We start from the raw sequence: 539,620 nt of genomic DNA on the forward strand, positions 1-539,620 counted from the left end.
CCCGCCCGCCGCGGGCCCCGGCGCGTCGGCGCGGGCCTCGCCGAGCTCGCCGTGGCCCGCGGCGGGCTCGGCGGGCTCGCCCCCGCCCGCCGCGGGCACCGGCGCGTCGGCGCGGGCCTCGCCGAGCTCGCCGTGGCCCGCGCCGGGCTCCCCGGGCTCGCCCCCGCCCGCCGCGGGCCCCGGCGCGTCGGCGCGGTCCTCGCCGAGCTGGCCGTGGCCCGCGCCGGGCTCGGCGGGCTCGCCCCCGCCCGCCGCGGGCCCTGGCGCGTCGGCGCGGGCCTCGCCGAGCTCGCCGTGGCCCGCGCCGGGCTGGGCGGGCTCGCCCCCGCCCGCCGCGGGCCCTGGCGCGTCGGCGCGGGCCTCGCCGAGCTCGCCGTGGCCCGCGGCGGGCTCGGCGGGCTCGCCCCCGCCCGCCCCGGGCCCTGGCGCGTCGGCGCGGGCCTCGCCGAGCTCGCCGTGGCCCGCGCCGGGCTCGGCGGGCTCGCCCCCGCCCGCCCCGGGCCCTGGCGCGTCGGCGCGGGCCTCGCCGAGCTCGCCGTGGCCCGCGCCGGGCTCGGCGGGCTCGCCCCCGCCCGCCCCGGGCCCTGGCGCGTCGGCGCGGGCCTCGCCGAGCTCGCCGTGGCCCGCGGCGGGCTCGGCGGGCTCGCCCCCGCCCGCCCCGGGCCCTGGCGCGTCGGCGCGGGCCTCGCCGAGCTCGCCGTGGCCCGCGGCGGGCTCGGCGGGCTCGCCCCCGCCCGCCCCGGGCCCTGGCGCGTCGGCGCGGGCCTCGCCGAGCTCGCCGTGGCCCGCGGCGGGCTCGGCGGGCTCGCCCCCGCCCGCCGCGGGCCCTGGCGCGTCGGCGCGGGCCTCGCCGAGCTCGCCGTGGCCCGCGGCGGGCTCGGCGGGCTCGCCCCCGCCCGCCGCGGGCCCTGGCGCGTCGGCGCGGGCCTCGCCGAGCTCGCCGTGGCCCGCGGCGGGCTCGGCGGGCTCGCCCCCGCCCGCCCCGGGTCCTGGCGCGTCGGCGCGGGCCTCGCCGAGCTCGCCGTGGCCCGCGGCGGGCTCGGCGGGCTCGCCCCCGCCCGCCCCGGGCCCTGGCGCGTCGGCGCGGGCCTCGCCGAGCTCGCCGTGGCCCGCGGCGGGCTCGGCGGGCTCGCCCCCGCCCGCCGCGGGCCCTGGCGCGTCGGCGCGGGCCTCGCCGAGCTCGCCGTGGCCCGCGGCGGGCTCGGCGGGCTCGCCCCCGCCCGCCCCGGGCCCTGACGCGTCGGCGCGGGCCTCGCCGAGCTCGCCGTGGCCCGCGGCGGGCTCCCCGGGCTCGCCCCCGCCCGCCGCGGGCCCTGGCGCGTCGGCGCGGGCCTCGCCGAGCTCGCCGTGGCCCGCGCCGGGCTCGGCGGGCTCGCCCCCGCCCGCCGCGGGCCCTGGCGCGTCGGCGCGGGCCTCGCCGAGCTCGCCGTGGCCCGCGGCGGGCTCGGCGGGCTCGCCCCCGCCCGCCGCGGGCCCTGGCGCGTCAGTGCGGGCCTCGCCGAGCTCGCCGCGGCCTGCGCCGGGCTCGGTGGGCTCGCCCCCGCCCGCCCCGGGACACGGCGCGTCGGCGCGGGCCTCGCCGAGCTCGCCGTGGCCCGCGGCGGGCTCGGCGGGCTCGCCCCCGCCCGCCCCGAGCCCTGGCGCGTCGGCGCGGGCCTCGCCGAGCTCGCCGTGGCCCGCGGCGGGCTCGGCGGGCTCGCCCCCGCCCGCCCCGGGCCCTGGCGCGTCGGCGCGGGCCTCGCCGAGCTCGCCGTGGCCCGCGGCGGGCTCGGCGGGCTCGCCCCCGCCCGCCGCGGGCCCTGGCGCGTCGGCGCGGGCCTCGCCGAGCTCGCCGTGGCCCGCGGCAGGCTCGGCGGGCTCGCCCCCGCCCGCCCCGGGCCCTGGCGCGTCGGCGCGGGCCTCGCCGAGCTCGCCGTGGCCCGCGGCGGGCTCGGCGGGCTCGCCCCCGCCCGCCCCGGGCCCTGGCGCGTCGGCGGGGGCCTCACCGAGCTCGCCGTGGCCCGCGGCGGGCTCGGCGGGCTCGCCCCCGCCCGCCCCGGGCCCTGGCGCGTCGGCGCGGGCCGCGCCGAGCTCGCCGTGGCCCGCGGCGCGCTCGGCGGGCTCGCCCCCGCCCGCCGCGGGCCCTGGCGCGTCGGCGCGGGCCGCGCCGAGCTCGCCGTGGCCCGCGGCGGGCTCGGCGGGCTCGCCCCCGCCCGCCCCGGGCCCTGGCGCGTCGGCGCGGGCCTCGCCGAGCTCGCCGTGGCCCGCGGCGGGCTCGGCGGGCTCGCCCCCGCCCGCCGCGGGCCCTGGCGCGTCGGCGCGGGCCTCGCCGAGCTCGCCGTGGCCCGCGGCGGGCTCGGCAGGCTCGCCCCCGCCCACCCCGGGCCCTGGCGCGTCGGCGCGGGCCTCGCCGAGCTGGCCGTGGCCCGCGGCGGGCTCGGCGGGCTCGCCCCCGCCCGCCGCGGGCCCTGGCGCGTCGGCGCAGGCCTCGCCGAGCTCGCCGTGGCCCGCGCCGGGCTCGGCGGGCTCGCCCCCGCCCGCCCCGGGCCCTGGCGCGTCGGCGCGGGCCTCGCCGAGCTCGCCGTGGCCCGCGGCGGGCTCCCCGGGCTCGCCCCCGCCCGCCGCGGGCCCTGGCGCGTCGGCGCGGGCCTCGCCGAGCTCGCCGTGGCCCGCGGCGGGCTCGGCGGGCTCGCCCCCGCCCGCCGCGGGCCCTGGCGCGTCGGCGCGGGCCTCGCCGAGCTCGCCGTGGCCCGCGGCGGGCTCGGCGGGCTCGCCCCCGCCCGCCGCGTGCCCTGGCGCGTCGGCGCGGGCCTCGCCGAGCTCGCCGTGGCCCGCGGCGGGCTCGGCGGGCTCGCCCCCGCCCGCCCCGGGCCCTGGCGCGTCGGCGCGGGCCTCGCCGAGCTCGCCGTGGCCCGCGGCGGGCGCGGCGGGCTCGCCCCCGCCCGCCCCGGGCCCTGGCGCGTCGGCGCGGGCCTCGCCGAGCTCGCCGTGGCCCGCGGCGGGCTCGGCGGGCTCGCCCCCGCCCGCCCCGGGCCCTGGCGCGTCGGCGCGGGCCTCGCCGAGCTCGCCGTGGCCCGCGGCGGGCTCGGCGGGCTCGCCCCCGCCCGCCGCGGGCCCTGGCGCGTCGGCGCGGGCCTCGCCGAGCTCGCCGTGGCCCGCGGCGGGCTCGGCGGGCTCGCCCCCGCCCGCCCCGGGCCCTGGCGCGTCGGCGCGGGCCTCGCCGAGCTCGCCGTGGCCCGCGGCGGGCTCGGCGGGCTCGCCCCCGCCCGCCCCGGGCCCTGGCGCGTCGGCGCGGGCCTCGCCGAGCTCGCCGTGGCCCGCGCCGGGCTCGGCGGGCTGGCCCCCGCCCGCCCCGGGCCCTGGCGCGTCGGCGCGGGCCTCGCCGAGCTGGCCGTGGCCCGCACCGGGCTCGGCGGGCTCGCCCCCGCCCGCCGCGGGCCCTGGCGCGTCGGCGCGGGCCTCGCCGAGCTCGCCGTGGCCCGCGGCGGGCTCCCCGGGCTCGCCCCCGCCCGCCCCGGGCCCTGGCGCGTCGGCGCGGGCCTCGCCGAGCTCGCCGTGGCCCGCGCCGGGCTTGGCGGGCTCGCCCCCGCCCGCCCCGGGCCCTGGCGCGTCGGCGCGTTCCTCGCCGAGCTGGCCGTGGCCCGCGGCGGGCTCGGCGGGCTCGCCCCCACCTGCCCCGGGCCCCGGCGCGTCGGCGCGGGCCTCGCCGAGCTCGCCGTGGCCCGCGGCGGGCTCGGCGGGCTCGCCCCCGCCCGCCGCGGGCCCCGGCGCGTCGGCGCGGGCCTCGCCGAGCTCGCCGTGGCCCGCGGCGGGCTCGGCGGGCTCGCCCCCGCCCGCCGCGGGCCCTGGCGCGTCGGCGCGGGCCTCGCCGAGCTCGCCGTGGCCCGCGGCGGGCTCGGCGGGCGCGCCCCCGCCCGCCGCGGGCCCTGGCGCGACGGCGCGGGCCTCGCCGAGCTCGCCGTGGCCCGCACCGGGCTCGGCGGGCTCGCCCCCGCCCGCCGCGGGCCCTGGCGCGTCGGAGCGGGCCTCGCCGAGCTCGCCGTGGCCCGCGCCGGGCTCGGCGGGCTCGCCCCCGCCCGCCGCGGGCCCTGGCGCGTCGGCGCGGGCCTCGCCGAGCTCGCCGTGGCCCGCGCCGGGCTCGGCGGGCTCGCCCCCGCCCGCCCCGGGCCCTGGCGCGTCGGCGCGGGCCTCGCCGAGCCCGCCGTGGCCCGCACCGGGCTCGGCGGGCTCGCCCCCGCCCGCCCCGGGCTCTGGCGCGTCGGCGCGGGCCTCGCCGAGCTCGCCGTGGCCCGCGCCGGGCTCGGCGGGCTCGCCCCCGCCCGCCCCGGGCCCTGGCGCGTTGGCGCGGGCCTCGCCGAGCTCGCCGTGGCCCGCGGCGGGCTCCCCGGGCTCGCCCCCGCCCGCCCCGGGCCCTGGCGCGTCGGCGCGGGCCTCGCCGAGCTCGCCGTGGCCCGCGCCGGGCTCGCCCCCGCCCGCCGCGGGCCCTGGCGCGTCGGCGCGGGCCTCGCCGAGCTCGCCGTGGCCCGCGGCGGGCTCGGCGGGCTCGCCCCCGCCCGCCGCGGGCCCTGGCGCGTCGGTGCGCCTGAGGGCCAAAAGGGGGGGCTCCAGGACAAAACCAAGGCCTCCACAGTGCTTCTGAAGGGACTGGAGGGGGGCTAAATGGGCTGGAGGTCCAAAAGACAGGTCGGGGCCCAAAGGAAGCAGAAAGAGTAGGCCAGAGCACACTTGAGGGGGCCCTCAAGGGGTTTGGAGGGCCAGCAGAGGTCTGTGGTGGGAAGAAGGCAGGCAAAAGAGGGCTCCAGAGCAGAACAGAGGGCTGCCCAGGGGGCTGGAGGGCCAACTCAGGGCTCCGGAGGGCTTGTGAGTGGACTCCAGGGGGCCTAAGGGGTCTCGAGGGCTGGAAGATGGAGCCTTGGGGAAGAAGGAAGGCCAGAAGAGTAGCTCAGAACGCACTAGAGGGATGCTGAGGAGACCTGATGGCCAACAAATTAAAACCTGGGGAACAAGGACCACCTCAGGAGGGGTTTAGAGGCACCTACACAGTTCCTGAGGGGTCCGGAGAGCCAGAAGACAGCTCTGGGGAGCAAGAAAGACAAAAAGAGCGGTCCAGAGTGCCCTAGAGAGGTGCTAAGGGGTCTGAGGAGCCAAGATATAGCTTCAGGGCAAACAGAGGGCTACTACAGTAGTCTAGAGCGCACTAGAGGGGTGCTAGGGGGTCCACATCACCAAAAATGACTCCGGGGAACAAGAAAGACCTAAGGAGGGGTTCTGAGCAGACAAGCAGGCTCCTCTAGGTGCTGAGGGGCCAGAAGACAGCTCTGGAGCGCAACAAGCATCCGAGGACTGGTTCTGAGCAACAAACGCCTCTGGAAGGTTTCTGAAGGGACCAGAGGGCCAACAGAGGTCTGTGGGTCAAAATTCAAGGCCAATGTGTGGACTAGGGCAGCCTAGAGGGGTGCTAAGGGCCCTGGAGGGCGAACAGAGAACTCTGAGGTACAACGAAATCCTACAGGGGGTTTCTGAGGGGACTACAGGGGTCCTAAGGGGTTAAAAGGGCCAAAGACTGTAATGGGGCAGAAAGAAGTTTGAAAGAATCATCCAGAGTGCACTAGGGGGATTTTCAGGGGTCTAACATTGCCAAAAAAAAGACTCTGGGGAACACGGAAGACCTCAGAATCAGTCCATAGGTAATCTCAGGGGTGCTCAGGGGTCAGGAGGGCCAAAAGACAGCTCTGTGGCACAACAAAGGCCTCTAGAGGGGTGTAGGGGTGACTAGAGATGTTCTTGCAGGTCTAGAGGGCCCCCAGAGCTCTCTGGGGCACAGGGAAGGCCAAAAGATGGGTACCGACTTCACTAGAAGGGTCATAAGGGGGTTATATGACCAAAGAAAGGCTCTGGGGAACAAAGGTCCCAAAGGGTCCTGAGGGGAAAGAAAGAGGTCCTAAGGGCTAAAATAAGGCTCCGGGCCCAATTTTGACCAAAAGAGACACTTAGAGTGGACTAGGGAAGTTGTAAGGGGGCTAGAAAGAAAAAAAAAAAAAAAAAAAGGCCAAGGGGCACAATGAAAGCAAAAGGAGGGGTCCTGATGGGACTGGAGTGGTCCTTGGAGAGCTAGAAGGCTAACAGAGGGGTCCTGCACTGTGAAGGCCAACAGAGGGGGTACTGAGGGAATTGGGTCTTAAGAGAGCTACTGGATCCCAAGAGGGCTCTGGGGCACTACAAGGGCCTCAGGAGGGGTTCTGAGGGTACTAGAGGGCTCCTAAGGACTCTACACACCCAAGGGAGCCTCTGGTGCACAATGAAGGCCAATGGAGGGCTTCTGAGAGGACTGGAGCAGGCCTAGGGGGACTAGACATCAAATAGAAGCCTCTAGGGCACAGTGAAGGCTTTGGGAGCAGTTTTGAGTTACCTAGATTAGAAAATGGAAGGGTCTTGAGAAGATTAGAGGGCATACATTGGGTTCTAGGATGGCATGTCAGAAGGATGTCTGCAGTTCAAATCAAGGGCTCAGGGAGGGGTTGTTAGGGAGCCCAAGGGCCAAAGGAGGCGTTCTGTGGGGATCAGATGCAGGGGTCCCGAGGGGAAGAGACAGCACACAGTGGGCACTGGGGCACCCCAAAATGGAAAAGGACTGGTTCTGATGGGACTAGGTTGCAAACGGCCCTGGAGCGCGACAGGAGAACGCAGGGTTCTGGGGTGCTTTGAAGAACAAACATGGGGGTTCTGAAGGGAGTAGAGGGTAACTGAGAGGGTGTGAGGCAGGCTGAAAGGGAATGGAGGACTATGGTATGCACTAAGAGGCAAAGAAGGAGGACAGAAAGGGACCTGAGAGAAACAGAACTCCCAAGGAGGAGCGCAGGTGGAATTTTGGGGCATTTAGGCAGTGCTGGAACACAGTGAAGGCCAGCAGTTTCGAGACTACCTGCCACATGGATTGATTTTGATCAGACTAGAGAACACATAGAGAGCTCTGAGGTAAAAGAAAGGAAAACGGAGGAGTCTTGAGGGGACTGGAAGGAAAGGGGACCTGATGGGATAGAGGGCACACAGAACGGTCATAGGGATAGGGCACAGAGAGGACTCTGTGGTGCAATCAATAGAAAAGGAGGGCTTCAGGGCACACTGAAAGGATGCCATGAGCGCCCAGGGTTCTGGAGTGCCCTCAAGGCAAACACAGGTGTCCTGAGGGGAGCGTGTGGCAATCAGAGGGCTTCTGATGGGACTAAGAGGCAGTGAGGTGGACCCTAAGGGGCTCAGAGGGCAAACAGAGGCATCCTGAGAGGACTAGAGGGAAAAACAAAGGCTCGGGGATGCACTAATGGCAAACGGAGGGGTTTTGAGGGAACTAGAGGGAAGAGAAAGGGGACTTAATAGGACAAGAGAACAAACATAGGAGTCTTGATGCTATCAGAGGGCCCACAGACACTAAATGGCAGAATAATTGTGCAGGAACTAGAAAGAAGCAAAGACTTCCGAGGGGACAGGAGAACAAATGGAGTGTCTTGGAACATACCTGAAGGCGAATGGATAGGTCCTGAAGGAACTAGGGAGCAAACGGGTGAGTCCTGGGGGGACGAGGCAGAAAACTGAAGGTCCTGGGACATTAACCCACCTGCCATAATCCTTCCACTTGGACCCTGCCTCTTACCTCTGAGAAGCAGGCCTTTGCTTTCATTCCGCAGGCAGCTGTCAGCTGTTGCGTAGTCTTGGCAGACAACTTGAGGATCGCTGCCCAGGTAGTCGTGACCTGCAACATCACACGCTCAGAACGTTCTCAGGAAGTCATGTAGATCCGTAACCTGAAGGGCCAAAATCTCTCTTCAGGACAGTTCTTATTTCACCATAGGAGCATTGTTTCCCTCTCTTCTCCGCTGCACTGCCTCTAACAACACACCTTTCTCATCACTGTTTTCCCCTACTACTTCTATTCCTGTCAGTTGCCCCTGCATCTTAGTCCTCTAAAGCACCTGTTTCTCATCCATATGTACTTTTATGTCCTGTTGCCCATTCCCCCTCCTGTTTGTCCTATACCAGGCAGCTGAGACACCCTGGCCTAGTTCTTAGCTGCATACCCCTTTGATGTGGCCAGCAGCTCCAGCAGAGCAGAGGGCAGCAAAGAGGGTGGTTGTGAACATAGCACACCTAGGCACTGAGCAAGACAGAAGCAGCAGCAAGGCATCAAGAGATCCCATGTTTGTAAAGAAAATATGTAGAGGCAATTGGGGATCCTCTGCACCTGTGCCCAGGGCTCCTGCAGGTTCTTTCCACCCAGTTAAAGGTACCCGAACACAGTGACCTTGGGAGGCAGTAACACAGTGTCTCTGGGGCTGCTGTGGGGTGCTTGTGGCTGTTCTAGGGTGTCTTGGGCTCTTTTAGGGTCCTTGGACAGAAACAGTGCTGGTCGCATTTCCTTTAGTACTTGCCCTTCTGCTGCAAAACAGGACAACTCTGCACCGTCCCCTTCTAGCACTGCCGCTCCTCATAGCTGCTGCCTAACTGGCCCCAATCCTGAGCAGAGTTATGACTCCTGGGAGCCAGCACAGCCCTTCACACTCTCCCTGCCCTCCCTAGGACCAACAAGGACACCTCCAGACCCTGAGGACAAACCTACCTGGTCGTATCAGAGATGGAAAACACTTTCTGCCCTGTACCAAGGAAAGACAGGGCAATTCTACTGTCCTCGATGACCTATGGAGACTCTCTCGTGAGTGGCATGCATCCAGTAAGGAACAAACAGGCACCTGGGGCTACAGCTCCTGGTATGCCACCGAGCACAACATGGCCAGCTGGTGGGAAACCAGCTGACAGAGAATAGCACTTCTAGCCTCCTCTAAAGGTACAAGACAGTCTCCGAGAAGACCAGTATGGGAAGGCAACACCTCCCAGCATGCCCTACAGGTTAAAATGGCCGCCCAGAAGCTCAATGCCAGAACACTACAACTCCCAGGATGCTGTGCCCGGAAGTCCCGTGGCAGAAGACTACTCCCGGCATGCCGCGCGAAACAACATGGCCGCCCGGAAGCCCCGTACCGGAAGACTTCCGCTCCCGGCATGCCACGCGAAACAACATGGCCGCCCGGAAGCCCCGTGCCGGAAGACTCCCGCTCCCGGCATGCCACGCGAAACAACATGGCCGCCCGGAAGCCCCGTGCCGGAAGACTCCCGCTCCCGGCATGCCACGCGAAACAACATGGCCGCCCGGAAGCCCCGTGCCGGAAGACTCCCGCTCCCGGCATGCCACGCGAAACAACATGGCCGCCCGGAAGCCCCGTGCCGGAAGACTCCCGCTCCCGGCATGCCGCGGGCCGCTGCGCTCGGTGAGGTTTGACCCTGTGGTGATTCCGTTCCGTCCCAACCAATGCCCCCCCCCCACCCAGGCGCGACCCGGAAGCCGCCGCGGAGCCCAGCGCAGCGATCCCCAGCACCGGCCTGAGGCTCCCCCGACACCGCCGCGACCGGCCCCGGATCAGCTCCCCCGCTGCCTCCGCCCCCACCAGGTCTTCCCCTGGGATCCCTCCCCACCCCGGAAACGGTCCCGCTCTGACTCAGGACCCCCCCCCACCGCGCTATTCCGACCGCGCAGTAAACCACCAGCCCCAAGCCCCGCCTTTATCGCCCCCCCCCCCCCAAGCCCTGGCGCACTCTTTTCCTTTCTTCCCCGCTCCAGCCCCACCACAGCCCCGACGCACCCCTCTGCCTCAGCACCTCCCCCACCACCTCCCCTACCGCCGGTGCTCCGCTCTTCCCCACCACGTGCTCAGCCTCCACCGCCCCGGGTGCACCGCCATCCCCACCCCCCAGTGCGCTTTGCACCGGCCCGGGGCGCCCCGGTTGTGTCGCGTTGCCCGGGACGCTGCCATCTGCCGGGATCCGCAGCCCCGAGCGGGGACCCCGCCCCGCCCCGGAGCCCCGCTCACCTTCCCCGCGGTGCAGCCGCAGCGCCGGTCCCAGCGGGTGGTGCTCAGCCGTGGTTCCCATGTCCCAGACCGCCCCTTGCCCGAGCTTCCCCCAACTACGGTCCCGATGCCGGCGCATGCCTGCCGTGGCCATCAGTGCCCCCAGCCCCACCTGGGGCTTGTCCCCTACCCCCTCCACCACACCTGCAGTTTGTCCCAGCCCCCGGGCCCACAGCTGCAGGGAATTGCCATCAGCCCCATCAGGGACAGCTGAGGCTACCAGGGCAGCAGAGGCACCTCAGCTCCCCCCAGGTGCTTGCTGAAAGCTGAAGGGAGAGCCCTGGGGGGTACAGAGAGGAAAAAGGAGTATTCAGGGCACAAGAGAATAAATGGAGAGCTCTGGGTCAACAAAAGTTAAAAAAAGAAAGTTACCACGCGAAGATAGGGCAGAGTGATTGTGAGGGCACCAAAACACAAAGGCAGGGCTCTGGGGCACACCAAACAGCATCCAGAAAACTCCTGGCCAGGGGAGAAAGCTAAACAGAGAACTTTGTGGCATGCTGCAAAACAAACACAGGGCCCCAGGGCACACAGAGAGCTTGGGGGCACTTGAAAAAGTGAATTGAGGGGTCGTGAGGGCATCAGAGGGCAAATGTAGGGCTCTGGGACAAACCAAAATTCAAGTGAAGGGTCTTAGTGCACACCAAAGAGGCCAAAAGGCATGTCACGGGGCTCAGTGCAGCTGATGGGAAGGTGCCTGCAGACTCTTCCTGGCCCCATGGAAACTCCGTCTCCCAGCACCAGGCACACAGGCCCCAGCCCCAGACGCACGAGGGGCATTGCAGAGTGCTGAAAGCAAATCTGGGAGCAGTTTGGGGACCTCACACAGCCCTGGGGGGCCCTGGCTGCCCCCAGGATAATGGGAAGCTCCACTAAGAGCCCCGAGGGTCAAGGCAAGGCAGGGGAAGTCCCCACACCCCTGTGAACAGCACTGGGTTCCCTGGGAACCGCAGGAACCCCAAAGTAATGGCAAAGCGATGGCAGGAACCACAGACAACGAGTGCAAAGAGCAAAGCAACTGTTTATTGTTTTACTGCATAGAAACAACACCTGGGAGCAAGGCTGCCATGGAGCTCAGTGCCAGCATGCTTCCCCTTACCCTGTGACACCTGAAGAGTCATCTCCAGACCAGCGTGCACTGGTCCATTGGGGAAGGGTCAGCTCCTGCTGCTGCCCTTGACGTGGCAGCTGTCTGAGTAGCTGACAGCCTACCCCTCTGCTTTTTCCTCCAGGGATAGGATTCAGCTCTGACAGGTGAGAGGAACATGTCTGATCTTGCCTCTCTCTCACTTCCACTGTACCCCAGACTAGAGCCCTGCAAGACACTTTCAGAGCTCTCGGCTCACCCGTCACATCACCGCTCTGTGTGATGGGCCTGTGCCGTATCAAATCCAGACCTCGGGTCAGTGCACAAAGCTGAAGGCTGGGTTATAAAGGAAGGTTATAAACCCCAAAGAAGGGTTTGCAGCCTGCTGCTTAGGCTTCAGGGTTTACCGTTTATTATCTAAGGATGTAGCCCTGGTCATTTACCAGTAAGGTGTAAGCCCTGAACCCTAAGTGACAAACTGAAACCCTGGAACTGAAATGGTTGCAGAGACTTCAAAATTTACGGATGAGGTTGGATTTTAAATCCCGCGCCCTGATCGCTAAGTCAGGGAACTGTAAACCCTGACCGATAAAAGACTGAACCCCACAAAATAAAGTAATAAACCATAACCTGAGTGAGAGACCCTCAACAACAAACTAAACAATAAACCTTAAGTGAAAAACTCCAAACCCTCAGCTTTAAACAAGAAAACCCAAAGCCCAAGTGAACATGAGAACAGTAAAAAGAAGCCAAGGAGTTTTGCCTACCGCTTAAGAAGTTTCCCCTTCATTTAGAAGGGCAGCAGAACAGGAAGACACGCACCAGAATCATGTTGCAGTTGCTGTTTATAAGCTTAGTTTAAGCCACCGTTCAAACGTGAGCATGTGCAAGAATCGCTCCACAGGGCTGCGCTAAGCTGCACTTCCACTGAACCCGCCTGAAACACCGCAAGCACTAATTCATCTCCATTACAGACAATTAATATTTTTGGTCCCCTCAGCTCCATGGGCAAACATCCTCAGCCAGTGTCACCAGTAACCACCTAGGGGACAACCGCCTTCCACCTCCCAGCCCTGCTCACACGCAATGCAGCCCCAGGACTTAGCTGCGTCCACGCTGCAAGTCAGAGCTCGTCCTCCGTGGCCAGCCGCAGATCTCTGCGGAGCTCCCAGCTGAGACGCCGGTCCTTCGACTGCCAGACCACCCTTCAGCACCTGCCAAGAGGCCGGAACAGTTACTGAGAGGCCAGGCAACTGCACAGCTCTCCTGGAACTACTCCCTAGCCCAAGGCCCGTAATTGTTCCCGCAATGATGACTGACCCTCTATGCTGCCTCAGTCACTCTCTCTGGCTCCATTTCATTGCAAGGATGTCACAGCAGCCCTCCTGTACAATCAGGCTCGCTCAGGTACCCGGCCACCTCCAGTCTTCGGCAGATGGTCCTCCTCAGGGAAACTGCCGCTGACAGACACTCTCAGATAGCACTGTCCAGCCAAGGCAGGATAAACACTAAGGCCTCCAAAAACTCCATACTCTGGAGAGACTGAGCTGATGGGAAACTGACTCCGGCCTGGACAACAACAGAAAAAGGATTTTGCTTCATTCGCTCAGGTTGCCTAGCATGCGGCCTACCACGCGTACCAGACCGTGCTGGAAAGCCCTGTGACGCGACAGCGTGCCATAAAGCAGAGTCGAGCGCAGGCTCCTGGAAGAGGAGCAGAGTAAGGCTGATGTAGGGAAGACACCAGTTTGCATAAAGTCAGAAAACTGGTTTGCGTCGATGCCAGCAACACAATCGCAACTCGAGCTGCACCCCGCGGCAGCCCTGTCTACGCACAGGCAGACAAGACGCAGTAACTGCAGACTGCGCTGATGAGTAGGACAGACAACAGCAGCAGCTCCAGACTGCCGTACCATGAGCACCTGTCCTAACAGCTGAGTACGCGGAGCCTCTGCTGATCTCTGCCTCCGTGACACCTTCCCCAGGAGTCTCTTCACTGTCTATCACATCTCCCACAGCATCTTTGGCCCACTAGTGCTCCCCCACTGCACATCCACAGCCCCGTGCCTCCACACGCAGAGTCACTGCAGAGGTGTCTGACGTGACCCGAACCAGGCAGATTGATCGCTGCTGACGTGGTCGCTGCTGATCATCTCTGCTGAGTGCCAACCACCTCTTGACACCTCCCACGCTAGGTAAAACACAGACGAATGAATGATGGACCTTGAGCTGGACAGAGGAACAGAGAGCAGAAGAGAAGAAAAGAGAGAGCGCGAGCTTGGCAGATGGATGGAGAAAGAAAGAGAAGGACAGAGACCCGGCTCCAAGGTCAGGGCCCTGGGCAAAAGAATAGAAAGAGAGGGACAGAGAGCCAGACAGATGGATGGAGGGCTGGACAGAAGACTGGGGAGCAGAAGAGAGAAAAAGAGAGATGTAGAGGTGGACAGAAGAATAGAGGAAAGGAGGGAAGAGAAGGCAGAGAGAGGGGCAGGGAGCAAGAGAGAAGGGTGGAGAACCAGACAGAAGAATGGGGACTGGAAGAGAGGGAAAGGGAGCCGGTCAGAGCAATGGGAAGAGAGTGAGAAGGATGAAGAGCCAGCCAGAAAAGTGGAGAGAGAAAAAGAGGGAGGGGAAGTCTCGGACAGGGAGATGAGATGGAAGAGGGAAAAAGAGAGACAGGGAGGCAAATAGATGGAGGGGGAGCTGAACAGAGGGAGAGAACTAGAAAGAGAAGGCTGGAGAGGTGGACAGGGCTGGAAAGGTAGAGAGACAGATGAGCGGCACAGGGATGGGAAGCCGGATAGAGGGACAGTGGCAGAGAGCGGGATCGGGAGAGGAAGAGGGTGATGGAGAGCTCCATAGAGTCATAGGGAGGGAGCCAGTCAGAGGAAAGTAGATATTGACAGAGAGATGGAAAGAGTACAAGAGGGATGGGGAGCTGGGCAGAGGAATGAGTAGCTAAACGAAGGAATGAGAAGCTAAACGAGAGCTAAGGGGGAAAAAAGAGAAAGATGGAGAGCTGGACAGAGGGACGGGGAGCGGAACCGGATGGATCCAGAGAGCCTGGAACAGCCCCTGACGTGCTCCAGCCCCGCTCATCTGCCAAGCATGCAGAGCTCTGCACACCGCTGTGCCCAAAGTCCGCTTGCGGGCCTGCTTGCCTGCATCCCTACACCTCCAGAGTGTCTGCATCTGCCAGAGCGAGGGTGCACGCACAGGCCCAGACTGGGGAGGAGCCTTGGGTTCAGTCACAGTCTTTTAAACCTTCATATGCACATGCTTAACCCCAGATGCTCTCAGCCCTTAGCAACTTCAGGACTTAGGGCACCTAGTTTTTCCACACTCAAATCTTCCTTGCTCTTTCCCATCTTGTTTGAAAACCCACCCAGACCCCTTCTGTACTTACACGCTTCCTTACAACAGCATCACCAAAATCAACAAAACAGGTTGAGCTGCTCCTCTTCATGTTGCCGGCCCTCGGAACGTTATCCTGCAAATGAATCAAACCACCAAGGTCAACGGAGATTCTCATTTCAGAGCTTTTTTTTCTCTAAAGCTTTAATAATGGTTCTCTTACCTGGGCAAACGCAAATCCTCCCTTAAACATTGTAACAGTTTTTATTCTGGGGTCCCAAGTTACTGTTGTTACATTAAGCAGCAAAGCAAGGCAAAGACAGGTGGGGTCACAGGTAACCCGTCTAGCCACAGAAATTCTTATTTTAGGCCTCAGTGCTTATTCCAGGTAAACAGACCAAAATTAAATTCCAAACAGGCAGGTGAGGCTTCACACAGACCTCGGAGCCCTGCTAGCAACAGCAATGCCATAGCGACTGGGCTACCAGTCGCTATTCCCCCTCTCCTTGGCCGGTCCGTGAATTGTGGCTTATTGCTCGGCAGTCCGGTAAGGACGCTGCCAACCTTCCTACGGCCGAAGCCTCCTCATCAGGACCAGGCAGAGAACCTTTCCGCTGGCATTTGGATTCTCCTGGCCGCTCTTGACACGCCGTAACTTACAAAGGTCTGAGGGCAGTAGCCTGTAGTTCTTCATGGCAGCATATAGTCATTCCCCGATGTTCTGAATGCCAAGGATTAACACAATTTATAAACACTGTAGGGTGTAAAGGAAACCTCTCCGTGTCTGACAGAACTAGCCGTATGCATCAGCGCCTACAGCTCAAGGCTAGCAACCCCTCGCAGGCGACGTTCTTCTGGCAGGCTGCATGTCTGTACTCCTCCGTCTTGAGTCTCCATTGGGACGTTGTAACTTTGTCAGCCAATGCTTTTTGATGGAGGCATGGTAAAATCCATCACCCTCTGAAAGTATAAAGCAAAGCAAAAAAAAAAAAAAATCAAAACTCTGTAGAAAATCAGAAGAAACCAAACTTGTTTCTAAGCACAAAAGCAGATCTAATACACACACAAGCAGATTTAATACACACGCAAACAAGGTAAATGAGAATATGCAAGCCACGAATATCGCTTCTGCCAACCCCCCCTTTTGGAAGCTATGATGACATTTGTGTGGCTGTGAAAGGAAAGCTAGACTAAGTAGCCACTAGAGATTAATCTTTCAGAAACTTTCTATGTCCACATTTTTGGCACAACTGCACTCTGCCGCTATTCAATTCAGACACACAGAAGATCCATTTCTTGTAACACTTGCACAGTAATCCTCGCCTTGCTAAGACTAGTGCCCACTGGATAGACTGGATAGATGATACTCTGCTGCCTATTCATTTCCCTGACTTTAGCTACTTTAGAGGGAATTGAGCAGATTGCACTGCATCTGTGCTATCAAAGGTAAAAGTCTCAAAGACAGTTACAGCCCAAATCGCCGCTAAACAGTCTTTCTCACAGCCAGAGAGTTTCTAGTCTAGTCGCAAAGGGGATGTAAGGATGATGCTACTGGCAACCACTTTCCCTTACCTGTTTTCTAATGGTGCTGCTCCCACGGAACCAGCAGATGTGGAAAGCATTACTGAAAAAGGCTTGCCTTGTCCTGAGAATTTGAGGGCAGGACATTTTACAGGCACTTCCTTCAGTTTAGTGAAAGCAGCGTCATGTTCCTTCTTCCAGCTCCGTTCCCGACTGCTTTCCAGTCATTTCCACCACGGTCTGCTGATAACAGCAAAGCTATGTTAACACTACTGGAGGAAATTAAATCCTCCTAAAATTGCTCTAAGTTGGAACTGATGAGAAGGACCCTTAATTCCACAAGACTTCAACCTTTCTTCTATCTGTTGCCTTCCTGTTTCCCCAAATACCATTGCCTTGTCATTAACCTGGAGTTACACTATTTGAGCTTTCCTGAAATTGATCTCTTAATTTTACAATTCAGACACTTTTCTCTCTCTCTCCCTCTTCCTCTTCAGTAACTCTGGTCACTTGACTATCGTTCCCCTAAGATAATAATTTGCTGTCTTGTAGCTCTTAAAATGTGAGTCTTCAGATACATAAAGTCACATGCACAGAAATATAGGAATATTTACATATAGTCCATAATATTTACAGTCCATACAGTCCATAATATTTACAGTCCATTACAGTCCATACTATATTTACATATAGTCCATAATCTGCTATGCATCATCTCTAGCCCCTTCTGCTTTTACAGGACTTTTGGTAATTACAGGTGGTAATTAACAGCACCAATTGCCTATAGGCTGGAGTAAGACACTTCTCCTTCTCTGAGGATGTGCCTAAAAGCCATGCTGTTTTCTGTAGCATCACTGGGGCTTCCCATAGCCCCTCAGCGTTCTACTAGCTTTTTCCTGAGCCTTTTAGTTGTTCAGGTTATCCCTTAGCCTGCAATTCTATGTTAATATTCTCCTTAAGCATTGTGCACAGCACTATTATCCCAGACCAGCCACACCTGGAGAGTCATCTTGGTGGCGAGGAACAGAGAGAAAAATCTGTTTGTCATCTGTGCATCCACCTGTCAACATTCTTCAGCAAGAAGTGCTGTAAATTCCCTTTTCTCTAAAGTGAGATGGACTCAAGGAGCAGACACAGATCACACCCGATATGTATTAGGACACCTTCTATAAATCGATCTGTTATTATTAATTAAACCAAGCTACTATTAGGGGCAGCTCTAGAGGAGGGAGGACTCAGGAAGGCGCAGTGGGGGTTTCCATCAGTTGGTGCCCAGGTTGGCTAGGGCACAGTCTGTGCCTGGGGGAGGCCTCAGGGTGCCCGGGAGTATTTTTTTTCCTATCCATCTTCTTGTTTCCCTAGTTACAATGCTCAAGGGCATAATCTTGGGGCTGCACTAATTGTACCCGACTCAAATTGACCCTCAATCTGTTCGGTCCAGCGGCTTTAAACTTCCTTGAGACTTACCAGCACCCTCGGGCAGGCCTGCACAGCAGGAGCCGTCCTCCCGCGAACGCCGTGCCCCAACATGCCGCTCCGGGCCCGCCAGCCTCCCCGTTCCCCAGGGCCGCCTCCGCAGGGGCGAGCACCGCCCCGGCCGCGCCGGGGAGGAACCGGGGCCCTGAGGCGACACACGGCAAAGGGACGGTCAAACCCACGCTCCCGGCAGACCCTGCCGGCGCGGCGCCGGGCCCGAGCCCCTCCACACCTCGCCCCGCACTTCCGCCTCCACGCAGCGACGGCCCCAGCGGCAGGAGATCGCCCGACGCCCGCGGCCGCCCGAAGCGACGCGCTCGCCTCACAGGGGCCCCCGGATCCTCACCCGCCGCCCAGGGAGAACTCCGTCCCTGCGCGCCGCCACGCTGCTCCCTGGCGCCGCGCATGCGCCGCCCGCCACCGGAGCGCGGCAGCGCCAGGGGCCCGGCTCTCGAGCACCGCGCATGCGCCGGCTCCGCCCCGAAAGGGACAGGAGGGGGGAGGAGGGGGGAGCAGGAGGGAGGCGGGGCGGGGCGGGGCGGGGCGGGTTGGGTTGGGTTGGGTTAGCCCCAGCGGCGGGCGCCTCGGGGCTGCTCGGTCCGTGCCCGACAGCCCGGCGGGGATCAGCGAGCGGGCTCCGGTGCTGCACCGGTGTGAGGGCACCACGGAGCAGCGCGGAGGCGGCACTGCCCGTCCCCGCGACAACAGGAAGGAAGCACCAGTACGGAAAAGCACTCTGCGCTACGGGTCTATGAGCACGGGGAAGGGGCGAGGAACACGGTCCATTCAGTTACCCGTTACCGAAACACCGCAGGGTAGCGGCGAACACGCCGAGCGGCAGTGTGCAGGTGTGCGACGGCTGGCTGCAGTATTCTTTGTATTTGTATTTGTAGAATTGCAGGCGAGGGCAGTAGCGGCTGCAGTACTGGCTTGTGGACACCGGAGGGCAGCAGAGAGCACGGGAAATCCAGTGCACATGCGGGCGCCTCAGCGGTGCAGTACTGATCTGTTAACACCGGAGGGCAGCAGGAAGCACAGGGACCCCAGTGCGCATGCGGGCGCCCCCCCCCCGCCCCAGGGCGCAGTACTGCTTTATCGTCACCCCAGGGCAGCAGGAGCACGGTTAAACCTAGTGCGCATGCGCACAACGCTGAGTTACTACAGTTCCGACACTCGAAGGCAGCGGTGAGCGCTGCAGAATCACTGCGCATGCGCTCCCACTTGGTGCAGTGCTGCCTTTCGGCACCCGAGGGCGGCAGTGAGAACTGCGGGGAAAGTGCGCAGGCCCGACCCTCTAGCTGCAGTACTGCGTTATTGACATGCGAGGGCAGCCATGAGCGCTGTGGAACAACTGCGCATATGCTTCCCCCCATCGTCACTACTGGTTTTTCGACAGCCGCGGGCAGCAGTGAGCACGACGGAAACCAGTGCGCATGCGCTGCCCTGCTGGGTGCAATACTGCATTCGTGACACCCGGTGGCAGTGTATCCACCGCATGGATGCTGCGCATGCGCTCCGCCTCTGGGCGCAGTACTGCTTTTACCACACGCGAGGGCAGCAAAGAGCCCTGCGGAACAAAGGCTCATGCGTCCCCCTCCCCCCCCCCCCTTCCTGGGAGCACTATTATATTTTAAACAATGAAGGCCAGCAGTAAACATGGTGACCCGAGTGCGCATGCGCGCCCATCCGCTCGGTGCACTACTGCCTTATCGACATCGCAGTAAGCACGGCGGAAAGCAGTGCGCAGCTTAAAATGGCCGCCGGGAAAGCCGGAAAACTGCCGGAAAACTATACCTCCCGGCATACCCTGCAGACAAAAATGGCCGCCCGGAAGCCCAGTGCCGGAGCACTACACCTCCCGGGATGCTGTGCAGACTAAAATGGCCGCCCGGAAACCCAGTGACGGAAGACTCCTGCTCCCGGCATGCCGCGTAAAAAATCATGGCCGCCCGGAAGCTCAATGCCGGAAGACTACTCCTCCCGGCATGCCGCGGGCCGCGCGGTAGGTGAGGTTTGACCCTGTGGTGTTGCCGTTCCCTCCCTCCCCCAAAAACCCGGAAGCTACCGCGAAGCCCGGGGCGCGGCCCCGCGATTCCCCAACACGGGCGCTATTCCGACCGCGCAATAAACCACTCCTCCCCCGTCACCCTCATCCTCTCCCCACAAAGCCCCAGCGCACTCTCTTCCTCCCTAGCCACTCCCTAGCCCCCCCCCCACTCACTCCTCCTCCTCCCCCCCAGCCCCGGCGCACCCTCCCCTTCCTCACCACCTCCCACGGCCCCGGTACAGCGCTCTTCCCCAGCACGTCCTCGGCCCCCACCACCCCGCTGCACGGCCATCCCCGGCCGCGGTGCAGGGAGGACGGCTCTGAGCCCGGCCGGGCGCAGCGCGCACGCCCGAGCCTGCGGGCACAGTGCGCGGGTGCTCGCTCACGCCTGCACGAAGCGGTTGTGATCGGGGAGGGCACCAGCGTGCTCCTGCGTTTGCTCTGCGCATGTGCGCACGGGCACGCTGCGTTACTGCAGCGATACCCGGAGAGGGCAGCACTGAGGCCCTTAGGGACACTGCGCATGCTTGAGGCGGTTGCGTGCAATACTGGGCCACGATTAGCAGAGGCGAGCAGTGAGCGCTGCGGGTGCACTGCGCATGCGCGAAACTACTGGCTGCACTACTACATATGCGTCAATCGGCGGCAGGAGGGAGCACGGCCGCCTGCACGGCGCATGCAATACCGGGTTTGAAGCATGAGGGCAGACGTGAGGCCCCTGTGCAGCAGTGCGCATGCGCGGTCTGCCTCTTGCAATATTGCTGTTGAACACCGGAGGGCAGCAGTGAGCACCGTAGAGGGCAGTGCGCAGGCGCGAGCTGGGCCCCTGCAGCGCTCCGCTGCGTCCAGCAGAGGGCAGTGGCCGTCTTGGCCGCAGAGCGCATGCGCCGGCCCGCGGCCGGCAGCGGCGGGCAGGGGCGCGCGGCGCATGAGAGGGGGGCGTCCCACGCACCCCCCGCCCGCCCGCCCGCCTAAATTCTCGGTTTTCGGAGGCTGGCGGTGCAATCCCGGTGCTGCTCCGGCCCCACGCGGCAAATCCCCTCTCCGAGGGCACGAAGGAGCAAATACGTCCTACGCTTCCACATACGAACCCCGGGAAAGGTCGGCGAGGCTCTGCCGCTGCTGCAACGGTTATCGTGACCTCTCCCCTGACCGCCTGAGCCCACCCCGCAGGTTGCCTGTGCCTGCTGCGTGCACTGCTTTGCTATCGTCTCCCGTGGGTCCTGGCAGCAAGGCTGCCTGCGGTTGTAGCCATGAAGCCGGCCCTAGGCTCAGCCACGCGCTGGGAGCTGCAGTAGCGCTCGCTGCTTGCGGCCGGGACTCCTCCGTCCCTCACACGCAGGGCCAGCAGCACCTGTCCCACCACCGTGACGCACAGGGAATGCCCCCGTGGCGTTCACTATGCCAACCACCGTGCTGCTCTGCCCAGCCCTCTGCAGCGGACCTCGGGCGGGGTGGTGGCTGCTGAAGTGCAAGGTGGGTGACACGTCTTCTTATGTTGCAGAAGAGCACCGTTCCTCCAAAATAAAAATGCTGCTGGGCGTTTATCATGCAATGCTGGGCTGGCCAGGGTAGCGGGTGTTGATGGCGAAGAAACAAGGAGGAGACTCCAGCGTGAGCCCTTCTCCTGAGCGGGGCCTGGTTTCTCTAGGTTGCTACGAACAGCTGAGATGACATTCAGAGCAGAAGCACTCAACACGATCGGCTAGTGCTGGAAGCACCCTTGCTCAGAAAGGCAGGAAGGGGAGCCAGTGAGAAAGATGGCAGGTGATGAAGTCCAGCACCTTGATTTTGTCCTCTTCAGGCAACTGCGGTGGCCCCCAGTTAGGGGAGGCCTTAAAAAGGACAAGCCAAAGAACTCACTGATCCTCGGTCTTCAGAGCAGTTCACACAAAAGTAGATTTCTAATTACCTGCTCCCGCCGTTCTTCGCTCAAGGTGGCAATAGGACTTGCTTCTTACCCCCGTAAGCAGAGACATGATGGGAGAGGACAAACCTTTCACCCTTTGCAGTACTGCTTATGACATTGTTTCTTTGTAATTCCCCCAGTTTTCCGCCACCATCTTTCAGAAAAGTGCCGATTGCAGAAGATGGATCGTTGGGCACTAGCTTCCTGCTGTGTTCTGCACTTTCACACCAGTACTACTGAGACGTGAGGAGTTGAGAGTCCTTTTCCAGTAACCTCAGCCTCTTAAAACAACCTGGAGAAATACACCAAAACCCAGTTCCATTTCTGAGAGAAAAGTACTTAATAACAAATCCAATTCTACCCTGCTACCATATGCGGGCAAAGATAATGCTTGCACAACTCACGCTGATTGACTCTCTTCCCCTAAACGTAAGCTGGAAACCTGAAAACAGGACAGAGCAGCAGTTACTAACGAGCTGCCCCTGTCTGTAGTCCAAAGCATTAACCAAAGGTCTAGGCAAGGCCGCTGCGATATGTTTGTTAGGCACACACATATACTAAAGTGTCAAAATACAGCATTTGCAGCTCCAGTCTGTGAACCCCACATGAAACTGCTAAGCAACGGAGCATTTCCATTACCTAACAGACATATAGGAACCGAATAAAAGGGTATGACAGAAATGGCTACTGGACAGAGAACGGCAGGATATTACCAGAAGTGGATTTAATCTACAGGTAGGTTGAGCCACACATGATACTCATTGCAATCAGGCTGCAGTAATTAAGAAATCCATACTCACATTCCATCATTCCATCTTGTGACTGGCCAAAATGAACGAATGTGCTGTCGGGGGGGGGGGGGAGGGAGGAAGGGGGGAACGTTACAAGAACATTTAAGAGCAGTGACTACGTGGCTGCCCCTTAAGAATACCAGCAATGAGTCAATCAATACCCCTGGAAGACAGATACAAGCCATTCACACAGTGCAGACACCCTCACCATTATATGTATAAAGAGAGGCATCAGTTTGCACAATTGCACATACAGCTTTTTTTCCCCCCAAGAACACTAACATGAGTGTAGTTGCATACCGTTATCTCACTTTTACAAATATATCTCTAAAGAGACCCCCAAATTACCTTTTCTTCCATTTGTTTGGGAATCAAAACAGAATATAGAAAACACTCTCCTACTTTGGCAATTAATAAGACTAACTATATTAAAAAGTGTAATTTCTACAGTTATATTTATTACTTAATTTCATGATCAAATAAAATATATTACTTAAATGTTGTATAGTTAAACACCTTTCAGCTGTCCACCGTATAACTTTTCTTGGCCCACGCTTTCATATCCGACCAAGAAAAAAATATTTGTAGTCAGTTAAAGGGACAATGTTAGGAGAAATACCTTTGTCTTTTTGCTGACTTTTAAATTGTGACACAATCACTTTGAAGATACAAGCCAGTCACTCAGCTGGCTGACAGAAACAAGCGTTTCCTGTCCTTTGTTTTCTCATTCCATTTCTTGCATTTTCAATAAATAAAGGTATTCATGCTTTTTCCTGTTTTGCTTTCACGGCTGAGTACCAAAACAACGCAAAGGATCCCCATCAAAGGAGGCGGCAGCAGGGGCATTTTGTTTAGTCAAGGTCACGACTCCTCTTAGGTTTTGTAAAAGCGTAATTCACCACCTCAGCTTTGGGCCCCTCTCAATGTGACAGTATCCCTTTAAACAAAAGGAACGTTTACTTATTCCATATGAATCATTAAAATGACTTGCATGGAAACATTTACATAATTCATCTTTCGGCCAGTTACATTACACTTCATGCAGTATCACAGAAATAAGAGACTGGTATAAAAGCCATCTGAAGATGCAGTGTCACAGTGAGATAGTGCAGCGTGTCTCAGGACACAGCAGCTCCAACCTGCAGGTCCTCGCTCAACTCATTTACATAAAAAGAAAAAAAGAGAAAGAAACCTCAAGCAGTATGCTTTTAGAACAGGAGACTATGGCATAGGTTTCAGCATGGCAAATATGGCCACAGTTTGTGAAGTTTTTACTACCTAGGAAGAACAAAAGAAGGAGCTTCTTACTGCCCAAGCAGAGGTAACTCTGACTTCCGAGAGGTTTCTCAAAAGCACAGTCCCAACAGATACCAGCTTTTACGAAACAATACGAGTGGATAGTTCTGTGCCAGTGTATGATTCTGAGAGACTATGCTAAAGTACTTTCAATTTTCTTTTTCTTTTTTTTTTTTTTTTTTTTTTTTTAAAGAGTAGCAATTTTTTTTCCCCCCATAGGGAACCTCTATGTATTTTATTTCTGTTGTGAGCTGCATGTATACAATGCATCTATGGCAATAAAAAACTCCATACTGACAACCTAATAACTTTCAATAACAAATCATTCCTTAAGAGATGAGTAGTTTAGGCTGCTAAATAATTCTGCCATGAGAAAGCAAGTCTGAGGATCCTGAGAGTACATCTTTGCTGCTAGTTGGTAACCAAATGAAGAAATAGTGCATTTCACTGAAGACAAACCTGGTCAGAATTTAGCTGTGCTGCTGCCTCGATACCAGAGGTGAATGCTATAAAAGAACCAGTAAAAAAATCTTGTAAATCACACACTTATATTTAATATATTGAAACAAAATAGTTAAGAATGCAAGAACTGTTTACAGATTAAAAAAATATTTTTTAAACCATCTGATCTTAAAAATAGACAATAGTAGTGAGGCTTAAAATACAACCACTCGCATTAAAATGTTTCAAGCAATACCGCCTTAGCATGTGTCCTGTTCCGTCAAATGGCCATTAAGATAACGCATCAGTTGTTAAAAAGGTTGCGTTGGTCGGAGTCACTTTTTCACAATCCAAATCTACAACAGTTTTTCCTTTAATGGAAGATCCCGAGCAATCCTGGTGCAAACTTTCCCTCCTCTCTGCGAGTTTAGAAGTGGAGCGCGCCATCGAGCCACTTTGGCTTCCATTGGTTTGAGAGCAGACGTTATTAACTTTCGTAGTTTTATTTTTGTGGTGGTTGTTGTAGACTTTATATTTCATGAGGAGAATGAAGATGAAAACAAGAACTGAAGCCACAATGATTCCACCAATAATGATGATCATGGTTCCTCCAAGAAACTGTGCATGAAGGGATCGGCACTGCTTGTATTCTTCCTGGGTTGTGAACTGCACACATCCGATCACTCTGGTTGCGGTCAAAGATGTCAATCCATCATCGTAAACAGCAAGAACACAAAGGTCGTACTCACGTCCTGCAACCAGATCAGTCAAGAAGAAGGATTTACTAGCAGCTGGGATCATCCTGGAAGAGAAAATGAGTACAGTAAACATTCACATTTATTGAGCCTAAGGAAAACTCTTTAACTATCAATGACCTCTGTAAGGAAACTAACAGACCGGTACGCTAGCGTGGCAAACAGAAGCGGCAGCAAAAACCTAGCATCCCCAAGGTTACGTAGATGAGTAGAAGGTGCAGATTTTAGCAGTGAAAATCTCTTTACCTTGGCCACTTCACACAAATATGGGCCAGAGGGCACAAGTTTACAACGGCCAAAGAGAAGTCAGAGTAGATCTAGAGCCACTGTTTTGATCGTTATCTTAAACTTCTACGGTTCTGGCATAAAAGGGGCATAACACACCCCATGCAGGCTAGAAGACAGTCAACCTCTGAAAAGCCATAAAGGAACTGAAGCAATATATTTAAGGACTTAAAAGGCAGAAAAGGATGAAATGCAATGCTACATTAATTAAAATGTATTTTAGTAATTTTACATCCACAGAAAGCATGTTTTGAAGATAAAGGAGAAAAAGCAAGAATCAAACCTTTGGTCCACAGATTAACCTTATTTCCATCTTCTGACAGCTCCGTGATGCTCAATGTCTCGTAATCAGGCGACCGGTAAGAACAATCAGAGCAAAGCAACTGCACTTGCACCTAAGCAATAGCTTTTGTAGCCAAATAACAGCACATACTGACTTGGTGCAACCCTAACTTTAGGATTGCCCTATGTAAATTCCAAATATAAATTTCCTTTCCCACAATGTAGCATCCGTTCTAAATAAACGGATGAAAAGGATCCCAAGAGAAGAGCTATATGCTATGTCACAGAACTCCCACAGACCGTAGTAATGCCCATACAAATAAAAATATCTCATTGCAGATCAGCTCCTTATAAGCTATGATTCTAAATTCAGGTCAGATTCCTCCCTGAGGTAAAGTAGCGCTGTTGCAGAGTAATCAATGAAACTGTGTCCATTTATAGTGTCTGAGAATCTGGCCTTCTGCCGGCTGCAAAGTCTTTTAAAAGAAACAAAGAAATCTAAGTTTGCTGCTATTTAAAAGGAAAAAAAGAAAGACTAACCACTTATGGATTTTTTTCCAAATAGCCATCCAGGACAGTACGGACTATACATGCTTAGCCTGAAAAGAAAAGAAGAGCCTACTTTCAAAAATACATTTCTCTAAACACATGGCTGCTATCGCTGCAGCTACAGCAACACAATTACCGCTCTCCCATCCACGTACATAGAGCATCAGAGATTCATAGAAACGCTAAAGACAAAGACCCACAGAGGTCTCGGGCCCAACTTTCCACTCAGAGCAGTACTATCGCAAGCCGTAGATGAGGTCAGCCACACTTCCTCCTAGTCAATACTTGAAAGTCATCCGTCAGCCCCCCATGCACCATTCCAGCGCTAAGCTACCCTCCTGGTAAAGATATTTTTCTTCATATCCAATGCTAAACTGCAACTCGTGGCCGCGATCTTAATTAATAACAGTAACTTAAAAATCTGTACAGAATGTGGCCACATGCCAGGTTTTAAGGCTAATGAGATTTTTACTACAGAAAAGACAGGGTTTGAGAGGAGGCTACACAAAGAAACAGGCATTATATTAAAATGCCAAAACTACATTAACAATTCCAAATGCATACAGCAGATTCAGCCCTTCTCTGCCCTGCACGCATTACTTTATGGGACCAGCCTTTGTCCTGGATGTTGTTCTCTGGTTATACATTTCCTTGACTGGCTGAACACAGAGCGCAGTGAATCCTCAAAGTACATCCCACTCTTTGCTCTTCCCTTTCCTCCACCAATTTAGTTCAGCGATGTCATTACATCACGTTATACAATGCCAACAAGAACACCAATGTACTGTTGTCTCACTGGACCAGGACTCTAGAAAGCAAATGACTCATCGTTCCTTTACTTTTCCAGGTACAACTTTCAGTAACATATAGCAGCCGTTGATTCTCCCACACTCACCACATGAACGTGGCCCTCGGCGCTCATCTGGCGGGTGTGGCAGGTGCTCCGCAGAGCGCCGCTCAGTTTGCTCTGCGGCCTGTCATGCACCTTCCTAAAACACATACCATTATCAATTAGCAGACAAATATCTAATTAACTTTTCAGTCATCTGTTCAGCCACAGCTCAGTGACCAAACATGACAGGAGACGGATTGGAGAACACCATGGCTCAGGCTAGCCAGCATTCCTCCCTCATCTATGTACCTCGAAGGCTCGTTTGGATTTGGGTTTTCACCCCCAACATTTAAACGTGTCAGATGGCTACCGTATTTCCAGACTTCCATGGGTATATCCTCTTTTTACAAGAAGGACTGTTGTCTAGATGAAGAAATGCAAACGACTGCCCAAGATTTCCTCAAGTCCTAACAAATGATCACCCCTTGCACGTGGACTTGATGGATAACTGGCAATCCTGACGTACTCTAAAGTCACCGGACTGACTGCACATACCTCGCAACTCCACCAGCTGTGGCACACGTTGCACTGTCTGCGCCTGTGAGTCCATCCATACGCTCGCTGCACGTGCAAGGTCCAGCACGTCAAGGGCACGCTGTGTGTGTGCATGGCATTTGCGTGCAGCTTTCCAGAGAGGACCCGAAAAGGAAACACAGGACCCTTAGTCTTCTGTAACGTGCTTGACCAACGCAGAGCTATAAAACTGACGACAGTTTGCTATTTGAAATCTATCATTATTCCAAAGCCTTCCATTGCACTGCACTAAACTAATTTAGGAATTTCTGAGCATACGTAGCGTGGCTGATACCAACTGCTTTTCACGCAACAGATGTAATCGTTGCTATATCGATCTGGCAATATATCACCTTTTCCCCGAGAGTGACAGCTCTGCCCTTTAAGCAACAGTACTTCGTACTTAATAATAAAAGAGGTCTGCCTCCCAGAGAGTATCAGCAGTTTTACGCAATATATAGTTTCTCAGTTATCTGTATGGAACCATCACTGTTAAATATTGACCTTCTCATCTATAGCATGCAGTTGCAGCTAATTAAAGATATGATGATCACTAGCTATGAAAGAATAAATGCAACGCTTAGGAGAATATTGCCTTCAATGTTATGAGATCCAGCTTCTGATCGACTAGGACATCATTCAGATCGTTATGAAGCATTAGTAATCTACTGCTTATATATCAATTGTGGAACAAACTGAAGTTCATCCAACCTAGCTCAGAAATACAGAATCACATTTTTGAAGTTGCTGATCATTTGATGAAGCACTGGCAGACAAGATAGGAGCACCTGCACTACCCTTCAGGGGTTTTTGAGCACCAGTTGCTGCCCCACTTCTCTGCTGCACTTTGAGGAAGAGGGCCCAGGGTCCTGTCCCGCCTCAGAGCCGCACTGGATACAGCCTCTCTTCCTGAGCCGAATGCAGCAGGGTAAGGGGAGAAGATAGCAGCCACCAGTTTTCCAGTTAGACACGCAAACAATTCCTTAGATTGACATCCCCGATTTAAGAGTCAATTCAAGATATTAGGAGTTGCTGAATCCAGTAGCCTGACTGAGGCACGGCTGCTGCAGCTCCCTGTTCCCAAGTCCAGCCAGTAACGAGGCAGACCACGCGTTCCCGATAACGACACGTGCACACACACACACACACACACGTATTTTTAAAATATTCACACACACACACAGCGCTGGCCGCACAGATCAACGCAGACAGAAAACAGCACTCACACAAACGGCACCAGTGGCCTCCTCACGTTCCCCTCTCCAGCTGATCAGGACGAAGGTCTATTAGTGGGAAGTATATACATATGTAGTGCGGATCCCTGACAGCCGGCCTTAAGACGCTCGTTCAGTCGCTGGTACAGACTGCCCTCACTTACACAGGCACGCTACGGATCCCCCGGTAACTGGCCTTAGACACTCAGGCTACCCAGTAGCTGGCCCTTGGATCCTCTCTTCTCCAGTTGCCTTGAGCACAGAGGCACACACTTGCAAATAGGTCTCTCGGTTGACCACCAGACCTTACGGTCTCTCCAGTGGCTGACTCGAACCTCCTGGTCCCTCCTGTAGCAAAACGGCAGGCCCTCTGGTCTCTCCAGACTTACGGCTGCGTCGATACCTAGCTCCCAAGCTCCTTACCCTATACACTGGCTAGGCCAGCTTGACGTTCGCTAGCAATCGCACGCTGGCATAAGCGCTTGCACGATTTGCGCTCTCTCCAGTCTCTCTAGTCGCTGGCAGCAGAGATATAGAGGCCCTCTGGCCCGTGGTCCTCACTCACTCCAGTTGCTGGCACCACACGCTCACCTGGGCCCCTATGACTCGTGGTCCGACGCCAGTCGCTGGCGGTCAGATCTCCACATACACGCACGCATACAGAGTCCCGTCACCCAGAGAAATAGTTAGAAATAGAGTTTAATGAGAAGACAGGACAGACTGTGGTGATCAGGTGCAAGGCAGGGCCAGGCAAGCGTACCGAACGATAACCTGCTTACATGCAACTGGCCCCTTTTATCCCCTTATCCCTCTATTTTCCTGTGCTTTTTCATCCCCAAATCACCCGCCTCCCTTTCTCTGCCTTTGGTTCCTCCCTCTAAACTTCCCATAGTAAGCCTTGTACGATCCCAAGATGCTCTTCTCCTGCATCCCACGAGCCCCAAACCCCTACAGGAAGTAACCCCCTCAGTCTGTAAAGTGATCAGGAGAGCCTCTCACAGGGAGTGATCTTGGTGGGTTCCGCCCCCGTGCAACAGGGCTGGCCGCTCTCCTGCGAGAGCCCTCGGAGAAGCCAGATCAGGGTGCTCAGGTCTTCCGATTAGGGTATTGGCAGTCTCCGCCTGTCACTGTTCCTCTGTGCTCCTTCACGTGTGGAGATGAACCTTTTATCACATGACCTAACGCCAGGAGTCATTTTCGTACACATATACACATGTGCAAACTGTATCACTATGCAAAAGAAATGCATCTTCATCTGTACGCACGCACACGCGCATCATGTCAAAGCGGCAAAGACGACGATAGCATGGCTTCTCTCTCAAATTTCCCATTGCTTCCTAAGGCTTGTATAATATTCAACACAACTACTATTTTAGTATCGAAAGGCCAGTTGTGCTAACATCGCTTTCCCCAAGGCTAGCATCAAAAATCTGGGCAGGACTCAAGAGATGGCCAGTTAAATTAAAATTATAGCATTGTGAAATCCAAGTTGCACAGGAACTGCAATCAACATTCAGACTGTAAGCTCTTTAAAAAAATACAGATCCATTTACATCTCAGAAAAGGAAGAGGAAGAACTGCACAAAGTGGCTATTACGGTTCTTGACTTGCTCTATAGATGGCTGTACAACTTAGCGCCCGACCTTTCTTCTGAAAGCAAACAAGGCTTTTACTTTCAACACTGATGCTTTCCACAAATTACTATCTGCACCTTAATTTACCGTTCCGGATTGTTGCTATCCATCTCGTCAAGACACTTCACTATGACACAATTTTCTTCCTCTGTAACTAATACCTGCCTTCGGTTTTGATAACTAATTTTCACCACTGTCCCAAGGAGATAGGTCAGTACGATAGTCTCTATTTCAGAAAGGGAGACAGAAATCAAGCGACTCACTTGAAGCAACACAGTAAGCAGCAGAGCGAGAGGCAGAACTCTTGCTTTCCTTTCCATATTCACCACTGGGAAAAATGCTGCGAGGCTACGTGTTTCAAATGTCCCAAACTGGGAACAACAAGGGAAACTATGGTGCAATTACGTAATAATAACCACAGGCAGGGTGCACACATTCTTCTCACATACGTGACTGGGGAAATTGGTTGCAGTCTAACAGGAAAGTTTGGGAGAATATCATCTTCCTCCCTTTCCCTTTCACAGGATCCCAACCCAGAGACAGATGAAAGCGCACTCATCCACAAATTTTTACCCAGAGGAAGAAGGAAACAGAAAGGTGAGGAAAAATAAAAGAGTCAGGAGCAGGCGGAAGGAAGCAGAACTATTTAAACTCTCAAGATAAAGCAAAGTTGCTATAGCAACTGCTCTTCCCATGGTTGAAAGCATACACTGTGTTTTAATGCCGCTCACCTTGACAAAAGGGACACATTCCTGATGCCTCCTGCACTACTATTTTTCCCAAGCAGGGAGCTATTATCATCTGCCAGAAATAAATTATACAGCATAAATGCTATCACCTGTGCTCTAGGTAGAAGGAAGCTTTCCGTCTTCTGTAAAACTCCTTTGTTGAGATCGGAGCTCTGCCACTGCTGGGTATGCTGCTACACACCTCTCTACATCTTCGTGCATCAACAAACACTCCGTGAAATAGAGGTTTACGTTACTTACTGGAAACACTGCCTGCAAGAGGGTTTACAAAGGGTCAGCACAGAGTCTGGGGATTCCTAGCTCTCCAGTTCCACACTGTCCATTCATGCACTCAAAACGCTCATGCATTTATAGCGTAACTTAAAGTAGCAGCTGCTCAGAAAACTGCAAACGCAGAATTACAGCCCAATTAGCGTTCCTGTCATTTCAGTACAAAACTTCCCTTAAGACTCTATATTTGATGATTACTCACTGTGGGAACCGAACAAGAACACGTGAATTTTTCATCTTTGAGAGGCCTATTATACTGTAGTCTATTACCCCGTATTATTTGAAATCACTGCTCTGTGATTTAAAGCGTAAAGCGTTTCATGGTTTCGTTACTAAACTGAGCCTCTTGGTTAACAGGAATCAGGGTTGAGAAACGGACACGTCTACCTGGTATTTTCCCCCCATTTCCTCCATATAGCTCTTCTCTAGGTACGAGGCCGTTCAGAAGCAGTATTCAATTTAGCGCTTTACAGACAGATCTATTAACGAGCTACCGCATGAGTCACTCACGTATTTTTAGAGACTTTAGAAAGTTTAAAACTCATCGAGAACAAGTCGTTGCAATTGTAGGACGGCTGTCAAGCCATCTGACCAGCTGTTATGGCAGAGGATGAATAATCCCATTAAACAACTCTCTTATCCCACTGGCAACACCTCCGATGCAGCCGTTGGGTACCGCTGCTGAACGATCACGCTAGCTCTAGCTGCTTCTCAACTGTCTTTGCTTCAATTCACTTTCTAACACAAGAGCTGCATAAAATCCCTTTAGAGATCCCAGTCACAGCTACCGAGACATCTGTTTCATATGTCCCATAATTTCACAACTTTGCAGTTCTTTTAAACAGAAGCATCACAAATGTCCTCACAGCTGACAATTAAACAAGGCTCCATCTTCCAGTCAGCTCCTCATCATCCCCATCAGATGCCAACAAAGCATCCTGCTATCCTCCCCTAAAAGGTCCGCGCTGATCTTCGCTGCGTATCCCTGCTTCCTTATAAACAAAAAGCCGTATCACTGGAAAGTCAATCACCGTTGCAGAAAGGAGCAGCTATAAACTATCCGCACGATGCCCAACCAAATTGAATATCAAGTAGTTAATCCCAAGCAAATTAACTCCAGTGGACAAACCTGTGCCTTTAAAGGCAAAGTCCACACAAAATTATATCACCTAAAACTTTCTGTCAAACATCCAATTCATACTGGCAGTTTTATCACCGTGACCGCACGCAAGTGGAGTAAAGGAAGTATGCCATGACCAGCAGGAGCTAGAAGTCCAGCGTTAACATGCACAAGACATGAACAAGGCCACATCCGTACAAACGGAACGCAACTAAACCTAAAAACTTTGCACATCTTGAATTTTCTCTCTTCCCCCATATTTTTAGGCAAAATAATCACATTTGACTAGCATAAAAAGTAACCGAAATCGCCATCTCCATTTCCATAAATATAGCAACTGAAGTAATACTCATCAGCTTCACTCGGTCCACTGAGCTGGACTGCAAAGCTTAATTATGTCTGTAAAACGTTTAGAGATCCTCAAGAGGCAACACAAGGCAGACGTACCGTTAGTTTTAATAGTATAACTCCTCAGTAACAGGAGCTTAACGAGCGAAGTGTAAGGTGGCCATTGTCCCCTCATCCCCTCATTCACACGGTTACTGCTTGCAAGATAGGTGTCATTATACCACACGTTTTTAAACTACGTTATCATTTTTTGTTACTTCTGCTTCCTAGTTCACAGAAGTACCAGAACGGTTGCGTGAGCTGGGTTACCTGTACACTAATATGTCATCAGCAGAACTGTTATACTGAATCTGGTACATTCGAATCCCCGGGAGGTGATGCTGAGAAGGCCACTGTATAAGAGCAGAGGATGACGTCAGCTCAGCGACCGTGACCGCCTTCTCTTGCTGAGCCTTTGTTTCATTTGGAAAACTTGACTTGGCAGATATAAGAATATCTGAAGGGCCAGGCTCAGCATCTTTATCACAGTTGGTGCTGTTAGCAAGGTTAGGGTATGGGGTAACGAGGAGTTCAACTGGAGCTGTTGACTCTCCTGCAGCATTCGATGCTATGCAGGTAAACATGCCCTTCTCAGTCAGAGAAGTAGCCAAAATATCCAGAGTACCGTTCTCATAAGAAATAGTCCTAGACGTGTTAGAGACCAGCTTCCCATCCGGTGAAATCCAGCGAACGTACGGATCTGGATCGCCAACAGCTTTACATTTCAAAGAGACGCTTTGGCCTTCTGTTACTGTCAGTTTTGGGGTTCGGTGTGTTATCATCGGAGGTTCGCAGACAAATTCCTCCTCTTTAATAGACCAAAAGTATTTGCCCATCAGTTCCGGCGGGGAGGCACACGTTTCCAGATCGTCTTCCCTGGTGAGACGCCTCAGCCACACTAGTTCGCAGTTGCAATGTAAAGGATTCCCTCCAAAACTAAGCACCAGAGATGACAGTGGAGATCCTTTAGATTTAGCGTATACTGGTATTCTGGAAAATAAAGGATCAGGAGGGATCTTTTTCAGCTTGTTGGACGTCATGTCTAGCCGGGCAAGTTTGTGAAGATTTGAGAAGATTCCCTCTGGCACAAACTCGATGAGATTATGATCCAAACTAACCGTATTGACATTAGAAAGCTTGGCAATTGTTTCCCAAGGAACATTAACGAGGTTGTTGTAGGATAGATCCAGGTCTTCAATTGTTTCAATAAAGTCATCCAGTGACCCGGGAGAGATGTAGTTTAATTGATTGTTACTGAGTATTAAGTGCCGAAGATTAATTAAACCTTTGAAGTGATCTTCATTGATGTAAGTCAGTCTATTACTATCCAAGTGTAAGGCGTGAAGGCCTTTAAGATCAAAAAATGCATAAGGCATAATTTGACTTATTGTATTTCTCGATAGCGTCAAATGAATTAGATTAGTCATGTTTGCAAAATCCTTTCTCCTAAGTGTAGTGATAAAGTTATCCATTAACCTAAGTTCTGCTGTTCTCCTGTCAATACTGGGGGGCACAAAGAGAAGTCCAGTCTTCGTACAGAGAATTGTGAAGGATGGAGACAGGTTTTGACACATACATCTTTTGGGACACATCATGGCCTTCACAGCTGTGCTAATGACCAATAGATAGACAACCAGCCTTTCCATCGTAAGAAAAATAGCAAACCTAGAGGGAAAAAAAGAAGAAATCAATTAAAATATATTTATCTGGGACATTAGAAATAGGTTTACACTGAAGCTTTCATTACAAGTACACCTGTGTAAACTGGAAACACCTTCTGAGACATGAATTTAATTAACTGCTAGTATTAAATCAGATGTTTTCAGAGCTAAGCACTTCCAATTCTTCCCTACTTTGGCTCTGCTTACTTGTTGATAGAAACTCTTTAAGATTGACTGTGAGGCAACAGTCCACCACTACAAGGTAACGTCTACTCTGGGATATGCTAACCAGGTTATCTACCTTCTAGCAGCTCCTCACAGACAACCAGTCACACTGACAGCTGTACTTTAATAGGCAGAAGAAAAGCAGGATGCATATGAAGTGAGAGAAACACAAGTTAAAACCAAAGGAAAAAACGAATTAAATACGTAAGATTTCTTAGGCAAATGTACCACATACATAGCTTTCTCTTTGCAGATACGTCCTGACTCAGGCCTGAATCTCATTTCAGCCTTCATATCTCCCGTTCCAATTCTCTCAGTGATTATACTCCCTTCACTTTTTACCATTACAAATTTCTAACAGCTTGTTTGGTTTACCCCTCATGCTCATCTGTGTCCCCCCCTCAGTCTTGCTCAACCTGAGTAGTGAGCTCTTTGGAGAAATGCATATTTTAAAAATAGGGTCCCCCCCCACCCCCAGAAGGGGGCAGAGAACTAAGATTTCTACAGTAAATAATGAAGAGGAGAAATACCTTCAAAGGCATTTCTGAAAAGTAAGGTTATATTCCATGAGAGAAGCAGGTATATATTTTTTCCTGTGCAACATAGGTAGTAGCTTTGGAAAATAAATTTTTATAATTACATGTTTTTGGTCAATGAAATTCTCTCTATGAAATCTTATATATGCCAAGTTATTTCCCATTGTATCTAAAGCACTTGCCTGCTATACCAAGGGTAGATTTTCATTTCTACTTTACCCCCAGCTGGCTAAAAAATTACTAAGCATTAACTGCAGTGATTCAAGCCACCGTAAGGTTAAAGCTCCCGATCTGCAATGTAAAGGACTCAAACTATGTGTTTCGTGAGAGCATCCAGGTACAACCCTACTCCAAACTCTAGCCAGCTGGCAAGTCCTACTGTCTAAGAGAGGAAAAGAAGCTGTCTTTCTGAAAAGGAGCACATTTAGTTTTACTTCACATATAAGCCCTGGCATACCAGAAATCATAGCTGACTGTAGTTAACTGCACACACAAATCCCTTGCCGTAGCAGGTAAATGCAGAATACCATAAAAATAACAAACCGTTGCCTTTGAGAACGAGCGACGCAACACGATGCAGAGTCCTCAGTTCAGCACCAAGTCAGGGACAACAGCATCCCCTGCTGAGTCAGCTCCCTGTAAAGGAGGCTACCAAAGGCTTTGATTACAAGGGCGCAAGTTGTGGCGAGTCAGCAGATTCCCACGGAATGATTTTATTTTATTTTTTTCCCCAAGACACTTTAGTGATTTCCCTGAGCCAGAGCTCTTTCACAGGGAAATGGATCTTTAAGCACAGAAATACAATATCATAGTACTGTTGCATAGGCTGGAAAACAGAGTTTGGTTAGATCAAACTTAAAGCTCCCCAGAGAAAATAAAATTTTTGTAGAGTTAACCTATGATTTATACAGTGTTTTACTTCAATTAGGAGAGTGAAAGGCAAAGTTTAAACCACACATTTGTATTTTAACTAGTGTTACACATTCAGCTGTTAAGAGGTTAATCTTTAGCTGCATGCAATTCTAACCAGGTCTCTGCAAAATATTTTGTAAAACAAACAAACAAAAAAGACAAACCAACCAACCAAACCACCCTCGTGGATCCTCTGAACAGCTGAAGGGCGTGCACTAGGAGGAGAGGCTGGGGGGAACAGGGCTGGTTTAGCCTGGAGAAGAGAAGGCTTCAGGGAGACCCCGTGGCAGGGACCTTCTTGCATTCCAAGGAGATGACGGGGGAGCCAGGCTCTGCACAGCGGGAGGTAGAGACACAAGGGGCAGAAACTGATACAATTAAGGTTTGAGCTGGATACAAGAAAAACCTTTTTCATCAGGATGACTGCGTGGAGCAGGTTGCCTAGAAAGACTGTGGGGCCTCCATCCTTGGATGACCCGACTGGACAAAGCCCTGAACACACTGGCCTGATCTCAGAGCTGACCCTGCTTTGAGCAGCAGGCTGGACTAGAGGCCCCTGAAGCTTCTTCCCACCTGTATTATCCTATGATCTAATGCTGTTAATATCCCCGCATTTTTCACACTGCAGCTGTAACTCTAGAAACTGTAACTTCTGTATATCTGATTTTTAGTGCTGGTTTCAAATTCCGACTCAGAAGGCTGTTTTTTTTTTTTTTTTTTTTTTTTTTAAATCTGACAGTGTGTCAGTTCAACTTGGAAAACAGTAAGTGAAGTTCTTCATGAAGTAGGACTAAATTATTGGAAAACGTATCTTACAATACAGGTTGCACAAAACTAATGTCTACTTTATACTTACGCTGTCCTTTTTCTAATAACTTTCCCTTTAGTAATACCTTTCTTCCTAATCATTTTTCTCATTCACTTTTATAATATTTAACATAGTGCACTACTAGCTTTATCTTTCAAATATTTGCTTTTTCAAGAAACTCACTTCTATTGTAACTCCATCCTGTGCTCTGAGCCCTTCTTGTCCCTAAGGGCTCCATCTTTTGACTCCCACTAGGTACAAATGTTTAACGGACATGCAGTTATCCAAAAACAGGCTGCTGTGCAACATCGTAATTCTCTTGTTTTGTAATTAGCAAATATTAATGCATTTTAATGGATTAACTAACTTTGGGGCTGTAGGAAAGCAGCACATAACCACCTCACTTAAACCATTACGCTGCTTAAAAAAAAAAAAGTTGCTAACGTGAAACCACGGTACTAAATTTAATGATTTTTAGAGCCAACAATAAGCGTAGTGCAATTACTCTTACAAAATATATGACATTTACAAGGAAATTTTGACTGCTAAAGAAAAGCTGCATCCAACTGAATTATTGCTGTTGTCCGGGATCACTGTTAAGAAGAGGTCTGGGAACATCACCTAAGTACTGCATCAGGAAGACACCTGATTGCATGATAATACATATGTCCCGCTCCTCAAAACACAGAAAGCCTTTGCTTTCTCCCCCTGCACCCTCACACTGTACATCGCATCCACAAGCAAATTCATGCCAAACAGCACACCCGACCTACCACGCTATGAGCTGGCTTTTGTCTGAGCACGACCGCTTGCAATTAGCTCAGCCTTTGTCCGCGCCGCCGCGCTGCTACCTTTGGAGGACACCGATTCAAGAAACTGACTCGGTAGGTGATGCAGCCGGGGAAGGGCCTCCAACATGAACTCCTATAGTAGCTTTAAAGACCGTTTAATCCACAGCTTCTCAACAGACAGCTGCAGCAGGAGTGATTTTCATGCTAATATGACTATCCACTGAGCTAGGACATCAGCAAAAATACTTCTCTGAACCGTCGCTTATTAGCCGATTTCATCGGCTACCATCTGCACTGTCACAGCTTAAACTTCCCGCTAAAAATTGATTGAGGTGGTCATGGAATTCCAAAATTTTTTTTGGAATTTGCTAGCAGATGAGTATGATTTACAGCACATCCACATCTCGGATCTTTTAGGGGTCCCATTCGATATACATGATGGGAGATAAGTAGCTGACAGACAAGCACGCTCCTACAGCGATACATTATTAAGTTATCATTTGAAGTCTAAGCGATATTTAGAGAAAGTGATGCTTAACTCCAATAATTTTCAGCTATTGGCCTGTTACTTTGCTCCATCTGAGAAGAGTTTGGATTGCCTTTGCTGTAAGTTTACATTATATAACGAGACATATTTAACAGCTCTGAATTGCTACTATGGCATAAAGAGAGTTCTTATGCTCTTTGAAAAGCACGCAGGCCTCAGTATGAATAATAAAGCATAAATATACTATTTTACCAACTGCAACAAGAAGAAATTCCACCAGAAAAACAAAAACCCCTCACTCTGGTCCTTAGCCGAGTGCCTTTGCTAGAGAATGGCACCTTTCTCCGATCCAATACAACTTGATTTCAGCATAATCTGCTTCCTTCTCTTGCACCTCACTATTAATCTTACTGGAACTGTTAGCAAAATATATTCAAGCACTTTCTTTCCATTCCATACTTGCTTAGGTTTCTTAAGAGACTGGTCTTAGTTTTTGCACAGTGGGTTAGTTTTACTTATTCCGTAATAGTCTCGTTTCTCTGTTTTAGAGCTGAAGCCATGCTATTCAACGGTCAACCGAAACCAGGCAACACATACAAAACTCAGACCTACATTCACAGCTCAGAAAGAACATCAGTGTGGAGAGTTGCTCATTTGCTCACTTGCTTTTCTAAAATCCTTAGAGCTGACCTTAAAGTCAGATGAGGTATGCCTACCCTTGACATAAGACCCCCTTGGAAAGTCCAGAAACATGCTTCATTTTAAAACACAAAATCTGAGCCTGACACACAAATGCTGCATCTATTCAGCATTTTTCTACACCTAAAAAATCTCATTCAGCTCAGGTTTAAGAGACGTAACTACATTTGTTTGCATGAGTCATCCTCCACTGAGGTGGATTATCGACTCCTGCGTAGAAGGACACGATCTCCAACCACTCTAGATCCAAAATGTCATGGCTAACATACAGTGCAGCTTACTGTTAAGCACAATCAACATTTCAAGAATAGAAACTCTAAATCACCTAGTGAGTTTGTTCCAGTAAAATCCTAAGCAGTTATATTTCTAATAATACTGTCCAGTTGTCCCCTGCCAAAAAAATACATAGACGTGCAGAAATATGAAGCATTAATATCAGAATATTGAGTATTCGAGAAATGTCCACAGCCTGCATGTGACACGGTGCTTGTGATCTCATGACCAGGATTTAAAAACGCACACTGCTCACCACATGGAAACATCTGCCCTGTATCAGAAAGAGGCAAAGGAAGCTGAGCGATGCTTCTTGTTACTTTGCAGAGCAACGCCTCCATCTTTGCCTCTTCGATCTCTGTTGGAAGGAAACGTCCTTCTGCCATTTTTGAACACACACTGATGAATTGCTAAATCTGCTATTTTGTTATCTGCATGATTTCATTGCACGGCCCTGGCCTGTATCTTAAATACAAAAGCTGTCAAAGCATCAACCTCGGACTCTAGTTAAACCTCTCTGAAGGAGGTGCTGGCTCCTTACAGCGTGGAAATACTAATACTCCGAGGGTGGCAAATGGCTGTTTCTAATATCTATTTCTTAACCCTATTTGTTGTACCCTAATCACAGACCCAGAAACATGGCCCAAGATACTTCATCCACCAAAGCACTGCTTTTTAAATAAAAAAATGAAATGCACCAAGAAAGATGCTCCTGCAGAGGCTATCCACCACTGAGCCTAGCTGAGAACAGATCGTGCTCCTACATGTTCCATATGCAGCTTTTTTGATCGTCATAGTGCCATGACAACCTGTTTATTGCACAGGACAGGTGTTTACCATCTGCATCAGTAGAAGAGGGAAAAAAAAGCGCTTTCTTCAGAGAGACGTTCTTCTTACTCTTTTCTGGCACAGAATTAAACAGCACATTGGAAAAGTTTCTTTAATTTACCAATAAACTACATGTGCTTAGTTTACTGTCGCCAGCCCCACCCATCAGTAAATTAGAAACACTTGCAATAATTTTTTAAAACGTATCTTACTATCTTACTAATGGTCCCTTCCCCCCCAAACACCAACACACTGGGATTACATCTCTAGCTACACCTGGGCACGGAGCACCTTAGTTGTGAATGTGGTAGCCAGCATTTCTTTGGGAATATTACATTTGACCTCAAATTACTGTAATTAATATTTTTACCCAAATCACAGCAAAATAGGAAAGCCCAATTATTTCAAGCTTAACAACTAACATTAAACAAAGTGTGGAATATTTACTCTTTTCCCTCGCGTTATTTTTGAGAGACACCAACCACGTTAATGAACGCCTGTTTTGCATTTTCCTTTAGCACCAGTAGGTGGCATGAATAATATCCACATGTGCAGAGTTATGGCCTGCCACTCTGCAAGCAGATGGCACTATGGAAGTGTACTTATAATACAAGGATAAACAAATGAAAGAAAGAAAAAGTAAACAGCATTCCTAAATTTATAATGTTCACTACGTTTAGCAGAAAGGAAAATTCCATTTTACATGTGTACAAGTAGCAGTTAGTGGCAGTTAATAGGCAATTCCTCCTTTTGACTTTCAAAACACCCTATGAAAAATGGGAAAACCACGCCTCTTGCAATGCCAGATGGGAAACAGGAGATGACAAACACTACAGGATTACAGAATCGGGGAAAAAAAAAAAAAAAGGCAGAAAGCCATTTTAATTTTTTTGTTTCAAAGACAACAAAAGGTTTAACTCCCCAAACTACTGATGACAGGTCACATCCCTTACCTTACGCTGCTGGAAGTACAAAAAACAATGAATCAGAAGCAAGAGAGACAATATGCTGTCACTTCCCACCAAAAGTATATTTAACAGGGATAACTGAGAAGGATAACGATGTGGAATAGCATTAGCAAGAACAATTCTGCCTCTTGAAGAGAAGAAATAAATTTATCACTCCTAAAATTTCCTATTCCCTTGTGAGGCTTGCCTATTCAACTAGAAATTCCCTCAGAAAGGGAGAGGAAATTGTTTTGTTAAATACCTCAGTCAAAAAGGCAAGCCATTTCAAAATTCTTATGAATATGTACAAAGCTGCATTCTTTTCTTGTCTGGGAACCTCACCCCGGGAAGCTGTCTGCAGAAAGGTATGAAGACACCCCCGCCACTAAAGCGCACCTACTTCCTTTACGAGGAAAATGCCCCTTTACTGACATGTCCAGTGCACGTACTTGACACCAACACAATCACATTTCCTTCTTACGCTTAGGAGAAGCACTGGTCTTCCTGGGACTGTTTCATTGCATATTAATATAATATTAAAAAAACTTTTGCCTCATTTTTTGAACAACTATAATCACGAGATCCGAAGAGTATTTTTCCCCTGTATGCCATTCATTCCCATGAAATTAGCAATGACAAGGTTGCATTCATTTTACAAAGCAGGTATAAGAAGCTCCTTTGCAGTACCAGATGCACCAAAACCACAGTTACCAGCATGAGGCAGTTTCCTGCAGCGTAGCAGAAAGCCAGACTCTTAAGCAACTGCAAAGCTGAGCCTTTGAAAGCCTTCATTATACCATTAACACGTGGCATACAAATTCAAACATGCTTACATGGTAAGCAAACCTGATGGCCAGAAGCCCGAACAGGAAGAAAGTCAGTGTCCACAACCACCAGTAAAAAGAAAAGCAGTGGTCACATTGCAAACAAAAGGCCTGGGGAGAGGATCTCTGACAGCTGGCATCAGAAGCGTTTCATTTATTACACTGGACAAAATAAGGCAACTATGGTTCTTCAGAAATACAGGAACAAGAGAAGTATGCATAAAAGAGCCACGAGCTGCCACAAACTCTCTACTCTGCAGAAATAGGAAGAAAGCAGAGAAAAGGAAAAGGCTGATGTTTAAGTAGACAGGTCTTAACTGTTCTTGTATAAATGCAGAGATATCCCTAGGTGCAATTGCTCTAAGTAAAAGGGACAGTTGCGAAAAGCTTTCAGCAAAGCGACAGTAGGTATCAACCAGCTGCACGGATGAACGAAGGAACGACCCACAGAACATCACCTGGAGGGAGCGAGCATCTTCCCGCGCTGGCAGGAGCAGCAGGGAGCAAATCACAAAGGTTTACTGGAATTTACATGCAATTACACTAATGAGCGTCAGGGCAGGGGAAGTGTTCCGGAATCCTAACGCTGAGGGCTACAACAGGCACAACCCAGGACAGAAAGCCCAACACGGGCTCCGCTCCGCTCCGGTCACCTCAGTGGAAGCCCCACGGCATTTCTGGAAACCGTACCTTCCTCGTGTCGACAGACCGACCTGCATGTTAAATTAGGCATCCTGGAGGCCAGCTTCCGCAGCGGCTCAGCTGCAGGCAGCAGTCTGCACCGGGACTTGCTCCAAAACGCAGGAGGCTAAAGGAGAGGTGTTATGCAGGGCTGCAGTTTCAACTGCTAAGATGCACTTTCCTTATGGCTTGCTCTTACAGGAGGAGCTAGCTATACAGGGAGAAGAGCATCCTTCCAGAAGGCCTCAGAGAGGACGCTCAGCTGCCACTGACCACAGAGCAAGGGGCACTAACAAGATCAACGACCGCAATTTTTTTATCTGCCTTGAAACGATGTAATGTTAAATGTAATGCAGCATTTCAAAATGCCAGTTTCAAATTTGGGGGAATAACACAGGCACGTGTAGCAAAATATAGCCAAGAGAGCATTGCCCAACAAGCTACAAAGAGGTAACGCTGAGCCGGAGCTAAAGTCTGCTCTAGGGTGGCAAGAGAAGATTTCAAGGGAAAAAAACAACCCAGGGAAAAAAAGGTTTACCTAGAAACACTTTTCTTCACAGGAAAGACGTAATGACCACAGTATAAAAACACTGTATAGTTTAGATAGCACCTTCTTACTTGGGAAAGGCAAACTTATTTCCCTGATGGAATAGGTCCTCAGTCCCATTGCATCTGGTGGATTAATGCCAGCAAAATTCCCCATGGTTTGTAGCTCTGTACTAGAAAACAGCTCCCCGTCATAACTTCCTACCAGGAAACACCTTAGAGCTTGATGGAAAAGGTCAGGCTTTTTATCAAAGATATTCCTCCCTAAGCATCTGGAAATTTAGGAAGAGAGGCATGATGGAAGCAGAGGAAAGAAAACTGATGCTCAAGCTTTAACACACTTAATGCTTTCTCCTTCCTCAAAGAGATTGTTGGAGTTTTTGTTTCAGGACAGTCTTCAAGCAATTTGGTGAAATATTTTACAAGACTAAAAAAACACAATTAAATGGTTCTTTACTACACTGAAAGGTGGAACTTCTTGCCGTTTAAACTGCAGTCATCTCATAAGAAGGGCCTGGGGAGACACTGTATGGGTAGTTTTTCTGAGTACCATAACCTATCAAATATAAAATGCCATTAAAAAGACCTCTCCAGGTAAAGAGGACCGGAAGGTGAGCCAAGGGTCTTAACTCTCCATCACGTGCGACTTCATTCTAATACGGACAGTTAATATTTGCAGTAAACTTAATGTCCCTTCAGCTGTTAAACATCAAATAACTAAACTTGAATACACAAAGCATGAAACATCACTACATCCTCTCAAGTCTCGCTTAATCTGGTCGGTCATGCACAGTCCTCGTAATTTGCAGGGTTATTTTAGTTTCCTGCATGAAGGCCGAGCTGAAGACTAGATTAGCTGGAGATAGTGTGCATGAAACGCACTACAATCAATTATATGAAATAAAATTAATGTAGAAAAGGCTATATCATCACAGCAAACTAACGTCTTCTAGAACACATTTCCAAAAACATGAATTACAGCCCTGCAACTTGCAGTTTGCCCCTCTGCAACTTGCTTAAGCCTTTCATGGCTTGGCCTCGTATACAGAAGAAATCAAATTATGATCTTGCCTCGGTCTAAATCTTATATGCAACTCCAACATCCTGTAATATGGGGGAAATAAGGAAATGACAAATCGATTTGCTCTCCCAGCCTGCAAGTCCAAACCGGGTCAATACAGACGCAGTACGATTTGGTCTGGCACGCATGCAGAGTGACAAGGTCTGTCAGAAGAACACTCAGTCTCAGCACTGTTGACAACTATGTAACAAGAGATAAGTAAAAAAAATCTAAAATTTAGGACAGGCAAAGAATTTCAAGGCTACAGGTACCCTAAAAGACAAGTTAATACACATGCTGGGAAACTCAGCCATGTGATAGAAACACTCAGGCGCATTTGTTTTCCCATTAGTAGCCAAGTCATGCTCTTAACAAAGCAAAGGTGAAAGAAATAACGGAGACAAGTCGGTAAATACAGAGGAGCTGTCAGAGCAGAAAGAGACTCCTGCGTCAGGAATGAAAGAAACGAAAGCTGTTCTGATATCTAAAATGCTTGCAAGTAAATGTCCACTACCATCATTTGTTTCACATTTAGTTCCCAAGACAAATGGAAGAAAGTCAGAGAAAGCGTCCCGGAATTTGTGTTTCTTTACATATGATCACTAAATAAAGAAAGTGGTCACTTGACTAGTTTGAGTACGTTCCCATCTTAATCAGAGGCTCATCTTTAAAACGCTTCCCTCAATTTGCATGAAACACAAACCAAAAGCCTGCTAGAGCCTGCTCGCCTGCTCCCACTCCCAGAGCGGGAAAAAGACTATGTAGGCGCAGAGGCCATTCCAGACACTGCAAAGACCAGGACCAACAAGGAGAATACTGTTTGGTTTAATTAAAGCTTATTATATTTATGGCATTTTGATTGTAAAGGCTATTATTTTAAGAACCCACATCATTAAAGAGTTAAAAGTTTAAGAGCTCTTCGAACCCCGCAGATCAAATTAAAACTGGTTAGATTTCCACTAACATCACTACAAAGAAGAAAATAAAAGGCAGACAGATATTCAGCAGCAGAACCTATGCCAGGAGAGGGAGGCAGCGCTGTCTGAATTCAGAATTCCTCTCTACAGACCCAACACTGCGGATATTGTCACAACCTGCACTGCAATACAGGCTCATGTTTAGCTACTGGTCTGCCCGATCTCTGTGAGCTTCTTGCCACATCCTGGCTCAGGCCTGCTGTCAGCCCTTAAATTCCACTGCCTTGATGCCTTGCTACATCTCGGTCTCCGAATAGAAAAAGCCTGGGAGAATAAGGATCAGGCTCAGGGCCACATATTCCACGAGAAAACTTCTGGGATCACAAAATTAGGAAACATCTCGGCCTTACAACGTCAAGCTTTTTCATCCATGTCTGTCTGTCTACATTTGCAATGATTTACACCGCTAATTAAGGATGGAAGTCTGTGAACTGTGCACCCTGGATGCAGCTGGGTTGCCTAAAACTGTGAGTTTCACAAAGAATCCGCTTTACCGAAAGCACACAGAAGATGCGCACTATACGAACAGAGTTCATACAAAGTAGGTATTGCATTCCCTGCTGCTCGCCTGCTTACTATAGGACAACTTGCTACAGCCAGCCACTAACAATTGCTTTTCTGTTGAAAAAGGAAATGATCTATGTAGACTTGCACGCCTATGTAAAACAACTAAAATTGAGCTTTGTTAATCCAAGGGACTTGCTGCTAACACTCATAAGTGAGCAGGAGAAGGGACAGCCCAAAGCTCCATGAGACTCTGCGTAGAAGCCAGCGATCTACGACACGAGTGCTAAAAATAGCAAAGGGGCCAATTATGAATAGCAAGCAGCAGAACTGCCGCAATGCTGGGAGCTGCAGCATCTTGATCAATGTACCTCTGAGAGCGCACACGTCCCCATAGGTTTAGAGCCAGGTACTGCTGCTTTTCATAGAGACAGCGACAGGATTTTCTGACCTCCACTGAGTTTTCACCCGGTTATACCTCTAATCCAGAGGAATAAATATACTGCTTATCAGCGCAGCTCTCAAAGTTCACCAACGCCTACCTCAGGGAACGTACAGGGTTTAGGGACTCGACTGCAAACCCCACCTCCGGAAGGGAGCCGACAGCAGAGTTTCTACTTTAGGACGTTGTTCTCAGTAGCATCATCACTTGATGCTCAGGCAATTCTACTGCAGCAGCTGAATTAAATATGACCACCTAAACTTTTAGATATGTTTCAGCCCTTTGACAAAAAAAAAAAAAAAAAAGAGACAAAACTAGCACTGCATTTGCAATTCCTAGCTATGCTCGAGTAACATAGAAATTCCATTTGACTTTCAACAAAGAAACAAAGCAGCTTTCAAAAGGGGTTTGCAACCACTGCAAGGTTATAAATGCCTCACGACCATGATATCCTCAGCCAAACCTACTCTAAAAGAAATAACCCAGGGAATACTTGCACGACCTGCCCTCTGTGGTTTACAAACTGGACACGCAACGCAAATTGCACTGCACTAAATCTGAAACCAAAGTGATGATTACAGACCTCAGAAGTCTGATATTAGTGCATTGGCCATTGGAAGTTCTCACTCACATATCATCAAGGACAATTTACGGCACACTTAATATATTATCATCTGTTGTAGTCTACTCAAAAATACACTATTGACAAACGTAATTATGATTTTCCCTTTTCCAGATTATCCAGTCCATTTCAAAAGATAGTTATAAAATGCAAGGAAGTTCTGGCATTTCTGTAATCTCTGTTGATTAGTTCAATGCAACTAGCTGCGTGTCTCTCGTACCTCCCAGGTTGCATTAATGGAAACAAAACTATTCTTCTCCGGTACCATCTCCACCATGCCACGCGGCACATAGAAGGCTTCATCTTGCAGGAGAGACATACGAAGCTCTTTATTAATTTTAATAAGAAATGGCAACGCTTGGCACCTTTTGGCACTCACTGAGCTATGAGTGCTTTGCTCCAGCTACCTCAGCATTTAGTTCTTTTTCTGAGAAGGACGCAGATAAACACTTGTTAATGTCGTAACGGCTGCACCATCTGTGCTCACTATTAGCAAACAGAACTGGGTACTGGGCACTGTGCCATTGTCATATTCCTTATAAATTTCTGCTTATTATTCTTCCAATAATGAACATAGGTCAGCTTCCTGGAATTCATAATGGCCTGCAGGCAATGCTCCTTTCAAACAGCAATTGCCTATAGCCGAATTAATTGTTGTTCATCTCTGCAGAAGTATGGATTCAGTTGCAGCAAGTTAATGTTTAAAAAAATAATAATAATAAAATAAAACACACACACACACACACCACCAACCCACACATTTTGTGATGCTGACTGCTTAGGGTCACTGTAAAAGTTACATACCCATCTATGTGCCCAGATACTTGTAAAGACTCCTACTGCTAGGTCATTATGTACAATTACCTGGTGGTTGCATTCACATTCCTTTGGGATGGAGGAAGATTTAGATTATCTCATATACCTGTTGGTTTATAGATATTAATACACTGCGCTTTTCTGGTTGAAAGGTAATAGCAGGCCCTTTCAAAGAAGCAACGAATTCATTTTAGCACTTCATTTCAGCAGTATCTTTGCATTAATAGGAAAATTTACGTGTGGGGTGCAAGTCCAGCAAAGCCTACGTAGGTGCATTAGTAGGCTGCAGAAAACAACTAGAACCCTTTAAAAAAAAAAAAAAAAAAAAAGAGTTTAAACTCCACAGGACTTTTCCCCTTCATCGATGTTTCCACTGGGTTTTGATAATCAGCTTAGAGATATATATTGTACAGGGTCACAGTTTAAGAGACTTCTTATCATGCCTCAGGGGCTGCTTTGAATATCAATCATTAGCAAGAGCTCTCTCCCTTCATTTCAGTTTGCAGTTTTTAAGTAGCAAAATCTACAGGTGAGGCTTTGCTGCAGTTACCTCTCTTTCTGTAAGGTTAGAGACTTAGGGTTATGCTAATGTTTATCGCTTCTGACAGTGTCTTGAGACCCTTTAAATTGAGAAACAAAGAAGCAGTTGCAGCCTACACATCTGGAGAGAGCCACGTACTCCTTGGAGGACATAGCCATAGAGGAAGCAATAAGCACTAGATTCTTTAACGCACCGTCTTCCCCGGCTCACATCTTTTCTTTCTCCTGAATTTTCCTGCCTAAGTTAGCATGGACTTAAATATGCAGAATATTGTCTTTTGCACTTGTGATAGAGCTTTATTTGTAATAAATATTAGTATTATGGCTTTCAGAACCTCAACATGCAGAAGAGGATTGTACCACCATCTCAAAATTCCATACGAGAAAGAATCATTACCACCACTAGATTTCTTCCAACTTACCTGTCTTTAAGACAGCTGCCTACCTATAATTAGTTTGGGATACGGGTTGGAGGGTGAGCTATTTATAGACCCCCTTAGTCTAGCACTGGAGGCTGACAACAATGAGACAACCTTCTCCTTTCTCATTTTGCCAACGTAACGACACTGCAAAGAAAAGCCCGTTCTTTCTCTTGGGTAGCGTCCTTTTCAAAGCGCAACACGCCCTGTGTTCACGTGAAGCGCTAGGCTATGATGACACTAGATGGAAAAAAGGAGATACAAAACCATCCACAGAGGGAGGTCCAACTCAAAACAGGGAGGAAGCTTTTTGAAAAAACACGGAAGGAACCTCACAGGACCAACCGGCTAACGTTGAGAAGACCTATGGGGAAGCTCCTACCAAAGGTTCAAAATTGAGTACTCTATAGCTCACTGCTATAGAGCTTAACCGAGTCCAAACCTGTTTGGCAGAAGAAACTGTGCCAGCATTTGAGTTTAATGGATCTGTTGGTCATCTCACCAGATCAGTCAAGACTGCCTAAGTAGCATTTCCCTTTAGGCTTGCCACACATTGATAATCACAGTATCACCATGAAAAAGCTATAAGCTTTTCTGAAATATTCTGTGCCAAGAAATAAGTTGAGGCAGTTCTATTCCACCTCTATTGAAACGAATACACAGTTCCTCTTAAAGCAGAAAATGAAAGACTAGAAGCAAGCAGTGGCAGAGGTCAAGAGAACGGCACTTATGAGGAAGGAAAACAAACAATAGATTTATTACCCAGTCCCTGAATATGAGGTGGTTCTTTACAACACAAAAACCGACCCATTTTCTTCGTAAAGGATATTGAAAAATACGGAGTCTCGTTCACTCAGGACCGTTCACTGAACCACACTCGGATGACTGAATTATTAATAGGGCTCAGGCCTTGTTGCAGGCTCTTCAGAAGGACCGATTTCATCACACCAAATTATCTGTCAACTATTAATGCCTTCCAGTGATGACTTATGAACGTTCTTTCCTCTTCCGTGTTTGATGCTTTATATGCAAACCTTAAAGAGTAGCGAGGAGTTCACTGCTGACAATGCAGTCCTTCTCCAACACCTCAAGGAGCGGAAGCCCAGCCCGTTTTAGCTGGGTATCCACCTGGAGTGGCAACCCTTCAGCCGCATGGCTGCTGCGTGAACTTTCTCAATAGCACTGTGAAAAACCTTCCAACTTTAAAACTGAAAGACAAATGTTTGAAAGTACTCAGAAAAAGAGAACTGTATCGAGAGTTCTGCACTATTATCTACTAATGTTATGAACTAACAGAACTTCCTACACAGCAAAGACTTATGGTACAAGACTAAAATGAAATCTCAAACTCTCTTGCGCAGCTACGGCTGTACGACAACACGCGCTTCGTTCCCCATAGGAAACCGCTCCAGAATAAAACGGAAGATATACCTACAGTTAGCTTTACTTCAACACACTGCACGCTTACTTACTGCTCAGATAAACGTTCATATTGTGGATAATGCCACATCGTTTAATTGCAATTTTAACAAAAACATCAAAACCAAAAACCACAACAGGAACTAAGCAATTGCTCCCCATATAATTTCACTTTCTGGAACTATGCTTGCAGGTTTTCCCCTTCTTGCAATCATTACAAGCCATCAACCTTCACTAATGAGACCACAGCTATTGTGATTTGATATTATTTGGAAATATATTCAGCTTCAACTTTAAGTGAACTGCACAGAAAGAGCTATACCTGACTGACATCCTAAGCCATACTATTACTGACAGAACAGGGAACACAGAAACGTTGAGCTTACGACGTCCTTCATTGGCATTCAAAACCCTGGGAAGTCACATTTGGCATCACAGACACTATAAACTGTTATCAACGGTGTAAAGAGAAAAACATCTACTTCTCAGTTTCATCCATTGCCTCTGCTTAAAAAGCATCTATCAGCAATTTTCAGCGTCCTCTTAAAATGTCAACAGGTAACATGCGCCAGATGGATTATGACCTCAAACCTAACGGCACTGTCCATAGTCCAAACCTGCATGGGAACCCACCGAGATGAACATAAGGAACTGCTGTAGGAAATGCCGTGGATGACTCAGTTTAGAGTGTTCCTCACTTTGAGTCACTGTTGAATCAATGTCTGATTGTGAAACCAGGTGTTACCGTGCTAACAAAGGTGCTGTCTTCCTAAAAGGAAATCGTTATGCACCAGCCATTCTCTCTAACATTACCGCAAGAGAGGAAAAAGCTGAATTTTTATGAAGCGAAATACAAAGTAATGAAGTGTCCACCTACTACTGTTAGGCATTTTCTACGGTAAGATTTTCAACACTGATGTTACCAACTCTACTGTTTCCAGTTTTAAACCACCTCAAAGTGTTTTACAATTGATGACAGCTAATGACACTTATAACAAGGCTGGTAGATAATAATTTCATTACAAATCCTATGCCATCACAGTTCCCACCATTCAAAGTCTAACAAGCATAAAATTGCACGCTCAGTATGTATGCAGGCAGGTATGTCATTACTCTGACAATGAAATGATAGTGTTTGTAGACAGTACATTAACAAAAGAATAACATTCAGATAGAAATCATCTTTGGTTCAAAATGAAAGCGGGTTGCAAGGAAAAATGCATTTCTTTTTCTACAGAAACATTTTATTCTTTCCAAACTTCCCCTTTCTTCTTCCTAGTATTTTTTAAGTTCTGTGCTTAGCACATTGAAGATTAGTCTCTGAACAATGGATTTCAGTGAAGCAGTTCTAAAGCTCTCACCTCCCCAGTACAGAGGCAGGAAGGAGGAGATCAAACACATTGGCCAAATTTTTTTTCATTATGCACTTCGCATCTCTACGCGGCACGAAACGAAGCAACTTACCCCTCTGCTAAAACATTGTGGACACGCAACATGTAATCATAAGCATACGGAGGCTGCTTTAAACCAAAATAGCAAGCCTTCAGATACATTTCTTCGCTTATAAGAAAGAAGGTAATCTTTACTTAAGTTGTAGTCCTGCTCATCTGCGTTTGAGGAATTAATGGTAACGTTCAGGCCCCTTCAGTACTGATGCATTTGAACACCTCATTCTTTGCTTGCACTGACTGAGGTATACTTGACAAAAAACAATCTACTGGGATGCAAAGGCTCTTCTACAACCCAATAAGGCACGCTTTATCAGCTGATCTCTGTAACACAGCACTGAACACCATTTCATTAGCCACTCTGAAGTCTCTCTTGCTGAAAACTGGCAATGGTATTTTTTTTTTTTACTCTCCCTCTTGATTGCCGTTTCATCTCTTAAAAACACGTAACTGCCTCTAACTGACAGCTCTTAGCATTTCTAAGGCAGCAGCACCGAAAGAGAACAATTCTTCAAGGTTGCAACGCGGTCAGGTAAAACCTAAGCATGTTCCTGTGAACATCACACCCATACCTCACTTTGGTGAGGCACGACTGGCACAGAGACCAGCAAAGATTTTAACTATATATTTACTTTACAGTGCTTTCTTCATCTGTAAATACAAATCCTCTTCATCAAGAGGAATTTCCTGACAGTTTGTAACCCAGCCCCCCCTCCAGAATCTACACGCTACCCCAAGCTGCTGACTTTCCCTTCCTTAGCAAAGGAGGAAGCTACTTAACCATATACCACTAGCAGCTGTCTTATCTCCCCTCCAACTCCACTCCTGAGGGAAAACTGCAGAAGACAGCTAGCAGTACAGCCACCCTCTGGTATTCCTCCAAAGTACTCCTTTAAGGGGCTTCAGTGAAGAAATTGCCATTACCCCAAGATCACTTAGACTGTACCACCTAATACCTTCTTCTGTTTAAGGCTTCTGTTTAAGGATATTCACCTAATAAACATTTCTTTATCACAGCAGCATCCCCAACACATTTTGGAAGCCTCACAAGCTCTACTGCACTGCTTTACGCTGCCACAAGGCACAGTCCACTCTGCAGATACTGAGACAAACAAGGCGAGACACAGAACCACCAACATAACACAAGCAACACATTACAGCAGTCTCCTTTTGCAACGTAAGCAGAACATTCAGGTTTTATTCAGTGTTTCCTCATCACCACCACCACCTGCCTTCTGCCACTACCCAAAGCCCATCCCCACAGGAGAGCTGGGAGAAATGAAATAAAGCCATGTGCTGTACAAAGTAACGAAACTTTATCAGGAGGCTGAGTATCCTTGCCCATGGCCTATCCAAGTCGTGCTGGCTTGCTGTTTTCTCCTTAAATGTTAAATGGTTTGGCTCTACCGCCTGAAAACGCAGAGGGTCAGTGAACAGCTTCCAGCAGTTAGGGTTCGCTCAACTATAACTTCTTCTTTGGTTCCCTTAACAACCCAGTAGTCACTTTTATCTTTGCCTCAGAAACACCTCAGATAAATTGCATGTTGATGTCGGGTTTAAGATGACTGCATTTAAGCGCGTCTGGCCAGATAACTGCACCTAGTAAGGAAGTGATTCGGTATTTGCCTTTATTAATGTAAAGCTAACATACATAATCCAGTATACTTCATATTAATCAGCCCACACTACATGGAACTTATTCAACACGCTCTACTGTCATGCCTAATTTGCCTCAATAACTAGGCAGGTGCCCACAGAGCGAATTTGGGCTACCGATATACAATTTTTATAGCAAAACTTCTACAGAAGGCAAAGATGTGCGGGGAACTTGTTCAAAATGAGCTTGCTGAATATATATTCTAAGATGACATATTAGCCTGAAGATTCATTGAGACATACATTTGAAACAGCCACACAATCCAAAATTTTACAAGAGGGTAATCAACATACCAGAAGGTTGGTGGTACATGTGAGTGCTTTACTCTAACTACTCCTTCATTTGTCACTGGACAGAGCGTGTTGAAAGTCTAGTATGCAGCCTTCACATAGAAAAAGGATACTGAAATTGAATCTAGACAGATGTTTTTATTCAAAGACCAAAACCAAAAATCTAGCGGACTGAGGGAACAAACCAAACGAGCATGTTAAGTGTCATTTTGATCTTTGCAGAGAAAGGACTCATAAGCGTTTGGGGTAAAATCAAGCTCCTCAAAAGTCACAGCAAACCACATATCAAAAATTACCATTCTCTTCAGAAATAAATGTTACATATTTAATTAGACAATCATCTGCCAAACAATGCTTAAAAAGGTACTTTTTTTCCTTTTTGAACTATAAATCCCGTATAACTTAAACCTCTACCACAAAGGACGCGATTCCTTGTCCCATACGATACCGATTTAAAGCAAGTTTACATGTCATTCTGTATCACAGTTAATTCCTGACCACTAAGCGTCCCTTGGACAAAACGCTGACTGGGGCTTTGCAGCTGAGGAACAGATGTGAGGAGAACACTCTTATTTCTGGAGCAGAGATGAGAAAACAGGAGACCATGGGAAGACTCAAGTGCTCTGACAAGACAGACGGGCAGACATCGGCCAAAATTTGCAGCCTTCGACAGAAAAGGAACAAGTCTCCACGAACGTACGGAGGAGGAAGCACTGCTATACAAGAGACAAATCAGATGCTGGCTGGAAAAGCAGCCCTCTGTTGGCTCCCAGCAAGGACCTCATTTGTGAGCACATGATTTTCCAAAAAGGGCTTAAATGGAAAATAACATACAGAGAGATGAGGTTGAAAGCACAGAAAACAAGTTTCCTGTCTGGCATATATCCTGCAAATGGAACAAGAAGAATGAGTTCTGCAACAACAACAACACATCAGAGAGGAATCACTGAAATAAGAGAATTTATTCCACAGACACAAGGAGCCACAAAGGACTGATAAAAGTATTTTTCCTTAAACCCGTGTCCATCTTGTGGGACTCCCTAAGGAGACAATCCAACCCCCAAAGTGTCTCCAGACCTTTAGAACTTCATTTACCATTTAAATCAAAAATGATGGGTAGGGGAGGGGAAACAAAACTTAATATTTTACTTTTTGTGGATGTTATTTTGTGTGTGTGTGTGGGGGGGGTGTTAATATTTCAAATTGGATTATAAAACTACATACTATCTTCTTGGTGCTGGCATGTGTAACATACACCACAGGAGCACTCCGAGAACAGAGATTATTTATGAAGGCCAATTACTCTGGTTCTGTAGCTTATCTTGATTTCTGCAGCGGAGAATAGCAGCCTTTTAATAATGAAGTAGCTGTCTCAAGGCTCAAGAGCAAAAACAAACAAACAATAAAACAAAAAAGGTTCGATTGCAGAACAGAGCTTAAGAAATACTAACTGAAACATGCTTGCTCTAACACAGAGATCTCGACCCTTAGCAGGAACACAGAGCCGATTCTAGCAGTTAATTAATCATCTGCGGTCTACAGCAGCTGTTTCTGTAGAGCTCTCCTATAGCTGAAGGAATTTTTTCACCACGGAAATTCCTTAAACGACAGTGCTTGAAGACAAAGCATTTTTAGAAATGAAAGTGCACTGCTGAACACTTCCACAGCGCTCAGGGAGCCTGGCTGAACACGTTTTGCAAACGAGCGTATCTGAATGTGGATTTTTATTTATTTCAAACACACCATATCCCTCCTCTTTACCTAAGGATGAGATCGTGGCTAGAAAAAGGGGTGCAGAGTGCCTATTATGCGATAGGATACACTACTGTTCATAGCTAGGTAGCTAATTAAACCATTAATTGAAACATCTGCATCTACTACATAATTACCTTTGGGCAAAAGTAAGCCCAGCTTTTCGTGGCTGTAAAAGGATGGTAGGGAAAACACCGTGTTAAGGCCTCTTGTCCCCTTACAAAGGTTTGGCATGGCTGCAATCCCCCCGTTGCCCTCAGAATGGTCCTTGAAGAAGAACGTGCTCAGCACCTGATACAGATCTGGCAGTGACTTCACTCCTAGCTCCTCAGAGGGATTCACGATGCCTGAAGAAGAAAACGAGACTCTCAGAAAGGTTCAACCCCTTAAAATCAACTCTATCCATAAGGCCAAATTTGACTATAGTTTTTCATACTTGACGACGTCATCCTACAGCTAATTTAATATGTTCCACTGCATGCATTTGCACTAGAATAAGAATCAGAAGAAGGCTAAGTAATAACAAGTCTTCCATAATCCTTCCATCCCATGCCCACAGCTGCTTTGCACAGTCCATTTCAGTGGCACCTTCCGCCATCCGCACAAGAAGCGCCATCAGGCGATCAACATCACCTTATCTCAGTGATCCAAAGAAAGCAAATCCCCCAGGGCAAGCTCCTGGAGCATCTCCATTCGATTTGCCGAGTCTCACGCAAAGCTAGACTAGACTGCGTCCCCTTACATCATCATAGATTTGGTATGATGCAATCAAAATTACATATCTTGAATTTAGCCTGAACTGTAAGTTGCTGTGCATAGCACTGACAAGACAGAAATTATTTAGAAAGCCTCAGCAATGCATGAAGCCAAACTTGTGGATGAGCTCTGCTGGAAGATGCAGGAACACTAGCTTCAACTTCTTGTTCTGCTAAAAACCTCTCTGATTTTTTTCCCCAGATCATTTGTCCCCCATGTTTGACTCAACTTCTCACCTTTCTCAGGGGGTTGTCTCTTCAGACTGTAACTTCTTCAGTCTGGCCTATCTCACTACACACACAGCAGAAGCGAGACTTCTTATTTAGGGGCTTTAGAGGTGCTGTAACACGAAATGCAATTTGTAGCAGTTGCAGTTTTACTAACTGGAAAACAGGGATAGGAGAAAGGGGAAACCACGTGAATGGTTTGTTCATCTATTAATTTTTCAGTCTTGGACAATGTTTCTCTTCTAGAAAGAAAAAAAAAAATCTCCTTTGTTAGGGGGTTTTCAAGCTGCAAAATCAGCTAAGAACATACCTAGACTAGACAGTCTACCCTTGGACTATCTTCACTGCCACCATCCTTTTCTCTTTCTGAACATTTGTCCCAGACAATCTCCTGCTACATCTTAACATATTTACACACTACACAATCTGAGATAGAATCTCTTCAATGTTTTGCTGCCAGCTCTTGCATTTTCTCCTCTTTCCCTGTTTTATTCTGTCAAGTCTTGTACAGGTTCCTTCTGAATCAATACAGGAATAGCTTTAGACTTCACTCATGTCGTATCAGTTCCCATATCCTACCAGTTTTCAAGTCATATGTATCGTACTGGACAGCTCCTTGTTCTAGCAATTACAGCACTGCTTGGTAAGTATGTGTGTTAGCTTCATCACCTACTCAAGAGTGAAAGAGAAATCATCCTTTAAAAGCAGTTGTATATGGACAGATCTAAAGATATTCAATAGGACTGTGTTAGCCTAGTGGCACAACACGAGTCATACACAGATGACTCGTATACATAGCATTTGGAAAGCATCAGCACGGCACAGCCAGGAAGCTCAGGGAGAATGTTTTCATCCCTGGATGACACAGTGACCCGTCAGGCTTACGACTGTTCCCCGTTCACGCTGGCTGAATTCAGCCACAGAGTGAGGAATTCCACGAGAGCTGCACGCAAACAGCCACAGGCTTAACATCCCTAGTTATATTATGCATGATCCGCATCTTCTAGAAATTAGCTGTGGGCACACCTCCAAGCTGTTCCCATGTTATGCATAAATAAGCACATCTAAATAAGTCATCTCCTTTAAGCATCGTATTCCAATTAACTTGGAATAGATAGCCAGCAACACAGAAAAATAACACGTTAAAATATCAAAATCCCTTGTTTAGACATAAATTTAGACATAAAAAATATGTTCATTTCTCAGTGAGCTGCCATTCCAAGCATCACACAAACCACTTTCCATTAGAAAGGTTCTAGATAGGATTTTAGCATTGTACAAGGTTGGCAGCTGCTGCTTCGCAAGAGCAGGAAGGCTAAAACATTCTGCAAAGTTTCAGAGATGTTAGGGGCAAATCGTTTAAAAAAAAAAAAAAAAGCCACCATCATATTATTGTTAGAGAGTACGTAACCTACGTGTGTTTCCACTTCATATGTAGTGAAATATTAAACTCTTGAAATAAAAATGATATGAGAAAAACATCTAATAAGAGAATCACTGAAAGTTTATATATAGCAAGCGGTATACTTGCTTTTTATAACTGTGCTTTCCTTTTCTATTTATTAACTAATGGCTGGATTCCGGTCCCATTTTTTCCCCCCGAGGAGGAACACCTTACTTGCAGATAGCTTTGTTAATAACAGTTTGACTGTTCAGATAGTAAGGGGTTCTGTTGTTTGGGCATAAGATCAGTGGAAACACGCCCACAATTATTTCTTAAGCTGTTTTTGTTAACATGTTCTTCTACATAAATGAGACTAACGCGTGTTTACCAAACACCGGACCACAATACTCGGGGGGAGAAAAACAAAATAAGGATTTGCGGTATAGTCATGCATCAAAGCACCTTCCTTCTGCACTCGGGAAATACGGAGTGAAGCAAGCATTGCATAGGAGGGGAGAGAGGCTCAGTTTTACAGTACTTGTCGTCCTGCTTTCCTGGGTACCGTGGTGTGACAGGCAAGCAGATGTTTTATTTTAGAAGCTTGCTAAGGAGGAAAAAAAAAAAATAGTGCAAACCACTCTGACAGATTTCAGAGGAAAGGGCTTTACTGCAATAGCCGCTTGATAGCAGATGCTACACTACTGCAGATTATAGCGTACTTTCCTTAGAATGCACCGCAGCATCTTAGGCTTGTGATAAAGTGTTATCAGAGTGCTGCAATTTCTCATCTGATTTTTTCCAGGAGCCTGTTATCTCCACGGAAACAAAACGATCAGTTGTTCCCTCCCTAGCTGCCATCCACTCTCATAACGGCGCCATCCTAGTCAAACACACAAATCTAGTTCGTTGTACCAAACCTCGCTGATACCCGCTGCGCCAAACGAGAACTCCTCTAGCGTACCTGCCAGGACACAGTTAGGTACCTGGAATACGGTTCACTCCGTATTTCTTCCCTCCCCACTCCCAACATTTACATGATACGCACCACTAAGTATCGAATAAGGATCTAAACTTTATCCTTCTCCCACAAGACTCTCTAGAGTATGTGAATATTAAAAATGGAAGAATATTTGTCACTGTACAGCGCACACATACAACATCAGTGGCAGAAAGTGCTGCTTTCTTCTCCAACATTTGGCAAGCAAAAGGGAGCTCAGCTCCACAGGGGTTATTATTTAGCGTAATTCGCAAATGCACGTGCACAACTGCCATTCATTGGGTAGTTCAACCACAATTTTTAGGGAGATTTTAGTGTTGTTTCAGTTTGTTCAGATGACCGAATACAACAACACAGCTCTAATGCCCCTAAAATATACCAGGGCCCCTAACCCGGTAGAAAAAGCGGGCTTAACAGTGGACTGTTCTTACTTCAAAGTGACCTTCACGCTGGCTGTCAAACCTGTTCCACTCCGTGCTTCTTTTCAGGAGTCTGCTGCGCTTTCATTAGCGGTTCATTTCGGTACGGAGCCCCTGAGGCAATAGATTCTCCATTCAGATTCACAGCACAGCATCACGTATATCCCAAGGTGGCCCATCCATCCTGAAATTAAGAGGTTACATTTTCGTCTAGAATTGCACTTTATCAGAATCATTAAGAGTGACAGTATCGTAGCAGAGGCGGTAGCCACAAAGATTGAACGCCAAACGGTAAGGCGAACTAAAAAGGGTAACCAATCTCAACATAATCTTCACAGCAGCTCCTCTTCTAAAACAGACAGGATTGCTACGAGACAAGTTTTCTCCAGAAATCAGAAGTCGTAGACAGAACAAAACGAGTCCAAACATCTACCTCATGAAACAAGATAGCCCAAGCGCTCAAGAAGAAAGCCAATGAAATAAAATTAACATAGTCTTACTACCACACCATGCACCCTAGCGCTCAAACTGGCTTTAAATGCTGGGCTATTAAGAGATCCCAGTCATGAGCAGCAATTATACTGTTTATCCTACCTTTACAAAAGCACATCGACCATACAGAGACTAAACGAATAGTTGGACATCTCCCCCAAGAAACCAGCCCATTGAACACCAGAGAAACGTTCGCGTCTCCCTCATCAGATATTCACCAGCCCTCCAGGCACTGAGCAGCAGCAGTACGTTCCGTCCATTGCTAAATCTGGACCCTCATATGCCCAAAATCCAAGAGTACTGGCCTACTTGAAATGATGCACCTGTGAAAGTAACAGCAATTAAATGATACCCGAGATTTCTGTGAAGTCTTTGCTTCTAAACAAACGAAGCTCTGCAAAAGCAGCAGCATGAGATGGGAACTTCCTCATTTAGCTGCAGTTTGGGGGCAAACGAACCGAGTCGTCCTGTTCTCCTTGCTGCCAGCCCCCTCACCCATCTACACTTCTCCACGCGCTCAGCGCGAGAAGCGCTCCAAGCAGGGCCTGTCGAGGGGGTGAAAAGCTGATCCGTGTAGCCAGGTGGGGATCTGAGCTCACACCTGCACTAGATTTTCCACCGTGAAACCTCTCAGTTACAGAATGAGCTGGATTCCTCCCCAATGGTGAGGATGGTGACTAGGACTGGGGGGATTGTTCATGACATGCAACCCCTTCCTTATTTCTTTCCCATCTTTCCTGTTCTCCTTTCTTCCCTCTCCCCATGAAGCTATTCTAGGGGCAATTACAGTGAGTGTAGTAGCAAGCACAATATAAAAACGTAAACAAAAGCTAGAGCTCACCCCTGCTGCTTTCACATCCTGCGTCTTGGTAGGGATACATAAAAATGTCTTAGGAGTTATAAATTGGGCAATTACTAATTGGATCAATAATTTGATACTTACCGAGTGCTCCTCTTTAAAATCAGCACCGTACTAGGAGAGATCCCTAGCAGTGGGATTTTAGCGCTTGCTGCAGGCAATAAAATCTTCACCTTGCCATTGGCAGAGCTGTTCATCATATTATTAGAGTAACACAGCAAGACAGATTCACTTTTATTTACTGACTTCAAGTTGTCTTGCTGCTGCCTTTTCTCATTTCACATATAACTCTGGCAATTTAGTATGCAAAGTAAGTGATTTCGTTAGTTTTATGCTACCAGGGAAACGAGTAGCGCTCGAGGGGAAGACGGATGTGCAAGAATCACTAAGGAAAAACTCTGGTACTTTATCATCACGGGGTGCGGATGGTGGAAATCTTTGTTCACGTTTGCTTCCTCTTCCCCTTCTCCCCAGTACTGCAGCAGTTCATCCACCTGCGTGGGGCTTCTGCGAGAGGGTGGAGAGAAAAGTCATCAACAGACTCACCGTTCCCAGTGCCACAACACAACGTCCTTTGGACAAGGCACAGAAAATGCAGTAACGGACAAAACATTCAGCACCTTTCCTTACACAAAGGCAACAGGCTTCCCTGCTTTACTCCAGCCGGCTGCCTCAACATACCTGAATTAGAGAGCATGCAGCATTATCTGAGTTTTAAGTCAGCTTAAAAATGAGGGCTGCCTCCCTATTTTTGATTAGGGAATTTGAGACCTGAATCTGCAGCTTCTGTTTCCTGGGAGACTCCCACTAAACCCTAAACACTCCTGGGACGCAAACAAAAGGCCCAGGTCTACAGAAAGCCGACAGCTAACACAGGAAATCACAGGCATAAGCACTGCAGAGGAAAGCCAAACACCCTTCATCAGACATCATTGTATCAGCACTCAGACACAGCTGAAAAATTTAAAATAACATCCACCTTCCTAAGGAGTATCAAATAGGGAAGCACATTTCCCAGGAACATATTTCTGCACACGCTTAGTGGCCAAAAATAGGCCAGCGTGTTTTATACTGGCAATTCAAAGAGGCATTTTTGTCAATGGAAATGGGACAATTTAAGTTATCTCCATGACTTAAGAAGGTCTGAATTTTCATTTTGCTCCGCAAATATGTTTTAACAATCTATATACCTACAATCTATCAGGAAATCAAAACCTGTAAGACGAGATTGTCCAAAAGCAGGCAGAAATCTCTGAATATCATCTCCACTCCTAAGGTTTGCAGAACAAACGTTCTGTGGGTCTTTCAGGGCTCGGTAAAACGCATGACTGTCGTGGCCCTTTCCATTTTCTTGGGCAGGGTTGCCCATACCGCCAAAACAGTCCGAGATGAAAAGATGAAGTTCCTACCCTACAAGTGTTACCTGTAGCTATTTGGAAATCAAATGCTAGTACAGAAGCCGTTGTGTATCTAGACTCTTCCATGAGTCCGTCTGTGGATTTGTTAAAAAGCTCTTTTCCAAGGCACACTTATTGTTCTCAGCCCTGACGTAAACTAGCACACTAAAATCTTTCGAGGGAACTACAAACGCATGTTCCCTGGCAGACTATATTTGGCAAAATCTCTAGACAAGGTAATTTGGACTGTGCAAAATAAACCCCCACCAATCCATGTCCTCATTATTTTGAGCCTTGATCAAAGCATAAGCCAACAGGTAACAATCCTGAAGAGAACATAAAGCTTCAAGGACAACACAAGTAATATTTCCTATTCATCGCTACTTAATTAAACAACCTCTTTGTGTCGGCGCTCTGTGAGGATGCATTTGACAGAATCTTCACCTCCCTTCCCTACGGCCCTCGAGCAAACGCACAGAAATTGCCAGTAATAGGGGTTACTGTGAGAAAAAGCGTCGCGTCAAGTCTGCGTGAAAACACAGCTCTTCAGAGCCACGGGGCCACACGGAGCTGGAGCAGAGCCACAGAGCCAGCTCAGCTGTCGCTCAACTATGGCCACAAACACGCGTTTCGTCTTGGGCTCTGGCCTTACCACCACCGACGCCAGGCTGACGCCACCCAACGCTTCCGCTCCCCGAGGAGCGGCGTGGACCACAGCGCGAGCACGGGCTTCCCTTGGGGCCCACCAACACAGCTCGGACTAGCACGGGGGGCTGCTTCTCACATGGTACGAGAGGCCAGCCTTGTCTCTCTTTCCTGAGATGAGAGATCCTTTCTTCCCCCTAGGAACTGGGTTATTTCAATCCCTTAGTCCAAGCTCAGCGCTCAAGCACCAATTATTCTGTTGCTGTTATCTCAAGCAAAGCTTAAAATAAGAAGCATGAGCTCACATGAGCCAGGCAGCCTCCTGCAATGGCTCAGTATCAGCAATTCTGTGCCCTTCATCTCCTGCTTTGTCATGCCTAGGTTTATAGTTTTATCAGTAACGAGTTCATTGCAAGGTTAATTAGTGTTGAAATGCCACTGCTGGGGATCATTACCACAGACACACTAAGATTGAAAATTTGGAACTTACTTTTGGCAATAGAAACAACACATTGCAGCCCCTCGACACTCAACAGTTATATTGCAATTAAAAATATATACAGATGTATAACTCTTAACATTTTTTTCATTAAATGGAAATGAAAATGGTTATCATGAGCCAATGGCAAGATGTCAATGTCGTAAACCACACGCACAGGAAAGTGAAGAAATGCTTTCTGGGGAACTTCAAACCCATTTAAAATACTATCAGTCTGAAAATCCCTGAAAAATCTGAACGCTGAAATTTCAGTTTGGGTTCCTGGGCTAAGGCCATTTTGAGTCTGAGCCAGTTCACTGGCTTTCTTAGCAAGGCAATTGAACTGTAATGGGCAGACTGAGAAACAGCAAGTTGGGAACAACTGAGCAGCAGCAGAATTTTAAGCCTAGAATTCAGAAGAAGAAATAAGACCAAGACAATGAGGAAGAGGAGGGGCGGGGGGACACGTCCTGAACACAGAAATACAGTGCGGTAGCCCTTTGGAAACCGTCAGCCAAGCAGAAGCGGTTGACGTCCTCCAGAAGCTGCTAGGGCTGAACCACAGCAGCTGGCACAGCCAGCACCCGCAGACTGCAGACTGTGCTGCCCTTCAGTCCCCGCACGGCAACCCATTCCCCTGTATGAAATCTTTAGCACTCTCTCATCGTTTAGTTTAGCTACTAGAAACACAGGGAGGCAGCAAGGTAGAAAGGAAAGAGTCAGGATGCCTCAAGCAGAACAACTCTTCCATGTCTACTTTGGGCTACAACTGGCTGTTGATAGTGTTACAGGAATAAAAATGATGAAAATAATTGTCATTAAATACTTAACTTTAAAAAAAGCCTCCCACACTGGGCCCACAAAACTCTCACGATCGCATTTAAGAAAAAAAGAAATATTTTGTTCTTCCTCTTTAGAGAAAAAAATGCACTAGTTGGAGATGGATGACCACTTGAACAGCTTAAAAACAACACTCCCTATTCTTATCTGGAATAAAATAAGTCAAGACTGTTACCTCTTGACAAGCTTATATTTCTCACCTTAGTCACTGTGAAAATGAAGCATGACACTGTTCAGGCAATTTCTCAGAAAGGCTCATGTTCAATAAGCAGATTTACCATGCATATAATTGCTATATCAAGCACAGGGATATAGATGGGCTTTTCATGTATCTATTTTCCTTGCATCAGGGCCACTTCCTTTTCCCAAGTTCAAGGGACGATAAAGGACAAATCAGCGATTATAAAAGAACGTAATTGTGCAGGAACGTTTTTTTTCAACTGCAGAAGTTCACATGTACTCAGATATTTGGTTGCTAGCACCTCACACCCTAGCAAACACCTCCTGCGAATAAATCACCGCTCCAGCACAGTTAGGTCAGTTTTCATCTGCTCACAGAACTACACACAAATCAAGCTACAGAAATTTAGATAGCGATACAGGTCTGTATCGGACAAAAATCAACACAGGTCACTGCCGCCACTCTGCAGCGAAACAGAAATGGGATCTATAAACCGCGAACCACAAGCAGAAACAGAAACCAGAGCGATACAGCTCCCGATGTCACGCTACGGCCCTCGGCCTCTGCATCAGGCTCCCTCCTAGCACACAGCACCGCGTGCTAGAGATCAGAGCGACTCAGGTGCTGGACACCCAGATCGGGCACCGCGCTGCAGATGCCCTGCTGCCCACGCTAAATCTCTTCTCCTTTTTCACCTATCAGTCTGGGTTCGGCCTTTTTGAAAACTGTGGAGCAGGGGCTGCTATCTGTCTTTTTAGAGCTTCCCGGAGCAATCCAAGTATCACCATTATGAGCAGCGTAATAATCCAACCAGAAAGTTAAAAAAATTCACTTACATTTTTATTGTTTATTTTATATATATATATATATATATATATATATATATATATATATATATAGTTTATATAATGGAGATCCTAGGAAGTTGCAACCGTCCTGCTATCAAGCCAAAAGAATTAGTTGTTCACCTTGTGAATTAGAGATCACTTTAATTACATGTGGTATATTCTGGTATATTCTCACTATCCCTCCTACTACACTAAAACAACATTGTACTAGCCTATCTACACTTTAAGCAGATGCGAGCACATCAGGATACTACTGTGTTTTATTCAGTCCCCCAGAAAAGTTTATTCTTTTTTCCCCCCTCCATTAATTATGATAATGAGAAAACAGTAAATACATCCAGGGCAGAGAAATTGGGGTTTAAGATCGTTAATGAGCTTTTACAGAGATTACTAATGTACTTTGAGAGGTAAATTGTAGTCTGCAGCCTATAAAGCAATTTTCTTTTCATTCAGCAGTGTACACTCACAGCTGCACAGCCATGCCTGTTAAACAACTACGTACTTGCATTTTCTAAACATCAGCAAAGAAAGCGCACAGGCCAGCCCCTTCTGATTATCCATAGTATCAACAAATATAAAGTTGGGGGGGGGGCAGATTATTACAAGAACGTATTCTGATTTTTATAAGATGACTCATCTTCACTTTTGACAAAAGTGCAGATCCATAGGAGCTAACTTGGTTATTACTAAATGAAGCAAGAAGCGACCAGCATTGGCCAGACCAGACCGACTCAAAGCACCGCGCGAGGGAGGAGACACTGACAGTTGCTAGCTAATTCACCGATTCCTGCTGCAGCCAAGGTAAATCAAACTACTGTGTCCTAGCCACTATGTACAAAGAGCGGCAGTTTACACATCCCCCAGCTGGAAGTCTAAAGAACTATCATTTAATGTTTCTGGAAGTGCTTTGAAGATTTGAAGTGCCAACTAAGTGCCAACTGTTTCCCAGCGTTGACCCCCCCCCCACCTCCTCTCCCCTGGAGTTCTGCCCCAGCTCATCTTGTTTTGAGTATGAACAGCATTGCAGGGAGCATCTTCCTTCTCCAGAAAAAGAGGCTATGTTTCTGGTTTGTTTGTTTGTTTTCCCTGGGAGTTGGTTTTCTGTTGGTAGTATTTTGCACTGTTTTAATTGCATCTTTAAAGAGATAAGAAAAGCAGATACTATCTGCTCCTGCAAGTGCTCAGCTCAGATAATAGACATGAAGGAAGCGCTGGTCCTTTGCACAGTTTCTGAAATTTCAGAGTGCTTCCTGCACCGAGAACCAATTTCTTGAAAAAATAATCTATGTATTATTACACAGATAATGTAATAATGTTTGAGGGGCTATCAGTTTCTTGGCAGCCAGCCCTACGGAACAAAGTGCCTTACAGAGAAGCGCAAGTAGATTTTACACAAGTCCTAAAGGTGCACGGCCCTCTTGGAATCACAGCATGATACCACATTGCAGAGCGCACACTGTTGACCTCAATAGACCTCACGTACTTCTCAGGCAATTCTAGCTCCTTTTCCCTTTTCTAAGGAACAGGAAGAAAGCCTAACATTTGCTAAATAACCAGAGATCCAGATCCTCACAAATACACACACATGCCATTCTTTGCGAAATGCAGAGCTTTTAACACCTTTCAGATATTATCACAGAAAATCTTTGGGTTGCATTCTGGTTCCAAAACCTAAATGAAGTTTATCCAAAATCTGAGAGTGAGATCTTTAGCAACTTCTAAAGGAACTGATCACTATTCACTTACTCCAGAGTAACAAATATATTCTGCTTGCTTGAAATAGCACATCTGCATGCAGCATGATAAAGTCAGAAAGTCAGCAACCTCACAAATGCTGCCTTAGACCGATAACCTTCGGAATAGGAACTCTCTCCCTTCTCTGAAGGGCTGCTTTGCTAAATCAACAAAGAACCAGTGAGAATCACAGTCCAAAAAATGCAAAGTTATTAATTTGCGTTCTTCACACCTTTGCCTATTTCAGGCCTCTGCTAATCAGGTCCTGTGTAGAGAGACCTGCTGAGCATCCAGAACTCTAGATGCAGATGGTGAGAGCTGCTATGGACTCGAAACCTCCGCAAATCAGGAGTGCAGTTCGATCCTTACATTTAACCTAACATCATTATTGCCTTCTAGGCTTGACTGCTGAGAGTCTATGCCTTCTGAGAAGCAGGGCTTCACTCAAGCCTGTAACAGACTTTCAGCTTAATCTCTTTTCCTTTTGGGGCTTTAACTCAACTAGTTGACATCCTGTTGCCAAAGAAAGCAAGACAACTAAGAAACGACTGGCATCCGCAGCAAGTCAGCACACAGTATGCCACTGCTCCCAGCCACCTACTACAGCTGTCTCAGCCAAAAACGCCTGCAGTCTTCCCTGCAAACTACTCTTTTTGTCTCATAGCTATTACACTGAGAAGCAATACCTTTGTGACAGTATCTATGGAATGAGTAGACACTTTCGGAAGTGTGAAATTGTTGTCATCCATTTCACATACTCTTTTCTGTTGATAAAAGTTACTGATTTGGTAAAACAAAATCCTTTCCTGAAACCCTTTAAGGAGGTCCAACAAAAGCAGACAGTGAAGAAGCTTCCCACACACTCCCATATCCAGACAGTGCAATCCAACATCATGGCTGTGCTGAAACACTTCAAGGTGGTTTTTTTTTTTTTTTTTTTTTTTTTTTTAAAGACAGCTAAAACTGCTGTCCAAAAGTCTGTGCTCCTACTTAGTGATGACTTACGCATAGCATTAATATGCTTTAACATAGCAACAAAAATCTTCTAACACGTAAGGTAAAGACCTGAGATCTGAAGTTTGCATCTGCATCTTTCAGAGAGAGCACAGTAGTGTACTACCAACAGTGACATGAAATAACTTTCACCCCGTCTCAGCTGCAAGAACACTTCTAGGACAGGTCGTGCATGTTTAACTTCAGCAATCACATCACAAACCCAGCAATACACAGCAGGGGAAAGAGGAGCTTAAATTGATTTATCTTTTAAGGGCTACTTGTAGTTTTGAAAGAGCCAACTCTGAAACACCTCCCCCCCCCCCCCCCGCTTTTTTCCAGGCAGGATTGCATCCAGTTAGGTTTTGAATATCTCCAAGGACGGGGACTCCACAAACTCTCTAGGCAACCTGTTCGATCATCCTCACAGTAAAAAAGTTTTCTCTATGTTTACACAGAATTTCTTGTATTCCAATTTGTGCCCGCTTGTCCTGTCACTGGAAACCACTGACAAGACTCTGGCTTCCTTTTCTTTACAGCCTCCCATCAGGTATACACACTGATGAGCGCTCCCCTGAGCCTTCTCTTCTCCAGGCTAAACAGTCCCAGCTCTCGTAGCCTCTCCTCACGTGAGAGATGCTCCAGTCCCTTAATCGTCTTCCCTTTGCCGAACTTGCTCCAGGAGGTCCGTGTCCTTCTTGTACTGGGGAGCCCAGAACTCCAGGTGTGGCCTCACCAGGCCTGAGGGGAGGGGAAGGATCATCTCCCTCGACCTGCTGGCAACGCTCTTCCTCACACACCCCATCTCTTATCCTACTGCTTGTTCAATTTCTGAACATTTTGCTTCTAACACAGATCAGGCTTGAAGTCTGAATTCTCCGTCCTTTCCTTCCATCACGCGCACAGCCTGCTGGGCTGCCCTAAAGATCACACAAATTATTGCCAAATAACAGTCTGCTTGGAAGAATGCTCAAAATATGCACAGTTCACAGCACAATAACTTTCTGGGTTGCAATGAAAAAAATTGGCCAAGATACACTGGGAGTCTGCAGAGACTGTAAAAAAAAGAATCAGCTGCCTGATTATTCGTCTGCATTGTCACGAGCAAATAGGAGTGAAGCATCTAGCGGTTTTCTTCACGATAACCCTAAATGACAGCTGAATCTAGCCGAAAGAACGTTCCCTACTCCTTTCAGGAAGGTGGCTGCATGTGGTGCAGGTATTATTTATTCCACTTTCTTGCGCAGACTGATAAAGGCCCAGGATAGTCTGCTATACTACAATAACCTTCTTTTATCTTCAATGCCTGTCTCTTCCATGTCTTTTGAACAAGGGGGCAAACTCTACTGGAGGTGAGCTTTGAACTCCCAACTCCTTGCAGAAGACGACTGGGTTCTCCCATCCCTGCCACGCGCAGGTTACAGCAGTGGACACTGCCAGACAACGGCTCCGTTCCTCCTATGCTTGACCTAAAGCAGCTTTTCTATCTGCTGACTCCTGCAAGAGACAAATCCCACTTCTCGCCCCCCTCCAAGTTCAGGCATCCTGACGGTTTATGCCGCCTCCAAGCCTCTTGGATCTCTGAATCCTCCACACAATCCCGGCAGCAATGACAGGGTGGCCCAGTACCCCACTCACACCGTGGGCAGTTGTGATTTACACATATGCTCCCGCAGCTCCTGCTGCTTTTCCTGAACAGAAATCAAGCAGAGGCCTCTTATATTGCAATGTTCCCATGACCCCAACGTACTCTCAGGCTGTCCGGTGCCCTCACAAAACTCTAGGATGAGGTCAAAGCAGAGGAAAGTCATTTGCGATGGAAATGAAGCAATTCTTGCACAGAGATACTACAGAACAAAATTACACGTACGCAAGCAGCATCTAGCGGTGCTGTTAAAACATATGTTTCAATAACATAACCTGTCTAGGGAACAAGATATATTAAATTATTTTGAAGGCTCAGGTCTCAGTGAAGAGAAGTAAAGTAACCATGACTTTAAGTGCTAAATGCTGAAAATGGCTAGAAACAGCAAACCATTCCCAGACCTGTTCCTCGAATCTTAAGGATCCCAAATTTAGCTCCTGAAAAGCCACGTGTCATGGACTATTTCACTAAGTTCTCCGTTTTTAAAGGTAAAAATCGGATTGAACTTTTAATGGATGGAACTGTTTATCACCTGAACTGTTTCTGGTACAGGAGCTGTTTCTGGTATTACACTGAAGGAACACAGAGCAATAGGCAAACACAACATCCTGACAGGAATTTAAGGACCTGCATGCATGCCTAGGCTTAATAAGTGGCTGCACTGCTCCAGTCAGTCTAGGTTACTGCTGTAGTTCTAATTGTATTGAATAGCTCCTAAACATAATTTGTCCTCTCACTCATAGCATCCTTTGCAAACAAACAAACAAAAAAACTGGATACGGACACAAAATAACAATGAAAAACATCCCTGTGGTTGAGAGTCAGAAGAGATGACAGCTCAGGCTTAAACTCAGCTCATCTCTGGAAACTATAGGTGCTTGAAAAACCTAGAGAGGAACATTCATCTGAAACACAAAAGCAACCAGAACCATCATCTAACAAGTTACTGGCTTAGCTGAAACAAGACAGACTCTCAAGATCCCCAATGGCTTCCAGTTTAAGGTAAGACATTTGACCTAGTGAAAAACTCCAGCAACAAGCGTTTGCAATGTAGCTACGTGAGAGGTCCGGTGATTCTTACTTCAGTAAGCGCTTGTGAAGCGGTGCCGGGTAAAAGTAAAGACAAGGTGGCCACTGTCATGATGTAAAGCAACCGGTGCCTTTCAGAAATACAAAAGGGCCTGATTCTTTGTACACCACGTGGCCATTGGATTATCATGGCGTTCTAGCAATGAGGAACGTGCATTCATTTAAGAGCTAGTTTGCACAAAGCTCCTCTCCTGCTCTTGCTACTGTAACTTCACATGGCTTACACGCGCAAAACTGATCAGTAGTAACCCTCCAAGGCCCAACGCTGAACCACATGATCTCTGGGACAGAGAAACCAGTGTAGCCTTGCTCCTTCTGGGTAGGGCTTTACTCAGAAATGGGAATCAGAGCTAGCTCTTAAACCCACTAACCTGCACAGCGTCATGCAAGCCACATTTTTTATAAAGGCAACACAGAAATCAATTGCCTGGTTACTAGTCTCTGTTCAGCAATACTTATACGCCCTCATCTTTGTGAGAGCCAAATATTACATAACATACCGTCAAGAGCAAGGACAGAGATGAAGTATCTATGTACTATAATGTATTCACGACCTTGAATATGAACGGGGAAACTGAGGCGTGGCACTATAAGGCAGGATGCTGAGCAGGCACAGTAAACCAACAACCAGTATGCTCAGAGGTAACCGGATGAGCAGCTGAGCCCACATCAAGCTCACGCCAGAGGTAACTGCTCTGTGTGACATGCTAGAAAGCACTGGGGTCTGCTCTGCTATTTTCCTGTAGTACAAAATGACCTCTCAGCTCACAGCCAGGGGCTAATTTGGGATTTCAAGTGCTACTTTAACACATGAAAAGCACTATCCAGCCTGTAATCCTATGGAATAACAGTGGAGATGGCTCATTAAGAGCCCTTTAGCAAGTTCTCCAGCTCTCATGTAAATGATTATATCACCTTGAAAAGTGTTAATGAAACCCTTGAAGTGAAATTCTTCTGTTCTCCCAGACAGAGAAAACAGTTCATCGCAACCAGAGATGGCTAAAATCCCTTCTCTTTATCATTTAAGGAGATGACAATTTACCAAACATCTGTAACAAGGATGAACGAGAGCCACGTAACTTCTTAACCATCACACTGGCATGTATCGCACGGTATCCGATGAAGCATGCCCTGCGGCATATGGAAAGACCGAGGTCTCTTCAAGATGCGGCACCACGCGATAGCGTACGCGCAGCTGTGGCAAACTGCAGAACAACGCGGGCAACTGCTTGTGTGATGCGTGAAAGTGGTTTTCCGAGGCTTTGGCTCTATCTCAGCTAAGGTAACTTTGCCAAGGTTTTCAGCATACGAGAACGAGCAGCGTCCTGCTCTCCCTGAACAGGAAGAGAATTCCCTAGATGGCCAGAAGAGAGACAGTATTTCAGCCAGAATCACCAGGTACTTGTGATAAGAGCTATCCAGAGAGGTTGAAAGAACAGTCTCAAAATAGAGGCACTGCACAGAGTTCTGATAAAGATAATAAATCTGGCAAGCTAACAAGCTTCTCTGAATAAACACGGTGACAAACTGATCTGTCATCTGGCTATCTCTCAACACATCACTCCAGGGCTTTTAAGGCTTATCTTTGGTCTGCAGTCCCCAAAATCTCTGAAGCAGTTTTAAACCAGCAAATCTTATCGTCTCTGAAAGCAGAAGACGAATCACCCTGGGGTTCAGAAGACAATTCAGAGGAGGCTGTCAACTGTCGTAAGGACTCTTGGCAAACGAGTCAACATCAGCAATCACAACATGCCTCCACAGGAGATAGAGGAGGAGAGTTCTGGGGCAAGGGACGATCTTATCTCAAATGCGATAAGGGGAGGAAAAAACAAAAAGATACCTACAGAAGTGAACACTTCAATGCGATATTGATTCTGGAGCCTGCTAGGAGATATCATTTTAGCCAGAAGGACAACACAGAAGGTCCTATATTAATCTGAATTCCCAGAGAACCCACTGAAGAAAACTTCAACAGTTACATCCATCCTCAGTCCTGTGATGCTTGCAATTTACATCTCACTTGAGCAGCTGTGCGGGTGACTAATGCTCCCTTACTGAATAATAATACAATTTCTAATGTGTAGAACAAATCAATACTTTTTCCATTTTTTTAAATTTTACCAAGGCTGGATTTTAAATTATCTAATATGTTAAATACTTTCGTCCTAAACTTCACAATTTTATGATGAAGGGAACTGTGGAACATGAATTAAACCCATGCTACAAAGGATAACCTAAAGAAAAGTAAAAACACAAAAGAAAAAAAACTCCTGGGGAATGACTGCTCAATTGGTGACTTACAGCAATGGTTTGCTCTTCATTATGAAGAGGGAATGGGAAGAACATGCTAGATGCCGGTATCATAACCCGCACGCTGCTTTTACAAGGACGTAAAACATTTAATCTGAATTACAGTTCAAATAGATCATTTAAATTGCATTTAATCCTTGTGTGACCACTTCTCATCAGAATTTAAATGGCTGCAAATCAGGATTAGCTTACTTCACTCATCTACTACAACAGAGTACGTTTTAATTCTAACAAAAGCATCCACATAGAGATTTATTTTGCTGTAACTCCCTCAGAGTTCATGCCAATTAGTTTGGGCGTCGCACAAAGCCATCGGTTAATTAACAATAAATTAATATTAATTAATAATTAATAAAATATTATAAATTATAATTAAGTAATAATTAATAAAAAAGGAAAATAGGCACCTATGCTCTATGGAAATCTGTAGGATTTGTCTAAGTAGGAAAGTTCACATGCTGTAAAACGGGACAAGTCTGTATCAGAGCAGCAGCCATGCCTTCTCTCACCATGCAGAATGGGACACCTACGCTTGGCATACACTAATTGTGTTCATACGGTGAGCAGAGTAAAGTTATCGATATAACCCAAATTCCCTGCACCTTTACCTTTGCACACAGTAGAGACCTTTCTTCTCACCTACCTCATTAAAATCCCAGGCCAAGTGTTTCCGTTTCTCATATCCCTGCAGCTGAATTCACTCTTAAATCATTACCTGAGGACTCTCTGAAGGATTTTACCATGTTTCGATAAACAACTGTGCCTACCTGTGAAAAAATGCCCTAGGGAAGGAGCTATCTAAAGCTTGCTAAGCTCACTACCACCGTTCGTCGTCCAGCCAGGAAGCGGGAGGTGCCGGCAGACGCAGCGCGTGCACGCCGCTAAGACTGCGCAAACCTCAACTCTGCTGTCTGAGCGCCTGGCTGGGGAGCAGCTCTTTCTGCCAAGCCGCACACGGTGCCGGTGCATCACACCAGCGTGAGGGTGGCCAGGAAGCAGGAGCTCAGCACTCCTCAGACCTCTGCAGAGATGAGAGCGGCCCTCTCGCAGCTCCTTCCCGACCTCTCTCCCACTCCTGAGCAAGCTCAGGCAAACCCAGCAGTTCAGAAATCCCCAGTTCCAGCTTCACCTTCCCCATGAAGTTTCAAAGTCATGACAGGCCTTATTTATCCTTCATTTTAAATCTCTAGTGAGGCAAGTTTTCGCATCATCCAGATGCGAAACATTCTTCTCTGAGCCACCTCTCCTGCAGCTTCCTCTTCTGAGAGGCGAGAAATACTGCACACATCAAGCTGACAGGATACCAGGTAACTGTTGCTGTTAACTATTTTAACCATTTCCTTTTGCATTTACAGGGAGTCTAAGACATGCTTTTATTCTACACTTATAGCAGTTTCTGAACTACTTGCAGGAGAGCACACTTAGCTGCCGTCACTGAAATCTGTCACCTTTTGTTCTTTCCTCTTCTGTGAATAAAATCCAGCTCATGTCAAGTCTCCAGGTTTGATTAGTCTCTGCAACTAATGACAGTCTCTTTGGGTCCCAGCTAACTCGAGCTTTGCGTCATCTGCAGTTTTTTTCTACCTTAAATTCATCCTCTTGCAAAGGTTAAGAAACACCTTGGCACAAAACCCAGAAAAATTCTCTCACTGGATTTTTGTTCATCAGCAATAATTATGCAAACTTCATTAGAAAACATACTGCAAGAAAACAAAAAGGAAAAAACACCAAACATAGTAAACATTTTTTAAAATCCCTCAGATACAGGCAGATGCAAAGTAGAACTATCCAGTACAAACATATATTCTGCAAGCTTTTAATAAGCCACAATATACATGTAAAACACCTTGCTTTGACAGTCCCTTTTCCGGAATATTTTGATATAGTAGTGTTTTATAGCCACAACTTCAAAGGTTCATTTTATCATTTCCTAAAAGGCAGCAACTATTGCCTTATATGGCAGTCACAGGTAAATCAGCTTTTGTAAAAACCTTTGCAAGCAGCTGAAAAGAAAGACAATGAGATAGAGAAATAATGATTACTATGAGCAAGAAAGCAACTTTAAAAGATGCAGCATAAATCAGGAAAGCATTGCTATCCCCTAGTTAAATTCAAATATGCTTCGAAATACAGAAAAGTCTCTTTCCAAAAGCTCTGAGACAGACAAAGGCAAATAGTTCCCGATAGAGCATAGGCCACAGAGAAAACGTCAATGTAAAAGCAGACCTCAAAGTCTAAGCATGATCCCACGTATCGGAGCATTTTAGGGGAGGATTATTTTCTAGTGAGGAAAAGGTGATGAGAACTGAGACACAGAGATTTACTGTACTAGAGCAGAAGCTCTTTGATACCCCAGGGCTACAATCCAATCGCATTAGCTGCGGTTCAAACATCCAGAATCCTCTGGAACTGACCTTACGCTCAGAGAGACGACCTTCCCCAGACTAGAGATGGTAAGCCTTGTACCGAGCCAAAGAACGACAGCAAAACTGCACTGCGTTTCCAGCAGGTTCCCTAAAACTGACTGTTGTGCAGAAAGCTTCCTCTGTGGCACTTACAGGGCTGTTCCATAACGCAGTATCGCCCATTCAAATTTAGTTTCTTTAATTCTCACACTGCCTTGCTGCTTTAGTCTTCCCATACAATCAATGTGTAATCACTAATTCTAATTTTCCGACTTATAGCCCTTACTTGGTCCCAAACGCTTCCTTAGCCGAGCAACTCAGCATCTCCTGCGTCTGGGGAAATAAGACCTCCTAAAGGCTGGAAGAACTATTAATGTATCAAAGAGCTGAAGCGGCTTCCCCGCCGTCACTAGAAATCTGAAGAAGCAATGAACTGAGCAGAGGCTTTCCCAAGCCTTGAACCCACCAGATCAGGCTGCCAGAAGCATTTCCAAACAGCTCCATCGCGAGCCCTCAAGAGTGGCTAGTTCACTTTGCAGAGCTGTGAACGAACTCGCTTCTCTCCCTCCTTCTACATGAGCTTTCCTCAATCTAAAGACTCTCTTGGACAGCATTCAAACTGGAACAGGCTCTCTTGGAAACCCCGCTGCAGCCAGGGACGTGCAAATACAGAAAAGCAGAATCGGGGGGGGGGGAGGGGGGGGAGCAAGGGAACAATGTTCTGTTGCTATTTTGCAGTTACTTCTCTCCCAAGAGTGAGCCAGCAGGTTGACCATTCCCTAGTTGCCTTGCTTAAACTAGAAATGAATTTATTCTGGGGATTAGCTACAGCCCTACAGGTTAGCAGGTGTTAATGACAGTCGCTTTGCATCCATAGACCTCAGCTAGAGCAGTGGAGTTTTTAGGGTTAAAAGGAGGTCTGACTCCCGCCTACAGCGAGTCTTTCTTAATGATGCTTCATTTCAAATGTATGTATCTACATTGGCACTTAACCTAAATAGCAATTTTCCTACTCCGCATCACTTATTACAAACATCAGCATCACACTATTTACCACGACAAGCTCTCTGTAGGTGGCCTTTCCCTACAACCCAATACGCTGCAGTCAAAGTCCCTGGAATTAACGCCTCACAGAATTGCAGAAAGTCTTCCTGGCTCTCCAGGAATCAAGGAGGATACCAACGAATGCCTTGTCTCCAGAAACGACTGAATAAAAGAGAACTATGATCACGTCAAGGAACACATTACCTAACTCTTCTTTCCACTTTCTTAATTCAAGGCCAACGTGACCTACCCCTTGGACAAGCATTCCCTACGGATCAGCTAACCCCTCCTTCAGCCAGTAGAGGCCAGCGCTGTAACGTTGTTACCATGCACGGACCCTACCAAAGGACAGTTTCTCAACTGACAAGACATGTGCCAGTTTGAAAAAAATACAGCAGCCACCCCAACAAAACTCAAAGCTTATACTCAAAAGTGGAGTCAAAGGCTCAAAGCTCAAGCTGCTTGAAATGCCGTGCAGAAGCTAAGAGAACCTAACCCTTGCAGAACACACATCTACATGCAGAACAGCAAGACAGCCTCTCTGTAGCAACGGGGACTGCTCTAAGCTTTAAATGAGTGCACAGTAGGGTCCGCACACAAGACTTGAACTTTCCTCCTAAAGCCGAACAGCAGAGTCTCAGGAGCTCTCACTTTCAGACATTTTTCCAGGCACAGTTTAGATTGGCCTCCATTGCTTTAGAGCTCCCTGGAGCACCCATCCCAACCTCTACTCACCCTACCAGCTCAGCTGAGCGCACAGAGACAATCTATGCGTGTACCGAAGATCCTTTTGTCTTCTTGGACCCGGCTCCTCTAAGAGAGATGAGTCTTGATAAACACAAAGCTGGGTGGTTGTTAATAAAAACAGATGATGCCAAGAAGAACCAGCAATGTCCCTACTGTAAGCATCTTGCTATGCCCTCCTTTAATTACCTGGGAAGCTGCAGGGCTCCCACACCCTTTGCTGCTGAACACAAAGCTTCTGCCTGTCATCACAACTGGCTTGATCCCTTGCCTGCTTAGAAAAAGAAATTATATCCCTGTATAGAACTCAAAGACAGTCAACCAGAAAGAGCAAATCTGATTTCTGTGTAATTAACAGACTCAGAAACCTACCACTTGCAGTGCCTATGGACCGTTTAAACTCCATAGATGCAGAATTACCTGCAGGAATCTTTCCAAAACACACAGCGTGAAAGGCTGGAGGCTGAAAACATTAAAGGACCTTTTGATGAACACACTGACCGCTTCCCTAGGTGCCGAAGCCTCAGGGCTTAATAAGGTTATTACCTTAATAGTATTTAGGTTTATTTCTCAGAGTCACAAGAAGGGGAAAAAGGTACATCAGCAGCTCACAAGCTGCCAGTCCTGATAAACCTTTCCCGTTGCTTCTCCACGCCGCCGCTACCAAGCGCAGATACGCTTGGAAGCATTGCTGAAAAACAGCATACGGGGGTCCTGCTCTCAGTTCTGCAATACAGGACTCCCACCCCAGGCGGCACCCGGTGCGCGCCAGCGGAGCCACGTATTCTTGCCGAGTACTCCGCTGCCAAGTGCATTCTCTCTGGATACGTGCTTGCAGACCCAGTGGCTAAAGGAAGTTTCCCGTCAAGCTTCAAGGAGCAACGTGAAAGCCAAGGCCTTCTCTCCAGCACGCAGAATACAGTCTGTCCAGCAAGGACGAGGCAGCAACGAGACCCGTTACAGCCCTGTACTGTTGTACAGTACAACATACGTTCACACAACCTGAATTCTCCTCCCAACTCTGTACTGAGTAACCAGCCACTTTAACTATCTTCTTCTCCATCTGCCTTTCTACACACCACCTTGACAAGCTAGCTGCATATGTGCCGATTTATTGAGCGGTTACACAGCACGCTTGCCTCACACGGATGCTCCACGTGCTACCAACACAAATTTCCCTCTGGTCTCCAAGTCCACACTTTCTTGTGCACAACACTGCACACCAGACAAAGACACACCCACACCCCCCCACCCACCACAAAAAGCCACAAGAAAGTCAACTGCATGAGAAATATTTATATTGGGCTTACTCTCAGCGTGCTAAATATTCAGTATATCTAGCTGTAAACTGACCATGCCTGCTGAAGCCTGTTATTTCTTCCTGTGGTGTGTTGTTAGGCCATACAATCTGTTACCTTCAGATCGTGCACATTTAATTGGGTCTCTGACTGCGTGGTCCAAGTGCCACTTACCTTTCAATGTATCATTTTGCCGAGAAAATAAAATGTTATGATGTTTCATTTGCTATAGTCATTTTCACAAGCCGGAGAATAAATTGGTAAAGTAATTTAAAGACCACGCTCTGCTTTCATGGAATGGTATGAAAGCAGCCACAAGAGGCTTCCCAGCCCTGCCAATTTAGTTTTGCCGCCTTCGTTTAACCTTGCAGCAGCAACGGAGGTTATTCCCATGGGGCACACGTCTTCAATCACCACTAGCCCAGCGCCACCAGTGGTTTGGCCTCTGTGTTACACGGGTACATCAGAAGATCACGCGAGGCACCGACCCTGAAGCAGAGACGTTACCAGGTCTAGAGAAGCAACGATGCTTTGAGGATCCAGTTTGACTCTCTTTACGTGACGCTACATTTCTCAAGCGTCAGAGGTACGAGACAAGTCAAACGTAGACCCTGCCCAGGTCCCAGAGAAGTCTGCAAGATCTTGTACATCTCTCCTCAGCAATCTCACATAGACACTGCTCAGAAACCTTCATGCCAATGACTGAAATAATCTTCCCTCTCCTCCTACCATCCACTCGGGAACAACAGGCCAAATACTTGCTTCCCTTTCTGCCAGCACTTGCCGAAGCGCAGAGACCGTCCAAACAGTATGGGAACATCCGAGTGGCAGCATTAGTTCCTTGCAAATTGGGGCAGGGAGGTCCATCAGGAACAGGATCTCATATTATCAGAGGTAGATAATGTTTCATCAGTTCAGCTCTAGCAAGGGTCAGCATCCACAGGAGCACGCGGAGGAGCACAGGATTAGAGAAGTTGAAATCGGCTCTCAGTGAGATGGAACATAAATGCTTCAGGCACTGAGCTACTCCCAGATTCCGGGGTAATGCACAGAAAACGTGCACCTGCATTAGCACAGCTCTGCACCCAAGGTTAATTACTTCTGACTCCATCAGGGCTAATTTACCTTCACACAGTGTCATGTTGACACAGCAGAATCCAGTTTCAGGAATAATTTTGGCACTTTTGCAACACATTGCACTGCACCGGGCAAACATATCTGGAGCGGCTTTGCAAGTTTTGGGTAAATTTGTAAACTACTAAAGGCAATCTTAGCCCTTTCCTCCTTAAAAGCAAGAATAAGTGCCCAGATGCATGCAGCTTCCAGACCCCCCCGCCATGGGAAGACGCGGCCCAGTGTCTGGCTGGCAGATAGAACTTGAAAAAAATATATAAACAGAAGCATGACAAGGACCATAGTTTACACTCTGCACTGACAAAAAGGGAAGGTTCCTAGGAGCAGAACTGAGACCAGGCTCATCTACACATTAAAACTTTAAACAGACTGATCCTTCTAGGTATTCCCAAATAGGCACTTTTCCTGCACTCCCTAAATCCAGCTCCTGCTATTCCCATCCTCACCCGAATAGAACTGCTTCTGAATATCAAGTTTTCCAACCTGGAGACCACTAATTGCTCTCTAGCCCATTTGTAGTGATTTTTATCTTGCTACAAAATAAGAGTCAAGCGTCACAGGTCCTATTGGAGGAATCCCTCTGTGGGAAAACCTCCCATTTTAAGCCCCCAGAGCGGCTGAACAGAAGAAACAGCACAGCAGTGATGAAATAAGTATTCTGAGTGCACATTCATTTTCAGATTTGTACTTGGGGACTTCCAGAAACAGAGCACAGCCTTTATCGACAGATAGCAGAGTAGTGCTTAGCTGGCAAAACCTATTAAAAGTGGACTAAATCAGAGATATGTAACACGCTGGCAAAGAAAGGTGTGCCTACGTACCACTTAAGCAACATCTATACCATCTTCTGCAAACGAGCAGATTTCACTTCCAATGAATCAGCTGCAACGAACAGAAAGGAGGAACAGGATCCCCCCCAGAAGTGACTTGTGAACACTGTGCAATACCTCGGCGTTCTCCGTGACCTCCCTTTTCCTCCTAAAAGGTGCTGCGCTAAAACTTAAAGGGCAGAAATTGAAGCCTGGAAGCTGGAGTATTATTATAAAATATTCTTAGGACAAGAGGCAGATAATTTCAGAGAAAAGCAAGCAAACAAAGTTTTATTCTTCTGTTACATTAACACAGGAAGAGAGCCCAGTCTCATTCCCAGCCTGGCTCCTCTAATAGAGCTACTGTTTTCCTCTACTTGGATATGATTTGTCAGGGCGCTGGGGGAAACAGGTAGAAAAGCACAGCAAAAATGCTGATCTACGCAGGAGCTCTAATTCAATTCCCCTTCCTTCCCACCCATAAACATCACAGCGATTCTTGCCTTCTCCTGCGGATGGTTAGGACAGACCTTTCAAAGAAGTTCTAAAAATCCTGAACTGACCTGTACCAGAAAGAAGAGTCAATTTTCTCTGATAACGGTCCCCTTACGGAACACACTACGGAATTCAGATCTCAGGTACAGTAAATCATGGCAGAACGTCCCGATACAGAACGTACAGAACTGGAGGAAAAAGAAACAAATCCAAGGCCTCAAAGTGAGAATGAACTGGACTCTCCACAAACAAAACCTTAACACACATCACAAGCAGCAGGTTGAACACACCTTCGGGTACCTCAAAATACTAGTAGCAAAGTCCTGAGGAATGAGAGTATTAGCGCACCTTTTTTTCCCCCCCTTTTCTTTGTCCTCTGTAAGACATGTAACTTCTGGGCAACACATATAGCCCAGCAACCTTCTGACCTGGACAGATGGCCAGAAAAAGGGCAAGGTTCAACAGACCACATGCCACTCCTGTTGAACGTCAGTCATCCCAAAAGGTAACCAAAGAAAAGCGTTTGAAGGGTAAAAAGACTCCTGGCCTGAAGATAAACACGCAGACCCATGCTGCAGTAGCCTGATGCAATAATGGACTGTATTTGATGAAGCATTAGGACAAAAATGCATATCCTGGAATGGCTGGCCAGTTCAAAGTATTTATATGTGGTAGAATAGCTAAATAACAACCCAAAAGTTAGGAGCCACAGTGCTGTGCTCTGCACAGACACAAATGAGCAAGACAGCTAGCAGTTCTGATACTGAAATGTTTCATTCAAGAAGATGAAACAAGTAAAAGGTAAAAGATAAAAGTCGTCGCAGGAAAAGGAAACAACTTTCCCAAAGTTGCACAGCAGGGAATTACAGACATAGGACCTTTACCCCTACACGTCCCAACCAACGAAGCTCACATACAGGTCAACAGAACGATCAAATGAATTGCTTCAACTTAAGGCAGAAGCAGTCTCGGCTCCTCTTTCTTTGCACTAATTCTACAAATAAGGTCAATATATATTTGTACAGAAATCCCTATTCAAAATGCTGTGCTGTTATTCACTCTCATTTTCATGCAAATATCCTGTAGCAGTAAACAAATGAGAAAGAAAGGTTCTGCACACCCATCCCTGGGGCATCCTGCTATACTAGGGCATTCACAGGATTAAGCAGTCATGTTTTAGAAAGCAGCACTGGCTCTACAAACAAATCTCGGGATTTGGGCAGTCATTGGTCCTTCTGGAGTTCAACCTGATAGGAAAATTTGCACAGATGCAAACTATAGATTCATCCACCTTATATGTTACTGTGGGATAAACTGCAAATATCAGGCTAACATAATTAGCCCCCCTGGATCCCCTCTTTGGTAGGAAAAGAACTGTACGAAACAAAGAATGCATACTTCGGGTTTAATATCATACTGAAAGCCAGCACTGAGCGGGCACAGATACGGATGACTTAGTACTCCTGACCTGATTTAACGCTGCTCACGCGTATTACGTTTCATGACATGAAAATAAGAACAGACGAAAAACACGCAATCACAGCAAAGTCATTAGCTCAGTAATAACCTCAAAGCACAGCGCGCCATGCAATAACACCATATATGAGACATTCTAGGATTTCTCTCAGTTTCCCCAGTGTACATAATGCCGGGGAATTCAGAGAAAAGTATTCTTTTCTCAGGCGAACTTAAAGAGTCTGTACTTTCAGATTCAGAAATAGCTTATAATTACAGTGGGTGAGGGAAGAGCTGTGAAATAGAAAAGGCTAAATATTCTGCTGCTTCCGTAGGTGCTAAGAAGTTTCCTTCACATCTGAGAGCTGCCACTTTGCCAGGCCTGTGAGAAGGGACATGTTCAACCTGGGTGTCCTCCTTACTCTCCATACATTTAAAACTCGTCACGTGGGAAAAGGAGTGAACTGCACTTTTCTATTTCGAGTAGTGATTTTACACAGTAGACACTGAAGACTGAAAACATTTTGGACTCGTTTTACATCACATGAAATCGTGAATCTTGATATTTCTCATTCACATCAACCTCTGAGCAAGCTCCTATTACCACAATAGCTAAATGCACAAAAAATACAGCTTTCTCTACAATCTCAGATCTAGTTTAGTGAATCATCATAAACTATGAAAAGAGTAAACATCTGGTAGAAGGAATAGCTCTTCTCCAGACAGCACTACTCCTAAACCCTTTGATCAGTATTGTGGAGCTCAATGTTATATCTCACTCATTCAACATACCGATTTCATTCTTCTGTTTAAGAAAGAAAAGGCAAAATAAAATGGAATACACATTACTTCGTGAACCTTTGTTTAATATAACAAAAAGCCACACTGACAAACCATCAGAGGAACAAGAATCACTTAAAGTACCCTTGCCATTTTGAGCGTGTTCAGCTAGAAGGTAACCCGTGTTTCCTTCACGTGGAAAAGAGGGCTTTGTATGTGATATTTTTTAGCCTCAGCAGCAGCTGAACAGGACAGACGGCAGCTCTGAGCAAGGCTATTTCAGAATTCAGGAGAACGTCACCCAGAGAAGCCATGCCAGGAACTCTAGCTTCGTTCCAGTTGGAAACGGGTAAAGATCCTGTACTTCAAGTCTCCCGTGACGTCAAAGTGAAGGGAGTAGAAATAGGTTTAATTCTAGCAACAAACCTAAATAGATCAATGTTTTAGAACCACAAAAAACAAACAAAATATGGGAAATGTGTAGTTGTTCCACCCTGCTGCTGTTCACAGAAAAGAAGCGACTGTGAGCCCTGAACTGAGAGAGTCTGCTGCCCTTTTGTTACTGAACTTTGCAGTTCCTGAAGGATGCTCAGCTGCTTTGCAACCAAACACACTTCACATCACCTCCCCTGCCAAATGGCCGTGGCCTTTCCTTGCAGGGTCTCCTCAGAAAAGCAGCCTTTGTTACCTCCAGGCATGATATGGCAGCAGAACCAAGGCTAGCAGGATATTATCAACCAGTGCAAAATGCAACTTGCTGAGCACTTTTTCCCCTCACCAAACCACTTTTTCCCAGCCAAGTTTGACCAACATACAGGAGAGGACTTACGCTCACAACAAGTATAATTTTAAGCACCTCCATGCACAGCATCCTGCAGACAGATGAGGGCTTATTTATTCTCCCAGTCTTACGACTCTAACCAACATGAACCAGCTTCCCAGTGGAAACCAGCCAGTTGCATTTGATGAAGTCCTAGCCCTAGCCAGCACCGTGCTTGGGGATACAGCACACTACACCAGGTCAACATTATGGTTATGTAGCTACATGACTTCCTCTCCAGACTTGGCTTGCATCCAGCATGGACATGCAAACACACACTGCAAAAGCAGTCAACATTTCCAGTCATTTTTTATTACGCAGAAATATAAAAGCCTAGCAGATGCCCCAACACTGGACACACCCAGAAAATGCTACTATTTCTACAGCTGTTCACATAGCATAAAATCATAGAGTAAATTAGGTTGGAAAGGACCTCCAGAGGTCATCTAGTCCAACACTCAAATCCTGCCTTCCCTCTGGCTTCAGTTATGAGCTGAAGTGATAGGCTAAGTCCAAACCATTTCCAAAGACAACAAATTGAGAAAGAAGCCCTTTCTGAACATTAAGGTCATCTGACAAAAAAATAAAAATAGATCAACAATATTAATAGAAAGAGAGACTCCTAAGTCATCATGAACATGAAATGTCTCCTTTCAATGTGAAAGGCAGGCTGCATGTTCCAGCTCTATCTTGCATGTATTTGTAAAATTACATATATTTGAATTTAATCTTATGCTTCTACCTAATTCTAACAATCCCCTCAGCAAAACTGGACCCCAAATAAAACACACCAAGAAACAGAAAGGGTTCCCAGAACATATCCCCCTTTTCTCTTGGCTTAGAGGAAAGGGACAAACCCATTAGTGTGGCACAGCCACGTCGAGGCTCTCACGTTTAAGGGCAGATACCAGTAAAAACATTAGTGAAAGTCCTACCCATAACATTGGATTATTTCTAAAGCTACTGAACTCACCAGCACTGTTCCCTGACACCCCCCCCCCCTCCAACTAGTAACTCATGTGTTCACAAGACTGAGGCCCTTCATTATGAAATTTAATAGCCGTTCTCAAAACGATGTGGTCGGAAACTGGACTACGCTTCAAAAATAGTTTAAATGAAACGTTTACAATCAAATCTTCAAGGCTCAATCCTCCTATGGCTATATCACATTGGTTTTTTGCACACGCTTATCTTCGCACATATAAACAGCTCCTTTATTAAGCACAAATCCTATTAGTGCAGATCTCAAACTCATCTTACTATGCTTGCAGTGATCGCTGCTACCCCGATAACTGCATCCTGCAGCTGCAGTCCAGGTTGTAGCTCAAAATCTTTAGCCAAGCCCTAGTTTAAGTGTCTGTACAAACAAAAACAGTACAAGCAGGCAAATTTTAGCAAGAATTAATGCAATTCCACATAAACTCTGGCAGGTCACATGCTGACAGTGCTGCACACAAGCCCTGCCACCAATCATATGAATGGCCACGGCAGACCTGCCTGACTCAGTCATTCCTGGGAACAGAGGGACCTGCACTGTGCACAATGCATAAAGTATTTTGTTTGAGACATTTTTAGAAGAGATTTATTGCCCTGGCACTTGCGCATCAAAGACCCAAAGATGAAAAGCCATAAATTCAAATATCAGCTCAGGCAAAGCCACCAAGCCAATTCAAGCTACTTTGTTTTCCAGTTTCAACAGATACCTCCCTCCTTAAATAGGAAGGCTATCTCCTATAACTACATAATTCAGCAGCAGACTGGGTTGAGATTTCCACAGCTCAGCATGCCCGCTGATACTAAAAGTCAAAGCAGAAGTTATATAACCAGTTTGCTAGGATACCCAGAGGATCCGTTTTCCAGAGACTGTGAAAAACACCGACTCCCTCTGAAACATCCCTGTTTTGTCCATTTTGAGATGTGCATCTTTGCACCAACACGCATTTCATTTACCATTTTTCTACTATGATGAGCAAATTTGCCTGCGCTTGAAAACGAGTTGCTGACTTTGCTAAACTGGACTCCAGAAGACACTTATGAATCAATACTCATTATTCTCATCACAGCCAGGGCTCCCAGCATTCACCCCAGAAGGCAGAAATGCAAGTAACTCTCCAAAATACAAAGTATGTCCACCTGAGAGTTGACTGCACCTCATTTTAGATGGGGGCGGGGGGGGGGGAAACAATGACACAGGCACAAGCTATTAGTTCTTTTACTACAGCAATTTAAGAGCTTGCTTATACTCTCCCTATCTGCCTCCTTCCCACCTCCGATTGCTCCCACTCTCCCCACAGCTACTGAACTTACCACTCGCCCCAGCCAACTTCTCAGGCCAGTGCCCACCTTCCGCTGAGGCTGCGGCATCGGTCAAGATGGTGAGGAGAAGCAGAGAAACCAAACCCTTCATTTTTGCCTCCTTGCCTAGCTCAGCAATTTCCCCCTTCACCTTCCTGGCTCTGTCACACACCGATTTTTCTCCATGTCACTGTTTATAGAACCCATGCTAGAGCAGGCTTTGAGCTGGTACTGTCAAGCCTGAACTTTAGTGAGGAACTAGTCACCCGAAAAGCAGCGTTATAGCAGTAAGAGGACTGAGGTAGTGTTCTAATCACATCCAGAGTAATAAAAGTTAGGTGCAATTTGATTTTTTTTTTTTTTTGAGAAAGGAATAAAACCCAAAAACACATGAGCAAAGATGGAGATGGAAAGCTCATCTACCTACAGTCTGGTAACTACTATTATGTTATCTGCACTGTTTAAGCAGCAGCATAGCAGGAAACATAAAGCTCGTGACAGGCACACGTACAGTAACCATGAATGTCTTTGTCCGTTAACGTCTGCCACCATCAGAGATCCCTGGGAAGATGGAAGCCAAGACGATGAAAAGTAACCTTCAAAAGTGTACCAGGACATAGAAACGAACTCAGATTCCACCCAAGGCTGCACACTGAAACATCCTTCATTTAAAAATATCTGCTTACTTGGAAAAGTACTAGCTTGTCAAAAGAAAGGATAATCAGAAATACACAAGTGAAGAGGGTAACAACCCATTCAAGATACATTTATTCTCCAAAAAAGGGTATGCTTGTGAGCACCTTAGACAACAAGCTGCTAAAATTGGATAAGACTATTGTTTAATAAAAACACGTCCCACTTATCCTACAAAGCCGTCTGAAATTGTTCGGGGTGCCACAAAGCATCCATAAGAATATTAATAATTTAGCTTTGAATACAAAAAGTGAAAGCACAAACTGCAGTGAAAGGAGGAGTTACTTGGTCTTAGCAGCATTGTATTGAGTGCATATGACAGGGCTCAGCAGAGGTTCAGTGATCCTAGACGTTTGTCTGGAAGTGTGATTGTTACTGATTAAAAAGAACATGCACATGTTTCAAAGGCTCTCTGTTTCACAGTGAACTCCTGTCACTTCTGGGCTAAATGTTGCCAATTTTCCCAGACTAATTGCTCTTCTAGAAAAGGAAATAAAGCTGAGCATTGGATCAGAGAAGTGTAGCGTCTCTCGGTTACAAAATAATTATTGCAGTTCCTCTTTTGAAATTATGAAGTCTTCCTTTGTCCAGTATTACCCACTGCAACCGAATTTCATTCTTCAGTCCACAGAAATATTTATCCTAGTATAGTAGTGAAAAATCCTTATGGAACACTCACGCAGATGACAATGACTTTTCCTTTCCACTTTCCAAAAAGACTTCAATGAGAAATGCCTGCTGTACATTCATACTCTCTACCCTAGATAACCTATGAGCGGGCTTGAGACCGACACATGGGAAAATTCCAGTTTTGGATTGGTGAGTGGCCCACCTGGAAACCACAAACCCCAAGGAGACAGGTTCATCTTGCAATGATCTGAGAGAAGTCTGCTTTTTATCCCTTTTAACGAATGAGCAACACAGGAACCCTATCCAGGACAGAGGGTTAAAAAGACAAGAGGTAAGCTGCAGCAGATGGAGCAACAGGTTCAGCAGAACAAGCGAGAATCTAGCTGGAACCAAGGGGACCTTGAGCAGTGAATAAAATACTATTTAGCCCACACTGCTAAATACACTTTGATTTCCATTGTAACCATCATTACCTAAAACTCTTCTGCAGTGGGCACTAGGGACCAGTTCCAAGGCTCTCCCCCCTTGCACGCAACCTGCATATGTGCAGGTGCAATAGGAAGCATTTAGCTTTTGTGCATCCATTTCCTACGTCATCCAAGGACACTGACAAGCAAGCAATCCCATCTGCTGCTCCAGGCCCTGGAACGCTGCCTGCATCATCCTAATCTAGGTGTCACAGTGTCCCAAGCTGTACACCTCTATAACAAGCATTAAAAAAAGCATACACCCAATCATTTAATCCCTAATTAATTCACACAAAATTTATCCACTTTCTTTGGTCTTTATAGAGGAGGGAGTGACCTAATCAGTCTGAGCATACTGATGTGCCAAGGAGCTGTCACTCTGCCATTTCATTAACAATCTGTAGTAAAACCCACTCCAACACCCACCGCCAGAACTGGTGAGCGTGGCTGGTTGAAAAATATGGGAAAAGGTTAAAGTTCACTGTCTTTCTTGAAGCTTCTAATGAAAAAACAGCTTTTACAAGAAAGATAAAAACTCCAGGGAGGAGGAAGAGCTAGGTCAATGTGATTTTCAGTCAATTCATTTTTGAAAAAAAAAAAAAAATTATATACATATAAAAGAAACTGTCCTTTTTCTGAAAGAGTTGTGGAGAGGGGCTATGGACCTCGGAACAAATTTCTCTCTGCACAAACTCTCCCCTCCAAAGGGGAGGCATTCAGGGGAACAATCATTTCACTTTCTAAGCTGAATTTTAGACACACAAAAAGAACATCTACCTGCCTGGCAGAGAAACTGATACCTTTCACCACCAAAAGAAGCCAAGACAAGGGATGAGACGTTTTACAGGAGAATTCTTTTGTTTAATATTGACTTGGGAGTGTGTTTCTCGGAAGTAACCCGCCCTGTTCGTGTCGCTACACAATTTGGAAGACCCGTCCTACCCAAGCAGCAATTTTTGCTGTTGAGGCCAACTAGAGCTAAATATATCACCTCTGCCCTGCCTGCCAGGGCCCACACAACTAAGCCTCGGGCTGCAAACTTGCTGATTTAGACTTCAAACAAGCCGCCAGCCTAATCTTTGCTGCCAAGTTCCCAGCACCTACAGTGCAGCATCCCTGGAGACCACCATCTTCCAGCCATCCAGGCCCTTCATTAGATCCACAGCAGTATCCGGCACCAAAGGACACTCTGGAATCTCTCCTCGACACACTCCGCAAATCGGGATCGTGGATCTCTTTCTGAATAGTAGTGCTCTGTCTCAGTCGGCAGCAATGGGCTTGATGCAAGAATTGTTTGGTGAAGTCTTCTGGCCTAGGTATGGCAGTAGGTGCGATTAGGTTATCAGAACGGTCCTCTTTCTAATCTAAAAAAATTCACCCTGCTGAATTCATGTTAAACGCTTCCTTTGGAGAGACAGCAAAAACCCTGAGTCACACAACTATGAGCTCTCATCTGCAGACTGAAAACACAAGCATTAGAAGATAACCTGATGGCAGGAAGGGTTCCTGATGATGGTCACAATTCATTGGTAAGCTAGCATATGCAAATTCCAAGCAGAGCATCATCTCCTCCTGTGGCAACAACAGACATCCTAAATACACCACTTATTTCTAACATCAAAATTTGTGTGTAATTGCCAACACCCATTATAGGGGCTTGGAACTTTTTATAAGTTTTCCAGAGGTTCCTTGCTCTACTGTAAGCGTTAAGGTATAACCATATGCAGTCCAAGAAAAAAAAAATCATTTCAAAAACGTTCTGACAACTCTGAAAATAGTAAAGATCTATTGACCAGAGGAGCTCTGGGCCATCAGTGCAAAGTGTAGGCCGAGGTGAGAGTTTCCCCCTATAAAAGGGTGGACCCCATGGGCCGCAGCTCTGTTCCCAGAGGACACGTGCACACCACAAAAATCACGCTCAGAACGCGCCCCCTTGCGGTAAATGCAGCACGCAGGCAGGGCGCTGAGAGGGCCGGGAGAAACAGCCTCTACCCTTGGCGTGAAACAACCAGGTACGCAGCACAGAGAAAATACTGCACTGCCTGGGGTAATGCTAGCAATCTCAAAATCTCCTGGGTTACCGACCCGGCAAATCACACAGAAGATTAGGAACATATAATTTCCTCCTAAATTAAGAAGAGGTGGAAGAAAAACGGCCATTTGTCTGTGAATTATGACCATCCAGGCACATTAAAAAAATTGAGCAGTAAGTGCAATCTAATTGCCTTACAGATCCATAGGCTGCCACGTTTATGCGCCTACAGCAGCTCCTCATTATCCAAAACTATTCAGCTGGCCTTCAAGATTAAAAAGACTACTAAAAAATATCATGACTGTTAGGAGTGTGAATTACATTTTCTCAGAAACAAAACTGAGGCTCTCTCAAAAAAAAAAATCTGCTTCTGTCTTACCTAGTTCAGTTAAAATTCCTAGTACGTTTGGGCAAATCTACCTTATAGACAGGTCTCTAAGCAGCCTAGCTGCTCTCACCTGAAAGCTGCTGTGTGCTTACAGGCAATATCTCGCACACCAAGCTGTCCTAAAATGGACCCGTTACCTTTACTCGTTTCAGAAGGGGAGGTGAGCGGATCAATCTCCACGTCTGCTACATTTTTTAAAAAGCTAGAAAATATTTTTAAGGTCTAGGGATAAAGAACCCTACGTGCTTCACAGCAAGAGTTTTCACTCCTCCAGCTACAGCACAGAGAAAGAAATCAACCGGATACCCGCCGCAGGGGAGGGAGCACAGGGCTCTTTCAAAGCAACCTTCCCTCGGCAAAACACAGCACGGCGTTTTCCAGCCCCTTTTCCGCGCACCGAGGGCCAGCGCCCCTTCCTGCCCAGCCGCGCCGGAGCAGCGGGGCACCCGCGCCGCGGGGGGAGCCGCCTCCCGCCGCCGTGGAGCAGCGCGGGGGCCGCGCCCGCGGGGGGAGCCGCCGCCGCCGCCGCCAGCCGCGGCGCACCGCGCACCTGACAGTGACACTGCAATTTACCCAGAAGCAGGGGAAAGCCATCCAAGCGCGGAGGGGAGCGGAGCGGGCGCGCCCTGCGCTGCTCCCACGCTGCCCGAGGCCGCGGAGCGCCGCCAGCACGGACACGAGCCCGCGGCGACGGGGCAGCGCCCGCGGCCGCCGCCCCGACCCCCGGTTCGACCCCGCGCGTTTGAGCGCCGGGGAACGAGGGCAGCCAGAGCCGCTGCAGCCCGCGCGCCCGCCGCGGCCCCCCGGAGCCCCCCGGCGCCGCGCTCACCTGTCCCGCAGCGGGCGCGGCCGGCCGCCGGCGAGCCTAGAGGGGCGGCGCGCCCGGCGCTGCTGCCCCGCCGTCCATGGCCGGGCTGCCCGGCGGCGCTCCGCCGCGGAGCCGCGCGCCCGCTCCAGCTCCGCCGCTCCCGCGACGGCGGGCGGGGCGGGGCGGGGGCAGCGGCGGCCGCGCCGCCGGGCTCGAGCCCCGCGCAGCCGCGGGGGCGGCTCGCCCGCCCGCGGCCCCGCCTAGGGCCGCCGCAGCCCCGCCGCGGCCCCCGGGGAAGGCCGGCGAGGTCCCCGCCCGCCCGGCTCCCGGCGGCGCCGCTGCAGCCGGCGCTCCCCGCGCATAGCGCAGCGCGGCGCGGGGCGGGGCGGCCCACGGCGGCGGAGCGGAGCGGAGCGGCGCCCTCCCGCCTGGCGCTGCCGAGCAGGCGCGCTGCGGCGGGGCGGGGCGGCCCCGGTGTGGGGCCGCTCGTGAGGGAAACGGCGAGGCGTGACCTCGCGCTTCGGGTGAAAAAGCAGAAAAATAGAGAAAGGGGGAGGGAAAGGCCGCGGGGCGTCGAGCGTCGTTACCGCTCACGTGCAGCGTCGGCCGGTGCCGTCGCTCGTCCCGCGGGGGCGGCCCCGGCCCCGGCGCTGCGGCCGCCGCCCGCCCCAGGGGCGCGAAACGGCGGCGCCGGGCAGCGCCTCGCGGGCCTCGGCTGCGCGCGGAGCCGGAGCGGCGCCCGGTGAGCTCGTGTCTCCGCGGCGCCCTGCGCGTTTTTTTGGCGCCTTTCCCCCCTTTTCCGCGCGGTTTCCGCGGGGCTCCGCGCTGCCCGCTGAGGCCTCCTGGTCGCCTGGCTCCAGGCTGAGCCCGCGAGTCCCTCTCTAGGCCTTCCTGCGCTTCGTCTCTGCGGTACCCGTGTCTCTCCTTCCATCCGTGGTGTTCGCTCTGCACTTGAGGTATTATCTTACCAGCTCGTTGCTTTTGTGCCAAAGTCGTTTAATTTTATAACTTGTTTTCATGTAGGCACGAGGTGGCGCGGGGGCGTCCCGGCCCAGAGAACGGTTGTCCCTAAGCAGAGGCCCTCTGCGATGGTAGCTGCACCGTTGCCTGCCTGCAGCCGTCTTCTGCAGTGAAAAACGGCCTCCCATCCTCCCGGACGTAGAACTTGCGACTAGGTTGTGAAGTCTGTGGAAGTAAGGAAAAACAACCCCCAAAACCGCCCACCTTGGGGTGGGAGGAGTCGTTAGCCAAAACAACAAAAAAAAAACCTCTCCAAGTCCTTCTCTGACCCGGTGTGTGTTTTTGAGCGTAATGCATGGAAATGTTGTGTTCTGCATTTTTGTTTTTGTTTTAAGATGATATCTTGTCAATTGATACAGATGGTGGCTTACAGCAAAGCAGACTGGTGTGCTAAATAACTTCGTTGCAGGCATCTGAACAGCAGTGGAACGACTTTCGACCTGGACCGTGAAAGGTTAGGGAAATGGGAGTTGTTACAATATCGTTACTACCCTGTAACTCATGGCTGGATAATACCAGCTACAAAAAACATCTGAGGGGGTTTGTATTCTCTGACGGGGTTTGTATGGGCAAGTATCACTGGACTCCAGAGCTGGCTCGTGGGAAAAGCTTCCACTTTGTTCAAGAAAACAATTACCTGGAAGTGGGAAGTGTTGTCCTAGATACCTTTCAGTGCTGTAGGTGACTTCTAGATGTGGGTGGCTTTCCAGTGGGAGAACGTTTTACTGTGGGACGGTGCTCTGCATAGGGGAGTTAGCCAGCTCAGCTAACGTGTGCTCTTGCATGCGCTGCTTACACCAGAGTAAGAGGACTTATATTTTAGAACACCCAGCTCACACAACTGAGGCTTAGGGTTTACTTATCTCTTGAATTTCTCTTATGTTTCACTCTAAGAGCTTCTCCTGGTTCATCTCCTGTTGTCTCAGGAATTTCCAGTCCTCCTAGGCATTAATATTTTTGCCTCTGCAGACTAGAATCAATGACAGAGAAGTTAATTTGCCGTGAAACTGACCCTCTAGTGAGGAAAAAAGCTTCTGTTTTCTCATGGTGCTCCAGTTATGGTCTCACAAGTGCTAGTAGAGGGGAATAATCACTTCCCTTGATCTGCTTGCTACGCTCTTGGGCCACCTTTTGCACAGGGCATGCTGCTGACTTGCAGTCAAATTATTGTTGACCAGGACGCCCAGGTCCTTTTCTCCAGAGGTGCTCCTCAGCCAGTTCTTTCTGCCTTGTCTTGTTTACAAAATGGGAATTCTATGAATAGTTCTTGGAACAGGCACTGTGAGGGATCCAAAATCCTGAGAATGAGGTAGCCTGCCTGATGCTGAAGCGGCTTTCGTGGCTCTGCTGTTGATCCTTCCACAGGACTTCACGTCAGGAATGCTTGGGGTTAGTCACGTACGAGCGTCAGGTGTGAGGCAGTTTCTCCCCGAGCTTTCCTGAGGAGAAAAAGGACACAAGGCTTTGCATGGTACTCTAGCAAATCTGGGACTGGGGTTTTTTGTTTGTTTTTAAAATACAACTTTAAACACAGGTATTGGGCAACAACAGCTTGGCTGTGACCAGCGCTCCTGCTTGTCCTTCGTTCTTAAGTACTTTGCTGTAGTTTTGGAATGTTTCATTAAGTTAATGGTGTATCTGCCGTGTCAGGGGCATATCATCATTAGGAATAACTGCTGTGGAGGATAGAGTGTGTAATTAATGCCAGAGCAATTTCCATTGGCTCAATCACTCTCCACAGGACCTGACAAACTGAATGATATTAACTGGGGTAACAAATACAAATGCCACAGAAAATTAATATGCTACCTGCTGAGAAGCAGCAAAAATAATTCATCTGACTGGGGGAAAAGGAAAAATCAGAAAGAAGGGAATGGGACTAGCTTCCAGTCCTGACTCTTTGGTCCTGCTGATGGAGTCTATGATAGGTGCAACACAAAGGCACAAGGCAGGCGGAGCTGGTAAGCAAGGGATAAAGCAGAGTGGAAGCCCAGCTGCAGTAACCATTGTTCAAATGCAACGTGCAGCTCTGCCCTCAGGAAGCTCCAAATTCAGATTATAGAGGCAAGCGTGGAAGCGAAGGCATAACGTGCAAGTGGAACGGGGGTGGCGGTCAAAATTATTTTGGTGCTGTGCATGTCCCTGCCACGTTCTGGAAGCTGAGGGTCTGCAGTGTGCCCAGGGCCCATCTGTTGATCACTGTTGATGCACCGTGGGTTTTGTTAGGTGAGGAGCAGTGCAGGTGGTGACAGCATCGCCTGTGGACGAGCTGTCGTGTGGAAGTGGTTGTGGCAGGCACCGTTCTGAGAGACCTAGTCTGTGACACCAGCTTGGTGTAGGCTTCTAAATGACCTGACTTGGCTGCTGTCTTGTGTTCCTGAGCTTCAGATGTCACATGTGATCAGATAGTCCCCGTCGTCAAACTGCCGACTGCTTCACTGCTGTCTGGGAGTACTAAAGCATTTCATAGTTGCAGGGGTGCTAGAGCTGGGATGAGAACTGAGATCCTGCAGGTGAAGCGTTGGGCTTGGGTCGAGAGCCTCGGGAAGCAGGGGATCTGCCAGCTCATGCGTGCCTGTGATTCAACGCCGGAAATGAAGGAAGTGTATGTTGAAAAACAAACTCAACCTTTGTAGCTAGTACTTTTATTTCAAAAGGAGATAAAAAATGCTCAGCTATTCTAAACTGTTCCAAACCTAATGTGGAACCGTAGGTACTCTGCACAGAGAATGATCTGCAGCACTTTGTTCTGAATGTGTTTCTAGCTTCCCAGAATTGCAATACCTGTGATTAGCTCTGATTCTGTTCTCTGCCCTGCAGAAGCAGCTCCTGAATCTTATAGCTCTTATTCAACACCTGAAAGAAAAAATTTTTCTTGAGAAATAGACCCCTCTTTTGTTTGGGGGGGGGGGGGGGAGGAGAGACCTTTTTGACCTGTAGAGTGAGTGTGCAGGGGCGCATTGTTAAATGCTCTGTGGAGAAGAAATCATACTGAAGAACACTGTTACTTCCAAGTAGGCAGTTAAGAATTCTGTAGTATGCTGTGTACCTTTAGCAGTCTGATGTGACAAGTTTTGTTTAATTCTAGTTGATAGTTAAACTGTTAGTATAACTGAAGAGAATGATCTTGGCTCCATTGGATGTGCTGCTTTTCTTTATTTCAGGTTGGCTTCAAAGAGAAGTGTTGTGCTGTGTTTGCAGTTGAGTGTCTGCATGTTTTCTGAATACTAAGCCTTTATGTAGCATTTGATCTTCTAATAAAAAGACTGAATTGCATCCACGTGTGGAACATGATAGGCAATATGAGTTGATATGATGCTAATCGGTATTTAAAGGGGGTATGTGGCAGCAGAGACTTCATTTTGCTGGCACCAAAGCTGACAAGGGGATGATAGAAGGGAAGTGTATTTTCCACCCCAAAAATTACAAGAAGATTTTGTTATCTGAGGGAACTCAGTTGGAGGCACTAATGAATGACAGTGCTGACACTAGTTCAGTGTCACATTCTTTGACTTCTATTCAAGGGTTTTATTACACAAATAATAAAAATCAACAGCAGAGAGCTCACTGCAAAGAGAATTTCTAGTGACCAAATTTAAAAAACAAACAGGAAAATCCCTTCTCTTTTAAAGCGTATGCCTTTTATCCTGAGAGTGAGGAACATAGACCTTTTGTGGACACTGGTCTTGGGAAACAGCTGATGGCTTTTCCTAAGGCAAAAGAAACTGAAGAGGTAAGTGATGCAGAGAAAATCCACAGGGGTTGCAAGGAGAGGGGAAAGAAATGGCATACTCTCATGTAATTAGAGGCATGTGGTAATATGCAGCAGACGTGGCTGTTGTGGAAACACAAAGCGCTCATCAGAAGAGAACTGGGGTGTGTGCCCTGGAGGAGAAAAAGTCCACACTGATGGTAGAGTTCTGATCAGGACTGAGATGCACGTAAACTGCTGTGCCTGAGACTAGGAGAAAGGCAAGGAAGAGCGCTTAAAGGAAGATGGACTGTTATGGGGGGACCGCAGTGGGCCGCTTGCAAATATTAAGATGCCTGGATATAATAGCAAGAACTTTATTTTGCTGTTTGACACAATGGGTAGCTCATCAGTTCGCATAAATAGGTACTCAGACACCAATTGTACTAAGAGTCCACCAATTGGACCTTAAGAGTAGCAACCTCTTCGGGAAAGCATAAGCTAAAGAGCTTTTCTGGGCCTGTTGTACCCTTTGCACAGGTCTGAATGTTGAGGTCTTCGTGCGTGACCATTTGTCTTTTTATTTCTTGTCTTGAAAAAAAGTGAATATTCATGAGATGCCTAATGCTGTGAGTACCAGCTCTACCTTCTTGACTTGTTTCCTGTTTTGTAGGCTTCTGTCAAGCAAAGCCCAGTAGATCTGTGCTTATGTCAGATGTTGCATCAAGATGCTAAAACTAGGTGTAGAACTTGTGGCCTGTGGGGAGAGCCTTTATGTGTATTTGGCACTGCCAGGCCAGTGAGCTCAGTGGGTCTGATATGAGCGTGTTGCAGCATTTGGAGATTTGTTTGGTCAAGAGCTGGACACGCCCCAGGTAGGCGTTTGGCTGTGTGAACAGACCTCGCTTTCATCCCAAGGCCTCTGCCAGGTTTTTCTGAGATCCCATAAATCTGACACCTGTTACCCATTCATGAATCTTCTAGAATTGGAATATTTGGGCAAGGTACAGAAATTATTTCTGTGAAGACAGGTGCCCTTGGGCTGAGAATGACCTCTATGCCGAGGGGAGAAAGTCAGGCAGTGACCAGAGAGGCCGAGGGAAGCACGTGCCTCAGCTGTTCTCCTTGGCCCTGGAACTCAGGGGTGCCGTGGTGCTCGTGGTAGTCTCAGCTGGCTTGTTCTCCTGGTGGTATGACACCAAGACCCCAAGGTGGTTTAGAGCCTGCATCCTTTACAAATACTGTGTGTTATGAGAAGGTCTTAGCTCAAGGAATTGGATGGCTGCGTGCCTCTGTGCGTGCACACCTAGCATGGGTTTTCTTGATACATACCTGATGCTTGCTGGTTATCCTAAGGGAAAATAATGATCTCCTTATCCATTTCAGTATCTTTGGCAGTCCCTCTTCTGTGCAAATGGGCTGGAAGTCCATGAACGGTCTCCTTTGTGCCGGGTAGTCACTGGACTAAAAATATACAGAAACCACATGGGCAGGAAAGTCTCCTGGGGTACCAGAACATGGGCTTGCACAGTGCGTGCGGAGAGCTGGCTTTTAGCCCCCAGCAGATGGCACTGCACTGTAGAAGCTGACCAGAACATCTGCTTGTTAATATTTGAGTTATTGGCTGTGTGCAGATATGTTTCTGAAAAATCTGAAGAAATATATCCCTTACTGTGATGTGGAGGGCACGCCACCTCCTCTCGGGGCAGATCTGAAAGGAGCCCTAGCGTGTGACCAGTCTCTACACAGAAGACAGCATGCTGCTGTGTGCAGCTCATCGTGGTACGAGGTTGGTTGACCGGCAGTGGGGCTATGCTTGAATTGGAGCTTCTGGATATGTACCCCAGCTGTGAAAGAAAGCTGGACCAGAAAAACTGTTGAGGCATGTTACTAAACTGCCCTGGGGCCGACCTGGAGCACGCGATCAGCGTGGTCAGGGTCAGCCAGGTGTATGCGTGTGTTAGTACAGTCCAAGGGCTTGTTGCAGTATTGGCTTATAGCTCATATCAGAAACTCCCTGGGCAGCAACAGTTTACCAAAATGGGTGTGTGACCCTGATGTACCTTCAGATTCAGCTCTAGGCTAATGCCTATCAGAGTGGTTTCTATCCAACAGCGATTCATGTTAAATGGGAGCCCTAGAGTATTAGTAATGAATCATCTATAATGTAGTTGTATAGAAAGGCTGCATAACTAGCCGTTTCTATGTGTTTATGAATGTCGTAGCGTGGTTTGTCAGATCAACTTGTGTTTCGGCTTCTTGTAGCGCGTGCAGCAAGCTTCTGCCCTGCTGTTACTTTGGCCTCACTCTCTTAGTTCAAAGAGCTAATTTCTGAATGAAGCTATTTCTAGAGCTACATAGATGGAAGTGCACAGCGAGAAAGGGTATCCTCTAATCCGAATTCTGAAGTATATTGGAAGGTGTTGCTCTATTGATGCTATGGGCCCTTGTGTCTGCCTTTACCAGTCTGTCAGTTGCTCAAAAGGAACTTTAGCAGAATGCCTGAGCAGCTGATTTCTGTTTGGCCACAACATAACTGCCTGAATTCTGAGATTAAAGTGAGTGCATGGCAGATTCAGGACTTTGGCAGCACAAACATCTATGTGATAAGCGTCCAGGTAGGAAAAATGCCAGCAGGAGGAAACTGAAGCAACTTCTGGACACAACAAGAGTGCAAATGTAAAAATATAACTTATGAACTGGACAGACAAACGGCTGTCCAAGTACAGCTTATAGCTCCTGGTAACTTTTTTAGGAATATGTTTGAGCCCTACAGCCTGAGAAGCAATCCTTTCGGACTTTAGCTGATGATCTTTTTGTAAGATATACAGCCAACCTTTCCATTGAATCTGAAGCAGCTTTTGGTGGTGTCTTGACTTTTAAGATAATGGTAACGTATCAGAGTTAAATAGCAGCTCTGAGGTGCTCCAGTTGTTTTTGCAGTCAGGCTTTGTCCCTTACATCACTTAGCTGCCATGAACTTAACAGTGGTTGTTTCAGCCCGACTATCCAGCTGTTTTGGAACTGTTGTGGTCAAAGTTTTGTTTTACGGATGCTGTCAGAACAGAGTGCAGCCAGCTATTTCATTCCTTCAGTTGTGTGTTGTCATACAATAAGATCAAGAAAATATGCCTCTGCTAAATGCTTCCAGACTGCAGGCATTGAGGTTGGAAAAACCTGCGTTTCTCAACACCAGGGTAAGAAAGCTGTAATCTGCATTTATTTGCATCAGCGATGACTTCAAAATTAGGAGCAGTTATTTGAGCCAGTTTTTCTGAAGGAGAGCAAAGACAGCAAAATTGTGATTATGATTATATGTAATAGATTTGGGGCTTTTAGTCCTCACAGAAGGTGCTTTACTACACAGAAGGAAGATAGTGCAGAATTCTTAAATGCCTTGTGTATCCTTGTTCAGTCCAAGATATTTCATTGGCATCAATGTGGGAAAGGTATCCAAGTTAAATCTGAAGCGTTTGCCAGCTTGGATCATGGAAAAGGGGCAAATGTGGGAAGGAGCAGATCAGATTCTTCATTCTAAAAAAACAATCCTTCTGATTAGGGAACAATTATGCAAAGTATTCTTGCTGTAACACTTGGAGCAAAATAGAGCTCCTGCTGTAGAGGCTTGGGGAGGGAAAAGCACATCAGCCTTCTCACTATGGAAAGGAAAATTCCACAGTCCAGAATACCTATAATAAAAACAAAACTTTTTTCCTCAAGGCTTTTGAGTGGGTGTAAGTGGCTTCCACTTTTCAGATGTCTTATTTCAATAGCTGGTTGCATCTGACCTTCGGAGGCACAATTCTGAAGCACAGCAATAGAAGTATGTTCATGCATTTAATCCTCAAGACTGAACATTCAAAATGAGCTGGTTTAAACTCTGTTCAGTGTCCATAAAATAAAGCAAGAGGGAATTATGTGGCCACTTGCAGGGATAGAAGACTCCCCTACAACATGAGGAGATATGTGCCTTCATAGCTGAGTTGACAAGAAGGACCATTGGCACCTCACAACTTATTTTCATGTCATCTGTCTAGACCGAACAGCTGTGTCTGAGTAATAGGTTTAACTTATCCCTTCAGCTTCTGCTTTCCATCACAGTGAACTGTCACTGTGATAACCAATTGTCTGGTAGCTTTCTGAGGCTCAGAAAGAAGAGTTTGCAAGTCTTTTCAGTGCATTACTATATTTTACCACTTGTTGCCATGCCTTCAGGACGGTCTCCTTGAGCTAACAAAAGACTAGCTTTCTGGAAATGCATTGTGACACCTCTCTAGAGATGGCTAGATATCATATCTGTGTTCTTGCACTGTATGAATCACGCTAGATCAGAGCACTGTTCTCAGGCAGCCTTTAAATGCTGCAGGCTTGCATGCTGGAATGAGAGTCTAAGGGTTTTTCTAAAACGCCTGCCCACATAGTAATCTTGTCTTCTGTCCTTTAACTTAATCCCTTTTGTTTCTGGTTAATCCTTCCCTAACTCGATTCCTGGGATTTTATGCTATATTACAGAGACAGAGTGATGTTTGAAGAATCTGTTTCCAAGTATTCTTTTCTCCTCTTTTTGCTTTGGTGGCTGTGTATAAAAACTAAGAGGTTGAGAAATACCTCTTGTTGGTCCTCTGCTTTCCAGTCACATCCTTGTCTCCTGGCCACGGGATGTCATCTCGGTTAAAGTGAAACCTCTCTACTTTCAGATGGGAGGACTCCTCTGCTGACCCTGATGTTTTCCTTCGTCCTAGAGGGAGATAGGTGTTGGTATGTTGCTAGTTAAGCATGTCGCTTCTGCACAAAGCTTTTCTGTTCGGTGAGGGTGTGTCTTTGCTCTTACAAATGTTGACCGTTTTCAGGTCAGTCTAATAATTCCTCTGGTCTGTTGGTTCAGGTGAGTCTCTTCTCTAGTAAACGTGGTCTTTTTCATTGTTGTCTTCCTAGACCAATAATTCCCCGCTCTAGTGAGGTGCTACATCTTTTGCTGGGTTTAATGGACCGTATGTGTTGCTGGGGCCTTTGGGTGGCACGCTACACATCCATCTACCAGGAACAGGATTGTATTGTTGGGAGAGGTTCCCTGTATACTGGAAGAAATAACCAGACAATCATCCAAGCCATAGTAAAAGATGCTACTGTGGTACCTTCTGTGGAGGGTCTGGGATTATTTTACAGTTAACGAGTGAAGCCTTGCTGCTTGTGCTGAGGTTGGTATTATCCATACTGAGAAGTAAATGTGGGTCACAGAAGAAGACTTAACATGGACAGACATGAAATGCAGGGACGCTTCCTCCTGGCAACCCTGTGATCAAACTGATGTCCATATTGTGCACATGGACAGAGCAGGTCTGGAATAGACTCACTGCAGTCTTCGGTGTTCTTCTCTCCATAGTGGAACGTGGGGAACCCGTATTGTGGCAGCAAAATGTACCTGTCTCGGGTTTAAAACTGCCCTTGTTGATACAGCATTAGCAGAAAACATGTTCCCTTGTTCACAATCTCCTGAACCTGTTCTCTTCCCTTTGGTGAGTCATTTCCCTGGGAACTGACTTTTACTGGGGAATGGCTTCTAGACCCAGCCAGATGCCTGCTATCAAGTTTCAGCTCAACTCTCAGAGGGTCCCCAAGAGCTGCTGAAGCAAGGCCTTCCAGAAATCAGGCTAGCTTTTCAGGTTGCACTGGGGTATTTTCTTTCAAAATGCTCCTCTACTTGTCAGCATTACTTTCAGAGGCCTTCTCAGCAGCTGAAGCTAAATTAACTGATCTGTGAAACTAACTGAAGTTAAACAGTCTCCCCTGGCTCCTTAGCAAGGAGCAACACAATATTAGCTAACATCCAGTCTTTGAAGATTTCCCATAAATGAAATGAGCCAAAGATTAAACCAGGCTGCACTCACTGAGGCATTTTCTGGCTTTCTCTTTCCTGGGCAGCACTCTCTGTATGTGTTTCTGAAGAGGTGTTAGGACTACGTGGAGCTTTGCGGGACAGGCGTGTGAAATTACGGTAAAGGAGTCTAGAAATGTTCACTGGACGCTGAGAATATGGCTGTGCTGGAGATGGCCTTACCACAGAGTTCACTTAGTTCTAAGTGCTCGTTTTTTGCCGACCTGTTCAGAGGATCAAGACAAACGCTTCTGGAACACTCGCCTTCCCTGCTGTTTTCTTTCTTAGAAAAAGCACTTGCACAGCCTTAATGTCAGGTGCTGGCTAGGTAAACATGAACATCTCTTGGGGGACAGCTCTTGCTGCTGAGAACTGGCCCTTGCTCTGCTGAATGACAGTACACAGTGATTTTGCAAGGTCACCAAGGCAATCTGACCGCTTCATCCTTAAACCTGTTCTTGTGATTTTAAACTTTTCCATCGTCCTTGCTTTACTAGTCCTCTCTTCAACCTGCTCCTCGCTGTTAGTATGCTCATTTATTTTTGGTCTTTATTCTTCTTGATTGTTGCAGACCTAGTTTCTCTCACATTGAGTTTTTTTTAATACACTTTCCATTTTTTTAAATATTGCATTTTCTGTTCCTGTTTGACATTTTTGCAGTATAAGGTTGTTGTGAGAAAAATACCAAAACTCATCTTAGACTTCTGAAAAAATAAATCAAGTTTCAAGATATTGCAAGTTAATGTTATCCTGGTGTATGCAGCCTCTGCTTGGAGCACTGGGGCTGCATTGCGGACTTCAGTATATATTTGCCTCAGAAGGGGCTGTCTTTTTGTGAAGTGCCATACACGTACCACATTGCAGTTGGTTACCATGTCAACCTCTGAATTGATTTTCTTTCTTTTTTTTTTTTTTTTTTTGAAAGGAGAGAAGGTAGGTGCATGGAGTCCATTGATCTCACTTGCCACCACTCGTTTCATTGCACTGAGCCTGTCTCTTCCTGTGAATGCTCTAATGTTAATAGAGGATTACTTCTGTATCTAACCTTTGAGTTTTATTTCTTCTCTTATGTTCTCTACTGGGTTTCTTTATATGGAACTGCAGTAGTCATCAAGAGGGAAAGGAATGTCAGACAAAGACCAAATTGGAAAAGTCTCTTTACATGTGTGTTCCTCTTTTTCTGTGATTCATATATGGTAATGGATGCCTCTTTTAGGGAAGCTGTTGGCAGTAGAGATTCAGGTAAATAGGTTCTAGCGTGGATCCAAGGCTTTGAAAAAGTGTGCTGTGGGTTAGATGAGGAGACTTGGAGGCCCAGAGGCTTGTTTGCTAGGGACTTATCTAGAACTGTTAGTGGTGGAGATGGGAACCAGCTGAGGTCTCCTTTCTTCCTTTTGGAGGAATACAAATTCAAGCCCAGCACTTTCACCCTTGGGTTGCCTTGTTAGTCCTTTGGGTGATGCTCCAATTTTTTTTTTTTCCTTTTTCTGCCAGAAACATTTGAATTGTGTGTGTCACTAATGCTGCAAATTCTTGACGAGATCTTGGGTGTTTCCTCTACAGTGTAGCTGTCTGTGTATTCCTGGGAGAAAAAAATGCTGCTGGGGAAAGATCAGGCTTTGGTTACTTTCTTTCTTCCAGAAATCTGATTAGGTCTGTTAGACTTGTCTGACTGATCCGAGTACCGCTTACAGTAATAAGTTGAAGCATCAAGTCTGTGACAGCTTTGTATCAAAACTCCTTTGTAGGGTCTGGTTTGTTTGCCAGTGCCTGTAAAATTAGATTTCTTGTGCTGCCTGTGCCCAGGCAGAGGTCCTGGAGCTGGTTAGGTTGCTTCAGTCAGTGGTGAAACACGGCATAAAATTGTACTGAAACTAAAAACCAAATCAAACAAATCCTGATGAACAAGTACTCAAAATCTTGTGTAAGTGCTTTGGACGTCGATGTTCCGAGTGGTACGTTTTGTCACAGCTAAATGAGCTGTAACGTTTGCAGTAGATTGCATAAGTTTTTACTTAAAACGAAGCACTTGATCACAAAGGCTTTTTCCCTGTAACTAGCACCAAGTCAATGACCAAGATGCCACAAAGATTGGTTTTTCTATGTTTTATTTTTGCAGACCAGTGTGGGAACGGTGATTGGCAGTGCCCCTGGTGCTTGTGCATTTTTGTCCCTAAGTGATGTTAACATTTGAACCTGGGCTGTTTCATTTGCATTGGTGACATTTGTGCCCATTAAGACTCTGCCTGAGAAGCGAGCTCTGCACCAGGAAACTCTGGTGTCCAATATGTTACGCTAGCAAGCTGTCATGGAAACTCTCCCAGCGTCAGAAATATTCTGCTGTATAGCTTTGTGCTATCGTAGTAATATAGATGTTGAAGCACTTCTACCGGCAGGCAGTTGAAAGTCTGATTAAACTGGTGGCAATGGCGCGAAGAACTTGCGGAGTTTACAACCAGCCTTGCACAGGGAAGGAAAGCTAGGGTTGGTTTGTGGTGGCTGAAGCTTTTATGAGTGGTAACTACATATCAAAGACGATGTCTTCCACTGTGCCTCATTCTGTGTTTTGTCCTGTTTGCATGGTCTAGATCCAAGCAAGCGACCTTTATAATGCTGCTGGAGAGGTAGAAAGTGTCCAACTTGCTTTGTTAGCGCTACGCTTTCAAATTCAATTCAATTCATCTCCTTCAGTTAAAATAATTTGTCAAGCAGTATGTGTAAGCACAACTCAAACGTGCTGTGTTTGGCTGTTATTACAGCTGTGTGAGCCCAGATGTTTATTATCATAGAAGCAAACAGAAACGGAAGAAGGAATGCAGACATCAGAGATGAGGAAGATCTTCTGGGTAAGTTTCTTAATGAAATTCTCTTCTTCGATTGTGTTCCAGCCTTGTTCTAGCTACCTGTATTAGGATGCATTTCCTTCCAAGGAGACCCTGTTCATGAGAACTAAAAATAAGCGCTCTATATCCTTCTGCATACTGAATCTTGTCGTGTTTCATGGTTTCAGCATGCTTGATGAAGCCCCAGCTCCTTGAAGTTAAAGAGTTCAAGTGCACCTCTGCAGCAGAGGCAGCTAGTGAAAAGTATCATGAAGGCCTGTCTAGTGTAGCCTGTTCCAAAGACTTGAAATTCACAAAGCTAAGACGAAAACCTGACAATTTAAAACAGTCATTTAGTTTAGCCTACTCATTCAATTCATGAGTTCATTTTCCTCATGCATCTTCTCAGATATGAGCTGAAATTCCTACCTGTGCCTCTTTGGGGTTGTCCTTGCTGTGTGCTAGGCCCTGGTTCACAAAGTGCAGAACAGTAATCTGGGAGTTCTTGTAGCATTTGGGAGATGCTAGTATGTTTCCCTTTCTGTTATTTTTAAAAAAAGGAGGCAGGGGGAGGAGGCTATGGGGCAGGAGTAAGTGTATATGCATGAGTTTCAGAGGTACCACAGGAAAATACTCGTTTCAAGGTGCATCTTTGTTTCTTGCTCTTGATAATTACAGAAAGTCTGAGTAGTATGTTAATTTGTTCAGAGGTAGTTAATAATTGCCCATATTATAAATTTTGACAGAGGGTTTGGATAGCGGATAGCTGGAAAAAGGGAGAACGAAGGAATCTGTGGAAACATCGCTCCTCCTTCTGCAGATGAAGGCAATGTATGCTCACACAACAGCAATATTTCCTCAAGAGAAGGGTGGAAGGGGAGGAACCGCCCACAGTCAGCACGTTGGACCCGCTCTAGGGTGCGATGTCCTTTGATAGAGCCCTTGGTGCACCTCCTTCCTGAGATTGGCTGAGTATCCCTCAGGTTTTCCCCTCTTTTCTTACAGAAAGCATTAAAATGTGCTGCCGCCAAGGTATATAGTCCAGGAAAGGAGCCTGTAGTTGAATTCCACTTAGCAAGTGCTTTCCATTCTAGGCAGAATGTAGGAAGAACAAGTCTCTTTGTTTCAGCAGTTAACTTGTCTAGGAACTGCTGCTGTTTCTCTGTAGTGGATCCCTGCAGTTTCTTTTTGGGGGGAAAAAAAAGTGCCAGTTTAGGCTTACATCAAAGCTGGCTTGAAAGCCTGGGTTAATTATGGACTTGCAGCGCTCTAGTGTCCTTTAGGCAGATGTAGGTTTGCTGCAGACCAACAGCTGCCTTACTAGAGGATGGCTCGCGGTGGGGTGGTGTCCACGCCAAGGCCCGCTACTGGAGCACGGTGTGCTGACTCGAGCGTAGCATGCGGGACTGCGTGCTACGGTTTGAGCTGGCATGGGTCCAGCCAGCAAAGCGAGTACTGTCTGTCTGCAGAAGTGTACATAGAGTTCTCTGGATTGCTGTTGACTGTATCAGCTGTTGCGATACAGTGATAAAAACCTTTTGTAGAAGGTGTGAGTTGCAAGCATGTGAAGCCTGTCCTGACTGGACTGGCTTTCCTCCCCATTCCTGAGTTGTAGCTCTGAAAGAGACTTTTTTCATCAAGTGCAATCTTTAATACCTTTTAAAGGTAGCTAGTTCATTTGCTGCCTCTACTGCTGCCTGCAGATTGTTCCAGTTGACTTGTCTAACTGCGTGCTCAAATTTTACAAGATTCGTCCTTCTTAATAAAATAACATCTGATGACTTATTTAAGCTTCTCTTTAGTAGAAACTGAATCAGTACAGGATTGTGTTATTTGTGGCTTTTGCTAATAGCTGTTCCTTAATGTTCTTCCAGACTGTTGTTGACTATGACTAGATGTGAGTGAACTCCAGAATACTTGCGCTATACCACTATTAATAGGATTTTTCTTTTTCCTAGGCTAAAATTAAGAAAGGCAGTAGTATGTTAACTAGCAGCATTTATATCCCTAACTTCAATATTAAAGTTTTTTATCCCCGTTAAGCCCTTCTCCAAACCTGAAATGGTACTGGAGGTGACTTTGGCAAGCGTTGAACATGGTAAGCTGTGAACGTATCTGACATCTTTCCATGGTGTGGTAGCCTCAGAGGACATAGTAAAAGTTATCGTATCATGGCTGGCAGCAAGATTTTTATTTCCAAAGGAACGGAGGAAGCAGTGAACATCATGTTTGGGAGTTCTGTTCTGCTGCAGTGAAATATCTGAGAAATGGAAACTCGTCTAACCGTTGTCCTCAGAGAATGTAATGGGACTAGTTAAAGGCCAAGTCCTGAAACGTCAGGCTCTGCCGTATGTTTGCTAACAGAGACGGATGTTGATAATACGCTAGGGCTGCTTGCCTGTGTCATCCCATAGTGTGTCCTATTGCAAAAATAGCATATCGGTCAACATGGTCGCATCCTATTCAACAACCGAGCCGAGTCACTTGCTTTGAAGCTGGAAGGGACTATTATGATGAAAGAGCATGAGCTTCTGCTTGAGCGGTGCCTTTTTACTGACTTCAATATTTTTATTTGCCCTATCTGAAACTTGTCTTGATTGTCAGTTGTGAGGCCTGGAATATGTTTTTGCATAGGAATTTCCTCTAATCCTGTCTTGAAGGTGTCAGAAAGGATTTACAGGCTCACGTATCATCCTTAGAGCCAACAAAATTGTCTTTAAATGGCAGTCTCAAGTGATAATCTTCCCTCTAAGTGGAAGTTCTTTCAACTTTCCCTTCAGAAGGCATGATTTGGGGCTTGGCAGTGGCATATTGGTGCTTCAATATTTGAGTAAGACTGGATGAAAGTAAGTGCAAACACTGTGCCAGTGAGTGCAGTTGAGTAACTGTTTATGGTGTTACTGCTACATGTGTTTTGCTGTGCTCACACTGTTAAGAGGAGCAATGTGTCAGAGTAATGGGCAAAACTGTTAATTCTGTCCTGGTTAGTGCTTTTGAACTGGGCAGTTCTGAGAACGAGCTTTAGAAATGGGTTATAGCAGCGTGACTAGACATATTCCAGCAAGTGGCTGAGTATCTCTGAATGTCATCTCCCGTAATCGTGAGATGAGGAAGTTGGAAGTTCTTGCAGTGAAAGATATTAAGTGATAATGAAAAGCCCTGGGGGTGGCATGCTAACAATTTCTGTCTTCTCTGACATTTAAGTTGTGTGTCCTGAACCTGCGACGTACTGAAGCGTGCTCTGGACTTGTGTAAACAGTTCAGTTGTTGCTCAGAAAAAAAACTACTTAAGCACGTGTCTGGCTTTGAGCCAGAAAATAATCTTCCTGAAGTGCCTGTAATGTTGAAGTTGATGGAATTTTTTAGTGTGGATGACCAAGGTTTCCCATCTAAAGGCTTGGGATATGTTTCCTGCTTTCCAAGGCCGGTTACCGGTTGAATTTGCTAGCAGACATGAGGCATTTTAGCCGCCTCAGCGGTTGGGACTGGAAGAGAACCTAGATGTAAAGATAACAGGCTCGCACTCAGGGAAGGTGATGGACTACAGTGGAGGATTGTTTGTTGTTAGTATTTCATAGATCAGTTTATTTTCCTCATTGGGAAGGTCTATCAAGTGAAACTGTAGGGCTATTTCTTAAGCTTGTTTCACTTTTCCGTTCTAGTAAGTCTGTAGTTCCACTAACTTCTATTTTTCGATGCTCCCCTCTTATTTTTGTCATTTGGTTAGATATTGTCTCTTACCCACTTTTTCATGCTGCCAGCCTCAATATTGAGTTGTCAACTTCAAATATTAAAATGGAACAAAGTGCTATAAGAATGACTTTGCTTTTTTTTTTTGTTAATTATTGAAACAGTTCAAAAGCTTGATGCAAAAAGCTTCTCATGTGCTGTTTCATTTGTTTCAAAAAAAATCTGCAAATAAAACATTTGATTTTTTTTTTATAATGCTCTGGACGTTTTATATTCATAATGTGATATGGTGTCTTTAGGTGCCTGCTTATGATGTTGGTAAGCAGAGGTGATCTGTTCTGGGATTTCTGTGCATCTGGCAAGAAGGATGGAGCTGGGGGGAAACTGCTCTTGAGCTTTGCATGCCCTGCAGCCGGAGCATGAGCTGTGCTTTGGGGTAAAGGAGAGCACGGCTGAGGCTTCCTCACCTCTGCTTCAGCAAATACAGGCCTGCGTATGTACGCAGTGAAGCTGATATGCAGCAGAGCTGATTGAAAATATTTGTATTGCAGAGAGTTCTGGCTCATACTAGACTGTCAATGTATGTCAACAGTGAAACCTAGAGAAGTAATGGAATCCTACTTTCAGAAAATGACTTGGAGTCCAAAGGCACGCTGAGAAAACTTCCACCAAGGTGGTGAAAGGAACTAGCACTGGGTGGGGAGGGGAATCGTTAGCTTTCATATTATGTAGGTACCAAAGTAATGCTATGACTGGTTGAGAGGAGGTCAGTGTTGCAGAGCTTAATTAAAACAGTTTTATCTTATGCCACCACAGAGAATTGCATCTGACCTCTCTTGGTTGGGGCTGGAGGAGAAGGGCTGCAGCGACAGTGATATATTTGCGTGCAGGACCTCCAATGCAGCTCCTGCGAGAGCTGCGCTGAGAGCAGTTCCGTAGAGCTCGGAGAGGAGAAAGCCCAGTACACGCAGTTCTGCTAACTTGGCCCTGTTCTTCTGTGTCTGGGAAAATGGCTTTCTTGCAGCTGAGAAGAAACTGTGATGACTGGTAGAAAGCAAAGAAGCATGTGTACAGCTATTGATAAGAGGAAAACACTATGGTGCAATTGCACTTTGCAACAATTTTCCATGTTATGATCTTGTTATCTATCTGTTTAGAAATGGATATAATAGATTAGTTGTGATTTTCTTAAATAAAAACAATGGATTGAGTGGGAGTGAAAGTTTGCAGAACAGAAGGTAGCCCTGGAGCAGACCCAGCCTTCTGAAGTCTTGTGAGTTTGGCAAGAGCAAAGGGAGAAAAGACCCCCCCCCCCTTACCTTATACTGGTACTCAAAACACTGACACTTGTCTTCTGCCCCAACGTGTGCAGAAAGGAGGGGAAGACCTTTCCCCTGTACACTCGCACAGCTCGTGTGCGTGCCCGTGGGTGAAAGGAAAGCAGAGTCGGGAGAAGTCTGGAGGAAGCTGAGGGTGATCTGAAGCACCAGCCCTCAAGTGTTGATACTCTTGACACTAGTCCAGCTGTCTTTGGCAGTGCTTGGAGTTACCTATAAATGAAGATTTCCAAACAATTTCCTACCTGCTTCCTTTCACTTTTGAATAAGATTCCCTGTTCTTGCATAGGCGCCTTACTCGCTCTCTTCTTGTGCTCAAGGTTGAGGGGGTGTAAACTCTGGCACTTGGCCTGCTGGGGGGGGACTATTTGGGGTCTGGGATTAGAGCTCACACAATGTGAGACCCGAGCTCCTTGCAGAGCAGCTGTGCGTGCCTTTAGGCTCTTGTTTCCTGCTGACTCCCGTGGAGGTGGCAGCGAACTAAACAGAGCTGTTTTCTCGGTGCACAAGAGTCTGTGTCTCAGTGCTGAGTCAGAAAAAGTTTCCTGGCACCGTCTTGGGACCACTGGATTCAGGATGGTTGTTGCATGTCACTAGGCTGCAGCAGCAACTTGAACTTGGCTATGAATTCATTCATGAAGAGAAGTATTCGCGTTAACACAATGTAAAACACTCGGAGGTGAACTTTAAGGGCATCTCTTGCACTGTATAGAGAAATATTGACAGTTCAGTGCCTTATTCCTGTTCAGTTTAGGCATTCATCTCGGGTCTGGAAGCGGGAAGAACCATTTCATACTCCTAATAAAATGAGATTTCTCAGACAGGTTACTCAATCAGCAAGGCTGGGATCTCTCTGATTTAGCAATTGTTGAAAGGAAAACCCAGGTTGTTTCAGGAGGCACTTATTGGCTTTTACATGCAGCAGTTAGCTCTATTTTGAGTCTCAGTGCATGAAGTGGTTGTGCAGCTTTTGGACACCATCCTCCAGTGATGGGGTGTGCTGCTGGAGGGCAAATGGCTTCCATGGCGGTAGTGCAGTTAGCATGCCGGCTAATCGTGTAGCAAACAGCGCTCTGAATGCAAGAGCATGAAAGCCCCCCGGGAATGCCGAAGGCTGGCGGAGAGCCTGCCACTGAGGCCCTTGTACAGTACAAAATCCTTTTAGCTCAGAGGTGGGTTTTCTCCCTCACTCTCTTCTCCTAGAACTATATTGGATTCTCCTTGAATGCAGAAAGGGTTCAGAGTTTTGTGGTTAAAATCCCTGTGCAAGTCTCTGAAACTGCTCTGAAGTGCACCTGCATTTGCACAGATTGCTTTCACAGAAAACAAGAGGCTCGGGATTGTGTTACTAAGCAACCCTGACTTGTAAACAACTTGATGCAAAGGCATTTGTAGTAGTCGGAGGAGAGAAATCGCAAACTTGGCCTCTCGCAATGCCCAGCAATGTAGGAACGTTCACTAGTGGAGCACAACAGTCTGAGCTGCATCCACCTCTACCAGACTGTGCAAAAATCCATACAGAAAGGGAAATATCAATATATCAGTTTTAAAGCTGCTGCCACTTCATGACCAGTGCAAGGAGACTGACCAAAGATTGCTGTAGTTCTGTATCTGAGATGTTCTTAAACTCATCCCCAAATACTGTGTTCTTAAAGTAGCAGGATACTGTGGTGTTCTTTTAAAGGGTAATGCACTTACTTGGCTAACACATCTGATTCAAAGCTGGTACAGTCATTCTTGGTGACTTCTCTTGACACGGCTTTCGAGCAAGCTCAGAAAACTGCTGTATTGGAACGTTCTTCCTCCCTGTGAAACTCTGACAGCGGTAAACTCCTCTCCCACTATATGAAGTATGCCTGTCTGTAACTGGGAAAGTTTATTCCATAAGTGTTTTCCCTAGATTTCATAATCCTAACTGAAATTATGTAATGCCAACACCCAAAAACCTAACACTTGTGCTGCTTATGGTGATCACTGGAGCGTAGGCATGTGTGACGTGTGCAATGGACATGAGAAACTGTAACTCAGGTTCTGGGGAGGGAAGACGAAAGGAGTAAGAAACAGAAGGGGGTGGTGGTGGTGTTTAGTTGTTGTTGTCTTTAGTTGCATGTATGACTGGTTACTCTGGAGCAAAAGCCTCTTCTGTTCTGGTGCTTGTCTGCACGCCCCCTCTTGCACCTGTGATAAATGCACTTTGCCCTTTGCAAGACCAAATTCTTTCCTTCTGATTTCCAGGACTACTCTTCCTACTATGCCTGGAAATATGAGTAACTTCCTTGTCTGACTGTTTCTTTCTCCAGCACAAGATGATTGGCTTTCATAGGATAATGGTTGCTGCAAATGGGAAGTCAAAGGGAAGGCTTGAGGAATGGGGAGAGGAGTGCTCAAACTGGAGGAAATTGTGCGTTTTTCTTCAGTTCCTAGCCTAGTGAGTGTGGGGAATACTGGATTTTCTGGATGCTAAGATGGCTTTATACTGTTCTTGCCTTTAAAATGGGTAATGTGCAATGGTTAAGTCACTTTTTACGCTGCCAGAATGATGTAAAAGGACATAATTATGCCAATTTATGAGAAGTGCAATTTATGAGAATTGGACTCCTTCTCTTACATCTAGATTCTTTTTTCCCCCTGTCTTGCACTGGTACTAATCAGCATGGTCCTTCACTGAATGAAGACTGGGTTTATGTAAACTGGGCTTGTGTAAACATATGCACAACCTGACCTTGAAGAGTTTTTATGCACCCTTTCAGTTGATAAGGGATGATTGACTAGCGCGTTGGTATAGTTAACTCAGGGACTGGTAATAGGCCACATGTTTCCTAGAGGAGGCTGGCTATTGTGGTTCAAGACTTTGAAAGCAACTTGATTAGGGAAACAGTTTAATAGTGTGTGTGTGTGTGTGTGTGTGTGTGTGAGAGAGAGAGAGAGAGAGAGAGAACGAACTACAGACTTTTTCCCCCTTTCTGCTTAATTATGAGCATTAGTTGGAGGAGTGATGGAAAAGAGTTGTAAGGCTTTCCTTTCATGTGACTGTCTGATGCCTTACACAGATTTTTTTCTCCTTTGCTCTTTTATCTTTATAGCTAGGATCATCTTGTATTTTGGTCTAATAGCTGCAGCTTAAGGAATTTGTATAATAGTTGGTAATAGCAACTTATGCAAAGCAGGAAGCATATACCTAGTGAAGTGGGAATGTATTGGCCGTTCTGGCAAAGACAAAATTAAACAGAAGTCTCTAAAACAACCTGAGTGGAAGAAAAAGAGATGATCTGTAGCATGACTAAATATCTGCAATCTGCTTTGTATTCGTTATACATAAAATAAAATATGGTGAGAAGGGAAGGACATGCTTCATGGTGAAAGAGGTGTATAACTGCATTTTGGAAAGGTCAATGGCTACACAGCGGGAAGCTTTGAGCCTTCCTTATTAAGATTATTAGCCAAAATCTGGTTGTCAGCCTAAATGGGTAGGGTTGATGTCAGTCGCTCTTTGCTCTGCCTTGCTCGTACGAAAGGATGCAGACTTCTGCGTGTCTTGAAGCTGATTTTACAGCTGTCCTTGAGAATCTGGATTTCTCTAGAAGTATATGCTGTGATTCCATCCTCAAATGTGTCCCTATGCTGGCAACCTGTCACATTATCTCCCTACATCTGCTAAAGCCCCAGAAGAGGATTGGTTAGAGCTTAGTGCCCGGTGACACACCAGTCAGCGTTGGAAGGATGAGGCCTCCTCTTTGGGTCTTGGAGGGTGAATACTTCCTAAAGTAGATAACAAACGTGATTTCCTGAAAAATATGCGTTTTAGTGCATGTCAGTGCACTAAAACCTGTTTAAAATATTTGTGCTGTGACAACGGGAGGAGCAGTGGAAGTCCTTTAAATGCGCTCTTCTGTGCTGCCACTTTAACGTTGCAGTCCTGTGTTTGCAGGCCTGTGGCACAGGTGGATTTGATACATCCCTGCCTGCTGGCCAATTTGATAAAAAAAGAAGCAAGTTTCATTAGTACCATTTGTCCTGTTTTGAATGAGGTACTTTGGCAGAACTAATCACAGCAGCTGTCAGTCATGCCCTGTGCCTGCTGTGGATCGAGGGCCGCGGGGCTAGTTCAAAAGGTGAATGTGAAAACAGCTGTAAGAGGCTAATTCTGCAGCTGTGTGCCTGAGGAATGGCTTGTACCCTGGTTGCTGAACTCTCAAGCTTGGCAAGTACTTGGCTTCTTCCCATGGTTTCTTTTGCACGCTCTCTCTGATTGCGTTAAACATGCAAAGACTGAATGCCCTGTTGCCCAGTCTGATCCAAAGGCACAGCTGGAAGGAGAGGGCTGACTGGTGGAGAGGGGGGCTCGAGCCAGCTAAATGCGAGGGAGCAGGGGAAGGGACCACATAGGTGACAATTTGGCGGTTCAGACTTTTCATTCTGTAGCTTGCAGTGAGAAGGTTTTCATACAGGTAAACTCACAGAAATTGGGCACCTTGCCTGTGGGAGACAGAAGACCTGATTAGTTTCCAGGTTTGGCCTGGGCTTTCAAAAGTATGTCCTGCTCAGAAATAAAAGAGCCTACTCTTGAAAATGAAGACCCAACAAACTGAGGTACTTCTATGCCAGGACCTGCGGGCTGAAAAAATGTCCCACTTCCAATGATGACAAACTTGGTTGCCTGTTATCTTAAATTTTAGGGCGAGGTTTGCACAAATTACTGTGTTTGTACATGTTGGGTTGATTATCTTCCAGTGCGGAGCACCACTGGAGAGACTTTTGCTTGGTCCTCTGCTTTCATCCTTGTCCTTCAAAAAACAAAGCAAGAGGTGCAAAAGTTAAATTGATGATTTTGTGTGATGTTTTTCACTTCTACCTCTCAGAAGTGATTTGGACTGTTGCTGAATCTGCAAGTGCAAGGGCCTCTGAACTATTTATCTCTATGCTCCCCTTCTGTACTGGCTTCTGAAAAATAAAATTTTAATTCTATTTCTGAACTTGTATTGTCAGCATTTAAAAGCTTGGGGGGCTCTTCCCCGCTTAGTCAGTAATGCTGACTTTTTTTTTTTCTTCTCTGCAAAAACATGAACACGAAAAGGGATTGACAGGGGTTAATGAAGGAGGTGGGGGGAGCAGAAATGTGCACGTGGCAGACACCTCTTCTCACCCTGCAGGTGCACGAGTCGAAGCAGCAACAGCTACATCGGGAAGATCAGCTGTTTTTGCCTGGATTCCTGTGTAGCCTTATCACTTGCACCTCCAAGCACCTTTTTCAGGGCAATGTGCGGGTGTTTCCACACACGCATATAATACACGCATACATTATATATTAGTTATATATAAAATGTATGCTTGTATGTATGTTAAATATATATATTTCTGGGATTTTGTTTATTTGTTTGTTTTTCCTCGCTTGCTACAATAGATACTTTGCCAGGGACTCTCTGTGGTCATTGCATTTCTCACAGCTGAATGGCATGGGCTGGTTGTCTGTTCTGCGGTTTCCCTCTTTATGGCAGTGTTAATACAGCTTAGGGAAGGACGGTGGAACAGAAGCCAGGTAGGCTTCACGTGTCAGGCTGTGAACTAGCCATGTCTGCAATCTTGAATCCTGTTTCTGTGAGCCACGTTTGTGAATAAGTTGCCCAAACGCAGAAAGCCCCTTGAGGGGTGGCAGAGGCACTGGGGTGGCAGCGGAGGGGAAAGTAGGCTACGCCGCTGCCGGTCCTAAGGCTGTCACGGGAACTGCTGAAGTGAAGTGGGGCCATCATGTTCGCAGTTCAGCTTGCTGTGTTATGTCTGTTACTGCTCACTTAAATTTCTTGCGTTTACATGCTGGGCATAATTGCTTAATTTTACTTCCGCTCTTTGGAGGCAGTAATATACATGCTCTAAAACATCTCAGAAAAGCTCTGATGTACTTCAGTCATTTGTAACTGATTCAAAATACAAGTCTGTTATGAGGATAGATTGAACAATGCACAGTAGCTCTGAATAATTATGACATTTCCCCACCTGACAGGAGTTTAAAGGATATTTTTCTTATCAGAGCACTTTTTAAGAAGTGAAAACATCAAATAAACCAGTAGAAAATTTAATTAACTTTTCATCATGTATGGAGTCTGTGGAATAATGACCAGAGCTGAGACTCCCCAGAAGCCAAAATCAGCATTTTAGGATTATTCGTGCCAAATGGAACTAGGAAGAATTTACAGGCAGATATCTGTTGGCCCCCTTTGAAAGGCGATTATAGGTGCTGCAGGGGGTTACCCAGCAGCGCTGCTCCATGGCATCCATAGCGCCTGTATTTATGGAAGACTTTGCAACTGGTCATATCTTTAATGGAAACTATTGCAGAAACTGGGGGCAGTTTGAAGTGACCTGGGATTTTCTTTGGGTACGATACTAGAAGAAGGTTTTTTTGAGCAGTGAGGCTCTGAAACAGCCTGTCTTGTGGAAGGCACGAGGTGAGGTCTGCCAGGGGGAATGCCCGGGGGACGGCTGTGCGAGGGCTGTGGACTTTGACTCCAGAACCTCCAGCTTTCCTGGGACTGAAATAAAGCCAGAACTAGCTCCAAAATTTGAATGCTTACGTGAAGAGTATTCGCTGCCTGTTATAGCTGATGTTTTGATGCTTTTAGTGTTCTTGCAGAATGCCGTCAGTATCCATAAGTGATGGTAGAACTGTACTAGGAAACGAGAACAAAAGAGTAAACAAAGGCATATATCTCAGTTTTAGCTGAAAGGCAAGACTGTTCGCAGCTTGTTCGAAGAACAAGTATGGTTTAAAAGGCAGGTTTCGTCAGCATTCCCTCCCTTACTTTACGCTCACTAAAAAGGCTTTACAGTTGGGTCTCTGGGGTCTTATCTATCACAGAATTGTTTTCCCCAAATAAAGGATGGCTTGAATGATGAGTGAAAACTCAGTGGATTGTTACTATTTCGTCATCTTTTTGCCCTTACGTGGTTTTTCATTAAAATATTTCAATTTTGAGCTTTCCTGTGTTTAAGGTGTGGTATTGTAGGATTGGGATGCAGTTCAGGTTACTGGACAAACGATGACCAGAATGAGCTCCTGAACAATTTTAATCTGTTTACATTATAAAAGCCCGCCTCGATTTATCTGCTATGTGTGAAATAAGCAATTTTATGGACTATGAGAAGAAAAATTACTTTATGTATTAAAGAGCTGCTTTGCCTCAGTTTTACTTCCAGAAAGAAAAATTACATGATTGAGTTAAGGCAAGAACGTTTTTGACTGCGTAGGGAGTGGCTGGGTGATGGGCAGCGTCTCCCTTGGGGTGAGGGCAACCCCACTGGCCCTCCCCACATCAGGGAATTTACAACTGCTTTCTGGCTGTTGTGCTGTTAAGAGCAATAAATTTCCAGATCAAGTTGAGAACAGGAAAAAATATTTTCATTCAAACATATTTTCATTCAAAAAGGTTGTTTGAGGTTATGGTGGCTTATTGTTTAAATGTCCTAATGCAGAGGCTGTTAAAGGCAGCAAGCACCTTGGTGTTGTAAAGGCAAGTGTCTTGGCGATGCAGTTCAGGCCTGGACTGTTAGAAGAGTTTGTGCACGGCTTGTACTGTGTATTATATAAGTCAGGGAATGTATTTTGGGGTGAGGGGGCTGGGGTTTTCTGTTTGCTGAAGCTCTTTGGAAATCCTTGTATGTTGACAAAGCCACGTGAGCTGCAAACTATGCTCTGATTGTACAGCACATGCACAGCTTCTACTTGAAGGCCACGTTAGTGTTGGTGCAGTGTAAAATACTCATGGTGTAAATGGGAATTGGCTGCTGGGTCTGGAGTTTGAGAGGAAATGTGAATTCCTATCAGTTTGCAAGTGTGTTTTAAAACGTATCCAGTAATGATTCTGTTTGTTGATAACTTCAATGGGATTTAATTGAGTATACTTACAGGACAAGGAAAGACCATATGGTCCCACTTTATTATGAGCTGATTTAACTTTCCGCAAGGATAATTAAAACCAACTGATGTATCTGTCTTCTATATTAACAGCTGCAACAATTGGAGTTCTTACTCCTTCCTTACCACAAATCTCATGAACAGAATTCTCCTGTGGGATTTAGTAGTAGGTAATATTCTATTACTACCTTTGAGTGATCGTCCAGATTGACCTGCATGATGCTTCAGTAGGAACTCAGTTTTTTGAATGTAAAAAAACCTGTAATTATTTATTTTACTGAATGCGGCATCGGCTCTCATCCCCAGCTTGTTTACCCATAACAGTGGGCAATGATTGCTCTTCCATCTTGGTGTTGCGTTTGATTTTTTGTTGGTACAAAAAGCTTGAAAATGTCTGGCGAGGTCTCTGCTGCTTGTTTTTACATGTTATTTCTTTCCATTTGAACGGTACCTTGTAAAACATTAACAATCAAGTTCGGTAAATGGAGACTTTTTTTTTTTTTTTTTTTTTATTAAATGGTTCACTGTAGCATGCTTGCTTTTTAAAAGCAGGAATTTACATTATGTCTAAGCCCACTTAAGTTTTGCCTGAAGCTGGTACTGACCCTCGGCGTGACAAGGAGATACTGCCAGATCACAATTCCTGTTTACTAGATTGTTGAATGGCAATTAGATGTCTATGCAAAAATAAGTTGGGGTATAGCATGTCTTCCAGAAAGTATCCAGTCTTGATATCGGACATAGTGGCAAATCCACTACCTCCTGTGATGGTTTGCTTCAAAGCTCAATCATTCTCTCACATTGAGAGCACAACTTTGGTTCTAATTTGAATTTCTGACTGCAACTTCTAGCCATTGATTTGTAGTACAGCTCCTTCCTGTAGATTTAAAGTTCCTTTAATAGCTGCATTTACTAATCTTAAAATATGATGCACTGTAATCAAGTCATCTCTCAGCTGTCTATGTGATAAATGGTGCAGGTGCCACTCCTTATGCCTGAGTGCAAAAGCCTTTCTCTTTACCCGATGCACATGTGTGGCTTTCTTCTGCCTTTCTTTTTAGGCCAAAGTCAGATATTCCACTTGGAGGCTCTGTTTTGATGTCGGTTTCACTTACGTAGGTGTTCGGCAGCACCGGTGTGAGACGTTGCAGAACAGAACCGAGTAACTGCCAGAGCTTGGTACGATGCTGAAGCTACGTACAAAGGGAAAACTGGGAATATTTGGGGGTTTAAGGAGGGACAGGTGAGTCCTGGAGCAAGATAAATTTGCCAGGCTAACGAGGGGCCCTGCCAGCATCAGTGCTTGGCCGAAGAGGAGTGCTCAGATCTCATCCGCAGATCAAGTTATGCGGATGACTGGCTTCAGTTGCAGGCCAGGAGGTGGAGATGAGAACTGGCAAAGGGAGGATGGAGCAGCAGCATTTTTGGACCCTCTGCTACTCACTGGAGTGCTCTTGAGCAAACAGTGAGGGCTTATCCCAAGAAAAATGCAGTGACCCATGCTTTAAGAGGAATTTCTGCAAGATGTGCTCTTTCAGCCCTAAAAGCACTGTGCTGCCAGGGCAGGACATACGGGGGAAATAGAGGGAGACTTTCTAGAGCTGACTCATTCCTGTCTCACTTCTTAGGGCTTAGCACAGCTGCAGAACAGTCTTCTGCTGAACAGCAAATGCAGATGTTAGCTGCAGATGCTGGTAAAGCAGAGTCACCTTCTGATTCCCACGGGGACATGTGGTCACCTTACTTCATGATCTCCCTTGTTTTTTGGCCCGCAAGTAATTTAAATGTGTGGGGAACTTGGAATATTTGATCAATATTCCATTAATGCAGTGCGGAGACCAAAAGTTAAAGGCACGGGGAGAGGGTTGTTGTAGCCTGTTTGCTTTTGTCTGGGCAGCGAGTCTCGAGGCAGTGTGAGAACTAGAGTGCATTTGTGGATGGACCTGGAGAGACATTTCACAATTACCCTGTTTTAATGGGGTTTTGGCTGGGCATGTGCCCAGTGATAAATATTTGATGACAAGGCAGACTGAATGGTTTACTTGCTTGCGTGGTACTCGCTGTCGTGTCTGTAATGCTTCGAGCGCTCGCTATAATAGGGTTTCGACTTCTCAGCTTTTCCTTTCAGTGGGACCCTTACTGAAAAGGTGGCCATGGGGAGGAATTGGTGCGTTTCAGAAGCTGTAAGGAGCTGTGGTGGCGGCAGGCCTGGGTTCTGAGCCTCGGTGGGTTTGCCGAGGCATCGCTCCGTGCCGATACCGGCTTAGCAACTCGTTGGAGGGTGGAATTCTCGTAAGGAAGTATTAAGTCTGAGCTTAGGAGTCAACTTTAAGTATGCGCTTCTCATTGCATTACAGTGCTTACCTTGGAGCTCTTGTGAGCCGGATTCAAATAGTGTACTGTTATGCAGAGATTTTTCTTGCATCTCTAGGAAGAGAGAAAATGAGGAAAAAGACTACTTTGTTGTTGCTGCAAGTCTGTAAGCTTGTCTGGAGATGGGTAGGTACAATGCAACTACAGTACAAAGGAGATCTGATGCTGTCCATTTTTCTTGATTATTATTTATTATCTTTTGGTCTCCTGGTGGAAAGAATCTGTAGAGCAAGTCTACTGTGCTATGAGATGGTAAGCCCTCTCTGCCTACTTACTGCAGTGTGCTTGCAACAGGATTTCAGGTTTTTAAATGCTCCTTTAATTCCTAAACAGCCTCTTCTCCTTGTATCAGTTTTCTTCTTTCCCTGCCCTGAGAGAGAGTTTATTAAATAGACGATGACAAACTGTATTTCAGTGTAAAGTCACCTGCCATTTACAAAAACAAAATGAAGTAATCCAGTACTAGGAGAGCATATTTCTTCTCTGTAAATTGAAGTGTCTCAAGGATATAGTTCAAGTTCTTTATCTCTTCCTGTTCTCTGCACCTTCCCTTCCCTAGTTCTGAATGGGTATTCTACCATTTCGTGTACATGTTTTGAAAGAGGTATATGAAAGTGCAGAGGGCTATAAAATCTCTCAATAAAGTACCCAGATGGAAGGAAAGAGTAAAGAAACAGATGGCGCTTTTATAACTTAGCATTTTTATTGAGCTATAGAGTTTTCACTAAAACATTCCCATGGTAAGGAGAAGCTTTCTGGATAGCCGCTGATCATATATTTTAGTATCAAGATGTTTGTTTTTGGGAGTGTTATTTCATATATAAAAATACCCTCTCTTGTACGCAAAAGGACATAGTACTAGATCTACGTGTGATGCTCTCACTGTGCAGAACGACCGCAGCCCTGGAGCTGCCTCTTCTGAAACATTAGGTAGCTCTGGCTGTCGTTGCTCAGAGGCTGTTGTATGATTCATCTGCTCCCTGCCAGACCAAAACAAGCTTTTGTGCTTGGGGGCAGTTTTCCTCTGTGATGAAAGAGAATTTTCCTCGTCTCAGAAGACGGATTGGTAGGTAGGAGCTGGGGAGGGAACCCCCCCCCCCCCCCCCCCCGTGTGTGTTGCTGGAGGGCAGCGGGCTCAGCTACAGAGCAAATGGGAATGAGGGGCCTGGAGGCAGGAAGGAGAAAAATAAGCAAAGGCAAGAAAGCACTGCTCATAACTCCATGGATTTTTAGGGCAGTAGCATCCTTATGAGCCCCCACGTTGACCTGGTGGGGTCATAGGACCTTATGCAGTGGCTTCTGTATTAAGCCAGCGACTTCTGTGTTTGCCTATTTGTCAGCAACAGACGTGTTTTTGTAGCAGCTAAGGACTTAGTCACGCTTTTAATTAAAAAATAAATAAAATTAAGGCTAGAAAGTTGAAATATGAATGATAGCGTAGACCATGTGTTACCACTGCCCCTGCTAACTTGCAGTATGTCTTTCACAAATGTTTTTTTTGTGTGTCTTGCTCCAGTCCTCCTATTTCCCCCTGGTCATCCTTCATTTTATTCACTGGTGTATTTTAGTTTGTCTGTATGCCATGAGCTCCCTAGGGCAGGAATGCTGTATTGAAACTTAGAGCAATTAAAGTTGTGTCACGTTCAGCCATGTTCTTCTTCAGTGGAAAGAGAATTTTTCCAAGGAAACGAGCATGTTAAGGCTTGTTGGTTTTTGTTTGTTCAAAATGTTCACAAAATACTATATTTGAGCTGGAAAAGATGCACAGTTGTTTTTGGTTTTCTCGCTTCAAATGTTTTGGCCAATGCTCCACAGTCTGTGGCAAAGCTCAAAGAAGGTAGATCACTTACCTCGTCTCCTTGAGGGTTAACTACTTCCTAGCGCAAAAGAATTGCCTTGATGTTTTAGATCAGCAGGACAACTGAACTGTCAGGTCCTGTCTTTTAAAACCTGTTTGTATCTCTTGTATTCATGAGACCAGGGCAAATGATCAGTTTAGAGGGATTTGTGCCCTCCAGCTGGGCTGGGCTGGGTTGGCATAATGGGCTAATGTCTTGCATCTGTTTGCTTACAATGAGAACAAAATCCTTTTTCCCTCTACTGAATCTTCCACTTCTTTCCAAACCTGTGCTCTGCTCTGCAGGTCTGGTCCTAGTGTGCCTTTCCACATGACTGGCTTCTGCCTGAGGCAAGCGAAGTCTGGTTTCAGCGAAGCTTCAAGAAGAAAAATTGCATCATCTTTGAAAATGTGGGTGAAGGCATGAGTAGCTGTGAAACTGCCATGCACTTTACCTTCAGCATTCCAGCTGCATCTCCACAGACAAGGCTATACATGTGATTTTTTGTTTTATCTTCCCCACGTGCAATTTACAGCTGCAGAACATAGACTTAAAAGGCAGCTGTCCAGTGATATGTATTTGCGCAACATCTCTCAAAATAAGTGTAGACTCCTGTTAGATCTGAGTAGTTTAATTTTACAGCCACATAAAGATTTTAAACAGCAGAATAGCAGGCTTGGCTGATCTGGAAACTCGTTTTTGTGATGACAGCACTCATGTGCCAAGAACTCCTGCAGTGGTGATAGAAGTTAATAGTCTTCCTTACATCTTACTACTTAAACCTGTAGAGATTATTGTTTGTACTGAAAATCAAGTTCCAATGTGCTGTTTCCCATGTTGTAAAGTATGTGGGGGATTGTCGTAACGTGAAAGTGAAGCAGTACAGTAGAGTTTGAAATGGATAAAGGCAAGTAGCTTTTTAGAGCCTGCACAACGAGTCCAGCTTTCAGCCAAGAGCATCTCAGTCTTTGCTTGATTCAGAAGCTTCCTGTGATCAAGTGTTTTTTCCCCAGCTAGCTGACTTGCTCTCTGCAGAGAGACCAAAGTTGCTTCGGTCTCTCACTGGAAGGCAGATGTTTCAAGATTTATGCTGCTTCCTCTAAGCTATCTCTAGCTTTGCAGTGCCATTTCTGAAGCATGAATGGCAGTATTAGGCACAGTAGGTGAAGTCTCTGGGGAGCATCACAGTCCCTATTTTAAAAACATTTTATCACTTAAAGTTGTGGAGGAAGGATTAAGCTTTTATCAGGAATTCCAAAGTGATCTTCCCGTGGCTGTATGGACAGACAACTAAGCCCATGATTTCTTAGTGTACCAATAGACACTTGTCAGTGGGATATCCAGGCTTCTTCCTTTTGGCTTGTTCAGTGCTCTTTTCATCCAGCGGGCCATCCAAAATCTTCCCAGAGACATGCTTTCCAAGGGTCTGCCTGGTTCTGAATCCACCAGATCCATATCTTAGGGAGACTCTTATGCTGATCAAAGGAGAGTCTGCCCTTGTGTCAGGGTGGGGGGACAGTGCATTGGACCTCGCACTGAATGGGGGGGGGGGGGCGGGGGGTATGAGGAATGGGACACTTTTATTCCCTTTTGGGGAAGGGAAATGATGTGCAAAGTAGAGGATGCTTTTCTTTCTTTCTTTCTATCCTTTTTTTTCCTCCCCTCCTTTCTCTGACAGTGGATGCGAATGCAGTTAATATAACCTGTCTCTTCTCTTTCAGCACAGAATGAAATACTTGTGCCTGACCTCAGGCCTGTTGATCTGTGCTTGCAACTCTACTGAAGGAGGAAGAGCAGAGGTTTGTGAGCTCGAAGTTTGTGGCCAAGTGTGCAGTCTGTCTAGGAGACCTCTGCCTGTGATGAGACCTCCTCATAGTTACTGGTGGTCTTAAATATTAATCTTGGGCTGCTGTCCTTTGCTTAGGTGGTAAGGTTTTGGGATAGAGCCTTCTATTCCCCATGTTTTTAGTGTTTGTGGTCAAGACCCTCACTACAGTGAGGCCCTCATGATGATGATGAGCAATATCAGTTTTGATTAATTATTGGCCTCCTGAAGGACTCAAGGGTAACATTGTTATACGTACCCTTAAAAATAAACAAACTTGACCACTCTCACTTTTGACCTCAGGGCTTATTTGCAGGTTTTCCTTATTTAATCAGTATCTCAGGGTGATTAAGGAGATGCACTGTGAGAGTGGTTGCCTCCCTCCCTCCCAAGCTGAGCAGAGGAACATGTGCCAAGCCCATCCCACACTTGCAGGCAGGGCTAGGCTATTAAATTTCTTTTGGAACTGGCTGCAGATCTGGAGTGTTCCTCCTGTAGATCTGGCACAGGCCTCTCTCTCGTGGGTGAGTAGGCAAATTCCAGTGATGCTCCTCCTTGTTCATTCAGTAAAGGGTCCTCCTAAGTGAAGTGGCAGATGGTAAGATCTCAATGCCAGGCAGTGATATTTGCAGCTCAGCGGTGAATTCGCAACACAGAACAGTTTGCTCAGGAGGACAAGTTTGACTTAAATTACTCTTTTCACTGGATCCAGCACTAAAATTAGCATAGTGCCTTTACAGCTTAAGACAGAGCCCCCAGCCAGGTTCTTTGCTAGAGTAAGTCAAATTCCCAATGTGATACTGGCTTAACTTCTCCTAAAAATGGAGAAGCTTAAATGCCTCACAAAATGGCATTGCTATTTCAGTAACGTGTTTGGGCTGACTTGGGCTTTCATTTTAAGCTACTGCACTGGCAGCTGAACAGACCTGGGGAGACGCATCTCTCGAAGAGGAAGAACTGAACATGTTTGCACACCTGAGTCAGCCAGCAACCACCACAGCATCCTCCTGTCTTGTAGGGCCCAAGATCAGATCTTGGACGCACTTAAGTTGCCATAGCTCAAGGAAGCCCTATGAAAGTGAGATATAACTCTTGTGGCCAGGATAAGACGGTCATCTTGTTGGGATTTCCAAGCGTTGTCTGCTGCTGTCGCCCACAGTGCAGCGTTTGCAACACAGGCCGGTTAAGAGGCTGGAAGTATGAACAGGCTCAAAAAGGGTCTTTGTTGGATTCAGGAAAGCTGGGTCTTGTCCTTCCTGTAGAGCTTGTGTTTTCAGGTGAAATGCATCTTTTTTTTTCCTCTTATAGCAGGAGAGACTTGTTGTGTGTGGCCTGCTCTTTGGGGATGTCTTCCACAGAACGGAACCTCCGACATGGAGCAGATTGAGACAAACTGCAGGCTTTTTCTCCTCCCCAAAATATGCTCCTTTGACCCTCTGAAGTGGGAGAAGGCAGCATAGCAAAGGAGATCATTATTGCAGGAGCATAGGAGATCATTATTGCAGGAGCATAAGAGATCTGAGATGGTTGTTAAGCCTGAAGCACAAAACCATAAAATGCAGTTTTTACTTCTGTAAATATGTGAAAACACTTGATCACATCAGCGAAGCAGCTGGGAGCTGCCTAAATATACATGCAAGGCAGTGTGTTTGCCCCTCAGCTGATACCTGGTCCGTGCCCTTGGGCAAACTGGTAATCGTAGCAAAAGGAAGGAAGGGAGAATACAGTTTTAGATAAAGACAGAAGAGCACAGATAGATAGCACAAATGAGATGGCTGTTTGACCTGTGTGGAGATTAAGCTATTGTGAGTTGTTGTTTGCCTAGTTTTTAATAATGTGAAGGGAACCGTGGCAGAGCATGCATTTGCATAAACTAGTAAATTAAAAAGTGAGGAAGGACTTCATTGCTGGGAATTTCATGCACAAAGGCTTAGGGCAAGACTCATGCTTAGCGTATGGAGTATTGCAAGGTGAGGTACCAAGATTTGGGGGGCACAAAGCAAGCAGCTTAGTTCTTCTTAATCAAATATGACCAGATCAGGCAGTCTTGTAATTGGTCGCTTTTGTGCGAGCCCACCTTTCCAGTAGTATCTGGCACAATTCTCATGCAACTCTGGCGATGGAGAACCATCCCCTCCTATCCAAGATTTACTGCCACAGTGGAAGTCATCAAGAATAATTGCTGTGCTTGCAAAGCTTACGGTATCCAGTCGTAGTTCAGTAGGGAGGTAGAATGCCGTGTGGAAATGTTTTATTCTCACCTTAATCTCTTAGAGAGATCTCTGTAGAGAGATCTGAAACCAAGTCTGCAGCTCTTGCCGCCTCAGAGGACTCGAGCTTGTTTTTTGTTTTCGCAAAACGATCTGTTTTTTAGCTACAAAATTGGCTACTGGAAGAAACTATTTCTCTCTGCACAGCAGTGAGCCATTTTATGCAGGACTTGCTGACACTCTGCACCCACTTCTGGTCACTTCAGCGTTTTTCTTCACAATTGGGATGGTCTGACTCCTTCAGTTCGTCAGCAAAATATTTGTGCGCTTGCTGAGACTTCAGCTCAGTGTTGTCTGTGCTGTAGATAAGCTGTGGCGGGTCTCTTCCTGGAAAACCCAATTAGCCAGGGGCAACTCAGCTCTCCTAGTATCACGGAGAAGTGTTTTCTCCCCCCTGGAGCTGATGAGGGGTCTGCAAAAGGGCAGACCGTCTCAGCTCAGCCCTTAATGCCTGCTCGGAGTCTGTGCTAAGCAAAATCACTTTTTGTCAAGTCCCTCTTGTCTGGTGCTTTGAGTTTCTGCCTTTGTGTGCAGCGAGAGGAGCTGCGGGGACTCATTCAGGAGTAGTCTGTGGTGTGCTTGTGCCGTCTGGGCTCAGTGCCCTGCAGTGGTCCTCTTCTGCCTGTGTCCTTCAGCTGTGGCTCTGGCCAAGCCGTCAGCTGAGCTGACGAGATTGTGACTTGTATAGAAAACCAATGCACTGTAGAAAGCAGAGCTTGCAGCAGGGTGCAGAGGAGTCTAATGCCAAATGCTTTTACATGTCGGTAGTGCCAGTTCTTTCTCTATGTGCCTGGTACAAAGAAATATCATGAGTCGAAGAGGACTTGTAGTGCCAAAGAGCTTGAGGCTGGAGTCTGCTGCACACAGCCTGGCGGAGGGCATGTGTGGTGTTCTGTGATGGGGACTCGGACAAGAGCAGGGGAGTTAAAGGAAAGGACGCTGCTGTGCTGCCAGGGCTGACTGCTGCTGTTCTAATGATTTAGGATTTAATGATTGTGCTGTTCACCTCCCCCCAGCCTCTTTCTGAACTATCTTCTTATTCCAAAAGTGAAGATTGGGGTTTTAGGATACTGTAGTTGAGAGAATAAAGCAGCTGTAGCATTCATATTTCTCATGCTGTCTTGTTTAGAAACTGTTGGGCAAATATCTGGCTACAAATACATTTTCTCTTGGATTGGTGGTTCACCAGCAACCTGTTCTTTCACTGGCTGCGTTAGGTGGGTACTTTTTCTGGTAGTTGTGTCAGCTGAGAGTTTATGGTATTCAGAAAGACTTTTTTTTTTTTTTTTGGAGTTAGTTTTGCTGGCTTATCTTGTTTGTGTTTTGATTGCTAAACCTGTGCCCAGGGTGTCTTTTATAATAAAACTTTGCAGTATAGATCAGGTCAAAACCTGCATACCTTTCCATCTTGGAGATTTCCGAATGTTCACTGAGGTGTTATGGGGGTCTTAGTTGCTCTTTCTCATGCATTTACTCTGCAAAATCAGACCTCCTGTCTCTTAACCTTGTAGTAGAAAGGTAAGGACATCTTTCAGAGTTTGCAAACCTGGTTCTGCAAGTGCTTCACCTTTCTTCCTTTTTCCAGCAGACTGCATCTTCCAGTCTGATAAACATGGCTATAAATTAGATCTCTTGAGTTTTCAGGTGCTCTTTAACCTTTTTCTGCCTGAGAATGCTTTCTCACCACAGGCACAGGGGTCTTGTGGGGACAGATACACTGAAGGTGATAAGGCGCTTTCTACAGTGTATATGACAAAAGCAGGAGAACGCAGCAGGCTTCCTATGTCTGTCCCAGGAAATAAAGAGTTGGCACAAAAGGATCATCTCTGACCTGAATGGAGCTTGAACTGGAATTCAAGGAGCTGGTCTGCTGCAAGAGCTGCAAGTAAACAGAACACAACTGCATTATGTCTGCTGACTTTCTTGTGCAAGGTAAAAGAAAGATTACTCACTCAGTGATACTGGTGTATCGTTAAACGTAAGGAACAACCAAAATTAGAATTCAAACCTCCAGAGTGTTGTGTTTAGTTGTTCCTTGCTGGCTTGAAATGCTGGCATAGCTTGTACTGGTGAGGCTATTGTTGATGTTTGCTCTAGAAATAAATCAGGCTGTTGGCTGACTTGCACGGTTCAGGGCCTCTGTCACGGCCAATAGGAAACATGAGGACTGAAGGCAGTGTTCACCCGTACTGACGTTATCGGAGACTATCACATTGTTATTTCGATAGCTTGGGGCACTAGATGTAGTTAATCTCTGCAGGAAACTTGGTGGTTTTCTTGTGAGCTGTTGAGTGGCATGGGCAGCCTCCTGCTTACTGTGTAACAAGCGGAATTGGGCTTTAATGGTTTGGATGCATAAAAGAGAATACTAACAACCTTTACATCTCTGATCCCAAGCGATGCAGTTGGGGATGGAGCTTTGAGTAATGTTGACCTATTTTTCTTGTGTTTGCAGATCTCAAATGGGGCCACATCTGCTGCAGCAGAATTGCTTGTGGGTGAGGTGACTGATTCTATGATAGATATGTAGAAAGGCCTGGGAACAAAGCTAGTTAGACTGTCTCATTGGCATTTTTGTTGCCTGATGCTGGCTGTGTTTTTTTTTTTTTCTCCAGCCTATTTTTAAACTGCTTTCTCTTTCTGACCTCCCATTTTCCAACCATTTTTAGTTGCAAGAGCAAATGCAGTCAGAGCACTGAGTGACAAGCAGCACCCTCCCCTTCCTGCTACACACACCAAAAGCCAGCACGTGCTACAACACTAGACCAAGAAGCACAAACTGAGGTGCTGAAGAGCAGTAGTAACAGCACGAGGTGGAAACTTACAATCAGACGTGGCTCTAGTCACAGTGGCCGAGTACAAACACCCAGTGGTTGAGGCATTAGCCAGGACTTAAACCCTGGGCTCAGCTTCCCATGCAACACAGCTTTGCGCACTGACTTCAGGTAAGAGGTACCTGCACAATGCCTGCTACTAATCCTGTGAAAACAAGGGCAGCAGTAGCAGTGCAGGTGCAGTGGGTTGCACTTCCCATGGGTGTAGACCCAGTATGGCCCTCAGATTCCCAGGATGAGATGCCCAGCCTGAATTGTGGTTCCCCAACCAAAAGGCCAGCTGGATCCTGAGCACTGCTGAAGTTCAGCACCGGGTAGCTGCAGAGCTGTTGGGAAGGCAGAGACCTTTCTGACTAGTTCTGCAGGGATCTGCAGGTTTGTGGAAGGGGAGAGGGACCCTCGGAGCCTTTGTCACAAGATTTCTTTGGCCTTAAAATATATATATGTATAAGTTACTAATATGTATGTATATGCACATGCACACACATATGTACAAATATATATATATATACACGCATGTAGCAACTTATTAAGCAAGCAGCAAGCACATCTTTGGGGAGGCCTGCAGAAGGCAGCTGTCCTTTGCCTTTCTGCCTCCTTGTAGGCGTGCTGCAGCTCTTCAGGTGGCAGATTCCCATAGCCTGGGGTGAAGTGATCGTGTGCTGCTTTTCCTGCTGGGTATTAACTATTTCGGGAAGTGGGGGGAGAGGGATGGGCAAGCAGGCTGAGGTTGGCAGCCTGCTGCTTGTCCTTTATCTTGTCATTTGCCAGCTCTCCCTGTTACTTTTCTCTCAAGCCTATTCTTTCCCTATTCTTAATTACACAGTCATCCTTGAGTAAATGAAATAATTATTGTTTAGCGTAAACACTGCAAGCATGCACCTTGAATACCAACCAAGCTGGAACTTTGTCTCTTTAATTGTGCCTTTCAGTGACCACAGATTCTCCTGCTGCTTCTCCTCGAAGGCTGGTGAGGGCTGTGAGAAATACTGGCCATTGCTCATGGTGTGACTCACCTCTGTTTCAAGGTACAGCTGGTCACCAGTCTTCTGCTAATCTCCTGGTGGTGAGCTTCTCCATGAGTTCATGGCCCATGGGTTTAGTTACAGGTCTGTACCTCTTGAATAGAAACCTGCTGTATGCCGCACCCTTCATGCGTGCTGTGGTACGGCCGTATTATGCAGGAGCTTCTGGGGGTGTCAGAGCTGTCCCTTGGGTACAAGGATAAACTGCCTTGGTGTTGATAGTCTTCCATATAACTTTAGCTAGACAAAAGCGGTTGTATCTGCAGTAGCTTTAGCTATATTGTGTCCAGAATGATAAACTGTGGACAGGTCTGACCGTTCTTTTGCAAGCCACGCGGCAAGAATTACTATAGTTCTAGCATCGAGAGGGTAAAAAACCGTCTTCACACTCCCTTATTTTAGAAACGTTATCTTCCTGGCGATCCAGCTTCTGTTCTTACGGCTTGATGTTATTAATTGAACGTCTAAAATACTTAACTCTTTAGGTAAGCTCTTGCTTTTGCTGAAATACCTGTGTTAGAGATCCCCGAGTTTCTCTTTTAAACTTGCTTCCTTTACCCAGGAGAGGCTTGTTCCAGAAAGAAGACAGCGCTAACATTCAAGCCTTGTAAAAATGTAAAATGAGTTGGTCTGTATGTGAAATTACAGAAATGTTTGAAGTAGAATTTGTACCCACTATGGCAAGAGGCCTATTCAGATGAATCAAACTCCAGATGCAATCTCGTTCATACGCTTTAAATTAACGCTCTCATTTATCTTCATTAAGTGTGAGGCTGGTTGTCAGTGGCCAGATATAGAAGGAGACTCGCCCTTAAAAGTAAGTGTGGGAGTTGCCTTGGCTCTCTTTAATGGTTGCCGGGTACAGTTGCTCACCAGTTTTGAGCGATAGGATGAACTTTAAGGGTGAGCGTTGGCCAATAAGCTCTGCTGCAAGCCTTTGTGCTCTGAGATCCAACAGGAAGAAAAGTTTATGTGAGCCTCAAAAAGCATCAAAAGGCTCCAGAACTAGAGCCGCTCAAAATGGAGAGACAATCGCCCCTTTCAAAGCAGGAGGGAAGGTGATTCTTCTATCTCTTTCCAGCTGGGCTTTGGAATTGGCCCAGTTGACCCAGGTCCTGTAGTAAACAAAACCAGGTAACTTCTGACCTTATTTTTGAACGTAGAAAAATAATTTTTGAGAAAGTTTTTGTTTACAGTGTTTTTCATACAGGTTTTTATGCTTCCAGAGGTTCATGATGTTGGGAAACCTGATGGTATTTCGTTATTCAAATGTACTAGCACTTAAGGATGCTCTATGAGTGCAGGGGAGTTTGAGTAGGAGAGGGGTGGAAAAAAAGTTTCTAGCGATATTTATAGCCTGGACAACTCTAATACGGCCTGTGCAATTATTCCTTTAATTTGATCTCAGGGAATTTAAGGGCCTATGCAGCTAATCAGATGAGTTTGGATGCTTTAACTTGCTGCTTTTGTTTTCAGCATAAATCCTAAGCACGTAATTGTAATTTGTGGCTTTCACTGGTCATAATCTCATTGTGTTTTTATGAAGATGACTTTATATTTGGGAACACTCTACACTGAAAATATATAAACTTTTTTTCCAGGATGGAATGGAACTCTTCTTATGTGGGAAGCCTGGGCAGGTGTGAGATGATTTAGGTATCTTCAATATTAACATTCAATGCTAATGTTTACAGTTATGCAGTTTGGAACAAAGTTTGGAGAGTACTCGAGTGCTGTTTCACCCTCTAAAAGCTCTAGTGTCTGCAGATGTTTGAGTCCCTAGGCTCATTGCGGATCCTTCTTTGGCAGATCTCAAAGCTTTATGCCTGTCATTCGCTAATGATGCCAGAAAGCAGATCTATTTCAGTAAAAATCTCTTGCTTTGTACTTGGGATGGAGGGGAGTGGGGAGAGATAGATGATGGGGGGGGGGGGGGGAGACTCCAAGGTATCTAAATCTTTAATTCCTCTTCTCGTGATTATGTTGCTTATTTCTTGGCATCAGTGAGTGAGTAAAGGTTTCTCTTAAACTGGTTGCATGATTTTTCCTGTTGATTAATTCTTAATTTTTGCCCTTTCTCCTAGGGACCATAAATTGCATTTTGTGAGACTCCCTCTGTGGTTTGAGTTCTCCCATGTGATACTTTTATTTCTTTCTCTTTAAGTGGGTTTTGATAGCTGAAAGATGGTCTGTTCATACCATCTGGAATAAACGTGCCGCTAGAGCTCCTAGTTTTAGAGAGAGAAATGATAAGAAGGGATCCAGCGGCAAGGTCATACCGGAGGCAGATGGGGGGTAATGTCGCTTCGCGAGGCTGTGCACCGTGCAGGTTGACGGCGAGTTGCGTGTGTGAAGATGCATCCTGGTGCTGAACATTTGATGCGGTGGGTGCCAAGAGCTCTGGATGTGTGGCATAGGCGGTCTCTTGGTGCTGACAGATCTTGTGTCTCTGTTCGGATGTTGTGAAGACACTTAGCACTGGAGACCCATCTACTCACAAAAGAAAAGGTAGTGTTTGGCAAAATATCACCTATGTGAAGGAATTAACTCTTCTTGTCTTGGGATACCGTTTGACGATCTTGCACCTGTTTGCTCTATCAGGAGCAGAACTGTCTTCGTCTTGCCTCTGCCTCAGCTGCCATTGCAGCAGTATGTGCATTGTTATGCTATTAATATCCTCCAAAGCAAGTGTCTAATTTCTTTGATTCTTCTTGAGGTCTTGTGTTTTCCATTTCGCTGTCAAGGTGAGCAAGGCTGTGAAGTCTTCATCAGCAAGGATCCTATGAGCTCGCTTGTCGTTCCCTCTCAGTTGAGTTTTTTGGGGGGGTAGACAGCAAATAGCTATTTCTGTACTCTGTGTGTGGTGTCATTTTGCTTTTAAAAATAGATCTTCATCTTAACCTTATAGCTGCTTTCTTTCCTTCTTTTCTGTCTCCTGCCAAAAAGCAATAAAGCATGAAGCGGCTCTGAGAATCGTGGATGCCTATACAAGGACTCCTTACAGACTGCAGGGGTGATGCTGACAGCCTGCCTCGACCGGGATGAGACAAGTGAGCATCACGAGACAGGCTGGAGGTCATAGGTTGAGAGAGACGGGCACAGCAGACCGAGCATGGGGATGGGGTAGCAGGCACGAGGTTTGGGGAGAACAGCCAGAAGTGTGTTGAGTGCGCAAGTGAGTTGTATCTGTCAGGACTAGAATATCTGGGAGAGGAAGATGATGTACTGAAATGGACAGACTGTCTCTACCAGGCTGTGAAATGCCTGGTCATTAAGTTTCAGTTTCTTCTGTAGGATAATTTCCACTGTCTTCCTGTTTTTCAGGAGATTGGTGATTCCATGCCTCTGGAGTAGTTTCTCTTCCCTCCAAATTTAATGCAGAAGGGGGAGCAAAGGGATGGGGGGAGGCGTAGCTTATAAAGAGAATCCTGAAACGATCAAGAAAGGAGCTTGCTTTCAGGGTAGTAAATAGCTTTGCATGTCTTGTTCTGCTATAGCAGTAGCCTGCAGAGCACCTGGTTGTTGTGTCCTTCACTATGTAGTCTATTAGGAGCAAGCTGAACTACCTGAGGGAGCTCCTCGCGACTGGACTGCTTGCACAGACAGGATGCTGGACGTGGTCCTTCTTGGGTGCGTTGTTTTGAGGAATGATCCCATCTGGTGTTTGGTGGTTTACTGCTTTAGCAGTGGGGTGGGCAATCAAGCATTGCATGTCACTGTTTCTGAGAAATCTCAGAGGATAAGACAATTTCGTCCAAGTTTGGTGCATATGTAGGTCACTATGTTCAACAAAAGTGCGTACAGTTACCTTGATGCGTGTGTCAATTAGCACGTGAGTCTCGCTGCTTATTCTCGACTGTGGATGCTGCCTGGTAATGGCAGCATCTGTGTGCATGACATGGCGTTTTTGGGTATTCAGTTGCCATGGTTCTGAAGTTGCTTGTTATAGCTGCTACTGATAGAGCAGGTAATGGGCTTTTCACTGTTAACAACTCTATGTATTTGCTTATTGCTGAGGGCCGGAGGCAAGAGACTACCAGTGGAAAGAGAGCGAGAATTATCAAAGTGTGACCCAGGGCTTGCTGTTTTCTGCCAAGTGCTTGTTCTGTATATGTGCTGAATAGCCCAAGTACCTTTCGTTTGCAAGGATTCCTCGTAAAAGCAGGTGCTCAAATGCTTGCCCTTTGCCACCTACCTCTGGTAACACACATGCTGTCCAAACTGGAGACTTATCTACGACATCACAGAATTTACATGCAAAGACGCTCCAGAAAACACAGTAGTTAAACCCAAACTGATCTTGCTACCCCTGGTAGCTAGTTCACTTGCCTAATACACTGATTTCTCTGCTCTAGTGCATTGGTTTGTATGTGTATAAGTAGCTGTGAAATGTATTTCTCATCCTGGAATATTGTCAGTGTTGTGAAATGAATTGAACTGATTTAGCTTATTATTAAAAAAGATCATGAGGTTTTGTGTTCCTCTCCCATGTGTTTAAACTGGCCCTAACGCTTTTGGTGTAAATCAGAAGAGGGACAGGTCCTAGTAACTACAGTAGGGTAGAGCTCAGACTCTTGAATCCTTTTTGTTACTGCCCTTTACACAGTGAAGAGGGGCTACAGAAATGCCCTTGTCGGTATGAATCTGTGCACGAGATGGGGAGTGGTTTCTTCCTGCCTTTGCAGATTTTAGCAGGCTGTAATTGCCCATGTGCATTAGGGATGCTAATATGTAAAGTTGATTAATCAGACACAGATACTGCCTGCAACTATGATATCACTGTTTTGCCTCCTGGTGGCTTTTGAGGTGGGCTATTGTGCGTTGAAGATCCCAGCAGTCTTACGTTTCCCTTTTGCTTCAGCCAGATATCTCACCATGTGGACTTGAAGGAGAATCAGTTAAGCAGCTTTATGTAGTTTTAACCTGTTTGTATTTCTCTGTGTGCACCGCTATAGCAAATATACCAGGGAGCTACAGGGTTTTTAAACAGACATTCAGTATTATAAGCCTTCATGCAAGAGGTAAAGATAGAAGAAAATGAGAGACGCGCTTTATGCAGCTCTCTGGGTTGACAGGTGCACACTCTTTGCTGTATCATGATGGAGTGAGAATTAAAAATGTTATTTTTACATAGTCTGTGGGATCTCTCACTTTGGTGGTGTCCTCGGAGATCTCAGTGGTTTTGTTCTCATGTCTGTCAGGGTTTTGCACTGCGTTACTCTGAGTCAGTGCTCTGTTGTGAATACTCTGCTAGGATTCTCAAACTTTCTTGGAATAAATCTGTTAGAGGGCTGGGTTGTCCCTCCCTAGAAAGGGAATCTTAAGGATAGAAATATGTTATTAACAAATATGTCACAGTATAGTAAGTGGAATATAGTGAAAAAATGAAAGGATCAGTCTTATCGTTAAGCTTGGGTCTGTAATTGGGCCCTGACTCCTTCTAGGGAGTGACCAAGTTAAAAGGGGACTTGCCCAGAGGATCTAACGGTGGGTAACAGCATAAGGCTCTCATGATGGCTCTAGCCCACGTGGGATTCTCTCGAGTTGGAGCATTACAGCTAACATCTGGCTTCTGTTCCCATAAATCTTGAGCAACCTGAGGCAGCATGGGACAGATGTGGAGTAACAGTTTCTGAAGCTGTAGCTCTTGACCAGCAGGTGAATACCATTTGCTATGAGTAACGACCTCTTCCTGTCTCTCCAAGTCATCATTTCTGGCTATAAAGCATTAATGCTTAATTCTGTGCTCGGGGGTGCATGTGAGTTTGAGGAGATGAGCATGATAAAGGAGACGCCACAGCATGTGCACTTCCACTGGAAGCTCCCATGATGTTTGGCTTGGCAGGAACACTTTCTCCAGCCTTGTCTACGTCATCTTCTGGTGTTCAGCCATAGTTTTACACCTTCCATTAAAAAGAAAGGGGGGGAGGGATTAGTTCTGGTATAAAAAATTAGTGAAGGAGATAGAAACATGATGGAAAATCTCACAGAGGCTGGATTTGTCTTGCTCTTTTGAGAACAATAGTGGAGGGAATTAGGGCCTCAGGATCTTTTCGTCTCTTCTAACTTCTGGCCAAAGTGGTTTCCCCTACCTTTGTTTCCTTCCCCTTTTGGTAGTGGGGCAAAGAGGTAGATCACCAGGAGGATGGGAGGTTTGATTAATGTTGGGCTCATTGGGTTAGAAGTTTGGTGCTGACAAAGGGAAATGTGGCACAATCTAAGCGCGTGGTGAGATTCATCATGTAAATTGAATTAAATATGCATATATCCATATATCATTTTTATTGATGCAAATATCGCGTACAGAAGGACTTACCTAATGTGACATCTTAACGCTAACAAACATTGACTTTTTCCGTTGCCTCGCGATAGGACGCGGTCTCTTCTCTCTGGTTCAAAGACAGCTTTATCAGTTACCTTGCTAAATTTCTCCTTGCTCAGCTGTTACAGACCTCAGAACTTGCTTTAAAGGCCAGGAAGGAAGAACTGTGGTCATCAGTTGTCAGTAGTTTGACTTCTGCACTTCTCAGGTCCACTAGTTTTCACTCGCTCTTGCATCGAGTCAGTAAATTCTGGGTGAACTAGAGCTCAGCTATTAAAAACATACAAATTGGTCAGTCTTCTGCTCCCTCCCCAAAATGCGATTCCTCATTTCTAATCTGATTCTTGTTTTGGCTTTTGGCTGTGGCAACTCTCACCCTTCTGTAAGACTGAGCAGGCCTTTGGTGTAAGAATGCAGGGTTCCCCTGAGCGCTCTTGTTCTTGTCCCGGTTGTAAAACACTTGGCACAAGGATTGTGACTAGTCCGTGAATGGATGGGTTTAACTTTCTGGAAGCTACCAGAAACCACTAATATGGTACTGGTGTGGAAGATACCTAGTGTTCCAATTACAGTCATGCTTAGTTCTCCACAATACATCCTTGTCTTGCTGACAAGCAGGCTTAGCGTGTGTGGGAATAATAGCGCTGGATATTGTTTTTTAGACACAATGCCCCTGAATGCTTGGCAGCATATTTCTCATGGTCTGTTTAAGCAAAATTCAGTTTACAGTAATATTGTACCTATTGTGAATGTGTTTCCGATGTGAAGGCCATAGTATGGCGAGTAATGGAAAAGGAGCCCTCTTCTGGAGTGCGGCATCTCTTAATAGATTAACCTTTTCTCATCTATCTCAAGCCAGAAGAATGAATTATGATTCCCTGCCATGATTTCCATGTCTCTCCCCCCACCTATCGGTGAACAGGTTTTATTCTGTCTTTTTCCTCTTGTTTAAAAACATCATTGCTAATGGACAAAATATGAAAGAATGTTTCAAAGGTAAGTTGGCATCAGAAGATCTTGAAAGCTAGGTCTGTAGTTTGCAAGTTAAGTGTAATACTGTCCATTAAGAGATTAAACGAGTTCTTGAGAGAGACAAAAGACTTTGAGATCAGCAGGGGCTTGCAGGATGTACCTATGAATCTTGGCGTTTTAGTGGGAAACACAGGTTGGTTGACGTAGCCTGTGTCTTGCTTGAATTTCTGTACGGTCTTAGTGGGTGTAATATGGTATTTGGAGAACTTGGTTCTACTGTTCTGTTGTCAGTGCTAGGGACTGTCACCCTGAGTTCAGGGCTCGGGGGGTGTTCATTCCTGCATGAATGGCAGTTGGCAGTTTGCAGATGGCCTATGTAAGGCTTTGTCCTTGAATCTATTCTTGCTCTGGACTAGTTTGAAGAAGGAAAAGGCTCTTTAAGCATTCAAAGTTCAGGAGCGCTTGTAATGAGCCCACAGTCATGTGCTGAATTGCACGCAAGTATGTGCTAGAGGGTCCAGGGTGAGCTATGCCTGCTCCAAGTACCCGCCTGCTTTTCAAGCAGTTTCCCCAAAATGAAGCTAGGTTCGGAGGGGAAATATATATATATATATACACACACACACCTGGAAGAGCAGTTCCTTTGGAGTGTGGTCCAGCCCATGGTAAGCCTGTCTTCATGTTGAACCATGTAGCTTAAAGGATGTTCTGAATAGGCCCAAAGCTTTTGAAATAACCCTTGACTAGATCTGCTGCTTCCCTGTCACCGGCTCTGGAGCATTCTTGGGTGCTTCTGGGCACAGCTGATTCTCTAATGGCTGCTTTACAGACCACTATTTATCCTTTCTCTTCCTGGTTGTCTCACGGTAATAAATAGCTCTTGGCAGCTATTAGCTAGCAACACTTGTCTGTGTCTTCTAGCCTGCGTGAGATTTACGGAGTTGGCAACAGGAGGGGAAAACTGTGCTGCTTAGAACAATTTCTTCTGCTTTTAGTGTTAATATGTTATTTGTTTTAATTCTTTACCCCCTCTGGGGAATTTCAACAAGTACTATGGGTATTTATTCAGAACTCTGATCACACTTGAAGTATTTATAGTGCTAACTTCCAACAAATTAAATAAATGCATGTATAAATTTGTGGTAGGGTTTTAACAGCCTTCTTATTGTTCTGTCTAAAATTCAGATTAAAATGATCTTTAATGTAGAGAATCTATTGTTTACAATAATAAACTCCCATGGGGTTAAAGCAAAAAGGATTAATTCACCTTCTCAGCGGTGCTTATGCTTCTCAGAACTAGCTTCAGACCTGACAGGCTTGTGCAAAGCTTCTGCGGTGAGTTGAATTGGGGATTAGGGTCAAATGTTCTGAGGATGCTCGTTTAGATGAAGGGGCTGACTCAGTGTAAGGCCTTTAGCGCATGAGCAGTCTTTGCTGATAGGAGAGGCGACCTGGCAATTAGGTTTTGATAAATCTATAAAAATGGTCAGGAGCTCAGCTGTTATAAGCAGCACAGTGCTGAACACAAGCAAGCTGAAGGCTGTTAAGCAGGACGTTCTTAAAGACTCTGGCACTTTCAGTTTGCCCAAAGGCTCGTAAATGGGGGCAGGCACTGGCAAAACATGGTGGGAGCGAAGAGGAAGGTGTGCTTCAGCCCGGGGAGTCGGGCAGAGCCAGCGTGGGCGTGTTAGCACGGGGCTGAGGACGGTGCAGGGGGGCGAAACCACGCCGTGCTCCAGCCTCTCGCCGTGGCTCGGCTTCTTGCCGAAGCCACGGTCGATGGTGGAGCGTGGTCCAGTGGCACTCTTAAAATCTCTAGTGATGCTGTTAGCGGAGCAATCCCCACCCCTCAGCAGCCTCTTACACAAACTTAGAGCCCTTGGGTTAAATTGGTTTATACGAGCAAAACATGGCCAAATAAGTTTTTTCTTGTAAGTGGAATTGGTATAAGCAGTTATGCTGAAAAATGCCACGTGTCTGGCCCTCCTCTTTTGGGCAAGTCTGTCTCGGCGGTTGCGAGCCAATGGTGCGTATTCCCATTAATGAGGTGATGGCCGTTGTTCAGTGACAGCTGCGCTGCCATTCTGCCCTGAGGAGTTGCTCACAGCCGCATCCCAAGGGGCCCCTTCTGCTTTTACCTTCAGAGCTTTTAAAGGTCTATATCTCTCCTTGGAGCTAATCTTCTGTGAACACTGTTCTGATCCTGCCTTATCCTGCCAGAAGTGGCCGTCTGCCGGTGTTGCCTCTCCGCTGAGCTGCCCTGCTGCTTGGATCGATTTCGGTTGATGAGAGGGGGATGAAGCCTCCTTAAGAGGTGGCAAGGATAAAACCAGAGATGTTTGGCAAGAGAAGGGTTAGAGAAGAAGAACAGCCAGCCATGCAGACGACTAGAGCTGTTGCAGTGGCAGGAATTAACTGCAGGACTAAGGCCGTTCCCATTGCAGTTCAAAGCTACCTGTATGAGACAGTAATAAAAAGGCTTTGGCTTGGAACTGCCAGAGAGTAAATTAGTTTCTGATATAAAACTGAAATGACTTTAGAGAACGTGATGACAGCACAGCTCTTGTGGAACATGGAAGCAATGCAGACACAGGTCTCCTGGTACCTCTGCAGTTTAGATGGCTCCATTGCAAAGACAGTGCTATGAAGGCAAGAGTTCTGCAGGAAAGTGTTGCCCTCAAGAACAGGAGCAAACTGCTCTTCCTGAATAGGAAGAGTGCAAAATGCAGCTAGAGACATAGGAAGGCAAGAGTTCCCAGGGTGGTGGCTGCTGTTGGTTGCAAATTGCCCACAAGACTCAGTGCCAGGAGGGATTAACAGGGAGCAGTAAGAGGTAACAAGTGGATGTACTCTGGTTTTATATCAATAGCACTTTTTTTTCAGGTAGGCTCTGAATCATCTTCCTAGGTCTACTGAGGGAGATGGGGCTTTATTTCTGTCTTGCAAGCTAGCTGTGGATATGCTTTTTCTTCAGTTCGCTATGCAGGTGACTTTGCAATGACAGTTGAATACAGGCTGGGATCTAGTCCTGGTCCTGAAAGCAGGTGGAAGCCCAACAGAGGGGTTGGCATTTATTGGTGGAATCCCTAAATGCCAACCGCGTCGGCGCTTGCCGACAGCATGGGTTCTTGTAAAGAGGACTGATTACTTACCTGAGGAGGGTTGTAGGGGCTCAAGTACTGGTTCTGAAACTTATTTAAATCTCTGAGTATGAACTTACTGTCAATATTTTTTGTAATATTTAATAAAATTATTCCTGCCTTAAATACATTATAGAGGTTCCTGTTCTTCTCCATGCTGTGTAATAAGCTGTTTCTCCATCAGTTTATATGTTAATTCTCTTTACTTTCTGAAGTAGTAAAGATTGTACTGCTGACTATTGACTACTAACAGCAAAAACTCTATTCTTCCTGAACTTGTTTCCTTTCTCCTTTCAGTGATAGATAGATTGCTAGAGCGCTATGGGACTGCATTATGCAGCATTACTAGTGTTTCAAGGGTTTTTTTCCTTCACTGTTCATTCTTCCTTCAGGCTACCTTTTATTTTGTACTTTTTAGAAAGAAACTTTCAGTAGAAAACTTAAGTTGGCAGTCCTTTTGAAATTAGACCGCATGTAACTGTCTGTCACAAGCGTGCGTTACAGTGCCTGTACAAAAAAAAAAAGTTCAAACTTCAGGAAGTGAGGATGTACCAGTTGCCGAAATATTCTGCTCAAATGAAGGCAGGTGAAAAATTGTTCATTCCCAAATGCTGAGGAGGGAGTAAAACCTTTCCCAGCGTTACCTTGCCTCCAAAATTGGACCAGATGTTTCATTTTCATCCATGTCTCCTGTGTGTCAGCTGCTACTTGCTTTTGCAAAACTTCAGGCTGTAGTACAGAGCTCGAAGTCAGGTTCTGCCTCATCCCCGTGTCGTATTAGAGCAAAATACTGACGCTGATCTAGTAGGATCTTGCAACAACATAAGTGCTTGCACGTGCTTTGAGATTAAGTCTAAGTGATTTGAGGCAAGTTGCTGGACACCTGCACAATTCAAAGGCTAGAATGAGAAATACCATGCTTATTAGGTACTAGGATATATTTCTGAGTCTCAAACTTACCTAGTTTCTATTGATGCTACTGGAGCTTGGTGCTTATGCACAAAGAAAATAAAACATATTCTATTTATAACACTGCAGCTTAAATATAGGCCTTTAATCACTGCTGTAAAAGCCCTGAGAAATATGTATTGCTTCCTTTTAATTCTGAATAAATATTCTCCTCAGGAGCACAGTAATATAATTTTATGGTCTTCAGTGCCTGTTTGTCACACCATTTTCCATGCAAATATTTAAAATGGGGGGGGGGGGATATGGAGGGAGAAAGCTACCATTTAACGAATGTATGGAATGAGACATGTTAGTAGCAGGTTATATGGAGCTGATGGCCGTTGCCAGGGTGTTCTGGGTGGTGATCTGAGCAAAACTCTCTTGAACAGTCAGCTATTGTATGGCTGTGGATATCTTCCCCTTTGCCACCCTGCTGCAGCAGTAGAAAGACTGCAGGGCAGGTCCTGTTCCCGTTGAGCCTCAGCTCAGCTGGGAAGGGCACAAGGCTACCACAGCATCCCAGATGTTTGAAGGGAGCTTTTAAATGTCTTATGCTGCCAGACTCAGAATAGACCCTTAAGCTTGGGCCACTGCCCAAGAGAGAGTGGATACTCTTAAGTATTAGTGACATAAAGGCAGAAGTTTCCGGTTGGCAACATTTGTGGGAGCTGCTTAAGACAATTTGGCTTCTTTGCTCTTAAAGAAATGGTGAGCTGCTAAGTGTCAAATTCCCTTTTTACTCCCTTGAAAGTTCTGGTTTGTGGTTTCTTCCAAGCTCGGGATATTGTCAACTTCTAATTGTTTGTAATTTTCTAATTGCACTAACTGTTCTTCACTGCGGCTGGGAAACACTTACAGGGCTCACCTTGCTGAGACGTTCAAGCCCAGCAGGAAAATCGGGCCTTGGAGTCTCGGCTCCCAAGCCAGCCTTTAGCTCAACTGTAGCATGCAGTGGATTTTCTGTTGTCATTTTAATCATATTGCAGAAAAGCATGAACTTTAGCCATAAAACTTTAACCGTAAAACAGAAAAGCTGAAGGGAGTGAAGGTGTGAGCAAGCCTTGCTCTTCTGTTTATTTTGTTTTCAAACGTTCTGAACAAGAGTTAAAACTTTCAACCTTGGTGTTCGGCAGCAAGTCTTAATAGGAGACTGCATGTCCTTTTACTTAAAGCTCTCTTTGGGGACTTGAGTCCTGGGTGGGCTTTCTGCTCCTGCTCCCATTCCAAGCCATAAAATGGGGTTAACAATGTTTCTGTCGACCTCACAGGATAACTTGGTGGGTGTTTATCCACACAGTAAGATGGATTTTGCTTGACTAAACCGGGTAGTATCCATTTTCTAGGCATGTACCATGCTACTTTCTCACTTGGCTCCTGAGAAAGCATTAGAATGCACCTAGAAAAACTCTGCCAAATGCCTGGCAACTCTTGCAAGTGCAAGGTACTATCAGGAGAGTAAAAATCATTATCATCAAAGGAAATAGCATCTAGATAACGCTTTAGCATCAAGCAGTCTCCAAATTGCTTCTTTATGTGGTGCTTTGCCTGACGCTTGTAGACTAATGCCAGTCACAATTATCCCCGTGTGCTGTTTCAGGCTCTGTGAGGAGAGGTCATCTCTCAACAGAGCTCATGGGTGCAGGTTTCCAGTGCTTTCTCTTCTGCAGGTTGCAATTCTTAAGCAAGCATGCAGCAGAAAGGCATTTGGTACAAACATGGTTATAAAATTACAGCCCCCTGTGCAAGTGTGTACTGCATAACAGGCAGCTCCATTTGGGGTGGTGGGAGAGCACTGTGCAATTGAAAGGGGAGTAGGTAGTGGGCAGCGCTCAATTCTTCCCTTGGGGAGAGAGAAGCCTCTTTTTGCCATCTTGCATGCTGCTCCAGCTGCTGAAACTAAATCAGTTTGGCCTGTAGCACCATTAAGTATGTGTCAATCTGGTAATGAAAAGATCCATTCTCCCTTAATTTGCTTTGACTGAAGCTGCAAGACTGCCTTCTGTACCTGTTGCAGTTGCTTGTATTGGCCCTCATTGATTTTTCACAGCAACGTTAGGTTTCGTCTTGATCAGCCAGGAATAGGTAAGCTGCAGCTAGAAGTGGAATCACTCCCTGTTCTGTGGGCATTTCAAAGTGCACAGGAAAGTGGCTGGAGAATAATCCCCTTGTTCCTCAGCCCCATGTATCTTCAAGGTCCTTGAGGATCATGGATGAAGTCACCCTAAGGTGACTAAGGTCTTTAGCACATACCTTCTCTTAATTCAATAGTAGTTCATTTCTTCTTTCTTTTTTTTTTTTTAACTGATCAACCATTCCTGTGCTTCATCCACTTTGAAAATTAGCTTTGTGTAGCCTTGCCTGGATGTTGCTTATAGTATGAGCAGCACAGGAGGCTGTTTGTCTTGTCCCTGAATTGCCATAGTTGCCGTAAAGAGCTTCTGTTAATTGATTTGACACAGCAACAACAATAATAATGCAAGAACAAAGATTTGCGGTCCAACCTGTTTGAAGAAAACTAGCATTGCCCTTCAAATAAGTACAGCTCCGCGTTGATCAAGTCTCTCCCAAACATCAGACCAGAGCTGATCTTGAAGATGATTGCTTATTGCTCTGGTGTTTCAAAGCATCCTTTGTCAAATTGTTTCTTCTCTGAGAACTGAAAAGCAGAATGAAGCTGAAGCCTTTGGGCGTGAAGTTCTGCAATGTGCAGGAGTTGCATGTTGGTGATCAGTTCTGTCCTTAAGCTTGGATGCTTTGAGCCAGGAGGTAGTTTACCAGCCCCACCGGAGAGTCTCTTGCCTGGCTGCCTTCTGCAGTGCTGCTTCTGCCTGTTCTTGGGCAGCGTGAAGGCCCCCTCCCTGGGACAGCCAGCGGCAGAAGCTGGATTGGTGTTTGTTCTTTGCACGCAGACTTCTTCCATCAAACACTCGGCGCTCGTGCTCTCAGGAGTGCATGCTGCTAACCTCAAACTCATTCAAATGCACCTGATGTGTTCCCATCCCAGCTCCTTTTTGTTTGATCTCAAAGCAATTAATTTTGTCCTTCAGCAGCTCTCTTCCTTCTAACTGAGCTTCTTCCAAGTGGGCTAATTATACGCCTTCTCGTTACAGTTCTGGCAGCATTCTAGTGAGTGCTAGCTTCTGTCACTGTGGCAGCGGTGTCCCAAAACCGGACTGTTTTAAGCTACACACCTGTTACCCTCAGTTCCCACCAGCCAAGAGAGTGGTAAAGCGGTGGCCTCGAATGCCACGCTCGAAGTGCCGGTCCTTCAGAGCAGAGGCCGCAAGCCACAGGGCCTGCGAGGTGCCCTGGTGAGGAGGGGACAGCAGGCTGGCGGGGCAGCACTCATGTTCTTTGGGCAACAGACAACTTACCGCAATAAATCTAAAGCAGCAGCTATATTGCTGTCACGAATTTGACAGTTGCAGCTGCAATGCCTTGCTGTGCCAAGAACTGCTTCTACAACAGCAGATATATCACTCGATCCTTCTGGTCCTACCAACTGTTTTAAAAGTAAACAGGGACAGTCTGGGAAATCACTGGGGTACTGGTATGGAGTGGAGCTTGTGTTCTTTGAGTCCCTGCAGTGCCAAGCACCCTTCTCCAGTTGTGGCTGTTGTTTGTCGCCAGTTCAGCAAAACTTGTAGGCTTTCTTCTAGCAGCTGCTGCTTCCTCCTGTTGTTGCTTGAAACGTTCCCGAGACACCCAAATTGCTTGCGACTGACTTGTGTTGGAGCCTTGTGGATGCACCTATTACCAGCATATGTGCTCCGATCAGGAGAGTGCTTTTGAAGCAAATTTCCTACTTCCTCTGCTTCTGCCTGCGCTGCAGGATGTTTGGAGTGCAGGAACTAGCATCCTTTCAGATCAGACTAAACCAGGCGTGCCCCAGAGTGCACCCTCGCTGCTCTTCCTAGTGCTATTGGACATCCGGTCCATACGCCAGGCTGAGACTAGATTAGTGTAAAATACCTACACCACACGTTTCAGAGGTGGTTTGTCTTTTGCTCTGCAGATTTGCTCTTACTGATTTATTGTATGTTGCCAGTGTAGACGTAGCCCTTTATCACGTGGACACAGAAAGGGAAAATTATTAGTTTACAGTTAAATTTGAAATTAAGTCTGTCTGACACTGCCTTAGAATGTGAAAGTGACCAGATTTAGCTGTCTTTGCAAAGAAACAATTAGAAGCACTTATAATATCATATTGTCAAAGGGAAGAGAGGTTGCCTCCTAGTAACTTAGAACAGAATGAACCCAATGGGACTTTCAACATTACAGAATTATTTTGGTGAATTCAGTCTTTTGGGGCTATTAGTCTTGTTGGAATATTTCAGTTTGCAGAAAGCACTTAAGTAGATATTTTGCTGTTTCCCCTTTTGATTGGATGAATGAGACGCTGCATATGTGGGTCTGGTACAATAAACCCCCTGCTAGCTGCTGTTTCATCTGCAAATTGTTGGCAAAGGAAGAAGGCCTAGCCTGTGCACTGCATTAATAAAATGAAACGTCTGTATAGGATAGCCTTTGCTTTCCTCCCTCTGATAGGTCACTGCAAGTCAGGCCTGGCAAGAGTGCAGCAGGATCCAAGTTCAAATTCTGTTATGTTTGCTATGGGGCATAAAAGATGGATTTAATTGGAGGATGTAAGTATCTTGCCCTCCTTGTAGATCCCATTGCCTTTGAGTAACTTGCATAGAGTGAGTTAACAGCAAGTGTCTATAGACATTTCCAAGTAATTAAGCAGTAACGTATGACAGCGTGTTTCCTGTTCCTGGTATGTGCTAAGGCAAGGGAGAGCTGTTATTTGAAGCAGTAGTTCACTAATTGTCTATTGCAGTCAGCTTTTTCTAGAGTGGCTTTCCCTGTTGCCTCCTCCCTTCTCCTCCTCTGCTGTAGGAAAGGCAAGGGATTATGCCTGCTGTAGTTAGCAATCCCGGAAATAAACCCCCCCCCCAAAACAAATGCGGCTATTGGCTGAGATAGGCAGGAGCGGATGAGAGAGGAAGGTGGTTTTATAGCCTTAGCACTGGAATGCTGCATTTGGCACATAAGTGGCATTTCTAGAAGGGTAGTGAAAAATCAGAAGTGATGCAAGGAAGAAGCAGCAAAATGGCATAGTAACTTACAGAAATTTCTGGAGAGAGACAGAGAGGGACTAGGAAAATGTGATCTGTTTAATCAACAACAAAACAATGACTTGAAGTCAAAGGGAAGATGCTGCATAAAAAGCCCTTTGACCTGTTGGAGTAAAGCATAGCAAGATCTGACAGTTGGAAGATAAAGCAAGGCAAACTTGAAAGGAAGAAAGGTTGTTTCTAGTGGGGCTGGGCTGCCCAAAGGGACAAGTAACTCTGGGTTTGAAAAGCTCAAAAGCTTGAAAGACTGAGTAAAGCATCTTCTAGAAAAGTATCCGGGTTGCATGTTTGGGAGCTTAGTGCAGCTCTCTGAGAGTTTCTCTCAGAAAATTCATTAGATCAATTAATGTAGCCTCCTGTGTAAAATAATCTAATAGCTGCACTCCTGTCAATGGTTAAAGCTTTTATTTCTTTTGGTTGGTTCCACAGGTAGAAAAATGAATGTATGTTCGTTTCCATGCCATAAAATGTGCTTGTACCCTTTGGAAGAGCATCTTGCATGGCCACGTTAAAATTTTTGAGACAAAAAGGACCTACAAACAATAGGGGAGAAATCCTTCTCTTGCTTTTGAATGTCAAATTCTGCCTTTCCACATGTGAATGTGGAGCAGGAGACTTGTTTGTAGGCTGTATGAGACGCGGGAGCCGTTGATAGTTGAGTTCCTTGTGGCTCACAGGTCTGGGAAGCTACAGGGAAAAAGTCTTCTCTCCACGATGCATTCAAAAGTTCTGACAGATGGACAACTTAAGGGAACAGCCTGTCACAAAGACTTTGCTTCAGCAGGGCAGCTCTCATATGTAATTCATACAGAGCGTGTTATGGGGAAAACCCTCCTATAGAGCACCACCACCTCTGACTTTCACGAGAGCTGGGCCCTGTGGCCACGACTATTTGGAAAGTTCACACGTGAAGCTGTCTTGGCAGTGTGAGGCTGGGCTTGTTGCCCCCCCCCCCCCCCCCCCCCCGCCTTGCATCGCAAACATGGAAGCTGAAGCACAGAGTCCCTCTGAACCTCCTCCTCTTCTCCAGGTCCTGCAAAACCTGCTCTGTCTCCTAATTGTGCCAGGAAGACTTTTCAGCAGCCGACATCAAAGATCAGGTTCTTGCCTCCACGGTAACACTTTATTGGCTGTTTTCAGCATAGCAACTTCTATGTCCCAATGCTTGATATATAACAGTGATGTAGTGCAAGCCAGTGTGCTTAGGGATGTCTCGGTGTTTCCATTATGCGCCATCTCTAAGCTTTACAGTTGGGCCATAAAAACTTGCTTGAGGCTCAAGCGTGGCATCTTTGCTTCGACTGACTTTTGTGTTGCTTATAGGGTTTCACATACTCCCGTTCCCTACAGGTGTATAGCATGGAATTGGCTTTATTTTTATCATCCTGAGAGTTTCTAGGACAACTGTTCATAGCTCAGGCTAACAGCCAGGAGAGGATATATGAAAAAATAAAATCGGAGAGGTTTTTGTCAAAGGAAGTGATGATTTCTGCACCATCATTTCCTTTTTGGTGCATGTTTCTTGGATGTTTTTTTGATGTGCCTTGTGCTATTTTTACCTCTTACCAGATGAAAGTACAGTGAAAGTAGAAGCCTTAATGCCACACTTATTGTAGGAGAGGCCTCTATGCCAGAAAGTTTAATAAGAGAAAGTGGGTGAGAAATGATTGCCCATGTCTTTTGGGATCCTCTGGAAGTCAGAACTGAACCAGACCTCCTGGCACCCTTGACCACTCTTCGCTGCCTCAGGTGTCCCTTCAGGGGTGGCGAGTGTACCATCTCGGGCTTCATGGGTTCTAAAGCCTCTCTGTGGATCCATTTGGTAGCCAAATAAAATCTTAGTAGCACTGATAATCAGAGGACCTGCACGTGGCTGCCAGAGTCCATTGCAGAAGCCAGAGTCTCCTTTCTCCGTGCTCTGCCTGTGCTGCTCCATCAGTTGTGCATGGAACGAGGAGGGGAGTACCGAGGGCCTATGCTGCGGCAGTGCCCATGTTTGATTCAGTTGCTCCGATGGCAGAGAGCTCTGACAATATTGTTTCTCCCATGGAGTCAAGGGGATGAAAAATTGTGGCTGGATGAGCCCTCAACACATAGTCACTGAAATGTTTGTGCTGTTTACATACTGGCTAGCTGCAGATATTTTTCAAAGTTAAGGACTAATTAATTCTAGCTCTTGAATATAAGAGTAAACACAAAGGGAGTGCATATTTAACACATTATTCTACAGCTGTAATTAAATTAAATGAAAGCAATTTTCCATCAACTCAGGTTACAAAAAAGGGGAAAAAAAAGGCTGAATTGCTGGAGCAATTATTATAAGAAATTAAAACCTTTTTAGTGAAATAATGAAATTTTATTTTGTATTGGGAAAAAATTCCAGGTTTTCATTTTGAAAGCTGACAGGTTATTATGGATTCAAGGGCTGGCCTGCGAGAGAAACAGGAGCTATAATTGCTGTTTCACTTACATTCAGTGGAGCCCATGAACAATAAACAGCTACTGATCGCAAGCGTGCAGGTGCCCCTGCGCTCCCCTCCCGATTTCCGTAGCCTGAAAGAGATTGTCAGTGTTCAGAGTCGTGCTGAGGACTGGCCAAAGACTGATGAAGTTCAAGGAATACAACTTGGGCGTTTGCAGGGGGAGAAGATGGAAAAGATCACTTGCTAAAAAAAAGCTTGTTTGCTTTTGGTTCCCTTGAGCTGTTATTGTCTCAAGGAGGCTTCTGAAAGGATTTAACACTTCCTAGCATGGCACAAAAGGAGGGTGGAATGGATTTTTTCAGGAATCTTTTGTTACTGCTCTGAAAGAGCTGTGCTGCAGAAGCTTTTTCTTTTGGGGTTAACAGGTAGGTGAAGATCCCGGTCAGAGGCTTCGGTTTATGTTCTTGATTTTTGCCCCGACACTCCTGCTCCTTTTGCCGTGCTGTCTTCTTACTGTGATACCTCTGGGTCTGGCAAGAGGCTGGACTTCTTGCCCTATGTTGGGCTCAGCCAGAGCTGTACAGAAAGGAGAGATGCAGCTGTCCTGCAATACCTTAGTGACTCAGAGCAATGAGGGAGGCTTTTATAGCTGTTTCCATGTTGTCTAGAAGTGTAAATGCCTGAGCGCCCCCCTGCAGAAGGCTCCGTGTGGGGCTGGGGCACTGCTTACGTTCTGCTTCAGTCCACAGGTGCTCAGAGAGTGTGCCAGCCCTGCGCACGGGAGCAAGCCTCCTTCCAGCCCGGCCTCGTCTCGCTCGGTAGCAGGCCCGGAGAGCGCAGTCAGAGCCGCGACGGGCACGCTGGCAGATGTGCTCTGCCGTACGCTGGAGCAGGGAGCTGGCAGGGCTGGGCGCCTCCGGCTGAGAGGACAGCTGGCTGCAGCAGTGGCGGTGCTGTCCTTCCCTGGGGGGGGAGGGGGTTCTCTGTGGGACAGAGGCCGGTGCTGGACCTGCATGTTGGGCCCGTCCTATGGGAAACTGAGAAGCACAGCGGTTGGTCTGCTCTGCCTCTTCCTGCCTGGCTCTGCACTGCCCCAGCTCCCACGTGCAGTGCTGTTGCTGGTGTTAAGGCCAGTCTGCAGGACGGGACAGGATAGGATCTGCTGTGCAAATCACAGTGCTTTGCTAGGACACTGGGAACAAATCCGTTTCCTTCTCAGTACCGTGGGCCACTTCAGGAACAGTGTGTTAGTAACACCAGTCTGTTGCAGAGCCGTTGCTAAACCGAACGCTTATTCGCAGGGAGCATGCGGAACTCATTTCTTGCTCCGTTTGCAGGGCAATCCCTCCAAATCCAGCGAGTTCTTTGTGGTCTGAGTGGGTGACTGTAGGAACTGGTGTAACGGTTGTTGCTGCGATAGCTGCCATCTGAGCAGCAAAGGCCCAGGTGGAACCCCCAGATGACCATGACACACAACGACCAAGGTTGAGCTCTGTGTTCAGTTTGCATGCTGAACTGAAACAGGAGATAGGATCAGATTCATGGGGGAGATGTGTAATCCACATCTCTGAGGTGGGGTGGAGTTTCTTGCTCTGGGCAGCTGCAGCAGAACAACTGGAGTCATGAAACCTGAACTTGTGAAGGAAAAATGTCTTCCAGCCAAGGTATTCCATACATCTGTCCTTGCTCTCCCTGTGCTGGCTTGTTGTCGCTTCAGAGTGGGAGCGTCTCGCTCTCACTTTGTTGGTCTTAACCGATGAGTCCGGTAGAGAATCAAGCTCTTGGGTCGGGAGGTTGTATAATATACCTGTCAGAGTGAAGAATGACCTACTACATCTTAAAACTTCATACCCCACTGAACAGGTGGAGGGGACTCAGGTGCAGGCAGACTTCACATAGAAAAATGCCCAAGTCAATGATCCCTTTTGGTAAGATATTTAAGGGGAAATCACACTGCAGTTTGTTGCTGTAAGCAAATTCTCCACCACTGCAACTCATTTGCTGTTCCTGTATGAGAGGAGCGAATTACATCCTAAATTGAAACTTAAATGGAAGCACTGCCCTGTGAATTTCCCATTCCTGAAGTGAACGGGCTTGTTTCTGCTCTGTGCTCTTTTTATCAGAGTGCACGTGAGTAGTAACTTAGCATTGTCTGCTAGCTGAACCTGGCCACTCGCCCTTTTGCTGGACCTGTGGGATGCTCTGTGGCAGGCTGACAAACAAAGCTTATGTGGGGTTGGCAGACGCACGTGGTTTGAATGGCTGGGTGCTGCTAGGAGATGGTAAATGGTCTGGGGAACTTATTGGTGCTGGGTTTAGGCACTGATTAGTCACTGATTTCAGACAGTTCAATGGCGATGTGAGATGTGCCGGGACAGAGGAATACCCTCACCATAGAGCCAAATAGCACCAAGTGTTCGTTCCTCTGTGAGGAAGTCTGAAGCTGCTTGCGCAGGCACGATGGCAAACGCTTGCCCCGGAAGCTCCCGCTTCAGGATGCGAGTGCTTTGGGTTGTGTTGCTCTCTGCTCTGTGGGTTGTAGCGCCGCAGACCTCTGCCTCGCTGGGGACCCCGGTGCTGGGGAGTGGCTCAGCCAGCAGTTATGGGCAGCATGTTGTGACCCGATGTGAGAGTGCCTCGTTGCAGATGGGGCTGTGAGCTGTCTGCATGTGCTGGCCAAATTCATCCTGCAGACTCCCCATGCAGCCAGGCCGTGAGCAGGTAGGTTTGCAGAGTAGCAGATGTGTTGCCAAAACTTTCCTTGTGGTGGAAGCCCCGAGCGGGCTCTAGTGAGGAGAAGGGATTCCGGTCTTCCCAGCTTGATGGTTCTGTGCTTTCTCAAACGCTTAATAGTAAAACAATATCTGGGACAAATCCTGGTCTGGTTGAGTGATGGCATCCCTGCAGGGAGATGACTTTAGAGCCTAGGTGTCATGGTGACCTGCTGCCTGTAGCATTGGCAGTGCTGAACCTGTGAGTGGTAAGTGCCAGCAATGTGGATGCTCTTGAGGGGAGCAAGTGATGCCGGCTGAACACAGCCAGGCCCTCCAGGTTAGGGCAGTGCAAGCCAATACAGGGAAACAGCGTAGCGAAAGCCACGACTAATGTTTCTGCCCTGACATTTTGTTTGTTCCCTGATATTAAGTGGTTTGACCTTTATGTCATGTTCCCGTGCCCATTTCTTGTCTGCTAGCAATTGATCCTCTAGGAAGAGATAAACGTTTTTTATTATCAAAGAGGCAAGAGAAACGTCTGGAGGACCAGCACCTGTTCCAGTGGTGCTCAGCTGCACAGAAAGAATCCAGGGCCAGATTCAAGGCCCTGCAGTTCTGGCTGCTGGACTGGTGTTGTGTATTCTCAAGGTAACTTTACTTAAAGGAAGACTCCTCCTGTGCAGATTAGAGGCAGGAGAGGCTAAAGAAGTTTGTCTGATATCTGTAAAAGACCACTTAACATGGGACCGAGCAGTATGTGAACATGCATCTGCATCCCTCCCAGAACAAGTGCCAAGTGTGCTGCTGCTTGCTCAGCCCAGTATGTTGGGGATGTTACAGAGGAGCTTGGCTGTACTGTCAGGAGGAGAGGACTGCAGCTGGGAGAAGAATATGAAATATGAATCCATGGAGAACCAGCCTCTGGAAATTCAGCAGTATACTTAACTATTCACTCTGTATTAGAGAGGAAAATGTTAATGTCCAGCAGGGGAATGTTAATATTTGGTCCAAAGAATTCTAATTCTTAGATTAAGAGAATTGGAGCCCTAATAGGAGAATTAGAGCCCTAATAGAGCACCTTTTAAAAAAAAAAAAAAAATCCCAGAGAGTCTGGTAGCACAGGAATGTTGCACATTCCCCAAGGTTTGGTCTCTGATTGGGCTGCTGGTGTGGAGCAGCTCTGGACAGCTGGCACCCTTGCCAGGCGGTTTCCTCTAATCTGAGCTGGATTTCATGCTCAAGTCTGACCTGTGCGGTGGTGTTGGAACAAATCCCCTCCCCAGTGCTCTGCAAAAAAAACCTGCCAGGAGTGACGAAGCCCCAGACCCTGCAGCTTGGGCTATTGCATAAACTTAGCTGGTGTGGCGTTGCTGTGCTCGCTGTGTTGGAAACAGCTGCCTGTGCTGTGGGAAGGAAGAGGAGGTCCAAAGGATGTAGGATGAATCTCTGAAAGCTAACCTGCTGGTGAGAAATCCTGCAGTGCTGCTTGAGGCAATACCTGTACGAGGCCCGGAGGTTGGTCTTGGGACTGGCCAAGTGGGATGGTGTACCCTGGACATGGCGGAATACAAACCTCAGCACGGAGCTCCGCGTGGCCACTGTACTCCAGACATCTGCAGCTGAGGCAGTTGCCATCTCTTGCCCCTTTGCGCCCTAATTCTCTACTAATACAGCAGAGGTAACCTGCCTGTCTAACGCAGGGCATCCTTTAAATTTCCTGCAGCATCTGTGTGTGAGAGCACCAGAATTGAATTTCTGGAGGTGACGAATGCCGTGTGCGAAGGCAGCATGGTCTGGAGCCAGCCGCTGGTCAGCATGGGTCTCTCTGTACACCAAAATTGAGAGGTTTGTGGAACAGCTAGCCTCAGTAGTTCTGTTTGTGTAGATACCCGTTCTGGCAGAGATCCTGCAGCACACGTTCTTCCCACTGCTTCTCCTTTTCCTGGCCACTGTCTGCCCAGGGAACTGTGCTCTCAAATGTATAGCACGTCTGTTTGCGAGGCTGAGAACAAATGCCTTCATAAGGGAGAGGAATTGAAGGAATTGAGGTCCTACGGACCTGTGCTGCTAAATTTATCCGCTTTCCTGCATCTCACTGTTAACCGGGAGGGGAACAGCAGCGTCTTGCACTTTGTGGTCTGAACAGTGTGTGCTGAGCCCCAAAGCAGATATCTTGAGGGCATGGGGCAGGGAGGAGAAACGCTGACCAAGCAGAAACTGCCACGGATTCGCTGCACCCCGGGTGCTTTTGCCTCATGCCTTGTCTCTCTCAATCTTTCAGAAACAAATAGATCAGCAACTTGAGCAGCTTCCTGGTACACTGAGCAAAGGTTAGGCTGCTTTGCTGTAAGCAGCACCTGGCTTTTTCTGCATGGTACGCGTGTACACACACACACACACACACACACACACGCACAGAGCGTGTGTGAAGTATCCTTCTATCTAAGGCTAATACTGCTGTGAAGATTTGGTTGGAGTTGGGTAACGCGTTGATGATAGAAAGCAATAATTGCAACTGCTAATATGATATTCAAATACATAACTACTTCCTAATGTCCCATGCAACTTTAGGGAGAAACAGGATAAATCCCTATATTTTTGTGCCTTATCCTCCCCTGTGTGGAAGTTGGGGCCTGCAGCAGGAAGCATGTGAGTGTGCTGTCGATCTGGGTCACCGTTTTGTTGTAAAGGTGCTAGCACCACTCCTGGATTCAGCAGAAGCGCAGCTAAGAAATGAACAGTCATTTCCCTGATTTTGCAATTCCACTTCTCGTTGGCTGCTACACTGTGTTCATCACTGCTATCTGAACCCCTTTCCGTGATTTAGTGAGCTGTGTGATTATCCAGCTGTGGTATGTTTGTTCTCCTGTTGCCTCCCTGAAGCATCATGTGCAAGTGTGTTTTGTTTTGGTAGGCTCTTTAAAGTGCCTCTGCTATTTTAGAACTTTTTTTCTTTTCCTTGCCTTCCGTTGGAGCAGAAACAGTGATGCTTGCAATGGTCCTTACGCCCAAAAGCGGGAGTTCTCGATGAAGCTGGAAAACCCAGTCCTCGGGCGTCTGTGGAGGAGGCAGTTCACAACTTGCTGTCAAATCTGGTTGAGGATATTTTGCGGATATTTTACAGTGTGGTACTGAGCGGGTTTTAAATAGTTTTTTACTTTGAGATTTGCAAGAGGTGAGGATCCAGCCAAAAAGCAGTCTTTGTCAGTCCCAGCGGTCAGGTGCCGAGCAGCAATTTCACGAGCAGTCTGCAGTCTGTACCTGGGAGATGGTTGCTATTCCGGGAGCACAGCAGCTAAACATAGCTTACCGCCCCGTGTTAAGCAAGCTGCCAGCTTCTTGATTTATGGTAACGGTGCCTCTTGCTTAATGAGCATAGTTGGGTGGATGCCAAACCACAGAGTATGTGTAAGCAGTTCCTTGGGACAGAAGGCGGGGAGGGAGTGGGGGGCGCTAAGCACTTTCAAGAGGTTTTACTCCTTCTGGATCTCCCAACCCCCTGCCCTATAAAAACTGTTCTGCCTGCAGAACGCAGCTCAGCAAATCTCTCGCATCCCTTGAGCAAGCTCACGGGTGAGCAGTTACAGACAGGAATTTCTTGTCTTTTCAGGGCGATGTTCCTATTCCGGTAGCCCTTTCCAGCATAGGGAACAGGCAAGGGCTCTTGTCTCCAGACAGATGTGCTTGCGTTAGGTAAACCAGGGCTGATGCTCTTGATGCTTTTAGCCAGAGTCTGTGCTGAGGCCACAGGGAACCCTGGCCATAATATGCTCTGCTCCTCCGGGTGATGTAGTTCAGAGGCCCAAGATGTTGACAGTAGAAGAATTCATTTTCGTTCCTTCAGACCTGATCCTAATTGGCTTCAACTTGCCTTATTTGCCCTGCTGAACTCACGGCCTACACCGTTGAACTGAGACTTGGAGGTTTCTCTACGATTCCCAGCTCTGGCACTGACCTGTCAAAAGACCTTGGATAAACAACGAGCTCTGGTGGCGGTGGTCCTGGCCCCCCGGCGGGCATAGCTAGGGTTCTCTTGCCAGACCGGTCCCGTTTCAGTCGTTGCCGATATCCCAGGAGCAAACAGAAGATGCTCTCTCTGCAAAGGATTTGGGCGTTTTAAACAACGATCCTCATTGTCACTTTGCCTCTTCTGTAAATACCAGAACTAATGATGCATAATGAAAAATAATCTGCTGGATGCAGATGGTTCTTATAAATATAGGAATTAAGGGGAATGAGTTGGGTGGTTTGGATCTTGGAGAATGTGTAATGAGATCTGAGCACTGTAGGCAATGTTCAGACAAAGCTTCTTCCTTTGTAGATTTTTATTAAAGGACCTATTTACTCTGTGTGGGCCCGTGGCAACTTGCAGCTGTCAAGTAAAGGAAGGGGGAATGGTTTAATGACTTTGTAGCATGTTTAGTTTTTCAAGACTAGTTGGTGTGCTTTGTCCATCCAAGAAGACTTCCTTGGCTGTTTAGTGACTTTCTGCCCTAGAGAAGTTTTTAGGGCTGAGGTCTCAAGTTAATGCAGCATTGATATAGAGCCCTACACGACTGGGGCGCAGCGTCACTGTTTTCCCAGCAGGCAGCGTCAGAACCTGCAGCCCCTGTGTTTCCTCTCAGGACAGGGTCCCTTCAGCCAGAGGTCTCTGCAAAGACCGAGAACCTCACTGTGGGATTCAGCTTTGTAATCAGTGGAGCTATTTGGGGCACGATTGGACAAGTTTGTTTTTCCAACAAACTGTTGGTGAGACTGTTTCTTTCTCCCTTGGTTTATGAGTGAGATTCACGCTCAAGCTTGAACTACAACTCTGCAAAAAGCCTTGATTTAAAATGTGAGAATTCTGTTGTTTCCATATGCATGTTCCATACTGCAAAGCCACACCTGGTGAGATGGTAATTGCTCACAGTATTTTAATGAGCTGTAACAATATTCCTGTGTTGTTGGACAGCTGTTGTTGATTCCCTCCCCCCCACACACACACACACCAGAAGCAATATATAAATAGGGTCTTTCCATATCACTGCTTTCTTGGGGAAGAGAGGGAGGAACAGACCCTTTTGAGAACCTTTTTCTGCTGTGTTGAGTGTCTAATCTACAGCTTTGGTTGACTTCAGAGCTTCATTTTGGTCATAATTGCATGTAGTTGTTTTTCTCTTAACAAGCTGCCTTGTTCATCCAGCAGAGCATTTAGGAAAGGTCCCTGCAGCATGAAGATTTGAGTGAAGCAGCTTGTCAGAAAATACTTGTTCCGTGATTTCAGTCACGTATGGTGTAGAGCTGCCTGTCTCCAAGCTCTGGAGCCAGACTGCAAACACTTTACAAATAGTGCCCTTGCCTCAAGGGGTAGACTAACATTTTGTAGTGGTGCATCATGCAGGCAGTATTTCTGGACTAAGAAATAAGACTTCAGCCCACACCCACCGAGCGTCGCTGTGCAGAGCGACAGTCGGCATGGCAGCCTGCTCTGCGCCAGCATCGGTGGCTGTACAGGGGCAGTGTTGCCAAGGAATCGGCCTGCCATCTTCCACGGGCTGATTGCATGTGCATCACAGCTCTGCAGCTTTTTGCTTACGCATAAAAAAGGCAAGCTTGCTTTTGAAAAGCCAATGTATTCCGTGTAAAGCCTTTGATGAATGACTTAAGCGCAAAACTGATTACTGTGCAGTTCTGAGTCAGGATATCTGGGTTTGGTTTGGCTGCTTAGTCCCTTGGTTGCCCTTAGCAAATCTCTGTTCATCTCTGCTTGTACACAACAAGGGACACTTGGGGTTGCGGGGCTTGGTTTACTGCTGCTGTGGGCAAGTTGGTTGCGTGATCCTGTTAGTAATGCCACAGCTTCACAGGCTTTATGGTTTTCATTTCAAAAACCTCTACAAACAATCAATACATTTTTTTTTTCCTCAGAGGTGCAAGCCTGGATTAATTGTGTGACCTGTGCTCTTCCCAAGGGCAAATAAAGGGATGATTGAAGAAAAGCTGCAAAAGGAAACAGCTGAAGGCAGCTTGACTCTGGGAGTGTAGAGGCAATAAAATGCGTTTTCTTCCTGGTGGTTGTTTGAAGGCAACTGAAGATACTGAAGGCTGCAGCCCAAACCAGTACAATGAGGACACTTCATTGTACTTTGAGATCTCAAGAGGCACAAAAGGATTGCTTTATTTTTAAGAACTGTCTTTTCAGCAACAACAAAAAAAACCCTAGGAGTTGGGAACTGTGGGATGGATTGGCATGACCTGTTGTTTTGGGATTTTTAGTGTAATTATTGCATACCTGACTTCACAACCTCTTCTTAGCCAACAAACTGAGCTTGTCAGAGATTGTGTTAGCCCATGGACTTGCTTCAAACACATAAATGATGCAAAGCAGTGGTAGATCATGATGTTGGAATGTAAACCTTAAAAATCTCCTGGGAACATGACTCTAATTTGGAATAGCCTGAATGTAAGAGGTGGGAACTGTTTGTCCCTAGCTTACTTGATGAAGGCTCCTTTCTGGAGATGAGTTAGCACAGAAATGGCTCTAATAGTTCTAGATCGCTTTTGTCCTTTCTTCATCTTCTCCAACTTTAAGGTCCTTGAGTCACTGTATGGTCACCCTGCCCTTTACCCGGTCTGGGGCACTGCTGACATTTCTCTTGTGCAAACGCAGGCGGCTTTTGTGGTGAGCATGTCTTGTCCTCTCCCAAGGGCATTGTCCTCCTTTGTGGTCACTGCCTGAGCTTTAAATATTGCTGGCCATTCCCAGCTGTAGCAGAGGCAGAATTGAAACATCTTGTCTCATGCTATTTGTTTTCCTTCTGTGGATGAATTGGTCAAATCATTCACACAGTGGAATAACAAACAGTGGAGAGAGTGGTAATGGCTCTGGCAGTGGTGATCGGCTAAAGTGGGCAGATACATCATGGGACTGCTGCCTGCCAGCACCCTCTCTTGGGAAAATCAATGAGGAGATTGTGAAAAACGTACCTACCTGCTACCTGGTAAAGAAGCATTAATAAAAGGCTGAAGAAAAACTATCTGCTAAAGAAATGGGAGGTGGACTGCTGTGCATGCAGATGTGTCAATACAGAGCACTGGTCGGGCTTTCCCAGCAGCAGTATGGTGTCTGTGGTCAACCTCAACGCGTGGAGTTGGAGTCGGCTACTGCTAGATGGAGGGAGAATGGGGGGACCTGAAACGTGGCGTGCATCAATGCGGCTCCTGGGCGGTAGCCCAAGTCCTGGCAGTCGCTTGCAGTACCCGTGGGGACAAGGGTCCTGGTGTGGTTCTGTAGTTTCTGGAACTCTCACTGACAAGCAGGGTCGTATCTTCCCATCTTCAGTAGCTCTGACGCTGAAGTTGGCATTTCTTGTGTGGTGTAGCTCTTTCCTTGACTGGATATCGAGGGATACAGGAGCACGGGTTTGCTACAGAACAGCACCTAGAAAAACAAGACAAGGCAACGAAGGGCCACACGCAGTCTTCAGCAAGATGTCTGCGTGTTTCTCTGCAGCCCCGGCGCTGGTGGCCCCCGTCAGGACAGTGCCAGAGGAACACCGTATTTGTGAGAGGCACGACTGACGGAGGAGTGCTGTCGGAAACCCTCTTGGCCCTCAGAGCGCAGAGCTGCTGCTGCTGACCCCGCATCCCCAGAGCGGCAGCGTCCAGTGCTGGTGGGGCGGGCAGCAGCTTGCCGCTCGGCCGTCGCGCTGCAAGGCTTCCGCAAAGCACACGTGTCTGTTGGGGCTTTGATTCGTACCATTAGGAAGCTTATTGGAGAAGGAGATCCTACCTTTTGCCTTCAGGAGGAGTTTGTCCTGTGCTATGGTTGACACTTGGTAGCCCAGTAGATCTTAAGGCCTGCTTGTGCTCAGAGATACAGGAAAGAAAGCTCTACCCGGAGAGTTTACCACTGAGATAAACAGGATGGAAAACAGCAGATGAAGAGGCGCAGAAAGAGGCAGTGCCTTCCTCCCCTGCCTATGTGCTCTTATGCTAATTGGTAACTCCTGCGAGAGCTAACGAGTGCGTGGACGCTGCTGTCTTCCCCCTCATTCCTGTTTTGACAGGCAAGGTCACACAAGGCAGAGTTTCCTGGCTCAGTAGGTTTATTTAGCAGTACTTATAATATAGGATGGAAGGAAGAGTCCTCTCTGCACTCTGCTTTGTGTTGAGGTGGTGCCTGGGAGCTTGGCGGAGCTGGAGGATAGAGACTTACTGTCATGGGTGACACCTGGATGCGGAAGGATGCTGGAAAGCTGCGTAATACCACTGCATCCTGAGCCAGAACCCGGAAGGCCCTGAAATACCAAGTGACATTTGAAATGATGAGAACAAGAGATTAAGCCTGTTCTCCAAATAATGCTGCTTGCGCCACGTGGATAAAAGATGAAGTGTTGAGGGCCCCTTGGCCTGCGGCCGGCAGCTCACGCTGGGCTAGTCAGGGTTTGAATCGTGCCCTAGTTCATCGAAAGGCAGTGCATGTCTTAGGAGGAGCTCTGACTTGGCGGATTCAAAGGTAAGGGGCGAGCAGTTTGTGTTTTTAATTCAGTCAGCTAAACTGGACTGAATTTGCACACGCACCTTCCTGTTTCTCCGTGGGGTTTTCTAGACCAAAGAGGGTTTGCTCACACCGTGCAGCAGCTGGTCTCCTCCAAAGCTTGTATTTAGTGTCAACGTACGTGTATTGAGCAAAAGCTTCTAGGCTTGCTGTGCTGCGCGTGGTGGGCTTTGACGTGCTGTGTAAGGTCCATCCTACTGCAGCTTCCCCTCCTCCCCGTGCACTCCCAGGTAGGGTTCAAAGCTGCAAACACAAACTGCTTAAGGTTAGCAGACAGCCTGTGCTTTCCTCAGACAGTCTCCTTTCTTCCCCGCACCGTACTTAAGCCCTTTGATTGAAAAGTCTTTTTCTAGCCCCTACCCAGAATATATAAAAAACTTTGGTATGGCAGACCAATCCGGTAGGGGCTGTGTGGTTGGCATGTTATTGTTGCTTTTAATTCTATTTAAACTTTAAAACAAATGCCATTTTCACTTCACTGGGAATATACTGTGAATGGTTGTGGGTGCTTTTTTTCCCTCTACCTTTTCTAGTTTAAATACAGCTTAGTTAAAAGAAGGCAGGAAATGTGTCATTTTCAGCAGTCTACATTTCTTCCACTTTTTAGTAGTTTTCAGGAATTTTCTAGAAAATACAGATGACTTAGGACCTTGATACCTTTTACTGTAAAAGGACTCTTAAAAATACTGTGTTTAGGCTGGGAATGAGGAGTTGGTTAAAAAGTCATATTAAAAATATTCTCTTCGTATTTTATAGATGTTCTTTCAGAAATCAAAGGAATCCTTTAGTACCCTGAGGTGACTGCTGTCATTTGTCCCGGTTCAGAGAAGGTTCAGGGCTGTGGAGGACTATTCTGGGGGTCACCAGTGTCTGTATTGCCTTACTGTGATGGTCTCTTTCTCACTTTACTCATCGATGTATCTAGTTTATATTTTCTAACAACTGGATGTTGTTCCACTTCTATCCCCTTGACTCTGATGCATCTACTGTCAAAATCTGCTGTCTCTTGGGTATGCCTGCGTCCCTCAGATTCTCCCATCTTCCTGAGAAATGCACTAGCAAGCTTGCAGTATCTTTGTATTGCTTATTCCTGTGAAATCAGAGTTAATAACTAGAGCAATATGGTGAATGTCTGATTGTGCGCAGGTTTAAAACTGTAATTAAGCCATTCTTCAAGCTGTCCATCAAGCGCTCTCTGAACAAGAAGGGAAATTTTAATAGAATTATCTGTGTAATCTTGTTTCAGACTCTTCTTCCCTCATGTTCTCCTGCTGTAGTTTTAATTTGATTGCATCTGCTGCACACTTTAAACTTGTGCATCACCATCTTTCAGAAATGCATTCTGGGGATAAAAACAGCCATTAATAGAGGCCAAGATAACAGAGGCAATTATCTCTTATTATGGACAAATTACTGCATGGGATTTTTTTTGTTTGTTTAAAATTAAAGCTGTCTTTAATTTAAAAATTAAGTCTCATCTCAAGCTGAAACATTATGAAACTAATCTGTTCCCCAAGGGAATTTTGACATTTAACTCGTGATCGATGACGCCTGGGTAAAACGGGCCGCATCGATGAGTGTGCACCGACTGCCCTGCTGAGGCCACGAACTCAAATCTGCTGGGAAGATCTTCTCTCCCCTCCTGGCATGGGCCCTGGTATCACGCGCCACAGCCTTGTGGCGCCCGTGCCTGACACTTTGTTCTTTCCCGCTCACGAGGTTGTGAATGGCTGCACGCGTGTCAGATGTCCCTGTGGAGTTCTAGGTATTCATTGTGAGCTTTGGGGTTTGCATCTTGTCTTAATTTCTGCTGATGGTGGGCCTTGTGTTTCAGCAAGGAAGAAGCACTTTATACCCCTTTCCTGCCTTCCTGAAAACCCCCGGAGCGTGTTTTTTCTAGCAGTCCCTTACTGCTGCAGTAGCCTTTTTTTTTTTTCCTCCCCCCTCCTGCAAAAGTAAAATGGGTTTTCCCTGTCACTCGCATGATGCATGATGTCCATTTGCTATCTGCCCTGGTGACATGTCTAGGATGCAGTTCCTGCGGAAGATACTTGGGAAGTTTATGTAATCTGAAACGAAACTGTTGCTGGGGCACGTCAAGGAGCTGACTCTGCTGGATCCCGCTGGTGGGAGAGAGCAGCACGGACCAGCGTCTCCGCTTGCTCTGTTGATGAAATCAGCTCTTCACAAATTAGCAGTCAAGGCTGGGGGACCGGTGCACCGTTGTTCTCGCTGTTGTTGTCTGTGCTGATTGTATGGCATTGTTTCCTGGCCAGAAGGGTTTATTGTCAGCAAAGTCTTCCCTGCTTTTGGAAATGAGCTCCAGCCCTCTGAACCCGATTTTCCTCTCCGTAGCTAGGGGCAGGACCCAGGAGTTCTGATGCTGTATATACATGTCATGGTTTGGTGATGCCATGCATTAATTTAGCATCAGTGGTGGGACTGGGAGTCTTTTTTTCTATGCACATGATCTCCGTGTCTTGGTTGCAGAACAGTGGGGCTCTTGGAGATAGCTCTTTGCATGCAAGTGATAACAGCCTGGTTCCAGATTTCGTGCTTTTGTAGCCTGTACTCTGGGGGCAGAGGGGATGTCCGCGTGGCCCTGCTCGGGGACGGGTGGGGAATGTCCTGAACCCTGACCTCTCTTCTAGCAAAGCCGTAGCCCCATGTATGGAGGATTTGCATCACACGAGTTGCTGTACTTCACCCTCAGGGACTTCCTGCCTGGGGAACCATGGGCTGAGAAACCCCGTCCTGGGGCCTGCTCATGTGCCGTCACGTTTCTGTGTGCGCATCACAGCTGAAGAGGGTTTGCGAGGGCTGCCAGTATAGTCCTGCCTGCGCGCGGCTGTGTGACGTGGGCTGAGTTTGGAAGTGGTTTGCCTGGGAGCAGGTTCCCTCTGCAGTTGGGGTGGCCTACAACGTAATTGTAGGGTCTTGACGTTTGAATTATTTCTAGCATTAAAATTGACTACTATATGAATTTTATTTCTATTTTAATTGTGTGGGGGTAGATGCATGTTTTTTATTACAAACTATTAAGTGCATTGTGTTGCCCAGTCTGCGAATATAACAAAGGGTATACCCAGAATAAGAGAGAGATTAAAAGCGGGTATGAGCAGATCCTGGGCTCAGGAGCAGGGTTTTTTGGAGGAGTGAGGGTTTAGTGACTTGGAACTGTGTTTAGTTCTCCTAAGCTGGTGGTACCCCTCCCTGTGCACATGAGTGTCTGTTCTATGTTACCGTTGTCCTGTTCTCACCAGCTTTCTGGGTCATTTGATTTGATAAAGTAAAGCTGACCTGGCTGTAACAAGTTCAGGGCAGTCAAGTTATAATCTGAAAGAATTTGCGGAATTGAAGGTGATGCTAAGTTTCAAAGTGGCCTTTGGAAGCAAAGAGCAAAAGTGTTGTGAGTCGCCCCAGGTGTTGCAGATGGGAGGGGAGGTGAAAACCAGCTATGTGGGGGAACTTTCTGCACACAAAAAAGCAGACAGGAAAAAAAAGGCCTGGAGGGTGCAGTCAGTAACAGAGGGAGAATTACGGCTAGGTCAGTGTTTAAAGGGGGATAATCAGAGTCTCTGTAGAAGAGCTGAGTCTGTAAAAACTTGGAGGCCATTTTTCACTAATGCAGCATGCTGCACCTTTGGATCCAAACTCTGTCCTCTCTGCTCTCCTTTTTGTCTTTTTCACCTAAATTCCTTTAATTTTTCTTGGAACACTGCTCTTTAAAACTTAATCAAAAACAATTTACTGATTCAGCCACTTTCTTTCAGGCAAAGCAGTCTCATGAAGCGTTGATTTTAGAGAGGTGTTTTTTTCCTTTTACTTGCCATATGCCCATCTCTCCTGCATAAACTCTTCTGTTACAGATTTTGGTGCCAAATTAGGATAATTAAGATTTATGATGTTTCTGTATAAAAGGAGTTTTTCTTGTCTTGTTGCCCATTCTAGGCTGTGTTTCAGGAGAATCTTTTCTATATATTCTATTTCTTCAGTAGCAATACCAGTGAAGATTTATATCCAGCAATCTTTTATGTTTTTCTAGGAAATTCCCTTGCTGTTCTGCCATTTACGGTGCTGTTCTATCCTGCACAGTGGAGCTGCATCGTCACATCTTTAGATCAGGTTTGTGCCTTGATATCAGTCCATAGAATGATAAGCCTGGACTTGTGGAAGGCAGTTCACGGGTGTGCCGCTTTCACAGGGAGCTTTCGGAGCTCTCAGATAGCGAGGAAATTACAGTCTTTAATGAGCTGGAGAATTGGCCAAAGGGAGCTGGTTGACGAGTGTGTTATCTTTGTCTAGATTGTAATAGAAAAGGAGAGACTTCTGGAGGAACTAGCCAGCTGGCTGGTTTCTACTTCAACTTAAGTCACGCTTCTTACTTTTAGGCCCACTTCCTAGTTTTCTCTTGAACTGAGTTGTAGAAATACCGACTACAACACGAAATGCTAGTAGAAGATGAGGCAGAAGTTGTCTGTTCGTCATTTACCTTGCTGATGTAATCTCCTGCCTCTGCTTACCTTGACTCAATATTACAGGAGAAAAAAATGGCACGTCCTTTCGGTAAAGCTTCCTTCACCAAGATATCTATCAACATGTAGAACATGCTTTTAAAAATGATTTGAAAGGAGACCCGCTTGGTCTGCGGGTACGTTTTGTGTCAGAGGGCAATGCAAGGTGTAATGACGTGCTGGGAGGCAGCTTTGCAGAGGCAATGAGGCAGACTTCAGCTGTTTGTCTTTTCCGCATCTGTGCTGCTTCTGGTCTAGTTGCAAATACTCAGCCAAGGCTCAATGTACGTTTTGCTCCCTAGAGCTGTGGCAATTGCAGAGGTGTGCCTGTCCACTGGAATAAGCCTAGGGCAGGGCAGCAGAGGGCATAAATGTTTCTCCAAGCATTTTTTGTTATTAGTATGGACCTTATGAAAGAGTATATAAACTGTGTGCAACTGTCAGTGGGACACAGGAGCAAAAGTTATATTCTCCTAATACTTCATCCCATTACTATGTCAATTAAGAGTTTTAAAATGTTGATGTTTGTTACCAGTAGGCCACAATTTTCAGTATTTTCAACTATGAAATGCAGAGCATTGAACATGCTTCTGCCTCAGAGCGGTCGGTTGCGGTAAATGTGGTTACGGCTCTGCCTCTGTGGCTAATGGATGAGAAGTACAGGATGAGGAGCTGGTGTGCTGCAGCCCTGAATCCTGCTGAGGGCCTTGATTTGCCCCTGTTCTCTTCCTCTGCCTAACTATAAACTTTTTTTTGTTTGTTTGTTTTACATGGGTTTTGGTCTTTTAAAAGCCTGTTGCTGGAGGAGAAGTCTGGAGAAAGGTTCTGTGGGTGCTTCTCTGCGACTGGTAGCCTGTGAGGGCTTAGCTGTCCCTAAGACAGCTTTCAGACTGACAGCGCTCTGTGTTTCAGCGGAGAGCTGGCAGAAGGACCATGTGGTGGCCAACAGTTTAGGATACATCTACAGCGCTAAGAGGAGGAGCGGCTGTGATGTGCACCAATGCCCGGAGCTAGCCAGAGTAACAGGGCACAGACGTGGCCCCTTGGCTTTGCAAGCCGTACCTTGAAACGCCATTCCCTCCCTGCGGCTCTGAGCCGTTAGTCGCCTTGTCGAGTTACGGAGCCAGTGCCGGTGCCCGCTGCCCAGGAACCCCGTCTTTAGCCTGGCATGGTGCCAACGGACCAGGCCTGACCTTGGTGTCCCTGCCACTGCTCAGAGGCTCCTCCAGTTGGTTTTTGCGGAGAGGCTCGTGCTGCTTCTAGTTTTGTATCCGGAAGAATCCACAGTGTCCCCGAAACAGCTGGCAGAAGGTGAATCGCTTTTAGTCAGCTACATACTAAAATACTACCAGGCTCAGTCTTTTCTCTCCGATAAGAGTCTTCGGACCTAGACTTCCCTATCATTCGCTGAGTGGCTTTCTGCAATTTCGGCTGTGCCAAGGCAGGCATAAGAAAGATTTCTCTGGGCAGTTTTAACACGCGTGATTTATCATATCTTTGAAATGAAAAGCCCGATTAACGGCTACAATGAAGGGAAAACGTCGTATATTTCTAGCCCCTGATCTCTAGAGGTAAAAGCTCTTTATCGTCTGACAAAATATCAGCTGTGTATAAGCTAAATGGGTCATTAGATGTGTTATAAGGTATTTAAAAGACCATTAAAGAAGAGGGGGTTGGGTAGAGAGGGAGGGAAGAAAAATAGTATTGGAGGTGGGGGAAGAAAAAGCGAGAAATGAGTGCATCAGTGGGAGAATCTGCATCTCCCAGTGATGGGATCTGGCATTAGCAGCTGAACATATGTGATACGTTGCTTCTTCCAGTCTTTGAAAAGGTTGTTGTCTCTAAAATGCACAGGCTGTCTGCTCATGGAGAAAACAGCTGGGATGCTGAACCGGGCATCACAGAGGCACAATTCCCTGGAAGACCAGCTGCCATTTCTTATCCTGCATTTAGGATTTTGCCATTTCTCTCCTCAAAGATAAAATTTTCTCTTTCCTTGGAGATTTTTCCCCAAGGGTTTCGTAAGCCTCTTTCTTCCAGGAGAAGAAAAACATCCTTTTGACTTCTCTCTAACAGCAGCAACCCACAGGGTGGGTTTTTAAATGATGTTTAATATGCCCAGAGCTCGCAATTGAGGTATCTCAGGGAAACACCTGTATTCTGTTTACCTTTAGTCCTTTTCGCAATGCATGTGGGCGTGAATCTCTTGTTCCTCATGCAGACACTGAATCCATGCAAAGTGGAATGAAATCTTCCATGATCAGAAGAGCAGTAAAAAACTTATCTTTTTCTGCTGTGAATGAGTACGCTGTGTGTGTAACAACAGAGAACATTGACCCTATCTGTGTAACAGGGTGCTGTGTGTGATTATGAACCTTTTTGGTCAGAAAGAATCAGTTTCAGACTTCCAGGAGTGAAATGCAGAAAGAGCTTTAAACCAGCAGATTCAGGACCATAGCTTCTGCATTTCTAAAGCATGCAGTGCAGATTAAGAACATGCTGTACAGGTGTGCATGCACAGAAACTGCGTGCATGCTGTTTAGTGGCATAGATGCAGACAGACAGGCACGTATGCACACTCGCGCCTCATGGGCACGCAGTGATTGGGATGGGTGTGCATATGTTCATGCGGAAGCCAGCAGGCACGTGTCCTGGTGCATGCCAGTTACCTGCCACATGCATGAGGGGAGGCAGTCTGTGTTTCCAAAGAGGCCGAGACGGCTTTGTACATTCATGAAAGTAAGAACTGTGCTTAATTTTGAGTTGAAACCTAAACTTCCTCTGGTTTGGGGGAGATCTTTGAATGTTCTTTGAAAGTCCCCTAAAATTCTGACTCTATTTCAGAGTGTGAAACTGCATAATTTCATATGTTCTGTGACTTTCAGGTGAAAGCTTTATTTATGAGGCTACGCTGCTGTAAACGGACCTGTGTCAGCTGAGTGCTGTTGGTTTGCACCGAGAATCTGAAACATAGGCAGCAATAATGCCATTGCATACCACTGCGTTAGACCAGTGCTGTTTGGTCATTGGCATTTATTTCTAATCATGAACGCTTCTTTAAAAAGTTGATGCTCAGATCTCAGTGGGGACAATAAGGGCTGGAAAAGAGACGAAGTTGAGAGTGCAAAGACCAGAGCCAGTTTTCAGACCCTGTACAAGGCCATACTCGTTAGCATGGATTTCTTACCTCCCCATACAGTGTCCTGACAGCAAAGGGCCGGAGGTTGCACAAATATTCCTGTACATGCCTGTGAACTGCCTCAGCTTGTTTTCTTCTTGAACTTGCCAGAGAGAGGGAAGAGTAGACCAAGATGCTGAAAAATTAAATGCACCAGCTTTGTGAACAAGTGTGTAGAATCCTGTTCTGTAGCAACTAACATAGGCTTCCTCTGCAAGTTCCTCTTGGGCTTTCAAAACAAGACTTTCAGAACCTTTAGGAAAAAAAAATATATATTTATAGGAGAGCTACTAGAAGAATTACAAAACATTGACTTGTTTGTCACTCTGAGGGCTGCTTCAATCAACTTTCATGTTCCATTACTATGTACTCAGTTAGTAGGGTATTCTTGAGACATCACTGGTATCTGTGAAGATGTGCTGTCTGTGCAAAGACTACCAAGTTAGAAAGCGAGCCTAACTGGAGTGGTAGGACCAGCACGTAAAGTCCAGTGCACGTGAAGTACAACAGAGTGAGACTGCTAGTTCTAATGTGACGTTAGCCTGCTATTAGTCTTTGTGCAGAAATGACACTTCACCAGTGTGTGCTATCCATACAAGAAGACAGAGCCTAGCTCTCCATATGCATGAATAGAAGATGCTGCCTTTTCTGGTCTGCCGTACTGAACGCCGAAAGAGCAGAAACAGGAAGTGTCAGACCCACCTGCTTTCATCTGTTCATATTAACAGATGGCAAAGTCAGAAGGGATCATTATGATTTTCTAGTTTTACTTCCTACAAACACGGGCTATGAAGCTTGACCCAGCATTTCCTGTGGTGCTGGGGATTATGTAGTGGTTTTCTCTGATGGCTATTTATTAAAAGTTTGCTTTTAAACTGTATTCTTTCTTCCTGCAGAGCTAATTTATTGCCCTTCGTAAGAGGACACCAGTCTGTCATTCACCTGTTTCCAAGGCTTTGGCTGAACCATGAACTGTTTCAAAAACACCTAAGTAGCTTAGAAAGTCTGAAGTCTTACTTTCAAGAGCAAGTATCCCTCTTCAGAGTTGCAGGATCTGATTTTTGGAGGTGCTAGACAAGCTGGTGCCAGTCATATCTGAAGACTGATCTCCCAATTCTCTCATCTCTGAATATGGGGCTTCCAAAAGTATCACTTCTCCAGCGTAGGCCTTGCCTGCAGCTCGCACAGACTCAGTCGTTGCCCGTCACCCAGACTGCGTCTGCAGAGAACTACAGAGAACATCTTTAACGATGTACAAGATAGCTTGGTGCTATCTGGCTCGCTCTTGTCATTTGTCTTTTCCCTTTAAATGTTTGGTTCGACCTGCTTTTGCTCCAGAAAGGATCTGATGGATTCTTAGAAGCGAAGGACAGTGAGTAGAACGGATTAATTAACTGTCAGAACTAATTAACTGCCAGAAATGATGGAAAATACTGGCTTCCCTCAAACATCTAAATCTTCTTGTAAAATACACTTTAGTTGAGCATGTATTACTGCGCTCGTGAGTCCAGGAGTAAGTGGATGGAAATTTTCTGCCCTCAATACCCAGGAGGTTAAATGGGATGATCCAGTAGTTGCTGCCAGCCTGACAAGCTAGTTGTCAATCAATTGCAAGGTTTTATGGTAGTGCCTATCACCATAGCAGTCGGAACACCTTGTGTGCAAAATCAATAGTATTTGCAAAATCCCTGGTGGACTTGACACCTTGACATGGGTTTAGGAGCCTTGTGCTAGGCAAAAGTGTCTCTCCCAGGGTTCACACTCAGATTAATGGAGATGTCTATTGCTGTTGCTCTTCTGCTTCAGTTGCATGTGGTTTTTCATCAGGCTTTCCATTCTGTCTTCAGACTCTGACTCTCCTTGTTTGCTGCACAGCTTTGACTGTGACACTGAGGTTATTTGGCGGGTAATTGTGGCTGAATCCTCCACACGCAGATGCTCTTAACTGTGCAGTAAATATGGTTCATGGCTCAGAGCTGATTGAAAGTCTTCGGCTGCTGCCACCTTTGTACCGCTGCTGAGGTTTAGCGTTTACCTTTGACATCTAAAATTTACTCTTCTACGACCCTCATTTATCTGCGGAGAGAGCACACCACGTATGACCAGACTGGGCGGATGGTGACAGGTCAGAAGGCTTGCAGGTCGAAGAACCTTTCGTTGAACATCTGTGCTGACCTGAGACAGCCCAGCGAAATAAACCTTCCTCCATTTATAAAAACAACATCCCCTCCCAGATGGCGATGCTGCTTCCCCTTAGCCCAAGACACTGATTCTTCTCTGCATCATCTCTGGCTGTTGTTTGTCTGGACAGAAGCAAGTGTAAAGATGCAGCTGTTGCAATTAATGTGGATTTTATGTCACCTTGTGTGGTTGTAGAGAAGCAGGCACAAGAAGCCATGACATCATGTGATGTCAAGGGATCAAATTGGTGACAAAGCCTTGTCCTGATGTTAGGGCACCTGGGTTCTGTTCCCAGCTGTGTCCCAAGGAGGAGGCTGAGGAAGCGTTGCCATGTGGTTGCCCTGTCCTTCCACAGCTCAAAGGCACTTGTCGTCACTGCGGGAGGCAGGAAGCTGGCAGGATGGGTGAACCTTCTCTTTGTCTTGGTCCAGCTGTTCTTAATGTCATTCAAGTATGGCGTGCCCTTTTTCCAGGAGCATTTATCTCTCAGATATATTCACTATTCAGTTCAAAGCTTCTAGTACAATTACGCTGTAGACACTATACATACTTTTGTGGAAAAATCTGGTTGCCAAAGATGAAATGTTCTTTACAGAACAGCAATTAACAATTAAAGAGCAGTGAGCCCTGCGCTATTTCCTTGAGTACTCTTTTACCACCTGTGTCGTTTGGCTATTGTCGCTTTTGTGGATAGAGCTGCGTTGGTGGTAGATCAAGAACTTGAGTGTTTTTACCTTATTTTAATAATGAAAACTTCCTGGCTCTACCAGTTTGTATTTTGTTAGCTTTTAGGCCTGTCCTTTGACTGTGATTAGGTGACTTACCAGATCTGATGCTTTCTTGTTTGCTCACTGGAAGTTGGGAGAGGGTTGCTGCCTTTAATTCTGACCATACTTCTCCTCGTTTGGCCGCAGCCACACAGAGCCACAGATGGGCTTCTGGGCACGGTGTGTTTGTAGCAACCTGTGGGGGCTCAAGGCTTTTCTTTCCTGAATAGTTCCATTTTTGGACACTGCTCAGAAATAGCAAAGTCCCATAAATTCATCCCCGCTCTTAATCCAAATTAATCTGTGCATGTAGACAAGTCCTCAGGCCACAGTCTTTTTCCTCCTTTTGCTCTCGCAGCTTCATAGCATCTGGGCAGAGTTAATGAAACTGGACGTCCCTGGTTTTTAAAAGCTCTGTTCTCAGGATTATACTCTTCTATTGTCAAGTTAATAAAATGTTCTGGTTTTGATGTCCTTCCCTTGCTAAATTGTTTATGGGTGGCTGTAAAAGCCTGCTTTCCCCTCCCCCAGTCTCTTCATTTGCTTCCCCTCCTCGTTTTGTCTCCTCTTGCAAGATGACAGATGCACAGCGTCAAAGCCATGGAGCTGTTTAAAAAGATAATGGGTTTGGCGGAAATGGGCAGAGCTGTAGCCTTTTAGCTTGTAATTTTATGGACACGAGTATAGTAAAGAGAGCAACAGTAATTTTTATGCTTGGGTTAAGTTCATGATTGAGCGGTCCTAATCAGAGTGGAGACTTCTTGGCCCTTCAATAAAGTTTAAAGGCTGTGCCTTTTGGAAGGAAGAAATGGGGTTTTGGGGCCAGATTGAGATTCTTTAGAAAGCCGTGCTAGTAGGGCTGGTATGCTTACCCTGCTGTAATCCAGCAGGCGTGGATGACTGGGGCAGTCGCAGGAGCTGCACATCATGCTTAAGAGGGTCTTAGAGGCCCAAATGCAGCCACAGCTTGGCCTGTACCCAGAAATACTTGACACCCCCAACAGCCAGCCAGCAGAGAGCAGGAAGCCCTGGTACACTTGGAGCTGCTGAGGTCTTCCACGGAGTTCAGCATCACCAAGACCTCTGGCCTGCAGCTGCTGCAAAGCCAGGTGCAGGGAAGAGAAGGCGCATGAAAGTGATAGGTGCTCCCTGCACCCACCCCAGGCACTTTCCTGGGAACTCCCAGGCGTATTCTTAGCTTGGGAGCAGCACATTGTGCAACGAACTCAAACTGCTCCATACTCCTGCAGCTGAAAACAGCTCGAACTGCCGCAACAGCTCTCCTGCGCCACTCCAGAGCGGGATCCGAGGGAGCAGGAATCACTGTTGGAGCGGTAGAAAGGTAGAACCACCTGTATTGGTTCAGTTACCCTTGAAAGGGGGACCTCCCCCCAAACACACACCCTTTTCCTTTTATTTAAAGGAAAGTGCTTGGTACTCTGCTACCTGTGCTAAAAGGGCTGGAATGTAGGACTCCTACATTTCAATGATATTTTTGCCTTTATATCTGATGTTTGGAGGATGACTTTTACTACAGAAAGACTTTAGAGGCTGCTCATATGGTGTAGGCTGACAAATTCCCAGGTGATTTGTGACAGCTTCCGAGGAGCTCGCACAGTCTCCTGAGTGCTTTCAGACAGTGCTGGTATTTCTGGAAGAGCCAGGGAATGTTTTTTCTTTTATCTCTAATTTTAAAACCTTTTTTGCTCTTAAAGAGGGGCGGAAGATGATAAACATCATGCTTGGACTCGTGCAATCCAGAGCAAGCCAAGCCATCATCAAATATGCCTAGAGGCAATGCAAGGTAAAAGAGAGCCGGCACTGCAGAGGGGGGAACTGGTGCATGCAGCAGGCTTGGGGCCCTCTGAGGTGTTTTCTCACTTGGGACAGCCTCGCTGTCTAAACTTGGGCTGCCCATTTCTTTTCCGTGCATTGCTCGCTCCTCCACAGCTGCTTCCATTGTTCTAAATGCAGAAGAGTTATCCTTTCCAGGGGAAGTATGTAGTAGCCCCCTCCCCCAGTCCGGCTCTCGTTAAAACTGGAAAGGAAAGGAGTTAAACTGCTCATTGAGCTTTCATTTGAAGCAGATTTCCAGTTTGTCTTCTGAAGATGTAAAATAAACAGGGTTAGATAAGCTGTAGAGGACATGGACAAGAGGCCATAAATTACCCTGTGGCGGAGGTAGCAGTGTCATATTTCACATAAGCAAGAGCCGCAGTTTAAGAAATGATGGGGGAGGGGGTTGTTTATTTTTTTTGTGCGCGTGTAAACAAACTAGCTGAGTGAATTATTAGTCTTCAGGGCAGGGAACGGAATATCTAATTGTGTTTTTGAAGCAGTGTTCAGTAGGAGTTTTTCTCCCCATTCTCCTTTGCTGGAGTAAGTGGAGGGGTTCAGCCACATTCTTGCTCTTGCCTGTGCAGCTCCGCGCAGGGGCTTGTTTTCCCCTTCCTGCGCAGCACGCACAAACCTGTACTGGTAGATGCCCTACAGCAGCTGCGGGACGAGCCTGGGACACTTCAGAATCATATCTAGAAACATCTGTTGGCCCCAGAGTAACCAACAGCTCGATGGTTTGGGGAACAGGGCGGCCACAAGCCAAGCGAGAGCTGCCACTGAAGTGCCAGTGACTCGTGTCTCAGGCCCACTGGAGCAAAGGGCAGAGGACTTGACTCCCAATTCCTAGGCACAAAACATTTCACTGGCTGGGATATTGAGCGCTTCTGGTGATGGATCCTGTCCTAAAAAGGTGATAACACTCTGGGGATAGTTTCCTGCAGCCTTTCATCATGAAAAGAGTTTGGCAGAATCGCAGTTTGGGATTGCCGGCACTCAACGCCACAGTTTGCAGAAACGACCAGGTATGCTGCTGCTGCTTCTGTGATTCAAAATGAGCCTTTTTGATCTTCAAAATAAAAAAAAAATCATGAAGGCCAAGAAACTTCTGCTCTGGCAGGCCCAGAATCCTTCATTCATACAGTATCATGTTTTTGAGGGGCAAGATCTTAGCTCAGCTGTCGCATGAGCATTCGAGTCCAGCTGGGGTTTGCTTTTTATCTGGCACATGCTCAGTAATCCATCCTGCTTCTTTGCAAAAGAGGGCTTCTGAGAACAGAAGGGACTCATCCTCCATTTTCATGCATTTTAAATCCCCAAACAAACATATTCCTAAGAAGGACAAGGACTCTGCTAGTAGGTAATTAACCCAAAATACTTGCATCAAGGGTACCTTGCCTAATCTTGGAGTAAGTTGATGAAACTCAATCTGTTCCAAATGTGAGCAGCTGCCCTATTTTTGTGTGCTTGTACTGTTCACTTATATGCTGTATTTGCTATTACTTTTGCAGCTTCCTCCCTGTCCAAGGCATCAGCAAATGCACAAGGCCATATATCCTTTTTTTTAAAAAAGGAAGCTGATTGTCTTATCTCCACTTAGACGTGTTGCCTTGACTTTCACGCTCACAGAAACTGGACTGATTCCAGAGATCAGATCAATATAATGTTAGATCTGTACGAGCCTTTGAATAGGGCTAAATTTGGAAGCTTTAGGGGTTGGTTCGCAAAGCGACTGTTGTGCTAAATCATTATGTGTATGCATGCACACACAGTTTGTCGTTCTGCGTGTGTGTTGCCTAGATCAAATCTTGTTGTTGCCTTACCAAGGGGACAGGGAGATTGGATGTGAACGTGTTTATGGTAGGATTATCCAGCTGCTTCTTGGTTTTCAGTAAAAGAGAATAGCGTACTGATTTTAGGAAGGAGTAATTGGAGCTGAGCACAAGTAGGCCGGAGGCAGAAAGCGAGAATCTAAAGCCTCGAAAAACATCCCTGATCTTAGTGAATTCTCGATGACTGCGGTCAGTCGGGTGGCTGTTCTTCGCTGAGAACAGGTCCTGATGTACTCGTTACATGTGCGCTGCTGCATCTCTGGCTTCCCTTCTGCTTGCTTCAGTGTCAGAGGGGCTGGATTTCCTCTTCATGGGCTGCTGGGATCTGACATACAGACCAGCTCCGTGCTGGTGAAGGGAAGGCTTGCTTACAGGAGAAGGAAGGTCTGCCCCAGCCAGGGGTGTGTGTCAGCCCGTCAGGTTCTGCCTGCCCGAGGCTTGGCTGAGCCTCCCCTTCCCCGCGGGAGCTTCCAGCCTGTAAGCCAGACAAGTACCTGCCTCCAGGGCAGCTTCATGTCTGCGGCGAGGAGTCCGGATATGACTGCAGATCTGTCCATGGGGGTGCTCAGCCCCTCGGTACTACTGTGTTACATAAATGCTGACGGTGTTTGGCCTATATTGGTTTTTAATTGTACTTTGTGCCTTTGGAAAGTAGACAGAAACCCAATGGAGGATTTTTCTTGGTGCCAGATTTGAGTTTCATTTGTGTTCTGCAAATACGGTGGTTTTATAAAGGTAGCCCTTCACAAGCCTTTAATAGGGTCATATGGGAGGAACTGTTAACAGGCTGTGATGAATGTAGCTTGTTTGGTTTGCCTGTTGGTAAATGAAAAGGGGAACGGCTGTCTCATACTGCAGGGGGAAGATTGCCTGGGCTTATCAGCGGAGATAATAGATTTGTAAGAAGAACTTGCAAGCCTCCCTCCCGGTCTCAGTGAGAAAATCCAGGGATGACTCAGCCCTTCTAGCAGCGAGTGCTGGGGTCGCTTTCTGTCCCTCTGCTCCAAGCTCCGTGTCTTGCTGCCTTGCAAAGCCTACACCTAGGAGAAATAATCTCACAGAGATGGAAAAAAAGTCACAGAAATCCCACTTTATTACCTGCTTCAGTGGGTCTCTGTCAAACTCCTCCTTGGCCGCTGGAGAGGTGTCTGCAGTATGAGCCTGAAGGAGACCTCAGCCTGGCTCGGATGTCTAATTGATCCTGCCGTGAAGTTACAGTCCTGCTCGTTGCGAGAAACGCAGCGGGCTGCTGCGAAAGCGTGCTGGGTGCTGTCAGGTCAGGCCACAGCTTCACTGCAGCAAGAGGGAGGAGGGTAGCAAAGGAGGGAAGGTGATTACTGAACCATAGCAGGGTCACAATTAGGACTCTGGGCTCGGAAAGCTGCAGCCCTTAGACAGCATCTTCAACCAGCTGAGAGGCACAATGCAAAGAAAATCATCGGTGCCCTGCAGAGTTTGGCAGATACCATCCCTGGACCTGGGAGCTGGGCTCAGCAGGAAGAGTGAGGGAAAAAAAATCACGTTAAAATTATTTCCAAGTCCGTTCTAATCAACTTCAAAGCGTGTGGAGGGAGAGAAGCTCCTACTGCCCGCCATGCAAGAGCAGGAACGGCCCGTGCACAGGCGCACGTGCTCTTCCCCACGCGTTGTAGAGCTCATGCACATCACCACTGCACGTGCAGTCCTTCAGCCAAGGTAGCAGACGCACCCTGTCTGAATCCCTGGCTCTGGTCACACCTGCAGTTCCCTTACGCCTCTGCTCAGCTCCTGCTCTGTCTGGGCAAGGCGCAGGCTGGGACTGCCCCCATACCCTGTGTGACTCGAAGGGGCTTCACTGGCTTGGGGCTTGCAGTCCTAAGGCCTGGGAAGAAGTGGGAGGAGGAAAGGGAGCCTTTGCAGCACATGCTTTTGGGAGCAAAGGATTGCCATCCTGCTGGGGGGTTTCCGTTCCCAGGGGGTTAACGGGCCACAGCTGTGCCAGGTGTTCTGCGGTAGTGGCAGGTGGACAGATACGTTGGTGCAATTTATGGCTTGGCTTGTTCTGATGGAAATGGATGCTTTTGGGAGGTTGGTACCATCCTGTGGATGACTTTCCTGCTTTTACTACTTCCAAGGTTAAATGACAAGACGGCAGGACAAATTCCCATTACCTTGTGGCCATCCATCAGGATTACGTTGCCCTGTGTTGGATCGGACATGTCAGGCTGCAGTCCATGTGGCGTGCCGTCTGAACGCCCAGGCGTCCCTCCTCGCAGGCTCCCTGGCACTTGAGGGGAGCAAGAGGCACTTGTGGGCAGTGGGTCTTTGCGATCATGTAGCTGTGGGCTCTTCTGATTGCTGAAGATGAGAATCTGTTGAATAAGGTCAAGGTAGAGCTCAGCAAATGAAGAGTTTTCTGTTGATTCTGTGGCTTGGCATGGGACAAAGGCCAACGGGCTAGATGCTTCCTTACACCCTGCGCAGTCATTTTTACCAGAGCTGGCACTTAACAGCACTCAGATCAGCTTTACATACGTTTTTTGAGTAGGCAGCACAGAGAATGAGGCTGGAGATTATTTCTAGTCTTCCCTAAAATTCTGGAGTTGATTTCACCGGTGCAAAGTGGTTGCAGAGTAGTAGTAAATCAAAATGAAAGTGTTTTGGTTTGCAATGCACTAGGTCACAGTGTAAGCTAGACATCAGAGGAGAGCTTCATCCCCCTTTTACAGTACATGGTAAAATGCATCTCTTATTTCAACGATGCTCAGCGGTTGCTTAACAGCTACATGCAAGAAGGAAGAATCTGCTGTAGTTGAGTGACATTTTGAGGGAATTTATATCGAGGGGGAAGTGAGAGTTCAAAGTGAATCAGAAATGAAATGGAACTTTAAAGCTGTTGACACTGATATGGTTTGGCTAAGAAATGACTGCGTTTAGGTTGAGCCTATAATTCTGAAGGGTTGAACCCTTCAGAAATGCGGTCAAGGAATTTGCAAACCAGCCCAGAGCTCTTGCTCTTTCTTGTCTCATTAAAAGAGAGATGCACGATTGCTTTTTCCTTCTACACCTCGCTCTGTGTAATAAACCTGTTCTCTGACTGCTTAAAAGCCTGCGAGATCCTGTTGTCTTGGAGTTGGAATGACACTTTTAGCTCGGTAGAACCCTTTCAATTAAGTCAGCGGAGAAGAACTGAACAACAAGATAAACAGAGCGCTTTGTCTATTTAATCAAGCTGGGCGCCTGCCTTCGACATCGCCGGCCGATATCTGCTTACACGAGAGCAGTAGCGAGCAGGGGCTGTTCAGCACAGGAGTTTAGCATCTCCTCCATGCAGAAACCAGGTGGCTGCTGTGTCGGTTAGGGGGAGCGCAGCGTCTATTCTGTGGGCTGGGACCCACCTCGCACGGACATTTTCCAGGGTGTTTGGTCCAGCCTCCGTTCTCAGCAGATCTGCCAGCAAAAGAGCTGATCCAGGCCAAATTCAGACTTTAGAGCCCTTTTCTTCCTGTCTCCTCTAAAGCCCCCCTTCCCCCTCCTCCCCGGGTCCCGTGGCGGTACAGTCAGGGTCGGCCCTGCACGTCGCTTGCTTTCCTCCAGCACCTGTACCCCGGCTGCGCAATGATGCTCCTCTCCAACATGCTCCTCTTGCAGGAAGCCAATTACAGTGTATTTATGCCATGGGTGTCACGTCCTGGTGTCACAGCATGGCAAGGAAAATCTCTCTCCTGGGTCCTTGAGGGATCGTCGCTGTTTTTCTTCTGATCGTTTGTTCTTCCTTGTGCTTTGCAGCCCCTTCTGCAGATTACATTTACATACTTGCACACACAATGACAACCACAGGTGAACGGAGGAAAAATACAGAGCAGCTCCTGAAGCAGCAGTACTGTCCGAAGAGCAAAGGCTCCTGCGTGTGCAAGGGCAGCCTTCACAGCGTTGTCAGGAGGTGCAGCGACTCTCTAAGAAGGAGGGATTTTTTTCTCCTGGCGTTTTTGTGCACAGGGCAGGGCACTGCGGCTTGTTTTAATACGCTGCTGCAGCTCTTGCTTTATTGAAGCAGCTACTGACAGATCTAGAAAGATTTGATCACAGTGAATTCAGGGAAGCAGAGGCCTATCTTCTAAGGCAGAAATAAAATTTCTATTAATTTTGATGTGAGAGAGGTATTGCAAGAGCTGTGCCCAGTCCAATTATTTGCCATCAAGAACACCGAGCGCTTCCCCAGCACGTCAGTTATGAACGTGTCAGCTTGCAGCAGGCAAGGGAGCTGCTGCTGTCACCTGTGGCAAAGGTGCTTTACCCAACACTTGCTCTGCAGGGGGAAATTGCCTGTGGAAGAGGGGGAGGAAGGACAGAGCCGTGAGGAGGAAGGTGGACCTTGGCAGGGAGGGCAGGTCACCACCGTCATCGCTCTGTCGGAGCCGTGCCTTCTCTAAGCCCTGGAAAGGGTTGCTGTTTTTCTTGAGGTTGTTGAACCGCATGCAGAAGGGAATGGAATTGGGAAGCAGAATGGAGGATGGATGTGTCATATCTGTTAAGCTGTCTTGCTGTCATGGGCTGTTCAAGTGCCTGTATTGAAAAATAGTCTTAAAACAGAAAATCTGCCGTTCTCTTCAGAATACAGGTCAACATAATTTCTGCAATTTCAAAGGCTCCCTCTCCCTCCTGCAGTAACATGTGCTCAGCACAGCATGTCTTTTTTCCTTAAATTTTAACCTAATGTGATTCATTAGTCAAACAAACAGTTTGAGGAACAATAACAGCAATCAAGTAATCTCAAGGTTTGCATTTTTTGTTCCTAGCAGTATTAAGAGATGTAAAAGTATATGACATGCAAAGAGAATGCTGACTATTAGATGACTTATTTAGTCAGCTCAAAGTGAAAGCAAATTAAACGGTTCATCTAATCGGAGTGAATCTCCCGCACAGCGCTCACTTTGGTTAGAGTTCAGAGCTTTCTTGGACTGGCACAGCCCGATCCTGGCTTTGGAGGGCTGTCACAGGGGTGTTTTGCAGGTGCACTGCTGATCCTCGCCTCTGCTTCTGGCCAAGGGAGATGGCTGCTGGCCTAGGAGGCTTCCAGGTGTGGCAGCACCCATATCCATATGAGGAAGGAGCCCGGCCCGGCACCCTTCCAGCATCGGCAGCCTGTGGGGACCCTGGGGACGCCCCGGTCAGGAGGGGAGAGCAGCAGGGCTGGCGGGTGCCGTGTGAGAGGCAGCAGAGCGGGGCTCGGCCCGGCCCTGCCCTGCCGTCCCCCATGCCTCTCATTGGCACCAATTTTTGGCACGTCTGAGGTGGCGGCTCCTGCAGCTGGGCTAGGGCTACAGCTGGGCTTCGTCCTGGGGTGCAAAGGGCTGCGTCTGCCCTCGTGCAGCACGGGCCATGGGCTGTCCTGTGCACGGGGGTGGATTCGGTTTCACCCAGGGCTCTCGCAGCAGAAACGAATGGGGAGACGCTTCCTCCGGACTTCGGGAGAAATTCAAATCAGTGGCCTGCAGGAGACAGCATTAGTGACAAGGTAATTATGAAGATGAGTCTGCTATGTAGCTGTAGATGATAGCTTTATTTGAAGCTGTCTTAGAGAAGCTCTCTGCCCACATAACTTGCCATATTCTGACGCACTTAGAGCAATAAAATATCTGGAGCGTTTCTGTTCCCTAGTGGGCTGTGTTTTCAAAATTGAGACAATACTAATATTTAAGAAAATAAATCTTACATGTGACAGAATTTTAATAAAAGTTACTTGGACTTGGATTTGACTAGTGCAAAACGAAATCTTTCATGGTACAGATACTCTCAGGGAGGGTATGAAACTGTAAATGTTATTCAGAAAAGCTTCATGCAGCAGTAGTAGGAATAGGGTTAGGTTACTCAGATACTGGAGGGATCTCAGTGGAAGAGATGTGACGGTTAACAAAAACAAGGTGCTATTTTTTTCCAGGTGGGGAAGCAGGCATCCGCAGTTGTTAGGTCTTGCCCTTTCCAGGGGCCCAGACTTCCTCACCAAGCCTGTAGGAAGCGGGATGTTTGTGATTTGAAGGCCCTGTCCTTCCAATGGCGGCCGAAGCCGGAGTCCCGTTGAGCCACAGAGACGTCCTGACCCGATTTGCAGGTAGAGCACGTGCTCTCTTTCGTTCCTAAAGATACCTTCACGAATGCAAATGCTCAGATAACGTGGCATTCCCAGGCTGCCCTGGCAGTGGGGAATCCTGCAGGGTGATTACAGACAGGGGAGTGTCTTCTCGGACCCAGTTTGCAGCCTTGCAGGCCAGCAATGTTTCTGTGCTCTCTATTTGCGTGGCAACTTCTTAATCCTGCCCGTACAGATTTGCAAGCAGCAATCTTGAGAGCCCTAATCTGATCAAGTTTGGTTAGGCCAGCAGGATACATGCAGCTCTCAGAAGTGTAAACTGGTCATGAATCAGCCTGGAGTAGGCACTTGTTTGGTCACCTAATAAAGGGAAATGTGCTGGATGAGGGTAACTGATGATCTCTGGAAGAGGTGCTGTACATCACAGCTCACTATTTCACAGACCTGTGCTGCATAACTTACATGTCTCGACTTTGGCAGGCCGTATTTCCTCTTATGCACTGCCTGATGTTGAAGGTGGTTAATGATGCCCTGTCTCTTTCTACTAAACAAAGCAATTCACACGCTGCTCGGCAACGCCATGAGCTACAGCCCACACGGAGATATGGGGCTTGCAGTGACCTTGGAAATTTTTAAAGCTGGAATTATAGGACACTCAAATTTTATTAACAGAAGCTTTTACGTAAGCTTGGGACCGGGGTTGGTGCTGTGTATGCAGTACTGAGCAGGAGATGTGAGATGAGCAGTCTGGCATAGCAGGACTCTGTTAGGATCTCAGACAAGTACTTTCACTTATCTGGGCCTGAGTTCCTCTTCCTTAAAATGGTGAACCTTTGTCTGTGTAGGCTGCGAGTCATTTGGAGTAGACCTTGCCCCTAATATTATAAATAGCACATGGCACAACAGAGCCCTCATTTTGCTTTTAGGGGTGGGGGGGAGGGTTTGGGATACTACCATCCCATGGGAACAGTGCCTTATCAACTGGAACTTAGTAGGAAAAACATCTGAGCACTGTGTGCTTAGGCTGTGTTTGCTTCCTTTAAAGCTGAAATACAGACTTTGTCCCCCACAGATACTTCGAGAAGATGCACAAGAACTAATCCTGTGTCTTTGTTAACCATGACAGACTGTAAATTACTGGACTTGGAAAGACTTGAAGAACTCAGTCTTGTATTTTTAATGGTAAAGATTGCTGGATTTAATCAGGGCCTTGGCATTGGCCTTATTGCTGTAGCAGGAGGATATTTGACTCAATCATGCAAACTGTTAAATGACAGATTTATGTGTTAGTTTTCCTGGGTGATCTCCATAGGTTGGATGTGTTTCAGAGGCATGAAAGCACGAGGAGAGCATCAGGCGCGCTGATGGAGCACAGAGCTGGGAAGGGCAGCGTTAACCTGCCAACGATGGCGGCTGCAGGCTCTGCCAGCCGAAGCGCGGCTGGCACAGCAAGAGGCCCCTGCGCTGCTTTGGGAGGGGGCCACAGCCCAGCCTGGGCTGGGCAGGCTGGTCCCAGTTATCATGTCACTGCAGGAGAAGCGAAATACCTCAGCTGAGCACTGCAGCCCCACAGAGGCAGCCTGTCCCGGATAGCTGGCAGGTGGCACGAGAGGCGGGCAGGCGTGTGACCCTTCCTTTGTATGCAGCACTGGGAGAGCCTGCGAGGCTGCTGGGGCCTTCACGCATTTAGGAGAGTCAGCTGCAGGAGTCATGTCACTGTGCAGGGAAAGCAGCTCTCGTTGCAGTGAGAGAGGGAGTTCACAGGTCCCCTGCGCGGGCTCCCTGCATGGGGTGTGGGGGGGGGTACTGCAGCTCTCCGGGTACCTGCCTCCTTCTGCAGCTGCCATGAATGTCCATAACGCAGCCTTGAGGGCCTGCCCTCGCTACAGCACTTGCAGGGTTTGACTGCATCGGAGCAGGAAGGTTATTGGCACGCTTTTTCCACCCAAGGTGAATTGTGTTCATAAGCCTTCATCTTAAAAAGTAGCGGAGAGTATGCAGTTGCTCCTGCGTTACCTTCCAGGCCTGTGCCCCTCGTAAGCCTCCTAATGAGCTTTCTGTAAGGCCGTGAGGAAATTAACAGTTGACTTGTGTATATCCAAAGGTTTGTTTGGAAAAGGCCCCAAGGAATGGTGTCTCACTTGTACCATCAGTCCTCCTTACTGCTTACTCAGATATTTTTATTCTTTGTTTTCTGTGATGTAAACTTGCAAACTTTTCTCCTCCTCACTAGAGCCCGGAGACACCAGTGTTTGTTTCTGCAGATTTGCAGAGTTAATTTTGCATGTTGGAGCAATGACAAATGTATGTCTGTTCCTGGCAGCTTTGAGCCCAGATTTGCCTCCTCCTTTTTCCTTTTGTGATTATTACACTGGGCAGCAGTCAGAGTTTACAAAGCTCCGCGCTCTGGCGGGGGAGCTCCAGCTACGGATGCTTGGATCTCGCAGCTGGTTCTTGGGCGAGGGTGATAGAGCAGGCTGAAGCATGAGTCCTGCTTTTAGAGGCGGCGCAGTGGCTTGGCGTCTCAGAGAAGAAAAAAAAATGCTGTAATTGAAGTCTGCCATCAGAGAGGGGAAGGCACAGTTCCTCCTGTTCTGCTTCATAAGCATTCAAGAGATGCTGTGCAGCCCAAATGCAGATCAAATAGCTCAAGCCTGTCAATCACATCTACCTGACAACAACAGACTGCAAAACAAATACCCAAGACATAAACCATCTCTCAGGTTGGGCAGTCGATAATAGTGGCACGTGAGTCAGGCTGAGGCAGACAATATCACCAGGAGTTTGGGAACAGTGCAGAGCAGATCACATCTTTATGCTCATGTGCTCTGGGCTGGGACACGGAGCAGATCGCAGCTGTGCTGGGCGCTGCACATTTGCTGCAAGGGATGTGTCGTGCACTGCAACACTTGTAACTTTGAATGACCGAGGCCAAGAGAAGGAGAAATGATTTGTTCTACAAGTCCATCAGCAAAAAAGAACCCTTAGCTCAGGCTGCCTTAGCTCAGGCTGCCCAGAATTACCGTGCCTCCAGCTGGACTCCCTTTCGCTAGTCAAAGGAGGCCAAAAAAAACCCTTTATATCTGCGAGAGCCAAATCAGAGCGTAGGAAGAGGAGTGTTGTGCAAACGGGCAGCTGGAACACCCCTGGCTGGAAGCATGGCAAAGATGGTGGGCGGGGGAGCAGAAACAGGAGCAGGGGTGGCAGTGAATGCTACGGGCAAGGTACGTTTGTTGTGGTGTGCAGCTGAGGCAATGGTATCTGTGCATCCCCAAAAACACATTTCACGCTCGAGAGCACCCTTGCCTAGACTGCAGTACTTTGAGTTACCCAACTGCAAAATTTCCTTCTGCTGCTGCTGAGTCTTGGGGTAACGGGAGGAAAACGTTGGCGAATTTCTGCTATTAGTATCTCTTCCAAACTTGTCCGCTTTTCCACTCTGATTCTTGAGGGTACAGCCAGGCTTAGCGTATAGCAAATCGATGTTAGCATCCCTGCATGCTGTGCTGTGCAAGTGTGATGTGGTCTAACTCCTTGGCTCTGGGTTCAGGTGGGATCTGAGCTGTCCCTCTCCCAAGTCTCTCCACTTACCTCCCTTGGTGCACTCATCGCCTTTGCAGGTGAAGCCCAGAGCTGTGTATTACAGCAGTTCAAGCAAAGTTCATGTGCTAAGTGGGCTTCTTTCAGATGACGCATTAAGCAGATGGATTATAGGAAGGAAGGGAAACGAAAAACTAAAAGCAGCTGGCACATCCACTAGCTGAAGTGTCAATTGGTGTCTCTCCATCACCTAAAGAAATGCAGCACAAGCAGTAAATTAGTTTTCATAGCATAACTTGGAGCAATCTCATTTCAGAGAGGGCCAGATGAGTTGCACACATCTTCTGACCATCCCTGTGACATCCCCAGCTGTGAAAGCAGCAGTAAACTGCAAATGGAAAGCTGCTGCCTGCGGAAAGCACTGCTGCTGCTGCTTGCGTTCCTCGGAGGAGGTGGCGGAGGGCTGGGCAGGGGCAGATCACAACGGGCTGGGTTTTCCCGGAGCTGCTCCCTCAAGAAACGGCTGCTGCAGAGCTGCGTCCCCCCACCATCAAGGGCAGAGCAAGGGTAGGGCTAAGCATGTGGAAAAGGGCAGTCTGTTTGCTTCCCTTCCACGTTCATGGATTTAGCACGGCTGTGACCTGACTCCTGCCTGAGTGGGCCACGCACAGACACGGGTTGTGGCCCAGTGTCCCCTAACAGTGCAGATGTAACGCCCCTCCCTGAGTGGCTGCTCAGCCCTGCGATTTGCATCCTGTGGGCTGGTCTTGGGTGAGCTCAGCCTTACCCAGGTGTGGTGCGAGTGAGCAAGGTAGCCTCAGGCCTGGGTGCTCTGCCTCCGGAGGTCATAGGGTTGCTGTAACCAGCTCTGCTGCATGCGAGGCGGAGCAGGGCTGGATCACACGCTGGGCAGGACAGGCATTAACTGCAGAGGATGTTTCTTGTCAGAGAAAGTCTGCAGCCTAAACAGAGCTGAGTTGCCTGATGAGGGACTGTTGCATTGGCAGCCAGGCTGTTTGGCTCCACTGGTCCTGCCGCTGCCTGAGGAGCCTTGCAAACAGCCTTTTTGCCCAGTTTGGTCCTAGACTGTCACTTGACTGGAGGAGTAACTTAAAACCAACTTGTCTGTTCTTCTACAATCAAAATGAAAAACGCATGCAAAGTTAGACTAGCTTTATTATTCATTAATGGCATTAATTATTCAGTGGCACCCCTTGAATAATCTCTGGTTGAAGATACTTGCAGCAGGAAAAACTTTTCAAGACAAGTCAGCACAGTATGCTTTATTCCACAAGTAGGATCAGAAAGTATTCAGGAGGGGACAAAACGTGCAAAGGCAGCTGATGTAGAGCAGAACGACCTCACAATTAAGGCCATGGGGCTCCAGGGAGCTGCATTCGATTCCTGACTCTCCCCAGGTCTCCAGTGACCTTGCCAGATGAGTCTCTTGAGCCTCTGCTTCCTGCGATGGAGGAGCCAAGAGACGTTTTTGGCAGCAGGGACGAGCGAGCCTTGTGAGCCCCTGCAGCTACCGCCTGTCTGTTACCCAGGGAGATGGTGAGCTTATGTGATGCTGGTAGCAAAGCCCCGTTTCTTCCCACGTGGTCACAGAGGGTCTGTGTGCACTCTGCATGCCTTGTCTCGGGCAGCACAACTTTGCTGCCGCTGGAAGGGAGTGGGAATGGGAGAGTCCTGAATGGGACAGAGACACCCGAGGCCTCTGTTAACCCTGGAGAGAGCTGTAGTCTGGTGGTTGGAGACAGAGGCCGTGTTGGCAGGACACGTGCGTTTTCTCCCCAGTTGAGAAAGGGGGACGAGTGCTGAGGTGACGGCGGAGCTCTGGCCCAGCCCAGAGGAGCCTTCAGCAGCTCAAAGCAACGTGAGCACCAGATCTCTGATCCTCAGAGCCCTACCGTGGCCCAGAAGTGTCCTGCCTTCAAACATCAGCATCTTTCTCATCTTTGTCACCCGCTGCCCACACGTCTCCCCCACGCTGCCCAGGCTGTTAAATCATTGCACAGATGGTCACTCATCTCCCCCTCGCTGGCATGTCCATTGCTTCTTGTTTTACCTTTTTCCCCTTCTGCTTTGAGCTGGCTGCTCTTTGCTTTGCTAGATCAGCTGTCCTCTGCTAACGGGTTTGCCAAAGCGACTGAATAATGATAAAGCTTTAGTTTTCCTATTGGCACCACTTTTTGCACTCCTGTGCGCCCCTTGTGCCCGTGGCAGTGGTGGCAGAGCTGTGTCCAGGGCTTGGCACGGCACTGCTGCCGACCCTCGGGACTTGTCCCCCTTTCCCAACTAGGGAGAAAACGCGTGTATCCTGCCAATGCAGCCTCCTGAAACCGCACCAGTCCTGACCCCTTGTCACAGCAGAGGCTGCAGGAGCTCTGGGGTGAGCCACGCTCTCCACCTGTGCTAGGAAATTACTGTTTGAAAAAGTAAAAGTCACTTCTGTTTTCTAGGAAGGCATTTCAAATGGGAGCATTCAACAGCCCACCCTTCAAACTGGCTGTATCTTTCCACATTTTTTTGAGGCGGCGTTAATGGAGCAGAGGATGCAAAACAATATTAATGGAGCATGATGCATGTTCGGTGCAGGTATAATATGATGTGTGCAGGGCTAAATTGAATATTCCTTCCAAACAACAAACCTCCTCACCAGGACTGCAGAAGGGGGGGGGGGGGGGATGGGAGATGTGCACATATATAGATAGATAGATAGATAGATAGATACACACACACATATATATAGTTCTAATGAATAAGCTGTTTAAATAAATTCCCTGCTGACCTGCAAATCTGTAGCCTCTGCAATTATTTAAACTGATCTGTTAAAGTTTGCCATGGGGTGAATTGGCTGCCATCATGCAATGCTGGCCAGTCCATCCTCCTCTCATTCCTGCTAGGAAGTAGCGGACTTTCTGGTTTTGCACTGAAGTTCCATCTTAGAAGAGAACTATTGAGAAATAAGAAATAAATGTAGAGCTTTGAGGGGTTGTTTGGATTTTCTAGATGTTGAAGATACTTCAACATTGGCACAAACTCCTAGAGGACATTGTGGCTTCCCTGTCTCACGTGCCTTTCCAGGAGATATGTACTTTTACTAAATACGAGTTATTGCTTTTACTACAGGAATAAACTGAATGTCATTTTCCAGCCTGTGCAATACAGCAGCCTGGATCTGGGCAGGTAGAGCAGAAGCTTCTGCTCTTAGGAACAGCCCCCCACCGGCTTTTCCTGCGTTGGAGAGAGGGCTGCGCCCATCGGTCCCACAACACACCGCTTGTGCCTTGCGACTCGGAGAAATTCACCCTTGTTTGAGGCTGCTCTGTCACACCAGCTCCATGCAAGTCCTCTTTTGCATTCCCCCGCTACCCCAGCCGCGTGGTCCCCAAGGAAACTCCATTGCATGCAGGAGCTGCAGCACCTTCTCGGCACCTGTGGGGCTGGTGAGGCCATCACACTTGCTCGCCCTGCTTCCCCTTGTGGTTCATTGACCCAGATGGTGCGGCACCAAATAATAAATCCATTCAAAAAGGGATGAGATAAATTCGCAACAGATAGGTCCAGTGGTGGCTGTTAAACAAGATGTTCTGACTGCAGCTTCTGAGCTGGAAATCCCGAAGCATCCAGCTGCTGGAGGCGGGAAGTTACATTCGGGAAGGAATTGCTTCCTCCGTGCGTTCCCTGGTCACATATCCTTCACCAAGCACATGCTGTCACCCATTGTCAGGGACAGACCTGGCCAAACGAGCAGTCTCTCTGAGCCTCTGCGCTTGCTGGGTTGGGTGATTTATGCACATCTGGCTGTGTGATGGAGTGCAGCTGTACTGCATGGCCTGGGAAGAGTCTGTGCCCTGAAAAGATGCCTGCGAGCATTCTGCCGCAACGAAAACGGGACAGGAGACTTCCTCAGAAGGGAACATGCACAAATCCCAGGAACCTCCCTCCCTGCCTGCCTGCTCCTGCTCCCAGGCTCACTTCTCCGAATATCCTTGTTCGACATACATGGAGAGCAGTACAGGCATTTAATGAACCAAACTCCACTTAAAAAAAGCTCCTCTTCACACCGATTCCTCCTCCTGGAATCAGTGAGTGAGAGAAAAAAAACTGCAGGAGACAGATATTAGGCACTTTGCTTAGAAGCTCAGGCACGGTAGCAGTAAATGGTAAGAAATTAGGCAGAACGTGGAAGCCAGGAGCCCAGAGCGTTCCTCCTGCCCTTGGCACAAACCTTCCTCTGAACTCTCTCTGGGCAGGAAATTAAAAAGTCCCAGCTAGTCAGCTGCTTGATCCCATTACCAGGCACAGAAGGAATCCTTGCTGAAAGCCACCACAAGCTCTACTGATGCAGCCACCACACAGCTGAATGGTGGTTTTAGTGTTTGGACAAGGAAGGCAGGCAATTACAGCAGCATGAAATCATCTCACGCATCCAGAGAGAAGAATTATTGGAGCAGCAGATTTGGGTCCAAGCCCAGCAAGAAGGGAGCGTTAACTGCAGAGGAGTAAGCCGCTGCAAGAGAGCTAGTTGCAAAGTCTCTCAGCATTTGGCAGGTGTGCTCTCCTGGCAGGTCTTTCTCTCTGTCCTAAGTTTATTTCTGATTTGAACCTTATTTAACTGACAGGCTGGAGAAGGCTTTTTAACCCTCTGGTTGCCAGTTCATCTGCCCTTTTGCTCGGCTATGGGTTTTAGCGCTCACTACATTGCTTGGCAAGATCAGTTGTGGCAGCTGCATTATTTTACCTGGACAGAATCTGCAGCATCTGCAGAAACAGCAGGTGCCAGTCTAGTTAAATGCTTCATCATATAATGTTGTTAATAATAACAATAATAACAATAATAACAATAATAATAATAATAATAATAATAGAAAAATCTCTTACATGATGTAATTATGCAGAGAAAGGAGATTGTTTCTTCTGAGGATAATTGTCTTGAAATCCCCTGTGTGCCACTGGTTTTCACATCCTTGGTCACTGGCATGGGTAACTTGCAGCAGAAACACTGGGCAGACTGGGCTGTGGAGCAGATGTTCTTGCTGCATCTTGGCCAGGGTGTTTGCTGCTTCAGTGTCCGTGTCATGCTTACTTGGGGGCTGTAATTTAGAGAGGAGGTCATAAATTAGCTTGGCAAAGAGTGCTGCTATTGCTTTATCCTGATTTTCAGCTGTACTTGTGCCGAATAAGTAGTGAAATTCTATGGTCAAACTCAAGCCTGTTACTCGGGCGATTTGAAGGATGTGGCAGAACTTCATAGTTTCAGCTTTGGTGGCCAAAGCCTCCGTCTCCCATGGTCTTCCCTGTGCATCACAGGACTCTCTCAGGACAAGGTCTGCATCGGAAATGCGACCTGTTTAACTGCACGAGATCTGTGGAGTTGTGCTCTCCTGCAGGGGCACACACACGCTTTACATGAACGAGTGGCTCAGGAGAACAAGCAGGATCTTTGAGTGATGCCGACAGGGACGGAGAGGCAGAAGCCAGTGTCATGAGAGCAGTGCTCCTGTCATGTTAGCCTGCCCAGCCACTTCCAAAGCGTCAGACAAAGAGGGGGCAGGCGGCATGGCACAGCACCACTGCTTTGCTGGCGAAGCCCAGCCCGCGCTTCCAGCTCCAGCAGCTTCACACACAGCTTCGTTCAAACCACCCCATTTCTCCTGCAAACTAAGCAGCCAAAGTGTGGCACATCCAAATAAATTATTTTTTTAGTTTGCATTAGCATTTCCCCTCACCAAAGTCAGTTGTTTTTATATCTAATTTCAGCTGCCTCACTGCCCAGTTCTTGCACAGAGTTCCATGGGGTTTTAAAGTTGTCTTTATTTATTTAGGACATTTTTTTTCTTTTGCAGTGTTAAGACTCCCGTTTTCCTGAGGGTTTCAGGTCAAGTGCATTGCTTGTTCCAGTGCATAGCATGTGGCATGTTTATCTGTAGCAGAGAAATTACTTTCTTTTTGAGCAAGCATGTACCAAGAGGTAATTGAGCACATTGTTCATTCAAGGTTATCTGCTCTCATGAAGCTTGGATAAAATCAGATAAGCAATGATTGTTTCCCCCACCTAAACTGCTTCCCAGCCATATCTTGTAAATCATTATGTACAATGCACAGAAGCACAAATAGGCCAAAACAAGGGAAAGCCAACAACAACAACAACAACCCTGGCCTGTGAGGAAGAGTAAATCCAGTTAGGATTCTTGGACTTGATGTGCTGCTTTCCCTCTGCCATGTGTAGGCTGCTTGGGCTGGTCTAATGGGCTCATCTGTCTTAGTCCTGGTTTGTGCTTTGGCGTGGCGGGGAAACGAGCCTGTGTTTAAGCTCAGCGAGTTCTGAGCCATGTTTGCAGTCGCCATGCTGACCCTCAGCACCGTGGTACTTGCATGCCAAGCTACAGACCGTGCGTTGCAAGAGCTGCACTGGGGGATGGGGCGAAAGGGTGCGAGAGGCATGGGGGTCCCCAGCAGCGGTCCCACGGTCTGGCCAGGGCCAGGAGGGTTCCCCCTCTCTGATGGGTTGCTGTTGTCATGCAGAGTCCATGAGACTCCCCCTCCAGGAGAAGGGATGGGACTAAACCATGCAATTGCACTAGCAGCAACAAGAGGCAGCCAAAGCTCAGTTGTGAGCTGCTCCATGCCGCAATGCCGCCTGACAGCCTGTCCCGAGCTTGCCGCAGTAGGTGCCACAAGGCAATGGCTGCTTTATTTTCATACTGATAGAGATCTGGCTGGCATCTAACAGCAGAAGGAGTAGTTGCATCAGCGGGAAATAAGGCTCTCGTCAGGGAAAGGTGCTAGAAACCTCCCCTGGAAGCTGTTATGGAGAGGAACATTTTCCAAAACAGAGGTGCAGCCCTTCAGCTGGTACTGTGACTGGACAGTTTGTGTTACCGTCTGCTCTCGTTAGAAAGAAGACGAGTTCAGCAAAGCAATGCGGACAAGCGTGGTGCAGCGACGACTGCTTGTGTCTGCAGAGGGACCGAGCTGCAAGCGAGCGGCTCCCCTGCTCATCCCTTACTTTCCAGCCTCCCAGCAGGGATGGGGGCTGCAGCACATCCTCGGTCACCCCTTCGGAGGAACTGTTTCTTGAGCCCGGCGCTGTGCTCTGGACGCCGCTCACAGTCGCTGCCTTTGCAACTGCTGCAGTTTTACCATCTGTCCGGTGCTGGGCTCCCTCCAGACAGTGTTTTTCTCCGAAGGACTTACCCTGAGCTCCCTCTGCTCATCAGAGGGCATCAGCAGGAAAAGACACTGGGTTTGATGGCAGGTGCATCTTGGAGAAAGCTCTGAGTCCTGCTTTCCCAGGCTCAGCATGCCTCGTGCTGCCTTTTAGACTGCTAGTGCCCACTGCTATAACTTGGTGTAACCATTACTAGAGATGTGACTTAAGATGCTGCCAACCCAGAGTCCCCACTGTTTTACTGTCCCTGGCTTGCTGGAATAAACCATATTGCAAGCTCCTTTTATCTGATTCATCTCTCCAGTTTCCTTGAAAACAGATCACACTAAATTCCTGCAAAGTTCACATTTCAGAGACATAAAAGTGAAAGAGGATTTTAAGAGCCTGCTGCGGCAGCTCAGCCAACCCCAGAGAAATGTGGGAACTCCGCGCATTCCTCCTTTGGTACAGAAACCATCAGGCTGATGGGGCCATACAAGTTTCATCCTGTTCAGAAATGGGTCCTATGAATTCATCATGCAGGATGATAACGGCAAATACACAGAGCTCCATGAAATGTCCTCTTCCCAGATGAGTGAGATAGGGATTTCTTTGATCTGAAAGTCCTGTGTTAGGGAGGAGGGTTGCATTCTCTTCTCAGGTTCTGCTTTCAGCAGATGGCAGCGACGAACGTAGGAAACATTCAGTCAACATCTGGGATCTTAATCATGAGTTTTGCAAGTGCCATGGCTGGTTTGAGGGGGTGCCAAGCACGCAACAGTGTGTGTAGGCACACACAGAAGCATGTGCAAGCCTGACACCGGGTGTGTGTGTGTGTGTGTGTGTGTGTGTGTGTGTCTGTCTGTCTGTCTGTCTGTCTGTCTGTCTGTATCCGTGCACTGGTGTGCATGCACGAGCTTTGCACCTGACAAAGCTCAGGGGGTTGTAAAACAGAAACCTGCACAATATCTTGGAGAAAAAAAACAATCTCCTGAAACATTGTTTCCCATGATGCTGCAGCTCATACCAACTTTCTCTCAGCCAGGTCAGGTCAGATCCTGGCTGCCGCAGCTCATTAACTTGATGTTCAGGACCATCTCTTGCACGGCACAATTCAGTGCTGCTTTGTGCCACTCGCAGCAGCAAACTGGTCCTAAAGGCTTACCATATCCTGGCAGGGCAGAAAGAGTGGATCTCCTTCACAGGTAGTACCAGCAGAGCCTGCACTTCACAGCCCATGCGATTCTGGCTTATTAACTTGCAATTTCTAAGCAGAGCTCGCCAAAGTATGACCAAGTCTCACCATTTTATCCCAGCCTTTAGGACACCTTATAAAGTCCCAGGTTCTGGAATCAGGTGACAATGAGATAATCTTCACCTAAAAAAGTGACACACCTTTTTTTTTTTTTTTCCTAAAAGAAAGCATGAATCCTAAGGGTCCAAGAAGAGACAGAAAATGGAATAACCTTATTTATTTCTTATCTCTTGCTTGATAAGCCAGTTTTGTGATGTTTTGGGAGCCTTCATCTATTAGTGGCTGGCAGTGGTGCAGGAAGGATCACAGGTTTTACTCGTAGTCGTAGCAGAATGAAAGGAGCAGGATGCTCGGACTTTGCCCTATTTGTCTGTGGTATTTTAATAAGGAGCAGAGAAAGGCTCGGTGCTGCCTGACTAATCCCGTCAAAGAGGGAAGGCTGCTCTCTGCAGGCCGTGGAACAACACGAGATGCCTGGTGTCGGTCTTGTACAACTTCCAAAAACGCAAACCCAGAAGAGCCCTCAGGGAGTGTTGTTAGCCAATAATTTACTTTAATTAAGTAAAAGTTATGTTATTAATATCATTTAAACATGTTCTCAGTAGATTAGTACCTTCCATTGGCTGGATGTGTTTGTGCAGCCACTCAAGGCTTTGTATATGTCATGGCTTTAGTCTCCTGTTTTTCAAGAGCTTCCAGTGGCCACGCTGAAATAACGTCATGAGCATGGGCCATTACCTTGTATCCCACAAATAAATATATCGGGATTAATTGGGAGTTGCTATCCAGTTCCCCCTGATTTTATGATAAGATGAGGCGTTAAGTGGACAGGAGGATACGAAATTGCCCTGTTCAGGCAAATGAATCTACTTCCATTTTGCACCGTGGTTTGCACCTGCAAGAGCGGAAGCCGGTGGTGATGGAGGGGCCAGGCCGGACCCGCAACGGTGGGGGATGGTGCGAGCCGGGCTCAATGCAGGGTCCTCTCCTGTTCGCCTCTGCTCCGTGCCCTGCTGCAGCAGGCATCCTCCTGTCACGTCCTCTCTAACCCACTCAACTGAAATAACAGCCAAGGGCCCACTCCCCCTCTCTCCCTGACCGTATGAATAATTCTTTTCAAGTACAGAGATTTCCTGCAGGAACAAAGGAGGCATTGAAATTGTGGCTTCTGCTCACACATCCCTGGTCTGTCTTGCCTTTTGATGTTTCACTCTTCTGTGCCAGACCGGGCGCTGTCCCCTCCTTCCCGTGCACTCTGGGTGCGAAGGCAGCTGCAGGCAGCAGGGCTAGTGCAGAAATACCAAGGAAAGGGGATCTGAGGGCTCCTGGGCCCTGTTTCCACTAAGCCCTGGGGCTTGGTGCCACCTGGGTGGTGGTGGCGATGTTCTAGGACTGCAGCGGTTCCTTGACCCCCTGCTCGGGCAGTGGCCACAGATGTTCACCGCCTCCCCCTCCAATGCAGCCTATCCATTTCAGGCTTTTCTAGCATCAGATTTTTGCAGCCCTGTGCTTTTGCCCTGACTTCGATATAGCCTGGTGTCAAGAAGGTTTCCACACTGTTGCTATCAGGATGGATTCAGGTACTGAGTGTTTCCTTAAACTCGTTTCTGCCCCAACTGCTCTTGAATGCAGACTGAGTTCATGCTCCTCACTTGCACCCGCTGTAGGAGCGGGATACTTGCCTCAGTTTTCTAAGGGAGATGTTCTGTGTTATTCCCCTATTAAAGGCCTCATTGATCATTCTTTCTGTGTTATTCTGCTCAGCAGAGCTCATCACAGATGAGACAAATGCATCTTTTGGTCGATAGGGACTAGGCAGATAAAAACACTCACAAAATATATATAAAGCCAAAGCTTGCACAAACAGAGCTGGTCGTTAACAAGCTACTTAGGACAAGGCAAATTGGGGATTACTGTATTAAGTACAACAAGCAGAGTTGCTGAGCTGGAAAAGGGATTTTAGCTCCTACAGACATGTCAAGTCTCATGCATTATGTGTGACGTTTATTTGGCTCCTGCCTCCTGTCCTCCCCAGTGGTATCTGCACCTCATCCCTTGCAATGCACCTCTGCGGCCTGATCCCAGCAATGACGCCATACCAGCTAGGGGGTCCCGGATCCCCCGAGGAGACTACAGAGGAGAGTCAGCCTGCCTGGCCCCTGCCCATCACATGAACTGAGCTGAGCTGCCTGTCGTAGGAACCCAAAGTCCAACCGGAAAAGACGAGAACTATTTCTGCTACAGGAAATGTGCCAGAGGTATGAACAGCAACGACAAATCACTTTCCCTACCATGCATGCTAAAAATTGTCCTCCTGACTGCGGCACATTAGCAGAAACACCCTGGTTAATGTATCAGAGCGTGGCTTCTAAGCCAGCTGGGAAGGAAGTGCAGAAGTGGATCCAAGAGACTTTGTGGTTACAGCAGAGGCTTTGTGCAGCATCTGCAGCACATGCATCAGCGAGAGCAGAGTCAATGCGCTCTTCTGGCCACAAGTTAGCATTTACAAGCTGCCAGTCAGGGGGCCGTGATGGTCTGCCCTTCTGAGCACCATCACTCGCCAACAATCACACCCCATGCAGGAGGTTGCTTTCCATCACAGTCAACAGCTCACTTAAATCGACAGTTTGCCATGGAGCTAAATCAAAAGGAGAAGGAGGGTGCCCCGGTTAGATTTACAGAACAATGAATTTATGGCTGCATCCAGTTGCCCCAGAACTGCTTCTCTTTTCCACTGTGACTTTTTCTAACTTTCATCCACCAGATTGCATCTGGCCACCTTTTGCCATGCTCAGGAGCTATTTCCCAGCTGTGGAGACATTCAAGAAGCACAAAAGTTTCCTCTTGACCTCATCTTCCACAGTCAAATAATTTATATCCCTCTGTCTCTAGTAAAATATTTATATCCCAGCCAAACCGGTGACAACGATTCAGCAGGAAAGTCAGAAGCAATAATTACTTAAGTTGACAACCTCTAAGTGACCAAGTTCAGGGCCTGAGCCACAGATCAGCCACTTACTTGCAGCCTCTGCATGCTGATAGAGTTAACAGGGACGCTTAAGAAAGTGTTGACCCCAGCTGGAATTGCAGCTGTAGCAAAGTCAGCAAGTAAGAAAAATCCTCTTCCAGCATCACTGCAGTCTAACATGTGAACCATGATGTTGGGTTAGCTGGAGGATCCGGAGGCTTTGGGGATCTGTCTCCAACAGCGTTTTCCTTAAACTGCCAGTGAAAGTGGCTTTGCCTCAAGACACCAGACTGTGAACAGGAATGGCTGTGGTCAACCCATGGTCCCTTCTGCAGCTCTGCTGTTGCATGGTAACACGTTGTGCAACGAGCTCTCCGGGTCTCCCTGGCTGAGTTCCCGCAAACTGTCCCACACAATTACACACGCTGCTCGCTCTGCCTCGGATTCTGCAAAGCCTATAGGCCTCAGGAGTAAATCATAGCTAAATCCCTGGCAGTATTTAAAAAAACAACTATCTCTGATTCCAGTTCATTACTGGAATGAAAAAGCATCATTGCCAGAGCTTAGCTGGAAGTGCTTTCTGTCTTCAGATCAATATTTCACCTGAGACTGATGCACGCTGTATCCAGAGAAGAAATTCCACTTCTGTCTTCTCTGGCATGGTGCAGCCACCTGTCACCTGCCGTTCCTCAACATAAAGCTTGGATTTTTGCTGAGCCAGCATTTCTGCCCACCACTGGGTCATTGGTATAATTGTAACTGGCATGACATTCCCCAACATGTGTAACCTAAAGGGCAGCCTGGTCAGAGAAAATGTCTGCTTAGTTTCCCCCAATGTAAATCTTGCTGCCAGCTCTGAATCCATTAATAATTTTAATGCTGGATTCAGAGGAATGGAGGAAGAGCAGAGAAGATGGATTCCTGCTGAAAAATCAGTGCTCAGGAGCAAAGGGCTCTCAGAAATGTTCCTCTGCACACCAAGAGAGAAGCAAGATGTAATAGTGTTTGCTCACTTAGAGCTGAACAGCACACTGGAGAGCATCGCTGCATGGGGAAAAGCTGCCGTATCCTTATACCTGCTATTAACTTACTTTTAATACGTACAGACCACAAGTTCCCATCCCCACTTGACCTTTCAAACAACTGTATTTAATTGTTTCTAAACAACATGAAATTGGTTTCAATTAGAGGCTAATGTGATTACCTAGGCCTCCATAAAAATAAAAAAATTGCAAAGAACAAATGAAGTAATTCACCAGGGCTGAAGAAGGTAACTGTGTCTTGATAATTGCCTGGTGTTAACAGTGCGGGGAAGAAAAACCTCTCGGCTCCCTGTTGCTGGGAGGAAACACTCATTTGCTGAGCCTGGGCTATGGAAAAATCTCATCTGCGTGTTAATTACTGTGGAAAGTGCAAGTGGAGGCTGAGCCCTCTGCGTCCTGGACTCCGCGGTTACTTCAGACCCTCAGCAAGGAGGGCGGGCGATTGCACCGGCCCGGCAAGCTCATGCATCGCCTTCTTGTTGGAGCACGACTGCTCGTCCCAGGGCTAGCAAGCGTGCTCTGAGCACCCACTGCTTGATGCACTCGTCTCAGTGGGGCACGTGTGGGAAGGGCAGGGATGAGCCAGGTCACCACTGTGCCCAGGGGCCTTTCCACCTCCCCTGTCAGCTCCTGCCTGAGCACACCTCCGGCTGCACCTTGCCTGGCGCTAGCAACTCTGCCGGTAATTGGCGTGTGCCGTGGAGGGGATAATCCCGCTGGGACAGATGCTTGGCATCACCGCGTTGCTGCAGGGAGGAGAGGGAAGAAGAAGGATTAGCCGTTTTAATGCATTTAATCTTAGGAGCTGTCTTCTCCGCAGAGCTCTGCGACCTCGAGAGCCTGTGGAGATCCCTTCCCTTTCATCCTTTGCCACCTCGGGGAATTCGCTCTGGAAGTTCAGCCTGTGCCTTCAGGGCGCGCTGGCCTCAGAGTCAGCGTTGGGTTTCAGCCCCCCAGCTCGTTCGCCCGAGCTGCAGAGCCCGTTTCCGTGGCCTGAACTCCCCACCACGCGGAGGGGCAGCAAATGGCCGTTTCTTCCCATTCCTTCCCTCTCCTGCGGGGTGAAACGAGGGCAGGCGCTGCCCCCGACCCTGCTGAGCCGCTCCTGCGGGGCGAAGGAAGGCGAGGGAGCGTTCCCGGGGACCGGCCGGTGGGAGCCCCGCTCTGTCCAGCCCTGCCCTGCCCCACATGCGAGGCTCTGCTGTCCCTTCCTGTCCCCTCCCCTCCCGTGGTATCCCATCCCCTCCCCTCCCATCCTGTCCCATCTCCATCCTGTCCTGTCTCCTGCTGTCCTGTCCACCTCCCCTCCCCTCCCCTCCCCTCCCATCCCGTCCCATCCTGTCCTCTCCCATCCCATCCCCGTCCTGTCCACCTCCCCTCCCCTCCCATCCCCTCCCATCCCGTCCCATCCTGTCCTCTCCCATCCCATCCCCGTCCTGTCCCCTCCCCTCCCGTGGTATCCCATCCCCTCCCCTCCCATCCTGTCCCATCTCCATCCTGTCCTGTCTCCTGCTGTCCTGTCCACCTCCCCTCCCCTCCCCTCCCATCCCCTCCCATCCCGTCCCATCCTGTCCTCTCCCATCCCATCCCCGTCCTGTCCCCTCCCCTCCCGTGGTATCCCATCCCCTCCCCTCCCATCCTGTCCCATCTCCATCCTGTCCTGTCTCCTGCTGTCCTGTCCACCTCCCCTCCCCTCCCCTCCCATCCCGTCCCATCCTGTCCTCTCCCATCCCATCCCCGTCCTGTCCCCTCCCCTCCCATCCCATCTCACCACACCTGACTGGGGCTTCCGGGCCCTTTGTCTGTGCCGCAGCAGGTTTCTTCTATTAAATGGGTCCCGTCGAAGCTCAGAGCTGCTCTTGAGTGCCTCCTTGTTTATCAATAGCACGAAGGGAAAACCCCATGGTGTTTCATTGAAGCGTTAGCCTCTCCTTGGGAGCACTCACTGATCTTGTGATTTTTTAAATCTTCAGAATCTTTTCTTCTGTCTCTAATGAAAGGGCTGAATTTAAGAGATGATTTGATGCCAGGTTGTTAGCTCCCAGATAGGTGACTATATCAAAATTACTGTATTCTTTTATCTAGTAAAGTCAGTGCGCAAGGTCCAGTTGGTGGGAATTGAAACTCGGAAATTCAGACTAGAAAGAAAATGTGCAATTAATTAGCTGGGAGGGTAATTAGCCATTGGAACACACTGCCAAGGGATGCGGTAAATTCCTCATCGTGAGGAGTCTTTTACCATCAAGTTCTGGTATATAAAAAAAGGAAAAACAGTTTCATGTAGAAAACTGGTGACAATGGAGTTCTCCCAGCTGAGCATGGAGCCTGGGCTGCACGCGGGTTTTGGGTGAATGGCCAGAAATGCCACTCAAAGGGACACCTCAGAGGGGGCTTCACGGTCGGGGGGGGATGCTGCAGCTGGGGGTTAGGAGCAGGCAGCAGCAGGACATATTGGCACATCCCCTCGAGCCTGCCAGGGCACCAGGCTCAGCGCAGTGCAGTTACCCACAGGGGAAAATAATTTGAAGAATTAAAAACAGGAGGAAAGGAGCTTTTGTGCTTCAGAGTCAAGGGTATTGGCATGATTCCCATGTCATGGAATTTCAGTGCAGGTTTCATCAGCGTTATTAGTGTTAAGTGTTATAAAGTCTGTAGGTGCCACACTGTGAAATTAGCATTTCAGTGGAATCAAATCACTCCCGTCCCCCGGCCCAGCTGCAAGGAACAGAAACACTCATTTAACAATGTCATTTCAGCAGAGGTGAGCTAGCTCCATACACGGGCATAACTCTCTGAATTGGAAATTTATAGGCATGCCGTGCATGACCTATTTAGCTTCAAGCAATATATTTTACAAATGCAGTGGCAGGGAGTAGGCGGGGGGGAGCCTCCCTCCTCCCCCAGGATGCTGTGGTGAGATCGTCAGCAGCGCTCGTCTAGGTCTCCATTGGGGGAAAAGCCAAGGTGTAGTATTAACATGAGCACACGTTTGTGTTGCTCGCGCTTCGTTACCAGCGGGCTCTGCCTGCGGCAGGTTTCCAGTCCAGCTTCGCGCTGGCAGATCCTCTGGAGCAGTAACATGCTCGCCACCTTTGCTTAAGCTGCCTCTCCCGTCCAGGTGCTGGAGCAGTAAATGCACACTGGCTTCAGTTAACTTCCCTCCTGTCAGTGCGTTTGACCTGATGTGTCTTACCATTAAGGGCAGACTTGGATACCTCTTAACTGGTTTCGAAAACCATGGTGGAGCCTCAACCGAAAGGAAACACAGCAAGGAGCTGCTCAGAGACCCAGATGTTCCATGTCCCCCAGTCTTCACTGGCTCCTTCCCAGCCATCACCTGGTTCCATCTTGCACGTAGCATCTTTCTGTGCATAGTATTTTTCAAGTTAGGGTGTCCAGAGTGTCAATGTCCTCCCCAAACTGTATTTCAGGCTCCTGTGTAAAACAAGCTGGTTTTGGGGGAGGCTCTGGGAACTCACAAATTCATTATCACTACCCACAAGTACTGTAAGTTGGCACACAACAAAATTGAGGCGAGCTCATAAAAATCCCAAGGGACAAATTTTAGGTTCTCTTCATTTACCTTCCAGTCTGGGAAATTTTAATAGTCAGATTTTCAGCTTTTCCTCTATAAACATGAAGATTAGTCTCTTACTGTTGTTCTGTCTTTTTCTTAAAAGGTGAAAGACAGGATTCTCCCCAAACCACGTGGTTGTAGGAGTTGAAGGCTAGGATAATACAAGTTGGCAACTTGGTAACCGTGTGTGTTGATGTTCATCAGTTTAAATTTCTCTTATTTGTCAGGTGCTGGATAAGCCGATCTCAGCCAGGGTGAAACCAGTGCTCAGCTTCAGGCATGGCTTCCCACCTGTAATGAAATCAGGCTAAAAGCAGAACAAGTGGCTGAAGCCACCAGCTCGGTTCGTGGGCTTCAGAAACGTGCCATAACTCCTGCGGCAGCAGCCCCCAGAGCAGCACACGAGGGCTCGTGCGTGGAGAACATATGTGAGCGTGGTACTCGGAGGAATAACACCCGGCGGGGGGGGAGAAGGGCTGCCTGCTGAAAAGGGGCTCTGCCCCCCGCACCTCCCCGGTTTTCGGTGGGGGCCGCCTGTGCCCGGAGCCTGCAACAGCAGCTGTCGTCCCTCCCCTGAGCCCTGCAGCTGCCTGACTAGTGCCAGGAGAAGGAAAGGTGGCAGCACAGGGCCGCCCGCTGCGCTGGTTAATTGGCCTGTGCATCCCCCCTGCTAAGCCTGTAAAGGATAAGCACAGCACACAGTGGAACAGTCCCATTTGATCCCCCAGTTTAATTTGCCTGATTTGAAATTATTCAAATACATTAATATATAAAGCAGCCAAGCCAGCAATCTTCTGCAAGGTGATGAGATGCTGAGAGCAAATATTTTAGGAAGAAACAATGCATGAGCAGGTCCTACCTGGTGCTCAGTTTAAAAGCTGGTCACAGCATGCGCGTCTTCCAGTATCCCTCTGAAGGCCTGAGCTCACCACCTTGTCTGGAGCCGGTTTCAAGTTTAAAAACAAGTTGCCAGCAGTGTTCCCTTTTTCCAGCTACACTCACCCATGGTCTTGAGTCGAGCGGGTCTCCTCATCCCAGCGCAGGGCTCAGATGGTCTCAAGGCACTGCATGCGGGAGCGTGGCCGCAGGGCCAGAGCGCTGCCCCGGCCGGGACGAGACACGGGTTCTGCTGCTCCGGCCGCTGCCAGGACGTACCACTCTCCTCCCCGCTGCCTGCCCTTCTCGGCTCTCCCCGGGCCTGGCCTCCTGCCTTTGCTCCCGCTTTGGCTGGGTCACGTCATAAATTCTGTGCTTGTTGATCTTAGTGCAGAGGTAGTTACTTATTTTTTTAATCCTCTGCCTTCTGCAGCCCGGGTCACCAAACCCGCTTGCTACCGTCCTGTTGCGTCATTTGCGGGACATGGTGACACTGCGGGGAGCTCGCTCCTCATCCTCCTCGTTCCGCCCAGCCAGCTGTCCCGGCTCCGAATCACTGGTGCGGATCACAGCAATGTGTCACGCTTTGGCATGAGCCAGTTCTGCCTGTTGGCAGCTCATGTGTAAATAAATAAATAACCTCATAAATTACAGCTCAGCTCCAGGATGACTGGCTGTAGCTTGCGGCAGACGTGGCGTCCCTCCAGTTCCTCCGCAAAAGGAAGCTGCTTTGTGGCCCTCAGCATCAGCGCATCCCCAGGCCAGAGATGAGCCAAGCAGAACTGGTTGCAGCGCAGCCCTGGGGCAGGACGCCGGCCAGACCAAGCTCTCCACCCCCCAACTGCAGGCCACGTTACTCCCTTTCTCCTGTTCTTTGCACTACATCCTATTGTATCTGAGCAGCGCTTGGCCGGGTAGTGCAACAAGCCGTCACCATAACATTAATTAATATTAGCGAGAGAAAGCAAGGTACACGAGTCTGTTAACCCTCCACCTGAGCTGTCAGACCCGGGTGGCAGCTGACGGACACCACCTCCAGGCTGCGGAGGTGCCGCAGAGAAAACAGCCCAGACAAAGTGACAGCAAGGGCTGCCCAGAGCAGGGCAGGCAGGGAGAAGGTGAGAGCAACCGTGTCGAGGGACGGCAGGCAGAGCTGAGCCGAGCCGAGCCGTGTGAGCACGGCACGCAGCGCAGGAAGGAGTAAAACCTCTGAACCGCGGCCATGCTAGGCTGGGGGCCAGCAGAGCCAAGTGCTGGTGTTAGCGTATCTCGCAGACGCCGAACAGATCTGATGCAGTGCCACGGTCACTGAAAGCAGCCAGATACGCTGCTTGAGGCTTATCTCACCCAAGCTAGTCGGTGTGGCTCTGGCCCATCCTGTCCACTTCGCTCTCTGGATCTATTTTCAGCTCAGCCTAATACCATGCCAGAAGATGATGTGAGACAGTTTCCAGAGTAGACAGTTATGATATAATCTGTTGAGATGCCAGGTGCTTTTGTTATGCATGCTTGTTGCTTAATTAGAAGTTTCATGGTGGTTGTTTTAAGTGCCATTGCCTGAGTTGTGCTATCACAGAATCTCTTTTCTTCTGTGTCTGGCTCCTAGGGGCAGAGGAAGGCTGAAGAACATGATCTCTAACTAACTAACTGCTTTAAAAAAGACAAGTCTTTTTTTTTTTTATTATTACCTTTTATATCTCAGGAAGTTTTAAGCCAACTTCATAATTTGTTCAGACCTGACTCTAAATTGTTGAATGCCCTGATTTGTCAGCAAGTGCCAACACTGAGTTTACATTTTAATTGCAACCACGTTTAGTAAAGAAAGGCAAACCCATAAGTGATAACTCTTTATCCGAGTCATCGTGGCACTGCCTTTGGCTGCAGAGCTCAGCTGTGGGGTCCTGTGTCCGAAGCAGATTTTTCTCTTGCACGTTCTCCTGAGGCCCCTGTGATGTCCTTCCTGCCATCCCAGGGCCAGCAGCGTGGAGGACACAGGTCTGGGTCCAGGGTCTCAGTGATGCCATGAAGCTGTCAGCTTCATTTCCAGAATGTCTGAATTCATCTGCTGTTTATCTTCTGCAAGAATGTGAACGTCCCTGGAGACTCCTGCTCAGAGTCCAGGAAGTCATTAAATCAGAGCCTGAACTTCCAGCCTAGAAGAGTGCGGGAGAGGCCGTCATTATGGCCAGTAAAAAAGGACAATTGGATATCTCTGGCTAAAAAGGCAGAGACCTCCTATACTACTGCAGACACTACTTCTTGCTGGTCATTAACCTCAGCTGTGGAGTGGACCCAGTAATACAGATTCAGTTCAGCAGGTGGAGGCTGAACCAAAGCCTAAGTTGTTCAGGGATTTCAGCAACAAGAAATTGCTTTCCTCTTCCAAGTACTGTAGTTGGTTCCAAATGTTTCACTTGTCTCAAAATGAAAACATTGTGGCTAGATTTGGGGGTGGGGGGGGGCAGGGATGCTGTTATTTAGCGTCTCTTTAACTGCAGAATGCTCCATGCACAGTGGCACCAGTGCATTCCCGCATGCCTTGCTCGTTCTGCAGCACTTTGCATTTACTCCGGGTGCAATACCAAAACCCATATCTGTTCCGAGGGGGTCAGGGCTGAGCTGAGCTGAGCAGGCAGATTTGCAATGGCATTAATGCAAACTTCCGGCTGAACAGGTTTGGTTTTACAGAGCCCTGGAAGTGCTCGTCACTCGTCGTGATCACTCAGTGCCAGTCAGCTCCAAGTCCCAGCTGCACTGGTCAGCACTTCGGCGCATACATACATACATAGTAGTTCATGGCCTTCGTACACAGCCTTGCTGTACCGTGCGGCATGCAGATGTGGCCTGGATTGTGCCAGGTCTCGCCCTTGGCTGTGCGGTGCCACGGCGTGCACCCCATGGAGCGGAGGCTCCAGCTGGCGCCTTGCAGAGGGGCACCGCAGGTCTGCGGCTCTGCAACACCCAGTGCAACCGCACCGGGGTCGCAGTCAGCCGCTGAGCTCATGGCCGATGTGGTCAAAATAACAAACAATGGAATGCGAATCCTTTGTCTTTTGACATCGATCCCTGTGATCCCTGAGCCCCAGGGCTCCTGCTCTGTTTGATGGCTCCGGTGCTCGCATCAATTCTGTATTAATGAATTCCTGCCCTCGTTTCCTCCCTCTCCCACGAAGCAAGGCTCTTCCCAGCCCTGGGGTAATTAACACTTTCTTCCCTGATAACGGACTGCTGCCAGTTAGAGGAGGAGCTGCCACGTGGCAATCTTGACCCCTGGGACATTACTCCTGCCCCTGCCCAGCTCACAGCCCTGCCACTGGGGTGCTGTCACTGCCGAGAGCCGTTTGCATCACCCAGGGGTGCTTAGGTCTGGAAGCCATGTTACACTGATTGAGAAGGAGCTCGTGCATTCAGCTCATTGTTTTAATCATCTCCAGCTGCAAGATCGCTCTCTTTTGTGTACAGAAATCAATATTTTTGCTGCTCTCCCTCCCTCATAAGGGCATTATCTTTTTCTGTCTAAACAATTGAACTTTATTGACTTGATATCTTCACGCTTTGTCACTTCCTCTTGAGCGAGGCTGGTACAGTCTGTGCGGTTTTACTGGGAACCTGGAGGTAATTTGTTGTTAGAGATGAGTTGACTCTTTTGCCCAGTGATTTCTTTCATGGCAAAACTTGAGCTGGTTCTCCGCAGAGCACTCAGGCAGCATGAGCTCCATGTGAGATGAGCTTTTCTTGCCTTTGGCCAGTTGATCTGCTCCTTGGTACCGCAGGCAGCGTGCCTGCCAGAAGCTTAGAGAGGAATGGGCACATTTCATTCGTACATCCTGTTTGCTTTGTTATTTAAATTTTTCAGGTTGCTGCTCTGATTTGGTCCCACAAGATCTCCAGGAGGTCAGTGCAAGTTCAGGTGGGGACTGGCCAGAAGAGAGAAGGATGGCTGGGGTTGAAGAGGATATAATCCTGTTTCCCTCATCCCGTCTCTGGTGCACCCTGTGGGTCCTGGGATTTCGGAGCAGAAGCATCTCTGGCCTGCTTCATCACCACTGTGGCGCCAGGGAGTTCATCCCTGTCCGTCTCTATGAGCCCGCGTGCAGCGGTGAGAGTGGAGCGTCACAGGCGAGAGGGCAAAGGCAGAACAAGGCAGAAGCTGAAGAAATCTGACTGAGGACCAAGATTCAGGCTATGGACAGTGACATTAATTAACTTCAGAGTTCCCTTTGCTGGCAATGGGAATTTTGGGGGTAAAGACTGTGCTCCCAAGGGTCAGTGAGACCTGAGCAGCCTGGTGTTGATGCAGCGGTTGGTTTTGTGCACTCCAGGCATGCAGGGCAAAGAGCTGGCATGGACCTTCCTGGTCTTGAAGCATGGCACCTCTCGTGGAGCCCTCCCCAGGCAAAAAGGGATTTTATCCTCCAATGGTAAGAGTCACAAATGACGAACTCTCAGAATTTTAATGTCACACCTGGTAGCACATCCCTTAAAGGAGGAAGCAGAGAGAGACAAATTAAAGGGCAATGTTTAAGATCAGGTTGTTCTTTTTCCCTTTTTCTCTCTTTTTTTGCCTTTTTCTTTCCCCTGTTAAAGGGCTGACATTTGCAGCACCATACGTCAAGACTTCTAAAAAGCACTGGAGTTTAAAATGGCTTCATAATTTCCAGGTCATTTGTACTGCGTTTCCTTTCCTGATCATTTATTCTACTTCGCTTGCTTAAAATATAATTCATTAAAAGGAAGGGGTTCCAGGGTAATTTAATTTAGCAGAGGTCTAATGGAGAGCAAAAATGTGTTTTCTCCCCACTGAACTTCACCCAAACCTGACAGGCTTGGCAGAAGGGTGGCTCGAGGCCCTGGATTAGATTCTGCTGCTTTTCTCTGCTTGAGGAATTTGGGCACCTGCCTTAGAGGGCAGAGAAAACGGGAACCTTGCACCGTGCCAGCAAGGAGCAGCGCTCCGTTGGCAGGGGCTGGCTCCTCCGTGCGGCTGCGGCCCCTCTTCTGCGACGTGCCTGCAAGGCTGGCGGCAGACGCCGGAGGAGCGGCGGTGGCTCTGGGCGGCGTGAGGCCGCGGTCTGTGGCCATGCTGACCTCCTTGCCGGCGCCCGCAGCTGCCACTGCAGCAGCCTGTCGCTCGCTTCATCATTAGCATTTGCCGCATCTGACTTCTTCTCTTCCTGAGGGCAGAATTATTTACGTGTTTGCTTCCTTCTTTAATTATGAGTTTTAATTTGCTTGCTTTCTGCCTCCTGCACCTTGCTTTTTGTTTTGCTTTGTTTTTTTAATTAGTTGTGGCCGACAGATGACGGCCTCATGCCCGGATTGGGAAGCTGCAGGATTGGGGCAGTTCTGCATAGCACAAGGAGTTGAAGCCTCCGAGGAGGAAAAAACCTAACAAACAGCTTTATTGCTAGTTGAACTGCAGTTAAAGCAGTTAAAGCAGGCCAAGCGCTCACCCTGCTCAGGAGGCAGGACCCTGGGTGCCCGGTTTCCCCGACCGGTCGCAGTGCCCACGCGGGCCAGGGGTGCTGGCTGGAGCTCCTGCAGCAGGCTCGCTCTCACACGCAGGCTTGCAGATCGGCTTCTGTCTGCAATAAAAATTTTAAAAGGTAGGGCCGCTCTCGTGATTTTGTGGGAAGGAGCAGGCGCACACAAGCGCCGCTGTGTGCTCAGCACAGCTGCGTTTTGCATCAATAGTGATTACTTTTTCCTCAGAGCTGTGGCTCTCTCTTAGATGGATAACAATTCCCTTCTCTTTATCGCCTTGTATTTCAGGACCGTCTTGGAGTTTGCCGACAGGATAATCAATGAGCAGTTAGCTTGCTGCTTCCATCTGGAGATTTAATTCCAGTTACCTGTGGATAGAAGACATGCAATTAACAGAACAACTTCTCATGACTCTGTAATCCAAGAATGCCGCTTGCACAAGAAATCATGCTGTCAGTTAATGCAGTGCCACAGGGCCAGGGAGAAATGGATAATGACATGACCGATTGCAAATGCAAGGCAGAGGGGGGCCATCAGAATGAAGCAAAACATTGCACCAAACTCAGCCTTATTATTCATGGCAGATGCTGGAGCTGCTGAATGCAGAGAATTATTCAGCTCCACTGGCTCTGCTCTGTTGACAGCATCTCCTGATTTTATCTGGAGGGTGCTTCTGGACGGAGACACACATCGTCTTCGACTCTTAGGCCCAGACAGCAGCATTGGTGGCTGCAGCCAGCTGGGCTCAGTGCTAATGTGCCTGTTTTGTCTGGAGCTCGGGCTTTACAGCCTGGCCTGGGGTGAAGGTGGGAGCACAGAGCTGCCCAGGGGCACTGGGAGAGGAGCAGAGTTGGGCTAGGACTGGGGCAGCTGTGGCCTGGGAGCGCAGGACCTGGGGGAGCGATGAAGGGGAAGGGACCTGCGTCGGGGAGAGGGTCGGGGTCAGTTCAGAGAGCTGCGTTTCCCCCTCCTGCTTGCCCTTTTTTTGTCCATGGCCTCTCTGCAGACTTTCTGAGTGCTGTTCGCATCGTACCACCTGGGATGCAGTCGTGCCCCAGCCATGCAGGAGGCAGAGCAAGCGCGGGTTCACCCCCCAGCAGTCTCCTGCGGCAGAGGCTGAATTTGGTCCCAAATGTCCGGGGATTACTGTGGGGTCTGAAACCACTTTCCGTGCTGGAAACGCTGGAGTTGCGTGGTGGGCGCTGGTGTCAGCAGGACTCCTGCAGCCACAGGAGGACAGCGAGGTGGCTTGGCCCCTCCAGAGGAGAAGCAGGCAGAAGTGGCTGCATGAGCAGCGAAGACAAGTGCCCCGGGGATGCAGGGGGCTGGAGATGTCCCCTCCACGGTGAACGAGAGACGCCTGCAGGGTCACTGCTGGGAGCGCCCCGCGGGCGCAGAGGGGGCGAGCGGCGGCCCTCCCGTGCGTGCTTCAGCGTCGTGCAGAGGGTGCTGCGGTCCCTGTTGTACAGCTGGGGACACCAAGCTTCTTCCACGTGAACAAATTAAAGAATAAAATGTAAGGAGTAATGCTGTAGTCAGGAGTGAAAAGTAAATACAAACTGCTTTAAAATCTAAAGGGGATCGGACTGAGAGATAGACTTGAAAACAGAGGAGATGGAGCATTCTCGTGGGGATGAGGGGAAGGTTTGGAAAAATAAATGTTTGCTGGCTGTCAAGGAAGAGAAACGAGGCTAATTCAACATAATTGTGAGCCGTTGGTAATGGAGCACAGCACGGGCTGCCGGCTCAAATGCAGAGTTACAGTGAGCTAAATGGACGCGGGACCCAAGGGCCCTGGGTGCGATGGCTCTTGCGGCGGGACGTCTTCCTGCCCCGGCTCCGTAGCAGCGGAGCAGCCGTCCCTCGCCCTGGCAGGGCACTGCCGCAGCGACCTGCTGGCTCTGGCGCTCACCCCAGTTCTGTGCAGATGCTCAGATGCAGAAAAATGCTCACTCCATCTTTCTGTCAAAACAGGAGTGCTTTTAACAAAAACGTGGTGTATTTTTTCTGCTGGAACAATATCTTAACAATGCCAGATCTCCCACCTGCTCTGCTGAAATGGTGGCGTAAACATTTGGAGGCTCTTAGCAGTTGGAGCAGGGAAGCGTTCAGCGGGTGCAGCCACGGCTGGAGGAGACAACGGCGGACGGCTCCGACTGCAGCAGAAGGATGGAGCCAGCCTGAAACAGGCGCCGGGGCCGGAAGGGCGCGGGGAGGCCGTCCTGCGCCAGCGAGGCCCGGGGAGGCACGCCAACTCCTCTGCCGGGTGGTCTCCACGCTGCCTGCGGGTCTCTGACGGGCTCCTCCTCCTCCTCCTCCTCCTCCTCACCTGGCTGCCGCCCATTGCGACTTCACAGCGTTGGCAAGACACCTTTTTTTTTTTTTTAAAGGGAAAAAGGTAGCAAGATTTATTGATTAATTAAAAAGCTAACCCAACATTCTGATTGCATAAGATCTGAATTTGTGGTTTTCATTAGCAGAGCTCCAACTAAATTAATCCTACTTCTTTATGGCCACAGCAGCGTTATTTAATTTTCTGTTATGTAAACTACTTTGCGCTAAGCTTATTTTAACAGCAATAAGGAAATTCACTTTGAGATTGCATAAAAAGCAACAGCAATATTGTATTTTTCAGGAGGTTGGTCAACAGACATAGACAGGGAGAGTTGGTTTATGCTCCCCTGGTGCCTGTCCATCTAGCCGATAGATCATGGTCTCTAGCTAATATTTTACCATATTGCTTGCTGTATTCTGTGTGAAACAAAAATAATTACAGATATTTCTCAGATCACCACTCAGTTATCTTTAATTGGAAGCTGAGCCAAAGATGCAGTGTTTAAATGCAGCAGTACAATTTGCAGCTACATGATGCTATTTTTTTCTAATGTGATTCTCTTTTTTCTCCTCTCCAGACAGGAAAGTCTCTGTTTCAAACCCAGATGCAGGAATAAAGAAAAGTCCCTGTTCACCCTCCAGGAAGGGGGTGAGCTAAATGAGAGCAGCGGAGAATTTTAAGAGACACCCTTGGCAAATAAGTATTTGCTAAGTGCAAATGTTTTCAGGCCAGATTTCTGGAGCCTTAGGCCCTGTCTCCCCAGTTCCCTCCTCACTCAGTACCAGGGTGCATCTGCTGACAATCTTGGATCACAATCTGGGATCGCAGGGCCCTGTACGAATAAACCTGCCCACACGCGAAGATGGCTGAAGCTTTTGCTGCCTGGGATGCACTCCAAACCCGCAACAGGCTCCTCAGGGGATGCGTAACATTACTGGCCTTCTGTTTGGCTCCGGATGCCCTTGTGCCCCCTCCCGAAGCCCTGTCTGCGGCCGCGCTCCGGCTCGTCCAGCTTCCACCTTGGGGTTGGGACGCCAGTTGGCCCCGCGGGGATGCTGCCAGTCCCTGTACTCCGACAGCGGTGCCGGTGTGGCACGGGCCTCCTCCCAGGCACACGCTCGCTTTCCTCCCAGGTCGGAAGGAACAAAGCTCCAGGAGGGACCCAGAGCTGCTTCAACAAACATTTTCCACCCCATTTTAACATTTTATATTTTTAGGAAGCTTCCCTTGGCAGCAATTACTGCCCTCTGAGCAAGCAGCCAGGCAGCCAGCAGAAGGGAACAGTCGCATTTGGAAAGCAAATGATCCTGCAGGAGAGCTGGGGAGGTGGTCTGTTCATGGGAAACAGAATTAAGGACTGAAAAGTGTCACGCAGGTAAATACCACGGTCATGTTTTTATGCTAACAATGCAGTCCATTAAGCTCTTTCCATCAGCATCTCCACAGGTTTTCCAGAGATGGTGTGTGCTGCATTTCCAGGGCTCGCGCCAGTGCCTTGGATGCTCCCGTCCGCTCTCCCAGTGCAGAGCAGCGGCAGGGACGGGCTGCGGTTGGCCGTGGGCAGATCTGGGCTGAGCCGGCCGTGCTGCTCCCGGGGGAGCTGGCAGCAGCGATGGGGAGACTGGGCATGTGGCTCCAGGGCCAGAGGGGATGCGCCGTGGACAGGTGCCAGAGCTGAGCAGAGAGCAGCAACACAAAGCGGGAGGGTCAGGGGGACAGGCCTGGGCTGCTGTGCTCAGACCTCGATGCGGGGAGAGGAGAGGTGCATGGCCTGAAACATCTCTCCCGTTGCCCACCCAGGACGGGTGCTCGCTGTGCTGGCCGTAGCCTGCCTTGGCTGCAGAGCCCGTGTCTCACCGCACCTTGAGCTGTGCGGAGTGGAGCGGTGGAGGGGGTGGCAGGACAGACCTGGCACCATTTCCGAAAAACCCTGACGTGCCCAGAGAGCGCCAATAGATGGGGAGGGGGGAGGATGTGGCGGCATTATGCATGCACAGTGCAAATCACTCATAACTCATAAATAATCATCCCCACACATGAGAGCTCAGAATGAAAATGCCAAGCAGACTTTAATAGTACAACATTAGCAAATTAAGTCCAGGTGAACAGGCAGGGAGCAAGTGAGAATCCAGTCTTTTCTGATGTCCCTGCCAGACAGGAGGGAAAGCAGAGTAGCCGTGTGCAGGAGAAGCTGCACCCCAGCTCTCTTTGAATGCAGCATTTAGTGCCAAGCAGCAAATTAAACAGTCATTTGGAAGGAAATAGCTATTGATCAAAAACCCTGAAAAATAGAAGAGGCTGCTAAAACTCCTGAGACCCTGGGAACACTTTGGGCATGAACTGTTGGAGGCTGGTGCGCTGCCCACGAAGACGGAGCTGGTGCTTTCTGGGTGTCTTTTCCGGCGGGGGGGGCAGGAGAGATGAATCATGCAGGGCTGCAGGCTGCACAGGAGGCCCAGAGCTGCCTCCCCTCACGGTGCCATTTCTGCACCGGCACCTTTTGCCTGGCTGGGGCAGAGCATGGGACCAGGCGTCCCGGCTGCTCGCTCTCTGCCTGCCATCCACGCGTTCCTGCCCGGGTGGGTTTCCCCATCGCTGAGGAGAGATGCCAGGATGCAGCAGGGTGCCGCGGTGCTGCCCAAGCCTGGGGTAAAGCTCCCAAGCACGCATGGCCTCGGCTGCAGCTGCACAAGGTCAGTCTGGTGCTGCAAAATGGATCCCAAAAGTCCTAAACAGCAAGGAAATAACCCCCCCCCCTTCCAACTACCTGCGAGATCTCTTGTGGGTGACAACGGAGGCAGCCAAAGGATCCTGGGAGACACAAGGGCCCCAGAGGTGAGCGCTGGTCACACAAGGTCCAGAGACCCCCAGCCCCATGCAGCCCTCGAGGCCGCTGGGCTCCCAGCCCTGGGACCCTCTGCCACTGCTAGACTAGTGGAGAAACTCGGCTCTTTTGATTAAAGGTGCCCAGACTGTTTATTCCCAACATCAGATGCATTGGGAAGGCGTTTACTGAATGGTGGTATCACTGGTTGCAGCAAATCATTCAAAAATGGGTAATTTCCATGGATAACGAACAAAATAAGTTATTTTCGGCACCATGGACAGAGGCAGGGAGGGTGTCTGCAAGCTGTGGCTCTCGGTGGGAATCACCGTTTCTCGTGCTTTTGGGTAGGGTCAGGCTGGGCCCGAGCCAGCCCCGTGCCGACGCGGTCCAGCTGCAGCTGCGAGAACGGGAAAGGGCAGGTTTCCGCTGCCTGGAAAACCCTTCGGCGTTTCCATTGCAGGCAGCAGACGCCTTTCCCGTCACAGCCAGGCTGCGCGGGCCCTGGCTGCTGGAGCCCCTGGATCTTTTTAGGACATCTCACGGGCTTGGGATCGGAACGGGGCAGGCAGCGGGGCTGGTGCCGCCTGGCAGGCATGTAGCTGCAGCTTTTCCTGCCCAAACAACTAAATACCTCTGGCTTTGGCTCGAGTGCCTGAATCGCGTTACCCTCCTCCCCCAGCACAGCTAACAGGGAGGGCTGATTCGTCAGCCAAAGAGCAGAACTGTTTTTCTTTCCAAGGCCATCCTTATTTCCATTAAAATCTGAAAGTATTGAATTGCATAAGAAGCCATTACTAGCTTAATGAGAAGTGCTGCCAAGCATGCCGTGTCCTTCATGGCACCTTACGGCACCGCGGCGAGGGGCGAGGGGCGAGGGGCTCCTGCAAGCCGGCGTCGGAGCCGGCTGCCGTGTGCTTCCTGCCACCGGCTGAGCCCGGAGCAGCAACCGGGGCTCCCCGCGGTGCTAACGCCTGGGCGACCTTTGAAATCCCAACCCACGCCCTGGTGAAATGCCAGCAAATCCAGCCAAATGTCTAAAGCAAATGTCTAGCGCCTCCGAAATCATCGGAAATGCCAGCGGGAAGCAGGTGCTGGCGGGTCCCCGGAGGAGGCGGCGGCTGCCTGGGAAGATCACGGGCCACTGGGACCTTCACGGACGTGCAGAGCGGGAGCGAGAGAAGGACCCGATGCCGCCGTGGGGGTCGAAGCCAGCCGGAGACGCAGGGGCCCCCGGAGCGCAGGGCATCCCGACTGCGACCCGGTTGGTTCTTTTAAGGGTCCTCTTGGCCTCGTAGGAAGAGCTTTGCTGTTTCGGGAGCGCTGGAGCCGCCCTTCCACACTCCTGCGGCCCCCACGTCCTCCGCGCCTCTGCGTGCAATCCCGCCCCGTCCCCGCGTCCCCCCCCGCGAGCCCAGCGCAGCCGCTGATCAGAATTGGGGCTCTTTTAGCAAAAAACGACCGTGCAGCTGCAGGATCCCCAGCAGTGTCCGCTGCCGCAGATCCTCTCCCATCCCTGTGGCGGCTGCCATGGTAACGGGGACTCCTCCGTGTCCTTCTGCTTAATTGAAGGCAAAAAAAAAAAAAAATCAAATAAATAAACCAAACCTGGAGCTGGTCGTAGCAGCCCAAGGCGAGGAGCTCTGCACTGGGGCTGCCGCCGGGTCCTGCAAGGGCCGTAGATCTCCCCAGGCCCCTCTTGGATCAGTATTTCACTGCACCTTATAGGGTTTTTTTTCATGCTCTTGGGGAAGCATGCAGCTTTTTTTTGGGGGGGGGGGGGAGGTTGTGAAATGGGAGAGTCATATTGCCAACTGCAAGATGCATATTTTTTTTTCAGTGATGGAGGCGAGGGAGTGCACGGGGCTGTCAGGGCAGAGGAGACGTGGGGAGGAAGGGGGCAGCAGGGCCAGCCCCGGTAGCAGGGCAGAGGCGGTTAGGTCTGGCTGGAGAAGGTCTCGCCAGCCGCAGCGCGAGTCCTGGGCTGCCGGTTGCTGTTGTTTGTTAAAAATGCACGTGGATCCGTGAGACCCAGTGTCACGTTTCCATTGCATAACACTAAAATTGCACACGCCATTCAAGTCCCAGCACATAAAGCCCAGTTTACAGTTGGGCAAAAGTGCCGCTGATTTACCACGCCGGGAGAGGAGTGTGCGGAGGGGGATGAGGCCGGCCGCCGTGGGGACCCTGAGCCGCAGCAGCGGCTCCCGGGGAGCGTCGATGCGGCCCCGGCAGGTCGAGGCAGCAGCACCAGCTTCCAGGCTGCTTTCTGTTTTTTGAGATGTGGAAAATTTAGATGAAAATGTCGAGTTGTTTTTTTCTTTCTTTCTTTCTGAAGCTTCGCCCGGGTTGCAGGAGCTGCCCTGGGGCTGCGGCACGGCAGAAATGCCCGCGAGGGCTGCAGGAGCGGCCGGCCGAGCCGGCGCATGCGCTGCCCCTGTCCCCCGCGGGAAAGGCCGCTGCGGCGTCCCCCCCACCCAAATGATCTATTTAGCAAATTGACTGTTTAATTAATTTCTGCAAGTGCTGAGACACCACCAGACGGGAATTACCTGAGCCCAAGCAGTAATTAATTGCAGATAAAAACCAATCAAGAAGGGCTAGACAAACAGAAAGTCACAAGGGTACAAACTGAGGGGGGAAAAAATCAATGTAAAAAGGAAAAGGAAGCAGAGGGGGAAGACGAGCTGTCCGCGGTGGGGGAGCGCAGCCCGGGGTCCCGCCGCCGAGCCGGGCCTTTTGCTGCTCTGACAGTGTAATGGGACTGGGGGGATTCTGGGTTTTTTTTCCTTCCCCCAGATGTCCTTATGGCTGGAAAAATTGGATCCAAGCCTCGTGACTGTTAATTCTGCACAATAAACTTTTTGCAACGAAAAAAGCTGAAATCATAGTAAACTTGGCTGTTGGAACAGTTTTTGTTACCCCAGTCACGCAGCTGCTTAAACCACAGCAGTTAATTTTTTGCTTGGCTCTGTGCCAGAATTTGTTTTAAACAAATAAATAACTACATAAATACATAAATAAATACATAAATAAAGGGAAAGAAGGGAAGGCTGGACCCTGAGCAGCTCCACTGCAGACGTCACTACGAGAACCTGGCTCACAGAAAGTTTATTTTAACAACCAGCACAACTCTAATTAGGGGAAGGCAGCTCAGAAACATGACATTATCCTGACAAACTAATGAAACAACTTAATAGCATGTAATACGTGTGCACATTGCCATAGCTGGTGAGTGACACAAGCAAACATTAATTGTGAAATTCTCATCAGTGGCTAAAATGTGAAACTTCACAGCGTTTAGCAGCAAATAAAATGTAACATGTCAAAGAGCTAAAAATGATGTCAAATTGCTTTAATTAATAGAAGATTCCCATCCAGACTCTATGCTAATAACCCACTTGAATCTAACACAATGTGCTAAATGATAATTAATGCATTTAAGCAGAGTTTAGACATCTGACGAGTTGCTGCTGCATTTGTGGCCATCGTGCTGGGCTCCATGGTGCACGCGTTGGGGGCGAACCCCACGGTACGCACCATCTTCCAGGTGCCTTCAGCCACAAAAAAAAGGTCAGTTTCAGCCTCCAAGGTGGGTCTTCTGCAAGTTTATCCAAAAGCAGTATCTCATCCCAGTCCTTCCCTCTAACCTGGAGAAAAAAATTGAATCACGGCAGCAGCCTGCAGACAGTGGCAGGCTCTCCCACGTCCAGAGCGGCGGCTGGAAGCGAAGGGACCTTTGTCGGGGGCGAGAGACGAAAACGTGCAATGAGAGTCGGAACGAAGCCAGCAACTCATAAGTCAACGTTTTCTATTAGATTACATCTCCACCCCACGCACGGGCGTATCGTGGCAACCGCCCGGACCCCGGGACTCTCCCGCGGCGCTCCAGCACCGCCTGCAGCCCCCGCGCTGAGCCCCGCTCGGAGGAATCCGGGAAAATCCGCTCCCGCCCCGAAGGCAGGAGCCTGCGGAGCCTCCTGGGGTGTCAGTCAGGATGGCGGCGTGGGCGATGCCGAATGAGCCGGTGTCTGCTGCCACCTCGGCCCTGCTCCAGCAGCCGTCTGCCCCGGATGGGCTGGATCCTGCCCCGGGAGCCCCCTGGACAGGCCAGATCCTGCACTGGGAGCCCCCTGGACAGGCCGGATCCTGCCCCGGGAGCCCCCTGGACAGGCCAGATCCTGCCCCGGGAGCCCCCAGCAGCTACAGTGATGCCTTTACCGTGGCTTTGCTCAGCCAGGCTCCCTCCTCCGGCCAGCATTAATTCCCGACGTTCCTTCAGATCTCAAAGCCGCCCCCAATGGCTGTTGATATGAGTCTAACAGCAAGTTAAATCCCCAGCCCGGGGCATCGCATTAGAGAGAAAAGGCCCAGTGAGGAGCTTGCAGGGCAGGGGATGTCCAGGGACACAGGGATGCCTAGGGACATGGGGACACGTGAGAACAGGGGGCTGCCCGGGGACCTGGCACCTCCCGTGCAGCGGGTGAGCAAGGCAGCAGCTCCCGGCTGCTGGCAGGATGCGGCGACCGGCGCTGGGGCTGGCGCCAGGCTCCGACGCGCCCAGCCGGGGCCGGCAGCTGCGGCGGGATGGGGCTCGGACCCCCGTCCTGGGCCCTGCGCCCACCGTCTGCCCCCTCTGGGGGGGGCGGGGGGGGGGCTGGTTGTTGCAGCCGTGTCAAAAAAAAATTGCAATCACGTCTTCAGAGCTTTAAAATTCAGGATTTAAAGTCACTTTCCATAAATCTCATTGATGAGGGCATATGGGCACCATTTTACTCTAAGGTAACATTCATGCATATTTAATTAGGCTGCAGTAAATAATTCACTGCAATTGATTTTTTATTAATAAACTATTGTGAGACAGATTATCATGCTGGGGTTCAGACAACTACATGATTGCACGCTTCGGTTGGGGGGCGGGGGGGGAAGGCAACACCAGCCTTTTAAAAGCTTTCATCTCCTTTTGCTCCGTTTTGTTATAACACGTCGTGTCATCTCTTTCAGAAAGCCAATTTTCATAAATCACTTATCACCTGTTATTAATATCGCATTTCCAGGTGTTTCTTGAGTCCTGACATTTTCGCAGGAGTTGGCAAAGCCTAGAAAACCGCTGCCTCCTGCAGCAGCCCTAACATGGGCCCTTCTGATGCATTTACCCAGGAACACAGCAAGAAAATGCAATTTTTAGGAGCTGAAAAACCCTTGATTAAATAGCACTTAAACTCCAGCTTTTCATTCTCGCAGCAGGTTGCAACCGTGAACAATAAAACCCCATCACCTTGGGATATTAATGAATTTATTTCTTCAGGCATCAAAGAAAGAAAAAGCGCCCTTGGCGGATGGCTTGCTCAGCCTGGCCCCGCGGGACCAGGGCGGCGCAGCACGGGGAGGAGCCGCCGCTGCGTTCGCTGGGGCTGAGCGCTCCTGCAAGAGCCGCAGCGGGTTGCAAACCCATCCTGGCTCCAGCTGCGAATGCCATCCTCATCCTGGCTCCAGCGCTAGCAGCCCCCAAAAGCCCCCGAAACACGGTGCCTTCCAGGTGCCCAAGCTCCAGCATTTGGCTTTTCCCCCTCCCCATTTATTCTGGCAAGTGCTAGGGCGCGTTTGCCTGCACTATCGTCAGCCTGCTGGCGCAGGGCGGTGGGACCGGGGCATGGGGTGGCCTCATCCCAGGCAGAGGAGGGCCTGAAGCACCCGGCAGCCCCTTGCGCTGGCCAGGGTGGGCAGCAGGTGCACGGGCGCCGGCAGCATTTAGCAGCGCACTGGCAAGTGCCGTGAACGGCTTCAAGGCTGCAGGCAGGAGAGGCCCCAAAGGGGTATTATTTTGTTTGTTTGTCTGTTTTTTTGTTTTTTTGCCAACTCCCTTCTGCACGGAGTGGGCAAGCAGGGCCACCTCTGGCCCATGGATGAGCCTGGCTGAATCCGACGGCCTGCAGCAAGCTTTTCCCACATGGAGCAGATGCCTCTTTATTTGCAGGGAGCAACTGGGTCGTTCCAAAATCTTCTGATCCAAAACCTGCACCCTGCACAGCAAATGCACTGTGGATGGGACGCAAAGAGCAGATGCCCTGAATGCAGCGCGCATGACGTTCTCCTAGGAAAAGCTTATTACACTGCCTTTATTGGATCAACTTGAAATGTGAATGATTTAGGTTTATGACATGCATCTGTCATAACTTTTTCAATTATAAAGCAAGAGATGATTGTGGGGAAAGGTGTCTCCATTCATTTTCTCCAACGACCATGTTTTCCCTCTAATTGCTTTTCTTCAATTAGTCGATGGGGGAAACAGAATGGCAAAGAGAGAGAAACGGGTTTAAATCTGGAGGGATGCAGAGGCACCAAGGCCCCACTTGCTGCCTGCACAACCGCGGGGCTCTGTGCATAGGGTCAAGGCCGCTGGCTCGGTGCGTACAGCCCAGCCAGCGGTGCCGTGGACCATTACCAGCACCAGCATCACCGAGTTGTATCTTGGACCTCTGCTTGGCCTTGAAAGCAGAGCCTCGGAAACAGGCTTCTAGCTCACTTGGGCACTTCCAAAAGGCTGGCGATGTGCAGGAACGTCTCCAGCCCTGCGTTCCTGCCGCTGCAGGCATTGTGATGCTTTCCAGGCGAAGCCCTTGGGGGAGCGCAGGCCTGACCCTGACAGCGCTGCTCTCCCAACCGCAGCATGTTATCCCCTTCCCAGGAGAAAGCTGGCTGCAGCTGGGGAAGTCCCAAGTGGCAGTGGGAATCCCCTGGATATGCTGCTGCATGAGCCATAAAGCCTGAAGGGCTTATGCAAAGCAACCACTGGCTCTGGCCAGCTTCACCTGAGCCCTGGCAGAGCTAGCGGCCAGCAGAAACCCCGCGGGACTGTGGTGCCAGCAGGGCTCAGCCCTCAAATCCATCATCTTCCTGGGATCTGACCCCTGGTCCCAGTGGGTAGGTTGGGGGGGTGGTGTTTGCTCAGCCCGGAGGTTTGCCCTCTGCAAATGGCTTTCATGCAGAAAAAAATTAAGGTTTGCATTGCTTGTGCAGCAATAGGAGAACTGAATTACAGGGACTCAGCTGCTGAGCATGGGAAACAACGTGTGTTTGGCAGTCTTGGGCTCGTATAGTGCATGCACCCGGTGCTGGTGGAGTTGATCCACCAGCAGCAAATGCGAGCAGACTCCAGCCACTTGGGAACGCAGAGCAAACGCAGAGCTGGGCCGTGCGAGACCTGGGTGCGATGGTAACTGGGTGCCGGTGGTGCCTGCAATGCACAGTGCCGTGCAAGAATTGTAATTTACCCAGCTGAAGCATAATCTGCCAAGGTGGGAGCTGAGCAGGGCTCTGTTCTGCCCCAGGCCAGGCTCTGGCACCACCCCAGCGCCCCGCTCACCCCAGGGAGCACGGCCGGGCCCTGGAGTCCTGATGGGCCCCAGCATCTGAGCAGGCATTGTGGTACGCTCAACAGCACTCATTAACGTTTCCCGTGAAGTCAACGGGCAACTGAGCACAGAGCATCAACGACCATCTGCCAGGCACCACTGCACACTGGTCCCGCCGCGGCCGGGGCTGCACACGACAGCCACCTCTAGGCATCAGAAAGCAACTCCGCCTCAGACCGAGCAGTTGTCCCGATGGAGCTGATTGCTCCTGGTGCCACGATCCATCCTGGGAAACCAGGCTGGGAGCCGCAGCCGCCAGGGCTGGCACTCACCCGGGGGCACCCCGGTCGCTCGAGCTGGGGAGCCGCCTCCAAGGGCAGCAGGGTCCTGAGCCCACACACTGCAAAGTCGTTCTCACTGCCAGGGCCGTGGCAGAGCGGTGCGAGGGAAAGGCTCTGGTAGGAGCCGAGCATCCCCACCGCGGCCGTCCCACCTGCTCCGCAGCGCAGATGGGCACGGGGCGAGCAGCAGGCACTATCGATAATTAAAATCACTCCTCTCCTATTATTAGATTAACAGGGTAGTGCTCACAAAGGGCTTTGGTGAAGAAAAGTTCTGTTGAAGGACTAATTACAGGAATCATTAATTAATTAGTGTTTCTCCGAGAGGCTTTTATGCCCAAAATCTCTCAGCACATTGAATAGTTGATCCTCCAGGGTGGTCACTGCTCCTATTACTGCTGGCAGCAGGACACCTGGGTCCCTTCTGGACCCACTTGGACCACCTCTGTCCTCCTCAGTTTTACCACGAACTGCTCAGCCCTCCCAGCTGGGGCAGCCCCCAGACGCGCTGCCAGGAGCATAATAGCGGCAAGCACAGCAAAGCATCCCGGGCAATTGCAGCCGGGCAAGCCTCGTTGGAGAAGGCAGCAGAGCAGGAAGTCTGGATGCTCAGCTCTGTCCAGGGCTGGCGGGGGGGGGGGGGGGGGAAGAACTGCGTTTCTACAGGAGTTGTGGGGTGTTTTATTTTCTTTCCTTATAAAGGGCAAAGATAACTTCTGTCTGCACTGGGACAGGCTGTTGGAAACAGCTTCAGAAAAGCTGCTTTTGTGGATGGCAGCTCGGCACAGCCACTGACTCACTCTCCCTCACCAAAGGCGAGGAAAGGACCCAGATGTCCTGGATCTCCGCTCGGATGCTCTGTCCCAACAGACCCCCTGCCCACCCAAGCTGCCCTCTCCCACCAGCGTGCCAGTCCTGCCGAGCCTCGCAAGCTACTGTTTGAACACAAATACCCACGATTAACCCATTTTTTCCAGGGGCCTGTGTCCATGACTCACCCTGACATGCTTCGTTCTTAATCAAGGAATTAGCAATTAATAGGCTGCTTTCCAGCACCTCGTTACCAGCGCATATGGTCGGGAGTCCCCGATTAGGAGGATTTCAATCCCTACAGCAAAGGCACATGCAGCAGCCAGCTCTCGGGAATGGCCATACAGCCTCCAGCCGCCTCCGCCCCCAGTGTGGCTGGGACTTGGCCCTGTAGCGGCTCAGGTCAAATCCTGCACAACCCCTGAGCAGAGCGAGGGAGCATCGAATTGGGCACGGGGAGGCAGAGGAGAGCAAAGGGTGCACAGAGCCTGTCCCCGCACGGGGAGTGGGACAGCAGTGCACCCATGGGGCACCAGTTCTTCGTGTGCCTCTGCTGAGGGCAGAGGGACACTAGAGGTGAGTCCTCCCCGCTGGCAGGCTGCTGCTGGACCTGCGGGGGATGAGACAGGGATGGAGTTGCCTGCGAAGGCCTGACACACCGAAAGCCTGGTATACGAGTGCCACACAGTGGCCACACGGCGCTGTGCAGCATCAAGAGCAGAAGACATCCCTGGGATGCCTTACGCACCCCTTGCATCAAGGCACAGCTTCTCCTGCAGCCCCCACCCCGGACCGGGATGGCTCCTCAGCTCCCAGCCACGTCTGAGGGCTGTGGTGCCAAGAAGGGCACCCGGGCAGGGTGGCCTCTTGCGCTGGAGTGAGTCTGCCCCAGCCTCCTGCAGCACACTTCAATACAGTGCCAAACTTCACCAAAAGGATATTTATTTATGCCTTTAAAAAAAAAAAAAAAAGGAACAAAACCAGGATCGCCCAACCAAGAAGGATTATTGTCAACTCCACTGATGACTTGTGGGAGCCACTAGACTGGTCCTGAAATACCATGTCCTTTTGGGGATCCAAGCAGACATTCACAAACTTTCCTGAGAGCAACGGCAGTAGCAGTGCTGTGACAGGGCAGGGGGTCTTCAACCCGCACCCTGGCCCCCCGCCCCGATCCTGCAGTAGGACTGCCAGCCAGGTGCTCTGTGGGGCTGGTCTCCACCCCTTCCCAGAGGTGGGGGAACCCAGGCACCCAGGCGCTCAGCTGCCTCACTGTCTACACCAGCAGATGCCACCATCCTCCTTGCAGGGCTAGGGAGAGTATCCGGGTGTGCACTCACCGCGAGGCCCCACTCCCTAGGAGCACAGTCCTGTGCACAGAGCCCTGGGTCACTGGTGCTGCTTCCTGTGCCGGAGGATCTCTGTGGGGGAGAACATGAAGTCCTGCCGGCAAACGTCGCAGTGGTACAGTCTGTGCAGGGCTGAAGTTTTGGATGAGCTTCCAGCCACTTCTTCCAGAGGGGCTGTAGGAGCAGAGAAAACAATGTCATGCACAGAGTGGGCAGAGCCCCTGCTCTGCCACAGAGAGGCACACAGCAGACTCCAGCCCAGCAGTGTGCTCTGGGGCAGTCTGAACAAAATCAAGCCCGTGCAAGACCTTTGTCTTCCCAAATTGCTCCCAAATGCCGATCTCATGCCCTTAAGTAACACCTCAACGGTCCCAAGACCATAAAGGACAGCTGGAAACTGGCACAAGCTCAGTGGGGCTCACAACTGCCCCATCCTTTGCCACCCGTGGAGCAGAGATGGGGCTGCCCAGGCTCATCCAGAGGACATGACGGAAAGCCAGGCTGGTTCTCCCCCCTCATCACTTGTCATAGCCATAGGGGCTGGGGGACTCACCCTCCGGGGGCCGGCACGCACTCTCGTGGCACATTCGCTCCAGGGGGGTGAAGGGCATGTGGAGGTCGCAATGTGGACAAGTCCAGAAGCTGCGCAGGCAGTCGCTGTAGAGGTCCGTGTCAGTCTGCAGGAGACGAGGGCAGGGCGATGGGACGCACAGTCCTGGGGGCCACAGGCCATGGATGTGAGGCAGGAGAGGGCTGTACTCACGGCCAGGCAGTTGTAGGTGAGGTAGTCCGTCACCCTGTGGCCGCCTTTCACTTCATCAGGCTTCATCTCAGTGCCCTGGAAGAGCCCTGGGAGCCTGGGGGCAGCAGCCACAGTCTGGGGCCCGATGTAGAGGGCCTGTTTCTCCAGCCCGGTCAGCTGGCGCAGGCTATACAGCACCTGCGGGAGCACATGGTGATCTGGGGGGATCAGGTCAGCATCCTCTGCCTCCTTTCTCAGCCTTAAACTCAACAGCAAGGCACTGAGATGGCAACGCTAAACCATCCCAGGCATGCTGTCCTCATGGCTCACAGCCCCCAACTCGTCCCACACGCTCCTGGACCCAGCCGTCCACACCACGACCCTGTCACCTCTATCTGCAGGAACTCCAGCAGCCCACGGGTCAGCATGGACACGTCCCGGGAGCTCGGCTGGCGCCCTGGCTCCCCACCCCGGCCTTCCAGCTGCTGGTTGAGGAGCTTTTCCCAGGCAGCACGAAGCTGCAGCGCTGCAGAGAGCAGACGCAGGGCAGCCTCCGCGTCAGGGATGGTGAGCTCCAGCCAGCCATCTGCCACCAGCCGCGCGCAGTCCGCGCTTGTGTCCAGGGAGCGGGAGAAGAGAAGGAGAGCCTGGAGGAGCAAGCCACAGTCAATGTGGGGAGACAAAGGCTGAGGAAGAGTACAGGGAGAAAGCAGAAGCAAGCAAGGCACCGAGCACCCACGTGTAGGGCTGGCACCCGTATGCAGTTCACCAGGTATGGCTTGTTGGTCTCCAGCAGTGAGACAAAGGCAAGGAGCTGGTGGTACCGGCTCAGCCCATCCTTTGAGTCTGCAAAGCAATAAAAGACACTTCAGCTGGGCCCTGCACTTCTCCCCATCACCAAAGACCTGGATCTGCCTGGACAGCCCAAACTCCACAGCCTGAGGCAAATGGCATGGAGAAAGCAGCGCTGGCCCAGAAGCCAGGACAGAGCAGAGCCACTGCTCAGGGCTTGGGGTTCGCAGCTTGCACTCAGGGCACACCTTGCTCTGGGCTTGTCCAACAGCCACCCCTAGGGACATGATCTCCAGAGGGGACAGGCAGCTTTTGTTCTCCCACCTTGAGTCCCCCCGCGCTCCGACCCCTCCTTGGCCTGCAGCAGCTCCGGGCTCGTAGCAAAGACACAGGTTGGGTGAAGAACAACGCCCGGCTTGCTCTTGGTGTGGAAAATCTGCAGCAAGAGCAGAATCGGCATCAGGGGAGAGTGAGCAGCCCCTGCAGAGAGCACAGCCCACAAGACCCAATGACATCTCCCACACTGTTTCCCGGCGGCAGAGCATGGTGGACAGGGACAAGGTGAGGACACCCACCTGATCAGAGTCCTTGCGGCTGCTGTTGAGCTGGTCAGGCACAGCCAGCTGGGGGTAAAGCCCCCTGCACAGCACCAGCTTGAGCAGAGCAAGCTGCGAGGATGACAGGACTGAGCTAGATGCAGCCTGGAGCTCATACACATTGTGGCGAAGCTTGAACTTGACGTCCTGCAGAGACAGACATCACGTATGCTTGGAATCCAGCTGTCTGGGCTCCAACTGCCTGCCATGGGAGACATGAGGCCACAGGGGGAGCAGGCACCAAGGGTCACCTGAATATCAATGCTGCGCTCCCCACGCCCACGGGCACCACCTTCATCCTCCTCGCTGGAGGAGCCGGCCGCTCCGTCCTGTAGCCGCAGCACCTTGCGTTTCCGACCTTCTGTCTCTGTGTGGGTCTGCCACAGCCGGTGCAGCTCCCGGCGCTCTCGGTGCCGGCTTTGTCGGCTGTAGCTGTCGCTGGGCTGGCTGGATGCTACCTCCAGCAGCTGGTGGTCTCGGAGCAGCTCCTGAGGGGAGGCAGGCCGTGCTGGTTAGGGGGCGCTGAGCCCCAACGGTCTGGAGATGGGCAGGTTCGGGACATGCAGTGCTCCTTGCATGTTTGGGGCAAATTCAGCTCCCCTCCACACCAGCCCTTCTGTGAAACGCACCCCCTTTCCTCCCCAGACCTGAACATGAACCCCCGGGCCTGGCCCTGCCTCACCTGAAACTGGCGCCGCAGGTTGGCCGCCTCATAAAGCCGATGCTCCTCCAGGCCTCGCCGCCGGCACCATTTCCGGGAACTGCCACTCCGCTCAGATTTCACCTGCTCAGGATAGCACAGATCAGGCACCAGCAGGGACAAGCTGTCCCTCCTGTTGCTCCCTGCCCCCCAGATCAACCCCCTCCCTCACCCCAGCAAAATCCTCCAAGGACGCAAACACACCCACCCCAAAGCAGAGGAATTTCCCCCCCAAAACTGTCTCTTGCCTCCCCCTCAGGCAGGTGGGAGTCCTACCTGGACCCACTCGTTGAAGGCATTCAGCAGCGTCAGGGGGTCGCCGTGGGGGCTCTCGAGGGGCCGTCGGGCTGTGGCACAGTCGGGGTTGGTGTGGGCAGGACGCAGGAACGGGGACTGCACACTCAGAGCGGCTGCCACGGTCAGCGTGGGCTCGGTCAGTCCAAACAGTGCACCCAAGACCAGTATCTTGCCTGGGTGATGAGGGCAGGGGAGGCAGTGAGGGCAGGGGATCACCGGCTCCACACACTCCTCCGCCGTGCCCTCTCTGGCATTGTCACGTCTGCTCCGCAGACCCAGGATCACTCACCAACCACCACATCCACCGGCAGCTGGGCCAGCAGGTTCCCAATGGGCGTCAGGTCTTCAGCCTCATCCAGGGCTCCCTGGTCCCTCAGATACCGCACAGCAGTCTCCAAGCTGGACAATGGAGGGGGCTCCAGGAAGGGGAAAGTCCGGGGGTCACCCAGCCCCATGCTCTTTAACTGGGAGAGAACTGCATTTAGCCTGACACCCCTTGCTCTCACGGGTCTGGCCAGCACAAAGGGAAACAGAGCCCAGCAACCTGTGCCCAGACCTCAGGACCAGGGGCTTCGCAAGGGCTCAACCAGGGGCTAGCGCAAAGCAGAGACACGCGTTCACTTCACCCCCCTTCCCAGGAGGGGGCAGAGAGCACAGAGGTCTGGGCTGCAGCCGCAAGGGCCACAACGTGCCCCGACACTCGACTCGCAGCCCTGTTGCACACTTGGCTGGTCAGGCTTATCTCACAGACAACATCTCCTAGAGCATCTCCCCAGACCCCCACCCACCAGGCACAGGAAACCCAACCAGGACGGAGGGAACTGCCCCTACCTGGAGCACTAGAGCATCAAGCGCTACCCGCTGAATCTCTGGCACAGGGTAGGGGGAAAAGGCATCATAGTCAGACTCAGCATACAGCCGGTAGCAGACACCAGGGCCTGTCCTGCCAGCACGCCCCTTCCGCTGCTCAGCGCTAGCTCGGCTGATCCAGAACTCCTGCAGTCGCTGCAGCTTGCCCTGAGGGTCATAGCTCATCTCCTTCACCTTCCCTGGAGGGGCAGGAAGGAGGCAGAAGCTCAGGGCAGGGCACAAGGAACCACATGACTTCCCATCCACCAGAGAGGGGCACTGGGGGCTTCACCAGAATCCAGCACGAAGCGCACGCCATCGATCGTCACTGAGGTCTCTGCAATGTTGGTGGAGAGGATGCACTTCCGGACCCCGGGAGGGGGCACATCAAACACCTGAGGAAGGGGAAAGAGCAGTCCTACATCAGTACCTCAACATGTCCCCTCCCCCCAGCCCACCCTGGGCTCCAGGACTGCAAGGGCCAGAGCAGAGCTGTCTTTCACAGCAGTGGCTGCCTACAGAGGAGCATAAGGGATGGGGTAAATACAGGTTGCCATTCCCTGGCTGCACCCGCTCCCAGCACCTGCAGTCAGGGTGCTGCTAGGGCCAGGGCCAGGATTTTTGCTCTGTGATGCCAGACTGGCAGCGTCCACCCAAACTCAGGGGTGCACCCACCTTGTCCTGCTCTGCCACAGAGAGGGTACTGTGCAGGGGCAGCACGATCCAGCGCTGGGTGTGCGTGGCGTATGTCTGAGTTGCCTCCAGCACCGCTCCGATCTCAGCCACCCCACTCAGGAACACCAGCAGGTCCCCACGCTCCTCCGGTGGGTACTTGTGGTCGATGGCTTGCAGCACCCGCAGGTACGGGCGGGGATCCAGGCGCTCCGATTTCCCACTTGTTGCTGCCTCCTCCTTGGGGATGGGTTGGTAGATGACCTGCAGGAGCAGACATAGAACACTGCGCTGAGCAGACCTGAGAGGGAGCACTGCCCTGAGGAGTTTGGGCCAGAGACAGCCCAGGAACCTAGGGCTCTCTCCTGCCCTGTGACCAGAGATACAGCCCAGAGAGCACAGCACAGCTCCTCTCCTCCCCTCATCTCTCACCGTGATGGGGAAGATCCTTCCTGGCACTTGCAGCACAGGGGCACCACCAAAGTATCCTGAGAAGAGGCGGATGTTGATGGTAGCAGACATGAGCACCAGCTTAAGGTCTGGCCGAGCGGGGAGCAGTCTCCTTAGGACCCCCAAGAGGAAGTCGCTGTGCAGGTGCCGTTCGTGAACCTCATCTGCAATCAGCACGTGGTATCCCGGCAGCATCGGCTCCCGCTGCACTTGCCGCAACAGCAACCCCTCTGTCAGGAACACGATCTTGGTGGCAGGCGAGCGGGTGCTCTCAAAGCGGATCTGGTAGCCTACCTGCAGCGGGAAGAGGAGGAGCATGATGAGAAGAAGCCAGCAGTGGGCAATGGCTTTTGCCATCCTGCCAGTTACCCTAACCCCACTCAGCCAAGTGCGGTGACCTGCCAGTGTGCATGGCCCCAGCTACGCTGCCCTCCCCAAGCTAGAGCTCACCTGGTCCCCATACTGGTGCAGGCTCTCGAAGCCCACGCGCTTGGCCAGCGAGATGCAGGCGATGCGGCGTGGCTGGGTGCAGGCCACGTGGCTGTACCCAGCTGCCAGCAAGAACTGGGGTACCTGCGTGGATTTTCCGCACCCTGTGTCACCGGCTACCACCACCACTTGGTTCTGGGCCACCGTCCGCAGCAGCCGGTCCCGGTACTGTGCAATAGGCAGTGCCGCCCGCTCCCGGTGCAACTTGGCCAGCTTGGCGAAGCTCTGCTTCTGGGTGAAGTCCAGGTAGTGCAGCAAGGCCATGCGAAACTCGGAGAGCTGCTCCCGGGGCAGGCCGGGGTCCCCGCGCCGGCCCCGTGCCAGCCCCTCCACGTCAGCACTCAGCACCGACAGGTTGATGCGGTAGCGGGCATCGTACTCTCGGGGCAGGTCGAGGAGCCGGGAGGAAGCAGGTGGCTCTACTGGGCCATGGCTCGCGGCCGGCTCGCGCTCGGTCCTCCGGCTCTGGAAGCGCCGGAGCCGCTCGAAGAAGGCCCAGAAGTTGCGGCTGTCCTCAGAGCCTGCCCGGATGTAATCCTGCTCGCGGAAATACAGCTCCTCCAGCCGGCGCTGCGTTGCGGGGCAGGCCCAGTCCCAGTCCTGCTGGGCCGGCGAGGGCTCCCGCCCCGGTCTCCTGGACCTGCTCTCCTTCTCCGACAGCATCTCCCAGCCTCCACGTGGCCCAGGCAGCAGCCAGCTCCTCGGACGGGCAGAGTGGAGCAAGCGTCGCGGGGCCAGCGTCCCGGCAGGGCTGAGCCGGAGCAGCCTCCGGCCCGAGCTGGGGGCCTGTGCCCGGATCGGCCGGTCCTGGGGGTCGGGGGGGTTTAGGGAGCAGGGGGGTCCTGCCGTGGGGCTGGCACCTGCCATGTCCCAGGCCTTCCCTCCGCACCGGAGACCCCCAGCCACGGACTCAGGAACTTCTTGCTGCCCCAGCTGGGACCCCTGGGGCCACCATGCACCCCAGGGACCCCCATGCACCCCGGGGCCCCCCTGTTCCCCGGGGACCCTCCCCACGCACCCTGTGGACCCCCCACGCACCCCGGGGCCCCCCATTCACCCCAGGGGCCCCCCACGTTCCCCGGGGACCCCTCATGCACCCCGGGGACTCCCCCCACGCACCCCGAGGACCTCCCCAAGCCCTGGGATCCCCCCACGTTCCCGGGGACCCCCCACGTTCCCGGGGACCCCCCCCAGGCCCCGTCCCCGCTCCCCGGGACCCCCCGCACACCCCGGCCCGGCCCTCGCGGCCCCGCGCGCCTCGGGCTCCGCTCGCCGCGGCCTCGGCCACGCCGGGGCCTCCGGTTTCCTCGCCCCGGCTCCCGGCTCCCGGCTCCCGGCCCCGGGGCCGCCCGGCCCGCACTCACCGCCCGGCTCGGCTCGGCTCGGCTCGGCCCGGCCCGGCCCGGCCCGGCCCGGCTCCCGCGCAGGCCGCGGCGTCAGGAAGCGCCGCCCGCCGCCGCCAGGGGCCGCCCCAGAGCCTCCGCCGCCGCCTCCCCCCGCCCTGCCCGGCGCCGCCGTCCTCAGCGTGCCCCACAGGGGACGGCCGTGCCCTGCCGTGCCCCATAGGGACGGCCGTGCCCCACAGGGAACGGCCGTGCCCTGCCGTGCCCCACAGGGGACAGCCGTGCCCCACAGGGGACAGCCGTGCCCTGCCGTGCCCCATAGGGACGGCCGTGCCCCACAGGGAACGGCCGTGCCCTGCCGTGCCGCACGGGGGACAGCCGTGCCCCATAGGGGACAGCCGTGCCCCACAGGGGATGGCCGTGCCCCGCCGTGCCCCACAGGGGACAGCCCTGCCCCGTAGGGGACAGCCATGCCCCACTGTGCCCCATAGGGGACAGCCATGCCCCACAGGGGACGGCTGTGCCCCGCCGGGGACAGCCGTGCCCTGACGTGCCCCACAGGGGACAGCCGTGCCCCATAGGGGACAGCCATGCCCTGCCGTGCCCCACAGGGGACGTCCGTGCCCCGCCGTGTCCCACAGGAGACAGCCCTGCCCCATAGGGGACAGCCATGCCCCACTGTGCCCCATAGGGGACAGCCGTGCCCCACAGGGGACAGCCATGCCCCGCCATGCCCTGCCGTGCCCCACAGGGGACAGCCGTGCCCCATAGGGGACAGCCGTGCCCCGCCGTGCCCCACCGTGCCCCATGGGGACAACCATCCTCACCATGTCCCACCGCAGACAGCTGTGCCCCACAGGGGACAACCGCACCCCACCGTGCCCTGCCAAGTCCCGCCGTCCCCCACTGTGCCCCACCACGTCCCGCCGTCCCCACCGTGCCCCACCACAGCCAGCCGTGCCCCCCATCCCCACTGCCGCACGGGGGACAACACGGTGGCTGCTGGCAGAGCTTTATTGCGGCCCGGCCGCGCAGCAGGCGCCGACCCCGCTACAGCCCGGCCTCGGTGACGGCGGTGCTGGCGGCGGGGGACGCCGGGGGGCTGGGGGACGCCGCCGCGGGGCCGGGGGCCCATCGCGCGCAGGGGGCGCAGGGCAGCCCCGGGCCCACCAGCGCGTAGAGCAGGGGGTCGGCGGCGCTGTTGAGGTAGGCCAGGGCCACGGCCAGCGGCTGGGCGGCCTGGGCGCGGGCGTAGGCGGCCGCGCCGGGCCGGTGGGCCGCCAGCGCCAGCAGCACGGCGTGGTAGGGCAGCCAGCAGCCCACGAAGCAGCCCGCCATGGCCAGCGCCGCAGCCGCGGGCCGGGGCGGCCGGTGGCCAGCGGCGTGCAGCCGGGCCAGCAGCAGCCCGCAGCACACCACCATGGCGGTCACCGGCAGCAGGAAGCCGCAGAGCAGGCGCAGGGCGGCGGCGAGCAGCTCGGCCCGCCGCCCCGCCGTCCCGTAGTCCAGCACGCAGGTCTCCTTGTCGGAGAAGGCGTCGGCGCGCGTCGTCCGGAAGACGAAGGACGGGACGGTGAGGAGCCCCGCCAGGCCCCAGGCGGCCGCGCACACCCCCCGGGCCAGCACCGGCGTCCGGCGCCGCTGGCACCAGCCCGGCCACGTCACCAGGGCGCAGCGGTCGGCGCTGAGGGCCGTCAGCAGCAGCACGCTGGCAAACATGTTGAGGACGGCGAGGGAGGACAGCAGCTTGCAGGCGAAGCGGCCCAGCGGCCAGTGGTGGTCGCGGGCCAGCGGCAGGGCCAGGAAGGGCAGGGCCAGGCAGCACAGCAGGTCGGCCACGGCCAGGTTGAGGAACCAGATGTTGCTCAGCTGGTGCCGCAGCTTGCCGGTGGCCGCCCAGGCCACGGCCACGTTGCCCGGCACGCCTAGGATGAAGGCCAGGGCGTAGAGGACCAGCGCCGCCCCATAGCTGGGCGGCAACGGGGGCCCTGCCGCCTGGGCGCCCTCGAAGTCGGGAGCCGTGAAGTTCAGGTCGAAGTCAGCGTAGTCGTCGCTGCGCTCCCATGGCTCCGTCATCCTTGGCCCTGCAAGACAAAGTGGCCCTTTCCAAGCTGGAAGAGCTCTCCTGGGGCAGGAGAAGGGGAAAGGAGACCCGAGAGGCCCCGGACAGGATGGGGTGAGCCGGAGGCCTCTGCTCCCGAGGCACGGGCAGCCCCCGCAGGAGCGCGGGACGGGGCGTCCTTCCCCGCTTCTGCCCCAGCAGTGGCCGACGTGCCTCTGGGGAGCCGCTGCCGCCCACGGGAGGGAAGGAGCCTCGGCGCCCACGGGGCAGCTGTATTCAGAGGAGACCCCTACCTACTCCCTCTGTCCTGCGGAAAAGGAGGGCAGGGCTGGGGGCGTCTGCTCGCTCGGCCTCATGAAAAAATCTGCGACTAAAAACAGCATAACGCAGCTACACTTGGAGCAAAGAGAAAGGAAGCATTGCAAACTTCAGTCCGAGATTTGACAGCATCACGGACAAAAGCAGGGGGGAGAGGCCCCCGGGTCCCCATCCGAGCCCGCAAGGCAGGCTGCGCTGGCAAACGCGGCCAGGATGCTGTTGGCGCTCGCCGCCGCACGGGCGCAGTGCTGGCTCGCGTTCGGCACATCCGCCGCGTCCCGCGCCCCTTTCTGCAGCGGCACCTTCTGTCCAGCGGACCCGGCCTGTCCTGCTCCCCGAGGGTCCTGTCAGCCCCTTTTTACAGTCTGATAAAAGATCGGCAGTTCTGCCCTCTGGGTTATTGCTCGACCCCCCCCACCCCAGTTTGGCATGATCTCCAAACTTGCTAACGGTTCGTGCTGTCCCATTGTCCAGGTCACTGATGAAGATGTTGAGCAATGTCACCCGAGATGGGGCTCTCTAGCTCTCCCCTCTGGCCCTTCCAGGGGTGGGCCTGATGTTTTGCTTTTCCATAGGTGGTAGGAGGCGAGAGGGGCTCCCTCCAGCCCCTGTTGAGGCCCACGGTGCTCAGCAAGAAGGCAGCCTGCCACAGAGGCAGAGACATCCTCCTCTCCATGCTGGTTACAATTCCCTCCTACGCTGGTGCAAGGAGAGGTTGCACAGAGGGGGATTGCCCCCCGCAAGCTGCTATGCAGCAGGAGAGTAACCCATAGCCCCTCAAATGGCCAGACACCAGCAGGAGCTTGTGAAACCTCCGCTCTTTCCACACTCCAGGAGCTTGACCACAGGCTAAATTTTGCCAGCCCCTGCAACTGCTTTCCGGGACTGGGGGAAACTGCGGTGTTTATTGTGTCACAAGCAAACTAAAATCCACTATGACAGCAAAAAAAATCTCCCTACTTTGCCCTAGCCCTGGAGATGAGCTTCAAAATAAACAGCTGAAAAGGAGAACTAAGGGAGCAAGCCTTGCTCAATGCTCTCTACACTACTGCACAGGTGCAGATCTAGGCTGCTGTCCCATCCATCCCAGACTCCCATCCAGTCCCCACAGTGCCAGGATGAATCTGGTCTCAGGACCTGGTTTGTGGCAAAACCAGATGGGCCTGTTGTGCCAGGAACGCTCTTTGCCCAGCCACCATGCAGAGGAATCAAGGCAGGGCTCTGCTTCATGTGCTGCACAGACCATAACACAGAGGAAACTCTCATTTCTGGATGTTGCTGAACTTCCGCTTACAACATGCCCACAGTGATGAACTCATGTATGCTAGCAGTCAGCACAACCACTCCTTCCCAAGCCCCTACTACCAGGCTTGCACACACATCAGTGGCTGGGTCAGAAAGCCACATGTGCACAGGAACTGCTCCTGTGTAGTCCCAGGGCAGCCTGCAGCTCTCTGAGTGGGAGCAGGAGCCATCCAGGGCAGGGAGTGCCTCTCATTTCCCCCTGGAAATATCTAGCTTTTTTTTTTTTTTTTTAAATGCTGAATGGCAAACTTACCAGTCACCAAAGTCCCTCTTGCAGCAGCTCACAATCAGAGAAAAGCACTGGCAGGGAAGGAGCAAGCTCCTCTGCCAGGTCCCAGGGAAGGTCGTTGTGTGTGGTGGACAGCTGTGCCAGCGTGGAGAGCCTTTACCCAAACAGAGCTGTTTTCACAGACTAGGCAGGCACAGCCTCATGCACCATGTCTCTCCCCACCCACCGGCACTGCACACACCCATACACTGACTCCGTCATCCCTGGCCGTTTTACCCTGCAGTATCAGGCCAAAGAAAGGAGAACCTTGAAGCTGGAGGAGCCGCCTAGAAAGGGCCGGTCTGCTTTCCCACCCTCCCAGACGAACAGGGCTGCATCAGGAACGGGGCAGACATAAGCCACAGCAGGTTCAATGTTTATTTGCAAAGTTGGACACATCTACAGTCAAGAAGCAGGGCTGAGCCAGGCGGTCAGCCAGGGGTGAACAGCAGCAGGCCCCTTCCGAGGTGACAGGCAGGGGATGCACCGAGCCCCTGCGTACCTGGGAGGACCTAAGACTGTGAGAGGGCCGACTCCTGAGGCCTGGGAGTACTGGAGGCTTGGGGCAAGATCACCACATGGAGTTCATCTCTGACATCCCCGATCGTAAGGCCCTGGCCTGCTTGCAGGGACGTGGGTCAGTGGGGTTTGCCAGGCAGCACAGCTCTTACGGGGCTGAGAGGGGACCTGGCGCAGGGAACAGAGGGCAGGGACCTGGAGACAGAGAACAGGGTCAAAGTTTGGCCTGGAGGAGAAACGGAAGAAGGGGATATTGCAGGAGTCTGCAAGAAAAAGGTCCACTCTAAGGAGTCTTTTTACCACTGGGAGAGTTGCAGCCACAGAGAAAGCCATGAAGAGACCCCTAGGCAGAGAGGAGCTGGGTATTTGGATGCACAAATTTGGCAGCATGTGAGCTGCTTTAACCCTCCAGCTTCCCCAGCCTACAAGCAAAGTAGCCAGTTCCCAGGAGGAAAGGAGGGTAAAAGACACATCTTCGCTCTGCAGTGGCCACCCAGACCCCCAGGATGGCAGGAAGCAGCACTCCCCTGGAGCCACTCCCAGCCAGTACCCCAGACATCTCAATGGGAGCCACGCCATGTCACACGTTGGTGCTGACACTCTGGTCGTCCACTGTGGACTTGGTCTTCATCCTGCTGTCCCCCATGGTGCTGGGGGAGTCCTCACTCAGCACACTGCGCAGCACAGCTCTCCAGGACCGCTGGAACTTGTCCTTGAAGTCCTGGCCCATGATGACGTAGATGATGGGGTTGAGGCAGCTGTTGATGTATGCTATGCCAGCGACAATGGGGTCAGCTTCCAAGGCACCCTTGAACAAGCTCGTGTGAGGAAGGGTAGAGGCCAGGATCAGCCCCACGATGTGGTAAGGCAGCCAACACACGAAGAAGCTGACGATCACTACGAGGATAAGCTTGGTGGCTTTCTGGGAGCGGGCAAAGCGCTTGCTGCGGACACGGACCAGCAGCAGGCTGTAGCAAGCAGTGATCACTATAAAGGGCACCAAGAAGCCACAAAGGAAACGGAAGACAGCCGTGAAGAGCTCAGTGAGGCGCTGGTGGACCCCAACAGACGTGTAGTCCAGCACGCAGGTCTCCTTGTCAGAGAAGACATCAGTGCGCGTGGTCCGGAAGATGAAGGATGGGATGGTGAGGATGCCTGCCAGGCCCCAGGCGGCCACACACACCCCCCGGGCCAGTGCTGGTGTCCTGTGGTTCTGACACCACACTGGCCGCATCACCAGGGCGCAGCGGTCCCCACTGATGACCGTCAACAGCAACACGCTGGCAAACATGTTGAGGATGGTGAGGGAGGGCAGCAGCTTGCAGGCGAAGTGGCCCAGCGGCCAGTGGTGGTCACGAGCCAGCGGCAGGGCCAGGAAGGGCAGGGCCAGGCAGCACAGCAGGTCGGCCACGGCCAGGTTGAGGAACCAGATGCCATTCACTGTGCGCCTCATCTCAAAGCCAGTCACCCAGATGACGGCCCCATTGCCCAGCACACCCAAGAGGAAGATGAGGGCATACAGCGCTAGAATTGCCCGGTAGCTGTGAGAGACTTCATAGGCATCAAGTTCATATATAGAATAGTCATCAAGGCCAGAATAATTGGAGGTATAATTGTATATTGAGAAGTCCATTCTCCAACAGCTCCCAACCTGGAAACCAAACTCAGTTAGAAAGTATCATCTCATTTTCCATCCAAATGGACCTTTCCACCCTGAGCAGCATATCCAACACCCTCAGCATGGAGACTGGACACGCTGAGTACCCTGGGACAGGGGGTAGCAGCATTGTGACATCCTCAGGGCTGGGCAGGGCCAAGCTGCTAGCCTAACCAGAACAGGCACAGGCATCAAACAAGCAACTCTCTTCTTTTTCAGAATGAAGCTGTGACAGAGAATAATCTACACCGGCCCATGGGATGTTCTGCCAGACTCGCACTGGGACCAGGAGCTCCACAAAAAGAGTGTGTGGCGTAAAAGCCCCAAAATACTGGGGTTTGTGTCTTCCTGCAGCTCTCGCTCCTCTATGGGAGACGGGATGGAAAAAAAGCACTTGATCTTGTGCCATTCTTCCCCTTCCTGATCACCAAGGAAATACCAACTTCCCCAGCTTCCTTGATTTGTTCTTCATTGCGTTTTGCAAGAATTCAGAACGGGAAATGCTGGGGAGCTGCAACTGTGTTGCGGCAGCTTCCCTCAGTGCTGCTGCTGTGTCCTACTGAGCATGCTGGCGCTGGGGATTTGCTCTCATTCTCATTGCAAGCCCCGGGCACAGGCAGGCTGACCCCCACGCTGTTTGTAAAGGGAGTAGGGAACCAGATCACAGCAAGGAAGGTACAGTCTGCACCACCCAATCCTGGGCCTCTACTGCAGCCTTCTAAGAGCTGGAGATGGGTGGAAGCCACTCGAGCATCCTGCCCTCAGGAGAGGGAATGGGAAGAATTAACACTTTTCTCTGGAGGCAGAAGACACCGAGTGCTTCAGGTCTGTGACCACAGAGTGCTCTGCTTCAAAAGGAAGAAAAAAGCTCTGCAAACACACAAGATTTCCCCTGCACTGGGAGTCACAAGTGCAAAGGGCTAGAGAGGGAGAGGACGGGTGTACCAATTCCCTGGGGACCCAAAGCCAAGCTGTGACGTACCAAAAGGAGAGGGCAGGAAGGAGCTGGACCCTGTTCCTCCCAGAGACAGAGATGGAACTTCTCACTGCCCAAAACATCACCCTAAGTGTCCACAGCACAGGGGAAAGCAGAATCTGAAGTAGCAGGAGAGACCAACATGGGGAAGGTCTAGGAGCCTCCTATTGCCCGTGGAGTGACACTCACGCACCCGCGGCAAGGGAGAGGGGCAGAGATCAGCCCTAGGCTTAAAGTGTCTCCAAGTATCAATCCGCAGTTAAAGAGGGGCTACAGGAACCTCACTTAATACCCTCACCTCAGACTGTGGCAAAAAACACTGCTACAGTGGAAAGCACCGAGAACCCCTCGCAAGGGTCCTGCGTTGTCCACGCAGGCTGGGGCAACGTTTCTGCAAGGGTTTCCTGCTGGCTGCAACCAGTTACAGCCAGCCTGTTTATCAGAGGAAGCAGGTATGCCAAGGTATGCCACTCTGCACAGTACTGAACACTGAGCACACCAAATCATAAGCACTGGGGATTGCTGCAACAGCCCCTTCCCCTATCTGGAAAATAAGTGGCATGAGAGGAGCTGGAGGCAGGGGGAAAAAGGGGCTGTTAAAGTTGGTGTCTCTCACAATCGGGTGGACAGACCTCACCTAAGGGAAGAGTTCAGAACTCATCTAGCGGTGACCAAAGCCATCTCCATGGCACACAGAAACACATCCAAGCAGATGCTAAAGAAATCCCTGCTTCATCTATGATGATATCTCTAAAAATTGAAGGGAGAGAATCTCACACAGCCAAAAAAAAAAAAAGAAAAGAAAAAAAAAAAACCACGGGACAACCCAACCCAACCTAGCAGTGAGAGGAATCCTGCCAGGAACCCGTGCGGCTAATTTAGCACCTGCTCACCTGGAACAGCAAGTCCTCACAGGCTGCGTCTGTCCTGCCAACAGTCTTTGCGTGTGGAGGACAGGCTGAGCCAGCACTGGGGTTTTATATGGTAGCGAACAGGAAGCAGCATGTACATCTCGAGAAAGATTACCAATTTCATCAGCTAAGAGAAGCTGGGCAGTCCACATAAAGGAAGGACGTTGTTTGGAGAACAAGGTATCTGCAGCGGGGCCGAGATGATCTGGGCGCAGTTCTGTGCTGTTTGGTTTCCGCATTAGGGACCTGCTGTTCTTCACCTGTGCCGCTGTCCGGCTTTTATGCGTGCAAAGCGGGAATGAAACATGGTGGTGTGGAACAGCCGTGCTGTGTCAGGACGAGCAGCTTGTGGGGGGCATCCTGGTTAGCAGAAAGCTCCATCTCCTGCTGTAAGGTGGGGGATCTTGGTACGCAAATGGCTTCATTGCACAGCTGGCAACAAGGAGCCTACAGAAGCGAAGGGTCAGGGCTAGAAAACAAGTAGAAGACAAGAGTCTCAGAACTGCACCTTGCTTGAGTAGTAATGAGCTTGCTCCAGCTTGGAAGCAATTCCCCGCTGCCATGGCTAGGCCCAGGAAAGCTCCAGGCACAAGCCTCACCAGAGAGGACGCAGTGGCCGACTAGAACATCCCAGGGCTTTGCATGGCACAGCTCACCTCAGTCCCATAGCAAGGGAGCAGCATCCCTCCTATCCCTCACCCAGCCCTTTCCCTCTCCACCGCCACCACGTCCTATGGGACATCAGGGCCAGGATGCCTGGGTCTGCCCTGTCGGGCTGTTGTCTGCATCCATCCTCACAGGGCAGCGAGAGCCGAGGTCTCTCAGCACCCTCTGCTGTCACTGGGCGTCATGCCCAGAGCTCCAGCACAGGGAACCGACTGCCCATCCCAGCACAAACCCATGGCTACGCCACGCCACAGGGAGCTGGCAAGAGCGAGTGCAGTACCTGGGGCTGGGACGACCGGGAAAAGGCTGTTGAGCTCTGGGTCTTGCTTGGCTCCTCAGTCCAGGGCGAATTCCAATGCACAGAAGCGTTGTTAGCATCCAAGGAGGAGGGCTGAGGAGGTCTCGCTCCAAGTCACGTACATTTGGAGAAGAGGACGTCTCTCAACACATCTTGGCTCAGAGCCGCCCGTGGCTGCTGTTTTGCCTTGGTTCTAAGCGTATTCTCCTTCCGTCCCAGCCGGAACCCGCTAACTGCTTGGCTGCCCCGAACCACCCTGTGTCCCCACAGGAGCAGGATGTGACCAGCCGTATCCTCCTGGTGCAGGGGAAGTCACAAGGTCCTGCAGCAATTAAGTAAGAGCCTCCCTGTTCCCAGCAAGACTCCCAGCCAGGCAGGACTGTGTGTTACCCAGGCACTCCTGCCCTCCTCCTTTCAGCCCCAAACCTCCTCCAGAGCCCCACCAGCCGCTGCCAGGAACCCCCAAGCAGGACCAGTTTCTTCCAACCTCCTTTACAGTCTCCTCGCAGGCTGGGAACTGCATCCCAGAGGCAGTGCCCAGCTCCCTGCAGGATTCCTCCATCCCCAGCCCTGTCCCTGCAGAGGCTGCAGCCCTGACAGCCACCCTGGAGCACCCGGTTCCCCGGAGCACGGGGCCATGTCCCCAGGGCCCTCAGCCCATGCCGGCAGCAGAGCCATTGCAGAGCAGCAGGGTCGAGTGGGCAGCAGGGCCCTGCTCGGTGCCGTTCCCGGTGCCACGGGGTGCCCAGACCAGCCCGTAGTAGATGACGAGGAGCAGCGCAGCCAGCGAGACGCACAGGAAATAGGCGCAGACAGTGGCGACACGGAGCCAGCGTGGGGGTGACCGCCCACCACCCAGCAGCAGCTTCCCCGTGCCCCGCAGCCGCTCCTCGGGGTAGCTCGGTGGCACCGGCAGGCTGGGGCTGGCCCCTTCCTGCTGCTTCATGGCTCCAGCACCAGGGCGCACAGGCCCGTGCCGCCCCCTCCGGCCCCATGCCAGGCTCAGCCTCCCGCGCCGCCCCGAAGCACCGCCCCTTGCCATTGCCAGGACACCTCCGCCCAACCTTGGGCACTGGGAGACAGCACTTCCTCCAGTCCAGCTGTGTGCTCCAGGAGAAGGGACCCTTCTCTCCCCCCCCCGCAGCAGCAGGTGGCCAGGTGTGGAGGTGTTTTGGAGGTTTATTTTATAAAGTCCCAGTTGTTGCTGACACAGGATGAGGTGGCCCCTGAGGGACCAGCCCCTGCCCTACTCCAGCTGGAGCTACCAGGTACAGGAGGCACCTGGGCAGCCCGGGCCCCAGACCTTCTGCACCCACCTGAAAGGGGAGAAAGGGGACCACCAGGGGCACGGGAAAGGGCCAAAGGACTCCTCTGTGCCCTCCAGGGCCTGCCCCTGGACAGCCAGGGCCAAAGAAAAAGCACCCAGGGCCTCTGCGGCAGGGAGGAGGCAGCTGCAGGGAGCACCAGCAGAGAAGGGTCGGCACCAGGGGTGCTGCGGCTGGAGCCCCCAGCCCAGGAGCCTCTGCACACCCTCAGCTTGTGCCCAGGCACGGACCCTCTCTGCACATGCAGCCACCTCTTTGCTGTTAACACTACAAGCACTCACTTTCACAGGGCACACGGGTGCTCCTGCGCGTGCCTCAGCACCCAGTGCTGGGTTTCACACACCTCCCCCTTGGGTGCAGAACAGATCCAGGGATCCCCACCACCACATCCCCATGGGCAAGGGAAGTCCAACCCCAGCAAGGTGCAAGCAGGTTATTCCCAAGATATGTTTCCTGCCAGCAGTGGAGGAGCTGCCCCGGCTCACAGTCTCTAGAAAGCTGTAGGAGTCACGGCAGGAGCAACCCAGGTAACAGAGGGCCACTCCAGCATGTCAGGGTGCTTTGCCATCCTGTCAAAGGAGAGAGAGAAGGCACTGTGAAGTCAGCTTGTAGGGCACGCTCGCCCAGGGACAGCACGTGCAAGGCTGGGCAGCTGCGGCTAGCCGGACAGAAGCAACCCTGAGCACGCTCCCAGCCGTGCTCTGCCCACGCAGTCAAAGCCATGTTGGCAGAGGCACCCGCAGCAGAGAAGCCCAGACCCTGCTCAGAGCTGTTCCCCACCCTCCTTCCAGACTCGTGGGAAACACCAGCATCACAAGAGGACTACTTGGCACCAGGCATAAACACAAGGCAACGTACGTATCTAGAAACGGCCTCCAGTTCGTCCCGCTGCCCTTTCCCCAGCTGGCCCGTGGCACTCCCACGTGCTGCCTCAGCCAGGGGCAGCACAGCCCTAGCAGGGGTGCCCCATACTCAGCACTGCTCCCTGCAGTAAGGCTCTGTGCTCGGGGCCAGATCCTGCCCCAGGCTCTGGCAGAAAGCAGCAGGGCAGCCAGCAGGACAGGCCAACCTGTTCACCCCCTTGTCCCCAGCTACCGTCCTCCCCTCAGAGCCCACCGTTCCCACCTGGGGCAGTTATCTGGGGCCCACAGCACACCATCTGCCACCCTTGGCTAGAAGCTACAGGGAGAGACCAGTCCCTGGGCTGTTTTGGGAGGGAAGAGTTTAATACAGGACAGACAGACTTACAGACATTGCTAAGTGCCTCAGACTGCCCAGATCTCCCTGCCCGTGGGGACCCCCCATTTCCCCAAAGCAGGCTCCTGGCTAGCACAGCAAAGCCAGCACTGACAACCTGAGTCCCCAACAGCTCCTGCTGCCTGGGGATGCCCTGCCTGAGAGCACAGGAAGTTCCTGGGATTTCAGGGAGCCAGGTCCTGACCCCCACTGCTGGGGCTGGAGAGGGGAGGGAAAGAGCTCAGAGCCCCAGCAGACTCCATGCAGCCTGTTCCCATTGCACAGAGATCCCGGGAGCAAGCATTGCAGCTCCAGGGTGATCGTAGGCCCACGCGAGCACAGGAGGCAGGCGAGTCAGTCTGCAGCATGAGCATCAGAGCCGGCAAGTGCCACCCAGAAGTGGGAAGGACAGACAGACAAGACAAAGCACAAAGCCCAGAGGGTGCAGGAGTCAGTCCCGTTAGTGGCCAGCCGGAGAGGGCGAGTTCTTACGGAAACGCACCCGCTCAAAGCCTGTGATTTCCACTGTGCCAGGAGCAGCCTCTGAGTCTGGCTTGTGGGGCAAAGCCTGGGGCCCTGGGGAGAGAGCAGAGAAGGGACTGAACTTCAAGCTATGCAGCAGGCTCACAGGAGCCCTCCCCGGGCTCTGGACCCTGCAATCAGGCCAACACCCAAAGCAGTGAGGCTCCCCCATCCCCTGCAGGAACCCGTACTCCCCTCACCACCTTGCGTCTCATCCGCTGGGGCAGTTGGGGGGCTCCTGGCCACCTCTTCCAGCTTCTCCAAATCTCCCAAGGCCTCCTGCTCTGTGGTTGGCCTTGCTTCCTCCTGCTGCAAGGGTTCTGCAGGGCTCTGCTCCCGTCGGGGGGCCTCAGCCAGCTCCACGGGGCTCAGCCCTGGGGGAAAGGCCATGGTCAGGCATGAGGTGGGTCCTGCTCAGCCCTTTCCCCTGTGCTGTTACACTGGCTGCTCTCCCTGCAACCCCCTGCAGAGTGGGGAGACCCAACCCACCTCATCTCCCCTTTACCTGCAGTCTCTCCAGATACCCCTCTCGACTGGGCTGAGAGGGCAGAGGGGCCTGGCAAGGGGCTGTCTCCCAGGCTGCTGCGCGGAGAGGCCAGGTCCATCTCCTCGCCCCAGTCCGAGACAGGCTTGTGTCCTCCCACAGGGGAGAAGGGGCTCAGAGGCTTGCTTGCCCCCCCACTGGGGGCGGGCGCCGCAGGGGGAATGTGCAGCTTGGGAGCTGTGGCTTGCCCAGCCTTTGGGGGACGCTGGGCTTTGGGGGATGCACTGGGGGGTGCTTCATCCTCGCCCGATGACCCAGGGCTGTCTTCCTCTTCCTCCTCCTCGCTGACATCCTCCCACTGGTCCTCATCTTCCTCAGGGTTCAGGGAGGGCTGAGGCTCTGCGAAGGCTGCGCTTGCCGGTTCATCCAGCTGCTGACACAGGGCAAGGACCATTTGAGACAGAGGAAGGTGACACACCGAGGCCAGAGACCACTGGACCCCCGTGGACTCTGATCCAGAGCGTTTTACCTTCTGCCCCAGGCCTTCAACTCTCTCTGCTGCTGCCAGCATCTCCTTCTCCTCCCAGCGGTTGTCATGCATGCTGAAGAGGAGGAAGAACATCAGTGTAAAAGCTCCACTGCGGTCCCCACCTGCTGAGAGCACAGAGGCCAGCCCGCAGCACTGGGAGGTGCTGCCAGAGTGAATGGCCCTGTGGCATCCTCCACCCTGACAGCTCAAAGAACAGCCCCTCTGGGAGCCAGAGCCAGACGCTCCACCTCTGCCCTCTACCCAGCAGATCCCACAGCCCTCCAGCATCAGAAAGGAACCTGGGTGTCCTGACACACATCCGCGAGCCCCAGCTCCCCAGAGAGCACTCCAGGCACCCCAACCTGTAAGGCTTGGCCCCCGTTCCCTGGCTCCGTCCACGGCCCCGTCCCTTTCTTCTCCGCTCTGTGCGATGTGGGGACAGGAACTCCCCAAAGGTGGGCAGCTTGGGAGGGCGCTTGTTCTCATCTGCAACAGGAGGGTAGACCTGCTGGAGCACCACTCAAGGCCTTGAGCCAGCCTGACACCTTGCCCCACTCAGCTCCCCAACACACGCCCTTGTCCTACCCTGTCTTCCCCCCCGGCCCCACGGAAAGCTACAGACTCACCCTGTCTGCTGCCCCCTTCCAGGCCTGGTGCTGCCACAGAGCCCTCCTTGAACCTGAGACAGACGGGGATGAGTGAGACAGAGAACGCTATGTCTCCCGAAGGGTCTGAGCTCAGCCCAGACCAGCCTCTTCCTCCAGCTCAGCCCACAGGAGCCACCCCCCCATCCAGCCCCCTGCAACAGGGCCATCCCCCACAGCCAGACACCCTGTCCCCCTTCTCCGCGTACATCGTGTCCGTTTTCTCGGCATCCCATTCCCGGCGCCACTGGCCCGTGGGTTTGCGGTGACGTGCCAGGCGCTCCTGGTCTATCTGCTCCCGCTCCTTCTTCCAGCGCACGTACTCCGCTCGCTCGCGGCCCGTCATGGACAGCGTCATGTCCAGCGTCCCCCCAGCCTTCGGGCCAGACCGGCGGCCCTGTGGGGAGACACAGGTCAACACGCCAGGAGCCAGAAACTCCCACGAGGCCAAACCCTACCCCAGTACCTCCAACCATGTCTGATATCTGCCCCAGGACCACCAACGCATATAGTGAGCAAGCAGCAGCCAGCTGAGGGACCCATAAACTTCCCTAGCTTCCCCCAAAGTTGCAGCTCTTCAAGACTCCTCTCTTTTCCACCACAAAAGCCCTGTCCAGGGCAGCACGCTGCCCTCTCCCTGTGAGGTACGTACAGGGCCCTGCCAGGCCTTCTCGCGCTCCATGCCTGTCTTGACCTTGTCAAAGTCTGCCCCTCCCCAGTTGCGAATGTGCCGCCTGCTCCCCTCCTTGCGGTCAGCATCCTGGAAGGGGCCGCTGCGCCGCGGGTCATCCAGGAAGTTGCGCACCGGGTTCTTCTCATGCAGCCCATCCTGAGCAAGGGGGAGAATTGGATGCCATCATCTTGCATCTCTGAAGCCAGGCGAGCGGCATCTCACTGCGCATGCTGTCGGCCTCCTGCCCTGGCAGCACCCTCCCTGGCTCACCCGCTGGTTTCGCTCATACTCTGCAATCTTCTCCATCTCCTCATTCATCTTCTCGATATTCTGGCGCCTCCGTTCTTCCCACTCCTGGTAAGGGCAGGATAATGAGAGCACAACCAGGAAAAAACAGCTCATCCCAGGACACACAACACCCCGCACCACTCCCTGCCCAGGCCTCACACATGGAGCTTTTAGCAGGGAAAACATCCTGCACCATCAAGGTGTCTTCTTGTACAGCTTCCCTCATGACCCACGGTGAACTCACATGCTCCGCACCAGCTCTGACACCTACCTTGGACTTCCTGTCAGGGCCGGTGGTGTCTCCCCCCATTGCTAGACAGGCCACCCCACGGCCCCGCGACCGGCGGCCACGTCCACCGCGCTCCCCAAGGGACATGCTGCCTCCTCCGGCCCCGGCGCCTTCCCAGACAGGGTCACTGGGATGCTCTGCCCGCGGGGACCGGCTGGAGGGACGCAGGCCTGCACGCCCTGAGCCACGGGGAGCGCTGCTGCGGCTGGACTTGGGGGCGCCAGGAGACTTCTTGTCGCTGACAACACGCTTCTCCTGGGGGAGAGAAGGGCAAGGTGCTGGGTTCAGCAACAGTTGCCCCACTGATGCCTGCCCTTCTCCTGACTCCCCCAGCCCACAGCACACCCTGCCCCAAAGACCATCTCCCCCAGCCCTGATCCCCCCCCACTCACCCCAGGGGAGAGCATGACCTGGACAGTGATGGAGAGATCCTTGTCCACCCATTTCCGCTCAGGCTCGCCCTCAGTGGGCCGCACCCGGCGCAGGGCCGTCACCGCAATTCCCTCCTGCTCTGCTTTCTTCCTGTCCTCTTCGATCTCCTGCAGAGGGGACAAAGGCATGAGTGGGACCCCAGCTGGGACAGACCCCCATCTCCTCCAGGGACCATCGTGGGCCTTCCCAGGCCTCTTCCACCACCTTGTCCCTCCCTGCACATCTGGGTAATGGGCAGAGCCCTGAGTTTACCTAAGACAACCTTCCCTTTCTGAGGAGGGGGTTTCTGGGCTTTGCAGGAGATCTGTGCCCTACTAATCTCTCAACAGGATGAATGAGACCAGGCACAACCTCGCAGCCCATCAATTCCTGAGCTGTCGCCCTCCCCAGGCTTTATGGTAGACAATGGACAGGAACTGCCCCCCCAGGCCATCCCCCTGCAATCCCCTGTTACGTAAAAGGCCCAGGCACTAAGCCACAGCATGGGATTAGGAGCTGTAAGTGCCTTAATGCGCTCTGCCTCCGCAGGCAGGACATCAGAGGGGCAGCGAGGCCCTGGTGCGGGATGGTGGAGAAGCACACGCTGCGGGCGCAGGGCCTGGGTTGGGACCTGCCGAGCGTTTGGCCCTGACCCCCCACACCTGGTAGCGCTTGATGAGGGCCTCATTCTTCTTGCGCAGTGCCTCGATGCGCTTGTCCAGCTCCGCGTCCTTCTCCTCCTTCGACTTCAGGTCCAGTGTGGCCGACTGTGGGGAGAGCAGCAGGCTGAGCAAGGGCCCCGGGACCAAGACCTGCAGCAAGGCTCAGGCCCCCAACCCGACCCCGGGACACACAGACACACACACAGCCCTCCCTCCTCCCCCTCGCCCAGCCCAGGACGCCCCAACCCGGCCTGGGCATCTCCCACACTCAGGCCTGCGCAACACAACCCCCAGCCTGGCCTTCAAGCCCCGAACCTGCCCCACAGGAACCCCCGGCCGGGCCCGGCCTCGGCCCGACACCCTCAAACCCGCCCCACAGGAACCTCCGGGCCGGGCCGGGCCGGGCCCCCCAAACCTGGCCCAATACCGAGACCCCCAGACCCGGCCATGGGACCCCAGCCCGGCCCAGAACGGTCCCACAGGGACCTCCGGGTCGGGTCTGGACCCCCAAGCCCAGCCCCACACCGAGACCCCCAAGCGCGGCTCGGGGGCCCCCAGGCCGGGCCGGGCCCGGCCCCGCCCGAGACCCCCAAATGCCGCCCTGGGCCCCGGCCCCGGCCCCGCGCTGGACCGAGACCCCCCACCCGGCCCGGCCCGGCCCGGCCCGGCCCGGCCCGGCCGCCCCCCGCGCTCACCATCCCCGGGCCGGGCCGGGCTCGCGGCGGGACCCAGGCGACCCGCCCCGCCCACCGCCACCACGCACGAGCGACTTCCGCTTCCGCCCCGCCCAGGGAGGGGGCCTTAAAGGAGCCGCGGTCGCGGCGGGCGGCCCCTGGCGGCGCGGAGGAGCCACTGCAGGCGGCGCCGCCCCTGTGTCCGCGCGTCCCCTGTATGTCCCCTATATGTCCCCATATGTCCCCCATTCATCCGTCCATTTGTCCCTCTGTAGTCACTCCCTGTGCCCCAGTGCCACCATGTCCCTGGGTCCCCATGTGCCTGTGCCTTTTTCCCTTGGGCCCCCCATCCCTGCATTCCCATGTCCCCGGGTCCCTGTGATCCTATGTCCCTGGTCCCTGCACCCCCATCCCCCCAGGTCCTCCTGTCCCCGGACCCCCCTGTCCCTGCATCCCCATGTCCCCATGTCCCTGCGTCCTCACAACCTTGTCTCCCCATGTCCCTGCATCCCCACATCCCCGGCTCCCCATGTCCCTGTGTACCTGCATCCCCATGTCCACATGTTCCTGCATCCCTGCATCCCTGTGTCCCTGCATCCTTGGGTCCCCGGGTCCCCACATCCCCACATCCTTGGGTCCCCGGGTCCCTGCATCCCCACATCCCCAGGCTCCCGTGTTCCCACATCCCCAGGTCCCCGTGTCCCTGTATTCCCAGGTCTCTGCCTCCCCACGATCCCGTGCCCCTGCACCCCTGTGCCCCCATGGCCCCTGTCCCTGTGCCCCCGTGTCCTGCTGTCCCCACGTCCCCGTGTCCCCACGTCCCCGCGCCATGGCCTGGCAGTCCCCGGGGCCGAGCGGGTGGCGAGCGGGGGGCAAGCGGGGGCTGCCAGCGGTTCCCTGCCCGGCTGCTCCGCTGTTTCCATGGCAGCTCCTGGTCTGGCCGCGACGGCGGGCAGCGATTGGCTGCGCTCGCGCAGGGATGCAGGATGCAGGATGCGGGATGCAGGATGCGGCGGCGGTGGCGGCATCCCGCGCTTTTGGGCTCGGGGAGGGGGTGGCAGGAGCAGCCCCCCAGCCTCGGTCAGGGTCTGCACGGCCAGGGTTTAACCTGGGTTTTTTCCCGGGCCGGGTCACGGCTAGGGGCTGCCCCTGGGGGCCAGGTGGCAGCGGCGAGGGTGCGGGGGGCCGCGGTTGCACCCAGTGCCACCTGAGCCGGCCCCAGACCAGCCGGACCGGCCCCAAACCAGCAGGGACCCCCGGCCTCCGTGGGGTCCCGGGGGCCGCGGGCATGGCGGGGGCGGCCGAGGGAGGGAGGGACGTGGACCTGCACCTATGGGTGTACCTATGCCTACAGCTGCACCTATACCGGCACCCACACCTACATCTAAAGCAGTACCTATAGCTATACCTACACCTATGCTGGTACCTGTAGCAATCCCTATTCCTAGAGCGGGACATATAGCAGTACCTATACCTACAGCAGCCTGAATAGTGGCACCTATAACAGTACCGACAGCAGTTGCTATGACTCTAATGGCACCTACAACTAAGTTGTACCCATAGTGGTACCTGTAGTAGTACCTATAGCTGTAACTTAATGCCTCCTGTACTTATACCTATAGTGGCACCTATAGCAGCACCTAAGGCTCTACCTGTACTGGTACTTATAGCAGTACCCACAGCAGCACCCATAGCAGCACCTATAGCTCCACCTATTGCAGCACCTATATGTGCACCCACAGAGGCACGTATGGCTCTACCCACAGCAGTAACCATTGTGGCCCCTATATGTGCACCTATAGCGCCCCCTGTACGTGCACCCATAGCTCTACCCATAGCGGCCCCTATATGTGCACCTATAGCAGCACCCATAGCTCTACCCATAGCGGCCCCTATATGTGCACCTATAGCAGCACCTACAGCTCTTCCTCTCGCCGAGGCGGGGGCGGTGCCGGTCGCGCGCGCTCCGCTGGATACAGCGCTGCCGCTCGGCGCCGATTGGCTGCGCCGGGCGCGGCTCCAGCCAATGGGAGCGTAGCGACGGCGGCGGCGGCAGCCGGCGGCGGCCGAATGGGGCGACGGGGGGGGGGGGGGGAGATAGGGGTGACCGCGAGGGCACGGGGTCAGGGGTCAGGGGTCAGGACGGGGGGCGATGCGGGGTGGCGAAGGGGGTGCAGGAGGCGGGAGATGGGGCAGAAACGGGGTGACGGGGCAGGGAGGGCCCGGACGCCTGGGCCCCCCAGGCCAGGCCGGGTAGGAGCCCCCGGAAGGAGCCGCCTGGGGTGGTGCTGCCCCCCCCCGCCCCCCTGGCCGGCGGCGGGGATGATGCAGCAGGGTTTTCCGGGGCGATGATCTCAGGAGTGACCTCACTGGGGGTTTTGGGGCCGCTGAGGTAGCGGCGGGTTTGGGGGCGAAGTTGCAGCGCCCGCGGGTGCCGCCGTCCCTGCCCCGTGTCGGGGCTGTGGCTGTGCCGGCACGGATGCGCTGCCAGGGATGGGGTGCCGCGACGCCCTGAGGCCTGGCACAACTCATCACACAGGGCAATGCCCTGTGCACTGGGGGGAACAACAGCCCCACGTGGTAGCGGTAGCGGGGAGCGGCCGAATGGACCCCACTGTCACTGGGCCAACTCGCTGCGCCCCCCCTGCCCCCGTGCTGCCTGTGCAGTGAGTTTGCTGGGCCTCAGCCCCTCCACAGGGCCCAGGCACCAAGGGGCCACGGGACGGCCAGGGCTGGCGGGGAATGGGGCCTCCAGCCACGGGGCTGGAATTTCCCTCCTGGGCCCACAGTGGGAAATCCCCGCAGGAACCCTGGACCAGGTCGGGGGGGACCAGCCCTGGGAGCGACTGCGGACTGGGCACAGGGAGGATGCTGGGGCCAGGGAGGGCCCCGCTCTGGGGCCCCGTTCGGGGAGGCCCCGGGGAGCAGCGCTCCGAGAGGGACTGTTTCTGGGACCTGGTTTTGGGAGGTGCCTGGCACAGGTGTCCGGGAGGGACCCGGTTTGGGGAGGCCCCGGGGTGCACAGGGCTGAGGAGGATGCGCTTTGGGGACCTGGTTTGGGAGGGACCCAGTTTGGGGACCCATTTTTGGGAGGCCCCGGGATGCCTGACATGGGGAAGGACCTGGGTTTGGGGACCCAGTTTGGGGAAACCCCCGGCACAGGGTTTGGGGAGGCCCCAGCTTTGGGGACCCAGTTCGGGGCAGCCCCAGGGTGCAGGGGCTCAAGAGGGAGCTGTGTGGGGGACCTGGTTTTGGGGGGAACCGCGGAGCAGGGAGGCTCTGGGAACGGGGACGGGACCCGTCCCAGAGAGCCGGTCCGGGGGCGGAGGCAGCGGGAGGCCGCAGCCTGGGGCAGCCGGGGTCTGGGCAGCCCTGGTTGGGGATGGGGCTCGGGGCAGTCCTGGTTGGGGGTCCCAGTTCAGGGCCTGGCTTGGGGCAGCCCCAGTCGTGGGTCCCGTTTGGGGTCCTGGCTGTGGGTCACAACAGTGGATTGTGGCCCTGGTTGGGGGTCCCGGTTGGGGGTCCCAGTTAGGGTCCCGGTCCTGGCTGTGGGTCTTGGCCGCGGGTCCCAGCCGTGGCTCGTGGGTCCCAGCAGCAGGTCGCGGCCGTGGGCCGCGGGTCGTGGGTCCCAGCCGTAGGTCGCAGGTCCCAGCAGTGGGTCCCGGCTGTGGGTGACGGGTGCCGGCAGCGGGTCGCGGCCGCGGCCGGGCGGCGGCGGCGGCGGCGGCGGCGGCGGCGGCGGCGGGGGGGGGGGCGGCGGCGGGGGCGGGGGGCGGCGGGGGGGGGGGCGGCGGCGGCGGCGGCGGCGCTGGTTGGCCCGGGCGCTGTTACCGGGGCGCGGGCGGCAGCGCCGAACCTTCCCCTGGAAACGCGGCCGCGGCCCCGCCCTCCGCCGGCCCCGCCCCCCGCAGCCCCCGCCCCCCGCCCGGCGGCTGCCGCTCCCGCCCCCCCGCAGCCCCCGGCCCCCCCCCGGCCCGCGGCCCCCCCGCAGCACCTCGGGCCCCCCCGGCCCATGGGCCCCCCCGCAGCGCCCCCGAGCTGCGCGCCCCGACGCCCCCCCCCCCCCCCCACCCCGGGGATCCCCGGCCGCCGCCGCCGCCGCCGCCGCACAAGCCCGAACTTGTCCGGGGCGGGGCGGGGCGGTGACGTCACGGGGCGGGGCCCTGCCGAGAGCGGCGCCGCGGCGCGCGCTGCCAGAGCCGAGCGCGAGCCGGTGCCGAGCGCAGCGCCCGCCCCGCACCGGACCCGCCGCCCCGCACGGTTCATGCAGCTGCAGTAAGCGCGGCGCGGCGCGACGGGACGGGACGGGACGGGGCGGGACGGGGCGGGACGCGTGCCCTGTGCCGTGGCGGGGTCAGGCTCCCGCGGCGGCGGCATGCACGGCGCCACGGCGTGCCCCGTGGGGCAGCAGGGGTGAATGCAGCCGAGGGACGCGCGCCGTGGGGCAGGAGGGGGAATCAGCGGAGGGGTGCGCGCGGTGGGGCAGCGGGGGGGGGGGGGACATGCACCGGGGTTTGCATCGGCGTGCCCGATGGGGCAGGAGCGGTCGTTGCACGGGGGGGACCGTGCAGTTGGGCAGGAGCGGTGCACGCACAGCGGGGACCGTGCCGTGGGGCAGGAGCAGTGTATAGACGGGATGGGATCGTGAGTGGGGCAGGAGCAGTGTATAGACGGGATCGGACCGTGCCGTGGGGCAGGAGCAGTGTATAGACGGGATGGGATCGTGAGTGGGGCAGGAGCAGTGTATAGACGGGATCGGACCGTGCCGTGGGGCAGGAGCAGTGTATAGACGGGATGGGATCGTGAGTGGGGCAGGAGCGGTGTATAGACGGGATCGGACCGTGCCGTGGGGCAGGAGCAGTGCATAGACGGGATCGGACCGTGCCGTGGGGCAGGAGCGGTGTATAGACGGGATCGGACCGTGCCGTGGGGCAGGAGCAGTGCATAGACGGGATCGGACCGTGCCGTGGGGCAGGAGCGGTGCACGCACAGGAGGGATCGCGCAGTGGGGCAGGAGCGGTCATTGCACGGGGCGGGGGGCGGCGGGGGGGGGGACATCGCGCTGTGGGGCAGGAGCTGCGCATGCAGCATCGGGGCGCAGCGGCGGGGCATGCCCGGGCTCGGGCGGCGCTGTGGGGCGGGCCGGGGGCCGGGCCCGGGCATGCCGGGGGGCCGGGCCGGGGCCGCCGCTGCCCTCCGCGGTGCCCCGGGGCCGCCCGGTTTGTTTACAAACAGCGCCCGCCGCTACGGCGCCGCCTGGCGGGCGCGGCGGGGCGCAGCGGGGGCTCCGCCGGGCGGGGGGGTCTCCGCTGGGAGGGGGGGGACACTCGGCCGGGGGGGGTTTCCGCTGGGGGGGGGGAACACTCGGCCGGGGAGGGTGTCTCTGCTGGGGGGGGACACTCGGCCGGGGGGGGGGTCCCAGCACCCCCGTCCCAGCTGCCCTGACCCTCCTTGCCCCCGCAGAGCCCCCCGGGCGCGATGGCCAGACCGCTGCGGGAGGGGAGCCGCGCCGAGCCGCCAGCCGCCCTGCCGGGGCACCCTGCCTGCCGGGGGGGGCCGCTGGCCCTGCCGGCCCCCCTCCGCCGGGGCCCCCTGGCCGCCGCGCCCCGGCTGAGCTGCGCCTCCCCCGGCGCCCCCGCCGCCTTCGCCCTCTACCGCTGCGCCCCAGGGCGCCGGGACGCCCCCGTCGCTGGAGCTGCCGGCGCCCAGGGTGAGTGGCCTCGGCGGGACGCACGCGAGCGGGCGCGAGGCTCCTCGGCCCCGTTTGGCCTCGCCGCGGGCACCGAGCCCAGCCGGGACGGCGGCCGGCGCCGGCCTCGCGCCCCCGGCTCACCCCGGCGCGGAGGCTCCGGCGGCCAGCGCCGTCCCGGCTGCCCGAGCAGACTTTGCTGCGCCGGCAGCCTCCCACCTCCCCCGGGGCTGCGGCCGGCCGGCAGCATCCCACGTGCCGGGGCGGCCCGGGAGCGCCCGCAGGCGGGACACGGAGTGGTGGGAATCGTCCCGGGCTTTCCTGTTGACGAGCCCCGGCGCCGGGCTCCGCATCCTGCCCCGGCGCCCGGGGCGGGCCCTGACCTCGCCGCTGCCTCTCCGCAGGAGAATTTCACCCCACGGAGGAGGACGGGCTGGAGGGGGAGGACCTGCCGGCAGAGCCGACCCGAGAGGGGGCCGTGCCCAACGGCCACGTCCCCGGCGAGCCCCCGAGCCTGGAGCAGGAGCTGGGCGCCCGCCTGCGCAGCCTGGGTGATGCCTTCCAGCAGGCGTACGAGCAGCAGGTGGGTCGGGGCCCGGCCCGCCCGCGCGGGCAGCGGGCAGGGGCTCGTCCCGGGCACGGGGGCGTTTGGGGACAGGGGCTCCAAAGGAACACCAGACATCTCAGACCTCTTCCTCTGTCCTGCTTTATTGCCTCCTTCCTGCTCTCCCCAAAAAGTCCTGGTTGCCGCCCCCAGCTCCTGGTCAGGGCTGCAGCCCGGGAGTCCCGGCTCTCCCTTCAGCCGCCCTCGAGTGGCCTGGCCGCAGCCTTGGTGGTGGGACCCGGGCGTCTTGCTTTCCCCCCCCCGGACTCTCCGTGCCACCTCCGGGCACGCGGCGGTCCGTAGCCGCAGCTCCCTCCCCCTGCGGAGCAGCCAGCTTGTTTGCGCGGGGAGGGAGCTGGGCCGCGGAGCCCCGGGCGGGCGCGAGCCAGCCAGCCGCTGACTCACAGCCTATAAATAGCGCTGGGTATATAAGGCTGGGAGCGAGCGCGAGCGCTCAGTGCGAGGGCGGGCGACGGGGAGCCGGGGTGGGACCAGCCCTGCGCCTGCCAGCGCCCTGCCGCCGGGGCCACCCCCCCTCCAGCAATCGCGGAGCCGCCTCGCCGGCCCTGTCGCCCGCCGCGGGCCGGGCTGGGTGCCGCGGGGAGACGGCGGCCAGCCCCGGTGGAGCCCACCGCTAACCTCAGCGGCTGGCAGCCGGGATGCCTGGGTTCTCCTCCCCGCGCTGGTGTCTGGCATCCGGGATAAGTGGTGCCGGTCTCCGGCGGTGCCGTGGTTCTGACTCCCCCCCCCCCCCGGCTCTGTCCTGGCAGCACGAGGAGCACCGACGCCGTGGCGTCTTCTGGGGTCACGTCTACCACTTCGTGTCGCAGCTGCTGGGGGCCCTCTACAACCTGCAGGGAGACGCGCTGCCCGCGCAGGAGCCGAACTAAGCTGCGAGCCGGGCTGCCGCGGGACGCGTGCCTACCTGGGGTCAAACCCGCCCCTGTACAGACTGGAGCAAAAATGTAGCACGGCCAGAGGCCCCTCCGTGAACCAAAACTGCCTGGTGCTGTGACTCCTGCAGGGCCTCGTTTTTGCTGCATCCCCCCTCCCCGTGCTGGGCACTTTCTATTTATTTATTTATTGTTCTGCTGCGGAAGGCGGGTTGGGAGCCCCAGGCGGGGGGGACGCACAAGACCGCCACACGCAGGCACAGGCTGTGGTTCTGGGGGCCTGCGGCTGGTATCACGTGCTGGGGTCTGCGAGCGTTATTCCTGCAATCGCAGTTGCTGCTGCCTGGCTCTGCCCCACGTGGCTCCTGTCCGGGATTCCCCTTCCACAGCCTGCCCGTCCCTGGGGGGGGAGCGCTGCTCCTGGATGCAGCAGCAGCTGGGGGGCACGGAGGGGTGGTGGCTGTAGCACTTTGTACATACTGTATGTTGGATCTGTACATAGACGGGGAGTTGTGGGGAACTGTACATTATATATACTGGGAGGCACTGTGTACATAGGGGAAGGAGGGGAGACTGTACATTTGGGAACACACCTGCTGTACATGATCAGTTACTTTTTTTGTACGTTTCTTTTCAATAAAATAAATTTAAGCAGATGGTAGTTCTCTGTTGCCACTGGGTGGGGGGTGGAAGATGCTCGGACCGCCATGGCAGCAATAGCAAGAACCGAAAGCCACAGGGCTCTCCACCACAGCGCTGCAGATAACTCCCAGCACTGAACGTACAGGGACATCACCACAGCGGCAGCTTCACTTCCCCCTGCGATCCGGGGCAGGGTGTTCTGCCCCCAAGGAGGCAGTTTCTCCATACACTGGTCCCTGGCAGAGGTGGACAGCCCCAGTACAGTCCTCTCCCTGGAGGAAGCCAAGCCTCGAACTTGGCCATTCGCCTTGGGCCTGGAGTCAAAGTTGGACTCCAGGCCGGGCCCCTCCCTGCTAAGTGGTACTTAGCAGGACTATTTTAACACTAATTACTTCCCAAAGCTAGAGCTAGGAGCAGTAGGCTGGCACCCTCTGCATCTCCCCACATGCCCTGGGCACTCTTGTGATACCCACAGCCAGGAAAGACCCGCAGTATCATGCTTTGAGTAGGGAAGAAGCACTGCACTGCCAGGTGAGCTGTGCTGCACCGGAGATGACCAATTAGGGCCCCAGTCCTGCAAACAGGGAACTGTGGTCCCCAAGGATTCCTTTGCCTGTTTGCACCTTTCCTTTCCTTCAGGCCAGGGCTTGAGGTGGCTCGGTCTTGGCAGAATAAACCAGGCTGGGCTCAGACTTTTTCCTACCTGTGTGCAAACAGCACCCAGCTCAGAGCTATGGGTCACCTCTAGCCCCAGAGCCTGGAATAAACACCTTGGAAATAAGATTTTATTAAACAACTCAAAAACCGTACAGAACAAGTAGATGACCACTGTCTCTCTCTCTCCCCCCAGATTTGGTCTAAGGAAACTGTTACCAAAGCTCTGGGAGGGAGTCACTGTCCTGTCCCCTTCAGGGCTCTCCCTGCAGCAGGAAGCACACTGCCCGGTTTGGGGACAAAACCAGCGGCGAAGACTGGGAAGCCCCCGAGCCTGATGCTGACCTGGGCTGTGGGGTCCAGGTTGGGGGCAGTCCTGGACTCACTTGGGGCCCAGGCACTCAACAATCCCATTCCCTTTGATGCCATCGAAGAAGAAGAAGTTGTTGTGGGGTGGGTCCCGCTGGGACAGGGCCTGGGAGAAGAAGGAGAGTTGGTTACTAGAACAATCAGATCTGTCCATGAAAAAACCTGGCCCATCTCCACAGCCAGGCCTACAGGTCCCTCACACTTCATCTGCCAGGTGGCACAGAAGCCCAAATCCTCCCCAAGCACTGCTGCTTGCCTATATGAGGCAAGGGCCACAAGTTATTTCAGAGAAACCTCAGCCACAAAGGGAGGTGGGGGGCCTGGCTGAGAAATGGTACCTCCTCGCACAGCGAGCACTGCCTGCAGGTCAAAGCGAGTGCCCCAGGGGCCACCAACATAGTGACAAGCCATGCCTGAGGCTTCCTGCTCACGGAGTGCCCAGGGTACACCAGGGTCTGGGAGCCGGTTGAGGGAGGGAAGCTTCGTTCCCTGCCAGGAGAAGGGTGCGGCTACGCCAGAGAGACATTAAGAGCCTGCCTGCCAATGAAGGCTTTTATCAGCCCAGAGCAGAGGGCCTGGGATTCTGGAGACAGAGCTCGGCTCCCCTCTGCGCTGCTCCCCACCCTCCCCGGTGGGCACATCCCTGTGCCCCTGTCACCGCAAAACAGGCACCTGCTGCTACGTGGGGCTCGGAGAAAGCAGGATCCCTGGCCCCCGGCAGCGATACAGGAAGCCAAGCCTGCGCTCTCAGCACACCTCAAGACACTTCAAAGTGTGGCAGCTGAGGTTGCTGGGCCCAGAGGGCAGGAAGAAGCAGTGTGAGGTGAGGGCAAAGGACATTGTGCTTCCAACAAAGCGGGGCTGGACAGGGATTCCAGACACACCCAGCGATGGGAATCCACGGGGCTGCACAAGCCTCGCCATCAGAAATGGGACCCTGGCCCGCAGCTGTGCCAGGTGGTGGGGAGGAAGTCAAGGCCGGGACCACAGAGCCTCTGCCTGACCCCTCCTCTGGCAAGGGTGCAAGGCAGGTGCTTCCCAGGAAACGGGCCTTTGGGGAGCAATGGACCAAAAGGAAGAGCGTCTGCTGACCTGAGCCTTCACCAAGTGCTGTGGCTGGCTGGCCTCACCACCCCGCTGCAGCCCAGGAAGGACCCGGGAGGCTGCAGACCTCCCACCCCAGAGAACCTCCTCCACCCTGACAGACATCGCCTCCCCAGAAAGCTGCTACCTTGACAACCTCCTGCCCCAGGACTCCTCCAACCACTGCACACACAGGAGTCATTTCAGAGAAGCAATAGCTAGAAGGAAAAAAGGCAGAGTCAATAACCAGAGTTTGGATGCCCAGGCTGTTCCGACTTCCCAGAGAGGAGGAAACGCCAGCCACCAACATGACTTCTAGCTCCTTGCAAAGCAGGGCAAGAAGCTTCTCAGTCTAACCAAGCAGGTCCCAGAGACTGAGGTTTCTCAGCAAGAAGGGCAGAATGCAAGAGGGGCCCCAGGACTCCAATCTCTGCCCCAAGTCCAGCCCCTGGGACTGGTGCTGCAACCATCACTCTTCTGCAGGGTCAGGCAGAGAGAGACTGGGAGAGCAGCGAGACCCTCAGGCAGAGGCTGGCAGAGCAGGTGCACCTTGCTGCAAGATGCTAGCCAGAAGATACTGAGTCCAGGACTCTGGGGATGATGGGGACAGAGAGGGGCTGGGAAGTCAGCTGGACCGAGCTGGGCACCCTGCCGAGCTGGACTCGAGGAGGGACACACCGAGGCTGCTTCCGCCCCAAGCTCTCATTAGACACACACGCATCCCATCCCAGCCCCCTGCATGCTTCCTGTGACCCTGCTAAAAATAGCACCCTTGAATAGTGCCATGTGCCCGGGGCACATTCTCACCATTCCTGGTGGCACACAACGGCCCATGGGGTCAACATGAAACTCCCAGACGCAGGGCAGCTGGGTGGCGTGTGGCAACATGCAGGGGGAACCGGGAGTTCCCAGCCACAGTGAATGTGCATGGGTGAGAGGGACCCTCCCAGGCCCTGCACCAAGGGGCATAGTCAACAGGGTCTGCAAATACCCCTGTGTTGACACCACTTCCCAGTGTCACAGTGAGGACATGGAGCTCCCTGCCCCAGGGCTGCAGCAACAGCCATGAGAGGGGCAGCTAAGACAGGGCCTTCCCAACCCGAGGATATACTACATCATGGTCTCATGGCCCCGTGGAGCTGTCTGGGATTGGGCCCAGCCCATACGTAGCTGTTCAGGGTCCCACAGTCTGTCTGGCAGAACAGGCTGGTGTCTGGCCCTCATTCAAGCCAGTCTGACAGGAGTAGCAGGGACAGCGTCACGCACCGTCTGCTTTTGGCCCACAGGACAGCACCAAGGCCTTGGGAAAGGAGGTGGACCTCCTCCAACAAGCCATTAATCCCTGCTGGGGTGTAACGCCCTGGCCTGCACAGCGAGGTGGAACCGGCAGCGCGCAAGATGACCCAGAGCAAATGCAAGGACGTACAGCCCTCACACAGGCAGTGCAGCCAGACAGCTCCGGTCACCGGCAATGCTGAACCTTGGTGCTCAGCAGGATTCGCAGTGAGCGGGGGAGGATCAGCGCACAGTGCCAGGCCAGGATCTCAAGAGGCGAGCATCCTGCACACCCACCCTGGGAGAGGAGCCGTGCCTCCCACACAGTGGGAGAGCACTGAAGTCTGCCTCACAAGGAGGATGAACTTTCTCTGCCTTCCGATTCCCCGAGGGCCCACCGGCCAGGAGAAGCTGCACCATCAGGACTCTCCTATGGGGATATCAGTCCAGTGAGGCCTAGGCATGAGAAAGCTCAGCTCTTTTTGAGGGTCACATCCTTAAGAGTAGACTGCCATCCTCCCATGGGATACCTAGTACTCTCTTTTGAAAGGCTTGTGGTGAACTAGGTATCAGATAAGAAACTGAAAACTACCTGAGCTCCTACACCATTGAGCACAGCTCCTGGCAAGCTACTCAGGAGGAACAATCCCAGCCACCCTCAAGAGTTAGTGGCTGGTGATGTGCCAGGGACATGATCGTTTGCCACCAGCCACACTAGGCTGGGCTGTCCTCATCCCACAATGCTACACCCAACACACCTGATGAAATCATCTGGCAGAAGGTCCATACTGACGCCAAGTGAGTCCAGCACGTCATCGCGGATCTGGAGCAGCAGCTTGGAGTCCTCGGCGTAGCTTTGGGGCAAAGGATCTCGACCTTTATCTGTCCGGAATTTCAGCAGCACTGGGAGAGGGAGACAGCATCACAGCTCGGACCCACGTGAGCGCAGTTAGTCACCCTAAGGAAAAGCACCCATCCCAGTTTCTCCGACTGGGCTTTCAGCCAATGACTCTACCAGACTGCTGTCACCATCCCAAGCCCTGCTGCCCTTGGCGTGCAGGATTCCCTGGGGGAACAGTCTCCAGTCATGGTCAGGCCAAGCAATTCCTCACACCACAGCAATCCAGGGCGGCTCTGACCAGGTCAGACGGGGAATGCTGCTGACACACTGGCCTGCCTGCTAACTGAGATAACGGCCTCACCCCGCAGACAGGAAAAGCCCTGGGTTTGCACATTTCTGTGTAGCAGCAGGTAATGAAGCTGAAGAGAAAGGCTAGGCCCCAAGATACTTCTTCCAAGCCCCAGCAGATCTAGGGGGAGAGTGGTGTTTATCTGGGCCCTGTGCCCACTGCTGGCTCCACGCATCCGGGTGAGGAGTGGGGAGGGTGGCACTCTGCAGATGCCTGCCTGACCACATCTGAGGGGATGCAAGGCGGCTGCTGGGAGAGCTGCCAAGAAGCCCAGTGTGCTTGCCGTGAGCTAGGGAAAAGCAAACAGGAGCAGCAACTTCACGTTTTTCTTTTAGGAGCATCAGCACTTCTCAGTTGGCTGCAGGTCAAAAGCAGAGGACACCTCCCACACAGAGCCAGCACCTCGGGAGAGCAGCAGGGACCACGGAGATGGCTGAAAGCCCAGTTAAAGGGACTTCGACTGAAAAGTAAAAGTCAGGCAGCTGATTAGCTTCCACAGCAGAGCAGGAAGGCAGCTTCGGAGTCCACTGCCCCCACTGTGGGCTGTCACGCTGAAACAGCTGTCCAAGCCACAGAACAGCACACCGGCTCTCCCCAAAGGGTGCACCACAGTCAGACATTCACTTGCCCATGCTCTGAGCTGGAAGCTACCTTAATGCAATGTTCTGTCCACCTAACAGAGAAGACTCATGTAGCCAGCATGAGCCCGTGAAGTACGCTCCAAACCTTCCCCGTGTGGGGAGGAGACAGGCTCTGAAACGCTCAGGATAGCTCACTGAGGCCTGACTTCCCACAGACATCTTGGCAGGAGACACCTGCAACTCAAACAGAGCCCAGCAAGCTAGTAGAGGAGCCAAGAGCTTATGGCAAGACAGGGAGACAAGTCTGAGCCCTGAAGCGTACAGACCCGGTTCCCCCCATGCAGTGCTGTTGTTAACTCATCTCTCCTTGTCCGCCCATGTGAGGGGCTCACCATATCCCCCGGTGTTCAGGGGAAAGCAGGGCTATTACTAATGTGGGAGCCAGCACCAAACCTCACCAGAAAACCCTGCTTCACCATGGCTGCAGCCTGTTTAAGCCCTGCCACCAGAGCAGAGTTGTGCTGGAGGGAGAGGGCGACAAGCAAACCACATGATGGGGCTGAGCTGTGCCCTTGGGGCTGGTGGGGCACTTCCGTTCCAGGGAGAAGGCTGTTTCCAGTCGCCCAGGTATTTTTAGCTTGCTGCAGTTATGGCAAACTCGCAATAACCTCAAAGCCAACAAATCAAAGCTAGCTCTTGCCACAGGAAGCGTCTCGTGCTCACTCACTGAACGGAGCTTGGCACTTTCCAGGCACATTTTAGCACTGATGGGGAGTGTCCACCTGGTCTTGCAACTAGCTGACATCAGACAAAGATGACAGCATGAAAAGGTCCCAGTCCTGACAGAGAGGCAGTCCTGCCAAACGCACAGATCTGTATAGAATCCACAGCTTTGCAAGGGGGAGCAGAGCTCTTGGCATCCCAGGATGGGGAAAGGAGACACAGGGAAACAGGAAGAGTCAGGGAGACAAGCCTCCTCAAGGCAGCAGGAACCACACACACTAGTGAACAGGTCACTGCTTACCTTGGAGCAGGAAGTAATCCGGAGTGGTGCGTTTCAGCGCTGCCTTTGCCTTCTCACTGCTCCAGTCAACAGCCAGGGCCTCCTTAAGCTGGCAGAAAACCACCCGCTGCAATGGGAGAGCAAGTGCATCTGTTGGGGGGGGGGGGGTCATCTAACAAAGAGGAGCCCTCTCAACCTCTGCCAAAAGCCCAGAGCAAAGCCCTGGGCAGCTTTCCAGTCAGCGTGTCCTCCCCTGTCAAAGCAACCCTGCGCAGTGGGGCCAGACTGGACCCAAATTGCTCAGGCTACTCCTATTTCCACAGCCCTCATAAATCTCACAGGAATGTCTCTCTTCTGGCTCAGCCTGGTCTGCCCAGGGGTCCCCTCTAGCACCTACCAGCTGCTATTCTTCAGCTTGCTCCTACAGGCCTGCTTTTGCTTCTCCGCTCCTGCCCAGTGACTCCCTCTCTGCTCAGTGCAGGACCTGTCCCACGAGTCAGTGCCTACCCCAACAGCCTCCACTAGCGCTGGGGAGAGGGGTCAGCATTGCAGACCCCACGGGACGTGCTGTCTGGTGCAGGGGGCTGCTGCTGCACCAGGTCAGGAAACCATGTGGTGGGGCTGTTGAGTGGCAGAAATGGTTTCAGTGCTCCATTTGGTGGTGCCACAGCCCAGGCTTGACAGCACAAGGGTCTCTTTGAGATGAGGTCAGTAAATTAAATGCTGGTGAGCAGCAACGCAAGGGCTGTGAACAAAGGCTGCATTCTTCTCCCCTTTGTCAGCACTAGGGCATGACATGCTGCTGCTTGTTTGTGTTGGCCTGTCAGTGTCTGGCCAGTGGGGCAGGCCAGCTCTCGCGTGCGCCCCCCGTGCAACTCAGCAACTGGATGGCAGGCCTGCCAAGCAAGGCCTGATGCCCCATATGGAGATGGGCACAGGAGCCAGGTCACGAGCTGGTCTGCAGCAGCGAGAGCACATGCCTGCCCATGGAAAGATAATCAGCTTTTTCACATAGCTTCTGCCAGAGGGCAGGAGGGAGACAGAAGGAGACCAAGACTACCCAACTCTTCGTGCATTTGCACAGCACACTGTCCTCAGCATCCAGTCATCACGCAAAGCCCTAGAACCACGTCTCTGCAAAGCTTCTGGGTTGCAGCCCAACAGGAGAATGTTTCAGTGACTCACTCTCCTAATTAAAACATTTTAAGGTAATGATAACCAGCCCTCAGAGTCTTAGCCAGCCTTTGGCTTAGCCCAGGATGGAGTTTACAAAGCACTCTATGTTGGCCCAACTCCAGAATCTTTAGAAACACCAACTCCAATCCTCAAAGGCACTAAAAAAACAAAGAAGGAAGAACCTAAGCTAAGGTTTGAAACTCTCACTGACACAAACCCTGCCCTGCTTGGAGGACCTGCTCTTGGGAGTCACTGATCAGACCACGAACAGACCAGAGAAAGGCCTAGCAGAGCCCTGGCCCCTTCTGGCACGCAGCATTAACCCCAGTTGTTGCGTTCCACCTCACTGCTCCATCACTTCAACCTACACACATCCCTAACTCAATCAGCAGGAATCTGTGGACCTTGTCTCCTAGCAGGGATCTATCAGATCGTCCTCATATTCCAAATGCCAGACTGTTACAGCACACCACGGGCTCAAAGTCATTCAGGAGGTGCAGGAAGCGGCAGTGCTCCACGAGACTTTTAGTTCCATACTCCATAGAGCTTGTTCAAGGCACTGGCATCTCAGAAACTATCTGCAGGAATTCGCTGTATCTTAAACCTGAGCCCGTAATGCTCGGAATCGCAACCCCAATTGTGGGAGGGCGACAGCTGGCTTGAACGGCATCTGGGGAATATTCCCATACCTTCCAATCCAGGCCAGCGTGGGGGGAAGCTGCACTGAACACCCTGTAACTGACGGGCAAGAGAAAGGGACACAAAAGGCCATTAATCTGCTGGCTCAGCTTGCATTCTCCTCATAGCCAGATAAAGTAGAGGGGATTTCCACTCCAGGGCCAGCGAGCACTTACTGCCCTGTTAAACTTCCAGCTGTGAGACCAAAACAATGCCCAGGCCGGAGGCATTTGAATGTGAAAAGCTTTGCTTTGGAGCAGATTCCCCTGAAGACATGGAAACCCTTCACACCCAGGCCACAAGTCACACTTACAAGGGAGCTCAGCTATCAGTTGACAGCAGCAACAATGCAGCTTTTATGGCCTCTCCATTCGGGTGCAAAGACCTTGCTGACACACAAAAGCTGGAGCCCCTAGTTAAGGCTGTTTCAGCTCCCCTTCCCCCACAAAGGCAGTTACACCAGTATAAAGGTGCTTTATACCAGTATAGCCACAACCACACAGGAAAGAAAACAGCCTTTACTGAGGCGAGAGCACTCAAACCAACAGTGGTGCAATCAGTGTCCATCAGTGTCCACATTCAACATAGCTCCAGAGTCCTGAGATGCTGCTGAGTAAGCTGAACCTCACACGCACACGCAACAACTGTATTTGCATGAAAATTTCACAGTAGCTAAAACGTGCCCTCCCAAACTCCAACACGATCCCAAAAGATGAGCAGCAGGCCTCCACAAAGCACTGTGAATTTATCACCTGCCAGCAAGGACTAAACAGCAATGCAATGTAAAGATCCCACTCATGACACGCTTGAAACCCACCTGGAATGTCTAAAAAGCCTCCAGCCCTCCATCCTACCCATCATGATGAGGCTCAAAATAGCCTATTCTGGTAGTGGATGAACTACCAGAATAACTCTTCTGTTCTTCTCAGGCCAAACTTGCATGCCCCAAAGTCTTCTCTCCACTTCCTAAACCATCTCCTTGCTTTTGCCTTGGGGGACACAAGATACAAGCATGCGACGTACCACTCTAGCGTATGGCTATCTGCAGGCATAAAGCTTCCTCGTGCCTTGGGCCTCACAGCTCTCTACAGGGGCTTTCCCATGTACCTTTTTCACCATGGTTGTCTCTGATGAATCAAGCTTGGTTTTCTTGGTGTCCGGCCCATCTTCCACTCCTGGGCTGACTTTGGTGACCTTGGTTTTCTCTCTGCAGAAAGGCGAGGAAAAATTTAACAGAGCTGCTCTCTAGCAGGGAGGAGGCCAAGATCTGTACTCATTGTGCTGCTCAGTTGCAAAGAGCAGATTTAGCAGATGCTTAGTGTCTTTCAGTGGAGTCTGCAAGATTTAATGCCTGCAGAGCCCAGAAGCAGGCAGCTTCCCCCAACGAGGCAAAGGCTACTGCAGACAAAACACAAGCCCAGCACAGAAGTTTTGCGCAAGCAGACTGGCTCACAGCAGGAATGGTGTGACAAACCAAACACCCGGAGCTCCAGCCACACCTTTTCCAGAGCTCAGCACTGGCTATGCCATGCCATCTGAGGCCCATCACAGACCTCCTATGACCCTTCTACGCACCCAGTTCTCCTCTTACCACCTGCCCAGTCTAGGCCCCAAAACCTGGACTCACTCCACAAACTCGTGCTCCCCCAGGTTGGTAAACATATAGCCATGGTAACCGAAGACATCACCAGTGAAGAACTTGATGCTATTCTTGTGGCAAATCTGGTCAATCTTCACCATAACATCCCGGGAGCAGCACGTTAGGCAGACCTGCAGGCACAGAGTTGTCATTCTTAGCAGAAGTTGAACGTTTACCAACTCGCACCCCCTCCCTCCTCAGGGGAGCTGCTGGGGATTGTTATTCCATGCTGGGGTGTGAAATCTTCCTTCCCTTCCTGGACAGTTAGGAAGGTTTCAGGTAGAACTGTCATTTCATTCACAGTGGGACACTGAACAGTACTCAGAGCAATTATCAATTTTCCTTCCTGTCACACTAAATTCTGATGAAAACACTGGGTAATTCCAGGAGTCTCCTCTCCAGGGATAATTAGGAGGTTAGGGGTAGCAGAATCAAGTTTCTGGACAAAACAGGATGGTTCCTGGAGGCAAGAATTTGGCAACAAAGCTAAATGCAGATATTTTCCATGTAATTGAAATTCAGGGCCTGTCCCATCCTGGGAACTGAGCAGGGTACATACCCTCGAACAGCTCCCTACAGGGGCACACTATTACTAAATAGTCAGAGAGCTTTATGTCCCACTTAACAGCTATTTCTTGCTGCAAGCACAATCCCTTACATTCCCCCCCCCCCCCCCCCCATCTGCCAGCTTCAGGTTGACACCCTGCAGTCAACCAGAGAAGACAGGAACAGGCAGTTGATTCACATGAGCGGTGAGACCTGGATGTGCTCCTCGTTCTCCCAAGACAGTCTGCTTTCTTCCTTTCAAAGCTGCTGTCTGATTTTCATAATCCAATATGAGCACAGAGAGCAGAATTGGGAAAACATGCACACTGCAGTTACTAGAATTACTATCACATCACACCCAGAAAGCTGTCAGCAGGCAGCCACTGTCTGATGCAACCTACAGAGACCAGAAGGGGAACAGATGCCATTTATGAACAATCAGCCAGACCAACCTGTAACTGCAGCATTACAACTTGTGCTGAGAAGCAGCTAAACATGCACACGCTAAGCAAGCCGTTCTGCAGAAACTCAACTACATGAGGCTCAAGGATACACAGCCCAATATTTTACTCCCAAAACTTTGAGCTAATGTAACCACTCTTGTCCAGAACAAAAAGAGCAATTAGCGAGGTATTGTCCCAAGACCTGTATGGTTCTGATTGCTCTCAAATTCTTTTTCCTATTCCCTCACCATTTAGTCTCTGCTCTCCCAACAATGCTACACCAGCACCAGTTCAAAGCTTTTTTCCTGAGTCCAACATATCAATACAAACCACCATGAAGAAATATTTTCACAGATGTAAACGTGCCTTGGTGACTCAGCATGCAACTGAATTGTAGCAGTTTTAAACTGATGCAGGAGCACTCATACAAGCATTTGTACCACTTCAGTCAAATCAGTTCAAGACAACTTAAGACCAACCAATACAACTTAACTGTAGGTAAGTCAACAACTGCTAAGTCTCTCTTCCTCTGACCTTTTCCCCTCATGGCACTTACTGCATCAAACTGGGTGAAGAACTCTTCTGGCTTGTTCTCTACGTTCTCAGGATCAGCTTTCACGTCCACCATGGGATTGAGACTCTGCGCCCGCTCCAAAGATGCTTCAGCTCTATTGCGGCCCAAGGAACCCACAGGGATCAGGAACTGAGCTCTAGTGTCCTCTTGAGAAACCTGAAATAGGAGAAAATGGAGAGAGATGAGTCTTCCCTGTGCTGTTAACTGTTCCCAGAATCACACAGGGCAGCAACACCCACAGGAGAATTACAGCAGATACATTGTAAATGGGAACTCACATAGCTGAAAAGGGACAGCTAACCAGTGCTATCCTTGCAGCAGGAGTGTTAAAAGGCTCATTGCAAGATAACCAGAGAAAAGTCTCATTAGGAGGAAGGATCCAGGGATAGGACCACTGCCTTCTCCAGGAAGGAAGGGCAGATTTGAGGTTTTTAAGATGGGACCATTCCAGCAGATACTATTGCACAGTGACCGCTTGGATCCCTCCTTACGTGTTCTCCCTTCATAACCCTTCAACTGCACCAAGTATTCATCTCTGCTTCAAGAACAACAGAGGTCTCCACGTCCGCTTTTCAGAGGAACAGGCAGGACAAACAGCAGGCAGCACCCTCACATTTTTTGCACTCCTTGCTCCCAGGCCGATTCTCAGACCTTGCAGATCACTTCGCCCGCTCCTGAGCTCAGAGCTCCCTCTTGTGCCCGAGGAGACACCAAGCTACCACAGCGGGCACCACGGCTGCAGCAGTCCGGCACTGCGACCTAGCGGCTGCACTCACTGGAAAAACAAGCAGCCGCAACTGAGGCTCCTGCACAACCCCCCCCCCCCCGGCTCTGTCTGGCCCTGGAGCAGCCAGTACTGCCACAAACTCGCACCAGAAACACTATGCATACAAAATCCCTCAAATGCTCATCCCTCAAACCCTGCTGAAGGCTCCCTGAGCACCTTACACATCCTTGCCTGCGCCTCTTCCAAACGCAGAGGAGGGTTTCGTACGCTGTGCGGCACCTACCAATTTCAGTCATCCCTGGGCCTCCCATCTCCTGTGACAGCAGAGTGAACTGCAGGGCACAAGGCTCTGGACCACGAATAGAAACCTGCTGCACATTTGACAGAGGCAGACTAAACGCTCAACCACAGACTCTATTTAGAGGCCCGGGTTCCATGCGATCCGAGGCACGATCCGAGGCACGAGCGGAGCCCTAGCTGCTTTTCACACACTGTTACAGTCTGTTAAACACCTGCAAAGCCCTAGATAAACACAGAAAGGGGCTGTTCAGACCAAGATAGAGGGGAGAGGCCTGGGTGGAGACCTGCTAGAGAAAGGCCACACACTCCCAGAAATAAGCGCGAGACTATGAGAACAGGCTTCTCAGATCAGGGTACACAGCCACATGTCTGCAGGCAAGATAGCAGGGGAGAAACTGGGGAGCCTGCAGCTCAGCCCTCAGCTTGACAGAGTGCAGATGAGTACAGTCTGCTTATGCCTCTCTCAAATTTAATTCCATGCTTGTCATAAGGAGGCGCACCAATGACTAAAAGTGCACGGGTATGGGATTTCTCTCTACAGACACTACATGCCCCCTATACCCCCTCCCCAAAGACATACACATACACACACCCCCACCACAAAACCCCTACTCCAGTAAGCAATGAAGAAGTCCTCGAGCTCAGACACCCTACCCCCTCCACACACCTACCAGTCCCCAGTAGGCTTTGGGAGCTTTGCTAACCATCCCCTCACCCCCCACTGGCCAGCACTGCAGCCACAAGGAAGAGAGAAGCCTGAAGCTCCCACCTGCTGATGGTCCAGCATGGTCAGGCCTTTGACACCTGCCAGGATGAGATTCTTTGCCACTTCTGCTCCAAGGCCTTTCATCCCCACCAGCAACACCCGGGAAGCTCGTAACCTGCAGTGGAAACACTTGGTCACCGTTAACGGCTTCACTGGAGCACCACGTCCCCAGGGAGAAGGGGAATCAACCACAGTGCTCACGGACAAAACACAACAGGGTGAAAAATACATTCAATGACCAAAGAGGAAAGCTGCGCTAGTAAAGTAGCATCCCTGCCACCAGGGATGGAACCACTGCCTCCGAAATCACCATCACCTCCCAGTTGGGAAAACTTAACTAAGGAGGCAGATATGCATGCTGGGCATTCACAGAAGTCCTGAACCGTGGGGAAAGTTGAGCTACAGCCAAATATTCACTTGGCCCAGGCAAAATGGGAGAAGCCCAGGATCATTACAGGAGAGCCAAACATGTCTGGCAGGACCTGAAAGTTTCACAGCAGCATCAGGGAAAAGAGTAGAGGTATAGATTTAACCACGATACCTGATACGGAAGAAAAGGAAGAGAGATGGGAGCTGTTGGGCGTCAGTAATCCAGATAATTCACAGAAAATAGATTATTTGCAGCTTTGAAAGAGAGACTAAAATCAGTATGCACTGATAAGGCCTCGTATTGCTTTTCAGAGAACAAGGGGTGGACTCACAGGTTCACTACAACACCACAGTTTGAGGTTCCTAATAGCAAATTCTAATAGTCCAGCTGAGGCCTGGACCTCAACCTCACCCACTGAAGGTGCACTGGGTTACATGCCAACTGATTGGGATATATATAAAATTAATAGCATGATATAATTAATGGAAATTATTTCTTTGCAAATATTTATTATGAGACCAAGTTAATGTATGCAATTTCTAAGTTCTCAGAATAGCTGAATGCTGACTTTCCTTGCTTTTTAAAATCAATTTAAATAATTTTTTCCTTAGCATTCTTTTGATTGACTAGGTTGCATTGTTTTTCTAACAAAATCAAGTTTATTTAGACTACCTTAATAAGTAATCATCCAGAGTGTTAAATAGAGTGGCTCTATCATGTAGGTCAGTTAAGTCAGGAGGTCACTGATGGGTGCTTTTTGGCCTCACGGTCTATTTCCATGCTTGCTTTCACTCTGCATCTAGCAGCACCATTATATTTGTGCCCCTATTTCAGGTCCGCTCCATCTTCTCCCATACACATACTATTGCTATTTTCAAGGTAACATCTAAGAAATTTAAAGCTGGCAGAAACCTGGACAGGCTGCAGTAAAGGGCTGCAAAGATAACTTGAAAGCTGAAGAGGCCTCACAGAGAAGATATGGGCTGAATAAGAGGCTCTTTAGCAGAGAACCAGCAGGTGGAAGCAGATGCTCGGCAATCCCAGCTGGGAATGAATGAGAAGACTTTAACAATAGAAACTAAGTAGTGGATCAGACTCTCTTGTAGATACGGTCAATATTTTTGTTATCTTCAACCTAAGGAGGCACGATTTTCACCAAACGTGCATTATCACTGGGCTCCAGTTTGGGTAAGATTTTCCAGCCTGAACTGTGCAGGAACTGTGAGGAACTAGGGACACACAAAGGGGTACAGCTTACAGCTCTCACCAGCCTGCTGCACAGCGACTGTGTGTGGCTGGAGAACCAAGCAGTCTCCCAGGCAGCTGCTAGCCAGGGCTCCCACATCTCTGTCAACACTGTCCTACATGTGTGATGCGTGCACAAGCAGGGCAACTGCCCAGGATTTCCACAGACGAGGTTTAAAACTTCTCTCAGGGTGCCAGCAGCAGCACAAAGATCGACATCTCACGCCGGGCCACCACAGGGTTTTTCTCCTGCCCTTCTGCCACCATCTCCCTGAGCACCTCCTCCCACTTTCCCACCCCGTATGCTACCCTGCCACCCCCTGCAACACCAGCCACTGCCTCCCAAACTGGCAGCTTCCTTCCTGGGGCCCCCATTTCCCCAAACCCCTCTCCCAGGTGCCCCAAGCCTTGCCTCCCCCATCTCCTACTGTCCCAACCCCATCTCCTCCTTCTTCAGCTCCCCAGAGCCCTGAGACTTCTAGAGACCTTCTAGACCTCCACAGGCTCCTATAGACCTCGCATGCCCCCATACACACCACCAGCTATACAGACCCTTCTCAAGCCCCTGCAAACCTCCTGCAGATACCCCACAGTAACTGCGGTCACTGCATTAGGGTCCCCCCCAAGCCCCTACAGGCCCCTACCACACACTGTGAGGACCACTTAACCCATACAAGCCCCCCCAAGCCACTACAGGGCCTCCTCAAACACTGTAGAGTCCCCCAAACCCCTGCAGAGCCCCCCCAAATACTGCAAGGCCCCCATCAACCCACGCAGGGCCCCCCAAACCGCTGTAGAGCCCCCAAACCCCCACAGAGCCTCCCAAAATGCTGCAGGGGCCTCCAAAACGCTGTAGCCCCCCCAAACCCATTCAGCGCCCCTCCAAATCAATACAGCCCCCCCAAATGCCGCCGCCCCCCCCCAAGCGCTGAGGGACCCCCGACACCTACAAGGGCCCCCCCGCCCGCAGGCCCCTACAGCCTCCCCCGAGCCGCCCCCCGCCTCGCTGACCGCTTCTGGGCCTCGAGCCCCCAGAGCCGGATCTGCCGGTCATACTGCGCCGCCTCCTCCTCGCTGATGCCGCCGGGGCCGCCCTCCTCCTTCTCCACCATCCCGCCGCCGCCGCCTCACGGCCGCCGCGCCCGGGCGGCGCCCCCTGGCGGCCCGCGCGGGCGCTGCGCGGCGCCCGGCACCGCGGCGCGCCGGGAGGGGAGGGGGGGAAGCGCCCCGGGCCGAGCGGCCCCCGCCGCCCCGCGCCCCGCCCGTATCCCCCCCCGCCAGAGAGCCGCTCCGAGGGCTCGTCCCGCCTCAGCGGCCCCCTGCGCGGGGGGGGCGGCCGCCGCGCTCGGCCTCGGCGCCGCCTCTCGCGCGCTCACTCGCGCAGCTCCCCCCCCTCCCGCCGCGGTGCACTTGGTTCTGCCCGACCTCTTCGGCACTTTCCGCCAGCGCTCGGCTGCGTTCGGAAAGTTCCGCCTCCTCCCGCTGCCCCTCGGCGCTTCGGCTCGGCCGCTTCCGCCATCCTTCGGCAACCTCCGGCTGCTTCCGCGTCCGGCCGTGCGTGCCGCGGCGAAGGGGGAGGGGGGAGGGCGTTCGGCGGCGCTCGGGCCTTTCCGGCGGCGCTCGGGCCTTTCCGGCGGCCGTGTGGGGCGCTGCCTCGGCGCGGCTGCGTGCCGGCGGGCGCCATTTTGTGTGCCTTCCCGTGGAGTGCGGGGCAGGCGGAAAGCCGGGCCGTGCCGACCCCCGCTCTGTACAGTGACTGTGCCCCGTGTGCTCCCCCCTCTCCCCCCCCGCCCATGGCCGTGGAGAGCCCGAGTGTCCCCCCCGCCGCCGCCGCCTCCCCCCCCAGCCCGCACTCCACCCCCCCATCTCCGTCCTGCCACCACCACGACAGCGGCAGCTGCAGCCTCCCCCGGCCGCCGCCGCCGCTCCAACTCCACCACGGCCCGGACGAAAGGTCCAGTAACCGCCTCTCCCGAGAGCCTCTCTGTCTGTCTGTGTCTGTCTGTCCGGCTCGCCGGACCAGGTTTGGGGGGGGGCGGGCAGGGACGGGCCGCGGGCGACCGGGAGGAGGTGGGGGGCCAGCCGGGGCGGGGGGGTCCTCGGGGCCCGAGAGCCACCGGCCCGGGCGGGGGGACAGGGTCTGAGGTGAGCGGGGGAGCCAGGGCTTAGCGGGGTGCAGGCCCGAGGCGGGCAGGGGGGTAGGCCCGGCCGGGGGGCGCAGGGCTGGGGGCGAGAGTGTGCAGGAGCGCTCGGGGGGTCCCCAGGGCCCGGGCCGAGGAGGAGGAGAGGGGCGAGAGCGAGGGCTGGGGCCAGGCAGCGAGCTGGGGGGGGGGGGAGCGCAGCGCTGGGAACAGCCGGGGGACTTGGGGGGGTGGTGGCAGGGCCTAGGAACAGCCGGGGGTCTGGGCGGGGGGGGGCAGGGCCTGGGAACAGCGAAGGGGCCGGGGGGGAGAGGATCTGGGAAGAGCCAGGGGGTTTGGGGGGGGGGAGCGGGTCTGGGAAGAGCCAGGCGGCCGGGGGGAGGGGGCCGAGGCTGGGAAGAGCCAGGGGAAGGGGCTCAGGCAGGGGCCCGGTGGGGGCGCGGGGCCGGGGGCAGCGCAGGGCCGGGGGGCCCCAGGCAGCGGGGCGTGATGAGGGAGCAGGCCAGGGGCTGGTGGGCAGCAGGCCCAGTTGGGGCTGAGGGCCGGAGCAGGGAGCCTGGGCTGGGGGTGGCTGCGAGGGGATGGGTCCCCACTTGCTGGGCAGGGTCAGGGGAAGGCTTTCTGGGGTCCTTAATGAGGTCTTTAATGACGTTATTCTCTTGGGCAGCACTGGCCTCATTAATGTCCCCTTTGTCTTCAGCTGCTTCTTAAAATTTCCTGGCTATGCTGGGGCATTAGGGAGTGCGGCCTGGGCAGAAAGGCGCTGGGGTTGCAATGTGGAGCTTTCTAGGCACTGGCATGGTATGGGATGTGTTGAGTAGTGATACCCTTGTTTGCCCTCCCTCGTCCCCTTTATATAGAAAGACTCACTTCCACAGCTGGAATCTCAAGTGGTCCCATTATGTCAAGGTATTGAAAAGTTTAAAATCCCCCAGGAAACCCTCTTTCCTCTTTTCCTCAGAGATGTATGTAAAGCACCTTCTCCCTCCCCCCAAAACATAACTTCAGCTGTTTCCTTTATTAGACTTTATTAGCACTTTTTTATTGGAAACCCTATAGCCAGAAAGTATTGTGTAGTGCACAAAAATAAACAGCTTAATCATATATGTTTGTCTGAAAAAAAAAGAGAGGTTTGCCCCCTTCCCACTCCCCTGGAAGGCAGGTGTGCGGTACAGAGAGCTGCTTTTATACATTAGCATGCCTTTGTCTCTAAGGAGTTTTGTTTTTCCTATGATGCAGGGTTGGGTTGGTAAGTATTCTCTTTTATTGAATAATTAAATTATACCTTTTTGTTTCTTTCCCCCGCACCAAAAAACGTCCTGAGATCATCTTTAGGATACGTTTCATGTAAGGAATGAGTTAATACAATGTGTGTACAAACCAAGCAGAATTCTCCCCCTTTGTAATGACTTGACTGATATAGAGTTGTGCACCCTGCCAGTGTGAGTGTTTAAAAAAAAAGTCACAAAAGCACACAATTTACTCCAAAATATGTCTGTTGTGACGTTTCCTGGTGAAGTAGCACTGAGATACCTCAGTAAAAGTCATACCACTCTGACCCTTGGTGCCATCTAGACATAGGATGTGGATCCATTACTTTGTCTACAAACTCCATCCTCATTCCATTACGTTGACAGTAAACAGGCTACCCCTGGGTGCAGGTCTGCCCATAAAACAGAAAAGTTGTTAAAAAGTTTTGTTAACAAACTCAGAAGTGTGTAAAAAAAAAAAAAAGGTGGCAAAGAAAGCACTGTTTCCCAAATGTCATCACACATTTTTCCCCCATCCCCATGTACAGTTTCATATTTGATAATTAGAGAAGTTTAAGCAGGACAAATAGCAACGTACAGTGTAAGCACCCAGTTTGTAAGAATCTCTTTAGTGTCCTGGATTTTCTTCTACTTTTCTTTTTGTTATTCCTTTGTTAAGCAGGTGTGTTATGAAAAGTTCTTACAAGTTTGTTCCTCACGGTTCTTTACATGATTCAAAATATAAGTAAGAACACCATGCACAGTATTTGGTATTTTCTCCCCTCAGCATATTATTTTTGACTCTTAGGTTATTCTTTCATGTAGAGCAAAAACACACACTTTTGCCCTGGAGTATTTCATCCAGTTTACATTTTCACGGGTGGAAGAAGCGATGTTAGTTTCCTGTAAGCACACAAACACAGTTGTGTGAATTTGTACTGTTTTGTTTCCCTCTTGTTTTTAATTCATTCACTAAAAAAAAAAAAAGTGTATACATCTGCTTAAAACCTTGACTATGAAATAATGCAAGCACTCGTTATAGAAAATAAGTAGAGGACTTTTTGTTACAAATTTTATTGTGTTTTAGAAAGGGGTTTTCATGCTGCAGTAAACATAAAACAATATCCAGTGATGTCTTTTAGTTTTATGCCTTTCTGTTACTATTTTAAGTGTTTATAGTGGGACCTTTCTCCCTTATGATCCACTGATCCACCTTCTACAGCTTAACTTTGCCATGAAGTCATAAAGCTTGACATTTTTTTTTCCTTTCATCAAAGGTCCACCGTCAGAGCTTGAAAATATTACTGGCCTGGCCAAAAAGTTTTTAGCTCTGGTAGTTCAGAAAGAGTGGGGCCTCATAGCATGGATTTTTCCCTAATGCATTCAATTAGTAGCTTTATTCTGCTAAACCTCTAAATTATTTTACTAAATGTACATACATGCTGTGCTTTATACTTCCACTCTTGATACGATCAAAATCCCAAATGGTTTTTCACTGTCAGCTGCTGATTAGTGTCATAAGCAATTTTTATGCATGTCAGGATGAGTTGGAAAGGGCAGATGAAATAGAAAAAAAGTAGGCTGTTGGAAAATTTTAGGTTAGTTTTCTGCTTTTTGAGGGAGTGTAGTATAACTGTATGAAAGACCCAGGAACTGCTCTAATGTCAGAAGTGCTAAGGGACTGTACTTCCAAGTTTAGAGGAATGGCTAAGCAATTTCATAAAGTGAATATACGTTTTTATTATATAGTTAAATATTAGCAAGAGGAGTCAAATCTCTAAACTTGGTTGGGGTTTCTTTTTCTAGTATCTTGCTACTCTTGTCCCTTTTTTAGTTAGGCAGAACCATTTTTAGTACTCCAGATTTGCTAGCGATTACCTTTTTAATCACGCAAAAATAGAGGCATGTATTTAACATTAGTACTGTGAACAGTTCCGTGGAGACCAGAGCATCTTTTGGTAGTAAAGTTAAGCGCATGCCAGAATTTTTTCAGGGGCATTTTTTAAATCTGTAATTGTTCAGCTGCAATCGGAAGACCTAGAGAGGTCAGTGTGAGGGTTCTCATCTGTGCTGAGCCAGGTATTGCCCTCTGCCTTGCTCCTTTGGTAGCCAGGCTTTGTTGTGCTAGTTAAAGAATGGCTAAAGCAAACCCCAGACCAAGTGTCTTTTTCAGTACCTTTGACATATCCGTTTCTGTGACATCAGCCTTGCAGTGGCAGTGAAAAGGACGTCACAGCTCAGCCTTACGATTTCACTGAAGGATCCAAAAGTAGGAATGGGAAGGAGCCAACTTCCAAACAAAAATGGCATTAATAATTAGCAGTTGAGTCAAGCACATTCCCAAATAAATCTTGAGTTGTGATTAAATAGCTGCTTGAAACTTTCCTTTAGTATAAATGTCTCTCAAAAAACGTGGGCTTTTTAGGGGCATAAAAGTAGAATTTGCCTTGATTGCAGACTAGAAGTGTCCGTGTCAGAAGTTATTTCAGGTTTAAGCGGCCTAGAAGGATGTCTCTCAAAGCTTCCTTTCTAGTGAATTGATAGAACATATTTGTTATACATGTCCCATAATGAAAGAACACTGAGTAGAAGATAGCTTTAAAAAAGGCTGATAAATTGTAATGATTTCTGCCCCAGTCCAAACAGTCTGTATATAACACAGTATGCCTCATTCTGGAGGCCTTGCTATCTTAAAAGTGGTTGTTCTTTTATTTCTTGGTGGATGTATTTTTCCCTGATTTCCACTTGAAATAAAATTTGAGATGGCCACACTGATGGAGCAAAGAAGAGGTTCAGCTTAGTTCCAATTCCTTTGGGGTTATTCTGGAATGTGTCAGTGTTTTGGTGAAAGAAGAGCTCTATCTCTGGACAGTTTTCTGTAGGTGAGGCTTAGGAGCGTGCAGGTGTGATGCTTTCTTTGGTAGAACGTGTTCTGTCTTAGCAAAGGAAGTTAGTGGGGGAGTACAGTTCTGGTATCTGCAAATGCTAAGCCGTTTTTGAAGCATTACGTGTGTGATTAATGACATTTAGCTGGAAGTGTAGGTTACTTTGAAAATCCTAGCCTTGTGTGCTCCAGTGAGGAGGGCCTCTGACAGCCTTAAATCAGAGAATAAGTGAAGACAATATATCTGTGTGAAAGAGCCACACTCCCCCTAAAGGAGGAGCAACACAATAAAAAAAGCAACACAATATCCCTGCCTTTTTGCACATACTACAAAACTGGGAGGGAATCTGTTTTTAAACCTTGTTCTGAAATAGGTTATAGCATAAATGGAGAGTTGCTTTCAACCGGAATAATCTGTTCTCACAAAAAAAACCCTCCACTCCCCACTCAAGTGTACTGCTCATTCAGTTGGTTTCTTGTTAATTTTCAGCTTTCACCTGGTTTTACTAATCTTAGATTATAATTTGTCATGTGATTTTCTTTTCTCCCCCATGGAGTGTGCTGGCAAACATATCAGATTGTTCGTGGAAAAAATCAACTTCTTTATAAACTCTCTTGTTCTCTACTTGAGGCAGAAGATGTTTATCCTAAAGGTATGAACACATGCTGTACAACCTAGTTCATGCCAAGTGTTTTGCTTAAAATCATGTATGATTAGAAATTAACATTTGATTGTCATGAGATTAGATCTTGCAGATTTTCAGTCCGGTGACTTCCTGAATATTTGCATTTATAGTTTATTTTCAAAGCCTTCCCACTCCATTGCTCTGAAAAGAAGCATTTTCACCACATGCTTTGCATTCCTTTAAGTTAAGGGAGCTACCTTGCAGCCGTTTCCCTTTGTGCATTAACCCTCGGTTTTGTCATATGTGGATCCACTCCGCCAAAGTAGATCACACCATACAGAAGATTTCATGGTTAGCTGCACCTGTTGTGCAGATAACTGTTGTACAAAGGAAGGGTTTTTGTGGCCAACTGGCAAGTCAGATATTAGTCACCATCCCAACTCTGCTCCCTGCTGACAAGCACTGTGCACAATTTTTTGTGGTAGTATTGTATAGAAGTTGCTCTTAGGTACATGTGTCTGTAGCACATAAATATATAGAGCTGTTGGGGTCATACAAAGCCCTTTCTTTTCCTAATAATAGTAAAACTACTTGTATTTGTCTGAGGTTGGGAGCTCAGGGTCTGTTATTTTTGATCCAGTTTACTTTAAGTATAGTAAGAAAGGAACAACAACAGCTTTATCAAGGTTAGTAGAGTATATTAGTTAGAACTGTCAGTTACACCCAAGTATGGACTCCATCTGAGAACATACAGTTCTCATTCGTTGCTTTCGTATGCTTATTTCCAAATTTAATAAGAGTATTAGCTATATAAAGTGATACTTCTTTGAACAATAGCATAAATGCTGTAATTTGTTAAAACATGTTGATCACTACCCTTTTCCCTGTAGTTTGGAAAACTGTGCAAGTTGTCAGACTGTACTGCAGTGTAATGGTTGTCAGACTGTACTGCAGTGTAATGGTTGGAAGAGGCTTTTTTTGAGGCGTGTGTCGTGTGATGGTGAATTTGGGTACCACTGGATGACAGCTTGTGGCGTCACGTCTGCTCCGGGCGGCGGTAGTTCCTGGCGCTGTGTCCTGTCATTGCTGTGGCTGGGATGTTGCAGACGTAGCCCTAAAGCTGAAGTTGGTTCTTCTGCTAAGCCTTGGATGTGTGCTGTGCTGGAGACAACCCTAAATATAGAAAGTGGGCAGGAAGAATAGGAGAGTACGAGATGAGCACAGGCGTAGTTAGGGTTTTCCCACAGTCCGTGTTCCTCTCTGCAAATAGTTAGTCGCTTAACCAGCACGACTTATTTACTACGTAACCACAGTGACTATAAACAGCTATCCTCTGAAAATGACAAGACCTTGTCACTTTGTAGTTATTTCTGGGTTTTATTCACATGTTAGAAATCAGTCATTTTCAGATGTCCTTCACTCCTCAGTTTCCATATTTCAAATGACCTTATTTTCTGTTTTGTTGTGTTTAAAAACAAAAGCCAAACTCAGTAGTTAAATACTGCCTGCTATGGTACCTGCTGCCTAAAGTTTACAAAGCACTTTCCAGGCACTGAGTAAGTTAAGCATTACGGTCTCTCTCTGAGGTTGGTATGATCATTTCTGGCCCAAATCTACTAAGATCCAGCAGGGCTGGAGTTAAGCTACAGGAGAGTGTATTGCCCCTCCTAAGATATAGCTTGATATCTAGGGATTTGTGTAAAAATGATTTCTCAAAGTCTTGCTTTTATTCTTTAGATGACTTGCGTATTGATTAAATAACTAGAATTCGTCTGTTAAAAATCTCAGCAATCCTTTTTATAGTTTGGCTTCATCCTGTCTCTTGGTGTTTTTCAGAGCAGCCACCAATTTTTACGCTTTGTTCTTGGTAGCCCTCTTGTTCGCTTCTGTAACCACAGTGAATTTAATAAGACGATCGCGAACCAAGAACAGATTAGGACACAGGCCCAGCATTATAGTTTCCTATAAACTTTATGTCGGATCAGAGTAACCCAAGATAGGGTAAAAGTGTGTGTGCGTACTATCAAAAATGATGTGCAGTTCTCACTGCTGAAAACTGCAATTAAGGTGTTAGCAACACAGTATTGACAGGAGCGTTTGTTCCTCTTTGAAGTCAGTGGGGAAGACAGGAAGTTAAGAGCAACCTTGCAATACCCAGTTGGCAGGGACCTCTGGGAAGAGAGTAAATGATGCTGGTTTAAACAGAGCAATGCCAAAGGGAATATCCCTTTTTCCAAAGAGAATACTGTGCATTCCAAGACATATGTTGTGAATGAATTTGCCAGGCCACAGTAGGCTTTTACAATATTAGCTCCTCCGCAGCTTGACATAGCAGAGTATCAGTACTACAGGTTGCAGCCTGACCTCCCGGTCAGTTCTTTCTGCCGCAGTGTGGCCTGGTAGGGGTTTTCTTGTCCTGTCCCCGTACTACCTCACAGAGTGAGGCCACGCTAACCATCCTAAACCAGGTCCCCAGCTGGTCTAGATCAGGGCAACGTCTTCGGCTGCACCTGGGCTGTGCTGATTTACCCTAGCTGAAGACTGCCCCCCCCCCCCTTCCGGCTTGTCCCTTCTCCTTTTCATGCGTCTTCAGCCAGGGAACTGTAGTGAGTTTTCCCGTTATTTGTGTCAAGTGTCAAGTCATAGAGAGTGTCAGGTCCCCTGAAATCCAGTCCCTTCAGCTGTTTCTTAAAGCACGTTTTTCCTACACCTTTCTCCTGTCTTGAGTACACATTTTTCAAGTAATTTTTTTTTGTTACTTTTCTTTGAAGAGTGATGTAAAAAGTTTAAACATTTCCTTCTGCTTTGAAGCTGCCATTTTAAATTAGCTTCAAAAACTTGCGCCTTTCTGATCCAGGATTGATTTGTCATTTCCTGGGAGCCTGTCCTGTGGCCAGGTGTAAGATTCACCAGTGCTTTGGTTCACTGTGGTTGCAGTGAGCCTTTGAGTAGTAGGTTGCTGGGAGATGAGTCTAAAAACCTGGTGGTATTGCTAGTTTGAGACATATTTATTTTGAAGTGGCCGACATACTTGTCTTACGGACAAAGGAGAGAGGCTTTGAAAGGACATAATGCAGGCATTTAAATTCCTTTTCATAAGCTTTGTGCGTGTGTGTGTGTTTTCACTGCTACTCAGCTCTGTGTGGAGTGTGAGTTGCTCAAACCTTTTTTCAAGTACTTTTAGCTTACTAAATTACTAGTAATTATGATACTAGAGGGATGCTGAGTTCCTCTGATGGCTAGCCAGAAGTCATTTCTACTGATACTTACTTTTAAAAATTTTATATACACCCAGGAATTACATTTCAGGTTTAAGAGGTTAAGGAGCAGTACTTCACTGAGCTTGATTTTGGAGTTAGCCTGTTTTTAAAATGTTGCAATTGCAAATCAAAACAAGAGAAAGACTTTGAATCAGGATAAGAATGGATGTCGGGAACCAAGCACAGTGTCAAGTGTTTGCTCTCCAAGATGCTGGAGATGATGAAACAGTGCTTCCTGGTGACTTTTAAAGCTAGCTTTGGTAGGTTCTTGTATGTATGTGTGTGTATTTGGGGTAATCGTTCAGTTTCTTTTTTTTGCGTAACCTGAGGTTATCAACAGATCTGCTTTTTTATGTAACACAGCTATTTCTAGGGCCATCAGGCATTCTCGAGAGGCTCCTATGTGTTGTTCCTAAAATCTTTTTCAGTCTCCAGACCTCCCTGAGAGCTACCAAGTGACCGAAGCTCCTTCTTACAGCGCAGTTGGTTTCACCCCGGACAGGCAGTGCGCTGCTCTTGCTGCTGCACCCATTGTAGTGCTAAAGAGGGAACTTTACAGTGTCCAAGGGAGTCTGCCTTAGTGTCTTTCCATAGCCAAGAAAATCATAGGAATGTGTGTCAAAGATCATTGTCCTGTATGTTCTGCCTTCCTACATTGCTGTTTGTGAAAGGCAGTGACATATATAAACAAGCGCGTGTTTGTATTTTTAATTATAGTTTACCTTAAATGAGAAGAGAGGAGGAGACCCCCAGGAGACATTTGAGACTGACAGCTCTTTAGCATAAGCCCTGGGTCCTGTAGAGCACCAAACACAGTTTGGTTGCTATGTGACACAATGAGGAAAGATCCCTGCAAAAAGCAAGCAGGCTGTGTCAACAAGCTGGTGTTCTTTGTGATCTATGGTGTTTACAGTGTGAGGAGGAGCTCTTTCCAGTGGCCCGTATCCCATCCAGCCTTGCAGCCAACCTGAATTAGAGCTGGAGGTGGGCTCTGCCTCAGGAAGGGTCCTGGAACCTTGGTTTTTGGTACAGAGTGCTACTATGGCACACAAGAAAAATACTAATCTTAAGATTACAGCATGTGTCTCAGCTCTCTCAGCTCAGATGAATTTCCATCTGTTCTTCCATCTCCACTTTTGTTTTAAACAACTCATACAGCAACAAATCCAAGCAATCCACTCAGGACTTGTTGGGAGAGCTGGAAAGGGATAGCCTTATAGGAAATCTGGGAGAAGGCAGGGAGATGACTGAACTCTTACTGTAGTATAAATTTAATCTACTATGAGATTGTAAAAAGTTTTTCTTAACTTGTATCCGAGTAATTTTTAATTGAATGTAATTGAGTCTGTCTGGGGAGTCCCCTGAAGAAATTTCAGATTTGCTTTATCACCTCCACGAACCACAATTATATGTGAATGCTAGCATGGAGTAGAGAACATGGAAGAAATTGGGCACAGGTTTCTAGATTTGGCTCACCAAAGTGATATTGCAAAACAGATTACATTTTCTTAAAACAGTCTTCATTTCAAATGAGATCTCCAACATATTTCCTATTAAACAAGAATACAGGTAATTTTAAGGAAAGAACGCATTTAAAACATTTCTGTCAGTACTAGTGGTGTATTAAATACTTAAAAGAACTAGTGTTTCTTGATTTGATGCATTTCATGCAGTAATTGAAACGGACACAGGAAAATGGATTTTCAGCAGTAATTTACTGCAGTTTTTGTCTTCTGGAGGACTGATTGTTTTATTAAGATACTAATTTCAGTTCTTTGAGTGAATTCATGATAATTTTATCCTAAAGTTGAAGGCTGTAATTTTGTGGATTCAGTGTGTGTTGTTTGTGAGAGATGCTTCTTTGCTGTATTTAATTCCGGACTGAGCTGACAGCTTGAATAGAAAAGCAGAGGTTCTTCTCTACTTTATATGACTCCAGACCAAGTGACAACTGGAATAGATTCAGTGGCACAGTGGAATAGAGTCAGTTCTTGCAATCAGACATTCAAAACCAAGATACTCAGAATTTGTGTCCTCTTGGAAGCAGAGCCAAATGCCTGGCTGGCTGGTAAGCATAGTAAACAGTTTGTTGACAAGGGAAATGTTAATGTGCCTGTCTACTTTATAGGGAGGATGGAGAACTGGAAGAAGGAGAGCTGGAGGACGATGGAGGAGAGGAGGCCCAGGAGGCCTCTGAATCTCACGAGAGGGGTCGGAAGGAGAAAGGGGAAAAGCACCATAGTGATTCAGATGATGAGAAGGCCCATCGACGGATGAAGCGCAAACGTAGAAAAGAGAGAGAGAAAGAGAAAAGGAGAGCCAAGAAGAAAAGGAAATCCAAACACAAGGTGAGTCATTTCGTGCTTCTGCCTCTCAGGTCTTCTTACCTGGGCCAGGGATCCTAATCACAGGTCTTCCAGGATACTTCACAGCATGCTTCCTCTGCCATCAAGTGTTTTCAGGGAATTCATTGTCTGACATTATTATGGGTCATTTGAGGCTCTTCCCCTAACTCTTAATAGCAAGGTGCGAGTGCTTGCAGGCTTTCTGTGGGCTTCTTGGGGTTCAGCTCCTTAACGCCCTTCTGCCCCTCGGACTAGAAAGCATGGCACTGGGGCACTGAGGTTTGTAGGTAGCGTAAAAATATTACAGTACTCTCTCCTCTCTGAGGATATACTCACCTTCTTGAGAACATACTAGTTGAAATACTCCAGATTCAGCCATCTGCATGAGGTCTTTACCTCCTTAATATAGTTCATAAAAGTTATTATGTTCCATATACAAGCCAACATGAGCATGCAATGTAATGGAGACTTAGCAGCAGAGGATGAGTATAAACCGAGAGCAGAAACAGGGGATGACATGCCTTCTCTGAGTGTGGAGTGGGAAGAAAGCTTTTTTTTTTTGATTTGGGAAATTACTTTGTGAGCATATTTGCCTCAAAAGAGATTACAGACTACCAGATTTGCAAAATCAAGAGTGTTTATTACTGAATTCCTAAGAACTTCTGGTTCACAAAAGGCATATCATACTTGTGTTTATTAGAGACTGGTTAAATAGTCTGATAACAGGCTTCCAGTTTCTATGGATTTTACAGTGGAACATGTAGTATCCTGGAGTCTTTTGTATTGTAAATGTTAAATTTGGACAACACTGTGAAGATTTTTGTTAAACAAAATTTGAGTTATCTGAAAAAATCGAGACTTATTTGTGTTGTATATAAAAGGCCAGAGGCCTGGCGACAGCGTTAGAGTTATATCTAGCCTGTAATAAAATTGCACAGCATGTTTTCCTTGCCTTGCAGCGTCATGCTTCTTCCAGTGAAGACTTCTCTGATTACAGTGAGGACTCAGACTTCAGCCCTAGTGAAAAGGGACACAGAAAATATAGGGAATACAGCCCTCCCTACCCTTCTGTAAGTACTTGCCAGCATACAGGGAAGGGGAAGCTGCTCTCTGGCACTGGGTCAGAAGTGTTGCAAGCTTTGAACACAGATGCCTGTCTAGCTCCATCTAGGGGCCAGAGGCCGCTCTCCTAGTCTAGCTTTGGCTCTGGTCATTCAGCCCTTTCACTTTTCACCTATTTGTTACTGGGTTCCTTATGATTCTCCACAATTAAATCATGCTATTAGGCTCATTATTTGCTGGTCAAAATTAAATAGCCCCTTCCAAATGAAGAGACAGGAAAAGCGGAAGGAAATGAGCCAATAAAATAAATGAGCAGACAACAACCTGCAGGGTTCTACAGGTCTGGGGAAAAGGCCTTCAGTTCAGCATTTCACTGGCTAGTCAGGAGAGATGGGGCATATTCCAGGGACCTGCTGTTCTTCAGCTGCATTCAACTGGAACGGTCATTCCTTCATTACTAATCTGTCTGCCTTTTCTGAAGTCCCACCAGCAGTATCCGTCCTCTCACAGTGCTCCCTTGCAAAAGAAGAGCTACTCTAAAATGGAGAGCAAGAATTATGGCATGTATGAGGACTATGAGAATGAGGAGTATGGTCAATATGAGGGGGAAGAGGATGAAGACATGGGGAAAGAAGATTATGATGACTTTGCAAAAGAGCTAAACCAATACCGGAGAGCAAAGGAGGGTTCTCACAGGGGGCGAGGTATGGCTCATTTTGCAGATGTGCTTTCTTCACTGTCTCTCTTACAGGCTTCACTTACAGCATGTTTTTTGTTAGCTTAGTGAAGGCCCTGCTCATGCGGTAAGGTTCGTGCAGGTTAGCTGCCATGGCTGCGTAGAGCCCTGACTGTGGAGCATCAGCTGCAATCATGAGGGCCTAAATCAATCACTGGCATTATTTTGTGACGGAGGGAAGTACTTTTTCGTGTTTTCCACTGCAAGGGGAAAGTTCAGATCCCTCTGGATATTTATGTTTTAAATTAACAGTATTTCTCCTAGCATAGATAGTTTTAAAAACACATAAGTTGTTAAAAATGAATAAAGTAAAGCAAAACCTTTATCTGAAAGGAAAATGGAGTTGATTTGTAATGTAAGAAGTCAAATATCGCCACATCTGGAATACACAGAATTACATCTGATTTGTTATGAGTCTAACATAACTGTGCGACAGCTGACCTGTGGTCACGGTGTCAGTTTATTTCTTTTTTTTAAGTTATCTTTTAGCCTCTTAGGAATCTATTGTTTTAGGATATTAAAAACTGATTCACTTAAAATCAAGTAACTCCAGGGACTGATAATCCTGTACTGAAATGTTAGTTACTGTTTTTCTTCCTAGTTTCTTTAGTGTATTTTGAGGGATACGTAGTTCTGACCCAGTCTGCCAGTAAGGACGATGTCACAAACGATAGCTTAGATATTTGTTGCTATAAAGAGATCTGACTGACCATGGAATATAGGAGAAATTAGGGCCTTATACTGAGATATGGTACCTGCTCTAAGAGAGCTCATTGTGATCACTCTGGTTAACGTACACTGCAGCCCAACAGCACAAAGCTGACCTGATCCGTATCCTTTCCAGGTGGACGTGGCCGAGGGCGAGGGTACCGAGGGCGAGGTGGCAGAGGTGGAATGAGAGGAGGTCGAGGCATGGGCCGAGGGGGCCGTGGGAGAGGCAGAAACGACCATCCAGAAGAAGAGGAGGAAATGTATGATGAAGAGATGGAAGTAAGTGCAGTTACTGAACTGCTGTTGTCTCTCCATCCTGCTCTCGGAAAAACATTAAGGTGGAGGCAAGAGAATATTCTCTTTCATGGTTGGGAAGTTTGTATTTGAGGGGGAACGGGCTGTGCTTCATCCTACTCACTAAGTCCACTGATCCTTCTGGATTGCAGTACTGCGACAATGAGGAGCCCATGGGTGATGATGAGTATGACGACTACTCAAAAGAGCTGAACCAGTACCGCAGGAGTAAGGAGAGTCGAGGGCGAGGTGAGCAGGATAATGAGCTGTGCTGGACAGCCAACACAGGTCCCTGCTTTGTGTTCTCTCACAGCTCATGTTTTACATAAGGAGCAAAATTACAAATGTTGATGTATATTTCAGGTATAAATCGAGGGCGTGGTCGTGGTCCCAGAGGAAGAGGAAACAAAGGAATGGGCAGAGGACGAGGAAGAGGTGGAAACAGAAGTGGAATGGGGAAAGGTGGTGGAATGAATGAGGATGACGATTACTACGAGGAGGACATGGGAGTAAGCAGCTCGCTCTTTTTTTCTAGTGGTTTGCTGTAGTGCTACATGGGTCCCTTTCCCCTGTTCCGCTCTGTAACTCCAGTCAAGCTTTCTTAGACGCCTTCATAGGAAAAAAAAAACCCACATCTTCCTCGGGATACATGACAGTTGTCCCATCTGAACAGGATGAATATTTTGGATTCTGGTCAGCTGACCGGGAAGCCATTCATCTAGTTGTGTTCCAGAGCCTGCTGGGCTGAGAACATTAGCCTTTGTCTCACTTTTTCATACAAGCCCTCAGTGTGCTCCCTCTCAGAAACGGATGCACAGGAAATACTTACTTCTTTCCGAAGCTGTTAGATCTGCTTCTGTGTATTTTAAATTCTTTGTCAACTAATATATTGTGATTCCAATAGGATGGAGGAGGTGGCGGAAATTACAGGCGGAATGACCATGATAAACCTCACCAGCAGTCGGATAAGAAAGGGAAAGTGATCTGCAAATACTTTGTGGAAGGCAGGTGTACCTGGGTAAGGGAATAATTAAAATTAATCTCAGCTTTCCGGTTACATATTTATGTAACTATTTCTATACAGATGCAGGACTGTCCTTGTCCTAAAGTGCAGTAGGTGTGTGTGAGAGGTGGACACCATGTGGGTGGGAGGAGAGATGCAACGAGTGCAAGGAAACCTGCACGTGTACGTGGGAGTTCGAAAGTCATTTGCTTTCTTCCTGTTTCCATTGAATGGACAGTCACAGCCTTATGTGGTCCAGGTTTAAATGATTTCAGGGAGGAGTTCATATCTACAAAGAGTATTTTATAAAAATGCCTGCCCCCCTTTAGTTCATTGTATGTGCTTTGCTGGGCCATGCTAACACAGTGTTTTGTTATTTCCGAGCAGGGTGAGCACTGCAATTTCAGTCATGACATTGAACTACCAAAGAAACGGGAACTGTGCAAGTTCTACATCACTGGCTACTGTGCCAGGGCTGAAAACTGCCCTTACATGCATGATATCCTTTTTTGTCATTTCATTGTGCCAGCTTTAAATCTGTCTCGTTTACTCTATGTTTTAATAGATGCATATAGTGAGTCAGAGGAGAAAAAACAGCCAAAAAAAGAGTGTGTTCCTGCAGCAAACTGCCTTCAATCTAAACACCTGTATAGCATTCATTCCTCTCCTTACAGGCTGGGGGTGCCTAAAGCTGCAACCAGGGCTGCAGAAGGCCCTCTCAGTTCCTTTTTAGTCTCAGCTTTCCTGTTTAAGATATGAGGTTTGTAGCTGTTGCAGATACAGAAAAACATGTCATACTATGCCTGCAGCGTGGAGTGGTCGGAATAACTGCAGAACTGCAAAGAGCAAATACGTACACAGGAGTTCTTGCTGAGGAAAATGAAATATCTTTGGTGATGATTGTTTAATTTTGGTATTGTGACCATATAAATCCTACATGTTGAGTTACATTTCAAAGTTAACAATGTATAGTTGAAAAAAAAGCCTCTCTGGCCATTGAAGGAACTTGGGGTAATTGCCTGTTGGTCTCCTTAACGCCTGATACGTGACTTTCCTTGTAAGCTGTTCCACACCACTGGCAACTGTATCAATGGGGATGACTGCATGTTTTCCCATGAGCCGCTCACAGATGAAACACGGGAGCTTCTGGACAAGGTACAGGAAAGCGTTAATGCAGGTTCATTGGCTCTCTCATCTTGACTGTCCTTGCTGCCCGTTCAAGAGTCGCCAGTGGAGGGGAAGAGAGTATAACACGCAGTGATAACTGCAGTTAAACGCTGAAAAGGCCGACTTTCTACTGAGAGTGCCTTTCAGATGCTGCATAATGGAATCCTTTCCATTTGAAATCCTTAATTCAAGGACTAGGTAAAATATACAGTGAAAACAGTCCTGGACTTGCAGAGAATTGCCCTACCCACAACCTGATAAAAATGTCTTGGCAGCTTTTCTTATATTTCTGGTATGGAAGCAGTTGTCTAGATCCTGCGAACAGAGAGTGTGCAAAAGGCTTGCTGTATGAAGGCTTGCTGTGCTCAGCCAAGCAGCTGTCTTGGTCATAGAGAGGGGGTCCTGTGCTGTGTTTTCTGGAGTGTGTTGTTCTGCGGGCAGCTTTGTGGATCTGCTCTCACTCCCTTATCTTCTCAGATGCTGGCAGATGATGCAGAAGCAGGTGCAGAAGATGAGAAAGAAGTTGAAGAGCTAAAGAAGCAGGGCATTAATCCACTCCCCAAACCCCCACCTGGGGTGGGCTTGCTGCCCACACCCCCTCGCCCTCCTGGACCACCAGCTCCAACTTCTCCAAATGGCAGGCCTATCCCTGGAGGCCCACCGCCTCCTCCGCCACCACCACTTCCACCACCAGGGCCGCAGATGCCACCGCCAATGCATGAACCTCTCTCACCACAGCAACTGCAGCAGCAGCAGGACATGTACAAGAAGATCCCCTCTCTGTTTGAGATCGTAGTACGACCTACTGGGCAGCTGGCAGAGAAGCTGGGTGTGAGGTAAGTGTCACGATCCAGTCAGGCCAGTTGCAGGTGCCTGGCAGAATAATGTTGGACAACTGGGAGAGAGACAGGGATGTAGGTGTTTGTGTGGGGTTTCATTTTGCTTTCCTTCGTAGCAGATAGTCATTTGTCATTCCCTTTTCTCTCTGAGAATGACAGAGACATTCTGGAGACGTAAGCTGTTCATCGCTGTTTCTCTCTGAGAGGAGCAAGCTATCCTAAGCCATGGTTTAATTTGTATTTTAATATCAGTAATATATTGATGGCCCTTGTTGAGAGCTGTTGGAATAGTAGCACAGATCCCAAGCAGCACTTCATAATAAGGTGTGGACAAAGAGCCTGGGAACGCAAAGTTCTGTTCCCTGCCAACTGACCCCTTACTGGAGATTTGTTGTGGTCAGAATAGCCTGAATTTCCCCCTTGTCTTTCTTGAACTACAACCTGGAACGGGCTGACTCAGTCTCCGTTCGAGGTCATCCCGTTTCCTGGTGCAGGAGGAGCTCTGCTGCAGCATCCTGATGCCGCCAGTGAAGGTGGGCACTGCAGGAGCTGGGCATGTTGCAGCTGTTTTGTGCTAGTGTTTAGAAGGATGGTGCGGAATCTGGCTGTCCTGAAACATTAAGGAACATTAAGGAATTGCCTGTGAATTTGAGAACTGAAGACCACAGCCAGTGGGTGGAAAGGAGGTTTCTTTCCATGTTGGGTCCAGTGCAGGTGCTGCTGTTCTGAGCCCTAGGAGTACAGAATCCATTCCTCCAGAAACAGCATGCACGTCAAAGTTGCACTTCTCTCTGTTCTCTTTTAGGCATCCAGGTCCACCTCCTCCCAGGTTCCCTGGGCCAGGAGGACCCCCAGGGCCCATGCCTGGACCCATGCACCCCGACATGCACCCTGACATGCACCCAGATATGCACCCCGACATGCACCCAGACATGCACCCTGACATGCACCCAGATATGCACCCCGACATGCACCCAGATATGCATCCTGACATGCACCCAGACATGCCAATGGGCCCTGGGATGAATCCTGGGCCTCCAATGGGTCCTGGTCCCCCAATGATGCCCTATGGTCCAGATGATTCCCCGCACTCTGGAATGATGCCACCTGTCCCACCTGCACAAGGCTTTTACGATAATTTCTACCCACCGCAAGAAGGCCTGGATATGGACCATGGCATGATGGGAGACCCAGGTAATTACTGAGGATCTGTCTCAAACTGCTCTCGTGTGCCACGCTAGATGTGCCATGTTGGGGACAGGCTGTTTGAACTTGGTTTGCTTTCTGAATGCCCGGGTACAGCAGCAGGTCCAGAAGGGCTGAAAGGGGAATGGAATGATATGCTATTCCATGCTGGTGGCTTGGGGCATGAGGCATATGGTGGCTGATTGCAGGGACTGGTTTTGCACTAAACAGTGACTGTCTGTGATAGACTAGTTTCATTTTGAAGTCTTTCTCTGTTGCAGTTATGAAGTTTGGTTGTTTTTCACAGCTGTACGAGATGGGCTTTTAACGTACGATGATCTTTCCATGGCAGAAGATTATGGTGGTTATGAGGATATGGAAGGGCCTCCAGGAGAGCATATGTTCCCTGACCCATCCTTGGATCATGATGCCTTGTGTGAAGGAGGGCCGTCTGGGTTACGGAAACCACCAGGCAACATCCCTGACTTCATGCCATCTGCACAAAGAGCGCTTTACTTGAGAATCCAGCAGAAACAGCAGGAGGAAGAAGAGAGGGCTCGGAGACTAGCTGAGAGCAATAAGCAGGAACGAGAAAATGAGGAAGGCAAGCATCCAAACACGATATCTTTTATTCAAAGTAGTATACATGGGGAAGATATCTTGGGTCTGCTTCAACTGCTACCCAGCCTGAGAGTTTCTTCAGCTCGCTCCCCACCTGCCCTAAGGCTTTTGCCTCTCAGGACCCATCAGCAGCATTTGAAGCAGTCTCTATGGCTCAGGCCAGTGCTGGCTTTGGTGCTTTTACAAGTGACAGAACTTAAACTGTATACACAGTGTAGAGATTGTGATCTCAGCAAAAGAAGGGGCCAACTGAGAGGGGTGTAGAGAGAAGCATCTGTCTGGGAGTCAGAAAAACTGTTTAGGGAACAAAAGGCACTGAATTCTTCTAAAAAAAATCCCCAGACTCAAAAGAACACGTAGCTAGTACGAATGAAGAGGAGCAGGTCTGCTGAAGAAATGGGAACAGTTGGCCAGAAGGTCCATGAGATAGGTGTACTGGCTTAATTGTGGTAAAATTTGAGTCTGTTTCAAAGATGGGAAACAGGGAGAGAGGGATGCTTACAGCCCTCTGTTAATTTTGGGTGTGAAAACTAGACCAGGGAGGCTGAGGCTATTACACATGGGGTTGGAAACACAGGGACAATCTGGAATTTCAGCAGCATGAGTCAGGAGTACTGTGAGGGACACGGGATACTTTTTACTTGGGTGCTTCTCATAGGCATAGTGGATTGCACCGGGAGGTGCTTTACTTGCATATTTCTTATGAGCTGCTTTCTCTTCTCCCTCCTCCCAGGTGACACCAGTAACTGGTATTCCAGCGATGAAGATGACGGTGGAAGTAGTGTCACCTCCATATTGAAAACCCTAAGGCAGCAAAGCTCCAGCAGACCTCATGCCCAACCCTCCCATGGAGAAATTGGGCCGTCCTCAGGTGTGAGTGACCCTCGCCTGCAGAAGGTCCAGGCAGGAGGGGGTGGTCGTCCTGCTGACCCTCGTCTGCGGGATCCCAGGCTTTCACGAAATGCAGATGTTCCTGGCCCATCCATCCCTGGGGATTCAGGACCCACTGACCCAAGGCTTGCACGACACATTCCCTCCTCCACCCCAAAGCCAGAAGTTCCTCATTCCAGTGCTGCTGGCGGTCAAAAGGCTGCCTTGGTGCCTGATGAGGAGGAAGGGGAAAGGGCACTAAGGGACAAACCAGTCAATATCCCCTTAGATGCACTGCCAGGCCATGCTCTAAGGGATCCCCGGTCCCAGTTGCAGCAGTTCAGCCACATAAAGAAAGACGTAGTCCTAAACAAGCCGAACTTTGCCCGAATGGTCCTGTGGAGCCCAGAGGATCTGATTCCACTGCCAATCCCAAAGCAAGAATTTGTTCCTGTCCCAGCTGCTCTCCAGTCCATGCCCGCCCTTGATCCACGTCTTAACAGGCCCCAAACGACTGGTCTTTCAGATCCCAGGCAGAGGGGGGGAGCCACACAGGGGGAGTCTGGCTCTGGTTCTGGCAGCAGTCTCCCCGACTTTGAGCTGTTGTCAAGAATATTAAAAACTGTGAATGCAGCTGGCAGCCCATCTTCCAGCCCGAGTGAAAAGCCGAGCGACCCTCGGATGCGGAAAGCACCGGCTGACCCCAGGTTACAGAAGTCTTCAGAAACAGGGGCCTCTAGAGCCCCAAAACCTGCCGAGTCGGCTCAGCCTGCGGCTGCCTCTGCTGGCAGCGGTGAGGCTGCTCCAGCCATTGCTCCCTACGACCCCAGGCTGCTGACAGCTGGTGGGCTGAGCAAAGGCAGCAGCCAAAGCAGTGTGCTTAGTGCCATCAGCTTGTACGACCCCCGGACTCCAAGCTCGGGCAGCAAGGCCGCAGAGTCTCCCAGCGAAGGCAGCACGTCCTCAAAAGGCTCAGACTCCAGCAAAAGTGCCAGCAAGGCCAAGGAACCTCTCTTTGTGCGGCGGTCTGCACTGGATCAGCCCGAGTCTGAGAAGGCGAGCGCTGAATCTGCCACAGACAGATACAATAGCTATAACAGGCCTCGTCCCAAAGCCGCTGCCGCTTCCTCCTCTGCCCCTGCCCAGGAGACTGCCCCCCAGCCAGGGGTACACAACCTCCCTGTGCCCTCTGTCTATGGCATGGTTAAGCAGACTGCGAAGTCTGGGTCAGGCAGTCCCTTCGCAGGGAACAGCCCTGCTCAGGACACTGAGCAGCAAGATGCCGGCTCTCTGAAAGATGTCTTTAAGGGCTTTGACCCGACGGCCTCGCCATTCTGCCAGTAGTATTAAAGAACTGACCTTGCGTCCATGCATTGAATAGCAGCGCACAGTGTTGGTAATTTTTTTTTTTTTAATTGCATTAGCGCTCACTTTAGCCATATAACATGTATATAAATCTTTCTGGTTCTGGTCAGTGCTGTAACTATATAGAGAGTTTCCAAGATGCATTTTAAAAGAAAAATCAAAGTCTCCCTGTGCAGTAATAACCAGCATTTTGTTTCAGACCCAATAGTTTGTTTTAGAGCTTTCTTTTGAAAAGTGATTGAAATCATCCTGGGAAAATAATGAAATACCTGAAATCTCCTTGGGAAGTTGTAGCTGTCCTGTCACACCAGCCACCTTGTCCTCTTTTTGTACAGTAGGTTGTGTTAAAACCTGACTTCTCCCCCTCCAGAATTGCTATACGATATACTCAGGAGAAGGGTAACGACAGACTGGATGGCAGAGAAATGTGGTTCGTATTTGTTGCTTTAAAAGATTAAAGCTGTGAGCCATTCAGATCAGTAGAAGATGTGTTAATTTCTAAAACAGAACGAACTAAAGTATTTGTATCATAGTCTTTTTTAAAATTCTACTGTGGTGAACAGAATTACCATGGAAAAAGAACCATGTGAGATTGCTTTTGTAATTGTGGGGAGGGGGTGTTTTTGTTTTGCTTTTTTATTTTGAGTAAATATTTTTATGCCATTTCCTGGAGGTTGTATGGTTACATGACAACTCAGCTGAGCCCAGAATAGGGCTTAAATTCCCAAGAGCTTCCACGGATGGTCATGGAATATTTACATCCCAAAAAGTTATGCAGTCTACCAAAAAAAAGTTTGTATTATTGAAATTAAATTATTAATCTCAATCAGATTTCACTTGTATGTATTTTGCATATGGAGGGCTTTTCCACAAACGCAGTTGGGCTTTCAGTGCATTTCCTCGGAGAGAACGTTGCTCTTCCTGTCTTTGCCGAAGTTCAGTGGGCAAACATTGCACGCAAGACATTCGTGCGGGTCCTGCACAACCAGATCAGAAAGGGAGATTAACTCTGTTCTTGGATAGAGAATCAGTGTTAGGTTCTGAATGTCCCTTGTGATTCATTCTCTGCATAAGCAAACACTTGCACATGGAAGATAAACTGCGTTTGCAGTGTTTTCAGGAAAGAAACACCTAAAAGTGAAGTAGCACTAGCAGATAGATGGTTGAGATTTTCAAAATGGGAACTGGGTGTTAGAGAATCCACAATTGTAGAAATGTTATTTGAAAGAAGGAAGATCTGGGGACAGGTTCTTTCTGTGGCAGCGGGGTCATTGCCAAGTCATCATAGCATTTGGGGTAAAAAGTTGTTAAAGCTTAATAAATCCCCTTTGGCAGGCAGGAGGGGGCCATCCCCGGTGTTTTTCTGCATATCTTAATGTGCTTTGCTGGAGTTTGGAGAAGCTGCGTCTTCTTACAGACCGAAACTGTGGTCTTCAGGGTTCCAGCTCCTTGAAAAGTGTGGGTGTGCAGAAGTACCAGAAAAGGCAAAACATCCTCTTCTTTTGGATGATAAAATAGCACTTCTCTCATTCCCTTCCTATCCTCAAAAAGTTATCGAAGTCCAGATCCAAGCTTTCTCCTGATTTCTGCCTGTAACCACGTGTGAACACTTGGCACCCCGCTCATAAGTATTGGGCTGCTGAGCCTGTGGGAAACATGTTCTCTAGTATTTGAATGTGAAGATGTTTTACGCAGTCTTTAAGGCACAAACTACACCAGAGGGAGTTGAAATACTTTGCACCCTCGTAGTTATTAATTAAAAAGAACAAGCCCTTGCAGTACACGCAGCCAGCATGCGATATCGTCAGCTTCTGTGAAATTAATGGACTAAAATCTAGGTTTGACAAAACTGAGCTCCGTTTTTCCAAGCATTTCCCAGTCTGCTGTGCGCCCATCAGTTCCCTCGAGGTAAAGCCAAAGCCGGGTGGTACCGACGAGGCGACACGGGACGAGACCGGCGTTTCCCTCGGTGGCAGCAGCCGGCGCGCGTGGCCGTGGGGCACGACGTGAGTTCGGACCGCGCTTCCCCGCGGCTCCCGCGCCAGCTCCGGCCGGCGGTCCCCTGCCTGGCTGCGTACGCCGGCACCGCTCGCACGCCGCCGGGGCCACGTCTGGCCCTTTCTCTCTGGATTTGCCTCTTCCCTTGCGCTCCTGCTTTCGCTGGCGGTGTTGCTCGCTCGCTCGTCTTTCTCCAGCCGGAGAGGTCACCTGGTGCGTCGCAGCGGCCTGTCCTTGGGCCGGTGTCCTGTGTCCCGAATAATATAAAAGCAGGGGGAGCTTTCTCAGTTTGCCGTCTACCGTTAAATAATCTGCTTTAGGATGAATTGTCCAGCTGTGGAATAACTTTTGTGATAAAGACGGAGTCAGTGTTGCTGTAAGCGTTACGCTTTGTTTGGAGAAGGTCTTAAGATAATTGGTGTTGCTTGGTTTTGGTGAACGTAATCATAGCATCGATAATGCCAAAATTAGGTGTTCAAATCTGGACGTCCAGACTCTGAAGTTCCATTACATTTACCTTGCCGTGCAAGCAGTGTTAATTAAATTGTCCTATTTCCTTCTGGCACTATTCATTGTACATCTTGCTGCACCCTGCTTTAATTGGAAGCAGAAGTTTGTATCAAACTCGTTTAAAACCAGCGTCTCAGCCCTGCTGGGGCCCAGCGAGCGCCAGTGCCGCTGGCCTGGGCCGCTCTCCTCGATCTGCCCATGTCCGTCAGAGATTTTGTCCTTAGAAATTTCAGCTGTCTCTCCCAGACGCGCTTTGCTGGTTTTAAGCACCCGATGTGGCAGCTGATTGTGTAGCTCGTGTGCCGTTGAAGTTCACTTCATGCTTTCTCTTGGTACAGTCTCAGCTTTTTGGCAGTGGTGTGACATGAATTCATTGCTTTGGAGTTTGGTTGGTATAAATGTAACAAAAAAAGGGGAGGAGAGAAATAAAGCACCTGTGACATTTTCTGCCATGTGAGATTGCTTTTATTGAGGAGTTGTAAATTCAGTGGCATTTGTACAATAGCCTGAACTTTTTGTAAAATATTTTTTTTAGAAAAAACTATTGAACCCTGTAGGAATAAGTGACAGCACTCCACTGTAACCACCATGAATTAAAATCACCAGTCTTTAATCCATTAATATTTTTCCATCTGCCAGAGCTTTAAAAAAAAAAAAAAGAATAATGCTCTAACTGAGATTGTAATAAACTGTAAATACTATTTCAGAGTTGAAGTTGTTGATGCAAATATGTATATACTGTATTGGTATTTTTACAATGACTGTTCTGTTGCATGGCTTTGTGTTTTTTCCTTTCCCTCTCTTGTTTTTTGTATCACACATTTGTCTTCCAAAAATGTCATCTATATTTCTCCTGTGAGCGCTTTAATCTTCTATAATTGTATTACTGCCATTAAAGGATGCAGTTATTTTAAAAGTCTCTGGTCTGTTTGGCTTGGGTATGAATTCACAATTCAGCAGTTACCCATTAGAGAACTGCGGTGACTGAAGGTAGTTATAACCTTCTGTTTTCCTGAGCCGTTAGCCAAGGATGAGAACAGCATCTTCCCCTTTTTTATTGCAACATCCTTTCGGTAGGGCTGTTTGACGGGGAAGATACCAACGCCTGAGTTTCTCTGTCTGACTTCGGTGACCTCGCCTGGGGGAGCGTCACTGGGGAGCGTCTCCCATTTCGGTCAGGCACCGACGGCCTTTTTTCCGCGGTGGCAATTCCTCTGGCTTCACCGTGGGAGCAAAGCAGGGGAGCAGCGCTGGGCGCTCGCAGGGGACGGAGGCTAACGGGGGTCATGGTCCCCTCGCCCGGGGCTGCTGGGCAGATGTTGCTGCCGCCGGCCTGGGAGCTGCCTTGCGCTCGGCTGCGACCTGCCCTCAGCCTCTGAGCGTGGGTTGGGGCCCGGCTGCGGAGCTGGAGCACTCTGCACCCCTCGATGTCCCGGCTGGGCTGAGTCAGGGCAGGCACTCAGCGGTGCCCGGACCCGGCTGCATCACTGCAGGACTCCGCGCCGGCATGGCCAGGCCACCTCCGGCCTCTGCCGCCAGCCCCTGCGGTCCCCATGCCACCTCCTGCCAGGAAACGGATCCAGTCTGCCTGGACACCCTGAAGCAGCCACAGAGCCGGTGTGTGCCGGGATCAGGGTCTTTGCCGACGATCTCGTTAGGCTAATTGACCCGCTTTAGAAGCTAATGCAGCCCCCTCCGCCCCCCCAAGACAGAGAGGGAAGTGCTATGTATAACTGCTCATCCTCTTATGGGGAAAATGGGTCAGGAACGTAATGCAGCTCAGAGCTGGGGGCAGATTAATGCCCCAGCAGGCAGCAGCTGAGCGCAGCAATGCTGCTCCTGCAGGGCACCAGGGATGCTGGCGCCAGGGGAGCTGGGGTCAGACGGGGGCTGGCAACAGGACTGGGGGAATTTTGTAGAGCTGCAATCCCATTTCCTGACACTTTTCCCATTGCACAAGTTGGTGGAGCTGGGAAACCCCGGCGCCCTGTCTCCCGGTAGCATGTCCGGGCTGGGGAAGGAAAACTCCCACTGTTCCCAGAGCCCCATGCAGCCCTGCTGCCACATGGCCATGCAGACACCCAGACATGGCCATGCATGCACACACAGAGGCATGGGCACACGTATGCACCCAGACACGCATGCACACCCAGACATGGACACAAGCATGCACCTATGGACACAGACATGCCCACGTGCACGCACATACAGACATGCATCTGCACGCAAACCCGTGTGCCCACCAAGACACCCGGGCACGGGCACACGGACACGCGAGCTGACCCAGACACGGCACCGCCCAGGCCCGGCACCTCCCGGCCGGGGCTGCCCGGGCGCTGCACCGTGGCCGCCCCGGAGCCGCGTCGCCCCCCCGGGCCCGGGCAGCCCCTGCGCGGCCCCGCGGCGGCGCTCGGACTCGGCCGCCGGCGAGGGGAAACGAGGGCGAGGGCGGCCGGGGCAGCCCGAGGGCGGCGGAAGCTCCGGGCTCCGCGCCAAGCTCGGGCCGGGGCCGGGGCGGGGGCAGCGCTGAGCCCGGCCCCGCCCGGCCCGCGGCCCCGGCGAGTCGCCCGGAGCGCAGGCAAGTGCCGGCCCGGCCCGGGGCACCACCGGGGCGCGGGCGTGGGAACGAGAGTGCGGGGACGTGCAGGGTGCACGCGTGGGAGCGAGTGTGCATGTGGGTGTGCAGGGTGCACGCCTGAGAGGAGGCTCGGGGAGGCTCCCCACGGCTCCTGCCGTGCCGGGCAGCCGGAGCCTCCCGCCGCCCCACGGGTTGCCCCAGGAGCACTGCTCCATCCTGATCCCCGTTGCGGGTGCATTTGTCTGTGGCCTCCCCTCACCCTCCAGGCCACCTTCCCCAGGTCCAAATTGGCTTAGGGGAGGGCGGGTGGCGCTCAGGGCCTGCAGGCGCCCGGCTGGGCTATTCCTGGCCGCCGCCGGGGCGGGCGCAAGCAGGGGCTTTGCCCTCGGGCTGCCAGCACTGGCTGTTGCATAACACCCTGCAGCCTCGTGTGGCTGGACGCCGGCAGAGAGGGACCAGGCAGCCGGCGAGTGCTAGTGGAGGGTGCCGGTAGGTGCTTTTGGGTGCTGGTGGGTGCTTTTGGGTGCCATTGGGTGTCTTGGGTGTCCAGGCCTGGGAGACTTCCAGCAGATGGTGGGGACGGGGTGGCAGAACCTGGGCCAGGAGGGAGAGCCCCAGTGTCACATCCATCCCCTCTCGCTCCAGGGCCCTGGCTGGGGCGCTTCCTCTTGCTAATCTGCTCCTCTCCTTCAATTCCCAGCAGGAAACCGAGGCCGCGGGGCCATTTATGGTAAAAAAAATAGATAATTAGGAATCGCCTGAGTAAAAGCAGAATGGAGAGGGCACGGGGTCACGTCCCTGGTGGGGCGTGTGCACATACATGAGCGTGCAGACAAGCGTCCACGCGTGCAAGCGTGTGCGCATGGGGGGGGTTGAGTGCTGCCCCCGGCCATGGGCAACGTGGATGCAGCCAGTGCGACCGGGGCCAAGGCCTCGGGGACCCCCAACCGCGGGCCTGGGATGCATGGGCCATGGGGGATCTGGGTCATGGGGTGCCCAGGGTCTCTTGTGCAGGGGATCTGGGGTGCACAGGTTTTGTGTGCATGGGATTTGGCTGTACAGGATCTCGAGTGCAGGGGATCTGGCTGCACGAGGGTCTCATATGTGAGAGATCTGGCTTGCCTAGGGTCTTGTGTACAAGACCTGGGGTGCACAGGGTCTTGCATGGGGGATCTGGCTTGTGCGGGGACTTGTTGCGTGGCACCTGAGCTACAAGGGGTCTTGTGTGCAGGGGATGTGTCATGGGGTCTCCTGTGCAGGACCTGGGGTGCACGGGGTCTCGTGTGCATGGGATCTGGGGTGCACAGGGTCTTGCCTGTGGGATCTGGGGTTTGCAGGGTCTCGCGTGCATGCCATGCACCATGCGCTACCGCTGCCCTCGCAGGGCCTCGCCACAGCCATGCCGCCCACGCACCGGGAGCTGCCGAGGCAGGACGCGGGCCCCCACGGACGCTGACCCGCTGCCGCCTGGGCCTGCGCCCGCCGCCCCACCATGCCGGCCAAGACACCCATCTACCTGAAGACGGTGACGCCACACCGGGGCCGCAAGCTGCGCCTGCGGGACGTGCTCTCGGGCGAGATGATCAGCCCGCCGCTGGGCGACTTCCAGCACAGCGCCCACATTGGGCTGGCCGGCACCGGGGACATGTTTGGGGAGCTCTCCTTCCTGCAGGGCCACTACGACCTGCTGCCCAGGCTCGGCCAGCGCCCGGTGGCCACGGGGACTGGCGAGGCCTCGGGGTGCTGCCCCCCACCCGGCACCTTCCCCCCACTGCTGAAGAGCGCTGTGTCGCTGCCCATCTTCGGGGCACCCCCCAAGCCGCCCCGGCTGCACCTGCGGGAGACGCCAGGTGGGCAGCGCTCCATGTCGGTGAGCGGCCCCAGTGCCGAGGGGCTGCGCCTGGCCGGGCTGCCCCGCGCCGACCCGCTGCCCTGCTCCGTCTCCTTCCCCGGGCCCCCGGTGCAGGCTGCCAGCCCCCCGGAGCACCCCTCGGCCACCACCAGCCCCCTGCCCCGCTCCGAGTCCCTGCTGGCCTTCGACCTGGACCTGGGGCCCTCCATCCTGGACGATGTGCTGCGGATCATGGACGGATACAAGCTGCCCACCACCGAGGCCCTATAGCCCCGCTGCAGGGAGGACGTGTGGGACGCGTGGCTCCCGCTGGGCCGCAGGACTTCAGGGACTGTCTGGGATCCCCCAGGGCAGCCCTCTGCCACGGCTGGTGGAGGTTGTGCACATGCGTGTGCGCACACGCCTCCGTCCTCATGCATGCACCCACACACGTGTGCATTCATGCACATCCCTGTGCATGCACCCATGCACTCATGCATTCATGCACGTACATGTGTGTGCACCCACTGACACGTGCATGCACCTGCGAAGCGGTGCAACAATGCTGCCCGGCTGCAGCTCTTGCCACGCAGCCCTGGCTGCCCCAGGGATTTTGGCTGCTCGGTGGGGAGCTGCAACCCTTCGCCGCTGGGCTCTTGGGCTCTCTGAAGGCCAAAGCCCAGCCTTGCTGCCCAGGGTCCCTGTGCAGGGAGTGGGCTGAGCCTCCCAGCACCCTGCTGCTCCCAGCCCTGCTCAGCCCCCACCATGGCCCTGCGAGCACCTTTCTTGGGGTGCAGGGGTGTTTCGGTCCCGTCCCACCTCTAGTGGCATCAATAAATCCATTTTGCAGCTGGCACCTGCCTGCAGCGTCAGAGCGCCTGGGGCTGCCGGGGATGCGGGCAGCAAGCAGGACCGCAGGCGCCTCTCGACGGGGGTGACGGAGGGCTGGGGGCTCCCTGCGCTGGAGCTATCCCAGTGCCGGTGGCGCAGGGAGGACGTGCAGGATGTGCCGCAGCTGCAGCCCTTCCTGGCGCCTGGCTTGGCTGGCAGCTGCAAATGGGTGATTTAAAGCTGATAGTGAGCTGCCCAGCCTCGGCGTCCTCGGTTTGCCGGGAGCGCAGCCCAGCGGTGCCATCCCGGCTTTGCTCGGGAAGTGGCTGCCGGGGCTGTGTGGGGATGTGGGATGGTCCTGGGAGCCTCAGTCCCCTCCCCGCGCAGTGCACTGTCCCCACTTGGGCTTGGCCCCGGCCCTGGGGCAGCCGCACAAGTGCCATGAGCTGCTTGTTCCCTCCCCCCCACCCCATGTCGCCTCCTGCACCGTGGGAACATGGGAGGGAGGGATGGGGGGGGGGGCACTTCCTGGCCAGATGTTCCCAACATCTGGATTCTGCTATAAACAGGCGCGGAGGGGAGGGGGGGTGCTGGCCAGGCCGTGGCTATCCATCAAGGGCTGAGAACGGGGCAACTTGGGGCTGCAGTGGCTGGCCCAGCCACACACACAAGGAGGCTGTGCAGCGCCTGGCGCGGGCTGGCACTACTGCACAAAGGCGATGGGACAGGGAGGCGGCAGGATGGGGATGGGCATGGCGAAGCTCCCGGCCCGCTTGGCCGGGAGCGGAGCATCTGCGATGCTCCGGTGCGCGATGCTGCCAGGGTGCAATGCCCTGGTGCAAAGGGGGCTGGAGGGGTGCTATGCCTCGGTGCAAGGGGGGGACATGGGGTGCGATGCCTCGGTCCATGATGCTGCCAGGGTGTGGTGTCCCGGTGCAAGGGGGGACACAGGGCCCGATGCCCTGGTCTGCAATGCTGCCAGGGTGTGATGCCCTGGTGCAAGGGGGGCCGGAGGGGCTGGGGCCAGCTGGGACAGCTCATCCTGCGGCTGCCAGAGGGAGAGGCTGGAGCGAAGCCTGCGGTCGCTGCCGGGGCCGTGGCGGCTCTTGCCTAAATAAGGAACTAGCGGTGGCGGCAGGGGCCTGGCCTGGCCCCGGTACCCCTAACCCAGTCCATGCATGTGGCCGGGGCTGCGGCTGCACGAGCCCCAGGAGCGTGTGTGAGGCCGCCAGTGCTGCAGCCCCGTTGTGATGGGGGGGGACCCCACGGAGGCACCCCCTCCACGTGCCCCCCAGACGCAGCCCAGCCCATGGGGTGCAGCAAGACTTTATTACAGTGCCGGGGCGCCCGACAGGGGCAGGAGCTCGCGGAGATTTACAAGGGGCCGGGGGGGCCCGGCGGGTTTAAATACTGTACAGTGGGCCGAGCCGGAGCTCAGCTGTCCGGCCCAGCTGGGAAGGGGCCGCTCCGGGTCCGGTGGTGGCTGGGCCCCCTCGGGCCGGGTCAGGGCTGTGGCGGGAGGGGGTCCTCAGGGCTGGGCCGCTGCAAGACTTGCTGCTTCTGCAGCCCCTTGAGCTGGACAAGCAGCTCCCGCACAAAGTCCTGCATTGGGGAACGAGGGGCTCAGCACCATGCCAGGCCCCATTTGGTACCCGCCACGCACGATCCCCTCCTACACCCGCCTTTGCCCATCACCGGGGTATCTGGGCAGTGGGATGAGGGGGTCCAGCGTGTCGCTGTCACTTGCCTCCCCCTCTGTGCAATCCAGCCCCCCCCCACGCCCATCACCAGGGTGTCCAGGCAGGGGGACGAGGGGCACCTGGCCACGTCGGGCCCCGCTCGGTCCCCGCCACACGTGATCCTTCTTTGTGTCCCGCCCACCCCCCCACACCCATCACCGGGGCGTCTGGGAAGCGGGACGAGGGTCTCAGCACTGCACCGCGCCCCCCCCCGCCCCGCCTCCCCCTCCCCACGCGCAATCCCCGCCCCCACGCCCATCGCCGGGGCTTCTGGGCGGGCCCCGCGCCGCCGCAGCCCCCCGGCGCGGCCGCGTGCCCTGCAGCCGGCGATAAGCGAGGAGGCCGGGGGAGGACGGCGGGGCCCCCCCCGTGCCCCGCGGAGGAAGCGGAGCCGAATGCTTTTGCCTTTTAAAGGCCGGCTCGGAGCGGCCGGGTCCTGGGAGCGGCGCCGGGGCGGCCGCAGCGCCCCCCCCCCCCCCCCCGCCGGGCCGGACGCGCCGCCGCGGCTCTTACCTCCGTGTCGTTGTCACACGAGCTCAGGATGCCCTGGGGGAGAGGGGAGGCGAAGAGGGCTGAGCCGGCCCCCGGGGGAGGGGGGGCCCCTGCCCTGCGGTGTCCCCCTCGGGGGGCCCCACGCCCGGGGGGGTCCCCATGCCCCCCTCGGGGGGGGTCTCCGTGCCCTCGGGGGTCCCCATGCCTCGGCGTGGTCTGTTCCCAGAGGGTCCCCGTGCCCTGCGGTGTCCCCCTCGGGGGTCCCCACGCCCGGGGGGGTCCCCATGCCCCCCTCGGGGGGGGTCTCCGTGCCCTCGGGGGTCCCCATGCCTCGGCGTGGTCTGTTCCCAGAGGGTCCCCGTGCCCTGCGGTGTCCCCCTCGGGGGTCCCCACGCCCGGGGGGTCCCCACGCCCCCCTCGGGGGGGGTCTCCGTGCCCTCGGGGGTCCCCACGCCCCGGCGCGGTCTGTTCCCAGAGGGTCCCCGTGCCCTGCGGTGTCCCCCTCGGGGGTCCCCACGCCCGGGGGGGTCCCCATGCCCCCCTCGGGGGGGGTCTCCGTGCCCTCGGGGGTCCCCACGCCTCGGCGTGGTCTGTTCCCAGAGGGTCCCCGTGCCCTGCGGTGTCCCCCTCGGGGGTCCCCACGCCCGGGGGGTCCCCACGCCCCCCTCGGGGGGGGTCTCCGTGCCCTCGGGGGTGTCCGGCCCGCCGCCCACCTGCAGCTTCTGGGCTCTCTCCTCGTCCGTGTCCAGCTCCAGGAGCTCGTCGATGTTCACCTCGTCCGGCATCTCGGCTTCCTGCCGGGGGCGGCGGAGCTGGGGGCGGCGGGCGGCGGCCCCCTCCGTGGGCCGGAGCCTCGCGACCCCGCCAGACCCCCGCGTGTCCGCGTCCCCCGCCGCCCTGCGTGTCCCCAGCCCCCTCGTGTCCCCCGACCCCTGCGCGCCCCCTGGGCGCCCCCCGCCCCTGCAGGAGCCGGCGTGTCGCCGTCCCCCCCGCGCCCCGGGGGCCCGGCCCTCCGCCCGCCCCGTCCCCGGGCACCGAGACATCTGCCGCGGCCCATCTGGCCGGCCCGGGGGGGAGGGGGGGCGCAGGCGGAGGGGCTCCGCTCCCCCCCCCCGGACCCCTCCCCGGACCCCCCCTCCGGGGCCGCTGCCCGCTCGCTCCTTTCATGGAGACGTTTCAGCCAGAGCGAATTTCCCGCTTGTGCTGGCGGCGGCGGGGCCGGGGCGGCCGAGGGCGCCCGGGGACCGCGGGGATGGGCCCCGGCGGGGGGTCGCGGGGGTCCCGGCCCCGAGACGGCCCCCCTCCTTCCCCGCCTCCCGGCCCCAGTCCCCCCCCCCGGCACCGGGACGTCCCTGGGGACCCCTGGGTCCCTCCTCCGCGGGGCTGGGGTCGGCGGCCCGGGGCGTCTCCTGCCGGGACCGGGGTCCCGGGCGCTCTCCAGCCGGTGCCGGTGCTGGTGCCGGTGCTACGCGCTTGGGCGCTGTCCAGCCGAGGCCGCAGCGGCGCCGGGACCGGTGCCTCGGGCATGCTCTCCACCGAGCCGGGACCGGTGCCTCGGGCATGCTCTCCCACGGGACCGGGATCCCAGGGATGCTCTCCACCGGGCCGGGACCGGTGCCTCGGGCATGCTCTCCCACGGGACCGGGATCCCAGGGATGCTCTCCACCGGGCCGGTGCCGGTGCCTCGGGCATGCTCTCCCACGGGACCGGGATCCCAGGGATGCTCTCCACCGGGCCGGTGCCGGTGCCTCGGGCATGCTCTCCCACGGGACCGGGATCCCAGGGATGCTCTCCACCGGGCCGGTGCCGGTGCCTCGGGCATGCTCTCCCACGGGACCGGGATCCCAGGGATGCTCTCCACCGGGCCGGTGCCAGTGCCTCGGGGATGCTCTCCCACGGGACCGGGATCCCAGGGATGCTCTCCACCGGGCCGGTGCCGGTGCCTCGGGCATGCTCTCCCACGGGACCGGGATCCCAGGGATGCTCTCCACCGGGCCGGTGCCGGTGCCTCGGGGATGCTCTCCCACGGGACCGGGATCCCAGGGATGCTCTCCACCGGGCCGGTGCCGGTGCCTCGGGCATGCTCTCCCACGGGACCGGGATCCCAGGGATGCTCTCCACCGGGCCGGTGCCGGTGCCTCGGGCATGCTCTCCGTCGGGCCGGGACCGGTGCCCCGAGGATGCTCCCCACCGGGCCTATGCCCCGGGGATGCCCTCCACCGGGCCGGGCCCGGGGCCGGTGGCGGCACGGGCGCTGTGCAGCCGGGGCACGGCCGCGCGCCCCCCTCCCGGTGCCGGTGCCGGGTCCGCACCTACCCGCCCGCGGTAGAGCTCCTCGAGGCGCCCGTCGATCCACTGCTCGGTGTCGAGGCGCCGCTGCAGCTCCCGCCGGTTGTACTTGACGGTGACCCGCGCCTGGCGCCGCTGCAGCCCCGGGCTGCGCGCGGGCTGCGGCCGCCGGGGCCCCGGCGAGCGCCCGGGCGACCCCCGCCCCAGCCGCCGCCCGACGCGGTTCGCCGCCATCGCTGGGGCCGCGCCGCCGCGGGCGCCGCCGGCTATACCGGGGGGGCGGGGCCTCGCCGGGGCGGGGTCACTCGGGGCGGGGCCTCTCCGGGGGCGGGGTCTCGCGATACCGGGGCTAAACCGGGGGGGGGAGGCACATGGGGCGGGGCCACTCGAGGGAGGGGCTACAGCAGGGGGTGGGGCCGCAATGGGGGGTGGGCGGGGCCAGAGCCATATCGAGGTTATGTCGGGGGCGGGTCCACAGGGGGTGGGGCCACATGGGGCAGGGCGGGAACATACTGGGTTTGGGACAGGGCCTGGCAGGGCAGAGCAGGACCAGGCTGGGATGGGCGGGGCTTGGAGGGGCGGGGCTATACAGGGGTGTGGCCTGGTGGGCGGGGCTACCCCAGGATGGGGTGTGGCAGAGCCTCAGTGCAGGGTTATACCCAGATTGGGTGGGGCTACACCAAGGAGAGGCGGGGCATGTGGACATGCCAGGGGGTGGGGCTGTGCTGGGGCGTGGCAGGTGTGGGGGCATATTATACTGGGGTGGGGCAGAACAGGGTGGGTGGGGCAAGGTGGGGCCCGGCCCGGCCCAGGGAAGGGTATGGGGGGATCACCACTGGTCCCGGCCTTGCACCCCATGGTGCCCTATAGCGTCTAAGTGCCCTAGACCTCCTGTAACCCCTAAAGCACTCTATAGTGCCTGGCTCCCTCTGTCCCCTATAGTGCCCTACGGTGCCCTATAGCGCCCCACAGCTCTCCATCCCCTATGTTTCCCTACAGCACCCTAGAGCATCCTGTAGCTCCTTGTCTTTAATTGCCACTTGGAACGCTCTACAGTGCCCTATAGCCCCCACAGCCCCCTATGCCCCCCTATAGCCCCCCGTACAGCCCCCTATAACCCCCTATAGGGCTCTCTAGCGCCCCACAGCGCCCCGGCCCCCCTGGCTCCCGGCCCCCGGGGGGCGTGGCCTCGTGCGCTTCCCGCGCCACATGCAAAGGAAGGGGCGGGGCGTGCGCCAGCCCAGCGAGGGGGCGGGGCTGCGCCGGCGCCTGGGGCGGGGCGGGGCGCTGCGCTCCGATTGGTCGGGGGCGCTGAGTGGGCGGGGCTTCCTCTGGCGGAGCCGGGCCGGGGGGGGTGGGGCGCGGCCCACCGGCGGGGCGGGGCGGGGCGGGGATTGGCGGCGGGCGGGGCGCACCTGTGTGACGCGGCGGGCGGGGCGCACCTGTGTGACGTGAGGCGGCGCGGCGCGGGGAGGGGAGGCGAGGCGGTGGCGGCCATGGCTCCTCGGCGGCTCCTGCTGCTGCTGTTGCTGCTGCCGGCGGCCGCCGCGCTCGGCCCCGAGCCGGGGGCGCTCCGCGTGCCCGGTAACGGCGCGGCCGGGGCCGGGGGCGGCCTTGGGGGGCCTTGGGGGACCGCGGCCTCGGGGGCCTGCGGGGGGTCCCGGCCCGGGCGGGGGGGCACGGCCTTGGGGCGCTCTGGGGACCCCTTGCGGGGGTCGGAGACGTCTGGCCCTAGGTCTCCGTGGGGTGATGGCCTTGGGAGGGGTGTCTCCTGGGGCCACGGCTTGGAGGGGGCTCTGGGCCCCTTTGGGGGGCGTCTGAGGAGCGCTAGGGCCCCTTTGGGGGGGTCTGAGGGGCTCTGAGGAGCGCTAGGGCCCCTTTGAGGGGGCTCTGAGGGGTTCCAGCCTAGGTCTCCTTGTGATGATGGCCTTGGCAGGAGGGGCTGTGGCTTTGAGGGGGCTCTAGGCCCCTCTTGGGGGGATATGAGGGGTCCTGGCCCAGGGCTCTGTGGGGTGATGGTGTTGGGAGGTTTATTATAGAGGCTGTGGATCCTGGGGGACAGACAGGTGTTTGGGGAGCTCTGTGCAGGTCTGTGTGATCAGCAGGGAGGGCCTGGGGCTGCCAGGAGGAGAAGGGGACAGGAGTCAGGGTGTGCAGAGGGTGATTTTGGTAGCTGAGTTGGGGGGGAGTGGGGCTCTTGTGGCAGTGTGCCTGGCTGGGCTGGGGGTCCTGTGGGGGGGGTTGGGGAGGGAGGGTGCGAGGCGGGGTGGGGACAGGTGGTGGGACTGAGCCGGTGCTGGGCAGCAGGTGAGAGCCGCCGCACGGAGCGGGGGGATCTTAGGCCTGAGGCAGCAGGTGCCTCTGGCTGGGTTTCCGCCTCGCTTCCTGGTTCCCGAAAAATGGGAGGGTGGGACAGCGCAGCTGCACATCTGAGAGCACGCATGCGTCTGCGGCCTGGGAGCACTCTCCCTCTCTTGTCCAGGAAGAGTTTCTGTTCCTTCTTTGTTGCTTTTAAACCTGCCTAGTTTGTTCCCCATTTGGGAAGAGGGGGTGGGAAAAGCTGCTTTTGAGTCATGCTGGTGTCTTTGATAAAGCAAACAGGGGTAGAAGAGAGGGGTTTTGACACCCGGAAGCTGCAGCACAGTCACTCCGTGAGGCTGCAGGCTTCCTTGGACTAGCAAGGCAGCCAGGGTGGCCTCACCGGGGCTGTTTGACCGAGAGTCTGGCAGGGCACGAGGGGGGCACGGGAGAGGGGTGAGTCAGGTCTGAACCTCCAGTGCAGCCCCGATGCGCTCCAGTTCGTTTTGTTGTGGGACAGTTTTACAGAGGCTCGAGGTTTAGAGTGCTCTCAGAGTGACGCTGCGCGCGTGAGTCATGGTGTTTGCTGCAGCCTATGTTTCAGACATCCCCTTCTCCAGCACGCCTCTCTGAGCCTTTGGCACAGCAGACTTTCTCCTTCTTGAGTCGTAATCGCAGCCCCTCACGACTGTGTAAATACTTTGTGCTATGCTCTCTGGGGTGTCTCATAATGGAGGAGAATTACGAGTTGCAAGTGCCGCTTACGCCGCGGGGCAGGTAGAGAGGATTGTTTCACCCGTCCCGCGAACACGCAGGGGGGCAGCCTGAGCCTCAGGGCAGCTTCCTTCCTCCGGGCAACGCTGCTCTGATCCAGCTTCCTGGCAAGGGCCCAGCACCTGCTGGTTTGGGAGATATCAAGCCTAATGAAAAAAATGTCTAATGAAAAAAAAAAATTAAAAAACTTACCTGAGGAGTTTAGTGCATAAAGTGTAAGGTTGCTAGGGATCTTCTGGCAGCCGCAGCTAAAATAGGGCCAACACCTACAGGCTTGGAGCTGTTAGCTGGTGGCTGTGGTGGTGATAGGGTTGTTGTTGCATGAGGCTGTGTGTGATGTTGTGCAGAAAAGGGCTCCAGCGCCCTAGGACGCGGAACAGCTCTTGGTTCAGATCTGCAGTGTTTACATGCAGAGAGTTTGCTCCTGAGCGCTTCAGGCACAATTTCGCCAAGCTCAGAGGTCACCTTGACCTCTCAGGACCTGGTTTGGGAATCCCCGTGTTCCTCTGCACCTGCATTTTGGGACTTTGATTTGGGGTAATTCGTTGCCACGTTTTCTGTATACCCCAGCCTTACTTGGTCATCAGACCCTGTGCAACATGCTGCCGTCCTGCCATGGGGACATCCTGTCTCCTCCCCGTAGGCTGCCGTGTTATCAGCAGTGCAGCGTGGCCCTGGGGGCGGTGGGGTCCCTCCACTCCCTCCTGAAAGGAGCAGAAATGCAGAACGCGCTGAAGGGTGAGCGCAGGCCGGAGCTGCCGCCCGGAGAGCGGCTGGGGCCTTGAGGGACAGACACTCGGCTGGTCAGTGCCCTCAGATCTCTCACTCCAGTAATAAACAGGAAGCAACTTGCACTTTTAAACTGGGTTGGGTTTGTTAGAGGCTCCTGGGTCTTTGGAGCTTGTAGTCCCTGTCTGGAGCAGCAGACGTTCCCCAAAACCCAAGGACTCCCTGGGTGCTCAGCAGTGCCCACGGGGTGGCTGTGCTGTGGCCCCGAGCAGCCCCTGCACTCTTCCCTCTATAAGCTCACTGTCTGGGATTGCAGAGGAGAACATGCTGAAAACCGGATCCAAGACAAACAAAAGTGTGAGACTCGCCCCATTGCTTCTGCGTGGTCTTGTGCCAGTTTGCCAAGGCAGGCTATGAGTCAGAACCCAATTACTCACCTGCCAGCACCTCCCCACTCTGACCTGCCGGTTCCCCTCTCCCAGGCAGCTGGAGCCTGACAATAGATGTTTAAAGATGAGGAACTGGAGGATGCGGGCCCCAGCCCTGTAACTTGAGCCCCTTGCAATAAAGAATTGTCTTGTTCTGTTTGTATCTAGTGGGGGAAGGAGGCCTGTGATGAGGCTCACAGGAGCTCCATAATGCCTGCGCTTTCCAATCCCAGAAGGTGACAGCGGTGGGTTTTCAGCAACCCCACGAGCCCTGACTCGCCGGGGTCTGGGGGGGAAGAATCTGCAGCCCAGGGAGCCAGCCTGGACCGGAGAGGAATTGGCAGCAGGCTGTGCGGCGCCATGGCCTCCAGGCTGTGCCGAGCCTGTCCGACCTGTTCTGGACAGCCGTTTGCCAAGGCGCCTGAGTCACTGGGGAGCGTGTCCTGCCCCGGCTGGAAAGGCTGGGGCTGGGGATGCATGCATGCACAGAGGGTGCGTGGGAGCCCGGCTTCCTCTGCGCCGCAGCCCCGTGGGGGGACGGCAGGGAGGGCCCTGCAGCTCCGCTGCCCTCCTACCATTCATGCTCAACAATAGCTGCCAGCTGCCTGAGCTCATGTTCTCTGACTTCCCCAGGCGCTGCTGGCTGGAGCCGATGTGTGCTCGCCAGATGTTTGGTCCAGGGGATGCGACGCCATACGGAGCTTTGTTCTGGCAAGGGGAGCTGCTTTCCCCTGCAGCCTCATTGACTGTTGTGGGACTTGGCCTCCTTCAGTGAAGAAGCTAGGTGGAGATGTTGAGCTTCTCTGTTGTGCTCCTAAAAGAGCAGTTTGCATAGAGGAGGGCAAACAGACTTGGCTTTCTGTCTGTTTCAAAGCCAGCAACACATCTTTTTTTAAATGTGTTGCATCACTTTTAAGTTGGGAAATCAAGTCCCATCCGGATAGCTTTCCTGGAGTGCTGCACCTGGAGCATCTGTAACTGTGAAACACAGCGGAGGCAGCAGGCCTGGGGCAGCTGGGTCCCAACGGTTCTTTGTGCTGAGCAAGTCATGGTGGGCACCAAGCAGGCATGTGGAGGGTTGACCCTGCTGTTGAGGGGGCGGAGAGGACACAGAGCAGTGAGAGCCCTCAAAAGCTCCCCGTGGCTCCCTGTGCAGCTTATTGCCGCCCTAAACCTAGGGAGGAGAAACCTCCCGGCCTGGCTGGGTGTGATCATGCTGCCCTTCCCCTGCCGTGACCCATTTGCTCTTCCTGCCCTGCAATCCTGCTCAGGGTAGTGCTGCTTCTCGGCCTGCGCTGTCTGGTGCGTATCTGGGTAACGCAGGGCTGCGTGCAGGCTTGGGCACTCGGCCCCTTCATCTTCCAGGCATCTGGGAGCTCATCGAGCTGGCTGACGGGGGAGTTTCGCAACGCCACTCCGTGGGGGATTTCAGTAAACAGGCCCGGCTTTGTCTAAGCTGGAAGTTTCTGGCTCTTTGGTTTATTGTTGTCTCTGAGTGCCCTGGCTTCTGCAAACTTAAGGTGGACTTCCCTCCGCTCTGCTCCTGGAGGAGGGGTGTGTCAGTGCTTGAATTTTGCTGAATTTTCAGCCAAGTGGCATTGGCGGAGAAGTGGGGAGCAGGGAGCCACCTGCATGGTGTCTAACTGGGAGGGCTGGTCATGATCTTGAGCTTTGGCTTGTAGGACTGCAATGGCTTTCTGGGTTCCTGTGCTGCAGTGAAAGGGGATTTCTGCCTGCGTGGGCAGTACGATACTTGGGGCTCATAATCCAGTCTCTACACTAGTCCGGGCCACCGAGTTAATCTGGATGCCATTTGGGAGTAAAATTGGCTTTCTCGTTCTGCCTTTAGCCTTTCAGAAAGGGTCCTTGAGGAGGCCTGGCTGTGAAGCCATAAATGCCTTCCTGGCAGCCTTCCCCCTTTCCAGTCATGTCCTGGCTCTCCTGAGCTCCAAGCACAGAGTGTTTTCCTGGAGCCTTTAGACAAATCTGTGCTGGCTGGAGCATTGTGTCCAGAGCGAGAACCAGGAAGGTCTAGGGTGTGCGTGCGTTCCCTCCAGTAACGGAGCAAGCAACTCTATAAATAACTGTTACTTGGATGTCAGAGAGCTCTTCATGGGGTCCCAGCAAGTGCGTGCAGGGATGCTGAGCTGTCTGTAGCTGGTGCAAAAACTCCAGCTGGTCGTCTAGCATTATGCTTTCCACTAGCTAGCATCAAGGGGATTTGGTGTTAATTCAGTAGTGTTGCGGTTGGTTGCTGACAGCCTTTTTCTCCTCTCCTCAGAGCACTGCCTGTTGCCCAAGGTGGTTGGGAGATGCCGGGCTTCCATACCACGGTGGTGGTTTAATGCCACCAGCAGCTTGTGTCAAAGCTTCATCTTTGGTGGCTGCAATGCCAACCTCAACAACTTCATGACGGAGCAGGAGTGCCAGGCGAGCTGCGTCCGGAACGGGGGTGAGGCTGCAGGCCGGGTACTGCGGTGGGCTGGGGGAACGCACTGCCTTTGCAAGAGGTCTCCCAGCTGTGGCATGGCTTGGGGTGCTTGACGAGCCCAGGGAGATCGTGTGCTGTGCGGCGGCCAAGCTGGTATCGCCATGGGGCTGGAACAAGTAATGGTAGCCACAATTAGGCTCTGGCAGGGGGGTGGGTGGGTGGGGAACTGCCTTTGCTGCGTGCCTGGGTGTCCAGGTTTGGGGTTGGAACAGCATGTTTTGATCAGAGCTGAAGGGTAGTCCTGCCTATACCATCTTCCTTCAGCTTTGCCAGCCTCCCTTCAGGTTGGGCTGGGTAGGAAGTTGAGGAGGGAGCAAAGAGCAGCAGGAGCAGACACAGGATGCAATCTCTGGCTTGCCATTAAGAGGCCCAAGGCCACAGTGTAAAGTGCGGGCTGACTTTCCATCAAACAGCACCTTTACCTTTGGCTTCGTGTCCCTTTGATCAGGTTCTCCTCAGGTTCCTGCAAGCTTTTGACATGACCAGTGCAGTGGGGATGATATGGGGTTTCTGCTCTCATGTTGCCCTCAAAAGGCCCAGTGTCAGGACCCCCAGGTCTTCCAGTAACTGCTGCAGAGCAGCCACAGGTCACCCCAGCATGGGGTTTGCCTGGCTTGGACCTGACTCTGACATGTGTGCTTCTGCTTTCCAGGAGAGAAAGACTCCAATGAGATCCCGCTGCCCAGCAGAAAAGTGGAGGGCCAGAACGCGGACGGTACGTGGGCTGGCTGGGACTGTCCCTGGGGAGTGACCTCGAGTGTTTTGCCCATGCAGCTGTGGGCCATTGGGAAGAGCGCAGGGTGCTGCTGTTCCTGCCTTTCTCTCCCGGGGGAGGAACAGCCCGATGACCTTCCAGGGAACCAGGAAGTCCTTGCAGCAGGAGCCTGAGGTGTGCCGCAAACCCGCTCACCTGCTCACAGCTGTCTGCTGCTCTGCAGTGGGGTCCGTGTTCCCTGCTTGTGATTCGGGGCTGGGCCCTGGGGCGCAGGCTGTGGGCATGTCCTCCCCTGCTGGCAGCTGCTCCATCCCTCTGGGGAAAGAGTCCGTAGTCTAAATCTCTCTGCTCCCCGCTTCAGGGCTCTCTTCAACTCTCCAGGGTGCAACACTGTGCCACAGCCCCATCTTACTTTGCCTGCTCCCCCCTGTGACTCCAGCCTGGGCTGTCTAGAGATGTCCCTTCACACCCCGTGCAGAAGTGACTCTCGGCTGAGCTGTCTTCTGCCAGGATTCAGCTCAGGATGGTTTCTTAATGAGCCTGGCAGTGTGTGTTTGACCCGCAAAGTCTTGTCTAACCTGCAGTTTTTCTTTGTTTTCCTCAGCTGTGAACAGGCCTGGACATCGGGCTGAGCAGGCCAATGACTCCTTCAGCTATGAAGGTTAGGTCTCACTGTGTTCTTCTGAGGCTCAGCCTTCGATAGACATCCCTCTTTCCCTGGGCTGGGCTGCGAGGCCAGATGTGGGCTGTGGGAGTGCTGCAAAGCAGATGCCAAGTTCCTTTCATCCCCCACCTTGTGCGCCATGACTAACAGAGCCTGGACACAGACACCATGGGGGATGTAGTCGTGGTGCTTCTGAAAGGGAAATGCTTGTGTTATGGAGTGACCCAGCTGCTGGCTGAGAGTCTGAGCTGTTAGACGTCCCCCTGGGGAAAGGGGGGATACAAGAGACGGTGTTTTGAGTGAGGTGGGAGTTTTTCTGGGGGTAAACACATGCTCTGCTGTATTCTGCCTTTGCAAAGCTGTCGAGCCTTCCTCGCTTCTGCTGTGGTGCTCGGAGAAGGTCCAGCCCCTCACCTGTCATGCTGAGGGGCAAAGGCAGAAGCAGTCACAAAGTGGGCCCTGTGTAACGCCCTCTTGCCAGAATGTCTTCAGCTCAGGACTGTGCAGGTCAACCATTCGGCTTGTGCCTTGGTCAAGCCAGTTAATGCTTTGTGGCTGTAAGTCCTGAGTCTGCTGCTGTTCAGAGGGGTGTTGGGAAACGCCCTGTTGCTCTGGGAGAAGCAGAACTCCCCTGGTCCCTGTGCTCAGGTCTGTGCCCACCGCAACTGTGTGAATTATGTCTCCCTCTTCCTGCCTGGCTCTCCGCAGAGTTCTGCATGGTCCCCCAGGTGACTGGCCCATGCCGTGCCTCATTCTTCCGATGGTACTACAGCCCAGCCAACCGCACCTGCAAGCAGTTCATCTATGGGGGCTGCCGGGGCAACAAGAACAACTACCAGAAGGAAGAGCAGTGCATGCGTCGCTGCAGCCGGGAGCCAGGTGAGATAGAGATCCCTCCTTGGGGTGGCTGGTCTTCAATGGGCTAGATGGGACCTGGGCAGCGGGATGTGCATCCCTCAAGCTGCTCTGGCTCTCCCCATTTGCCTGAGGTTCTTTCTCAAGCAGACCCTTGAGCTCTTGTAGTAACACGTAAATTGGGGCTTTTTGAAGATGTCTCCAGCAGCATGAACCCAGCTGCACTTGGAAACAAGGGCATGCCCGTTTTCCCATTGCTCATGTGCCTGTGCTGGGTCTGTCAGGCTTACAGAGGGGTGAGGATGGGTCTGAACTAGGACAGGGGGGCACAGGAGCCTCTCCCATGCCTGACTGTAACGGTCATCTCGCTCCTATTCCCTTCTTTTCAGGAAACACTGGTAGCACTGGTCCAGATTTCCATTCTTACCTCTTCTCCACCAAAAGTAAGTGTCACCCAGCCCCCTACAGCTCCCCTGTGCCCCTCGTCCTTGGGGCATCCCCGGGGAATCCCCAGGGCTCCCCAGGCCTGCAAGCAGACCAGCAACCCTGCCAGTGCTGGGCCAGGCTGGGGTGGCTGGTGGGGAACATGGTCCAGGGAGAGGAGCTGGGGCAAGGCCCTGCGGTAGAGAGCTGTTGGCCTTTGCAGGTTGCTGCCTGCAGGCACCTGCCTGTTTCAGGCTGTGGGGATGAGCGTTGCATCTCCCGTGATCTCCTGAGCCCCACAGGACTCCTCTGGGGCAATCTGGACTCTGTAACCTTGCCCTGCTTTCCTCCCCAGCCATGGCTCTTGCGGTGCTGCTGGCCATCCTGGCAGCCATCCTGCTGGGCTACATGATTGACGTCTCTGTCAAGATGTGCAGGAAGAACCCGGAGCTGACAGCAGGCACAGGCTGGAGCCCCCTGGACGACAAGGAATACCTGATGAGCAACGCTTACACGCTCTGAAGGCTGCTTGCTCCACAGCCCCCTACGTCTCGGGCCCCAAGCTCGTGCTGAGCTGGGCCTGGGCATGTACATAATAGAGAATGGCCCCTGTGTCTGTCTCCAGAGAGGGTGAATTCAACCCTCGCACACTGGGCTGCTAGCTGTAAACTTCTCGGGCTGGGTAGAGCTGTTTCTGAGGTGCATTTCAGGCACCTCGGCTCTGACTTCATTCTTTTTCTTATTTTTTTGAGGGGGCATTTTTTTAATTATTTTGTAACTAAATGATTGTTGTAAATCAATAGTGAAAGTCATGGGCATCTCAGATGGTGCCAGCAACCCCCTCCTGCCCCAGTGCTCCATGCTCTGCCTCAGCCCCTGCACACAAGTGCCTGCTCGAGGGGTCCCCTGCTGTGTCCCCTGCACCCACTGTGCAGTGCAAAGAAGTGGGTCCTGCTCCAGTCTAGCTTCCCCACTGCGTGGGTTTGCTCGCTGCCTGGAGCTTGTCAGTACCTGAAAGTGGCTGAGGTCCTGCAGCTCCCAGGCCCTGTGTGTGCAGAGGACCCCATTGCCTGGGCTGGTAGCATCATGGTGTCTGATAGAGGCATGCCTACAGATAGAAACGCCGGCACAGCTCTGCACGGCAACCAGCTGGACCTAGTTTCTCCTCTCCCAAGGTGGCTCCTTCCCAGTTCACAGCTTGCGCTGGTGGGGCCGTATCCTCGTGGCTTTACGCATGTTCAGACCCATCTCTGAGCGCTGTGTAGGGCTGCAGCTGGCCTTGCAGGTGCCTCGGACAGCCAGGCTGCAGCGCTCTCCAGCCTGGGGTGGCTATGTGAATAGCTGCAGCATCCTCACAGAGCCTGCTCGGCTCGTTAGGTCCGTGGGGCCTCGCGCCTTGCTGTCCACTGCAGGGCCCCAGCTCCAGGGAAAGGCTGTAACTTGCCCTCCTCTCCCATCTGTCAGGTTTCCTCGAGCTTCTTGGAGCTGGGCATGAGCCCTCTGCAGCCCACCAGCTGGTTCAGTGGGGTGGACATGGGGACCCCCATTTGGCTCAGCCCTGGGGCTGCCCCTTTCCGATGTGCCTTAACACTGGTCCTACTGCTGTGTGCTGCCGTGGGGGGCCTTGTGCTGGCCCCACTCTCCCAGTGTGACAGCCCAGGCTGAGCCCAAGCCCCTGGGTCCTGCAGCAGCCCCTCCTTTGCTTTCTCTTGGGGTGCTTCATCTGGGGTATTTGTGACCATTGTTGATGTGTCTGATCTGTCGGGTCTAGTTTTTAATTTTTTTTTTTTTTTTACACATTAGAGGAATTTCTCTGAATAAAGGGAGATGTGAACCACATTCCTCATCAGGTCTGGCTTCCTCAGGCAGGCCAGGAGCTGTGCAGCTGACAGAGCCCAGACATAACCCTTGTGCTGTGAGCCTTGGTCCCAGCCCCAGGGGGCTGAGGGGCACCAGCATGTGCAAGTCAAGCTCTTTATTTGCTCCTCTGCTCTCCTGCTGCCTGGATTAGGCCCTTAGTCCCAACACTTGGGTATCCAAGCTTCCATAGGTGTCCTTGCGCTGGGCTTGGGGGGGACAAAGCCTGCCCTGCTCATCCTGGGCTGCACTGGGGGCAGCAGCTACCCCCTTCCCAGCACCATGGGCTTGCAGCCGCCCCCGGGACCCCTTGGGGCCTCGCCGCCTTCAGCTGCCCGTGTGTCGCAGACATTCGTCCTCGGTCCTGCAGGGCATCGCTTCGCTGGGGAGCAATGGCTCAGCTCACGAAGACATAGAGCACGTGTCCGGGGTCAGTGAGGAGCACCCTGGGCCAGGAGGGGAGAGCAGTTGTGAGCAGCGCGCAGCCAAGGTACTGGGGCCATGATTAGCCCAGGTGCCGTCCTGGAGCCACCATCCCTGCCACGGTACCCAGGACCTGCTGGCTCAGCGAGGCCATGGTGGCTCCCACCCCGGATGCCAGCCTTGGGGTGCTCCTGGGTGCTGGTTTCAGGGGGTGAGCAGGGTTCCTACCCCTCATGCCCCCCCCAGGGGCCTCACCGCTCGCCCCAGTGGTAAAAGGCTCGGTCCTGGTAGAAGTTGCACAGGAAGAGCCACACGCTGATGGTCTCCAACCAGAAGATGACGAAGAGGAACCAGATGGAGGAGAGGAGGAAGAGCTCACATGCCATCGTCTGGGGGGGGGGGGGCTGCTGGGGGGGGGGTCAAGGCCAGTTTGGGGGCCAGATCAGGCCCCCTTTTGTGGGGGGGGGGGGGGAAGAGTGCTCTAGCCTGACTCCATGCACTGCTCCCAATGCCCCCCCCCCCCCCCCAATACTCCCAAATGTATTCTCCCTGCAGGCATTGGTCTCCCACACATCCCCCCCCCCCCCCCGGCCCCATACACTGCCCCGCAAAGCTATGCCCCCCCCCCCCCCCCCCGGCCAATACACCCATTGTGCTGGCTGATATTATGCTCCCATTTCACAACCTCCCTCCCACAAATAGCTGCACCTCAATTACCCCCCCCCCATGTTTCCATGCACGACCCTCCCCCCCCCCGGCCCCCATGCCTTGCCCACCAAAACAGCCCATTTCAGTGCTCCTAAAATATGTCCCCCCCCCGCGTTTCCCATTTCACTGCACCCCCACCCATGCACTGCCCCAGTAAACCCCCCCCCCCAAACCCTGCACGACTGCAGTACTCGACAATGCCCCCATTTCACTGCCCCTGCAACAGTCCCCACTATATGGACCCCCCCCCCACTCCCAACACTCCCCCCCCCCCATAGTCCCCGTTGCACTGCCCCTCAATAAGCGCCCCCCCCCCCCCCCCCCGGGGCCGGGGGGGGGGGGGGGGGCGCCACCTCACCGCGCACTGCTCCGCTGCGCCGTGGCCGCCCCTACCCGCCAGGCTCTAGCGCCGCCCGGACGCCTGGGCCCCCCCCCCCTTTTTTTTTGGGGGGGTGGGGGGGAATAGTGCCGCGAGCGCTGAGCTCTCCGCGTGCCCCGGCCGGGAGGAGCGGAGGGACGCCTGGGCCCTTCGCACGCCGCGGCGGGGTACCGGCTGAGGCCCCCCCCCCCCCCCCCGGCTCCGCCCGGTGAGGCACCGCCCAGGGCAAAGTTTCCGCCCCCCCCCCGCGGCTCGCGGCCATAAAGGCAGCGAGCAGCCGGGATCCGGGATCCCTGGAGCATCCCGCAGCCATGGACGGAGCCAAGCACCACCACGGGGACCACGCCAAGAAGCACGCGGTAAGGGGCGGGACAGGGACCCCCCCCACCCTCGTGGCCCCCTTGACCCCACGGCCTAGGGACCCCCCCCACAACCCTGGGACCCCCCCCCATGGCCCCACAACCCTCATGGCCCCAGGGATCTGATGTCCCCAAGATCCTATGGCCTAGGCGGGGGGGCTCGATGGTGCTGCCTACCCCATGGCACAGGGACCCCCCCCTCTGGGCCTGTGGACCCTGCTTGCAGCCCCTAGCTTTGGCCCCAGGGTGACATGGCCACCCCAGGGCCCCCTGGACCCCACTGACTGTTTCCCCCCAGGACGGACACTCCTCCGACTCCAGCTCCAGTTCCAGCTCCAGCGATGGGGAGAAGGTAAGTGCAGAGTCCCCAACCTTTAGGGCACGGCCCCGTCCCCCTGTCTACCCTCCCTCCCCTCTGATCTCCTTGCAGCACCACGGCCCGGGCCACGAGCACAAGAAGAAGGAGAAACTGCACAAGAAACCCAAGGACAAGAAAAAGGAAAAGAAAAGCCACTGAGCAGGGCCAGGACCCAGCAGCACCCCCAGGTGCAATGGGGCAGTAGCAGGGCAGGGGCTGCCCCGAGGCAGGGCCCAGCACCCCCCTGGGGCAGCATCACCCCACTCCTACCTGGTAATAAAGAGCTTGAACCCTGACTTTGCATGTTGCATGTGCCGTGGGAGGATTGAGACCCTGACCGGAGTCCACAGGCCTGGGTGAACGCCCCAGGCAGAGCCTGACTCACAGGGCAGGGCCAGGGCGTGGGGGGAGATGCACTGTGGGGTAGCAGAGAGCCTGGCAGCAGGGTAGGACCCCGGCGAGCTGTGCGCACGAGGAGGGCGAGCTGGTGCTGGCAGCAGCAGCAGCAGCAGCAGCAACCCCGTCTGGTCTCAGCCCCTGCAGGGGGGCTGGTGCAACCCTCCCCCCATGGACTGAGCAGAGCCACGCACCCAGCACCGTCTCCCCTTTATTAACTAGTTGTTGCTACAGGCAGGGGGGCCACGTGCTGAGACCACGGCTCTCCCGGCACCTCGTGGCCCCTCAGCCACAGTAACGCACAGCGACAAACCACGCAGCACACGGGGATCATGCCGCACCAGCCGGGGCTCAGCACCTCCCTGCAGCCTGCAGGGTTCAGGGCACAAACGACAGCTCCACGAGGGGTTTTATGTGGTGTCAGAAAGAAGTGACCTGAACCTTGTGTTTCTGAGCGCGTGGCCCTGTGCCATGATGCCTGTGGTGCAGCCAACAGCTACCTGTCCCCACCGGAGGGGCTCCCCCGCTCTCTGGGGCTCTTCAGGGAGCAAGATGCACTGCCAAAACAGGCACTGTGCCTGGCTTGGTAGCCCTGTCCCTCCCCTCAGCCCAGCCCCGCTCCCATGGCTCGGGCTGGTCCAACTTCCAGAGACGAGTCGTTCATTTGCTTCCAGGGTCAGAGGCTCCCACCCCAAACGGCAGCAGCCCCTGTGCTAGGAGGGCGCTGGTTCCTCCCTCCCACCCCCCGGTGAACTAACCCTGCAGTATCTCGTTACCAGAGGGCCCCACTGCAGTGCCAGAGGTGGCACCTGGCCCTCCTGCAGCCCCCCCATGCAGAGATACTGCACAGCCGACACACGCTGAGGTCCCCAGGCAGCATCTATTTAAGCAGCAGGGTCGGAGCACTCCCTGGGCAGGCGGTGGGGCCGGGGGACACCCCATCACCTGATGAGGTGGTAGGTGAGCCAGTACATGAAGAGCGGCTGCACAGCAGCGATGGCCATAGTAAGGTACATGCGCAGCTGGTTCTTGGCCCCCCGCACCAGCACCCCCTCGGCGGCTGCCTCCGACAGGATCTTCAGCCGCAGCGTCCTGATCTGGGGGGAGCAGAGGGAGAGGGGTCGGACCCAGCTGGTGAACACGAGGCCCGAAGCCGCAAGCCACGTGCGTGGCCCGAAGCCCCCAGCGCAGGACAGCTGCATCGCACTGCCCCCACCCCGTCCCTTACCATGAAGACGAAGATGCTAATGCAGCACCAGCTCAGCACCATGTAGTAGCCAGTCTTCCCAAAGAGCAGCCCAGACACGAGGCCCACGATCATCCTGCCGACAGCACGAACTGGTGAGTGGGGCCAGGGCTGCATGCCAGGCACACAGGAGCAGCCAGCTTGGCCACAACCACCAGGCTCCCCCTCACCGCCTGGGCGCTCACCCCACGTATTTGTAGCCAGAGAAGGCGATGAGGTCGATGGTGGTGAGGTCGGTGTTCACGGTGACCAGGTAGAGGCTCAGCAGGATTGCCAGCACCTCCACGATCAGCCAGGCCAGGGCAGAGCTGGCCTGCAAGCCCAGGCTGTCAGGTGAGAACCTGCAGGTGCAGAAGGGAGAAAACTTGTTACTTGCGCCTCCAGCCAGGCGAAGCCTGTGAACCTTGCAAGGTCCCTGCTGCCACTTGCATCAGAGTGGCCTCTCTGCGCCGACCTTCTGTGCAAATCAGCCCTCGACGCAGGAGCCACTGGCTGTCATGCGCTGTTCTCACCTGTTCTGTGTGCCCAGCGCTAACCCGGCGACCAGGATGTACGTGATGAAGGCCATGACTGGGAAGAAGAACGAGAGCTGTCAGTGCACACCGCCCAGAGACCCTGAGCCTCCTCCACTGCAGAGCCACCAGTGCTGTGCCTGCCACGCTCCTCACACTGGCACTGGAAGGCACCGAAGGGCTGGGGCTGAGCTAAATTCAGCCCTTTAAAGCCTTTGGCTACAATATAAATGACCTGAAACAGGCAGACTGTGTTCACGTTAGCGCTGTGAAGTGCTAGGCTGGCTACACTCGCTCTGGAAAGGTAGAGACAATTTAGTGGGGATGCAAAAGGAGAGCATGGTCTCCTTCTCCTCCCTTTGCAGCAGGCAGCGTCCCATTGTCTCTAGGTACCAGACGTGTTCAGGACAGAGCCCGGCTCCTACTGAAGCCGAGCGCCCACCATCCCACCGGACTTGAGGTGGCCCCAGCAACCCCAAATGGTGCCGCACTTTGACACACACGTGGCCTCACACTGAGCCAGAGACGGGCTGGGCAGGAGCTGCCAGCCTGCACTGAGCAAGAGGGGCTGGCCCCACCGGGCAGGACGTACCTGGGATGTACAGATCCGGCGCGTTGACGTCGAAGCGGGGGGCCACAGGGGCATCCTGCTGGTACCGCACCTGCCAATCCTGCGGGGACGGTGCTGTTAGGGCGCCGGATGCCACCGCACGGGCGCCAGCCCAGCCCAGCCCGGCCAGGGTGCATGAACCCCCCCTCACCTGGTGCATGAAGGGGAAGACGAGGAGCCCCAGCTTCCTGCCCACGTAGACGGTGTCCACGGCGAAGTAGTATTTCAGGCGCCCCACGGGGACGAGGCGGTCGATCTGCAGGGTGGGAGAAGCCGTGAGGGACCCATCACAGGTGACCGGCACGGGACCCCCCCCGGCTCCCCACTCCCGCTGCCACTCACGTTGCGGTCCACGATGTCGCGGCCCTGGCTGGCCAGGCTGGTGCCGTAAGCTACGGCCAGGCTGGACACCGGCTCGCCCAGGAAGGAGGCCGGCGGCGGGTACCGGGAGGTGGCGGGTGGCGGCGCCCCGTAGCCCCGGCCCGGGGGGGGGCCGCCGCCACCGGCCGCGCTGGTGTCGTCGAAGAGGGGGTGCGGGTCGGCCATGCGCGGCGGGGCGGCCACCGGCACCCGGCGCTTGGGGGCTGCGGGGAGAGCGGCGGTGAGGCCCGCGGGACCGGCACCGGGCCGCCCCCAGCCCCGCTGCCGGCCCCGGTACCCCCGGCCCGGTCCAAAACCCGGCTCCGACCCCCCCGGCCCGGGCCCGGGCCCCTCCCGGCCGCCCCTATCCCGGCCCCGGCCCCGGCCTCGGCCCCACCGCGCTCACGGTGCCGCGACGCCCCGTCGGGCTCCATCCCGCCGCCGCCGCCACCGCCGCTTCCGCTGCCCCGGCGGCCCCGCCCCGCCGCGGCCGTCACGTGCCCCCGCCCCGCCGCTCCGATTGGCCACCTCCCGCCCCGCCCCAGGGTGCCGCGCCGGAAGTCGTTGGCTGAGGGCGGCCCCCACCCCCTCCCCCCAACGCCGTCGCCTGGCGCGGTCAGGTGACCGGAAGCGTCGCGTCACGTGCGGGCGGTGTAGCCAGGCTGGCTTGCCCGTCCCCAAGATGGCGGCGCCTGCCCGGTTGGCGGGAGCCGCTTCGGCGGCCCCGGTGCCCGGAGGGGAGGGGGCGGCGGCAGAGCGGGGCCGGGTGCGCCCAGGGCCGCGGTGTCACGGCAACGGCGGGGCCTTGGGGTCCGTGGCTGCAGCGCTATGGCAACGGCGGGGCCTGGTGGTCCATAGCTACAGCCCCATGGCAACGGCAGGGCCCGGTAGTCCATAGTTGCGGTGCCATGGCAACGGCAGGGCCTGGTGGTCCATAGCTGTGGCACCACAGCAACGGCAGGACCCGGTGGTCCATAGTTGCGGTGCCACAGCAATGGCAGGGCCCAGTGGTCCATAGCTACAGCCCCACGGCAACAGCAGGGCCGGGTGGTCCATAGCTGCGGCGCCATGGCAACGGCAGGGCCTGGTGGTCCATAGCTGCAGTGCCATGGCAACGGCAGGGCTGGGTGGTCCATAGTTGTGGCACCATGGCAACGGCAGGGCCCAGTGGTCCATAGCTGCGGTGCCATGGCAATGGCAGGGCCCGGTGGTCCATAGCTGTGGCACCATGGCAACGGCAAGGCCGGGTGGTCCATAGCTGCGGTGCCATGGCAACGGCAGGGCCAGGTCGTCCATGACTGTAGCACCATGGCAACGGCAGAGCCTGGTGGTCCGTGGCTGCAGCACCACAGCAACGATGCTGCCTGTGTTGGGCCCTGGCGTCCCCGGGGGCTGTGGCCTCGCCACGGCCATGGTGTCGCGGCAGCAGGGCTGGCCCCGGGGGCTGTGTACGTCTCCCCGGGGGCCCTGCGCATCCCACGTCTGGTTCCGCTCCCGCCTGGCTCGGTGGCGGCGCTGGCCCCAGCCCCGGCACCGGCCCCGGCCCCGTTCCCGGCCTGCTGCGCCGCTCGCCTGTCGCGGGCGAGAGCTGGAGAGGCTCCGAAATCCCTGCCGCCCCCTGCTCGGGGCGCTCCGTGCCGGCCGAGCGCTCCCTTCCTGCCCGGGGTGGAAACGCACTGGGGCTGCGGAGGCCCCCGGCCACCCGGCGTGCCTCAGCCCGGGGCAGCGCGCCCGGCATCCTCCGCCGGGAAGGGGCCGGCCGACCCTCGCTGGCTGCAGCAGTGTCCGGGGGCGAGCGCCGGTCGGGCCGTGTGCCGATGCCCCCCCCTCCGTTATCGCTTCCCCGGCGGTTTCCGATGGGAAAGGGGCTGTGGGGCTCTGGCCGCCCCAGCTAACCGACCGTGGGGGTGGCGGGAGGGCAGCGGCGCCCAAGACGGGGCCTTGCGGCCGCGTGTGACCAGTCCCATGACAGACACGAGCTGCGGGGGGGTGACACCCCTCCGGGTGGACGGGACTGTCACACGGCGCCAGGCGCGTGGCTGCAGCCGCCGGCGAGGAGAGATGAGGGCCAGGCCCCCCGCAGATGGGGCTGTGCTGGGAGCCGGGCGGCCGCGGGGGGAGCGGGGTTGTCCGCCCTGCCTTGCCCTGCTGCCCCCCGCCCGGCTCCGTCTGTCCCGCGCTTGTCACCCGCTGCCTGTCACCCAGCTGCATCCTGCACCTTGTCACCCAGTGCCCGTCACACCGGCTGTGTCCTGCCCCCTGTCAGCCGGTGTCCATCATCTGGCTGTATCCCACACCCCACTGCCTGTCACCTCGGCTATGTCCTGCCCCCCCATCACCCGGTGTCCGTCACCCTGCCCCGGTGCCGGTGCCCCCGGTGTCCGAGGGGGTGTGGACAGGCCTTGCCGGGACGCCTGGGTCCTTGCGGCGCGGGCGGGGCGCGGATCCGCCCCGGGCCGGAGGCGGCGGTGAGGGGCGGCGCGGGCCGGGCCGGGGCCATGGGGCGCGGCGCGGCGCTGGCGCTGCTGACGGCCGCCTACGCGGGGCTGCTGCTGCTGGGCGCCGTGGGGCTGCGGGCGCTGGAGCGGCCCCGCCGCCCCCCCGGCCCCCCGGCGCCGCCAAACGCCTCGGCCGCCCCCGACTGGGACCTCGCCTCCGCCTTCCTCTTCGCCACCACCCTGCTCACCACCGTGGGTAAGGCCGGGACCCCCCCGGGGCGTGGGCGCACCAGGGTTGCTGTGGGTGCCGCGACCCCCCTGACGACAGCGACTCCCCGTGCAAACCGGGACCCCCATGCAAGCTGAGACTCCCATGCAAACCAGGACCCCCATGCAAACCGGGACTCCCATGCAAACTGGACCCTTGTGCAAACTGGGATCCCCATGCAAACTGGGACCCCTCGTGCAAACTGGGACCCCTGTGCAAACCGGGACCCCCCCATGAGAACTGAGACAGCCCATGCAAACAGGGCCCCCCTAGTGCAAACCAAGACCCCATGAGGACAGGGACCCTCAGGCAAACTGGGATTCCTGTACGACCCAGGGTGTCAGTGCAAACTGGGACCCTCTCCTACAAACTGAGACCCCCGTGCAAACAGGGACTCCGCGGCCCCTGGCCGACCACGCACCCCGGGACCAGCATCACACACCGGGGACCCACTGGGTGCACTGGGGAGTCTTGGGACCCTCCGTGCACCCTGGGAAGCACTGAGCACACTGGAAACCCCCCCTCCCCGGGAAGGTCCCTGCTCCCCAGGACGCCCTCAGGCACCTGGGACCCCCAAGGGGGCAAACCCTTGCCCGGGGGGCAGCTGGGAGCAGGGTGCTGGTGTTTGCTGAGGGCCCTCCCGGAGCTGCCCCCAAGCACTCAAACTCCTTTCCCCCCCGGGGGGGCCGCTTCCTCCTGCAGGAAATCCTCCGCGCGGGGCTGCTGGTGGCCCGGAGGCAGCAGGGCCCGGCGGGGGGGGCTCCGCCGCCTCCCCACGGCCAGGCCGGCAGCGGTTTCCTGGCAGCCAGCTCTGCCCTGAGTCGCTGGCACCTCCTTGGGTCAAGAGGAGCGAAGAGCGGCCGGGGCCGGCGGGGGCCGGGGCAGCCCGTGCGGGGGTCCCGCGCACAATGGGCTCCTTTCAGAGCCCCCCTCCCGCATCCCATCGCTCCGGCCGCTGGCCCAGAGCTGCTCGGCACGTGGGGATGGAGCGGGTGCCCGGGCTCTACGTCGCCCCGCACCCCGGACGCCTGGGTCCTTCCCGGCTTGGGGGGAGAGGGGGGGCCCCCGGTGACCCCGTTGCCTCCCCGCAGGCTACGGCTATGCGGCCCCGCTCTCGGACGGCGGCAAGGTCTTCTGCATCGTCTACGCGGCGCTGGGCATCCCCTTCACCATGCTGCTGCTGACGGCGGTGGCGCAGCGGCTGATGGGGCCCGTGACCGAGCGGCCCCGGCGGTACCTGGAGGCGCGGGGCGGCCTCTCGCGCCGTGGAGCCGCCCGCGCCCACCTGGCCCTGCTGCTGGCGGCCGTGCTGGTGCTGTTCCTGCTGCTGCCCGCCGCAGCCTTCTGCACCCTGGAGGGCTCCTGGAGCTACCTGGACGCTGTCTACTTCTGCTTCATCTCCCTGGGCACCATTGGCCTGGGCGACTACGTGCCGGGCGAGCAGCCTGGCCAGCGCCTGCGGGAGCTCTACAAGGTCGCCGTCGCCGGTGAGCTGTGGCCGGGGTGCGGGAACGGTGGGGGGAGGCCGGACGCCTGGGTCCCCGGCCAGCGGTGCCGGGCGCGCAGTGCTGGGGCATTTCTGACGCTCTCTCCTCCCGCCGCGTCCAGCCTACCTGCTGCTGGGGCTGACGGCCGTGCTGCTGCTGGTGCAGACCTGCCAGCGCGTGGCCGAACTGCATGGCCTCGCCGCCACGCTCCTGCCGCCGCCGGCCGAGGCCCCCGAGGAAGTCGCGCGGATCCTGGGCAGCGAGGTGCCCGCGCCAGGCACCGGCGCCAAGGAGGAGCCGCCCGCCGCTGCCCGCAGCACCCACGCCTCCTTCGACCGATAGCACCACGGAGGCGGCAGGCGCCTGTGCTCCCTGCCCGGGGTATTGGGAAAGCAACGCAAATGCCAGCTGCAGCCGCATCCCGCATCCTGCATCCTGCGGTGGGCCGGCCGCCGGGCAGCTTGTCCAGGAGGCAGGAGAGGGGACACGGAAGGGACTGTGGAATAAATGGGTAGATGCATCACGAAGGCTTCCCGTGCTCGCCCCATCGCCGGCGGGGACACCATGGCGGCTCCCTCGGGGTGGGGAAACGGAGGCATCCGGGGTGCGAGCCAAGCTTGCTGCGGCGTGCAGAGGAGTTCGGGGTGCTCCCAGAGCCCCCCCCGGCATGGTTGGGGCAGGATGCGGGATGTGGGGGGGGGCCCCCCTCACCCTGGGGATGCAGCCAGGTGCAACGGTCCCGGGGGCCAGGAGGGGGACCCAGGCATCCTGGCCAGCCCCCTGCCCATGCACACTGCATCCCGGAGGTGGCAGGGTGCTCGGACGCCTGGGTCTGCACCCGGGCACCTGGTGAGACCTAGCGCAGCAGGACGTGGTGGTGCCGGGAGCACCTGGGGCTGGCGCAGCCGCGCCGGGGTCGGGGTGCCCGGGGACCCCAGCACAGCAGCGAGCCCCACTGGCCTTTTATAGAAAACCTTTATTCTGTAAAAGCGGGGTGGTCGGGGGCTTCACGCGGCGCGGCGGTGCTCCCCAGCCCCGGGACGGTCTCCGCGGCACCGCGCCTGGGGACGCAGCGGTGCCCAGCGCGGGGGGGCAGATGGGGCCGAGCGTCCCGGGTGGGAGCCCGGCCGGCAAGCGGAGAGCAAAGGGAGTCCCAGTGCCCCCCGTGGCGCGTCTGTACATCCAAGCCCCGCTCCTATATACACACAATAAATACAGGGCCCCTCATGGGGCCAGGGCGGCCGGGCGCCCTCAGGCCCGGGGGCGCGCGGGCACGCAGCGGTGCGGCGGCTGCGCCAGGACGTAGCCGCGGGGGCAGAGGCAGCGGAAGGAGCCCTCCGTGTTGAGGCAGCGCCCGTGGAGACACAGCGTGGGGGAGCCGGCGGCCTCAGCGCACTCGTTGATGTCTGCGGGGCAGAGCGAGGGTCACGGCGGCGCGGGGACGGGGAGGGGACTTGGCTGGGCTGGGTGCACGGTGCCTGGTGCCCAGCCCGTGGTGCACGCTGCACAGTGCACAGCGCATGGTGCACTGCCCACGGTGCACAGTGCACGGTGCCTGGTGCATGGCTCATGGCGTGCGGTTGCACAGCACTCTGCACGCACACGGGCGCAGGGGCCGCAGGCCTTGGCAGGCCATGCGGGGAGCTGCATGTAAGGGGATTTGCAAGGGAGATGCCACCACGGGGACGCACAGAGGGATGGGGAGCGTGCCCTGAAATATGTAGGGGAATAGGTCCTGGGGAAGCCCATAAGGACGGCATGGAGGGGGAGTGTGCGTGCAGGGGTGGCCGTGTCGGTAGCACAGGGGACTGGTGTGCACGGGGCATCGAGCCCAGGGCTGTAAGCATGGGAAGGGGTCGGCGCGCAAGGGGGCTGCATGCAGTGGGCACGGGGACTGCAGGGCTGCATGCACAGCAGTGGTGTGCACACGGGGCAGGATCTGTGTGCGCAGGAGGGGATCAGCGCGCATGGGGGGACACGGCTGTGTGCGTGGCGAGGAGCATGCCGAGGCCACATGCACGGCGGGGAGACTGTGCCAAGGCCACGCGCCCGCGCGCCCGTCATCTCACCGACGCAGGCCAGCCGGGCTGTGTCCAGCCGGTAGCCCTGGTCGCAGTCGCAGGTGTAGCCCTCGGGCACCCGAACGCAGCGCCCGTTCTCGCAGCCATTGAGCACGCCGCACTCCTCTGCCTGCAGCCCCTCGAAGGACTCGTAGCGGTCTGGAAAAGCGGGAGAAACGTCAGCCCTGCAGCGTGCCCCAACGCCGTGCTTGGCCCCTGGCCCCCGGCCCCCGCTCACCGTCCTCGCTGGCCCGGCCCGGGCGCTCGGGGAAGGTGCTGGCGTCGCGGGGCTGGAAGGGCCAGGGGGGGCCCGGCTGGGGCTCCTCGGGCTCGTAGCGGGGGCCGCTGGGGGGGCTGCGCGGGCGGTAGGTGCGGGGGGCGCCGGGGCGGCCGTAGGTCCCGCGAGGCTCCTCGAAGTCCTCGAAGTCAGCGGCCTCGTAGCGGGGGGGGCTGTAGAGGGAGCCGCCGCGGGGCTCGTAGCCCCCCGCGGCCCCCAGCCCGTAGGGGTCATAGTCGGAGCGTGGCCCTGGCAGGGGTGCGCGCGGCGCCGTGCCCGCGAAGAGCTCGGGGCCGTAGGGCAGCCCGTAGGGCGGCGCGAACTCAGGGCTGTACTCGTAGGACGAGCCCAGCCCCGGGCGCACGGGGCCGTAGCTGGGGGGGCGCAGCACGTTGCAGAGGAACTCGAAGTCATCTGAGGGCAAGGGGTGGGGGAAGAGAGTCCGGCTGGATGCCCCAGGCCACGCGGCTGCCAGGGTGCCGGGGGTCCCTGCATTGCCCAGGGGCTGCGGGGATGCAGAGGGGTCCCCACATCATGCAGGGGGCTGCAGGGATGCAGAGGGTCCCCCATCGCCCAGGGGCTGCAGGGATGCAGAGGGGTCCCCACATCATGCAGGTGGATGCAGAGGGTCCCCCATCGCCCAGGGGCTGCAGGGATGCAGAGGGGTCCCCACATCATGCAGGGGGATGCAGAGGGTCCCCCATCGCCCAGGGGCTGCAGGGATGCAGAAGGGTCCCCACGTCATGCAGGGGGATACAGGGATGCAGAGGGTCCCCCACTGCTGAGGGGCTGCAGGGATGCAAAGGGGTCCCTGCAATGCCTGGGGGTCCAGGGGGATGCAGGAGATCCCTGCAATGCCCAGGGACGCCTGGGGTCTGTGGGGCCGCACCTGAGTCGCGGGCCGGGCAGAGGGCGCAGTCCATGCCCCAGGCCTCGCCGTAGAGGCAGCAGCACTCGGTGTAGGTGACCTGCCGGTCGAGCCGGGGCCGCCCGCACACCAGGTCGGGACCCACCTCCTGCCAGCACACCGCCTGGTTGGCGTCTGCGGAGAGAGAGAGCGTCGTGGGGCACCGGCGGCGGGAGGATGCTGTGGCGGGGCCGCGCTGGTGCATGCAGGGCATGGGGCTGCCCAGGACCCTCACCCAGCGCCTGGCTGTCGTTGGTGACGCAGCGCCGCTGGGAGCCATCCAGCACCAGCGGGGCGTCGCAGGAGCAGTAGTAGGAGCCGATGGTGTTGACGCAGCGGCCCCCGACGCAGGGCTCGGCCTCCTCGTCCAGGCACTCGTCGTTATCTGCATCGGCGGCCGCGGGTCAGCGGCACGCACAGGGGGTCAAGGGCACATGCAGGTGGTGAGGGACATGTGCAGGGGTGAAGGACACGTGTAGGGGGTCAGGGTCAGGGGCTGGGGGTCAAGGACACATGCAGGGGTCAGGGGCACATGCAGATGGTGAAGGACATGTGCAGGGGGTCAGGGGCAGGAACTGGGGTTCAAGGCACTGGGGTTCGGGTCGGGGCACAGGCTGGAGGTCAAAGGCTTGGTCAGGGGGCTGGGGTCAAGGGCACGGGCTGGGGGTCAGCGTCGTGGTCGGGGCTGGGGGCAGGGGCGTGGGCAGCTCACCGATGCACTGCAGATGCTCCTGCTCGTAGTAGTAGCCGCTGGGGCAGTAGCAGCTGAAGCCAGCGGCGGCGTTGACGCACATCCCTCCCTTGCAGAGCTGCGGCCCGAAGAGCGCGCACTCGTCCACGTCTGCGGGCGCACGGGGTGGTCAGGGGGTCCCGGTGGGCAGGGGGGGCCCCGGTGTCCTGTTCCCCCTCCCCACCCCGCTGCGGGCAACACTTACCCATGGGTGAGCCCTGGGGACCAGAGGAGGTTTGTCCCATCCCGTGGGGGCAGACGGCGTGGTATTCCCCTGGGCGGAGAGATGGGTCAGCACTGCCATGGCCCCATCACGGGGGGACCTCTTGGGCGGCCGGCCGGCACAATACCAGCTGTGCCCAGCGCCACGCACCTCGTGTCCCACCTGTGCGCCTTGTCCCGGCCCCGCACACACCGGCCCCTGCTCGTGCAAGTGTCCCCAGCCCTGCACACCGTCCATGCACCTTGTCCTGGCCCCATGCACCTCATCCTGGCCCCATGAGCTGTCTCAGCCCCATGCACCCCATCCCCTCCCCATGCACCCTCTCCCCTGCCCATGCACCTCATCTGGCTCTCTGCACCCCATGCCTGTGCACCTTGTTCCCTGCTTGTGCACCCTGTCCCCTGCCCTTGTACCTTGTTCTGGCCCCGTATGCCTCATCCCTGCCCGTGCACCTTGTCCTGGCCCTGTGCACCCTGTGCCCTGCCAGTGCACCCTGTCCCCTGCCCTTGCCCCTCATCCCAGGCCTGCATGCCCCATTCCCTCCCCAGGCACTTCATCCCAGCCCCCCTGCATCGGCCCCGTGCACCCCACCCTCTGCCCGTGCACGTCAACGAGCAAGCCGGGGCGCATGGGAGCAGGTCCGTGCCGCAGGCAGCGGGGCGCCACGGGGCCGTACCTGTGCCGGGGGCCGGGCAGGGCTGCGCGGGGCACTGGCGGCCCCAGCTCCAGCCCACGCTGCAGCAGCACTGCTGCTGGGTGACGTTGGCGGCCAGCACCCCGCACGCCTTGCTGAAGCAGGCGGCTGCACCGGCACCGGCGCCGGCACCATGAGTCGGGCGTCCAGCGCCGGGCGTCCGGGTGCAGCGTCCCGTCATGGGGTCGAACTCGTCCCGGCTGTCGGGGCAGAGGCAGAGGAAGGAGCCCTCGACGTTCTCGCAGAGCTCGGCCCCGCAGACGCCCGCCAGCGTCTCGCACTCGTTCACGTCTGGGGGGATGGAGGGGCGCGGGGTGTCGGGGTGCAGCCGGAGCCTGGCCCCGAGGCCCCCCGCGCCCCAGCCCCTGCCCTACCCTGGCAGTGGCGGCCGTCGCGGGCCGTCTCGTAGCCCTGGTCGCAGACGCACTGGAAGGAGCCGGGCAGGTTGTGGCAGACGGCGTGCTCCCCGCACAGTGTCCCGTTGGCGCACTCGTCCACGTCTGCAAGGCCCGCGGCACCGCTGGTGTCAGCTCCGACGGGCACCCCGTGGGCCCCCTGTGCCCCATGGTGTCCCTACCGCTCTGTGCCCCACGGCATGGTGCACCTGCATCCCCTAGCATGGACCTGCTGCGCCCCATAGCACGGTCCCGCTGTGCCCCACGGCATGGTGCACCTGCATTCTCTAGCATGGACCTGCTGCGCCCCATAGCACAGTCCCGCTGCGCCCCACGGCATGGTGCACCTGCATCCCCTAGCATGGACCTGCTGCGCCCCATAGCACGGTCCCGCTGCACCCCACGGCATGGTGCACCTGCATCCTCTAGCATGGACCTGCTGCGCCCCATAGCACGGTCCCGCTGCGCCCCACGGCATGGTGCACCTGCATCCCCTAGCATGGACCTGCTGCGCCCCATAGCACGGTCCCGCTGCACCCCACGGCATGGTGCACCTGCATCCCCTAGCATGGACCTGCTGCGCCCCATAGCACGGTCCCGCTGCGCCCCACGGCATGGTGCACCTGCATCCCCTAGCATGGACCTGCTGCGCCCCATAGCACGGTCCTGCTGCACCCCACGGCATGGTGCACCTGCATCCCCTAGCATGGACCTGCTGCGCCCCATAGCACGGTCCCGCTGCGCCCCACGGCATGGTGCACCTGCATCCCCTAGCATGGACCTGCTGCGCCCCATAGCACGGTCCCGCTGCACCCCACGGCATGGTGCACCTGCATCCTCTAGCATGGACCTGCTGCGCCCCATAGCACGGTTCCGCTGCGCCCCCCCCGGCATTGTGCACCTTGCCCCTCTGCACCGCCTGGCATGGTCCCCCTGTGCCCTGGCAGCCCGGCGTGGGCCCCGGCCCCTTGGCCTCCCCATGCCATGGTCGCCCCATCCCGGTGCCCTGCACCCACCGTCGCAGTCCCCGCCGGCGCCAGCCCGGTAGCCCGGCTGGCAGTCGGTGACGCAGCGGTAGGAGCCAGGCAGGTTCTCGCAACGCTGCGCCCCGCAGACGGTCCCGTACTCCTGGCACTCGTCCACGTCTGTGGGAGACAGGAGACAGCCCGGGCACGGCCGGGGGCACGGGGAGGCTGGGGAGACCCGGGGACCCACGGCCCCGGAGCAGCCCCCATGCCCATCCTGGTCCCCGAGCCCATCCCAGTCCCCGTGCCTGTCCCAGTCCCATGCCTGCCCCCTCCCCACGCCCTTCCAGGTCCCCGTCCCTGTCCCTGCGCCCATCCTGGCCCCAGTGCCCATTGCAGTGCCCATCCCAGTTCCCGTCCTAATCCCTGTGCCCCTCCAGGTCCCCATCCCATTCCCTGTGCCCATCCTGGCCCTGGTGCCCATCATGGTCCCCATCCCCATCCCAGTTCCCATCCTGGTCCCCAGGCCCCTCCAGGTCCCCGTGCCCATCCCGGTCCCCATCCCATCCCTGTGCCTTTCCTGGTCCCCGTCCTGGTCCCCAAGCCCGTCCTGATCTCCATGCCCGTCCCAGTCCCGGTGCCCGTCCCCGCGCCGCCCTGCACCCACCGGCGCAGGCCCGGTAGCCTGGCTGGCAGTCGGTGACGCAGCGGTAGGAGCCGGGGATGTTCTCGCAGCGCTGGGCCCCACACAGCACGGCCCCGTACTCCTGGCACTCGTCCACATCTGCAGGACACGGCACCCTTGGAGAGAGCCCGGCCGAGCCCCCTCCCCGGCCCTGCCATGGGGCAGGGCGGCCCCAGCCCCTCACCCTGGCACAGGGCCTTGTCGGCGTCGGTGCGGAAACCCGCCGGGCAGTAGCAGTCGAAGGAGCCGTCGGTGTTGGCGCAGCGGCCTCCCTCGCAGACACCCTCACGCTGGCACTCGTCCATGTCTGCAAGAGACGTGGGGTCAAATGGGGGGGGAGACGGAAGGGACCCCCATGTCTGCACCTGTTGGCGGCCCTGTTTGCTTCCAACCTCATCCTCATCTTCATCCTCCTCCCCATCCCCATCCTCATCCCTCATCCTTAATCCTCTCTCATCCCTCATCCCCATCCCTCATCCCCATCCTCATCCTCACCCCCAACCTCATTCCCATCCCTATCCTCATCCCTATCCTCATCCCTCATCCCCACCCTCCCCGGCGCCCACCAGGCTGCAGGCAGCCCCGGCCCCGGCAGCACGGTGGCCGTGGGGCCTGGACGCCTGGGCCCTGGGGTGGGGAGGGGGGGCGCACCCACGCAAGCGGTGCCGTCGGGAGTGGTGCTGTAGCCCTGGGCGCAGAGGCAGGTGTAGGAGCCCTCGGTGTTGAGGCACTCGCCGTGGGGGAAGCAGAAGTCGCCCTCCAGGCACTCGTTGACATCTGCCGGAGCGGGGGGGAGACCGTCAGGGCGGGTGGCGGTGCCGGGGGTCCCGGGGGCCGCCCCGCTCACCTGCGCACGGCCCGCCGGCCCCGCCGGCCCGGTACCCATGCTGGCACTCGCAGCTGAAGGAGCCGTCCGTGTTGCTGCAGCGACCGTGGGGGCCGCAGGGGGAGCCCGCGGCGCACTCGTCCACATCTGCAGGGCAGAGGGTTAGGGGGGCCGGGGGGCCGGGGGGCCCGGGACCCGGGTGCAGCCCTACCTGTGCAGCGCCCGCTGCGGAGCTGGTAGCCGTCGCGGCACGGTCGGCACTGGAAGGAGCCTGGCGTGTTCACGCACTCCTGGCCCGGGCAGGCCAGGTGGTTCTCGCACTCGTCGATGTCTGTGTGGCACGGAGCGGGGGTCAGCCGCAGCACGGCCAGCCCACGGTGGCATGCAACGCGATCAATGCACAGCACAGCCAGCCCACAGTGTGCAACACGATCGGTGCATGGCACAGCCAGCCCACAGTGTGCAACATGATCAATGCACTGCACGGCCAGCTTGCAGCGTGCAATGAGATCGGTGCACAGGACAGCCAGCCCGCGGTGGTGTGCAATACGATCGGTGCACAGACAGCCCACGGCGGCGTGCAACATGGTTGGTGCATGGCACGGCACGGCACGGCCAGCTGGCAGCACAGTCACTGCCCTGCGCACCCCCCAGCCCCAGCTCACCCTCGCACTGGGTCTCCTGCGCGTTCACTTGGAAGCCAGCTGGGCAGGAGCAGCTGTAGCCACCGGGCGAGTTCTCGCAGCGCCCATAGGGGCAGGGCTGGGGGCTCTGCCGGCACTCGTCCACGTCTGCGGGCAGAGAGCGAACGGCACCAGGGAGAACGGCTTTGTCCCCGGGGCACGGAGCGCACACAGGCACTTGTGCATGCACAGACACGTGCACCCGCAGACGCTTGCTTGTGCACGCAACCCACGCCCGCTGTGGACGTTCACGTGGGCACAGGTGCCCATGCATGCACACGCATGAACGCAGGCGTGCCCACGGACACCTGTGCATGCACATGCACCGATGCACGTGCACGCATGGACATCCAGGCCACCCACCCAGGGACACGCATGCTGCCACCCCGCTGCCCCCAGCGCCTGCACGCAGGGCCCTGTCCCCTCTTACCGACGCACTGGGTGCCATCGGGGCTGGGCTGGTAGCCACGGGGGCAGGCGCAGCGGTAGCCACCAGGCACGTTCTCACAGCGCCCGGGCACGCAGGGTCGCGGGCTCTGGGCGCACTCGTCGACGTCTGAGGGCAGAGGGGCTCCGTGACCGCCCTGCCCCGCTACCGTGGCGGTGCATGCGGCCCCCCTGGCCCTGGCCCCCTCCTGTGGTACCTGTGCAGCCGGTGCCCGGGGGACCGAGCTGGTAGCCGGCAGGGCAGACGCAGCGGTAGGAGCCAGGGGTGTTCTCGCAGCGGCCGCCAGTGCAGGGCTGCCGGGTGCATTCGTCAACATCTGCACAGACAAGGGGAGATTCAGCCCCCAGCAGTTCCCCGCTCCAGCCCCGCAGCCCCCCAGTCCCAGGCGTCCGGGCAGGCAGGGCCCAGCTCCCCCGGGCCCCACTGACCCTGGCAGTCGGTGCCGGCCGCGTCGGCGCGGTATCCGGGAGCGCAGACACAGCGGTAGCTCCCCACCGAGTTCTCGCAGCGGCCATTGGTGCAGGGACGAGGGCTCCGACGGCACTCGTCCACATCTGGGGGCACAGACCGACGAGTGCACGGACAGATGGACGCGTGCATGGACAGATGAGTGCATGGACAGATGGACAGGTGCATGGAGAAACATGCACGTGGAGAAATGGGTGCATGGAGGGATGGGTGCATGGACAGATGGAGAGACAGCTGCACAGACAGATGGGCGCATGAGCAGATGGGCACAAAGGAGAGCTGGACGGGTGCACAGACGGATGGACAAGGGCCCTGGTCCCTTCTGCTCCAGGGACCTGGGTGCACGGAGGGATGCATGCACCCACAAGGAAGGGACCCCGGCCCCTTGCCAGCTCTCCTCCCCTTCTCCAGCCCCTTGCCTGTTCCTGAGCCCCTCCCCAGCCCTGGCAGCTCTCACCAATGCAGTGGGTGCCCTGGGTGCTCAGCCAGAAGCCGGGGTGACAGAGGCAGGTGTAGCCGCCTTGGCGGGGGACGCAGCGCCCCGGGCCGCAGATCTGGGGGTTTCGCTCGCACACGGTGCTGCTGGGAGCTGTGAACAGAGGGCAATGGGGAGGCGCATGCATGTGCACAATGATGCATGGGTGCAAACTTGCATGTGTGCAATGGTGCGTGCTTGAATCCTCGCACGTGCACAACCTCGCATGCGTGCAATGGTGCATACATGAAACCTCACACGGGTGCAACCTCGCATGAGTGCAACTGTACACACACACACATACACCCACCCACCCACCCACCCACGTGTAACTGTGCACAAGGAGGAGGAAATAACCCCTCTGTGTGCAACCTCGCACCCCCCCCCACCCCCGCAGCCTGGTGCCATTCTTGTCCCTGTCCCCATCCCCATCCTTGCCCTACCTGGGCCTGGCAGCTCGCGGGGGGCTGGTGTGGGGACAGGTCGAACGGGCCCCGAGGTGGGCCGAGGAACAACGAAGACCTCGGGGACGGGCGGGGGCCGCGTCGGGGGCAGCCGGCTGGGGCGCCGCTCCTCCGGCCCCGGCGGGGGTCCGCGCCAGCGGGCTGCAGGCGAGAGGAGCGGGGTAAGGGCAGCCCCGGGGGGTGGACAGGGGGTGATGGTGGGGGGACGCTCACGGGTGGCCGGCGGAGCCACGGTGGGGCCACGGGGGCGGCCGACGGGGACACGGGGCAGGTCGTGGCCCAGGTAGCGGGTGTTGTACCGCAGGTCGGAGGCCGAGTAGTGGTAGCCGGGTCCCGCCGGGCAGATCTCCTTGAACCCCTCTGCGGGCAGGAGAGGCAGCGTTGGGCATGGGGATGGGGACGGGGACGCCCCCCGCAGCCGCTCTGCACAGCGCGAGCCCGGGAAAGAGCCCAGGCGTCCTGGCTCTGCTTCCACCTTGCAACCAACACCAGACCCTGTCCCTTCCCCAACGCTGCAAGAAGCATCCAGAGTCTTTTCCCCCTTGCAATGCGATGGCAGACCCCATCCCTTCCCCAGTGCTGCAAGAAGCATCCCAGGTCTTTTCCCCCTTGCAGCCCAATGCCAGGCCCCCAAAACTGCGCAAGAGCCCAGGTGTCCTGGCTCCTAACCCCCACCCACACGGTGCCCAGCCCCACCGTTCCCTTAAGAGCAAACACAGGCATCTGGACAGCGCGGCGGCCAGGGCGGGGGTCTCACCGGAACCGAATGGGGGGCAGCGCTCGCAGCTGTGCCCCCAGGCCTTGCCCACGCGGCTGCAGCAGCAGATCTGCTTGGTGATGTTGCGGAGGGTGGGCAGGGCGCACTGCCCCTCCCGCAGCACCCGGTAGCAGGGGCCCTTGGCCTCCGAGATCACCTGGTGAGCTGGGGGCGGCCAGGGAGACACGGGCAGGGGGTGAGTCACCGGCCCCTGCCCCGGCCCCCCCGGTGCCCGTGCCCGCGGCAGGCACTTACAGATGCAGCTGCTGCGGGACGAGTCGAGGATGTAGCCCGAGTGGCAGAGGCAGGCGAAGCTCCCCCGCGTGTTGGTGCACAGCCCGTTCTGGCAGAAACCCCCGTCCCGGCACTCGTCCACGTCTGCGGGTGCGCGCGGGGCTGTCAGGGCGGCCGGACCCCCGAGTGGGGGGGATCCAGCTGACCCCCGGCCCGCATCTCCCTCCCGGCACCACTCACCCACGCAGGAGCCGTTGGCGCGCTGGAAGCCCTTGGGGCACGGGGCGTCCTGCTGCCCCAGCGCCGGCAGGTTTGCTGGCGCGGGGGAGAGCAGCGATCAGAGCCCTGTGCGCCCCAGCAGCCGCCAGGACCCCCAGCCCACCGCCCCCCCCCCCGGGGGTCCCGGCGGCTGCAAACCCTCCCCACTGCCCAGTGCCCGGCCGGGGCAAGCAGGCGCCCACGCCGCCGTCCTCACCCGTCTCCGCGTCGCAGGGCTGGCACTCGTGGACGCCCCAGGCCACGCCGGCCCCGCGGCAGCAGATCTCCTGGGTCCGCAGGCCCGGCAGGGGTGAGCTGCACTGCACAGTGGGGAGACAGCGTCGGTCAGGGCAGGGAGAGCCCCCAAACCCCCCTTCCGTCCCAGGCATGGGCGGGGGGGACGCAGGAGGTTGCAGTGAGGGGGGATGCAGGAGGTTGCATCATGGAGGGAATACAAGGAGGTTGCAGTGAGGGGGGACGTGGGAGGTTGCATCAAGGGGGGACACAAGGAGGTTGCATCAAGGGGCAGCTGCAGCGGGCACCTTCCCAGCACCCATGCACCCTCCCGCTGCATCCCGGCACCCCACTGTGTCCTTGCACACGCTCTCCTCGCTGCCGCATCCGTGCCCTTGCACGCGGGCTGGCGCACGGCTCCCCGGCGGGATTACCTCTCCGTCACGGAGCTGCCGGAAGCAGTACCCGTAGCCAGCGCTCTCGCCGTAGCCAGGCACGCGGGGGCTGCTCTGGGCCAGGACGCTGTAGAGGGCCGAGCGGGGGCCCGGCAGGGCGTTGGGGGCCGGCAGGGCATTGCGGGCCGCGGCTTCCTCCTCCTCCCCGGCGCTAGGGCCGCGGACCCGTTCCACCTGGTGGATGGTGACCGAGGCCTCGGGCGGGTGCTGCACGTGGATGCTCACCATGGACAGGGCGCCTGCGGGGAGTGAGGCTGGTGCAGAGCGGGCGCCGGGATGTGCCCCCAGCTCCCCCCCGGCCCGACTGGGTCCCCTAGAGCCCCCCTAGTCCCCTCTAGTGCCCCCACAGCCCCCTTCCAGCCCCCTGGGGTCCCCATGACCTCCAGCCCCCCGGTGCCCCCATAGCCCCCCCCCCGAGGGGGGTCTCACCATCCCGCTCCTCCTGGTGGTTGGCCAGCGGCAGGGTGTAGACGGACTTGGTGAGGGGCTGGGGCCCCCCCGGGTCGGACCCTGGCCGGGGGGGCCCAGCGCGCTGCGTGCGGTTGGCAGGGATGTGGCAGAACTTGCCGGTGAAGTTGGGGGGGCAGAGGCAGGCGTCCCGCTGGGCGCAGACCCCCCCGTTGCGGCACATCAGCGGGCAGAGGACTGCAAGGCAGAGCGAGGCTGGGAGAGCAGCGGGGCCCAGACCCCCTGACGCGCCCCCAGCCACCCCCGGCATCCAGGCCCTGCTGGATCCCACCCCCTTGATGGGGGACAGGGCGGGGGACTCTGCTCCCCACAGCCCCCCAGCCCGTGCGTGGGAGCCAGGACATCCTGGTACCCCACGCGTGGGAGCAGGACGGGATGTCCGGGTACCCGAGCGTGGGAGCTGGGACATCCTGGTACCCCACGCGTGGGAGCAGGACGGGATGTCCGGGTACCCAAGCGTGGGAGCTGGGACATCCTGGTACCCCACGCGTGGGAGTGGGACGGGATGTCCGGGTACCCAAGCGTGGGAGCTGGGACATCCTGGTACCCCACGCATGGGAGCGGGACGGGATGTCTGGGTACCCGAGCGTGGGAGCTGGGACATCCTGGTACCCCACGCATGGGAGCGGGACGGGATGTCTGGGTACCCGAGCGTGGGAGCTGGGACATCCTGGTACCCCACGCGTGGGAGCAGGACGGGATGTCTGGGTACCCAAGCGTGGGAGCTGGGACATCCTGGTACCCCACGCGTGGGAGTGGGACGGGATGTCCGGGTACCCGAGCGTGGGAGCTGGGACATCCTGGTACCCCACGCATGGGAGCGGGACGGGATGTCCGGGTACCCGAGCGTGGGAGCTGGGACATCCTGGTACCCCATGCGTGGGAGCGAGACTGGACATTGGGGGAGTCGGGACGTCGGGTCCCCCACGCCTGGGTGTCTGCACGTCGGGTGCCCCGCGCGGGGGGCCGGGAAGTGGCTGGCTGCGCCTCCCCCTCGGGCCCGGCCCCCCGCCCCGGGAAGCCGCTGCAGCAGCTGAGAGCAGCTGGGAAGGGGGCGGGCGGCGGCCCAAGGGGGAGGGATGGAGGGAGGCAGGCAGGGACGCCCGAACGCCTGGGTCCCCTCCCAGCCCCAGCACCCCGGGGCCCCACGGCGCAGGCACGGACCTGCCGGGAAGGACTTTGCGGGGGCGGGCGGGCGGGGAGGATGCAAACCCGTCCGACCCCCCCGGGGCGCTGCTCCCCCCCCCCCCCGGCTGCGGGGACGGCGGGTGGCGCGCACGGGGTGGCCCCCGCTGCCCCGGGCCCGCCCGGCCGGAAAGGCTCGTTTCCTGCCCGGCTCGGGGCTGGCGGAGCCCGGCGGGGCCGGGAACCCCTCCCGGGGCACCGGATCTGCAGGGCCGGGCTCGGTGCAGCCAGGGGAGCAGCCAGGGGGCCCCGGCGTCCGGGCTGCCGCGCGCCCCGCCGCGCCGTGCGGGAGAGCCCAGGCGTCCGAGCAGGTGGCTCGGCTCCAGGCTGCAGCGCGGAGCTTGGGGCCCTTGTTTATTTTCCGAATTCCCGGCGTTTGCCCCGCAGGAAGCCTGGGCGGGCCCCGCCGCGGAGCCGGGAGCGGAGCGGGTGCGCGCTCCGCCGGGGCGATGAGCTCATGCCGCGGCGTGGGTGGGACGCGGCCCCCCGGGAGCGGCCGAGCCCCGGCCCCACCTTCCCGGTGGCTCCCGGCGAGGGGGCGGCTGCTCTCCCCCCGGCACCCCGACGGCACCCAGCGTTCTTCCCCCCCCCCGGGCAGCCCGGGTGCCTCGGTTCCCCCCGCGGGGCTGGCTGCGGAGCGGCCCCGGGGAGGGGCTGGGAGCCCGGGCGCCTGGGTTCCCCTCGGGAGGGAGCCGCAAGTGGGGGCAGTTCCCCCTGCTCCCCACCACCGACGGCACCTGCCAGGACCCCAGAGCTGGGCCTGGCCCCGGGGGGGGGGTCTGGGTGCACCAGCACTTGCAGGTGTATGGGCTTGGCACGGGGTGAGCCAGCCTGCGGGACCCCCCCCAGAGATGCCTGAGGCTGTTGGACGCCCCTCACCGGGGCACCTGGGCTGGGGTTGCCTCGCACCCCGACATGTGTGGAGCTGGGCTGGCACCGGGGCGGGCGCGCGGGAACTGGGTGCCCGCCGTGTGCCCAGGCCATGCAGCTCCGGGGTTCCTGGGGTCCCCCGAGCCATGCGCTCCGGTGGGCTCTGGATCTGCCCCCCTGAGCCCTGTGTGCCCCGGAGCCCCTGGTCTGCTGGAGGCCCCCCATGCACCCCCAGCAGGCCAGAGCCCTGCCGTGCACCCCGGAGTCCCCTGGCATGCTGGAACCACCCATGCATCCATGGCGTACCAGAGCTGGGCACCCCGCAGCCCCCTGCACCCCCGGCAGCCGGAGCCAGTCACCCCACAGCCCTCTGCAGCCAGAACACCCCGTGCACCCCTGGCAGCTGGAGCCCCTCATGCAGCCCGCAGCCCCCCATGCAGCCGGAGCCCCCCGTGCACCTCCAGCAGCTGGAGCCCCCTGTGCACCCCTGACAGCTGGAGCCCCCCAGTGCAGTCTGCAGCCCCCTGTGCAGCCCGCACCCCCCCAGCAGCTGGAGCCCCCTGTGCAGCCGGAGCTCCCCGTGCAGCCTGCACCCCCTGCACCCCCCGGCAGCCGGAGCCCCTCAGGCAGCTGGAACCCCCCGTGCACCCCCGGCAGCCGGAGCCCCCCGTGCAGCCCGCACCCCCCGGCAGCCGGAGCCGGGCTCCGCCGCGCCCGCACTCACAGAGGCGGAAGCCGGCGCGGCCGGCGCGGTCGCCGCTCTCCAGGGCCGTGGCGTTGCCCCGCTCGCAGTGGTTGGCGCAGCGGCGCCCGGCGCAGCGGAGCTGGCAGACGGCGGGCGTGAAGAGCACGCGGAGCCGCTCGGCGCCGGGGGCGGCGGCGGGGGCGGCGGCGGGGGGGCTCGGCAGCAGCGCCAGGGCGGCGGCGAGCAGCAGCGCGGGGGCCATTGCCCGACGGCTCCGCTCCGCTCGGCTCCGCGCGGCTCTGGGACGCGGCTCCGCGCCGCGCCGGGCCCCGCGCCAACAACAACGTGTGGCGGGGCCGGGGCCGCCGGGGCCGGGGCCGGGGCTGCACCCGCCCCCCCCGGGGCACGGCCCGGGCGGCACCTCGGGCGGGGGGGGGACGCGGGGCTCTCGGGTGCGGGCACCGGGCAGGGACGCGGCTCGGATGGGACCTCAGACGGGGACACGGCCCCCGGTGGGGACCTCGGACGGGAGCCTCGGACAGGTCCCTCGCCGGGGACGCTGCCCGGACGGCATGTAGGACGGGACCTCGATGGGAACACGGGGCTCTCGGATGGGACCTCGCTGGGGACATGGCCTGGACGGGACACCAGGGCTCTCAGATGGGGACACCAGACAGGGACCTCACCAGGGACATGGCCTGGATGGGACACCAGGGCTCTTGGACAGGGACACTGGACAGAGAGCTCTCTGGGGACATGGCCTGGATGGGACACCAGGACTCTCAGATGGGGACACCAGACAGGGACCTTGCTGGGGACATCGCCTGGATGGGACACCAGGGCTCTTGGACAGGAACACTGGACAGGGAGCTCTCTGGACAGTGACCCCAAACGGGACCTGGCTGGGGACATGGGACTCTTGGACAGCGACCTCAGCAGACACGCTGCCCTAGACAAGAACCTCTCTGAGGACACAGGACTCTCAGACAGGGACCCTGGATGGGGACCTCACGGGGGACATGGCCCAAGACTAGGACACTTGAACAGGGATCTCTCTGGGGACATGGTCCCAGGCAGGGAACCTGGGGACCTCACTGGGGACACAGGACTCTTGGACAGGGACCTTGCTGGGACAAGCACCCCCCTATATAGGAATCTCGCTGGGGACATGGTACCCCAGAACAGCGACCCCCGAACAAGAACCTCACGGGGGACAAAGGCCCCCCCAAACAGGGACCTTGCCCCCAGACAAGCCACAGCACAGACCTCACTGGGGACACGACACTGCCAGTCCTCAGCAGCCCCCGACACAGACCACGCTGGGGAGCAGGGTCCCCCCAGACACAGACCTCTCCGGGGCCCCCGGCTCTCGCTGGGGAGCGCCACGGACCTCACCAGGGACACAGCCCCTCGGACGGGGACCTCGCTAGGGACACGGGACGCCCAGCCAGGAGACAGACAGACCGACCGACCGACCGACCGAGCCCCCGACACCCCGGGGCTGCACAAACAGCCGCTGACGTCACCCCCACGGCAGCCAGGACGCCTGGGTCCGCTCCCAGCGCGGGGAGCCCAGGAGGGCGCAGCAGTCGGAGCGGGAGGGAGGCCGGGAGCCAGGAGGCTGGGGCTCGCCTGCGGCGGGGGTCCCAGCAAGGGGGCCGGGCTGTGGGTCTCCCTGCAGAGCTGCAGCTGCCAGCCTGGCCTGGGGGAGGGGGGGGACCCCTCTGCCACACACACGCCCCGGCCCCCATGAACCCCAACACACGTCTTCCAGAGAAGCCTGGGAGCCAACAGCCACGAGGCCATGGTGATGGGCACCAGGCCACCCAGGCGAAGGGGGATCTGCTAGTGACCCCCTTCCTGCCCCCTCTCTGGACTACGATGGGGAAGGAGGGAGGCTTGGGGGGGGTGCAGCATGCCCAGCCCCCCCTCCAGGGCCCCCAGCCCCCCGCGGTCACCTCCCCCCCCAGTCAGGGGCTGACGTCAGCTGGAAAATCCTTGTCAGCCTCTGCTGAGAGGAGCCAGCTGGGCCCCCCCGGCCGCAGCCCCCCACCCCTGCCCACCCCCCCGGAGGTGCCCCCGCGCTCCGGCAGCATCCGTAACTGCAGCCCCCTTCCTGGACTACCTGGGGGGCGTAGAGCCCCCCCCCTTACCGGGCGTGCGGGGCTGGTGCTGGCGGCGGGGAGGGCGCGCCGTGGGGGTCTGCCCGTGGGGGGGTCCCCGTCCCCCGTGGGTCTCCAGGTGCCTGGCCAGGAGCGAGCTCATCTTGTCTGCAGGGCGCGCGCGGCGGCGCAGCACCGACTGCAGCTCCGAGAGCCTGGGGGGGGGGGGCCGGGGGATTGGGTCACCGTGCTGGACCCCCCCCCCAACCCGCATCCCCCCTGCTGTGCCATGGCGGGCCCAGGCATCCGGGCTCCTGCTCCGGCCCCCCACTTCCCCCAGCCCGGGGAGGGGACCCAGGGGGGGAGGTCAGACCGAGCCCCCCCAGCAACCTCACAGGGTCCATGCACCCCTTCCGGGGAAGGCAGCCCCCCGCTTCGCCTGCCCCCCCATGCACCCCACTCACGTCAGCGGCTGCCAGCGCAGCGAAGCGGGGGGCCGGGGGGCCGCCGGGGTGGGGGGTGGCGCCGGGGGGGGCTCTCCACGGCCCCGGGGGGCGGCTCTCTCGCAGCGGGGACCAGTGGCGCCCAGGCGGCAGCGGCAGCGCTGGGGGGCCGAGCACGGCCCCCGGTCCCGGCACAGTGGGGGGCAGACGGCTGGGGGGGCAGGTGAGGGACTGAGACCCCCCAGCCAGCCCCATGTCCTGTCCTGTGCTGAGGGGGTCTGCCCCCCATGCCCCATATCCCCCCCATGTCTTAGAAGAGACTCCCCATAGGGGGCCCTATACGCCATAGGAGACCCCCATAGGGAACTCGTATCTCATAGAGGGATGCCTATGCCCCATAGGGGACCCCATAGGAAACCCCTTGCTCCATAGGAGACCCCCAGAGGGGACCCCACATGCCATAGGGGAATCCCTATGCCCCATAGGGGACCCCCACACTCCATAGGGGACTCCCTATTCCATAAGGGATCCTCATGAGGAACTCCCATCCCACAGGGGCCCCCCTACACCCCATAGGGGATCCCATGCCCCATAGGAGACCCCACACTCTCCAGGGGAATGCCTGCACCCCATAGAGGACCCTCGTAGGGGACCTCCCATGCCATAGGGGACTCCCTACCCATAGGAAACCCCACACCCCCGGGGACCCCCAGTGGCCGGTGGGTGGGGAGGTGCTGCCATCTAGAGCCCATACTGGGAACGGCGGCCCCGGCCCGTAGCCCCCCCCGGCCCCCCCCGGGCCCCCCGTACCTCTGCTGCACCGGCGGGCGGGGGGGGCCGGGCTCCAGCCGGGGCAGCAGGACTCCCCGCACACGCTGGGGCTGGGGAGGGGGGGGGGCCGTGAGGGGAAGGCCCGGCCACAACCCTCCCCCCCGCCCCCGAGAGGGGACACCCGGGGAAGGGCTGGGTCTTGCTGAGCCCGGACACTTCACTTCATCAACCGCTCCCTCCCCCAAGCGGCGAAGGGGCCCAGGCGTCCGGGCCCCCAGAACCGCCCCCCCCCGCCACCGCCTCCCTCGGGCTGCCGGGGGCGGGGGGGCCGCGCCGCGGCCGCCAGGAGGGAAACTGAGGCAGGGGGAGCCGGGGGCGGGGCAGGAAGAGCGACCCCCCCCCCCGGCCCCTCCGCCGCGCTTTTTCCAGGAGCCGCTGCAGGCGGCGGCTGCCAGGCCCCCCCGGGCCCCCCCGGCCGCCCCATCCCCCAGCCGCATGGAAAAGCCATCACGGCCCGCGCCGGCCGGGCAGCCCGGGGGCCCCGGGCGGGGGCGGCGGCGCCCCCCGGCAGGGCCGGCCCGGCCCGGCCCCTCGCGCCCCCCCGGCACCTGTCAGCCCCGGGAGGGGGCCCACCACGGGGCCGGGACACCTGGGCCCCCCCCCGGGGGGACCGTGGGGCGCCCGGACGCCTGGGTCCCCCGCGGGTCGGGGAGGAGAAGGGAAGTGGGGGGGAGGAGAAGAGGGAGTAGAGGGGTCCCGGACGCCTGGGCCACCCGCGGGTCAGGGAGGAGAAGGGAGCTGGGGGGGGGATAGGGGGTCCCGGACGCCTGGGCCCCGCGGGCCGACTCACCCCGCGGGCGCGGGCTCTCGCCGCCCCGTCTCCGCCGGGCCCGGGCCGCGCTGCCCCCGCGCCGCCAGCGCCAGGAGGGTCCCCAGGAGGCAGAGGGCGCCCGGCGGGGGGGGCCGCATCGCGGGCCGGGGGGGGGGCTCAGCGCATCCCCGCCGGGGCGCTCGGGGGTCGGGGCCGCTCACGGGGGGGCGGCTCGGAGGGGCGCGCGGTGCTGGGGGGAGGGGGGGTCCCGGCAGCACCGGGGAGACACGGGGCTCGGGGGGGCGGTGCACGGGGGGGCTCACCGGGAACGGGACTCGGGGGGGCTCACGGGGGTGGGGACCCGCGGGATGCAGGAGGCTCGAGGGGGCTCACGGCGGGGGCCTGGGGTCCGGCGGGCTCACGGTGGGGGGCTCGGGGGGCGCACGGGGTCCAGGGAGGCTCACGGTGGGGGTCCTGGGGGGGCTCACGGTAGGGGGCTCGAGGGGGCGCCCGGAGTCCGGGGGGGGGCTCGCGGCGGGGGGGTCCGGGGGGGGCTCACAGCGGGGTGCTCGAGGGGGCGCCCGGGGTCCGGCGGGGCTCAAGGGGGGGGGTCCAGGGGCTCCCGGCGGGGGATCGCAGCGGGGCGCACGGGGTCCGGGGGTGCTCACGGCGGGGGATCCCGGGGGGGGTGCTCACGGCGGGGGGTTCGGGGGCTCGAGGGGGCGCCCGGGATCCGGGGGGGGCTCACGGCGGGGCGTCCAGGTGCTCACGGCGGGGGTCCCGGGGGGGCGTCCGGGGGCTGCCGGCGGGGCCGCGCGGCGGGTCCCGGCCGAGCGTGCTGCTCTCCGGCGGGGCAGGGGGCGAGCGGCGGAGCCAGGCCCGGCCTCCAGCCCGCCCCGTCCGCAGCCAATGGCCGGGACCGGGGCGGGGCCCCCGCGCAGGTGACCGGCACCGGCACCGGCACCGGGGACCCCCCTGCGCCCACCGCCCCGCTCCTCCCGGCCCGCTGCCGCTTGCACCCGGGGCCGGGCTCCTCCACGTGCAGGGGGAGGGCCCAGGCGTCCGGGAGGGCAGCTGCTACTTGTTAGAGCCCGCCGGCCCCCCCCCCCCCCCCCCGCCAACTCCCCGGGGCCCAGGCGTCCGGGGGCCTGGCCCGCTTCACCCTCCGCCGCTCCCACCTGCCGCCGGGGCGGGGGCGTCGGGGGCCGCTTCCGCCAGCCGCGGGGAGGGGAGGGGGGGCGGACGGCGGGGCCCCCCCGCAGACACTCACGGGCCGCTCGGGAGATGTTTCACCGTGGATATTTCACCCCCCCACCCGCTGCTGCGTATAAACCCGCACGAGTACAACACGGTCGGTACAAAAGCCGCCCCCCCCGCCCCCCCGAGTCTCTGGGGCGCCGCGCCGGGGGGCTCCCGAAGCGCTCGGGAGCGGGGGCGGCCCGGGCCGGGGGGGGGCCGGGGGGGCAGCGTCCCTTGTGCTTGCGGCGGCGGCGGCCGCCCTAGATGGTGGTGTAGACGTAGACGAAGATGATGACCAGGAGGTTGAGCACGGTGCCCACGATGCCCAGCACGGCCAGGACGCGCTCCTCCCGGTCCGCCTTGCGCTCGCGGCCGGGACCCTCGCCCCCCGCCGCTGCCGCCGCCCCCGGCACCATCTTCACGTGCAGCTTCTCGACCCGCAGCTTCAGATCCACCTGCTGCCGGGACCGGCCGGCTCGGGGCTGCGTCCCGCCGGCCCGGGCAGCGCGGGGGCTCGGCGACCCCCCGAGCCGGCCAGAGCGGGGCCCTGTGGCCCCGGGACCCCCCGGGACCCTTGAGCCTGGACGGGACCCCCAGGACCCCCGAGCTGGCCAGAGCAGGCCCCTGCAGCCCTGGGACACCCCAGGACCTCCGAGCCTGGATGGGACCCCTGAGCCCAACTGGGCCCCCTGCAGCCCCAGGACCCCCTGGGACCCTTGAGCCTGGATGGGACTGCCAGGACCCCCGAGCCAGCCAGAGCGGGCCCCTGCGGCCCCAAACATCCCAGCACCCTTAAGCCTGGACAGGACCCCCGGGATCCCAGAGCTCAATTGGGCCCCTGCAGCCCCAGGACCCCCCAGGACCCTCAAGCCTGGATGGGACCCCTGAGCTCAACCAGGCCCCCTGTGGCCCTGGGACCCCCCGGCACCCCCGAGACCCTCAAGGCTGGACGGGACCCCTGTGCCCCCAGGATACCTGAATCCAACCAGGCCACCTGTAGCTGTGGGACCCCCCCCCAGGACCCCTGAACCTAGATGGACCCCTGCACCCCTGGGACCCCCTGGAACCCCTAAGCCTGGATAGGACCCCTGCACCCTCAGGATACCTGAATCTGACTGGGCCTCCTGTGGCCCAGAGACCCCCGAGCCCGACCGGGACCCTCGAGCCTGGCTGGGACCCCCCCATGCTCCTGGGACCCCTGAGCTGGGCCGACCCCCCCTGCGCCCCCGGACCCCCAGCTGGGCCGGGCTGCTTGGGCAGCAGCACTGCAGAACAGGCGCCCCCCCCCCCACCCTGCTGGCGTCACCGGGCCCCTCTGACATCAGCACGATGTAAGCAGGGCTCCCCCCCTTCGGCTCTGCCCTCCCCCTCGCTGCAGACTCACAGCTTCCCCCCCCCATTCAGAGGGCCCAGGCTTCCGGGGCTCCTAACCCTCCCCCTGTTAAGGGATCGTGTTGCCATCCCCCATGGAGGGGTCCGGCCAGGCCCCCCCCCCCCAGGCCAGGGCCTCTCGGGGGGCCCCTCCGCGATGGGGCCGGGTCCGCACTCACCACACACTGCATCAGGGCCGGGAGGCGAGTCCCATGGGGGCCCGGCGAGTCACGGCTGCGTCCAGGCCGGCCGCGGGCTGCGGGCGGGAGCACAGGGTTGGGGACCCCGGGACCCCCACGGCCCGGACGGGGGGGGGTTGCGTGCAAGGACATGGCACCAGCGTGTCTGAGCAAGCAAAGCGGGGGTCACACGTGCCAACATGCGTGTGGTGGGAAGCACCTGGGAGGGGTGCGGTTGGGGTGCCACGGAAGCGTGTGTGTGCCCACCCGCATCGGGGACATGCGTGCACGCGTGCGCTGCAAAGTGGTACCTGCACCATCCCCACGTGTGTGCCCAGCCACGTATGTGCAATCACATGTGTGTGCATGCATGTGAACATGCCACATGTATGCCTGCCATGTGCAGGTGTATGAACATGCTATGTGAATGTGTGCCTGCTATGGTTTGTGCATGCGTGTGCATGCTGTGCATATAAGCACATTTGTGTTTGCATGCAGCGTGTGTGCACGTGTCATACTGTGTGTATGTGTGCTGGCATGCAATACTCTGCATGCAATGTGTATGCATGTGTTGTGTCCTGTGTGTGCACGTTACGTGCACACCGTGTTTGTGCCTGTTGCGTGTGTGTACATGCCGTGTGCACATGTGTGATGCTGCACATGCATGCCACGAACACATGTGCGATGTTGGTGCATGCGCACATGTGTGTGATGCTGCGTGTGCATGCCGCGCACACACACCACAGATATGTGCAAGCCTTGTGTGCGTGCTTTGGGCGTGTGCATGCACATGTGGTGTACACACACGCCCGCACGCATGCACGCTGCATGCAGGAAGGCTGCCGTGCATGCATGCTGCCAACACGCGTGCAACGCTGCCTGCATGCTGTGGGCACACATGTGAGGTTGCGCGTGCACGCCGCACGCACCCACCATATGCACAAGCGCGTGCGAGCCCTGCCTGCGTGCTATGTGCGCGCGCGTGGTGCCGCGTGTGCCATGCCACGAACACACGTGTGGCACTGCGTGTGCATGCCGCCCGCACCCGCTGCGCGTGCAAGCTCTGCGTGCATGCTATGTGCACGTGTGTGTGTGTGTGCGCGTGTTGTGCGTGTGGTGTGCGTGTGTGCGCGGTGCATGCCGTGCGCGGCGGTGCAGCAGCCGCGCCCCGCGCCCCCCGCCCGCGCCCCCCGCCCGCGCCCCGCGCCCCCGGGCCCTCCCCGCCCCGCCGCGCTCTGGAAGCGCCTAGAAGGAGCGCGGGGCCCGGCGGCACCGACCCCTCCCCGGCAGCCCCGGTGCCCCGAGCCCCGCGGCGGGGCCGCGCCGCCGCCGCCGCCGCCCGCCCCCGGCCCCTGCTCCGGCTCCGGCCCCTGCTCCGGCTCCGGCTCCGGCCGCGGCAGCGGCGCCCCGAGCCCCCCGCCGGGCCCGGCAGAGACCTCTCGGCGCGGGGCCCCGCTCGCCTCATGCGCCCGGGGATGCTCCGCCGCTCCGGGCCCCCCCGCGCCGCCGCAGCGGCCCGGCCGTTGCTACGCGACCGCCTCCGGGAGCAGCATCCGGCGCCGCGCAGGTCCGGGGGGGCCCCGCCGCGGGGGCCGGGCCGGGCCGGGCCGGGATGGGCCGGGCCGGGATGGGGGGGGCGCGGAACGCGGCAAGGGAGGGCGGGGGTGGGGGGGCGGGAGATGGGGGGCAGGGATGTAGAGGTGGGATGTGGGGGGTTTGGAGGGCTGGGTGATGGGGGGGCTGGGATATGGGGGACAGGGATGTAGGGGGCTCGGGAGGCTCTGCGATGGGGGGGCTGGGATACAGGAGTGGGATGTGAGGGGTTTGGGGGGCTGGGCGATGGGAGGGCTAAGATATGGGGGCAGGGATGTGGGGGCTCAGCAATGCAGGGGGCTGGGATATGGGGGTGGGATGTGGGGGCTCGGCAATGCGGGGGGGGTGGGATATGGGGTGGGATGTGGGGGGCTCAGGGGGCTCAGCACTGGGGATGCTGGGATATGGGGGTGGGATGTGGGGGGCTTGGAAGGCCTGGCAATGGTGGGGCTGGGATATGGGGTGTGGGGGGCACAGAGGACTCAGTTATGGGGGGGCTGGGATGTGGGGGGCTCAGCAATGCAGAGCTTAGCTATAGGGGGTCTCTGGGGACTGGGCTATTGGGGGTCTGGGATATGGGGGGACAGGTTATGGGGCCTGGGCTATAGGGGGGCTCAGCCAGGGAGTCAGGCTATGGTGGGGAGCTCAGTGCAGGGCTCAGCTCTAGGGGGGTCTGGGATATGGGAGGGCTGGGGTGGCTGAGCAACAAGGGGTTCAGCTGGAGGGGCAGGCTATGGGGTGCCTGGCTATGGGGGGGGCTTGGAGGGCTGAGCAATGCAGGGCTCAGGTATAAGGGGTCTGGGACATGGGGAGGCACAGGGGGGTGGGCTATGGGGGTCTGGGCTAAAGGGGGACTCAGTTGTGGGGGGGTTCTAGGCTATGGGGGGCTGGGCTATTGGGGACCAGGCTATGGGGGGGATTCAAGGGGCTGAGAAATACAGGGCTTAGCTATAGGGAGGCTGGGCTGTGGGGGTCTGGGCTATGGGGGAACACAGGCCTGAGCAATAGGGGGGTCAGCAATGGGGGCGCAGGAGGGCTGAGCTGTGGGGGACTGAGCAGTGTAGGGGGCTGAGCTGCAGGGCCATGGGGGTGCTCAGCGATGAGGGGAGCTGGGATGGGGAACACGGCGGGCACCTGAGCCTGGGGTGGGCAATAACCAGAGGCTGAGCCATGGGGGGCTGATATGGGGGGCATGGGGAGGCCTGGGCAAGACGGGGGGCTGAGCTGGGGGAGGCCAAGCTATAGGGGGATGGAGATGGAGGGCAGAGGGGTGAGTCATTGGGACGTGGGGGCAAGGAGGACCGGAGAAGGAAGGGTGCTGGCTCCACTGCACCCCATCGCTGAGCAGGGCAGGCGCCCCCACACCTGGCCCGTCACAGCCAGGGGCCCCTGGGGCAGATCCCGGTGTGGGTCCTCGTGGCTGCAGCGGCTCCGTCACCGCCTGGCACCGCTCAATGTTAGAGCTGCCACTGTGACCGGAGCTGGGAACAGACCCAGGAGCCCGAGCACCAACCTGCCGGAGCACCACTGCCCCTGCACTGGGGGGAAGAGCCCAGGCATCCGGGCTGCCAGTGCCCACCGGCCTCCCGGGGGCCCAGGTGTCCGGCTCCCGCACCCTCAAGGACAAAGCCCGGTGCCGCGTTATCTGGGATTACATAACGGCAGCCCTGGCGGGGAAGGGCCAGATCTGGCTCCGCCAACTCTGCGTCCGTAGGCGAAGGTGGAGGCCCTGCGGGGCAGCTCCAGAGGCTCCCGGGGAGCTGCTGTCGCAGGTGGCAGGACAGAGCCGAGGACGCGGCCCCGGGCAGTGCGCAGCCCCACCACGTGCAAGAGCCCGGCCACACGCGTGCACGGGAGTGACGGAGGGCCAGGCCACGCCAGCCCGGCGCCTGCAGCACGCGGGCGAGCACAAGCCGGCTGGCTCCAGGCCTTGCACCAACTCACGCCGTGCCGCACTGCCGCAGGGATGCGCAGACAAGGCCTGGAAATACCAAGCAGGCGGCTGGGTCCTGCTCTCCTCCCTGCGCCAGGGGGGTGCCGATGGACCCCAAAGGTGCCCTGGGGAAAGCACGAGCTGAAGCTCTGCGCCATTGCAGCAGCATGGGGGCTGCAGCACAGGGTTCCCTCGTGCGCCCTGATGCCGCATGTGAGCATGCACGGGGGCAAGAAGGGGCAGCACGTCCCACACAGCGACCGAGGCAGTGCCTGCATGTGCAGCGATACTGGATGAATGGCTGCAGGAGTCCCTCTGCGGTGCACAGGGCAGACGTGGCCCCATGTGCACCTACCTCACACTTCGCGGACTGGCCGGGCGCGGGGATCCACACTGGCCAGCGCAGCTCGCGGCGCACGTTCCCACATGTGCCAGGCTGGGCAGTATTTTTAGCTCTGGCAGCGATGCATGGCAGATGCTGCTGGGGCGGAGGGGAAGAGCTGAGTCACACCAGGATGGTGCCGGCTACCACCCCTGCCCCACTGTCAGGGGGCCAAACCCACCCGGGACCCTCCCCACGGCTGCCCCGTGAAGAGGACGCGGGCCTGGGAGGCTACTGGAAGCGGCCGCCAAGAAACACGCTGTGAGGCAGATAGGAAACGGGGTGTATACACAAGGAACCCTGAAATTCCTGCAGGCAGCAGTGCCCAGGCCCCAGAGGGACCAGCTTATTGCTAAGTGTGCTTTGGCATGAGAGGGGGCAGAGCCCCTCACCCCCCCAGGGCCCTGCAGAGCCCGGAGGGCAGGGGACCCGACCAGGACGCAGCAGAGAGGAGCCCAAATAACTCCCAAACAAGGGCCCTGCCTGTTAACACCTCTCCGCCCTGGAAAAGCGGGGAGAGCTGCAGTTCTTGCCTCTAACAACCGTCCCAGAGAGTCCCCAAGTCCGTAGATGGGGGAGTCCCCAAGTCCCAGCAAGGGGTGTGGAGGGCAGGGGACCCTCACGTCACTCCCCCCCTGCAGCAAGGCTGGCGCAGCAGGACTCGGCCATCCCCACTGCAGGCCCGAGGGGCACCACCTCGGTCCTACCCTCCTCAGAAGGACGTCTCGTTGAGCCGGGACTTGGGGGCCGCCAGCGGGACGATGGGGAAGCTGTCGCCAGCAGTGGGAGGGCTTGGGGGGGGCAGCCCCGGCAGAGCTGGGGGCAGAGTCCTGGCGGCAGGCGTGGGGCTGGCGCCGGGGGGCCGGCGTGGGGGTGCCCCAGGAGGACGCAGGGCCTTGCCTTTGCCCCCGGGCCGGGTGGCCTCGAGCTCCCCGCCGTGGCTGAACCTCCTGCTCTCCAGCTGGCCAAGCTCGCTGGAGCGGGCGAGCTCCTGGCATCTCTCCACAAAGCTGCCCCCGCCACGCAGCCCAGGGGGGCTGCGGGGGTCCCCGTCCAGGCCTGCCACCCCCAGCCGCCGGCAGCACAGCTCAGGCACGGGTGGGGGGCTGTCGCTGCAGGGCAGGGAGCTCTGGCTGGCCGAGAGCGCTGGGAACACACCAAGAGTCTCGCGGAGCTTGGGTGGAGGCAGACTCGCATAGGAAGGGCCTGGCAGCACCCCCCGGCCTGGCTTCTCCCGGGTCCCTTCGCTCCCCTGTGACTGGAGGCTGCAGAGAAGAAAGAGGGAAGCAAGAGAGGGGCAGGACAGGTCTCAGGGGGCTATGAAGGTGCTCATGGAAGCCAGGAAGCCCCAGCACCGCTGCACCCTGAAGCAGGGGCAGGATGGGGCCAGCTGGGAGTGATCCCAGGGCTGGGAGCAATCCCAGGGCTGGGAGCAGGCGGCTCCATCCGTCCTGCAAGCCCACCCCTCCACAAGGCCCAGGCTGGTCTGTACCTGGTGATGGAGGCCCGCGGGGTGCTGGAGTGGGCGAAGGAGCCGGCAGGGCTCATGTCTGGGGTCCGGGTCAGGGCCAGATCGCACTGTTCCAGCTGCTGCAGTAGCTCCTCTTCCGTCAGGCCCCCAGCTTCTGAAAACAGAGTAAGGCACAGTGAGGACATGGCAGGAGAGCAATAGGGAACAGGGGTAGAAAGGGGGAAGGATCCTGGCTGCCTTGTCTCAGGTACCTGGCGGTTTTCCCAACATCTCCATGGCAGTGGTGAGATCCCACATTTGGATGCTGCCATTTGCGTGGCCTGTGAAGAGGTATCGGCGGGGGCGGGAGCCGATGCGGCTCGAGCCTTCGCACTCGTGCACCATGAAGGCCGTGATGGCCGTGCCGTCCACGGAGCGCACCTCGCAGATCCTGTGGGCACAGCTCAGCTCAGCCTGCGCCTCGGCCAGGTGCCGGGAGAGTAGCAGCATCTGGCAGTGGTGAAGGCCCGGACACCTGGGTCCTCCCCCAGCTCTCAGAGGGATGGAAAGGGGGACAGATCTAGGCTCACTTCTTCCTCCAGACTGATGCTCAGGGGAGAAGCCAACACCGACTGTAGAGACCTCAGGGGACTGCTAAGGCAATTGCCCCTCCAGCCCTGCTCTACTCACCTCTTGCCTGTGGATGAAAGCCGCACAAACACCTGGCAAGCATCTGGCACCACTTTCTGGATGAAAACTTGCTGGTCATCGCGCTCTCCAAAGGGCCCTGCCAGCACAGCTCACATCAGCGCACAGCTCACATCAGCACCCACCTCACAAGCTGAGTGCAGCTGGGATGCAGCGACCAGAAGCTGCTCCCACTCAGCTACGGACCAGGTCCCTTGGAGAGGTGACAGGGCAGGCACCAGTACCCCTACCGATGTCGGTGCCAGCGCTGCAGCCTGCGTGGCCATCGATATCCTCCAGGGAGAGGATTTTGAAGGAGGCCAGGGGGGTAGAGCCGGGCTGCGTGGAGATCATCCCGCGGAACCGGGTCACCGTCCAGGTGCGCACGTGGTTGTTATCGGCACAGACTGGAAGGAGGCAGGAGGGGAGAAAGGGGTCGGCAGAGGGGCCACTCTCTGCTTCATCCCGTCCCCTCACTCACGACCCACCGCTCCCTGCTAGCTCCTCATCTCCAAGTTTTCCCAGCACCTACCAGAGATGAGGTGTTTCTCCGACAGCATAATCTTGGTGACGGGGCTCCGGTGCACTGTGAAGGTCTGGAAGAGCTGGGGGCCAGAGCCCACAGTCTCGGGGTGCTGCACAATGACCCGCACAACCCCCGAGCTGGTGCCATACGCAATCTCAATCCAGTTCCCGCTGTCACCTGTGGACACAAAGAATGGCAGAGCCCAAGCGCCTCGTTTCTCCCCAACACCCCTCCCCGGGGCAGAGGACCTGGGCGCACCCAGGCCCTGTTTGAGCAGAGTCCCAGGTTAGCTGTCCACATCGGGAGTTCATGCCTGAGGCTACACCAGAACCACACAGAGGTGGGATGAGGAGCTCCGTAGGCAAGGCTAGGTGTGAAGGAGGAACCCTTACTGCTCTTGGGTGTGAGGTAGACACTGAGGGCCGTCACAGCGTCTTCTGAGGGGTCACGGTACAGCTCTGTAACCAGCAGGTCGTTGTCCTTCATGCGCAGGGGAAACTTCTGCACATCTGGGGAAAGGAGAGACTGTCACTCTGTGCTGTCTCAGCCAGTCCTTCCTGGTGCAGGCAGTTTGGGAGTCGGGACTAGACAGAGCTAGAGCTTGCGCCCACAGGCCCTCTCTGGCACTCACCCACGTAGTAGATGGAGCCGTTGTTACAACCAAGGAGCAGGAAGGTGCCAGCGGCATCGTAGCTGTTGATGGGGACGACGTCTTGAATCTGCAGGAGGGCAGAGAGCATGGAGCCGAGAGATAGCATAGAGCCAGCTCAGACCCTCCTGCAGGGCCTCCCGTGCTCACCTGCCAGTGCTTGGTGACAGCGTTCCAGACGCCGATCTTGCCCGTGTGGCTAGTAGCAATGAGCTGGTTCCCAACAAAGAAGAGGGCCTCCACAGGGACCCCCAGAACGAAGACACCTAGGAGAGAAGAAGAGGTGTGAAGTGGTTAGCAGAGGTACTAGGGGACCCAGAGGATGAATCGCACATCCCAGCTCTTTAACTGAGCCTCTGAGGGACACTGAGCACCTAAATGTGCAGGCCTAGGGGCACAAGAATGGGGTCCTGGTTGAGGTGAGGTCTACGAAGGCCCAGAGAACTGAACAGGGCTGTCCAGGAGCCCCTGTGTTGCTCACCAATCTCACTGCCGTTGCCATCAGCCTGCAGTGCCCAGAGGATGATCTCGCTACAGGATGCCACTGCCACCATCTTGTCGTGGTCACCCAAGGACCCGCCAAGCACCTTGGCGTTTAGGGCCACGCGCTCGATCACCCAGTCCAGCCGTGGGCTGGAGAACACTTGCTGCCAGCCTGACGTTTCCTTCATCCTGGAGCAAGGGGGAAAGCGGGGCTGAGGGCTGAACGAGCACCACACTGCGGGGACACAGGACCAGGGACAGACAGGGAGATAAAGGCTGCGAAGGACCCTGGTCCCACGTTTACCTGTAGCAGACGAGGAACTGGGCGTAAGCCACGGCGATCCAGTTGTGGTGCCCACAGACAATCCGGACCATGCCTGGGTCACTGGCTGTGCCTGGTGCAGAGAGATGGACAGGGCATGAGCACATGCTGCAGAGCCAGGAGAGGACTAGGCATCCTGGTGATCCAGTACCCTTCCCCAGTGTCCATCCGTACCGGCAGCCACGGCTCGGTCTTCCAGCAGGCGTCCCAGCAGCCCAGCGTTGCCCAGGTTGGGCGGCATCGTGTTGCTGCGGCGTACAGGGGCTCTGTCGGCCGTGCTCTGCAGGCGAGCGGCGATCTGGGGCCCCGCGACGCTGTGGCGGTTGCGCCGCTTGGCTGGGAACACTGTGGGCAGCGACAGGGTGCTGCTGAGGCCTCCGATGAACCCTTTCCCTAGGAACCCCACTGAGAGGGGCCAGCCACCCCTGCCAACCCCTTCCTTGGGGGCTCCTGGTGAGCCATGACCCTGTTGGGTTGGCACATGCTATTTCCCCTCTCCACACACAGCTCAGCCCTACCTGGGGGCGGCAGGTACCCGTTGAACAGGACGCTCCCGCAGGACGACCGATCCAACTCCTCCCGCAGCTGCAGGCGTCGAACTGGTGGCAGAGTAGAGAGAGAGCCGTGAGCCCCTGCCCCTTGGCCCCTCTCCCTGCACAGAGCTCCCCACCACAGGGAGCTGCCCCCCGGCCCAGACACTCTCCACATGTCAGCAGAGAACCCCACCAAGAGCTATCACCTAGCGGGGTGATGCCATAAAACTCTGCCTCGTGCAGCAGCAGCGAGATGCTGACGCCCCGGGGGTCGAGCTCCTTGGTCCGCAGGAAGTTGAGAATCGGGGCAAAGACAGTGGGGTCCCGGTCGATGAAGATCTGGGAGGAAGAGAGCAGGTCACCAAGGGAAAACTCCTGCTGTAACCTGGCAGGCCCCCCTGGGGCATGCTGATCCCCAGGAGCTAGGCACCACTGGGCTCTCCCTGGCACCAGGACCCCCACCCAGGGCAGGGCTTGCTACATCTCGCTGCGGATTTGACCTGACCCCAACTGCCAGGGATCTGGCAACGGCAGGCGAACGGAGAACTCACCGCTCCTGTCTCATCCTTCAGGGTGGAGATGCGCCCGCTCAGGAGGCTGTGGGTTGAACAGAGGGGACAGAAAGTTTGTGTGCAGAGCTCAGCCGCTCCTCCGGGCTCCAGCTGTGCTGCGGGCCCTGCAGTGCCCGGTGCTGCGCGAAGGCAGGGCACTGCACGGCCCCGCACAAGGACAGTCCCTGCTGCAACAACTGCTCTCATCAGACCCAGAGGGAGGGTTCTTCACCTCTTTGCGGCTGGGGGACATGGGCTTCCCTCAACCAGCACGTAATTCCCATCCCCAAGCCGAGAAAATGGCAGCGTGTGCAGGCGCTGGCAGGCTTAGTGGACCTCTCAGAGCCTCTAACAGCACCTGCAGGGGACTGGAGACATGCCAGAAAACATCTCCTGTCCTTGTGTCTGTGAGCCCTGGCCCTAGCACAGGTAGGAGGCTACTCTCAGCTCACCCCGGGGTGGCTTTACCCAAGCAAAACCCTAAGGCAACGCATCAGACCAGCCACAAGTGCTCTGGAAAGCTCAGTCCCTGGAGAAAGAGACAGCAGGACCTGACTTATTACAGCCGTTTACAGCTGCGCCCAGCAGCAGGGGAGCAGGAGCACCCCAGGAGAGGAAGAGGCTAGGAGAGCAGCAGTCACGAGCACTTGCTCCAAGCGGGTAACTTTCTTCCACCACTTGAGCCAGAAAACTTTGTCTCCGGGCAGCCAGGAACCAACTGAACCCGTTGACTGGGATCAGCACCCACCTGAGAGCTGCAGGTCTGCTCCAGGGAGCAACTGGCTAGCACGCGCTGGGACTGAACACACACACCCGTGTCTGGACCGTGCTGCGTGGGTGACACGTGATGGGAAAAGCCAAAACTCCTCTGTGCCCTTCTCCTAACGCTGACCCACGGGCACCTCCATTCCCTTGCCTCCAGGGCCAAAGGGGGAATGTTAGTTAATGAGATGGGGCTAACTACCACCAAAAAAAGTGTCCAGGGAGTTTCCAGCCTCCCTAACACACTCTGCAGAGCAGATTTCCAAGCTGCTGGTCCAGGCCCTGCCGCATAGCTGAGCTGCGCGGCTCTGTGAGCCCCAGCACCACCCTGATGCTAATGATCCGGTGTCCTCGGGGGAGTTTGAGCTGACAGAGGGACAGGGGGGTCCATCCGCATCACCTGGAGAAGAACGAGTCTGAGATCCAGGTCAGCGTCTGCCGAGATGTGCTGAACCTGTGGGCAAGGGTGCAGGTCAGAGTGACCAGAAAGACCCCGGGGGGGCACTGAAAAGAATAGAGAGGTCTGGGGGGTTTGGGGAGACCCAGGGAAGCCTGACGGGGTCCTGGGCAGTGGGGGAGACCCAGAGAGTCTGGGTTAAGCCAAGGGTGGCCCAGGGGGAACTGGGGAGGCCCAGGGAGACCAAGGGCACCTGGGGAGGTGCGGGAGGGACTTGGGGGGGGCCAGGGAGACCCAGCGGGGTCCTGAGGGGTCAGGGGAGACCTGAGGGGTGTCCCAGGGAACCCAAGGAACTTGGGCTGCACCAGGGAAGGCCCTGGGTGGGTCTGGAGAGACCTGGGAAGGCCTTGGGGGGCTTGGAGCAGTTTGGGGAGACCAAGGGAGCAGGGGAGACCCTGGAGTGGTCGGGGAAGGGGGCTGGAAGACTGAGGGGGGGGAGGACTTGGGTGGGGGCTCATACTACCCCGAAGGGCTCTAGGAAGGGCTGGGGGGGTCCTGGGGGATCCCAGGGGGGCCAGGTTGCCCCAGGAAAGTCTGGGGAGGGGGTCTGGGAGATTGGGGGGGGAGCCCTGGGAGACCCGGAGCGGGGGGCCGGGCTCTCCCTGAGAGGGGTCGGGGGGATACGGGAGAGCCGGGTGGGCCGGGAGATCTGGGGGGGGTCTGGGAGGGGTTCGAGGGGGCCTGAGGGGGTTCGGGGAGGGCTGAGAGGGCCGGGGGGGGCGTAGGCCCGAGGGGGGCAGGGAGGCCTAGGAGGACCGGGGGGGACCCGGGGGGTGTCAGAGAGGCCTGGGGGACTCGGGGAAGGGACAAGGGGGGATCCGGAGGGGACCGGGAGGGGGGAACCGGGAGGGGGGAACCGGGGGGGGCCCCGGCGCCGCGCGCACGCGCCTCTTGCCGCCCACGTTGAGCTGCACGACCTCCCCGCCGGGCCGCGCCGCCCCGCCCGGCGCCGCCATGGCCGCCCGCCGCCCCACGGCGCCGCTTCCGCCCGCTTCCGCCCCGCGCCCCGCATTGGCCGCGCCGCGCCGCGGGCCCGCCCCGCTCGCCCCGCCATTGGCCCGCCCGAACAGCCCGCCCGACCCTCCGCGCGGCGATTGGCCTCGCCCCCTCCCACCCCTCCACCCAGGCGCCGGCCCGCCCCTTCTCACCTCCCCTCCTCGTCCCCAGTCGCTATTGGCCACGTGGAGCTGTGAGCCCGCCCCCTCCTCATTCCTGCCCGGGCATTGGCTAATCGCGGCCGAGCACCCCCTCCTGTGAACGTCTGTAGGCCCCCTCACCTCCCCATTGGCCACGCGGGATCGAGCGCCCGCCCCCCACCCTATGACTATCAGGGCCACACCTGCACGCCCATTGGCTGAATGCGATACCAGTCATGGCGGGAGGGTGGGGTTTTCTTTTCCCAACTCCGCCCCTTTTTAAAGGGGCGAGGACATGGGAGGGAGGGGAAACAGTGCTGGTGGGGCACCCGTTTTGGGGGGGGGGGGTCCAGGGGTGCAGCACAGTCACCCCCATCCCTCAGAGCTATTCGGCACCCCAGGAGCCTCCCAGCCCATTGACCCCCCCAATGGACCCCCCAACTACCCCCCCCTTGGGCTCCCCCAGCCCCATGGACCCCTCATGGACCCCCCCCATGACTCTCCCCAGCCCCATAGACCCCCCAATGGGACTCCTAGCCCCCCCTTTGGGCTCCCCCAGCCCCATGGACGCCCCCATGGACCCCTCATGACCCTCCCCAGCCCCATGGACCCTCCCATGGACCTCTCCATGACCCTTCCCAGCCCCATGGACCCCCATGAACCCCCCTCCAATCTCTCTGGACCTCCCCATGGGCTCCTCCAGCCCCATGGACCCATCCATGGTCGCGGTCCCTTAGGTCCCCCCATCCCAATGGACCCCCCCAGGACCCCAGGACCCCCCCAGGACCCCCAGGTTCCCCTCCAGCCCCAGCCTCCCCCCACACGGCACCGGGGTGGCGGGTCGGGCCCGTCCTGCTCCTTTATTGGGGGGGCGCGGGGGTGCCGTGGGGTGCAGCGAGGGGGTTTATTACATTTATACAGTGACAGCGCGGCGCTCGCCCCCGGCGCCAGCCCGGAGGCCCGGGGGGTGTGGGGGGCCCGGGGGGCACGTGCTCGGGGCGGGGCGGGGGGGGTGAGGCTTTTTTTTTTTGGTTATTTTCCTGGTTTTTGTTAAAATCTTTACAAATAGAAACTCCATCCCAGCAGCACGGTTTCTGGGGCCGGGGCAGCGAGGTGTGTGGGGGGGGGGCGGGCAGGAGCCAGCCCCGGGCGGTGGGGGGCACCGGGGCAGGCGGGGGGGCCCTCACCACAGGCCCGGGCACCACGACGGGACCCCGGGGGGCAGGCAGGGACCCCAGTGCCAAACCACCCCCAGTGCCCAAGGGGATCCCTGTGCCGGGTGGAACCCCCGAGCTGGGGGGATCCCCGAGCCAAGGGGATCCCTGTGCCAGGTGGGACCCCCAAGCTGGGGGGATCCCCAAGCCAAGGGGATCCCTGTGCTGAGGGGGATCTCTGTGCTGAGGGGATCCCTGAGGAGGGGGGATCCCTGAGCTGGGGGATCCCTGTGCCGAGGGGATTCCTCTGCGAGGGGATCTCTGAGCCGGGGGGATCCCTGAGCTGGGGCGATCCCTGAGCTGAGAGGATCCCTATGCTGCAGGGATCCCCATGCTGGGGGGATCCCTGTGCCGGAGAGATCCCTGTGCCGAGGGGATCCCCATGCTGGGGGGATCCCTGAGCTGGGGGATCCCTGTGCCAAGGGGATCCCTGAGCTGGAGGAATTCCCATGCCAGGGGGATCCCTGAGCCAGGGGGATCCCTGAGCCGGGGGATCCCTGAGCCGAGGGGATCCCCGTGCCGAGGGGACCTCGGGGCGACCGCGGCCGCGCTGCAGTGGCTCTATGGCTTGTGCATGGCAACGCCGGAGGGGAAGGGGGGAGGCCGAGCCCGGCGGGTGGGGGGAGAGAGGCCGGGGGGGGGGCTGCACCGGACCCCCCTCCCCAAACCCCACCGGGCACCCCGGCCCGGCCCCCTCGGGGCCCGCAGCGGGGCCGGGGGGCGCGGGGGGCTCCCTGCCCCATGCAGGACCCACTCCATCCCCCGGCGGGGAGGATTGGGGAGGGCACAGCCGAGCTGGGCCCCCCCTGCACGGCCGGTGGGGGGGGCTGCGGGGGTCACTTCCGCCGGGCCGAGGTGCTGGCGCGGCGGTCGCCCTCCCGGCGCGGGATGCCCTCGTCGGTGGAGGAGGTGGTGAGCAGGGCCTGGCCCCAGCGGGCGATGTCGGCGTGCTCCTGCGCGCAGGTGGCGAGCGCCTTCAGCCAGCTCCGCATGTCGTCCTGCGGGTGCCCGGCACGGCCGTCAGCCCCGGCACGGCCGCCCGAACCCGGCACAGTGCCCGAACCTGGCACGGCCGCCCGAACCCGGCACGGCCGCCCGACCCTGACCCCAGCCCCAGCCCCAGTCCCGGCCCCGCCGTACCTCGTCCTTGGCCTGCAGCAGGAACTCGCTGCCGTCACCAGTCCTGCAAGAAGGAGCTGAGCATCAGTGGCAGCAGCGGCGGTGGCGGCCCCGCGGCACCCGCCCCGGCCGCCCCGGCGCACCTCAGCTTGAAGACGTTCTTCTTCTTCTTGTAGTCGCTGGCCACCTCGCTGGTGGCGTTGTGCAGGTTGAGCAGGGGCTCGCCGCCGTGCGTGCTGCCCGACGCTGGCCCCTTGGCGTCCTTGTAGAAGCCCAGGTCGCCCTTGCTCAGCACGCAGTAGAGGTTCACCCAGGACCTGCCGGATCGACGGCGGGGGCTGCCGGCACCGGGTGCGCGCCCGCCCGGTGCGCCGACCCCCCGAGCCCTCGCCGTCATGCGGACCCCTCCAAACCCGAGCGCACCCTCACCCTTGCACAGACCTCCGAGCCCCGGCGCACCCTCTGCCTCGTGGGGACCACCCCGAGCTCTGCTGCGTGCTCACCCTTGCGTGCCAGGTGCGTCCTCTTCCTTGCCCAGACTCCTCCGGACCCCAGTGCACCCTCTCCCTTGCACAGACCCCGAGCCCTGGTGCACCCCCTCTCCCTTGCAAGAGCCCCCAGGACCTCATGCAGCCTCTCCCTTGCACGGACACCCCCAAACCCAAACGTGCCCTCACCACTGCATGGACCCCCCAGACCTCGTGCACCCGCTCCCTTGCACGGACACCCCCGAACCCAAACGTGCCCTCACCACTGCATGGACCCCCCAGACCTCGTGCACCCGCTCCCTTGCACGGACACCCCCGAACCCAAACGCGCCCTCTCGGTTGCACAGACCCCTGAGCCCTGGTGCACCCTCTCCATCACACAGACCCCCCCAGGCCCTGGTGAACCCAGTGCTGCATGGACACCTCCCCCCACCCTGAGCCGGGGTGCACCCGGTGTCGTTCGGCCCCCCGCGGGCCGGGTGCCCCCCGCTCACCTGTTGGACGCCTTCTTGTTGGGCCCGTCGAGCTCGTGCTTGCGGAAGAGGAAGCCCTCGTGCTGCACCGTGTGGGTGGGGGGCGGCGGCGGCGGGGCGCTGCTCTGCGCCGGGGCCGACCGCGACCGCCGCGCCTCCCCCGGCGCCTGGCTGGCGTCCTTGGGCCGCGGCCGCCGCCGGGGCTTGGGCCGGTCGCGGGCGCGGGGCCGGTCGGGACGCGGCATCCTCTCCGGCAGCATGTCGATGCCGTTGGGCAGGCGGCCGGGGGATTCCCGCTCCCGGGGCTGGAGGGGGCCGAACGCGCCGTCGGGGCGAGCTCCGGCTCTCCCAGCCGGAGACGGGGGCAAACCCCGCCGCGGCGCCCACCTCGGAGGGGACGCGGGGACTCACCAGGGCCGGCGCCGGGACGGGGCCGGACGACTCCTTCTCCTGCAGCTGCTCCACGATGTCGGCCAGCGTGGCCTTGCTGTCGGCAGAGGCGGGCGTCAGGGCGAACCCTCAGGGCTCCCGTCCCTGCAGGACCCTGCACTCGTCCCAGCTGGACTTGGCCCCCATCCCAGCCAGACCCAGTGCCCATCCCAGTTGGACCCTGCACCCATCCTGGCCGGACCTCGCACTGATCCTGGGTGGACACTGCACCCATCCTAGACAGACCCACCTGCACGCTGCATCAATCCTGGCTGGACCTGGTGCCCATCCCGGTCAGACCTTGCACCTATCCTGGCCAAACCTGGTGCCCATCCCGGCTGCACCCTGCATCCATCTCAGCTGGACTTGGCCCCCATCCCAGCCAGACCCAGTGCCCATCCTGGTCGGACCTTGCACCCACCCTGGCTGGATCTTGCACCCACCCCAGCTGCATCCTGCATCCATTCCAGCTGGACTTGGCACCTACCCTGGCCAGACCTGGTGCCCATCCTGGTCGGACCCTGCATCCATCCCAGCTAGCACCTATCCTGGCCAGACCTGGTGCCCATCCTGGTTGGACCGTGCATCCATCCCAGCTGGACTTGGCACCTATCCTGGCCAGACCTGGTGCCCATCCTGGTTGGACCGTGCATCCATCCCAGCTGGACTTTGCACCTATCCTGGCCAGACCTGGTGCCCATCCTGGTTGGACCCTGCACCCATCCCGGCCGCACCCTGCATCCATCCCAGCTGGACTTTGCACCCATCCCGGCCGGAGCCGCCCCCGCGCCGGCCGGCCCCGTCTCACCCGCCCGCCTTGCCATCGTGGCGCGGCGTCTCCTGCTCGCTGGACTCCTGCCGCTCCAGCCGGCGCTCCCGGCGCTCCCGCCGCCTCTCCAGCAGCCCCTCGGCGCGGCCCGGCCGGGCCTCCCCGGGCTCTGCCACGGCCTCGGGCTTGGCCTCCGCCTTGTCCGGCGCCGGCGGTGGCTGCGGCGGGGCTGCTGCGGCGGCGGCCGGGGTCTCCCCCGCCGCGGCTGCGTCCCCGTCCCCGGGCAGCCCCGGGGCCACGCGGTCCAGCCGGGGCTGCAGCCGCTCGGGCCGCAGCTCTTGGCGCACGTAGGCGACGCGGGGCTCGGGCTTGCCCTCCAGCCGGGCGCGCAGCAGGTCCGGCCGCTCGGCGCGCTCCGGCAAACCCGGCCGCAGCAGCGGGGCCGCCCGCGAGCCCGGCTCCCCGGGGGGCTCCCCGAAAAACTTGCGGCCCAGGAGCGGCGTTGCCGGCTGCTTGCTCTGCTCCGCCTTCAGCTTCTCGATCTGCGGGAGCAAGGAGCCGAGCGCCCGGCTGAGCGGGGGCGCCGGACACCTGGGCCCCCCCCCCGGCCATCCCGCCGGATGCTCCGGCGCCCCGTACCGTGGTGAGACGCCGCAGGGAGCTGAAGCGCTCCTCCCAGGCGGCGGCCGCCTTACGGAAAGCCTCGTGCCGCCGGATGAGCTGCTCCACCTCGTCCACACTGTTGCCCAGCTCCTGGCTCTTCAGCAGCGGCTCCTGGGCCGTGAGCCACGCGTCGGCCACCACGGCCTCCTGGGCGAACTGGTGCACCTCCAGCACTGCGGGAGACACGGGGCCGGCACAGCGTCAGGGGCCCCCATCCCTCCGCGGGGACGCCGGGGTGGGGAACCATCCCCCATGTCCCATGGATGGTGCCCAACTGGGACGGCAGGGTGTCCCTCTGGCACCGCGGAGATGCTGGGTGGGGAAACGTCCCCCATGTCCCGAGGATGGTGCCCAACCGGGACATCGGGGCATCCCTCTGGCACCATGGGGGACGCCAGGTTGGGGACATGTCCCCCATGTCCCATGGATGGTGCCCAACCGGGACATCGGGGTGTCCCTTCGGTACCGTGTGGACATCAGGGTGGGGACACGTCCCCCATGTTCCCATGGATGGTACCCAACCAGGACGCCAGGGTTTCCCTTCGGCACTGTGGGGACACTGGGGTGGGCACACATCCCCCGTGTCCCATGGACGGTGCCCAACCGGGGCAGCAGGGTGTCCCTCTGGCACTGAGGGGATGCTGGGGTGGGGACATGTCCCCTGAGCGTGTCTCCTCCCGTGGATGGAGCCGGGTGTCCCAGGCTGCAGGGGTGGAGAGGAGCCCGGAGTCCCGGCTCCCGCCCCGACCCCCCAGACCCGCCGCGTGCGTCCGCCCGCCCGGCGCTGCCACCGGCCTCACTCTGCTGCAGCCATTCCCAGTGCTTGTCCCACTTCTCCATCATCTCCTGCTTCTTGGCCACCAGCTTCTCCACGTGGACTTTGATCTGCGGGCAGGGAGGTGGGGTGAGCGGGACGCTGCGCTCCCGCCCCGGCCCCGGCTCCGGCCCCGGCCCCGGCACCTCGTCGGCCGCGGGGCTCTTGGCGAGCACCAGGCTCTTGCCCAGCTCCAGGCAGGCAGCGACGCTCTTGCTGCGGGCTTCGATCTCGCTCTTGAGGCCCTGGTGGTAGTTCATGAGCACCTCCACGGAGGAGACGTCCCTGGGAGCGGGGAGGGAGGCTGTGACGCCGGCCGGGATGGCGGCGGCGGTGGCGGCGCCGTGCCGGGGCGCCCCGGGGCCACTCGCGCACCTGGGCTTCTCGCCGGTGCCGATCTGGCAGATGACGCCGTCCATCCAGGAGACGAGGTCGCGCACGGCGCCGGCGAAGCGGATCTTGTCGGCGGCGGTGGCCACGTGCAGCCGGCACTGCTCGCAGGAGGCCAGCAGCTCCTTCCAGGCGCGCAGCACCTCCTGCTCCCGCGCGGCGATGGCCTCGGCGTTCTCGCCAGCGTACACCGTCCGCAGCTGCGCTGCCCCCTCCTGCAGCTGCCGCACCTGGGGGCCGCCGGTGTCACCGCGCGTCCCCCCGCCGCCGTTGCTGCATCCCCCCGCCGCCGCCGCCCTCACCTGTGCCACCAGCACCTCCACGTCGTGCTCGAAGGCGCCGAGCAGGCGCTGCAAGGTGCCGGCCGAGGTCTTGGCCTCGCGGGCCGCCAGCTCGGGCAGCCGCTGCCGCTTCTCCTCGATCTGCGAGAGCACGTCCTTGCAGTCGTTGAAGAACTTGTGCAGCTCGTGCGAGGCCGCCAGCATCTGCGCCCGCGTCTCCATCAGCTCCAGCAGGTCGGCCCAGGCCTCGTTCACGCCGTCCTTCCACTCGGCGATGGTGGCCGCGTCCGCGTGCCCGTAGTCGATCAGCTCGTCCACCATCTGGTTCACGGCCGAGATCCGCTCGTTCCCGATGCTGCCGGTCTCGCTGGCAAACTCCATGAACTTCTCCTGCAGCAGCTGGGGCGGGCGGGGGACGGGGTGAGCGCAGGGCCGACGGACGGACGGACAGAGGGACGGAGGGACGGCACGGGAGCGCCGCGGACGGCGCACGGCTGGTGGAGCTGGGAGCCCACAGGAAAGCCTGTCCCGGCTCCGTGGGGACCAGGAGGTGGGTTTGGGGCCGGGGCACAGTGCAGAGCAGAGGCAGCTCCCGCAGCATGGTGCAGGGCACGGACGGTGCCCAGAGCACCGTGCAGGGGGCAGAGGGTGCCCAGAGCATGGTGCAGGGCATGGACGGTGCCCAGAGCCCATTGCAGGGGGCAGACGGTGCCCAGGGCATGGTGCAGGGCATGGACGGTGCCCAGAGCCCATTGCAGGGAGCAGACGGTGCCCAGAGCATGGTGCAGGGCATGGACGGTGCCCAGAGCCCATTGCAGGGAGCAGACGGTGCCCAGAGCCCATTGCAGGGGGCAGACGGTGCCCAGAGCATGGTGCAGGGCATGGACGGTGCCCAGAGCCCATTGCAGGGGGCAGACGGTGCCCAGAGCACGGTGCAGGGCATGGATGGTACCCAGAGCATGGTGCAGGGGGCAGACGGTGCCCAGAGCCCATGGCATAACGTGGAGCAGGGACGGTGCCCAGAGCACGGTGCATGGAGCAGGGACATAGAGCTCGCAGTGCAGGGGACAGACGGTGCTCAGAGCCCAAGGTGCAGGGCATGGACGGTGCCCAGAGCATGGTGCATGGAGCAGGGACAGTGCCTAGAGCTTGCAGTGCAGGGGACAGACGATGCCCAGAGCCCACGGCATGGCACGGAGCAGGGATGGTGCCCAGAGCCCGCGGCGCAGGGGGCGGACGGTGCCCAGAGCCTGCGGCAGCCCGTGCTGCGGGGCCGCCCTGCCCTGGTGTCCGCCGCGGCCGCCCGCTCACCGTGACGTGCTCGAAGTCCTGCCCCAGCTCCGGGGAGCCGGCCACCACCTCCTTCTCGGCGATCCAGTGCTCCAGCTCGTCCACCTCGCGGCTGAGCTGGTAGAGCCAGTACTGCTGCTCCAGCTTGGCCTTGCGCTCCTCCACCAGGTCCTTCAGAGACACGTACAGCCGGTCAACCTGCGACTGCCGCCTGCTGACCTGTTCGCTGGGCAAGGACACAGCGCCTGGTGAGTGCCCGGGGGGCCCCGGCACCGTGCCCGGGGCGCGGGGGCGCGGGGGGCGCCCACCTCTCGGGGTGCCCCAGCTCCAGCAGCGCCCGGCACTGCCGGGAGAGCTGGGTGATCGTCTCCTCGTAGTTCTCCACCGTCTGCTCTGTCAGCAGGTGCTTCTTGAGGAGCTGCAGGGTGCTCTGCTCGTCCTGGGGGGTGCAGCAGGGTGAGATGCCGGCGGGGGCTGCCACCGCCCCCCTGGCCGCCCCCAGGGCCGCCCCGCACCTTGCCCTTCTCCTCGCTCATCAGCAGCAGCTCCTGCTCGCCCAGCCAGGACTCCACCTCGGCCACGTCGAAGTAGTACTGCTCCAGCTGGTACGCGGCGTCCAGCGCCTGCTGCCGCCGCTCCGCCTGCTCCTGCAGCTGGCCCCAGGCGGCCGCCAGCCGCTCCCGCAGCCGCCGCACCGCCTCCGCCTCGGGGCTCTTGAGCGAGGCCACGGCGCCCGCCCGCTCCAGCACCTCGTCCACGCGGGGCCGGTGCACCTGCAGCTCCCGGCGCAGGGCCTGGGGCGGCGGGCGCGGGGTGAGCGCGGCGCCGGGGGCCCTCGGAGCCCTGGCCCCCGGGCGCCAGCCGCGGCTCACCTGGTTCTTCTTGATGAACTGCTGCACCGTCTGCAGGTTGCTCCCGCGCTCCTGCAGGGCAGCCAGGGGCAGCCGGTCCTGCACCCAGGCCTGGGGGCAGAGCGGGGCGGTGACGCGGGGCCGGGCAGTGCGGGACACGCAACAGGGCATGGGGTGGGATGGGACACGTGACAGGACACGCAACGGGATGGGACGAGGCAGGATGGGACATGCAATGGGACACGCAACAGGACGGGATGGGATGGGATGGGATGGGACGGGATGGGACGGGACGGATGGGATGGGACGGGACGGTGCACAGTCCTCTCCCCGCCGCCAGCGGCCCTGCTCACCAGCTCGTCCTCCAGGTCGTGGCTGACTTGGTGCACCTCCTTGGAGGCCAGCAGGATCCGCCGGCGCTCCTTGAGTGGCTCGATGAGGCGGACGATGCGGGTGCCCACAGCGCTCTGCTTCTCGTCCACCGCTTCCTTGCCGGCGGCCTCGCGGGGCAGCGCGGCCGCCTGCGCCTGCAGCTCGCCCACCTCCTTGCACCACTCCTCCACCTGTGACTCCATGCTCTGCGGGCGCGGAGGGCACAGCGCGGGGCCGTGACGCCGGGCCGGGGCCAGCGGGACCCCCCGGGAGACAGGCTCGGCTGTGTCTCCCGGGGGAGCCGAAACCCCTCACCAAACCGGAGCGCAAAGAGCGGGAGTGTTGGGACCCCCCCGGGCAGGGTGGGAGGAGTGAGAGAGGCGGAGGAGAGCAGGAAGGAGGGATGCAAACGGAGGTGTGCTAAACGCAACCGACAAACCCAGGCGGTCTGGGAACTGGACGGGGCCGTGGGGGAAAGCGACCTGCTCTGATCTGGCGCGTGCTGTCGGGGAGGCAAAACGGAGAGGTGGGCAGGGAAGGGGCCGGGGCCAGCCAGCCCTGCCCTCCTGTGCCCTGCAGGGCTGAGACCTTGCACTTTCATGACACGTGGTGCAGAGGAGCCGGATGCACCCGGTGCCCCGGCTGGGGCAGGGGCTGCCCCGGCGCCTCGCCTGGCTGCGTGGGGCAAGGAGAGATGCTGGAGCCCGCCGGAGCAGGCCTGTGCCGGCGCCCCGGAGCACCCGGCTCTCCCCCTGCACAGCACCAGCAGCTCCGGTTCGCTCCACGCAGGCTCTGAGATGACTCAGCATGGAGCCGTGGCTGCAGTGATGCTGAGCCATGGCTGGAAGCGATGCCGAACCATGGCTACAAGCAATGCCGAACTGCAGCTGCCGTGATGCTGAACCGCAGCTGCCGTGATGCCGAACTGCAGCTGCCGTGATGCTGAACCGCAGCTGCCGTGATGCCGAACCACGGCTGCAAGCAATGCCGAACCACGGCTGCAAGTGATGCCGAACCACAGCTGCAAACGAAGCTGAACCGCGGCTGCAAGCGATGCTGAACTGCAGCTGCAAGCAATGCCGAACCGTAGCTGCAGTGATGCCAAATTGTGGCTGCAAGCGATGCTAAACTGCAGCTGCAAGCAACGCCGCGGCCGCAAGCCATGCTGAACCGCATGCTCAGAGCCCACCAGGGCTGTGCACGTCGCACCCGCGCCAGGGCCTCAAGGATGCTGCTCCTGGCCCCACAGCAGCCTCCCTGCCCCACAGCAGTGCGCGGAGCCCCCAATCAGCACGGCCTGCCTGAGGTGGGGGGGACCCAGGCGTCCGGCTCCCCCCAGCCCTACCTGCAGCTTCTTCAGCTGGTTGCTGACGCTGGCCAGGTCGGGCCCGGCGCCCACCGCTTGCAGCTGGTCCTCCAGGCGCAGCAGGCGCTTGTCCAGCTCCGCATAGCTCTGCACCAGCTGGTCGGCCTTGTTGGCCTCGAAGAGCTGCCGTGCCCGAGCCTGGGTTGTGCTCTCCAGCTCCAGCCAGCACTGCCGGATCTCGTTCAGCTTCTTCTGCACGGAGCCGGCCAGCTCCGGCTTGTCCTGCATCAGCTGCTGCCCCTCCTGTGGGGAGAGGTGGTGAGGGCCGGGGACACTGCGGGGGAACGAGGCGACGGAGGCGCCCATCCAGCCCCGTGGGCCATGCCATGCAGCCCCAGCGCGATGGCCAGGCTTGCAAAGTGGCGAGGAGCCGCACGCCCCTGCCCTTGGCTCCTTCCTGGGGCTGGTGCTGGCTCAGAGCCGCCCCAGGGGCACGTCCAGCCTCCAGGGGTCTGTGCGCTGTGCAGGGCTGGAGGAAAGGGTTTGGAGGGGCCACAGGGATGTCGCGGGAGCAGAAGAGTTAAAACCTGCAAGGGCTGCAAAGTGGCAGCAGTGCAGAGACGCAGCCTTGCACTGAGGTGATGCAAGTGAGTGCGTGCACCACCACAGAGGGGTAACGGGGGAGCTCGGACATGCAGCTCCAGGGGTATCGCCTCCCGTGTGTGCTGTCCAGGCTGGTGACGCATGGGGGGGGGAATGGCATGCAGAGTGGGGTCGGGAGGTGGGCGCACGCCTTCCCGGCGAGGGGCCGCGTTCACTGGGACGCAACGATCTCATTGGGGAGCCGGACCCCGCTCTGCAGCACCCCGAGTCCCAGCCCCAGCTCACGAGCATTGTCGGTCCGGCGGTGCCCGGCCGCCCCGCACCAGGCCTCCCCGGATCCGCGGGCTGGCGCGGCCAGCTCCCTTCTGGAGCAGCAGCAGCTATTTTGGGCTCCGCTCACCCATGCGAGAGCGAACGTGCTGCCGGAGCCGCACGCACGCAGATTGGCTGCGGGCGCCAGAACATGACTGCTGCATGCAGCCCGCACGCGTGTGCGGGGCGGGAGGGGGAACGGGGGACATGTGTCACGCGTGACGGGGCACCGGCATCACACGGTGGGGGCTGGGGGTGCTTCGGATCACCGGGGCGCAGGCACTCGGGGAGGGGGGCAAAGCCCGCGCTGACCCTTCCCTCCACACGCGCCAACATCCGAGCCGCCCGCAGAAACGCGGGATGCGCTGCAAAACCCGCGGGGCCGCGTCCTGCCGGGCCCGCTGCTGCCGGCCCCCGGCGCCGCGGTGCTCGGCGCTGCCGCCGCTCCCCCCCCCCCCCCGAGCCCCGGCGCGGCAGCGCGGCGAGCAAAGGGTTAAGGCGGCGGCGGCGGCCGCATCCCCCCGCGACCCCCCCCTCCTTTTACCTTCTCGATCTTCTCCAGCCACTCTCGGTTCTGCGCCAGCTCGGCCATGAACGCCTGGTGCTTGAGCCAGCGCTGGCGCGGCCGCTGGCCCTGCTCTCGGGACGCCTCCCGCGCCATCAGCCCCTTCTCGCCGATCCAGCCGTCCAGCTGCGGGGCGCCGAGGCTCAGCGGCGGCCCGGCCCGGCCCGGCGCGGCGCGGCGCGGCGCCCACCCCCGTGGCACCGCGGCGGCGGCGGCGGCTGCGGCAGCCGCGCGGCCCCTGCGGCACCGCGCCGGGCGGCAGCGCGGAGGCCGGACCCGGCGCCCGCCGCCTGCGCCAGCGCCGGGGACGCGCAGCCCTTGGCAGCCGCCGGCCGCCGCCTGCCGCAGCGAGCCGGGCCGGGCCGCGGCTGCCGGGGAGGGGGACGGGGCGCTTTGCGGGAGAGAAGGGCCCCCCCCCGGCATTGGAGGGATGTGGGGCACCCCCAGGTCGTGGGGATGCTCCGGGTAGCGTGGACCCCCCCGAGCCCTGCCCCCCCCCGGACAGACCCTCCCCGGGGTGCTCTCCGCTCCCCCAAACGGGCCGGAGGTGCTGGACCCCGGGGGTGCCCCGCATGGGGCAATGGAGGGGGGCAGCCGGCAGCCGGGCAACCCCCAGGCTGCCGAAGGGCATCCAAGGAAGATGTGGGGAGCCCCCAGGTCCTGGGGATGCTCCAGGTAGCATGGACCCCCCAAGCCCTGCCCCCCAGACAGACCCTCCCCGGGATGATTTCTGCTCTCCCAAATGGGCCGGAGGTGCTGGACCCTGGGGGTGCCCCGCATGGGGCAACAGAGGGGGGCAAACAGCAGCTGGGCCCCCCAGTCCAGCGGGGGCTGTATCTCCAGTCCAAGCAGCCAAGTGGGTCAATCCCCAGAGTCTGCAGGCCCGGCTGGGGGATGCAATCCTCCCTGCGCCCACTGCCCACCTTGCACCTGCATGGCCGAGCCCCACCTGTCGCCCCAGGTGTGCTGGGCGTCCATCCCGTCCCGCTGCCCCGCAGCGAGGCTGCAGCCACCCTCCTCGCTGCAGCCATCCCGGGTGCCCCGGGGGCTCCCGGTGGGCGCGGGGTGCTGGGGCCAGGCCCTACCTCGTGGCAGTCCTGCAGAAACTGCTGCAGCTCCAGGTGGTCGTTGAGCTGCTGCATCCACTCCTGAGCCAGCTGGTAGTTGCGGTGGCTCCTGCGGGAAGCAGAGAGCCCGGCTCAGCACCCGGCCGGCCACCGCGCAGCCCCCGACCCGCACTGCCGGCCAGGACACCCCGCGGGCAGCGGGCACTGCAGGAGCCGCCCGGCCGGCTGGAGACGATGAGCAGACGCTTGCCCCAGTGCGGCGGGAGCACGGCCAAGGCCAGGCACACCACTGCCCCGAGCGCTTTCCTGCCGCTCTGCGGTGTTTTTGCCCATGCTCCATGAGGCTTTGGCCAAGCTAAGGCCAGGAGCGGCTCCAGGACCAGCCCGGCTGCGAGCCAGCAGGTCCCGGGGGGACGTGGCTGGAGGGCTCGCGCATGGCTCCCAGGGCGCGTTGGGGGTCTCCAGCCCCCGTCAGCGCATGGCCGCTTGGGATCCCACTGGGGAAAGCCACAGGCTGGATCTCAGGTGAGCAGAAAAGCACCAGGGAACGTTTCCCTCGGGCCCCGGCTGGACGCAGGGGGTTGGAGGAGCGGTTTCGCCCCTGCCTGGGTCAGCGCTGCCCCCTACGAAGCCGCTCCGGCGGCAGCGTGGGGCGTGGATGGAGATCAGAGGGAAACCGAGGCACAGTGTGCCGCTGCCGCATGGGCTGGGCCAGGCACGGCCACGGAGGAGCCATGCCAGGCCCCTGCACCAAATCCGTGCCAAAGCGCGTGCTAACCAGAGCAGCCGGTTTCCTTCCGGGGGTTGCGGGGACGGAGGGGAGAAATCGCCCAGACTTTTACCCGCTGCGAGTGGGGAGCTCCGGCAGCCGCGTGCCAGGAGGTAACGGCGAAACGCCCTCCGCGACCCAGCCGGAAAGGAGCCGGCTTCTCCGGGCGCCCTCTGATCCGCCGGGGCTGGCACTGCCCGACGGCGATTCACCACCAGGAGGGATTCAGGGCAGGACCCCCAGGAGGAGGGACCTCGGGGAGCAGAGAGGCACGGGCACAGGGGAGCGCGGCTCCCGCTGGCCCCAGCACGGCGGAGAGGCTCCGGCTCCACAGAGGGCCTCTGTCCCACAGCCCTGGGATGCTCTGCTCTCGTTTCTCATCCCAGCATGGATGGAGACCGCAAAGCTGTGCGTCCCGTGGACGCGTCAGGCTCCATCCTCCCGGAGCCAAGAGCGGCTGCGGAGCATCCCAGTTGCCACAGGGATGGACACGGGGCCGGACCCACTGGGGACCGGGGCAGGGCAGGAGCACAGCTGGCCCCAGCCCCGGCACCTACTTGGCGCGGAGGGCCTCCATCCTCTCGGCCACCTGGTCGCTGTAGAGGTTGCCCTGCCGCTGCAGGCTCTCGCCGGCTTGCAGCGCCAGCTGGATCTTCTGCAGGTTGAGGTCCATGGTGGTGATGAAGTCCTTGTGCTTCTTGATGGCGTTGCCCACTGCTTCCACTGTGTCAGGGAGCTCGGCGTGGGCCAGGGTGGACTCCTGGAGGGTGAGGGATGGAGTCCAAGCTGGGAGGGGTCTGGGGGAGCCTTGGGGGTCCCAGCAGGGGCTGGAAGCATGTGCGTCCATCCCTGAACTCCACCTGCACCCAGCGCAGGTGACCGCAATGAGCGGTGATGTGCAATGCTCCCAGGAGCTGTGGGCAGGGAGGATGGGATGCTGCCACCTGGGAGATACAGGACTGGAGGGGGATGCTCGGGACACGTGCGTGGCTGCCCTGCCGTGCCGGGGCCGGCGTTACCTGGTTGTACAGGCAGGCCTCGCACTGCTTGACATCCCTGAGGAAGAGGTGGAAGACGTGTGACTGGACCAGCACCTCCCGGCGCGTCTCCCAGGTCTGCAGCAGCTTGTTCCAGCCGGCGTCCAGCTTCTGCAGCCACTGCTGGAGCGAGAGGTAGGGGATCTCCGTCTCCTCCAGCGCCAGCAGGTCGCTGACCGCCTGGATCTTGGCATAGTCCTCCTCGTAGCCGTTGATCTCTTCCTTGAGGGCCGCGTGCTGGCTCAGCAGCCGCTCGGCATCAGCCAGGCTGCTGGGCACCTCCTCGGCGGCCACAGCCGCCTGCGTCTTCACCAGCCAGGTGAGGAAGTTGTCCAGGTCCTGGATGAACTGCTGCAAGCGGCCAGCCACGGTGAGCGAGTCCTCGCAGCCCTGCAGCGCCTGCTTCAGCGCCTCCCACTCCTCGCTGATCTGCTCGAAGGGCAGCAGGATCTCCAGGGCCCGCGCCGGGTGGGCGGCCGCCAGCGCTTCGCCCTCCTGCTGCAGCTCCACCAGCCGTGGCTCCAGCACCACCAGCGCCGCCTCCATGGTGGAGAGGCGCCGCTGCAAGGCCAGGACGCCGCCCAGGTCACTGCCGCCCGACTGTGTCGCCTCGATGGCTTTCCGCTTCTCCCGCACTTGCGCCTTGATCTCCCCGCACTCCAGCAGGTAGTTCTGGATCTTGAGGACGGCGCCCAGCTGCCCCTTCTTGCACTCCACCAGCTCCACCACCCGGTTCCACCTGGGGACGGATGGGGATGGCGCTGGGATGCGCCCGCGCTGGGGACGGGGGTCCGGCTCGGACGTGGCCACCCTCAGCCCCGTGCTCCGGAGAGCCCAGCCCCACAGGGACATCCTACGTGGTTCCCGACGACGGGGAGCAGCAGTACCTGCTGTTGAGGTGGTCCTGGCAGGAACAGACCTCGTCCGCACTGGGGTGGCCCCCGTCCACCAGCTGCTGCACCACTTGGTTCACATCCAGGATCCGGCCCATGACGCTGTTCATCTCCTGGTCCAGGCTCTCGAACCTGCACACAGCAGGGAGGGCACGTGAGGCACCTGTGGGGCAGCCAGGGGGTCCCTGAGGTGACACAGGACCCTGCTGTCTGGGCCCGCCCCCCTCCCCGCACCTGTGCTGCACCACCTCCACGTCGTCCAGCTCCTCCGGCACCTCCATCTTCTCCAGCCACTGCTCCTTCTCATCAATCCAGACCTCGCAGGCGTGCACCTCGCTGAACATGCGGTAGACGGCCAGGGCGTCCTGCAGCCACTGCTGCCGCAGCACGGCCACCTCGGCCACCTCCCCGTAGAGCTGCTCCACCTCCACGATGCGGATCTGCACGTCGACGCCTTGCCGGTGCTCAGGCGCCAGCAGTGCCAGCTGCTTGCGGAGGGCCAGCACGGCCGCCCGGTGCTTCTCCACCTCCTCCACCACGCCACGGTGCTTCCGCAGCAGCGCCTGGGTGGAGTAGTCGTCATGGCCGAAGTCGTCGCTGGACACGATGCGGTAGGTGTCCTGCAGCCAGGCCACCAGGTCGTCCGTCTCAGCGCTGAACTGGAAGAAGTTCAGGGCCTCTTGCAGCCGCTGTTGGTGCAGCCCCGTCACCTCCTCCAACTTCTTCCAGCGCAGGCGCACTTCCCGGATCTTCTCCTGGATCCCGCCGGGGCTGAAGCGCTTCTTGGCCAGGATCTGCTCCCCTCGCTTCATGGTCTGGTGCAGCAGTGCCCGCCGGCTGCCCAGCTCGCCCAGCATTGTCTTGTGCTTGCTGGTCAGCGTCAGCACGCTGCTCAGGTCCCGGCCGCACGTTTTGGCGGCCAGGATCTGCTCCTTCTCACGGATCCACGCCTCGGCCTCCTCCATCTCCTGGAAGAAGGCCCAGAGCTGGCGGGAATCCTCCAGCTCCTTGCGCCTCTTGCCCGCCAGCTCCCCCAACTCCTCTAGGCATGTCTGGACGTGGTTCACCCGGTTGCAGATGATCTGAGGGTCGCAGGGCTGGTAGCCTGGGCCAGGGAACCAGCTCTTAGCAGGGAGAGTCTGCAGTGCCTGAAGCCCCCGCTTGACCCCTCCTGCATCCCCTGGCTGCACCGGGGCCCCTGTGTCCAGCTGGCCCTGGCCGCGGCATCCCACATTACCCTCCAGCTCTGAGAACTTGAGGGCAGCGGTGTTGAGTGCCTGCACCCGCTCGGTCTGCGCAGAGATGTCGGCCTCCAGCAGCCCATGCTTCTGCAGCAGGTCCTCCACCTCTAGCAGGTGCTTCCCAAAATCCTTGGAGACCAGCAGCACCTGGGGAAAAGGGATGAGGCAGCAGGGTCTGGAGCTGCCTGGCGCTGCCAGGGACCCCTGTCCTCCTAGTGGGACCTTGCGTGTCCCTGGCCCTACCTGCATCTCCTCCATCCAGTCGATCATATAGACCATCTCCTGGAAGATCTTCTGGAGGGCCAGGTTCTGCTCAAGGCGAGCCCGGCGGGCGCAGACCAGCTCGGTCAGCAGCCCCCACTGCCGTAGGATGTTGTCCTTCTGGGCGCTGATGCGCTTGGTGTCGTAGTAGCCCTCGGACTCCATCTCCAGGGCCAACTCCACCACCACCTGGATGCGCTCCTGGTAGGAGGAGATGTCGGCCTCGATGGCCTCGTGCTTCTTCATGGCGGCCTCCACTGCTGGCAGGTCATAGCCGAAGTTGTCCTGGGGATGTGGGAGATGGTGGTGTCGGGTAGGGTGGGAACCCAGGAGTCCTGAACCTCAAGGAGGTCCCATCACCCTCCCCGAGCCAGGGAGGGGACCCAGCTGTCCTGGCCTGGGGCAGGGGTGGGGTACTGAGGCCCCCGGCCCACCTGCGACACCAGACGCTGGTTCTCGTTCAGCCACGTCTCCCGCATCGCAGCCTTGTGGTCGAAGCGCTGGGCCAGGAGCTCCAGCTTCTCCTGCCGGATGAGCTCATTGCGCAAGGACACTTCCCGCTCATGCTCGGCTTTCTCCAGGCAGGTCCAGGCCTGCGGGGCGAGAGCCAGGCTCGGAGAGGGTCCCCCAGCCCCCCCTGCCCTGCAGGGCCTCCACCCCATCCCGCTGAGACCCAACCAACTCGTTTCACCGCAGCGTCCCAAAGACGGTGACGGACGCAGCGGCTCGCACCAGCCTTTCAGGAGACGCCCAGCCCTGCTCCCAGCGGCACCTTGTTGATGTCGGAGATGCTCTTCCCCTCGCTGGGCACGTAGAGCTTGCGGTTGTTGGCCCGCAGCTTGCTCTGGATGGTGAAGAGCAGCACCTCCAGGTTCCCCTTCTCCTGGAACCTGCGGGAGCAGAGCCCCCGGTCGGTATCAGCCCCGGCCCTCGTGGGGCCCCGTGAACCCGGCCCTGAGCCCCCAGCGCTCGGGAGGCACCGTGCTCCGTGCCGGCCCTCCCCGGCCGCGCCCGCTCACTTGACGGGTTTCTCCAGAGTGCAGAAGGCGGTAAAGGCTTGGAGCTGCTGCTGGACCCCGGCCAGGGAGTTGGCAAACTTCTGGTTGCTGATGATGGTGATGGTGTGCTGGATCCACGCCAGCAGCTCGGCCGCCAGCGCCTCATAGCGCTCGATGATGGCTTCGATCTCCATGGCCTGGTCCAGCACCTGGGGGGGGCAGTGCAAGCATGGCTCGAGGGTGCAGCCTGCAGCCCCCCAAGTGACAATGCGTGGCTCAGAGGTGCATCCTGCAGCCCCTCAAGTGACTGTGCATGGCTCAGAGGTGCATCCCAGAGCCCCAAAGGGACCATGCACAGCTCAGGGGTGCATCCTGCAGCCCCCTGACTGACTGTGCATGGCTCAGGGGTGCATCCTGCAGCCTCTGAGTGACCGTGCATGGCTCAGGGGGTGCATCCTGCAGCCCCCCGACTGACTGTGCATGGCTCTGTGGTGCATCCTGCAACCCCTCAAGTGACCGTGCATGGCTCAGGGGTGCAGTCCGTGGCCCCCCCAGCAAAGCCCTCCATGCTGCAGATGCCCTGGGGTGGGCACCGCTTGCCAGCCGGGGCATGCCACGCTGTCCCCCCGCCCCGCAGTCCCTGCTGCACACAGGGAATCGCTGCCTCGAGGCAGACTGACGCCAGGAGCCAGTCGAGCCGACAGGCTTAAAATAGCAGTGGTCCAGGCCGGGCTGTCTGGAGGGATCCGGCTGCGGCAGGGAGGGATGGAGCAGGGCAGGGGCTGGGCTCTGCAGGCGAACGGGCCCTGCTTGCCCTGCGGCTTCTGCCCCTCTGGAGACCAGCGCAGGGTGGAGGGAGGTCGGGGCACCCCGCGGGGTGGAGGACGGGGTGCCCGGGGCCGCCGCAGCCCCATGGCATGGGACGAAGGGGCCGGCCCTGCTGCGGCGCTCACTCACCTTCCCGATGCGCTTCCCTTCCACAGCCAGTGCCTTCATCTTGGAGAAGTAGTGGTAGAAGGACACCACGTAGGTGATGATGGACTTCTCATCCGGGTCCTCCATGTTCACATCTGCTGGGCAGCAACACATCAGCCCCTGAGCCCCCGGCTCTGGCTGGGCCCCCAAAGCACCCCCAAATCCCCCCTTTTTGTGAGTACCAGACCAGGATGGGGGCCAGCGTGAGCAGCCACAGTCCGCTGGGGAGCCCAGCAAGTGCCCAAAGCCACGGATGGGGACAGCGGCTTGGAGCCGGCTCCTGGAGAGCCGAAAGCCCCTCGCCCCGGAGCAGGGCAGGAGTGGGCTCGAGCCGGCTGCAAAAAACCCCAGGGGCTCTTTCGGCTGGAAAATGCAACGCTGGGGATTCGGCGGCCGGGAAGCAACTTCCCCTCCGAGGGGGGCAGATGCTTCCTGCAGCTAAAGTGCCGCGGGGCGATTAGCACCGATCGATCGCTGTGAGCGATGGGATTAGGTGGCGGTGGGATAAGTTAAACGAGATTAGGATGGGCGCAGTGAGCTGAGCGTGGCGGAGGGGCGAGTGCGGGGGCCCTGGTGGTCGGGCGCACGGAGAGCCCTGGTGTGCGGGGACACCCTATCCCACCCCATCCCTACCCTCGGGGTCCAGCAGCTTGCTGAGCCCCAGCTGCTGCTCGGCTGTGTTGAAGGCTTGCTGCAGGTTGTAGGTGGCATTGGACTTGGTCAGCTTGTGGAAGTCGATGAGGTCCGGCCTGCAAGCGGGACACGGGGCCACCTCCAGCACCGGGTTTGGGGCTGTCAGTGCCCCCCAACGCAACGAGGCCAGGGAGGGACCCAGGTGTCTGGGCGACCACCCCCGCCCCCATCCCGCCGAGGTAGGCGCCCCTCCCGGACCTGTGCTTGTGGATGAGGGCGTTGAAGGCCAGCCCGTCCCTCCAGCTGGTGGTGAAGTTTTGGATGTTCACCTCCGGGTACCTGCAGGGAGACAGGTGTCACCGGGGTGGCTGGGTCCCAGGGCAGAGGAACGCCGGGATGGGGCTGACCAGCACCAGCACCAGCACCAGCACCATGCCACGGTGCCCCTGCTCACCCCGCCGTCTTCATCTGGCACCAGAGCAGCAGGGCATCCTTGGCTGAGCGCGTCTCCCGGTTGTCCTCGGTCTTGATTTTGATCACCTGGATCTGGGGAAAGTGGAGAGGCACTGCCGCACGGCGGTCCCAGCAGGAGCCTGGCCCCGGCGCTGCCTCCCCGCCAGCGCCGCTACCTGAAAGCGGAGGATGATGGTCCAGATGAGGCCCAGGGTGAGGCGGTGGTTGCCGTCCACGATGTCATGGGAGCCCACATTCTCCAGGTGCACCCGCTGCTCCTTGAGGAACTGCAGCGCCTTGTCCACATTCTCCAGCGAGTGGATCCGCATCCGGCCCCGCGTGGGCTTAGGCTGCCGGCAGCACCGGGAAGCTGTGATGCTGCAGCCCCGAAGGCCCTGCAAGCCCCCTGGTGCACGGGGAGGCAGGAGACCCCGGGCCCCCCGGGCCCCTCTCCGCCTGCAGCATCCCAGCTCGCCCGGGGCTGGTGCAAGGAGCCCAGGGGTGGAGGCGGGCTGCAGCGCCCGTTGCTCTCTCGGCGGGGTGCAATGGGGTGCTTGGCCCTGCTGGGGGTCCGCTGGTGGCCGCTTACCAGCTGCTCCCCGGAGAGCACCTCCAGGAGCCGGGTGAGCATGTAGCCGTCCCGCAGGTCCGCGTAGAGGTCGGTGATGCGGCAGGACACGCGGGCCAGGTGTGAGTTCACCCACTTGGTGAAAGTTTTCTTCTGCACGGCGTCCCGCTCATCTGCGGGGCAAGGCAGCCGGCTCAGCCTCAGCACTGGGGCCAAAGGAGGGCCCAGGAGTCTGGGCTCCAGGCCCCCCCCCCCCACGCTTGGCCCCACGACCCTCCTCCCGGGCCAGGGGCTGGCGAAGGCAGGCGGAGCTGGACGTACCGGCCAGGGCTTTGATGCGGGAGCACTCAAAGAGCTTGGCGGTGGCGGCAGCATCGTCCCAGCCCCGGGGGTCGGGGCTCTCCCAGGTGCTGTTGTTGTTCTGCTGCTGCACGTCCATGTTGTCCAGCTCGGCCGCCACGGTGGCCATCGGGAGCGCGTGGCCTGAGGGGACAGCAGCCGTCGGCACCGCGCGGCCGGGCACAGCGAGGGCGCAGGGCAACACCGGGGACAAAGGGGTACAACCCGACCCATGCCGAGATGCCACCGTGCACCGAGGGGCCTCCCTGCAAAACACCCTCCCTCACCTCGGTTTCCCCTGGCAGGAGACAGCCGGGAGTTTCGCGAGCGGGTGTTTGCACGGACCGGTGCAAGGCGCACATTCAGTCCCAGGCCTCGCGCGCACGAGGAGCTCGTGTGGTGCTCGCTCCCGGCTCCACTCACTACAGCGGCTCGGGCTCTTCCGAGCTGCTCCGGCAGGTGAGCCAGGGCCCGCGTGAGCCGGAGCGCACGCGAGGGCAGGGAGGAGCTGGGCGCTCCGGAGCCGCTCGCCTGCTTTGCCCGTCCCCAGGGCCCTGTCTGTGGGCGCAGAGCTGCATGGCTCCGGCACAGCTCGGCCCCAGTGTTCCCCGGGGACCGCCAGCCCCATACCAGCGATCCCGGCCTGGCCGTGGGGCCACGAGGCCGGCAGCCGAGATGCCCCTGCCCCGCGGAGCAGGTGCTCGGAGCAGAGACTCGCTGCCCTCATCTAGAGCTGGATCCAGCCTGATCGACCTAGTCTCCCTCCCAGGGGGGAAATGCACCTTGTTGCAACGGGCTGCATTGATGCGAGGAGACACGGGCTGAACCCGTGGTGGCCCCTCTGGCTGCAAGGACCCACTGGGGCTGCGGGTGGCACGGCAGCACATGCAGCCGTGGGGCTGGACATGATGCCGGACCCAGCCCTGGATTTGCACAACCGTGTGCTAGTCGCAGCTGAGGCCACCGAGTTGCGCGCCCCAGAGACGCCCTGACCCCAAGCACGGTGGAGGGCCTGGAGGAGCTGCCCTGCGGACGCCCCACAGGGAGAGACCCAGGTGTCCTGGCACCAGGCTCAGGATGTGGACACTTCTGCAGAAATCTTTCCTTCCTGAGCGATGCTGCCTCTTCCAGGCCTTAGCAAAGCCTTAAGCACAGGAGCAAGAGCCAAAGAGCCCGAAATACCATGGACAGGGCAGGACAGACAGCAGGACACAGCGCTATGCTGTGCCCTTGCTGGGGGTGTCTGCATGGGGCATCTCAGGGAATCCCTCTGCCCCCTGCTCCCGGGCATGGAGGAGCCCCATGGAGAGAGGAGCGTGGTCCCTCCAGGCCCCAGGGATTAACCCTTGGGAGGCTGCAGGCATCCATCTCACACGCCAGCAAAGTGCAGGTCCACAGATGCATGCCACGCACACAGCTGCACACACGTGTGCACTCACTCTCCCGAACACTTGTTTGCTTGTCCCCCCACCCAGGAAAACGGAGGTGGGGGAGAAGGTGATGCACAGAGAGGTGCCGAGCAGGGGGAACTACAGGTCCTGGGTTGGGGTCCCCAGGACCCCTGGGCCTCGCTGTCATCTCCACCCAGCACCACTGGCTCTGCTGCAGCCTTGTGAGCCAGGGGCAGCCCTAAGACCCCCTCGTGCCCTGCCCCCACAGCATCCCCAGTACCCCCAAGGGCCTCTCCCGAAGGCCCCTGGGACATTCCCTGTAGCCTCCTGGGACATCCCCTGCAGCCCTCTCAGAGAATCCCCTGCACCCCCCCAGGGCTTCCCCTGCAAGAACCCCCACCAAGCATCCCTGCACCCCCATGCAACCTCTCAAGAGCATCCCATGCAAGATCCCCCCTTCCCAGCATCCCTGCAGCCCCCATGCAACCTCCCCGAGCATCCCAGGCAGCCCCCCTGAGCATCCCATGCAATAAACCCCGGAGCATCCCCTTCAGCTCCCCAGGGCATCCCATGCAATAACCTCCCCCGAGCATCCTCAGATACATCCCCCGAGCATCCCAGGCAGCCCGTGGAGCATCCCAGGCAGCCCCTCCCGAGCACCCCATGCAATAACCCCTCAGAGCATCCCCGGACACCCCCCCTCCCCGAGCATCCCCCGCCGCCCCCCAGAGCAGCAGCATCCGTCCCTGCCGGCGGTCACCTTGAGGGACCCCGCGGGCCGCCCGGGGCCTGCTGCCCGCCGCACCGGGGCCGCCGCGGCCGCGCGCTCCGGGGCCCCCCGGCCGCAGGGCTCGACCGGGAGCGGCGCCGGGGCAGCCCCCGCCCAGGCCCCGCCGGCACGTCCGCGCCCGCCGCCCGCCGCCCCGGGGCGGGCAGGGGAGGGGAGGGGGCCCGGCGGCGCGGCTGCGGGGCCGGGGCCGCATCCCGGCGGCGGGGCTGGGACCGGGGCCGGGACCGGGGCCGGGGCCGGGGCCGGGGCCGGGGCCGGGACTCACCGTGCCGGCGGGCGCGGCGCGTTGCGCTGCGCTACCGGGGCCGCCGCGGCGCCGCCCGGGCCCGGCTGGCTCTGCGCACCGGAGCGCGCCGCGGCTCGGCCCCGCCGCCGCCCCGGCAGCCAATCCCGCCGCCGCGCAGGACGCCGGGGGTCGGCCCAGCCCCCGCCCCGCCGCCGGGGCTGCGCCGGGGCCCCCCCAGCCCCGGGCAGCAAGGAGCCGGCCACCGCCGGGTCCCCAGCGGCGACGCGCCCGGGCGGCAAGGAGGCGGCTGGGCGACCGGCCCCCCGCTGCAAACCGGGGCTGGGGGCTGCCGCCCCCCGGGCTCGGCTCGCCCTGCCCTCGGCCGTGCAAACCCCGGGGGTGCCCGGACGGCGATGCACGCACCGGGGATGCAGAGGCCGGGGCTGCACGTACCGCGGTTCACGCACCGGGAGTGCCAGGACCGCGAGTGTACGTACCGGGGCTGCAGTTACCGGGAGTGCACGAACCGGGGTGCACGGAGTGGGGTGCACGTCCCGGGGGTGCAGATCCCAGGGGTGCATTTACCGGCGGTGTACGTACCGGGAGTACACGTACCGGGAGTGCATATACCAGGGGTGCCCGGACTGGCGTGCAAGGACCGGCGTGCAAACCCCGGGGGTGCCCGGACCGGGGTGCACGTCCCGGGGGTGCAAGTCCCAAGGGTGCATTTACCGGCGGTGCACGCACCGGGAGCGAACGTACCGGGCTGCGCGCAGCGGGGGTGCATTTGCCGGCAGTGCAAATCGCGGCGGTGCACCTATCGGGGTGCACCCACCGGGGGGGGCGGCGCTCGGCGGCTCCCCCCGCGCACGGCTCGGCCCGGCGCCCCGCAGCCCGGAGCAGCGGGGCCGGGCGCGGCGAGGGGCCGGTCCGCCGGCGGCCGGCCCCGTGGGTGGAGCGAAGCGGAGGCCCCGCTCCGGTTGCAGCGAGGCGGCGGCACAGCCCGGCCGGCGGGGACACAGCACCCGCGGCCGCTCCGCTCTGCTCCCACCATGGCCACTTGCAAGAACATCGCCATCTTCGGTGCCACCGGCATGACCGGGCTGGCCACGCTGGCACAGGCGCTGGACGCGGGTAAGGGGGGCCGGGGCGCGTGCCCGGTGCGGGGGGTCTGCGCTGCACCCCGCTCGCCCTCCCGAAATCCCCCTCCACCGCCCGCCAAGGCCCCAGCTGCAGCTGCCGCAGCGCAGGCGAGTTCGGCAACGGGAGGCCGGTGGGCGACAGGGGGGTCCCAGGCAGGCCGAGCTCTGCCCTGGGCTCCCGAGGGCACGGTGGTCCCTGCCTCCAGGGCTGGGCACTGTGGGAGCCCCCCGGGGCAGAGCCCGGCCCGCAGGGCCCTGGTGCGCACGGGGTGTCTGTGCCCGCCGCCAGGCCCTGCTGCCCTCGCGCGTGTTGCACATGCAGCCTCTCGGCCAGGAGCCTGGGCCAGGCGGCAGGTGGGAGCCCGCGATAAGGCCGGGCTGGCGTTATCGGGCCGGGCAGCCCCTCGCCGGGGCCGTGCACCCGGCTCTGCCCTCGCCGTCCCCCCCGGCCGGCCCTGCCAGGCTCCGAGCCCAGCAGGAGCTCAGCTCGCTCCGGTCCCCCAGCCCGTGCACGAGGCTGGTGCGCCGAGTCTCCTGCCTCTGCCGGGCCGTGCCGGGCTCAGCACCTGCCCCTCGCAGCCCGGTGTCACCAGGGTGCTTAGCTGGATCCCCAGCTCTGGCACTGGGCACTGCAGGTCGGTCCGTGGGAACCGTGTGCCTCTGAGGCCTGGCCGGGAGCTGGGCAAAGCTGAGAGCCATCCGGGGCAGGCAGAGCCCCTTGGGGACGGACAGACAGAGAGAGCCCTTTAGGGACAGACAGAGCCCCTTGGGGACAGACAGAGCCTGTCTGGGGCAGGCAGAGCCCCTTGGGGACAGACAGAGCCTGTTAGGGACAGACAGAGCCCATCCAGGATGGGCAGAGCCCCCGGGAACCTGCTCGGCCAAAGACCGTCACAGACAGCGTCACGGCAGCCCCACACAGCCCCCGTTTCTGGAGACAATGCTCAGCTCTGTGCAGGAGTTGAGTCCCGGGAAACTCAGCGCAGGTGCCGGCGTGACTGCACCGGCACGGCCCTGCCCCGTGTCCTGCCCCCAAGCGCTTCCCTGCGGGAAGGGGACGGGCTCCGACCTGCTCTCCTCAGCCCCAGGGTGGCTGCGTTTTGGTGCCCCCCCCCGCCCCCCCCCCGCTCCGCAGCAATGTGGAAGAGGGTTTGGGGCCCTGCGTCCTGGGTGCAGGTGGAAGCGCCCGGAGAGGTGCTGGCCGAGGACTCCTGGGCCCTGGGTTGTGCGCCAGGACGCCTGGGCCCTCCTCCCTGCCCGGCCCGTGACCGGGCACGTGAGCTGGGGCCAAACGCTTCCCCTCCGGGCGCCTCGTTTCCCCCTGCGCCAGGAGGAGGATGGGGAAGTGCCGGCCAAGGGTGACCCACAGGCCGGCTCGGGGCGGCGGAGGCTCCGCACCCCCCGGCCCGTCGCCGAGCCGGCGCCCAGGGCAGGCGCCCGCCGCGCGCGGTGCTGAGTCACGCCTGGCCAGAGCTGACTCATCATCCCGCGGCCGGGCCGGGGAGGTGGACACCTCCGCGGGAGCGCTCGGCCCCTCGGCGCCCTCCGCCGCCCCCCAGGGCCTCGGGCCCCCCCAGCACCCCGCACCCTGCCTTGGCACCGGCCTCGTCCCCTGCAGCGGCGCAGCTCGGGGCGCGGGTGCCCCCGGGCACGGAGCCCAGGCGTCCGGGCTGCCGGCCGCTCGCCCACCGGCGCCGTCTCGCGCGCAGGGTACGAGGTGACGGTGCTGGTGCGGGACCCGGCACGGCTGCCCCCCGAGCACCGGCCGGCCCGCGTGGTCGTGGGCGACGTGCTCAACCCCGCCGACGTGGACAAGGCCGTGCAGGGCCAGGACGCCGTCATCATCATCCTGGGCACCCGCAACGACCTGAGTACGGTGACCCCCCGGGGGGGCCCTGCCACCCTGGGCACCCTGCAAACCTGTCCCCCCAGGGCACCCCCTACCCTGCAACCCCGTGACCCTGGGGACCCCCCACACTGTGACCCCATGACCCCAGGGGAACCCCCACCCTGTGACCCCATCACCCTGGGGACCCTGCACCCTGCACCCTGTGAATCCATCACCCTAGGGACACCCCCACCCTGCAACCCCATGGCCCTGGGGGAACCCTCACCTTGCACCCTGCCACCCTCAGCACCCTGCACTCTGCAACCCCATTGCCCTGGGGGACCCCCCCGACCCTGCAACCCCATCATCCTGGGCACTGTGCACCCTGCAACCCCATTGCCCTGGGGGACCCCCCTCCCTGCGACCCTGTCATCCTGGGGACCCCCCCACCCTGCGACCCCATCACCCTGGGCCCCCTGCAGCATGTCAGCCTTGGGACCCTGCACCCTGCAACCCCATTGCCCTGGGCACCCTGCAGCATGTCACCATGGGCACCCCCCACCCTGCAACCCCATTGCCCTGGGGGACCCCCCTCCCTGCGACCCCGTCACCCTGGGGACCCCCCCACCCTGCAGCATGTGAGCCTTGGGACCCTGCACCCTGCAACCCCATTGCCCTGGGGACCCTGCACCCTGCGACCCCGTCACCCTGGGGACCCCCCCACCCTGCAGCCCCACTGCCCCGGGAGACCCAAGCAGCTCCCGAATGCCTCCGCCTGCCCCCCGACACCCGCTCTGCACCCAGGCCCCACCACCATGATGTCCGAGGGCACCAAGAACATCGTGGCGGCCATGAAGGCCCACGGCATTAGGAAGGTGGTCGTGTGCCTGTCGGGTAAGGAGGCTGGGGGGGGCGTCCCCAACCTGGGGGACCCGGATCGGGGAGAAGGAGCCCAGACGTCCAGGTGCTCCCCCATGACGTCTGGGTGGGGGGGCCGGGACGCCGGGATGCTTGCCGGGGTGCTGAGCCCCCGCCTCGCCCCCAGCCTTCCTGATGTGGGACCTGCAGAAGGTGCCCCCCAAGCTGCTGCCGGTGACGGAGGACCACATCCGCATGCACCGCATCCTGCAGGAGTCGGGGCTGGACTGCGTCTCCGTGATGCCGCCGCACATCGCCGGTGCGTGGGGGCGTTGCCGCCGGGGTTGGGGACCGGGCGATTTGGGGGAGATGCTCCGGGATAAACGAGCATCCGGTCCCTTCTCCCGCTGCAGACGACCAGCCGCTGACGGGGGATTACACGGTGACGGTGAACACGTCCGGCGGCTCCCGCGTCATCTCCAAGCACGACCTCGGCCACTTCTTCCTGCAGTGCCTCACCACCTCCGAGTACGACGGCAAGAACGTCTACCTGTCCCGGCACTACCCCAAGGTCTAGGGCGCCCGGCGCGGCGCCTCCCCACCGGGCATCGCTGCCCGGCGCCCACCGGCTTCCCCGGCCCCTGCCACCTCCCTGCGCCGACTAAAGAGCCGCTATTTTTCTGACCGAGCCTGGCCTGACCCTCTGTTAACGCCAGGCTGCGCAGAGCGGGTCGGGCTCAGGGCCGGAGCCGTGCCGGGGTGCTGGATGCGGTGCTGGGGCTCTGCCCCCTGCAGCACCCGTGTCACCCCGTCGGCGTCGGCCGGCATCGCCGTGAGCATCCTCGCTGGCACCTGGTGAGCCCCGTCCGCCCCTCGGGGCTGCCCGGCGCGGGCCGGCCGTCTCCGGGGCGTGCGCCCCAGCGCGGTGAACCGCCTCCTGCCCCATGAGTCAGCCCCGATGCCGATGCCGCGCCGGCTGCGGCCCCGGCAGGACGGGTTGGGCCTGTCGGAGCGGTGCAGGAAAACGCCCCGGTGCCGGTGCCATCCCTCCCCTCCGGCTTCCTGCAGCCAGGCGAGAGGGGCACGCGTCCGCCGGCCTCACGGTGCTGCGTCGCTGCGTTTTGCACCGCCAGCCCTGTGTCGCTGCGTTTTGCACCACCGGCCCCGTGGTGCTGCGTCGCTGCGTTTTGCACCGCGGCGCTGGGGCCTGCCTGCCGCTGACCCTTGGACCCGCCGGGGGCGGTTTGCAGCCGCGACCGCCAGGGCGGAGATAACCTGGCCCGGCCCCGGGGCAACGACAGGCAGCGGGTGCGCGAGTGCCTGGGGCCGGCGCGTGCGTGCACCCCTGCCAGGGCACTCGTCCCAGGGAGGTCACGTCCTTCACCACCCTCCGCTCGGCCCCGGGCCCGTCCCTCTGGCCGTGAACAAGCTGCAGGCTGCAGGGGCGGCCATGCAGCGCGCTCCGCACCCGGCGCCGGAGGTCCCGGTCCAGCCGGGGCAGCTCCCCGGAGGCTAGCAGTACGGGAGCCGGGTGCAGCGGGAGCGGGGCCCGGGGACCCCACAAGCCAGCGGGCTGACAGGCAGTTTCACTTCTGAGCGGCAGTGGTGCTGTTTCGTTTTCCTCTTAAGTCATCTGGGCTCTTAGCCTTCCCCCGGCTCCTGCAGGCTGGAGCACTGCCCACACAGCTGCGCTGCTGCCCCAGGGGCCAGGACGGGGCAGGGGCAGGGGCAGGGGCAGGGCCGGGTGGATTCCCATGGGGGCAGGAAAGGGGCGTGGGGCTGGGTGGGCCCCTGCGGGGCCACGAAGAGATGCACCGGGGCCACAGGCTAGGCCAGGTGCATTTGCCTCCTGCTGCTGCTGCTTTGGGGTGGGAACGGCCAGCTGGGGGGGCTGGTGCCCGGGCTGGGGGGGCCGGGGGGGCTAAGAGCAGGCCCGGCCCCCGCCCGCCCCGGCTGAGCACCCGCAAACTCATCGCACGCGGCCGCCCGCGCCTCCCCCGCCCCCGGGCTGAGTCGCTCACGTCCGCTCTCCGTATGCAGATGAGGCCCGCGCGCCTCAGCCAATCAGGCGCGAGCCCAGCCGGGCCTCCCCCGCCCCGGCCGCGACGTTGGTCCCCGCTTCCGCCCCGCTCTTCTTGTATGCAGATGAGCCTCCCTTCCTCCGTCGCTGATTGGCCGAGCGGCTCCCGGCCCCGCCCCGACAGCCTCCGGGGCGTGGCCTGCGCCGGGCGGGCAGATGTAGCAACTCTCGGGTGGCCGAGTCGGCTGGCGGAGACGGCGAGGGGAGGGGGAGGGGGGCGGGGGATGCCGGCTCCTGATTGGCTGCGCGCAGCGTTCCAGACCCCGCTGATTGGCCCCTGAGGAGCCGGGTATGTAAATGAGGGTCCCCGGGGGTCCCCGCGCGCCGGGTCTGGGGCGCGCGCTGGTCGGGGGGGCCCGGCGAGCGGGCGGCGGAGGGTCCGGCCATGGGCGCCCGGCCGCGGTGACTCACCGGGGAAGGGGCGGAGGCTCCGGGCCGCCGCTGCGTGACTCACCCGCCCCCACGGCTGCCTCTGCCCGCGGGACGGGGACGGGGGGGGCGGCACCGGGGGCTGCACGCCGGCCCGGCGCCCCGGTGCGGTGCGGCGCGGCGCGGCGCGGCGCGGCGGGGCCGGGCTTCCCCCGTGCAATGGTACGGCGAAGGGTGGGGGGCGCCGCCGGGCTCGGGGGCGAGGGACCCCTTCGCAAGCGGGAGTGCCCGCGGTTTGCAAGGGAGAGGGTGGCTGGTTGTTAGGAGGGGTCGTGCGTTTGCAAGGGGGAATCCCCAGGTTGCAAAGGGGGGGGGGCTTTCCCTGGCGTGTTTAGGGGTCCCCGGTTTGCCGGGGGGGTGCATGGCAGGGGGTCCCCAGTTTGCCTGAGAGGGGATCCCTGGTCTGCATGGGGATTGTCTCTGGTTTGCCACAGGGGTCCCCGATCTGCATGGGGGGGGGAATCCCCACTTTGCATGGGGGTCGTCCCCAGTTTGCTGCAGGGGTCCCCGGTTTGCATGGGGGGGAATCCCTGGATTGCATGGTGGAGGGTCCCCGGGTTTGCTCTTGGGGTCCCCAGTTTGCTGTCAGGGTCCCTGGTCTGCATGGGGGGAAATCCCCAGGTCGCAGGAGCTGTCCCTGTTTTCCCTGGATTTCCCGGTTTGCAGGGTGGGTGCGAAGCAGCGGGTGCCCGGCCAGCTGAGCTGCCCCCTTCCAACAGCTGGTGCCGGGGCAAGGGCAGCGGGTTTGGGGCAGGGGCCGTGCTCCCCCTAGGCACTCAGTGGGGGGGCAGGAGCGAAGATGCCATCCTGCAGACACCCCCTGTGCCCGGGGAGCTTTCAGGGGGCAGCGGCACCCTGGGGGGCTGCACCAGGACCCGTCGGGGCTCTCTGGCCGTTGGCAACCTGGAACACATCCCCATCCTCGCTGGGGAGCCCCAAAGGGGCGTGCGGGGCTGTGCCGGCGGCAGGATGCTTGCGGAGCCGGTGCCACGGTGACGGTCGCCCTGGGGCTGCCTGGTCTCCTCCCGGCTGACGAGGACGGGGGTCCCTGCCCGGGGACGCGATCAAGGGGTTCCCGGGCCGTGGGACCACAGCTGTGTCCCCTCCCCGGCAGGCGGCTCCTTCCCGTCCCTGGGGAGCAGCTTTGCGCTTTCGGGGGGGGTATTGGGGCAGCAGGGTGCATGGGAAGGTGACGGGGTGGGTGAGGCTGGGACGCCCCTGGCCGGGTGTCCCCAGGCCTCCACAGAGACGGGGGGGGACCCTGTGTCGTCCCCGCAGCGGACCTGGGCGTCCTGGCCCTTCGGGGTCGGCGTCCCAGCTTTGCAGCCCTCCAGCCCAGGGCTGGGGTGCAGGTGACCTGGGCCCCTGCCGGGGACCTGGCTGGGCCCGGACGCCTGGGCCCTCTCCTGGGGCTGGCCGGCGCTGGCTGCCCGCTCACTCGGCTCGTGGTGACTAAGGCGCCCGCACGGAGGGGGTGGTGGTGTCACCAAGACAACTGCCGTCTGCGTGCAGCGCCAAGCGCCGTGGGAACGGCGAAAAGCCGCTTTTCTGCTGCCGAAAAGCACCCTCATCCCCCCCCCTAGCGCGGCCGATGCCCCTCCGCCCCGGCCATGCCGACCCTCTCCGGCGCCCTCCCGGGGGCCCCGGCGTCCGGGCCGGCCGCGCTGACCCCCTGCCCGCTTTGCTCCCGCAGACCCATGCTGGCCAAGGGTGTGAAGCGGAAGCACGGCGAGATGGAGGACGGGCAGCTGGCGGCCCCCGCTGCGGCCCCGGCCCCCGCCGCCCCCTCCGACTCCCTCTTCAACATCTCCGTGCTGAAGCTGCACCAGAGCCTGCGGCACGTGGAGCCCAACCTGCGCTACCTCGTCCTGGTGGCCAACACCCTCCGGCGCCTCCAGGACCACGCACCGGCGGAGACCCAGGGGCCGGTGCCCCCCGGCCGCCCCCCGGCCGGCCCCGAGCCCCCGGCCGGCCCCGGCGCCGCCTCTCCGGACCGCAGGGACGCCCGGTGCCCGGCGCCCGAGGACGAGCTGCTGCTCTCCGGCTGGGACGCTTCGCTCTGCGCCTCCCTCTCGGGCGGGCTGGAGGGCGCCGAGACACCCGGCGGCACCCCGGGCCCCCCCGCGCCGCCCCAGGACGACGCGCCGCCCGACGTCCCGCGGCCCCCGCACCCCTTCTTCGCCCCCCTGGAGCTGCTCGGCTCCACCGGCTCGCTGCTGGAGGACAGCCTGGAGGGCATCTTCGAGGACATCGACACCTCCATGTACGACTGCGACGTCTGGTCCCCCGCCAGCCTGGCCGGCTTCAAAGCCTTCTCCGGGGCGGACGAGGAGGGCCAGGACGGGGGTCGCCTGGACATGGACGACTTGGACTACCTGATGGACGTGCTGGTGGGCACCCACGCCCTCTGAGGGGCCCCCGTTTTAACTTATTCTGGACTCGGGCCGGGCACCGCGCGGCGCGGGTGCCGCCAGCCCGCAGCGTGCACCGGGACGATGCACCGTGCGTGGCACCAGCCCAGCGCGCTGCACCGCTGCGGAGCCGGGGCTGCGATCCTGCCTCCTCCCGGGGGGCCGGGACCCCTGGCTGCAGCCCTGCGATGCTGGGGAGAGGCTGGGGGCTGCTCTGTGTGGTGACGGGCTCCCTGCGTGGTGCCGGGCTGCTTCATGCAGTTCTGGGCTGCTCGGCGCGGTTCTAGGCTCCCTGTGCGGTTCCAGGCTGCCCCACGTGGTTCTGGGCTGCTCCGTGCGGTGCCGGGCTGCTCGTGGGCGCAGAGCTGCAGGAGCCGCTGGCTCGGCCGGAGCCGAGGGACGGTTCAAGCAAGCAGGTTTGGGGGGCGGCGTCGCCCCTGCCCGGGGCAGTGGGTTGGGGACCTGCAGGGCAGTGGGGGCCCCGCGGGGACGTCGGCTGGGCGCGCTGCCGCGAACTGTGCGCTGCTTGGAAACGAGGATAATATATACCCGACCGGCGCCTGGCTGCCTCCTGCGACCGTGCACCGCCGCGGGGCCCGCTCTCCTGGCCCCCAGCTGAGTCCGGATGCAGGGAGGTGCTGCGGGATGCAGGGGGGTGCATGGGATGCGGGGATGTCCCGCGGGATGCAGGGGGGTGCGTGGGATGCAGGGATGTCCCATGGGATGTGGGGATGTCCTGTGGGATGCAGCGAGGTGCTGCGGGATGCGGGGATGTCCCATGGGATGCAGGGACATCCTGCAGGATGTGGGGATGTCTGATGGGACACAGGGAGGTGCTGTGGGATGCAGGGACGTCTCGTGGGATGTGGGGAGGTGCTGCGGGATGCAGGGATGTCCCACGGGATGCCGGGAGGTGCTGCAGGACACGGGGACGTCTCGCAGGATGAGGGGACATGCCATGGCACAGCCCAATTCCTGGACCCATAGCGCTGTCCCCATCCCTGCATGGGGGTGGAGGGTGATGCCCGGACACCTGGGCCCCCTGCCCTAGGGGACGCCGCCGCCGGGGTGCCGCGGGCTCGGCTCCGGCCAGGCGGCAGCGGGACGGGAAGTGATTCAGGCCGGCGGCAGCCTGCGGAGCCGAGCCCGGCTTCCTGGGCTGAGTCAGCCGCTCCGGCGCGGCTCGGCCGGGCGCCGCGCGGGGCCCGGGGACGATGCCCTGTGGGGGGACCGGGGGCAGAGTCCGACCCCGGCTCGGCGGCCGGCCGCCACTGCTTGGGGCTTTGCACCAGTCCGGCTGGGGGGTGGGAATGGGAAGGTGGAAACCGGCCCTGGAGGCCGCGGCTCCAGCCGGGAAGGGCTCGTGCGAGGCCCCGAGTGTGGTGGTGCCCGGCGCCGGCAGCCGCGGAGGAAGTGACACAGCCCCGAGGAATGATGGCACCCGCCCGCGCCCCGAGCCGCCGGGGAGGCTCCGGCACCGCCAGCCCGGAGCCGGCCCTGCTGCCGGGGGCGCCCCGAGCCCTGCTCAGGACTATGCGGGACCCCCGGGCACCCAGCCCTGCTCAGGGGTGCAGGACCCCATGGGTGCAGCCCCATTTGGGGGTGCAGGACCCCTGGGTGCCCAGCCCTGTTTGGGGCCATGCAGGACCCCCATGTGCCCAGCTCTGTCTGGGGGTGCAGGACCCCTGGGTGCCCAGCCCTGTTTGGGGCCATGCAGGACCCCCATGTGCCCAGCTCTGTCTGGGGGTGCAGGACCCCTGGGTGCCCAGCCCCGTTCAGGCTGCAGGACCCCCGGGTGCCCTGCAGCTCCCCTTGGCTGCCCCAGGGATCTCCCAGGGCTCAGCTGGGGCAGCAGCTGAGAGCAGGCAATTAGCAGAGGAGGCAATTAGCCTGGGGTGCAGCTGGGGTAGGAGGGCAGCGGGGAGGGGGAAGTGGCTCTGGGTTGGTGCCGGGGGTCTCGGCGCGGGCCCGGTGGGTGCCAGCGGCAGGTAAGTCGTGGGCCCGGTGCAGGCTGCTCTGGGCTGGTCTGTGCCCGGCTCTGCTCCTGGGCGCGCGGGGGGCTCGGGGGATCCCGCGTGCGGCAGAGACCTGACGCCAGCTCGCCACGCGTGCACGCGCTCCCGCAGCTGGGCACCGGGCCGGCTGGGCCCACGCCTGCTGCCGAATTCCCTGCCCAGCCCACGGCGCCCGGCGATGAATCGCCGCTTTCTCCGGCGCTCAAGGGCCCTGTGTCCGCCCGGGCCGAGCGCGAGCCCTCGCGCCCAGGAACTCGCCTCCCAGACGTATTTTTGTGCTCGCCTTGCGCCTTTTCCCGTGCGGGAATGGCAGACTAATCACATTTCCAGGCTGCCGGGGACCCAGGCGTCCTGGCCCAGCCGCCCGAGCGGTGCAATGGGCCCAGGCGTCCTGGCTCCCGCGCTGGCTCCTCCTTGCCCGGCTGCCCCGGACCCCGCGCTTCACATGGGGCTGCCTGGTGCCGGGGTCCGGCCAGCGTCCCGGGGGGGCTCCAGCTCCGTCCGGCACCCGTCGCGCCGGGGGGGCCTGGCTGTCTCCCGGCGGATGCTGGCGGTGAGCAGGATGTCCGGTGTTTACAGCGCCGTGGCCGCGTCCCCTCCCAGGGCTCGACCTCTCCCTCCGGACGCGTCACCGGGCCCCCTGGGCTGCGGCACTAAATTAGCTCTGCTCTGCTCCTGCCTCCGCCGCGGCGTGCGGGCCCGGAGCAGGCACGAGCATGAGGCGCGCGCGGTCCCTGGACCCCTGTGAGCCAACCCGGGCAGGGAGGCCGCTGGGAGACGGCTAAGGGACGGTTCTTGCTTTGGTGGAGAGGGGCTGGGGGCAGCTGGGCTCCAGCTGGGGACGTGCACGAGCCCCACTCATGGGGAGTGTGACCAAACCCTGTGCATGGGGACACGCACGAGCCCCGTGCATGGCAGATGGAAACAAGCCCCCGTGCATGCAGACAAGAGCGAGCCTTGCACCCGGCCCACCGTGCACCCTGCCCGGAGCTGCTCCCGCACCCGGCCCACCGTGCACCCTGCCCAGAGCTGCTCCCGCACCCGGCCCACCATGCACCCTGCACGGAGCTGCTCCCGCACCCGGCCCACCGTGCACCCAGCCCGGAGCTGCTCCCGCACCTGACCCACCGTGCACCCAGCCCAGAGCTGCTCCCGCACCCGACCCACCGTGCACCCAGCCCAGAGCTGCTCCCGCACCCGACCCACCGTGCACCCAGCCCAGAGCTGCTCTCGCACCCGGCCCACCGTGCACCCAGCCCAGAGCTGCTCCCGCACCCTGCTCACCGTGCACCCTGCCTGGAGCTGCTCTCGCACCCGGCCCACCGTGCACCCAGCCCAGAGCTGCTCCCGCACCCTGCCCACCGTGCACCCAGCCCGGAGCTGCTCTCGCACCCAGCCCACCGTGCACCCTGCCCAGCTGGGGCTGCTCCCGCACCCTGCCCACCGTGCACCCAGCCCAGAGCTGCTCCCGCACCCGGCCCACCGTGCACCCAGCCCGGCTGGGGCTGCTCCCGCACCCAGCCCACCATGCACAGGCTGGAGTGCGGCTGGGCCAGGAGGTGCCTGCTTTGCAGGCCTGGGGGTCCGTTTCCAGGCCACGGCTGTTTGCGCTCAGTGGTTTCTACCTGGCAGCAAGCCGGTGCCCCGGCCCATCCTCCTGCCGCCCGCCCAGTTCCTGCACGGCCAGCGGCTCTTGACGGGGCGCCAGGCCGGCCGGCGTCCTGCCAGGGCTGGGCTGGCCACGACACCCTGCCGTGCACGCAGGGTCCCCCACGCGCCCGTGCCTGCGCCCGCAGCCAATGGCCAGGCAGCGCCGGCCCCTCGCGGTGTGGGGCTAGCAGCCCCCTGCCCTGCTCCCCGGCCCCTTTTCCCTGCTGCCCTCGCCGTCAGGTCGCGGGAGCGGGCTGGGGCAGGGCGGAGGGCAGAGCACGCCACCGACGGAGGTAAGCATCCCGTCGCTGGGAGCCGTGGGCATGGTCCCCCTTCCCATGGTGCGCCGGCTTCGGGGCAAGATCCTCGTGAGGAGGGCGGCCGTGGGGGCTGGGGTGCACCCGTGCACCGTGCGCCCGGTGGGGTTGCAAAGGGCACAGGCAGGTGCTGACACCTGGGGTGAGGGTTTGCAGGCCCTGGCCCGTCCCCGCCTGCCCTGCTGTGGCTGGGCCCCTCCCCAAGGCAGGGCTTTGCTCTGCCAGTCCCGTGCCCGTGCCCGGCGCTCGGCCCGGGCTGGGCGCGTTTGGTGCTTTTGCTGGCCCCGCTGTCAGAAATCCAAGTCTTGCGCCAGCTCCATAAATAACCTGGGAGCTGGCTTGGGCGCAGCTTGGACCAGCTATTCCCTGAGGAAATCGAGCCCTGGCCGGGACCCCACGGGGTCGGCACCTCTGCTCAGGCGGGAATGGCCTGGGGTCCTCCGTGCTGGGGTGGTGGGGAATGGAGGGGTCCCAGCCAGCTCCATCCCAACCCCGGGCAGCTCGTGGCTCCCTGGGCTGGTGCCCAAGCACGGCGGGAATCCCCTCATCCCCCCCCCCGCCCGGCCCGCTGCAGCCAGCCTCACCTCTCCTCCGCCCTGGCCCATCACCGTGGCCTCAGGCCGCCTGGCAAAACCACCCTTCTCCTCGAGTGCCTGGCTGTGGCCTCCCTCCAGGCCAGCGGCAGGGAGCTTTGGGTCATTCCCAGGAAAATTCCAGGTGACATTTTAATTTGCACTGAAATAGCCAGGCTTTTTTGCAAAAAAACCCTCAAAAAACTAGAAATCTTGGAGCTTGGGATGAAGTTTTTCCTGCGTGCCTGGAGGAAAACGGTCAATTGGAGGCAAATGGGGAGAATTCCAAGAAAATCAGGAATTATTGCTCCGGCCCTGCCACCGCGGGGTCCGGCTGCTCCGTGGGCACCCGGAGAGGGGCTGCGACCCGCAGTCCCAGGAGCAGCCGTCGGCCCCGCGCCGCCCCCGTCCGGCGGGTTTTGTGCTGAGTCTCCGAAATGCTCCACATTCCCCGGCCCCTGTCCCGGCGGTGGGGCCGGGGGGGACGCGGGCAGCCCGACAAGGCGCTCCTTGTGCCGCGGGCGCGTGGGAGGTGCCGCCGGAGCCGGGCGGGCTCGGAGGGGACCCCGTGCCGGGGCTGGGGGCGGCCGGCGGGTCGGACCCCCGCGGTGGCCGTGGGCCGCGTCGCCCGGCTGCGGCTCGGCGCCGGGGAATGGCAGCAATGCCGGTGCGGGGCGTTTGTCCCCCCCCCGGCTCGGGAATGCCAGCTATGAGCCGCTGACCTTTACCGCACCGGCCCCGCGCGCCCGGCGTGGGAAGGAAATGCCACCCTGCCCCAGGAACCAAAGGGCTGGGAGAGCCCGGACGCCTGGGTCCCCTCCTTGCAGGGGAGGTCCAAGCGCAGGGGCCAGGACGCCTGGGCCCCCCCTCCTCGGAGGCGAGGCGGGGAGGGGGGAAGCCTCTGCTCTGGGAAAAACACTTCCCCTGCAGTGGGCCGGAGCTGTTCCCGGCAGGAAGGAGCTCTGAGGTTATTTTGGGCCTTGCGGGTTCCTGCTGGAGGGGTTGGGGGCTGCGGGGGGACGTGGCGGTGTCCGGCTCCGCGGAGGAGGGAAGCGCCTCCCCCGTCCCGGCTGCGGGAAGGGGCTGGGGACGGGGTCTAGGGGGGCTTGGCCGCCCAGGCAGCCGCCGCCGATGTCCGTGGGCAGCCGTGCCCGGAGCTCCCGGCACTGCGGGTCGGCTCAGGACGCCGGGGACGGCGATGCACCCTCCGCGCCTCGCCGTGCCGCCGCGTCCCGCTGCCCGGGGATCCCCGGGCTGCACGGGGGGGCTCACGCCCTCCCCGCCTCTCTCCCTCTGTGCAGCTGCGGGGCAGCGACGCAGCAAAGCCATGGTCTGCTCGCAGGCGGCCGGCACGCGGTGAGTCTGGGCTGCCCAGCCCAGGGCACAGCACGGGGCCCAGGGAGGCTGCTCGGTACTGGGGGGTGGATGGGGGTCTGCAACGGGGAGGCTGCTCGGAGCCGGGGAGGATGGGGGTCTGCACCGGGGAGGCTGCTTGGTGCTGTGGGGTGGATGGGGGTCTGCACTGAGGACGATGGGGGTCTGCACCGGGGAGGCTGCTTGGTGCTGTGGGGTGGATGGGGGTCTGCACCAGGGAGGCTGCTCGGAGCAGGGGAGGACAAGGATCTGCACCAGGGAGGCTGCTTGGTGCTGGGGGGTGGATGGGTGTCTGCATTGAGGAGGATGGGGGTCTGCACCGGGGAGGGTGCTCGGTGCCAGGGACATCAGGGCAGTGCTGGGGAGGATGCTCGGTGCTAGGAAGGACGGGGGTCTGCACCAGGGAGAGGCTTCTGCCCCGGGCAGGACGGGGTCTGTCCCACCAGCAGTGCTCTGGGGGGGTCTCGGGGCACCGCTGAGCCCAGCCTTGTGCCCCATCCTCTGCAGGAGACTGAGCTGAAGGTGCCGTTGCTGTCGGTGCCAGTCTGCAACCGCCCGAGGAAGCTGACGACGGGGACAGAGCTGTGAGCCGAGGCCGGGGCCAGGGCCAGGGCCGGGGTGAGCGGGCCACTAGCCAGCTCCGGGGCTGGTCCCCATCGCGGGGCAGCTCGGTCACCTGCCCTGTCGCCTTCTCCCATGGCAGGTGCCGGAGAGGTCGCTCCATGTGGAGCTGAGGCGGCCGCTGCCGAGGGAAGGCGCGAGGCGGCCGAGCCGGGACCCGCGGCCGCTGGCAGGATGGAGCCCGCCCCGCAGGAGCAGGTCACCGCGCCGGAGCTGGTGGAGATCGTGGTGGAGACGGCGGCCGAGGCCGGGGTGACGGGCATCAGCCTGGCCGGCGGCGGGAAGGAGGGCATCTACGTCGCCGACGTGCAGCGCGACTCCAGTGCTGCCAAGGCCCTGCGCCTCCGCGAAGGTGGGAGCGCGGGGGGCATGGGCGGGAGGGCAACGGGCCCCAACGGCAATGCCAAAAGTCTTTGCAGGCCCCCAGAGTGCTTGCAAGTGCTTGCAAGCTCTGCAGAGCCCCCGAATCTTTGCAAGCTCCTGCTGGCTGCGGTGTCCTCAAGCGGTGCACGGGGACCCCAGCCCCAGGGGCTCTCAGCACCCTCCTGGTGTCTCCCCAAAGCTGGTGCCCCGCAGCCTCCCCTCACTGCCGCCTCCCCGCAGGTGACCAGCTCCTCAGCGCCAGGGTCTTCTTCGAGAACATCCGCTACGAGGACGCCGTGCGGCTGCTGCAGTGCGCCGAGGCCTGCAAAGTCTCCTTCTGCCTCAAGCGCACTGTGCCCAGCACCGACGCTGCTGTCCGCTCCGGGGCAGCTGGCGCCGAGGCGAAAGGGCCCAAGGCGAAGATGGCCAGGCTGGTAGGTGCCTCTGAGCCGCCCGGCTCTTGGGGGACGGGGGGCCCTTGGTCTCTGCTGGGTTTATTTCCACCTGAGCTGCTTTCTCAGTGATTCGCTGCAAAGATGTGCCCGGTGCCATCTCTGGCGGGGTCCAGTCCCTGTGCCGGCGGCGCCAGGCTGGGAAGCAGGGAGCTCGCAGGTTCCCCCAGGCAGGGGTTGAGGGCTGTCACAGTGCTGGGGATGCGGGTGCCATGAGCGGTGCCGTGGCACCAGGTGGCCTCAGGTTGCCCATAGCTTGCTGGTGCATGAAGGTTGCACACGGGGAGGAGGTTGCACGCGGGGAAGAGGTGGCACATGGGGAGGAGGTTGCACGAGGGGAGGAGGTGGCACATGGGGAGGAGGTTGCACGAGGGGAAGAGGTGGCACATGGGGAGGAGGTTGCACGCGGGGAAGAGGTGGCACATGGGGAGGAGGTTGCACGAGGGGAGGAGGTGGCACATGAGGAGGAGGTTGCACACGGGGAGGAGGTTGCACGCGGGGAAGAGGTGGCACATGGGGAGGAGGTTGCACATGGGGAGGAGGTTGCACGCGGGGAAGAGGTGGCACATGGGGAGGAGGTTGCACATGGGGAGAAGGTTGCACGAGGGGAGGAGGTTGCACGCAGGGAGGAGGTTGCACACGGGGAGGAGATTGCACGGCTCACAACTCTCCTTCCCTCCCAGAACATCAAAAGCCTGAGGCCCTTGAAGAAGAAGAAGAAGGCGGCGAAAGCCCTGGTGGCAGCAGCGGCAGTGCCGGGAGCAAAGCCGGACGCGGGGCCGGTGGACGTGGAGTTCTCCCTGCCCAAGCTCTCCAGGCTGGTGAGGGGCCGGAGCGCGGCGGCGGCGGTGGCGGGTGCAGCTGGCCCGGCACCCGCGAGGCCCCCGGCAGCGGCGGCAGCAGCAGAAGCCAAGCGGACGCGGCTGGCCTTCTCCCGGCTGACGGTGAGGGAGGCGGTGGCCGGGAAAGCGGCGGCGCTGGAGGTGGAGGAGCCACGGGCGAAGCTGGAGGTGGCCCTGCCCCGGGGCGGCATGGAGCCGGGGGCTCCCACGTCCCCCCCGGTTTCCGGCAAGGCGCCCGGCGCGGAGGGGGAGGCCAAGCTCCGGGCCCCCCGGGTGGAGCTGGACGTGCCGCTGCCCAGCCTCGGGGCGCCGGCGGCCGCGGGCATCGCCGGCGCCCGGCTGCCGGCCGTCGACGTGGCGGCGCCCAAGGTGGACGTGGGGCTGAGCCTGCCCGGCGCGGCCCCCCCGGCCGAGCCCGCGCCGCCGGAGCCGGGGCCGCGGGCACCCGCGCTGGAGATCTCGGTGCAGCCACCGGCCCTGGAGCTGCAGCTGCCCGCGGCCCGGCGGGAGCCGGAGCTGGAGCCGGGGCCGGAGCCGGGCGCCGCCGGCATGGCTGCCAAGGTGCCCAGAGTGGCCCTGCCCAAGCTGGGGGGCAAAGCCGGGGAGAGCCCCGAGCCGAAGAGCAAAGGGCCCAAGGTGAAGCTGCCCAGCCTGGAGATCTCCCTGCCGGAGGTGCCGGAGCCGGCGGCGCGGGCGAAGCTGCCGGCCGTGAAGGTGCCCTCCATCGACATCTCGGTGCCCCGCGCCACCCTGGAGCTGGCGCCCGCCGAGCCGCCGCCGCCACCGCCGCCGCCGCCACCAGAGCCAGCCAAGATCGGCGTTCCCAAGCTGGACCTCAGCGTGCCGGGGGCGAAGGCGCTGGCCGCGGAGCTGCCCAAGGCTGCCTTGCCCGCGCCGGAGCTGGGCATTGCCGTGGAGCGGCCGCGGGTGGAGGTGAAGCTGCCCGCGGCCAGGGCGGACGGCGAGAGCCTGGCGGCGGAGCCGGCCCCAGTCCCGGCCCGACTGAGCTTTCCGGCAGTGCCGGTGCCGGCGCTGGACATCGAGGTGCCGGCGGTGGCCGTGGGCCTGGAGCTGCCGGCGGCGCGGGAACCGTGCCCGCGGCCGGCGGCTGACAGCCCCGCGGGCACCGGAGGGGCCGGCCTGGGCGCCGTGGTGGCCAGGATCCCCAGGGTGGACATCGCCGTGGGCAAGGCAGCACCGGAGCAGGCGGCGGCGCCGGAGGAGGCTGCGGCAGCCAAGATCGAGAAGGGCCTGCGGAGACTCAGCCTGGAGCTGGAGGGCGCCGGGGCCGACGCCAAGCCCAAGCCCCCCAAGGTGGCCCTGCCCTGGCTTGGCGCGGCGGGGCCGAAGCCGAGGAAGAGCGCGGAGGAGCCGGCGGAGAGCCCCGAGGGCGGCGCCGGCGGGGCCAAGCTGAGGATGCCCAAGCTGGGCATCTCCTTGCCCAAGGCCAAGGCGGGGGGCGAAGCCGAGGGGGCGGCCGGCCCCGGGCTGCACCCGGACCTGGACCCGGACCTTTCCCTGGGCGCCGGCAGCCCCGGGCAGGCGGCGAAGCTGCAGGTGCCCAAACTCTCCCTGCCGCGTTTCGGGAGCAAGGAGAAGGCGAGCGAGCCCGAGGCGGAGGGCAGAGCTGCGGACGCCCGCGCCAAGAAAGCCAAATTCAAGGGGCCGTGGCTGGGGGCGGCCGGGCGGGAGGCGGCGGCGGAGGGCAGAGCCGACGGCCCCCGGGATGCCCAGGGCGGCAGCGACCCGCCGGCTCCCGACGGGGGGATTAAAGTGCCGGCGGTGGAGCTGGACATCGGCCTGGGGCGGGTGGGCGCGGACCGGCTGGCCGAGGCCGCCGGCGCCGCCGAGACCCGTGGGAAAATGCCCCGGGTGGAGCTGAGCCTGGAGGGTCTGCGGGAGCGGAGGGTCTCCGAGGGCGCTGGCTCGCCGGGTGGTGGCGGCGGGATGCGGATGCCGCGGCTGGACATCGCCCTGCCCAGAGCCCGGCTCTCGGAGGCCGAGCTGCCGCTGACGGCGGCCGGCGGCTCCTTCCCGATGCTCTCGCTGGGGCTGCCCAAGCGCTGCGCCGCCGCGGCGGAGCCGGAGCCGGAGCCAGCGCCGGAGCTGGCGCTGGAGCTGGGCTGGGGCGGCGAGCCGGCGGGGCGGCGCGGCCAGCCCCGCTTCGGCGGGTCGAGCCCCGACGTGCGCGCGGCGGCGGCTCCCGACGCCCCCGGCACCGGCGCGGCAGCCGGCGGCAAGGCGCCGTCGCTGCCCGCCGGCTTCGCCGCCGCGCCGGAGCCCGCCGGCCCCGAGGGCAAATTCCGGCTGCGGGTGCCGGCGCTGGCGCTGGGCAAGACGGCGGCGGCAGCGGCGGACGCGGACACGCAGCCCCTCTGCCCCACGGCGCCCGGCGCTGAGCTGCCCTTCCGCCTGCCGCACGTCTCCATCCCGCACGTGGGCTTCTCGGCCGAGGGGAAGGCGGGACGGGGCGGCGAGCCGGCGCGGGACGCGGGGGGCTCCGAGGCCGGGCGGAAGATGCCGAAAATCAGGATGCCGGCGGTGGGGCTGGCGGGGGCCGGCGGGGAGCCGGCGAGCGGCCAGGCGGCCGGGAAGACGCCGGTGCTGAAGGTGCCCGAGCTGGAGCTGGCGGCTCCCGGGGAGGACGTCGGCGGCAAGGAGCCGCCCGGGGCTGACGTCGAGGCTGGGAAGCGCTCGCGGGTGAAGCTGCCCAAGTTCGGCATCGCCCTGGCCCGGGCCGGGCCGGAGGGCGGCGAGGAGGCGAGGATGAGGATGCCCAGCGTGAGGAAGGCCGTGCTGGAGCTGGTGCGGCCCAAGGGCAGAGGGGCGGAGGGGGCCGCCGGGCTGCTGGCCGAGGGCCGAGCCGAGCCGGGCGCGGGGCTGCCGCGCGGGCCGCGAGCCGGCGCCGAGCTCGACGGGGAGCCGGCCGGGCCGGCGGAGGCGGGCGGGCGGCTGCGGCTGCCCAAGGTGGGCTTCTCGCCGGCGCCGGCCCCCGAGCCCGGCCGGCACCCGGCGCAGCCGGCGGCGACGGAGGAGCCCCGCGCCGGCACGCTGGCCGCCCTGCGGAGCCTGCGAGCCCCCCGGCTCGCCCTGGGCGGGCTGCGGAGGCGAGACGGCCAAGCGGCCGGCAGCCCCGAGACGGCGGAGCCCCGGCCGTCGCCTGGCTTCAAGCTGCCCGAGCTGGGGCTGAGCTCCCGGCCCCGCGCGGCCCCCTCCGGCGGGCGCCCCGAGCCCGCCGCCACGTAACGGGGCGCCGAGACCGCCGGGGCTCGGTGCACGTGTGGCGCCCGCGTGCGGCGGAGCGGGGCCGGGGCCGGCCTCGGGCACGGCTCCCAGGGAGGATGATGTGAACGGATGATCGAGCTACGCTTGCCCTGGCGGTTTCTTTCCTTTCTTTTTTTTTACCATCCGTGGTCGGCACCCGCCGGCTGCGCCGCGGCCCCCGAGGCGGGTCGGCACGTGGTGCCACCGCCTCCTCCGGTTCCCTGTCGTCGCTTTAACCCCCCCCTTAGCTTCTAATTCGGTTTCTTTGCTGTCAGTTTTATTCCCCCCCCCTCCTTGTTTTCTAAACGCTGGGAAATGGCAACTAACAGCCCTGGCCGCGCTCCTCCAGCCCCGCCGCGGTTCGGAGGAAAACCCTGGCCCGGGCGCAGCCGGATTTCGCGACGCCGTTAACCCCATGGACGCGGCTCCTGCGCCGGGGAAAACTCTCAGAGCCGGTCGCTCCCCCCTTCTCTTTTCCAGATAAAAGCCATTAATCCGGGTGCCCCCCGGCGGCTCGGCCGCCGCCTGTGCCTTGGCTCCCAGCCCCTGCCCTGTTCTTGCTCCTGCGGGAATAAACGTTAACCTGAGAAAAGCCCCGGCCCCGGCGTGCTCTGTGCCTTGGGAGCGGGCGGCGGCGGTGGGACCCCGGGGCTCCCTGTCCCCAGCGCGGCGTGCCGGCGTGGCGGCAGAGCTGCCTTCGCCTCCTGCGGGAGCGGGACCGCCGGGCTCCCGCCGGTGCCGGGCGAGGGGTCGACAGCAGCCGTCGCGTCCCTGTCTCCCCAGCCACAGCCTTGCACGAGGCCTGGAGCCGTTAACACGCGGCGGCGGCAGCGGCGGCGGCGGCGGCGGCACGGTCCCGGCTCCGTGCTCCCGGCCGCCCTGCGCTCGGCCCCGCTCCTCTTCCAGCGGATGCATTTTAATCCGGCGGTTTGCACCCGCCTGGAGCGAGCCGGCATGCTGCATGCCCGGGTGTCGCGGCTGCGTCCCCGGCGATGCCGGAACCGGCCACTGTTGGGTCGCCGGCCTGTTCCGGGGTGGTGGTGGTCCCCGTCCCAGTGCCACCGCGCGGGGAGGCACCAGCCCTTTGCCAGGAGCCAGGGCCGCCTCCGACGGTGGCACAGGCCAGGAGGGAGGGAGCCACTACCCGCCGGCCATGGTCACGCTGGAGTCGGGCACCGAGTGCTACGACGTGGTGGACACGCTGGGGAAAGGCACCTTCGGGGAAGTGGCCAAGAGCTGGCGGAGGAGCACGGGGGAGATGGTGGCCATCAAGATCCTGAAGAACGACGGGCACCGGAGCCGGATCATCAAGAACGAGCTGAAGCTGCTGCAGGCGATGGGGGCGGTGGACGCGGAGGAGTCACACATCGTCCGCTTCCTCGAGTCCTTCCACGACGGCACCAAGTGCTACCTGGTCTTCGAGCTCCTGGAGCAAAACCTCTTTGACTTCCAGAAGGAGAACAACTTCTCCCCGCTGCCCGTCAGGCACATCCGGACCATCACGGTGCAGGTGCTCAAGGCGCTGGCCAAGCTCAAGGAGCTCTCCATCATTCATGCCGACCTGAAGCCGGAGAACATCATGCTGGTGGACCACGCGCGGTACCCGTTCCGGGTGAAGGTCATCGACTTTGGCTCGGCCAGCATCTTCAGCGAGGTGCGCTACATCAAGGAGCCCTACATCCAGTCCCGCTTCTACCGGGCGCCCGAGATCCTGCTGGGGCTGCCCTTCTGCGAGAAGGTGGACGTCTGGTCGCTGGGGTGCGTCATGGCCGAGCTGCACCTGGGCTGGCCGCTCTACCCCGGCAGCAGCGAGTACGACCAGGTGCGCTACATCTGCGAGACCCAGGGGCTGCCGCGGGGCGGGCTGCTCCACGCCGCCCGCAAGGCGCACCGCTTCTTCCGCCGGGCGCCGCACCCCGACGCCGCCGGCCCCTGGCAGCTGAAATCCCTGGCCGAGCACCTGGCCGAGACCCGGGAGAAGCCCGTGGAGCGGCGCAAGTACGTCCTCGCCTCCCTGGACCAGATGGAGACGGTGAGCGGCCAGCGGATGATCTACCCCGACAGCGAGGCCCTGGCCGAGCGCTGCGACCTCCGCGGCATGGTGGAGCTCGTCAAGCGCATGCTGACCTGGGACTCGCACGAGCGCATCACGCCCAGTGCAGCCCTGAAGCACCCCTTCGTCTCCCTGCAGCAGCTCAAGGCGAGCTACGAGCCCACCCACTACTACCAGCTCTGCCGGCAGGGCTTGCAAGCGTCCCGCAAGGAGGCCGGCGCGGCGGAGGCTTTCCCCGATGGAGAGGAAGGCGCCTTCCTCCCGCCGCCGCCGCAGGAGGAGCCGGCGCAGCCCGTGCCAGCCGGCCGCTGCAGCGTGCAGCGAGCCATCGCCCAGATGGACGATCTCAGCCTGGCCGAGGTGGCGCCGGGCGATGAGAGCCGGTGCGGCGCTGGCCCCCCGCCGCCGCCTGCCCCGGCCCCCATCCCCACCCACTACGGCAGCTGGCACCGGGCCGCCCGGCACCGTCGGCACCCGCGGCGCCCCAAGCCGGACCCCATCCTGGGCAACCTCATCGTGCTGGGGCCGCGGTCCCCCGGGGTGGCCGGCGGCGGCTGGGAGCGTCAGGGGCAGCGAGGCGGCAGCGAGGAGCAGAGCCTGCCCGGGAGACCTCCGCCTTCGCCCCACGCCAAGGTACCGGGCGCCCGGCAGGGAGGCAGCTTGCACGGGCCCCGGGGGCTCCGGGTGCCCGGGAGCTCCAGGTCACGGTGCTCCGGGTCACAGGTGCTCCAGGCCCCCTGGGTGCTCTGGGTCCCCTGGGTGCTGTGGGTCCCCAGGTGCTCTGTGTCCCCTCGGTGCTCTGGGTCACTGATGCTCCCAGTCCCTGGGTGCTCTTGGTCCCCCAGGTGCTCTGGGACACTGAGCGCTCCAGGTCCCCAGGTGCTCTGGGTCTCCAGGTGCTCTGGGTCACTGATACTCCAGGTCCCCAGGTGCTCTTGGTTCCCCACGTGCTCCAGGTCACTGATGCTCTCGGTCCCCAGGTGCTCTTGGTCCCCTACGTGCTCCAGATCACTGATACTCCAGGTCCCCAGGTGCTCTTGGTCCCCTGCATGCTCCAGGTCACTGATACTCCAGGTCCCCAGGTGCTCTTGGTCCCCTACGTGCTCCAGGTCACTGATACTCCAGGTCCCCAGGTGCTCCAGGTCACTGATGCTCTGGGTCCCCAGGTGCTCTTGGTCCCCTACGTGCTCCAGGTCACTGATGCTCTGGGTCCCCAGGTGCTCGAGGTCCCCACCAAGACCCAGAGCGTGGGCTGTGGCAGCCACCCTGTCGGGCTGGCTGCGGGTCCCATTCAGCCGCCTGGCTGTGCCCCAGGGGCCGCAGGGTGTCCCCCCTTCCCGGGCCCTGCTGCCCCGCTCACCGCCCCCTGCTTTTCTCGCCTGCAGAGAGCTCTGGCCGAGTGGTGCACGCCCGAGCCCCAGCGGCCCGTCGCCGGCGCGTGGCTGGGCTCCGAGGACTGGCTGCGGGAGCAGGGCTCGGAGCACCCCGCCGGGCACGGCGGGCTCCACCATGCGCAGAGCCGGCACCCACGCTACCTGCAGCATGTGGCCGGCCACCACTGAGCCGCCGCAGGGACCCCTCCGGCAAGCGCCCCGGGAGCCAAGTGATTAGAGCCTGCACCAGCCTCTGTGCTTGAAAGACCTTCCTCTTCCTCGCCCACATGCAACCCCTGCTGCTCGGGGTCTGGGGGGTCACCCAGGCAGGCAGACCCGCTCCGCGTTGGCAGGGGATAGTGCAGCCACGGGCGCATGGATAAGGTGTGCCAGCTGCTCCGGGCACTGGCTTTTTCCAGTGCCCCCCAATAAACCATTTCCCAATGGCCCAGCATGTCGTGTGCCTCCTTGCCAGGTGGGAACCGGGACCGTGGCACGTCCTGCAGTGCCAGGGGGTGGCACTGCACCCCGAGGGAGGGCTGGATGGGGCAGTGGGGGCCCTTGGGTCCGTTCCTGGTGCTGCAGAGCAGCTCGGGACAGCGTTCAGTGCAGGGCACGGGTGCTCGCCGGCGGGACAAGCCCACTGCATGTGGTCGGTGCACGCACCCGGCGTGGGGTGGCATGGCGCACCCAGATGCTGCGCAGCTTTCCGGACCCACCATTTACTTTTAACTCACGAACTAACAGCTACTTGTGCAAACGTCTAGAAAAAATTGTTCTGTACCCACAAAGAAAGTGCTCTAAATTGGACAGTAACCCGTGGTGCTTTCTTGCACAAAATGGGGCAGACAGACCCTGCGGAGCTGTGACTGGCACCTCCGCCACTGGCACCCTGTTGCGAAGTGGCGTGCCATGTCTCTGCCCCGTCGGGGCTTAAGCATCACCCCGGTGGTTCCTTGTGAGTCTATGCATCCACATACTGCTCTTAAATGCTCCCCTGCAGAACTAGCGCTCTCGGAACGAATATAACGTGTGGACCCACGCTAGCAGCTGGCACCCAGCTGCAGAAACCCCTTGAGGTGCATGTGGAGAATTAAAGTTTGTCTCAGAGCAGAGGGAACGATGTATTTGATGGAGGAAAAGCAGCTCACGCCCAGCTCAGCGGTGGGAAGGGACGCAGAGTGTCCTGCATCCCCGACACCACCAGGACTCACTGCCTCTGTGGCGCTGGTGGAGATCGAGGACGAGATGGGGAGTCCGAGCCGTGCGGGGCCAGGCCACAACACCGGCTCTCCCGGCAGGGCACCAGCGCTTAGTGGAAGCTGCACATGTGCTCCCACTGCTCCACATCGTTGATGTCCGTGCTGTACTGGGAGCTCCAGTCCCTCTCAAACACCGCCTGCAGCTGCCCCCGGGCAGTGGCCGTCCCGCCAGCACGGTCCCCTGTCTCGTTCACGATGAGGGCTGACCCTGCCGTCTTGACGAAGTAGTCCCCTGACCAGTTGGAAGTCCCTGCGGAGAGAGCAGGGGGAGAAGAGCCACCGTCACCAGGAGCGGGTTTATTTAGGGGGACGAGACGCAGAGGTTCAGGCAGCAACACGGTACCAGTGGGGATCTCTGATGCACACATACTGCACGCTGGGTACCGCATGCTGGGTGCTGGGTGCTACATGCTGGTGCCATACTCACCGATGTAGGCCACCTTCTCCGTGACCATGTACTTGTTGTGGTTCACCCGGGAGTAGGGGATCTTGGCCTGGGCCGCGGTCGCCGGCACCATGAAGAGCCTCTGCAGGACAGAAGGAGACCATCAGCTGGGGGAACGACCTGCCCAGGGCGAGCAGAGGGGCCAGGCTGGCTCCTGCCCCGCTGTGGAGGCCACTGGCTCAGGGGAGCACTGGACAAGGCAGCTGTGCCATGCCAACCCAGCCTCGTTGGTGCCCGCGGCGCGGTACCCACCACCTCCATGCTGTAGTGTGTCTTGTTGTCGGCGATGGCGGCCAGGGACCTCAGGAAGGGGAACATCGCCGCCTTGCTGTGCCGCCAGCAGCCCACCAGCAGCCGGACCTGCACTTTGCGCTCATAGACCGCTTTCCGGAGGTGGTTATCGATCACTGGCCAAAACCTGGGGAGAGAAACCGTGCTGCCTCACCCACTAGGGCCACCATTACCTCCAGGGTGTTGGAAAGCAGCTGGTTGGAGGGGATCATATAGCTGCTAAAACAGCAATTTTGCCTGTTGGGTTTGGAAGAGCAGGGTTGCTGCAGGGCTCCCAGGAGCACTGACTTGCAGGGGCCACGCTCGGCCTCGGCAGCTGCTGCAGGCAGAGGGTTGGGGTTAGGGGCAGCATTGCTGTCAGGATTAGGGTAGGGTCAGGTCCACGGTTACGGTCAGGGTTAGGTTAGAGTTAGGGCCATGTTCAGGGTTAGGGCCAGGGTCCAGGTTAGCGTTAGGGCCAGAGCCACTGTCAGGTTCGGGCAGGCAGCGCGGCGTGCCAAGGAGGCAGCCTGGGCCGGGGCCGTGCTGGGGCCGTGCCGAGCATGGCCGTACCTCTGGGGGTGCGAGAACTCCATGGTGGGCAGGTAGCTCATCACTGCGATGTGCACGAACTCCTCGGCGGCGTCGATGATGCTGAGGAGGGCGCGGAGGTCCTCGGTCCGCCCCGGGGCGCAGAGGGCTAGCGGAGAGCTCTGCAGGATGGTGTGGAGGGTTACGCACCCAGCCAGGGCTCTGGCTCTGGCACCCGAATCCTCCGCAACACCGCCACGGGAGGCAGGGAGCCGCGCGGGGAGCCAGTGCGCCGGGGCTTACCGAGAAGTAGACGCTGGCTCCTGTCTCGTTGAGCCTCAGCTCCAGCGGCGTCTCCATGTTGAAGGCGGTGGAGTAGTTGGCTGGCCACGGCACTGGGATGGAGGCATCGGGAAGGCCTAGAGCCCAGTAGGCTTCAAACACCTTGCTCAGGTCCCGGGCCAGGCAGCTACAGTTGTAGACGGCCGTGCCCAGCTCCTTGACCTGTGGTGACGGGACCGCAGCTCTGTCACGGCAATGGACGATGCAGGTTTATGCGACCGACCCTGTCTCTGCTATTGGGAGCGTTTGCCCTCACAGTGGGATCCGGCAGCAATCACAACTGTGGGTCTGCGCTGCCAAAGGAGGATCCCAAAGGATGGGGAAGGGGCAAAGGTGCTCTGGAGAGGGGGGGCTGTTCTCCACCGCCTGGATGTGTTTCGTGGCTGTGGTCTGGCCCTGTAGCATCCTCCTTGAACCAGGGTTTAGAACGTTAAATCGGTGCTCACCTGGGTTAGGGACCGCCAGTCCATGTTGGCGCTGCCGAGGTAGAGATGAGTGCTGTCGACGACCCACAACTTGGTGTGCAGCACGCCACTGGTGAGCCGGGGCATGTCGACAGCCCGCACCGCAGCTCCTGGGGGGCAAGAGAACAGAGATCTCCCTCGCTGTCCACATCCCCTTTTGCCTGCCTGGTGCTAGGTAAACTGGCTTTGAAGGTGCCCCCGGGTCCCCTCCTGCACCAGCGTCGTGCTGGCCCCCCTATTGCTCACCACTCTGCTCCAGCGCCTGGAGATCGTGCAGGGGTGACTTGGAGGAAGGTGTGTTGACCGCGACTCGCACGGAGACACCGCTCTGGGGTAACTTCAGCAGTTCTTCAAGGATCTGCTCACCCTGGTTGGAAAGCAAAAAAAAAGAGGAAGTGGTTAAAAACCCCAAGGGATGTTCGAAAACAGAGCCTGCTGCTCAAGATGGGCATGCATGAAGAGCCAGGGCTGGGTGCAAGCCTCATGCCTTGTTCACAGGCATTTGCATATGATATATCCATTATATCAGAGGAGGCTGCACAGGCTGGGCTGGCGCAGGGCTGGCTGGCGCCATGCAAATCGCTGTGCCGCTGGCGTGAGCTCAGCTGGCTGAGCCCTGACCTGGGGCCAGCTCTGGCCAAGAGGACGCTGTAAGGCAGCGCCGGTCTGTACCTGGGCAGCAGAAGGCTCATGTGTGCGCGTGTCCTTGTTGGTCATGGTCCAGTAGAAGGCTGCGATATCCAGGCTGTGCTTCGCGCCCCCGATGAGGCTCATCCATGTGTCGAAGGTGGATGGGTTCATGGGGCTGTTACCGCTATATGTCATCCCCTCGGGAATGCTCTCGACGAGCACGATCCTAGCAAGAAAAGTGTGGACAGCAGCTCAATGCACAATGGCTCGATGCAACGATAGCTCAGTGCAACGATAGCTCAGGGCAACGGCAGCTTGACGCGATGGCAGCTCAGTGCAACGGCAGCTTGATGCAATGATAGCTCGTTGCAAGCAATGGCTTGATGCAATCATAGCTCAATGCAAGCAATGGCTTAACGCAAACAACAGCTCAAAGCAAGTGGTTGAAGCCCTGTCCCCGAACCATAGCACATGGTACATGGTGCAGAGCCCTGCCAGGGCTTGTCTCCCGCATGGGCTGGGATGTGGAGGGAGCTAGGGAAGCATGGGAGAGCCAACGCTCGTCTTGCTCACCGGCACGGGTCGCTGCAGGGGCCGCCCGCGCTGTGGACATCGCTTCTGCCTCCCAGAGGGGCTGAGCCTGACCACGCATTGAAGAGGTGGATGAAGACCAGGAAGGAGAAGATGGTGACGAGGATGCCAGTGAGCAACACGCAGCAGGAATACTGGAGAGACGGGTGTCAGCAGGCAGAGAAAGAAAAAATTGCCTTTATTGGCTTTAAACCCACCTTCCACTGGGCAAGAGCCCCTTTGTTCTTGCACCGGGGGATCTGGTGGACGACGGCTCTGTGTTCGGCCGCTGCTGGCCACTCGCACCCACCCTTACGTGGGGGCGAAGCTCACACGAGAGGCACCGTGCGCTGGTGAGAGCGGCTGGGGGGGAGGAGGAGGACAGCCCTGAATCCGGCCGGCAGCAAATTCAGCTGCAGCTTGGGGCAACTGGAAATTGCACAACTGTGCCCACAGCCAGAGCATGGCCAGGACGAACCCGGCCGCCGTGCGGCACCACGATTTCCCAGCCCGGTGCCTTGGGGGCATTTACCTTCTGTGTGAACCAGCTGGGCTGGCGGGGTGCCGGCGGCTCCTCCGGCTTCTCCAGCGGGTCCAGCTGCGGAGGGGACAGAGCGGGTCAGGGGGTCCGAGCCAGCCCGGGGGATGCTGGATCCCATTCCCAGCCAGGCGCTGCTGCCTGTGGGTTTTGCCTGATGTTTGCAAATCCCACAAAGAGACGCCAACAGCCCCCCGGCCAAAACTGCTGCCTGTTTCTTCCTGCACCCCCCCCCAGCAGGGTTTGCCCGGGGCGGGGGGCTACGGGATGCCCCAGCCTGGCAGGGAACAGTCACGGAGAGGTGGGGTTGACGCCTTGCGCCATACCTGCTTGTAGGCCACGTATGGCTTCATCGCCGCCGAGGACTGGAGGCAACCCCGGGCGCCTGCAAAACAAACAAGCGAACGTGGTTTTCCTGCAGTGCCAGTGAGCGACGGGCCGGGGGGGCTTGCGACGCCCCCGGCGCGGTGCCCTGTCGATCCCACGCCCGCGGCCCCGGCCCCAGCCGGGCTGACCTTGCACAGCCTCCCGCCTGCCGGGCAGCGCGAGGCTGGAGGTTTCCAGCCGGCCTTCAGCTCTCCCGCGAGGAGCCGGGTGGCGAGGAGCTCGTCCCGTCCGTCCGTCCGTCCGTCCGCACGGCAGCTCTCGGAGCTGGCCCGGGGGACGCTGCCCGGCCGGCGCCGGGGGTGCAACGCGTTGCTCAAGCGCCTGACTCACAGGGCCGCCGTGCTCACGTGCCCGTGCACGATTTTGATGACTCCGAGAGTGCGGGGAGGGGAATTTTTCCTTGCAACAGCGACTGCAGCTTGCTGGGGAAACAGCCGGAGCAGCCTCCCTCTCCTTCTCCCTCCCCGCTGGGGCCCGGCCAGGGATCCCCCCTCGCGCGGCTGAGCCGCGTCCCCTGCGCCGGGGGCCGTGGCGGGGGGCTCTCCCTCCCGCGCCCCCGGCAGCCGCCCGGGCCGCGGCGTCGCTGCCCGCGCCGCGGGGACGGCGGAGGCCCCCGGCCGCGGCGTTGCTGCCCGTGGGGCGGCCGCTGGCCCGGGGCGGAGGGCGGGGAGGCCGCGGCTGCAGCCCCCCCGGCTCCCGCCGGCCCTGGCCGCGTCCCCCCCTCGGCGGTGGCTGTCCGCGGCGGGGGGAACCAGGGAGGAGGCTCGGCGGCGGCGGCGGCGGCGGTGGCGGCAGCGGCGGTGGCTTCTCCTCCCAGAGGTGGAGCCTGGTTTCCGGCACCGGCCGGCCGCGCCAGGGTCCGGCCGCGGGGACGCGGTCGGGGGGACGCGGGGACAGGCGGGTCCTCCCGCTGCCCCCCAGGCCGGGCCGGGGGGGGGTGACATCCGGCCCCGTAGGCACCGGGGCTGGGTGAGGGCCAGATCGGGGGTGAGGGTCGGCGCCCCGGTTAGGGCTGGGGTCGGGGCTTGCCCCGGGGCCGGGGCGACCGTGCTCGGCTGCCCCCTTCCCGCCGAGGGTCTGGGCCGTGGTTAGCGCCGGGCCCTGTTTAGGGTCAGGATTATGTTCGGGACCCTGTTTAGGGTCCCGTTTAGGGTCAGGGCCAGGATTAGGGACCTCCTAGGGCCGTGTTTCAGGCAGAGTTTAGGATCGGGACACGTTTTGGGCCGTGTTTAGGACCAGGGACATGTTTTGAGCCCTATTTTGGGCTGTGTTTAGGATCAGGGACATGTTTTGGGCCGAGTTTTGGACCAGGAACACGTTTCAGACTGTGTTTCAGGCCATGTTTAGGACGAGAGACATGTTTCAGGCCCTATTTTGGGCTGTGTTTAGGACCAGGGACATGTTTTGGGCCGTGTTTTGGACCAGAGACATGTTTCGAGCCCTATTTCGGGTCATGTTTAGGACGAGGGACACGTTTCGGGCCCCATTTTGGGCCGTGTTTAGGACGAGGGACACGTTTCGGGCCCTGTTTCAGGCTGTGGCCGCGTTTCGGCCCTGTTTCGGAGCGGGGCTCACGCCCTGCCCAGCTCCTGGCCCAGGACCCCGGCGTCCGGGGGTGCCACCTCCCCCCCGCCCCGAGGGCCCCGGCGTCCGGGGGGGGCGGCTGTATCCGGAGCCGCCAGCGGGGGCGCGCTCGGTCCGCCAGAGCTCTATGGTTCTCCCCTCCCGTTCCACTCTCCCCTCCCCATGGTCGCCTAGAAGGGCCCCCGCGCCGGCGCGAGGCTGGCGGCGGGCTGGGCTGGGCGGCGAGGTCACTTCCGGTACTCGGTGGCTAGTCCTTCCGGTGGGGGCCTGCCCCGGGGCTGGAGGCGCGGCGATGGGGCGCGGCGGGAGCCGAGAGGTGACGGGGGTGGGGGGAGCGGTGTGGGGCAGGAGGAGCGGGTGGTACGGGGAGGAGAGCGGTGTGGGGCAGGAGGAGCGGGTGGTACGGGGAGGGGAGCGGTGTGGGGCAGGAGGAGCGGGTAGCAGAGATGGGGAGGGCTGTGGGGCAGGAGGAGCGGGTGGTACGGGGAGGGGAGGGTTGTGGGGCAGGAGGAGCGGGTAGCAGAGATAGGGGAGGGTTGTGGGGCAGGAGGAGCGGGTAGCAGAGATAGGGGAGGGCTGTGGGGCAGGAGAAGGGAGATGATGTGAGGAAGGGAGGGGTACGGAGCAGGAGAAGGGAGCAGCAGAGATGAGGAGGGTTGTGGGGCAGGGGAAAGGAAGGGGAGGGCTGTGGGGCAGTGGAGGGTGGAGGGGCAGGGGAGGGGAAAGGGAGGGTTGTGGGGCAGGGGAGGGATGTGGGGAAGGGGAGGGATGTGGGGCAGGGAAGGGGCGGCTGGGCTGGGCTGCACTGTGCTGGCGGGTTCAGGGCCAGCGTGGAGATGGGGCAGGGAAGGGGCTGGGGGTGAGAGCAGCTCTCTGGGGCAGCGTGGAGCGCTGGGGCCTCCGAGGGAGCCCATGGGGTCCAAGGAGCTGTGAGCGGAGCCGAGCTGCTGCGCGTCATTCCCAGCTCTTAGTCCTGTGGCCTCCAGATGAGGGAGGGCTCCCAGAGCTGCTGCTCGTCCCTTTCCTCCAGGCAGGCACCCTCTGGTCCGCCGGATAAACGTCCCGGCACTGCCTGGCCTTACCACGGCCCGGCTGCCTGCTGCAGGCACCTCATCCCCTCCGGTCCGTCCCACGGGTGCACAGGCACACGCAGCCGGGGAGATGCTTGCACTGGACTGTGATTCTGGGGAGAGTGTGAGGACAGGGCTGAAATCTGGGCGAGTCAGCGATGAGGACTATGCTGTGAGACAGGAGCTGCAGCGGGCTGTCACGAATCGGGGTCTCCATGAGGCTGCCGTTGTTTCTCTTTGGAGGAGCCGTAGCCCTCCGTGAATGCAGTGATCGAATGCGGAGGGGTGTAGGAGAGTGGTGACCGACAGCTGTCCGTTGCCGCATCAGAGGGGTTGTGCCACAAGGTCCTGAGACTTTCCGATGAGCTATTCTTGTTGCATGAAGCCCAGGACTGGCATTTCGCTGACGTCACTCCTAAAGTGCAGTTGCCTTTATAACGTGTTACTTCATTGCAGGCTTTTTTCGGAAGTGAAACCTAGACCCTTGTGTGGGTCTTCCTGGATTTTCTATAATGGTGTCAGTTACTATGGGTAAGTCTGAAGGGGGGATGTTTTAATCTCTGTGAATGTGGTGCTGTCCCACCCCTTTTACATGTGAGTGGAAGTCCTAGTAAATGGTGACTATGGTGTAAAGACACTCAAAGAGCAGATTTTTATCCGTAAGATGATCTTTTTTCCCCCGTGATCATAGCAGCGATTTTGCTTTTGCTGGCCGAGTGATCAGGTTAATCAGCCTTGTAGATATGTGACAACAGCTGCCAATGTTTGGAATGAGCTTCTGGGAGTGTGTGTGCCAAACCACAAAAAAAGGATACCAGAGAGATATGAAGAGCATAACTGAAACTCCCAAAGCCAGGGAAATCTACAAATAAAGCTGTGACCGCATCCCAGGACCTGCACGTGCTCAGGCTCTGCTGTGGGTCTCCTGAAAACGGCTGGGTCGTAAACAGTTTGTGCTTTGACTTTTGAATTTCCTTCTGCTCTCACACGCTGCTAGTGCTGCAGCCTGGCCTCACCAGCTAGAAATCCAGTGCTGCGCTGGCCTAGGTTTTTCTACTGCCTATGTTTGAGGAGGCTGAGAATGAAGCCCTGCCTGTCTGTACCTGTGGGCAGGAAGGGTCTGTCCAGGGCTGCCAGCCCGTGCCAAACCTGTGCCTGTTTAGAGGCCTTTGTGGCAGGCTGCTGTTGACATCCTCTGATTTTTTTTTTCTCTGTCTGTTGCATTTTTCAGCTACATCAGAATGGATTCAGTTTTTCAAGGAAGCTGGGATTCCTCCAGGGCCTGCGGTCAACTATGCTGTTATGTTTGTAGATAACAGGTGAGATCGTGAACAGGCAACCCTTTCTCATTGCTTCGGGAATAGCAAATAACGGGATGTTCTCACCAGAGTGAACTGAGGCGCCGCATGTCCCTCTGCGGAGCAGGAGGTTCCTCTGTGGTGGGGGAGACGAGCCTGCCAGCACAGAGGCTCTCTCTGCCTGTTGCTGCACTAATTTAAATTGGTCCGTAGGGATCCAGGTTCTGATCCTGCAGCCCCGTTTAGGTGACAGCCTCTTTTCGGTGACAGAGAAGCTGTCAGATGCCCTCGCCAGTCCCTTGGCAGCATTCACTGATCAGACTGCAAGGTGACATGCAGTACTTCTAGCTCATGAGTTCCAGCACTCAAATTCCTGGGCGTTTTGGCTATTGAGGATCCCATCACGAGGGGAGGGAGAGAGTTAACCTAAGCATCCTGGCCTCTTTCCAGTCTGCTTAATTAGTTAGGTTAATTATGAATCTGGTCCAAGTTTCTTTTTCGTCAGCAGCACTGTTTCTTTCTGTAACAGCTACTGCGTTCTATCCCAGGCTGGGGATATTATCCTACAGCTTGCTCGAGGCTTAATTAGTTTGAGCTGCTATAATGTAGAGAATTAGAGTATGTGCAGGGAATTGTGCCCTGTTGCTGAGCCACTTGCTACGTTATTTCTTCTCTGCAGAATCCAGAAGAACATGCTGATGGACCTGAATAAGGAGATCATGAACGAGCTGGGCATCACGATAGTGGGGGACATCATTGCTATCCTCAAACACGCCAAAGTAGTTTACAGACAGGTACGGTGCTCTTTCAGGCAGCACTGGCCAGTGAATCAGTTGTATTTGTTTGGGTAATGCCACTCCCTTCCTGGGAGGAGAAGGGGATGTAGCTCTGGAGTGCGCTAGAGAGAACAGATTGCTTTTGGGCCAAAAAATAAGCGAAAAATGTCCTTTTTGGTGGGCAGACTGATGGCAGGATGCTTACTTTAAGTGTGGAGATGGCATCATAGTCTTGTGGTGCACTGCAGTGGAGAACCATCCTCATCAGCAGCCACAGTAAAGCATGGACATTGGTAGAGGCTCTTAACTGAGCCTGCCCAACTCACCTTCCCTTAGAGTTTTGCCTGCACGCTGCCTGCAGCAGCGAGAATCCTTGCTTTCTCCTACGTAAGAAGAAATCTGTTGTTTTCTGTAGGAGATGTGCAAGGCAGCTACTGAATCGATATGCCCCAGCCCGCCGAACATGCAGGCTGAACTGCGCCGGAACGCCAGCAGCGGTGAGTGCGGGATGGCCAGAGGTCGCGGAGGATTTTTGGGGAGTGAACTCCGTTGCCTGATGAATTCTTTTACACGTGGCTCAGTATAATTGATGGCTGCCTTCCATGGGATCAGAGCATTGCTCAGGGAAGAGCTGCTTCCTTTATTTACCTGACAGATGGAGGCTCTCTCCTTGTTACACTGACCATAGCCACTGTAGGTTAAAGATGCTGGTAGGAAGAACAAGAGCCCTGCTGTTAATATATCTATGGGCTTGGTACGCAGTACGTTCTGATCTTCCTCAACTCACTGTCCTTGCCCTTCAGCTGCTACCCGTATGATTGCTAACAGCTTGAGCAGAGAGTCACCACCTGCTACCCCTGTCCGAAGGCCTGATACCAGCACATCCAAAATCTCTGTCACTGTATCCAACAAACTTGCTGCAAAAAATACAAAAGCAGGTATGGATGGGAATGTTTGCCAGCAGAAATGATGGGAAACATTTGCTGTGCTGCATGGGGCAGCTCTTGCTTTTTCCTTTTTATTCTGAATTGAAATTCTGCCATAAGCATTTAAGAGCTGCTGCCTTTCACCTCAGATCTAGCTGCGTTTTGGTGATCTGATTCCTGTTGTCTCATTTGCGCTCATAAGTAGTTTGAGGTGAGGGGGGGAGTCTGAAGAGCCCCAGTGCTGCAGGGTATCTGTTGGCATCAGAACAGTCAGTAGCAGAGTTTTCTCAAGCCCAAGGTAGCACCCTAGTGCTGCCCCCTCGGCAGTGTAAAGCTCTTCTCGCGTGTAATTCTTGGAGTGAAGAGAATTGCCACCTCGAAGCTTATAGTAGTTGTTGTCAGCTCTCTCTGTCTTTGGCTTTTGAGGTTTGTGTGACACAGCGGATGAGAGTCCAACGGTCCCAGTGAAGCGTCGCCGAGTCACAGCAGAAATGGAGGGGAAGTACATCATCAACATGCCAAAGGGCACCACTCCTAGGACTAAGAAAATCCTGGAGCAGCAAGCAGCCAAAGGTACCAGCAATGTGTTTGTAGTGCACTGAGCTCTTCCAAAACCACTTGCCCAGTGGATGTTTCTTATCTTCTTGTCTCTCTTGGAAGGCAATTCCAGAAACTCACAGTTCTGAATGTCACTAGTAAAGAAAGGATGAGCCATACTTCCCTCGTCTCACCTGCTCTCTAACTCCGTGACCTAGCCTAGCGTTACAAACTAGGTGCTGAAGCTCAATTGCATTGGGATTTTTGAACCCAGATAGTTGTTGAGTAGAAGTGATATTATTTTGAACATATATTAAGTCACTATGACCAATAAAAGTTGCAGTCATCTCTATTTAAGACTTATCTAAGAAGAGGAGGCAAGGACAGATAGCCAGGGGTGTCTCGAGGTGTGGGTGGGAGGAACAGCATTTGCCCTTCTTTGGAGGCTTTTATTCAACGTTACAGTGGCCGTTATTCAGTTTTGCTGGGTGCCCTGATTATGCCTTTTCAGTCTGGTCCTGCAAGTCCCTGGCATTGGCCATGTTGCCCTGCATACCTTTTGTACAACTTTCTCTAGCCTCCTTTTCTAGGGAAGTCTCAAAGACATGCTTGCTTTCTTGAAAACGATAGGTGTCCAGAGGACATCTGTGTTTGATCGTCTGGGAGCGGAGACAAGAGCCGACACGACTACGGGAGGCAAGGTGAGCGAAGTGCCCTTTCTCCCTTCAGCTGTGACTCGGCTGGTGCCAATGGTTTGGATGGAACACGTGCTGTTGTGCTGCTAACCTCGCTAGGGTCGAAGGGAGACATCACTCAGCCTCACGACACAGCACGAAGCTTCATGTCACAGCTGTCTTTGTGCCACGTTTGGGGTCCTGAGTGCTGGATAAGGGCTGCGCTGTCATTCTCCATGGCTGCGCTATCTTTGCCGAGCTCCTCATCCCACTGTTGTGAGTTCCCAACATGAGGGTCCCCCTTCCTTAGACTTGTTCAGGGTGTGCAGTCTCATACTCGCTGCTGAAAGGCTGGAGGACATCTCTGTCCTTGTCAGCCAGACTCAGTGGCCTTGTGAGCCCAGCAAAAAACCTCCGTGCCTCAGGCTCGCATGCAGAAAATCAGACTGCCAGTATAGTGTCCTCGCTAAATAGACTGGACCTGAGTTGTAGTTGCCGATGTTCAAATTGCTGAATTGATGGATATAATTATTGTCGTTTGTTCACTGATTGGACCAGAGGGCATTGAACTGACTGTTGAATTAAAAGGGCTGGTCTGGTGGGGCAGAGAGTGGTGCTAGGTATAGGTGTTCAGGAAGATCGCCCTGGGGTTGCCTTTGTTCTGCCTGTTGGAAGGAAGAGGAATGGAGTCTTGGGGACGGAGAATCTAGTACTTTTCACAGGCAGGAAATTCATCTCAAAGCTAGAGAAAACTGAAAATGATGGGGAGGTGGTATGGGAAAGCACTGGTCTGGGATGGAGGAAGCTTGAGTTCCATTGGTGGCTCCTGACCTCTGAGCAACTTCAGCAAATCATTTCCCTGTCTGTGTTTCTGTTCTGATCCCTTTAATATGGGATATGATCTTTTGTTCCCTTTTCTGGAGGCAAAAAGCTCAGCGAGGAAGTTTTGGGGTGTGCTTTGATACAGCTTGCAGAGTCAGCCCCTAAACAAAAGTGTGAGGAAATGTTATTTTAAAGGCCACAGATGTTTGTGATACAGGAGTAATCCCTGTTGCTCAGCCAGCAGTTTTCCTCAGTAGATCTCAAAGCACTTTGCAGGTGAGGTTAGGTTCCTTATTCCCTTTTTACAGCAGGGGAAGTGGGGAGCAAAGGGAAGTGGAAGATAATTCAAACATCCCAAAAATGACAAAGCTGGGAGAAGGACCTAGGGTGTTTGTGTCCTGCTCTCATGTCTGTCCACTCCCTTGGCAAACCCCAGTCCTCTGCTCCCACCCTTCTATTTGCTCTGTTCCCCTGCGACACTGACTATCCCTTTGTTGCTTCCCAGCCCACAGGGGTGTTCAGCCGACTGGGTGACACACTGGAGGTGGATGGGGACAAAGCAGCGGAGAGTGACGATGACTGCTCTGTCCTGCAGTATGCTGGTGTCCTGAAGAAACTCTCCAAGCCCACGCACAAGGAAAGTGCCAAGCCAGGAGTGACCATCAAAGCAAAAGCCACCAGCTCAGAGGCCAAACCAGCTGCCACTGCCATCCGGCGGCTTGGCAACAGGAGTGCCACCAGTATCCGCCTAGCAGCAAAAGAACGCAAGCTGGAGCCGGCAGCATCCAAAGTCAGTGTCATCCAGAGACTGGGCAAGGCCTCTTTGCCAGCTGAGGCCCAGGACAGCAGCATCACCAGCACGAAGAGTAAAACGGAGCCTGAGTTCAGGGTCACTATAAAGAGGACTTGGGGGAGCGCGAAGGTAAGCAGCACCAGCGAAACCCCTAGCGCTCAGATGGACAATACAGGGACTGTTAGCGTCTTTAAAAGACTGGGAAAGAAGGCAGACTGACACGTGGACAGGGTATTGCAGGCTCCTCTCTCCAGTGGCTAGTGCTTCAACCACTCTGTGTTTTTTCACATGTTGTTACCACTCTACGCACATCCCGTGCCCTCCTGATGGATGTCCACTGTTACCCCGTTGTTCTCCTTTGTAGCAGAGGTCAGGGCTTCTTGTCCCAGTTTTGTTCTGATCCTGGCTAATCCCTTACCATTAAATGCAAAGGAAGAAAAGACCCTTCCTGCGAATTTGGCTGTGCAATGAGCTGGGGTTCTCGTGTCTGCCAGATGTTCTCTGCCAGAACCAACCCCTCCCCATCAGGCTAACGGTTCTCTTTGATCCTCTGTGCCAGCAGTGGGTGCGAGGCCAAGTCAGGGCTCAGCATGGCAGCTTGGGCTCTTGGATAAGCAGACGGTTGCGAACTCCAGGGCTGTTGGTCTCATACCCTCACCGGTTCACTGAAAGCGTTTTTTTTTCTATCTTTCTGTTTTTTGTTTTTTTCCTCTGCAGGTTCTTTCCTGTATCTAGGAAGTAGGACCTGGAGGACTCCGTAAAGAGATATTACGGAGTTGGGGCCTGATGCTGGGACTCTTGATTTTGAGGGTTTCAGAGCAGCCTCTAAAACCAAAACTGAAAGGCTTCAGAAAACTGCTCAGGCACTTGTTTGTTCAAAATTCAAGAGCTGTCTTAATCTAAGAGACACGTTAGGTTTCTTCACTGCTGCTACCCATACTTCGGTGCTCACGTTTCTAGCACGTGCACTGGCTTGATGTCACCTGCCTCTTCCCACTTGGAAACCTAAAATCACCATCCTTGGATTTACAACTGTTACCAAAATTGTTTCCCCCAAGCTTGTTGTATGGAAACACAGCTGCAGCGACACTGATCCTCGCCTTTGTCTGGGCAGTTCCCAGGTCTACCAGACATGTACGAAAAACTGCATATCCTGGCTGCCTGGGTTTATGGTCAATTCCAGAAATACTGTTTGGTGGATGGAAGAGGAAAGGAGCATTTTGTGTGGTCTTCCGTGAACCTTTTCTCTAACTGTTTAAAATAACGCAATGCTGTCCAACATTAGCTTTCTACTGAGAGCAGCGGGATCTATTGTGTCCTGCAGGGGCCAGGTCTGAGAAAAGTGGAGTTTCTTACAGCAAAAGGCATAATTTCCCTCTTGAGAAGGGAATTGAGCAGCGGTGAATCTAGAAGTACTAAACTGGGGTACCGTGCCAGTGGTATATTCACACTGCGGTGTGAATATAAAATGAGTGAAGGATGGGCTTCTGTATCTCAAAATCAGCTGTTGCTGTTGCTTGAGGGGTGTGCAAAGAAGTGAGTGTGCTGGCAGGGACATGGCAGGAGCGCTCACCAGGTCCCTAACAACGTGTCTGTGACATTAAGGAAAGCCTCAGAGCTGTCGTGTTTGGGCTGTAAACCTCTCTGCTTGCACTGCAAACCATCACTAAGAGAATAGGTTGAGGTCCTCTGTGGCGTAATGATACGCACGCACATCATGTGTGCTGTGCACGCCTGCTCGACCTCCGCAGGGCCAGCCTCCAGGCAGAGCACCGGCCACGGGCTCCGAGGGGGCCGCGCGGGTCCGGCTGTGCTGGCGTTGACTTTTTTGCATTTAGCCAGATCTTCTTCTGCTCCTGTTCTGAATGCTCCTTCTTTTCCCCCCCTCTCCAGAAGGCTTGTTTTCCCTAGTCTGTGAGTGTCATCGCGCAAGGGGGACGGGACGGGCAGCACGGGGAGTGCTGTGCACGGAGGGTGCCCTCGAGAGCCGCAGAGTCGGTGCGCTCGGCTGTTGGTGTCCTCTTTGCTAAAGGGACTTTCCTCCGCCGACACAGGGAAAATAAAAACAAGAACTAAAGGACCACTGAGCTGATGATCGCACGGCGTGGAGGTCTCAGCTAAGGTCTGCGTCTTCAGCGCACTCCTGTTCTGTGACTTTTAAGTGCTGTTAAGCACCAGGCTTGAAAACTGGCCTCCTGCAGCCTATGGGCTCGGGATATGCCTTTTTTTTTCCTCCTTTTTCGATCTCTCTTTGAGATGCTCAGGTAAAAAAGCCTTTCTGCAGAAGGGGGCCCAGCACGAGCAGTTCTCAGTCACCTTTGCCGGGCTTCTCGGTCATAAAGATGAGGGTGGCTGCGTTGTGGGCAGATCCTGGGGGCAGTTGGCTCTGCCAAGGCTGTTTGAGTCCGGGCTGTAACTGTGCGGTTTAAGGTCTCACTTTTTACTGTAGAAAAAAAAAACAAAACACTGGTTATGTTCCCGGCTTTCTTATTTTATCAATGTATTTATTAAGACAAAAAATGAGGTTTAACGTCTTTGGGTGTAAGCCTCTTAAGTAGGTTGCTAGTTCTTGTTTGTTTTTGTTTGCTGTGGGTTTATTGCATCACCTTTAGCTTTTTGATTTTTATAACCCAGCTTCATATGACTGCCTGTTGGGACATTTTTGTTTGAAGTGTGTCAACCTCCTTTGTAAAACATCATTGTTAAAGGTACTTAACACGGTTCCTAGGTTTTAATATTTGTTAATTCACAAGTGCTTGAATGTGTGTTGGTTAGAGGAAGAAAAACCTAAGAAAAATGATTTTGTCTAGCTTTTCATTGGCTGTTCCTCAGTGGGTGGGATGATGGGAAAGGGATCCTGTGAAAGGATGACCTTCCCTCAAATGACAAAGTAGGAAGCTTGGTGTGATATATTTTTGAAGGTTTTCTTTGTTTCTGGAGGGAAGGGGGGGTGAGTGTTCTTTAGTTCTTGAGATTGCTACACTGAAGAATTTTTTTTCTTTGAGAGAGAGAATGAAATTTGCACACAAGCTGAATTTTGTAGCTGGCGGCGGGGAGGTGGCAGAGGTTTGCGTACTGTTCTCATGGCACATGGCCGCAGAGTGCTTTTGCAATAAAAGATAAAAACGCGCCTCTTGGCTCATCCCTCCTGCTGCTTTAACGCCTCTTCGTCCAGGAATCCCCTTGGTGTCTCTTAAGCCAGGACTCGTCCCTCTTTATGCCGCGCCGGGAGCTGAGGCCGCCGCAGCTCGTTGCATGCCAGGACGCTTGGGTCTGCGGGTGTGGGAGCCAGCTGGGGTCAGGGCCCTTGGGGGGGGGGGGGGCGCGCGCTGCAGGGTCCCTGCTCTGCCCCCCGCCCTCCACGGCCGGACTGGGGTGATGGGCGTTATGCAAATGTATGCAAATGAGGCGCGGCGGAAGTGGGCGGGGCCTCCGCCGCCCTGGGTGCGGACGTGGTCGACTCAAGGGCGCGCGACGCATGCGCCGTCGGCGTCGCCGCGCGGCGCGTGCGCAGTGCGGCCCCGGGGAGGTGAGTGGGGTCCTTCCCTCTGCGTCCCCCTCACCCCCCCCGCCCATCTCCGCTTCCTGCGTGCGTGGGCTCGGAGGGGGCGGGGTTTCCGGGAGCGCGGGCGCCGTCGGGCCTGATAAGGCGAAGCGGGGGGCCCCGCCGGGACCGGGATGAGCAACGGCAGCCGACCGGGCCTGCGGCGTCCATGACAGGTGAGGAGCCGGCACCGCTTTCCCCCTCCCGCCGCGCGCAATGGACCCGCCCGCCCCCCGCTGGGCGCCGCGGGGACCGCACCATCCGCGCCCCCCGGGAGGGGCGAGGGGGCGGAGCACCCCCGCGCTGCGGAGTGGACCCGCTCGGCCCCTGAGGGGCGCCGCGGGGACCAAACCACCCGCGCCTCCCGTGGGGGGGGGCGGGGCGCGGACCCCCTCGGCCCGGAATGGACCCACCCGCCTCCGGGAGTTGGGGGAGAGGGATGCTGCGGGGAGCGAACCACCCGCCGTTGGGGGGGGGGGTGACGGGAGGTCTGTGGGCCTGAATTGGGGGGTGGGGAGGCTTCCCCACTGGGCTGGATTTGGGGGGGAGGACTTGCAGGTTGGGGGGGGCCTGTCTGGGGGGCTCTGCCGTGGGGGAGGCTAGATTGGGGGGGAATTGCCGGCTTGGGGGGGCTTGGCCGTGGGGATTTGCTTTTGGGGAGGGGGCTGACCGGCTGGAGGGTTTGTCTGGGGACTCTGCTTGGGGGGGGGGAAGCCTTGAAGGCTGGGGGGGCTTTGCCACGGAGGTTGGCTTTGGGGGGGAGTCTTGGGGGTTGTTGGGGGTGATTTTGGGGTCTCGGGCGTGGGCTGCAGGCCTGGGGGAGGCTCCTTTCAGATGGGCTGGGTTTGGGGAGGGTCTTGTTTTAGGGGCAACTGGTTTGGGGGGGTCTTTGTAGGCTGGGGGGGCTGCTGGGGGCCTCTGTCATACGGGACTGGGTTGGGGGGCTCCTTGCAGGCTCAGGGGGGTTGTTGTGGGGCTCAGCCGTGGGGGAGACTGGGTTTGGGAGGGGGTTTTGTAGCCTGGGGGGGTGTCCCTGCTATGGGGGGGGCCTGGATTGGGGGAGCTGCGGCTGGGGGGCTGCACCGGGGCGTCAGACTCCCTCCCCATCCGGGGAGGAGCGGTGCTGTCCGACCCTCCTCTTCCCGGTGCTGGTACCCTCCGTCTCCTCTGGCAGGAGGCCCCTTCCCATCCCCGAGGGGCTGGCGGCTGTGCCCGGGGCCGCTTCCCTCTAGGCGCTCCCGGAGCAGGAACACGTGAGGGGTTTGTCTCCGTTTAAATGCGGTATCAGCCCCTGCTTGGAGCAGCAGTGCTCCTGGAGCAGGGTCTGGCGGTGCCTGACCCCCCTCGCCCTGCTATGAAACCGCCTTTGCCTTTCCTTTTGTGCCACTGGAGGAAGATGTACGTGCTGCAGTTATTTCTCCCAATTGCTCTGTGCTTTGCCCCTCAAGGACGGGGCTCGGACAGTGCCGTTTCGGTAGGGGGACGCTGCGTTTCTCGGGCCGTCTGGCACCCTGACGCTGGAGAAGCGTCCTTTCTGTTGCTCCATGCTTCTTTGAAAGCTTTTGCCCCTCGCCATTCATCCACAGGACAGGATGCGTGCTGTGGCAGTTAGAGATGCAAATCTTTAAAGCTCATCTTTGGCTTTGTTTTCAATTGGTGTAAAGTGCTGTTAAACACTTAAACACACCCAACTATGCAAGTTCTGTATTTTTATCTCTGTGCTCTGGTGTATGCCTGGAAACCTCTCTTGTGGCTTCTATCTTGTGATCAGAATCCCTCGATTGCAAATATGGTTTTGTGTCAGTGGAGGAAAGCCATATAATAAACTGTGGCCTTTGCTAAAAATACCTAAGTATAATGGTCAGGGCTTTGAAAACACACTTATGTGCTGGCTTGCAAGCGGGTTCAGATGTATGAACAGGCGTTCGACAGCCTCCGCTCGTTCCGGCTTCTCATTTGTGCTGGGGGCAGCAGGTGCCTCCAGTCCCATCAGCAGGGTTGTATTGGGAATCGCAGCTCATGAGGTGCTCGTGGGGGTGGCGAGGGTGCTGAAATGGGACTTTCCTGGGGTTTAGGAGAGGCAGAGTAAACAGTGAAGTTTTACACTTCGGGCTGTTGGAAATTCCTGACCCATGATTCTTTCACTATCATAATTATCTTAAAGTATAAGAAAACAGTGACTTTTTTTAAAAATCAGCTGTGCTTTTCATATTATATTAGAGTCGTTGAGGGAGGCCTCTTCTCTTTAGTGCTGAATATTCTTGGTTTAAGCCTCAAATTTGTCTTAGAGGAGCTCATGGCCAGCTTTGTGCCACAAGCCACGTCTCTGGGTTCAGGAGGCTCAGCTTGGCCAGATGCAGTAACTGCATAAAAATATAATCAAGGGTCAGTTATAAGCAATTAGGGGCCTTAACTATCCTGCTTGAATTAAAAGTAATAGTAGCAAGCTGAATGTGTAACCAGAGCTTTTCAAGTACAGAAAGGACAGACACAGTAGGCTGCGGAGACCTGGATGGGATTTGTGGTTTTCCACAGCAATAGAGGTAAAAGAGCAATGTTGGGTGCATACTGCTGCTTAGTGGAAATTCTGCAGATGCTTCTCTCTCAGCCCTCCTTCTGAATTTTCGGCCAATACATTGGCTGCCTGGGATGCGTAGTCAGTCAAAAGAGGGCATAGAAATGACACTTGGATTCTGCTCCATGCTGAGGGGAGCAGGTCTGGTGATGAGCCCTGGTGAGAGGAAACCAGGACATCTCATCTTGTTTTTTCTCTCCGTCGCGAGCTTGCTGCATAACCCTGAGTCGAGCATCTTTATTTTCTCATTTTGCAAGTGGGTATGAACTCCACCTTGTGGGGAGCGTGTGGCTGGCTGCCTGGCTCTGCCCAGCTCCCTGAGACCCTTTTGAAAGCGCACAGTGGTTATTGCATTTAATAGACCACCACCTGGGGACTGTACGAGAAACTAAAAACTCAGACAAAGAGTTTAACAGGGGAAAAATAACTGTAAAATATGAATGAGACAGTTTCTTCTGCGTTTGGGACAGAGAATGCATTCAAGGTCAAATCTCTGCATTTCTCAGAAACGGGCAAGTGCTACCTGCGGGCATCTATCAGCAGGACAGCAACCCCAACGCTGCGGGGGGAGCGAGGCCTCTGTCCCTCCTGCTCGCGACGTAATCGGGAAATAAGCTTTAGACAAGTGTGCAGGGACTTGCGGTAACTCCAGCAGATCTGAAATAATGGGTTTAGCTGCGTGATCCTCTTGCAGGCGCTTCAGTCCTCGTTCTGCCCTTCCCACTTGAAGAAGGCAGAGCTGCGGCCGCTTCGTGTCTCAGCTGGGGGGTCGGTGGAGGGGACGGGTTATTTTTCCTGTAGAGCCGCGTGTTTGAGGCGGTGGGAGGGTGCGAGACGGAGATGGCACCGCTTCACTGATGGTAGCGGTTACGCTGCACCGTGCTCTGGCCAAGACCGTGACCCACGGCAAACGCTGGAACGCAGGAGCTGTCGGCGCCGATCAGCCCTTGGTTCATCGACTCTAATGTTCGGCCCCCGCCACGGTGGAGCAGGCGGCTGGTGGGGGCTCATCTGCCATCCAGGTCAGCTCCTCGCCTCTGACGTCGAGCAGGAGGAGAGAGAAGCCCTGATTCTTTCTGGTTTTGGGGGCTGCATCGCGTGTCCGAAGCGTGCGCGGGGAAGATCAGGTAGGGAGCCTCTGCGTCCTCGCGGCGGACTGTGAATTCCCCAACTCTGGGATGGCCGGAAAGCTCTGGGTCCCAGCACCTGGCCCTCGAGTCTTCCAGTTGTTGGGAAAATGCCAGATCTGGGCTGTGAATCTGCACGTCTGGGAATGTTCGGATTTGGAGGTAAAGTGATACTCAGAGCTTGCTGGAAACAATGTATTTGCCTCACTCTGCTTAATTCAAAGGCTCAGCCTACAGCAGTCTCCGCTTGCCACCAGCTCAGCCTACTCGGGTGCGATGGGAGCGTATTTATCTGATAGGCATCAGTGTTGAAAGAGGCAGTCAGTATTTAAGTTCCTGAAAAGCTGGCTTGGAAACACACTAGCCCTGTAATGTGGCCAGTAAGAAATGACACATCCTCTGACTTGTCCCGGGCTGGATATTTTGCACATCAGTAATAAAGGTTAGGCAGGCTGTTGCAATGTGTGTCACTTCCTGGCCGTGTTTACCTGGGTTAGATGTTTTTAACTGACTGCTCGGTGGCCTGAACGGGTGGCTGGGAATACGTTCGGCTGGACTTGGATGTGTGTCCTCAATGCAGTGGACAGCACAAAGCATTAACTGACACCTGTCTGCGTGTCTTGGACAATGTAAATATAATAGCATCCTCGCTTGGTAGGGCAGGATCTTCCCCTTGAAGAAGGGAAGCTAAGGGATGGACTGGGCTGGGACTTGTGCTGCAAAGCTGGAAGTCCGTTCCCAGGTCATACAGCCGTTGCCCTCGGTCTTGGGAGCATGGTGGATGGCAGGTTCAAGACTAATGGGAGCTCTGGTTCTCCCTGTGAGGTGCTTGATCTAGGCCACATTTCGCCTTTCTGAAATAATACCCTGTGTGTTTAGCACCAAAATGTTTGCACGGACGATTGGATTGAGAGTTCTCCGCTAGTAAACAGCGTCCCGCTAGAGCGTGCGGTCCCTCTCTTCTGCAGCCAGAAATCCCTGGACATTTGTGGCATTTAAAATTTGCCTTTTCAGCACCAAGCACAGAATGGACCGTGTTGAAATGTAGAGGATCGCTACAGAGAGCAGATGTGGTGGCTGCATCTCACTGCGCTTTGTTGTCTCTGCTCGCAGGTTTGAGCCTTGCCCCAGGCTCGTCAGCATTGACCTGTTGCATCGGCTCCATCCTGCTGCCACGGACGGTCCTGTGCTTGTGCCTCGCGGATGGTGCAGTCTTGACTGTCAGGTCACTCACTTCTCACTAGAGCTGGAGACAGGACATCTCTTTGGTCTTATTTCTCTGACTGGGCCATTCTGTCCTGTTCCAACCAAGCTTTGCAGGGGCTGGACAGTGAGCAGGGACAGGCTTGCGGTGAGGACAGTTGATCTGTCCCATGTGCTAGGTACGCAGGCAACTTTGGAAGCTGGTTGCAAAGCTCAGCACGCCTTTATTTCTTTGTTTTTAGTGTTGGGTGCTGCCACGTGTCCTGTGTAAAGAAAGGGTTTACCTCCAGAATCAAGCATGGTGGTGGTGTGTGTGGTTTTTTTTTTTTTTGTTTTTTTCCCCTGGGATCCAGTGTTCTCTCTCTCAGTCCTGGCTTGAAACACATGAGCTCTTAACTGCAGCATGGAGATTCTTTATCTTCACTTGAGGTTTGCTATTGAATCTCCCGGACTCTTGCACGTGGCCACACACAGTCCTGAAATCCACTTGGCAAAGTCCCTCCTCTGCAGATGGAGGTTTCCCTAAATGACACGCGCAGTGCAATGGAGCAGATGTGGGAGTGGGAGCTGGGTGGCTCGCAAGCTCCTGTGCTGTCCTTTGTCCTCCACTTCGCTCTAACTGGCATGTGCCCTGGTGATTCCTGCAGTGATTTAAGATGTTTGTGCTCTCCTGCTCCATGCCTGTGCTGGAGGTCAGCCCTCACCTAGAGCTCTAGGGAGAAACAAATGCTCAAGCCCCCATTGCTGCTCTCCAGACCGCTGGTTTAAATTGCTGATGGACACAGATTTGTGCCAAGAGGGCTGTGTGCTGGAGCAGCCGCGATGTGTGTGCATGGTCTTCTGCAGAACTGTACCTGCAGAGAGGTGGTAATAACAGCTGTGGGGTCAATCATATCCAACTTCAGGCTTTCACTTTAAACTCCTTAGCTTCGTCGAAGAGGGCATAAGTAATAACCAAGTAATAACCGGGACCTGGCTCTCCCTGCCCCTTCCTTCTGCAACAGTTAACGGGCACTTGAGGACACTTGCTCGGCGCATCCCTTCAGCTGGTGCAGCTGTGGGATGGATTTGAGCAGGGGCTTGTTGCTTTCAGCGATGTCTTTGTCTCCCAAACCTAGTCGTGATGACTGAATTCTGCTTCGTGATGGGGAGAAGGGCTACCCCACCCCGTTCTCCTTTGAAGCTGTCATTAATGATTGTGTTGAATGTCATTGCTTGGTGATGCTCAGGGAAGCCATCAGTCACGGTATGTTAAAGTAGTTAATGCAACTTTTATTTCTCCAAGGAGTTAAAAAGCAAATCTACCCAGTGCTGCTCGTTTTTCCTTCTTTTACAAGTTAGTTTCAGTGTGTACTTCTAGCATGGAAAGAATTCCAAATTTTAGCACTGAGCTGCCTGCAAATTTCAGATTAAGGGGACTTGGTGCCTGTGCTTGTGCTTTGACTGACCCATTTCATGGGAGCTGTGTCTTAGAGCTGCCTGTCACATCAAGTGCACAGAAATCGAGTGTGTTGAGGTATTTGCATCTCCGAAGTACCTGCAAGAAGTAGATTTCTTACAGTGCATCTTGGACAGCTGCTTAAACCAGGAGACGTTGGTTCCTTGGCGTGCAGGTTGGGAGCGTGATCCCTTCTGTCTTGCTCTAAGGACGCGTGCTTCTGTCACGCTGTGTGCACGCAGATCTGCCCAGCAGGGCTTGTAGGGATTGCTGTAATAGGTAAAAAGAAGCCCAGAGTTAGCTGCATGGTGCCTTTTGCAAAGTAATTCCAGTAAATTAAATAGGTGTTGAAGAGTATGAAGGAGCCACCAGCCTGGAGGTAGATCAAAGCGGGGGGAGCGGTACGTTCTGTATAGTAGCTATAGATATGCTCTGTTTTCCAGAGCAGTGAGTCACGGGTGACCAGGCACCCTCTGTACCAGGCGTCTCGCGACTCAGGTGAATATAAGGCTCTTGTGTACTAGAGAGCCTGGAAGCTGAAAGCAAACAGCTCTGCATCACGGCCGTCGCGCTGTCAGCCAGGCACACGTGGGTTTTGTTTTTTTCCCCCCCTCTTGTTGCAAACCTCCTTTTCTCGTGTTGATGTTGCAGCTGCTTGGCCAACGGACGCGCGCAACGCTGCAGCGGTGCAGGATGTGGCGGCCGTGGCGGAGCGAGCGGCGTTTGGGCTGGCTGGGCGCAGTTCCTCGCCTTGTGGGATAGCTGGGCTCTAGCTCCTGCCGCCAAGCCAAGGTTCGGAGCCTTGCTAGCCACCTCCAGCTTTGTGCGTGCTTGTGTGCGTTTGTGTGTCTCAGCTTGTTTTTCTCCAGCCGCCTTTGTTCTTGTGCGCCCTGGTGTCCTAGAAGGCCAAAGAATTGGTAAATAGGTGCATTTTATTGCCTTTGTGGAGAATAAAATAAACTCCTGTTTGCACTGCACAAGGAACAGTAGGAGAGGTTGCCCGGAGAGGGTTGTTGGATATTGGACAATCCATTGGAATCACTTCTGCTTTATTAAACCTCTTGTTCTACTAACTGCCAAGCCGCAGGAAGGAAGAGCTGAATCCATCCATAAACACACGCTCCTGACAGCCTGTCTGGTGCCTGTAGAGAGGAGCAGGGTTGTTTCCCAGGGCCCCCGAGAACAGCCACCTTGCAGGGATCTGCTCTGGGCATTGGTGAAACGTCAAGAGCTCTCCTCCGCCTTGAACCGGGAATGCCTGTGCATGTCACCTGATGAGACCTTTGCATGTCTGAGAGCCAGAGGACACATCCCAGGTGCTTTGGGACACCACGGGGGGGACAGGTCCACCTCTCGGAAAGGAGGTGATCCTGGCTTCAAAGATCTCCTGACGGAGCTGGCACTTGGCCGGTTCATTTGCTTCTGCAGCCACGTTGTTATGGTCAGCATGAGAGCTGCCCATAACTTGGCCATTTTCACCCAAAACCCCACTGGACTGGGGTGCATATCCCACTGTCATGAACTTCTCCTCTGCCTCTCTTCTGCAGCGCATCCTGACGTGTGTAAACAGCTTTCATGCGCGCTTAGCTGAGTCACCCGGCTGGTCAACAGAGCGCTCCGCTACCCTGCACCAATCTGAGCCCATCAGCTGCGGTGAGGACCAGCCTCGGGGCTGGCTTCACCCCAGCGGACGGGGTGAAAGGAAGCGTTTTGGACTCACGACTCTCTAGAGGAGAGGGTGGCGGTGGCAGCGGCCCTGGCTGCCGGAGAGCGTGCCCAGCCGGACAGCCTCTGCTGTGCGAGGACTTTGTACAGCTGCTCTGTATTTTTGGTGCCTTCCTGAAGGAGAGACCTCTTTTTGTAGGACAAAACATTACTGCTTTGTGCTTGATAGTTTTTTTTTTTTTTTAATGGTCCTGTAGATGAAGTGAGCATATTGACTTTGCAGGCCATTAGCTAGGATATCGTGTCACAGAGGAGAAATTTAATTCCTCATCGTCTAGAAGCAACCGGGCTTTAGGCAGCAATGGCTGGAAAAGTTCTCTGACCTCAGTCTACGCCATCGGAGCAGGTCATTGTTGAAGGCATTTTTCAGCCTCAACTGCTGAGTTTATTTCCATGGAGACTGAGTTTCTTACCAGAGCCTGCAGGCAGTTCAGTGATTTATCTAGAGCAATTTTTTTGCAAGGCAGAAGTTGCCTGTAAATGCTACTGGAATTCAGGGCATATTATATGGGTTCAGCACCTCGCACAAGATCTGCGAGGTGGTACGCTTGTCTAGAGCTGGAACGGCGAGCAGAGGTGGGAGGAGGAGAGGGTTAATCACCTGCGCTTTACTGAATTGGGAGCTGCAGCTCTGAGACGGAGACTTTTGCTAAAGGTTCCCTGCTCGGTTTTAACACTGGAAGCCGTTTCACTTGTGACGGACGCGTTTTCGCTGGTTGCTTGGCCAGGGCTGTCCTGGACTGTTAAATTCGGAGTGTCTTTCTGTTCTTCGGGGGTGTTTGACGCGTGGTGGCCTGGCTCAGGTGGGATAACTTGAGATGCGTGCTGTTAGCCTTTGGATGGTTTCCAGGAGATTGGAGACGGGCTTCACACTGCAGAATGAGCTGACGCTGTTGTGACCCTAAAAAACTGCAAACGCAGGAGACTACCTGTCAAATCGCTCCCTTGGGGGGCTGTTTTTAGTAACCTTTAATGCGATTTTAAAGCCTGTCTTGTGATCTTGTTTGTGGTGTGTCCGTTAGCAATAGATCTGGTCCAGATCCGCAAGTCCTTGCGGGACGCTGGATGCAGTCGGTCTCGCCCTCCGCCTCTTCAGGACAGCACGGAAATTGGTTCCAGCCCCTTTTTCTGGGCCGCCTCTTCCAGAAAACGTGTCATCAGCCTGGCTTGCACGTGAAGACGGGGAGCGATACCTCTCATTGAAAACATCTTGTGCCGCTCTGGCCTTTTCCATGCTTCTCTTTTGCAGCGGCGTTCTTGCTCTGTTTCCTTTTTAATTACATAGGCGAGTGGTTTGCCAGAGCTTCTGCGCGCTCTGGGAGCGCGTCTCTCCGGGGTTCAGCTCGGCCGGCTGTTTGAGAGCTGGAGAAACGGTAGCTCATTCCCATCTGGAAATCAATAGTCCAGTCCTGGCTGCGTGGCTTGCTGCTGTCGCGGTCTCCTGGCTCAGGGTTTTAGCCCTTTTGGGTTTTTTTTCAAAGCTTGGCAAAGGCTGGCAGTTGTTTGGCTGCTTCCTCCCCGTTTCCAAACGCCGCAGGGTGCAGGCTGGCGGGTGCCCGAGAAGGGAGAGACGCTCGGTGTTTCGCGCTCGGTGCGGCTGCCCGGCGAGGGCAGAGGGTTACAAAACCCCCACGTGAATTTTGGATGCTCGAGGCCCCGCTTGTGCCACCGCGCCGGGTGTCCCGTGGGGTTAGACTCGCCCACGGGATCGGGCCGCCAGAAACCGCGGAGCGCAAACGCTGTCTGCGGGCTCGCTACGTGTACGAGCACCGGCGTAGGCGCTGGGCTTGGACGCTGAGGCTTGTTTAACGGCTGGGGATAAACGGTGACCGGTTTTAGATTGCAAACTCCTTGGGGATTTGGAGCTCCCGAGTGGCTGGGGAGCCTGGCTGGCGGGCCCTGCCGGATTTGGGTGCTGGGGTTAGGACGCGCTCGGCGCTCTGGCCCTCCTCGTTCGGTGGCGGCTGCCCTGGCGGATGTTTGTCCCGTGTTGAAATGCGTGGCCTGGAATATCAACACAAATCCACCTTCATCCCTGCCCTGTGCTCGTACTTGGCTCGGTCGTGATGGGGGTGTGGGCTGCTGTGAGGTTGGCAGAAACGCGCTGGGGGGATAGATTGGGTTTCAGCGATATTAAAAAAAGCTATCGGATGCCTTACAAGCTTCTGAAAGTACAATGGTGTTCTCCTGCCTTGGTGTGGTGTTTTGTTTTGTTCCCCCCTCCCCCTTTGCCACAGGTACAACTAGGGCCAGGTGTGATCGTGTAATTTTTTGCATTCCCCAAAGGAAGATAACTCAGCAGTGCAAGAACGGTTGAGCTTTCTACCTGTGATTTGGACACAGTCATGATGGTTTAAATGCAAGATCCAGACTGGTTAGGGGTTATGTTATGACCTTGCAGTGTTTCTGCATTGCCGTCTTCAGAAAGGTTTTGGTCTGCACCTGGTGAACTGTAGTAAAGATCTTATTGCTGTAGCAAAGCTCTTGCCTCCTCTTGCTCTGGGCGCTCTCTCTGAGCATCCCTGAGCGCAGAAGATGATGCAGCCTGGTGTAAGGGCTGCTTTCCTCAAGCAGCCCCTATGGGATGGAGCAAAAGCCTGCAACCTTTCAGGGGCTTGGCTGTCCCGAGATCCTTGTGCGATCTTGGAGCACGCTGGAAATATCACTGCCGATAACGTATTTTGATAATCTTGCAGAATTTAACACTTGCTGTTGGGCCGGAGCTGTTGCTTGCTCTGCTCTGCCGCAAACCCGTGGCAGGGCACCTTTCTGTGCCTGGGTTTAGGGGGAGGTGAGGCGGCGCTGATTGCGTCGAATGACGCAAACACCCTTGGGTGGAAGAGCCGTGGGATGGGTGCTGTCAGGAGGCGTTTTACGGGGGACAGCCCGAGTTCTCCAGCGCTCTCACTGCTGATTTAGGAGGGAGCACTTGGCTTGAGCTCTGCTCTTGACTTGGACAGAACAGTGTTAACCAGCTTCCTAGGGCTTTGATCTCCCTGTTCATTAAAATGGGTTTGGGTTGTTCTTTCCTTTGTAAAATACTTATCTGGATGTTTTGTCTGTGCACATCTTTTAAGTTTGGTATGAACTCAAAGTGGACCTGCTGCATTACTTGCTGTACGTGCATCTTCTCCCCAGGTGTGTGGGGCTGGTCCTTGATGGGCTGAAAAGAGCTGGAAAGAGAGAAAGTTCTCTCTCTTTCAGTGCAAGAACTTCAGGGCTGCCTATTGCACTTGTGTTTTTTTTCTATGGGATGTAAGCTAGTGTTGTCTCCCTGTGGCATCCTCAGCAGCAGCCTTCCCTGTGCCTTACTTCTCCAGCGTGTTAATTTGTTAGGAAATAGTAACACTGGGAAATGTGGTGGGACTGAAGCAGGAGCGGGACGCCCCCGAACAGCGGCTCGCGTGGCTGAGGAGCGCCGTTTCGGTCGCCCTGCTGAGACCTGCCGAAGCGCTGGGCTGCTCCTGGCCGTTTGGGGAGTGGGCTCTGGGGTCCCGGGACCGCTTTGGAAACGAGCGGCTCTGCGCGCTGACGGGTCCCTTCTCTTGCCCGCGTGGGCTCTGCCCCGATCGCCTGGCTGCCTCTGTGCAGCCGATCCCTCCCCTGCCTTCGCCGCGCCGCGTCCTCACCTCCTGCGAACGCCACTCGCGCGCGGCAGGAGGAGGCGGCGGACGTGCGCCACCGGCGACGGACTCCCGCGGCGCGTGAGTCTCTGGGGTAAGCGGCCGCCGCTCCTCTCCCTGCGTTTCCGTGCAGGGAAAAGCCTCGCTCCCATAGGAGGGAGAGGCTCTGCGTGCCTCCCGAGGGCTTCCTCCGCCCTGCCGTGCTTCTCGGGGATCTCCCCAGCCCGCCAGGAGAGGGGACGCTGTTGTTGAACCTTTAGCACTGTTACGTCTGTGAGCAAAACCCGGTTGCAACACCCGGCTTTGTTTGCTGAATTTTGTGTGCCGTTGCTTAGCGGGCAGCGGCAGTTTGGTGTGAACTTGTCCGCTGCCAGCAGCGGAGCCCCCCGTCCCCGGGTTCTGTCCGCCGTTACGCGCTGGCAGTAGCCGTAAGTTGAAATCCTCTTCCCCAAGTGAGCTGGGCTCTCCGTGCCTGGGATGTGCAGAGGGAGTTGCGGATGCTGTACTCGCCCAGGGCCGAGTTGCTCGTTTTCTGTTTGTGTATCTTAATTGTAAACAAAGCACTCCTTGCCGTTGCGCTGCGTTTGGTAACGCTCTGCCGGGGGAAAGCCAGCAGCGAGAGCGCCGGGTCCGAATTCGGAGCCAGGAATGGGGAACCTCAGGGTTTGCATCCGTCGTTCTCCCAGGCTTAGTTCAGCCATAAGCAAATTGCTTAGCGGTTTTTGCTGTCAAAGGGCTTTAAGTGCATCAGAGACTCTCCTGTTGTCTTTGGCTTCTGGGGTTTTTATTTATTTTATTCCCTGTATACAATGATGCAAATAACACTTGCCTTGGAGCAACGTACTTTGATTCCCAAGCACTTGCAATTGCCAGAGCTGTATTTCGTGTGCGCGCAGCCCCCCGGGCTGTGCGGCAGTGCCCAACACTTACGTTTTGGTTTGGTTTTACTCGGGAATCCGAGCTAGCTGCTTTGCTGTGGCAGGACCTCGTTTGCAATAGGCTCGAAGCGGGTCCTTCCCCTTCTGACCTTACGCGTTAGTTGTGATGCTCGTGCGTGGTCTCCTCAGGTGTCAGGGAAGCTGATGGGAAGACGCTTTCCGAAATGGACCGTGCGTGAATGACCCAGCCTGTTGGACTGATGAACGGGAGGAGCAGGAGCAAGGGAGGAGACTTCCCCTTCTGCCCCCTGCTCTGCCCGCTCTCACGCGCCAGAACGAAGGGGGCGAAGCTTTGTAACGCGTCGCCAGCGACTTCTCAGGGGAAAGTGTCAGGGTTTGAGGGTACTCGAGCCGATTTGGAGAGCTGGCAAGGGGAGAAGGTCTGGGAGGCCAGGGAATTCTTGGCGAGCCGTGCAGCTCTTTCACTGAATGGGCTGGAGCTTTGGGCTGGAGCAGCCGCAGCAACAGTTGCTCCCGCTCGCGGTTCCCGGGAGCCTGAGCAAACAGCCAGGCCGTGACATTTCACCCGTTGCTTCCCTTCCTCTCCCCGCCTCCCCCCGAATAAGTCCCCTTTGGAAACATCCTCGCCCCCAGTGGCAGCAGCACGGCGGAGAGGAGCAACGACTGGCGAAGCGGGATGTGCAGCCTTGTGTGAGGAGGGAGCTTTAAAGGTGAGACTTAAGGCAGGGAAATAGTTTGGAGACAGCGAGTTGCAGGTGAAACAACTGAGCAGGTTTTAAATTAGTTGGGAGGTCTGGGAGTTGCGGATGCTGGGTCGGATCCAACGCAGTTGCGCTAAGCTACTACGGAGGGATCCGTGTCCTAGCTCGGGCTCGGCAGGAGAGCGCTGTGCCCGCGGAAGCGTTGTCTGGTGCTTGTGGCCTGTTCGCGTCTAGTCTCCCGTTCCTGCTCGAACGCTGTGGGTTTGGCTGTGTCGTTCCCATTCTCCTCTTGCTCGGTCTCCTGTCTTCGGCTCCCGCTTGGCTCGTGAAGGCAAGCGTGGATGTTGCCAGAAAGGCTGAAATCCTGTGCGCGGATGAACCTAGCTAGTGGGCAGAGCGTTCCCGGAGCGGTCGTCCCCGGAACGAGAGGAGCTGTAAGTTTTTGTCCCGATGTTCCCCGCTCCGCTGCTATTGCGTGTCGTGCTGTATTAGAGCCAGCGGCAGGTGCAGGGGAGTGGGTCGGGGAGGCTGGCAGGACCGAGCCCAAGGTGACTTTGGGAAACCTGGAGGAGGTGGCACTGTGCTAGATATCCGGGTGTCCAGCGAATTAAGATGCCAGAAGGTCTGTGGGCCTGCGGTGCTGCTGGTGTTTACCTTCCCACGCCGTTTCTTGGCTACGCACCGTGCGTTTTGTCCTTGTGTCAACTCAGGAAGCGCCCTTTAACGGGTTTGAGCAGGATCGTCGAGTCTCAGCGCAGCCCCGCTGCTCCGTTTTCCCACCCTCTCTGCAGCTTTGCAGAAAGCCACAAGGTGAAAGTCGGGCTGCCCCGAGATAGGGCGCTCCGCGTCTCGCAGCCAGCGGCCGCGCGCCTGCCCGGGAGCTGTGCTGCGGGCAGCTGCTGAACGAGACGGGGCGGTGGGCCCTCCTCAGCCCGTTTTAGGAGATGGCTTCCTGCTTAGGAAGTTTGCCGCAGGCTTTAACGCGCATTCTTGGGGAGATAATCCCTTCCGGCCGCGGTCTTGTACGCGGGGGCCGCCGCAGCCAGGACGGGGGCACGTTCCCTGTCCTCAGCTCCCTTTGGCCAACCACGTCCTGGCCGCGCCGCGCGCAGAGTCCGTTTTCCCTTGCCCCTCTCTGTGGCCCTGCTTGCGGGCTGGCTCTGCCCCCAGGAGTTAATCCTGTCAGGTGAGTCCGATTAATTTTTCTCTAGCTGTTTGTTTTGTAAGGGATCTCGCCTGTGGTGTGCATGTGTTTTCCCCACCAGCGTCTTTGATCTGAGCATGTGCAACTGGTGCTTCGTATCTCGCAAGGCTTGTTATCATTTGTGATGGTAGCGCATAGTGTTGTGGTGAGATAAGGGTGAAAGGGACATTTAAAATAGAGGTGAAAGCATCTAGGTGGTTCTGAGCAGATAGCCAGAGTCCAGGGGCTCCACATCCATCCTTTCATCTCCAGGTGCATTTGTAGACGTGCTGCCTGGTTATTTTTGACTTGTGTTTATGGAAACCAGCTCTGCTGCAGTGGGGGAGTTTTTAATCGTCGTGTGGGGGTGGCTTCGTGCCGAAGCTGGCCACCTCCCCTTGCCAGCGTGAAAGCCGCTGCTTTGCTGCGGGCTCATGCAGATTACTCGACACAAACGTGTGCAGACTTGGTGCGTACCTGCGTGTCCAGGTGAGGCCCTGCATAAGTCCTCCCACCTGTGCTGTCGCTGCAGAAGATCTCTTGGGCAGGAGAGCATCTCTCGGGATACATCCCTGCCGTGCAAGAAGAGCAGGGGGGAGAGGGGGGTCTGGCAGTGCCGGCATGAATCTAGGCATCCCGCGCTCTCCTACCATCCGGTGAAGCTGTTCTTGGCACAGAGCTGATTGGAAAGCGCTTACCGAGTTTGAAGCAGCAGCTCCATCTTGCCACTGAATGGATGGAAGGGCAGGCAGAAGCTGGTGAAACCCTGGAGGAGCTTTGCTGGCTGCACCTGCGCTGCTGTCAGACCTTGCAAGCGCTTCTCTTCTCCCACAGGTTGCGTCTTCTTGCACCACTCCTCCTGCAGCTGGTAGCACTAGCCAGTTCCCAGGTCCTGCCGCGGAAAGGAGGCAAGAACCTGTGGCACCATCATGAACGAAGTCTCGGTCATCAAGGAGGGCTGGCTGCACAAGAGAGGTAAGGATAAATCCCCCAGTTTATAAGAGCTAGGACGCTGCTTCCCTGAGGCCTGGCCAGCTTACCAGCGAACTGGGAAGCCAGCTTTGCCTCGGTGGTGGCACCCCTCCAAGCCCAGGTCACCGCGGGGAATCCTGTACTGCAGCTGCTACTGGAAAAGGAGAGCTCCGGTTTCAAGTTACCGGTGATTTAACCTTTCACAAGCGCAAGTGCAGGGGGCTCCCCTCTCCCCCAGGCGAATCCATCCCTTCCCTCCCCCAAATAGGGCATGGGGAAGGCAACTCAAACAGGTTCGGATGCCATGGATAGACAGGAAAGGGGCAGCCTGCGGCACCACATGGCTTCCCTTCCAGGCTTTGTGAGCTGGCTCATGTGCCAGAGCCTCGCTGCGTGGTATCCAGGGCCTGATCCAAAGCCTGGGAAGCCTTTCCTTTGGCTGAAGTGGTGTTTGGAGAAAGCTTTCATCTGCTCCTGGCTCAGCCTGGCAGCTCAGTACAAGCAGCATCTCTGCTGTGTTGGGTGTTTGGCAAGGTCTGGTCCATGCCGTGAGCAAATATTCCAGCAGCGTTGTTTTTTGCCTTAGGTGTGGGAACCCAAAAGACAATCTCCAAGTGTTTCTGCAAACCTTCTAGCCTGCCCAGAAGTGTGGCTTGTAACACAGCCTGCAAAGCAGTGGCTGGTGAGACAGCAAAAGCAGCAGCCACGTTTCGCGCGAGCTGTGGCACGCTGCCCTGCATCCCTGATGAGACCCCCAGATAGACCTTTTATTTTTAGTGTTCACAGAATATTGGGAGCGCCGAGGCATTGTAGCAGCTGCGTGCGTGTGGGATTTTATTTTTAGAAATGTTGAAGGTGGCTCTATTTTTCCTTTCCTTGCTGAGGGGGTTTTGCAGAAGGAGCTGGCAGGGGGAGCAGGTCTAAAAGCTGTCTTCCTCCAGCTGGCTTTCTCCAGCCTGCTTCCCCAGCAGCTTAGCCAGATAGACCCATGTCCATGTTCTCCATGCCCCAGGGGGCTAGCAGATTCCTCCTTCCTCAGACAAATATAGCTAGCAGCAGGAGGGGGAGGCGAGGGGGTGAAGCTAGGCCTCTGCCCAATGCTATTTCTGTACCTGCAGCGCTGTGTTGAGTTGTCAGCAGCCTTGCCTTGCTGCAGCACTCTACGGAGGTCGGTTTGGGATGACTTTGGAGCTTTCAGAGAAGGTCTGAGGCAGTGCAAAGCTGTGCTCTGTCCCTTATTGCAAGTCCACAGCTACTAAGGAAAGGGACCCAGAGTGTGAATCCTGGGATCTGCCCTTCTTGAGGCTAAGTTAACACTTAAGCCTGCCTTTGCTTCCTTTTCATGCCTTTCTTAAATAACAGTAGTTATCTGCTTTATGGGGAGTTTCACAGGCTGGAAATAGCAGAAGGATTTCCATTATTTCCAAATAGCATAAAGGAAAATGGTCACCTAATTCCCCATCAGGGGTCTCACAGCAATGGCACCACCTGTACACTCGTGGGGAGGGTGCTTGTACAGTGCCCAAAGTCCCCTGCAACACCCCCCTCCCTCCCTCTGCCAGCTCCTCAGGGGTGGATGCCTGGTGGGCTGCAGGACTTGGAGAACACGTGGGCTCTTTTTTAAATGTTTTTTCAAGTCGTTCAGAGAGAATCCAGGCTCGCTGGATTGCATCTGAGCAGTGCTGGGCGTGAGCAAGGGGGAGAACATGTGGCCATGGTTGTCCCTGAATCAGCCCGTGGCTGAGTGGCAAAGGCAGAGAGAGTAGAGCAGCAGTTCTCACCTTTCTGGAGCAATGCCTCTGTCCACCGGCAATGGGAAGCGTTTCAGTGCGGCCAGCGTACTGGCTGGGGCAGGCGGTCACCTCGGCCCACCTCTCCTCTCTTGCAGGAGAATACATTAAAACGTGGCGCCCCAGGTATTTTCTGCTGAAAAGCGATGGTTCCTTCATCGGCTACAAGGAGAGGCCTGAGACGTCTGATCACAGCTTGCCACCACTGAACAACTTCTCGGTAGCAGGTATGTCGGCCCATCCGGTGCAGCCGTGTTCAGCGCTCTCAATGCATGTGAACGAGCAGTGACAAGCCAGCATTGAACAGAGACTTCTGAAAGTTCAGAAGGGTTGGCTGGGTGGTGTTTTCAGCCCTGATGTCCTTAGGGGACCTGCTCCCTGGGGTTGGGGTGAGGGCATGGTTTCTTTGGCCCTAAACCAACCCCTTCCCTCTTTACCCTCCCAGAGTGCCAGCTGATGAAGACTGAGCGGCCCCGGCCCAACACTTTTGTCATCCGATGCTTGCAGTGGACAACAGTCATCGAAAGGACCTTTCATGTGGACTCTCCTGAAGAGCGGTAGGCACGGCTCTGCCTGTGGGTGGGTAGGAAGCAGAGCTCCTTTCCCGCATGATTGTGAGCCTCAGGCTCCCATGCTTCTGCAGTGAGGCTCCCTCTCCCCCTACCCATGCAGGGAGTAGTTGGAATGGCTCCTTCCTTTGGGAACAAGGTGTCCTTGCCCTGGGAAGAAGGCATTGTGTGCCACCTAGCTTTTTCCTTTCTTTTTTTTTTAAAAAGAGAGAACGGTTTCTATTGTTAATTACAAAATCCATGGAAGCGACAAGTAGCGTATTGTGTTGGCTGTAGCCCAGGGAGGGCTCGAGGCCCTGAAAGCTGTTGACTGTGAATCCATCTACCTGCTGCAGAAGGTTGAAGGGAGAGTGCAGTTTTCCTTGTAGTGGCGTGATCCTCGGCACCTCCCTATCCCGTGCCCTCCCTGAGCTAATGTCTGAGCTACAACAAGCAAAGTGCAGCAGTGCCTTACTGAGTCTGTTTTCTCCTTAGAGAAGAGTGGATGCGAGCCATTCAGACTGTAGCAAACAGCTTAAAGAATCAGGAGCCGGAAGTAGACACGATGGATTATAAGTGTGGTTCCCCTAATGACAGCACGGGAGCTGAAGAGATGGAAGTGGCTGTGAGCAAAACACGTGCAAAAGCAGTAAGGCACCCAGAGCATGGTCCTTTTTGGGGGAGGGGTGGTGGGATGCCTAGAGTGGGTGCTTTGCCCCTGAGCCAGCCTGGAAAAATGAACAAACCTGCACCTTGGGGTTCCTGAAGTACAGCTGTACAGAGGCCCCAGGGAGGCCTTGTCTGGAACAACCCTGCTAATCAAGGGCCCTCGTGCAAGGAAGGTGAGCTGAAATTCCACAGGCTGGAGGGTGGAAAGCGTGGGTGGGTGACGTCATCTGCAGCAGTCCTCCTTTACACTCCTGCTGTCCTGAATATGCTCTTGGCACAAAGTCTTCTCCTGCTGTAGCCAGCTGTGGAGTAGGTTGTCACATTGTTGGCACAGGAGCAAGCGAGAACCTGTGCGATTACTCCATACTGGCAGGTGATAGATTGTGACTGAATGACAAGGGAGAGACGACTACTGCGCGGTGCTGATGTGCGTCTCCAGCACCAAGGGGCTGAGGTGCCACTTCCGTTCGCTTTTGGTCTGGGCCTGGTGCTGTCTTTCCAATGGGACAAACCTCAGCCCAATGGTGCTCATTTCTAACTCTGTTACTGTGATAATTGGGGGTGAAATAGATCTAAGTTTTCAACTGAGCAGCTTGTGAGAGCTTTCCTGTCTCAGATCCCATTTGCCCACACTGTGAACTCTCATCTCCATCTTGTCTTTCTCCACAGACTATGAATGATTTTGATTACCTGAAGCTCCTGGGAAAAGGCACTTTTGGCAAAGTCATCTTAGTGCGGGAAAAGGCCACTGGTCGCTATTACGCGATGAAGATCCTACGGAAAGAGGTCATCATTGCGAAAGTATGTATCGAGCAAAGGCTGGGGGTGGGGGAGAGCTTGGAGTTGGTGGGGCTTAGGGGATCGCTTTCAAAACATGTTTCCTAAGATGCCAAATGATTGCCAGCTCATAATTGGTTATAAAAGTCAGGGGATTCCAAGAACTAGTCTTATTTCAAAACTGCAAGCATGTGTTGTAATGTACAGTTAGGTAACACTGCATGTTCTGTTTGTGTATGGCTCTCTTTCCCTTTTGTGTTTTCTTTCATTCGCTCACCTTTATCTGGGGGGCGTTGCCATGTAGTTAACTTGGGCTCCTATCCAAGTCTTTTGCAGTCCCCTTAACTGTTCAGAAAGGCAAAGCTAAGGCCTGCGTTTGGAGGTTTGATGCTGGGCTAGCAGTGGGGATTCAGTGCCCTTCCGCAGCAAGGACAGATGCATTCTCCTACAGCTGATCCAGTTGACTCGGAAAGAATTTCAGAGCTTCGCAGCACAGAGGGCTGCAGGGCATGCCGCAGGCGCGAGGTGGGGGACAAAGATGGGGGCAGAGTTTCTCTGTGCAAAGGTTGGTCCCTTGGCTAGGCTAAGCCTAGGGCTGCTCACCAGCGCTAGCTGTGCCGTGGAGACATTCCCTTTGTGTTACATACACACGGCAGCGATTCAAACTGCTTGGGCAGATACCAGGGCTTTAACGCTTTACCCAGTTGTGGATGGTGTTCTCATCCCAGTACTGATTTCTTCTGCTCGTCACTGGAATATTTAGCAGCTGATATATCAGCTGTGTCGGTGTGAATTCTCTGATTTCCCAGAAATGGGGGATTGAATAGCTTTAAGTGGAAAGGTACAGCTCTCGGTTTCTCTTCCCTTTGTCCCTTCCCCATACAGGATGAAGTGGCGCACACGGTCACAGAGAGCAGAGTGCTACAGAACACCCGGCACCCGTTCCTGACAGTAAGTGTGGCTTGTGGCCCTGAGAGGGAGCGAGGGTCCGTGACTCAGAAATACCATCCCCAGAGCAGGGAGAGGAAGCATACCAAGATGTCTGGCATGACTTGAAAAGACCCCTTTTGATGCCACGCCGCCTTTGACAGTGTGGTTCGGCTGTGAGCAGCCCTCAGCTCTTGTTCCTCGTATGAGGCCTTTGGGATAGGATGTGTTAGGCCTCCAGCTTGCAGAAAAATCCCTGTGCTGGGCCCCTTGCTGATAGCTGTTGGAAGGTGGCCGTCTCCTGTGCGAGGTCCCTTGCACAGAGGGAGCCCTGCCCACCACTGTCGGGAGGCTCTCAGGGTGCCTCTGGGGAAGTGGCAGGAATTTAAGTGCAACTCTGGCTTTGCTATGGTCCTTCCGCCCTGGAGAGTACACAGACTTTGATTGGACCAAAGGTCCTGTTTGCTCAGTGTCCCAGGTCTGACAGTGGCTTCCAGCAGCAGATGCCTAGGAAGAGAGCAGGGCAAGTATATAGTATGCTTCCTCCGTTTATCCTCCCAGCTGCTGGCGAGCTGCCAGAGCTGCAGCCCGCATAACCACACTTTCCTCTTTACAGTACCTCTAGAAACATAAAGCCGTGCAGCCCTCTGGTGCAGTTTCTTGGAGACTTTTTCTGTTGCAGGCACTGAAATACGCCTTTCAGACAAACGATCGGCTGTGCTTCGTCATGGAATATGCCAACGGAGGAGAGGTGAGATCTTCCATGCAGCACGGTAGGAGGTTGCAAATGAGACCAGTCAGACTGGGGGGGCCAGGCTGGGGGCACCAGATCCTTCACCTGAGCTTCGAAGGATGATGTCTGCAAGCAGTGGCTGAATTTCTATTCTCAGCTCATTTGTGGCAAGTTTATTCTTGGACGTTGCTGCAAGAATGGCATTTCACTTCCACAGACCTTCCCCCCACCTCAGTGATTCCCCTGCATATTTATAGCCAACAGTCAAATCCCCTATTGGCACGTGTTTTGCAAGGTCGAACGTGCTGCTGCCCTCTAGACCATTCCCTGCCCAGCTCTGTGGTCCCCTTTCCTCCCTGCAGGCTCTCTGCTCAGAGCTCAGCTTTCCCGCACTCAATTTTGCAAACAAGGCCGTTCCTATTAAGAACGAGATGTCCAGGTGAGGAACCAGGACCCTTGGGCTCTGTGCTTACCATCACCGCCTCATGCTCCCTCTCAAGGCAGCTGAGGTGTTGGGCACCATAGCATCATGCTCGCAGGCCTGACCTGTTTGTCCAAGGTGGCGCGATTGCCCTGGCAGCAATTGCTGGCTGATGGCTAGTTTCCCTGCTGCGATGAGTTCCGCCCTGGGATCACTTCCAGCGTTATTTTTCCGCCTCATAATGTGCTTTTCTTGCTAAGGGAAATGCAGATGATGGCACAGCACTGATTGTGCCCCTGTGTTTGTGAATCTCTCTTGATTGTGCGTAAAAAGCAAAGCATTATGTTCTCCTTGAGTGTATGTGCGCCGTTCTTGCCAGCAGCAGGGGTCTGTAAATATTTTGAATGTTCAAGGCAAGGAGCTTAGGACACATATGACCGCATTATCTGCGTACTCAGAGCTGCTGAGAGTGATTAGCCCTGGTTTTGCTGTTTTAAGCACTTGCTGACAGGCTACTGTTCTGTTTTCTTTTCCTCAAGCTGTTTTTCCACCTCTCAAGAGAGCGTGTGTTCACAGAGGACCGGGCCCGTTTCTATGGTGCAGAAATAGTGTCTGCTCTGGAGTATCTGCACTCCAGGGACGTGGTGTACAGAGACATAAAGGTACCGCCAAGGCAGGAGCAGTGTTGATAAACAGCAGCTTTATCCATGTCAGCGTTGACACTTGTAATTTTCATGGGACCATGTTCTGGGGTAGAGTCATTCCCAGCTCCAGGTGGAATCAGCCCTCGGAAACCCCTGAAAATCGTGCTAACAGGCCTCAAAGGATTTCCGGCTGATGAAACACCCCACGTGACTTACGTGGGCTGCCATATTCCCCTTTTGCACATCTTGGGCAACGAGGAGCAGTCAGTCAGCTTCTCTCTTAAGTGGGGCTGGGGATGTATTTTGGATGTATTGGGGCAGGAGGGAGGGCAGAGGACCAGTCCAAAGCTCAGAGCTGGAGTTCAGCTGCATCAGAGCGCCTTGCTCTCTGAACGCGCCAAGGTGAGGTGTAACCACTGTGCCCAGCCCTGGGGATTCACTGAGACCCATGTACCCTGTGGAGTGTTTGAGGAGCATTAATTTGAACGTGTTCTCATGCTCAGAGTTCAGTGTTCGGGTCTGAGTCTCTCTGCACATCTGCCTTTCAGCTCGAAAACCTCATGCTGGATAAAGATGGCCACATCAAGATCACAGACTTTGGGCTCTGCAAGGAAGGCATCACAGATGGAGCCACCATGAAAACCTTCTGTGGCACACCAGAGTACCTGGCTCCAGAGGTATTTGGAGCCTTTTCTGTGTCTTCCTGCAGCAAGGCTTTAATCAAAACCAGAACCCTATTGTGGTGTCAAAGGAGAGATCTTGCCCATAGACCTGTCGGGCTAGATAAGTTGTGACGAAAGTGTGGTATGGAGAGCGTTGGTTTTCCTGTGCTGAGCATATGTTGCTGTTTGTCCCTGCTGCTGTTGTGGGGGGAGCCCAGGAAGCTGATAAGCATGGAGGCTGTGGGGTGGCTGGAGCATCACCCTGCTCCATGGGGTGGCAGGGACCTGAGTTCTCCAGGTGCTTCTAGTTCCAGCCTCTTTCAGGAGGACTCAGTTTTCCTGGACACTGTCAGCCTTTTCTTGAATCCAAGGTGGGAACAAATGATAGAAGAAAGCTATTTTCTGGAAGGCTATTCCAAAGGCCTGAGAGTCTAACTTTTCAGCTGGGTTTTTAAAGGACAAGCCCTGCCTTTATTAGAGTAGTAGTCATAGCATGGTGATTGTATCTAGAGAAGGGGATTTACAGAAACCCTTCCCTTGCACCACCAGCGCTTCAGCAGGTTGGCTGTTCCCGCATTCATGTTGCTGGCCGGTTCTGTTCCCTGCGGGCTCACGAGCTCCCTCCCCTCATCTTCCCCACACAGGTCCTGGAGGACAACGACTACGGACGTGCTGTGGACTGGTGGGGCCTGGGTGTTGTCATGTATGAAATGATGTGCGGTCGGCTCCCCTTCTACAACCAGGACCATGAACGCCTCTTTGAGCTGATCCTAATGGAAGAGATCCGTTTTCCCCGGACCCTGAGCCCTGAGGCCAAGTCCCTGCTGGCTGGGCTGCTCAAGAAGGATCCCAAGCAGAGGTAAGGCTCTGCCGAGCAGAGCTGGGCACGTGGGTCCCTGATGTGCTACGGGTTTACCTGCACCAGCAGAGCTCCCATCCATCCCAAGCAGACTCTTGGCCCTGATACTGTCCTCAAAGTCAGGGTGCAGTTACTTCAGTGGAAGCAATTGGGTAATGGCAACTGAGAAAAGCTAGCCCTGTTTGCGGAAATCAAGTTTGAATCATGCCCTTGGTTAACCTGAAGCTGGCAGGCAGGACTGCGGCATTGCCACCAGTAGAGACACATCTCTGTGCCCACAGGCTAGGGGGAGGTCCCAACGATGCCAAGGAAGTGATGGAGCATCGCTTCTTCGCTGCAATCAACTGGCAGGATGTGGTTCAGAAAAAGGTAAGAAGGGAAGGAATCGTGACCGCTTTAAAGGGGCTAAATGGCAGCAGCGGATGTGGTAGATGCAAGAGCAGTATGGAGCGGGGCGTGCTTCTGCCTTGCTGAAAGCTTGTGACCCTCTGGAAGTGAATTTATCCATGGTGCTGTGTGGTGAGCCTGGCATTTCTTCTTCCTCAGCTGGTCCCTCCGTTCAAGCCACAAGTGACATCTGAAATCGATACGCGGTATTTTGACGACGAGTTCACTGCACAGTCCATCACTATCACCCCACCAGATCGATGTGAGTGCTTGAGGAGGATGCCCCAACCAGGCTGAAAGCCAGGGCAGCCTCGTAGGGCAGCTGCTTGGGCGACGTTTTAGCTCAGCTGAGCTAAATCCAGAGCTGGGAACTTGCTGTGTCACCTACATCCCTTCCCCTCATGCCGACAGGCATCTCCAAAGGCGTGCGGCAAGTACAGCCCTGTGACCAAGTGGGCTCAGCCTGGGCGGTGTGGCTGTTGCACCTTTATAAAAGCTCAGGGTCCCTGGCGCTGCGTGGGCACGGCACGAGGGACCCCAGGGCGTTCACAGGCCATCCCGACTGGCATCTCTGCTGCAGCCCCGCTCATCCTCCCTCCTTAGCCTTGGAGGACACAGCCCGTGCAGCACAGAGGGAGGGGGGAAGACTTGCAAATGCACCAAAAGGCTTCAGCAGCCTCCCCCCTTGTAACGCCTCTCCCATCCCCTGCTTTTCAGATGACAACATGGGCTCACTGGAAAACGACCAGCGGACACACTTCCCCCAGTTCTCGTACTCCGCCAGCATACGAGAATAACCAGCAGTGCTTCTGTGGCGGGGACTCGGGCTCCAAGGAGGGGAGGACGTTTTGGGGTTTGGTCACGTGGATTTCTCTTCGGTGCTGTAGTCCCCTGGGACGCCGGGGCTGCGGGGACAGGACCCCCAGCAGCCCGTCCTCCGACTCGCAGGCATCGTGCCACGTTGTGAGAGCGGCAGCATCGCCTTTTGGAAGCCATACTGCTGCAAACAAAGTGCTCTTGCTACGCGGCTCCAGCAGGCACCACGCTGTGCCTCATTCCCTAGTGTAGGACTGCTTTTATTTTATTACTTTTTTAAAAAAAAAAACAAACTAGAAGTGCTCACAGCTTTTTGAACAACCACACCCCACAGCGCACCCCTCCGTGGCCTTTCTCTTGCTGGAAACGCTGCCAGCCCCCGTGCCCCGTCGGCCCCGCCGCTCCCTGCAGGGAGCATTGGGCTCTTGCCCCAACGCTGGCATTTTGAACAGAGAAGGGGAGGTTTGTGGAGACAAATCCTGTGGAGCTGAAACCTCTCCCAGCTGAATTGCAAAGAGTAACTTCCGTTTCACCGAGGTATTTCTGCTGGATGTGACCCGATGCTGGAGCGGGGTTGCCTGGGGAGGGAGGGGGGTGAACCCCCTGCACCGAGACTCCTGGGGGAGGTGGGTTAGCTCCGTAAGGGCAGGACACTGACTTCATGCTGCAGATGCCGCAATCATGGTGCATGTCTTCTCTCAGCCTGTTAAACCTTCACAACTGTTCCCTAAGCTCAGCCTGCAAAGGTGACCCCCAGAGACTGCAAAACACACAGCATGCCCCGAAATCTGTGCCTCAAAGGGGAATGCCTCTTCCCCAGCACGAGTCCCTCCCTCGCCGGAGACGGCCAGCACAGCGCTGCAGAGGGGCGAGGAGGGGGCAGCCCCGTGCCCTCGGCCAGGCCCTGCCTCTCTCCTCCGCGAGGGTCGCTGGTGTTGGAGGAGAGCAGACCCCGCGCAGGACTGGAACCCGTCGAAGACGCAGACGATTGTAAAAGCAATAGTTTTTCTTCGTTGCCTTAAAGCAAGGGGCATTGGTTCTGCTGGCCTGCCAGGAGCAGGGCTGCAGGTCTGCAAGGGGGGGGTCCTGCTCGCCCACCGGTGCTGCCCAGGCCGCGACGGCCTGGCACGGGACCCTCGCCACCAGCTCGGGGGCGACTGCCCTTCCCATCCCCGTGCCTGGCAGAAGGGCTCGACGCCGCAGGGCCAAGCGCCGTGGGGCTGGGATGCCGTGGGCGCCCCTGCTCGTCCCGCAGCGGGGGGCAGCCACAGGACATCCTTCCCCAGCAGCTCCGGCAATCGGTGGTTTTGCCTAAATGCAACAGCAGCAGCCGTTGACCCCCCGGCAGCGGTGCTGAGGAACAGTTTTTTACCACCTGAGCGCCGGCACAGCGTTCCCCCTTCCGTAAACCTTCCCGGCTGCCAGCGTCAGGATCGACTCTCTTCTCGCGCGGCTCCATTGCCGGCAATGGATCTGCGCCGAACGGACAGTTCCCGGGCTCGGGGCCTCGTGCTGCACGTGCGGCCCCCTCCGACTGCTGCACCCGTCTGTGCCAGCGCTGGAGTGCCGGGGCTGTGTGCTGCGTCCCCCGGTGCCCGCCCGCTCTCGCCTGTGCTGCGTGCACGTGTGTGTATGTGCATGCGTGTATATGTACATGCGCTTGCCTGTGCGTGCACCAGTGCGTGCGCACGGGCGTGCACGCGCCTGCTGGCTGGCTGCATCTTCGGGGAGCCGGGGACAAGCTGCGCCGGCGCGGGGTGACGGCGCTCCCTGTGCACGGCCGTGCCGCCCCGGTGCGGCTCGCTCGCTCCTCGGCCCCACGTTGGGCGCTCGCGCGGCCGAATCGTCCCTCTCCCGGAGCGGACGCGGACGGGGCAGGGCCGCCTGCGTCCTCGGGCATCGCCCTCCGCTGCCGGCGCGCCGGGCCGGCGACGAGCTGGACTTGCCGCTGTGCCGGGGCCGCGGCCTCTTGCCGGCCGCCGCTCTCCTCGGGGCAGCGTCGGGCCGCACAGGTGTCCGGCCGCCGTCCTGGCGCGACGCCGAGGCGGGATCCTGCAGCCGGTGCCTTTCCCGCAGCCCTGGGAGCGGGCGCTGGGCCGGGCAGCGGCGCCCCGCGGCCAGGGCTGCTTCCCTCGCGTTTTCGAGCAGGGAGGAACCCAGACGACAAATTGCTTTTTCTTAGTTTCTAGTTGCCCGAATGGAGTCGCGTTAAGTTAAAACACCGAGGCGGCGAGCGGGGCCGGGGGAGGCTCTGGCCGGGCCGCCGCCGGGGATGAGACCCTGCGCGATACATTGTGAGATTTGGTGTTGTGGCTTCCCCCGGCGCGGTGAGACGCCCGGCCGGCTGCTTTCACCCGCCCTCGTATTTGTACGGTACAAGCAATAAAATGTTTTTTTTTTTTGGAGGAATCCAGCTGTTTTCCTCCTTTCCCTGCCCCGGGTCGTGGTGGGGCCTGGGGTCCGGCTGCTCGGGGCTGATGGGCCCAGCCAGCGCCAGCTGCCCCCACTAATGAGGCTTTAATTAGCCTCGTGGGGAGGGGTGGGGGGTGTTACTTCCTGTCCTGCTCCGGGCTGCGCTGGGGAGACCTGTCCCTGGCTGCCCACTGTGAAGCTGCCCCGGCAGCGGCCCCGGGGGGCCCAGGTGTCCTGGGCGCGGGTGCCCCGGGGGTGGTGCGAGACGGGGCTGGGGGCACCGGCTCCAGCCCCACCAGGGCCTGCGGGCAGCGCTGGAGACCGGGGAGGCTGCGGGGAGCCCCGGGCCCCCGAGAGGTGTGTGTGGGTCGGGGACCCTGGGCTGGGGGGAGCTGGACGCCGGGGCCCCCCACGCTGACCCCTCTGCCTGCACCAGGGCTGGAGGGTCCGGGGGCCCCACGGGAGACGCCGGCGGCGCAGGCGGAGGAGCTGGCGCGGGCGCTGGCGAGCGTGGGCATGGCCCCGGAGCACGACTACGCCGGGGACATCTTCACCCTGGCCATGGTGAGCGGGGGCACGGCCCCGTCCCCCACCCCTATAGCAGGATGCCGGGGCCCCCTGCCCGGCCCCGGGGGAGCCCTGGCCTGTCCCGTCTCTCCCACCCAGCAGAGACAGTCCAGCTACGTCTTCCGGAGCTGGGACGTGCTGCGCACGGTGACGGCCGATATGCGGGCGCTGGTGGTGGACTGGCTGGTCCAGGTGCACGTAGGTACCTGCCCCGCAGGGCGCGGGGGTGGCCCCAGGACTCCTGGGCCCCCTGAGCACCCTACCCCCTCCCCCAGGAGTACCTGGGCCTGGCGGACGAGACGCTCTACCTGGCCGTGCACCTGATGAACGCCTACATGGCCGCGGCACGCGTGCGCGCGCCCACCCTGCAGCTCCTCGGCCTCGCCTGCCTCTTCGTCGCCTGCAAGGTGGAGGAGAGTGCGCTGCCCCAGGTACCCGCCCGGACGCCTGGGTCCCGCGGAGGCGGGGGGAAGGGGGGGTGTGCAGACGCCCATGGCGGCCTGTCCCCCGCAGCCGGCCGAGCTCTGCTTCCTGACGGCGGGCGCCTTCAGCCGCCGGGAGCTGCTGCGCATGGAGTGGAGGCTGCTGGGGCACCTGCGCTTCGAGCTGCACTACACCAGCCCGCTGCTGCTGCTCCGGCTCCTGGCGGCCCTGGGCCGCTGCGGCCCCGAGGTGAGCGCGGGGCGGGGGCGCCCGGACGCCGGGGTCCCGTGGTGGGCGCGGGTGCCCACGGCTGCCCTCCGTCCCCAGGTGTCCCAGCTGGCCACGTACTTCTTGGAGCTGTCGCTGCTGGAGGCTGAGTGCATGGGCTTCGAGCCGGCGCTGCTGGCCGCGGCCGCCCTGTGCCTGGCACAGCGGGTGCTGCAGGAGGAAGAGGGGCCGCAGGGCGCCCTGCCGGCCCCCCCAGCCCTGTACAGGTAGGAGGGGGCCGGGGCCGGGCGGCGCGGCCGGGACCCCGCTGACGGCCGCTCTCCTTGCAGGGAGGAGGAGGTGCGCGCCGTGCACCCAGCCCTGGCCCGCGCCGCCCTCCGCGCCGGCACCGCCAGCCCGCGCGCCGTCTTCCGCAAGTACGCCCGGCCGCGCCGGCTCGGCGCCAGCGCCCGCCCGGCCATCGCCCGCTCGGCCTACCTGGCCCGTGCCGCGGCGCCCTGATGGGCAGGGGGTGGGAGGGGGGCACGCTGCATGCTTTTGTCTAATAAAGAGTCTTTTAGCCCCAAATGCACTGTGCAAGGGGGGGCCCAACCTGGTGCCTCTCCCCTGGGCTGTGGAGTGCCCTGGTGGGGGGCTGGATTTGTCCCCCCTTTTGCATTGCAGCATCCTTCCCCCATGTACACATCCCCCTGAGCCCCAAGGGTGCAGGTGCCCCTGGGTGGGGGGGGTTCCCTGGTGGGGGGCTGGATTCACCCCCCTTTTGCATTGCAGCATTCCCCACCATGCACACATCCCCCCAAGCCCCAGCGATGGGGGGTGTCCTGGGTGGGGGTGCCCCTGGTTGGGGGGACACCATGGGGGCTCTCCCCACTCACCCCCCAGCAAAGCCACGCTTCTGGGCCAGGCAGGACCCACTGCCCTGGGGAGCCCGCGGCAGCCGCCCGCGCCCTCTGCAGCGGTGCGCTGGGATATTCCCACAATGCACCGGGGGGAGCGGTCCCCGGCGCTGCAGCGGCGCGCGGGGCTGGAGCCGGCGGCGGAGCCAGGGCCCCCCCGGGCCGGGTGGCATGGCAGGGCGCTGAGCGGCGGCGGGGCCATGCAGCAGCCGGGGGCCGGCGGGGAGCCGGCACTGGAGCGGCAGATCCAGGCGGCCGTGGCCTTCAAGGCTGAGGCCGCCCGCTGCTACCGGGAGAAGAAGTTCCGCGAGGCCATTGGCAAGTACCACCGGGCTCTGCTGCAGCTCAAGGGGCTGCGGGGCCCCCCCGGCGCCCCCCCCGGCAGTGCCCCCCTCTCCGCCCGCCAGCGGGACCTGGTGGAGAGCACCGAGGTGGAGTGCTACGACAGCCTCACCGGTGAGCGGGGCCCCAGCACCGCTGCCCGGACACCTGGGCCCCCGTGGGTGGGGAGGGGCAGGCAGCGAGCGTGTGGGTTGTGCTGCTTGGGGGGGGGGAGGATGGTGGAGGGGCCCCCGCAGTGCCCGGGGCTGGCAGGGGTGGAAGGTGGGTGCACGGGGTGGGGTGCAGTGCACGCAGGGTGGGTGCAGTGCATGCAGGGCTTCATGTGCAGGTTGCAGGGAGTGCAGTGCCACGTGTACATGATGCAGTGTGGGGGCAGTGCATGCACAGCGGGGTGCAGCGCATGCCAGGTTGTGTGTATGGGATGCAGGGGATGCAGTGCCGTGTGTACGTGAGGCAGTGTGGGGGGCAGTGCACGCAGGGCTGTGTGTACGGGGTGCCGGGCAGGACGCAGTATGCATAGTGCCATGCATACAGGGTGCAGCAGACGCAGCGTAGGGCACTGGGGATGCAATGCGGGCACAGCAGATGCAGCTGAGGGTGCAGCACCGGGCGCAAGGCCCGGCGCGACGGCTGCAGGGCACAGCGGGTGCCAGCAGTGCAGCGCAGGGCACGGTGGGTGCCGTGCGTGCAGGGCAGCGCCTGTGGTGCGGCGGGGATGCGGTGCGGGTGCAGGAGAGGCAGTGCAGCGTGCGGGTCCGGGGCGGTGGGGGCCACCGCCGCTGAGCCCCCCGCAGCCTGCCTGCTGCAGTCGGAGCTGGTGAACTACGAGCGGGTGCGCGAGTACTGCCTCAAGGTGCTGGAGCGGCAGCGCAGCAACTTCAAGGCCACGTACCGGGCCGGCGTCGCCTTCTACCACCTGGGCGACTACGAGAGCGCCCTGCTCTACCTGCGCGAGGCCCGGAGCCGGCAGCCCGCCGGTGAGCGGGGCTGGGGGGGCTGGGGGGGGAGCCCGGCGCTCCACCGCCCCTGGGCACTTGGGGGCACCCATGCAAGCCGGTGGGGGTGCTGGGCTGGGGGCACTGGGTGGGACCGTGGTGCTCCGCTGTCCCCAGGCATCGACATGCTGGGCTGGGGGATGCTGAGCTGGGGGTGTTGGGGGGGACACCCGGGGTGCTGGGCTGGCGCTGCTGGGGAGCAACTGAGGGTGGGGGCAGCTGGATGGGACCCTGGGCCTTTGGTGTCCCTAGATATCAGTGTATTGGGCCACGGGTGCTGGGGGGCACCCGGGGGTGCTGGATGGGACCATAGTGGTCTGCTGTCCCCAGGCACCAGCGTGCTGGGCTGGGGATGCTGAGCTGGGGGTGCTGGGGGCACCTGGGCATGCTGGGGGGCAGCCGGATGGGACCCTGGGCATCCGCTCTCCCCAGATATCAGTGTATTTGGCCAGGGGTGCTGAGGGGCACCCGGGGGTGCTGGGGGCACCCGATGGTGCTGGACCTGGCGGAGCCGGATGGGACCCGAGGCCTCTGCTCTCCCCAGACACCAACGTGCTGCGCTACATCCAGCTGACGGAGATGAAAATCACCCGCTCGGGGCAGCGGGAGCGGGACAGCTACAAGGACCTCATCGCCTAGCACCCGGGGGGGCTGCATCCTGCCGGGCCGGGACCCCCTCCAGCCTCTGGACGGGGACCAACCCGGCTGCCTGCACCCATGGGTGGCCGGGGACCCAGTGGGTGCCGGGGGGGTCTGCCGGGGGCCCCCGAGCCCCGGCCGCTGGTGCTGATTCCCACCCTGGCTCCCGGATGGCCCCCGCCGCCCCCTCCCCGAGCTGTGGGTGCTGTATAAAACTATTGGTTTCCTCCTGCCCGGTCTGGTCCTTGGGGCAGGGGGGGCTGGGGCTGGGGCTGGGGCTGGGGAGGACCGGGGGGTGGGGGGGGTGCAGCTGGGGGGGGCACACGGGTGGGGGGAATGCACCCAGGAGCATGGAGGGCCTGAATTGGGGGGGGTCTCTGCCCTGGGGGAGTCCTGTGGGATGGGGGGGTGCCAGGGGGGCAAAGCACGGTCCCCAAAGGGCACTGAGGAGCCCTTGCTCGGGCTGGGGGAGAGCCCCGGCGTTCGGTCCCTGTGTCGCCCTCCTCGCCCCCCCCCCCGGCTGTGGGACCCCCTGGTGGGGGGGCTCCTTGTGGCCAGGGTGAGACCCCACTCAGCCCCACACTCTCCTGCTGGGGGGCCAGACGCCTGGGTCCATGGGAACTGCGCTGGCTCACAGCAAGGTTTAGGGACGTCTTTTTTTTGTTTTTTGATTTTTTTATACAAACATCACAACAGATTTACACATGCCTGGGGGTCTTCCCCAAGCCCCCCCACCCCCAAAATCCTGCCCACGTTGGCACCTCCCGGCCAGACACGCTCCTGGTCCCGGAGCCGCGGGATCTGCCGGTCGCGGGACGCGTCGGTGCCGGACGCAGGGGCTCCGCCAGCCCCGGTCACCGGGCCCTGCTGGGTCCGGGCCAGCGGGACCCGTCGGGGCCGGAGGCAGCGCTGGCACCGGACCCCCGATGCCGCAGCGGGCGACCGGTCGTTGCTGGCCAGGGGGCTCGTCGGTGCCGGTACCGGGTCGGGGGAGATGTGGGTGCTGCGGCCGGTGCCAGGGACCTGTCGGTGCCAGAGCCGGTGCCGTGGACCCACTGGTGCCAGAGCCAGCACCATGGACCCTCCGATGCTGGTGCCATAGGAGCCGGCGCTGTCAGAGCCGGTGCCACAGACCCATCGATGCCGGTACTGGGTCCGCAGGAGACGCCGGTGCCGCAGCTGCGGGAATCCTCAGTGCTTGAGCCGGTACCGTCGCAGCGGGACCCGCCGGTGCCGATACCGGGTGGGCAGGTGATGCTGGCGCTGGAGATGGTGCCGGCGCCGCGGCCGCGGGTCAGTGGGAGATGTCGGTGCTGGAGCCGGTGCCGTCGCCGTGGGAGCCGTCGGTGCTGGAGCCGTGGCTGTGGGCGCCGTCGGGGCCGGGGGCGGCGCGGGCGGCGGGGCGCCCGCAGAGGGGCACGGTGCTGTCCCGGCTCTGCCCCTCCGCGTCCAGGTCCAGCAGGGTCGGGGGCGCAGCGGCCCGCGCCCCCCGCGCCGACACCAGCGCCCAGGGGTCGGGCCGCGGCCGGGCGGGCGCGGGCCGCGGCCGGGGGGCGAAGGGCAGCGAGCGCGGCCGCTCCGCGGGCGGCGGCTCCGACGGCTCCGACGGCTCCGGGCCGCGGCGGCGCGACCACGACGGCGGCGGCGGCAGCGGCGGCTCCGGCGCCTCCCGGGCTCCTGCGGGCGGCGGCAGCCTCAGCCCCGCCCCGCACGCCTGGGCCCCTCCCGACGGCGGGCGGCGAGGAGGTGGGGGGGGTGCAATGGGGCAGAGCGGGGGGGAGTTGGGGGGCTTCAATAGGGCAGAGTGGGGGGAGCTGGGGGGGTTGCAATGGGGCAGAGCGTGTGGGGGCTGTGGGGAGGTGCAATGGGGCAGAGCGAGGGGAGTTGGGGGCTGCAATGGGGCAAAGCAGGGGGTTGCAATGGGGCAGAGCGGGGGGGAGTTGGGGGGCTTCAATAGGGCAGAGTGGGGGGAGCTGGGGGGGGTTGCAATGGGGCAGAGTGGGGGAAGTTGAGGGGGTTGCAACGGGGCAGTGGGGGATTTGGCGGGGGTACAAAGGGGCAGAGCGGTGGCGGGGGGCGGCTGCAGTGGGGCCGGGGCGTGTCGGGGGCTGCTCCGTGCGCCCCCCCCCCCCCCCGCGCTCACCGTGGCCGTGGGGCAGGGCCCCGTCCGAGGGGGTGCGGCGGTGCCCGCGGCGGGCGGCGGCGACTCGCGTGGGCGTCAGCGACTGGCGCGGGCGGCGCGGGGCGGCGGCGGCGGCGGGCGGCGGCGGCGGGTGATGCTCGGCCGGGGCGGGGGGCTGCTCGGCCGGGGGGGGCGCGGCGGGGGCGGCCCCGGGCAGCGCCGTGCCCAGCGCCACCGCCGCCAGCACCGAGGCGCAGCCCAGCAGCGCCGCCCCGCTGCGGCCCCGCCGCCCCCCGGCCCCGGCCCCGGCCGCCGCCGCCCCCGGCCGGGCCCCTCCCGCTCCCCCCACCGCCGCGGGCCGGGGGCTGCCGGGGGGCGAGGGCGGCGCGCCGGGGTCCTCCGCCTCGGCGTACTCCTCTGCGGGGACAGCGGCCGTCGGGGAGGGGGGCCGGACACCCACCCCGGGGGGGCCCCCCCCTCCACCCTGAGGGGACCGGACGCCCCCCGACCCTCCCTCCGTGCATGCGACACCCCCACCCCAATTGCACAGTGTTCCTCAGCCCCCTGAACCCTACGGGAACCGGACCCCTCCCACACACCCTCCCCGGGCACGCAACCCCCCTCACCCCCCCCCAATTGCACAGTGTTTCCGGATCCCTGGACACACCCTGTACCCCCTCCCCAATTGCACAATGTCCCTCAGCCCCCTGGACCCTGTGGGGACCAGACCCCCACTGCTGAAACAGCCCCTTTGGGTGAGGTTGTCGCCCCCCCCCACCACTGCACAGTGTCCCCCGCCACTGCATCCCCAGCCCTGGGCATCTCCCCACGCACGCAGCTCCCCAGCAGGGATGCAGCCCCCCCGCATCACGCAGCACCCCCTCCCCTGTGTCCATGCCCCTGGCAGGTACCACCCTGCAGCACATCCCCCCCGGGGCCGGGGGCATGCGGCCCCACGCAGCTCCCCCCCCCCACACACTCCCCACTGCCCCCTCGGGGGCTGGCACGTCCCAAGGGCCCTGCTCACCCATTTCGGTGAGGCTGGCGAAGCCCACCGCCATGGGCACGTGCCGTGGCGACTTGCCCAGGTTCGGGGCGCTGGACGACCACTGCTTGCACCCCTCACCCAGTGCCTTGAGCCTGCGGGGGGGGGAGCGCAGGGGTCACCCCCGGGGTGGCACGGCATCCAGCGGGCTCTGCGGGCCCCGCTCACCTCTCCTCGCCGCCGAGCCGCTCCTTCTGCAGCGTGGAGCTGGGCCCCCACGTCCGGCCCTTCTTCTTGCTGCCCACCATCGCCTCGGCCCGCGGTGCCCCGCTGCGGCCCCACGTCCGGCTCCCGTCCAGGGGCGTCACTGCGGGCGCAGCGGGGCGGCCTTGGGGCTCCCCTCCGCCCGCACCCCGGGCCGTCTCCCCTGGGTGCAGGGACCGGGGACCGGGGGGGCCCGCTGGGCTCGGCTGCACCCCAGGGCAGCTGCACCCCAGGGCCTGTGCTGCTGGGGCTGGGGGGCTGCCTGGGGGTTGGGGAGGATCCCTGGGATTTGGAGAGGATCCCTGGAATTTGGGGAAGATGCCTGGGGGCTGGGGAGTTGCCTGGGGGTTGGGGAGGATCCCTGGGATTTGGAGAGGATCCCTGGGATTTGGGGAAGATGCCTGGGGGTTGGGGAGGATCCCTGGGATTTGGAGAGGATCCCTGGAATTTGGGGAAGATGCCTGGGGGCTGGGGAGGATCCCTGGGATTTGGAGAGGATCCCTGGGATTTGGGGAAGATGCCTGGGGGCTGGGGAGTTGCCTGGGGGTTGGGGAGGATCCCTGGGATTTGGAGAGGATGCCTGCGATTTGGTGGGGGGCTGCCTGGGGTTTGTGGTACTGGCCTGAATTTAGGGGCCTGGGGGGTTCAGGGCACCCGAGGGCAGGGTGGGGATCTGGGGGGGGGGGTTGCCTGAGATTTGGGGGGCTGCTCGGGGGTGCCAGGGTGTACTCACAGCAGATGGCCCTGAGGCGGGGGATGATGCTGGGGCTGCCGGGGGGGCTGGTGCCGTCGGCCCCCAGCCCCTTCCGCCTCTCCAGCGTGGGCGATGCCTGCACCGTGATCTTGTGCTCGAAGCCTGGGGGGAGGTGGGGAGGTCAGGGGGGCTGCGGAGCCCCCCCCTGGGCACTAGGGGCTCCCCCAGCCCCCCCGGCTGCACCAGGGATGTCCCAGCCTGGCCCGGGGCCAGACCCAGCCTGCAGGTACTGCACGGGGCGGGGGGTGCGGGAAAGCTCTGGGGGGACCCAGCGAGGGGTGGGGGCAAGGTTGGGGTGTCCAGGGGGTTCAGGGCTCCCTGAAAGCAGCCAGGGGGGCTCAGGGTACTCAAGAACAGGCTGGAGGGGTGCAGCAGGGTTTTGGGGTACAGCAGGATTTCAGGGTCCCCGAGGGCAGGCTGGGGGGTGCAGGGGGGGCCGAGCTACCCGAGGGCAGGCTGATGCGGTTGCCGTCCCGCAGCTTGAGACGGCTGCGCTTGAAGTGCCCCTTCCTCTTCTTGACGCCGGGCTTCTCCTGGTGCATCTGGTGCATGATGAGGTGCAGCTCCCGCTCAACGATGTCGATCTCCCGGGCCGCCAGCTCCTGCTCCCGCCGGCGCAGCACCTCCTCCTGCGTCCGCTGCTCCTGGGCCGCCCGCAGCAGCTCTTCCTCGCGGCTCCGCAGCTCCTGCGGGTGGGCATAGGCAGGGGGATGCCGTACAACCAGGGTCCCCATGCCCTGCTCCAGCAGCACCCCTGGGGCAGGCGAGTGCCTGCAGAGGGGATGTGGGGGACAGGGAGGGCTGAGCCCCCGGGGACTTGGGTCAGGGTGTAGCCGGGACCCTGCTGACCTTCTCCTTGGTGCGCAGGTCGCTGAACATGCTCTGGATCTCCAGCTTCCAGTCCTGCTGCAGCGAGTGGAAAGACTCGAGGGGCATGGCCAGCATTGCCGACTGCTCGATGGCCAGCAGGCGCCCCAGGATGCTGCCGAAGGCCGGGCGGGCGTGCGGGTCGGGGTCCCAGCACTCTGCAACGGCGGGAGCGTCAGCAGGGCCTCCCCTGTCGCACGCAGAGCCTGGCCCCTGTGCAGGGACCCTGACCCTTGTGCATGGGCCCCGGTCCTCGTGCAGGGACCTCCCCCAGCCCCTGTGCAGGGACCCCAGCCCCCGTGCAAGCCCTCGTGCCCCAACTCACCATCCAGCAGGTGGGCGAAGGGCTCAGGACACGTGGAGGGGATGGGCAGCGTCAGCTTGTTCATGGCCACGCCGTAGGCCACGGCCAGGGCGTCGATCTCCCGGTACGGCACCTCGCCGGTCAGCAGCTCCCACAGCAGCACCCCGAAGCTGCAGCACAGGGTGGGAGGCTCGGGGCAGGGTGGGCACAGGGCACCGTGCTGCTGGTGTCCTGCTGCGCCCTGATGCCCTGACGGCTCCCCGCAGCACCCGCCAGGTGCATCGCCCTGCACGCAGCCCCCCGGTACCTCCAGACATCGCTGCTCTTGGAGAAGAGGGACAGCTTAATGACCTCGGGGGCCATCCAGGCATAGGTCCCAGCCGCACTCATCTTCGTTGTTTTGTGCCACTCACGGGCCAGCCCGAAGTCCGTGATCTTCAGGGTGCAATGGGCCAGGTTGTCGTTCTCGATCTTCTCCAGGATCAGGACTGGGGGAGAGGCAAGGGGTGTGGGGGGGTGCTAGCTGGGCACGGTGGAGCCAGGGGCATCCGGGGACACAGGGAGAGCAGGGGCCGGAATAGCAGAGCCCGTGGGGCCAACGGCAGCCAGGAGCCGTCGCTGAACCCCGGGTCCTGCCGGGCATCTCGTGCCCCTGTGCACAGCGGATGAGGTGGGGGGATTTTTCCCTGCTCCTCCGAGAGGAGCTTCCTCGGCTCAGCCCGTTCCCAGGGTGCAGCCGAGCTGCCCGGAGGCCTGGCACAGCTCGAGGGACCCGGCGTGTCCTGGGGACCCAGCAGGTGCCCCAGCCCCTGCACCCCTCACCGAGGTGGGGAGGGGACCCAGGCGTCCTAGCCCCCCACCGGTGCCCCACAGACGTGTGACCTGGAGCAGCCGGTACCGTTGGGAGCTGGCGGGCTGCAGCGGGGCAGCACCAGTCGTGACCTGGGGGGTGCAATTGAGGGGTGCTGCCCGGGCAGGGTGGGGGCACGGCAGCGGTGGGGGGCCGTGCAGAGCTGGGGGTCCCCCCACAGCACTCACTGTTGATGGATTTCAGGTCTCGGTGGATGATGGGCACCACGGCCTCATTGTGCAGGTAGTTCATGCCGCGGGCGATCTGCACGGCCCAGTTGACCAGCACGTGGGGGGGCACCTTGCGCCCCGCCAGGGCCCGGTTGAGCGCGCCGCCCCGGGCGAACTCCATCACCAGGCAGAGGTTGGGGGGGCTGAGGCACACAGCCTTCAGGGCGATGATGTTGGGGTGCCGCAGCATGCCGAAGAGCCGGGCCTCCTGCCGCACGCTCTCTGCCGTCGCGCTGATGTCCTCGTCGGGGTCCTGCCGGGCGGCCTTCACCGCCACCTCCTCGCCTCGCCACAGCCCCTTGTAGACCTTCCCGAAGCCGCCCACGCCGATGATCTCGTCCAGCAGCAGCTCCTCGAAGGAGACCTCCGGCGGCCCCACGGCAGCCGGCTCGCTGCTCACGTAGTTGCTGGGGAAGACCCCCACCTTGCCCTGCACCTTCCCCGTCCACCAGCCCTCGTCTCCGGACACGGTGGAGTCCTTGGACAGCACCTCCACCACATCCCCCCGCCGCAGCGTCAGCTCCTCCTCGGCCGCGGCCTCGTAGTCGAAGACGGCCGTCCAGAAGGGATTGCCCTTGCGGGGGCTCCAGCCCTCCTCCGGCTCCATCGCGCTCCGGGCCCTGCCTCAGCGCGCCAGCACCCGCGGGCACGTGCTCCTCACGCGCGCCGGGCCCCGGGGGTCCTGGCCCTGCTGGGCAGCCGCATGCCGAGGGCCCCGGCTCCACGCCTCGTCCCCCCTGGCCCGCATGGTCCCGGGGGGCTCTGGGGGGACCCTGCCAGCAGTGGGGTGGGCTCGAGAGGAGGGGAAGAGCTGTGCCGGGCCGGCGAGCGCAGCCTGGGGGAGTGGAGCTGGGGTCCCTTGCAGCCGAAGGGCGCACCTCGGGGTCCCTTGGGTCCCTTGCAGGCAGGGAGTGCACCCGAGGGTCTCTTGCAGCCGGGGAGTGCAGAGCAGGATCCCTTTGGTCCTTGCAGCCAGGGAGCGCGCCTGGGGGTCCCTCGCAGCTGGGGAGCGCAGAGCGTGGTCCCTTGGGTCCCTTGAGTCCCTTGCAGCCGGGGAGCACGCCTGGGGGTCCCTTGCAGCTGGGAAGCGTAGCCAGGGTCCCTTGCAGCTGGGGAGCGCAGAGTGGGGTCCCTTAAATCCCTTGCAGCCGGTGAACACAGACCAGGGTCTCTTGGGTTGCTTGGGTCCCTTGCAGCTGGGGAGCGCAGACGGGGGTTGCTTGGGTCCCGTGCAGCTGGGGAGCACAGAATGGGGTCACTTGGGTCCCTTGCAGCTGGGGAGGGCAGACGGGGGTTGCTTGGGTCCCTTGCAGCTGGGGAGGGCAGACAGGGGTCGCTTGGGTCCCTTGCAGCTGGGGAGGGCAGACGGGGGTCGCTTGGGTCCCTTGCAGCTGGGGAGCGCAGACGGGGGTTGCTTGGGTCCCTTGCAGCTGGGGAGGGCAGACGGGGGTCGCTTGGGTCCCTTGCAGCTGGGGAGCGCAGACGGGGGTCGCTTGGGTCCCTTGCAGCTGGGGAGGGCAGATGGGGGTTGCTTGGGTCCCTTGCAGCTGGGGAGGGCAGACGGGGGTTGCTTGGGTCCCTTGCAGCTGGGGAGGGCAGACGGGGGTCGCTTGGGTCCCTTGCAGCTGGGGAGCGCAGACGGGGGTCGCTTGGGTCCCTTGCAGCTGGGGAGCGCAGAATGAGGTCCCTTGCAGCCGTGATCCCCGGCAGCCGCACTCAGCCCGCAGCACCCGGGCTCCGCTCAGCAGCGAGGCCGCCTCCGACGTCCCCGGGGCCGGGGCACCCCCGAGCCGAGCCGCGGGCGCCAGGCCCCGGGCCCCGGCGGGTGCTGCCGCCGTGCGCGGCCGCGGCTCAGGCGCGGCTCCGGTGCCCGCGGGGCGCGGCGCTGCCTGGCACGGCCGGGGCTCCGCCGCGCCGCTGGGGCGCAGCCGCCGCCGGCATCGGGGCGGCGCGGCTCGGCTCGGCTCGGCTCGGCACGGCACGGCGAGGACCTGCTCGGCTCGGCGCGGATCTGCTCGGCCCGGTTCGGTACGGCGCGGATCGGCTCGGCTCGGCTCGGCGCGGATCTGCTCGGCTCGGCGCGGATCTGCTCGGCCCGGTTCGGTACGGCGCGGATCGGCTCGGCTCGGCTCGGCGCGGATCTGCTCGGCCCGGTCCGGTACGGCCCGGCTCGGCTCGGCCCGGTTCGGTACGGCGCGGATCTGCTCGGCGCGGCGCGGCGCGGCGCTCCGCCCGGCTCGGCTCGGCCCGGCCCGGCCCGGCCCCGGCGGCTCCTCGTGCCCCGCTCAGCGCCCGCCCTGCCCGGCGCCCCCCCGGTCCGTGCCGGCTCGGTGCGGCGGGGGGACGGCGCCGGGCATCCCCTCCCGGAGCCGGTGCCGGTGCCGGTGCCAGTGCCGGAGCCGGCCGGGCGCCGCGCCCTGCGCTGCCGCGGCGCTGTCCGCGGCGCCGGGGCGCTCGCCGGGCCGGGGGCGCATCCCCCGCTCGGCGGGTGCGGGGCCGGCGCGGAGCTGTCAGCGGGCCGGGGGGGCCGGGCCGGCCGGGGGGGCCCCGCGGCAGCCTGGGACTTGTAGTCCGCGGCGGCGGGGGCGGCGGGGGCGGCGGGGGCGGCGGGGGCGGCGGGGGCGGCGGGGGCGGCGGGGACCCTCTCCCCGCCCTGCCCTTTGCAGCCCCCCCCGGCCATGGCGAGGCGCCTCTGCCGCCGGGGGGCTCTTTTTTTAAGATGTCCTCATCCCTCTTGTTGCAGGGGACCCCGGCGCCCGCTGCCACCCCCGGCCTGCGGGGACGGGTGGCAGCTCGCTCCCGCGTCGCCCCCGGCATGGGCACCCCGCGCCGCCGGGTGCACGGCGCTGCACATCCGCCAGACCCCAGCCCTGCCCTGGCTCCCCGGGCCAGCGCGACATCCGCCGCCGCAGGGGGACCTCCGGGCTCCCACGCCAGCAGCGAGGCCGCACAAGGAGATTACTGCAGGATTATTTCCCCGCAGCTGGCGGAGAGGCTCGGGCGGAGGTGGGGGGAACGGGCCCAGGGGGGCTCTCGGCCTGAGCGGGGCCCCAAGCCTCTGCCCCCGCCGCGCGGTGGGTGCTGCACGCTGGGAAATGTAGTTGGGGTGAGCATCGCCTGCTCCCCCGGGACGGCGCAGCTGATGCTGGGCGCGGAGGCGAGGGCAGGTGCTTGGAGGGTTTCCCGAGCAGCGTACAATGGGCGTTTTGTGTCTGCGGAGCCGGGCGGCGAGCACGGAGCACGGCCGGGGGGGCTGCAGACACCCAGGCACCGGCAGCGGGTGCTTGCGGGCTGGGGGATGCCCGGCAGGAAGGGCACGGTGCGAGGACCCTGGCCAGAGCCCCGGGACCCCGTGGTGCAGGCAGCGAGATGGGGTGCTGGCGGAGGTCTCATCGGGGCATCGCGTGGGGAGGGACATGGGGACGGGCCGTGGGCGGGGGGCTGCGCAGACAGCAAGGGGTGCGCAGAGGGGACCCCCGTTGCACTGCCGTGCCCAGGTTTCCCCGCATGTTCCCATGTCGCCACCAGCCCCCCCAGGCCACGGGTAGCCAGGCCGCAAGAGGATTACAGGATGCTTTATGTAAGCATGAGATTACCCGGGGCTGGGCACCCCCTGCTCCCCCCGGCCACGGGGCAGCCCCCAGCGATGCCGGGGCCGGGCAGCCCCGGAGGGTGGCTTTGCAGGGCCGCGTGTCCGGTGATGCCGGGGACATGCCCATGGGGGAGGGCTCCTTCCCCTGCCCCCAAATCCTGCACATTAAAGCCCCGCTGAGGCATCTGCAGGGCGATCCCCGATCCCCAAATCCCAGATCCCTGCGTGGCGGAGGGAGGAAGAGGCGTGGGGAGAAGGATGGGCCAGATGTGGCGGGGGAGACCAGGGCTCACAGAGAGAGAGATGCGACCCAGAGCAGCCCGGCATCCCCACGGCACAGCGCCAGCTTTATTGCAAGATGAGCGGCGAGCGGGCAGGCTGCGGTCCCCGGCGTGGCACGGGCACACCGGGGCATGCCAGGCTCGGTGCTCGTCCCCGGGGCTCTCAGTCCAGGGCGAAGTGCAGCGGGGGCAGCGTGCCCGGCTCCGCGGGGCACTCCGAGTACCACCGGAGCGCCAGGGCCCCGAAGACGGCCTCCCCCCAGGGCTGCGGCACGTGGACGTTGTTGCGGTAGCTCAGCGGCGCCACGGGGCAGAAGGCCGGCGGCCCAGCCCGCCGCGGGCCGGCGGGGTGCAGCACCTGGCACAGGACCCGCTCTCCTGGCGCCCCCGGCTCCTTCCCCGGCCGCTCAGCCTTGCCGGAGACGTAGCGGACGCGGGGCGGATCGCCTGCCAGCAGGTACCGGAAGATGTAGCGGATGCGGGGGCACTGCAGCCGGTAGAGCCGCAGGAGGTGGGTCAGCGCCTCTCGCCAGGCCTCCGAGTCGGCCCCGTGGCGGTCCCGGAGCTCCATCAGCACTTGGTGCAGCGCCAGGAGCTTGTCCGTGCTGCTCTCCTCCACTTTCCCGTCGGGCCAGAGCCCGGGCCAGGGCTCCGCGTGCCCGTGGCGCTGCCTGGCCTGGGTCTGGCCCAGCCTGGCAGGGGACAAGCTGACCGCGTCAGCCCAGCTCTCCTTGTGCATCGCAGCCACCTTCTCCAGCCCCATCGTCTGCAGGGCTCCGGGGACCGGAGGCCACGGGCCGCCCTCCGGCAGGGCCGACCAGCTCTCTGCTGGCTGCTTGGCTCTCTCCGGCCAGGGCCACAGTGGCCGAACCTTTCCCGTGGGCTCCCTCCCGCCCTGTGTCCCTGTATCGCCTGGGTGCAGGGACGGCTGTCCCCGAGAGACCTGCAGCCGGGCTGAGATGCAGGCCAGCAGCGTGTCCACCCTGACTTCAGGCTCCTGGCCGCCGGCTCCGGCCGCCCGCCTGGCGTAGCGCCGGTGTGCTTCTGCCAGCTCCTGGGCGATGGAGGCGCCTGGCTCGGGCTGCTGGGGGTCCACCAGGCGGGCACAGAGCCACAGGGCTTCACCCAGCTCCTCGTCCTCCTCAGCCGCCGCGCTGGCAGCCGCGGCGAGCAGGGCCTGCAGCTCCAGGCGCTGCTCCGGGACGGGCAGCTGGGCTTGCAGAGCCTGGAGCCAGCCGGGCAGCTCGGCAGCCCCTGGCAGCTCCTGGGGGGCTACCAGGCGATGCAGCAGGGCTTTGAGCATCTCCCGGGGCCCCTCGTCCCTTGCAGCCTCCACCAAGCCGGGCCACGTCCCCAGGCCCTCTTCCTCGCTGAGCTCCAGCAGCTGCTTAGCACCAGCACCCTCGGCCGCCCCTGGCTGCCCCGGGCAGGGTCCCTGCGCTCCCGGCCCAGCCCAGCCTTTGCAGGAGCGTCTCCTCTGCAGCTGGACGAGGAGGTCGCCGGAGGATCTCAGCAGTCTCCAGGCCGTGCTGTCCCCGGACAGGGCCTTGCTGGCCAAGGCCATCAGCTCCTCCATCACCTGCCGCTCCTCGGCCGAGGGGGTCGTGCGCAGGCCGAGCAGCTTGCAGAGGTCATCGCGCCACTGGCCCTCCTCCGAGCCGTAGCGCTGCTGCGGGTTGATGCGGCTGGCGGTGTCCTGCTGTGGCGGGGCCCCCGGCTGGTCCCTTGGCAGGGGGGTCCACGGGGACCCTCTCCGCAAGGGGGTCTCCGGGGACTGTCCCCGCCCTGGGGTCCTCGCAGGCTTTTCTCGCAGCCGCACCCCCGTGGGCTTTCTCCGGAGCAGGATTGCCGAGGCCTCGCTGTGCGTTTGGAGCCGGGAGCCCTGGGGTGCCCACAGCCGCTCGCTGGTGGGCTCCCTCCGCACGCCAGCTCCCCGCGCCGCCTCCCGCGTGGCGTCCCTGCGCCGGCCAGCCCGCGGCCTGGCCAGCACTGCCTGGCCCACAGCGGGCAACAGGGCCCCCGCCAGCCCTGGCCGCGGCAGTGCCGGAGCCCCGCGTGCCAGCGTGCCGCTGGACGTTGGCCGGAGCGGGGAGGGGGCTGTGGTGGGCTGTGTCCTTGAGCCGAGTTTGGGCAGCCTCTGCTGCACCTGGGGGTGCATCGCTCTGGGTGTCTGGGCCAGGCCTGGGAGGGAAGAGGGCGCTGGCGCCAGCCGTGATGGATGCAAGCCTGGGGGAAAAAAACCCTCATTTTACATCCCTGCCTTGCCCAGGGAGCTTGGGATGCCAGCAGGGCAAGAGGCAGGTCCTCGTGCCGCACCTCTGTCTGTCATCCTCTTCCTCAGCTGGGCCTCCTGCGCGGGTCCCTGCGGCGCTGCTCGCTCGGTGCCCCCCAGCTCCGCGGGCAGCTCCGGGGACTCCTTCTGCTCCGTCTCCGGGCTGCTCCGCGACTGCTCCTCCACCAGGGACAGGGTGGACGTCAGGCGCTCCTCCACTGCCTGCAGCAGTGTGTCCAGCTCCGTGGGGCTGGCGGCTGCCGCGCTCGCCCCCTCTGCACCCGGCACCGGTGGGCCGATCGCCAAGGGTACGAGCTCCCCGCTGTCCAGCGTCTGCCTGGAGCGGGAGGATGGACATCCCTGGGGACACGGAGCAGAGCATCTCTGGGGACCTTGCAGGGCCGGGGATGCACTCACACGTCCTCCCTCAAAGAGGAGGCAGACGGCCCCTGCACGGCCTTCCTGAGGGCGGCCTTGTCGGTGATGCCCGTGATGGAGCGGAGCAGGGAGCGCGCCAGGTCCCGCACCTCCTCGTCCTTGTCCATCAGGGCGTGGGCGAGCGGCAGCAGGTCCCGCTGGGTCAGCAGGGCCATCCTGCCCAGCGTCTGCCAGGCGGCACGCCGCCTCCGCGCCCAGCGGCTGGTTGTCTGCGGGAAGAGGCTGCTGTAGGCCTCCGCTTGCAGAATGGGCGGCAGGACGTAGCTCTCGGTGATCTGCACCAGTGCGGCGGTGCACAGGGTGTAGATGGTGGGCGACGCAGCCTCCATCTGCCCCAGGATGCCCCGCACGACCCCCTCCAGGCTTATGCTCTCAGGCTTGTGGAGCAGCCAGTTCTGGCTGGCGATTTCAGCCAGCAGGTCCCGGGGGGCCTGCTGTCCCAGGAAGGGCAGCATCTCCCCCCACGGCTGCCTGGCCTCGCGCTTCCCTGGCGCCTTCGGCAGGGACAGCACGGATGCCCGGACCTTTGCCCGCTTCCTCCTGGGCAGCTCCTTCTGGAGGGAGCTTCTCTCGCGGTCAGGGGTCCCACTGGGCCAGAGGCAGGCACGGACAACCGAGTTGGGGACGAGGCCATCAGGCGCGATGGGCCAGCGCAGCCCATGGAGCAGGTATTCCTCCAGCAGCCGCGCCAGCTCCTCTGGGGGACGCGCACTGTGCACTGGCTCCGCTCGCCATCTCCGGGCCCGCTGGGGTGGCACTGGCCGCCTGGGGCGCAGGGCAGAGCTGACACTGGGCCCTGCGGCATTCACAGCCCGCTCTGGGGCTATTTGGGGACCAGCCACTGCCTTGGTGCTGCCTCGGACTTTGGCTGTTCCCTCCACCACGATGACTTGCTTGTAGCTCGCAAGGACCTCCATGCCCTCATAGAACATGGCCCCGCTGTCCTCCAGCTGGTACGTGGGCACAAAGATGGTCTCAAAGGCCTGGAGGAAGCTGGGCAAGAAGCACAAGGGCTCTTCAGCCACATTGTCCGGCAGCCAGTAGGTGGCCAGCTCCTGGAGGTGGGCGCGGGGCAGGTAATTGAAGCAGGGGATGAGAAAGATGCTGCAGTTGCAGCCGACGAGCAGGTCGCCCCAGCGGCTGGCGAAGCAGACCCGGCTGAACTTGAGGCTGGAGCTGAAGTCCACCACCAGGACGCCTGCCAGGCTCCAGAGGCGGATGGAGCCATCCGCAGCGCCCGTCACCAGCAGCTGCAGCGTGGGGCAGTAGTCGCAGGAGGTGATGGTGCAGGAGTGCATGGGCGGGCTCTCTGCAGCGAGGCTGCAGTCTTCCCCGCGTGCCAAGGCAGCGAGGCCCCAGACCCGCAGGCAGTTCTCCGTCACGGCGCAGACAGCCCCAGGGACCAGCAGAAGGTGCTGGACGCAGCCATTGGTGCTGGCGATGGCATGCACTGGCAGCAAGACCAGCTCGCTGCCCTGCGCCGCGAGGCTGGACAGGACGATGCGCTCATCCGAGCCGTAGGAGCACAGGAAGCTGCTCTCGTGGGACCCACTGGAGAGGTCGTCGCTGCCCGAGAGGCTGCACATCGCCTCCACGCCTTGCTGGTGGAGCTGCTGCTTGGGCAGTGGGCGGCTGAGGCAGCTCAGTGCGCGGATGCAGCCGCTCCGGTACCCGGCAAACACGCAGCTGCACACCTCGGCGTCCACGCGCAGGCGGCAGAAGGCAAGACAAAGCACCCGGTCCTCCCGGCTGGCCGCAGTCCGCAGCACGTACTTGGCTGGGCAGGGGTTTCTGGTGGTGTCCAGGACGTAGACGTCAGCGGTGCCCACTGTCACCGCTAGCTGCTCCCGGTCAGGATCGTAGACGTAGTCCAGCGCTTGCTCCAGCAGCTGGTAGGGCCAGGTGATGAGGAGCAGCTGGCCGGTGACGGGGGACAGGAACCGCACGGTGCCGTCCTCGGTGGCGGCCAGGATGCGGGCTCTGCCCGAGCCGCAGGGCACGTGGGCCAGGCGCCGGAGCGGGGAGCCGGCGGTGTGGAAGAGGCGGTGGAGGTCGCGCAGGGTGTGGAGGGAGAAGTTGCCGGGCGTGCTGCAGTAGAAGGTGGCGGGGCCGGCGAAGCCCAGCTGCAGCACGGGCTCGCCGAGGTCCAGCTGGCGCAGCAGGTCCCCGTGTGCCCAGCCCCACTCCTTCACCAGCCCGTCCAGCGAGGCCGTGAGCAGGCTCTGCCCCGCCGGGTGGACCACCGCGCTGCTCACGGCCTGGCGGTGGGCCTGGAAGCGCTGCACCCGGCGCCCTGTCCGCAGGCTCCACGCCTGGACGTAGCCGGCCGAGTCGCCGGCGTAGAGCCGGGCCGGGGGCCCACGGAGGGCGCAGACGCAGAGCGCGACGCCCAGGGAGCCGGCCAGGGCCCGCGTGGGCGCCCGGCTGCGGGCGTCGTAGAGGCGCACGGTGCTCTCGCACAGGGCGACCAGGGCGCGCGCCACCGGTGCCGCCTGGACCTGCTGCACCAGCTCCCCGCCGGGGACGCGCACGGCGCCGGCCGGGCTGGGGGCCGCCGGGGGCCCCGCGCCCAGCGCCCACCAGGCCAGCACGCCCAGCCCGCCGGCCACCAGCTCGCCCGTGTCCGGGCTGTAGCAGAGGCTGGCGAAGGCGTGCGGGCAGGGGGCGGCTGCCAGCAGGGCCAGGTCCTGCCGGTGGTCGCCGAAGAGCCGGAGGCGCAGGTCGCTGCAGTACGCCGCCAGCAGCCGCAGCGGCGGCACGTGGCAGACACGCAGCGCCCGGGGCGGCTCCGCCAGCGGCACATCCCGCTCCTCCACCGCGCTCCCGGCCTCCAGCCGCTGCAGCCACACGTGCGCCTGCGGGGGCCCACCGACGGGGCCGGGGGGCGAGCATCCGGACGCCGGGTCACGTCCCGGCTGGGGGTCGGAGCGGGGATCGGGGCAGCTCCGCGGGTTTTGGGGACATGGGGGTCACGTCCCGGCTGGGGGTCGGAGCGGGGATCGGGGCAGCTCCGTGGATTTTGGGGACATGGGGGTCACGTCCCGGCTGGGGGTCGGAGCGGGGATCGGGGCAGCTCCGCGGGTTTTGGGGACACTGGGGTCACGTCCCGGCTCGGGGTCGGAGCGGGGATCGGGGCAGCTCCGCGGGTTTTGGGGACATGGGGGTCACGTCCCGGCTGGGGGTCGGAGTGTGTATTGGGACATTTCTGCAGGTTTCGGGGACACCGGGGTCACGTCCCGGCTGGGGGTCGGAGTGTGTATTGGGACATTTCCGCAGGTTTTGGGGACACCGGTGTCACCGGGGGAGGGGGGGGTCTCACCTGGGGCTGGCTGCTGCCCGGCCTCTCCCAGGCGAAGGCGACGAAGACGCGGTGGCCGTCGGAGGGGCAGAAGCAGACGGGGGCCGCGGGGCAGGCGGCCCGGTAGGCGAGGGCCGGGTGGTCGCTCCGCCGGACGGCGGAGCCGGCGGACGCCTCGCCGGGGCCCTGCGGGGCGGAGGGACGTGTGGGCAGGAGGCTGTGGCCCCGCGGCCCCCCCCCGGGCCAGCGCAGCCCCCCTCCGCCCCGGCCCTACCGCGGCCGCCCGCAGCCTCTGGAGGATCTGGGCTCGCAGCTCCCGCCAGGCCGGCTGTGGGGCTGCCAGCATCGCTCGCGACTCCTGTTTTGGGGTGATAATCAGTGGTTTTGCTCTCAAGGGACTGCCCCCCCCCCCGCAGGCCTCAGGCAGGGCTGGGCCCACCAGGCCTCGGTTGCCATGGCTGGGCCCGGTCGCCATGGCGACGCGCCGAGGATGGTGGCCTGGCCCGGCCTGGCCAGGGTGACATGGTGACACTGCCCCCCCCCCCAAACGGATGGCCCCAGTTGTCCCCATCTGCTGTCCCCCACCCTGCGCCCAGGATGTGGCTTCGTGTCATAGCTGCTTGTGGGCAATGCCACAGCCGCCATGGCCCCCCTGCGTCCCCTCCCTGTCTTGTCGCCTCTGTGTCCCCTCCATGTCTTGTCCAGGCCCCTCCACATCCCCTTATGTGTCCCCTCTGTGTCCCCTCATATGTCCTCTCCCCATCCCCACTATATCCCCTTGTATGTCCTCCATGTGTCCCCTCCATGTCCCCCATATGTCCTCCATGTCCCCTCTATATCCCCTATATGTCCTCCATGTCCCCTCCCTGTCCCCTCTATAGCCCCTCGTATGTCCTCCATGTGTCCCCTCATCTGTCCCCCCCATGTGTCCCCTGTCCCCCCCCATGTCCCAAGGGGGGGGGGTGCTGCCTGGCACTGCCCCAGCCCCCCCCAACAAGGGGGACCCCTTTCCTTGCTGCACTGATGCAGGAGGGGGGGGGTCCCCATTTTGCATGTGTCACCTGGCAGGGGCCAGCCCTGTCCCTGTTCCCGGGGGGGGGGGGACACCCCCACGTCCCCCAGTATTGGGGCTTCATGTGTGGCACAGGGTGGGGGGGCTAGTCCCTAGTGTTACTGGGGGGGTTAAGCCTGCCTGCTGCACGGGGGGGGCACTGAACCCCCTCCCCAAAAGGGGATTTAACACTCGCACCCTTCCCCTGAGCCCCCCCCGGCCCCCCCCTCGGCTCTCACAGAAACGGGGCGCCTGGCCCTTTAAACCCCCCCTCCCCGCAGCAGCGCCGCAGCGCCCTCTCGCGGAGCGGAGGGCGACGAGCAGGGCGGGGCGAGTGGCCCGGCCCCCTCCGCGGCCCCGCCCCCTCCGCGGCCCCGCCCCCGCGGCGTGCACTCCCTCCCTTCAGTCGCCTCGCGCCGGGCTCCGGGGTGCCCTCGCGCCGCTGCCGCCCCGCTATTGGCCCGTGTCCTCGCGCCGCTGTTGCCAGGTGAGAGACCCCTTCGCTTCGCCCTGCCGCCGGCTCAGTCTCCCCCGCGGGCTCGGGGGAGACGGGCGGGGAGCGGGGGGCTGCCGCCGCCGCCGTCCCGCGGCGCCCCTTCCGGGCGGGCGCGGGCTGCGGGGAGGGTTGGAGCGCGCCGGGTGTGTGTAGGGTGTTGGGAGGGGGTGGCTAAAACCACCGGCTCGCCTGTTCCTTCTCCCTGCGGGCAGCGGCCGGCGCTGCTGGGATTTGTAGTCCGCGGGCGCCCGCGTGGCCCTGGTGGCGGGCGGAGAGGGAGGGGGAGAGAACTACAGCTCCCAGCAGCCCCCGCGCGGGCCGCGGGAGGGGGTGGTGCCGCTGCCCCGGAGGAGTTGGGGCCCCGTGTCGCGGGGGTGCCCCTGGGGGGGCTCTGAGGGGCCTCGTGCTCGGGGTGGGTGGGTGGGTGGGGAGAGGGTTTGGGGAGGGCTGATGCTCTTTGGGGGGCCCGTGTTTGGGGGGGGGAGTGTAGCAGTGGGGGGGGGTCCGGGGGTGGCTGGTGCTTTGGGGGCTACTGTGCCCTGTAGAGGCTTATTGCCCCTGCAAGGGGGGGGGTCCCTGGTGCAAGGGGGCACTTGTAGGGGGGCCCCCCCTGCCCTAGAGAGAGCAGCAAGGAGGGGGTCAGGCTCCTGCCAGCCCCCCTGGGAGGAGGTGGGGGGGAGGGCTGCCCCCTCCCAGAGAGGGGCAGGAGGGCGGGGGGAGACCCCGGCCGCCAGCGCCGTCCTGGGCAAGAGCCTCTCCCCGTCTGTTCCTGCGGGGAGGCACCTCCTGCCCCGTCCCCTGGTCGGGGTGAGGACCCGAGCTCCAGCCCGGCTGTTTTGGGGAGCTGGGCCACAGTCCTGGGCCTCCGCGGCCCTCCCTCGTGGAGCCGGAGGGGGCTCGCCCTGGCCGGGGGGCGGCGGGCCGTGCCCGGGGAGGGGGTTATCCAGTTCCGGCAGCAGGTCTCGGCTCCCCTCCCGGCCCTGGGCACGCCGCACCGAGAATCTCCTGACCTAATTCAGGATCGCGGAGACAATCGACTATTCATTCGCTGGGGAAGTTGCCTGTGAACGTGCGGGGCCACTTCTTTGGTGGTTTGTGTGTGTGTGTTTGTTTTAAAAAAAAAAAAAAATTAAAAAAAAAAAAAGAAAAACCCCAACACTGATGTCAGCGGGGAGCGACTTGGAAAGCCGGCGGTGCCGCGTGTGGCCGCGCTCCTGCGGGTCGGCGTCAGCGGGGTCGGGACGGAGCTGCGGCGTCTTTCCCGCGCGCCTGGCTGGGCTGCGGGCTTCCCGGGGACGGCTGGTTAGTTTAACTGAACCCGCCGCAAGCGCGGAGCCCGTCCCGGAGCGGGGCGCCCAGGACCCGCGACGGGAGCCGCGCTCAGCGCCCGGGGCAGAGCGCGGGGTAAAGCCGCGGACGGAGGAGCGCCGACGCGTTTCGCACCGACAGGTCTCGCGCGCGGGGCTGCTTGCCGCTTGGCTTCGTCTTCGCCGCGGCGCTTCCGAACTTTGTTTCAGAGGGGAGAAGCGCGTGTTATCGGTCTGGGCAGGTATTGCTTTAAAAATACCCGTCTGTGTAAACGGAGGAGCTCTGGACGTGCAGCAGGAATCAAAGGCCAGTGTTGTAAGAGAAGCTGAATCAGCTAAATGGAAGCAGAACAGGCAAACCATACCGAGGAGGAAGATGTTAAACTTGCTGGCTTTGCCTAGGGGTATTGGCTCTCTTACGCCGCATAAGTAACAGCTGCGGTATGAATGAAGGCGGGGGGGCCGGTGCGAGCTATGGGTGGGAGTTACGGTGTTGGGGCGGCGGGGGGGGGCTGTCGGAGGCAGGTCTGACACCACCCGCTTGTCTTCGCGGAGGCGCCAGCGTCCCCCGCCGGGGAGCGAAGAGCCGGCGCCGGACGGGAGCGTCGCGGGCGCGCGCCTGTGACGAGCGCGCGGGGTCTTGCTCCGCGTCCCGCCGGTGCTCGGGGCGGGGGGCTGCCCCCCCCCTGGCCTGGCTGCGCCCGCCCCGATTTCTTGCCGCCTCCGGAAGGCGTTTGGCGGAGGAGCTGTACCTGTCCTGGCATCGAGCTGTGCCCTTCCTTTGGGCTGAAAAGCGGGTTTTTCTTTGTTTTGGTTTGGTTTGGGGTTTTGTTCTGAGGTTAACCCGGGAGGTTTCTCTTCCCGCTGTCCCACACACCTGGGTGGGTCCTTACAGGTTTCCAGCCAGGGTTTGAGAAGCTCGCTGGGATATGAGCGAGCAAGAACGAGCATTTTCTGGCAAAACAGCCCTGCTCAGGACTGTAACTGCGAGCGAGAAAGGATGACGCTCTGTATCCAGGACCTGGAGTTTGCATTTCAGAAAGGCACCGTGGAAGGGGCCTGTTTTCCTACTGAGGCTTGGAGAACGTGTATGTCATTCCCATTAGCCTTAATGGAAACTGGTGCAAATTAAAGTCTTTATTTGTTTTGCTAAGATGCCTTGTTAAACTTAGTGCTGGCTCCAAAATTACCCTTTGAAAAGATACTCGGCTTTCAGAGCAATCCCAATGGAAATACTTTCTTTAAAGAGAGGGGGGGAAGAAAAACAACCAATGGGGGGGGAAAAAGAAAAAGAAAATCCCTGAGCCTCCCAATGCTTCCTCCAGACACAGTTTGTTTAAACAAACGTCCCCTCCCCTGCAGTGTTTGCAACCCAAACACAGAGGCAGGGAGCGTGCAGAAGTGAAACCAGCGTGGATTATTTCCTTTGTCCGAAGGGTTTCGCAAATAGGGTTCGTATCCCTGTGATCCGGCGCGGCGGCGGCAGCAGCATCCTCGGGGGGAGGCGCCTCCCCCCCGGCTGCAAGGTGCCTGCCCCGAAGGGTTTATTCTCAGTTAATGGGAAAAAAACCTAGAAGCGGGGGAAGTCTTCTGCAAGCAGGTTGGGCTCGGGCGCAGCCGCCGCTGGTAGCCAGCGTCCGGCAGGGCTTGGCCGCGGCGGGGAGCGCCAGGCGGCAGAACAGACCCTGCCCTCGCCGCCGCGCAGGTGCCACGTCGGCAGCGGCTCCGGGAGGTTTTGCACCCTGCTTCGCCGCGTTTGCGTGCTCGGGCCTCGCTCTGGCTGGGAGAGGAGGGGGGAAAACCCCAATCCTCCCTGACGAGCGAAAGGGCAGGTTGTGTCCGCGCTGGTGCTCGCGGCCGGGCGCGCAGAGCTCGGCCCGCTCGGAGACGGGCGGCGGGTCAGCGGGCGTTAGCAACGCGTGGCCTGGACGCGATGCAAGCGGGAACGCGGCGGCGGCTTCGGACCCCCCCGCGCAGAGCTGGAACCGCAGATCGGCACCTGCTTCCCGCGCCCCCCGGCCCCTCCGCCGCTCCCCTCCTCGCGGGGCTGCTCTTCTCCAGGCTCCTTCCTGCGCTTGTCTGTTGAAGAGGTTCTTCTTCTTTTAATTACATCCCATAATGAAACTTGCTTCATCCCGACCTATTTGTGCAGGCACTAAAGAGTCTAACTCTGACCGGGGCCGTTTGCTAACGAGTTGTTACTAACGAGAACGGGCTGATGGGTTTTGTTCTTGGCACCTAAAAGGACCCGCATCCTTGCTGCGGTTAAACAAAAGGGCGATGGGGGGAAGGAAGCGGGGCCGTTTCAGTAGGATTGTGCCTCTCCGTTATTTACGGTGTGGCTGGCAGGCGGGGGGCGTCCTGCCTTTGGCCGCCCCCGTCTTCCCCCTTCCCCGCGCTGTTGACTTCGGTGCGAAGGTGGAGGTGCAGCCCCCGGGGGGGACCGGGGCTCGTTTGGGGGCCCGGTGCCCTGCAACCTCTGCATCGTCGCAGGCCGGGTTGTCGGCCGCCGTTTGGAAGCGGTCGGCCGCTGGCCCGGAGATGGTGGGATTTGCTTTCGCTCCGGTAAGATGGAGGAAGGGCTCTTGGGGCTCCCCCGGGCTGAAGGCGAGCGTCCTCCGTTTGCTCCCGCTCCTGCGGGCTCGAGCTCGCGGCGGGGGCCGGGCCGCCGGCGCTGCAGCGAGCCCGGAGCGACAGCGGAGCCGGGGGTCTCGGGCTACCGATGCCCCTCGCAGCCGGGAGACTCGCGCGTGCGCGGGCCGAGTTACCATCTCGGATGGGCTTTTTGTGTGCCGTCTTCCTTGGTTTTTTTGTTAGCGTCTTGTCAGTATAGTTTGAGACTCGAGCTGCTCGCTGTGCACGCAGGTCTGAATAGCGGCATGTCCTCCACCCCTACCTGTTTACCCCTTCCTCCAGCTTCTGGAATACCTTGTAATTCCTGTTGCTTCTTATCTTTAAGCTCTTCAGACCTCTTTGGAGAGCAGCTAGCGCACAGTGAGATCCTTGGTGCCACTGAAATCCCCAAAACAGGGGGACGAGACTGCGGCTAATGCCCGGGACCCTTGGGTGCCCCCCTCCTGGGAGGGCAGCTGCCGGGGTGGACAGCCAGAGGCGTGGGCTGCGCTCCCTTTAGAAAAGGGCACATCTCTTCCTCTCCCCGTGCCGCAGGGTCCTGCCCTGCTGAAGGCAGGGGTTAGGATGCAGCCCCTTAGGAGGAAAGCGTTGCGCGCTTCTGGCGGGTTCAGGAGAGAGCTGCGTTTCCAAACTTGGTCTGTCACGCTGAAATGAACTCTGTGTCTCTTTCTCTAGCTATGAACTTACACTATTTCTTTTTTTTTTCCTTCTAATTCAGAGTCCTTCCGCAAGTTTTGAGCCAGCTGACGGCGGCACTTCTGTCCCTATAGGCGCGGGGCGAACGCGGTAGGAAACCTCTCTCGTCGGCTGTCTCGCCCCGTAAAGCTCCCGCCGAGCGAAGAGGGAGTCTGAGCGCAGCCTCCGCGCGGTAAGCGGCTCCCGAGGCTTCCTCCGCCGTTCCTACGTGCGCGGAGGAAACCTCTGGCTGAGACTTGCCTTATTGTTGTGCTTATTGGGTGTGTAGGCTTGGATTTAGTCCGCTCCCTTTAAGGAAGTGATGTGGACTTGGACCTGCAGCGGGGAGGTGAAGAGCCCTCGGCTCGCTTCGGTCTTCGGGTTGTGGCGCCCGCACCGGCGCGGCGCGCGAAGCCGTGGCTGCCTTTTAACCTCTTGCCTGTCGTCCTGGCTGTTCAAACAGTTGGCTGCTGCTCTCTGCTGAGCAGTCACAAGCTCGACAGAAACCATTGTCCTCTTTGGACGAGGATTACAACCTCGTCCTCTTTCACACACACTATTTTTACAGCAGTGGGTGCCTTTGAATAAAGGGTTTTGAGGTTCACTCTGCAGTCTGTTTGAATTAGTTGGAGGCATGTATCGTTAATCCCTCTTCTTTATCAGGAGCTGAATGCTAGAGTCCTCTCCCTGAGAGAGGGAGAGAGGTCCTGCGTGGTAACAGCTGCTGGTGGGAGATCGGTGCTGGTAGGTGTTGCAAGCGTTCGCAGCAAGTGGAGGCTGATCCTTTCCGTGCTTCAGGAGCTGATAGTGGGGGGCTTTGGTTATTAATTCCGGTTATTTTTTTACAGTCATAAAAACGCTTTAGAAAAGGTGGGGAAAGCCCTCTGGTTTGCTTCTTGGACTTCCATCTACTTAATGCATCTGTTACTGATAAGACTGTGTTAGGAAACAGAACAGTTGGTCGTAACAACCCTTCATGCTGTTTAGTTGATGAATCGATAGCAGCAGCTCAAAGTTTGTGCTATTCTAGCTGTGCGTCGTCAGCGTAAAGGAGGTGGGAATGAGTGTAACGAGGGATGAGCGTAACAGGTCTCTGCTGCGAGGAGCTGGCCCTTGGCATGCACCGCGCGCGTGCGGAGCAGTGCGTTCCCAGCGCCGGGGCACTTCCCCTTCGGGGCGGCATGTCGGCGGCAGAAGCTGTTGAGCTCCTGGGGACGGGGACAGCAGTTCCCCCTTCCTCGCTGGTTTAGACTGGGAGCCGTGCGTCCGTTTGGGCACGACGGGGGGGAGCCCGTTGGGGCTGGGACGTGCCGTGGCCGGACTCGGGATGCTCCTGCAGAAGACGCTGCCCTGCGTTTGCACGGGCCTTGCTCTGGCGCGGCTGCCGGCGGGGAGGTTCTGCGGTGCCCGCGTCGCCTCGTCACCCTGGGGAAATGAAAGACGTGAAGAAGTCGCAGTGGGCGCAACCCTAAATCAGCAGCGAGCGTGGGAAGAGGAGGTGAGGCCATTGCCGTGTCCTTCGCTATCCTCGCTGCGCTGCTTGCAGCCGTGCTCTTCGATATGCCAGAAATCCTCCTTCAGCTTCCAAGACTCCTGCTGTACTCAAATGAAATCACCCTGGCCTGACTTTCCCTCCTTCCCTGCAGGCTCTGTCAGTGTAATCTAGACCAATGAGGCTATTGGAGCATGTTTTTCCCCCCCTGTGTATTTAGTGCGTGTGAAAGGAAATGGCTATCAGCATGTTGCTCTCTTCTTGCTCCGCTTTCTCTTAGCAGAAGTACGCCTGGGGAAGGAGGCATTAGCAGGCAGCCCGCAGCCCGGAGCTCCCCAGCAACCGAACAGGCAATATTTCTTACGCTGGAGATGAACAGATTTTAATTAAATAGCAAGCTAAAGGAACAAAGTTCCTTAACAGCAGGCACCTCATCCATTTCTGCTGTCCGATATCCCGGCGCGATGCTATAAGAGAAAACCCTCCTGAAGGAAGGTTCCCCCTTGACTCGAGCAAGGCCAAGGCGGCGCTCCCTGCTCCCGAGGGCTGTCGGTGGGGACAAGCTGGGCAGAAGCTCCGCTCGGGTGATTCGCGGGAAAGGCACCGGGAGCGCGAGCGCTGGGCCGGTGAGCGGGGACCGGCGCCGCTGCCTTTAATAGACCTCTTTGGTCTTGAGCGCGAACGATCACCTCCTGAAGGTGTCCGAAGGTGTCGGTGTGCTTCATCCGCGGGTGCCCAGAGCTGCTGCTGCGCTGGGACCGTCAGAATTGCAGTTATCTGATACCGGAGTTGGCACATCTCTAGCGCCAGGCAAGTACGAATTTGCCTGTATTTACAGTCCTGTTGAAAAGTCCTATGTTGTCTTTAGTTTGACACACAGGGTGAATACTGGACTATCTCTGATTATGCCGTCTCCATCAGATAAGCATGGGGAGATCTGTCTTGCTAATGCTGAGATTAGCTTGGAGCATAAATATGAAGGCAGCATCTGGACCGCGTCCTGCCTCCCTCCCGAGTGGGCGCAGTGTGCTTCTGCGGCACTGAGGGCTGCTCTCGTGACAAGGTCTGAATTGTCATTTTGTTCCATATTGTGCATAGTTCTGATATTTAACCATCTGTTTGTTATCCTTTTTCCCCCTCTTTTTTTGCAATGAGAAAATTAATGGCATTCTCATTGCTCAGTAATGGGGATTATTTGGCCTTAACCAACCCTAATTAGGCACAAAATTGTGAACCTCTTAGCTTAATTACTTTACTAATTTTCTCTTTGAAGGCCGCAGCATTAGCTGTCAACTGGTTTTGTTCTTACTTGACTCTTACCTGAAGCTCAGTTTTGCCAACTATTGGGTCTGTGTGTAATGCTCAGGAAAGACTCTTTTATCAGAAAAACTAGAAAACGGGGAAGAGAGGCTTGACTGGCTCAGGTCCTCCGTGGCCTCTCCAAGTAACCCCCCGGGGTAGACCGAGAGCTCTGCCATGGGGCTAGGGAGAAAACTGTATCTGTGGCTAGAGCAGAAGACGAACTTGGGGTATTTGGTTTTTTTCCTGGCTTTTACTTGCTTAGTGACTTGGTTCAAGTCCTTGCGGTTCCTCTTTGCGCTGGGCTCAGCGCTGAGTGCAGGGTTATGGGGGAGGCTTCCCTGGAAGGAACTGTGAGAGTTCTGGGTAAAAACTCAAATCTGCTGCAAGACACACAGGTATAAATAGTCCGTCCGCCAAAATGCGGCCGGCCAACTGCCTTGGCTTTGGCCAAACCAAATGTACCTACAAGCAAGTCACAAATGTTTTTCCCGTTGGCCGTGAATGAACTTCAGTGGCTTGTTGCTTCCTGGGGGCTAGCACACACTATGGAGCGCTTGGATCATCGCGGTGATGTCACGCGCTCATTTTTAAGGTCTAGTTGCAAGAAAAGAGGAGTCTTTATGCCAAACCGTGGCTTTAGTATGCAGAATAACCAGCACCCGTGCTAAGGCTCTCGCGCCGGGCAAGTGAGCACGGCCCAAACTGCTGCCACCGTTTCTCTCCAGATTGCCCTCAATTTGTCACATCATGCTCGTTTGTAGCAACTGGGACATGTTCTTGCATTACCACGTAACAGTGAATTGAGGGCAAATTATGTATTATTTTTAATTGCTTGGCCTTTATGCCAAAGCTACATTAGCGAGTTGCTAAACCAGCAAACGTTGCAGAAGGAAGCACAGAGCAAGGCAAGAGAAGCCAACTGTGTAATGGACCATCTTGTCACGGGCTTCTAACTTCTGAAAACAGAAATAATTTTCAATCTGGAAAAAATATTGCTTTGCCTGTAAGAAGCCTCATTTTCAGGAAATATCTGCAGTGCTTCCCTGAGCTCTCTAGACGGGATTTGCAGTGGGAACTGCGATTGCATGGTCATCTGTGGAGCGCAGGAGGGAGGAGGTGTAACATCTCGGGAGTGACCGAGGAGGTTTTTGGGTGCTGGTTGTGGCTGAGAGGAACAGGGTGGCATCGTGCCACTGGGGTCTGAAGGTGGAGGAAGGTGTTAAGTCCTCGGTCTTCATCCTCTGCCGTCCAGCTTGCCATTATCATCCTGGACTGGTGCCTGTGCTCTCTCTGTGCCTGGTCTTTTCCACCTGGTTTTCATCCTGTCTGTTAAGACTGCAAGCTAATTTTCTTTGGATATATGTCCCACGCCTGCCCAAGAGGACGCTTGTCTCGACTGGGCCTTTGGTGCTGCCGTGGCCAAGGGAGGCCTTGAAGCGCGCTCGGGTGCAGGATCTAACCCATCACCCTCGTCCTCCTGGAGGTCGTTAGCAGCATCCTCGGGGAAGGCGATGGGACTTTGCTGTGCGCGTGGCAGATGCCCTACCAGATTTTGTGCTCTCTTTGTGGCTGTTGCTTGTTGGCCGTTCATTAAGTACCTGTTTGTTTGGAGTTCTTTTTAATTCTTCCCTAAATTAAAGCAGGTGTTTCACCCTTTGCAACCGATTGCTGCTGTGACAAACCAAGCTTGCACCCTGGGGGGGGGGGGGGGGGGGGTCAGTGTGCTGGATCTGCAGACTGTTTCCTAGAAAAACACTGTGTGTCTAGGCACTCCTGCCCAGGCTGCTGTGCTGTGGTGAAAAGAGGAGTGGTGGCAGGTTTCTGTGGGCCATGACCCATAGATAGAGAAAGCCATGGGCGACTTGGGCTCCTTAATCCTTTCGCAGAAGCATGAACTTAGATGCTTGGCCCGTCTAATGCCATTTTTGGCAGAGGAGGACCAAGTAGCTGCGAGTTGGAACAGACTGAGCCCCTTTGTGGCTCTGGGGCTCCGCTCACCAGCGTTGGGGCACGTGATGTGGGGATTTTACTTTGCACTTGCTCTCGTCGGCTCCGTGGATGCATGCCTACGAGCGGTTGGAGCGCACGGACACGCTCCTGAAGCATCTTCTGGGCTGGTCTTATCCGAAAGGAGTGCAGGACTGCTCTGCAACGTGGACTCGTGCGTAGAGGAGCGCTGCTGATCCGAGTCAGCCCGACACCCGAGTTCCTCCCTCTCGGAGCTGCAAGCGGAGAACGCAGCCTGATCCTGGCAGCCCTGCCTCCGACAAGGGTGTTAACAATTCGGCTGTCAACGGGATTAAGAGTTGCTGCCTTTAACACCTTCGAAAAGTCCTGCAAACCAGAAGCCCCTTTCCCAGGTTGATGATAAACGCTTGTTGAAGAGCCCTGGGATACAGGAATGAGGACTTCTAAGATCCTGCGTGTTACAAGGGTGAAAATGTTTGCTTAAGAAAACCGTCTGTGCCTTATCCAGCTAACCATGCCTGAGCTTCAAAGCAGGGCTGAGTGTCTCTGACCTCTTAGCCGCAAATGAAGTGGCTGCTCTTGCAAATGCAATTACTAGGTTTCCTCCAACCCAAAAAGTGTCACGTTCGATAAGCGTGGCTCTTTTTCACCGCAACCCACTTCGGTAGCGCTTTCTGAGACGGAAAGTGAAATAGGTGCAAATGATCATTAGTAAAGTCGCTTTCTGTGCAACTCCTGGTCTTTGCTGTTGGATTCCTTCTCTCCGGGGTCCGTGTCCAGGAGGAAACGGATGTCCACCTGCAGCTGCACAGGGCTCCTGGCTCGTGAGTTCTGACTTAGGAGTTCTTTCCACCTAAATAATCCTATGGAAACCCTGCTTTGTCTTTGAGATGGGGCGTTACCTTGAGCTGCCATGTAGCTGGCACATCAGTGCATTAAAAACTCCTGTGCTCGGGAAAGAGAAGGCTCTAGACTGTGAATTCCTATTTTACTGACCTTGCCAAACAAACCCAGCAACATCCTGGGCAAATTTTCCCATTACAAGATGCAGCGACTGTGTCGGATCCTAGCGTCGAGGGACGTAAGAATTCCCATTCCCCATTAACGGCAAATCCATTTCAAGATGCGCGCTGAGGAAAGACAACGATGAAAATAAGGAGCCACAGGGCTGTAGGCTAAACTTGAAATTATTTTGATCTCATCTCGGGTCAAGCAGGAGGTATAAAGAAGCTATTCATTCCTGCAGCTAGAGCAGAGGTTAAGTGCTTCTGTTAAATATGCTGTTATGAATGCTAACCCTTTAAATGAGATGACTGGGGTAGGCTGGAGGTTGTGGGCTGTTAAGTTAAAATAGTAGGAGCTTTTGTGATGAGAGGTTAAGGCTGTCCACGGAGGCTCAACCCCTGTTGTATAGAAAGTTTGTGTTGCTGTGGTCTAAAGCTGACCATTGCAAAGACTTGATCTGAGCAGACTTCTAAAGTTAAAGTATTTGTTGACTTAATGGTACAGATCAAACATGGATGAGTGTTGCTGGTTGAAAAATAAAAAGCATTAAAGTTTCTCAAACGATTGCTCAGTAATCCCCCTGCTCCCGATGCAAGGCAGCAGACTTCCCAGCTGGGTTCTGCCTTTCAGGAAGTCTTTCACTCTGCATCTCCATCCGTAATCCAGGAGCTGCATGACTGTCTACTCCGTGGTTGATGTTTTTAGATTTGCTTGGATGTTGTAGCAAAAACAGGCCCGAGCGTTGCAGCATGCAGAGATCTGAGATGTCAGCGCACTCGGGTCACCTGCGCTCGGTGTAATTCGTGGATTTCGGACGCAGGAGTCAGTTCTAGAGAGATGCTGTAACTGACCAGTCTTGGACCTTTCTCTGCTTGAAACGCTAATGATTGCAACAGTCTTGGACCCGTTCTTAGCTCTTCGGAGTTGAGCCTTTTTTTTTTTCCTTCCCCCTCTTGCCTCCGCTCGCTTTGCTTGGGCAGCAGATGCAGACTGGTTTTGCGGCCCTGGCGCCCCTGCTCAGCATTGCTAGGAAGGCATGGAGGGGTGGCACGAAATCGCAGCCAGTCAAACAAATGGAAAGACATGGGCTCCAACTGGAGCTAGCAGCAGCAGAGCCTGGAGCGGCGAGTGCTCTGCATCCTGGGCAACCGTTTACCCCGCCGCACGCAGCGAGGCGGTAGTAGCGCTCGACACCTGGACTGCACGGGAACAGACGGGCACGGCTTAAACCTTTTCTTTACCTGACCGATAGCTGCGTTTTGTGGCCGTCTGCTAAAGGGGTGGTTGGCCGCCCCGTTTGCAGGAGCTGCTGCCCAAAGCTTGTGCCCTGCTGGGAAGCCCAGGGCTGCTGCCGCGTCCCGTCCCAAACGCCGCGAGAGCGGGGAGCCGGGAGGATGCTTGCGCCGGTGGGGATCTGTCAGCGCAGCCCCGGGGCTCGTCCGGCAGCGCCGATGCAGCGGGAGAGCCGAGATCCAGCCGCGGCCGTGGTGACGCGCCGCCCGGCGAGAACAGGGAGGGCGTCTGCGCGGCACCGGCGTCGCAAGCGCTTCGTTTCCAGACTTACTGCAGTTACTTAAACGCCTGTTTCCTCGTGACCGGGCCACCTGGGACCTGATAAATAATTCCCTTAAGAGCTGGAGAGGGCGAGAGCCGCCCGCGGCCGGCGCCCGCTGCAGCATCGTTTGTGCACCAGCTCGACCTTGCAGCCGGCTGTGCCGTGATCGCGGTGCAGAGGGGCAGGGGAAAGGGTGTGTTTCCAATTAGCGAGCTCTCTTGATTACGCTTGGCATGAATACCTCTTCATCGGAGAAGAGAGGGACAGAAGTACAGGACAAGTACTCTTACCATGGTTTTTTTCTTACCATCGTTACCTCGTTTGGTTTGGTTTGGTTTCCCCTGCTGCCGGCAGATGAACTTGTTGCCTTCTGCAAATAGAAAATGAAATTGCCTGCCTTTCCCGTGGCTCTGCGCCTCGCGGGGTCGCTTGCCGAAACGGAGGGGTGCAGTTCTGCAGTTCTGACTTGATGAAGGTGGGGCTGGCTGCTGCTTTCTCTTTTTTTTATTAAAGTACTTGATTTGCATCAGTATGAAATATCCAGAGAGACTTTGAGGTTCAGCGCGGGGCGGCTGCTGCTGCAAACGCAAGACCAGCCAACGCGCCGGATGCGGCGGAAGGGTCGGGAGCGTTTATTCGGTTCAGGTGCGTTAGGGACCTCTTCTGCTCTCCTGTAAATACAGCGTAAGCCCCTTCCTTCCTTCCGTCCACGGTTATGTAAAGTCATCTTGCAGTAATATATTCAAAATTTGGGTCTTCGTGAAAGAAGAAACCCACCCCTTGCCAAGCAGCTGTTCTGCTGGGCTGGATTTCTGCCCAGAAATAATTTCATCCCAAAAGGAGCAGTCCAGGGCTTGGTCTTGTTCTTAAAAACCAACCGCGTTTCGCTCTGCTTGATTTTTTTTTTTTTTTTTTTTTTTTTCCTCCAGCAAGCGAGCTGAAAAAGCAGCGTTTCTGGCTCCTTTGCGCTGCCCCCGCGCGCGGAAGGGGAGAGGGCGGCCGCCGAGCCGAGCGGACCCCTGCGCGGCCCAACCGCCTTGCTGGAGCCTGCGCTGGGCCCGTTTCACCGCGGATCGGGATGCCCTCTCCGCGCCGAGATGGGTTTTCCACGTGACTGAGGCTTCAAACCGGGCTGTTTTCTTTTCTACAACACTGATTTCTTTTTTTTTTTTTTTTTTTGCGGCGCGTATGTGCTGAAAGCCATTCTTCACGAAGCTGCTTTCCTTTGATCCCTGCAGCTAAACTGATTTTTCTTGTCGTCGAGAGGGTTTATGGAACGAAGCATTGCAAGAACAATGCAACGCACGAATTCCTTTCCCTAATAAGGGTTAAATCCCTCTGCGCGCTTGCCAGCGGAGAAGCAGGTTCGAGGAGGAGCCCTCCAGCTTGGCCCGTGAAAGCGTCCCGCTCTGCCGCGGGAGCCGCCCGCCGTCCTGCTCGCGCGCGGAGGCACCGGAGATCCCAGCGCGGCTCGTCCGGAGGCCTCCCGTGAATAGTTAAAACGCCTCCCCCCTCCCGCAAGGCTTTGCAAGGGCCCCTTTTGGTCTTGCTTTCGGAAAGGCAACCGCCGGCGCCGCGGCGGGATGGGGAAGGAGCAGCCGCCGGCAGCGTCCCCCGGCGGATAAGGAAACCCCATGGGATAAGGGCCCTGCAGGGTGGGTGAGAAGGGGTCTCCAGCCCTGCCCCTTCCCGCTGGCCGCAGCGGCCTGGCTGCAGCCCTGGGCCCGGCTCGCCGCTGCCCCCAGCTCCTGCCCGGGCAGAGCATCGCTTTAACAGCTCACTCGAATTTCCCATGTGTCTAACAGGAAGAAAAAAACCTCAATGGCCTGCTCTTATGGAAACGGAAAATATTGCTGCCCTGTGCGTTTTTGCGTGTGTGTGTTTTTTTTTCCTAATATAGCGTTAGCCCGTTGGCTTGATTTGAGTTTTTAAATTCCAAGCTTCCCCTCGTAAATTGGGGGGGGGGGGGGGGGGGGGAGGAAAATAAACCAAAACAAAACCAAGAAAAACCAGGCAGGGGCCAGGGCGTGGAGAAGGATTGTATAACTCTGCTCCCAACGCTTGTCTCTGCAGGTTCGTTCCTGTACCGATGCCAGGGCAGGTACGTCGCTCCTGCGGCCGCGGCAGCCCCTCGGCATCGCCCGCCGGCTTCGGGCTAACCAGCGCCGCTCTCTGCGGGCGGGACCCCCCCAGCGCCGGCCGGCCCCCCTTGTTGCGTGGTTTTTTTCCTATCCTTGCCGCAGCATCCCGGGGCCAGGCGGGAGCGGGCCGGCTCGCTCGCCGGTGCAGCGGGGCTGCAGCTCCCGTTCCCGGCGTCTCGTCCCAGGCGGGTTTGCACGGCCCGTTGCACGCCAGGGCTTTGGGCCCGGCCGAGGCGCATCCCGCCTGGAGGCTGCGACAGCCAAACGCTCGCTTGGTTTTTTTTTTTTCTTTGTTGATGCAGCCTGTCCCTCGTCCCCGGAGCGCGCTGGTGCCTGGGCTCCCGTCCGTGCCGCCCGTGCACGGGAGGACGGCAGCGAGGCTTCCCCAGCCCGCCCGGCCCGCGTCGCTGCACGGCGACCAAATAAAAAATTAACGCCGGCGTGAATCTTTCATGTTTGCTCCACTTTCCCTCGCCGCGTCTGCGGGAGAGCTTGTCGAGCGGCGTTCGCCCCGCGCTGCTCGTCCTGCACGCCGACAGCCTTCCCCCCTGCAACGGGGAGGTTAGGCGTCCCCCTCCGGGTTGCAGCGGTTCGCGTGGAGCCCGTGCTGTTGGCGGACGCGAGGCTGCTCCTTCGCCCGGGGCTTCGCTGGAGGCCGGGAGGATGCTCGGCCAAGAGGGGATGCCTCGTGCCTTCGTAGTCCCCGCGGGGTCCCTGCTAGCCGCAGGCTCTGCCCTTGCACCGCGCTGGGCAGGGTGCGAGACTCTCCCGAGTTAACTCCGCCGGTACGTGAGCCCGGCTGGGTGGAAAAGCAGTAATCAGGGTTGGAGCATGGTACCCTCCGCGGGCAGGGGGCTAGTTATCCTCGCTGCTTAAAACCGCTGCCTAGCCCTCTCCCGCGGAGAGCTGGGCGACCCCAGGGGCCGGGCGCAGAGCGGCTCCGCGGGGAGGCTGCCTGGGGCCAGGCCCTCTGCCCAGCTCCGAACGGGCGCTTTGCCTTTTGGTAACGAAGTCCCCGCCGGCATGCAACGCGGCAGCGGGCGTGCAATGCCCCCGCCGGGCGTGCAATGCAGCGGTGAGTGTGCAATGCCCCTACCAGGCGTGCAATGCGGCAGCGTGCAATGCAGCAGTGAGCGTGCAATGCCTGTGGTGGGTGTGCATTGCAGCAGTGAGTGTGCAATGCCCCTGCCAGGCGTGCAATGCAGTGGTGAGTGTGCAATGCCCCTGCCGGGCGTGCAGTGCGGCAGCGTGCAATGCAGCAGCGAGTGTGCAATGCCCCTGCCGGGCGTGCAATGCGGCAGCGTGCAATGCAGCAGCGAGTGTGCAATGCCCCTGCTGGGCGTGCAGTGCCCCCCGCAGCTTTCCGAGGGCGGCTCTCCTCTCCGTGCCGCTCCAGCCGCGGCGCTGGGCCGGGCGACGGCGCTGGAATGCGCCGTGCAGCCCTGTTTGCACGCTTGCTAAGAGCACACACCCACCCGTGCGTTGGGCTCTGGTATGTTCATAATAGAAATCTGATATCAGCTGCTGTAAATGCCTGTCGCGGTGATCTCATTTCTGCAACAGAGCAAACATGCCATTGTACGGGCAAAGGGTCTCTCCGAAGGCGGGTTGGGCTGTTCGAGCTCCCCTGGACGCCGCTTCCGCAAAAGCGCTCTCTGAGCTTAAAACGCAGCAAACCTGATTAATAAAACAAAAAAAACACCCGAGTTTAACCCAGTGCTGTAAACAACGTCCAGCCTGAAAGGCAGATCCGGGGAGAGCTGTCAGGAGTTAACATTCGAGTTTCACCTGATGGAGTTTATTTTGGGGCAAAGCTGTTCTGCTTCATAACTCCGCCGTCGGGGAAGCGGGAGCGCAGCGCTTTGGAATAAAACACTCGAGAAATACCGCGGACTGCTCAGCCGGGCGGTCTCCTTCCCCAAACTATGGGGAAGTCTCTTGAAAATCAGGTTGGAAGCAAGCTGCGAGCATGTTGCCTGCATCTCCTGGTAACCAAATTAATTGTTCCCCAGGCTATAAGCTCATAACTCATAAGTAGTAAAACAAGATCCCTCCCTGAATAAAGAGGGATCGGCTTTTGAATGCAACTGGTTCGCTTGGCGTAACCCACAACATCGAATATTTTCCAGGTTAATCCCGTAGCTCTGTTAAGGCCTCAGCAGCGGCAGCAGGCTGGTGGGGCTTCGTCGCCCGGTGTAGCAGCGGCGCGGTGGATGCGACGGCGCTTTTGGTTGCGCGAGAGCAGCGCCGGAGATGATCTCCAGAGGTCCCTTCCAACCTCAACCATTCTGTGACTCTGTGATGCGGTGGTTATCGTCCTGAATTTTTCTGGTTTCTGTTGAGTATGCTTGAAATCATAAGTCTCAGTGTCTGTCGCTCCTTTCATGCCTGTAGGATAAAAAGACATATTTCTAGAATCTATACTTTATTATAGTTTTCAGGTGCAAAGTGCTTTTTAACCCTTTGATTAAAGCAGGTAGCGATGCAAGTAGCGCAGGTCTCACGCGGGCGGTGGGTAGCTGCTGCCCTTCCCAGCCAACGCCGATCGCTGCTGTTGAAGGCGAGGATTGTGCAGTCGGTAGGAGCCCGCACGCTTCTGGGACGCCTCTGCCCGTCCTCGGTTCTGGGTGTGACCGAGCCCGGGGGGGTGAGTCAGTAATTGTGGGGAAACAGAGTCAAAAGTTGAACCGTCCCATGCATAAACATCGGCATCTCTTCTGGCCTTTGCCCCGCGGCGAGCGCTGCGCGTGCGTCACGTCCCGTGCAGAAGGGACCCGGTACGAAAACGCTCCCCCCGATCCTTGGGGCCGGCCGTGCGCGAGAGCGGCGCCGCCGCGCGGCTTCGCTCGCCCCGGCGGCCCCCGGGCGCCGGCTGCCGCCTCCGTCGCTCGCGTCTTCCTGGCGGCGGGAGCTCGCGGGCCGGCCCCTGCCCTCCCCGGCCGGCTGCCTTCCCCCTGCGCGCGCGGCGCGCCGAAGCGCCCGCGTCCCTGCCTGCCCGTGCCCGGCTCGAGCAGGACCCCGGTTGCCCTCCCGCGCCGGGACTCGTCCTTTGCAACCGCGTTCTGCAAAGGGCTGGCGACGGGATCGTCTCCCCTGCTGTCCCCGAGCTGCGTCGTTGTAGGGACCGGCTCCTCCCTCGAGCCGTCCTGCGTGGCTCGCGGCCGCGGCTGCCTTGCTCTCCGGCGCGCCCATGCCGAGACTTCGGCTGTCACGCCGCCGTTGCTGGCCGAGGTCTCTGCCTGCAGGTTTTGAGCATCGGAAGGGAAAGACTTGCTTTTTGCGCCTCTTAGCGTCGTACCCGGTGTCTCCGCCGCGCGCTCGAAGCGCTTCGTTTCCCGAAGCGTCCCAGGTGAGCTGCTGCATCCTCGCTCCCGAGCACCGTTCGCCGCGGTGGCCCGTTCCCGTCGCGCTCCCCTGGCCCGGGCAGCCCCGGTGCCGGGCTCGCGGCTCTGCAGAGCAGCTCTCGCTGGGCTGCGCCGCAAGGGTCTCCGGGCTCGGTAAGGATGGGTCTGAGCCCCTGAGATGAAGCTGCGTTGCAAATATCGACTGGCAAAGTCACCGCGGGGCATAACGCTGCTGCTCGCGCCGGATGAGGTGAGTTAAGGGCTGAGCGCGGTAGCTCAGGGGGAGCTAACGTCCCCCTCCGGAGTCTCTGCTGCTGTTTGAATAAGCAGCAGTAAAACGGGGAGGCGTTGAAAGGCGGCGGCGGCGGGTTCGGGCCGCGCTGCGCGCGGTGGCAAGAGGCGCCGTCGACCCGGGGAGCGGGCGCGCAGCGGACGTCTGCGGGCCGGCGGCGTTTCCCCGCGCCTGCCGTCCCCCCCGCGGCTCGCCTTTGCTCGGCGAGCCGGCCAACGTCCCTGTCCGGCCGCGGGGGGAAGCGGAGCGCGCCGGCGCTCGGGGAGCCGCGGCGCGGGAGCCGCCAGGCGGTGCCGCCGCTGGCCGCCGAGCGGGAGAGCCGGGGCCGGCGCTTGCTCCGCGTCGCTCCGGTTCCCGAGCGCGGGCGCCCGTCTGAGCTTTTGCAGCGAGGCGTCGCGAGCTCCAGCGGACGGGAGCCAGCGGCGGCATCGCTGCAGGCTTCGGCAGCCTGCGCCGCCCCCTCGGGAAGGGGTTTGCTCTGCTTCGCCGTCGCCTGTTTGCAGTCGGGCGAGGAGGTGGCTGTCCGCGCTCTGAGCGGGTTGTTCTGGCTGGAGATAGCGCTACCTGGGCGCTAGAGCCTGCGCTGAAAGGATTTGCACCGTTTGTACCTGTGCACAGGCGGCAGTTTGGGAGCTGAGCTCTAAATTTCTGGCTTATGAAACTTTTATCTCATTTGTCTAATGGGATTTGGGCGTGTAAATGTTACAGAGCACGTGTGACTAATAGAAAGCAAGTGAATTTGGGTTTTGCCCAGGGGGACTTGGAAGTTTTGTCTGAATCATGCCTTTTTAGTCAAAGTGAGCATGTGTTTGCATTACAGCATTGCTGTGCAGCCTCGGACGCAGGCGGTCCCCGCTGCCGCACACCCGCCCGGCGCGAGGGAGCTTCGCCATGGATGCTGGGCGGCCGGAGTAGAGGAGTCAGAAGCCTGGTGAGTCCGGATGGGAGCGTGGAGTCAGCGGGAGCAGTGCCGGTGGAGCCCGCGGTGGGTATCGCACAGGGCTGGCGCGTTCCTGCTTCCCGCCGGGATGCTCCAGGAGCTGGGGATGTGCCTGCTTCCCAGCAAGGATGCTCCGGGAGCTGGGGATGTGCCTGCTTCCCAGCAAGGATGCTCCGGGAGCTGGGGATGTGCCTGCTTCCCAGCAAGGATGCTCCAGGAGCTGGGAGCATGCCTGCTTCCTGGCCAGGATGCTCCGGGAGCTGGGAGGAGTTTGCAGGTCTCCTGCAATCAGATTTGGTGGCTATTTTTTCCATATTTCTGAGAAAACTCGTCCCCTGGAAGCTTCATCTTCCTCTTTCTCGAAAGCTTTGTAATCCAGTGTTATCGCTCTCGTTTCCTTAACGGAGCGGCTAATCCACAGCCCTCAGCAGCTGTGTCGGGAGCTCTGCCTCTCCTGGCAACGGCAAACTTCTGTTTCCATTCCTTGCCTAGTTCGTTAAAAAGGGTGCATTTTGGCAAAGCTCATTAGTTCCTACCGGGGTGAAACAGCAGCTGCCTTTCTTCATCTCACCCTCAAAGACACGGTGGGTTTGGCCTGGGTTTTTAACTAGTTAGGTGACATCTGTGGAGCTGCCTTAAAGACAAAAGAGAGGATCCCAGCCCCTGAGATGGTGGGAGATGAAATGTTAAAACCCGCCAATAACACGCCCTGCAGCAAACCGAGCCGCTTTAATCAGAAGCTCATTGTTCAGGCGCTGAAGGGATTTTACGGGCTTGTCTCGGTGCTGATGCATTTATTGCGGCATTACAAGCCTCCTCCCTTTGTCCAGGAGCACGGCGCTTTCCAGAGTCCGTTTCCAGGGCTCCCCCTTCATCCGAGCGGGTGTTTTCAAGTGAGAGATTATCCCCTGCTCCGCAGGGTCACGGTGCCGCTGTTTCTGCTGAAAAGCCAAGGTGTTTTCTTTGTCGCTGTGACGGAGGGGTTGCACGCTCTTCCTGGCTTGTGACAGCGCCCGGAGGTCGCTGGGGTGGGTGGGCGTTTTGCTTTGCCGTTGCGTCCCCTCCCTATTCAGTGCCAGTAGCTTCAAAGCCCCCCTGAGAGCTTGTTGTGCCGCCGAGATGGGGGATTTGGGGGTTTCCTGCAGTAGTGCTGGAAGTCTTTGCTACCCGCTTCTAGGAATAAAGCTGCACCAGTGGCATCGCGGTGGAGCGATTCGATCCGGGCCACGGTAACGCTGGGAGACCTGTGTTCTGGGATGTGCCCCATCACGCTGCAAGGAGACAGCGTCTTGTTTCAAAAGCTTCTTGCAAAGTTGCCCGGCAGCTGTAGATGTAAAAATCAACACGTGCACGTACAGAGCTGCCCAGTTGGGTAACGATTGCGCTCGCTGTGAGATGGTTAGCTGGGAGCCAGTTGCGATCCGTAACCAGGGTGAGCCTGGCCTTTCTGCGCCTGGTGTTGTTGTAACATGACACAAAGTTGTTGTAGTAATTGGAGAATTGCTGCCTTCCTATGCTCTCGACTTCCCTTGATCTTTTCACAAGCTTGAGGAGAAGCTTTGAACGCTCTGGAAGATGGATTGCTCTGGTCTCCTCTCCCACTAAAAGTCTCCGTAATCCCTGGGCCCTTGGATGGCTTTTGTCGCCCGGGTTGTGCGTGTTTGGAAGTTGCCGCTTCCTGGGGAAAGCTTTGCATGAGTGGGACCAGAAAGCCGGCATAAAAGCTCTTCACTGCAAAGCCCCAGAGGAACTTGGAAAAGGGCTTTCTGCAGGAATGCAACATCTGTGCTTGTGCCATTGGAAACCTGGCACAGAGCAGCCCTTCTGGGTATGGCGGGAATGGGTAGAGAAATCCCAGGAACTGCCGCCGAGAAAAGACATCTGGCCTTGCGGCAGGGCTGGAAAGGAGGGGGAGGCCGGAGGTCCCTGGGCTAGAGGCTGGCAGGAGAAAACCACGTCCCTGGTGCTTTTTGTCCCTGGCAGCTAGCTGGGGGTGCCAGCCAGGTGTCTGTTCCAGGCGGGACTTCAGGGGCTTGTCCGTATCTAAGCCTACTGGAGTGCATCCTCGGAAGCACCTAGTCCTGGCCATCAAGAGACAGGTCCTGTTGAATTTCCTGGGCTAAGCTTCAGCTTAGAGGAGGGTGGCTGTGCTGGAATAGCCCCTCTCCGTTGTGACCAGGAGCACTTTGCTTTTGCTCCTGGGAATTTTCTTTGTATTCCAGGGCCATTTCACGTCCCCCTCCCTTCTTTGCCTTCGGCGATAATGTTGGCACGTCTGGTTTTGTCCGTATGCAGCAGTTGGGAGGACACCTGCAGCCTCCCATCTGGTTTGTGGGGCACGCGCTCGTATGAAAAGAGCAAAATCTAACTGCCGGATTTGCGATGGGCAAATACTAACCCTGTTCCTGTTAATCTGCTGTGTAAACAAAGGAGGCTTCTCTGAGCGCGCTTGGCCGAAAAAGAGCTGTGCTAGGGAGAGCCCCTAACCCCTGGTTTTGCAGAGTTTCTCCATGCGCTGTCAAAGCTCAGCGATGCACTGGAGTATGCTAACAGTGCTCTTGGAAGAGCGGCGCTGGTGGGAGAGGTCTGAGGCACAGATAGTGTCTGGGGTGTCAGCGCTTCAGCCTGAAGGTGTGGCATGCTCGGATCAGTGGAAACCAAGTGCTCGATGGAAAATTGCCTGCCCAACTGGAGACAAGGCTCCAAAGTCCTGCAGACATCCAGCGAATTTGAGCGCCTGAATGGCCATCTGTGTTCGTGAAAACACCCTTGGTTAAGGGGCCACTTTGTTTTTCCAGCCATGCTAGCGATTAAATCCCTAAATCTGTTTACTCTCCGCTCGCTTTGCTGATGTACTTTAATGCCTAAATAGGACTCTGATGCTTCGGAGAACTGCGGGCAGAATATATCCTTCTCCACTGGAAGGAAAGGGTCTCCTCTCCCACCACGAGCGGTGAGGGGTGGAAGGAATGTCAAAGCACCTAAATGGCCTTAACCACAAAAGCCAGTAACTGCTGCTTGTTTGCCCGCTGTGTTCCCAATGATTGCTGATGGCAAGGAAGCAGCCGAGGCCGGGAGATGCGCCGCCTTCCCACTGGGAAGGCCGAGTCGAGTCGGGCTGACCTTCCCTGCCTCCAGGAGGATCGCGGTTTAGGAATGTTACTGGGGGGAATTGCGTATCATCACCTAACTCACTCCGACCATCTGCGTTGTCCAGTTATTTCGCTCTTGCTGGATGCCGACGATTTCTCATTTCCTGGAGGAAATGTCGCAGCAGAGGGGATGGTGAATAGCTGAGGGATGACATACTGTGGCTTTCCTTTGCAGCCTCGGTGCCTAGAAGACATGCTAAGATGCAGATGAGAACGGAAAACATGAGTCAGAGGAAGTCTTGGGCTCTCTCCTTTGGCGGGAGGAATCACGGCTTAGTCAAGAGCTCAGGAGTCAGGTTTGCCCCACCGAGGCTGGGCGAGCAGCCCCCAGGGTGAACTTGGCCCAGAAGCTATAACGGCTTGCATACCTCAGCTGGATTAACTTCTGCATTGGGAAACACAAGCCTTAAAGCTTTGAAACTCTTTATGAAATATGGCAGTAAAACAGAGAACCACCTAACTAATCTCCAGCTGCCCTTTTTTACAAGGACGAAACCTTGTCCCTTCTCTTGGGAGGGACAGACATTTATTCCTGGTCTTCCTGGGGATGCTTCCAGCTGTCATGATAATTACCGGAGGTAAATATAGATCATAAGTGTTTTGACTCCTACCAGGTTTTTCTTTGAAAGTCCTGACCGAGATGACAATGTGGAGGAGGGATGATGAATTCTTTTGGAATTTAACCCTCTGGAGCTTGCTCGCGAGCTCTCTTGGGCGGGCTCGGGCAGCCTACAGCGTCTTGGATTACTGCTGGAGTTTGCTTTTGTTCTGCTTGTGCGACAGTTAAAAAAAACCCTGCCGATTAAACTTGAAACTTGATACGTGTTTTGTACCTGCTGGAAACGTGCATTAACAACTGATCCGGGGGTCTGGGGAGAGAGTGTGGAGCCTGAGCTGGAGGAACTCGCAGGCCCTTGGGAAGATGTGAGGAGATGGGAAGGGATGAGCCCGATCGAGGTGAGGCTGGAGGGCTGTAAACCGTATCCTAGCAGTCGCTCTTTCCCTCGGCAAACTGCTCTTCCCAATAGGCCGATCTGTATTGGAACAGAAAACAAATATTTTTGTCGTTTCGAAATGCTTCAGCATGACACTACATAACACTGGATGGAATGCACATGGAGTTAATTATCCGCGGATTCAAAGAACATCCGAATACATCAGATGAGGTGCTTTCTGCTGCAGATTCTGTAAAAGAAATGAACATCAGGCGTCAAGTTCTGGCATTCACTTTGGGGTGGAGAGTGGGGTTTATTAATAGCTGATGTCTATTTAAGGGCAGGCAATTCTAATAGCGTTAGTCCATCTTCAAGATCTCTATTTTGGATAAAATTCTGCAGCTTTATGACTGGCTTGTCTGTTTAGATACATTCACTATCGCTTTTTGGGGTGGATTTTATCCACTAGGGAGCCGGTTAATGCCCTTGGCAAGGCTGTAAGTGTTGAGTTGAACAGAGCCCTCCAGGATCCTTGTTCGTTCTGCCGTTTGTATTAACGTCCTGACTAATGCTTGATTCATGAGTGCTGTTTTGAGGTTGTCTTGTGGTTGTGACAGCCTTGGCCCGACTTCCACTTCTGTCGCAGTCTCATACCCGGCGTGAGCACAGGGAAGAAAATTCCCCTGCTCTGGGTAAAGCTTCCCGGTCTGTAAAATGGGGATAATTGTCTGCTTCATGCTTCTTTTTTTTTTTTCCCCTGTGTAAGCTGTTTGTCCTGGCTCTTCAGCTGCTTAGGTTAATTGTTTAAAGCTGCCGCTGTAAGGTGATTTGGAATTGGACAGATTTGGCTGAGCCTGCGCGCGTGTCCCTTGGGCGAGGGCTGCTCTTGCGGGCGATGCCGGGGGCCGCCGAAATCCCGTCTCTTGGGCCGTAGCTGTTAGCAGCGCGGAGGACACTGGCCACCCCCAGCTCGGCGACGTGACCTTCCTCCGCAGAGCGTTGAAAGAGGAATACCGAGTTTCTCGTTTTGTAGAGCGGCGCAGACTTTGATCCCCTCGTGCAGCACGATGGGTTGTGGGAACGGCGTCGTGCGAGACGTGTCACAGCAGAGTAGCTTCCCCGTCAGGTTGCCCTGCAGCTCGGAAAGCGGTAGGTAGCGTTTCTTTTAAACGGCGCGCGTTAGCGAGCTGACGCAGAAGAGGACTGATGCATTGAAGCAGTTGCCCATCGCAGCCCCTCTGTGTTCTCCGGCCTCCCACAACCAAATAAAAACGATACGGGGAGACCTTTCTCCTAGGACTTGCGTAAGCTGCCGTGCTGGGTAAGCTGCCACCAACAGCATCACCTATATCAATATTGTGCATAATTTATGCTAATATGTGCCAAACCATCTGTTGCTCCCCTTTTATTGACTGACTGAATGGCTCTTGTTCAATGTAATTATCCTTCTGTAAACATCCCTTTTATGCCAAAAAAAAAAAAAAAAATGAAGTCAGCCTTTGAAGCACTTGCCTTTCTCGGCACTTTCTCCTGCATGGGTGTGGATTTCCAGCCTGGGAACCAAAGCTGGCATCAAAGCAGGGAATTTTTATCCAGATGGAGAAATGCTGCTTGGTTTATGCGAGGGGCAGGGTTAGGTTTCTCTTTAGCTTTAAAGCCGGAGCAAAGCTGGCGCCGTGCACCCCGTGCCTGCGTGCCAGCAGCGCGCCCGGGCTGGAGCGGGCTCTGCGGCGAACGCCGCTCTCGTGCAGCCGGGGTCTGCTGGCTGCTGAGCGGACTTCCACCGCGGCCCTCGCTCGCCGTCAGCCGCCGTTCGCTTTGCAGAGCTGCGAGTAACCGGGGCTGGCGGCCAGCGCGAACACGCTCTTTCTGCCCCGCGCGGGGCCGAGCCGCTCGGCGAACGGCGGCTTCGCCGGCAGCTGCCGCTCCCGGCCCCCGTTTCCCTCCTGCAAATACAAGCCGGCACAAAGCGGCGAAGCGGAAACTCTGCGCTGCCCGCTCTCGTCGGACCCGGCACCTCTCCCCGGGCGCAGCCGGGCCGGCGCAGCCCCGGCGCGCTCCGCTGCGGCGGTGCAGCCAGTGGCCTGCAGCCCCGGGTGGTGCGGGCGCGCGCCCGGCCCTCCGGCCACCCGCGGGAAGCGGCAGCTCTGCTCCCCCCCGCCCCAACCCCGGCCGCTCTGGCTTTGCTCATGGGCCCTTTCAAAGGCTTCTCCCGACCTCAGCTGGCCGGGGCCGAGGGGTGGGAATTGCCTGCCCTTGGCGCTGACGGCCATCTGGCCGAGGTGACAGGCAGGCACCAAAACAGCTCCCTTCCCTCCGACAGCTCAATCCAACGCGGGAAGCCCCTTGGGCCCCCAGCTGACGCAGTTCCCGTCTCTGATGGGCACGCGGAAGAGAAGACCTCTTGCTCTGCCTGCTTTAATTTTGCCAGTTACAGGCATGGCAAGCCCGGGGGAATGAGCGGCGCGTCGTGCTGGGACCGGCCCCTGGCTCTGGAGCTGCCCCCGGCCGCCGCCGGCAGCTCTGCTCTTTCCGCGGGCTGCGTTAGCAAAACTCAGTTCTTGCAGGAATCCCAGTCGGGTGGGTTTTTTTCCTGATGAATTCACGAGACGTGTGCATTCTCCTGGACACCCCCCACCGCCGTACGTGTTTCCTTGCAAGCGCAAGCTCCTCCACCTCGATGCAACATTACGTTAAGCCTCCTCCTCCCCTCGGCGCTGCACGGCTCGCGCGGGGGCCCCCTGCCTCTGCCGGCGCGGCGCGAGGGCGGCCAGCGCACGCCGAAGGCGAGGACAGTCCCCGAGCTTCTCCGAGGGCTTTGCGAGCCGTTTCCCAGGCGGGTCACAGCCGTTCGTCCTTGGCAGCGGCTGGGGAGCGACGGCCAGGACAACGCTCGTTCCTCGGCCCTGGGCAGCTCGCCGTTCCTGGGAGGATGCGACGGGCGCCGCCGTCTCTCCGGGCAGCCGCTGCCTCTTGCCTTGCGGGAAGCGCCTCGCCGCCGAGCTCCGGATCGGAGAAGCTGCCGCATCGCCCGACCTCTCGGGCGGGAGATCGGCGCTCCCGGGGAGCGGCCGGCAGCGAGCGTGGGTTCAGGTGCTGCGTCCCCCCGCGGCAGCCCGGCCCCGGCGTCGCGCGTGCCGCGGGGCTGGGCTTCTCTTGCGCCGTCTCTCCTCGCGCCTGTCTTCGCCCCGCTCATCGCTGCCGGGTTGGATTTTGCTCCGTGGCCCCCGAGCCAGGTTTCCCCGGCGGTGTCCGCGCTCGGGCAGCCGGCGATGGGGCGTCTTCGCGGCCGGCGCAGCGCCTGCCCTGGGGAGGCTGCGTGCTGCAGGCACCGAGCTGTAACCGCGACTGCGCGCTTAATTACTGAAGCAGCACGGATTTGTGCCGTATCCGTCCTTGTACCAACCCTGCCGGGGGCTTCTCCAGGCGCCAGGCAGAGCGAGCGCGATGCGGCTGAAGGCTGTCGTCTCCCTGGGCTGGCAAAGTCCGGCCGCGGCCCGGAGACGCTGGAGTCTTTCTGCTCCCTCAGCCTCTTTGCAGGCGGAGGAGCTCCTGCTCCCCAGCCCCTGCAGCGAGGTGGGCAGGAGGTGACGGATGCGGATGATGCTCTCGGACGGGGGCTGCGGAAGCGGCTGTGGAGATGGAGCGGCGCATTGGAGTAGCTGGCAGCGTGCGGAGAGAGCTGGCAATCTGCTTGCAGCGTTGCTGTGCTTTAGTTTTTGAAGGGTGCACGAGGCCTGGGGGACCTTTCGGTTTCAGTTTAAGTGGGGCGTAAGCCCGTCAGTGCTTCGCAGCCGACGGGACCGATCACCTGCGTTAACGGAGCCGAGCGCAGGACAGATTTTCACGTGGAGTCTGAACAGCAGCCCGGCATTTGTTGCAGCTGCCCTCTCCGTTCCTTCCAGAAAGCAAAAGCCGCTCCCCGCAGAGCCCGGTCCGCCTGCAGCGCCGAGGGTGGGAAACCGCTTCCCGGGCAGGGCGAGCCTTGCCCTCGTCCCCCTGGCCCTTCGCGTGCCCTGCGCCGAGGTCTCCCCGCTGCCCCTCTGCCCGAGGCCGTAATCTGCCGCCTGCCCGGGCGTTAATCACCCTGCGCTGCAGCACATGAGGGATTTGGACTTCAGGTGGGAGCAGATGGGCACCGGGGAGACAGGAGGGGGCGGACGGGGCGGCCTGCCCTGAGGGCGGGCGGTTGTTGCTGAAGGGGACAGCCCCGGCTGAGTGAAGCCGGGAGGTCCCGCGTCCTTGCCGGAGCGCTCCCGCCTCTCCGCCTCCGACGGGGAGCTTTGCGCCGGCCCCTTCCCTGCCGCCCGCGCGCCGCCCGCCTCGGGGGCGCGTAGCGAATCGCTGCTCCGCGCAGACGGCTTGCGAGATTAATCGAAGCCCTTAAGTTGTCCGGATAATGCGGGGATTTAGCAATCATCGGATTGCACCGGTTGGAAGACTTCTCCCGGGCCTGGGTTGTCATGGCAACAGACCGTTCCCGCGCAGGGGCTGCATCCGAGGTTGGTCCCCCCGGGGTCCGTCCCTGGCTCCTTCCTCCCTCGCAGGACAGGGGAAGGCTGGTTTCTTCCCCACGGGGGGGGACGGTGGCGATGGGGGACGAGGCCCGTGCAGAGCATCGCCGGGGCCTCGGGAAGCTGGTCCGGCTCGTCCGGACGAGTCCTCGGTGAGCGCCCCAAAGCCGGCACGCCGGTGAAGGAGCCTGCAGGGCCTGGAAGCCCTGCCGACCCCTCCGAATACCCAGCGAGGCGGGAAAAGCATCGTCCCCTTCCTTCAGACCAGCTGCTGGCTGCTCCCCGTCCCTCGGCACGCGGGGCTCTGCTCGCCCTGCCGCCGGCTCCCTCTCCATGGGCTTTCCCTGTCCCTTGACCCCGGCGTGCTGCAAGGTTGGAGCTGGCCCTCCGTGCACCACCGCCGTCTCCCCGTGCCGCCCTGCAGCGCGGCCAGGGGGTGCGCCTCGCAGCTGATTAAGCCAAACCTTAACGAGGATGCTCCTCCTGGGGCGCTCGTGACGGCTCAGGCGATGAGCGGAGCCCCTGGTCCCAACGAGCCGCTGTTCGCCGTGCCCGGCGGCGCTGATCTGCCGGCTCGCCTGCGTCGCCTTTGCTGCCTTTTAGCGGCCGCGTTGCATCGTCCGAGCTCTCCGCGTCGCTGCCGTCGACGCCGAGGCGGTGTTGCCCGGGCCGATCGGCTCCGTCTGTTCGTCTGCACCCGGAGAAGGCCCTCGCGCGCGGCCGAGCTGAGCAGCGCCCAGCGCCGGCTGAGGTGCGGGCAGCACGGTGGGATTTCGCTGGCTGTCCTGGCAGTTTTTTGACTTATTTTGAATTGTTCCTCCCCAAATTTATCAAACAAAAGATGCTTTAGGGCACGCTCACCGTTGCACTGGGCTGTAACTGAGACACCCAAAGCTGTTGCGTGCGGCTGGGGTAGGAACAGCGGTTTTCGTGCCCCGCTACCCCTGGCCGTGCTGTTTTTCCATCGTTATTAACAAACCTGCTGCTTTCGCCTAAGGGAGGAACGCCGGCGGCGGTGACAGCTTCTTGCCTTTGCTAGGGGAAACGAAACGATTAACTCCTCCGACGCGAAGCACTTTCCATTCTGACGGTAACTCAGGAAGTTAAACCGGGGCCACTAAATTTACATATTTCAGAGCGAGCAGGTCCAGAAAGCGGGTCCAGGGGTGTTGAGCGCCTCTGCGCTGGCGCAGGCGGGAAGCCCCCCAGGTAAGCCCCCGCTTTCGTCTTTTTAAAGGCGTGAGGTGGGCAGCTGGGCTGCCGCAGAGCCCGGCGCAGGGAGGGGGCGGCAGGTCTAGGCTCCAGTGTCCAAGTTAGTCCGAACTAGCCGGATGCTGGTTCCTGACGCGGTCTAGACCGTTAAAGGTAATAGGAGTCTTCTGCTGGCCCCGTCTTGCAAGACGGTTGGTTTGGTTTTGTTCTGCGTTACGGTGAAGGAACAAAAACCAGCAGGCTGCGTGTTAGCAGGCAGGTTTTAAATGCAGGTAGGGAAAACCGTCAGACGGGAGAACGAGCTCGCAGGCGGAGCCGGTGCTGAGCGGAGGCGCTTGGTGCGCAAAGATGACCTCGCGCCCGGCCGGCTTGGTTTCGGCGCGCCCCGAGCCCCGCGTGCCGATAGGGAACGTGTTCCCGCGCCTGCTCCCGAAAAGCGCCGGCGCCCTGCTCGGGGGGATGCCGGAGTGCAGCTCCTCTGCGCGCCTGCTTGCCTTGGCGGGAGCGCCCGGGCCTGGCCTTGCGGGCTGCGGGGCGCGCGCGGCTTCTTGACGATAGGCGCATAAACTGGAAAAAGGCGTTCGTCTCGCAAGGCTGCCTGACACCAGCCACTAGCCGGGCTAAAAATAAACGGAAGTTAAAGCCGAACGCTGTGCAGCGCTAATGAAACCCAGCGCTGGGTTTGCTGATGTCAGCCTGTTGGTGCTCGGGAATTCGTGAGTCGCTGTTGCGACCCGACGCGCTCGTGCACCAGCGTCAGAGCTGGGCCCCGCCGTTCGGCTGCCGTGCCGCGGGTCGGGCGGGTTCGCTGCCCTGCCCTGCGGCGAGCGGGGTCTGCGGGCTTCTCCCGCTGCTAGTCGCGGTCCTAAATTAAATCCGACACCGTGATTTTCTTACTGAGGATGCAGCAAATAGGTCAGGACTGCGCTGCGTGATTCTGCATGAAGGCTGTCATCTCTAATTATCTCTGTAACACTTCACCTAGTCCTACCATCTCAGGTCACTGCGCCTAATACCATTTTCCAGGGCGTTGCTTGCTTTTTTTTGGGCTCCTCGGCGCGCTGCCAGGGGACCTGTCATTGCCTTTAGCCCTCTGCAGAAGTCTGTGATAAAGGCGGTGCAGAAGGGATAACATCGCGCCTGAACGCAGGGCGACTGAGCTGATTTGCCAGCTCGGGTGCAAACAGCCACTTGAGAAGGAGATTGCCCCGGGGCAGTCGCGGGCCTGTTGCCCCCCGCCGCCCGGGGGACGGTCGCCCGCAGCTCCCGCGCGTCCGTCCCGCCGGCCCCGGCCGAGCGCCGTGGCCGCGGTGGGGCTGCTTCGGCCCCGCGGGAGCCGCCGGGGAAGGGGATGCAAACGGCGCGTCTGCTCCCGGAGAGGAGGCTTGCAAGGCTCCGGCTCCGCGGCGGCGGCGCCCGGCCGGAGCCGCGTCCTCGCCGCCGCTCCAGACGCTGGCAGCCGGGCTCGGGAGCCGCTTCCCCGCCGCGGCGCCGGCCGCCCGCTGCGCCGGGCTCTGCTCCGGCCGGGTCCGGGCAGCAGCGCCGTGCCCGGCGGCGCCCTGGCAGATGCCTCCTTCTTACGCTTCCCCGTCTGCGCTTAATTAAGGCTTTCAGATATCGATTTAATATCCACTCCCGGCAGATGTGATCTGGGGCGGCTTCCGTTGTAATTAGCCGGGATTAGTTGAGGTGCCGGCTCCACGCTGGCCGCCGCCGGCCCGGGCTAACGCTGAGCGCAGACGGATGAGCGCACGCCGGTCCGGCGGCGAACGCTGCTGCCCGGCCCCGAAACGCCCCGCGGGCGAGGGCTGCCGGGTGCCTGCGCCGCGCCGGCGTCCCCGGGGCTCGTGCAAGGCCCGTGCGGAGCCCGTCCCGCCGCAGCCAGGGGGTTTTCCCGGCAGTTGGTCTGATGGGAGCGTTGTTCTTTTTAAGGTTTATTCAGCCTTGGGAAAAAAGTGCAAGCGTGCCCGGACGCCCACAGCGCCGGCGCTGGCTGCAGCACAAACGCTGCCGTGGGCGTCGGGGTGGGTCTTCGCGTCGGCGCTCCAGGAATAGACCGGGAATCTCCGAGCGCCGTATCAGCCCGTGATCATCAGCTGCTCAGACGTCTGAATCACCGCTGCCAGCTCAGGAACCGGCGCGATTTCAGGTGAATTCGAGCAGCTTGGGGCTGACGGAGGTGCTGCTCCCGGCTCGCAGCACCTTGCAGCCCTCGCTCTGCGCCTCGCCGCGTGTCGCGGCCGTCCGTCTTCCAGACAGGCTCCGTCGCCCGCGGGCAGACCCCGCCGCGCTGCCGGCCTGCCCCCGCGTCCCGTCCCGACTGCAGGCGCCGTCGCGGCGTTCCTCCTCCTGCCCGGCTGCGCGTCGCGGGCAAGGCAGCCGGGCTGCACAGCGCCGCCGCCGCTGGCGCTCGGGCTCCGGGCAGCTTCCCCCATGCGTGCCGGGCTCTCCCTGCCCGCTCGAGCCGTGGCGGGAGCAGCGGGGCGCGGGCGGTGGGTGCAAAGACCCCGCGGCGCCCAGGGACGGCCGAGCGCAGCGGGGCGCAGGCGGTGGGTGCAAAGACCCCGCGGCGCCCGGGGATGGCTGTGTGCAACCAGACCAACGACCACGGTATCCAGTGACCCGGATAGACGGAGAGGCAATGGGACGCGTTTTAGACCTCTGGACCGGCTGCTCCATGGTGTGAAGCAGGGGGTCCCTTTCGGTGCACGAGGTGCGGAGCGGAGCCGCATCCAGCCCGTGCTGCTCGGTGCATGGCTCACCCCCGGCTTACAGCTCTCGTTGCCACCTCTGGGCATCGCTGCAGCCGTGGGCACTCGTGCAAGCCTGAGCCGCGCATCCGCTGCCCCGCGCTGCCAACACCAATCTTGGCTCTCCCTCCTCTTCCCTCTTATCTAACCACTTGCACTCTGCCGTCGCCTGATCCCAAATCCTTGCTTTCAAGCTCGAATAGAAAAAAGCTGTCAGCAGAGGTTAAGAGCGCTTTAATGTGTCTCTTGTGTTTATGAGGTGCTGGCAGGGCCCCGCAGTCTGGTTTGAAGTCTGATCTCCATTGTCTGCGGAGGCTTAGCGTCTCCGCGCAGCTGTGTCTCGGCGCGCGTGACCTATTTCTCCTGTGCAGCAGGATGCAAAACGGCAGACTGCCGCTCGGGGCCGCGGAGCCGCCGGAGGAAAAGCGAAGGGCCTGAGCTAGGGAGAGAAAAAAGCGGCGGCAAAGCCGCAAGCAGACAGCTCGGCTTCCCCGGGCCCGGCGTCGGCCCGGCGCGCGCCGGGAAGCTGGAGCCCTTCGGAGCCCGGGCTCCGGGGCTGCAGGAGAACCACCGAAGGTTTCCTACGGGGTTTCTGCGGTCGGCGTGTTGGCTGCTTTGTTCAGCCCCGGTGCGGGTGGCTCCGGGGTGTTGATAAAGCAAGAGTTTCCTCTTGCAGCCGTCTATCTGCCTGGCAGATCTCGCCCGAGCCGCCAGCCCGGTTAGGTGGGGATGGCACAGGGGAAGGGTTTTGCCCTGCTCCGGCTTTGCAGGATGTGACGGGGGGGGATCGTCTGTGTCCGACAAGGAGCTGCCAAGCACCACGGCGGGCTGGGAGCCGGGGAACCGGGCTCTGCTTTCAGCTGGGTGGCCTCGGACAAATGCTGTCGCTGCTCTCTGCAGGGTCTTCCACTGCCGGCTCGCCCGGGCTGCCTCAAAGCGGCTCCCAGCACGGCTTCCCCTGGCAAAGGGACCGTCCCTTGGCCTCGTCGTCTCCTCGACCTGGGTGGCAAGAGGGAGGGGACCGCCGTGTGCCGCAGCTCCGCGCGCGCGCGGCAGAGACGGAGCCCCGAGCGCCCGGGGAAACGGGCTGCAGCGGAGGCGGCTTTGCAGCCCGGGCCGGGCGAGCACCGGGCGGGAGGAGGCTGCCGCCCCGCTGGGGCTCCTGCGAGCTTCGTGCCTCTTCCCCAGCTTGCCGGCAGCGGTCGGGGAGGCGGTCTGTCTGCACTGTTAAATGCATTTATTATTCATCCTAAATGCTCTGCTGCCCTGCAGAAATAGGTCAAATGGCTCATTTACGCTTCCGCGCAGGGCTGGTCCAAGGTAACCCACTTCCAGGGGGTCCCGGCGAGGGCGATTGATCTCAGGGTCAGCCGATGCTGGGAAGCTTTGATTCTGCTTCGGCTGCAGGGTTTTTTTCCGATTTGCAGACTTTGAAGTTGCCAGCCAGGGACCGAGGACGTTTTTCCAGCCTGCCAGCCCGGCTGGGGCCGGATGGGCAGCTCTGCTCTCCCTTCGGGCGTCCCTGCGTCTCCGGGGGGCTCCTGGGGCCCCTCAAAGGGCTGCAAATAGCAGGATAGCGCCAGTCCGGACCCTGGGGTTTCTTTGCTTTCGTGGGTGTAAATCCTTTCTGGGGTAGCACCTCGCTTTGGAGGCTCTCGGGGGGGCTTGCAGCACCGCTGCGGGCGGCGCGGCCCGGCCTGGAGGACGGGTTCGCGTCCGGGGGGCGGCGGGGGAGGCAAGAGGTGGGGGCCGGGGAGGGGGCAGCGCTGGCCCGGCGGACGGTGCGTGGTCCCGGGCGCGCGGGGCTCTGCCCGCAAGAGGGCACTGGGAGCTGCGCGTTGCACGGATGGATGCCACCGCGAAACCCTGCGCCGGGTGCTCCCCGGGGCCGGCCCAGCCTCGCGCCCTCGGAGCGGCGGCAGACCCCGAGGATGGGAGCAACTTCTGCGGAGAGGGGAGGGCGGCGGCGGCGGCCTGCTGTCCCCGCTGCGCTGACTCCGCTCTCTCTTCCCCGGGGCAGGACGGCCTGGGAGACGCCGCGGAGCGCTGCTGCAGCCCGGCTGCCGTGAGCCCAGCGGGGACCAGCCGCCGCCGCGGAGGAGGAGCCGTGCCCGGCGAGCGGGCCGCCATGGGGCAGGAGCGCGCCGAGGCCGGGCGCCCCGGGGCTTCGCTCTGCGGCCGCCTGCCAGCCGCCCCCAGCAACGGCTGAGGCCGCCCCGCGGCGGCGGCGATGAGCAGCGCCCTCCCTCCGGCACCGGGGCTCGGCTCTCGCCTCGGGCCATGACCTCCTACCGCCCCGCGCAGCGCGGCGACGGCGCCGAGCCGGCCGCCGCCGCGCCCAAGGACGGGCTGCCCGGCCCGCGGCCCGGGGACTGCTACCCGCCGGGCTACCGGGCGCAGAACGGCGGCGGGCCGCAGGCGGGCGGCGAGGGCTCGGCCGCCCCCCGCCCGGCCGCCGCCACGCCGGCCGTGCCCAAGATGGGGGTGCGCGCCCGCATCGCCGACTGGCCCCCCAAGAGAGAGGCCCCGAAGGAGCCGGCCGCCCCGAGCCCTTGCCGAGAGGCCGAGGCAGCCGCCGGCGGGGAGGCCGCTTTGCCCCGGGGCCTGCCGAACGGGCAGCGGGCGGCCGGCGGCGGCTCGGGGCTCAAAGCCCTGCACCGCCCGGCCCGGCGCAGGTCCAAGGACGTGGAGTTCCCGGACGGCTGGTCCCGCTCGCCCGGCCGGGGCTTCGGCCCGCTGCGCCACAGGAGCAACAGCGAGATCACGCTCAGCGAGTGCGACCTGGAGGAGCCGCTGGAGCCGCGGGGGGCCAAGCTGGCCGGGGGCGCGCCGCTCTTCCGCGAGTACGGCAGCACGTCCTCCATCGACGTCCAGGGCGTCTCGGAGCAGAGCTTCTTCGACATGCTCAACGAGTTCCGCAACAAGAGGCCGGACCGGCGGGCCGCGACGCCCGAGCGCCTCGGCGAGCTGCTCCGCCCGGACCCCGCCGCCGGCCCCGGCCCCTACCCGGCCGGCGGGGCCAAGGCGGAGGCCAGGAACGGGCCGGTGCTGCCCCGCGACGAGCTGCCGCTGCAGCCGAAGGAGAAGCCGCGCAAGAAGGGCCCCAAGGGGGAGGCGGGAGGCGACTCCATCTTCAAGAAGCTGCGGAGCGGCCGGACCGAGGGGGAGCCCGGGAAGGGGCCGGCGGAGCTGGAGGAGGGCCGGGCGCCCGAGGCGGGCAAGGCCTGGGTGTGCCAGAAGAGCTTCGCCCACTACGACGTGCAGAGCATGCTCTTCGACCTCAACGCCGTGGCCGCCAACCGGGCCGTCGTGGCCCAGCGGAGGAACACCACCACGGGGGCCTCGGCCGCCTCGGCCGTCTCCGCGGCCATCTCGCGCGCCTACGGGCTGGGCGGGCTGGACCCTGCCTTCGCCAGCACCGAGGACCTCAACTACAAGGAGAACCTGGAGCACGACCTGGGGGACAACAACAGCAACGACCTGCTGCTCAGCTGCCCCCACTTCCGCAACGAGATCGGCGGCATGAGCGAGCGCAACGTCAGCTTCTCCAAGGCCTCGGCCGGCTCGCCGAGCGGGCTGGCGGCCGACGGCGGCTTCCTGGAGCCCTCCCTCAACGTGCACTGCACCAACGCCAGCATCTCCGTGCTGGAGGTCCCCAAGGAGCTGCAGAGGAACCCCAGCCGGCTCAAGCACTACAGCGTCGAGCACGTGGACCTGGGGGCCCGCTACTACAGGGACCATTTCCACGGCAAAGGTAGGGGCTGGAGGGGCAGGGCTGGGTTGGGGGTCAAGCATCATGCTAGAGAGCTAACCCGGACCCTCCCTTCCCACGCGGCTGGTGTCTTTGGCAGAGATCCTGGGGGGGGAGGGCACCCGAGGAGATGCCCAAATCCTGCCGTAAGGGTGCCGCTGCCTCGCGGCGGCGGGGATGAGCCGTGCCGCGCTCCCTGACGGCAGCTCCTCCGCGCCCGTTCGCTTTCAGAGCACTCCAACTACTTCGGGGTGGACGAGAAGCTGGGCCCGGTGGCCGTGAGCATCAAGCGGGAGAAGCTGGAGGATCACAAGGACCACGGCCCCCAGTACCAGTACAGGATCATCTTCCGGACCAGCGAGGTACGCCGCCGGAGCAGCCGGGCTGTTCATCCCGTAGGGTTGTCGATAGACCCTGGGGGCTGGTTTCTCCCACTGGCGCGTGGCTGTAAAGCGAGCTCCCAAAGGTGGGGAGCTCCTCGCCTGCGCCGCTGGCCCGAGCGGGCAGCCGCGGGCGCCCCGCCGCGCTCCACCCTGCGCCCCTATCGCCCCGTCCCGGCGCGCGCCGGGGCCTCCGCGCTGCGGCGAGGGGGCAGAGGTGCCCTCGGCCCGGAGCAGCCTAGCTGAGCTGTGACGAGCGGTTGCACAAGCCCTTTCTCCCGAGCAGCTCATCGCTGCGCCTTAGCTCAGACACTCGCAGGCGTCCCGGACCGCAAGCGTGGGCATGCCCCCGTCCTCCCTATCGCAGCCATCTCCGTCTTGCTTTTAATCAAAATTTCCATAGGGAACTGCCGGCTTCGGGAGCCTCTCACAAAAGCCTGTTGTTCCCCGGCGAGAACAACGCGCCCGTTGTGAGCGGCGTGCTCTCGCCTGTGGGAGAGCGGGGTGCTCCACGGGCCCTTTCCCCCTCCTCTCGCAGCTCGTCACCCTGCGCGGCTCCATCCTCGAGGACGCCACTCCCACCACCACCAAGCACGGGACGGTCCGCGGGCTCCCGCTGAAGGACGCGCTGGAGTATGTGATCCCCGAGCTCAACATCCACTGCCTGCGGCTCGCCATGAGCACGTCCAAGGTCACGGAGCAGCTCCTGAAGCTCGACGAGCAAGGGGTGAGTGGGGCGGGGGGTCCCAGGCCGGCCGGGCTGCGTCGGCTCCAGCAGCCCCTTTCCCGAGTTTCTCCCGGGGCTGGAGGGGCTCCGCGGTGATGGAGCAGCCATCCTCCCGTGCCTGGGTCTTGCTGGTGCCCCCAGCTGCCAAAGCGGTCTCGGGCCTCGCAGCGGAGCAGCCCCGTGCTGGCACCCGGAGCCGGGTGGGCACGGCAGCGCCCCGGCATCCCCGGCCCCGCTGGAGGCACCTGCACGCTGCGGGCTCCTGGAAGCCGGGCTGGGATCTCGCTCGGACTCTGGTCCAAGGCTGAAAGCGCTGATGCCGGAGCGAGGGGGGACAGTCCCCTATGCACAGCTCGGCATCTTAGCAGGCTCCTTCGCAGCAGCCTGTTGTAATTTATGGGTGCCGAAGGAGAGAGCGTGCAAGCCCCGACCTGCTGGGAGCCGCTCTGCTGCTGGGCCGGCCGCAATGCCTGCTTTTAACCTCTTAATTATCTGCTGGGGTTGAAGCTCTGTGGAGCAGGAGGGGCGCCAAGCCCTGGCTGCGAGCCTCAGGAGCGCCCGAGCCCGGCGGCGGTTTCCGAGCGGCCGGGCGGCCTCGGGGACGCGGCGCGGTGCGGGGTGCTGCGGCCGTGCCTCAGGGCTGCCCTGCTCCCCGCAGCTCTGCCGGAAGCACAAGGTGGGCATCCTGTACTGCAAAGCCGGCCAGAGCTCGGAGGAGGAGATGTACAACAACGAGGAAGCGGGGCCTGCCTTCGAGGAGTTCCTCTCCCTCCTCGGCGAGAAGGTGTGCCTCAAGGCCTTCAGCAAGTACGCCGCCCAGCTGGACACCAAGAGTAAGTGCCTGCGCTGGGGCCGGCGTCCCGGCCCTGCCCGTGCCGCCCTGTCCGGGCGCGAGGCTTGGTGCCGCGTGGAGCCGGACGCGTGCCCGGCGGCGCTGGCCAGCTGCCTCCCGACGGCCTCCGTTGCCTTGCAGCCGACTCCACGGGCACCCACTCCCTCTACACCACCTATCAGGACTACGAGATCATGTTCCATGTCTCCACGATGCTCCCCTACACCCCCAACAACAGGCAGCAGGTAACCCCTGCCATGTGCCCCCCCCCACCCCGCTGGCGCCGTTCGGGAGCCCCCGCAGAGCCAGGCGTTGCGGGCTGAGGTGGGAAGGGGGGTTCAGAGGAGGGCACCAGGAGCCCCTCGGCCCCTCGCTGCTCGGGTGACACCGGTTTTAAGGCTCTGAGCTCAGAGACCGCAGCCCCTGCCCGAGGTCCAGCCCGGTTCTCCGGGCTGTCGGTGCCTCTGGCCGCGGCTGGAGGAGCGAATCTCGCTGCCGCTGCACCTCTGTCACTGCGTTGCTTTCTAACACCTAACAAATGGGCTCCGTGGGACCAGAGCACCGTGTGCCACCGGGGCACAGACATTACTAATACGATTTTTTTTTTTTCCCCTTACCTCACTAGTTACTGAGGAAGAGGCACATAGGAAATGACATAGTTACAATCATCTTTCAAGAGCCCGGAGCATTGCCCTTCACTCCCCAGAATATCCGATCGCACTTCCAGCATGTCTTTATCATTGTCCGAGTCCACAACCCTTGCACTGATAATGTTTGTTATAGGTAAGCCTGACCCGCTGCTAACCGTTGCCTGCGAGCGCTCGGGCGCCCTGCGCTCCTCCGCGCCAGGCTGGGCTCCTGGCACGGCCCAGCTCACCTGCACCCACCAAATGGCGTTTGCTGCTGCTCCTGCGCCCTGCAGCGCGTGAGCCCCGGTCCTCGCCCGGGGCAGACCGGGGCTCTGGCTCTGGGGCTTGCTTTGCTCGGCGCGTGTCTGACCAGAGCTGCACTGAGGGCTGGTGAAACGTGAGGCCAGTCGCGTTACCCAGCCTGCCTGGGGGTGGTGGCACTTTTGGAGGTTTCTCCCGGGCCTCTTGCCTCTTTGCAGCGGCGTGACTGTCACAGCTCCGAGCAGGAGCTCTCCTCCTGGTGCTCACGGCACCGGCTGGGCAGGGAGCAGCGTAGGGAGCTGGAAACTCCCTGACCCTTCAAGGGGGCTTTGCAGGGCTGCTGTCTCGGCAGGGGGACAGTGTGCTCCTGGGTGATTTTCCTTTTTCCTCCCAAGCGTGGCTGTGACCAGATCCAAAGACGTCCCACCCTTTGGGCCCCCCATCCCTAGCGGTGTTACCTTCCGCAAGTCCGACGTCTTTAGAGACTTCTTGCTGGCCAAGGTGATCAACGCGGAGAACGCCGCCCACAAGTCGGACAAGTTCCACACCATGGCGACGCGGACCCGGCAGGAGTACCTGAAAGACCTGGCCGAGAACTGCGTCACCAACACGCCCATCGACTCCACCGGGAAGTTCAACCTCATCTCGCTCGCCTCCAAAAAGAAGGAGAAGACGAAAGCCCGGGTGGGAGCAGAGCAGCACAGCGCGGGAGCCATTGCATGGCGCGTCTCCGCGCAGGACTTTGCCCAGGGAGCAGAGATAGACTGTGTCTTGGGCATCTCCAATGAATTCATTGTCCTGCTCGATCTGAGCACCAAGGAGGTGGTGTTCAACTGCTTCTGCGGGGACGTGATCGGCTGGACCGCGGACACTTCCACCATCAAGGTCTTCTATGGCCGAGGGGACCATATTTTCATCCGGGCAGCTGAGGGCACCTCTGATGACATCAAAGAGATTGTGCAGAGGCTCAAGGTAAGCAGCTCGCTTTGCACATGGAAAACGCTTTATAGTGTTTTCTTTCTAATTTTTGTCGGGCCCGCTCCAGAGCAATGGACGTGTTCAGACTATTTTCGTCTAAGTAGGGGAGATCTGGGCTTTGAGAAGAAGGAAAGGACTCACCCAGGTCCTGCAGGAGGTCTGCAAAGGGGCTGGCCCTGCTTTGCACCCATGCTTTTAGGGAAGGGGAGAAGCCAGGAGCTCCAAGGTGAGGAAGACCAGTGTGCTTTAGGGCTGTTGAGCGAACGGGGCTGGGAACGCTACCCACGGTTAGGGCAGCAGGCTGGAGGAAGCCACGGTAAAGCATTGGTGGGTTGTTCTGCCGCAAGCTCTTGGCTCGGCTCGTCCCAGCGGGTGCAAATGTGGTGCCTGGAAGGGAGCATGGACGAGGTGCAGGGAGCGTGCAAGGCTGAATGAGATCTCGCCTCATCAGCCACCTGGCAGGAAAGTGGCAGTTGGACGTGAGAGGAGCATTCCTGGCTGCCAAACGGGTTTTGCATCCTCCAGAGCCATCTGAAAACAGAAATGTGGCAGGGACACCGAGCGTTCACCTCGCTCAGCCACAGGCTTTGGCCAGAGCTGGGGCAGGTTGCAGTAAACCTCCTCCCTGCTGGTGAGCGGGGCCGGGGGTGACTGTCCCTGCCGCTGCCCCAGGTTATGACCTCCGGCTGCGAGACCGTGGACATGACCTTGCGGAGGAACGGGCTAGGCCAGCTGGGCTTCCACGTGAAGTACGACGGCACCGTGGCTGAGGTGGAGGACTACGGCTTCGCCTGGCAGGCCGGCCTCCGGCAGGGCAGCCGGCTGGTGGAGATCTGCAAAGTGGCCGTGGTGACGCTCACCCACGACCAGATGATTGACCTGCTGCGGACGTCCGTCACCGTCAAAGTCGTCATCATCCCGCCGCACGAGGACGGGGCGCCTCGCAGGTAGCGTCCGGGGGACACCTCGGCTTGCGGCAGGGTGCTGGGGAGGGGGCGGGCAGTGAGATGTCCCTGGGGTCTTGCCCGGAGCTGCCCCCTGCAAACGGGGGACAGCTCTTGGGGGCTATGGGGGCCCGTTTCCAAACAGGAGCCCGTTTGCCAGCGGGTGCTGAGGGTTTCCGAGCCGGGCTGTGCCGCACCGGCTCAGCGGCGGTGCAAGGCCACCTCTCGCCCTGCATCAAGCGGGGCTGCGAGCGGGCCCGGCGCTGCGCCAGCGGCTGGCGTCCAGCTGGGGCGCGCTGTCCCGATGCAGATGGGTGGCCGAGGCCGTGCAGCGAGGTTCGGGCACTGCCCGTAATTAGCAGGCAAGGGCAGGAGGTGGTGTTTTGAGCCTGGTCCCCGTGGGATGGCTTGCGGAGGGGAGAAGGGGGGCAGAGGGCTGGGTTCTGCCCCGACTAGCAAAACCGGTCGGGGTCAGCTTGCCAAAAACCCTCGCACCGATTGTGGCAGCGACTCGCAACCTGGCTTTCTGCTCCGTGCCGTGTTGCGAGACGAGAGCCCGGCGTGGCACGGGGAGTCTCTCGGCTGGTGGCTCTGCGTCGCGGTGCCGCGGCAGCAACGGGGGGCGTTTAGGGGAGCCACCGCCACTGTCCCGTTACAAGTCTCTGGGGCTTGTGCTCTGCAAGTCTGGGATCCTTCTGCAACCTTGGCCACGTCTGGAAGCTTCGGAGGGTGACGTTAGTCTCCTAGACACCAAGGGCTGGCAGGGTGACTTCAGGACACAGCGATGAGCTGGCGTTGTCTGTAGGAACCTTCCCATCCATCCGTTTCATCTCTGCAACCTTGAAAAGTCCAGTCAAAGCCAATAAGGGCAGTTTAAGCATGGCAAAGAACCTGGGCTTTGGAGGATATCTGCTTTCTGTCACTTAATACAATGACAAATGAGCTGGCTTTCCGTGAAAGGGGCAGTGCATAACTCCTACCGGACAGGCAGCGTTACGGTAGGGAGATCAGTCCTGTCGCTTGGCTCCGGCAGTGCTGCCGAGGCTCCCCGGAGCCAGAGCTGGTCCTGCGTGGGATCTCCACCCTTCGTGCGGGCACCTGAGCGCGGAGCCCAGCAGGGCCAGGCCCGGGTGGCCGACGGTTGCCTTGTCCCCCAGCAGCGAGGCTGCTTTGGGTGCTGGGGCAAGCCGGGGCCGGGCAACGTCGGCCTTCGCCCGTTTTCCTCTCTAGCTCTTCCGAACGGAAGCTTGTAGTTAGTTCTGGAAAAGAGAAGAATAAAGCCTTGAGCTGCCCCGCGCCGCTGGGCTCCTTTCCCGATCGCCGGCCGGGGGAGCAGGTCCGCGCTGGCGCGGCGTGCCGGCGCCGCGATGCTCCATCCTGCCGCTGCCCGGGGACGTGAGCTGGGCAGCGCCGCCGCTGCAGCGGACGCGGACGGGCTCGGTCGGGGCTTGCGGCTCAGCTGCCGGCCGGTGACTCAGCCCCTTCAGCTCAGCAGTACAGGGAAACCTAGCTAGAGAGCCCCTTCTCTGCAGGTTTGGGGAGCTATTTTTAGGCAGCCATCGTTTGCTTTCCCCCTGCATGTGGCTAAGTAGGTCACCTTCTCCGCGCGTCGCCCTCGCACATAGCAGGAAGATGATAGCACTGATACAACTGTGTGTAATTAAATACCGTGGCCCTGCGCTGGGAGGACGTTGCTTTCCCGGGCAAGGGGTGCTTTTGGCTACCGCTCCCCGGGTAAAGCTGGGTCCCCCCGCGAGGCGCCGCGTTAGGTGGCATCAGCCTGGCTGCCAGAGCGGAGGCGCGCACGCCGTAAGCAGCGTTTGCTTTGCAGGGGATGGGCCGAGTCGTTCGAAATGAGCAGCGCGGAGCACAAGGGAGAGCCGGAGAGCTTGCCGGCCGGCTACCGGCCCCCGTACCGCAGCAACTCCGTCTGGCAGTGGAGCGGACCGGCCTCGCACAACTCGGCGCCGGCAGGCAAATGGTCCGAACCGCTGCCCCTCGGGCATGCCCAGTCCCTCAACCGGCCTCCCAAGCAGACCTCCGTCGTCCCCTACCGCGAGCCGCAGCCCCTGCACAGCAAGAGGTAAGGCGGAGCGTGGCCGCGGCGGGCAGCGTGGCCGGGCTGGCGGCCGGGGCTGCTGCAGGATGCTCCTGGAAGCGGCTCCTCTGCGCGTCCCGACGCCCCGCGGCCGCTCCAGCCTGCCGGAGCGGTTGCAAATCGCTCTCAGAGCGGCCTGCGCCGAGCCTGGCGGACGCTCCCTGCACGTGTAATTACCAGTTGAGCCCCGTTTATCGCGGGCTGCGGGAGGGGGGAGCCGCCGGCCCTCGCGGTCACCGCAGGCTGTCGGAGGGGGCTGCCGGGGCTGCGTTCGACCTGCCGTTTTGTCTGGCCGTCCCCCGCGCTTTGCAACGCCGGCTGCTCTCGCAGATGTTTCGCCGGCAGCCTCTGAGCTCGCGGGCAGACGAGCAGAGACGCCGCCTGCAGCCGCCAAGCGCGTGCTTCAGCCCCCGGCTCGTAAGCCGTTTGCTAGGAGCAATCCCTTCCCGAGCCCCGCGTCCTGCCCGCCCTGCGGCGGGGAGGCGCTTTCCCCGCCTGGTCTCCGCTTACCTGGCGGCCGAAGCAGCCTGCGCCCTCGCTGGCCGCGCGGCGCACCAGGAGAAACGGGGGGCTCCGGACCCTTCCCGCTCGGTGCCCCCCCACGGGACCGAGCAGGGGGCCGAGGCCGCGGCGGCCCCAGCGTCACCTCCGCGAGCCCCGCGCCGCCTGGGAACGCCGCGCGCGCGCCGCCGCCGGTGGCCGCCCCCTCCCCGGCGCCGCTCTCCTCCTCCCCGCTTGCCCGTTAAGCCTTCCTCGCTTCCGTGGCGCTCAGCCTTCCCGGGGGCGCCTCGCCGCCGCCCTCGGCGATTTGCTCCGCTCTCCGCGGCGCCCGGAGCGTTTTGGGCTGGGCGACTCTTCGCGGGGGAACGAGGGGCTGCCGGGAGCGAACGTAACCCCTTTCCTGCTCTCCGCCTGTCTCCGTGGGACCAGGCCGGTCAGCTTCCCCGAAACCCCCCATCCCACCTCGTCTTCGCCAGCCGGAGCAGAGAGGGTCCAGCCCTACCGGCAGCCCTCGGGCAGCTTCTCCACCCCAGGCACCGGCGGAGCCGCCTACGCCCGCTATAAGCCGTCTCCGGAGAGGTAGGCGAACGCCGGAGCGTCTGCGCGGGCGGCCGGACGTCGGCCCTTGGCCGTGAGGCTGCACCGGGCATCGAGCATCCTCCCCGCTCTGCCCTGCGGCTCCGGGCAGGCCTGGCTCGCTCCAGCCCCTTCCGGCACCTTTCTCCTTCCCTTGCCAGATATGCAGCCTCGCAGCGCCCGCTGCTGCCGTTCGAGCCGCACGCCGGCCACGACGTGACCTCGAGCGGCGACTCCTCGTCCGGGGGGCTCACCAGCCACGAGAGCACCATGGAGAGGCACAAGCCGGGTAAGGACGGCGGGCGCAGCCCTGCCACCGGCCTTTGCCGAAGCGCTCTGGGCGCAGCTGGCGGAGAGCCCGTTTGCTCCCTGCCCCGCTCCGCGCCGATCCCGCCCTGCCCTCGTGACGAGGGTTTCCAGCTCCGCGTAGCAGGGAGCGCTCCCGTCGCGCCAGCCGCGGGGAGGCCGTGTCTGTAGGTCCCGCTTTTGCCCTGTAGACGGGGCTGCAAAGAGCTGAGAAAACCCAGGCAGAGCCCAGACGTCCGCGGGCCCAGACGTTCCTGGGACCTGCCCTCCGTGCTGCAAGATGCTCTCACGTCTCAGGGCTCTTGCTGAGCTTCCAGCTCTCCAACGCTGGTACCTTTGGGAATCAGCACTCTTGAACTCCAGCTTCCTTATTTAGAGGCGTTTTCTGCTTTCATGTAGCCGAGCAGGCGTAGTCGGCAAGCAAGGGTTACCGCAGGGTTTACCGGGTTTACCCCAGCCCCTTACCGCTGCGCGGGGCCAGCGGTGGCCGCCGTGGGCTCCTCGGCTCTCTGGCGCTGCTGGGCTCGGCTGCCAAGGTCTCTCCCCCCGGGCAGCACGACCGCGCGGCCCCGAGGTGACGTCTCGGGTTGTGACTCGTTGCAGAGCCGCTGTGGCACGTGCCGGCGCAGTCCAGGCTGCCCGCGGCGGCGGGGAGCGGCGGGAGCAAGCGGCCCAGCAGGCAGGAGCTGGCGGGCAAGGACTCTCCCAACCGGCATTCGAAAGTGAGTGGAGCCGCCCGGCACCGCCTGGCCCGTCTCCCCTCGCCGGGGCTCGTGCCCTTGCCCGGGGCCGCGGTGCTCCTTTTGCCCCGGCCCCCGGGGAGGGTTCGGCCACACATCTCGGAAACTTGGCTCGTCCGAGGGGCGAGCCCAAAGTCCGCTGCCAGGGCTTGCCTGCAAAGCAGGACAGGAAGGGCTTCACGAGGGCCCTACCTCCCTTTTCCCCTTCCCTTTTGGGGCTGTGCCACTTCCGGGCATCCCCGAGACGAAGCCCAGGCGCCGGGGTGACGGGCAGGGCTCAGCGCCGGGGGCTGCGGCTGTCTTGGCAGGGCGAGGCGCAGTACTCGAGCCACTCCAGCAGCAACACGCTGTCCAGCAACGCCTCCAGCAGCCACAGCGACGAGCGCTGGTTCGACACCCCCGAGGCCGCCGAGGCCGAGCCGGACCCGCTCTCCAAAGGCGGCTCCAGCGACAGCGGCATCGACACCGCGCTCTACGCCTCCAGCCCCGGCTGCGGGGCCGGCCCCAAGCCCTGCCGCCCGGCGCCGCAGCGAGACAAGCTCCCCAAGGCGCCCTACGCCGGCTTGCACGAGAACGGCACGCGCCCCGGGGACAAGAAGAGAGAGCCGTCGCCCACCGTCAGCGCCGGCAGCCAGGGCAAAGGCTACCGGCCCAAGCTGTACGGGCCGGCGGGCAGCGCGGCCGGGGCCCCCGGCAGCAGCCCCGACCCCTTCAAGCAGCCCAGGTGAGCTGGCGGCTCCGCGGCCGGGCTCGTCGCGGGCTTCGTGCCGGGGGGACGGTGGCGGGGCCGGGGGCACGGCGAGGGCCAGCCCGGGCGCTGGGGGACGTCGGCGGGGAGGAAGGTGCTGTAAGAGACCCCGGATTTGCAGCTCCGGCTGCTCGGAGAGGGGGCTTTGCCCGTTCGGCGGAGCGGGGGATCGGCACCCCAGCGAGCTCCCAGAGCCGCCGGCGCGCCCCGGCCCCGCGCTCGGCACGCTGCCCTTCCCCGCAGCGAGCCTTGCTCTCACCGGCTTGTGTTTTGTAGCAGCCTGAACTCGCGGCCGGGTTATGCCGCTTACAAAGCGCCTGCGGCTGAGACGCCCCGGCCCGCGCACGCCTCCCAGCCCGGCTCCTTCCAGCTCTCGGCCTCGGTGCCCAAATCCTTCTTCTCCAAGCAGACGGTCAGGAACAAGCACGCCTCGGGGTGGAAACGCGCCGACGACCGCCCCGCCGCCTTCTCGGACCCCAAGAAGTAAGCGCTGGGGTCGAGGCCGTGGGCAGGGCTCGGCGGCGGGAGGCTCGGGGCTCTCCCGGGGGGGCGCCGCTCGGCCGTGCCGCCGGCAGCGCCGTTATCGGCGCGGCCAGACGCGCTGCGGGGCCGTCGTCGCCACCAGATCTCTCGCCGCGGCGGCGGCAAAGCCGGCGGCTGGAAAGCAGACCAAAGCGCCGCTCTTCTCCCCGGGCTTCAGGGCTCTTCGCCTGCGGCCGGGAGGCTGCGGGGCCGTCCCCTGCCTCCACTGTGGCCCCTCTCCCTGTCCCCAGCCGCCCTCCCGGAGCAGCGGCTGGCGAGGGGCCTCGTGCCGCGGGGTCCCGGCTTGCGCCGGGCGTCGCAGCGGGGTCCCCCCGGGCTGGCTGGGCGGTGGGGCGATGCCGGCACCCCCCCCACACCCCGGGTTCGGCCCCCGCGGGGGGCTCGAGGGGGAGACGTGGGACGGGGTGGCATGCCGCAGCCGGGCCCCGCGCCGGCGCCCTCTCAGCCGCCCCTGGTGCCGTGGCAGGCAGGTGGACACGAGCACCAAGAACGTCTTCGGGCAGCCGCGGCTGCGGGCGTCGCTGCGGGACCTCCGCTCCCCCCGCAAGAGCTACAAGTCCACCATCGAGGACGACCTCAAGAAGCTCATCATCATGGACAGCTCGGCCCCGGAGCCCGAGCGAGACGGGGTGAGCGCGGCCCCTTCCTCCCCGCGTCCCTGCCCGGGGCGTCCGCGCGGCGGGCTCCCACCGGCATAACCCCCCCGTTTCCACCCCCAGTCGCCGCAGAAAGCTCTCCAGCGGACGCTGTCGGACGAAAGCCTGTGCAGCGGGCGGCGGGACGCCAGCTACGCCAGCGCGGCTTGCTTCGAGCAGTCGCTGGCCAGCGACGTCCTCTTCACCAGCGCCTACCCGTCCAGCACGCTGCCCACCCGCCGGCAGCACCCGCCGGCCGGCAGCGGCAGCCTCCCCGAGAAGAAATGTGAGCGCGGCGGGGACGGGGCGGACCCGTGGGACGGAGGGGGGACGTGGGCAGCGGGGGTCCCCTTCCCTGCCCCGTGCCCAGGGAGCCCAGGAGGAGCTCCGCGGCCTCTTCTGAGCCGCGCGTATCCGCCGCCGTGGCCGGCTCCGCGGGAAAAGCCGCCGCGCGTCTTCCCGGCCCTTCCTAAGGGCAGGGCTTTGGCGGGGAGCGTCCTCGGGGAGGCTGGCTGGGGCTCCCGCAGCCCCTCCGGGCCCCATCCCGTCCCGCGCGGCTCGGCAAGCCGTGCGTTCCCCCAGTCTCCCTTCCCGGTGGCACCGGCTGCGGAGCCGGCTCCGTCCCGAGGGTTTCCGCTCCCGCCCCCGGCGCGGAGCCGTGTTCGTCAGCTTCCCCCGGGTGTGGATTTAGGGTCGGAGGCCGTGTCCGAGCGGCCGCGGTGTCCCCGAGGGCCCAGCTCCCTCTCACGGCGCGTTTGCCCCCCCTCCCAGCTACGATTTCCGCCTCCGAGCTGTCCCTGTCCGACTCGCGGGACAAGCCCATGAGACGCATCGACCCGGGGATGATGCCTCTGCCCGACACGGCGGCGGGCCTGGAGTGGTCCAGCTTGGTCAACGCGGCCAAAGCTTACGAAGGTAGAAACGCTGGGGCAGCGGGGCCGCGCGCCGAGTCCGGGCTTTGCACGGGGGCAGGCGGCAGCCGGCCGCTGCCGTTTCCCCTCCGGCGTCCCCGAACCACCGGTGCCCGCCCCAGCCGGGCCCCCGGCCGCGTTTGCACCCGGGGACGACGTGCGCGCGGGCCGGGGTGCGCTGCGATGAGCCTCTCCCTGCAGCGGTAGCGTAGGTGGAGACGGGCGCTGTTGCGCGCCTGGGGCGTGCGTCCCGCATTGGCTCTTGCAGCAGCCCCATTGCGTTTCCTTCCCCTGGCCGAGCCAGTAAAGCCAGTCCCGGTCCTGCCTCCGCGCTCGGGACCTCCCCACGCTGCAGCTGGCCCCTCTTTTTGGCCGAGAGCAAAGCGGCGGAGCAGGAGGTGGGAGCGGACCCCGTCCCGGGCTCCCCCGAGCCTCCGCGTTTCCCTGCTCCCGCCTCCCGCCCGCGACCCCTCGCCAAAGCCTCCGGGGAAATCCTCGCCGCTGCGGCAGCTGGCGAGCGGAGCGGCGGCACGGCGGGGGCGCGGGCAGCCTCTCCCTGCCTGCAGCCCCCGCGGCGGCGGCGCAGCCGAGCCGCCCTCCTCCCGGCCTGACCTGCTTTTCCCAGCCAACCCGGCCCGTGCAACCGCGGAGCCCCCGCGCCCCCTCCTCCCGGCACCGCGCTCCGCTCCGCTCCGGGGACGCCGCGCTTTGTTCGCGGCGCCCCGCGACGTGGCGAGGGAAGGGCTCGCTCCCTGCGCCTGCCCGGAGCACGCCTTCCCCTCGGAGCCGCCGCCGGGGTCCCCGAGCCCCGGGGGACGGTTCGGGGCTGGGACCCGCCGGCTGACGTCTCCGCGCCTCGCTGCCGGCTGCGCGTCCAGGTAGGAGCCAGCGCAGGAGGACGCCGGGGGTCTGCGGGCGCCGCTGGCCCGGGGGACCGGAGCAGGGCGACAAGGGGGCCGACGGCTCCGGGATCGGGGCTGGCCGGGAGCCGGACCCCCCCCACCACCACCTCTGCCGGTGCCGTCGGAGGGACCCAGCTCTTGGGCACCCACCCTCGGCGCAGCACAAAGCCAGGAAATGCCCGAGCGGCCTGAGACGGAAAGCGGCAGCCGGTTCCCAAGACCTCAGCCCCGGGGGGCTGGGAGACGGCGCCCGGTCTCGCTGCAGCATCCGGGGTCTCCCACCAGGAGAGGGGCCGGCGTGCGTGCGAGGGGGGTGCTGGGTGCCGCCGGCACTCCGCCACACAGCCTCCCGCGGTTGTACCGCTCCGGGAGCGGACCCCGGCAGTGCAAACGCTGCTCCCGCGAGTCAGGCGGCGCCGCCACCGCCTGTTCCTCCGGGTTTCGGGGCGGCGGGGCCGGGCGGTAACCCCCTGCTCGGCTTTGCAGTGCAGAGAGCCGTCTCGCTGTTCTCCCTGACCGACTCGGCGCTGAGCCCCGAGAGCCCCGTGCACGGACCCCTGGGCCTGGAGCGGCAGCCCGCACCACGCAGCACGCCCACCATGAGGTGAGGGGCCGGCCGGGGGCACCGCGATGCCGAGGGCTGCGGGGGGCCAGGCTGGGCGGGTGCCCGACCACCGACGGGCTCCCTCCTCTCCCGCGCAGCGAGGAGCCGCCCCTGGACCTGACGGGGAAGGTGTACCAGCTGGAGGCCATGCTAAAGCAACTGCACAGCGACCTGCAGAAGGTAAGGGGGCTTGGCCGCCCCGAGACCCCCCCGCTGGGCGTCCTGCTTCTGCTCCGGCCGGGCGTCTGCGTCCCGGTCCACGGGGAGCCGGGGTCGAGCTGGGCACCCTGCTCCAGCCGGGCACCCGCGTCCCGGTCCACAGGGAGCCGGGGTCGAGCTGGGCACCCTGCTCCAGCCGGGCACCCGCGTCCCGGTCCATGGGGAGCCGGGGTCGAGCTGGGCACCCTGCTCCGGCCGGGCATCTGCGTCCCGGTCCACGGGGAGCCGGGGTCGAGCTGGGCACCCTGCTCCGGCCGGGCGCCCACGTCCCGGTCCACGGGGAGCTGGGGTTGAGCTGGGCACCCTGCTCCAGCCGGGCACCCGCGTCCCGGTCCATGGGGAGCCGGGGTCGAGCTGGGCACCCTGCTCCAGCCGGGTGTCCACGTCCCGGTCCACAGGGAGCCGGGGTCGAGCTGGGCACCCTGCTCCAGCCGGGCGTCCACGTCCCGGTCCACGGGGAGCCGGGGTCGAGCTGGGCACCCTGCTCCAGCCGGGCACCCGCATCCCCGTCCATGGAGAGCTGGGGTCGAGCTGGGCACCCTGCTCCGGCCGGGCGCCCACGTCCCGGTCCACGGGGAGCTGGGGTCGAGCTGGGCACCCTGCTCCAGCCGGGCGTCCACGTCCCGGTCCACAGGGAGCCGGGGTCGAGCTGGGCACCCTGCTCCAGCCGGGCACCCGCGTCCCGGTCCACGGGGAGCTGGGGTCGAGCTGGGCACCCTGCTCCGGCCGGGCACCCGCGTCCCGGTCTACGGGGAGCCGGGGTCGAGCTGGGCACCCTGCTCCAGCCGGGCGTCCACGTCCCGGTCCACGGGGAGCGGGGGTCGAGCTGGGCACCCTGCTCCAGCCGGGCGCCCGCGTCCCGGTCCACAGGGAGCCGGGGTCGAGCTGGGCACCCTGCTCCAGCCAGGCGTCCACGTCCCGGTCCACGGGGAGCCGGGGTCGAGCTGGGCACCCTGCTCCAGCCGGGCGTCCACGTCCCGGTCCACGGGGAGCCGGGGTCGAGCTGGGCACCCTGCTCCAGCCGGGCGTCCACGTCCCGGTCCACGGGGAGCCGGGGTCGAGCTGGGCACCCTGCTCCGGCCGGGCATCTGCGTCCCGGTCCACGGAGAGCCGGGGTCGAGCTGGGCACCCTGCTCCAGCCGGGCGCCCGCGTCCCGGTCCACGGGGAGCCGGGGTCGAGCTGGGCACCCTGCTCCAGCCAGGCGTCTGCGTCCCGGTCCACGGGGAGCCGGGGTCGAGCTGGGCACCCTGCTCCAGCCGGGCGCCCGCGTCCCGGTCCACGGGGAGCCGGGGTCGAGCTGGGCACCCTGCTCCAGCCGGGCATCTGCGTCCCGGTCTACGGGGAGCCGGGGTCGAGCTGGGCACCCTGCTCCAGCCGGGCACCCGCATCCCCGTCCATGGAGAGCTGGGGTCGGGCTGGGCACCCTGCTCCGGCCGGGCACCCGCGTCCCCGTCCGTGGAGAGCCCAGGGTGGGGGTGACCAGTGCCCGGACACCTGGGTTCCCTTCCCGGCCGCTCGGCTCCGCGGGAGCGCCGGCCCTCGGAGCGGGACGGGGGGAGGCTGGGGGCCGGGGGCCAGGTCCGGGCCGCGTTCAGCAGCGGGGCTCCCCCCCCCGGCTCTGTGCCGCAGGAGAAGCAGGACAAAGTGGTCCTGCAGGCGGAGGTGGCCAACCTGCGCCAGAACAACCAGCGGCTGCAGGAGGAGTCGCAGACGGCCAACGAGCAGCTCCGCAAGTTCGCCGAGATCTTCTCCAGCGCCGTGGAGAAGAAGGAGCTGTGAGCGGGGCCGCGGGCCCCCCCCCGGCGCGCCGGGGCTGCCGGCTGCGGCTTGGCGCGCTCCCCGGCTCTAGCGGGGCCGGCGGCGGGCGGACGGGGCCGCGCGCAGGTGGGTCGGCTTTTCGGAGCGCGTCTCCCTGCCGCGGCGCGCAGGCAATAAGGGGCGATTTGGGGGGGGCGGTCCCCTCTGCTGGGTCCGTCCCGGCCCCGTCTGGCGTCAAACCCACCGCGATCCTCCTCGCCGGAGAGGCACAGGAGCGGCCGAGGCGGGTAGCGAGCACTTTCTCAAAGCTAAGTTATTTTCTAGAGGAATCAGTGCTGAGAGCGGCTCAGGAAGCGTAAAGCCCCCCCCTTCCCCCCAAAACTGTTTAAATGTAAATGTTCTTTATAAAACACTATATTTGTATAAATGGTACTGTTTGTAATTTTTTTTTTCTATGAGATTTCTGCACTTGTGGCCAGCAAACGCTGTGCATGCGGGGCGCTCCTGGGCCGGGCGGCAGCGCAGGGGACGCCGGGGCCCCCAGATGAGCCACCGTGGGGCTGGTTGGGGTGGGGGGGCAGCGGGGACCCCCACAGGACACTGACTATGCAAAGCCGAGCCCGGTCCTGGTGTCGCCACTGAGGCGCCCTGGGAGCTGCAGCCGGACCTGTGTCCCTGGGGCCGACATCACTGTGAAACCTGCTGCGAGCTGGGACCCTTCACCAAACCGGGACCCTGCACCAAACCGGGACCCTGCTGCACTGGACCAGGACCCTGCACCAAACTGGGACCCTGCACCAAACCGGGACCCTGCACCAAACTGGGACCCTACACCAAACCGGGACCCTGCTGCACCAAACTGGGACCCTGCACCAAGCCGGGACCCTGCTGCACTGGACCGGGACCCTGCACCAAACCGGGACCCTGCTGCACTGGACCGGGACCCTGCACCAAACTGGGACCCTGCTGCACCAAGCCAGGACCCTGCACCAAACCGGGACCCTGCACCAAACCGGGACCCTGCTGTACCAAGCCAGGACCCTGCACCAAACCGGGACCTTCTGCATCGAGCTGGGACCCCACTGCAGCAAGCCAGGACCCTGCGGCCAGCCAGGACCCCACTGCTCTGGGCTGGGACCCTACAGTGAACCGGGACCCTGCTGCAGTGAGCCAGGACCCTGCAGCGAGCTGGGACTCTGCTGCACCGGGCTGGGACCCTGCAACGAGCCAGGACCCCGCAGCAAACTGGGACCCCGCTGCACCGGGCTGAGACCCCGCTGCACCGCACTGCAATACCGCCGAGGCGCCAGATCTCGTGTGTATATCGGAGCGTGTCCGTTGCGTGGCGGTTTGTTTTGTAAGGACCTCCGGCCGGTGCGATCTGTCTTATTTAATTCCCCCCCCCGCCCCCCTCCACCGGCCCTTTCTTCCTCCAGCCCTTCCCCACCCCAACCCCGTTTCGCCAAGCGGAAAATAAACGGCAGCCCGGCCCCGCCATGCCGCTTGCCCCTTCGGGGCGCCGCGCTGGGCCGATGCTGGAGAAAGGAGGCGGAGGCCGCGGCGCGGGGACTCTGCCCACGGTTTAATGCACAGACACTCAAAGCACACGGCGCGGCACCGACGACAACACGACGGAGGGGAGGGCGGCCGGCGGCTCGGGGCGCGTTTCTGCTTTTTTTTGGGGGGGTTGGGGGGGGCACAACCTTCCCCCACCTCCAACCGCTGCCCCATCCCGGCCCCGTTTCCCTCCCCTCTTTGCACCAGAACAACAGAAACCCACCAGACGGAAGAGCCGTGCGCGGCGGCGGCGGGGGGGCCGCCCCGGCTCGCCCCCACCCCGCGCCTCCCCCCTCCCTAGGAAAATAAATACCCCGCCGCCGCCGGGGGGGGGGACGGGGGGGCAAAACACCACCCTCATTTCACATCATGCAACGTGTCCCCCCCCCAACCCCAACCCCCTCCCTCCCTCCCTCCCCCCGGCTCCGTTATGGCTTTCGCAGGATTTGGGCTGAGGACCGGCCCGGCTGGGGGGGGGTCCGGCCGCCGGCCCCCCCGGCGCCCCTAGGTCAGGGTGATGTAGGCTGACGCCTTCTCCTTCAGCTGCCGCAGACAGAGGTGGCAACTCCAGCTGCCTGCGGGGACAGCGGGGGGGTGAGCGGGCGCCGTGCCCCCCCCCGGCCCCATCCCCTTCCTCACCCCCCCCAGCACGCACCTTCGGGGGGCTCCGCCATGGGGGGGCTCAGGCAGTACATGTGGTAGCCGCGGTCGCAGTCGTCGCAGAAGAGCAGCTGGTCCTGGGGGGAGTATGGGGGGGGGGTCAGTGGGATTTTGGGGGGGGGGTTGCAAAAAGGTCGGGGTGGGGGGAAAGAGCTCACGTCGTTCTCGGAGGTGCCGCAGAGGCTGCAGGATTTGCACTCGATGCATTGCCACCGGTAGGTGCGCACGGCCGCCGTCATGTTCACCGTGAACTGCAAGCACGAGGGGTGGCCTGGGGGGGGTGATGGGGGTGGTCACTGGTGGGGGGGACACACAGACCCTCCCCAACTCCCCCCCCCAGCCTGCAGAGCCACCTGCCACCTTGCGCACACGCACGTGCATGCACCAGAGTGCAGCTGCATGCACAAACACGCACCCACCCACCCACACCCCAGCACCCTAAATACGCCCCCCTGCAAGAAAAAAGAAGAAAAGCAAAAACAGAACAAGGCCCGGCCCGGCCGGTACCGGATCGTCCGCAGTCGGCACAGGAGATGAGGTCCTCGGGGCAGCCGGTTTTCTTCGAGCCGCCTAGACAGAAATCACAATAACCGTTTGGTATGACCGTGCCGTCCGGTGCTTTCTTAGCTGTAAAACAGCAAGGAGACGCCGACATCAGGGGCAGGCAGTGGACACGGATCCCCCCCCCCTCAAAACCCCGACATCCCCCCCAAAAAACCTCGCCACCCCCTCAAAACCCCAACCACACGCCCACCGCCCTCTGCAGACCCCGAGGCCCTGAATGCCCCCTCCAGCTGCAAACGCCCCCCCTGATTGCTAACATGCCCCCCCCAGTTGCACCCCCCTGATTGCTATCATGTCTCCAATTGCTAATGCACCCTCGATTGCTAATGCACCCCCCCCAATTGCTAATGCAATGCTCCAATTACTATTATGCCCCCCAAGTGCTGCTGCACCCCCCCACAATTGCTAGTATGCCCAATTGCACCCTGATCGCTAACATGCCCCCTAATTGCTAATGCCCCCCCAACTGCTAATGCACCCCCCCTCATTGCTAATACCCCCCCACTGCTATCATGCCCCCCATTGCTAACATACTGCCCCCAAATTGCTAAAGTGCCCCCTTCCCACCCCCCCCACTATTGCACCCCATTGCTGATGCCCCCCCCATTGCTAACAACACCCATTGCTGCAATCACCCCCCGCAGTGCCCCATGGTGGTGGGAGGAGGGTGGGGGGGGGAAACAGCCTCATTTGGGGGCATTTTGCTCCCCACTGTGTGCCGGGTGTCAGAGCACACCGGCAGACGGGGGTTTCGGGGGGGGGATCAGGCAGCGCTGCCCCCCCGGAGGGCTGCAGCGGTGGCCGGGGGGGGCCCTGTGCACCCCAGGGAGTGAGCAGGGGGGTTACCTGTGTGTCTGCGCTGGTTTTCGGGAACCCAGTTCAACTCTTTGTAAAACTCTGGGGGGGGGAAGCAAGAAACAGGATGAAGCAATCCCCCCCCCCAGCCCCCCACATTGCCCGGGGAAGGGGCACAGCAGGACCCCCCCGGCCCCCCCCCCAGCAGGATGCAGTAACCCCAGCGTGCCAGGACCTCGAGACTCCCCCCTCCCGCCACACCGGGCTGGACCCAGGCGTCCGGGGGGGCCCCCTCCCCCCACCCCGGCGCACCCATCGTTCTTTGTGCCGCGGTGCCGTGCCAGCGCGCAGGTTGCCATGGAAACCAGCTGGTGATGGGGAGCCACCGTTGGGGGGGGGGAGCTGGGTCCCAATCCCCAGGAAGGGGCTGGGACCACCCCCCCCCCAGGGATGGGGCAGGGACCCAGGACCCCTGGGACCCCCAGGGACCCCCCCAGGATGGGGCAGGGATCCCCTGGAACCCCACCCGGGCAGGGCAGGGATCCTCCGGAGCAGGGCAGGGACCGTAGGGATGGGGCACAGACCCCTGGGACTCCCCAAGATAGGTCAGAGACCCCCAGGATGGGGCAGAGGGCGCAGGAATAGGGCAGAGACCCTTGGGAGGGGCTGGGAACCTGAGGAACCCCTCCAAGATGGGGCAGGGACCTCCTGGATGGGGCAGGGATCTCAAGGATGGGGCTGGGACCTCCAGGAACCCCTCCAAGATGGGGCAGGGACCTCCTGGGGACCTCCTTGATGGGGCAAGGATCTCAAGGGTGGGGCTGGGACCTCCAGGAACCCCTCCAAGATGGGGCAGGGACCTCCTGGGGACTTCCTGGATGGGGCAGAAATCTCAAAGATGGGACTGGGACCCCCAGAAACTCCCCCAAGATGGGGTAGAGACCCCCGGGGATGGGGCAGGGACCTCCCGCCGCGGCCCCGCTCAGCTCACGCTTGTGGTTGTTCTTGCGGTGGAAGGGCAGCGCGTGGCGCTCGGCGTTCTCCTCGCCCTCCTCCTCGGCCAGGTGTGTGTGCGTGTAGTGGTAGCTGAGCCCCGGGCGGTTCTTGTAGCGCTTCCCGCAGACTGGGGGCACGGGGCGGCTCAGAGGGGCCGGCAGCCCGCCCCCCCGGGGTGCCCCCGCCCGCCGCCCCCCGGCCCCGAGCCCTGCCGGACGCCTGGGCCCATCCCTGCAGCGCCGCGGTCCCATCTCTGTCCCTGTGCTGTCGAGTCCTGCCCGGACACCTGCGCCCATCCCTGCAGCGCCACGGTCCCATCTCTGTCCCTGTGCTGTCGAGTCCCGCCCGGACGCCTGGGCCCCCCAGCTGTACTCACTGTCGCACACGTAAGGTTTGTCCCGGTCCTCCAGCGTGGTGGCATCCTGTCTCTTCCGCATGCCCCCGATGCCATAGGCCTGGGGGGGGGACAGGGGTGAGTCCAGGGCGCGTAGCCCCCCGGGGCCCCCCGGGACCCCCAGGCCCCCCAGCGCCCACCTTGCTCTTGGCCTTGTTTTTCCGCCGCGGGGTGTCGTCCTCCAGCTCGTCCCCCTCCAGGTCGTGCGGGAACTCCCCCATCGGCTGCTTCTGCAAGAGCCCGGCTCAGGCATGGGCGCGCGGACACGTCGAGGGACGCACAGACGGACACGTGGACGGATGCACGGACATGCCAACGGACTCACGGACATGCAGACGGACTCACGGACAGATGCAGAGACACATGGATGGGTGCACAGACACGTGGATGGACACACGGGTGGATGCATGGACACGTGGATGGACTCATCGACAGCCAGACAGACTCATGGACACAGGGACGGACTCATGGACACGTGGATGGATGCATCGACACATGGACCAACAGACACACAGACAGACACACGGACATGTAAACGAACACACGGACACACAGACGGATTCATGGGCACATAGACAGACGCCTGGATGGATGCACAGACACACAGATCCCCGGACATGCAGGTGGACATGACGACGGACACACACCCCCACGGATGGACGCACAGGCACGCAGACGGACTCACGGACAGACAGGTTCACAGACACACGCATGCACACATGGACACATGGACACGCGCAGCTTCACAGACACACGGGCGGACGCATGGACACACAGACGCACAGACAGATGCACGGTCAAACACATGGATGGATGCACGGACAGACAGACGCCTGCACGGACAGACAGCCCGAGGCCCTCCCTGTGGGTCGGGGCTGGACAGGCAGAGGTGGGATGGAAGGAGGGACGACGGGGCAGGACGGACGGACGGACGGACGGGGCGCACCTGGCAGTCCAGCACCGCCTCCTCCTCCTTGAGCTCCGTCTTCTTGTCGCCGGGCTCGGCGCAGAGCAGGGCCTCCAGCACGGGCCCCTCGGGGAGCCCCCCCTCCTTCTTCAGGGGGGCTTCGCAGTCTGGGGGCACAGCGGGGGTCAGGGGGGCCGTGGGGGGCCGGGGCCGCCCGGGGCCGGGGCCCCCCCGCACTCACAGGGCCGCAGCCGCGGGTCCTCCAGGATGTTCAGCCTCCGCTTCTTACGCCAGCACCGCGCCGGGTAGGTGTAGATCTGCCCCGGGGCCAGGCCTGGGGGACCGGAGGGTCGCAACGGCCCCGGCCAGCCCCCCGGCCCCCACCCGGCCCCAGCCGGGGTGCAGGGCGGCACAACGTGGGGGCCCGGGGTGCAGGGCTGCGCGGCGGGGCATGCCCCGGGGGGGTGGCACATCCCAGGGGTGCACGGGGACAGGGTGCGTGGGGACGGGGTGCAGGGGGAGGTGGCCGGGGCTGCAGAGGGACGTGGCCATGGGTGCATGGGGACAGGGTGCATGGGGCAGGGCAGGGGGCACGGGGACGTGGTGCATGGGGACAGGGCGCATGGGGACACAGCCGGGATTCATGGGGGCACGGCAGGCGCAGGGGTCACCGCGAGGGTGCACGGGGACATGGCAGGGCACACGGGGACGGGGTGCAGGGGGCAGGGTGCACGGGGACGGGGTGCATGGGGACGGGGTGCAGGGGGAGGTGGCCGCGCGCGCGGGGGCACACGACGGGTGCACAGGGACAGGGTGCAGGGGGCAGGGTGCACGGGGACGTGGTGCACGGGGACGGGGTGCAGGGGGAGGTGGCCGCGCGTGCGGGGGCACACGACGGGTGCACAGGGACGGGGTGCAGGGGGCAGGGTGCACGGGGACGGGGTGCACGGGGAGGTGGCCGCGCACGCGGGGGCACACGACGGGGGTGCACGGGGACGGGGTGCACAGGGACGGGGTGCAGGGGGCAGGGTGCACGGGGACGGGGTGCAGGGGGAGGTGGCCGCGCGCACGGGGGCACACGACGGGTGCACAGGGACGGGGTGCAGGGGGCAGGGTGCACGGGGACGTGGTGCACGGGGACGGGGTGCAGGGGGAGGTGGCCGTGCGCGCGGGGGCACACGACGGGGGTGCACGGGGACGGGGTGCAGGGGGCAGGGTGCACGGGGACGGGGTGCAGGGGGAGGTGGCCGCGCGCGCGGGGGCACACGACGGGGGTGCACGGGGACGGGGTGCACAGGGACGGGGTGCAGGGGGCAGGGTGCACAGGGACGGGGTGCAGGGGGAGGTGGCCGCGCGCGCGGGGGCACACGACGGGTGCACAGGGACGGGGTGCAGGGGGCAGGGTGCACGGGGACGTGGTGCACGGGGACGGGGTGCAGGGGGAGGTGGCCGCGCGCGCGGGGGCACACGACGGGTGCACAGGGACGGGGTGCAGGGGGCAGGGTGCACGGGGACGGGGTGCAGGGGGAGGTGGCCGCGCGCGCGGGGGCACACGACGGGGGTGCACGGGGACGGGGTGCACAGGGACGGGGTGCAGGGGGCAGGGTGCACAGGGACGGGGTGCAGGGGGAGGTGGCCGCGCGCACGGGGGCACACGACGGGTGCACAGGGACGGGGTGCAGGGGGCAGGGTGCACGGGGACGTGGTGCACGGGGACGGGGTGCAGGGGGAGGTGGCCGCGTGCGCGGGGGCACACGACGGGTGCACAGGGACGGGGTGCAGGGGGCAGGGTGCACGGGGACGGGGTGCAGGGGGAGGTGGCCGTGCGCGCGGGGGCACACGACGGGGGTGCACAGGGACGGGGTGCACAGGGACGGGGTGCAGGGGGCAGGGTGCACAGGGACGGGGTGCAGGGGGAGGTGGCCGCGCGCACGGGGGCACACGACGGGTGCACAGGGACGGGGTGCAGGGGGCAGGGTGCACGGGGACGTGGTGCACGGGGACGGGGTGCAGGGGGAGGTGGCCGCGCGCACGGGGGCACACGACGGGGGTGCACGGGGACGGGGTGCAGGGTGCACGGGGACGTGGTGCACGGGGACGGGTGCGGGCGGACCGGGCGCGTGGGGGACGCGGCTGGGTCGCCCGGGGACACGACGGGCGCGGGGGGCGTCGCGAGGGCGCGGGGGGCGGCGGCGGGGCTCACCGGGCCCGCGGTGCGTCTTCTCCATCCAGATGTAGCAGTTGTTCTGGGCGACGCCGGTCTGGGAGTCGAGGAAGGGCAGGCGCATGCTGCGCTCGGCGCACAGCCGCGCATTGTAGCTGCGGCAGTGCTCGATGGCCTCCCGGTAGAAATCCTCCCCGAGGCTGCGCCGGCAGCGGGGTCAGGGCGCAGCCCGCACCCCCGCAGGGGCCCCGGCGTCCGGGCCCCCAGCCCCCCGGCGCCGGCTCCCCCACCCTCCGCGCCAGCCCGCTGCCCAGCTGCGGACCCCAAATCCCCCCCGGATCGGCCCCGCATCCAGGACGGGGGGACACGGACCCCCGCTGCGGACCCCAAATCCCCCCCCGGATCGGCCCCGCATCCAGGACGGGGGGACACGGACCCCCGCCCCGCCGCGGACCCCAAATCCCCCCCGGATCGGCCCCGCATCCAGGACGGGGGGACACGGACCCCCGCCCCGCTGCGGACCCCAAATCCCCCCCGGATCGGCCCCGCATCCAGGACGGGGGGACACGGACCCCCGCCGCGGACCCCAAATCCCCCCCGGATCGGCCCCGCATCCAGGACGGGGGGACACGGACCCCCGCCCCGGACCCCAAATCCCCCCCGGATCGGCCCCGCATCCAGGACGGGGGGACGCGGACCCCCGCCCCCCCCGCGCCCCCCGGGGGTCCCGGCCGGGAGGGGGGTGACAAGTGCGCGGCAGCAGGTGTCCGGCGGGGGGCGCCGACACCCGGACGCCTGGGTCCCTTCCCGCGGGGGGGGGGGGGGGGGGGGGTTGGAGCAGGGGGGCGGGGTTCGGGCCCGGACGCCTGGGTCCTCCTCGCCCGCAGCCGCCGGCGGCCACTGGGGTCGGGGCAGCCGGGACGCCGGGGCCCTCCCGGCACCGGGGCAGCGACCGGCTCCGCCGGCCCCGAGGGCACCTGCCCGGGGGTCCCTCCCCGCCGGCCCCCAGGGCACCTGCCCGGGGGTCCCTCCCCGCCGGGACCGGAGGGTCCCTCCCGGCCGGTGCCGGTGCCGGTGCCGGTGCCGCCGGTGGGAGCCGCCCCCGGCCGGGGCGCAGCGGCGGCGGCGGAGCGGGAGGCGGGGGGGGGGGGGCAACGGGGAGGGGGGGCCGGCGCGGGCCGGGGGGGGCCGAACCGGGCCGGCACTCACCATTTGAGGGGCTTGTGCAGCGCCGTGGCCATTTTGCGCCGCCGGGGCCGCTCCGCCGCTCGGGCACGGGGAGGGGGCGGCGGGGTTCAGCCCCCGTTTCCCCCCCGCTCCCCCCGCTGCCCCCTCCCCGCCCGGCCCCCCCCGCCCGCCCGCCGGGCAGGGTCCCGCAGCGCCCCCCCACCCCGCCGCCACCCCGCGCCCCCCCCCCCGGGTCCCCGCCGGCACCGGGAGGGCGGCGGGGGGGGGGGGGCGCATGGGACTACATATCCCGGCATGCCGCACCCCACGGCCCGCCCCCCGCCGGCCCCCATTGGCTGAGGGGGCTGCCAGTCACGGCGGGGGCGGGGCAAGATGTTGGTGGAGGGGGGGGGCTGCTGTTGGGGGTCGTGGGTCCCTCCCCTTCCCCGCAGGGCTGCACCCAAACCGGGTCCCGCCCCCCCCCCCGGGTGCAGGGGACCCAGGCGTCCGGGGCTGCCAGGGATGCTGACCCCGCCCCCTTCCGGCGGGATCCCCCCCCCGCCGGCTTCATCCCCCCTCAGCGTCCCCCCGCGCGTCCCCTCCCGGCCACCCCCAGCAGCAGCCCGAGCGGGACCCCGCACACGGCTCGCACACGCCTTGCACACGCGCCCGACAGGCCACCCGCAGGCGGACCCGGCGGGTGTGCACACACGGCCTCGCGGGTGTGCGCACACCTTGACGGGCTGTGCACACGCTGCATCACAGGTGTGCGCACACCTCGATGTGTCATGCACACACGGCCTCGCGGGTGTGCGCACACCTTGACGGGCTGTGCACACGCTGCATCACAGGTGTGTGCACACCTCAATATGCCATGCACACACGGCCTCGCGGGTGTGCGCACACCTTGACGGGCTGTGCACACGCTGCATCACAGGTGTACGCACACCTCGATGTGTCATGCACACACGGCCTCGCGGGTGTGCGCACACCTTGACGGGCTGTGCACACGCTGCATCACAGGTGTACGCACACCTCGATGTGTCATGCATACACGGCCTCGCGGGTGTGCGCACACCTTGACGGGCTGTGCACACGCTGCACCGCGGGTGTGTGCATGCCTCAACAGGCTGTGCACACGCCACCTTGCATGTGCGCACGCACACACGCGCACACACACACGCGCGCACACACACACACACACGCGCACACACACACGCGCACGCGCCTCGATGGGCCTTGCACGTGTGGCCTCACGGGTGCACATGCACCCTGTGCACAGGCCGCTCCCGTGTGCACACACCCTGACACATCATCCACCTGTGCCCTCGTGTGTGCACACACCCCAACAGGTCACCGCATGCAGCCTTACCCACAAGCACACGCTGACGCGCAATGCACGTGTGTGTCTTTCCAACAGGTTACCCGCACACAACACCTGCACACGCATGCGCACACCCGGCTGGTGCACAGCCCCGCAGACGCACGGACACGCGCCTCACATCTCTGCCCCCAGCCCGCACGCCCTGGGCTTGACACGCGCCCCGGACACCAGACTCACTGTGCACCCCCAGACGCGCTGAGCACCCCCGGACACCCTGGGCATCCTGGACACCCAGATGCGCTGTGCACCCCCAGACACCCTGAGCACCCCAAACACCCAGCCTCGCTGTGCATCCCCAGATGCGCTGTGCACTCCCGGACACCCTGGGCATCCTGGACACCCCCAGACACCCTGTGCACCCCCAGACACGCTGGGCACCCCAAACACCCAGCCTCGCTGTGCACCCCCAGACACCCTGGGCATCCCCAGACACCTTGTGCATCCCAGGCACGCTGTGCACTCCAGACACCCCATGCACCCCCAGACACGCTGGGCACCCTGTACACCCCCTAGACACCTAACGTACCCCGAACACCCCAGGCTCGCTGTGCCCACACCCCAGACACCCCAGGCTTGCTGAGCATCCTTGTGCATCCCAGATAGCCTGTGCACCTTGGACAGCCGAGGCTCACTGTGCACCCCAGACACCTCATACACCCCAAACACCCCAGGCTCGCTGTGCAGCACTGTGCACCCCAGACACCCCAAACACCCCCGGGTCAGTGTGTATCCCCATGCTCCCCCAGACACCTCGTGCACCCCCGTGCACTCCAGACACCCCTAACTCGCTGCACATCCCTGTGCACCCCAGACACCCAGACATCCCGTTCTTCCCTTGCACCCCAGACATCCCATGCACCCCGGACACCCCCAACTCGCTGCGCATCCCCGTGCACCCCGGACACCACCAGCTCGCTGCGCATCCCTGTGCACCCCAGACACCCCAGACACCCCGTGCATCCCTGTGCACCCCGGACACCCCTGGCCCGCTGCACATCCCTGTGCACCCCAGACACCCCAGACACCCCGTGCATCCCTGTGCACCCCGGACACCCCTGGCTCGCTGCACATCCCTGTGCACCCCAGACATCCCAGACACCCTGTGCATCCCTGTGCACCCCGGACATCCCATGCACCCCGGACACCACCAGCTCGCTGCGCATCCCCGTGCACCCCAGACACCCCAGACACCCCGTGCATCCCTGTGCACCCCGGACACCCCTGGCCCGCTGCACATCCCTGTGCACCCCAGACACCCCAGACACCCTGTGCATCCCTGTGCACCCCGGACATCCCGTGCACCCCGTGCACCCCCGGCTCGTTGCACATCCCTGTGCACCCCGGACACCACCAGCTCGCTGCGCATCCCCGTGCACCCCGTGCACCCCCGGCTCGTTGCACATCCCTGTGCACCCCGGACATCCTTGTGCACCCCGGACACCCCCGACACCCTGTGCATCCCCGTGCACCGCGGACCCCCACTCCCCGGCTCGCTGCGCACCGCTGTGCACCGCGGCCAGCCCGTGCGCCCCGGGCCCCCCCCGGCCCCCCCGGCCCCGGCCGCGGCCGCGGCGCCGCACTCACGATTTCAGCGGGTTGTGGACGGCCGTGGCCATGCCCCCGGCGCGGCTGGGGCCGAGCAGCGCCCCGGCGCCTCGTTCATCCTCCGGGGCCGGGGCCGGGGCCGGGGCCGGTGCGGGCGGCCCCCAGCCCGCCCCGCGCGCCCCGGCAGCCTGGGAAATGTAGTCCCGGCGCCCCCCGCCCCCCGCCCCCCCCCCCCGCCGCCGCCGCCGCCGCCGCGCCCGGCACCCCGGGCACCCTGTGCACCCGACCCAGAGACCCCGGCGGGACCCTGCCTGCACCCAGAGACCCCGACGGGACCCCGACGGGACCCTGTCTGCACCCAAAGACCCTGGCCGGACCCCGACGGGACCCTGCCTGCACCCAGAGACCCCGGCGGGACCCCGATGGGACCCCCGACCTGGCTGGGACCCCGGCGGGACCCTGCCTGCACCCAGAGACCCCGGCGGGACCCCGATGGGACCCCCGACCTGGCTGGGACCCCGGCGGGACCCTGCCTGCACCCAGAGACCCCGACGGGACCCCGACGGGACCCCCGACCTGGCTGGGACCCCGGCGGGACCCTGTCTGCACCCAGAGACCCAGGCTGGGACCCCCGATGGGACCCTCCAACCCACCCAGCACCCTGGGCACCCTGTGCACCCGACCCAGAGACCCCGACGGGACCCCGATGGGACCCACAGACCTGGCTGGGACCCTGATGGGACCCTGCCTGCACCCAGAGACCCCAGCTGGGACCCCCAATGGGACCCTGCCCGCACCCATAGACCTGGCTGGGACCCGTAACGGGACCCATAGACCCCAGCCAGGAACCCGATGGGACCCTGCCTGCACCCATAGACCCAGCTGGGACCCCATTGGGACCCTGTCTGGACCCAGACACTCCGATGGGACCCACAGACCCGGCCGGGACCCTGACAGGACCCTGTTCGCACCCATAGACCCCAATGGGACCCCCGTTGGAACCCCATCTGGACTCAGAGACCCCAATGGGACCCCTGCCCGCACCCATAGACACCGGCCAGGAACCCAATGGGACCCATAGACCCCGATGGGACTTGGACGGGACCCTGCCCAGGCTCAGAGACCCCGACTGGGAATCTGGTGGGACCCTGTCCAGAGCCAGAGAGCCGGCCAGGAACCCAATGGGACCCTGTCTGGACCCATAGACCCTGGCTGGGGACCCACCGGGACCCACAGACCCAGCTGGGACCCTGCCTGGACACACAGAACCCAACCAGGATCCCCAATGGCACCCATAGACCCCACCAGGACCCCCGCTGGGACCCTGCCCAGACCCCACAGCAAACAGGGTGCTGGGTGGGGGAAGGTGGCGCAGCAGGGCCAAGCCCCCCCAGCCCCCCGACCCCCCTCTGGACTCCATCGCACGTGGGGAAACTGAGGCAGGACAAGGCCGGGGGGGGGGCTCGGCTCTGCCCCCTCCCCGCAGCCGCGGCCCCTTTAAGCACTGGCAGGGATCCCTGCAGGTTGCCACGGCAACTGCGAGTGATCCAGTTCCTTATGCAAGATAAGGCGATAAATATATATATATATATGTATGTATGTGCATGCATGTGTGTGTGCGTGTGCCCGCGCGTGTGCACGGCCCGGCGCGCAGCCGCGGCCCGCAGCGCGCCCCGGCCCCGGGTACGAAGCGGAGGAGCCTTTATTCTTAGTACTGTCGTTTCTGAGATACAAAAAATCTGGAAATAAAGATAGAAAATCCCGCGGCCCCCTCCCGCCGCGGGTACAATCGGAGCTGAGGTAACGGCGGGCGCGGAGACGCGGGGGCGGGACGGCGCCGTGCACCGGGGCCCCCCCCGCACCTTGCACCAGGGCCCCGTGCACGCCTTGCACAAGAGCCCTGTGCACCTTGCACGAGGGCCCCACGTGCATTGCACGAGGGCCTGCACCCGCCTTGCACACCCTGTGCCCTGGCCCTCCCCTGCCTCGCACACATCACACCAGAGCCCCCCCCGCACGCCTCGCACGGGGGCTTCACGCACCTGGACCCCTTGCACGCTGCGCCCCAGGGCCCCTGCCCGCCCCACCCCGGCACCCTGGTGCACCTTGCACGAGGGCGCCGTGGCCTGGGGCGGGGGCCAGCCGCCCCACGCTGGCTCCCCCCAGGCCCATGTGTGGGGCAGGGGCTGCGGTGGCACCGCGGGGGGAGAATGCCCACTTGGGGCAAAAATTGGCAGTAAAAGCAGCGCTGCTGGCTCTGACCGACGCGAGGGGGGGGGGGCGGAGAGCGCAGGGTCACCCCCCACCAGCTATAGTGGCCCCTCGAACTAAAAGGGGAATATATTTATATATATATTATATTAAATTAGAGGAAAATACAAAAATCTGCTTAAGTTAAAAAAAAAAAAAAAAAAAAAGCAAGAGGATTTGGAGAGGTGAGCGGGGCCCCCCCACCGCAGGGGTGCCCCCCGCTCTGCGGCTCTCCTTGGTCCCTTGTGTCCCCGGGGCTGAGGGCAGCCGAAGGGGGGCCATGGGGGGGCCCAGATCCCCCCCAAGCCTGGTCCTGCCTCCCTCCATCCCCCTCCGAACCCCACAGCCCACCCTGGGCCCTGCTGGGGGGCACCGGGACCCCCCTCGGCCTCACTAGAGGGCACTGGAGACCCCGGGACCCCCCCTACCTTGCTGGAGGGCATTGGGGACCCCTGGGGAACCCCCTGGTCCCTGCTGGGGGGCACTGGGACCCCCCCTGACCTCGCTGGAGGGCACTGGGGACCCCTGGGGAACCCCCTGGTCCCTGCTGGGGGGCACTGGGACCCCCCCGACCTCGCTGGAGGGCACTGGGGACCCCTGGGGAACCCCCTGGTCCCTGCTGGGGGCACTGGGGACCCATAGCCTCAGGGAGGGGTGGCACTGGGACCCTCCCCGACCTCACTGGAGGGCACTGGGGACCCCTGGGGAACTCCCTGGTCCCTGCTGGGGGTCACTGGGACCTCCCCAGCCTTGCTGGAGGGCACTGGGGACCCATAGCCTCAGGGAGGGGGGGCACCGGGACCCCCCAACCTGGCAGCGAGGAGCCCCCCGGCCCCCCGGCCCGCGCTCACAGCTCGATCTCGAAGGTTTTCTGCACGTCGTCGGCGAAGGGGTTGGGGGCTGGGGGGGGCTTGGACTCCAGGGCCGCCCACTGCACCTCGAAGGGGTCCGGGGGGGCGCGGGGGGCGGCGGGCGGGGGCCGGGCCCCCGGCAGCCCCGGGGCGAAGGGGCTGGCCTTGGCGGCCAGCTCGGCGGCGGGCAGGGGGGCCGCGGCGCAGAAGGCGTTGGCCACCATCTGCGAGGGGGTGATGCCCACCACCGGCACGGCCGGGGCCGCGAAGGGCAGCGCCGGCGGGTAGGTGCCCACGGGGACGAAGGCCGGGAGGAAGACGCCGGGGGGGGCTGTGGCGGGGGCTGCCTCGTAGCCCAGGGGGTAGGGGGGCACGGCGGGGGGCACGGCACCCGCTTGCTGCTGCTGCTGCTGCTGCGCCTTGGCCGTCTTGGAGACCTCCTCGAGCCACCGCTCGGCCTCCGAGGGGGTGCGGCGGTGGCCCGGCTGGAAGGGGGGGGCCCCCGCGGCCGCCCCCTCAGCCCAGGACATGGGGCCTGCAGGGAGGAGGAGGAGGGATGAAGGGCATGAGGTGGGGGGGGCTGCGAGTCGCGCGATGCACGACACCGCGGGGGGTTGGCATGGGGCTCTGCTGGCGGGGGCTGCTGGGGGGGCTGCTGGGGGGGCTGCTGGGGGAGATGTGGGCACCCCCCACGTTTGGGGGATGCAGGTGCCCCTAGCCTAGGAGAGGGATCTAGGTGCCCCTTTGCCAGGGGGGGATGGGGGTGCCGCCACGCACAGCGGTTCATGGGTGCCCCTATTCCCGGCGAGGGACGCAGGCACCCCCATGCAAGGGGGGGGATGCGGGGGCCCCGATGCATGGGGGGATTGGGATGTCCCCATGCAAGAGGGGGGATGCGGGGGCCCCGATGCACGGGGGGATTGGGATGCCCCCATGCAAGAGGGGGGATGCGGGGGCCCCGATGCACGGGGGGATTGGGATGCCCCCATGCAAGGGGGGGGATGCGGGGGCCCCGATGCACGGGGGGATTGGGATGTCCCCATGCAAGGAGGGGGGATGCGGGGGCCCCGATGCACGGGGGGATTGGGATGCCCCCATGCAAGGGGGGGGATGCGGGTGTCCCGATGCATGGGGGGGGACGCGGGCGCCTCCATGCATGGGGGAAGTGGGTGCCCCTATGCAAGGAGAGGGACGCGGGTGCCCCCGTGGACGGAGGAGGCCGGCCGGCCGGCTGGGGCGGGGGTACCTGCGAGACCCCCCTCTGCGGGGGGGGTGGCGGCGCCGTTGGGGGCCGCGATGCCGAAGGGGTCCCCGGGGGGGCAGGCGAAGGAGGCGTCGATCTGGCTGCAGAGGTCGTTGATCCCGTCGCTGTCGCCGGGGGGGCTCGACTCCAGCTCCAGCACTTGGCGGGGGGGAGACGGGACACGAAAAGGCGTCGGGGGACCCCGAAAACCTCAGCAGCCCCCAGAGGCAATACCCAGGGTGTCCCCCTGTCCCCCCCACCCCAGGGTGCCGCCACGCGCCCCCTAAACGCGGGGTCCCCCCCGCCCCCGGCCGCGAGCCCCTCACCGGCGCCGCGGGCCTGGAAGCTGTCCTTGCGCTGGAGGGTGGAGGGCAGCTCGTTGAGCCGGAGCGAGAGCTGCCGCTTGAAGGGCGAGTTTTTCTGGCTGAGGGCCGGGAAGCCGCGGAAGGAGCCCTGGCGCACGAGCTGCTCGAGGGGCGCGTGGCGCCGGGGGATGGCGTGCTGCGCGCCCCCCCCCGCCGCCCCCTCCGCCGGAGACGTGGCGGCCGGCGGCGGCGAGGCGCTGCCGGGCTGCGCCGGCGCGGGGGGCTCCGCCGGGGCCGGGGCCGGCGCGGGGGCCGCCTCGGCTGGCGGCAGAGGGGGGTTAGACCGGCCGCCCTTCCTCGCCCCCTCCTCGCCCTCCCGCCCCGTCCCAGGGCACCTCGCTTCTTGTCCTGCAGCTGGCGCATGACGCCCTGGCGCTGGGCCGGCTGCACGGCGCCCGGCGCCCGGAAGGAGCCCTCGCGGGCGAAGCTGGTGCGGGAGGTGTCGAAGGAGGCCGTGACGCCGCACTCCTTCTCCCGCCTCTGCTTGCGCTCCAGGCAGGCCGCGAAGGCGCAGCCCACGGCGTGGCTCAGCCGCTCGCCCTGCGGGGACGCGGCCGTCAGGGCGGCTGCGCGGGCCCCGGAGCATCGCACGCATCCGCCCCCGAGCGTCACGTGCAGCCATCCCCGCAGCAGCCCGCGCGCCCCACGGCGTCCTGCTTGCCCAGCCCTGGGGCATCCCGCGCACCCAGCCCTGGGGCATCCCGTGCACCCATTCCCGGCGCGTCCCATGCGAGCTGGGGCGTCCCGCGCACCCGGCCCCAGGGAGCCCTGCACAAGCTGGAGCATCCCATGCACTCTGCCCTGGTGTGTCCCGTGCACCCATTCCTGGTGCGTCCCATGGGAGCTGGGGCATCCCGTACACCCGGCCTCGGGGCATCCTGTGCACCCATTCCCGGTGCGTCCCATGGGAGCTGGGGCATCCCGTACACCCGGCCTCGGGGCATCCTGTGCACCCATTCCTGGTGCGTCCCATGGGAGCTGGGGCATCCCGTACACCCGGCCTCGGGGCATCCCGTGCACCCATTCCCGGTGCGTCCCATGGGAGCTGGGGCATCCCGTGCACCCATTCCTGGTGCGTCCCATGGGAGCTGGGGCATCCCGTACACCCGCCTCGGGGCATCCCGTGCACCCATTCCCGGTGCGTCCCATAGGAGCTGGGGCATCCCACGCACCCGGCCCCAGTGCATCCCACGCACAATTCCTGGTGTGTCCCATGGGAGCTGGGGCATCCTGCGCACCCGGCCCCGGGCAATCCGGCGTACCCATTCCCGGTGCGTCCCATGGGTGCTGGGGCATCCCGCATGCCCGACCCAGGGCATCACGAGCCGGCGCATCCTGCCCACCCGGCCCCAGCGCCCAGCACTCACGGAGTCCTTGAGGGCCAGGAAGCAGTGGCAGATCCAGCGGCGCGTGGTGCCATCCCGGCAGATGTAGGAGAAGGCCTTGTCAAAGTTGCGGTCGGGGGCACAGAACGAGACCTTCTCGATGGTCTGGTCGACGAGGAGGTCCTGGGCGAGGAGGGGGACGCGTGAGCCGGGGCCGGCTCCCGCCGCGCCGCCCTGGCTGGGGACACCCAGGGCACCCGCTCACCTTGGTCTTGTCGTCCACCACGCGGAGCCCGTCCGCCGACACCCACAGCACCGACTTCACGGCTTTGCGGCCGCTCTGCAACGAGCCGGCATCAGCAGGGCGCCGAGGGACCTGGCCCCGGCGGGATGGGAGAGCAACCCGTGGGAGAGGGACAGGCGTCGAGCCCCTTCCCGGGCGGCCTGGCGCTAAGTCCACCAGAAATCCGGCAGCGGTGGGGCCCCGCCGCGCGCCCGGCCCTCGCAGGGCACTCACCGCCTTGAGCTTCTTCACGGCCTCCTCGCACACGTGCATGCCCCGCGACTCGTCCACCTCCGCGTGCCCCAGGTACTGCAGAGCAGGGCGTCCGTCAGCACGGGCCGTGCCCCTGCCCCGAGCGCCCCGGCGGCCCCCTGCCCCGGCTGGTGCTTGGCCAGTGCACGAGGACCCACGTTGGGCAGCCGGTGCACGCCCCGTGCATAAGGACCTGCGTCAGGCAGCCGGTGCACACGCCATGCACGAGCACCTCACCCCGTGCACGAGGACCCACGCCAGCTGGCCGGTGCACGCCCCGTGCACGAGGACCCACGCTGGCTGGCCAACGCACACCCCGTGCACAAGGACCCACGCCGGGGGGGCGCCCGCGAACGCTGGCGCGGGCAGAGGCCGCCCCGGGCGCGCACGGCCGCCCCGCACGCTCACCCGCACGGGGAAGCTGCACTTGCCGCGCCGCACGGCCTCCTCGTCCGCCTGCCATTGGTGGGGCCGGCTGGCCTCCGGCACGTACGCCGGCTTCTTCCGACGCAGGCTCTGGCGCAGCTTGTTCATCGCTGACCCCGCAGGCCTGGGGGGGGGACAGGGGTTGGGGGGGTGAACAAGCCCCCCCTGCCCCACAGCAGGGCCAGGACGCCTGGGTTTCCCCCTTCCTCTATGGGGTGGGAAGGGTAAGAGGGTCTGACACCCCCCCCAGCCCCCACCCCAAGCAGGGACCAGGGTGGGGGCAACGGGGGGGCATCCCCTAGCTCTCCCCACCCAGGCAGGCTGAGCACCCATGGGTGGGCGCAGCAGCCTCTCCCAGTGATCAAAGCTGCACTGGGGACCGGGGGGGCCCCATCTCCTCCCGCTTTGATCTCGGCAGCTCCAGACTGAACTGGGCCATCGCAGGCTCCCCCCCCCCGGGTATATTTAGCCCAAGGAAGGGCCCCCCCCCATGCTGGCACAGCTCAGCGGGGACGCCGCGGCCCAGGGGACGTCGCGGGGGGCACATGGGACACCGCAGCCAGGGAAGGCAAACTGTGCCTGCGCCGCGCAGCGCTGGGAACGGGGCCGGGGGAGCGCCTGGCCCCCGGGCGCAGCCGCACTCCCCCCGGCTCCCGCTGCCAAACCCCCCCCCGGGCTCCGCGCCGGCAAACACCGGCCTCGGCGGTTGTTTCCTCAGCTGCTGCCCCGGCCCCACGCGGAGCGCCAGGCCGGGCGGGGGGCGGCCCCGTGCTGGGCGTCCCACGGCCCCCCAGCCCTCCCGGGGGCAGCTCCGCCGGCCCCTCGTCCGGCTCCGGGACACGCAGCGACGGGGGGCGGGCGCCCTGCGCGGGGAAACCGAGGCAGGCGCCGCGGCTGCTCCGTAGCAAAGGCTGGAAGAGGACCCAGGCGTCCTGGCCGCCGCCGCCGGGGCGGGGGCGCTTCGGGGGA

General features: G+C 57.5%; 29 protein-coding genes and 6 long non-coding RNA genes across 85 annotated transcripts in view; 16 read left to right on the top strand and 19 right to left on the bottom strand.

Moving 5' to 3' along the window:
• The first annotated feature begins 9,316 nt into the window (after positions 1–9,316).
• LOC138061219 (uncharacterized) lies at positions 9,317–12,246 on the top strand. The gene is made up of 3 exons (XR_011134861.1): positions 9,317–9,476; positions 10,977–11,189; positions 12,023–12,246. It is a non-coding gene; the product is annotated as an uncharacterized lncRNA (long non-coding RNA).
• Positions 10,937–17,819, bottom strand: LOC104141145 (uncharacterized). Of its 2 annotated transcripts, none has more exons than XR_011134859.1 (6): positions 17,720–17,819; positions 15,949–16,140; positions 14,600–15,336; positions 14,429–14,512; positions 12,343–12,591; positions 10,937–12,236 (listed from the first exon to the last, which is right to left on the bottom strand). It is a non-coding gene; the product is annotated as an uncharacterized lncRNA (long non-coding RNA). The 2 variants fall into 2 exon arrangements; XR_011134860.1 differs by having other exon boundaries at positions 15,949–16,137; positions 17,720–17,790.
• A 4,739-nt stretch (positions 17,820–22,558) lies between these two features.
• Positions 22,559–90,398, bottom strand: LOC104141146 (leucine-rich repeat and fibronectin type III domain-containing protein 1-like protein). Of its 8 annotated transcripts, XM_068909594.1 has the most exons (6): positions 90,284–90,369; positions 58,467–58,638; positions 55,664–55,810; positions 54,809–55,018; positions 32,778–34,172; positions 22,559–24,659 (listed from the first exon to the last, which is right to left on the bottom strand). In XM_068909594.1, exons 5-6 carry the CDS (start codon positions 34,151–34,153, stop codon positions 24,149–24,151), a joined length of 1,887 nt encoding a protein of 628 aa, XP_068765695.1. In that variant the 5' UTR covers positions 34,154–34,172; positions 54,809–55,018; positions 55,664–55,810; positions 58,467–58,638; positions 90,284–90,369; the 3' UTR covers positions 22,559–24,148. The 8 variants fall into 8 exon arrangements, with proteins under 8 accessions (XP_068765695.1, XP_068765694.1, XP_068765698.1 ...); XM_068909593.1 differs by lacking the exon at positions 55,664–55,810 and having other exon boundaries at positions 90,284–90,393; XM_068909597.1 differs by lacking the exon at positions 55,664–55,810 and having other exon boundaries at positions 54,963–55,018.
• A 333-nt stretch (positions 90,399–90,731) lies between these two features.
• Positions 90,732–213,289, top strand: LOC104141147 (uncharacterized). 5 transcript variants are annotated; one of them, XR_011134796.1, is made up of 7 exons: positions 90,732–90,786; positions 91,286–91,455; positions 91,642–91,736; positions 193,338–193,560; positions 203,623–204,187; positions 205,539–207,648; positions 208,163–213,289. It is a non-coding gene; the product is annotated as an uncharacterized lncRNA (long non-coding RNA). The 5 variants fall into 5 exon arrangements; XR_011134794.1 differs by lacking the exon at positions 90,732–90,786 and having other exon boundaries at positions 91,226–91,554; XR_011134795.1 differs by lacking the exon at positions 90,732–90,786 and having other exon boundaries at positions 91,226–91,455.
• LOC138061162 (uncharacterized) lies at positions 185,566–200,534 on the bottom strand. The gene is made up of 4 exons (XR_011134793.1): positions 199,750–200,534; positions 197,090–199,181; positions 187,779–196,059; positions 185,566–185,847 (listed from the first exon to the last, which is right to left on the bottom strand). It is a non-coding gene; the product is annotated as an uncharacterized lncRNA (long non-coding RNA).
• A 6,796-nt stretch (positions 213,290–220,085) lies between the features above and the next one.
• Positions 220,086–227,270, bottom strand: DHX34 (DExH-box helicase 34). 3 transcript variants are annotated; one of them, XM_068910170.1, is made up of 17 exons: positions 227,216–227,270; positions 225,813–226,658; positions 225,345–225,656; positions 224,916–225,176; positions 224,533–224,635; positions 224,223–224,440; positions 223,681–223,855; positions 223,371–223,564; positions 223,077–223,178; positions 222,646–222,882; positions 222,374–222,541; positions 222,123–222,234; positions 221,746–221,852; positions 221,396–221,653; positions 221,028–221,204; positions 220,818–220,941; positions 220,086–220,438 (listed from the first exon to the last, which is right to left on the bottom strand). In XM_068910170.1, exons 2-17 carry the CDS (start codon positions 226,512–226,514, stop codon positions 220,305–220,307), a joined length of 3,384 nt encoding a protein of 1,127 aa, XP_068766271.1. In that variant the 5' UTR covers positions 226,515–226,658; positions 227,216–227,270; the 3' UTR covers positions 220,086–220,304. The 3 variants fall into 3 exon arrangements, 2 of the variants coding, with proteins under 2 accessions (XP_068766271.1, XP_068766270.1); XR_011134913.1 differs by lacking the exon at positions 227,216–227,270 and having other exon boundaries at positions 222,047–222,234; positions 225,813–226,892; XM_068910169.1 differs by lacking the exon at positions 227,216–227,270 and having other exon boundaries at positions 225,813–226,888.
• A 974-nt stretch (positions 227,271–228,244) lies between these two features.
• Positions 228,245–231,275, bottom strand: LOC138061293 (C5a anaphylatoxin chemotactic receptor 1-like). The gene is made up of 3 exons (XM_068910526.1): positions 231,133–231,275; positions 229,550–229,626; positions 228,245–229,278 (listed from the first exon to the last, which is right to left on the bottom strand). The coding sequence occupies exon 3, from the start codon at positions 229,268–229,270 to the stop codon at positions 228,245–228,247; it is 1,026 nt and encodes a 341-aa protein (XP_068766627.1). The 5' UTR covers positions 229,271–229,278; positions 229,550–229,626; positions 231,133–231,275.
• A 236-nt stretch (positions 231,276–231,511) lies between these two features.
• On the bottom strand, positions 231,512–237,152 carry C5AR1 (complement C5a receptor 1). The gene is made up of 3 exons (XM_009670292.2): positions 236,157–237,152; positions 235,193–235,679; positions 231,512–233,317 (listed from the first exon to the last, which is right to left on the bottom strand). Exon 3 carries the CDS (start codon positions 233,297–233,299, stop codon positions 232,247–232,249), a length of 1,053 nt encoding a protein of 350 aa, XP_009668587.2. The 5' UTR covers positions 233,300–233,317; positions 235,193–235,679; positions 236,157–237,152; the 3' UTR covers positions 231,512–232,246.
• Positions 237,153–237,333: 181 nt separating this feature from the next.
• Positions 237,334–244,013, bottom strand: CCDC9 (coiled-coil domain containing 9). Of its 15 annotated transcripts, none has more exons than XM_068909708.1 (14): positions 243,933–244,002; positions 243,238–243,342; positions 242,575–242,703; positions 242,147–242,419; positions 241,858–241,941; positions 241,567–241,743; positions 241,124–241,311; positions 240,897–240,949; positions 240,633–240,756; positions 240,271–240,343; positions 239,763–240,174; positions 239,461–239,631; positions 239,238–239,311; positions 237,334–238,068 (listed from the first exon to the last, which is right to left on the bottom strand). In XM_068909708.1, the coding sequence occupies exons 1-14, from the start codon at positions 243,933–243,935 to the stop codon at positions 238,051–238,053; spliced, it is 1,884 nt and encodes a 627-aa protein (XP_068765809.1). In that variant the 5' UTR covers positions 243,936–244,002; the 3' UTR covers positions 237,334–238,050. The 15 variants fall into 15 exon arrangements, with proteins under 15 accessions (XP_068765809.1, XP_068765808.1, XP_068765820.1 ...); XM_068909707.1 differs by having other exon boundaries at positions 237,335–238,068; positions 239,763–240,171; positions 242,557–242,703; positions 243,933–244,011; XM_068909719.1 differs by having other exon boundaries at positions 237,335–238,068; positions 239,461–239,577; positions 241,609–241,743; positions 242,557–242,703; positions 243,933–244,008.
• An 8,489-nt stretch (positions 244,014–252,502) lies between these two features.
• On the bottom strand, positions 252,503–267,542 carry SAE1 (SUMO1 activating enzyme subunit 1). The gene is made up of 9 exons (XM_068909431.1): positions 267,370–267,542; positions 264,747–264,858; positions 262,933–263,106; positions 261,376–261,518; positions 260,856–260,955; positions 257,916–258,021; positions 255,879–256,023; positions 253,994–254,063; positions 252,503–252,868 (listed from the first exon to the last, which is right to left on the bottom strand). Exons 1-9 carry the CDS (start codon positions 267,468–267,470, stop codon positions 252,776–252,778), a joined length of 1,044 nt encoding a protein of 347 aa, XP_068765532.1. The 5' UTR covers positions 267,471–267,542; the 3' UTR covers positions 252,503–252,775.
• A 277-nt stretch (positions 267,543–267,819) lies between these two features.
• Positions 267,820–292,137, top strand: ZC3H4 (zinc finger CCCH-type containing 4). 2 transcript variants are annotated; one of them, XM_068909433.1, is made up of 14 exons: positions 267,820–268,312; positions 278,648–278,867; positions 279,824–279,934; positions 280,408–280,630; positions 281,507–281,652; positions 281,820–281,916; positions 282,031–282,176; positions 282,572–282,685; positions 283,058–283,169; positions 283,716–283,825; positions 284,315–284,673; positions 285,482–285,870; positions 286,214–286,465; positions 287,216–292,137. In XM_068909433.1, exons 1-14 carry the CDS (start codon positions 268,152–268,154, stop codon positions 288,694–288,696), a joined length of 3,921 nt encoding a protein of 1,306 aa, XP_068765534.1. In that variant the 5' UTR covers positions 267,820–268,151; the 3' UTR covers positions 288,697–292,137. The 2 variants fall into 2 exon arrangements, with proteins under 2 accessions (XP_068765534.1, XP_068765533.1); XM_068909432.1 differs by having other exon boundaries at positions 286,169–286,465; positions 287,216–292,131.
• Positions 292,138–293,785: 1,648 nt separating this feature from the next.
• LOC138061185 (cdc42 effector protein 2-like) lies at positions 293,786–296,489 on the top strand. 2 transcript variants are annotated; one of them, XM_068909805.1, is made up of 2 exons: positions 293,786–294,292; positions 295,188–296,488. In XM_068909805.1, the coding sequence occupies exon 2, from the start codon at positions 295,296–295,298 to the stop codon at positions 295,923–295,925; it is 630 nt and encodes a 209-aa protein (XP_068765906.1). In that variant the 5' UTR covers positions 293,786–294,292; positions 295,188–295,295; the 3' UTR covers positions 295,926–296,488. The 2 variants fall into 2 exon arrangements, with proteins under 2 accessions (XP_068765906.1, XP_068765905.1); XM_068909804.1 differs by lacking the exon at positions 293,786–294,292 and adding an exon at positions 294,449–294,533 and having other exon boundaries at positions 295,188–296,489.
• Positions 296,490–297,776: 1,287 nt separating this feature from the next.
• Positions 297,777–301,219, bottom strand: PPP1R14A (protein phosphatase 1 regulatory inhibitor subunit 14A). Its single transcript, XM_068909696.1, has 4 exons — positions 301,013–301,219; positions 299,410–299,490; positions 298,718–298,750; positions 297,777–298,067 (listed from the first exon to the last, which is right to left on the bottom strand). Exons 1-4 carry the CDS (start codon positions 301,217–301,219, stop codon positions 297,969–297,971), a joined length of 420 nt encoding a protein of 139 aa, XP_068765797.1. The 3' UTR covers positions 297,777–297,968.
• Positions 301,220–302,372: 1,153 nt separating this feature from the next.
• Positions 302,373–312,201, top strand: SPINT2 (serine peptidase inhibitor, Kunitz type 2). Its single transcript, XM_068909607.1, has 7 exons — positions 302,373–302,569; positions 307,496–307,666; positions 308,358–308,420; positions 309,025–309,081; positions 309,793–309,963; positions 310,329–310,382; positions 310,718–312,201. The coding sequence occupies exons 1-7, from the start codon at positions 302,482–302,484 to the stop codon at positions 310,882–310,884; spliced, it is 771 nt and encodes a 256-aa protein (XP_068765708.1). The 5' UTR covers positions 302,373–302,481; the 3' UTR covers positions 310,885–312,201.
• Positions 312,124–313,922, bottom strand: LOC104141150 (uncharacterized). Of its 2 annotated transcripts, none has more exons than XR_011134802.1 (3): positions 313,709–313,922; positions 312,898–313,049; positions 312,124–312,665 (listed from the first exon to the last, which is right to left on the bottom strand). It is a non-coding gene; the product is annotated as an uncharacterized lncRNA (long non-coding RNA). The 2 variants fall into 2 exon arrangements; XR_011134803.1 differs by having other exon boundaries at positions 312,898–313,046; positions 313,709–313,911.
• A 26-nt stretch (positions 313,923–313,948) lies between these two features.
• LOC104141151 (uncharacterized) lies at positions 313,949–314,742 on the top strand. The gene is made up of 3 exons (XR_011134801.1): positions 313,949–314,088; positions 314,387–314,440; positions 314,519–314,742. It is a non-coding gene; the product is annotated as an uncharacterized lncRNA (long non-coding RNA).
• A 961-nt stretch (positions 314,743–315,703) lies between these two features.
• On the bottom strand, positions 315,704–318,050 carry YIF1B (Yip1 interacting factor homolog B, membrane trafficking protein). 2 transcript variants are annotated; one of them, XM_068909604.1, is made up of 8 exons: positions 317,977–318,050; positions 317,553–317,794; positions 317,362–317,466; positions 317,193–317,271; positions 316,601–316,658; positions 316,274–316,429; positions 316,071–316,164; positions 315,704–315,939 (listed from the first exon to the last, which is right to left on the bottom strand). In XM_068909604.1, exons 1-8 carry the CDS (start codon positions 318,002–318,004, stop codon positions 315,784–315,786), a joined length of 918 nt encoding a protein of 305 aa, XP_068765705.1. In that variant the 5' UTR covers positions 318,005–318,050; the 3' UTR covers positions 315,704–315,783. The 2 variants fall into 2 exon arrangements, with proteins under 2 accessions (XP_068765705.1, XP_068765704.1); XM_068909603.1 differs by having other exon boundaries at positions 317,968–318,040.
• A 2,018-nt stretch (positions 318,051–320,068) lies between these two features.
• LOC138061164 (potassium channel subfamily K member 6-like) lies at positions 320,069–322,288 on the top strand. Its single transcript, XM_068909606.1, has 3 exons — positions 320,069–320,264; positions 321,368–321,763; positions 321,885–322,288. Exons 1-3 carry the CDS (start codon positions 320,069–320,071, stop codon positions 322,103–322,105), a joined length of 813 nt encoding a protein of 270 aa, XP_068765707.1. The 3' UTR covers positions 322,106–322,288.
• A 431-nt stretch (positions 322,289–322,719) lies between these two features.
• On the bottom strand, positions 322,720–341,454 carry LTBP4 (latent transforming growth factor beta binding protein 4). The gene is given in 32 exon segments (XM_068909608.1): positions 322,720–323,169; positions 323,833–323,982; positions 324,062–324,514; positions 324,990–325,142; positions 325,243–325,392; positions 325,720–325,848; positions 325,943–326,011; positions 326,637–326,945; positions 327,029–327,154; positions 328,066–328,194; positions 328,682–328,798; positions 328,884–329,006; positions 329,351–329,476; positions 329,547–329,672; positions 329,737–329,856; positions 330,191–330,316; positions 330,639–330,799; positions 330,801–330,972; positions 331,085–331,210; positions 331,582–331,713; positions 332,043–332,204; positions 332,277–332,423; positions 332,821–332,985; positions 333,076–333,198; positions 333,295–333,369; positions 333,530–333,632; positions 333,981–334,240; positions 334,431–334,646; positions 339,363–339,526; positions 339,776–339,965; positions 340,565–340,635; positions 341,376–341,454. Coding segments are annotated over 29 exon segments (4,515 nt in total). The 5' UTR covers positions 339,475–339,526; positions 339,776–339,965; positions 340,565–340,635; positions 341,376–341,454; the 3' UTR covers positions 322,720–323,014.
• Positions 341,455–348,299: 6,845 nt separating this feature from the next.
• On the bottom strand, positions 348,300–355,740 carry SHKBP1 (SH3KBP1 binding protein 1). 2 transcript variants are annotated; one of them, XM_068910106.1, is made up of 17 exons: positions 355,602–355,740; positions 354,397–354,450; positions 353,235–353,280; positions 352,890–353,022; positions 352,669–352,749; positions 352,325–352,495; positions 352,133–352,223; positions 351,827–352,017; positions 351,496–351,611; positions 351,328–351,415; positions 351,089–351,205; positions 350,703–350,873; positions 350,422–350,577; positions 350,174–350,270; positions 349,756–349,934; positions 349,526–349,658; positions 348,300–349,298 (listed from the first exon to the last, which is right to left on the bottom strand). In XM_068910106.1, the coding sequence occupies exons 1-17, from the start codon at positions 355,661–355,663 to the stop codon at positions 348,746–348,748; spliced, it is 2,439 nt and encodes an 812-aa protein (XP_068766207.1). In that variant the 5' UTR covers positions 355,664–355,740; the 3' UTR covers positions 348,300–348,745. The 2 variants fall into 2 exon arrangements, with proteins under 2 accessions (XP_068766207.1, XP_068766206.1); XM_068910105.1 differs by lacking the exon at positions 355,602–355,740 and adding an exon at positions 355,342–355,433.
• Positions 355,741–356,368: 628 nt separating this feature from the next.
• SPTBN4 (spectrin beta, non-erythrocytic 4) lies at positions 356,369–377,225 on the bottom strand. The gene is made up of 35 exons (XM_068910527.1): positions 376,745–377,225; positions 376,445–376,596; positions 376,032–376,205; positions 375,857–375,948; positions 375,661–375,741; positions 375,403–375,518; positions 374,752–374,864; positions 373,816–374,003; positions 373,569–373,686; positions 373,231–373,389; positions 372,779–373,081; positions 372,532–372,682; positions 371,529–372,399; positions 371,289–371,426; positions 370,384–371,140; positions 369,922–370,124; positions 368,614–368,704; positions 367,508–367,654; positions 366,088–366,351; positions 364,724–364,948; positions 364,392–364,481; positions 364,035–364,313; positions 363,828–363,958; positions 363,541–363,745; positions 362,251–362,628; positions 361,934–362,178; positions 361,705–361,843; positions 361,545–361,629; positions 360,721–360,917; positions 360,121–360,623; positions 359,295–359,370; positions 358,905–359,188; positions 358,066–358,239; positions 357,944–357,986; positions 356,369–357,801 (listed from the first exon to the last, which is right to left on the bottom strand). The coding sequence occupies exons 1-35, from the start codon at positions 376,890–376,892 to the stop codon at positions 357,640–357,642; spliced, it is 7,482 nt and encodes a 2,493-aa protein (XP_068766628.1). The 5' UTR covers positions 376,893–377,225; the 3' UTR covers positions 356,369–357,639.
• A 2,846-nt stretch (positions 377,226–380,071) lies between these two features.
• On the top strand, positions 380,072–383,681 carry BLVRB (biliverdin reductase B). The gene is made up of 5 exons (XM_068910289.1): positions 380,072–380,303; positions 382,021–382,182; positions 382,944–383,033; positions 383,185–383,316; positions 383,411–383,681. The coding sequence occupies exons 1-5, from the start codon at positions 380,222–380,224 to the stop codon at positions 383,572–383,574; spliced, it is 630 nt and encodes a 209-aa protein (XP_068766390.1). The 5' UTR covers positions 380,072–380,221; the 3' UTR covers positions 383,575–383,681.
• A 1,528-nt stretch (positions 383,682–385,209) lies between these two features.
• On the top strand, positions 385,210–388,475 carry LOC138061254 (SERTA domain-containing protein 1-like). Its single transcript, XM_068910286.1, has 2 exons — positions 385,210–385,366; positions 387,200–388,475. Exon 2 carries the CDS (start codon positions 387,204–387,206, stop codon positions 387,915–387,917), a length of 714 nt encoding a protein of 237 aa, XP_068766387.1. The 5' UTR covers positions 385,210–385,366; positions 387,200–387,203; the 3' UTR covers positions 387,918–388,475.
• A 4,794-nt stretch (positions 388,476–393,269) lies between these two features.
• Positions 393,270–399,369, top strand: PRX (periaxin). Its single transcript, XM_068910528.1, has 6 exons — positions 393,270–393,438; positions 393,773–393,827; positions 394,353–394,463; positions 394,549–394,818; positions 395,070–395,263; positions 395,965–399,369. Exons 4-6 carry the CDS (start codon positions 394,641–394,643, stop codon positions 399,367–399,369), a joined length of 3,777 nt encoding a protein of 1,258 aa, XP_068766629.1. The 5' UTR covers positions 393,270–393,438; positions 393,773–393,827; positions 394,353–394,463; positions 394,549–394,640.
• A 1,171-nt stretch (positions 399,370–400,540) lies between these two features.
• HIPK4 (homeodomain interacting protein kinase 4) lies at positions 400,541–403,002 on the top strand. The gene is made up of 2 exons (XM_068910530.1): positions 400,541–402,073; positions 402,217–403,002. Exons 1-2 carry the CDS (start codon positions 400,541–400,543, stop codon positions 403,000–403,002), a joined length of 2,319 nt encoding a protein of 772 aa, XP_068766631.1.
• Positions 403,003–403,923: 921 nt separating this feature from the next.
• On the bottom strand, positions 403,924–408,803 carry PLD3 (phospholipase D family member 3). The gene is made up of 12 exons (XM_068910280.1): positions 408,381–408,803; positions 408,192–408,250; positions 407,860–407,925; positions 407,331–407,482; positions 406,800–406,983; positions 406,374–406,494; positions 406,110–406,237; positions 405,625–405,825; positions 405,364–405,503; positions 404,773–404,938; positions 404,503–404,602; positions 403,924–404,325 (listed from the first exon to the last, which is right to left on the bottom strand). The coding sequence occupies exons 2-12, from the start codon at positions 408,216–408,218 to the stop codon at positions 404,126–404,128; spliced, it is 1,485 nt and encodes a 494-aa protein (XP_068766381.1). The 5' UTR covers positions 408,219–408,250; positions 408,381–408,803; the 3' UTR covers positions 403,924–404,125.
• A 500-nt stretch (positions 408,804–409,303) lies between these two features.
• On the top strand, positions 409,304–419,863 carry C16H19orf47 (chromosome 16 C19orf47 homolog). 3 transcript variants are annotated; one of them, XM_068910285.1, is made up of 10 exons: positions 409,304–410,152; positions 411,363–411,437; positions 412,138–412,225; positions 412,884–412,998; positions 413,396–413,477; positions 413,784–413,918; positions 414,333–414,479; positions 415,074–415,144; positions 416,445–416,861; positions 417,450–419,863. In XM_068910285.1, the coding sequence occupies exons 2-10, from the start codon at positions 411,419–411,421 to the stop codon at positions 417,465–417,467; spliced, it is 1,092 nt and encodes a 363-aa protein (XP_068766386.1). In that variant the 5' UTR covers positions 409,304–410,152; positions 411,363–411,418; the 3' UTR covers positions 417,468–419,863. The 3 variants fall into 3 exon arrangements, with proteins under 3 accessions (XP_068766386.1, XP_068766384.1, XP_068766385.1); XM_068910283.1 differs by having other exon boundaries at positions 409,305–410,152; positions 416,445–419,532; XM_068910284.1 differs by lacking the exon at positions 409,304–410,152 and adding an exon at positions 410,707–411,251 and having other exon boundaries at positions 416,445–419,532.
• A 342-nt stretch (positions 419,864–420,205) lies between these two features.
• Positions 420,206–444,954, top strand: AKT2 (AKT serine/threonine kinase 2). 3 transcript variants are annotated; one of them, XM_068910282.1, is made up of 14 exons: positions 420,206–420,452; positions 435,585–435,725; positions 437,611–437,739; positions 437,958–438,069; positions 438,556–438,709; positions 439,399–439,530; positions 440,392–440,457; positions 441,116–441,184; positions 442,127–442,249; positions 442,780–442,908; positions 443,538–443,752; positions 444,034–444,121; positions 444,299–444,401; positions 444,857–444,954. In XM_068910282.1, exons 2-14 carry the CDS (start codon positions 435,680–435,682, stop codon positions 444,934–444,936), a joined length of 1,446 nt encoding a protein of 481 aa, XP_068766383.1. In that variant the 5' UTR covers positions 420,206–420,452; positions 435,585–435,679; the 3' UTR covers positions 444,937–444,954. The 3 variants fall into 3 exon arrangements, with proteins under 3 accessions (XP_068766383.1, XP_009668590.1, XP_009668591.1); XM_009670295.2 differs by lacking the exon at positions 420,206–420,452 and adding an exon at positions 432,942–433,576; XM_009670296.2 differs by lacking the exon at positions 420,206–420,452 and adding an exon at positions 435,138–435,239.
• Positions 444,955–446,422: 1,468 nt separating this feature from the next.
• Positions 446,423–449,086, top strand: CCNP (cyclin P). Its single transcript, XM_068910531.1, has 7 exons — positions 446,423–446,579; positions 447,804–447,931; positions 448,034–448,132; positions 448,210–448,365; positions 448,448–448,606; positions 448,685–448,851; positions 448,915–449,086. The coding sequence occupies exons 1-7, from the start codon at positions 446,423–446,425 to the stop codon at positions 449,084–449,086; spliced, it is 1,038 nt and encodes a 345-aa protein (XP_068766632.1).
• A 447-nt stretch (positions 449,087–449,533) lies between these two features.
• Positions 449,534–451,687, top strand: TTC9B (tetratricopeptide repeat domain 9B). The gene is made up of 3 exons (XM_068910287.1): positions 449,534–449,937; positions 450,618–450,800; positions 451,363–451,687. The coding sequence occupies exons 1-3, from the start codon at positions 449,565–449,567 to the stop codon at positions 451,455–451,457; spliced, it is 651 nt and encodes a 216-aa protein (XP_068766388.1). The 5' UTR covers positions 449,534–449,564; the 3' UTR covers positions 451,458–451,687.
• A 1,064-nt stretch (positions 451,688–452,751) lies between these two features.
• MAP3K10 (mitogen-activated protein kinase kinase kinase 10) lies at positions 452,752–458,450 on the bottom strand. The gene is made up of 10 exons (XM_068910532.1): positions 457,792–458,450; positions 457,061–457,241; positions 456,775–456,923; positions 456,432–456,607; positions 456,028–456,268; positions 455,562–455,684; positions 454,793–454,931; positions 454,607–454,719; positions 453,601–453,996; positions 452,752–453,134 (listed from the first exon to the last, which is right to left on the bottom strand). Exons 1-10 carry the CDS (start codon positions 458,438–458,440, stop codon positions 452,752–452,754), a joined length of 2,550 nt encoding a protein of 849 aa, XP_068766633.1. The 5' UTR covers positions 458,441–458,450.
• A 2,839-nt stretch (positions 458,451–461,289) lies between these two features.
• WDR87 (WD repeat domain 87) lies at positions 461,290–468,189 on the bottom strand. Its single transcript, XM_068910533.1, has 5 exons — positions 467,989–468,189; positions 467,736–467,900; positions 464,396–467,271; positions 464,023–464,315; positions 461,290–463,932 (listed from the first exon to the last, which is right to left on the bottom strand). The coding sequence occupies exons 1-5, from the start codon at positions 468,187–468,189 to the stop codon at positions 461,870–461,872; spliced, it is 5,598 nt and encodes a 1,865-aa protein (XP_068766634.1). The 3' UTR covers positions 461,290–461,869.
• A 934-nt stretch (positions 468,190–469,123) lies between these two features.
• Positions 469,124–519,950, top strand: SIPA1L3 (signal induced proliferation associated 1 like 3). 9 transcript variants are annotated; one of them, XM_068909755.1, is made up of 24 exons: positions 469,124–469,252; positions 473,921–474,070; positions 487,797–487,961; positions 499,662–499,878; positions 502,500–504,233; positions 504,462–504,592; positions 505,149–505,337; positions 505,996–506,170; positions 506,311–506,414; positions 506,795–506,952; positions 507,455–508,031; positions 508,710–508,984; positions 510,813–511,064; positions 512,010–512,159; positions 512,318–512,445; positions 513,066–513,184; positions 513,511–513,926; positions 514,227–514,433; positions 514,960–515,122; positions 515,213–515,414; positions 515,900–516,043; positions 517,428–517,545; positions 517,644–517,725; positions 519,395–519,950. In XM_068909755.1, exons 5-24 carry the CDS (start codon positions 502,760–502,762, stop codon positions 519,542–519,544), a joined length of 5,214 nt encoding a protein of 1,737 aa, XP_068765856.1. In that variant the 5' UTR covers positions 469,124–469,252; positions 473,921–474,070; positions 487,797–487,961; positions 499,662–499,878; positions 502,500–502,759; the 3' UTR covers positions 519,545–519,950. The 9 variants fall into 9 exon arrangements, with proteins under 9 accessions (XP_068765856.1, XP_068765866.1, XP_068765857.1 ...); XM_068909765.1 differs by having other exon boundaries at positions 514,230–514,433; XM_068909756.1 differs by having other exon boundaries at positions 487,797–487,907.
• Positions 519,951–521,504: 1,554 nt separating this feature from the next.
• On the bottom strand, positions 521,505–531,815 carry DPF1 (double PHD fingers 1). Of its 4 annotated transcripts, none has more exons than XM_068910308.1 (12): positions 531,696–531,815; positions 527,600–527,760; positions 525,638–525,730; positions 525,436–525,563; positions 524,630–524,719; positions 524,472–524,550; positions 524,091–524,222; positions 523,151–523,201; positions 522,248–522,310; positions 521,899–522,011; positions 521,736–521,817; positions 521,505–521,655 (listed from the first exon to the last, which is right to left on the bottom strand). In XM_068910308.1, exons 1-12 carry the CDS (start codon positions 531,725–531,727, stop codon positions 521,585–521,587), a joined length of 1,095 nt encoding a protein of 364 aa, XP_068766409.1. In that variant the 5' UTR covers positions 531,728–531,815; the 3' UTR covers positions 521,505–521,584. The 4 variants fall into 4 exon arrangements, with proteins under 4 accessions (XP_068766409.1, XP_068766408.1, XP_068766406.1 ...); XM_068910307.1 differs by having other exon boundaries at positions 522,248–522,367; XM_068910305.1 differs by having other exon boundaries at positions 521,736–522,011; positions 522,248–522,367.
• A 1,525-nt stretch (positions 531,816–533,340) lies between these two features.
• NUMBL (NUMB like endocytic adaptor protein) overlaps positions 533,341–539,620 on the bottom strand; it is a 7,834-nt gene continuing 1,554 nt past the window's right edge. Inside the window, exons 2-10 of one of the 3 annotated variants that reach the window (XR_011134941.1) lie at positions 538,634–538,775; positions 538,208–538,282; positions 537,956–538,066; positions 537,733–537,873; positions 536,701–536,905; positions 536,327–536,626; positions 536,004–536,159; positions 534,480–535,292; positions 533,341–534,407 (exon numbers count right to left, since the gene is read on the bottom strand). Coding sequence is in view for 2 of the 3 variants with exons in the window: in XM_068910275.1 (XP_068766376.1) it covers positions 534,754–535,292; positions 536,004–536,159; positions 536,327–536,626; positions 536,701–536,905; positions 537,733–537,873; positions 537,956–538,066; positions 538,208–538,282; positions 538,634–538,759 (1,653 nt within the window). In the remaining variant the exon portion in view is untranslated. Of the gene's footprint in view, positions 535,293–536,003; positions 536,160–536,326; positions 536,627–536,700; positions 536,906–537,732; positions 537,874–537,955; positions 538,067–538,207; positions 538,283–538,633; positions 538,776–539,620 lie in introns of all 3 variants that reach the window. The other 2 variants (XM_068910276.1, XM_068910275.1) reach the window with 2 other exon arrangements.

This window comes from Struthio camelus, chromosome 16 (assembly GCF_040807025.1).
Source record: "Struthio camelus isolate bStrCam1 chromosome 16, bStrCam1.hap1, whole genome shotgun sequence".
Classification (NCBI taxonomy): domain Eukaryota; kingdom Metazoa; phylum Chordata; class Aves; order Struthioniformes; family Struthionidae; genus Struthio; species Struthio camelus.

Bases quoted from the DNA above. Each gene is read 5' to 3' on its own strand.
- YIF1B (XM_068909603.1), bottom strand. From the start codon at position 318,004: ATGGAGCCCGACGGGGCGTCGCGGCACCGTGAGCGCG. The intron at 317,272-317,361 runs GTGAGGGGGGGT...CCGTCCCCGCAG, and splicing joins TCTTCCCCTTCATGCACCAG to GATTGGCAGGTGCGGTACCA. The intron at 316,659-317,192 runs GTACGTCCTGCC...TCTTCTTCCCAG, and splicing joins GCCGGATCTGTACATCCCAG to TCATGGCCTTCATCACGTAC.
- LOC138061254 (XM_068910286.1), top strand. From the start codon at position 387,204: ATGCTGGCCAAGGGTGTGAAGCGGAAGCACGGCGAGATGGAGGACGGG.
- SHKBP1 (XM_068910105.1), bottom strand. From the start codon at position 355,409: ATGGCGGCGCCGGGCGGGGCGGCGCGGCCCGGCGGGGAGGTCGTGCAG. The intron at 349,935-350,173 runs GTGAGTAGAGCA...CTGTGCCCACAG, and splicing joins CTTTCATCCACAGGCAAGAG to GATCTGCGAGGTGCGCTCCG. The intron at 349,659-349,755 runs GTACCTGAGACA...CTCTGTTTTCAG, and splicing joins GATGTTGGGAAAACCGCCAG to AAGCTGGGGGCCTGACGGAA.
- DHX34 (XM_068910169.1), bottom strand. From the start codon at position 226,718: ATGGCAGGTGCCAGCCCCACGGCAGGACCCCCCTGCTCCCTAAACCCC. The intron at 223,565-223,680 runs GTGAGTGATCCT...CTCATCACCCAG, and splicing joins GCCGGTGGATGTGGTGGTTG to GCAAGATACTGGTCTTGGGT. The intron at 222,235-222,373 runs GTGGGTGTCCTC...CTCTTGCTGCAG, and splicing joins GCCGCAAGGACTCTGATCAG to ATTTTCCACACCAAGAGCAA.
- HIPK4 (XM_068910530.1), top strand. From the start codon at position 400,541: ATGGTCACGCTGGAGTCGGGCACCGAGTGCTACGACGTGGTGGACACG. The intron at 402,074-402,216 runs GTACCGGGCGCC...GTGGGTCCCCAG, and splicing joins CGCCTTCGCCCCACGCCAAG to GTGCTCTGTGTCCCCTCGGT.
- C16H19orf47 (XM_068910283.1), top strand. The intron at 414,480-415,073 runs GTACCAGCAATG...TGAAAACGATAG, and splicing joins GGAGCAGCAAGCAGCCAAAG to GTGTCCAGAGGACATCTGTG. The intron at 415,145-416,444 runs GTGAGCGAAGTG...GTTGCTTCCCAG, and splicing joins ACACGACTACGGGAGGCAAG to CCCACAGGGGTGTTCAGCCG.
- AKT2 (XM_068910282.1), top strand. From the start codon at position 435,680: ATGAACGAAGTCTCGGTCATCAAGGAGGGCTGGCTGCACAAGAGAG. The intron at 435,726-437,610 runs GTAAGGATAAAT...CCTCTCTTGCAG, and splicing joins GGGCTGGCTGCACAAGAGAG to GAGAATACATTAAAACGTGG. The intron at 437,740-437,957 runs GTATGTCGGCCC...TTACCCTCCCAG, and splicing joins GAACAACTTCTCGGTAGCAG to AGTGCCAGCTGATGAAGACT.
- MAP3K10 (XM_068910532.1), bottom strand. From the start codon at position 458,440: ATGGAGCCGGAGGAGGGCTGGAGCCCCCGCAAGGGCAATCCCTTCTGG. The intron at 457,242-457,791 runs GTGAGTGCTGTG...CCTCTCCCCCAG, and splicing joins AGACCTGAAATCCATCAACA to TCCTGATCCTGGAGAAGATC. The intron at 456,269-456,431 runs GTCAGCAGGGTC...GCCCACCCGCAG, and splicing joins ACCTGCGCACCAAGGAGAAG to GAGCTGCGGAGCCGCGAGGA.
- ZC3H4 (XM_068909432.1), top strand. From the start codon at position 268,152: ATGGCCGTGGAGAGCCCGAGTGTCCCCCCCGCCGCCGCCGCCTCCCCC. The intron at 281,917-282,030 runs GTGAGCAGGATA...TGTATATTTCAG, and splicing joins TAAGGAGAGTCGAGGGCGAG to GTATAAATCGAGGGCGTGGT. The intron at 283,170-283,715 runs ATATCCTTTTTT...AACGCCTGATAC, and splicing joins AAACTGCCCTTACATGCATG to GTGACTTTCCTTGTAAGCTG.
- DPF1 (XM_068910305.1), bottom strand. From the start codon at position 531,727: ATGGCCACGGCCGTCCACAACCCGCTGAAATC. The intron at 524,223-524,471 runs GTGAGTACAGCT...CCGTGCCCCCAG, and splicing joins CAAACCTTACGTGTGCGACA to TCTGCGGGAAGCGCTACAAG. The intron at 521,656-521,735 runs GTGCGTGCTGGG...CTGTCCCCGCAG, and splicing joins CATGGCGGAGCCCCCCGAAG to GCAGCTGGAGTTGCCACCTC.
- LOC138061293 (XM_068910526.1), bottom strand. From the start codon at position 229,270: ATGACGGAGCCATGGGAGCGCAGCGACGACTACGCTGACTTCGACCTG.
- TTC9B (XM_068910287.1), top strand. From the start codon at position 449,565: ATGCACCGGGGGGAGCGGTCCCCGGCGCTGCAGCGGCGCGCGGGGCTG. The intron at 449,938-450,617 runs GTGAGCGGGGCC...AGCCCCCCGCAG, and splicing joins GTGCTACGACAGCCTCACCG to CCTGCCTGCTGCAGTCGGAG. The intron at 450,801-451,362 runs GTGAGCGGGGCT...TGCTCTCCCCAG, and splicing joins CCGGAGCCGGCAGCCCGCCG to ACACCAACGTGCTGCGCTAC.
- SIPA1L3 (XM_068909755.1), top strand. From the start codon at position 502,760: ATGACCTCCTACCGCCCCGCGCAGCGCGGCGACGGCGCCGAGCCGGCC. The intron at 512,160-512,317 runs GTAGGCGAACGC...TTCCCTTGCCAG, and splicing joins TATAAGCCGTCTCCGGAGAG to ATATGCAGCCTCGCAGCGCC. The intron at 517,546-517,643 runs GTGAGGGGCCGG...TCTCCCGCGCAG, and splicing joins CGCAGCACGCCCACCATGAG to CGAGGAGCCGCCCCTGGACC.
- PLD3 (XM_068910280.1), bottom strand. From the start codon at position 408,218: ATGAAGCCATACGTGGCCTACAAGCAG. The intron at 405,826-406,109 runs GTGAGCACCGAT...CCGTCACCACAG, and splicing joins ACTGGCGGTCCCTAACCCAG to GTCAAGGAGCTGGGCACGGC. The intron at 404,326-404,502 runs GTGAGTATGGCA...CTCTCTCCGCAG, and splicing joins GGAGAAGGTGGCCTACATCG to GGACTTCCAACTGGTCAGGG.
- LOC138061185 (XM_068909805.1), top strand. From the start codon at position 295,296: ATGCCGGCCAAGACACCCATCTACCTGAAGACGGTGACGCCACACCGG.
- CCNP (XM_068910531.1), top strand. From the start codon at position 446,423: ATGGATCTGCGCCGAACGGACAGTTCCCGGGCTCGGGGCCTCGTGCTG. The intron at 447,932-448,033 runs GTGAGCGGGGGC...TCTCCCACCCAG, and splicing joins ACATCTTCACCCTGGCCATG to CAGAGACAGTCCAGCTACGT. The intron at 448,133-448,209 runs GTAGGTACCTGC...CCCCTCCCCCAG, and splicing joins ACTGGCTGGTCCAGGTGCAC to GAGTACCTGGGCCTGGCGGA.
- SPTBN4 (XM_068910527.1), bottom strand. From the start codon at position 376,892: ATGGCCACCGTGGCGGCCGAGCTGGACAACATGGACGTGCAGCAGCAG. The intron at 362,629-363,540 runs GTGAGCGGGCGG...CGCCCGCCCCAG, and splicing joins AGGACTTCGAGCACGTCACG to CTGCTGCAGGAGAAGTTCAT. The intron at 360,624-360,720 runs GTACGGGGCGCC...TTGCTCCCGCAG, and splicing joins CCCTGCGGCGTCTCACCACG to ATCGAGAAGCTGAAGGCGGA.
- LOC138061164 (XM_068909606.1), top strand. From the start codon at position 320,069: ATGGGGCGCGGCGCGGCGCTGGCGCTGCTGACGGCCGCCTACGCGGGG. The intron at 320,265-321,367 runs GTAAGGCCGGGA...GCCTCCCCGCAG, and splicing joins CACCCTGCTCACCACCGTGG to GCTACGGCTATGCGGCCCCG. The intron at 321,764-321,884 runs GTGAGCTGTGGC...CGCCGCGTCCAG, and splicing joins CTACAAGGTCGCCGTCGCCG to CCTACCTGCTGCTGGGGCTG.
- CCDC9 (XM_068909723.1), bottom strand. The intron at 240,950-241,123 runs GTACGCGGAGAA...CGTCTGTCTCAG, and splicing joins GCCGAGAAAACGGACACGAT to GTTCAAGGAGGGCTCTGTGG. The intron at 240,344-240,632 runs GTTGGGGTGCCT...CCTCCTCTTCAG, and splicing joins ACGGGGGCCAAGCCTTACAG to CATGCATGACAACCGCTGGG.
- BLVRB (XM_068910289.1), top strand. From the start codon at position 380,222: ATGGCCACTTGCAAGAACATCGCCATCTTCGGTGCCACCGGCATGACC. The intron at 382,183-382,943 runs GTACGGTGACCC...CTCTGCACCCAG, and splicing joins GGGCACCCGCAACGACCTGA to GCCCCACCACCATGATGTCC. The intron at 383,317-383,410 runs GTGCGTGGGGGC...CTCCCGCTGCAG, and splicing joins GATGCCGCCGCACATCGCCG to ACGACCAGCCGCTGACGGGG.
- SPINT2 (XM_068909607.1), top strand. From the start codon at position 302,482: ATGGCTCCTCGGCGGCTCCTGCTGCTGCTGTTGCTGCTGCCGGCGGCC. The intron at 302,570-307,495 runs GTAACGGCGCGG...TCCTCTCCTCAG, and splicing joins GGGGGCGCTCCGCGTGCCCG to AGCACTGCCTGTTGCCCAAG. The intron at 307,667-308,357 runs GTGAGGCTGCAG...TCTGCTTTCCAG, and splicing joins GAGCTGCGTCCGGAACGGGG to GAGAGAAAGACTCCAATGAG.
- PRX (XM_068910528.1), top strand. From the start codon at position 394,641: ATGGAGCCCGCCCCGCAGGAGCAGGTCACCGCGCCGGAGCTGGTGGAG. The intron at 394,819-395,069 runs GTGGGAGCGCGG...GCCTCCCCGCAG, and splicing joins GGCCCTGCGCCTCCGCGAAG to GTGACCAGCTCCTCAGCGCC. The intron at 395,264-395,964 runs GTAGGTGCCTCT...CTTCCCTCCCAG, and splicing joins AGGCGAAGATGGCCAGGCTG to AACATCAAAAGCCTGAGGCC.
- PPP1R14A (XM_068909696.1), bottom strand. From the start codon at position 301,219: ATGGCGGCGAACCGCGTCGGGCGGCGGCTGGGGCGGGGGTCGCCCGGG. The intron at 298,751-299,409 runs GTGGGCGGCGGG...CCTCTCCCCCAG, and splicing joins AGAGAGCCCAGAAGCTGCAG to GGCATCCTGAGCTCGTGTGA. The intron at 298,068-298,717 runs GTAAGAGCCGCG...TCCCCAATGCAG, and splicing joins CGTGTGACAACGACACGGAG to GACTTTGTGCGGGAGCTGCT.
- LOC104141146 (XM_068909591.1), bottom strand. From the start codon at position 34,153: ATGGAAAGGCTGGTTGTCTATCTATTGGTCATTAGCACAGCTGTGAAG. The intron at 24,660-32,777 runs GTAACCCAGCTC...TTTCTCTTCCAG, and splicing joins GATGACATATTAGTGTACAG to GATGATCCCAGCTGCTAGTA.
- WDR87 (XM_068910533.1), bottom strand. From the start codon at position 468,189: ATGGCGACCGGGCCCAGCCATGGCAACCGAGGCCTGGTGGGCCCAGCC. The intron at 467,272-467,735 runs GTGAGACCCCCC...GGGCCCCCGCAG, and splicing joins CGGGCAGCAGCCAGCCCCAG to GCGCACGTGTGGCTGCAGCG. The intron at 464,316-464,395 runs GTGAGTGCATCC...CTCCCGCTCCAG, and splicing joins TCCTCTTTGAGGGAGGACGT to GCAGACGCTGGACAGCGGGG.
- C5AR1 (XM_009670292.2), bottom strand. From the start codon at position 233,299: ATGGACTTCTCAATATACAATTATACCTCCAATTATTCTGGCCTTGAT.
- SAE1 (XM_068909431.1), bottom strand. From the start codon at position 267,470: ATGGTGGAGAAGGAGGAGGGCGGCCCCGGCGGCATCAGCGAGGAGGAG. The intron at 261,519-262,932 runs GTAAGTGCCATG...CTGTGCCTGCAG, and splicing joins TCTTCACCCAGTTTGATGCA to GTCTGCCTAACGTGCTGCTC. The intron at 260,956-261,375 runs GTGAGTCCAGGT...GCCTTTCTGCAG, and splicing joins GGGGAGCACGAGTTTGTGGA to AGAGAAAACCAAGGTCACCA.